The sequence below is a fragment of the Fusarium falciforme genome, chromosome 1 (genome assembly GCF_026873545.1).
Source record: "Fusarium falciforme chromosome 1, complete sequence".
In the NCBI taxonomy this organism is placed as follows: domain Eukaryota; kingdom Fungi; phylum Ascomycota; class Sordariomycetes; order Hypocreales; family Nectriaceae; genus Fusarium; species Fusarium falciforme.
In genome coordinates, this window is record NC_070544.1 from 374,506 (window position 1) to 806,507 (window position 432,002).

The following is a 432,002-nucleotide window of genomic DNA, read 5'->3' on the forward strand; positions in this document are numbered from 1 at the left end:
CTCGCCCGCTCATCGCCGGGTCATGACGACACGCCGCTTCCGACTCTGTTCCATACATTAGGGCCTGAGAGGCTCCGCTTCACTCCCATAAACAGGCGCAGTGCAAGCTTTCAGGAGCTTTAGGTTGCTTTAATTTTTGTCTCCCCCTCATCCCCCCTTTCTCCCCGTGTTCACCAACCACCACCCCAAACCTCCAGTTATCGTTGTCTGTCGAACGCAAACATATGAAGACAGACAGACGGAAGGGACCAGAAAGAAACGGTAACATATACAGACAGATCAGACAGATACCCAGGCCATCGTTCCCATCGCGCCCGGGCCGTCTATAGCCGCGTCGTTGACGCTGTCTACGAGTACCATTCTTGCAAACACCTACCTACTTCAACCCTTCTCTTCAACCAACTACAACCACTTTCACAATGTCTATGTTTATCTCACCACCCGCCTACGCGAAAGTTCCTCCTCGCAGACAGTACTTGGGTGCCAGCAGTGCTCTCAGCGCCTCTGCCAACCCCGATGAGGACTGGACCAAGGTTTCTGACCTTACCGAGCGCCGACGGATATAGAACCGCATTGCTTAGCGCAACTATCGTATGTTACTCCGCTTAGCCTCGGGAGGCTGAACTCTTAGAACTGGACTCCAGGAGGTTCTCCCAAGTCTGATTCTTAATAAAAACTGACAGGGATGCCCCCCTGTAGGCAAAAAGCTTAAGCGGCGTCTCGAGGACCTTGAGCACTGCGCTGGCTCTTCGGATTATGCCGAGTCCGGTAAGCAGCCCCAGAGGATCATCAAGTCGAAGCGATCTTTCTCTTCCTCCAAACCACGAAAGTCGCAACCCGCTACCACCGCCAAGCCTGTCGACTCTCAGGGCCCGTTTACTCCTCCCATGGAGCCGACTGACGATCTATTCTTCCCTGGCACCTATGACGATCGGACCCGCTCTAGGAGCCCTCCTCAGTTCGCTTGCTCGACTTACCCAGTTCCCGACGAGATCGTCCTCGCTCTCGAGGGCTCCGCTCAGCCCTACCCGATAATGACCACCGCTGATGACTATCCTAACTACTTGTTGGCTCCTATCTTCCCTATGATGCTTCCCTCGATGACGCACTTTAGCGATGTAGTCAAATGGGAGTTATACCTCGCCTATAATGGACTGACCCCTTACACTAGTCATGGCTACATGCCTCCCATGGACTTTAATGCTCCTAGCCCCTACGACTAGACCAACGCCAATGTGAGTTGTGCCAGCCAAACGGTCCGCGGGATTGCTTGAGATCCGTGTTGCTAATAAGGTTAATAGACTCCTAACAGTTCCGATTAGTCGGCCAACTGCTCAGAGGCCGATTACAAGTATTCTATCATGCCTCTGTAAATGCCCAACTCGCCTGACCCGATTCAGCCCCAAGGAAGATCAAAGACTACGTCTACAATTCCCACTTCAATCCAGCCAAAACGACGACGATAATCAAATCACCGTTTTCTCAGGGTCATAAGAATAGTTAAAAGCATTTAATGGAGTACGATCAAATTAAAGAACATGAATAGAGACTGCTTTAAGGGGCAAAGAGGAGGCGGTCGCCTTTCTGTTAGGCAGATATAATCCAGCCATCGAAGAGAACTGGATGACGAAAGTGGAATAGAGGATATGCATCGCAAGCAACCCTGGGTTCTCAATATGTTACGATTGGCTGATTGTAAAACTGTGAGGCAGTGAGTCAAGCAGAAAAATGCAAGATTTGAGCATTACTCAAAGTGGCTGATGAGTCCCACCTGCACCAACGCAAAGATACCAAATATAAACAGTGGTGTTAAATAAATTTTTATTTATGTATAGGTGGAGCTAGGAGTCCTCGTGTACGATTTCGTGGAAAACGCACTATAACAGCTACCGAATAGCTCAAGGGGCTGCAGTATCTTATTTCCAGGATAGCAAGCTGCGGCATAGCTAACGTTGAGTACGGAATTGCTTTCACATTGTATGTATCTGTATATCTAGGTTTTATAACTAAGCAAGAAGGGCTAGAGTATAACATACGTAATAAGCAAGTATTATAGTTATGCAAGTATTATAAAAATCCCTTAACTTATATCTTCTATATTTAAATAATTAGATCTGAATTACTTAATATATAATAAGCTTTTATTAAGGCTAGGATATTTCTTACCCTTTAGGCTATATAAAATAACCCTAAGTTAAATATTTAATAAGCTATAATTATTTATAAAGTTTATTATTATACCTTATATTATTAATAAAATAATATTTAATCTTAATATAATATTATTTAAAAATTATATTAACTATCTAATCTAAAGAAATAGATTTTTATTTATATTATTTTTAACTTAGATGTATAAAGATTGCTCTCTTAGGTGTAAAATATAAAAGAAATAACTAATTAATTACGTATTAATTATATTATATTATTTATTAATATATCTTAGGCTTTAAACTTTATTAAGTAATACTTAGAGGTTAAAATATATTTTTTTATAAATATAATTATTAAAGAGCTAAATATAAAGATTTAATTATTATTCCTAATTAATTGAAGTTTATACTAAATATAATTATAAAATATAATAATAAAATAATATTTATAATATTAATAAAATTAGCATTTTTATAAATATAATTATAAATAAAATAATTATTATAAGCTTAAAAAGGTATTTAAAGCTAAAATTAATATAACTTAGAAACTAAGAATAAGTTATAATTATTTAAATAATTAATATAAAAGGCTAAATAATTTATTTATTTATTATTTATATAAGCTAATATTACCTTATTACTTAATATTAAAAAAGTAATTTCTTAGGTAATTAGGTAATTATAATAATTTAAAATAATTATATTAATAATAAAATTCGTCTTAAATAGCTTAAATATTATAATTTATATATAATTAATTAGTTAATTAATTATTATTATATCTGAATTCTGAATAATTATAAAATTTATTTTTTAATTAAATTTAAAAAATATTATTAAAATAATTAAATTATTTAATTATATATATTATTTTATGTATTTATTTGAATTTTTTAATATTAAGTATTTTAATATATTAAAATAAGCTTATAATTAAGAAATAAAATACTTAATTTAATTTTTATAATTTATATTTTAAAAATTAAGTTTTTTTTACTTTTTTATATTATATATAAGGCTATTATAATAAAAAGAAATATTAAAAAGGCTTTTAAAAAAAGTACTTTTATTTTTCTTAACCTAGAAATTATAATCTTAAAGCTTAATATATAACTATAAACTTTAATACTTATTAAAAGGGGAACTAAGCCTTTAATCTCTTAGGTCTTAAAGATCCTGAGAATTATATTTAAGGCTAGATCTTAGTTTAAATACCTTAAAAAATATATTAAAAAGTATTAAAAGAGCTTATTAGAGGTAATCCTTAAATACTAAAGGTCTCTTAAAAAACTTAATTATATATTAAGTTATTTTATTAATTATTAAAATTTAAAACCTTTAAGAAATAAATAAAATACTTAATTTATATTAAAACATAAAAAATATTTAATTATAAAAGAAAATTTATAATAATATAAAAAAAATAATTAAGTAAATAAATATTAATTAATTAAATAAATATTAATATATAAATAATAATTAAATTATTAAAAAGTAATAATTAAAAGAAGTTAATATAATTAACTATTTAATATTATAATATTTATAATAAGCTTAGTTGAAATATAAAAACTACTTAAGTAATAATTAAAATATCTAAGAAAAAATATAATAAATAATTTTAATTAATTAATTAAGTTATACTATTATTATAATAATTTTTATTTAATATATATATATAGCTAGCTAGATCGTAAGCAAACTAGATAAAAAATCCCTTAACCTATACCTTCTCTATTTAATCTATTAATTCTTAACTACTTAGTATATTATAATTAAATAAAGAGGCTAGAATCCTTCTTATACTTTAAGCCTATTAAAATATGTTAAAATTAAGTCTTAGAGGTATTATAAAGCTCTACTAAGTTAAGTATTTAATACTTTTTAATTAATATAATAGTATTTAAGCCTAAGTTAATATTATTCTTAATTTATACTAATTATCTAATCTAAAGGAATAAATCCTTATTTATTTTTAACTTAGATTTATAAGGATTTCTATCTTAGCTTTATAATATACAAGAAATAGCTAAGTAATTACTTATTAACTATAAGATATTATTAATTAATATATAGTAGGCTTTAAACTTTCTTAAGTAATACTTAGACCTTAAGATATATTTCGTTTAGAAATATAATTATTAAAGAGCTAAGTATAAAAACCTAGCTATTATTTAAAAATAGTTTATATTTAGAATATATAAAACTATAAAGTATTATATCTTATTAAATAATATTTATAATATTAATAAGATTAGCTATATAGTAAATATAATATAAACTAAAATAATTATTATAAGTATAAAAAAATATTAAAAGCTAAAATTAATATAGCTTAAAAACTAAGAATAAAGTATAATTATTTAGGTAATTAATATAAATAGCTAGGTAATCTTATTATTTATTATTAATATAGGCTAATATTACCTAACTAATTAATACTAAGATAATAACCTCTTAGGTAATTAAGCTATTATAATAATATAAAATAGCTAAATTAATAATAAGATTAATCTTAAGTAATTAAAATACTTTAATTAATATATAATTAAGTAATTAAAAAATTCTTATTATTTTTTAATTTTTAATATTTATAAAAATTATTCTTTACTTAAATTTAAGAAATATTATAAGAAAAATAAAATTATTAAGCTTTATATATTATTTAGTTTATTTACTTTAATCCCTTAATATTAAATACTTTAATATACTTAAGAATACTTATAATTAAGAAATAAAATATTTAATTAAATATTTTATAATATATATAATAAGCAAGTAAGATTATTAAGTGAGTGGGATAAAAATCCCTTAACCTCTACTATCTCTATTTAATTAATTAATTCCGTACTATCAAAGATATTAAGCTTAAATACTAAGGCTAAAATCCTTCTTACTATTTAGGCCCTTTAAAATAACCTAGAATTAAGCCTCTAATAGGCGGCAGAGATATATAAAGTTATTTATATAAGGCTTTACTGCTAGTAATAAGGTATCTAATCTTAATGCAATATTATATAGAAATCTTATAAGCTATTTAATCTAGAGAAAGAGATTTTTATTTAGTTTATTCTTAACCTAGATTTATAAGGATTTCCCTCATAGCTATATAGTATAAAAGAAATAGCTAATTAATTACTTATTAATAGGGATATATTATTAATTAATATATATTAGGCTTTAAACTTTATTAGGTAATACTTAGAGCTTAAGATATATTTTTTTTTAAAGTATAATTATTAAAGAGCTAAATATAAAAATCAAATTATTATTTATAATTAATTTTAGCTTATAGTAAATATAATCGCGAAGTATAATATATAATTAAATATTATTTATAACTTTAATAAGATTAGCTTTCTTATAGGTATAATTATATATAAAATAATTATTATATATATAAAAAGGCATTTAAAGCTAAAATTAATATAGCCTAGAAATTAAAAATAAATTATAATTATTTAAGTAATTAATATAAAAGGCTAAGTAATTTAGTTATTTATTATTAATATAAGCTAATATTACCTTATTAATTTATACTAAAAAAATAACCTTCTAGGTAATTAAGTTATAATAATAACTTAAAATAATTAGATTAATAATAAGATTAATCTTAAATAACTTAAGTATTTTAATTAATAAATATATAATTAATTAATTTATTCTTATTATTTCTTAATTCTTAATAGCTATAAAAGTTATTAATTTATTAACTTTAAAAGATATTTTAAAAAAAAGAAAATTATCTAGTTTTATATATTATTTGATTTTTCTTATTTACTTTAATTATTAAATATTAAGTACTTTAGGCTATTAAAAAAAGCCTATAATTAAGAAATAAAGTATTTAATTAAATACTTTATAATTTATATTTTAAAAACTAAGTTTTTTTTAGCCTTTTATATTATATATAAGGCTATTATAATAAAAAGAAATATTAAGGGGGCTTTTAAAAGAGCTAAGCTTATTCTTTTTAATATAAAAATTATAATCTTAAAGCTTAATATATAGCTATAGACTTTAATGCCTATTAAAAAGGGGGTTAAATTATTAACCCCTTAGGTCTTAAAAACCCTAAAGAATATACTTAAGGTTAATTCTTAATCTAAATACCTTTAAAGATAAATTAAAAGGTATTAAAATAGCTCCCTAGAGTTAATTTTAAAGGCTTTAAAGTCTCTTATAAAGGAAATAAAAGGAGTTATATATAAGATAGCTTTAATAAGGGCTTAGGTCTAAGACCTTTAAGAGGTAAATATAATATTAAGCTAGCGCTAGAGGGCAAAAAGAACCTAACTTTAGAGAAGAGAGGTAATAATAATAGAGGAAAAAAGATAGGTAATTAATTAAATAGAGGTTAATATATAAGTAATAATAGAATTATCGCAAAGTAATAATTAATAAAGGTTAATATAATTAGGTATTTAATATTATAATATCTATAATAAACCTAGCTATAATATAAAGACTTATTAAGTAATAATTAATATATCTAGGGAAGAATATTATAAATAGTTTTAATTAATTAAATAATTTATAGTATTTTTATTATAATTTTAATCTTAGAGGCTAAGATTTCTATCTTACTTACTTAATTATCTTACTTACTTATTATATATATTAACTTATATTTTAAAAATTAAGTTCTTTTTAGCCTTTTATAGTATATTTTAGGCTATTATAAAAAAAAGAAATATTAAATTAGCCTTTAGAGGAGCTAAGCTTATTCCTCTTAACTTAAAAAGTTTAATCTTAAAGCTGAATATATAATTATAGACTTTAATATTACTTAAAAAAGAGACTAAATTATTAGCCCCTTAGGTCTTAAAAACCCTAAAGACTATATTAAAGGCTTAATCTTAGTTAAATTTCCTTAAGAGGTAAATTATAAAGTATAAAAATAGCTCCCTAGAGTTAATTCTAAAAGCTATATAATTTTCTTTTAAAGAAATAAATATTATTATATATAAGGGTATTTTACTTTAGGCTAAGATTAAAAAACTTAAATAAATAAATAAGATATTAAGCTAATACTAGAGGGTAAAAAAAACTTAATTATTATAAAAAAAGGTAATAATAATAAAAAAAAAAGATAAATAATTAATTAGATAAATATTAATATATAAATAATAGCTAAATTATTACAGAGTAGTAATTAAGGGAGGTTAATATAACTAGGAGTTTAATATTATAATATCTATAATAAATCTAGTTATAATATAAGGACCTATTAAGTAATAATTAAGATATCTAGGGAAAAATATAATAAGTAATTTTAATTAACTAAATAATATATAGTATTTTTATCGTAATTTTTATCTTAGAGGTTAAGAAAAGTATTTAATTAACTTATTATCTAGCTCGCTATATATATATATTATAAGGTTAGGATTTCTATAATATTTATATTATTATAATACTTATTTATTATATATATTATATTAAGTTTTTTAAGTCTAAGATTTAATTTATATAAGGTATTACTTTATATTTAGTTTTATTTCTTATATTAATTAATATTATTTTTATTTTTTTAAATTTATTTCTTATTAGATTTTTTTATGTATTATTTAAATACTTAATTATTAATCTTAATAATTATATTAATATAATCTTTTACGGTATTAAGCTTATTTATTCTATAAAGCTTATTTATAATCTTATTTTTAAGTCTTTTATAAAACATAATCTAAAAGGCATTTAATTCTTAGTTAGGAAATGAAATTCTATATATATATTTAGCTATATAAGTTAAAGTAATCTTAATTTATTATAGGCTTTTAAGCTTTTATATAGCTTATTATTTCATATTAATAATTTTAAAGTTCTCTTTATTAATTTTCTTAAATTATTTCTATATATTCAATAAAAATTAAATTTCTTTAAAGGTATTTATTTTAAGGTAATATTATAACTTAAGTTTAAACTAGATAAGTATACTTTTTATACAATACTAATTAATATATAAGATTTTATTTGTAATAATATTTATTTTACTTAGGAAATATTATTAATATACCTTAAGCGATATTAAGAAAGACTTAACTTAATAGGCTTATTTATTAAATAATTCTAAATCTTTTAGCTTAAAGAGCTTATTAATATCCTATTAAGTAATATTAATATTATAATAAGTTATCATAAGGTTATCAATATCTTAGATTTATAACTTAGCTAAGTTATTATATTATTATTAAAGCTATATAAGCTAAGTAATTTATTTTTATTAGTTATTAATAGTTTACTAATATTATTCATATTTATTAAGATACTTAAGTCTTTTTATATAATTATAAGTTATTTTAATTAAATACTAACAAGTAACCTATTATAAATAATATAAAATACTTAAATATTAAGTATTATAATAATAAGTATTACTTAAAATATATAATATATTACTAAATAATAGCTATTAAGATATAATACGTATATATTTCTTAAGAAATATATTAATTATATTAGGTTTATATTAATAAAAAGTACTAAATATAAACTAAGTACTAAGATATAATTATATCTAATAACATACTTAAAGGTATTATACATAATTAAGTTATATTAATAACTAAAATAGCTTATATATAAAATAGTATTAATAAATAAGTTTTATATATTTAATAATACTTTTAAGATTAATATTCCTTAGGTTTAATCTAAGGTAAGACTAATATTTGTAATATTTAGTCTTAAGACTAATAATAGCCAGGTTTAATTCTTTTAGTCCCTAGCTTAATTATATTATTTTATTAAGGTTCCCCACCTAGTTTATATTATAGCTAGAATAAAGGCTTACCTTTTTATAATAAAGAGTTTATTTAGGAACTTAGAAATAAATTAACAAAAATATAGCGATAATATTAAAAAAATAAATATATAAAAAAAATAAAAAACATTTATATAATTAATAATTTACTATTTTAATATTTATATTAAGTTTAATTATAATATAAAGACTATTTAAGTAATACTTAAAATAGCTAAGTAAGAATACAATAAATAATTTTAATTAATTATATACTTTATCATATTTTTTCATTATAAATTTAATAATAAAAATTAGAATTTACAATATATTTATAGATTTAAGATAATTACTTATTAAATATTTTAAAGATTCTTAATATAATATTAATTATATTAACTATTTTCTTAAAACCTTTTATTTTTATTTTTAAATAATATAATAAATAAAATTAAGAAAATCATATATTAAAAGAAAACTTTATTTTTAAAATCTTTATAACTTAAAGTTATATATATCTCTTTTATATAAGCTTAATCTTAATAAAATTGTATTTTTTAAAATATATTAATTAATTAAAAAAACATATTAGCTCTTTTATTATTTATGTATATAAAAAGTTTTTCCTATATACAAAAATACTAATAGCTTAGCTAATGCTTTTTATAGATAATAGGTTATATTAATCCGATCTTAAAAATTTAAACCGCGAAGTCCGTCATTCTTGCATTTTCCTTCGAGCCCTAAGCACTGCTACTTGGGAGAGGAGGGGTGCTTATTTAAGTGTGAGACACGCAAAATCATAGAGCCGAAGCCCCTGAAGACGTTGACGCCGCTCAAGGCTCAGCGTGGCACACGTTCGGATGCAATCCACGCTCTCACCGCTGATGGACCAATCGATAGCAACTCTGCCGGGAAGGGGTGTTTCTGCTTCGTGGATGCTGGTGCCAATGTGAAGCATTTCAGGTAAAGACATCGTCGTATTGCGCTAATCGTGAGGGGAGAAGGGGATAGATGGTTGGAAGAAGACGTCCCCGGGATTTACCCAAGCGCTGTCCGTGGCTAGTTTCGAGCCTGATCTAGGATAACTGATCTTCGTTTCCCGCGCGATACTACATAATCGATGATCAGTTTCTCTCACTGGCTGATAGAAGAGATTTGCACCTGTGAATGTGGAAATTAGAGCACTCGGCGTACATACAAAGGCCCAACAGTCGCCGAGGAGAAAAATGCCCCAGACTCGGCAGGAGTCGCCGTCTGGCCAAATTCTTCTCGCGTTTTCTTTCCCTGGCACCAAGTAGTCCCAACAATGTCTTGGCAAAGTGGGCTTTTATTCCATCGTGCGTTAAAGCCGTTACGCGTCACGTCTAAGAATTGAAGGATCGAGAACTTTGTCTCCTCTTTTCTCAAGTAAAATCATGCCCAATCATATCTGCTTTGCAATAAGACAAATGTTACAAACTTTCACGCCAGAGATGTTATTAGAGGGAGAATATATAGCCCTTATTTTAGAAATGGCGCTTTTGCCCTAGGTGAGACGAGTTTCATAGCGTTGCCAGAAGGGGCCGCGCTCAAACATCCAAACCTTGTCTCAACTGCGCACAGATAGCCTAAGCCTCAATGCGTACTAGCCAGGCACAGAAACCTAGATTTTACCCACAGGTCGGTTACATTTCAGCTCGTACGTAAACCCGCCCTGATACTTCAACAAAAGATAGGAAAGATCTTCCCCGCCCCATAATTTCCCCTGAGCTAATATCCGCTCAGACTCATCAATACCGTATAACTCCCGTCATCAACTTCCTCTTCTCATCACCTGCATACAGATCAATGCGGTGCCAATAACATAATGACGTTTGCCAGGGACATACATTGCCTTCCAATCTCAATCGCGAGATAGGCTCATACTCAGCCAATCTGATATGCTTGGTTTGTACTAGCGCACGGCTTCAACGCCCGCTTTGACAGGCACCGCCGAAGACAAGCAACTTGGGAGCGCATGGACGTACTGCTTTTTTCGGGGTGGCAAGGCTTGCGTTTGGGTAGCACCGGCCGCTTAGCAATGCATGCCAACAATCAACACTCGAAGTTAACTCGGCAGCCAGAGGCTATCGAAACCTAAACCAGCGGGCTCCTTAACAACAAACGGAAAACACACAACGGTAAAGTTAGAAGCAAACCAGGAGAAAAGATGGATCTACTCAGTATATAAACACGGGGCCTTGCCAACTGTTTTGGAAGGGGCAGCGCGCTTCCTCTCCTTTTCCCAGCTTTTGTTCTCAAGGCTTTGGCCTTTTGTCCAGTCACTCAGTAAACCTCACGGCATTCCACCCGTTTATGCACAATGACCTCCAACACCGTGAGCCTGGTGGCGGTCTTGGCAATCCTCGCCGGGGTTCAGGCCGGCCCCTGCAGACTCACCTCTCGATCGACTACTTGGGCCGCACCCAGCGAGACCGAGGCCGACGCCGCCTCCTCCTCCACATCGGATATTTATCCTGATGTGTTTGAGACATTCGTTACCATCTCGACAACTAGCTCCTACTCCGACCTGAAGGATACTTTCCTTACCGTCTCCACTACCAGTTCCACGACAACTGCTGAGCCTACATCCTCGCCGGGTGTCTTGCCAAGATTCGAGAACGAAGGACCGGCGTTCAACAAGGCAAATCTCAACTACAATCCAAACAACGAGTTCATCTTCCCCAGCGTCTTCGATGCCAGCCTCTACTTCGGAGAAGCCGCTCTCGCAAAATGGTACTTATACTACGCGCCGCACGACAACCCCGGCGGTATCTCATTCGTATACTCCGATAATCTAGACGGGCCATGGATCGAGTACCAGAGCAACCCGGTCATCTCTAGGGACTGGCCTGCGCTGGGTAACACGCGGCCTGGGCATGTCTCCAGCGCCGACGCAGTCTGGAACGAGGAAGAGCAAAAGATGTATATGTACTTTCATGGCGACAACACCGTCACCCGCTGGGCTACATCAGAAGATGGCATCAACTTCGATTACGGCGGTATTGCGGTTAGCAACTCTGACGCGCCTGTTACCACTACTGAGTCGAGTTACGCTCGTGTCTTCCGCCACCCCGACCCCGACTCTGAATATACCTGGGCGATGTTCTACATGGTCAACGAGCCCAACAACATTCGAAAGATCAGGCTCGCCGAGTCCTTCAACGGAGAAGACTGGACGGTCGCTGATGACTATGTTGTGAGCGAGCCCGGCGCTAACGTCTCTGGTGGCAACCTCTGGGACTGGGACGGCCAGCTCTACGTCGTCTATCACAGGGAGCCTGGCAAGATCTACGCCCGAACCATTGATAAAACCCTGCGGGATGTGGGAACCGAGGCTGTCGTGCTCTTTGAGGCCAGCGAGCGTGTTGCTGCTCCTTACTTTGTCACAGAGAATGGCACGACGCACATGTTTTATGAGCTAGGTGCTCGGTCATCGACTAGCATTGCATATGCTACCTTTGGGGGACTTTAGGTTGTTGTGATGACGCCTGCATACTCCTAACTTAGACGTCCTCTAGGCTGCAGTGCAACCTTGCAGTTAGAATCACTTGGCTCTTCCCTTCTTGATTTCATCCTTTGGTCAAGTTCTCAAGTATTATTGATCAAAATACATTGATTATATTTAACCACTTCTATGTGTTCTTCTGCCCTCCTCATCATTTCTTGCCTAAGTGGTTATACGTCAAATCAGGCAAGGATGAAGGTCCCCAACCTCCATCTGTTCCTCGGCTGACTGCGTCAGCAACCCCCTGTAGCCAAGGCCTGTTCTGGGGCTGAATTTGGTTCCGGTTTCATCCATCGCCACGGACGCTCACGACTATACCATAAAATAACCACTATAGGAGCTTCAGCCCTAGGGCCAGTTCTAAGTTACTCCTAGTTTCAGCTTCAGGTTTAACTCTAGCAGGACCTCATGCAGAGGCACTGTAGGTTTTTACTACTATTTGCACGCTTAGTGCCTAAAGAAGGCGCTATCTCTAGCTATTAACTTAATTAGGATAAGTTAATTATCACGACCTAATAAAACGCTTATCACGTGATGAGGAGAGACTCTATTACTACCCACTAATTAAGACGCGATTACTACTAAAATCTAAGTAATTATAGTAATTACTTTAGAATTACCTATAATTACTTATATAATTACTCTAATTAATGCCCTAGAGGCAATAATTAAGGAAAACCCCCTAAGTATATAAAGTATATTTATTATACTTTCTTATATAATAGGTATCTTAGCTATTAATATAACTTAGTTATACTTAATACCTTTAAGTATATTATTAAATATAATAACCCCCTTATTTAAGTATAGCGCAATTAATCTTTTTAATAATATAAACTTAATATAATTAGTTTATCTCTTAAGAATATATATAATGATTATATATTAATAGCTCTTATTTAGTAAATTACTTATATTACCTTAAATACTATTAAATATAATAGCGATTTAGGTAACTCCTATTAATAATTATTAATAGGCCCTACTTATTAATTGCCTACCTATTATACTTATCTTAGCTAACTAAGATAAAGATATAAATAATATAGATAGCTCTAATAATAAGGAAAATAAGTAATTATAAGCCTAAATTATTACTACAAGCGCGGAAATAGATAGACTTTATAACCTTATTCAGAAGATAAATAAAACTTAATATATCTAGAATATATAATATATAAATAATATTTAAAATATTAGTAATATAGCGGCTATTACTATAAATAAAAGAGATATAAGAGAGATCTTAAAGCTAAACCCCCTAGAACCCTTTGATAAGACCGCTTATAAGCTACTTATATTCTTTACTTAGCTAAGGGCATTTATAATATATTACTTAATATAATTTACTTTGCCTATTAGTAAGATTTAATATGCTATAAAAAGGCATAAGAATTATACTACTATATAGTTTAAATCTATTATAAGGGAATACCTTATAGCCTTAGCTAGCTAATATTTGCCTTATATTTATTACCTTTACTTAGATTATAAAGCCTTTAAGGTAATACTTAGATAAGCCTTTAGAATTATAAATAAAAAGGTATTAGCTAAAAGGGAAATTAAGGCATTTTAATAAACTTAATTTACCTTAGAGTATAAAATAAAATACTTTTAACTTACCTTAAAATTTAATTAAAATTAAAAACCTCTAATATCTTTATTCTTTAATAAACTTAAGAAAAAAATATAAATAAAACTTTATAAAAAAAAATAATATAATAACCTTATTAAATATATTAATAAGGTAATTAAGATTAATAATTAATAATTCTCTTAAAAACAACTCTAAAACCTTAGGTTTAGAAATAATTAAATAAATAATTCTTAGATTAATATTAACTAAGGTAAAAAGAGGTAAAATAATACCTTATATAGTATTAATCCTAGACCTATAGAGTTAGGAGTAACCTAATAGGGACCTAAGGATATTAAATATTATTATTATTTTAAAACGGGTTATAAGGTTAATAAATACTAAAAGAAATAATAAGATATTTAAGAAGGATATTATTAGCCTAAGGAATATTAGCTACTTCTAGAAAGTAAGAAATACCTAAATATAACTAATTATAATAGTAAACTATAGATAGCTATTTATACCCCGAAAATACTTAAGATAGCTTAATAAGGATATAATAAGACTAATGTCTAGCTAGATAAATTAGATATACTATATAACTAGGCCTATTTCTTAAGGGAATAGGCGAAATATAATATTACCTATAGAGTATATTATAATTTAAGACTATATATTATAGAATAACCTTATAAGACTAGATATTTATATATTATGAAATATATAGGGTAAAAGCTACTTCTAGAACTTAATAAGAAAGAATAGTAACTAGGTAATCTCCTATTATAATAAACTATAATTAAGCGCATTAAGTCTAAATCTAAAGGATCTATAATATTAACCTTAATATAATAGCCTCTACTAATAGTAAATAAATAAGCTGATTTTTAAAAAGCTACTATAGAAGGATTTAACTATAAGAAATAAATCATAGGATATAATAAGAATAAGTAATTCTAAATACTTACTATAATCTACTATAGGGACTATTAATAAGATAACCCTATATAATATAACTATACCTTATACCCCTAATATTAGATTAAGGTATCCTAAGAGTATAATAAGATTTATAAATAATAAAAAGTAAATTAATATAATAAATTAGTATATAATAATTAGATTACTAAGATATATAATAGCGATATTAACTAAATTAAGTTTAAGTATAATATTAGAAAACTATAGAAAGAACTATTAAAAACGCTTTATATATTAAAGACTATAAAACAGCGACGAGGAATTATAAAAAGAAGAAAACTACCCTTAACTATATAATAAAAAGAATAATTAGTACTAAAATAGCCTAAAAGAAAGATATATCTAGACTATATAAGAGTATATAGAAATAGTAGATAAATAAGAAATCTATATTTAAGCCTATTATAAGGAATTAGCTAAAAATCCCTAATACCTAGAAATATTTTTTAACCCATAAGATAATATAAAGATATACCTAATGCACTAAGAGTATATTAATATCTCCTAGATATTATATTAATACTATTAATATAAAGCCTATTAAGAGGAAAAGTAAGAATAAGACTATTTTCTTATTATATTATTATATGAGCTATATAATAAAGCTTACCTATAGTATAAGATAGAGGGATATAAAGTAATATATTAGTATAAATCTATTAGCATTGCGAATATATAGTATTCCCTAAAGCTTTATTATAATATATAAGAAAAGAAGTAAATTACCTATAAAATTAAGGACTAATAGAAATAAGTTAATTAAGAAGAATAAGAAGAATTAAATACTACTTACTAAGATAAAGGTAATAAGGTTACTAGATTAATAGCTAAGTAAATAACTATAACTATAAAGCCTATATAAATAATAAATATAAGTTTAATGATTTTAGCTATATAATGTAAAAAAACTAAATACCTTATCTAATATAAGGCAATAAATAAATAAATATAAAAAGGTAATATTTAAAAAGGCCCTCTACTCTATACATAGAGTATATAGGCAATTATACCTAAAATTAAAAATATAACTTAAAGGAAAATAATTAAATACTTTAGTAAATAATAGAGCTAAATAAAACTACTTTAACCTAATAATAGTAAAGAGGTTTAAGCTATTATAGAGGTATAAATAGATGCCTTACTTAGTTATTAACTTAGAAAGAACCCCTTTTAATTATAAGAATAATATTATTAATAATAAGATTAATTACCTTAAGGTCTTTATTAAAGAAAAGAACTAAGGGATATTATTTAATATTATACTAAATAAGTAATATAATCTTATACTTAGGTACCTATAGTTATAATACTATAACCTATAATTTAATTAGAGAATTAGCTAGGTACTCTCTTATAATAATAATATACCTTTTATAATAAATAATAACTTAGATATAAGATCTTAAACTTTTACTAAGGATACTAGAGAAATTAGATAAAGGTAAATATAAGATATCTCTTTTCCTAAAGGGATATAATATAAATACTATAATAGATAGAAATAATAAAATTAATAAGTAATTATATATATTATATAATAATTCTATAAGTTAAAAGGAAACCTTAAGTAAGTTAAGAAAATATTAAAAAAAGAATAACTTAAGAATATTTTACTATAATACTATATCTATAAGAAACTCTTTATAGAAGAACTTAAAATAGGTTTACCTAAATATATATATTATAACCTAGAGATTAACTTTATTAATAAGAAATAACCTAGCTTTAATAAACTTTATTTACTTAATAAAGTATAACTATTAATATTAAAGAAATATATTAAAGATATATTATAGAAAAGATATATTAAGGAAAGTAAGTTATTTATTAAATACCTTATTATATTTATGTTAAAAAAGAATAAAAAGCTTTAACTCTATATTAACTTTAAAATACTTAATATTATTATAATTAAGGAATATATATTATTACTTCTTATTAATAAGTTAAAGGATTAACTCTTTAATATAAAGTATTTTATTATACTTAACCTTAAAGGAACCTATAACTTTATTTAAATTAAAGAAAGATATAAATAAAAAATTACTTTTTATACTAAATATAAACTATTTAAATACCTTATTATATCTTTTAGACTTATTAATATACCTATTATATTTTAATAAATAACTACTAATATATTATAAGAATATCTAGATATATTTATTATATATTACTTAAATAATATCTTTATTTTCTTTAAAATAAAAGAAGAATATATAAAATATATCTATAAGGTATTATATATATTATAAAACGCTAAGTTACTAATAGAACTTAAGAAAAGTAAATTCTATACCTTAGAGGTAGAATTCCTTAGATATATTATCTTATATAATAAGATATATATAAATGTTAAGAAGATTATAATAATTAAAGATTAAAAAGAATTAATAAATATTAAAGAAATATAAGCCTTTCTTAATTTCGCTAATTATTATTATAGATTTCTTAAGCGATTTAAGAAAATCGCCTTATTATTTATTAACCTTATAAAAAAAGATAAACTATTTATATTTAGGGATAAGGCTAAGGAAGCCTTTAATATAATTAAGGAACTTATCCTAAGTAAACTAATACTTAAGATATTTAATATATTTTAATAAATTAAACTTAAAATAAATACCTTAGATTTTATATTAAGTACTTAGACTAAAAAATACGATAATAAAAGACTTTTCTATCTTATTATATTTTACTTTTATAAGCTATATAAAATAAAACTTAATTACCTTATCTATAATAAAGAATTTCTTATAATTATTAATATATTTAAGGAGTTTTAATATTACCTCCTTAGAAATAAATACTAAATTAAGGTATATATAAATTATAAAAATATTACTTACTTTATAAAAACCTAAAAACTTAGTAAATAATAGTAATAATATATTAAATATCTCTTAGAATTTAATTATATTATTATTTATATTTAATATATAGAGAATAACTAAGCTAATGCTATTAATTAATAACCTAACTTAGATATTAAAAGGGTTAAAACTAAAGAATAATTACTATATGTTAGCCTAAAAGAATACCTAAAATAGAAACTTACTAAGTAAATATAAAAGCTAATACCCCTACTAGAGTACCTTGCACTTATTAAGAAATATAAATAATAGGTTATAAATTTTATTAATTATACATAGGGATATAAATAAAGAAGGGATAGATTATAGACCTATAGAAGAAAACTCTTTATCTTAGATAAAGTATTTTAAACTATTACGGCCAGAGTAAGGCACGAATCACGTAGCACGCATATACCACGCTGCCCCATAAATCCCCGCCTATCACAGCACGATCAATGCTAAGACATCACGATCAATACTAATCCTAAACGATCAATACTAACTTAACCGCAAGACCACTAGCCCTATAAAGTATCGCAAGTATATAGAATATACTTATTATACTCTCCTATATAGTAGCTACCTTAGCTATTAATATAACTTAGTTATACTTAATACCTTTAGGTATATTACTAGACGTAATAACCCCTTTATTTAAGCATAGCGCGACTAATCTCTTTATTAATATAAACCTAGTACGACCGGTTTATCCCTTAGGAATACATATAAGCGTCATATATTAATAGCTCCTATTTAGTGGATTACTCGCGTTACCTTAAATAATATCAAACGCAATAGCTACCTAGGCAACTCCCGCGAATAACCATCAGCAGGTTCTACCTGCCAATCATCCACCTGCTGCACTCGCCCAGGCTACCCCGACTTTACGACAAAAACAACAACCAGTACTAGAATAATCTACGAGAAAGATACATCTAGACCGCACGGGAATACATAGATATAGCACATAAATAAGAAATATATATCCGAGCCTACTATAAGGAACTAGCTAAAAACCCATCACACCGGGAAGCACTATTTAACCCTTAAGATAATATAAAGATATACCCAACACATAGAGAACACCCCAGTATCTCCTAGATATCCTATTAATACTACTAGTATAAGGAATATAGAAAGGAAAAATAAGACTACTTTCCTATCGCCCTACTAGCTTAACCTAATAACTAACCCTATATATAATATAAAACGAAAGGCTACTAAGTATTCTACTAATATAATGCCATTAGAGTTATATATATATGGTACTATAAAGACCTATACTAAGCTATCTAAAAATATAAATAAACTATCTATAAAATTAAAGACTAATAGAAATAAGTTAACTAGGAAGAAATACTAGAATAATAAAAACCTATAACCTAGTTAGAGGATAAAAAAAACCTAGGTTAAGAATAAAAATAATAATACTAAGACTAACTATATAGCTAAGATAATATATATAGCTATAAAGTATATAATAATAGTAAATATAAGTATAATTATATTAGCTATACTATAGTAATATTAAAAAACTAGGAAGCCTACTTATAAGAGGGCTATAGGCAAAAGAATAACTTATAATACTATAAAAGGCCCTATATATTATAAAAAGAAGTAATAACCTAAGATATTTTAAAATATTAATATAAGTTAAAGGAAAATAGCTATGCGCTTTAGTAAATAATAGAGCTAAGTAGAACCTATTTAACCTAAGGATAGTAAATAGGCTTAAGTTACTATAGAGGTATAAGGTAAAACCCTATATAATAATTAACCTTAAAGGGAAATAATTTAATTATAATAATAGAGTTATTAATAGCGAGATTAATTACCTTAAAATATTTATTAAAGGAAAGAACTAAGGAATCTTATTTAATATTATACCTATAGAAGGCTATAACCTAATACTTAGGTATTTATAATTATGCTAATTTAACTTATATTTTAATTAAGGAATTAGCTAAGTACTTTCTTTTAATAATAAGGTACCCTCTATAATAAATAATAACTTAAAAGATAATATAGGATCTTAAACTTTTATTAAAAACGCTAAAGAAGTTAAGTAGATATAAATATAAAATATTTCTTTACTTAAAGGAATATAATATAAATATTATAATAAATAAAAATAATAAAATTAGCGAATAATTATATATATTATATAATAATTCTATAGGCTAAAAGAAAACCTTAAGTATATTAAGAAAATATTAAAAAAAAATAACTTAAAAATATTTTATTATAATATTATATCTATAAGAAATTCTTTATAGAAAAACTTAAGATAAGTTTATTAAAATATATATATTATAACCTTAAAATTAAGTTTATTAATAAGAAGTAACCTAATTTTAATAAACTTTACTTACTTAATAAAGTATAACTATTAATATTAAAGGAATATATTAAAGATATATTATAAAAAAGATATATTAAGGAAAGTAAATTATTTATTAAATACCTTATTATATTTATCCTAAAAAAAATAAAAAGCTCTAATTCTATATTAATTTTAAAATACTTAATATTATTATAATTAAAGATTATATATTATTACCTTTTATTAATAAATTAAAGGATTAACTTTTTAGTATAAAATATTTTATTATATTTAACCTTAAAGGAGCCTATAACCTTATTTAGATTAAAGAAAGATATAAATAAAAAACTACTTCTTATACTAAGTATAGACTATTTAAATACCTTATTATGCCTTTTAGACTTATATATATACCTATTATATTTAAATAAATAATTAATAATATATTATAAGAATATTTAGATATATTTATTATATATCACTTAAATAATATCCTAATTTTCTCTAAAATTAAAGAATAAAATATAAAATATATCTATAAGGTATTATAAATACTATAAAACACTAAGTTATTAATAAAACCTAAGAAAAGTAAATTTTATACCTTAGAAGTAAAATTCTTTAGATATATTATCTTATATAATAAAATATATATAAACCCTAAGAAGGTCTTAGTAATTAAAGACTAAAAAGAACTAACTAATATTAAGGAAATATAAGCTTTTTTAAGTTTTATTAATTACTACTATAGATTCCTTAAATAATTTAAGAAAATCATAGTATTATTAATTAATCTTATAAAGAAAGATAAGATATTTATATTTAAGAATAAAGCATAAAAAGCCTTTTATATAATTAAAGAATTTATCTTAAGCGAGCTAATACTTAAGATATTTAATATATCTTAATTAATAAAACTTAAAATAAATTCCTTAGATTTTGCGCTAAGAGCTTAAATTAGGTAATAAAATAATACAAGATTTTTATACCTAATTATATTTTATTTTTATAAGCTATATAAAGTAAAACTTAATTATTTTATTTATAATAAAGAATTTCTAATAATTATTAATACTTTTAAGGAATTCTAATATTACTTCCTTAGAAATAAATATTAAATTAAGGTATATATATATTATAAGAATATTACTTATTTTATAAAAATATAAAAACTTAGCGAATAATAATTATAATATATTAAATACCTCTTAGAATTTAATTATATTATTATCTATATTAAAAGAATAAAGAATAATTAAGGTAATACTATTAGCTAATAACCTAACCTAGATATTAAAAGGATTAAAGCTAAGAAACAATTATTATACTTTATATTAGAAAGATATCTTAAATAGAAAGTTATTAGGTAAATATCAAAGTTAATACCCTTATTAGAATACTTTATACTTATTAAGAAATATATATAATAAGTTATAAACTTTATTAATTATATATAAGGATATTAATAAAAGATAGATAAATTATAGACTTATAAAAAGAAACTTTTTATTTTTAATAAAGTATTTTAAATTATCTTTAAATATTATTATTATTAAGTTATATATTATAGAAACCTAAAAGAAATAACCTAAGCTATATAATAGTATTATAATAATAATAAACTTTTATACTAGGTATAAGGAAAGATATTTTAATGCGAAAAATATTACGAGGTAGTTAAATAGGTAGCCTAGAGATAAACTTACTTCTTAGAAAAAGAATATAAAGAATGAATTATTAGATAATTCTATAATATAAACTATAAATACCTAGAAAAACTAATAAGATATATTAATAAATACTTCTAGGGAGACTTCTTAGAAGAATACTATAAGGAAGCCTAAAAGTATATTATTTATATATATATCTAAAGGTAAGAGAAACTATTAACCTATAAATAAAATAGAGTTATAGGAATACCTTATTAAATTAATATAGCTACTTATATAGTAAATAAGGCAATTTACTCTTAGAATAAATCTAGTAGTATAATAAATAACTCCTAGATAATAAAAAACTAATAAATAATAAGTCCTAGATAAACTATGCTATAAACTTATATATAAAGTATATAGCTACTTATTATATAAATATTAAGGAATTAATAAAACCTTAGAATAAATTAAGATAATATTTACTTTCCTTAATATAAAGAAAACTATCTTAATAGTTATTAAATAATATAACCTTTATATAAAAACTAAGGCATAATGCTATAAACCTTATAGGAAATTATAATTACTCTTAATTATATAATAACTATAGGATTTTATTATTATAGATATTATTATTAAATTACCCCTATTAGAAGAATTAATTACTAGAAGCCTCTATAATAATATACTTATTATTATAAATAAACTTATAAAATTCTCTTATTTTATACCCTATAGAGAATTAATAATAATAAAAGAATTTAATTATTTTTTTTACTTTTATATTACTAAGATATATAATATATTACTTAAAATTATTATAGATTAAGGACCTTTATTTACTTTAAAATTCTAATAAGGCCTTATAGGGTATTTAAAAATTAACTATAAACTCTTTATTATATACTATAAGGAGATAAATAAATAAATAAAATATATAAATTAAATACTAAAATAATACCTTTAATGCTATATTAATTATATATAAACTATATTAGGTTAAGAAGCTATTAGCTACATAGCTAGCCTATAATATAGCTATAAATAAAAGTATAAAGATTATATTAATTTATATTAACTTTAGATTTATACTAGTTATATACTAATAAATATAAGATATTATTATTAACCTTAAAGTAATCCTTATTAGTAATTAATTAAAGAACCTATATAAAAAAATATAAATAAAACTTAAATTTATTAGAAATAAAATAATTAAATATACTAATAAGAAAAAAATTAAGGGATTAATTTTCTTAAAGAGAAATATAATTTATTATATAATAAAAAAGATAAAAAATAAAATAATAAAATAAAAAACTTAATTATAAATATATTAGACCTTATAAAATTAAGTAAAAAATTTTAAAATATAACTATAAATTAGACTTATTACTAAAGGTAAAGCTTTATTTAATTATTTATATTTTATTATTTAAATTAATAAAAAATAATATCTAAGTTAAAACTAATAATAAACTAGAAATTAAAGTTAATAGATTAGAAAAATATATTATAAAAGTTATTGTAAATATACATAAAATAATTAATAAAATAATATATTTTATTAAATATAAGAATTACTTAGACTTAAAAAATATATAAAAACCCCTAGAATACCTTATTAATATATAATGCCTTTTAAAGAACTTTTACTAGGGATAATAAACCTAAAATTAGTAATTAGCTTAGGGAAAATAACCTCCTACTATGCCTACTAGGCCTTAATAGTTTAATCCTAAAAACCCCCCTTAGAGTAAGCCTACTCCTTAGTAGCCGCTTTATTATACTTTGCTTCCTCTAATTTATCTATCGATTTTAAACCCTAATAAAGTATATTAAGACCCTTTATCTTAACCTAATAATACTACTAATATAGCTAGGTAATTTGTATAAATATTACATTTATTTTATTATAAATATAAGTAGACTTTGCCTAAAGGGCTATTAATGCCTCCTTAGTATATTCTTTCTCTGCTTCTAGCCAACGCTTCTTAAAAGCTACTTTTCGCGTTAAAAACCTTATTAAATCGCATAACCTAAATACTAAGGGGAATAGCTTATTAGCTGCGACTAATAAAGCTTAATTATTATAAGAATAACCTGCCTTAATATAAGCGTTATACTGGCTGGAAGCTATGGGATTTATTATATAAGGGAGACCTTACTTCTTATAGTTTAAATACGGCATAGTAGTACTACTAAATATCTCGATAAGTAGCTATAATGCTTTTTAGTTCTAGGTAGATTATTTTTACTTTAATATGCAGTTAGATATAATAGCGAAGTATAAAAAGGGGAAGATTAATTAATAACTAGAGAAATTTAAAATAGGTCTACTTATGCGGCCTTAAGGATAAGACTAATAGAGGGGAGATATTATATTATAGCTAAAATAAGGCATAAATCACATAGTATGTATATACTACGCTGCCCTATAAATCCCTGCTTATTATAGTATAATTAATACTAAGATATTATAATTAATATTAATCCTAAATAATTAATATTAACTTAACTATAAGACTATTAACCCTATAAAGTATTATAAGTATACAAAATATACTTATTATATTCTCCTATATAGTAGCTACCTTAGTTATTAATATAACTTAGTTATACTTAATACCTTTAGGTATATTACTAGACGTAATAACCCCTTTATTTAAGTATAGCGTAATTAATCTCTTTGCTAATATAAACCTAGTATAACTAGTTTATCCCTTAGGAATATATATAATTATTATATAAACTATTTTTAATAACTATTATTACTATATTATATACTATAGGAATATAAATAAGATAACCTAGGCTATATAATAGCACTATAATAACTATAAACTCCTATATAGGGTATAAAGAAGTATATTATATTATAAAAAATATTATAAAATAGCTAAGTAAATAGCTAAAATATAAACCTACTTTTTAAAAAAAGAATATAAGAAATAAATTATTACTTAATTTTATAATAACAACTATAAAAACCTAGAGGAATTAGTAATATATATTAATAAGTTCTTTAAGGGTAATTTCTTAAAAAGATATAAAGAGTAAATAAAAAACTATATTATTTATTAATATATTTAGAAATAATAAAAAAACTTAAGAATAATATATAGTAAAATAGGGTAGTTTACTCTTAAGATAAATCTTAAAATATAATAAATAACTCTTAGATAGTAAAAAAATAAATAAATAATAAGTCCTAAAAGAGCTATGCTATAACCTTATATATAAAATATATAGCTATTAGCTATATAGATACTAAGGAATTAATAAAACCCTAAAATAAATTAAAATAATATTTACCTTTCTTAATATAAAGAAAAGTATTTCTATAATTACTTAGTAATATAATCTATATGCGAAAACTAAGGCTTAATACTATAAACCTTATAAAAAACTATAGCTACTCTTAGTTATAGTATAACTATAAGACTTAAGTACTATAGACTTTATTACTAAATTACCCTTATTAAAAGACCTAGCTATTTAAAATATCTATAATAGTATTCTTATTATTATAAATAGATTTATAAAATATTCTTATTTTATACCCTATAAAGAATTAGTAATAACTAAAGAATATATTTACCTTTTCTATTTTTATATTACTAAAATATATAATATATTACTTAAAATTATTATAAATTAAGGACTATTATTTACTTTAAAATTCTAATAAAGCCTTATAGGATATTTAGGAATTAACTATAAAGTCTCTATTATATACTATAAGGAGATAAATAAATAAACTAAATATATAAATTAAATACTAAAATAATACCTTTAATATTATATTAATTATAAATAAACTAATTAGGTTAAGAAGCTACTAGCTATATAGCTAGCCTATAATATAGCTATAAATAAAAGTATAAAAATTATATTAGCTTATATTAATTTTAGATTTACCCTAGATATATATTAATAAATATAAAATATTAGTATTAATCTTAAAGTAACCCTTATTAATAATTAGCTAAAAAACCTATATTAAGAAATAAAAATAAAAGTTAAATTTATTTAAAATAAGATAATATATTATATTAATAAGAAAAGAAATAAGAGATTAATCTTTTTAGAGAGAGATATAATATACTTAATAAGTAAGATAAATAAATAAGATAATTAAAAATCCTAGCCCTTAAGATAAAAATTATAATAAAAATACTACTAATTATTTAATTAATTAAAACTATTTATTATATTCTTCTCTAGATATTTTAATTACTACTTAATAAATCCTTATATTATACTTAGGCTTATTATAGATATTATAGCGCTAAATACCTAGTTATATTAACCTTCCTTAATTACTATTCCTTAATAATTTTACTATTACTTATGCATTTATATCTATTTAATTAATTACTTATCTTTCTTCTTTTATTATTATTACTCCTTTTTTCTATAATTTTATCCTTTTTGCCCTCTAGCGCTAGCTTAATATCTTATTTATTACTTAAAAGTCTTTAACCTTAGCCCTTAATAATATAATCTTATATATATTTCCCTTTATTACTTTTATAAGAGACTTTATAGCCTCTATAATTAACTCTAAGGAATTATTATAATATCTTTTAATTTATTTTTTAAAGTATTTAGACTAAGATCTAGCCTTAAGTATAGTCTTTAAGGTCTTTAAGACCTAAGGGGTAGATAATTTAACCCCCTCCTTAATAGGTATTAGAGTCTATAGCTATATATTAAGCTTTAAGATTATAGCTTCTAGGTTAAAGGGAATAAGGCTAGCTCCTTTAAAAGCCCCCTTAATATTTCTTTTTATTATAATAGCCTTATATATTATATATAAGGTTAGAAAGAACTTAGTTTTTAAAATATAAGTTATAGAGTATCTAATTAGATATTTTATTTCTTAATTATAGGCTTTCTTTAAAAGTATAAAATACTTAATATTAAGGAGCTAGAGTAAATAAAAAGAATAAGGTAATATATAAAGCTAAATAATTTTATTTTCCTTATAATATCTCTTAAAATTAATTAATTAATAACTTTTATAGCTATTAAGGATTAAGAGATAATAAAAACTAATTAATTTATTAATTATATATTAATTAAAGTATTTAAGCTATTAGAGATTAATTTTATTATTAATCTAGCTATTTTAAGTTATTATAATAACTTAATTACCTAAGAGGTTACTTTCTTAGTATTAATTAGCGAGGTAATATTAGCTTATATTAATAATAAATAATTAGATTACCTAGCCTTTTATATTAATTACCTAAATAATTATAATTTATTCTTAGTTTCTAGGTTATATTAATTTTAGCTTTAAATGCCTTTCTAAGCCTATAATAATTATTCTACTTATAATTATACTTATAAGAATGCTAGTCTTATTAAAATTATAGATATTATTTAATTAAATACTATACTTTGTAATTATATTTATTATAAGCTAAAATTCATTATAGATAATAATTAAATCTTTATACTTAGCTCTCTAGTAATTATATTTTTAAAAAAAATATATCTTAAGGTCTAGATATTACCTAATAAAGTTTAAGGCCTAATATATACTAACTAATAATATATTATAATTAATAAGTAATTAATTAGCTATTTCTTTTATATTATAAAGTTAGGGGGGAAATCCTTATAAATCTAAGTTAAGAATAAAATAAAGAAGGATCTTTTCTTTTAGATTAGATAGCTTATATAATTTAGGGATAGTATTAGCTCGGGCTTAAATGCCTTAATTGCGGTTAAAGAGAATATTATAGTTAACTTTATAGATTTTTGCGGCTCGCTAGAGACTTAAGTTTAGGGTATTTTAATAGGCCTAAAGGGCAAGAAGAATTCTAGCTTCTTTATTTCCTTTTAATATATTAGGTAATTAAGAATTCATTAATTAAATAATAATAATATAAGTTAAGGGGTTTTTAATTATCGTACTTATCTAATTATCTTACTTATTAAGTATATTAATCTACTTTATAATAAAAAATATAAATATAAAATAATAAAATAAAAAACTTAACTATAAGTATAATAGACCTTATAAAATTAAATAAGAAATCTTAAAATATAACTATAAATTAATTTTATTACCTAAGGTTAAGCTTTATTTAATCTTTTATATTTTATTACTTAAATTAATAGAAAATATTATCTAAGTTAAAATTAATAATAAATTAAAAATAAAAATTAATAAACTAAAGGAATATATTATAAAAAGTATCCATAATATAAATAAAATTAATAATAAAATAATATACTTTATTAAATAGAAAAACTATCTAGACTTAGAAAACATATAAGAATTACTAAAGCACCTTATTAATATATAATATATTTTAAAGGACTTTTATTAATAATATTAAAAAAAGAAATAAAAATAGTATTTTAATTAATAATATTTATAGCACTTATAAGCTATATAGCTACTATAGCCTCTAATTCTACCCTCTTAGCCTTATCTACTTTATTTAATAAGTTTAGACTCTAATATATTATCTCTATACCTTACTTATAGATCTACTTCTTTTAATAATATAAGCGCATTAAATAAGAAAGCTACTTATTTACCTATTATTATAAGGTAATTAATTCCTCCGTAGCTCTCTCTTTTTTAAGCTTAAAATAATACTTCTTAGCTATAAGATAAGATATTACTAAATAGGTTAATAAAAAGAAAATATTAAACTAAATTATACTTATTAATAGAAATTAATACTCCTGAGCTATTATAAGCGCGACCTTAATAGATATACTCTAAATAACGGTGTGTGGGTTTGGCCGGATTTTCTGTTTGATTATCTCTAAGTTCTTGAAAAGGTAGACCCATTGAACTATTGATTCATTGAGTTTCAACTAGAAGCCTCTGTCTTTTGTCAGTCTGCTATTGTAAAACTATGATGCGTCAGATATTCACTGGAGAGAACCATGTTGACGGCCCCATGTTGCTACGCGATCTGAGAGACTAAGAAGTAGGGCCAGCCCGACTTTATTGACCTGCATCATGCAGGGTAATTTCTGGCCCCTAACGAACCGAATTGTGGCATGTATGATTGATAGGCAGTAAGATCATCCTAGTTGTGGTGAGAAGAGAAGGCAATGAAGCACTATCAATTGTTTCGAACTCCTTCCTTCTCCTTCAACAATAAAGCCTCAGCCCTTCAACCGCTCAAGTATAAGCTTAACCTCTGCCAATAGGCTGTTAACTAGTCTCCGGTTCTTTTTATAACTTAACTTGAGGCTTCACTACTGGATCCACGCCGAGCCAAAGCAGGTCAGGTCTGCTATAGTGGCCAACCACATCTAAGAGGGCCTTTGAATGCAGGATGTCGTCAATGTCCAAATCAGCATAGATAATGCCTTTCTTGTCCGCTGGGATATTGGTTGACAACTTCTGACCGTCAGGACTGAAAACGGCCGAACCTCCTTCGGGCGAGTTCATCATCAAGTCATTGTGTGTGCTCATTTGGTCGATGCCGGACTCGCTGAAGACGGCCGTCGTGTGAAGCACAAACGACTGCCACTCGATGGCACAGGTGCGAGCGATGGCCTCAGTTCCCTCGCGTGACATGGACCACAGCGACTTGCCGTCGTGGTCGAATGCGGGTAGCCAGGCGGCGATATGTATTTGCTCGCGCTGCGAGTAGGTGTGGTATTTAAGAAGCGGCTGGACGTGCTTCCAGCAGGATAGGGCGCCGATCCGACCAAGAGGCGTATCTACGACACTGTCAAGACATTCGGCGGTAGCGTCGCCAAAAATGGTCCTCTCCATGTGGGTAGCCTTGGTCTTGCTCCGAAGCGTCAAGATCTATCCGTCAGCCCCAGTGATCGCCTGCGAAATGTAGAGCGAGCCGTGACGACTCTCCGAGAAGCCCAGAATGACAATAATCTTGTTTGCCGCCGCACACGCCCTGATGCGTTCCATTTCGACCAACTCGACAACGAGAGAGTTGCGGATATATCGAGCAGCCAACTCTGGGTCCACCGGACGGTCCCTGTCACCACAACTGAGCGTTAGACTGCGGTAACTTTCTCTCTTTCGTACAGACTTGATGATGAATTGATCTACCTACCAGATCCAAGCCGGATATCCCGAGAGCCAACACTCAGGGAAGCTGATGATTTCGGCGCCCGTTGATGCAGCCTCGGTGATCAGATCGCATATCTTCTGGACAGTACAAACAAGATCGAGCCAGACCGGCTCTGCCTGTGTGACGGCGACGCGAACATGCTTCTGCGTGAATTGTATCATGATGGGCGGCGGCTCTCAAGTGGGTGATAATCAGGAGTGTGGCGCCAGACGAACGAGGGGGAATGTCGAGCCTTTATGAGAAACTGCAGGCTATATGCTTTTTGCAGCCTAAGCAGGTAAGCGTCCATGATGTGCCTTATTTGTCCCTGTTTGCAATGTGTCAAGTCAAAGATTATAGATCGATAAGTTAACTCTGGGCATCTTATCGGTACCCTGCCCACAAATCCATGCCTATCTTCTCTGTAATCCCAACTTAATCACGGCGGGAACTCCACTCCCGGCGCTATCGAAAGATTGCGGGCTTTTATCGCTCAGTAACGGCTCTGATTGGAGCGTCTGCCCATCACGGCGGCTAGATCAGTGCCGCTATCGCGTATCTCTCTGGTCACCCTCCACAAGCGTCGACATCCCCGTACTTAGTTATCTACTGCCTAGACAGGACCTTTGGTATGGGGTAGTACATATTGAATTGATTGATAAAGTAAGCACTATATAGCGGACGGATCATCATACCGAGATTCTGGACCAAACAATATCCTATCCTGTTCTTTGCACCTCCGTCAGTCCTGGTCTATTGTCCCTTTCTGTTACAGGAATCAAAACGATGACATTCGACATTCGCGAGATTACGGCGGACCAGCCCTCACCCCCTGGTACAGCGCCCCTCAAAAATGTGTCTGCCGACACGCAAGATGCTGAGGTAGTACTCGTGCCGAAGCCGTCTGCTTCGCCAGCTGATCCCCTGAACATGTCACGGATCCGCAAAGAGCTGTACTTTGCCGCTCTCATCTATGGGGCCTGCGTTACTGGTGTCGTCGGTCCTGGTCCCGGGCTTATCCATCGTCGCCGCCGCCTTTCAAATCCACCTGACCCAGGTGATGCTTCTCAATGGATCTCTGATCATGGCTCTGGGGGTTAGCGCCTACGTCTGCGGCCCTCTAACCACTCTCTGGGGTCGACGGCTCGTTTTCCTATTTACGACGCACATTATGGTTTTTGGTTGCGTCTTGGCTGGCAGTGCCAAGTCCTACAACAGCCTCATGGGTGCCCGTATTTTCCAGGCACTCGGTATGGGCACCTTCTTCTCCGTCGCCGGCACAACATCCATCAACGACCTCTTCTTCATTCACCAACGCGGTAGTCGTGCTGGCTTCTGGAACTTCGCCGTTATCATTTCGGTCAACGCAGCCCCAGTCATCAGTGGCTACGTCATCACCGGCCTCTCCTGGCAGTGGAGCTTCCGTCTGCTAGCCATCTCCTTCGCCCTCGTCTTTGTCTTGAGCTTCTTCCATGGCCGAGACACTCTTCGACCGTGACTCGGTCGTTGCTGGTGTTGGGTCTTCCATCTCCGTCTCGGAGCACCTTAGAGAAAAGAGTTCGGATAGTGCGGTGCCTGGGACGCCAGACTCCGTCAAAGATGCCAGTTCCGTTTGCCTCCCTAGCAAGCCCTGGGCCTGCAGAATGTATAGATGCAGCCCATCACCCAGCTCATCCCCATTCTTCTCCGCCCCCTGGGTCTCGCCCGGCACCCGGCTATCATCTGGGCGTGCGTAATGTGGTCTGTCACCTACGGTTGGGTCATCATCCAGGGTGCCGTGGCCGACCAGATCTTTAGGCCCCCCTCAAATAATCTGTCCACAACATCTGTAGGTCTCCTCATCGGCATTGCCCCTCCGGTTGGATCTGCTATCGGGACCATTCTGGGTGGTTGGATGTGCGATTGGGTGGCGCAGCTTATGGCCAAACGAAATGGCGGTGTCTATGAGCCTGAGTTCCGACTGGTAGTGTTCGTACCTACCCTGATCACCATTATTATTGGCTCATTCGGCCTGGGCATGGTCATTGCAGGTTCCTTATCTATCTGGGCCTGTGCCGTCTTCCTGGGGATCCTGAACTTTGGAGTTGGTGTAGGCTGTACTGGCATTGTTGCGTACTCAAACGATGTTTGCCAGCATAGAGCTGCGGATGCCTTTGGCGTTACCATGGTGATTACTTTCTCCTCAAACTGTTTTTGCATACGCGCAACTAACCAAGTATTTTTTAGCTTGTCAAGAGCGCCTTGCTTTTGGTCTCACTTTTATGTTGAACGAGTACTATGCCAACCAGGGTGCCAAGGTTTTATTTTTCACATGGGGTGCACTTACCTCTGGCATTGTTCTGATAACAATTCCGCTGTATATTTTTGGAAAACAAATCCGGGCTTCTGTCAACATATGAGATAGAATCCCTATGATGTATGTAGCGATCGAATTCGACATGGTAGGTAGTCAGCGTCCAGGGTAATAAAATCCAATTATCTTGCTAGACCCTGCAGTTCACATCTGGTCGTGTTACGTGTGATTGCACAGGTTTAAAAACGCATGAGTTTCCTTTGTTTTAAAATTTTCGTTTTATTACTATTACCCAACGCCTGCAAATGGATGAGAACCCTCACCGGTGAAAGAAGTGTGGTCGCTGTAGGCAGATTGCCCGGCTACTTCCCCACTAACTACGCTTTAGTCTCTGATATATTGTAAAGCCCAGAGGTCCATTTGGCTATAGTCGATGAAATCCACATGACCAATCCTCTGCCAAGCCGAGGCGGCCTCCATGGCATCCAACTTCTCGGCCATTAGCGGTTCCGCCGCTGGACCTGCGTCTTTTTCGGGGCTTCTGTATGTGTACGTGGTTTCTGTCGGGTCATCTTCAGCAGTCGTCGCAGGAGGTTCTGGGCCTGGTTGTGGTGCGAGAGGGAAGCTTTGGTGCATGGGCAGCGCGATGGAGACGCGCCAGCGCTGGGCCAGCTGACGCAGAATGAGGATGCCCTGCCTCGCCTTCAATCATCTGCACCCAATGGCCTCGAGGGCGCTGGCACAAACACGGAACCGACTCATTGATCGGTTCCGCAGGCTTGATTGCTTGGCAGTAGCCATCAACAAAAGCGTGACTGCCGCTGACAGCACGTTGTGGACAACAAAGGGCGGCACCTTTTCGTACGAGTCCAACTTCTCGTACCTACGCAGAAGGCGAACCATGGCGCTCGCCGCGATGGACATGGTCCGCAGTGACAACTGATGGGCTGCGCTGTCGACTGGCTCCTTGACGTATGGCCTGTGAATCAAGAGTTGAGACATGTTGTACGACATGTGCAGGAAGATAACCGGGGGGGAACTAGTGTCCTTCTGAAATTGGATGCGAGGGTCCAATTGACGGTAAAATGACAACTGCTCTCGTGCCTCGAGAAGCAGATTGAAGCGTTCAGGCTCGTCAAGTTTGTTGATTCCAAAGGCATAACTGTGGGCGAGATTTAGCTGGTCGCCGTAAACAGGACAAGAAAACAGATTTCCGGCATGACCTACATTCAATCCATGTACTGGTCGTGTATGAACCATAGCCTGCAGTGATGATCAAAGTCTATCTCATCTTGCGAGGGATCTGGAGTCGCAGTGGCGAACGTCGATGCTTGAACTCGTTTCCACGGTATGATGCAGTTTCGGCCCATCATTGATGTAGCAATTATTTACCGTTGTCAGCTCGACTCCAACGGGTGGCGTGACATGAATTGCATATGTCTCACCTGTCTAAACGCAGCGTACTCCAGAGCGTTCGTATCCGCAGAGGCTGCGAACTCGGAGCTCTCACCCCAGCTGTCTCGCGCTTGCCGCTTTTGTCCAGGTTTTTTAGTGAGCTGACCGTAAGCCCAAGATGTAGCGCCAAGCTAGCGGCCATTGCTTCAGGAAGATTGTTAGGGATTGTGGCAGCTCCAGGCGGGATTGAGGACACTTACAGCTATACATCCAGGCCATGTTCTCGTTACCCCGCCCTAATTCTCGCCAACAGAGAATTGACAAGGGCTGCACAGTCTCTACACTTGGTCTCTCACGACAAATCTGTAGGATCGCAGACTCTGCGTAGTGTGCCATTTTGTCACCAAGGGCTTTGCTGTCCGAGTCATCCGAGAAGAGTGCGCCGGCTGCCAGAATCGTGTAAGGGAGAATATCCACGGTGTTGAAGTGTGGATTGGCTTCGAGGCTTCCGAGTCTGCTCAGGTCAACGAATTGGTAAACAGGATTCACAAACGTAATAAAGAGAGAAACAAGGTGCCTAGCGACCCGAGATGTGTTGGGATCCAGCCTCAATGTTACCAGCTCCTGTATGTGATCATCGCCGGCGTCTGTATTTCGCTTCACTTCTCAAATGTGTTCTTTATTATAGTTGAAGCCCGGCCCTCGATGGGTTAACTGAGCCAGAAGATCGCTTCACTTCTCCTTAAGGAGGATTTCATTGTCTACCTGGGATGAGGCATTCTCGGTATCATGTGTTTCCTCCAAAATATCGCAAATATGTTTCGGTATCGTCGAATCAGTGACGAGGTTTCCTAGTCGGCGTACTTCCGCCTTTAGAGCTTCTGCCTGGCCCTCCAGGGTTGCAATGTAGTCTGGGTCAAGGTTTCTCCTGGTTGTGACCCTTAATCAGTTAAAGTTCTGGGGGTCTCTGGGTGTTTAACCGCTGGGAGATGCGGAGACGGAAGGGATGTGGGGGGTCATCATGCAGCATACTTCTTTGGCTTATGCACGACATACTTGCAGTCTGTGTCTTTCACCAAACACCATGAATACTTGGGCATTGCTTCATCGCACTACGTGTGACAGCTCAGTTCACAGGTCTCGCGGGTATGGATGAAAGGATGCGGAGTTATCACCTTCCGCTTATGCTTGCGACAGACCTCGCAGGCCATTGCGACTCTTGCTCGTGTGTTATCGGTGTCCATTGTAGGTTCGCCGAGGGTCCAGATGTAAGAGCCCCTAGGTAACTCTTCAGGGCTATGCTGTGAACCGAGTTGCTCTCGATGCGCGAGTAAGTGCGAATAACTTATTCACAATGGGGAAGATTATGCGTCGCTGCTCGCATAAGCCAGATGTGATGACAAATTTCGCCGTGAGAGTTAAGAATGCTCGTCCTCGCAGTTAGTAGCGACTGGGAGACGTTGACTAGCGGCGGGTAATTGGTAACCGCCGTGATAGCGCGATGTAGGGATGGCTAGATTTGTTCGGTCCCGGGGAACAACGGGCTCACGTGCCCCGGCCCTTGAGGCGGGCCATCACAAAGGAATTCTTTGTCTTCCGCCACGGCCACCCTTGTACCTAATCTTGGCAAGTTTTAGTCAAAGTTAAACCATTTTGCCTACCTAGCTTTCCGTGACCTAAGATATTGTAATTATATTAATTTTAACTAAGCAGACCTGATAAGAAATATAAACTTCTTAGGGCTTACTTTAATTAAAGTATTTTTTATAAGTAATAAGAATTTATTACTTTAGTTAAATCTTATAACCTGTTAATATGTTTAAAGTGATTTGTTGCCGTGGTATGGAATAGTTCTGTCGAATATCCCCATAAAAGGGCATTAATGGCGTATTATTCTTTTGCCCATGATCTATTAGATTCTGCGAGTGGCTTGCGCTGGCACCCATTTCGGAATCGTTCCGAGGGCTCTGGATACCGTCCCGCCAGAGCACGACTGAAGCAAGGCACAGTGCGTGCTCACTTATCAGCCGATAGGATCGGGTCTTGGTCATCGGGTTCGATCCGACGAGGACACCTTGTTACAGAGACACAAAGTCACACGTCTATCTCCACAGAGACCGCAAAAGTCCCTTGGTTACGGGTGTCGGCACAAGATTGCTCTGCCCATCAACCCCTAATGCCCTGCTCGGTTCGATGACACGCTGTCTCGGAATTTTGTAGCCAACTAAGCAAGCTTAGTTGGATCGCCCTGGGGCTTGCCCCATCATGAGCCAACGGGTAGTTCAAAGGTTATAGAGAATATGAATAATAGCGTTTCAGGAGATTCCCTCCTTGGCTGAACTTTTCTTTTTTTTTTTTTCCCGCCCTGTCACCCGTCTCACACTCCATCCTAGACACGGTCGCGGGAGAAATCCGTTAGTTCGTTTGGAGGACTCCAACAAGTCCCAAATGTGGACTATCCCCACCTGTATTGTCGATGAAGAACCAATCAAGATGCAACTATATGCCTGCTATGTACCTCCAATCTGGCATCCGACATAGCCGAGGAAGCGGGGTTGTGATCGGTGGCTGAGATCGAGAAAGCTTGTTACAATGCTGAGAGATACATAAATAGCTTACTTGTCCGTCCCATATACTTGAGTCTCCTTCATTTACTTTTTCTTTGGCATTATTTACCCACCCTTTTTTACTACAAGCTTTAAGCATTAAACCCTCATCTGCTTGCCTCTTCACCAACCTTTTACCCCCAGCAATACAATGCTCAGCTGGACAATGTCTTATTTAGGTCGAAAATTTCAGAGTTCGCGAATTGACACTCAGTATGTGACATATTCCCCGTACCATATCACGAAATTCCTAACCTGATACAGCATTCATGTCATTCCCCCAAGCTACCTCAAAGCACTCAATGAAAACGGTGGCGATCCCTCCGGATGGCCTACCCCATCATGGACTCGTGAAGAGTGTATACGATTCAGTGATACAGTCGGATCTTCATTCTCTGTTCTGTCAATTACTGCTCCAGGCCCAGCATTACTGGGTCCCACGCCAGCAGGCCGCGAATTAACTCGTTCTGTCAACGACGAAGTCTGGGAAATTTGTCAATCGTCGGAAGGCCGCTTTGGCTTTTTTGCCAGTCTTCCTGATTTCAACGACATCGAAGGAACATTGGCAGAGATTGACGACATTTTTATGGCTAAAAAAAGGGCTAACGGTGTTATTGTCATGTCATCCTATGGTGATAAACTTGTTGGTGACGATGCGTTCAAATCGATATGGAAGCGTCTCAATGATCACAAAGCCTTGATATTTGTTCATCCAGGTCACGTTCGAATCATACCTGAGAGCATTGCTGGGTTCCTACCTCAGCCAGTCATCGACTATCCCCAAGCAACAACCAGGGCAGCTCTGTCAATTGTCCTCTCGGGAATTTTTACAGAATGTCAGAACATCAACGTTATCCTTAGTCATGGTGGCGGCACCCTACCTTATCTTGGTGCACGTGCTGTAGGCTCTCTTCTCCATCCAGCCATCAAATCTAAAGCAGCAGTGAGTATGCTGCAGGCGTAAGTAAACCGCATTCGGCCTAGATAGTTGTTTTCAATCAGGACAGATGCTGACTTGAGCGCAATCCAACAGAAACCAAGCTCTATCGCGTTTCCATTATGATCTAGCTCTTGCTACAAGCACACCACAACTGAAAGCCCTGGAGGCCTTTGCTGATCCTCAGCGTGTCTTATGGGGGAGTGACTTTCCATACGCGCCAAAGATGGGTATCTATGCCGGTCTATTGGCATACGCGAAGTATACCAAATGGGAAAGCAACTGCAAAATCAACGCTAGCCAGTTACATGAGAATGCCCGTGGCCTGTTGGAGAAGCATCGACAAGAAAATTCATTCTTGCCGAGTCAAGGAGTTGAAGAAAACCCCACACACGAGTTTGGGATAGATGAGAGTGAGGATGCGAAAAAGGCACTTGAGGAATTATCTAAGTACTCGTGAAAGATAGAGCAAGCATGTCAACTCTTGGAAAACCGCGAGACAACAGTGTAATGCATAGTATATTGTTATTTTAACTACCGGATACCACATTTTACAACAACTGCGACAACTGTTTATCCTGAATCACCAGAGCGGGGATGCTTGGACACAGTAGAGACATTACATCACATCTGCAGGTAGTGGTGATGCTGATGAGGCTCATTGTCATCAGGACCTTCTACAAGCACTTAGTGAACCAGAATCTACGAAGTGAACGCATAGGGTTAAAGGCATGGAGTTTAAATGCCTGCATGACCTCTCATTGATGAGTTTCTATTAATACATAGTAGATATACAAGAAAGAAATCATTCGTGTTTCCGGACACAAATTCCCAAGGACCACTGCCAATCAAGTAAAGGCAACGATACCTCAACCATACTGTCTGAACTGAGAGTGCTTGTTAAGAAGTTTGATCGAGTTCTGTCGCAACACTTGAGGTGCCACTTGAGAACCTCGTGAGTGTGTCTTGACATATTTATTGTATTCAAACAGTACGGCATCAATGCCATACTGAGGGGCATAAGGAAAGTCAGATCCAAACAGGATCTTATCAGAAGCAGCAAAGTCAAGCAAGCCATCTAGCTGGGCAGCACTCGTACTAAGAGCAACATCGTAATAGAAACGGGCAAAGTCCTTTTTGGCTTGTACAAGATTGACGTTGGCGACCTTTGCAATGGAGGGGATGGCCAATGCATTAATGGCGCGACTACCAACGTAGGGTACTGCGCCGCCGGCATGAGAGAGAATGATATCGATGTCAGGACAAGCTTGAAGTCTGCCTGTCATGACTAAATCAGTTGCTGCGCGGGTGGTAGCGAGAGGGTAGTCAATGACAGGCTGGGGAATGGCAGGGCCGATCAAGTGAGGCTCAACATCCAGGACTGAAGGGTGCAGAAAGATGAGAGCCTTGTACTTTTGAAATCTAGCCCAGATGGGAGCAAAGTCGGGATGACCGAGGAGCTTTCCACCATAGCTCGTGAAAACAGTGACTCCGTTGCATAGTCTCTGCTCTTGATAGAGGTAGTCAATCTCGGTCAAGGTGCCATTGAGGTCTTGAAAATCAGGAAGAACACCGAAGAAACCGAGTTTGGCCCTATGCTTGCTCTTGGAAACGTAGTTACCGAGGTCTTTGTTGAGGGTACGAGCGAGGGTTCTAGCCGCACCACCAGTTCCAGCGATCGAGACACCAGGGGAAGACACGGAGAGGATTCCTACAATTTCCAGTTAGTTACCAAGCAAATGGGGAATGTTTTAGTGAGCTCAACTTACCCAGAGCAGTGTCGATTGACTTCATCGACTTAATGGCTGCATCAAGACTCCATTCTGGAGTGGGATATCCCGACGGATCACCGCCGGCTGCCGCAAGAGCGTCCAGGTATGCGGGTGGAAGAGCATGAAAGTGGGTATCAATTCTTTGGGAATAGACGACCCACCCGAAGGTTAGAAGAGAAAATAAAATAGAACGAAAAGAGTACATGTTGAAAGAGTGACTGGTGTTGATTTTAAGGAAAGACTGTGGGTCGGATGACACTAAACAGTTTGTTAGATCAACTCTTACAGGTGTCCGGTAGAGCCATTATTTATACTTTACTACTCAAATAAACGGCATGATATCCCTTGTCATAAACAGGGGAGGTTATTCAACCAAACAACAGCTTTCTGCAAGGAACACAGCTATCCAATCACGCTGCAACAATCCATGCCGGGGCCTCCTTCACCTACCGACGGTACCCCAGACCTAGGCAAGGATCTGAATTGCTAATAGTAGAGAGGAAATTAGAACGATGCAATTCAGTCGGGACCGTCCCGGTTTGCATGGGTCTACAGAGTGGGCTATCGACGGAATCAAACCGACAACATCGGTATGCTTCCGGACCATTCAAGGATAACGTGGCGACCCACCCTTACGTGCAACCCCTTACACGCACGAAAAGGAGGGATCACGTGCGACTTTAAAGTCGCATTTCTCTATTAAGAGAGTATAAATTAACCAGCTAAGCCTAACTCGAGTTTTTAGATTGTGTGGAGTAGACGCGAATTAAAACCCTATATAAATAAAACCACGCTATTAATAATAAAGGGTTAGTATGAATTAGACCTTGTTTAGAAATGATAGCTAATATTAATATTATATGAAAGCAAATAATTATATAAGTAATTAACTAGGTCTTGAAAGTAATTTTAGTTAATTTATAATTAGAGTATTATATTAAAATTTAATAATATATATATTTAAGATAACCCAAACCTTTCTACCTTTATAACTAAAACCTTCTTCCTCTTATAGCTTAAGTTACCCTTATGACTTAATAACTTAAAAACTTTAATCCCTTCCTCTTAGTTTTTCTATTTTATTAATAGTTTTCTAGTTATTACTACTATCTTAGCTACTTAATTACCTCTAATAGGCTATTAACTTAGCCTATATTTGCCTTTATGGCCTTAATAAAGGGATAATTTTAGTTGAGTTTATGGGATGGGAGCTAGACTCGGGGCATAGTGAAGAACTTATTTTTAGACAAGGCTCGGGGTTTGACGTCCATGATTTGTTCAAACCGGACTTTTTGAGCTACATGTTTTACCAGCAGCAGTGAAACACTGGCATCCTAGATTCATCCACAGCATATCCATCCCTGCTCAACTTCTGGATTATGTTGCTTCCAAACCATAGATAACGTGTGATATTCCTCCCGTGTCGTAACAGTCACTTACTAGGCCTGATATTCCGAATATTTAACAAGGGCTCGTGTGTTAGCCCCGTTGTGACCAATATTCCTGGTCAGGATCGCGAACCTGGACTGTCGACTGCTTGGCAATTCGGCAAGGCGGACTTGGATCGCCAAGAGCCGCATCTGCGGGGGCACCTTTCCTCAGACCTAGTAACTATCACAGGCCGATGAACTGGCCAGCTACTTCTGGATACCGGCCATCCGAAGACCAAGATCTGGACTTCCGAGTTCGGAGCTCTGGGCGTGGAATTAGAAGAGACCCGCTCCAGACAAAAACAGGCTCGCGTGCTCGGTGATAATCTATGCTTATTTAGGGTAGAACAGGTGCCGACGAGTCCCCGCAATTTGAAGCGCCGGCTTAAGCTAGAGCATCATCTTCCTTGCGTAGATTTTTACCAACAAGATTCCAATATCAACTAACACAGATCCATTATGGCCACAAGAGATACCAATTCCTATGAAGCATATCTGTGCAGGGCAAAGTAAAGTCAGTGCTGATCACAGGGTAAGTGGCACAACCCGCTCTTCTTCATGGCCATGGAGCGCTAATATCACACGAACGCAGGTGCTCACCAGGGGGAGTCAGCCATGCCCTCTGCTTAGAATTTCACAGAAAAGATACAGGATAGACCACATATTATTGCAAGAATGTGCAAAGTAACACCATTCAGATCTTCACGCCATTGCGACAGCCCGCGATCCAGCAGTACTCGCTGGTCTTGGCGCCCTAGGCATGACTGTTCTTCAACTCGACGTGACAGACTCGAAAAGTATTACAGCCTGCCACAGCAAGGTTGAGAGAGCGACTAGGGGAAACCTTGGTATCCTTGTTAATAATGCGTAAGAGTTAGACCAAGCCTTTCAGGATCCCCTTCATATCGACGGCTTTCCAATTCAGTGGTCGCACATACACACCCATCCAGCCACAGACCTTTCCATCGAGGAGGTGCGCCAGACTTTTAAAACAAACGTTTTCAGTGTCATGGCCATGTGTCAGACATTTGCAGGCCAGCTAATTTCATCTAAGGGCCTCATCATCAACATAGCGTCCCTATCTGCTGCCACCCCATGCGTCTTTGGCAGCGCTTATTGCGCCAGCAAAGGTGCAGTGGTTTCATACTCGCGCTGCCTGCGGCTGGAGTTCAAGGCTTTTGGAGTTCGCGTCATGGTCTGCATGACAGGAATTATGCGCAGCAATATTGCACAAAACAGCCCCAGAGAACTCCCCCAGGGCTCCATCTACTTGCGAATTAAAGACGTATTTGAACGGCGAATATTATACAACCAGAGGAGTGCCACCATGAACACGGACATGTTTGCGAGAGCTTTGGTAGGTAAGGCGCTGGCAGGGGAGACAAGCCTCCTCTTCCGTAGCTGGTTTGGCCAGCCTAACTGGTGGTGGTTTGGTGGGAAGCTAACCTTTGTGTAAATCATTATTTTCATTAGTGAATGGTTTGGAGATTTTGTAGCTTGGAGGATATTTGAGCTAGACAAGCTGACTCGGGCACTGAAGGCAGAGGCCAGGGATAAGAACAAACGCCTGGACTGAGAATGCCTCGCCACAGGAGAGAGACCTTATCACTCTTTTCAGTAGAATTTGCTTATTCCCCACTTGTTCAATGATTTATTTGACCGGGTCTCATTTATTCCAAAGACTAAGCCCTCTTAACTGGATGAGTCTTATGTGTTAAATGCAAAAGGGAAGCATCTTAGAAATGCCCATACCAAGCAAGACAGTAAGTAACCTTATAAGACAGGTAGACAAGTATCTCTCACCTGCTAGCTGCAGTAATATGTCTTGCATAACTAGCGTCGCCTTATCAGGCACTCGGTAGTAGTTAAAATAAAGATCTTAGTGGTAAAAGGCGATGTTTAAGGGTAGGGAGTTTCTAGGGGGTGGGACTTGTTATGGTGCTTAGTCAGGCTGCAAGAATGCCACGCAGAATAGCAATCCTATTCACCCTCTTTATAGCTCCCCTCTAGCAATGGGACATATGAGGGGTCTCGGGACCTTGGCCATTGATAGACCAAATCCGTTATTATGGCGCCAGATGGTTAACGGCTGGGTCACTCCCTTGCATCGCATAGGAACCGGAAGTCGCTCAGTGGCTAACAGCAGCTAAAGTCCGAGACTCTGAGACCGGAGATCGGAGATCGGAGGTCGGACCTCAGCGTTAGCCCATTGGTGCGACCTTAGAGCTTTGTCTCATTTTCAAAGTGTAGTCACAGATCACAAATCATCCCGGAAGGGCGGAAGAGATCTTCAGGCGGAACTCGCTACTAGGCACACATCATTGGAGACGGGACGGGTCGACAGTCGGGGTGGGCTAGTCATTTGGACAGAACCAGGCCAGAGAGAGTCTAGATAAAAGGATCCCGCATTATCAGGACCATTTTTTTTTGATCCAATATTCACGAAATGGACTTTGCCGAAGCTCATCTTATCCGAGACTATCTTGAAGATGAGGTCCGAGTTCAAAGGCTCGACAAGCATATACGTCTATCTCGCCGTGTCGAGAAGGCTGAATGGTCAAGCTCGGAGCAACTTTGGACCGTTTACGCCCGCTCCAAAAACGGCGGAGACGATGCAAAGCCGTACAAGGCGCATTTTGTCATATCTTATGCGGGATACTATGATTACGAAACGCCCCTGCAAGCCGATATCCCTGGCTTAGACACGTTCAAGGGCGACCTGGTGCATCCCAGTTCTAGGACAAGGGCGCCGACTACTCTGGCAAGAGGCTCATTGTCATTGGCTCTGGGGCCACCGCAGTAACGCTGCTGCCCAACCTAGCAAAGAAGGCAGGACATGTCACCATGTTGCAGCGAAGCCCGGGTTACGTCGTGACAGTCCCATCCAGGGACCGGCTGAGTCTCTTCTTGCTGCGTTGGCTTCCAACCTGGCTGGCCGTGTCTTTGCACTGGTATCGCCACAACCTCATGGAAACATTTCACTTGTGGTTGATGAAGACATTTCCCAGTTGGGGCAAGAAGAAAATTATGGAGGCGATGCAGAAGCTGCTTCCAGAAGATATCGACGTCAACGAGCATTTCAATCCAAGCTACGCACCATACGAGCAACGTCTCTGCTTGTGTCCAGACGGCAACTACTTCAAGGCGCTCAGTCAGCCCCACTGAAACATCGTCACGGAGCACATATAGAGGGTGACTGAAAGTGGCATTCTCCTGAAGTCGGGGGAGGTTCCTTGAGGCTGACATGATTATCACGGCAACCGGCCTGAACATACTGTTTCTAGGTGGCATCCCAACGTATGTCGATGGCGAACGGATCGACGACAGCTTTAGCAGCCGATACCTGTGGAACGAAATCTTGCTGGAGGGAGTACCGAACCTGAGTATTACGGTTATATATACTGGCCTTGAAGATTTACAGCCAACTCGGCCTGGACAAGGCAGTCAAATACGTCGACTACAACATTGCTACCAGAGATGAGCAGCATATTCTACTCAGAGCCTACCGGTCTGTTGGAAGCTCGGATGGCAAGCCCTCACCGGCATTGGTGCATTTCCACGGCGGTGGTATGCTCATCGGCTCCCTGGATGAAGAGGTTGCCCTGGTCTCACTCCTGGCAAACGCGCTGGGAACCACCGTTCTCCATGAGTGCTATCGCCATACACCCCAGTACAAGCAACTAACTCAGCACGAGGGTTCCTGGGACGGGCTAGAATGGATCTTGGCGCACGCTGAACAACTACATATTGATCCCGCATAAGTCTCCGTGGGCGGTGTCGCCGCAGGTGCCACTCTGGTGGCTTCGATCACGCTTGCAGAGACACGCATGGCCATGGAAGAGAAATGGACTCGGCGCATCAGGGGACAGGTACTTGTGGTTCCATGGCTGGTGACGAGCAACGAGTATCCGTTTGAGCTGGTCATAAGCCGTGAGGAATCGTCCAGAGTGCAGAACTCCCACAATGCCACACTTCCAGAGCAAAGGCTCGCGCTATTCACCAAGTTATACGATGTACATGACCCAAGAGATTCATTGCACAACTTTCTCTTCGCCGATCCCAACCTGTCTCCAATCTTCCCAAGACTCCTATCATCGTCCATGGTGGAGATATCCTCAGAGACGAAGGACTTTTGTATGCTCAGAAACTAGAGGAACTAGGGTGCGTTTTTCTCTTCAGTCATTCGAAATATCTTGTGGTATCGACCTTGTTGACAATCTTGCAGCGTGCCAACAAATGTGCACATTTTCAAGGGGCTACCCCATGCATTTCGGATATTTGCTGGCCTCCCTCAAAACAAGAGGTGGGATGAACTATTTGCCGAAAGTGTGCTCTGGACACTGGGGAAAAGCGACTCGGGTACTTCTCCTGGTCAATGGGTTGTTGAGTAAGCCCTTCATTCATGATCGGCTATTTATTAAGGTATCAAGTAGAGGTTGGTATTGTCGTCTTCGAACTTGGACGAGGAATCTACATGTCAAGTCACTTGAGGTATGTCTAGATACACTATGCGAGTGAAAGTTGGGTGCCAACACGGTCCTACACGCTCGCACGCTGACTTTTACACCTTGCCATCTCAAGTAACAACCCTGACACTTATCGATCCAATGAGGCCAGGGCCTCCTTGACGGTGGCTCGACTGTAGTGGAGTAGATCAAGGCCATCGAGGAGAAATCTGAATTATTCCTGCTAGGCTCGAAACTTGACTATCAGTGGTTTGACAGCGCAGGAACGCACAAGTATTGGGGGCAGTGGGGGGTGCTGGAACTTAAGTCAAAGTAATTGGGCGGCTGGATTGTTCTTTAATGTTAACCACGACTGAGGCCCTGGCATATAAACAAAACTTGGATAGCAATGATCGCAGTTGTTGTATTCACAAGTCCCTGCTGCAATCTCCCAGAGTGTTCCAGAGACAAGTACATGAACCAGGCGAAAGCGGCACGGTAAATCTTGAGACTGAATGAGCGCCCTATGAAGATATGATTGTAGCTGCAACATTCAACGTCGAAGTATACGTCATCAATTATGCTCTCAATTACCATGCCAAGCGACGCAATTGGGTTTCTGTTGCATAGCCATAGTGCCTAGACACAAACAGATCTCGCCATGCCAAACTCGTATCAGAACAACTTAGAGATTGCTTGAAGCAGTGTGCTGGCCAAAACTATTGTAATCGACTCATTTGAATAGTCCATATTTCTACCGCGTGGAGGCGTCTAGTTATTGGAATCAGGACTGAGGCGAGATGGACATGACGTCTATTCTCTCCGAGGTTGAAAGAAAGAGCAACATACTGTACGTGAAGTCACCATGACCCTTCAAAGGCCATGTATAGTCTTTGAAGCTTTCTCCAGAAACCGTGCCTTCTGCTACAACAAATCCATCGAGGGTCCCATTTCTAATAATGATGTGCGCATCACTGCCTTTGGTACGCGCTCGAATGCCAACGTTAGGTTGGCTCTTGATGCTCCTTTGAAAGACGTTACCGCTATACGTGACGATGGTTTTCGCTCCGAGGCTCCCATAGTAGCCTTTAGCATGGGCAACCTTCTTTGCCGATCCCTCAGCGACATGGAGGTAGGCACCTCCTTCTGTCGGCTTTGGGCCATAAACGATGTCAGCCACAGCATCATCACCCCAGAAAGCATTCTCGTAGGCTATCAAGTATTAGAAAAGACTCCTTCCTGATCACGCCTGACTTACCTGGCCCGGAATATTCCAGGAAACGTTTCACCGAGTTTAGCTGAGCGGGCGAAAGACCCCCATGAATGGAGTAGTAGTAGTAAGGAGGTGCGAGAAAGGTGTCTGGCTTGTCTCGTCCTGTAAGCCTTCCGCGATACAGAGGAGAAATCTCGAGATAATTTCTGCCATTCTCGACATTGTATAGAGGTTGGTAGGGGACATTCTTCCCCACGTTGTAGTTGATCCAATAGAGCATGGCGCGCTTCAACGGCATATTGTTCCCCCACTCGTAGAGGTTCGCGTACCGATCACCGACCTGGCCTTGGATATTGAGTGTTTCGGCCATGAGCGACATGCCGGTCACAAAAAGCGCCGCATGCGCCTGGTCCCGCCCGCTCTCCGTGAGCTGGTCCGTCTTATTGTTTACAAAGCGGTTCAAAGCCCAGTCATCGTTCGGATGTTGAGAGCGGCCGTAAGTGGCACGTTCAATGACGCGATCGTAGACCTCAGCGTCTTCAGAAAAGACAGCCAGGCCGAGGAGGCCTAGATTCGAAAGGATTCCCTGGTTTCCAAACATGGTATCCTGGTCCAAGCCCAGGGAAAAATTGTCGAATTGTCTCCAGTCAGAACTGATGCGTTTATACATGGCAACGTAATCGCGAGTGTCTTTATCAGACCAGCCGGAGCCTGAAGCGGCACGGAGCATCTCTGCGGCTGCTGACATGTGATGCATTCCAGTTCCGCCATAAATGTAGTCGCGAAGAACGTTCAGCTCTTTTGCCCATGCCCGAATGATGGAGATACTTCGGTCAAGCCATATATCCTTGCCGGTGGCAAACCACGCAACCGCCGCATAGTACGCCGAGCGTCCATCATCGTGGATGAAGTGGTGAGTTTGGTTGGCTGGCTCTCTGGCGATCCAGTCAAAGGGACCGCGCATCTGATAGTCTGACTGGAAGACGGCAAGATCATCCACAGACTGCCAAGCTGATACCCAGGGCTCCTTTTCCAGCGACTTCAGTCGCTGGATTCGTTCCAGGTCAGAGCATGAGTGCAGCACGCCAGGGTGTGTGAATCCAGCTTTGCTAATCGTTTCTGAACAGGTGGGCAAAGCCAGGGCACCTGAGAATGCAAGGAGAGCAAGAAAGAGCATCTTGCAGGTTTAAGAACTAAGCAGAGTATAATGAATAGCTTAAGTTGTCAAAGCTACCAAGTTGAAACGGCGGGTTGATAGATGTCCGGGTGTACACAGGTTTCGGTCCGCGGGCCGTCCCTTCTCCCACCCTCCAACTACGGAGGGGGACTCGGGATGACATATTAAATGGTGATGGTAGATTAAACGGCCCGAGACCTGCGTTGATGGCCGATGCGGAGAAGACCCCGGGCCGTCAACGAAAGATCTACACGACCCTTCTGCTTGTGGGGTGTGATGTTACACTCGACCAAGCGGGAATTCTCTCCTCTCGGGCCAAGTCTCGGACGACAGCCAGCCCACGAATAGCGGAACTTGGCGTTTGCGACGGCCTTCACAACTCTTGACTTCTCTTCTAGCAATTTATTAAAGCCCCCTTTCCCAGAACTGATTTCATACACTGCAAATTGGCTTAATCGGGGTCCGTTCAAAGTCACCCTGGCCTCGGAGTGAAGACGATCATGGCCCTATCGGTTCTTTGGCTAGCAGCCTTGATTGGGTTGGCAGTAGGCCTCGATTTGCGAGGGTACACCTTCACTCATCACCCAGATCTCACACAGAGAGCCGCAGTACAGAAGATTGTAAGTCCGCCCTTTTTCTGCGCTCTACGGTCGGTTTGCTATATCGAAAAGGGAAGGGGTATAAAAGTTCGACATTGGCTGATGATACCTACCCACAAGGTCTCATGGGATGAAAGGTCTCTTTTCATCAATGGAGAGCGAGTCGTTCTATTCAGCGGCGAAATCCACCCATTTAGGTGAGGCAGTCCGCTGAGTTCCCCCACTAAGTTCTATCTTGACTCACAGGCTAGGTTGCCTGTTCCATCCCTGTGGCTGGATTTGTTCCAAAAGCTCAAAGCAGCGGGTTTCAATTGCGTTTCCTTTTACACGGATTGGGCCCTTCTTGAGGCAAAACGGGGACATTACATAGCGGACGGTATCTTTGACCTAAACCCTTTCTTCGACGCAGCGAAGCAGACTGGAATCTACCTCATCGCCCGCCCCGGTCCATACATCAATGCTGAGGTGTCTGGAGGAGGTTTTCCTGGCTGGATGCAACGCGTCGAAAGCCCTTTCCGCGCTAATAATCCAAAATATCTTGAAGCGACAGACAAGTACGAGCTTTTATCCTTTCTTGTTCCCTTTATTCCCTTCGCCTCGGCACCTTTTCTGACATGAATTCCAATCCAGTTATATGAGAAACATGGTCAAGACAATGGCTCAAGCACAAATCACCAATGGAGGCCCCATTATCCTCTTTCAACCTGAGAACGAGTACAGTCTGGTGCGGAACAACCAACTCTTTCCAGACGGAACTTACATGCAATACGTCATCAACCAAGCTCACGAAAACGGTATCATAGTGCCAATGATTAGTAATGATGCCCATCCAAGCGGCCATAATGCTCCAGGGACTGGTCCTGGCGAGGTGGACATTTATGGTTACGATGCATACCCGTAAGTCATGCTCCCTCACTCTTGGCCAGTGGCTTACTAGGACCGCAGTCTAGGTTTCAACTGCGTAAGAGAGCCTCAGCTGGTTCTAACGCATGAACGGCATGAACTTTGCTCGCAATAGAAGCTGACATTGCCCATCAGGCGCGACCGGAGGATTGGCCCAGTGGTAAATTACCGACCAACTGGGCAGATCTTCATCTCCAGCAAAGCCCAAATACACCATTTTCTATCCTCGAGGTAAGTCAAGCCCTGTTTTTATGTACTTGAGAAATATGGACTGATTTCTTCTAGTTCCAGGGTGGCTCCTACGATATTTGGGGCGGGAATGGATACGAAAAGTGTGCAGAACTTCTCAACCAGGAGTTCACGAGAGTTTTCAACAAGAACAACATCGCTTTCGGAATCAACATTCTCAATATGTATATGGTGAGTGGCTCCGCCAACCAGGGTAGCTTGTGACACTCATTCTCTATAGGCCTTCGGTGGCACCAACTGGGGCAACTTGGGTTATCCGAGGGGCTACACTTCTTATGATTACGGTGCAACTATCGCTGAAGACCGTACAATCACTCGCAAAAAGTACGGCGAGGCCAAGCTTTTGGGGTACTTCTTCTCCTCTGTTCCGGCCTACAAGGAAGCTGTGCCGCGAAGAGCAACAACAGCACTCACGACCACTGCCGACCTGACCGTGACGCCGCTCTCTGCCAATGAGACTGGATTCTGGGTGCTGCGTCATACCGACTACTCGCAGCGAAAGAAGACAGAGTATGAAATCACTCTTCCCACAAGGGCGGGTAACATAACGATTCCGCAGCTGGTTGGGAAGTTGACCTTGAATGGGCGGGATTCCAAGATTCTCACCACTGACTTGCAGCTGAGCGGTAACACTCATCTTCGATACTCAAGTGCCGAGATCCTTGCTATCACGGAAACGGATGGCCGGCAAGTCCTCGTTTTGTATGGCCGAGCTGACGAGCGTCACGAGTGCGCCATTGACATCCCGCGCAACGCAAAAATCTATGAGCATCGTGAAGGTGCTGAGTCATCCATCAAAACCAAGCGGCAAGGTGATTCTCTTGTCATCGCTTGGGATGCAGCAAAAGACCGTTCAATTGTTGACGTTGGAAGCACACGGCTGGTTCTGCTTGGTAAGTCAAAGAGCTACGATGCAGTCTGTTTATGGCCCATTGACACTGTCGTCTTAGGGAAGGATTCGGCCTACGACTACTGGGTCGTTGACTTGCAAAACTCTGGCCCGAAACAAAAGATCATTATCAAGGGGCCATATTTGGTTCGGAGTGTACGCGTGCAGGGTAACAGACTCGACATCTTGGCAGACTTCAACCAGACGACCACTGTCGAATTATTTACCGTACCCGCTCAGGTCAAGAATCTATTCATCAACAACAACAAGATCAAGCCCTCGGAACCCATGAAGGGCGTTTGGTCAGCGAATGTCTCGTTCAAAACGCCGCGTATTAGTCTTCCCGACTTTTCCACCAGCAGCTGGAAATTCATTGACAGCCTACCAGAGGTGAAACCCGAGTACGACGACGCTAGGTGGCCCAAGGCGGATTTACGAGGCTCACACAATGACTATCGCGCTCTCTCAACGCCAAATTCTCTGTATTCCGGGGATTACGGCTTTCATGCGGGCCTTCTGATTTATCGGGGACATTTTGTTTCCTCGGGCAATGAAACAGGATTGGAAATCTGGAATCAGGGAGGGTGGGCTTTTTCCAGCTCCGTGTGGCTGAATGGCACTTACTTGGGGTCGTCCAAGGTCAATGCTACAAGGCCTGACGCAAACACGACGTACGAACTCCCTGGGTTGGATCAAGGCCGCAGATACACCCTCACTATTCTTCAAGACAACCAAGGATATGAGCTTAACCCCTGGGTCGGGGACGACGAAATGAAGCATCCACGAGGGATTTTGAACTACACCCTTCAGCAACGGGAACAAGAAGCAATAAGCTGGAGAATCACGGGGAATCTTGGCGGAGAAGTCTACCAGGATCGTGTCCGTGGGCCATTGAACGAGGGTGGGAGCTTCGTTGAGAGAAATGGTTTTCACCAGCCCAGACCACCGACTAAGGAGCGTTCATGGAGTGAGCGGAATCCAATTACAAAGGGTCTTTCCGGACCCGGCCTTGGGTATTTCACTACATCCTTCGATCTCAAACTTCCCCGAGGGTGGGATGTGCCACTCTTCTTTTCATTCGCCAACGAGACAGTACCTACGCCAGCCTATCGTGCGCAGTTGTTTGTCAACGGGTACAACTTTGGCCATTACATCAACGAAGTGGGCCCCCAGAAGTCTTTTCATGTACCTGAAGGTGTTTTGAATCATCAGGGCGAGAACTGGTTGGGAATTCTAATCTGGTGCCAGGAGCCAGACGGTGTGAAATTGGATGGTCTCACGTTGGAATACAAAATGCCAGTTCGTTCTGCGATGGAGAGGGTCAAGCCCATTTCTCAGCCACGATGGAGAAAGAGAAAGAATGCCTATTAGTTTTAGAAGTTGTATAACGCAAATTTCTATTTCTTAATATGGCTTACTTTCATACAGGCTGGGTCGAATAGTATTCTTTTACTATTGACGTGAATAGAACGTTATCAATCCATGTTCTATTCTCCTTTCTCAAGTGAAAACAATCCGAACATGTTTCCAAGTTAACGGTAGAAAGTAGCCGGTGAGAGTAATCTTAACCATGATGGGATACCCTCGCTAGCCTTTGACAATGGGCTGCTATTAGCAACCTCCCTAGTACTTTTCTATTTACTCTTTCCTCTTGATCTTATCCTCGACGCACTCAACAGTACTTTCTTCCAGGCGCTTCACATTCTCTTCTGCAGGGTTCTTGTCGAAAATCTCACTAATCTCCTCCAAGGAGCGATTCTGTAAGTTTGATGAGATTGCGGCACGCGAGAATCAGGTATCGGCGGGATGGACTGACTTTGGTCTCGGGGAACACAAAGAAGACAGTTGTCAAGACAATAGAGAGCCAGACGCAGTACACAATATTGTGCTTCCAGCCAAGGTTCTGCAATCCAATAGGGTTTACAAATTGGTTGAAAACCTCTCTCCAAACCAAGCCACAACGCTTAAATCCACCAATAACCGGGTCCCCAACCTCTTGGTCATGCTTCAGAAAAAAACACAAGGCGTCTTCAGGTGGCTCTTGTGCAAACCCACAGATGAGCAACCGAACTCTTGTCTCCCTCACTTTGCGACATCGCGCCTGGATTCGCATCCCTTTTCTCTCTCATCAAGCTGTACCTCCGCGACAGCTTTTTGTGACCCCAATGAGCACCTCGCCTCCTCCCACGCCGCCATCTCGAAGCCCCGACGATGATGAGTGTCGGTTCAAAATCATCACTTCACCTTGCGAGTGGGTGGGGGATTACCGCCCTGGCGGTTATCACCCCGTTCATCTCGGCGATACCTTACACGATGGCCAGTACAAGGTCATTCGCAAGCTTGGAGAGGGCTCCTACTCATCCGTCTGGCTGGCACACGATCTTATGTAAGGGCTCAACTTCCCTATCTCTAGTCATTCATTGCGGTTTTTCAACATGCCTCAAGAAACAAGCGCTACGTTGCCCTCAAAATCCAAGTCTCGCAGGTGTCGACATCTTCCAATGAGCTACCCGTCTTGCGCCACATCGCCCGGCAACTGCCAGAGCAAGGAGAGACGCATGTCACGAAGCTCCTGGACGAATTCCAACACAACGGGCCCAATGGCGCTCATGCATGTCTTGTGTTTGAGCCCATGGGTCCTAGTGCCAATACCATAGTCGAGGAGCTTCCCCAGTTCAAGCCTCGCAAGTTTGGCATGAAGATTCGTTACCCGCCTCCTATGGCCAAGAGCATTCTCAAACAGTCCTTGCTGGCTCTCGAGTTCCTTCAAAAGCATGGTATTTCCCATGGAGACTTTCAGCCCGGCAACATACTCTTCGCTCTGCCTAATATCGATTCCACGCCCGAGGAAGTGGTTCGACAAGAGGAAGATGTGCAAGCGAGATCGATCTCGCCTCTAGTGGAAAGACTGGATGGTAATTATTTCGGTTTTTTGACGAGGGGCTTCGAGTTCCTCAGGGCCCATATCTGAGATCTACTCATGGACTTACAAAATTCTCAAAGAGGGGAACTAATACTAGAGCCTCATATACGTTAAACAGCTTACTCAATGCTGAGTGTTATAAGGCTTGAAATACGAAGAAACTTAAGGTAATACAATGAAACTATCAGTACAACGCGGCTGTTAACAGCCATAGAATTAGACTAAATTGCTACGGCCTATAAAACTCCCGCTTACGATCGACCAAGCTTAAGCTCATCTAATGAGAACTTCATACAACGATCGTAGCTCCCTGTGATACTATTCACAACTGATTTACCGCCTCACCCCTTGATCCAAGTTCTTGAGTCTCAATTTTAGCGGGTAATTAAGACGTGGTGTTGCCTTTGGCAGCGCTGAAGAGTTGGGCGGTCACTGTATAGGCTGGTGCATACTTGGTGTACCACTCCAACATCTTGTCCGCACCAGGAGGGTTGCGCCAGTCTCGGAAAAGGTCAGCTGCAATGCTAAAGAGCCCTGCAAGATGAACGCCTGCTACCTGCATGCGAGAATTGGATACATCATAACCCTAACTTTGTGTCTTCTTGTAGCTGCTGGCTACAAAGCCATCTTCCTCTCTGTTGATACCCCCTGCCTGGGCCGCCACCTGAACGAGTATCGCAACAGCTTTACCCTCCCTGATAGACTCGAATGGCCTGACCTGCTGTCTAATGGTAGGGACGAGCTGGACGGCCGGGAGGATAACCCCGGAGCACCCAGCAAGCACGACTACGATCCCTCCATCGACTGGAACTCTACTACCCCTTGGCTGCGAAAGCACACAAAGATGGAGATCTGGATAAAAGGCGTCGCATCGGCTTATGATGTGGTCTTGGCTATCAGGCATGGCCTAGATGGCATTGTTATTTCTAACCATGGCGGCCGGCAGCTGGACGGCGTTCCCGCCACGCTTGACGTGTTGCGTGAATGCGCCATTGCGGCCAACGGCAAGATTCTAATCATTGTGGATGGCGGCATCTGCCGTGGCACCGATATCTTCAAGGTTCTTGCTCTAGGGGCCTCTCATGTCTTTGTTGCCAGAATTCCCATCTGGGGCCTCGCTGTAAGATCATGCCGAAACCTTATGCCCCCCAGTCGCTGTTGCTGATGCCCATGCTCTAGTACAATGGCCAGGAAGGCATTGAGCTGGCCGCCAAGATCCTCATGCAAGAGTTCAAAATTGCCATGGCGCTTGCCGGGTGAGTCGCCCAAACAACCAAAGTCTCCTCAACCCCAAAGCCGCAGCTGATAGCAATGCCCTAGATGCCGCACAATCAAGGATATCACTGGCGTACATGTGGCATATCTCAATTAGAACGGCGTATTGGCCAAACCGTAGAATGTTTACAGAGCAGGTTATGAGCTTTATATCTATCTCATTGTTCTATTATGTGAAGCGCCGTTGATAAGAGAACTGTTTGTACGCAATTGACCGTCAGAATTCACCCGTAGAGCCAGCGCTGCGGACCAGTGTCAGCTCACCCGCCGTCTGAGAGCCTTTCCCTGGTTCATCTCATGTAAAGGGCGTCAAGTCCTTGGGGTTGTCGTCGATGTTGCCGAAGAAGAGCTCATCGCCCTTGGTGCCCGAGGGGAGCGTCCCAGATGGCCTAGAACTTCTTTAAGAACGGCCCATTGACGTGCCACTTGAGGTCGAGGTACTTTGGTGAGCGAGGATGTCTCCCGCCTTGAAATGGTACTTCTTGCCTGACTTTGTCGCTGGGACCTCGGCTGACCCTTCCAGCAGAACCATGGTCTCGTCACCTGATGGAGCCGAATACACGATATCGCAAGTGCCGTCATCATTGCAGCCTGCGATGCCAGGGCCCGTCCGCCACAGACCCGGCGCCAGCGTACCGCCAGTGGCCCCTCCAGTAGGGATGGTCACGACCTCGCCCTTTGACTGAGGAGCATGAAAAGGATCTTCCCAGTCAAAGGGAGTCCACATAACTTACCTGTTTATCTCTTAGTGTTTGGCAAGCTTCCCACCACACTTTCTAAAACAAATAAGACCTCGAGATCAAAGCATACTGGCTGTAAATAACCGCAGGTACATTATCCTCGGCACATAATCAGCGAAGGTGGCCCATGGCTTGACCGTTGCTGTGTTTCCAAGAGATTGTTTTGTACCAGCCCACATCAGAACACGCAGATGGCTTTAAGGCCATGAGGTCAAATCAGCATGCCATTTCCAGGCAGCAACATTGGGACACTTTCGGGGTTGGCCTCTGTCGCCACCCTCGTACTGTAAATGGGGTTGCCATCATGCCACCAGCGAACGCCACATCGACCCTCAACTCCTACGTCGTCATACGAGACAACGCCATATTTCGCAGCTTGGCAACATGTGATAAAGGACACCTCTGCCACAGAGAGCTTAACTGTAAGTCAGTAGGTAGTCTCTTCTGCACTGAGCCACTGCTGTACTTGCGGCACTCATCAGGCTTCTATATGATCCGTTGCCCTCCTCACCATTCCAGGCGATGCTGTCTCGTCTTCTTTTTATAATCGCAATATTGTGCCTAATAATAATAAACCTTTGATCTTTCGTTATCTAATATCGCACCTAAGCTAAACCCGCCTCCACCGGGCTATCAACATCTCGGCCATGGCCAATCACCCTTCCACCAAAGATCATCTCGATAGCCAGACGTCTAACCCAGTTGTCAAAACATATTCAGGCTACATCAAGGGTAAGACTACCAACGGCATCCACATCTTCAAAGGCGTGCCATTCGCAGCGCCGCCTTTTGCGTCTAATCACCTTCGTCCTCCACAGCCACCACAGCCATGGCAAGGCGTACGTGATGCGCTAGCCTTCGGGCCAAAATCACCTCAGACTGCCTATCCTCCCGGTATCGCTGAAGCTCTAGCAGAGTTGGTCGATTCAGGCGAGGACTGTCTGACGCTCAACGTCTGGACGCCTAATCTGGAGGCGGCTAGGCTACCAGTCATGGTTTGGATCCCAGGTGGCATGTTCGAGTTCCATGCTACAGGCGGTGCAGCGCCTTATGATGGTAGTAGGTTCGCTCGAGATGGTGTTGTGTGCGTCACTATCAGTTACCGAGTTGGCGTCGAAGGTTTCCTCTACCTGCCTAGCGATGGGGTCTCCAACCTCGGTCTGCTCGACCAGATTGCCGCTCTCGACTGGGTACAGAAGAACATAGCCAGTTTTGGCGGTGACCCAGACAAAGTCACCATCTTTGGGCAGTCAGCAGGCGGAATGAGCGTCGCTACTCTGTTGGCAGTCCCGCGGGCAAAAGGCCTTTTCCGCCGTGCCATAATCCAAAGCGGGAACAGTCCAAAGGTCAACTCAGCCGCCGTAGCAGAGCGCATCGGGCGTCGATTTGCGGAGATCCTGGGAATCGAGGCCACAAGGGAGGCTGTCGCTGCAACACCGTCTGATAATATTCTGGAGGCGCAGGCGAAGCTGCGAGAGGAACTTCAGTTACAGCCCAATCCTGCCTTTTGGGGCGAGGTTGCCCTCAGCTATCTTCCGTGGGCGCCTGTGGTGGATGGGGATATTCTTCCGAAGCACCCGCTAGATGCTGTGACTGCGGGAGTTGCGGCTGGCGTTGATCTCATGGTTGGGTCTAATACCGATGAGACTCGGATTTTCTTTGTGTCTGACGGTTCTATCGACCGCATTACTGAAGAAGTATTGCCGATGATGACTGGCATGTATGGTGTGTCACCTGAAGGTCTCAACACATATCGTTCATGGTATCCAGGAGCCAGTGCTGGCGAGTTGTTTTCAGCGGTCCAGACAGACTGGTACTGGAGGATTCCAGCCGTTCGTTTCGCTGATGCTCATTCAAAAGTCTCTCGGACCTCTACTTACATGTACGAGTTCGCATGGCCCTCGCCACAGATGGAAGGTCGGCTCGGCGCTGCGCATGCTGTTGAGATGGCTTTTGTCTTCGACACGCTCGGGCTGGGAACCGAGGTTCTTCTTGGACCGAGTCCGCCTCAAGCACTCGCCAATGAGATGCATAGAGCTTGGGTAGCGTTTGCGTCGACGGGAGACCCCAACTGGCCAAAATATGACGCTACGCGGAGGGCCACGATGCATTTCGACTCCGAGTCGCGAGTGATTGGTGACCCTCTCAAGAGGGAACTTGAGCTTTGGGAGGGTGTGATTTAGCCACTATATGTATATAGAACCGAAACATCTCTTTAGATGTTCTATATGCACTAAGCGGCGTCCTTTAATACGGAGGAAGATCTCGCTTATTATAGATTGCTAGAGCACCCTGCTAGTGAGCGCTATGGTATATGAGAGAGTACCTGTGTCTCAAGGGATAACGGGTCTTGACGACTAGCTAGGGTAGCTATATCTTGCTTCGGCGTTTCTCCCTATCTCTTGATACCCGTCTAAGAATCTTTCCGCCAACAATCCATCATGTCCCAAGCCTCTATCCACCATCATCGTCATCTCTAGGCGCCACCCTTCCCCTGATTCCAACACCCAGCACGAGATCTCGGATACATTTAGCTATCAGGCGGAAAATCGAATAGCCCTGACTCTGTTGTTGTTGAAAGAACCATTGTCATCTTCCTCCTCATCTTCCTCCTCCTCTTCATCATCATCGTTGGCTGAAGTACCGTTGCTAACTGCAGCGTTATTCTGAGCAGCACCATTGTTGGCTGAGGCGTCATTATTAGCGGCAGCATTGTTGTTGGCTGCACCGTTGTTGGCTGCACCGTTGTTGACGGCAGCATTATCATTTGTGGCGGCACTATCGTTACCGGCGTTGTTGTTGGCAGCACCGTTGTTGGCATCAGCACCATTGTTGGCGGCATCATCAGTGGCGTTGTTCGCACCTCCAACGCTACCACCCGCCATCTGAACAGGAACAACACCACCAAAAGGACCAGCGCGAGCAGGGTTCTGGCAGCGGACAAGGCAAACATTGTTCTGGCCGGCAACGGTGCCAGTGCACTCCTGATCAGCGGGGATAGACGCGACGAGGGGGAAATCCGAGGCCTCGCCATCACGGTTGCGGCCACGCTCGTTGCCTTCAACGTTCTGCGTGACGGTGATGTCGGTCCAGCTCTGGCCAGTGCCATCATCGTTGATCATACAAGTATAAGGCCCAGCGCCGTCGCTGTTGACCTGGTGCAGCGTCATGGTGAGCTCGCCGCCCTGCGTGACCTGCGGCAGATCATCATTCGTCTCAGCTAGGATGGCTGAGGTACCAGTTTCGACATCGTTGTCACCCCCGCCAAGAGTCTCGCCGACGGTCTCGGCCGAGTCACCGCGGAAGCGGGTGGCATCCTGCTGGAAGGGTCGGCGGCGCGTGCCGTCACGGGGCGTAGTGTTGTCGACGCCCAGGGCCATACCCGAGCCGCCGGAGTCACCAACTGCGTTGGTGATGACGCTGTGGCCGGTGGTGAGCTGAGCCAGGGCGAGGAGAGTCCAGGTGATGGTGGTCTTGACGGAAGGCATGTTGATTTTGATTGTTGGTAGTGCAGATGTTTGTAAAGTAAGATTAAAGGATTGGTAAATGAAGACCTGTCCGGCAGGGAAGAAGAGTAGCTTGGTAAGAGACTAGAAAGAGAGCTAAGGCTGATGATGATGAGCTGGATAATTCACCGAGAAACAGCCCATGATTTATAGTCCATCGACATCGCAACCACAACCTCTTTAGGCACGAGCTCACCGCACCAAGACACCTGAAGCCATCGCCAAGCTCCCCAGCCTCAGAATCCAACCCCATGAGGCAGCGTCCCTCCACCGTCGAAGCGCCCTCCCCTCATGTGTGAGGGTGCATTTGTGCTTCGCCACAATGGATGAGGTTATCGACATTGGCTACGGAAGCTGTGAGGGCTGAAGTCAAACGAAACGCTACTCTGCGCGGCCAATCGCGACTGAATGCTGACGCGACGCTGACCGTTTCGAACTGGGTTTGAGTAACAGGTTGTTTTCGGAACTTTGACGATCCTGGGTGGACGGACCGCCAATGGGTCTTGGCACGGCCCGAACTAACCGACAGAACGTTCTCTACAGTTGTCTGTAAAAAGTTTTGTTGCTTTTGTTCCCCAGGCCTGAATGGTGTGCTGCTGCGCGGTCAGGAGCTAGCCAGGTGCCCAATGATACTACTTGGCTGGGTTTCAAGCTACGTCTGGATTTGCGGCCTGCGTCTGTGAGAGTTGTTCCCCTCACGGGGGTTTATCACCACCTTTTAGGTCTCTTGTTCTTTTCTATCATTCGTTCATTGGTCTAGTCAATTGGTGCCGGGTGTCCAATCGCCATCTTGTGATGTGATAGCTACCCACAGCATCCTTCTCAAATTTCTAAGAAGCCAGTCGGAAAACGCTGCTACTTGTGGCCGATGCTACTATGCAATCGGGCACTACTCAATCTCGGGATCAAAAATGCCCGATAGATCTTTGCAATAACCTTAATCTCTACGAATTAAGCAACTACTAGACTCTACTTGGCTTTCTTGCTGTCAAAATGCAGTCCATGTCGTCCTGCTTCGCAAACCAAAAGTTGGATACGCTCCATGGCTCCTCGGGGTGAACAATCTCAAAGTCAAAATGCCTCAAAATCTCGGGGAGCAGCTTTGACATCTCCATCAACGAGATATTCTTTCCCAGACAGACACGTGACCCGGTGCCGAATTGGACTATCCAAGAAACTATTGCTGCCCTTGCAAGTTCCTACCACATTTGAGGGCACCCCCCTAAGGGATCACTACACTGGCATAGGATCGGTGGACAGGATTCTGACGGTTCTCGTGTCTGTCTTCGGTGTTCCTCTCGCAGGACACAACAAGGCCAGACTGGTCCAATGGGTGTCTTTCACCCCCCTACTGTTGTCAACCACCCTCGACTGGGCCATGGAAGCTTATCGGCCCGGTGCCAAAGGACTCCTAACCTCCCTGTAAGTCACGAATCAAGTATTCAGGAGGCCTGAGAACTGGCTCCTTGTGCCACCGGGCCTGTATAAATGACGATGAACAACCAACTAACCTCACTATCATCCAGGCCAACTCTATTTGGGACCGTGTATCAGCTACTAGGCATTGGTCGGATCTCGCCACTGTATCATTTAATCTCTGTACTCGAGCACGCTTTCAGGGGGTTCTTGGGCACAGTTATTGGTCATCCAGTTACCAAGGAAGTTGTTGACGCTGTGATTCCTAGCCTAGGCTTTGGCTACATCCGCCCTACTGCCCTCATGTTGTGGCCATTCGAGAACAAGGATACCTGGCAGAAGTTTGTCGCCTTATGGCAGCTGTTCCCCATTTATGTTGGTGTCCTTGTTGCAGGGCTTTCGACTGTCTTCCGTAGGCAGAAAACCACGGCGGCAGTGAGCGGGCTCAAGATGAAACAGAGCCAAGCCAGTGAGAGACCGAGCAAGCAAGGCAAGGCCACACAGTCGACTCTCAAACTGGTTTACGCGGGTGGAGCGGCAGCAACCGCGCTTATCCATCTCTGGGCGGTGTATCGCATTCTTTCCAGCTCCGGGCTGAGTTTCTCTGCAGTATTTGGGAATCCCAGCTCCCTGCTCTCTGGGAGTCATGCTTCCGCTCCGAAGGGCGATGTTCTTCTTTTCTTCCAGAGAGACATGCTCTTGAACGCCGCTTCCGTCCTCGCTCATAATTTCTTTCGCATTCTTCATCTGCGGAGCTTGGGGTATGTCACGACTAAGCAGGCGGTGGCGGCTTCTCTTGTTACAGTGGTTGCGCAACCGGTTGTTGGACCTGCTGCTACCCATATCGGCTTCCTGCGCTGGAGGGAGGACGTCTTTATGAAGGTTCAGAGACGGATCAGAGCTTGCAACTAGAGCAATGCGTGTATGTGTATGTAGTGAGACGAAGTTCGAGTCGCCCAGAACCAAGAAGGGTTCTTTGTACATAGGTAATATATGAATATTTATCTCAACTACCCCCATCTCCACGCATCAACTCAGCATCAACCAACAATCGCATCATAAGTGACCGCGTTAGTCTTGATAGAACTGCCCAGGCGGCGGATGTCGGTTCCATTAGCAAGCCCCTCGAGGACGAAGCTGTCGTTGTGAGTTCGTCGACAGCCAAGCCCAAGGCTCGTACACTCCGGGTGACATGGCACTCCACGTATCAAACTTTTGTTTCAAAATCCAGGCAATGCCCCAAATACATGATCACTATGAAGTTACGTATAGGTAAACTTGTGTATAAAGGCTCTCGGCGGACTAGATTCAGCCTAGTTGGCAAGCCCCAGCCCAACTACCGACAATTCGGCATGCTAACATGAAGTCTAAACTATGAAATCTGGATAGTATTCCCGCTCCCAGTGCCTATATTGAGTTGTACAGTAGGCCGCTTCTCCCACATCTTCTTCATCTCGCCGCGATCCACGTTATGACTTGATACCCCAAACACACCAGTTGCAAATATTATTGATTCTGTCGCTGTTTCCGAGTCATTCAGCGTAGCAGACCTGACGTTGTATCTAACGGAAGGAATGAAAGTCCTCTGTGTGATCAAGTTGGTGTTCGGGTCGGCTTCGATCAACAACGATTCACCTTTTTGCTTAGTTTCAACCGTAGATCCAATGGCTGCTACATCGGGTGTGATGTGCACAGCGCCGCTAGATCCAGCATGGGACATCATCAGAATGCTCGATGGGTCGGAAAAGCAGCCATTCGTCACGTCGCCAGGGGCATCTTTGGGTACATGGTAGCCGGTGGCGGACAGGGCAGATATTGCGAAAGAGGCATCAACCAGTTGGATTCCCTCTGAACAAGGAACAGTCCTCAAGCAATTGAGGCCCGTTACTTTGTGCAACCGAATATGCCACCCCGGGAAGTACGGCGTCAACGGGACGAGAATGGTCTCAATCTCCACGCCGAGCTGTTTGAAAGGCCTCCAGACACTGGATATTGCAGGGACCTTGTGTAAGTCTCCATGGGAGCGAACGAAAGCAGTTTGAAGTCTGACATCAAAGGGCTGCCACCGAACTTTCCACATCTCTCCATCATCCAAGCTGATGGAAAGTGTACTGTCTGGCGCCAGTTGGTGTAGTTCTGGACCTGAGGGTACACTGAATCCGAATGCGGAGGAGTAGGCGAACTTGCCATACTTGGCTTCTCTGGCCTTGAATTTTCTGGTCGTCATTTGTCCTGATGATAGGAGGTAGTGGTGTTCATGAGAATTGCAGAGAATGTGATGAGCAGGCCAGATAGCCTGAATAGGGTTTGGATGCCCAACTTGAAGCTGTTTGCTCAGACTCAACTTCGCCATGGGATGGGGCTCCTCTTCGCAAGTCCAGAAAGGGTGACCTTCAGGCAAGCCAAGAACGATGAAACTCTTCAAACACCAATACACGGACTGTCTTGAGTTGTAGTCCTCGCACAAATACATATTGGGATAAGCATACCCAATGGTCATAGTACCATCAGAATTGAAAATCTCTGGCTTCTTTGACCACCATCGTAGGTGCCGCATAAGCATGCCCTTGATGGAACCTAGGCTTCCCACGGGACTAGGGAGCTGGACGTCGACGAGAGCGAGAGCTGCCCAGAAAGCTCCGAATGCGAATCGGTAGGTCAAACTCCGGCCAAATGGTATAGCGGCGCCTTGTCTCAGGTCAGATATTCAGATCAAGCTTAGGAAGATAGCAGTAGGAGGGTTGAATACCATTGACGTCAAAGTACCTCCAATATTGGGAAGCAAACTCAGCTGCTTGTTGTCGATATCTCTGGACCCTATCTTCATCCCTTTGAGCAAACCGAATGTAGAGCAATTGCGCAAACTGGATGGCGAAACTTCCGGAATAGTAATCTGCTTGTTTTCTCTCGTCCCCCCAGACGCCATCAGAGGACCAGCCTTGGCCGAGGTAGAATTCATCAAGCAATGCAAAGTCCTCATCCACCATATGCGTCACCTCGTGTCTTGGTACTCCAAGGACCTCTACCAGCGCTAGATTGACGAGAACTCGAAACCACCGCCAGTTGTTACGCGGCATGGAATAATTGTTGATCTGCTGCAACCATTTTATGAGGTTCAGTTTCGACTCTCGGCCCAAAAGACGCATCATGGCCCCTGGAACGGTCAACAGCGCAAACGCAATCGACTCCATCTCAACCATGCGTTGGTCAGAAGGCCCGATATCACCCCAATACTCAGAGCTGGAAGGGTCCACGCCAGCTTGAACACCCTGAATCCAGCTGTGAGCCTCACCAATGCTAGGGCCTCCATCGTCGAATTCGTTGTCTACAAGGCCTTGAATAGCCCACAGGGGGCGGGCGAACCCCTCGAGTTGGGCGGCAACATCGTCGAAAGCCGGAGCTGTAGAAGGAAACAACTTGACACGGGCTCTAGCTGGAGATCTGTATGGCCCAAGCGGTTGTATGAGGGCGGTGGCTGCTCGGACAAGGTCGGAGCGCTCCCGGAATGGGTTATCGGTGAAGCCAACAAGCCCGGACATGGCAGTGCAATGCGGGGAAGCCGAGGAGGATACTTAGAAGAGTAGCAAAGAATGAGTTTATCGCTCTAAGGTGGCAAAGGAATCATCAAAAATAATCATGAAGCACGGGTGAAGTCATTCGGGGTTCGGACTATGTCTGTCCGAGTTACTGAGGTGGTGTTCAATGAGACTCTAGGCGATGTCGCACAGTTGGGGGATTACTTGGATTGAATCATAAGGCGATCGGTTGAAGAGTTTTGATTATTTCTTTCATTTATCCAAGGCCTGTGGCAAAATCAACATCGCTATCTGTTTTTTGGATCGCAGTATTGAGAGCGAAGAGGGTTGCGGGGGTTCGGCACCTCGGGGCAATTCAAGCGGACGGCGGATAAATGGACCCGGTGCCCCCTCAAGTCCTTTATCGTTCCTCCGAAACAACATGACAAACGTTCACTGACCTTGAACCACGTGGATATCCGCTTATCTTACGAAAGACCAATGGATAATGACGGGTCAAACGCCTCCACTCGCACCGACGAGCACACCGGAGGAGGCCCCGATACGAGCCTCGCCTGCAACTGCTGCCGGAAACGCAAGCTTCGATGCTCGAGGGAGACTCCAACATGCGAGAACTGTCGCAAAACAGGTGGGTCATCTGCCTCTTGCTAGGTCTCACGGTGTCTGACGCGCCCAGGATATGAATGTGTTTACGAGTCGAAGCGTGCCAAGCCTGGGATGAAGACCGGGGCAATCGAGAACCTACACAGAAGGCTTGGTAAATATTGCGTGATGTCGGGATCACTAACTTAAGCTAACAGATAGAACTAGATGTATTGGAACGGTCTGTCTCGAGGCAACAAGAAACTCTCAATAGCCTGCAATCTGAAGCGGATTCTGGCGGTGACACAAGTTCTCATCAGGGACAGACCGCAACTGGCCACAGCATTCTGCTGTCCCTCGCTCAGGAGATATGCAAGCTTAGCGAGCAATCACCAAAGTGCCCGTCGGTGCCGGAAGGTAGCGATGTCTCTCGCAAACGGCGTCGAATCAGCAGTCATGTTGGACATCAACATGTTGATAGACCCAATGCCCCATCTCTGCCCGATGATAGCGTCCTGGAACAGGTCATCAGTGCCTACTTCACCCACATACATCCGTGGATCCCGATGATTCATGAGGCTCGATTTCGCAGACGAATCCAAGATGATACAGGGAAAGACACTTTGCATCTGGTCCTGCAGGCAATGGTACTCGTCGCATCACGATATGTCTCGAGCAAGGTCGTCGCGGATATGGCAATGACATTCGCCGGGGACCAAGAAGACTTCAGGGACTGGATTGTGGCCAAAGCTACAAAGAGCATGTCAGTTGAGAACCTGCAAGCACTTATTATTATCTGCTTCAACGATGCAAGTGTACATTCCTTAGCTGCTCCACTCGACATGCTGACCTCGCCCCAGATCGGCAATGGTGAAGCATCCCAAGCATGGTCACTCGTCGGCGCCTTGACCCGAATCGTCGAGTACCTTCAATTGACAATCGAGGACGATGAAGTTGATCGATCCTCCTTTTCGCAGCCCTATATCTCCTTGCCTTCCCCACAGGGTTGGACCGAGGCTGAAGAGCGAAGGAGGGTGTTTTGGTGCGTCTTCAACTTGGACCGCTTCTGCTCTGTGACAACGGGTTGGAACACTAGTCTCACCTCTGACGATGTCAATCGTCGTCTGCCATGCGATGGAATAACCTGGAGAAAGGAAGATCCCGTTTCTACCCCTTACTTTGGCATCTGGGATAAATCTGCCGGACGCATCGGAAACCCCATCGCGTTCCTCCCTGCGCATCCAATACCACCGCAGGCTGGTGCAGACGACGAGGGCCGCACCCCATCTGAGGCAGGAACATCACCAGGAGCAGCATCTGCCGTCGACATGTCAACCGTGGGCGCCTTTGCCTACTGCATCGAGGCCACAGAGTCTTTGAGCAGAGTTACGAGCTATTTCCTCCAGCAGACAGTCAACACCAAAGACCAGAAGGACCTGAGCAGCTGGCTGACACGGTTCAAGGAGCTCGATGTCCGCTTGGTGCACTGGAAGATGCTGCTCCCGAGGAAGTGGAAGGTCAACATTACGCAGCAATCGTCGAGGATGGATCCGAATCTGACCCTGGCCCATGTCACACACAACGCATCCATGATTCTCCTTCACCAGCCTATCGCCTTTCCTCCGCTGAACTGGCCTTTCCGGACCAGGTTGCCGAGTCTCTGCAGCGTCGATACGTGCCAGGCGGCTGCGGTCGAGATTGCGACTATCACGGATCATTACCTCAACAACTTGACCGAGATGGGCCCTCTCAATAATCAATTCGCCTTTTGCGTGTATATTGCTGCCAGAGTCCTCCTTCTATACTGGCGTTATAGCTCGATCGATTGCCTGTCGCCCGAGTTCTGGCTGTTGATCCAGAGCCTGGAGGCCATGTCAAAACGATGGGCGGGACTTGTTGGTCCTCGAGAGAATTTGGCTTCCAAGTATTCCGCAACCCTTCTTCAGCTACATGCTCAGTGCACCCAGGATGAATCATTTGCGATCAGCATTCCAGCATATACGACCGAAGTAAAGCATTCAAGGGCACCTCTACAGACCTCATCTCGAGGCCCGGATAGGCGCCAATGGTTACGGAATGAGGCTCCAAATGTTTCAAGTCCACAGTTACGGACTACTTATGACGCTACGGAGCTGGGATCTCAGTACACGCCGGTCAACATTTCCTCCAATGCGATTTCTCTAGGCCATTCCACTGAGCCGTATAGCGGCGGCTCGGGCAGCGGCGGGGAGCTAGGGATGATATCACAGATGCTGTTTGATGCGCAATTTGCCGACATGGACAGAGTGATTAGCTTCGACGACGGCATGTTTGAAGGGGGCGGTGACATGTGACGGGAGAGCAACCCTCTTCAATAGGGTATCCAGATCTATTTAGCCAATGTGGTAATTTGACGGGGGAGTTTTCATACTATCTACGCTCCTTTGCATCTCGACAGCCTAGACTCTTTTTTCTTGTTGATGACAGTGATGCCTCTAAGAGAACTCATTGTTATGATTATCATCAATAGCGGTTCCAAAAGAGGCCATCATTGTAATCTTTACACGCACTCATCGGCAGACCAGGTTAATGATGACGTTTCCCGTAGGAGGAACAGGCGGTAAATAAGCACGGGAAATTTACAGACCATGCGAGGACATGCATTCCAATAGTTATATCAACAACGTAGGCTTTCTGTCTGGGGTAAGCATAATGGTCTGCTTCCAACGACCCATTGATGAGAAATGCTACATTCTTGTCGGCTGAGTGTAGGATGGCACCAAGTTGTCCTTTACTCAGGAATGGAGAAGCGGGTCAATCAAACGTGCTTTGTAAGCGGGGCCAAAGATAGAGCGGCGGGGTTATGAAATTAATCCGACTGCATAAATTCTGGATGATATGATTATGAGCAGGCCGTATTGTTTACTGAACACCGTTGCGCCCTTCCGCCGCAGCGGTCACCTTTGATGAGTAAGGTGCATCTACGACCTTCTAGCGTTTGGAGGAATGCTTTGCTGCATGCTGTCAGCATGATAACTCAGCTGCCATCAGAATTTTCACCCCATCGACTGACTAAATACAGAAGCGAATCCGAACTGAGGTAAATAAATATATAGACCCCAGAGAACTACAAGAAAGACACAAAATCAACATTTACTACTGCCTCACACCTCATTATTCGCACAAGCTACTCGATACCAAGTCGCATATCTTTTTCCCGCACAATGGCTTCCCCTTTTAAGAATATCCTGATCATTGGAGCCACAGGCTCTATAGGTTCTGTTGTTCTCGAAGCACTCGTCAAGGAACCCACTTTCGTTGTTACTGCTCTGCAGCGATCCTCGTCCAAGGGGAAACTCCCTTCCGGTCTCAAGACCATCACCGTTGATGATTCCTACCCCTCTGAGGCCCTGGTTAGCGCTTTCTCTGGGCAGGATGCCATTATCAACTGCATGACGTCGCTCGCCGTCGGCGAACAACTTCGATTCATCGATGCGGCCGTTGCGGCCAAAGTCCGACGTTATGTTTCGTCTGAGTATGGCCTCAACAACAACAAGCCCGAAGCAAGAGCGCTCAACTCGGTCTTTCGTGAGAAGGGCGAGATCCAGGATTACCTTCGCTCCAAGGAATCGACTGGCCTCGAATGGATGGCCATTGCTTGTGGCATGTGGCTCAAGTGGAGTGCACAGCACGACTTTCTGGGAATGCATATCAAGGAGAAGAAATTTGTGGTCTGGGACGATGGCGAGGGTTGGTTCAGTACCACAACTGAGGAGAATACGGCTCTTGCCCTGGTCAATGCCCTAGCAAAGAAATGGGACGAAACAAAGAACCAGGTGGTATGGCTCAGCGACTTTGCCATCACTCAGAACATGTTGCTTGAGGCTATTGAGCGTATCAGCGGTCAGAAATACACCACTGAAAAGATCGATACTCTCCGCTTCATAGAGGAAAAGCAGGCGGCCGTGGCTTCTGGAGACCCATACGCCATATATGCCTTGATCGAGACCGGCTTTGTCACTGGCAAGTTCGGAGGTCATCTAGAGAAAGAGGGACTGATCATGAATGAGCTTCTGGGTCTGCCAAAGAAGTCTCTGGATGAAGTTGTCAAGGCTGCTCTAGAGGCTGTGCAGGGAGCCTAATAGTATAGCGTGCCTACCCAATTGCTCTATCTCCTACTGAAGGTTAGAGCTGTAGATTTAGGTCATAACTAGGATCTGCATGTGAATAATCAATCTTCGCTCCACCAGAAAGGTCCCCAGTAAGTGCGCTCAGCTAGCCAATAGTGGGAGGAAGCGGGCGTTAAGTAATAAACTTTGAGGCGTGATCTACATACCTATAGACGCAATTTTAGCTGACGCCTACGGGTTGACAAAGACAAACATGTGATAGTGTTTTTAAGTGTCTAGTGTATTTATGCTTACCCGTTGGCTCATGTGGGCCAAGGCCCAGGCGAGCCAACCTAGCAAGCTAGGTTGGCCACAAAATCATGATACAGCCACAAAATTGTGATACAGGCCCCACAGGCCAAATTAGGTGCAAAAACGGGAAAAACAGCAAAAACTAAGGCTGTTTAAGCCTTAATAATAAGCTAATTAAAAGGTAAAATTATTATATAAAATCTTTTATATATAAATTTTTAAATAAGGTTTTTAATAATAAAGTTTTTAGTTTAATATTTTGTTTCTAGAATTTTTTATAAATTTTTAAACTTAATGTAAGATTATTTTTCTTTTATATATGTTTATTTAAAAATAATTAAATTAAAACTTTTTTTAAAGATAACTAATAGAGCTATATTAATAAAAAAAACTTTAAAAAATAGCTTATAAAATCTATTATTTTATTAAGAGTCTAGGTTATTTTTATATTATTATTTTAGTTTTATTATTAAATATTTTATATATTTTTATTAGGAATTTCTTTGTATTTATATATAATTAAATAAATAAATTATAAAAAATTATATAAAAAATATTTTATTATTTACTATAAGCTAAAGTATTTAATAGATATTTTTAAAATAAAAACTAAGGTTTTAATGATAAATTAAATATAAAAATAATAAAAATAATAATAAACTATAGCTTTAAATGTTTATAATAGCTTATATAATAAGAATAATATAATATTAAATATTATATATATACTTATAATAATAATATAATTAACGTACTTGATAAGCGAGCGACGTAGTCAAGCGAGCGACGTACTTTTCCCTCTTATATCTAACTTTTCATTTGATCAATTGATTCCTAACCACAAAATATGTCATAGTTGAATATTGAGGCTAGAACCCTTCTTGCCCTTTAAGCTCTTTAAAATAATCCAAATCTAAGCATCTGAAAGGCTGCAAAGACTTACTAGGTCTCTGAGCTAAGGCTACGTCGGCGACGAAATGGCATTTAAGCTCGACTTAATACTATCCCTAAATCACGCAAATTATTAGATCTAGAGGAAGATATCCTTATTTACTTTATTCTTGACCTAGATTTGCGAGGATTTCCCCCATGGCTACGTGGTGTGAAAGAAATGGCTGATCAATTGCTTGCCGACCGCGACGCGCCATTAGTTGGCACGCGTTGGGCTTATAACTTCGTTAAGCGGCACCCTGACCTTAAGACGCGTTTCTTTCGTAAATATGACTACTATAGAGCTAAATGCGAAGACCCAATGATTATCCGCGATTGGTTTTGGCTTGTGGCGAACATAATCGCGAAGTATGGCATCTGATCAGATGATATCTATAACTTTGACGAGACCGGCTTTCTTATGGGTATGATTGTAAGCGGAATGGTTGTCATAGGTGCAGAAAGGCGTTCAAAGCCGAAATCAGTGCAGCCTGGAAACCGGGAATGGATTATGGTCATTCAGGCGATTAATGCGGAAGGCTGGGCGATCCAGCCGTTTATCATCGGTGCGGGCCAATATCACCTCGCTAATTGGTACCGAGAAAGCAACCTCCCGGGCGATTAGGCTATTGCGACGACCCAAAATGGCTGGACCGATAATAAGACTAGTCTCGAGTGGCTCAAGCACTTTAACCGATGTATAACCAATCGATCAATTGGTTCTTATTGTCTCTTAATCCTTGATGGCCACGAAAGTCACCACTCTATCGAATTTGAGAGATATTGTGAGGAAAAGAAGATTATCCGGCTTTGTATGCCACCTCATTCGTCTCACCTTCTCTAGCCCCTTGACGTCGGGTGCTTTAGCGTGCTGAAGAAGGCTTATGGTCGAGAAATAGAGCATCTGATCAGATGCTCTATAACTCATGTTTCAAAGACTGAGTTCTTTCTGGCCTTCCACGCCGCACACGAGGCCACTATGATAGAAAGAAATATCAGGGGGGCTTTTAAAGGAGCTGGTCTTATTCCCCTTGACCTAGAAACTGTGGTCTTAAAGCTTGATGTTTAGCTGTGGACGCCAATGCTGGTTAAGGAGGCAGCTAAACTATCGACCCCTTGGGCTTTAAAAACCCCAAAGACTGTGCTTGAGGCCTAATCTTAGTCTGAATACCTTGAAAGACGGATTAGAAGGCACCAAAGTAGCTCTCTAGAGTCAATTCTTGAAGCATTAAAGTCTCTTGCGAAGGGAACAAAGGCAGTTATGTATGAGATGGCTCTCGTGAGGGCAGAGGTCTAAGACCTTCGATAGGTAAATGAGATACTAAGCCGGCGCCGGAGGGCAAAAAGGACTAGATTGAAGAAAAGAGGGGTAATGATGGTAGAGGAAGGAAGGTAAGTAATTGATTAAATGGATATCGATGCGTAGGTAGTGGCCGAATCGTCGAGGAGTGGTGGTCGAGGAAGGTCGGTCGGACCGGGTATTCGGCGCTGTGGTGTCTGCGGCAAGCCCGGGCATAATGCAAGGACCTGTTAGGTAGTGATTGAGATATCTGGGGAAGAGTATAGTGAGTAGTTTTAATTGATCAGATGGTTTATGGTGTTTTTATTGCGATTACTATAGAGGAGGTTAAAAAAAGTGCGTCGCTCGCTTGACTGCGTCGCTCGCTTATTAAGTACGTTATTTATATTTTTTATATTTATATTTAATTCTCTATAGTTTTTAAAAAATATATTAAATCTTATTTTTTTATAAGAAATTATCTTAAAAATTATTTATAAAATAATTAATAAAGATTTCTTTATAAAAAAAACTTTATTAAATAGCTTATATCTTAAAGTAGCTAAGTATACTTTTACTATATTTTTATTAATTTTATTTTATATAGAGAACCTTTATTATATTTCATTTTAAACAAAATCTCACTTTTTACATATAAATTTATATGTGTGGGGCCTGTATCACAATTTTGTGGCCAACCTAGCTTGCTAGGTTGGCTCGCCTGGGGCGATAGCCCCACATGAGCCAACGGGTAATTGTTGACTAGTTAGTTCGCAAATAATTGATCTCACTCCTGCGAGTTTTCTGGGTAGAAGTTATCAGTAACTACCAGACGACCTAAGCTAGACTGCCTCTGTCACACACACCCTCCCTTGCTAGATCATTCTTCTTACACTACTTGGAAAAGAGCTTCCCTGTCAGCTTTACAACAAATGCACCACGTTCAATGGTGTTGATAAAGATGTAACCTGACTTGAAGAAGGCGTAAGAGGACCACGTTCCGACAAATGCGACCGCGCCACCGCCGGGCAAGTCGTCATCCTCGGGATAGATGTCAAACCAAGCAGCTTCATACACACCAGCTCCGGTTGGATCCTCGGGGATAGAACGACCATCCAGGACACGCAGACCAGCACCGTAGTGCGACTGGTAGATGAAGTTGTCGATGACATACTGGTTGTGATCGATGGACTTGGTGGGATGCTTGAAGAAGCCCGTTTGCTTGGGGTTCTCCAGGTCTCTAATGTCCCAAATGAACGTCACTGGGAAGCCATCACCACCAGGGCCGTTGCCGTCCCGCTCATCGAGCTCATCGTCTAGAACCAGGAACTCTTGGTTCTGGGTGTCCAGGACCCAACCTTGGTGGGTATAGGAGGCACCCTCGTAAGAGATACGAGAGATGATGTTGGTAACGTTGGCCTTGTCAGTAACGTCATAAATGGTGAGGGTGTCCTCGTTGTAGCCGTAGCAAATATCACGTCCCTGGTAACGCTCGTCGGGTCCACGGTAGACGAGGCACTGAGCATCGTGCACGTAGCCATCGCCCTTTGCACACCCGAGCGACTCCGGGTTGGCCGGGTCGGTGAGATCGAAGAAGTTGAGACCCGACAAGCAGTTAGGGTCGGTTCTGGGCTGAGCGCCCACAGCGACACCATACTTGAGCTCCTCGTTGACCACAACATTGTGAGCACGACCAAGAGGTAGGAGCGCGCTGAAGTGGCTAGTGAGATCCTTCTTGGCGTCGAAGATGACCGGCTTGGCCGGGTCAATGTCAAGAAGCTTCTCGAGGTCAAAGATCTGAACGCCATGACCAACGGCCTCGGATCCGATAACGACATAGTTCTTGTATGTGCGGATCTCGCGCCACTGAGACGGCTCGGAGTACTGGGGAAGACGGCCAAGATAGATGAGCTTGCCCTTCTTGTCGATTTCCGCAAAGGCGGTACCATCATACTGGCCAATGGCAACAAACTCGCGGCCATCATCAGAGGTCCAACCCCAAGATGAAGAGCCACGTCCTCCCGTGCTACCAAGAGCAGCATGGCTCAGGAATGAGTGGAGATCAGCCTAGGACATAGTCAGAATGTGTGACCTCGATGCACAAAGAAACGAGTCTCAACTCACGTTGTGGCATGCAAAGGTGTTGTTGCGATCACCCTTGATAGCCTCTGCAAAGCCGTCAACACAGCGTGCGTAGCCTAGCTTTGGGTATTGTTCGCTCTGGAAAGCTCCAGCCTCTTCCTGGCGAGCCCACTCCTCCTAGATACGGTGTTAGATGTCGATCGTCGGTGTCAAAGGCAGGGATATAACATGCATTCTTGAGGGCCATGAGGTTGTTGTGCACAACTCCTGAGTCATAAAGTCTTGCTGCCTTGGCCTCATCTGGCTTGATCTCCTTTGCACTGGAGAGCGAGATCAGTGCAGCCAAGGCCCCCAGACCAACCGCAGCACGAACCATCTTGAGATTTGAAAAGATAGATGAGCGGGAGGAGATGGGAGATGCGGGTGGCTGTTGAGGAGCTGAGATGTCGATGCACCAGAGGCGATTGGCCCTTTTTATCTCCTTCGGCCTCCTCGGAATTGGTACCCTGATGGATATTAACTCGTCCATTGCCTCATCATTGCCCAGCTTGTCCTTCTGGACTGGATACGAATCATTGCCCCGAGACTTGTGATCGGCAAGCGACGGCGGTGTATCTTGGCCCTCTACCATTAATGCAAAGCTCCAATCATGGTTTACAGAGGGTTGCAATTGACTTTGGCAAGAGGAATTTTTGATCTTGGCAAGATTGACGAATCTCCCTTGCCAGCCGGAGACTTCCCAGATATAGAAGGTGTCCTAGTCTCAGTCACTGGGCCATGCACACTAAGCAACGGATACGACGCCACATTAGGCAGGTTTGCAAGAAGATGGTAGGCCACGCATGAAAAACGGCCAAGACTACGACCCAAATATTCCGGACCAAGATGGGCTCCACATTGCGTGATTGGACGGACACTCTATCCTCAAAGCCAAAGAAATGTCGTAATTGCTTGGCTGTTACAGGACACCCCAAGAAAGAAGGGCACGGGGGGTTACAAGGATGGCAGGTAAGCTTATCAACTAGCACCGGTACTTCTGATCAATCTTATCTTCAGTCGAAATGCCAAGATGTAACGCTCAAGTGAAATGAGAGAGGTAGGTGGAGCAGCCAATGGGGGTTGCGTTACATATGTGTCCGTCAATATGGTAATGATCAACGGTTGTTCAATTAATGGAAGGTCATTCGGCCTGCTCGTGATAAACAATCTTTCTGGCCTACCCGAATCTTGATTTGATAATGAAATTCCATCACAGATTCCACGTGTATCCTCGACTGTGTCCTTGATGCTCCCGCTACACCATCCATATTAAACAATATCAATAAGACGTCGCTCAGACGTCCCAAAAATAGCAGGGTGCAGCCCATCAACCATTCCAATGCGCTCCCAGGCCCTGTCTTGCCGTAGTGAGCCACCCAAGAAAAGCACCTGAGCTCTCAATCTCATGTTACCAACCAAGAGGCAGAGGCAATTGGCGGTCCATGACGTCTCCGGAGGCTTCTCACTGTGAGGAAGCCGAACTACAGTCCTGACATTCTGTCCTGTGACGTTTATGTTCCCTGGCCTCAAGTGAACGTCGGGGTGCATGGGAAACGGCTGCCCATTGTTGTAAACCCTCAGGACCTCGTAATGGTGCTTCACCTCTCTCTCACGCGTCGGGTTTCCGTCTCCCGGCTCATAGATCTCAACCCGGCAACTCAGCTCAACCGAGATGGCATGGCCGGCGACTCGAATCAAGCCCGAGGCCGCGTTGACGCTTCGAATCTCGACATCATAAATCATCGGGTCGTTTGCCTCGAGGCCGCCCAAGCCTCTGGCAGAAACGTACGAGATTGGTCCGTCAACGCTAGCCCAGCTCCAGCTAGGTGCGTAGTTGCCCGGGTTCGTGCGGCACATGAGCTTTCCGCTCTTTTCTGATACTTTTGACTGCCACCCCAGACTCTCCACGAGCATGTTGGCCCACATTCCCCAGAGAGGAGACCACCCCTGGCTCTGGGATATGCGCTTCATAACTGAGTCCATCGCTGGGAGCCGATCAGACTGGCGAGTGATGTCTCTGCTCATGTACTCTTCCACCAGCGAGGTCCAAGAAGTGTGTGAGATGTTGTTCAGCTGCGCAGACCAAGAATGACCTGTAACATCCGGGGCAAATCCTTCCCAGATGGAATGCTGGTTACATTCAAACTTGAGCGCTGACGGAGTATAGAAAATCATGCGTCCAGACAGTAGTCGTTCTTGCCAGATCCACGCCCTGGTAGAAATTTTACCATAGTCGCCGCCTTTATCTTCAGTACCCAGAGTGTGCGTTCGACGACGAGCCCCAAGCTTCAAGGATCCGATCCCGTCAATGTTGAGGTTGAGATTGAACGCTTGCCCCTTCATGTCTCTTGGAACCAAGATTCGGTCGTTTTCCGAGGCCGCCGAGGCCGCCGCAATAGTCAAAGTGGCGTTGCCATAGATCTGGTGCATCTTGGCTGCCTGACGCTTGAAGTCCTCATCTTGACCCTGAATGATACATAGCCTGTCGATCCAGACATACTCTATTCCAAGTGATCGGGAGCAGCTAACAACATCTTGAAAAAGCGGCGGCAGGTCCTGGAACCGTATGCCGGCTTTCTTCGCTTCTAAAGTCGATGCATTCGTGAGATAGGTATCGGGGCTGGTAGGGCCCCAACAGTAGCTAACCGCAATATACTTGGCGCGGATGTCCCTGGGTTCCATGAGTTGTATGCGTGTGGAGTTGTTGGCTTCGATCCAGATGATGCGGTCGGGAAGCAGAGGAAGAGGGCCATCTCCTCCGCATTTGTGATTCTTCATACAGTTAGTGACCTGTTTATTGATGAACTCGAAGCATCTTGGGTCCCCTGAATGTTCAGGTATCGGAGACGCGGCACCCATGTACTCCACAAGCGGTGCTACGACAACATCTAGTTACGATCCACGGTTAGCTCTGCCTGGCTCCTATAAGTGGACAACGACATACCGCCAACGGTAGTCTCACTGGAGTTGAGAACAGACCGATATATCTCGACGTCAATGGGTGGTTTGGAAAAGTCGTCAACTGTGATGATGAAGTTCATGGCCTGTCCCTCCGGTAGCTCGACACCGAAGCTGTTCAGCATCTCTTCCCTCCCCATCCTCACTGTAGACGTCCCACCAAACGCCAGATGAACGATTACCGGTAGGCCACTAGCCAAGTAAATATACATATAGGACTTCTCAGTTTCCCATGTAGGGTTCGCTGTTCCGAGTGCCGTTCGAATCATGGTGCAGTATAAGCAACCGCGCTGGGACGATTCGACCAGGTCTTCTGACTTTTCTACTGTGATCTTTGAAACTGGAGTCTCGGCGGGAATATTGTACTCAGCTCTGGCCCATGAGCGATGAGTCTCGCTGGTGTCCACGTCCGGAGGGGCTCGGTATGGGTCCAAGTTGCAGCATATCGGGCAAGGCCCAGGTGACTGAAGTTCGACCATATTTCTTGCCTCCTCCGCAGACATGCTTGATGCTGGCGACGCCATGAGCTTCATGAGCTCCTGGAGATTGGGAGCTACTGAGCTTGTAACCCTTAAACTCCCCAAGCCCCCTGGGGCGGTCGACCGTCGCTCCTCATTCCGATTTTGCGCTTGCGGTGTCGAGGGAGTCTGACTCCGGGGTTGCTGAGTTTCTGAAGTTCCAACATGCCCTTCCTTTTTCCCTTCCTTCTTTCCTTTGAGTTTTCGGAAAAGCTTCATCTTTGTTGCTGATATGGTGACTTGGCGAAAGTTGAATGTTGATCCCCGCTGAGGGGCGTGAGGGGATGCCTGTCGTCTTGGTGTTTATCGACATCTGCTGATCAATCGGTAAGGATCGACAGTTACATTCGAAGGGGGGCTGTGCCCCCCTTCATCTCCAGGCTACCACCCTGCCATTAACTTTGCCACGAATCACGCGAGTTGTAGCTTGGAGTTCCTCCAATAGTAGAATTCTTATGCAAGCGTCCGTGGCGTCCATAGAAGTCGGGCGTCGCAGGGCTGATTCCTTGTCCACAGACAATCAGTCGATGGGCTGAGTCCTGCTGTCCTGGTAGAATCAGCCTTATGCAAAGTGCACAAGGCTCACTTCAACGGTCAATGCAGGGGTCTAGGGGTGTATTGGGCATCAAGAACGTCAAGCTTACCCATTATACAGGCCCATGTTTCCTGCAGACCAGCCAAGTTTAAGAGAAGCTTTTGTAATAGAGGCCTTGCAAGCTCGACATGTTTACACCACCATGTCGGCTCAGCTTGATTGCAGATGGCACCGACCCTGGGACGAAACTTGAGCGATTTTCAGCAAGGCGCATTCCAAGTTTGGAGGCAGAATTGACGAATTTATGTTTGCCACATGCAAACTTGAGCGTTACAGCAGGGCACTCTCCCCCTGAGCACCAAGAGTGGCGAATTCTGGATACCATAGCGGGCCACACCTGCCTCATATCGCAGAAATATAGGAGGCTTGCTCAGATCAAACTGCCATTCACTATTGATCACTATCAAACTCTAACCGAGTTTCATCACTCTACTCTCTAGACGCTTCCTTGATAAAACATCATTTATATCTTTGATCAAAATCAATTTCCCCGACGTCCTCCTTCTTCGCGCTTGTCCCAACCAAAGCTTCTCCCATCGGGTCGAGGCCTTTCGAGCCCCACCACAGTTTGCGTTCGTCAACGCTGATATCGCTGGGCCCCCAATCGTCTACCAAGTCAGCCAAGGTTTGTAAATGTCCGTATGCAGCTGGTTGCGGACCAACTGTTCGCCAACGAGTAAGCCACTCCTCAAATGCAACCAGTAGTAGTGACAACCCCGTCAGTGCGAAGAGCGGTATTGGATTGAATACGACGCTACTCGTACTCTGTCGAATCTGAAACTTGATGCCCTGTGATGTCAATAACCAGCTCGATATAGGCTTGTAAAGCAGCAGTGAAAGCCATAGCCAGCTCTTGACAGCGGACTTCAGTGCTCCAGCAGCTACCACCGCTCCTCGGCCTGGACCACGTCTCGCAGCGGCATCCCGCCATGCAGCCTCGTCTCGTGCCACTGTTACAAGCAACTCGGCACCATGAAGGGCCATGACAAAGAGTGTCTGGGGCACTATTGCAAATAAAAACGTGCAAAAAAGCCACAGTGGATAAAGATTTGGGCCATGAATCCCGCCTTCAAAATACAAGTGAGTGGTGCCGGTCTCGTCGGCGAAAAAGGCATATGTTGGCACGCCGTTGGTATTGAGTTTGCGAATAAGCACGAGAAGGATGACGGCCAAGATGGCACAGAGCACAACAACCCCATACTGAAAATAGACGATGTAGCGAGTAGCGGGATATACGGCACTCATTGCGCACTGGCGTCGTCGGGGGCTGGCGGATTGGCTGAGCAGATAACGGTCGTCGACAGCAAGCATGCCGCGTCCACGGTGGTGGACTATAATGCCATGGTTAAGGCAGGCAAGGGCTGTGTTAAGAGGACTAGGACTCCAGGTGAGGATGGCGTTGGAGGTGTCCCCGAGACACATCGTTGACACGATCGAGAGACTCAACAGGCCAATGCCGAGCATCAAGAGTGCAATTCCATTGACGAGAATGCTGGTTCTGCTCCCGATCAAGATTTGCGACGCAGCTGTGTAGCAAATGATCAGGCATGCTGCCGAGAAGAAGTTGACGGATCGGGTGTTTGCCCGGCTGGATTCGGCACTCGTAAAAAGACGGAGGTTTGAGTTGAACTCGAGACGGCCCTCGCGATAAAGAGCCCAACGCAATGACACGGCGTGGATATAGCTGACAGCTTCGGTGCAGCCTGCTATGAGGAGGTTGAAAACGAGCGAGAGAAACTCTCCGAAAAGACCAACGCCTGCCACGCCTTGAGCGAGACGGTCTGGGGAGGAAGGCTACTATGAGGCCGCCCTCGGCAGCCAGGAGCCAGATCGAGCATGCGATAGCAGAAACCGATATGAAGTACGATGCCCACAAGGCGATTTGGCAGTACCGCTTTGTCGATATGGCTTCATCGAAATGCGGGAGTCCTGGGTCCGCTATCACGCTATCTTCGACAAGCTGGGAGGATCGGGATCCTAGCTGCGGATCAGGAAGAATAGAAATATCCAGGCTACAGTCTCTCATGGGCGATAGGTTAAAGGACTTGGCTTGATGTCAAAATAGTATTTTCTTATCACAAGTCAAGCTGTCGGATATGGGCTACCTACTTGAAGCCAGATAATGCGTGTATTTATTGTGATTCTGGTGGGGCAATGTCTTCTAAATCAGGCCATGATCTGCCCGAGCTTTGAGAAAGTCATGTGGGGCTTGGCAGGACCTGAATGCTAAATTTGGCACCAAGCTGGGGTCGCCTGTCAGTGGAGATTACCCCAGTCCCATAGGGTAGGTAAGAAGCCTGGATTGACCTCACGACGTTAGGATCTATCAGTCTCTGATTTCACATTTGACCAATCCGTAGAGCTCTATATCTCTTTCTCAAGGTAGTTTGGTATAGATATCTTTGTTTTGAGGCCGCTGAACCTCTAGATTATCTGGCGTTCCCCTTACATAGGAATATGTCATAAAGACACAGGCCGTTCTACTTATCTACGATTCGACCTACCTAGTTTTAGCACAATACTTGACAATTTGCCGCCTAAGTCAATTTTGATCCCGGAGGAAGATATTTAGCAGTTCCCAAGGTTCCCCATTCTCGAGTGGTGTTAAGAAGTCGGGCGAGCTCGTTGAAGGACGTATGGCGTCTATTTAGGATTGCAGCTTCGATGTTGAACGCCATCTTTTCAACATTACCCGGTGACTAATCCACACTAACCCCTGCCAAGAAGGGTTCCTGGACGGGAAAATGTTGGTCCTTAGAGGACCCGTCACTGATCTAACTTCGTCTGTAAAGGTTCCGACTTGGCCAAAGCGAAAGAAGACGGTTGAACACAATCAACCAATAAAAGGTAAAATTGCACTCTCACTGCGTGAAGGCATCCAACGGGTACCAGACAGGGATCTAAGCCAATTATGGCCTGGCGCTGACTTCTCCTACTACAAATGCAATAAGATGGGATCAGGATGACACCAAGGCACCGGCAGCAACTGATAGTGCTCTAGCAGTGGGGCGAGTGACCGGTTGGATGCCTTCGCGCAGTCTAAGAGATACTTTTCGCCAGGTACCAAGGCATTGGGGGTCGTATTGCTGCACGACAAGAACGCTCTCTATTAAATTTCCAAGTAGAGGTTAGACAGCAGCCACGGTGAAGGAGGCGATTCGATACAATATTGATCATACCCGAGACAACCCGAGATGTCGGGTTCTCGTTGCGTCGGCTGGGTGTGATTAATAAGCTGAGTCTGAAAAGGGGGGCATTCTCGGAACCTTGTTGCGCAAAGTGAGACTTGAGCAACAACCATCGGTAAAAGCAGCCGAATTTACTCAGCTGTCAAACACGTCCTGCACCCACGATAGGGAGAGCCCACCCGATGAAGCCGATAATATGGAACTCTCAACTCCGTAAACTCCAAGGAGCAACAGGTCCCAACCAGTGACAGTATCTTGGCTAGGCTGGCTTATACAGGTCGAGCACTATGCATATGACCGCAAGCACCGTCCTCGGATTACGAACAAAGTATAAGAAGGCATCTACCCCCAGGAATTCTCCTGAGCTTTGACACATCATTCAACCCTAAAAAAGTATCTCAAAATACATTAACCTCTATTTCATTCTTCCGCACTATTCATCAGCATGTCGGAACTTAAGATCGCACGAATAGATGTTTTTCAAGCCGATCTCCCCTACTCGGGCGGCGTCTATCATCTATCTGGTGGGCGAACCTATAAGAATTTTGACGGCACTATTGTTCGGATCACTACTCAGAGCGGTATTGAAGGTTTCGGCGAAAGTACCCCTTTCGGTGCTACATTCATTGCTTCCCATGCTCTTGGTGTCAGAGCAGGCATCGCAGAAATCGATCCTCATCTAATTGGACTTGACCCCCGCGACGTTGATCGTATTAATGACGCTATGGATGCCGCATTGATCGGCCATTTGCACGCCAAGACCGCCATTGACGTTGCGTGCTGGGATATCTTTGGCAAGTCAGTCGGCCTCCCGGTGTACCAGCTGCTCGGCGGGAGTACAGGCTCAATCTCCCCCTTCTTACTTCGCTCCCTGTTGCCGATGCGGAAAATACCCGCAGGCTTGTTGCTGAAGCTCGGACGGCGGGCTATACCGGATTTTCAGTCAAGATAGGAGAGAATCCTGTATCTGATGCTGCACGCGTTGTCGCGGCACTTTCTGAGAAGAAGGAAAACGAGTTTTATTCCATCGATGCGAATAGCTCGATGACCGTGGAGTCCACCCTGCGAATGCTCCGACTACTTCCCGATGGGCTGGATTTTATCCTAGAAGCCCCCTGTGCGACACATCGAGACACGGTATCTCTTCGACGTCGAACCAATGTGCCAATCCTCACGGATGAGCTTCTCACAGATGAGCACTCGGCTATACGGCTGGTTGCCGACGACGCGGCGGAAGGTCTGAACTTGAAAATTTCCAAAGTTGGTGGTCTTACCCGAGCTCGCCGTATCCGCGATATCGCTGTGGCTGCCGGATATACCATTGTAACTCAGGAGACATGCGGCTCGGATATTGCCTTCGCTGCTATTGTTCACCTGGCTCAAACTATCCCAGAGCGCAACCTACGACCAATTCTAGAGTGCCGCGCAATGCATATTCCCAAGACCGCGGATGGCGACTATGAGGTTCACGGAGGATATGTTAGGGCACCAAACGCGCCTGGGTTGGGTATCACCCCTCGTTTGGATGTTTTAGGCGAGGCAGTAGCTTCTTACTTGTAGATTATGTAGCACAAGTGTCCGGACCGATAATCGCCTTTGGTCCTTAATAATAACGACCAATAACCATTCTATATACCTACGCCTCATTCTACTCGATGACCTTCGCCTTTGTGAAGCCTCGAGGCTCATTCATCTTGTATTTGGCCTTGCTGGAATCGAGACTTAGCTCGCCTGACCGTCTTGTGTTCAAGCCAACTGGATCTGAGAATGTAGCTATGCCGAGCCGACAGATGAGGAAATGCAAAACCGCAGCAGATAGCTCATTGATGCTCGTAATATTGCTTCAACTATCCACCATTGAGTCAACGGGTATTCCCTCCTCTAGACTTTTTACCGGCCATTCAATCCATTCTCTCCATTCTTCTTCTATGACCCTATCGATCATGCCCATTACGCTTGCGCTCCAGCCTTGACTCGGCCACCCTTTATGCTCATACGGCCAACTCAATGCAGCAAAATGGGCCAATACAATAAGGGCCATAGGATCCCCAGACCTGATCATGTCCACGAAGAAAGGGGAGAGGCAAAGTGGCCAGGCCCATGTGTGAGGCAGGTCACTAGTAAAAGAAAGTGCAAGACAATCTTGGTAGATATTTCTAAGGCCTTCGAGGGCTAAAAGGCTGGCCGATTGAGGATTTATGACGTCCAAGGTTCGAGGGAGCTGACGGGCAAGACGACAGAGCTTGTCCAAACGCCTTTGGAAGGCACTCGGCGCTTCGGACGATGGGCTTGGGGGCGATGCAGGGGTAGTGGGAGTCAAACATGTTGCTTTGTGAGAAAACAGTTGACCTAGCGGACCATCCGACGACCATCTTTGAAGAGACTTGAAGTCGAGGATGCATTTCATGCCCTGGAGGAGTTGAAATGACTGTGCCACCTCGGCAGATGTGAGAGACCCGCTGGGGTGGGCAACGTTGCAAAGTGACTGGAGAAAGGTCAACGAACCAAACAGGAAAAACACTTCACAGTTGCTTTCGTTGATATCATTCAGAAGGTTTCGGAAGCTGGAGAGTGCCAGAGCAGAGTAGTGCGATGAGATGACCTGATACTCGACCTTTTGCGCTGGATTGAAATGTGCAAAGTGCAGCCAGCCAGTGAATGGAACTCACATTGGATAGTGCGGCGTTTGGAACAAGCTCCCTCCAGAGCACCTCTGTTCGAGACTCCCTCACGAATGATCTCCAGACTGAGGTGGTGTAGTGGTGAAAGAGTTGAAGACTCTGCATCCAGTCTCGTGCAGAACATTGGCACGCGCACGGGTAGCCTTGCGCATGATGTTGCGATGGGGTTCCTGGAGTTGGGTGGAACGGCGATGTAGTAGAATGGGCAGACGCTGGGAAAGTGAGAAATGCACAAGTATAGTTTGAACAAAGGATATATTACCATGGTCCTGTTGGGTTGCGATTGGCGATTGACATGCCCATGGCTCATCAGCCACACGGTGAGTCGATGTGTAACGCTCGGGTTCGGGTTCGGGTCCGGGTTGTTCCCGAAGACCGAGGGCCAGGACTAACGGGCTGGAACTCGGAGCAGGAGCTGAACCAGGAGCTGCTGTAACGGAGGCTGTTTGAACTGAAGGGGGAGAGCAGGCGCTGGTAGCTGCGGTACTCGAGGTTACAAGGCTACACTCGACGTGGTGTCGAACGCAGTTTGTACATGGTCGAAGCTCATCGCACTATTTTCAACAGGTTAACGCAACACAAAAATGCCAGACCATTGCCAAATGCTCACCTTGACTCGTCTGGCCTTACACCGAAGGCACCCGTTACGAGATTTCTTATGACCTAGGCGTTTCCCTAGCTGCATGTTGATGGCGTATTATGAAGTAGCTTCGCTTTCGCAAGAGAAGGACCCAAGCTTGAATGCGAGGGCGGCGGGTGGGAACCCGAGGCCTTTTGATGGAAATGCGAGCCAACCTTTGGTCTCGTGAGCATAACCTGGTTAGTGGGAGATCAATGCAGCGCGCTTAGACAGATCAGGACAAGCTATACTCAAATTGTCTACATACCTAAAATGTGGTCTGATGATGGAAACCGAAACCGAAAGCGAGATGCAGAACCCACACTTCTAATTAAGTTACTGTCTAGTTGGTATCCTCCATCTGATGATGCTGATGGTCTATGTGAATATGTCTAAAAGGTTTGCGTTCTCTACCAAGTCTTCTTCTAGGTCTGACTTTACAGCCGGTCCTTGTTGAAGCTGGTTCGCAACTTCTCACCATATCGCCCAATGAGCAGCGGAATGGGGAAGAGAGCGATGGCAATAAAAGCGAGGAGGGAGTTGCCCTAACCCAATCCCAGCGCATCATACATCTTGAGGGCGCATAGTGGTAGCGTGGCGCCTGCGATGGAACGCATTACCGTGTTGGCTGCCAGTGCAGACGCTGCATACAGGTTGTAGGCGTCGACGAGGTACATGCTGACAGCCATGAAGCACATTAGGTTGCCTTGACGGAGTGTTAGTGGAAACATGCGAGCAGAGATATTGCATCCTTACCTGTTCCTATCACCGCCAAGCCCACAATAGGCACCATCCAATGCGTTTCATACTCTGTCGTCCAGCCGTAGATGAAGAATCCAACCGGTAGCAGCAAGGTGCCTACGGGCAGAAGCTTGAGGCGAACCTCGGGTTTGACATCCTTGTGATCCTGCTGCAAGGCCTTCACCTTCTGCAACTGCTTATTGGAATCGATTGAGAACCAAAACAAGCCAACAAAAGAGCCCACACCAAGACCAAGGTATACAAGGCCGACAGTGCTGGCGCTAAAACCGTAAGCGCCCTGAAAGATGAAGGGAACCGACGTGAAGAGGAGATAGAGATAACCGTAGACAATCATCAAGTAAAAGGCGAATATGGTGCAGATAGGGGAGAAGATTAGAAGTTTCGTGGGCCGGACAATAGCTCTCTTGAAGAGATCCGCGTCCGAAAGACCCGTATCAAGTTTTGACCGAAGGTTGAGATTGCCCGTCTCCTTGATGAGCCGTTGAGTCTTCCGCTTCAGAATGATCGGCGCATACGTTTCGCGCATCGTCAAGATCATAGTCGCAGCCAGGAAGCCACCGATAATGGTGACAACCCAGAAGACCCATCTCCAGCTCTTGTTGTCTACCAAGACGCCACCTACAACAGGTCCCAGGATGGGTCCGACCAAGGGACCAATGCTAAAAGCCGACATTGCAACAGCGCGCTTCTCCTGGGCTATCATGTCAGAAATGCTGCCGCCGCCATTCGTCATGGGACAGGCGCCAAAAGAACCAGCCAGGAACCGGAAGACAATGAGGGCGGCCATGTTTGGGGCCAAGGCGCATCCAACGGTGAAGCAGACAAAAAGAATGTTGCAAACATGGTAAACGATCGTCCGCCCATACACCTCGGAGAGCGGTGCCATCAGCATGGGACCGAATGCGAAACCAAGGACGTACACAGAAACCACAACGGCCGCAAGCTCCTGGTTCGTCTCTTCGAAGTCCACCATGAGTTTTGGAACTCCGGGTGCAAAGATTGACGATGCGAGCGGAGTGATGAACGTCAGGGCGCTGATGAGCCCGCAATTCAGGTATTTCTGCCACGCCGGCCAGTTGTATGGGTTCTCGGGGTCGTCCTCCCCATCCCACCAGACGATGTTCGAGTCGGGTTCAGCGTCGCCGGCGTTCAAGGTAGCTTCGTCTTCGCTCTTCACTTGCAATGGACTGTCTGAGGCTTTGCTGTTAGAGTGTTGGCGCTGGGAGTTGTTCGTGCCACCGGGCGTCTTCGTTTCGGTCACAGCCTTTTGGCTCTCGAGGTCGCTGTTCCGCTCCTTGGTGTGCTCCGTGGTGTTTTCGGCTGAGATACCGAGCAGCTCGAAGCCACCGGCTGAAGAATCCTTTTTCATGCCGAGCATCACGGCAAGGAAATGTATTAGAGGGTACAAGACAGAAGAAAGGGGTCACAAGTAAGTAGGTGGGAAAGAAACAGATGAAACAAGCTTAGGAAAAAGAACAACGATAGATCTTGTAATATGTAAGGAGTGTCCAGATCAATGATAAGAGATCTATGATTGCCCTTCTATTCACAGACTCCCTGTATTTATACGTATGTCATTATGCGAGCTGCCTCACTCTGAGCTGAATGCGAAACCGAACCCGAGGGTTCCACTCCCCAATCAAGGGAAGGTCCCATTTCGTTCTGCAAGCGATCTATATCCCATCTCCGTCACCCCGTAAACTACCCCGACGACAGGCTTTAGCTTCTCATCCCTAGGCTCAAAAGCATCCTTGATCCTCAATTGAAGTTTGCCCCCTGGGACAGTCCTAATTTCACTCCCACTTGCAGTAGCCTCCTCCGAAATTTCCACCCAGGCAACCGATTTAACCGTCTTGAAAGACTGTACTCCAGCTGAAGTATTAGCGAGAATTGACTCTGGAGGCGGTGTCGACTTTTGCGAGAGGATAATGAGCTCCAAGATGCTATCCCATGCTCCACTTGTTGTACCCGTCTTAACAACATATATCGTGTGTAGTAGGGCGATGGCCGCGTGCAGTAGCAAACCTGCTATGGATATGTAGTCAAACCAGCTTTCGGCGGTCATGACATAGCCGGTATAGATGGCCCTCATCACGAATCGTTTACTATCGCCAGACTTCAGTGATTCCGGCTCCGAAAAGATCTCTTCAGGATCTCCGGGATGGACGAGTGATCTGGCTTGCATTTCGTTCGTAACCGACCAGTCACCAAATGGCCACACCGCCAGGTATCGGGATGGTTGGATGTTCGGTATCATACCGCAACGAGAGAGGCCATCGACGACGGTCGCAGCTATCATGCTCTCAAACCCTGGTTGTCGAGAAAGATTTTCGTGGTAAACGCTGCTCACAATAGTTTCCAAAGTGGTCATCTTGGATCTGGCCTGCGGAAGCCAGTGCATATTGTCTGGTACTGTATCAGGCAACGAGGGTGATAGCAAATCGTACCAGTCGGTATCCATTCTGATGACCCTCAACGAGTCGTTTTTGGGGGGTGCGGCGCGCTTATACCCGATGCTTCCTTGGTATTCCAGCTCTGTTTGAACTAGGTTCAGCATTCTGCCCGCAAAGAACTCATGAGGTTGCTTTGTAGTCCAAATAACTGAGAGAAAAGAATTCGCTTTTGCCCACCGAGCATTGATGGAGCAAGCCAGCACGTTCGAGGGAGGGTTATTGCCTCCATTGGTACGGTTCCACAACTTTTCAAACAGCATGACAACGCCGAGCGAGTTTCCAGTTACGCTCCATAAGTCTACGGGAGCCATGAGAACAGGGCGAGACTGGCCGAATATGGACTTATTCAGCGGTGATTTTGTGTCGTCAAGTAAGCCTCTGTTCGCAAGGTGTTTCTTGATGTCTCCCAACACATTCAACTCTCCAACCACAGGTGCCTCTCCAGGCTCCCCTTTGTCGCTGTGGGTCTTGTAGTATTCGTCCACGCCGTCGAAATCAGGGAACTTGACGGTCAAGGTATCTCCCCAGAGATTCATCTCACCCTGAGCTTGGCAAAACACTCTCGCCGCTGGCACCATGGTCTTGACCTCATACCTTTGCGGGATTGCCCATCTGAGGTGTCTCGGGAATGGTGCCTTCTGAGGATGGTGATTTGCCAGATAATCAATGGCACCCTGGTGAATGGCCCGCATGGCATCTTCCATGGTAGCAGTCCCTTGGTGGGATGTGCATACCCATGTGTTGACCTCGGCAAGCAAGGCAGGTCTTGCGTAGATGTTCTTTCAGATAAAGCCATCGCGGAGTTCGTACTCATGGCCCGTATGAGGAATCCACCAGGATGTGAAATGTTAATATAAATAGAGGAACCCAAATGAGGGGCATTGTCGGTTTAAGAATGGCTCTGCCCCGGTTGTGCAGTCGACTTCTAAGTAATAGTCGGAGTTTAATCGCGTTGGCCATAACTATGCATCGCTTCCTAGATAGCTGCATTAGCCCTAGAGCTTAGCTTTTACTTTTAAGAGTTATAGTATTAAGCTAAAAGATACTACTATTAATATCTTAGCTAAGTATTTTAGCAATTATTGATATTATTAATTTTAAATTAGCTAAAAGTATATATATATTATTAATAAAAACTAAAATAATAAACCTATTTATTAGTATTAATATAATACTATTAAATATTATAATTATAAGGGTATCTTATATAATACATCTTATTTTATAATAATTAGATTAAATAGCTATTAAATATAATTAATAAACTTAGACTTTAGATTAGTTTTATATATATCTCTGTTATATTATAACTTATATTTCTTTTATATAAAGAAGTAGAGGCATGCACTTCAATGCAATGAACCAATTGACTGTTAGACCAAAAGATTCGCGAGTAATCGCAATTGCCCGTTGCGATTACGCTGCCTCACACCACCTATAACGCAAGGGCCTTACCTCTGCAATCCACTTCGTTACATTTTATAAAAATAGTTATTAAAGTTAACTTTTTACTTTATACTATTAGTAATATTTACTATAACTAAGAGCTAATATAAAAATAATTAACTTTAAAGAAATAATAAAAGCTTTATTATATAAGCTTTTTAAATTATAAAATAAAAAAGCTTAAAGAAATAAGTATTAGTAGTCTTATAAGGTTTTGTTAGCCTTAAAGAAGATTAAGCTTAATAACTTATTTTAAGATAAGCTTAAAAATTTTAAAAGAAAATTAATAAAGTTATTAATAAAGGTATTATTAAATTTAATAAAAAAGCATTATAATTTTATACATTTTATTAATAAAAAAAATATTTTATAATTATAAGGCTTATATATAATTAAAATATAAATAAATATAGAAATTAAAAAAAAATTAAAAAAAAAAATTAAAAAAAAATTAAAAATTAATAAAAAATAAAAATAAAAATTAAAACTTATTAATTTAGAAAGTACTTTAATTATAACTAATATAGAGATTAAAATAACTAAGTAATTAAGTTATAATAATAATTAAGGATTCTTAGTATAATATTAATTATATTAATTATTTAAATTAAATTTTTTATTTTAATTTTTAAATAAACCTTAAGAAATAAAAAAAATATAATTAAATTTTTTTTTTAAAAAATTTTTTATTATATAAAATTATATATATCTTTATTATATAACTTTAATCTTATAATAATCTTATTATTAAGAAATTATTAATTAATTAAAGAGATATTAATTACTTTATAATTTATTAATTAATTAAAAAAAATATTAATTACTTTATAATTTATTAATATAAAAAAATTTATTTATATAAAAAAAATAAATAACTTAACTAATAGCTTTTATAGGTAATAAAGCTATATATTTAGTAATAAAAGTAAAATAAAACTAGTAATATAATAATAATATATAATTAAATTTATAAAAATAATTCTAGTAAAATTAAGTATAAATAATACCGAGGTTTATTTTCTATATTATTCCCTCTATAGCGTAGCATAATAAGTTATTAGCTTGTAGTCCTTGCTTCGTAAGCAGGCGGAGCTGCTTCGTAAATAGGTGGAGGAGTTGGTTCCCTCGGCGCCCCATCTTGTTGGTGTATTGGAGGGGAGTTGAAACCCTCGGCGATGTATTTTGCTGCTCTGTAAATGGAGGAGTTAAATCTCCGGCTATCATGTTTTCCATGCCTATAGCAGCTTGCTCCGGCTTGGGCTTCCTCGTCGGCGGGCAACAACAAATGGAACAACACATGACGAGTGCACATATACCAAACGTAGAGCCAAGGAGGATCCACAAGAGCTTGAGGCCATGTCCCTTCGAATATTTTTTGTATGAGACGTCGGGATCTGAATCGTTATTGTATGAATCGTCCTCGTCGGGAATAATTCGGCCGGAGGTCCAAGTCGGCACGTTCATTGCGGTGGTCAGCGGTTGCATTTCGACGTCTCAGACTGGTCCCAGGCTACAGCCAAGGCTTATACCATGACAGCAGTTCTTTCCAAGCCCCGGACCGTACGTACGCAGGGTCTTGTCAGGGTTACAATCTTGCCAAATGTGCTTGAATGGGTGGATCCACTGGATAACCAAAGTAGTTAGTGTCAAGTTCTCGGTAGTTAATCGAGGTGTGGAAGAAAACCTGTTACAACACAAAGCATCCGTTGTCGAAGCCTCGTTATAATTATTCATATTGTAGTAAGTCCAGCCGCTCGTACAAACGCCTGGACTCAAGTGGAGCTCGCCCTTCGGCACATTAGAGTCCCAGCCCGAGGGGTAGCATGATGAGATAGGCATAGGAATGAAGACTGTCTGGATCATACGGAACTTGTATGTTACCGAGTAGGTACTTCTATGCCAGTGAGAGCTACATTCTATAGGCTCCTTAAACGGCAAGGTGAGGGCAACGAACGAGTTGGTCGGCGTCCTGGCCAGCGTTGTCGCCGAAGCAGACGACGTTGTGTTGGGAATCATGATGACTAGTGGTGTGGAAATAAAGCCTGGGACGTAACGGGCGAGACAAGCACACTTTGTGCTACGTCCAACACATGTAATATCCTCGTAAGATAAACACTGGGCGCCAAGGTTGAGCCGGACACATGGACAAGGGGGCTTACTTGAGAAAGTTGGATCACGAATACTCAGCCACGGCTGAGGAAGGCTCTTTCGGTTAATACCAGCTACGTCAGGTTATCCAAGCGCTCAACATCGGCCAATTCTCAATCGAGAAAAGGCAGATTAGGTTGCCCTCGTGTCGCACTGGGCGTGCTTAACGGTTAAAAGTGAATATAATGAGCAGCAGTAAGTGTGTTAATTGATTGTTGTCTTAGGTTGTCTTTCATGCGAGGTACTCCATCCCGCAGAATTACTTAAAGCATACAGCTAGATTACTAACGCAGTTGTTTCCTGGGGCCATGGAGATCATGCCTGACCTGCGACACCTCGCGTTGATTGCTTGCGCTCAGATGTTTCTGCCTGGCCGGGCGGGGGATGCTCTGAGGAGATATGGGATAAGGAAGAACTTGCGCAATGCTGACGAGATGTCACATACAGGCCCAGTCTTTACGACATATTAGCTTTGTGTCTAAGATATCAGCCAATTGTAGCGTAGAAAGTGATTTAGAAATGTGGTTAATGTACTCCGTACTTGAACCTAAATAGGGGACTGTGGCGCGAACATATGCTTTGAACTACTTTAGAGATGAAACTGAAATTGTATTACCACCAACCATGTGAACGAGGAGGCTGACAAAATTGGGCCTGAAGAGACTGGTGATAATATGCTTTGGGCTGCCGTATAAATTAAACTTGATTATTTCACATGTCAGCTGTGCAGTACTAGCCAGTCCAACAAGTGGATAAGAAGGGGGGGATGGAATGTTTGGAAACTGTAACATGGGTTACTGAGTCATCTGTAAGCACCACTATCGCCTCGGCTTAGGTCTGGTTTCTTAGCCCGCGCTAAAAACACTTTCCTTCGCATCTCCCATCATCCATGTTAACACACTATCCCAAAGTGCAGCATCCATTATATCAACATGGAAAACGAAACGGTGGGATCACCAGGTATCAACTCTACTGATTCAACAAAGTCCACTCCTCGTAAGTGCGCAACTTTTAAGCTTGCTCTGTAAATCTCAGACTAACACTATTCGAAGTGGCCACTTCATTATCTCTCATCGAGCAGGACCTGAATTTGCAATGTAGGTCGTGTCTTGAAACTCTCCAGCGTTGTGTGAATGCTGCAGAAGCAGCCGCCAAAGCCGATTATGCATTCACACAGGCTACTTTGAAACTTGCTCAAAACAGAATCCATGAGTGTCGACTCCGTCTCGCCATATGGCTCTCCGATTGCACTGCCGGGGACGGAACCCTTTCCGCGATCACGGCAGAAAAGGAACCAGCTCTCTTCGATGCTCTAGTTATAGCTCTCAAGATAATCAAGGAAGAGTCGGACACGATTTTAAGAAGCGTACAAGAGATGGACAAGGAAGCGGAGCAAGCTATCAGGTGAGCTGGCGAGAAGTATAACAACATCAACACGGCGAAATGGAAGTTACAATGCTAACTTTTGGAAACTGAAGGAAATATATTTCTAAGTATGAACAAAGTATCAAACATGCATGCGATAACCTCACCTTTAACCTCTACGAACTCGCTAAGCTTCAGAGTTCGGTCCAGATGGCCACAGCAATTCACCTTGAGAAAGGACCCGAAGCGGCACTGTACAAGGCTATAAAGGAAGTTCAAGATACGTCACGTAATCGTTGTCTCAAAAACCACATCAACTTAACTCGCAAGTTCAAAGTCGGGGCCCAAATGTGGTCAGTGAATAGCCCAAAGCTTGGACCTATATCCAGTGGCTTCTACAACAACGACAAACTGCGTCTCGAAACATTCGATATTCGTGTCTTACATCTTCACCGCGGATCTGGCCAGGACGACATCATGTGTACGTTGGAGAAAAAGCTACTGCCTCCGACAGTACTAGCTCCGACCGAAAGACAAAACGAGCGATCTCAACAACCTGACCTGGACTGCAAGGCGTTGTCGTATCAGTGGGGCAATTCTAGGAGGAATCTGCGCAAGATCCAGTGCAACGGAGTTGGCTTCATCGTCACAAGCAATCTCTACTCTGCCCTGGTTCATCTTCGTAGCCCGGATTCCGACATTACTCTCTGGATTGACGCCATCTGCATCAATCAGGAAGATAATGAGGAGAAAGGCAACCAGGTTCAGAGGATGGGCGAGATATATCGCCGCTCGAAGTGCACAATTATCTGGCTCGGAGATGGCGGCTTTCTATCCCGGGCAGCCTTCCGAGCGTGCTGCTTAACGGCGAGAACATCGGTAGATCAGGGCGGACCTGATTCACCGCCTCTGCCAACACTCACACGATCTTGGGATCCCCCGCCTATCTTCCGTCCATTCCTGATTCTCCTACTCTTGCGGCGCTCTTACTTCACTCGAACATGGATCATTCAGGAGGTTGCCCTGAGCCAAAGCGTTGAGGTTGTCTGCGGCGACGACAAGATACCCTGGGGCGACTTTGTCATTGGGATCTCTACCGTTCTGGTTCCTGCTTTTGGAAGCAAAGGTACTGCCTGTATGGGCAATATCCTGATAGCTCGGGCCATGTTGCCATGGGCAGCTCGCAGCGGTCGAAACGATCCAGCCTGGGCTTTTCAGACTATGATGCAAGACGCGGTGCCGCAGAACAAGAACATACTGTCCATGGCGGCTTTGTTCAGACGCAGTCACGCTACTCAACCTGTCGATAAACTTTTCGGCCTTCAAGGTCTTTGCGAAGAGATCCAAAAGGGAAGTACCTACGGCATTGTGCCAACATACAATTGGGACGATTCATTCCACACACGCCGTGTCTACATCAGCACGGGCAGAATCATTTTGTCGTCACAAAATGGTCTGCAGTTATTTTCAGCCGTTAATCGGCGGTCGCACGTCAATTGCTTCCATATAGCGAGAGAACAAAGAGTGGAACTACCCACGTGGGTACCAGACTGGAGTGATACGGGCAACGTAGCTACACCTCTGAGCCTGTTACTGGCCCAGAATCGCACCTTTGGTTTAGATCGCGATGAAGAGTACCACTTCGAGTCACATCAGCCGAGGTAAGTCTGCCAACAAAGACGGCGATGGGCATAGTGTTGTGTCGGACCACAGGGGCTGACGGACCTTTCAGTTCAGACGAAGACTCACCAAATATCTGGCTGTCAGGGCGTTGTTTGGATGAAATCTCAGAGTTCGGTGAAGTATGCAATACGGAAGAAGCTCAAAGCAGCGTCTGGTTTAGCCTCAGGTTTACCTTCACTATGTCGGAGTGTCATCGCCTCGAGGTCCTCAGCAACTGGGAGAGACAATTCCGCCCTCGTATGCCGGGAGATACCTTTTGGCAGAACTTCATATCCACCGTGACCTGTGGGTCAAAAAGCATCTATGATGAAGGCAGCATTATGCGGTGTCTCGCCAGCTATCGTTCCAGGAGTGTCCGAAATCTACCTTCACTAGTCCAGGCAATCTTTGCAACCCTCTTCATGCTGCCGCTTGGTATTACTGTTTGGACAAGGGAAGGTTTTTTGGAGCGAATAATACTTTACTGGTGCTTCCCGGTGTTGGTCATGTCCTCAATTTGGTATTGGGTCTTCCAGCTCACACCTAACTTTATATTTCGACAAGGCTGGATAGTCCATGGTATGCATGACGGTTTTCTCAAGACGGATTTCGATCATATGGAGTTAAGGAGGCTAGCCATGCTACGGTCTGGATATTTAGCTCTTGTCCCAGAAGCCTCTTGCTTGAGCGATCAAACTTGGAGTTGCAAAGGTGGTGTCGTACCTTTGGTGTTGCGACCTATTGGCAATGACTTTGAGATGGTGGGCGAGTGTTACTTGGCTCCGACAATGGTTCCCAAAGGCCCCAAGTCTGATAGCACTATTATTCGCTTAGTCTAGACTTGGGTATGATGTATGAGTAGTAGGGCTAGGAGTCTGTTTTATTGCTATGATGGGTTAAAGTACGAGGCTGGCTTAGTAAAGCCCGGAGATCAGTCCCTGGGGTAGGGTAATATTGGATTGGGACCTATATGATAGCTCAGAAGTATGACGATCATGTATTTCCCAAGGGATAAACCGGTCGTGCTGGGTTTATATTAGCAGAGGATCAGGTTACGTACTCTAAGGCAAGGGGTATAAGTCACGTCTAGTAATATACTTAAAGGTATTAAGTATAACTAAGTTATATTAATAGCTAAGGTAATTACTATATAGGAAGGTATAAAATAAATATATCCTTATATCTCTATTTAACTTTTATATTAAATTAAGTTAAACTGTCTTTATTTGACTTATATATTAAATTACCTATTATTAGTTTAGCGAGTAGGGCCGGCCCTGTGTTGGTTGACCCGGGCTAACCTATACCGTCCGACAGCCCCATATCAGCAAGTACCTATGGTTTCTGCCCAGCAAGGCCGATGCTCTGCTCCCTTCGGCTGGAGATGCCGGCGCCAATGCTGGTACAGTTGTCAAGGCTGTGCTAGAGCACCCGGAGAAGGCCAAGGGAAAGATTGTTCCCGTAGGTGCGGAACACATTCCCGTCACGACCGCTTTGGAGGCGTGGGAGAAGGTGACCGGCAAAAGCGCCATCTATGGCGAAGTGTCGGATGCCCATTTTGAGAAGACTTTTGGACCCTGGGGGACGGAAATGGTCAATCCACTTCGGTTCAGCGAGCAGTTCCCGCGATGGAACGCCTTGTTCCCAGAGCGAACTGTCACTATTGACCAGATTATTGGAACTGAGGGCGGCCTGGGCTCTATCAAAAAGAGAGCTGGACTCGAGCAGCTGATTTCTGGATATGAATGGAAACAAGATCCATCTAGGACGTTCAATCCTCTAGAAATAGATATTCATTCTCTACTCGCTCTACGGCAACTATCGCGCGATTCAAGTGTTAGATTTATCATGTGGGGGACCCTTATCACTTGGGGCATATAACACAAGCGACGCGTTTAAATCACGCGTTGACATCAGGCCACCACCGCGACGCGACAGAGAATCCATGGATGCCTGGCTCGCCTTGAAGGGTGGGGCGGGTGAGCCAGTTCCCCCTTCTGCCCCTTTTCCTCTTCTCTTCTACAACACTGAACCCGACAAGATGCAAATTCTACAGACGGTGCGCTACTGTGCCCGCCGTGCCTGGGCACAGTTCAAGAGCCTATGTCTTTCCGTCAGACTTGTCTTTCTTATCTTATTGCCTTTCGCAGGTTTCACCATACTGCTCGGATTTGTGCAGGGCCTCATCTTCGGCCCATGGTACATGCGGGATATGCAACAGAACGCACACCTACTTCTATCGAATGTTGTAACAGTCAAGTCATACGGCTGGTTTGACGGGTCTGGCGGGCCAAGCTGGCTTGACAAGAAACGAGCACCATTTCACATACAACAGCTCCACAATCCTCTCGACTGGCACAAGAAGTTAGGACTTGACCGACCCGAGGGCTGGCAAACTGAAGGTGCCGAGAATCTAGCAAGTCTAAGAGATTTGTATCGTCAGCGATTTGGTGCCTCTCAAAAGCCTTTGGACCGTTGGATCTACGCTTCGCCGCAGCCAAACCCCCTGGACGAGAATGTCGAATTTGTTGACCCATGGGATGAAGCTTTTCTTGAGCTACTTCGTCACAGAGATGAACATGAGCTTTTACGCCGAGCCAACTTTCATTACCTAGCTTGCCCGACGAGCTTCCTATGCAATGCTTGGCGGGTGACTGGTCCAGCACTACTTCATTTCAGCACGCAGCCCCTCCCCGAAAACAGCACCGCAATTCGGGTACCGCGGGCAAGGAACCGAAAGCCAATTTATGAACCTGTATCTGTCCGAGTGTTTGAGTTGCCGCTGCGGGAACCAGTTATCCCAGGAGTCTTCCCAAGCTTCTTCGAACAAATGAGAGTCATTACAGCAAGTGATTCAGGATTCTGGACTTCCAAAGGCACGCACTCGGACTTTGATCAAATGATAAACCAGTGCAAACGAATATCCAAGAGACTGGAAAAGGTGTACCCGTGGACATACGGTGCGCTAGTCAAGGTAGAGGATAAGTGGACGAATGTTTGGGCCATGGAAGATACAGTGTTAATCCTCGGCGCTCGACTGGTTTCTACTGCTCTCTCAGCGGTACCGATTGTACTTGGCACTCGATTGTGGGAAAATATCTCAAGCCGCTACAGGAATTCCACGAAAGAGAACGATGGCACAGATTCTGCCGAAACAGACCCTGTAGCTCAAACACTTCAGTCCTTTCTTGATATCTTGGGCGATGAGCATAAGGAGAAGTTCAGACAGACCACAAATGGACGAAAGCTTTTAGAAAGGATTGAGAGTGGTCTAGCAAACAAAGAGTGGAAGACTGGAGATGAAATCTTGGGTGAGATTGCTGATGCAATGGGAGGAGATAGGAATGGAATGGTGAAGGATCGATGGTGATTATCTGCCTACGTAAAACAAGGCTATTGCCAGGGTCAAACTGTTTCCATATGCTAGTCCAAGTAGTAAAATCCTACTACTTATCCACAATGTCTAAAAAGCCCAGCGATGCTACAGGCACTATTAACCGTTAGCCATCATTCTGTGCAAGAGCTTTTTGGAATCAACCATAGGACAGCCCACAGGCTTCAGCAGTCACCATGTACGAGGCAGTGCCCCAAAGACAGTCTGTATTGTAGCAAGATGCGTCCAGGACTTCGAGTTGAGCAAGAGTCCGATCCCCAATCTTAATAATACTTGAAGAAACATAATGACTGAGACTCGGGTCGCTGACCAGTTCAGTACCAACTCAAGGGCACACTCTCCATGGCGCAGGCCAGAAAAGTCATTTTAAGCAAGTCAAGTACATTCCAGTCTTAATCGAGGGCTCTAGAAGTAGCCGTCCCCCAGCTTCATGTGTACCCAACGCATTCTTGCTATTATTATATTCAAAGTTAATATGCATAAGCCAAAGTGTAATAATTGACCGAGATATTTTATTTTATGATTCCCAAAGAGATCTCGCTCGCTTCGCTCTGGATCTGTTTGCGATCTCACCTATGTCAGATGAGTGCGAACGCATTTTAATAGCGCAAAGCTTACTATAGTTAATCGCCGTGGTAGGCTAAAGGTGGAAAGCCCCTGGCCGAGGATAACAGTGATAGTGAGGATAGTGAGAATGGCAACGAATGGGTTGATAGCCATTAGTAAAGTACATTTCCTTTCTTCCTTCCACTACTTCAGCCTCATCCTTGGCGGTCTTGTATTTGTTTGTATTTTTATTTCGCCTGGGGACACACATCATATGGCCAATGCGCTAAGCTGTTTACGTTTCTTGGCGGTCTTGTTGGTCGGACCGCCCGGGTCGGACCGGTTACAACGTAAGCAACCGGTCTGGTCTGGTCGAGGAGTCCAGACCAGACCAGACCAGACCATTCCGATCACTGGCAGTGCTCGCGGTACCTAACGCCCAATGCCTTGCTTTCCAGATCACCCGAAAGCCTCGTTTCGAGCAAAGACGTTGGCAGTCCTGGAGTGTTGAAATGAGCATGTTATATTAATTGAAGGAGAATAGACTAGTGCTAACCAGGGGAAGCTATTAACAAGAAGACGTCCACATCCCAGCCACCAATGGATCGGAATAGCCATTGATCCGTTTAACCACGGATCTCAACATGGAGCGACCAGTCACCTGTTGAGCAGACACCGTAATTTTCGCGCCACTTTCCCAAGGAAAAATGTCAGGGTCCATATGTCAGGCTAGACCTCATTTGGAGATGCTTTCTCGGGCTCTGATTGGTCAATTGAGCGCCGTTGGAGGGTCCCTGCACCTTGGAGCCAAGTCTGTCCAGCCAGAATCACGCTATGCCCGAAGAGGTGATGCCTACACCACGTCCTCTTGGTTGAGCTTCACGGGTGAGCGTCTCGATCCTGGCCGTCGAGGGTGAGCCTGATGGTATTTAAATATGAGAATATCCCCTCGATGGGAAATGGCACCCAACGTTCGTTCCATTGCGTGAATACAGGGCTCATCTTTCGTTGCAGACATATTCTCATCCTTCTGCTCATGTTCCTTTCTCTACATCCACTGCCCCCCGATTGAGACCACTTCGAGAATGGCATTTCAACCACAAATAACCCCGCAAAGTCCGACCACAAGCCCTGACTTCTCGCCTTACATGCCTGGAGGGGAGAACTCCACCGTGCCCTTGGAACTCATCTACGGATTGGTAAGCTGCTACAACCCAATAACTTAGCACAAGTCTCAAGCTGACTGAATATGGAAGGATGAATACGCGGGCTATCAAGGGCTCAATCTGTGTGCCATGATGACGTCCGGTGGCGGATTGGTGGCCGGTCCAATAACTCCGCCAATGGATGGCACCCCCCGAGATGGCCTGGATCCCCACCTGAGCAAAGCCTTCATTCAGAACAACCGCAGGAATGTACGGAGCCTGTCCGTCTGTCGAGGGGTCCCATGTCTTCACATGCTAATCCCTGATAACAGGTCAGACGCCGCATGCAGAACAGGGAAGCCCAACGGCGATTCCGCGAACGCAGGGAACAGGAACAGAAGACGCTCCAGCAAGTGGCCGACGATCTTCGCACCGAGTACCAGGTGCTCTGTGACCAACACGCCAAGAGCACCGCCGAAGTCTCCCGGCTCCTCGGGGAGAACGACGCGCTGCGATCCGAGGTCAAGAACCTCCGTCAACGATGGCGCCTGATGCTGGCCGTCCTGCAATGGCCAGGGGACTCGCGCACACCGTCCAGTCCTGGAGACGATGCAGCATTTTTTGACGACGTCCGGCGCTGTTTGGGGCACTTAGCCGATGAATTCTCGCCCCACAGCCCGAGTTAGCAGTGTGACGTGGTCTCCTTGGGTTTCTTTGCCGTGGTTCCCCCCTTTTCACGATTCCATCTCATGGTCGTTTCTCATGGTAGAAAATGCCGCTCATGCGTTGGTAATGGGTGCTTCAGGATACTTACTACTTGATGATTGTATTGACTTCATGGGAACTAGATTTTTTTTGGTACATAATTTGGGCTGATCTCTAGGAGCTGGCAACACGTTTATGACTTTCCGAAATTCTCCTGCTCTTACTCACTCTCCTCCCCCTTCTCTCACACGTGCACGCTGTGGATCTCTCAAACATGCAAATTTCGTTTTGACGCTCCAGGCGATGCAATTTCTCTCCAGCGGGCTTTTATCGAAGCCTCCATTACGGACTAACCAATTATCCACTCTAACCCAAGTGGCCAGCAAGTCCCCGTGATTGGTCTTTACTCCTCCGTGGCTTATGTTGGTAATTCCTAACAAGGCAGCTCGCGCTGGGTTTTTGCTGATCTCAAAAGGAAGTCATCGCTTACGCCCTGACCCCTCCTCGTTAGTCATCTTCGATAGGGCTCGTCTAACACCTTATCGCGCGATGGACTCGTTGTTCGACCTCCAACGGTCCTGAAATCTCTCTTCTTCTCTCCTCTGGCCCGGGGACCTGGTGTCCTGAGGTATCAAGTTCATTCACCAGCACACTCCCTGTGCCTTATCGCGATGTCGCGGTCACCAAGTTCATCAGCCAGCCCGTCATCGGGTTGGTCCTCCAACTCCGTGACCTCGTCTTCAGAGTCTCACGACGCCTTACCATACAGAACCGCTCGCCCCAACTTGAAACCTAAGCCAAAACCAACCTTCCTATTCATTGACGCCCAGGCCGACAATGCAAAGAACTCCACGGTTAGCAAGCAAAAGCAAGCCTTTCTTCTGAAGAGGTATCACCGAGAGAAGAAGCAAGCCTCCATTGACCGCTTGAAGGTTCCAAAACCACCTTCAAAGCTATTGCCACTGTTAGGATACATTGGTCCCAACCACCCTGCTCCAGAAAACGACAACGAGCACCAGGAACCAGAGAACCTACATGCGTGTCCAAAACAGCGTGCTCTGAGGTCCGAAATGTGGTCGTTGAAAGCATACCTGAGCCAGGGCTATGTGGACCCTTTCTCTTCCTACGCAGTGCATATGACGGACTCGATGAATATGTACTTCCATCACTGTACGTGGTCAACTCAATCCTCTATGCTTGTCCTTATGTGAAAACGGAGGGCACGAACTAAGCCAAAGAGCAGTTAGGATTCATACCATTGCATCCTGCTATCCCCTAGACTCGACACGAATGAGTATCTGGTGGTGGCAGAAGGCAATCACCCTACCAGCATTACTCCAAGCCCTCCTCTTCCTTACAGCGGGGCACCATGCAACACTTGAATCCAATAACGGGGTTTCTTCTCTAGCAATCAAAAAGACCATGAGAGATTCTCTTCATCTCCGGGGCAATACCCTGAAAACTCTGAATGATCTGCTGCAAGATCCTACCAAGGCTGTAGCGGAGTCGACGACCCTGATCGTTGCCTCCCTGGTGGCTATTGAGGTATGCATGCATTCACTCTCCTTTTACAACTATTAGAACCTTTATGTTGCTAATTGATTTCTTTTAGGCTGTCGATGCTAACTTTGGGGCTCTCGAAGCCCACACGAAAGGACTGAAGAGACTTATTCACTTGATGGGTGGCCTTGACGCCTTAGACCATATGACACTCTCCAAAATCTACCAGTACGACTACCTTTAGTTTTTCATTCGGTACTAACTAACTATTATTAGGAGCGATGTCAAAAGCGCCGCCCTCAAGAACTCACGACCAGTCTTCCCAATGTCGGCCAAGTTTCGAAGCGAAATTCTCCAGGAATCCAAGGTCTTCCAACCTGGTAATCACCTCAAGATACCCCTCGCTTTAGTCCCCCTCGGAAGGCGCTTCACCAACGCTCCTTGGTATAAAGACCTACATCCGACCATGCAAACATTTATCGAGGTGTTCCGACGCCTTATCCTTTACTTCGAAATCGCAACCATGCAACCCGAAGTCGTAATGCCAACAGATAACGACCTCTTCCTCGTTGTCGAGCATCAACTCCTTTCCATCAGTTACACACCGGAAGAAGATGATCTCAATGAGCCACTCCGTCTCTCCCTCTTGATATACCTGAACCTACGGGTCTGGCACTTCCAGACCTTCCCATTTATGCGATACATGGTGGAGGCTCTAAAACGGAGCTTGGCTCCTAAGCTCCTTCACTTCCAGGCTGCCGCTCCGGATCTATCGTTCTGGGTTTTGTTTATAGGAGGCATGGCATCCCAGGGATATACGACCCATCCCTGGTTTACTACCCATCTAACAGAGATGACACAACGTCTGGGGGTGGAGGGCTGGGAAAAGGCACGAGTGGTACTAGGAGAGTTTTTTTATACAGATCAACCTGGGGAAACGGGGGCGGAGGATCTGTGGAATGAGGTGCTTTTAGGGGGGTCTTATCCCTACATCGCGCCTAAGCCCACCCTGCAAATTGTTAGAATATAATTGTATAAATTGCACAGTATATACTCTATTACTATTATATTTTTACATATGGCCACAGGTGAACCCTTTCCCTTGTAAGCCACACGCTTTCTTGCGCTCCCACTTCGCGGTGATGGTCGGCAGCTTTCAGCCCACCCTACGTCTCTCGCCTGTCTCCGTCATTGTCATTGTCACAAGCTATCCTTCTGGAGAAACGGAGCCAAGGCAGAACCAAGTACTGTTTAATTCTTATGTGTCTTCTATATCCATAAGACTGGTCCGTTGGAGCCCAGTTGACTGGCTTCCTACGCATAACGTGCCTTCTTGATCATTCCCCAGCCGCCATCCCTTTCCCGACATGGGATTTTTTATCGCTCCTCTTATCTGTAATATCTATAGCGGTTACGAGCACTGGCGGCGGGAAGCTTTCAGTCTGACGTGCTCTGTTAGTAACAATTTGCCTATGTCGCCAAGGTATATCCTGACTTTTTCCTTATCTGATAGTGGCGATGCCTTTTCGGTAGACTTAAACTGTGGCTATGTAAACACCAAGTAGCCCGAGAGGCAGACCATCCCCGAACACAAGTTGCGACCTCGGGAAATGAAGTATTACTGCTCCAATGCTCGCCACGATAAGGAGCTCCTGGACCTTGGCTGCGATCTGTAACAATCCGAGCTTGAATTCATCCACATGCTGGGAACCGTGTAACTCCTTGCCGATGAAGAAGCCAACCAAGTTTAACGCGTTAAGTCCGATAGATAAGAATGCGGGAACGAGGTGAACTGCACAGCGGGCCAGTGCAACCATCTCGACTTTTCAAGTAGGTCTTTTGGTGGCTCCTCATCGTCGCCTCGAAGGAATGTAAGGATACCAAGACCAAGCGACCGCAGCAGGGTCCTGAAACGTTTCACGATACTCGACTTGGCAATTCTATACCGGAAGCGCGACATGGAACGGTACATTTTGGTACTCATTCTTGCAGCGGGGGACCTCATCAGAGGCTCCTGGTGCATTTCCTCGATGTTGTGTTCGGTGGGATTGTTTTCCGTAGCTGACTCCATGGTGGGGTAGATCGTGTGACTGGGTCTATGCAATACTTGGCTTCTCGAGCAAGTGACGTGATTGGACATCGGCACCGTAGAACTTTCCCCGGCCTCCCCTCGGCGCTCAAGAAACCTCCCGGGCTTCGGGCGCCCTTCCAGCCACCAAAGTTCTTACGAAGCACTCGCCGCCTGCCAGCTTCGTCACTCTCGCAGATATTCACGCTGAGTAACAAAGGTAGAGGAGCGACTCGCGATACCAGAAGATTATCGGTTCTGTTATTCCACTACTATTCTCTTCGTACAAGATGCTGCGACAAAGCATTGCTCTGTTGCCACGTCGACCCTTCCTTTTTGGTACCGGATCATCCGAGATCTCCTCTAGCTGTACCAATGTGTATTCACCATCGATCGCCCAGCATGGTACGTTCAGACCCATGTGTTGCATAGATTCCACGACTGCATTTTACTGAGCGAGTGCCAACAGGCCAGTTTTCGACGTTGACGGCAATCAAAAAGCCCTTGCGCTTGATGCCAGTGGGCGGTTCCGTCACGTATGGTGTTGGATCCTCGGATGGCAATGGATACCGACAATTCCTCGGCAATGTGCTCCGCGCCGACGGCTACCAAGTCCACTTTGTCGGCTCGCGCAGGTCAGGCTCCATGGCTAATGGCGACAACGAGGGTTGGCGGGGGTACAGAATCGACCAGATTGAGAGTAAAGCAAGGAGATGTGTGCTAACCCTGGCACCTCAAGTCCTCGCTGTCAATGCTGGATCCAATGACTGCATTCAAGACTTTGAAATAGAGGCCCTCGGCCTCCGTATGGAGAATATGCTTGAGTTCATTTGGCAGGCAAATCCCGCCTCGGTTGTTATCCTATCAACCCTACTCGTGAACAGAGACAAGGACATCAATTCGCGAGTGATGGACGCAAATGACCAGTTTCGTAAGTTGACTGAGTTGAAAGCGAGGGAGGGAAAGAAGATAGTGCTTGCGGATATGAATAGCTCTCGAGGGCCTCAGCTTGATGATCTCGTCGATGGCACGCATCCTAACGACGACGGGTATAAGAAGATGGCAGCCATCTGGTTTGACGCCATCCGGCGGGCTCGCGAGAAAGGGTTTCTATAGGGTATGGGGAGCATGGTCTGGCCTAACCATGTCATCTTTCGTAGACACTAGTTATCACGGGAAATAGAGAGTATGTGGTCCGCTTCCGGATGTTATGATGGGTCTTCTACTAATTCCCTATCTTAATTATATATAGTTTGTCCCTCTAACTTCTTAACTACGTAGTCAAGATCCAGCAGTACACCCTCCAGGAGTTTTGTTTCATTGGCCTTCTCAAGCATCTGACTGTAAAAGTTCAAGCTATTTAGGGTCTAGTTAGACCAATCGCTAAATACTTTTCTACTCATTATCACAGCCTTGCAAGCCCACTCCATAGCTTGGTCCAGCCGGCCCTCAGCCTCATAGATCCGAGCAATCGTCATGTGCAAGGATGGTATCATTCACTCGTTGTGTAAATCCGCGTGTTGCGTACCCATGATCCCTTCCGTGAGGAGACGAGCTTCACGATAATTCCTCGTTTTCAAGTATGCGCTCGCCAAGTGCATCTTGAGGTTCAGGTGATCTTTGCACCGATCTTGACCTTGCAACTCCGCTGCAAGGACCATGTGGCGATCCAAGTTGACTACTTCATCAGCACTCATCAGATCGTAGCGAAGCAGCCGCCAGATGGTGTCAGACAGCATATCCTGTACGATCTGGTAAGCAGTGCCAAGGGTATCGTGAATGGCACTTATGTATGCCAGTATAATCGATCTTGCGTGAGCGATCATTTCCTTTGGCCATAGTCGAAATGTGACCTGGATTAGAAGACGGAGCGGGTGCGAAGAGCCAGCCCAAGGGAGGGTCTCTGAGACGTGATATATATTTTGGTGAAGCCATTGGGCGATATTGAGATGATCTCGGGCGAAGAAAAGCACTGAAGTATACACGCAGGAGAAGAGCAAGGGATCCTGGCGCGAGAGCTGTATGGGGGGCCTGTTTGATGAAATGCCAGAGGAACTGGATTGCCTCGGCATTTCTCCCGTCCTTTAAAACCACCGCGGCTGGCATGACGGAGCTGCACCAAGCTATCACAGTGTCCTCGTTCTTGAATTTACTTTTTGCGTCTCTTCGCCAGTCATTCGCTTCAAATGACCCTCTCACGTAGGAGTTGAGTAAGTGAATATAGTACTCCGGTACCCGGATGTCGTCTGGTGGCGTAATCAACACTGGGTGTGCAATGGCTCTATTTTGACGTGTAGTGATGAATGGTTGTAGAACTTCAGTCATGAGTTCCATTTGTTTCTCCTTGGGCAATCTGCGAAAGTATTCCTGTCGTTTCTTCGTGGCCGCTTTATTGTCGGCAAGGCTGAGCATCTCGGCCGGGTTCTGCGCAATTGCGTCCAACGTAGCTTTTGCCGTCATATTCTTCCTAAGCTTCCACTGCGTAAACCGTGATTTGTACATTTTCTCACTAGCGGTATTAGATCAAGCGGTTCATCATAGTTTGTAGGCCGTGAAAGACGTACGTGGCGTTGAAGTCGTGTACCCGACGCATATGCTCCATGATTCTGGGCAATCACATGTTCCGTTTGAGATATAGATCAGTGATCGTCTCTCGGTAGTTGCCCCGATCTTGGGGGCATGGAACAGTGCGACGTCCAAGCGGTGGGATGTGCGTCCCCTTCATTGTGTGATGGGCGGAACTTTGAGACTGTAACAAGCCGGCAGCCACTACTAAGCGAGTTGAAAAGTCGAGTGACCTGAACTTCATTATTCGATAGATCTCACAGCGGGGCAGCATAGCTTTAATGTACAAGAGTTCCTCGCATCGTCAGGGGGGTTGAAAGCAGCCGCACTATTAAATGCACAAAAGATCCTGGCATTCAACTCAGTCAATGCCTGGTGAACGGTACTGACCTGAAAAGCATGGGTATCCTTTTGGCCGAGCCTCCTCAGGTTGTCCCTTCTCCTCCATTGGTCGTTTTCAAGATCAGGCTCGGCAATAAGACAATTCTTATCCCACCTGACGCCTCAGAAGATACCTAAAAGCTACTTGTCTTCTCTACTAAACTTAGGTTTAGGCTCAGTACCAGCAATCGTATAACATGAACTCACACGGTCAGAACAGCGCAGCCCCAGAACCGCCCGGTTGCCATGGCAGGTCAAGTAGGCGCAGGAAAGGTGGTCGGACGGCTGCAGACGTAATGGCCATCTGCGCTAGCATACGACCTGAGAACGCCAGCCTCTTTCTCGCTTCGGCAACTGTTCGCTCACTCATCGAGAGAGGAGGCAGTCTTAAGTGTAGCCTGTATTTGACTCAAGGTACGGGCGAACCGCAGTTCTATTGAATCTCTCAGTTACGAAGCAATGACGGCAAAGGTGGCTCCACGTTGTACCGAAACTAGCTACCCTATCTGCTGATATTTGAAACGGATGCTGTTGGTTTATTACCTGGCTCCATGGAAGGTTGTCTTCACCGCCCAGTGTCTTGCCTCCAAGCACTCATCGTTGGTTCAACTCCCAAAACTTACATGCATCTTGCTGTCTGAAGTGCACATTGCCGCGGTGGAGATAATGTAGCTTACGGGTTATCAAGTGGGGGAGGGATAGATCTCGTTGACGATACGACGTCCTGATGGTGAACCATGATTCCTGCACTCTTATGAGTGATTGGTGCGGACAGCCCTGGCACAACGGGGTGCATGAGGCTGAACTGTTCGGCCATCATCTTAACCCAGCCCTTAGTGCTGGGGTTCATTACCTGCTCATGCCTATACTGGACGGAATAAATTCCGACGGCACACAACGGTGTGCGGGCGCTGGCTGCAGTTTACTCCGTGGCTTGTAACAACCCCAGTAGATAATGTGGTCAAATGATTCTCGCCTCTTGACACCCGATGTGACTGCACACTTGCAGCAATGTATACACACTATTGGATGATGAAACCTGCAAAGATCTTTTGTACATCAACACCGAGGACCAATCCTACACTTCCTACCCCTTCTTACCCTTTAGCTACCAAAAGACTGGAGCCGCAATCAGGGAATATGAGATTGCGAGCTACCAGTAATTTCTGAAAGAATATTTAAGTTACTGTTGCACCTTGAATGAATGCTGAATCTCGCTCTTACCATCAATTCAAGCGCTTTTCAGGCCAGCTCAAGAAAGTGTGGTATGTTCAATCTACTCAGACCTTTTAAACTTTTTACTGAAACCCAAATTCCTACAGTACCACCAGCAAGACACTGCTTTTACCAAAATGGCGGGCATCTGTAAACATATAGGATGCAAGTCATCTATCAACAGCGATGAAGAGCAGGCACAGCACGACAGGGTTTTCCCAAACCAGTGCGGAGAGTGTGGATGCTTCCAGGGCACGCCGAGGCAGCACATGATGAAGCGTCGTCATCGTGTGTGCGGCTTTGGGAACTGCATGGGGCTGAACGTTCGGTTCAAATCTGACGCTGACGCACACCGTCACTGGAATGTTCACCATAGGGGTGATGGGGAGCGGATCAAAACGGATAGATTTGGCAAGGCTTTGTATTATGATGATGACGAGGAAGATGAATATGATAGCGAGGCTGCTTAAGCATAGAGGCTGAGAGTGTTGGAAAGTAAGCCTATATCAGTGATTCCTTCAGTGTTATGGTCTCCTGGCTCAGTTTTCCGATCGAGGGCCGGGCTTCAACTATATCGCAAAACACAATGTCAACGTTCAGTGTTATGACCAATTGTCAAACTTCACCTTCGCCTGGCAAAACTAGCCAATACCAACGAGATTCAGGTTATCATGAGCCTGACCGCATGAGCCCCAACCCACAACGGTGAGCCACTTCAGGCACCTATCAAATAAAAGGCTCCTTTTTACTTCTTATAGGTCAATTATCTCATTGATCAATATCCTATAGTTACCATTAACATCTTAACCATATTACCAAACGTAGCTGACCCCTATTGCCTGTACTACACCCAGCAGCATTTCCTGCTACTAACATAAACTGCACATGACCAGCTGGCTCCCTATCGCCAAAGACTCGGTCAATATCCCTTAGAGCTACCTATACATTTGCCAAGCCAGCAATGTGTCAGCCGGAATCCAAGGGAAACTCTCCAAACAGATTTCCGATGGTGCACCGACCAATCCGACCTTATATCACGTTATGTATTCTCCGTGGCGTCGGCCCGTAGGCCAAGGGACCCGGGAGTCTCTTACCAGAGTGCCAAGAAATGTTACCATCATGCGCATGTTTCCTGATCAACCTCCGTGCTTCCTATTTAGGTATCTCAAGGAGCATGGCTTCCGAGATGAGCATGGTCACCCCCCTGTCAGTGTTGTCACATCGACAGGGATCCTGGACGTTTCGGCCATCTGAACACCGAAAAGGTCGTCGACTTACAAGCCGATCATTGAATAAACATGTCGGTACGCGGCGTGTTCATGCGTGTCATTAAGTGATGAGGCTGCCTTGCCCACGTGCAAACGAATGGCGGATCCTTATCTGGCATTCGAGTTGGAACTTGGCAGATCTTAGCATTGCAATTCACCCGTCGGGCCTCCTTCCACGAGACGTGTGGGTTCATCCTGGGATGCTACAGACGCCTAGCCCGATTAAGAGAACGGTCCTCAGGTTCCGTTCACAGTCACCTTTTCGGCGGCTTCAAGTTCCAGAAACTTAATCACTTGACCACAGCAAAGGACGCTACGTCCCGTCTTTCCGAATGTAAGGTCTATGCAAAGAGGCATGTTCTAAGTGTCGATACCAATATATAAAGTCTGCTTCTTTTCGAAATGTAAGGAGTTCTTTTGTTGTTCACCCGTTAACATTTGGGCGACTCTCCACCAGAGAACACACAGCCGGCTACACATTCTCTTTGCGAAAATGACTGTCTATCAACTCTTGCTTACGGCCGTTTGGCTGGTACAGCACTTGCTGCTCCTCTTGTTGAGGAACGCCAGGCTTGCGCCGGCCAGTGGTAAGCGCTTGCAATTGATCCTGATTTCATATCATGGTACAGCAAGGCTCACATCACCTCTAGGGCACAGTGTGGTGGCTTAAACTGGAATGGTGCTACTTGCTGCCAATCTGGTAGTTACTGCAGCAAGATCAATGACTATTACTCTCAGTGCATTCCTGGAGAGGGACCCGCCACTTCCAAGACAAGCACGCTCCCTGCCTCTACCACCACCAGCCAGCCGTCGTCGACCTCTACTGCTGGAACCTCTTCCACAACGAAGCCTCCTCCTGCTGGAAGCGGCACTGCCACTTACAGCGGAAACCCCTACTCCGGTGTTAACCTTTGGGCCAACAGCTACTATCGCTCAGAGGTTACCAACTTGGCTATCCCCAAGTTGAGCGGTGCCATGGCCACGGCTGCTGCCAAGGTCGCTGATGTTCCCTCCTATCAGTGGATGTAAGTAATGGGGTATTTGAGTGAATTAGCATGGCAGAACTTTCTACTAAGCACGTCTACAGGGACTCTTTCGAGCACATCTCCCTGATGGAGGACACACTCGTCGACATTCGCAAGGCCAACCAGGCTGGTGGTAACTACGCTGGCCAGTTCGTCGTCTACGACCTCCCTGATCGCGACTGCGCTGCTGCTGCCTCTAACGGAGAGTATTCCCTTGACAAGGATGGTGCTAACAAGTACAAGAACTACATCAACACTATCAAGAAGATCATCCAGAGCTACTCTGATATCCGAATCCTCCTTGTTATTGGTTAGTCCTATACCCCTTATTCCCTGTGATTATGACTGACAACTCTTCTAGAACCTGACTCCCTGGCCAACCTGGTCACCAACATGAATGTTGCCAAATGTGCCAAGGCTCACGATGCGTATATCAGTCTGACAAACTACGCCGTCACGGAACTGAACCTCCCCAACGTCGCCATGTACCTTGATGCAGGCCACGCTGGCTGGCTCGGCTGGCCCAACAACCAGGGCCCTGCTGCGAAGCTGTTTGCTAGCATCTACAAGGATGCCGGCAAGCCAGCTGCGCTCCGTGGACTCGCCACCAACGTTGCCAACTACAACGCCTGGAGCCTCAGCAGTGCTCCCCCTTATACCCAAGGCGCCTCCATCTACGACGAGAAGAGTTTCATTCACGCAATGGGTCCTCTCCTGGAGCAGAATGGCTGGCCTGGCGCTCACTTCATTACCGACCAGGGCCGTTCTGGCAAGCAGCCCACCGGTCAGATCCAGTGGGGTGACTGGTGCAACTCCAAGGGCACTGGCTTCGGTATTCGCCCCTCTGCCAATACTGGTGACAGCCTCCTCGATGCTTTTGTCTGGGTCAAGCCTGGTGGTGAGTCTGATGGTACCTCGGACACCAGTGCTGCCCGTTACGACTACCACTGCGGTGCTTCTGCCGCTCTTCAGTACGTCATCCCATTCCCCCAAGCGAGAACTATGCTGACATCTCTTCTTTCAAGGCCGGCACCTGAGGCAGGAACCTGGTTCCAGGCCTACTTTGAGCAGCTTCTCACCAATGCCAACCCTTCGTTCCTGTAAAAACTCGGGACAAAAAAGCAAAGCTAGTTTAGCTCTTTCATGTACATACTTACCTCGTATGACGGTACAATGCGCCGCATACTACATACGACGAAAAGGATAGGCCCCTCCGTCTCTTCAGACATCCCCAATTTCGTATCTGCTTCTCTTGACTTGTCTAGTCAATCAATTTGAGCTTTTTTTATGCTAGGTGCATGTAGATACCTGAAGTCTTGATTGAACTATGAACTAGACGATGAAATGGTTCTCGATTGCCATATATCTTGACCCCTCATCTCTTCTCATGCAAAGTATGCGACTCTAGCACCTGTACTGCATCAAAATCCATATAACAGCGTCCACAACCGCCTCAGGGGCGGCAAGATGAATGCTATGCCCAACGCCAGAAACGCGCTGAAATTTTGTCCTTTCGGATAGGTTCAATATCTTCTTTTGCATGGATTCTTCGATCGCATTGACCTGAGATATGAATTGGCTCATCCCAGCCCTTTCAACATCAGTGCCGTTTCCCAATCGTAGACCTTCAGCATAGATCTTTTGGAGATCGATGGCGTAATCTGCTTGCAAAACAACAAGAGGGACACGCCCGAGCTCAGGCTCTTCAATCTCTGAATGCCCCTTGGCAGCTAGGGCTTTACCGCTCGCATGATACTGAGACAATTCTCGGCCAGCTGCGACTTTATGCCCAGGTCGTCCCTCTTCCTCCAGCAATTTTTGCCAGTCTATGTGGCCTAAGCGATGGCAATCTCCGTAGCAGAGCTGTAGCGTGTCTATATCTCCTTGCACAGCGCGAATAAACGGATTCGGATAGGTCAATGACGTCTCCTCGGTGTTGGCATCGACAAAGGCAAAGCCCTTGAACTGAGCCAAAGTCCTCAGCTTCACAAACTCCCGTAGAATTATGCCGCCATAAGAATGAGAGACCACGATATAGGGTGGCGCGACCTTTGCAGCTCTCAGAAGCGCGTGCAATTCTGCTGCTATGTCCTCGGCGGTCCTGGGGTCACCGTCGGGTGCTGGTTCACTTAATCCGTATCCTGCGCGCTCGTAGTTCATGACACTCATAGACTCTGAAAGACTCTTCGTGACTGCGAACCACTCTTTGATGCTGCTTGTGATACCGGGGATGATGACGACGATTGGGTTGTGTGCTCTCCGAGGGGGCCCGTAAATGGTCAGCTCGAGTTTATGGGTACCCAAGTCCACAAGGGTCGTTAGACCGGGTTGGTAGGGTGCCATATCGAAGTTGGTGGTTGCAGGAGGTTGAACAGTCTGGTTGAGCTTGTGTAAAGGGTGATGTTGAAAGGATAGATTCACACATTTGACAAATGGCGTCAGCGTGCTGGAAGATGGTTGGCATTGGTTGCTGACAAATCATAAGTCAGCGAAGTAGTTAAGGGACGCAAACATCGAAGTTCACCTGGACTAAGTACCTAATGACAATAGATATTCAGATTGGAGTGTTTAATATATATCATGTATGCTATTAAACGCTAGCTTAGTTACTACTTCATGCTCTCCAACTAATCCTGTGGGAGCCCGTTAATGCATCTCGACTAATGAAAATTGCCAAACATCTCAATCATACGTGCAGCTCCATCATCTGCGTACATCAAGTTTTCCAAGTCGATACTGCTTTGAATGTGTTCTCGAGCACGAGGTAGCATCTCGGCTTCATATGCTGCAACGGCCCGTCCCAACGCTGCTTGGTCTGCCTCCTCGTCATAAGCCGCCTGAGCTCCTTCATCTCCTAGCTCAGACATTATCTTCTTGAAGAGAACCAGCGAGTCGTACATGGCCTGATTGACGCCTTCGCCGTTTGGAGTTGCAAGATGTGCTGCATCTCCCAAGAGTGCAATGCCGGGGGTGCGCTTCCAGCGCGTCTGGTCTGGGTCGTTGGCGGTGCCATCTGCTCCGCCATTGTCGGTTGTTTCTGATGAGAAAAGACCTATAGGGAGGCGATAGAGAGGCCAAGGGCGCCAAGGACCTTCACAAGCAGCGATTAAAGCTCGTGTGTTCGAGGCCCAGTCGGCGTAGAACCCCCCCGGTCCCAGCATGGTTGCTCGTGCCTTGTCCATATCAGCTGGATCAGCGGCGCCTCCGGGCCGTGTCAAAGTTTCGGGCGCTGTCACGCCCATGTATAGACGATACGATCTATCAGACATTTGCTGAACACAGAGCACGCTTTTGGCACTCAAAGCCATGGCAGTACCTTTGCCTGCTATTTCACGCGCCGTGCCATATTCTGGGTTGTCGTTGGACAGACGGCCCTCAATAAACATTTTGCCCGAGTATACTGGCTTGGTAGATGTGATCTCAAGTAGAGAGTTAGCTTCTTGATAGGTAAAAGATAGGGATGAAGAGTCATGCTATGCCTTACCACTTGTCGGACCTTGCTCCATGCTCCATCCGCACCGACCACGAGCCGAAACCCAGTCTCAGTTGAGCCATCGGCAAAGTTCAGCATCCAGGAGCTAGCTCCAGGCCGTTTTTCGTCTTCGTTACGGCCGACCTTCGAGAGAGTCTTTCCCCATCGAATGCTATCTGCAGGTAGAGAGTTGAGTAGTAGTTGTCGCAGTTGTAAGCGGTCGATCTCGGGTCGATCAGTGTCGTCACTGAAAGAGGCCTTGATTCCTCCTGTGGAATCCATCAGCGTCATGGCCGTGGCATCTTGACGAGACAGCTTCTTGAACTTGTCATGAAGCCCGGCATGCCGCAGCGCTTCTTGGCCGGTTTCGTTGTGAATATCGAGTGTGCCACCTTGATTGAGAGACGTCGATTCCGGGGATGGATCGCGCTCAAACACGTGGTATTTGATCCCCGCAGTCTGCAACAGACGAGCAAAAGTAAGCCCACAGGGTCCGCCCCCAATAATTGCGATAGCGGGTGGTTTAGATGGGGACATGGTTTCTGAACTCGAAGATTGCTGTAGACACCCAGACCGGCGGGAATTTCACGCTCAGCTCGAGTTGTAGACGTGATCTGTTTGGTGCGATTTACTTGTAGGCGAAATAAGTGAGACAAGCAAATTGGGATGAAAATGTTCACTCTGCGCCGACGCAGAGCTTTTATAGGAGCTTTTTTAGCCGTGCTTAGGCTGCGAATTCCTTGTTCTCGGTACCGAGTTTGCTCGACGAGCCTCCTAATGTGTGTTTATTAGAATCAATACTCGGTACTTAGTAAAGACCGAGGCTGGCGCCGGATCATATCGCTTCGGACATTAGTCTGACCCGAACGCTAACTCACCGCTGTGGGGAGAATGAGAATTCCAGTGGCTATGACTGCCTCACACTGAAGTCCTCACTGTTTTGTGTCTGCCTAAATGAGCGCTAGGCGCCCCTGGGCAACGGGATTCCTACACTAACTTGTCTGGAATGGCAAAATATCTACACCTCATATGGCGAATTTAGAAAAGATATATCTAGATTCGAGAGGAAGAGGTAAAGATGTCTAAGCAATTCATCGCGGCATATCCGGTCCGTGTGTATCCAAACGGTGACCCGTTTGTGCAGTGCAACTCGAGTAACATAACGCACTATAAGATATGGATGTATACAATACACTGGGCTATCGCGCAAGTTCAAACTAGTCAGCATCGTGACACACAGGGTGAGACGGATCAACAGTCGATGACGTCTCCTCGAAGAGGGGAAGTAAAACTTGAGCAATAGGGTAGGCGTACAGGAGAGTTTGGAGCAATCAAGTGCTGACAGAACAGTAGAAAATAAGCGCTAGGTAGCTCTGCTGGAATGCAAACGCCCAACACTGACCCCAGCAATTGTGATAAAGGGGAATTAAAACACCCTCGGCCTTGGGCCCATTAAGCTCTCTACATCTTCTACTCTCATCCCCCATACACAAAATGAGCAAGCCAACAACGGAGCTACTGCAAAGCCATCTTTCTGAGGCCGGTATTCCCTTTGCCGTTCCTGGCTCAAGTGAGTTTGTATCCCTGCAAACGAGCTATACCGGCCGGCATGATGAGGTTCGGCCCAGGGTCATCACCAGACCCCAGTCCGCCGAGCAAGTGGCTACTATTATCAAATCATGTCTGAGTCTTAAGCTGGAACCGGTGGTTCGTGGTGGTGGGCATGACATGTTCGGGCGCTTCTCGGCCCTCGATGCCGTGAGCATCGATCTACGCGATCTCAACACGGTCACTATATCGCCAGATAAAAAGACAGCAAGAGTGGGAGGAGGGGCGACAAATTATCAGGTACTCGAGGTCTTGAGCAAGCATGGACTGGTAGCTCCCGCGGGATCCTGTGGAACAGTCGGCTTTGTGGGATGGTGTCTTGGTGGTGGATTTGGTCCTTATGTCCACTCGTACGGGCTGGGAGCCGACCAAATTGCCGGTGCCCGAGTTGTCCAGGCCAATGGGGAGCTAGTTGAAGCTGATGCTCGCCTTCTCAAGGGTCTGCGTGGGGGCGGCGGAAGTCTCGCCATCGTTGTCGAGCTGGAGGTCAAGACGTGGTCGCTCTGTGAGGTATGCAGTGCCTCCTGCATTTTTCAGTGCATATTCTAACTCTCAGCAGGTCCAGGCGGGAATGCTCTTCTTCGAATCATCTGACATTGCCGGCGCTGTAATTACCTTTTTCACCAACTACAACAACCTCGTAAACACGTACAAGGACATTCCCAGCAAGCTCTATCTGATGCCGTCGATCTGGATCTACCCGAAAGTCGGACTGTCTCTCACCTGCGGTTTCATCTGGAACGGGTCTGCGAGCGACGAGTCTCGTCTGTGGCTTGAGCGAGTGAGCAAGCTGGCACCTCTCTCACCTAATATCTCGGATGTGCACTCGACCGTCATGAACACGAATGCGCTGGGCTTTGCGGCTATGGTGAAAGATATGATCCCCGCTCAGGTTCTCGGCCGTTGTCAGTCAGCAGACATCTCCCACTTCTCACCCGAGGTGGTGGATGAGCTGGCCCGAATTGCCCACGCCATCCCCCGCGACAGCTCTGGTGGTGTCAACATGCACACACTCCGTGCCGACAGCCCATCTTGCAGGCCCGACACGCCGGACTCTGTTCTGCCGTACCGAAAACCCCACGTGATGCTCGAGTTCCTGGGCCTAGGAGATGACGAGGCCTCGGCGCGGGGCGCGGCAGCTTGGGCGTTAGATGCACGTAATAGAATCTCAGCACTTCCAGATGCAGAAGGTCCCACGTATCTACCCTTGACCGCCCCCGAGTTCGTCGACCTGGAAACAACCTTTGGAGGGCATCTGGAAGAGCTGCGGCAGCTGAAACGGGAGTATGATCCGGCGGGGGTTTTTAAGCATACACTGCCAAAGCTCGTATGATGGTGAATTGGTCACGGCTCGAGCCCTGCAGATGGACGAGATTGGCATGGAGTAGTTCGAGCTAGCGGGATCATCCTTGTCTGATCACCTTATCAATCAGTCCAACACCGACTTCGGATCCCGTGCCAAGCCGGGTATTGCGGATCGGCTCGTCAGTGATTGGGGCTATTACTTGATCTGCCCGTTAGATTCATCCGGTACCTTGTAGCTGCATCACAAGTGCTGTGATCTTCCTCCAGCCGGCAAAGGGCCCCATTGTTAGATGTGCATCACGGCGCCGCGTTTCGCGCCTGTTTTGTGGTGTGATCTGTTACCATCTTACGGCGATGAGCCTACCCTCGAGAGGCATATTAGGGCTGGCATAACCAAGTTCATTCATGTTATTCTTGATTGGATCAAATCCCTGCCCGTGGTCGCACTCACAGCTTTTCACAGCGTGGGGGATTTGGTTAGATCGGCTCCAGAACAACGAGCTGGCTATGTAAGGTGCAGTGGAAAGCGTTTGCCACGGTGGGTTGGAGGTAAAGCCGTTCATGTATGTTAATGTCTCATATAGAGCAAAATTCTTCTCATGTTGATCTCATCTTGTTTCCTCAAGCTCTCATCAGGGTACCAGCCAGTGAGCATCACGAATCCCAAGTCCTCGTCGAATTAAATTCCTTCCCTTTCCAACGGTGTCGACTGACCCGTCGACTACGACCCTACCATGAAAGGAATGGACAAGAAGCATAATGATGTCGAAGAGGGGAGGGAGTCACCCAGCATCGAACCAACAGCATTACCAACCAACAACCCAACTACCGACAGCAAGGGGTTGGAATACGGAACACGCAATCTCGGCACTCTGAACCGTAGGCTCAAGTCCCGACATGTTCAGTTCCTTGCCTTGTCCGGTGCCATCGGCACGGGCCTTTTCGTCGGCAGTGGACAGGTGCTTTCGCTTGCTGGCCCGCTCTCGGCCTTCCTGTCCTTCACCATTACCGGCTTCAACATCTTTTGCGTCCTCAACAGCGTCGGTGAGATGGCTTCATGGTTGCCTATCCCGGGCCCTGTTCCAATCTTTGCCGCCCGGTTCGTGGACCCGGCTTTTGGGTTTGCCCTCGCTTGGAACTATTGGTATCAGTTTGCCATTGGAGTTCCTATTGAGGTGACAGTTTCAGCCGTCATTGTTGATTACTGGCACAACAATGTCCCCAAAGTCGCACTCATCAGCCTTTTTTATTTCCCCATGGTCTTCCTCAACTGCTTACCCGTTCGCATCTATGGTGAAGCCGAGTTCGTCTTTGGCGCCATCAAGCTGACCACGATTGTGGGCTTGATCATCTTGATGTTTATCATCACTGTTGGCGGTGCTCCCAATGGCGAGGCGATTGGCTTCAAGTACTGGATACACCCAGGACCTATGAATGAGTACCTGAGGCCAGGCGCATTGGGTAGGTTTCTGGCTTTCTGGAAAGTCTTTGTGCAGGCAACATTCTCCTATGGTGGCAGTGAGATGGTTGTCATGGCCGCAGGAGAGACAGAGAACCCTCGACGCAACATCCCCAAGGCTATTCGTCGAGTCTTCTGGAGAATTGTTCTTTTCTACATCCTTTCCGTCTTTCTTGTCGGTCTTTGCGTCTCGTCCAAGGACCCTTCCCTCCTGAACGCCATCAACTCCTCTGCCCCTGGAGCAGCTCAAAGCCCCTTCGTTATCGCCATTCGCAACGGCGGTATTAAAACACTCCCCTCGATCATCAATGCTGTTATCCTCACCTCGGCTTGGTCATCTGGCAACTCGCTGTTTTATGCCGGCACTCGTGTTCTCTATGCCGCTGCCCTGGATGGTAAGGCACCAGCCATCCTGGCGTATGAGAAGTTTGGCGTGCCCTACCTCTGTGTCGCGGTGACCTCTGCTTTTGGACTCTTGGTCTACCTCAATGTCAGCAATAGTGGCGCCGAAGTCTTCTTCTGGCTCAGTAATCTGAGCGGCGTCGGAGCTCTTATCATCTGGGCCAGTGTCTGCTACACATATCTTCGCTTCTACTACTGCCTCAAGTATAACGGAATCGACCGCAACACTCTTCCGTACAAGTCACCAATGCAGCCATTCCTAGCTTATTTCTCCGTTTCATTCTGCACAATTGTTGCTATCTTTAATGGATTCGACGCCTTCTTCCCTGGACGCTTCAGTGCCAAGACCTTCGTCCCTCCTTACATCAACATCCCGATCTTCATAATACTGGTTTTTGGCTTCAAGTATGTCAAGAAGACCAAGTTTGTCAAATATTCAGAGATGGATATCTGGTCCGGAAAGGCAGAGATTGATGCGTTGGAACCAACTTGGCCAGTGGTAAAACCCAGGAATTGGCTGGAACGCATCTGGTTCTGGATTGCCTGAGCGCATCCGAGAGAGTGGAGACTGAAAAGATATGGGCAACTTGCCAAGGAATGGCATAAAATATGCCGTTTCTTGAATGAAAAAGGGTGGAGTAGTACTGGCGCGGTTGCAGTGGTAAAAGGAAAGCAATGTTTTGAACCCTGCGTTGGAAGAGAGATACCAATGATGATCGTACCATGGCAGAGATATAAAGGAAAATAGAAGGACATGGTTGGAAATATATAGACGAATCGAAGAAAAGAAGTTGCGAGTCGAACACGGTGATGGCATGATCGGATGCGGGCTCGTGTGATAGATTTCGTAGGACTGGATTACTGTGCTAACGACACAAGAGTCAAGGATTTCAAAGACCAACATGATCTTCTGGCTTAGTTACCTCATCAAGGGCCGGGCTTCAACTATAACAAAGAATATATTGTTAACACATCATAGCATCATATCTTAATGCTATCACGGTGGCCCTGGACAAGAATCGAAAGGTATGGTGTCTAGGATCTGATCCCCATGGTGGAGACATCACCGCGGTAACTCTTCTCCTCTATTCACAGATTTCCTATGAAAAATCATTTACCTATACAAGCCAAAACTTGGCCTCTTCAGCTAGCAGTAATTCCTTCTCCACTGTGCGACCGAAAACTCTTCCAATACCAATTCGTTGGAAACAGGCTGAACCGTCCGCTACTCGCCCAAGAAAAAGAAGGATGTATGCCTTGTGTGATATTTTGAGATATTCCAGACCAAAAATGTACTCACGGACGTCTGTGGTCAAAATAGGCAGTGCCATGACATCCTTCGGCACCGCGGTTGAGTTTATGGTAGGATCCTCGACAGATGCCCATCCACATAGTTCTTCAGGGGCGACAGTGACTCTCACCCTTCTCCAATTGGCCCTTGCTCTCTCCGAGGGGCCGTTGGGGCTGTCTCCTTCTCCCCTAGTGTGTTCAGGGTCGATATTGTGGCCTGACATGGAGGCGGCAAGTTCAAGATCCGGGCCAGGACCGAAACCCCCTCCAATCCTCAATCTCAGAAGCTTCCCAGATAGTATCAGAGTGTTGACCTTGGTGTCAAGAAAATCGCCTGTTTGCGAAGTTTCGTTTGTGCCCGAGCCATCCAGGTTTTGGATGGCCAGTTTCTGCTCATCAGCAGACGTTTGTTTTGTCCCAAGGAGTCGCACATGGGGCTCTAGTTGTGCACGTAATACCTCTGTCCACGCCACACAATACATAATAGATGCCCAACTCCATGTTGGAATGCAAGGAAGCCTCGGGTGAATGTTTATTCCATTCACTTCTCAGAGCAACCCCATCCAAAGATAGAGTCCCGAGAGGTACTGACCATTCGTGCTGCCCTCGCCCCGGCTAACACGTTTGAGAGCTTTAGAGAATTCTTTGGTGATGCCAGCGAGTGCGGCCAGCCTGTCTTCGCCACGTTTCGTCAAGCCGCAGTTTGGACTTGAAAATCAGATTAGCGGAGCCGTCTTCCAAGTCGGAAAGATATCGAGCCGGCCGTCACATGCCCTCGAGTACGACTGCTGTAAGTCGAATATGGCGGCGAGACTTTTTTCGAAACTGAAATCTTAACAATAACAACAAGGTATCAGCCCAGACACTTCCAGCGCAAACGGACTCAAGTACGAGTCAACCCGGGCCAGGTGGCCAGCCATCACCAGTAAGCCCTGCATGCCCTCAAAGATTAGAAGTTCTAATGGCGGTTAAACAGGCCAGATTGGGAAGCTTACCAATTCCGGCAGCTACACCTTCTTTCAGCCCCCAAATTCGTCACTGGACCCCCTTTCGCTCGTCTTGTATAGCATTGGAGCTCTTATCGCTGACTTGTGGCTCCATTTTCGAGATGTGCTTTCTTATCGCATATGCAATGGATTTTGGGAGAAATTCCTATCCCAGCACAAGGTTCAGCGCCTCTCCTTGCTCTTAGTCAAGCAATGCTAACCGGCCTAAACCCTAGCGCTTTTGGCGTTCAGATAGCCTCGCCATGTGGGAGACTTTTACTGTTGAGAAGTGTGGTATGGGTAATTTGCAGACGGGTTGACATGAAAGCGCCGGTTCTAAATTTACTGACACGTGGGAGCTTGTTGATGTTGGTAAGTTGGTCCTTAATAGCACTTTGGATTGCCGTTGTCGTTTTCCCAGTCAGATTTGGGGGCTTTTTCGACTCTTTCATTACTACTTTTTACGCTCTCTCTTCTTTTTGGTTTCTCTCTCTCACTATTCCGCCCTTGGTGGTGCAAAGTTTCTTTAAAACCGCACGTTGAATATAAGTCTGTTCAAGACTACCCTCTTGGATCAAACTCATTTAAACCTGGCCCGGGATGCAAATCAGTTGTGGGATGAAATGGCGCCTGTGCAGGAAGGGTTAATAATTTGGTTCTCGGAATTTTCAATGGTCTCTTTAAACACAGAGACCTGGCTAAGCAACAAGATCGGAGCTGTCAGCATAACTGCACCTCTCCCCGTTTCTGGGGTTCCATGTTAGTCACCGATGGCGCCTACAGTACCTCATTCAATGTTGATACCTTGGCTCTCTTCGCCGCATCGAAATATTCATTTCTCTCCTGTATTCCAAGAGCTACTCGTAAAATGCCGACCTTGGTAGTGATTAAGGGGCAATACTCCTGAGCTTTTCCCACTCGTCCTCAAGCATGCCAAACTCCAACAAATCATACCACTTGCGGTTTTGCCAGATTGTCCCCCTTCTTCGCCCTTCTGGTCTAAAGCCCATACTCTCATACAAATGTGCAGCCTTTGGGTTATAACAGGCAGTAGATATGCCAATGGAATGAAGCGCGGCGTGCCTGAATCCCCAGTCCAACATCCAGTTGATAGCCTCGCGCCCGTAGCCTTGGTTTTGGTATGGCCTGGCAAGACTAATACCGATCTCGGCAGTGCGGTGGTGTGCCACGGATGGTGAGATGCCTCCCCAGCCGATACACATTATGCCGATAATGGTTGGGCTCTGCTTCTGCTCTGCCTCGCTCTTGTCGCTCTCCGGATTGACCCTCTTCTCCTCCTCAGGCAAAAGACATATTGCCACGCCGAGCAAAGAATTGACGACGGATTCAAGGTAGCTGTCGGCAGCTTTCTTGCCCTTGGGTTGCAGCATCGTTGGGGCAGCCATGGCCTGAATGACGGGGTCTTGTTCAATTGTTGGTAGAAAAGCTTTCAAATCGCTGTCGGATTGATCGGCCCGGACGTATTGGAGCCGGGCTGACCGGAAGGCGTTGACGATCTCTTCCGTATCGTAATCCATGTCGACTGATGAAAGGTGCGTGATTGGTAAAATTGAAAATTATAAGGCGACGTGATGTAGAACAGGTAGGTGAATTCCACTGGCAGCGGCCAGCATTTCTAGTAAACGACCAGACCGTGGAGGGGATCCAAAAGACGGCCAGTGACTCATTCACCGGCTAAGTCGCTGTAGTGACAAGCGTGGAACCACACCAACTTTGCAGTCGGCATACCAATTCAGTTAACTCGCCAACCTAACCCCACTAGATTTCTCGTATACATGGGACGTTCCTAACTTCTAATAATGCTTTATGCCTTTTTATTTTTTGCCATTCCCAAGGCCACCGCCTGAAAAGAGCCGTTCTGATAGCATGAATGAGATAACTACTCACCAAGACTCATGCGGTACGAGACAGATGGTCTGAGACACCAATGGACAAACAAGGTGTGACTTGAAGGTTCATGCAATTTCAGCCCCTGCCCCTTCAGATAACGCCAGGTATAAACCTCTTGGTAGACTGATGCCACTTGATCCATTCAGCCCCAAATGTTTTCCGCAGCATCTCTTCTTCATCCTTGGTTCTCATCAATAGCCTCCGCACAATACCAAAGGTAATAATAACGGCACAGGGAAACCCCCAGCCATCGAGTCTCTGGTGTGCATTCTCGGGAAGCCAGCATCCTGGTACTCCATCCCACCGGAAGTAAAGAGCCAGGTTCGTCAGCAAGACGATGATTTGTCCCGTATAGCCCGGGTGCTGCATGTAGCGATATACTCCCGTTGTGGTCAAAGTGCTTGGTGGTCCAAGGCGGAAGGTAAAATTACCCCCCAGTTGAGCAAACGCCAACAGACGAAGGGGCCCGCCAACACAGGTAACCAGAGCAAGGCACACTAGGGTATATGCGTTCCAGTCGAAAAGTTGCCAGTTGAGATTGTCGGAATGTGGGCAAATAAGAATGGTGCTGGGAGTCTTGAGCACAATAAATGCATGAACGAGGCCGATTCCTCCGGCCATCAGACGTCGCAGAAATGCTGCGGCAGGGGTAGCGTAAAAGCCTAGTCGATCTTGGTTCCAGCCGCCACGTGGAGTAGAATTGGGTGCCTTGGAGCATAACATGGTGATGAAGCTGGACAAGAGGGCCGCAACAGAGAACGACAGATTATGAAGGGAAATCATATTGCTGGTGTGTATGCGGTGATGTGTTTGACGCTTTGCTGTATTAGAAATGCCATCTAAAAATCGAATAGATGGCAATATGATACTGCTTGCTTCTCATCGTTATATACTCTCTCCCACCCATCACTCCTTGAAACTCGGCATCGGCGTTCGGAGGTTTAAACTTCCCAACGCCGACCCTCGATCGGAGATTTGAACCCCGACCCGCCGGAACGTCCGATGCTCCAAGACCAATAAGAGAAGTCACTGTCTCTCAATGCCGCCCAACATTCCTACTTCCCGCTCCCATCTCCGACCTCCATCACGACTTGTTATATTTTGCTATCTAAGGCGGATATCACTGGACGGTGATTACGAATCGCTTTCCTCAATGAACCGACAGGCTGGACACGCCCCCTATGGAACGGCGTGTAGCCAATGTTCCCGATCCAAATCCCGATGTGTGGCTACCAATGGCGGAGAATCATGTGAAAGGTTGTATTTCCGAGGACCGCCCCCGTGTATGTCCAACAAAACTGACGTGGTGACTTAGATGTCAACGTCTTGGAAAAGAATGTGATTCCTTGAGTAGAGAACGCAAGAGGAAAGCGAGAAGACGAGACAACACCACCCACAGCGATCAACTTGAAAGCAAAATTGACGGGCTAGTCTCCCTCCTCATGTCCAATAACCCGCAACAGGCGAACTTCCCTCTAGCTCACGCTGAGAGTGCTTCTTCTCGACCCTCAGAACCGCCACCTCTACCCGGCAGCTACAAAGGGCGCTCATCCGCTGCCACACTTGCATTTGTTCTTGACGGTCAAGAGCTCTTGAGAGACTTTTGTACTCTTAAGCAGGTCCATCTCCCTTTCTTGATGCTTGACCCGGAGTACTCCGCCGCCACACTACGGGACGCAAAGCCCTTTCTGTGGCTTTGCATCGTCGCAGTTTCAGTGAAATCCACGCTCAAGCAGCAACAATTATACGGCGAGATTCGCAGCATCATCGCCAATAGCATGGTGGTCGAACTTGAGAGAAGTCTTGAGCTACTTCAAGGGCTTCTAGTGTGTATCGCATGGTAGGCCTATACGTATTCCTAGAGTTACAAATGCTTACAGCAACGTTAGGGGCAACTTCCAAGTAAAGAGACGACCATTCTTGACTCTTTTTATCCAACTCTCTACCACAATTATATTTGACCTTGGTTTAAACAAGGCGCCACCCACCATCTCTGAAAGCACTTCTGACCTCAGACTTCATCAGCCATGGACACCAAGCACCCGAACATCCGAGGAGCGGCGCGCCGTTCTTGCTTGCTATTTCCTGAGCTCCGTGTCAGTCACTTCCACTTTACAAGAGTGAAGACAGCTAACAATCGTACTGTCAGAATCTCATCGTACCTTCATCAGGCCGACAGGCTCTGCTGGACAAGTGAGATGAGCAAGTATCTCGAGGACCTGGCAGACGAAGGCAATGGTACAAGCAACTTGACTCTTCTGATGCTTGTTAAAATACGACGAGTTCTCGAGAAGGCCTATTACTCGCCTGCCGATGGCCGCAACCGGAATCGATTTCAGCCATCCAACACCCCACCATCTTGGATGGCTGAGGTGATACAAGCGGACCTGGACCGAATAAAGGCTGAAGCAGTTTCCCTGTCGCAGGAACCAGGTCAGAACTTAAAAACTGCGCTTATATCTATGACCCTCGCTAAAGTCAACTAGTTGTCCTTTCTCATCTCCACTATGCCACTTTTGCAATCCACGAATTTGTAGTCCCAGATGCCTATCCAAGCACATCTTCAGCCTCACAAGACACATTGACAGATTTATATGTTTGCCTGAGAGCACTCGAGTCTTACTTTAATATTCTCTTCACCTATCAGCCGGCTCAATACACTGGCTTTTCCCTGGCCTCGATCTATCAACTCATGCATTCGGCCCTGTCTTTTCGCAAGATCGCAAGATACCTTCCACCAGAAAGCCGCGGTCTCACAGCATCCGAGCCCCTGGCATTCAAAGATCAAAGGATTTGCCAAAACTTGAGGCGTGTGGCCTCGGAAGCCGGAGTGCGTGAAGATGGCCCACCGACTGTTTTTACTAAGCTTGCGGCTATGCTGGAAGACCGGACGCGGGAGAGCGAGTCCAATGAGAACGACGCTGCCATGGCGTCATTTTATCCAGAAGATATTTTCACCGGGGAGTTTCTCGACTTGATAGGACCCTACATGGAACAGGAACAACTGCAAGTCTAAGATTTGACCTTGTAAGATGATGGTTAAACGTCTATGGAGCGCAAGGAGGGAGTGACTAGCTGAGAGCCACAAGTCCTACACGGCAGAAATTCGTCAATTTAACTTCCAGTCTCCTCCATCTAATGAACTAATCGTGCAAGAAGGCGTTAATCACAGCCACTGCTTATTTCCAAAGTGAGACACAAATGAGCCGCCATTGCCAGCTTCGATACTGGCCTTGTGCAGCACAGACAAGACTGCAGTGACGGACTCTTCAGGTGTTATCGGCTTAGTGAAGCTAGGTGCGTAGGATTGAAACTGTTTCAGCATTTCACCCGCTTTCTGGGCCTGCTCCTCCGAGGCTATAAAGCTGTCAGTACGTGATCTCTAACAAACTGCTCTGGAGATATCTGACCGTCATCATAGTGGCCTGTGTCGACCATGCCTGGTGAAATGGCCATGAAAAGTACGCCCTCCTTTCTGTACTGGGCATCGAACTTGGAAACAGCCAGGTTGACGGCGGCTTTGCTAATTGAATAGGGTGCTGCAACGGAAATGGAAAACTGGGAGACAAAGTCCGGGTCGGCCATACCCGTGGATATAGTAATGGCCTTCTTGGCCTGGCCCTTGAGGAGGAGTGGCACGTAAAGGTTGAACAGATGGATGTTGCCGACCACGTTGACCTTGAATGAGGTGAGCAAGTCCTCCTCGAGCTTCTCAGGTTGTTCGCCTCTATGGAGCGGTCAGAAGAGTCTCAGTACCCAGAGTGCAGAGGGTGACGTACAGAACACTGAGAGGGTCGTAAGCGGACCAAGAAGAGACTAGACCTGCATTTGCAATGATGTAGTCAAGCTTGCCGCCAGTGATCTTGGAAGTCTCATCAACGGAAGCCTGGCCATACCATGTTAGCTGGCTGGTGAAGTCGTATAAGGAGCGATTACCTTGAGAGCTTCATAGTCGTTGATGTCGGCCTGGATGATATGCACATTTTTCCGTGCAGAGAGTTCGCGCTCGATCTTTTCGACTGTGGCCTTTTTGTTGCGAACGAGACCAATCACGATGTTGTCAGATTTATCAGACAACTGGCGGAGGAACTCAAACTGGGAGATGATAAATTAGTTTCACTCGCAACCGGGAGATAAACTCAACATACCCCAAGACCGCGGGATGCCCCTGTGACTAGGTACGAAGCCATGGTGTGAGAGTGGTGATGGTGGAGTTTGGTGGAGTGCTGATTAAAGAGAAGCTTGCTTTTTTGCCAGAGATGCTGAATGCAAAACAAAAAAAATCGATACAGTTCCTCTATCCTAGGTATATATACTCAACTCACATCATGCTTTGTCACCCGCTCGCTCAACTCTTGGTGACTGACGAGCTCCAGCATCATCACGGGTTGGACCATGACGCTAGATCCCACCGACCAATCATGTGGCTCAGGGAAGGTTAGCTCGCCGAAAGTTGCCCTTGATTGAGATTTCAGCTAACCCCGCATGAAGCCAAAAACATGTCAGCGTGGGTGGCTGCTTACAACTTCTTCACCACGCCGGCTCACAAATGTCGACCTGACAAATCCGTACACAGAAGCGCCGAGATAACTGGTCCTCGGGGGCAACTTTTTGCGAGCGATAAAACCGGCAGGGCTGCTTCTGATTTGCTTTGAAACTCAGTGCCGCATCCTTTGCATCCTTCGTGCAGGCATTGTATCTGAACTCAGGATTGACCCAATCGTCATCGGCATATCTCAGTCCATCAGCCGTTCATGTCACAACGAGGGTGTATGACTTGCAGAGGTTCGGCAGCCAAGCCTGGAAGCGTTGCCGAACTCCACTGACACCCCTAACTAGACCGCAAGGTACTCTGTGATCGGACTCTCCCGACCTGCACGCGTTGCGCTAGAGCAGGCCGAAAGTGTGATGGTTATGGGACTCGGCTGTCTTGGCCGCGTGAGGGTGATGTTCGGCGCGCTATCCTTGGGCCTGCACCCGTAGAAAGGCGCCGCCATGACACACGACACTTTGTTAACACTTCCACTTGGGATATAGAGATGCACGCCTTGATCTCTGGCATCGATTTTGGCTATGGAACTTCCAAGCAACATCCTACTATGAGACAGTTTATCTTAAAGGATTTCGACAACCAACCAACCGAGTTCATGCAGATCGCTCAGCCAGTTCCCAGTCCTCCGATTTCCTTGCTCAGTGGAGTATTGGACCATGTGCAGATGGGTTTGTTCGAATATTGTCAGATCCCTCAATCAGGACTAAGTACTAGCTCAAAACTCACATAAGGCAGTCGTGTATCAAGCATCCTTTTCTCTTATGGCCTTTGGTCACGACGCGCTGAAGATCCGTGAGATTCTCATTCGCATGGCCCTCTCCGACAACTCGCCGTCTGCCACCGCAATACTCCAGTCCACCTTAGCCCTAGCTTCATATCATCGAGATAAGGACCACTCCCAAGCAGATCGACTCAAAATCGCGGCTCTTCGGGCCTTGGCAGCATCTACCCAGGGTGTCATTGGCGCAGATGAATCCTTTCGTCATATTGCTGCAGGGATGCTCCTCTGCACTCTGGAGGTATCCATCCTTTAGCATTGGCTTACTACAGGTACGTACTAATACTTCGTAGATTTACCAAATCTCGGCGGCATCAAGTCATTGGCTGTGGTATGTATGCGGCTCGAAAAAGATCATCAAGAGCGCCAAACTCGACGAGAGAACTCCAACCAACGACACTACCACACTGATAGGCTGGGTCCATTACTCTGACGTGCTGGCTCGTTTCAGCTTGCGTCACTGGCAACCAAATCTCTTAGAGGCTACAGGTTTTGCCATAGGAGCACATTTCAAACCCTTTCAACCTGCAGTATGCGCAGAGGCCCAGGGAGGTTTCATCTACTCCCCTCCCCTGTCGAGTTTTAGTAATCTTACACGCCATACAGCCCGCGCATCTAGTAGGTCCTCCGCATGAGGTCTTATATCTCCTGTCCGAAGTGTGCGATACCGTCGTTGAACCCTCGGATCCACGTTTCCACGAAAGTGACTACCAGCAATATCTCAAACTCCTAGAATGGAAATTACGGAGGATCGATATTTCAACCAACGAGAATAATACTCTAACTGAGGGGTCACGTTTGAATTCCGACAGAGCAGTTGAACTCTACCAGCTGGCGACCCTGATCTACCTCAAACGTGCATCAGCAGAAAATCCCAAGGGGAAATCACGTCTTCCAGAATGGATCGAAAGGTCTTTTGATATCCTTTCACATTTAGAACATTGCCAATGGCCCTTCCCTCTCCTGATACTTGGTTGCGAGGCGCGAACAGACGACCAACGAACCATGATTCTTGACCTCATCTCCAAAACAGAGAGCAATATTCACTTTCGGAAGCTGGACTCTGTCAGGATGATGATTCAACGAATTTGGGTTCAGAACGATCTGATTGAGGAGGAATTCAACTATGTGCACAAGCTCGGTGCTGTGCTCAGTTCGGCAAACAGGGCTGTCCCAGCACTTGTTTAGGGGTGCTTCATCATCGTCATTATACTCCAAGCAAAGAAGTTTATAATTATAGAGTATCGTTACTAGAGATCAGGTGTATAACGGTCACTTTCGTCTCCGCTAGAAATCTAACCCTAAGTTGTCCCCGTCATCGGTAGCTGTATCTCACTTGATCATTTCGGCTGTACCACTCTAGAACTTCCTGTTTAGGGGCATAATGGTCCATTTGCCTGCCTATGACCAGCTTATTTATATGAGCCAAACATATGCCTTACTTATGTCGCTAGAATCCGCAGGTAAAACACCACTAACTCTTGTGACTGCTCGGTAAAATTGCAAACCATGCATTCCCTGCTTGCCAGATTAACCGGGACATCACGAGTCCGTGTCGCAATTAGGTGAGGCCGGACTATCACCTATGAGTAGCCGAATCACTTATCCCATCCAGACCAGACAGAGATTTTGTCTTCCAAAGCGGCGGTGGACTTCTTTCAGTTTCTTACTTCCTCTAATATAGTTTATTTTTATAATCCCCTAGATACCTGTTATGTGGTGCTAGCTGCCATGAGGTACGTTCCGTTCTATCGCGAGCCTTTAGCCGCTCTTAGGGGAGTCGGAGCTCCTGCCTCCGTTTGGCGGAACTCATCGCTCCGTGGCGTGAGAATTCCACCGGTTGAAACCGAACCTTCTCGCTACGGTATGGCAGCCCTGCATAAACTAACCTCAGCCCCGGTATTTCCTTGGGTTGTGGCCGGGCTGGTTTGCCTATTCTAGCGTCAAGCAGCCGAGACTAAAGAGGAATGTTAGAAAAAGGTGCGTTGTTAGGGATTTATCCGGAATACCCGGGGATGCAGCCTACATAATACCAAGAGCTCTAGTAACACCATGCCCTGACAACAAGTGATATAAAGCCAAGCTGCCCCTCTACGGGAAAGCACAGGACAAGCGTCAATCAGCCAGTCACCTCAGAATGAAGTCGCTTGTACTATTTCTAGGCCTTGTTGCCTCCACTATCCCATTCGTGGTCACGACCCCGACGCATGGCACTAGAGCCGAGAATTTCCAAAACCCCATCATCTATTCTGACTTCCCAGACAATGATGTATTCCTGGGACCTGATGGGTTCTACTACTTCTCTGCGTCCAACTTTCATTACAGCCCGGGGGCTCCCATTCTTCGCTCCAAAGATCTCATCAACTGGGATCTTATCGGACATTCTATCCCACGTTTAGAGTTTGGGGACGGTTATGATCTTCCCAACAGCAACACTCGCGCCTATAGAGGGGGAACTTGGGCTTCATCGCTGAGATACCGAGAGAGCAATAAACTGTGGTACTGGATCGGCTGCACAAACTTCTGGAACACCTGGGTCTTCACTTCTCCATCCCCAACCGGACCCTGGAAGAAGGCAGCGCAGCTTGGAACGGGTGGGACTTGCTACTACGACAATGGCATTCTGATCGATGATGACGACACCATGTATGTCGTCTACGGGTCAAACAACGTCCGAGTTTCTCAGCTTTCCAAAGACGGTCTTAGTGAAGTGAAATCTCAGCAAGTCTTGAACAACACTTCTATTGGGGTTGATGGTCTAGAGGGAAACCGCATGTACAAGATCAACGGTCAGTACTACATACTGAACGATGACCCAAATGCCTCGGCAACTTGGATTTGGAAGTCTGATAACCCTTTCGGCCCTTACAAATCCAAGAACCTCGCCAAAGGCGTCACACCCCCGCTCAGCGGTGGCAATTCCCCCCACCAGGGAAGCCTGATCAAGACTCCTGCAGGCGAGTGGTACTTCATGTCCTTCACCTGGGCATACCCTGCTGGTCGTCTTCCCGTCTTGGCCCCAATTCGCTGGGGCGATGATGGTTTCCCAGTCCTCGTGACTGGTGCTAATGGTGGCTGGGGAGCCTCGTACCCGCTTCCCTCCGGCAGCAACGGCCTCACCAAGAATTGGAGGCGGACGGATCGTTTCCAGGGCACGTCGCTCGATCCGTCCTGGGAGTGGAACCATAATCCCGACGTCACCTCCTACGAGATCAACAATGGCTTGACTCTTCGCACGGCCAGCGTAACCAACGATATATACTCAGCGAGGAACACTCTGACTCACCGAACCCATGGAGATCACCCTGTCGGTACCGTCAAGATTGACTTTAGCAAACTGGCCGATGGCGACCGAGCAGGTTTGGCGGCATTCCGCGACCAGAGCGCCTATATCGGCATCCATCGATCCAACGGCAAATCCACCCTTGCCGTTGCACAAGGAATGATTATTGACGAATGGTCAGGAGAGACCAAGAGTTTGGGCGAGGTCAAGGCCACGGCGGAGGTAGCGGAGGGCAAGACACAGGTGTGGTTGCGCGCCGAGTTGGACACGAGCCCTACGGGGTCTCGGAACGCCGTCTTCTCTTACAGCTGGGACGGAAGTAAATTTGAGAAACTTGGTCCGAACTACCAGCTATACAATGGCTGGGCATTCTTCATTGCTTACCGCTTTGGCATTTTCAATTATGCCACTCAGGCACTAGGCGGCTCAATCAAGGTTGAATCATTCACAGCTGCATGAGATAACTGGACAGAATGGGTGTTAGGAGAAAGAATGTCAATCCTTATGTCAGCCCCTGCTAAGTCGTAGCCGCAAACACATTATCTGAGGCACTTGAGCCATATCTTTTTGAGGCTTACTTCAAACCAGCCTACCTCGCGTATCACTAATATGCTTTTTCGCTGAAAATTACAACTTGGATCGCAACTGGGCTCGAATCTCGGACAGCAGGGGCTCAGCAGCGCTGACGGCATCAACTGCCATTCCATAGCCAGCTTGAAATCCAGTACCGCCTGCTCCGTAGTTGTGGATGACAGTACGCTTCTGGCCCGTAATAGACAGGTCCTCCCGTTCCACTCGAGCACCACCCTCACGAGAAGGTCGTAGGCCAGAAAATGCAGCGATGACCTCGATGTCACTTTCTCGGACCTCGGTACTAAGCTCCTTTGTACGATCCAGGATATCCTCAGTCTCGTACGAGTAAGTGGCACCGTCTCTAAAAGCTGGTCAGTCGGTGATCAAGTTCAACATGTTAAGCAACATACCCATTTCCCTTCTGCATATATCCGCCAAGGATCACATGCCCTTTGGAATAAGGCCGAGGGATAACATAGGTCTCGTAGTCCTTGCCGTGTCTCATGATGTTTGTATGCACTTCAGGAGCAAGCGTCAAAAGAACTTGGCCCCGCGTTGGGTAACACTTGGTGTCCTCAACTCCAGGAAGTGACTTGGCCGCGTTTCCGGTGCAATTGAAAACAATCTGAGTCGAGTGACTGGAGAAGGCTGCTTGAAGGTTGGGAAGCTTCTGTCGAATGAATCGGACGCCGTAGTCCCGCTTCAGCCTTTGGTAGAGGTAGAGGAGATGCTTGGGAGCATTGACTGTTAGTGTTGTGAAGGATGCACCGAACTTAACTCCCTCAGGCAGCTGTTCAGCAGACAGAGGTGTGAACTTGACTTGGTCAGTAAAGAGAAGCAGTTGGATCTCACGCACGCTTACATCTTCGAGATACTCAGACATAGTCTTGATCTTGTCATGGGGAACATTGTCGTCCCACAGCTCGGTGGATGCTGTCCGTCGAACATAGGTTTTCTCAGGGCTTTCAGAGGCCAACTTGCTCAAGTGAAAGTACCCGAGTTTGTCCCATCTTAAGGCATTGGCGTCTGTGCCTGAGATGGCCGAAAAGTTGCAACCAGCCCTAGAGTCAAGTCAGTCTGCGCCTTATTCTAGTGCATAGTTGGGACTGCTCACCATGGGGAGGTATAGCTCAGAGCGGTATCGCCAGGCAGGTGCTCAGCAATGACAGTAATAGACTGACCATAACCTCTTTCCGCAAGAACCAGGGCGACATCAAGGCCAATGATGCCCGCGCTACATCGGGTCAGTCAATCATGAATTTGCCATCCGGACTGTGCAACTTACCCAACAATGACAATGCTGTCGTGTGCAGACATGATGAAGAAATTACCGTAATTTGTTGAATGTTTAGACACTGGGAACTAGAACTCTCTTTGCCCACCCAAGTCACTGGCACAAAGCTTTTGTCACGGCGAGTGTCTGCATTTGAAGACCACAATGCTCCCTTCTTTGGGCCCCATTCTCAATGATATCTCCATTCTCCATGTTTCCAGACCCCTTCACTCGCATGATCCGGAGGTTGCCACTGGCCCCTATTTCCCGAAAAGGGAAGTCAGCATCCGGAGAAGCCCGACCCACAACCACCATCCACTTGACACCACTTGACACTCACTCTATTCTCTTAGCTTGGATAGCTTCTCATTCTGTAACAAGGGTTATTTCCCGTTATAGTTAATCTGTTTGAGAAACACTAAGAGAACCTAACCTGTCTATGGCATGTATCCGGATAGATCGCAAAGGGAGTTTCTCGACCAACCGAGATGTCGTCTAGGCAGTTATTGCCGAATTAGATCGCCTCCATTCTTCCGATTTGACAAAATTGGCTCTGTAGAATTAAGAACCGAGAACAACATGGAGTTTGGAGGAAGAGGAAAGCTTGTGGTTGAACTCTTTAAGGAACTCTGCGCGAGAGAGGTTTTCCCGCTCAAGCAACATGCTCGCCTTATGCGCATAGAAGTGATTCAGAACGAGGCAATTATCACACACGTGGGAACTTTGTCGTTAATCAAAGATACTTGAAACATGCATTTATTCTATTTTTGATACAATAAGGTCAACCGCCTAATAGTTGATCTTGAAGCTAAACTCATCCTCCCAGTGCATAGCCCAGTATCGGTCCCAGATAGCCTTGGTGATGGGGCCGACCTTTCCATCCTTGACAGGCTTGTCGTCGAGAGTAGTAATAGGCATGATGCCTCCGGCAGTTGTGCACATCAAGATCTCGTCGGCCTGGTAGGTCGCCTCAATGGGAACGTGCTCAACCCGGATCTCATAGCCACACGATCGAGCAGCGTCAATCACACTCTTTCGGGTGATACCCTGAAGAACTCCACGGTCGGGGGTGTATAGAATACCATCCTTGATGAGAACAATGTTGAAGCCCGAGCCCTCTGTGAGGTTGGCATCACCATCAGTAAGGAAGGGATAGGTAGCTCCTCGGTCGTTTGCCTCGAACAGGCCACGGACCAAGTCACCCCACTGAAGGTTCTTGATGGTAGGATCAATGGAGCCAGGAGGGACACGGCGGACGGTTCGGGCAACAATGGCACGGCCACCAGTGTATTGAACCTCAGGGTCCATAACCCAGACATATGGTTGGATGAACATGTAAAGGTTGTTGTTCAGGAGCTCCTCGGGCTTGGCGCCACGAACGCCAGTCAGGCCTCGCGTGACAATCAACTCAACAAAGGCGTCTCGGATGCCACTCTTGGCAACCATGTCGACCAAGGTCTTGATAACCTCCTCTCGGGGGAGAGGCATCCTGAGGCGCATCTTCTTGCAGCTCGCCTCGAGACGGTTGAGGTGATCCTCAAGACGGAAGAATCGGCCATCCCAGACGGAGGGCACATCGTATGTTAGATCGCTGTGCATAAAACCCTGGTCGAGCAGAGGAATGCGGGCTTCATGCAAGGGCACGAGCTCACCCTGGATCCAAGCGACTCCCTTGGCGAGTGGGTTCTTGCTAGCCTCGAGAACGGCCTGTCGCTCGGCATAGCCGGCGAAAACCTTGTCCATGGTGGCCATTTCTGGTGATTGTGGCTGGTTTGGTGGTGGTGTTTGTAGGGGAGCTGAATGGGCAAAGATGAGGGAGTAGGATGAGGCTGATGAATGTGACTTGAGTTGTCGGGAATGAGTATGTACGATGCATCATGCCTTGCTTAAGTAGATGATCCCTTGTCTAGGTACCTTGGCGACTTAATTGCCGATGATTCTTAGCAAGAACACCAGGTGAGGCATCTGGCTTGAGCTATCTTGCGTATTTCCTATTTGGGTAATTGGGATCTTGACATCACCCCTTGCTACGTCTTGGGGGCTCAGCGCCGTGGCCCACTGATCCACGCTCATTTTGCCGAGACCGACGCGGTCACGTCCATGCGACTTTCCAAGAGCGGACTCATCGGCAAAGCCGCCATGTTTGCCTCGGCCGTTGTCGCCCAAGTTCCTGATGAAGTTGGTGGAATTGGATATCCAGTATCTCTAGCCAAAGAGGCAAAACTTGACTCGAGCTGCCTACTTCGGAGCGTTTGCCAACATTGAAATTGCGCGCTACCTTTCTCTTCGATGGAAGAACCTTTCTGAGATGTGTTTCCAACTCATTCTCCAAAGGCAGCTCGCGAGTGGCGATAACACCTGGCATGGCTTCGTCGAACAACGCGAACTTCCAGGCTTGGTGTTGAGCCACTCTGATCTGATAACTGCCTGCTGGACATTTCGCTTTGTTAGGGAGTAGTCTCCAAATGGCCAGGGGATGGCTTGTTCGCTATCCATTTCCTCGTTCAGCGGTCTCAACCTTGGTTGGAGGAAGATGGATCAATGAGGCACGCCAAATCGTCCGTAGAGCACGACAGACCTGATCGATCGAGGCCCAGACACTCACTTACGGCATGCATGTAGTGTTTACTATGCAAGGGCCGTTCCTTTTTCCCGAAACGTGCCTCGACTCTGGCAAATCAGCGTGTGCGTGACCTAAAAGGCAAATGCGAGCATTGTAGAAGGCATTTCCAAAAAAAGAAATTAGAAATCAATAAAATCTCGCCGTCCCGGAGCAATCTCCGATTCAAAGCCTTTTTCCTTCTTCTCCTCTTTCTGCACTCACGAAATCCCGTTGTCCCATCCCATCAGGGCATGTTGGCATGAAACGATAATGGTACCCTCGGTCTAGAAAACCACAGCGACACATGGCAACGTAAGTAAGCCACGCAATCATCAAGGTCCCTCCTTATGGGCCAACAGAGTAACCCATCCGTCTCGGTATCGCATGCCCTAGTCTCGAGTCTCTCCCCCGTCAAAATGTAGCATGACGACAACAACGACTTGATAACGACTTTACAACAACCTAGGAACGGAGCAACAAGTCGCTGATGAAATAAAGAGCTTGAAAAGGATCGATTTGTACCGAAAAGCCGAACGAAAGATCTCACTCTCCAACCGAACAAACATGTCCTGCGCCAACCCTCCCAACTCCGAACCAACGACGATCAACCGAATAAATATTGGCGAGCATCTCCAGTTCCAACGTTGGAACGACTCTTTTGGTCAATGATAGAGCCCCACCACGAATTGGGGGTCTCGTTAGACCATACCTCCTCGAGCAGAGCGTTGGCCGTCAAAAACATGTCATACCGAGTCCGCTCATTCCACCAGCTACAGTATGTCCTAGCAACCTGACGCAAATGCTCGTCCTTTGTCTCGCAGCCGGCAAGGAACACAGGTAGTAGCAGCTGCTTCTGGAGCATGGAGCTGTATCTACAGGATGTGACATGGTTGAGTGTTTTGCGCGCAAGGAAACCTAGGATCGGCGGTGCCGGTTGGTCACGCGGCCACTTGAAGACGCGGCATATGTAGATGAGGAGACCATATCGCCAAGCTTCCGCGCAGTGGTGAAGGTCTTCCTTGTAGTGAGCAACCTCTCCGATGTCACATCCTTCGGAAGGGGGAGTGTCGGCTACAATCTGGTCAGGGAGATCGCCGTACTCGGGATCTGTCCATTCCCTTATTTCTTTTTCCACTCCCAGGACGGGCCCCATGTCAAATTTCACACACGTCATGTTGGCCACAAGCTCAAATTCCCTTGCGTAAGATCCCAAACGGATCATATGTCGAAACAGAGCCTCTGGACACCCAGACACGCTGTAGAAGGTCTCGTTGCTCGACTTGTCGTGGTTGAAGAGACTGATTATCGTAGACTCGGATAGAACGCATCCTTGCCGGCTGGTGAGGGCAAGAGTTACATCCCACCTAAACAGTTAGCAGAGTTCAAAGCCCATCTCCATGTCACCGAAGTTGATTTACCAAACTAGCATCTCTATGCGTGCTTGCATCCGCGGTGTCTTTTTGACATTCAGAGCCTCTGTGGCCTGTATCATCTTGTGGGCACGCTTCAGGTACCAAGTCCATGGTCCATGGGCTGAAGTTGCGCACTTCGAAATTATCAGCATGAACAACCTATACAACTTCTATGTTGGAGATGAACTTGCATCCAATGTCATGAGAATCAACACAGCGTCAAGAAAGGTCGCTTCGATCGGTGATGCTTGCGAAGTGCCCTCCATGTCCCTAAGCATCTGGAGAGCCTTCTTTTTGTGCATTTTGGCCTCGCTGGCACAAGAGCCGGTATCACGGTTGATATGCTTGTAGGAAAGAGCCAGGATACAGTGAAGGAGGAGTTGCGAGCCTCGGCCAGTCTCGGCGTCGAATCGGAAAGGGTTAGCATCGAAATCGTGTGTCAAGGGCATGACGCAAAACTCTTGATCATCTAACCTCTGTCAGAAAGGACGTCATCATTCAGAACAGAAACAGGATACTTACATCGCGTTAGTAGTTGGGTGATAGTTAGGCTGATATTGCATGGAGCTTCCTGGGAGCTCAACGATGGCAGGACAATCTCGTCGATAGTTGAAGGCTGCCCATCGGCATCGCAGTCGACATTGGCTCCGTTGGTCTCGTTGGGCAGGGTGGGTCCGATGAAGTTATCCTGAGGAGAGTTGTCGGCAGAGGAGCTTTCATCCAGCTGCACAAAAGGAATGTCGGGTCCAAAGTAAAGGGGCAGCTGTTGATGCCCGCTCATCTGGTCAAAGGGAGCAACAAAGGACGGGCCAGGGTCAAAGAATGGATTCATCAGGCTCGAGTAGGACCAGTCTATGTCGTTTCCGTGGCTCATGCCCTCAGTGACGGGCTGCAGCATCATTTCGCTGTCGACTGGGTTGGCGGTTTCTTCGCATATCATGGGAGTGTCTGGCGGTGGAACTTGAACGTCAGGCGGATGCGTCACAACAGGAGGCGAGCCCTGCTGCGACTTGTCTTTGTTTTCTTCCTTTCCATTCGCAACTTTAGGGCTGGAATTTGGCGCGGCGGGTGTAGGTGCACTTCGGGGAGTCGAGGCCACAGCAGCTGTGCTCTTCGGCCCAGTCGGGTCAGTACCGTTTCGACGGCGTCGCTTGCGGCTATAGGCGCCTACAAACTTGAATTCGCGAGGGGCCTTGACTTGGGCTTGAGCTTGAGGCTGCGACATGGCTGGTGAAGTTATCGTGATCGGCGAAAGATGGAGTTGGAGAAGAGAGTAGCAGGGAAAGAGGAGGGAAGGTCGGGAAGCGTGGGGAGAGGAAAACGGGCATGATCCACTAAAGTCCCATCAGCCAACCCTTCTACATTTAGGGCGAGACAGTGCGCATTCGAGTGGCGGATAATGGATCCGGGTTGGAGAGCCAGAGTGCGGGGAGGTCGAGTCATGGGCGAGCTAAGATACAACACCAACTCGAGGATTGGGCAATTGAGATATGCGCATGATGGAGGGTATGGCAGGAATATTCGGCTCTCACGGCGATCATCTGGGGTTGTCTTGAGACGGGGACTTGACGATACAGTCATCTGGCTAGGCCGTATTGGACAGTGTTTACCCCTGTCACAGGCCTCATTTTATTCCTACGTGCCCTGGAAAGTCGGCTCTTCATCTTCTTTTTAAATTGGCCGTGAATATTTCGTGGCTTCATTTACTATTTAACTACTCTAGTTGTACAGACCACCGTTGGCCGATAGGACCGAGCCCGTTGTCCATTTGGCATCATCAGTGCAGAGGAAAGCGACCAGAGGCGCAATGTCGCTAACTTCACCGACTCGCGCCGCAGCGGGAGTAGAGTCAATCAGAGGCTGCATATCCTTGAGGAACTGCTCATCGCTCTGGAACCATTGGTCTGTCATGATGGGTCAGCAAAGTTCAGCCAAACACTGCGTTGCATCTTTCTTACCTGTGGCAATGGGGCCCGGGTTGACGCAGTTAACAGTGATGCCATGAGACTGGCCAAGCTCCTTGGCCCAGACTCGTACAAGCGCCTCGTCGGCTGCTTTGGTGGCTGCGTACACGGTTTGACCAGCAACACCGAGACGAGCTCCCGCGGAAGAAATGAAGACGATACGACCACCCTTGGGCAGATGAGGCTCAGCTGCCTTTGTCAAGAAAATAGGGCCTTTGACGTTGGCATCAAAGTGCCGTGTGTAAAAGTCCTCGGTAGTGTCTACCAGGTTGGCCTCGTTGCCTTGAGCGGCGCTGCAGGGTAACAGTGTAAGCTGCAGGACTCTCCCTTTCTCCAGATGCAAGGACTTACTTGTGAATGAGAATCTCAATCTTGCCGGTTGTGCTAATCTTGAGAGCGGCGTCAATCAGCTTGGGAATCTCCTCAAGCTTGCTGACGTCGGCCTGGCAGAGGATGGCCTTGGTGCCGTTGGCCTCGATATCCTTGACCACCTTCTCAGCTCGCTCCTTGCTACCAGGTGACACATAGTTAACGACGACATTGGCACCCCGCTTTCCCAAAAGAATAGCGATCCCGGCACCAAGTCCACTGCAACGTATTGATTAGTCTCCCAAGCTGAGCTAACAAAAGCAACGTGATCCGAGCGAGAGGATGGCATACCGGGAAGCACCAGTGACGATGGCAGTCTTGCCAGTAAGCTCGAGACCAGTAAAGTCAGGCATGGTTTCTGTAGAGTAGAAAGAAACTAAAAGATGAGTGTGATAAATGTTGTATGAGATGAACAAGGGGTACTTTCGCTTGCACAAGAGTGGTTATGAAGCTTTGAACCCCGGACATCGAGAGGCGTTAAGTAGCTCTTCCATCCGCATCTAAAGCCGATGTCATCTCCGCTCATGATGCATGCGGAGAATTGAAGGTCATACCAAATGTGGAAGTAGAGCCAACTGCCCGAAGTGGGTATACTGAGATGCGGGGATCTCTTACTTCCTAAACAGGTATTAAGGAATCGAACCACCGAGATCGCCGACTCTCCAACAAGTCAGCAGCCATGACGGACCTTCCCGAAGACGAAGGGACTAAAAGGGGCCCACACCGGCCGGCAAAAGTTGGAAGCTTCCGATAAGAGGCTCTACGTACTGAGCTAGCTCAGATATACGTCAGTTTGGGTTCCATCTTGCCAAACAGAAGCTCTCTCAAGCCACTGACAACTACCAAGACTCGTTTTCCAACCAGAACTACCAGAATTTCTTCGAAATGACCCCCAAGACCAGAGACGGACACGTGTGGGAGCCTCAAACCGGCTTCAAGACTGGAATCGAGAGCGATGCTGTCATCTCTCCTGCCCGTGCCCTGAACAATGCCAACAAGGTCTACGACGTCGTCGTTATCGGCGCCGGATATGCGGGTCTTGCTGCAGCGCGCGACTTGAGCCTCCTGAGTAAGCGTCTTGACCTCCTGCGTCTGCATCTCTAGTCTGACCAGCGACACCTTACAATAGACCACTCCGTTCTGCTTCTCGAAGCCAGAGATCGTATTGGCGGTCGAACCTACACGGCAAAGAAGGATGGTGAGTCTCATATATCCAATCTCTTGAATGCCTGCTCAATGCCTCACAAGGCTTCCTTTACGAGATGGGCGGAACTTGGGTCACTCATCACATGGGATATCTGTTCCGGGAAATGACCAGATATAACATGGATCGGGACCTGATCACCACCGGGAGTCCTGACATGCATAAGGGCTACTATACTATCAATGTCCCAGGTAAGACTCTTCTCACTTACTCACCATTTTCTCTTCATTAATCACCTTATCATAACAGGAGCCGAACCACGAAAGCTCAGCCATGAGGAAGCTGGCGCTATGCAAGCCAAGGGCTGGGACATGTTTGTCAACGTCGATGGCCAGTTCGGCCGCACTATCTGCCCGCTTCCCCACGCCCAGCTCGACAACCCAATCGTGGACCGTGCTACAGTCGAGAAATGGGATCAGATCTCATGCCACGACCGATTTGAGGAGATCAAGCACAAGCTTACGGCTGAGGAACAGGGTCTTCTCGTCTCGCTCCTTCTCCACATCTCCGGAGGACACATGAAGGATTCCAGTCTTTGGGACATGGTCCGCTCACATGCCCTCCTTATGCATAGTTCGGACAACTTCACCGACGTCTGGCTGAGATACAAGCTCCGAGATGGGCAAACCGCCCTGGCAAAGAACATGTTCCAAGAAGCGGCCGACGCTAGCTTGGAGTATGCCTTCTCTACTCAGGTCAAGTCTATCGTTCAGGCATCATCTGGAGATGGCCCGACCACTGTCTCAACCACCAACGGCGACAAGTTCCGCGCTCGCAAGATCATCAACACAATTCCTTTGAATGTTCTTAAGGATATCCAATTCTCTCCTCCCCTATCGCAACGTCGCCAAGAAGCCATCAACATTGGACATGTTAACCATATGACCAAGGTCCACGCAGACGTCAGCAACAAGGAGCTTGAGAGATGGAATGGAATGCGTTTCCCTGGGCTTCTGATGTATGGCTACGGCGACGGTGTTTTGCCCAATGGAGACGTCCACGTCGTCGCCTTTGGTGCGGATGAGCGCGAAAACTTTATCCCAGAGAACGATGCAACAAAGACAATCGATGCTCTGAACAAGATTCATCCTATGAATGTCAAGCGACTGGTATGTTTACACTCTTTGCCCCTCGGAAAATACTAACAGGACCGTAGATTCTGCACAACTGGAGTACCGACCCCTTCTCCAAGGGTGGTCCTGCTTGGTGGCGCCCTGGCTACATGTCAAAGTATCAGGATGAACTCCAGAGCCGACACGGAAATGTCTTCTTCGCCTCTGCTGACTGGGCCCATGGATGGCGTGCTGCCATTGACGGCGCGTTGGAACAGGGAAGCCTCAATGCTCAGACCGCCCACCGTGAGATCACTGCTTCCAACAAGAAAGCTTCAAGCAGGCTGTGAAGCAGCGGTGAGTCTCCCACAACTGCGTCAACCAGCGATGTGTATCGGTGTATCATAGGTATTTTTTACAATCTTTCAATACGCAGGCCGAGAATTGTACTATTTTACTGTCACATACCGTATTGGGCTCTAATGCTGCCATGTTTGAGCAACTGTGCTCAGTGTTATCGTGGCTCATGCCTGTTTTGAAAAAGAGAAAGAGTCATTATCGCTACCAATTTGTTGCTTCCTGTAAATTTCTGTGCCAACCTTGAGTTGTTTCAGCCGGTAGTGTGAGACGCGGCATAAGCTATCTTCGCCGTAAGGGGCTGCCTAACCAGCTTTGTGTAAAAGAAGGCGTCACTGAGTACATATGGGTTGCAGTGGGTGCTCCCAGTAAGACCTTTCAAGCCCTATATCCCTAAGATCCCAGCTGGGAAGGCGCTCGGCAACTAAAAGTTTCTTAAGCCTGTGGTGAGATTAAGGGGTCTCCTGAGACAACATGGCGTCGGACTCTCTCACGGAGCAAAACACATCCTATGAGGATGTGCGCACGAGGCAATCATTTTTTGTCAGAAATTTAGTATTAATTTCTCTGCTTTTTGGAGCCTTGGCTCTCAAGCTTCTTGTACATGTTGCTCAAAGAAAGGCAGCCATTCTATCCCATCAGCAACCCTTACCAGGGGGTGCTCTAGTACCCTTGTTCTCTCACGGAGGAGTGTCGTCATCGTACATTTCCGAGCTGAAACCTCGCCCTGCCTATCCTAGAAGGGGCCACCATTCTTGGTAGTTCTAGGACTCTTGCTCGTATTGGGTGCTCAGCATCTCCCAGTCGATGTTGGGGCCCTCAAAGTAGCGTCGAACAGACGCCCACAACCCAACCAGAATCAGACCCATGAAGCCCAAGACAACACAGACGCTACTCAAATGTCAGTAATGATGTAAAAATTCACTCAGGGTAGCAACTTACTAGTTCATGGAACCAGCATCAACTGGAATCTTGTTCGGGAAGCAGATGAAAATGCCAATGGTGGTGACCCAGAGTGGTGTCCACGCGTTGCAGAGGTAGCCCACGATCTTGTTGAGCTTGAAAGGTCGCTCAGGAAGCTTGTTCTCGCGGCCATGGAACAGAGTGATGGCTTGTGGCACAGCATACGAGATGTTGACTCCAAGGACTGCCGTGGTGATGATAGAGTTGAACGCTTGGCTGCTGGCCATGTAAAGCAGGCCATAAAGAATGCAGAATCCGACTGAGAGGATAGTTGTTCGGACGGGAAAGCCAAGAGAAGGTGAAATATGATTCCAGTACTCGGAAAAGGGCAGGCCACGCTACAAAGCCGCGCTCATCAGTTTATGGTGAAGAAATGAAGAGGGAAGATACTCACGTCTCGCGAAAATGCCCAGGTAAGACGACCGCAAGTGATCCATTGGCTAGGCATGCAAGCTAGAAATGTGTCAATGCAAAGACCAAGGCACAGAGCTAAATAAATCTTACAGTAGAAAATGACCACAAGGAGACTCTGTAGGCCAAGAGCCGCTGACTTGCTGCCGGTGGCCTGGTAGAAAGCCTCAAGGCTGGGAAGATGGGCCGATCGGACCGCATCCAGATCCTTGATGACAAACATCATGGCCAGGATGAACGGCACGGAGGTAACCAGACCGATGATGAGAGTGAGATTCCTAGGACCCGTCAGTATACCGAAAATAGTACAATCGCTGAGGGAGGCACAAACATGGCTCTGGGAATGGCCTTTCCAGGGTGGTGCATCTCCTCCGCCACGTGGATGACGGCGTCCATGCTAGCAAACGCGTACATAGCGTTTCCAACGCTCATAACCCAGGCAACTCCTTTAGGCCAGCCGCTGGTACCGTCGAACTTGGTGATGAAGCTAGGGTGGTTGTATTCGTCGCACATGGCCAGGATGGTGACGGTAACGATGAGGAAGCCGAAGACCGAGAGCGCGAGACAAGCCTGGGTCCATTTTCCGAGGTGCTTCTGAGGAATCGTAAAGATGGGAATCACTTCAAGTCGTCAGTCAGGGGAACGTCGGATTCGTCCAATGTCTACTCACGCGTAATCAAGATGAGTCCCACGTATAGAAGGTAGGAGTGCCAGTTCTGCGGCTCATACTCTGGCTTGACAAACAGGATCATGCCGATGATGCATTGTACATTATTCGAGATGCCTGAGCAGGTGATGACCCACCAGCCAAGGACGCTGATGGTGCCGACGGCGAAGGCAGCGAATCGTCGGTGCTTTTCGGGAGCCAGGATGTACGTGAAGTGGTATTGGCCTGCGTGGTAAGGAGGTCGGTCAGCCGGCAGATTCCAAGATAAGGGAGAAGCACTAACCTCCTGATGACGGGAAAGCCGAGGCCTGCTCAGCAAGACCGAGAATGATGATCCATTGAACGGCGCAGGCAACGATCAGGCCAAAGACTGTGGCCTGGGGTCCGCCATAGAGCAAGCTCTGTCCGAAACAGCTGGCATAAGAAACCCACGAATTGGTGATACTAATCAACTGTTAAGTATGAGGCAATCGGTTCACGAGGACGGACGCGGTTACCTGAAGCCCAGTCCCAGAGTTCCGAGAAGATTGAAGGAACGCCTCATAACAGGGACGTGGCCCTGAGCGAGGAGAATGTTGTCGTCGACGGCATCGCCCTTCAAGACCTCGCCACGCATGTCTTCAACCCCACCAATGCCAACGTCCGAGCCATTGGTGGCATGGGACTTGACCTTGGCCATGTCCTCACCGACGGTGTTCTGAGCCATGATGATGTGCCGAGTTGAAGGAAACAAGGAGATGGCCAAAGACTTGGGAGGAATGATGGGATCGAAAGAGGATGGAACAAGGTTGCGACAGGGTCACGCCGTCGACCTTTAAGTAAAAACGAGCCGGGCTATCTTCTCAAGTTTGGTACTTGGCGAGCTACTGGACAATCTCGGCCTTGAACCATCTCTACAATATCCTATCAATGCCGAAAGGCCCTTTCCTCCGCACCCCAGACCCTCCCCCACAGCCAACATGGCCCGGAAACGCGGGGAAGGGTCGGCCATGGCAGCGCCGGTTATCTCTGCCGTGATCCTTGACCCATGGCTTCTTCAAGATTCAGCAGCGATAACGTCTGCACCGTCCAGATGCCGGTCCGACACTGTGCGGGTCATGGTCTCCACTGCGGATCCCATGGGAGGGGAAGCCGCATCTCGTAATTCCTAATGCGGTAATAACGTCTCACCGCGTCCGACTTCTCCGCGCTTTAAAGCCAACCTCAACTCTCCAACCACCTAGCAAGTACCTTCACCAGCTCCGCATCGGATAAGCAGGCAAGCAATCTTGATATCTTTCGATAGATACATGTCGCCTTTGACCCGATAAACCTTCAAATTACTCAACCATCAGTCCTATCTCCTTCGCCCCGTACAGTCACTATCTTTCATCATGGCCAAGCAACAGCTAGATCCCGAGATCATTGAGCTCGCCAAGGGCTTGCAGGGCACTCCTTGGTGTGACGAGTATGAGAAGATGATTTCAGGCATGCTGTACGTCTCGTTCATGGCCCATGCACCTTTGACGGCCATCTAACCTCGGGCATTACACCCCTGCAGTTACAACCCACTGCACCCCAAGCTGTTGGAGGGTCGCCACAAGGCTCGCTGCGTGGCATACAACTTCAACAACCTAGATCCCAATACTGGCAACTACGAAGAGATTGCCGCCAAGAGACTCGAGATGCTTTCTGGAATTCTCGGAAAAGTCGGCCCAGGAACCTTCATTGAGCCACCTTTTGCGCCTGACTATGGCTCCAACATCTCCATTGGTGAGAACTGCTTCTTCAACTTCGGGTAAGCAACCCTCAGATCACCTGTCTGCAATGGCTTGACTAAAAATCTTGACCAGCCTAACCGTCCTGGACACCAGCCTCGTCATCATTGGCGATCGTGTCCAGATGGGCCCCAATGTCCACATCTACACTGCGGGTCATGAGACCAGCGTCCTCTCCCGCATAAAGTTTGTCGAGTTCGGACACCCTATTAGAATCGAGGATGACTGTTGGATCGGAGGCAATGTTGTGATCCTTCCCGGGGTCACCATTGGACGAGGATGCACTGTCGGCGCTGGCGCCGTGGTTACCAAGAGTCTGCCCCCCTACTCCATCGCTCTCGGGGCCCCTGCAAAGGTGGTCAAGACTATTCAGTCGGTTGAGGAGGAGATGGCCGATCCTAACAACCCTTACCGAAACATGCCGGACCGGGCTTAGAGGTAGTTGATTGTTTCACCATGACAGGGACAAAAACATTACTATAGACCAGTGCTAGAATGGAATCAAGCTACCTGCATCGTGTAATTCATTCATCTTGTGCCCCCGTTGGTTGACATGTACAGACTCGACTAGCAGACCTAAATCACCTGCCTTCTACAGTACCGCAGAAAGGGGCCCATGAGTGCCCATCCTTGACCCCGAGCAATCCTTATTGTGATAGCTATCCCATACGAATGACCACGATGCCTCGGACATCCTCGCCACTCTATCCATGCGTCCGAGATTCGCCTCCTAGTCTGCGATTGCCTCCGCCTGAAGCTCCAAGTGCATTCCGGGGTTGACGAGAGCCGCAACCACCACGGATGTCAAGGTCGGGGTATGGCCCGGCCAGCGCTTGCGCAAGAGTGCCAGCATAGTTGCCTCATCTTCAACACGAGTAAAGTAAGCCGTCAACTTGTGGGCTGAACCGAGGCCCTTGCTCACTCCGGCGTTTCGGAGTGCGGCATCGATACAGTCAAAGACGGCGTTGAATTCTTCCTCCACGGAGCTAGTTACGAGTTCTCCCGTCTTCAGGTTCACCCCAACATGTCCAGTTGTTATGATGAGGGTGCCGTTTATCGGGATGGCTGCCGTAGTGGCAAGCGATGCGGAGCGCAGCATCTCACCGACTGGGCCGGGGAGTAACTGATAGCGAACGGGAGAAGACATGTTGATACGGTGAGATGATTTTTGCTAGGTTTTGAACTGTTCGTGGGTCGTAGATACCGAGTGTTGCTCTTCCTCGGTTCAGCTCAAGGCGGCATGCCTATACATGTACATGCATTTCTTATTGTTGCTTTAGTTCATGAGATATGCCTAATGTGGTAATACTTAATAGTCCCGTTCTCGGCTAGCCCCGCATCCACTAGACCATCGTTGGACTGCTTTCGTCACAACGTCGCGATTTTCTGCCAAACCTCATTTCTCCAACTCTGGAAATACTGGGCTTGGTTAGCGACAAGCCTGTCAACAGGAAGGGTTCACGCGCAATCAAGAAGCTTACAGTCCCGGATACAAACATTGGAGTTCCGAGATAACCAACAGCTCGGTTCAACGACCCCTGTGTTCTGGACTTCCGACCTCCCTGTCATCGTCTAGTCGCAACTCTGCCGCCATGTCTTCCATCCTATCTGCAGGTCTCCAGGACAAGCTGCGTGACATTATTGACGAATACACATCCGGAGGTGCCGACCGAAAGATTCCTGGCCTAGTCTATCTTGCATTCAGAAACGATGGCCAGCCAATTTTCCAGCATTGCTCTGGCACGAGAGGCATGTCCTCGCAGGACTTGATGTCCACAGATACCATCTTTTACTTGGCTTCTTTTACCAAGGTGGCAACCTCTGTCTCTTGCATGCAGCTTGTTGAGCGCGGTCTGTTGCACCTTGACGATGCTGATGAAGTTGAGAGGATCTGCCCCGAGTTGAGAGATGTAAAAGTCTTGACCCGCACAGCTGATGGCGGCTTCGCGCTCGTCGAGAAGAAGAAAAGGATAACCCTACGGATGCTCCTGAACCACACTGGCAAGTACCCTTAAAGTCAGTTTTGGGGATGAAACCGTGTTAACAGACTTCAGCCGGTTTTGGATACGCCTTTGAGGACGATAAGCTGGCAGAATACACTCGTCCAGTTGGCGCAGATGATTTCTCAGGAGAAGCAGTGGAGATAGCCAACCGACCTCTTGTCAACCAACCTGGCGAAAAGTTCCAGTACGGAATCTCGATGGACTGGGTGGGTGTCATGATAGAGCGAGTCTCTGGAAAGTCGTTGGACGAATACTTCAAAAACAACGTCTTCCAGCCTCTGGGTATGAACAGTGTAACCTTTCATCCTTCAGAAGAGGCCAAGGCAAATATGGCCTACATGCATCGAAGGTCCGCAGATGAAAAGCTAGCAACCACTGATCACTTCTACCGACGACCGTTGTTAGCTTACGGAGAGGGAAACAAGGCCCCGTGCGCTGGAGGTCATGGTTGCTTTGGAAAGCCGGCTGAGTTTGGAAGTGAGTTTTACCCTTTGTTCCCACTGCCCATATTAACAGTGTCAGGGCTCATCTCACTTCTGCTCAACGATGGCATCGACAAGGTAACAGGCGTGCGTCTTCTCAAGCCCGAGACTGTTCAAGGTGTGTATACTCACTTCTGACATTTGAAGAGGCGCTCATTAACAACAAATCCTAAACTGCAGACATGTTCACGGACCAGATTACCGATAAACCACGTTACAGCAACGTGTGTGTTCCGGTAGCAAAGCCCGAGTTAGCCAACCCAACGCCCTTGACACCAATGCCAGACGATCACACTGAGGGATGGGGAATGTCATTTTCAATCAGTCACTTTCCTTCTGAAACAGGACGAGCTCCTGGTACGGCATCTTGGGAAGGGTTGGCCAATCTCTTCTGGTTTGCTGACCGAAAGAACAACATTGGCGGCATCATTGCTTCTCAAATCATCCCATATGGCGGTAGATTTTCCAATCTCGCAAGGAGGCTCTAATACTAATACACAATAGATCGCTTGGTACTGGAGTGCTCGGATCGTGTAGAAACCGAGATATACAAGGCCTTGCAGCAGGTTGATGGGTCTTGATAGTGAGTTATATGGCGTCGGGATTGTTGAGACTGATACGGCCTTTCTATCAGCATCAAGTAGTCAAATACAAACATTAGACACTAATGTCTCTTTAACTATGATACTCATCCGAACTTGAACGCTCGAGCTTTGCACGAGATTCATCCGCTTCCAAATGCTATGACCCAGTATCTTTCGTCCCACTTGTGCCATGTTGGAAGCAGCAATGTCCATAACTTGACGAGTCCACATCAACAACTTCTCGATAGCTCCATACTGCTCCGACGGTCCCCGTGGCGTAAACTGTTTTGGGGAATATGCTAAGAAGCGGGGTATCGGGAGGTGCGGAACAAGCGCAACTCCCATTGTCCATATCGAGTATAAGATTGTGACGGCCCTGGTTGGTTTCCACTTTTCTCCTCCTTTTATCTCCTCTCTCCAACAGCCAAGAGACCTCACAGGGAACTTCAGTGTGAGCTTGTTTAGGCGCAATGGAGGTTACCAAGCAAGAGCGTGACGCTCAGTTCAAGATCCTGATCGACCTTCTGCAAAGCGTGCCTCACGACATCTTTGATGGCTTTGACATCACTCGAGCTCACTTTGAGTCGGCTGGGGTTAAGATTGGGGTCGACATCTTGATTCCCAAGCGGAAAAGTACGACAGCCAGGCCTGTTATTGTGAGAATACACGGCGGGTTTCTTGTAAGTGCTATCGTCAGGGTATCGACTACTCAAACTTACAGAGTCATTCAGATTACAGGATCAAGTCTTTTCCCAGCCTGGTTCTCCAAATGGATTCTGGACTATGCGGATCAGCACGATGCCATCATCCTTAGCCCTAACTATCGGCTTCTTCCAGAAGTCAAAGGGAAGGACATCATACAGGATATGGCCAACTTCTGGACCTGGGTACAGTCAGGAGGCCCTGGGAGGCACCTTGCCTCGATAGGACGGTCCAGTGTCGCAATGAATTTGGCCCAAACTCTTCTTGTGGGTGAAAGTGCAGGTGGGTTTGTTACCTTCAACTCTTCATGGCATGTTAGCTAACAAGAACGGATCAGGCGGATATCTGGCTTTGCAGTCCGTTTTGTCAGGGTTTACAAGCCCCAAGGCCATCATTACTCTCTATCCCATGACAGACATGCAGTCAGCTCACTACACAAAGCCGTATGAGAAACCAATTGTGGGCGTGTCCAACTACCCTCAAGAAGATGCAGATAGCTTCATATCAGCTACTACTGGGAATGCCGCCATCACCGAGGCAGATCCACCCACAAGACTGGATTCTGCCATAGCCGTGGTCCAGAATGGTCGTTTCCTTGACCTCTTTGGTCGGGATCCAGAGCTGTTTGTACTTGAACGCATCGAATCAGGATTACTACCTCAAAGAGAGCCCGGAAAGCCTCTTTTCCCGCCCTTTTTTCTGCTTCATGGTGAGAACGATACCGCGGTTCCAGTTGATGGCACAAGGAAGCTGGTCAGCATACTACAAAGGTCACACCCAGATACCAAGTTGCACGTAGCCATCCGCCCAGGTGATCATGGTTTTGATTTCCCTGCCACGACACAGGATGGCTGGCTGCGGGAAGGGTTAGACTTTGTCACAGGCCCATGGCTCAGTGACAAGAGCCGTATCTAAAATAGAATGTTCTTCCTCCACGCTGCTAGATTTCTGTTTCCATCTTGTATGAAAATGCCTTGCGCTCAACATCTTTCTAAGCTCAGAGTCGTATCCCAAGCTTAGGGTACCTGACGCGCTGAGCTCTCAGTACTGTTTCATACAGCACAGCCGCTCTTATAAATACTGGTTAAGTTACCTTTGCTGTGATAAAAAACCCGTCATGATAACAAAATAAATCAGATTGCAAGACGGTATTGAGTAAAGAAACACTTAATTACGTATTGTGTTTCTTTCAGTGATGTCTCTCGAAGAGGCTATCAGTAACAACAGAAGGAATCACGGTTATTGACACATGCCAAACGGGATCCAAAGCCGAAAAACACCATAGCCTAGAGCCTTGTAGTGTGCATGGGCCCAAACTTACATACGTTCTCAAACTGTAGTAAGAACCTTTTGATGGTTATTCTGTCACTTTGATGTATCTGTCCCTGATCTTACATCAAAACGTGTATTATACTCAGAGCACTAGTCTTCTGCCCCTTTAACCGACGAGAACCCATTTTACTCTACCAGCCCGCTGACAAGTTCAGCAGTCGCCGTCTAATACCCATTCTACCGATGCCTCTACTCCCCCTTGTGCACAACGTCGATGATCTTTCCAACGACGGAGGGATCCGACAGGGTAGTCACATCTCCGAGTTGATCCTGCTCGCCCATGACCACCTTGCGCAGAACACGACGCATAATCTTTCCAGATCGAGTCTTGGGGAGGTCGGTCACCACAAAGATGTTCTTGGGCGCCGCGAAAGGACCAATGTTCTTTCGAACTTGCTGTCTGAGTTCGAGGTGAACAGCTTGCTCATTAGCCCTGAAGGCCTCCTTGAGGCAGACAAAGGCCACCACGGACTGGCCCGTGAGCTCGTCAGCAATGCCCACGACGGCTGACTCAGCGACCGTAGGATGCTCAACCATGGCAGCTTCGATCTCGGCCGTGGATAATCGATGACCACTGACGTTGATAACATCGTCAACGCGGCCGCGAATCCAGTAAAAGCCATCCTGGTCACGGCTGGCACCGTCACCGGTGAACTGGGTTTGAAGATTAGCAAAAAAGCTAGCAGCTGAGATTCGGCTGACTCACGTAGTATCCCTTGTAAACATCCAGATATGTCTCCTGGAATCTTTGGTGATCACCGTACACTGTTCGAGCCATGCTAGGCCAAGAAGACTTGAAAGCAAGCACGCCCTCGACTCCATTTCCGTGAATTTCCTCACCAGAAACGGGGTCGATCAAGACGGTGTCAATACCAAAGAAGGGCAAGCAGGCAGATCCGGGCTTGGTAGGCGTGACGCCAGCCAGGGGCGTGACAGCATGGGATCCAGTCTCAGTTTGCCAGTATGTCTGGTATGGTCAGCATAATTGTTCAAAATTGTGGCTGATCAAACAGTCATGGAAAGAGGAGTTAACTCACGTCAACAACGTGGCATTCGCCTTTGCCAATCGTATCGAAATACCACTTCCAAATCTCAGGGGCGATAGGCTCTCCGACTGAACCAAGGACACGGAGACTGCTGGTGTCGTGGTTGACGGGATCCGATCCAGCTCTCTTCAGCAGTCGGAGAGCAGTGGGCGCAACGTAGAAGTGTGTAATCTTGTGATTGGCGATAATGTCCCAGTAGCGGTTGATGGAAGGATATGTGGGTGTGCCTTCGAAAACGACGGTAGACACGCCGAGGAGAAGGGGGGCATAAACAACGTAGGTATGGCCAGTAATCCATCCGACATCGCCAGCACAGAAATAGCGATCATCTCCATGAATGTCGAACACATACTTGCCGGTGGCTGCAGCTCCTACGAGATAGCCGCCGGTAGTATGCAAGATACCCTTTGGCTTGCCCGTAGATCCAGACGTATACAGGAGGAAAAGGGGATCCTCTGCGTCCATGGAAACAGGAGGGATATAACTGGGCCACTTCTTGACTTCTTCGTGCCACCAGTGGTCTCGGCCGGAAACCCAGCCAACTTCGGCACCAGTCCGCTTGAAGACCAAAGTCTGGACACCCTCGAGGGGACTCAGAGCCTCGTCGACAATCTTCTTGATACCGATAGTCTTGCCGCCTCGCTGACTTTCATCAGCAGTGATGACCACCTTGCTCTTGGCGTCGGTGATACGATCTCGAAGAGACCCGGCAGAGAAGCCAGCGAAGACGACGGAGTGAACAGCGCCAATGCGGGCACAAGCAAGGATGGCAACCAGCGCCTCAGGGACCATGGGCATGTAGATAGCGACAGTATCGCCCTTTCGCACACCCAGGTCCTTGAGAACCCAAGAGACCTTGCTCACCTGCTTCAGCAACTCTCCATAAGTCACCGAGTGCCCTCCATGTCCATCATCAGTTTCATGAATGATGGCAACCTTCTTGGGGTCTTTGAGGGCATGACGATCCACGCAGTTGAAGGAAGCGTTGAGCTTGCCTCCAAGGAACCAGCCAACGTTGCCCTCGGACAAGGATCCATGCTGGACGGTGTGGAAATCAGTCTCCCAGGACAGCAGCTCCCGAGCCTGTTGTCCCCAAAAGGTATCAGGATCCTGGATGGATAGCTGGTGCATCTGACGATACTCATCAAGGCCTAAGACAAGTCAGCCAGGCTCATAAAATCAAATGCCTGCTCATCACTCACCAGCAATGTGAGGCTTGCCAGGGTGTCCTGCACCCAAAATGGTCAGCGTTGACTCGGCAACAGAGAAATTTTATCACGAACTGGCAAGCATCTTATCAGGAAGATCTATATCCAACATCAGCATAAAAATAGGGGTCAAGGGCAGTCATTGGCAACATACACCATTCCTCGGCCTCGCTGCTACCGACAGGAGCCGTCTGAGTTTCCAATGCCTCACCCATGATGTAGCAGTGCAGTTACTTCAGGAAGCTGAGTGGTGAAAAATGGGGACAGAAACCTCCGAGGTGCAGTTTTGAGCTCGGATGGTTATACCGTCTTTTCAAAAAAGCATGTGTTGACCGCGACGTGGCTGAAAGGGGAAAAGGGGGAGGCGGTCAGATTATGTCATCCTAGGCCCACTGCTCATCCAATCATGATGTGACACAGCCACCACCTCGTTACGGTAAGGCGCCTCTCGGCAGATAATGGCTTGTCACAGCCTGGCCATGGATGGCAGTCGAAGCATGGCTTGACGCATCTTTGCATGTGCTAGGACGCTGAGGCTGGCGTGATGACCAATCAGAGAATTCTTGGATGGCGGTAGTTCCATATTGAGACATTGCTTCTCGTGTTACCCAAAGTGGCAGTATCGTCAACTCGAAACCAACCAACTGCAAGGAGCCAGCCCTGGGTGACTGGCTGCCTCCTCAATCTGACCTGATCTGACCTAATAATAATCCTCCCCTATTCTCGCCCTGGCAACTGAGTTGTCCTGTAAGATTGCAAAGCCAAGCCATGTGGTCATCGTGGCGCGTCTTGTTAATACGAGCCTTGCTTGTGATTGGTCACTGAAGATACTACCAAGTCAGGAAGTTTGCGCAACATTCCCCTCATTCCTCGGCACAAGCCACAGCTCCAGCCACAGCTAACCTAGACAACACCTCCAATCACTCACTTCCACATAAACAGATCGATCACAGGAGTCGTATCTTTAATGGTTGAGGTCTAGATCGGATCCTTCCTTGACGGTCTTCCAGTACTTTTCGGCACTTCGCTCTCTTAGGGCGCGCCCCCATTTCATAACGGGGAAAATGGTCAAGTTGTGTGCAAGCCCTGCGAAAGCCCCAAGAATGAAGGCGTTTTGGTAACCGAGATTGACAACCCATGGGGTAACGCTAGCATTTCGGTCAGTGACATCATATCGCTTTGACTCGATTGATTCTTTCGCTTACGCATATCCAATACCGAACGCCATTGTGTTTCGGATGATGATGGCCGTTGCCAAAGCCTCACTCGCAAGGTCACGATAGCAGTCGATGCAGTATGCGATCGAGATTTGGGACCCAGCTGTGGTGGTGAATGAAATGACTCCCATGGCAAAGACGATGGCGAACCAGTGCGCTTCAAAGTGTGCTCCGACACCGAATAAGATGCAGCCGAATGGAATGAGTATAAGTGAAGGGAGGAAGAGCCAAAGTCGATGCTCGGCCTCCATGAACCCATTGTTGCGACGGGCCATCTTGACGATGAAGCGATCTCCGAAAATTCCGGTATACGCACATCTAACCGGACATTAGATTTCTGTCTGATCACAAAGACGGGCCGATCAGCTTACGCGAGAGTGGTGCCAATCAAGGGGGCGATAAAGGTCAGTCCAACGGTGGAAGTTGACATGTTGTACGGCTCGTTGGACAAGACCATGGATTCTGTTGCATTCAAAACCGACAGCCAGATAATGTTGCTGCCATAAATGAAACCAGAGTAGGAAATGATGGGGAACAACAGGAGCAGGATGGGGCGAATGATGAGCTTGACAAGTTGATTCTTGCCACGCAAGTTCTCGCGCTCGATAGGCTTCAGCCTCGCCAGTCGGGACTTCTTCTTGAACTGCTCATCCAGGCCGTGGCGCAGGCCTTCGACTTGCGAGAGCGTGTGAGTGTTGCGCGCTGCTTCCTGATCACCATCATGCTTGCCATCTGTGTCCTTACCATCCAGCTCAGGTTGGACTTGGTTGGCGCTTGGTAGAGGCTGGCCTTCAATGTGATGGCTGCTCATGTATTTGGCGCGGTCGAATTTCGTCTCTTCCATGAAAAAGAAGATGATGACGAGTAGGATTGCGCAGAAGATGGCGCACCAGTACTACCCCAGTTCAGTAGATATCCAACCTCGCATCCTGTTTGCTCCAAGATCACTTACAAACACCCACTTGTAACCTTGGCCGTCATTGATAAATCCCATGATGAGTGGTGCAATGCCATTGCTGTACCCAAGCGCAAGCGCGTAAAGGGCAATGAACTTTCCCCTTTCATGCGTAAAGAACTGTTACACCTTCATCAGCATAGCCTACAGGGCGTCGGATATCTGAGGTTATTCGTACCACGTCCGAGACTGTGATCTCGGCCAGTGACTCGATCGGTGCTCCGAAGATCCCCTGCAAGATCTTGGTTGCGATCCACTCTCCGTTGGAGCGGACATAGGGCTGCCAGATCATCACGCCCTGCGACTGTTAGAGGAGAAGACCCAAGGAGGGAAGAGATATTACCAATGTTCCCGCTGTGGTCAAAAGGTACACTGGCTTTTTCCCATACTGGATGGCGATGGCCTGCCAGATAATGCATCCCCATCCAAAGAATAAGAACTAGGAGATTGTTAGATAACAGATTACTCGAGTCTCCACTCCATCGAAAAAGTGTGGTAAGATAAGAAACTGGGCTTGGATCGGGTGCCATACCATGTAACCGGTTCCGGAGTTGAGATCATTGTAAGTGAGCCCGGTCGCTTTCGACAAGGGACCCAGCGTGGAGTATAGGGCGGAGGAGCAGATACCAATGATAAGCACATAGCTAATCGCGGAGTTAGTTACTGCAGAAGCAACGGATGGACCCAACGCACGCTGCCATGCAGAAAGCAGAGAGATATTTACGTCGTGGGGACCAGTTCAGAGGATCGTCAGGGTGGGGCGATGGCGCTGGCACAAGGACAATGTCCTTTTCGGCTCCATGCGCGTGCTGAGAATCTAGTTTCCCCTGCGAGTCCACAAGGTGGACCGTTCCGGGAATTGCCTCTATCTCGTCCTGCATGTTTGCGGGAGACTGGCTCTGTGGGGACATTGTAAACACTGAAACAAGGTAACCGAAGGCGAGGAGATGATGGCGTATGGGGCAAGTATGTGTTGCGGCCTCAGTGTCATGCAGACGGATGGGGTCTTCTTTATACCTCTTTCGAGGAGTTGAGAGACGGATCAATTCTTCCTAGCCTCTTCCTTGGATCAAGGAGAAGCCACTTGGCAACGTGTGATTATCAAAGCTTCGGAGCCGTTCTCCGCGCCTGGTAGGCCTTCCTGACGTCAAGTCTCTCACCTCCAGATAACAAACTGGTGAGTGAGCCCGAAGTTGGTGGGCATGGACGGAGGCTAGTGGACACGGCCCTCTCGCGGAACACCGGAACCCCAGGTTATGCTGGACAGTGGACCAGCCTAGCCTCCCCAGACTCTCCCTGTTGTCCGGTATGAGTGCGGGGGCGGAGACGGGTTTAGCATGGATCTTAGGAGCGTAAACAGGCGGCGTCTGATACGTTGGATAAGCCATTGGGCGATCTTGCCCAACAATCTCCTCACACCAACGGTAGTCAGACTCTTGGCAGAAGGAATTGTAATCTCTACAGAAAGGGAAGTTGATGGAAAGTTATTTCCTACTCGAGGCAATGAGACCGGAAACTAATATCCCCTCTACATATGCAATCCATCTCGCCAAGCCCAACTAGTGACTTCTCCTCAATCCTTATCTCATGCTCAACCCCTCAATCCAACGACAGCCGACGTGATTACTCCTTGAGGAAATAAGCCGGCCGTGAGTTTGTAATTTGTTTCCGGTCGCCTGTTTCAAGCAGCCTTATCCTGCCAGTATAAGGAGGCAAGGGGCAGACTCTTGTGGTCATGGTGCACCCCAGAACGAACGACTCAAGCACAACAACACCCTTGTTCTGCCCTCCAGTCCCTGCTGATAACAAGCTTTGACCATAACTTTACCTATCTGAAATAAATTCCGAAAATGGTTGCTGCACAGTACCCTGTTCGTCCAGCCCTCCGCCATGATGAGGAGGAAATTACCGGGTATGTCGACCCTTGGGTTGTATCTCCTGGAGATGTTGCCAACGTCAAAGTAAGTTACTCTTTGCACGTTTCCATTCTGGGAGGCACGTCCTAATCATACGAGTAGATATCTTCAACAAGCTCAAAACTCAAGTATCAGCTGGTCCGTCTCCTGCAAAGCCTTGACGTACCCCATGCTCCTACACCTGCCAAAGAAGTTGTGGAGCATGGCCCCAAGGGAGAGCTCAAAGGTCGTTTTCAGGCATCGCACCCAGGATCCTATGGCCTAGTTGAGGCCTGGACAAGAGAGCCCCTCCTGGATAAGTCCGAGGCTGTTCAGATTGAGTTCTACGCCCAGCCCTGGATGTTGCATGCTCCTCACCCTCAAGCCATCCTCTCCAACCTCGACACAACGAAAAAGGCCGGTCTCTGCGTGCTTCTAGACAAAGAAGACAACCTCGTCGTTTGGATCGGTACGGGAAAGGCGGTTGAGACCAAGAAGATCGCATCTGCTGCTCGTCGTGAGCGTTGGTTTCACGTCCGTCTCACCATCCGGGGTAAGGAGCTCCAGCTGGAGCTGTCTCACATGAAAGCTGGAAATGAGATTGCCCCAGGCCCAACTACTATTCACACGACACTGGCGGATGCTGCTCAACTAGACTCTGGAAGCCCCCTGTACTTTGCCGCAACATTGGCTGCCAACCCCCTATCGGCCTCCGAGTTTCCAGTGCACTTCTTCAACGGAAGGATCGACTCTCCCACGTTCCGAGCCCTAGGAAAGAAGTCATGGGATATCGCCAGGTATGACTTCTCTGTGGGTATCGATACTGATGAATTTTTCGACGTGTCTGGATCTGGACTTAGCGGTATCCTTGTCAACGCTCCCACACGCGCCATCCGTGGCCACGACTACGACCACAAGCTCATCGGCATGGGTTGGAAGGAGGCAAAGTATGGCTTTGGTGCGATTCACTTCCATGAAGACGATCTCGATGACGCTGCTTGGGACACCGATTTTCAGTTCACTGTCCCATCTCATCTTCGTTCTGGCGCCTATGCTATTGAAGTAGAAGACACCGAGTCGGACTTGAAAGACGCTATCGTATTTTTCGTCCGGCCCAAGGAGGTCCGCCCACAAGCAAAGATCGCCTTCGTCTTCTCTACCTTTACCTACCTCGCGTATGCCAATGAACACATGTACGACGAGAGCAAGCCCACCCGCATCTCGTTCCCAGAGGGTATCCAACTCGTAACGTCAGATAACTACCACAAGATGGTCAGACGCCATGACCTTGGTCTCTCCATCTATGACATACACAGTGACGGCTCCGGTGTTGTGTATAGTACGACGAAGCGGCCCATCCTCAATGTGCGCCCTGACTATATCCACTGGGGCTTCCAGCGACCCAGGGAGTTCTCTGCTGATCTTTTGATGGTCGGCTTCTTGGAGAAGCACTTCGGAGATGGATATGATATCCTCACGGACCATGATCTTCATCTCCGAGGTCGTGCTGCACTGGCTCAGTACGACGTGGTCATTTCCGGCTCCCACCCAGAGTACCCTTCCTTTGAAGCCCTTGATGCCTACGAGGGTCACGCTCAGAATGGTGGCTCTCTTATCTATGCTGGCGGTAACGGCTTCTATGTAAGTGTTGATTTACACGGAGACGTTCCAAGCCTGTGGAATTTTAACTGACTTGATATCTTCGCAGTGGAAATCCGTAACCGACCCGAAGCGCCCTCACCGAATGGAAGTCCGACGAGCTGATGTCGGAGCCCGGACCCACCAGAACCCTGCCGGAGAGCGTCATCATGCTCTCAACGGAGAGCTTGGAGGTCTTTGGCGATCTCTTGGCCGTTCTCCGAATGAACTCTGGGGTATTGGAAGCTGTGCTTCCGGCAAGGGTCCCGGGCGACCTTTCATCCCCACCGAAGAGGCTCTGAACAACCCCTCTCTTGCTTGGTTGTGGAAAGGACTCAATGAAGAGTCCAAAAAGCTTCTGGGCACCAAGGGACTGGCTGGAGGTGCCAGTGGCGATGAGCTTGACCGCCTGGACGTCGCCATCGGAAGTCCCGAAAACGCCATCCTTCTTGCACGAAGCGAGCGACACGACGATCACTTCATGCTTTTCAACGAAGAGCTCATCTTCCCCATGATTGGCACTCTGGGATCTACCTCCCCTCTTGTCAGGAGCGACATGGTGTACTACGAGACAAATGGAGGCGGCTCTGTCTTTAGCGTGGGCAGCATCAACTGGAACAACTCGTTGGCCTGGGATGGATACCAGAATGATGTTGCACAGATTACTGAGAATGTGATTCGAGAATTCCTGGCCCGTGGGAAGAAGAACAACTAAAACTACTGAGGTCACCTGTAAGAGCTAGATAGACATACGAAAAACCAAACCCTCTTTGTTACCATACTTGTTACCCCGTGGCCCAGCTTGTTGCCGCTCTTGCAGCACTATCCAAAGCGTTACCGATAGATTCAAATATGCCTCAAGGCCCAGTATCATAGTCTACCAGCGCCCTTTGAAAGAGTCTGCCTGATATGAATCAGCCATAGTGAATCACCTGAAAAGTTTGATGCTGTTCGTATGCCGTCGGCCGGGGGAGGCCCACTATCACCCGGCGAACAACCAGCGCACAAGGTCAGCCTGATTCAGGCCTCGCTCAGACCTGAGTGATCTGCGGTAAATTCCGCACGAAAAGGGGCATGAGGTCTCAAACAGAGTAACGAGCGAGGAGCCAGAGCCTGATTGCCAAGACAAGGCGTTCCGGCGCTTACCTCGGTTATGTGACATTTATACAAAAAATGACAGGTTATTTCAGCCGCCTGCAGCTTGCCTGGACGGTCACACAAAATTGGGTTCTCACAAATCATGTTTGTGCTCAGACACATAGCTACCTTAAGTTTAGGCGTATGATTCGTTCTTGATTCAATAACGATTCCAATCATCCCAATTCTGAAAAGAGGCTGTAGGCGTGGCTTGAGCACTGATGTCCCGTCCATTCAAGTTTGAACGCGGCGTCTCCCTTGTGATGCTTGCCTCACTTGCAGGCTGCGACTCCCAGCCGCGATCGATAAAGTCCCCCGCCTGCCTAGCGGCCCCTCGCCTCTCTCCTCCCCCGGCATGTTCCGCCGTGTTCCCTCGCTGGTAGGTTTGTTCGTTACTCCATTGGGTTTGCGTTGAGTGATATGAGGGGGCTGGAGTAGGCTGACTGGGAACATTCGAGGGGTAGGCAGTGCTCCCTTGATACTGAGTCTGCGGCTCAGAAAATGAGAACGGCGAGGGCGACCTGTACTGTGCCGGTGTCGTCCCTGTAGAAAGTTGTTCCTGCACGAACTGGGGCGGCAATGCACTGAAGGTTGGTGGTTGTGTATAGGAAGTAGGCGGGAAAGGGTCGTAGATCGTACTCGCGCTCCCTCTGCTGGCCTGGATGTCGGCGAGGCTGATATGTTTTGCGAAAGAAGTTGCAACGAAACTAGGGTCTTGGTAAGGAGGAGGCTTGGGTGGTAGCGAAGGTGGAGTTGATTGTGAATTGTGAGGATCGACAGCAGAGTTGGCTGGAGAGGCCTGCGGTGGTGGCATCGAATGTCTCGTCGCTGATGGACATTACACATGTTAGTTCGGACATAGAATGATAGATGATTGAAGGGGAAATACCTGGTTTTCTTCCCATAAGACTGCCCAGGAGATTGACGTTGTCGATACCAACTCGCTTTTTCTGGACCGACTTACTGGTGTCTGTGTCTATCACTTGATTCTGCACCGGAGTCGGAATATGAAGGGCAATCTGCCGGAGAAAGGTGATTTCAGCGAGTACTGCTTGATGATGGCCGTTGATGACTGGAACTTGGCTGTTGAATTGCTTCGAGTCGAACAAAACCCATCGCCCTCGGCGTGCGAACGGTAGCTTGCCCTTGTTTGCCTCTGGCCTGCACTTTTCGACGATCCTTCCCACCTCAAGGAGTCCTTTGTGGGCATCCTCGATGATCAAGTTGATACGTTCAAGTTCGATTGGTTTCCGTTCCAAGATATCCAGATGCTCATCGCGCAAACTGATCAGGTGCTGGAGGTCTCGATCACAGGTGCGGACCAATTCAAGGCTGCGACGAACTTCATCGTTGGCCTGGCCAGTTTCGATGGCGAGAGTGATAATATGGTATGTAATAGTACCGAGAACTCCGGCGGGGACGAGCTCTGCCATCTCGATGGTAGTGTACTGGTCCGTAGGCACGAGAGGTGAGTAACATGGGCGACATCAAGGGCGATGGTAGATCCTATGTCGCTTTTCTGGGACAGACAAAAGGAAAGAGCAACACCGATGAATCTAGAGTTTTCAACCATTGGGCATGGTACGTTTGTCATGCCAAACCCGCAGGAACGGAGTGTGCATTCTGTCCGACCTTTCCCACCACCCGCATTTGCATCTGACATGTAGCAAGCTTGCTAAGCTTAGTCACTTTCGATCGAGCCGCCTGAGGCTGAATCACTTTGGGTCTAGACTGGTGGCTTTTTTCCTGTTCATGTGGCCCCGCTCCATTTAAGGCTGACGAGGTGTATACCCAAGTACCAAGGCCCTGGTGATCTGTATTATTGAAAGACTCTCACAGTATATAACTAATTACCACCTTGTAAGCCACCTTAAGCAAGGGTGAGACCTAAAACGAGAAAAGAAAAGAGAAAAGTCTCAAGAAAGCAGACGAGGCTCGGCAATTCTCTGCGGTGAGCCGAGCCAACGTCCATCCCGACCACTCAGCTTCTCCAAACCAACGCACACAACAGCGCCTCCCTTTCCAGACTCATCCTTGTAAATAAACCTCCAGTCACTAGTGTGTGAAAACAAGACATAGCCAAGCCTAGCTGCGTCAATAATCATCACATGAAGGTGGTCGAGCTGCTTGCGCCGGCTCTCTTGATCAGGCGTAACGAAAAAGTGGAGAACGGAATCCAAGGCTTTCGCCACGGCTTCAGCCTGGTCTTGGACATCAGGCTCTGACAGCTCGAGCGGTGTCCTTTCGTGGGGGGCGGGATGTAGGAACAATGCTGACAGGGTGCGCCATCGAGTCCAGGCAAACGACATGACTAGGCAGCTGCATTAGTGGCTTGATTCAGAGACATTAGGGTTTATGCTCACCGTCAAAGTTATCTCCGTACTGCTCGACTGGGCGAATGGAATTGAGAAAGCCAACTGCCGGTTTCGGAAGCAATGTGAGGGGTCCCGGAGAGTTCCAGTCGATGCTTCTGAACAGGACATGTGAGATGACATGCTGGAGAGCCCCGCGGCGGGTGTTTGGTTGGAGGCACCAGCCAGCCACAGTCTCAGCGTCGAAACCCGAGGAGGATTTGCTGATTCCTAAAGCGGTCAAAGCGTGAGCCAATTTCACCACCTTGACATCTACCGGGCCAGAGTGATAGACGGCCTCGACGTGCTGTCTGATGATGTCTTCCAGGCGCCCCAAGTCGGAAAGAATGGTTGGGTCAGGCGCCGGCTGTAAGATGACATTCTCCAGCTTCATCTTCTTGTCCAAGGGCTCCAAGGCTACCGGGCCGTCATCTTTTTGTTGGCTCAGAATCTTGGCTCTCTCTTCGCTTCCATGGCCTCTTTTGCGATGCTTCGAACGGCGCATGGTGCGGCGAAGGAACCATCCAAGGATGATACCAACAATCAAGCCGGTTGCCAAGCAGCCAATGGCTATTCCGGCAACAGCGCCGGCTCCAAGTCCGTCGTTTTGTTTGTTAGAATCAGTCGTAGAAGTTGGAGAGGCAGTGTCAGTTGTAGTTGTCACGGCAGTTGGGAGAGTCGCGGAAGTTGTGGTAGTAAACGTTCCCGGGCCTCCTCCTGCTTCGGCAGCCGGGTTTGTCTGTTCTGGTTGTCGCGGGCCTCCCTGGATGCTTGTCACTGTTCCGAAAGCAGTGCCGTCTTGTCGGTTGACTAAATAGTGCAAGAAGGTCATTTTCAGAACCTTGTAGTTCATATAGAATATAAGAACGAGATGAACTGCCGAAGAGGCGGGCCGATGAAGAGTATCAGAGTGGGACGTTCAGCGGGAGGAAGGAATAGCATTTTAAAGCCGTGTGCCTAAATCTTTGGGAACTGCCTTCGGGAGCTTCTCACCGCGGTACGACAACCAAGGGAGACATTCAGCCATGCCCCAAAAGCAACAACAGCCGCCGTTCTATCCCTGTTGTCTTAGCTCCGTTGAGGCTGGCTGCACAAACGTGCCACCTGACTCAAAATGTTCTGGCCCCTTGGCAAGGCTGTTTTCACGCAAGCGAGGTAGTAAGAGGAATGGTTCGGATTGATGTAGCTGCAGTCTTAATCAAAGTTTCTCTTTAAGGATTCGGTGTCAGACAGTTATTCGTCTGCTCTCCCAGGGTCCCAGCTGACGGGCCACATTCCACTCTTCTTCATCCAGCCATTCTGTAGGCTGTGCACAAAATCACTTGTTCTCGCAATTTTACCTCCGCATTTTCTTACCACTATCCGTAGTCTGTCAGCGGTTCTTTTTGTTTGTCTGCTGCCCAACCGGCTTGTTGGCCCAGTATGACTGAGAAACCCGACGTCACGGTAGCCATTGATCTCGGCACCACCTTCACGGGTACGAGACCCTACCATTACGATATTTGGACCTGTTGTGGATGGCTGACTAGTTGTTAGGTGTTGGTCTTTTGTTCTCGAATGGAACAATACACATCTTCAATAACTGGCCTGGGAACAACAACACTGGTGAAACGAAAGTTCCCAGTCGCCTTGTCTACAACCATGACCACACTGTGTCTTCTTGGGGATTCTTCTCTGCTGTATATGATGACCCTTTGCCACCTGGCAAGAGAGAGCACCGTCTCTTCAAGATGTTTCTTGATCAAGACACCTGTGATGAGGCAAGAAAAGCAGGCTTGACGACAATCGCAACCACTGCAGAAGCGTCAAAATGCGCTACAGACTACCTCCGGGAGATTTACCGTCACATCAAGAGGACCTATGAGGAGATGACAGGAACAGCGAATTGGGCCAGCTCGTCCGTCTCCTTTCTTTTCAGCGTTCCCACAACCTGGAGAGGCTTGGATGTGAGCAACACGTTTAAAGCCACCATTAGATCTGCTGGGTTCGGTACCGAAGGACCCCGTCACTTGGCGCAGATCGATCTCACCGAGGCCGAGGCGGCCGCAGTAGACACCCTCAAGAGCGGCGTGGTCAACTTTCGCGCTGGGGACGTATTCCTCACCATCGATGCTGGCGGCGGCACAACAGATTTTTCCTTGGTTCAGGTTACCAAGGTTGACAATGGCATCCCTCAGATGTCACAAATCGCCGAGGTCAGTGGTATCGGAATCGGCTCGACTCTCATAGACTCTGCTTTCGGGGACCTCGTCGAGCAGCGTCTGGCTGAGAACCCTGACGTACCATTTAACATCGCGGACGGCCTCGCAGAGAAAATGATGAAGAGTGACCGCTTCAAAGCTATCAAACACCTTTTCGGCGACCCTGCGGCCATTGCGCAAGTTCACAGAATCGAAATGCCGAGAGTCTCGAGTGACTTTAGGCACGGTGGCCTCCGAGCTGAAGGAGGGTGCATGATATTTGACAAGTGAGCCTCCACAAGTATATCCAGGTCTAGGACGGTATAGCTAACTTCGGGTAGCAACGAGATACAAAGACTTTTCGATCCTCATGTCGAGCGCATCATGACCAAGATACGAGAGCAGCTCGACTGGATGGTACAGAACGGACGTAGTGAGCAAGTGGTATGATCGTGATTAAGGCAAATAAGACCTCACACTGATACATGTTACAGACGCACATGGTCCTCTCTGGCGGGCTGGGCAGCTCTAAATATGTACAGCGGCGGATCAGGGAGTACTTTTCCCAATTCACTCACCCAAACGCCCGGCAAGTCACAGTCATTGCGAACCGGAACCCACAAACTACTGTCGTCAGGGGTCTCCTTGAAGACCATAAGCAAAAGATGGAGACTGGAAATATGCCAGTGCTCGCCACATACATCGCAAGAGCAAGCTACGGTGTTGTGGTCCGAGAGCCATATAGCCCTGATCGCCACATCGGCGAACAACTGGAACAGGATCAGTTTGACCCGAATCAAACATGGGCTGTCAACCAGATAGAATGGATTATCCGCAAGGTATGAGTTTCAAACGACAACCCAATCACTCTTTGTGTGCATTTATTAACTCATCTACCAGGGAGACAAGATCGATCCGATTGCGCCTCTAACGAAGCAGTTTATCAGACGTTTGAGTCCTGGCCAAACCGCGGCATCATTCAATACACAGGTTGTTACCTCGAGAAACGAGATCAAATTTCTCCCTCAAAGTCTGCTAAAAGGTAGGTTATCTAAGCCTTGCCAAACACACACCCGCCATCCCCTTCCCCATTGGAAAGAATGGTCTGATTGACGGGTATCAATAGCTGGCTCCAAACGGCTTTGTCGTGTTGAGAGCAACCTCACTGGTCTGAGGCCGGATGAGCTTGTTCTTATGAAGAAGCGTGGAGGCTGCTTTCGCCAGGGCTACAAGTACTACAAGTGCATCTTTGATATTCGTGTCATTGTGGCCCCGGCCGACCTACGGTTTGAGCTGTGGTTCAACGGCGTGAAATTCTCTCGGGGTCATGAACCTATCAAGGTTGAGTGGAATTCAAGTTGAAAGCTGTTCAACACGCACACAAACAAGTAGTTATCAGGACAGAAGATTGGGCGTTCGCAGGGATCACAGCTAGACTCGTCTAATAGACATAATTACCTCCTTCCCCTAGCCAATTTAAATTTCATTAATTCGAAGAATATTAGCGCGATCTCTTTCGATTTGTGACTCATCGAGCAACCAAAGCCGCGATTGCAAGTTTTGACCTGAGCAAACTTGACCATAAGCACGGATAGATATTCACAGGCACGTCATCTTTGACCTCACGGAACAATTTATCCTCCCGTGAGTCATATCTCCTGATGAGCGAGCATTTGATACCCCGCGGCTCTCGTTCTGCACATCTTTGCTGCCTTGGTTGATATTTCGTTTCGGGAAATGATCTCCACAACCTGATGGTTGCACCACCGAGAACAACTGGGCCGCAATGCGTCATATGCAACTGCCGGCGTCAATCACGCCCTTGCGAACTCAACTTTTGCCAATCACACAATCGAATTAATTGGTAATCAGAAATGATTTGAGTTTTGTATTTGTCAACCGCCCGCTATAGAAAAGGCCATTGATTCTATCACAAGTCTATCAAGCTCTATCATCCGTCTCTCACCGTTAGTAACTGGCCCAATTCGCATGATCCCGTACCTCCTCAAGTTATCAAAATGGCCACCGAAATCAAGCCCTTCAAGATTCAAGTCTCGGATTCGGCTATTGAATTCCTCAGAGATAAACTACAAAACGCAACTTTTGCCAAAGAGTCTGACTTTTCCGATGACTGGGAGTCCGGTTCCCCTCTGAGTGAGATAAAGCGACTCGCTGCCTATTGGAGAGACGGGTTCGACTGGCGAGCTCAGGAAGCCCAGCTGAATAAGTTGCCTCACTTCACTTCCAAAGTCTCAGTGGACGGCTTCGACGACCTACAGATCCACTTCTTGCATCAGAAAGGGAACAAACCGGATAGCATTCCACTTTTGTTTTCCCACGGCTGTGAGTTCTAGAAACGCGGATAAATGGCCATGTCATTGACTTACCACCATTCAGGGCCTGGGAACTTCCTCGAAGTGGTCAAGCTTCTTCCCTTGCTCACAGACCCTAAAGATGGGCCTTCATTCCATGTTGTGGCACCGTCCTTGCCCAACTTTGGCTTTTCAGACGGGGTGTCAAAACGCGGGTTTGGCATTCCTCAGTACGCCGAAGCAATGCACAAGCTTATGTTGAATCTGGGTTACGACAAATATGGTGTGTTGTTGTCTTCTTAGCTATTACGACATGAACTAACATTATAATAGTCACCCAAGGCGGAGATTGGGGATACGCCGTCACTCGCTTGATCGGCGTCCAGTACCCAGAAAGCTGTGTGGCCTCTCACGTCAACTTTGTTCGCGCCTTCGGACCGCCCACTTTCTTCACGGCACCCTGGCAATTCATAAAACACGCCCTCCTCCCCTACGCGGACCATGAAAAGGCAGGGCGCGCTCGAACACAGTGGTTCTTCGAAGAAGGGTTCGGATACAACCTGGAACAAAGAACGAAACCATCCACGATCGGTTTTGCTCTGGCAGACTCACCCGTCGCTCTTTTGGCATGGATCTACGAGAAGCTCCATGACTGGACAGATAGCTACCCTTGGACCGATGATGAAATCTTGACTTGGGTTTCTGTGTACCAATTCTCCACGGCAGGACCAGCGGCGAGTGCTCGGATTTACTATGAAAGCAAGCACTCGAGTCCTGAGCAGACGGCAAAGGCAGACGCGTATGTGCCAAATGTTCCCCTTGGACTGTCGTACTTCCCCAAGGATATTGTTGTGCCCCCTCAGACATGGGGACGGACTCTTGGGCCGATTGTGTATGAAAAGATTCACTCAGACGGAGGCCACTTCGCATCGCACGAAAGGCCACAAGAACTCGCCGAGGATCTGAGAGAGATGTTTGGAAAGGGCGGGGGTGCTTTCCACGTGGTGAAGCAGTTCCAGTCAAAACTGTGAAAGTGTTTTGGAACTTGATTAATGCCAATGATTCTCCGGTGGTGCCAATTGCAACTTGAAAATATTGTACAAGGTGATATTACAATGCGTTAAGTGTTCGGGTCATAGAAGACACGCTCCGGGTGGTGGAGATTACAACCACCTGCTCTTTTCTGAGTTTTACATCAACATGCCTAAAGCATCCTCCGGTTGTTCGCCATTCTCAACGCCTTTCCATAGAAACCCCATATCGAGATCTAGAGTGTGCTGTGCGAGTGCTTCGAGGCCTGGATATTCCTCGTCTCCCTGGCTCCCATCGTAAAGTCCAACACCCTGAGGAATGAGACCAGCTTCCTGAGCGAAATAAAGTGACTGGTCATTCTCGGCCCAACCAGTCAAGTTGTCGAGGTTCGGAGGCAGGTATTCTGTCTCATCATCCGCCCTCGCCGAGTCACTCTCCAGACTCTCAGTGGAACATGTCTCCGTGGGACATGGTAGTGGTTCAACAGTTGCCGTGTTCTCTTGCATGGCTTCCGGCGCAAAGGGGGGTTGGCTGATGTCAATACCCATCTCAAGAGCGAAATGAACACACCGATCATCCTCGACCCATTGGGAAAAGCTTCTGACAACGGTGGGTGAAAGAGGTCGAGGAGGTGTCAGGGCTTTGGTGGCGAGGGACTGAGTAACAAATTGTTGTTCGAGCAATACAGGCTTAGACAAACTGGCGTTGTGCAAGAAGGGCCTCAACGGTGTTGGAAAGTCACTGTCTTGGGGTAGACGATCTTGGCTCAGGCAGAGGTCAATCGTCAAGGCCAGCCTGAGGTAGTAGGTAGGACTTCTCGCCAGAACGTCAGTGTTCTCGCCAAAAGAGGGTGTTGGTGTCGAGTCTTGGAGATAGGTGCATTCCATGAAATATCGAATCGTCTTGGATATCGAGTCTACGCCATCATATTTGGGGTGAAGTTCTCTGAATGCTTGGATCAGCACGTTCAACCGCGACTGTTTCGCAGCGATGCCTGGACGCGACCAGATTTCGCCCTGAGACGAGTCCGACGACATCTTAATATCGACCATGTGCATGGCGAGAGGGAGTGCTGTGCACGCGACAGCGCTACTCGGTAGCCAACGCGTTAGACGAAGTGGGTGTAGTTGACTATGGCAGTCGGCGATGCTTCTGGTAGCGCTCCTCAGGCCCTTTCGGTTTTCTTCAAGGAACTGAGTCTGTAAATTTGAAGTCGCCTTTCGTGTGACCAGTCCCAGGATGACGCCGAGATGTAGTTCGTAGTTGAAGAGAGCCACTCGAGCGGCACTGGGGGCTGTTAGTGGGCGATGAGAGATGGATCACGGTGCAAGGTACTCACTGGTAGTATATCCAGGCCAAATTCGTGAACAAAACGGAAGAGTCTTCGAAGGAATCCGTTTCTGGAGACAACTCGGTGTGCTTCAAAGGTGGTCGCGTGATCTCAGCCCAATATTGTAGACAGCGTCTGTACTCCTGAACCTTGTCGAACGCCGTAGAATGCGCCTCAGCATCAAGAATCGGCAAGTGTTCAGTAGGATATACCAAGGCCAAGACGTCGGTCAAACAGACACATAGCTCAGTCAAGCGCTCCAAGGTAACCATGAGGGTGTGCTTGGTGGTAGTGTTGTACACCCTCGACGATTCAAGTTCATCAACAAGGTCTTCATATCCGAGAGGGGGATTGGAGTCAAAGTTGAAGATTTCTCGTGTGATCTGAATGTTTCTGCGGACGCAGAGCGGCATTATCCGATCACGGATGATGCAGCACCACCACACACGCTTCAGAACATTTTGCCTCTTGATATCCTGCGGAGTCGCGTGAGCTTCTTGAGCGATGGTTGCGTAGTTGTGAGCCCCAACGGCTCTGGCATTCTGCACAGCAATCCTGAGCCATCGGCTATTTGGCTTTCGCGGTCCTGGGCGGAAGGTCGGGCACCAGTAGGTCAGCAGTAACGCAGCCTGTGCTATCGAGATGGGATCTGGGTCGGTAGCAAAGTCATAGAGCAGCTGGCATGAAGTCAGAGCTGGTTGATCTACAAGGGAGAGTGTCTTCTACCTTTGCTTTGGTGTAGAAAGATTCCTTGGCCTCGTGGATGCTAGAGAAGCCTAAGACTTTGAGGCTCTCTTTTGGTACAAACTTGGAATATTTAGTCGCGGTTCGTGTTATGCATTAGGCGAAGGTCACTTACTGTGCACGAGGCAAACATGATGGCTTGCAGTAGCAGCAAAGAGACAGGGGAGCCGCCAGAGCTTGAGTAGGTCTCTGTCTGGGCGGGATTGTACGCCCGCCAAAAGTCCGCCTCGTTGAGCAGAGGGAGTAGTGGATGAACGTAGAGGAAATAATGTCGAACAAACTCGTCGAGGATGGGCTTGGCGGGGACGCGTAGGCATCCTTGAGAATTTAGATGGTTGAAGTCGCGGTCGCGTATGCTAAGGGCCTTCAGGAATGGCATCGACGAGTATAGGGCTTTCAGCTCGGATCGCACGGGGTCCAGTGGGATAATATTTGATGTGTTTGTCTTAGCATCCTCGCAAGTAATGCCGAATGTCCGGATATTTTTGCCATTATTGCATGTATCGTTCGTGAACGGTGTTGCGCTGCCGAGATCGGCTTCTGGAGGCGGTGACAGCGTGGTCAAGTCTGGTCTCGTAGTCGGATGGCTCGGATCGACATCGTCGGCATCAGCGTTTGGAGTGAATGGTGATGGTTCATTATATCGTATCTGTCTGCAAGTTATCAGCGCATGTAAAGATTGACAAATCAACAGAGAACCCTTACATCGAAACCCCTCGACGAGCAACAACGCACTCATCCCCATCCAACCGACAATTGGTGCAAGGAGCCGAAGTGCGGGTGACATCGCAGCGGACCTTTCTCCTGCGGCACTTGAGGCAAGCCTTGGTGGCCCTCTTCCTCGAGGCCGACTTTTTGGCGAAGCGGACAAACTGAGGGTTTTCCATCCTTGTCGAACACGTCCGTCGCGTAAACAGCAATCAGGAGGTTTGCTAGACCCGAGGTTGAAAGGTCAGGGTCGATGCCGAAACCCCAGATTTACCCCAACTTCCTGGCGACCGGCCCCCTGCGGGTTTTGCGGAGCCAAGTGGAGATGGTCTGGAGCTAAAATTTCGCGGCATTGGAAGTCGGGAGATGTCTTTGGGCCGAGTGTTTTCTCTGTGCTGTGGTTGGTCAGGTGGTGGACAAGTTGAGTGAGTGTGGCCTGATGGCAGTTCTGAACTTCTGATAGATCTTTCAGATCTTGACTAGATCTTAGATCTTATCTCTTAAGCTGGCAAGGACCTCCAACCAGGTCACGACGAAGGGGTCAAGTCAATCACATCCATTTATTTAAGGGTTACTTTAACTATCACTATGTCTTGCTTGAGAAATAAGCACCTATGGAAGAGCTCCCTAATAGATGAGTTTCACTGGGGCGAAGTATGCACTGGAGGTCCTTGACAGCTTAAGAGATCACTTGGTTGCCATCCCACATAACCCTTGCCAGCGTTATTACCGAGTGGTTAACTTCCCTTCTGGCAGAGGCCCAAACGGCGTAGGAACAGGCATTTGCTATCTAGGTACTCCCTTACAGACGCCTACATCCTCGGTCCTCTCCACAACTGCCTAAATGACATCCTCCCACTCTGTCTCGGTATCGGTGGTGTGGTAGCTTGGACTCAACAATGGAGCAGCAGCGGCTGCCTCGGCCTCGGCTTGTCTCAGCCTCCACATTTCTTCCATCTTCCTATGTTCCTCCGCCTCCATGGCTGCTTTAGCCCGTTCCGCCTCCTCCAATAACCGTCGAATATGGCAAGAGCCGCATATGCCATAACGTTCAGTGGGGGCGAGTAGCTCAAGTCCGGGGCAGTCGATAGTGTAGTTCTCCCGTCCTGGTCGGGGTGGTTGCAAAGGGTCTGACACATGATATACGCATGGTGTAGTCCACGTCCACGTTGCGGTTTCCGTATAACATTTGGAGCACCTGGTAATCTCAGTGTGCTGTTGGCACATTGTTTGATTGGTACCTGGCGTCCGCAATATTAGCATCATTTTAGTTGAAAGAGCAGTCGAAGAGTAAGGCAAATGCTGCTAACCTTGGGGCTGAAGGTTGTGCCAGCTAGAAATTGAAGGGGAATGGCTGTAGTGGCCAAGGTTCCATCAGAGGTCGGTCGCAGACTATTTATGGCAGAACTAGCACAGCCAAGGGGGCAACTGGGTTATCTGCTATACGACGGGCGGCCTGGCCGCCTTGGTGACGGGGCGTTTTCGAAGTGATATGGGCTCATTACAACACGCCTGAGAGCTTAGCTGACTTCGTACTACTATGGTCCATCAAATCAAGGGATAGAACATGGCCTTGGCATGAAGTGTGGGTGTTCACGTGGGCTAAATACCATTATGCGGGTGCCTTGGGCGCATTTTGAGGCCATATCGGTGGTACCTTTCGAGTCCATGTCGGCACGTAAACTACCTAGGTAGTTAGGTATGTTTATGTGCGGCCCTCACCAGCACGTGAAAGTCGTCGGTGAATTGCATCGACCCATGCAATAGACCGTGAATGGGCATTCAAATCACCGCCCATAATTGTGGGAATTTCTGCGGGTTTATTAACGTAACAAGCTGACAAAAACAGAGCAGCTTTCTAAAAGAACAAAAAAAAAAAAAAAAAAAAAAAGGCCCGCATTTACGTCCTGTTTAACGTTGCGACTTCGGGACCAACAGCGCCCTACAACGTTGTGCAGGGCGCGAAAGCTTCAACTTAGATTGCTAAGCAAATCAAGCTTCCGGAGGAACTGTGCCCGAATTATCGAACCAAGATGAAGTCAATTTTTTACTTTATCTATCGATATAAAGCTTGGGGCCAAGACTAGTGACGTCCAGGCACAGATCTTGACATCAGCATCAGCATCGATATCAGGCCACTACCTACGCTCAGACTCAACATGGCGGCATACCTCACCCAGCGAATTTGCCATCCTCATCATGGCATCCCCGTGTCTAGACCAGAGACGCCAGCACCCGAAAAGGAGATCAAGTGCCATCAGCCAATTTACAACAAGGCTTCCAAGGGTGTCCCCTTCTTCACACCAGAGCAGGATCCCCGATCTGGAACGGCCATCGAGCCTCAGCCCTCGGGAAAGCCCATCCCCAAGCTCTTCACGCCCTTGAAGATTCGTGGTATCGAAATGCAAAACCGCATCTGGGTGGCCCCAATGTGCCAGTATAGTGCTCATGAAGGCTTCCATACTCCATGGCACATCACCCACTACGGCGGGATGCTGCAACGCGGCGTGAGTATTTCCATCCTGGCTCCTATCTCCTCTACTAAAATTCGAAACAGCCCGGCCTTGTGATGATTGAGGCGACCGCAGTGCAAGCAAACGGTCGCATCACACCCGAAGACTCTGGCATTTGGCTTGACGCCCATGTCGACACCCTCAAGAAACACGTCGACTTCGCCCACAGCCAAAACGCCCTTATAGGCATCCAACTCGCTCACGCCGGTCGCAAGGCGTCCACCGTAGCTCCCTGGCTGAGCTCGGGAGCCACTGCGAGCAAAGAAGTCGGCGGATGGCCAGATGACGTCGTCGGTCCCAGCGACGAGGCTTTCAACGAGCAATTTCCTACCCCTCGCGCAATGACTATCGCCGAGATTGATCATTTCAAACACGATTTCATCTCGGGCGTCAATCGCGCTGTCGGGGCTGGCTTTGACGTCATTGAATTACACTTTGCCCACGGGTACCTCGTCTCGAGCTTCTTTTCCCCCGCTGTCAACAAGAGGACCGATAAATACGGAGGTAGCTTTGAGAACCGTATCCGTCTGGCCCTTGAGCTCGTGGACGCGACGAGAGAGGTGATTCCCAAGGATATGCCTCTCTTTGTTCGCATTAGTGCTACTGAATGGCTCGATACTAACCCCGACTGGAAGGGAGAGAGCTGGACCGTTGATGAGAGCGTCAAGCTAGCTAAGATCCTGGCTGAGCGGGGCGTTGATGTCCTCGATGTATCAAGCGGCGGCAATCACGCACAGCAAAAGATCATTGGTGGTCCCGCATACCAGGCTCCCTTTGCCAAGAAGATCAAGGCTGCAGTTGGGGACAAGATGCTTGTTAGTTCAGTGGGAAACATCAAGACCGGTCAGGTAGCTCAGGACGTCATTGCTGGCGGCAAGGATGCAGACGACACTCCGTTGGACCTGATTGCAGCTGCGCGCATGTTCCAGAAGAACCCTGGTCTCGTTTGGGCCTGGGCCGATGAACTGGAGACGAACATTCATGTGGCTCATCAGATTGGTTGGGGGTTCGGTGGAAGAGCCCACAAAGATGCCTTTGGCGATGGTAAACACAAGAAGCATTAGGGAATTGAACCAGGGCTACCATCAAATGTTATGAACAATCATTCAGTCATTACTGTACATTCTATTTATGCTTGCGTGACTCATTCCTCTTAACCGGCCTTCTCCGTGATCTCCGGCTGCACCAGCTGCCTCCGCGTAAACGTGACATTGAAGTCAGCTTGCTTCACGAACCAAGCATTGATAATCCTCCACTCCTTGCTAGGATCTTGGAAGTCAATCTGGTACAAGTTAGTTGATACTCTTCAATTCGGTGTCCTCGAACTCACCTCAAATCGTCGCAAAAGACTCGGCACGACCTTGTAAATCTCCAGCAGGCTGATGTTCTTGCCAATGCAAGTTCGGCTACCCATGCCAAACTGGAACATCATACCACTCATCTTCTTGATTCGCTTATCTTCGTCCTCTGGATTCGCGTTGGGGTCTGGCAGCCATCGTTCAGGTCGGTACTCGCTGGTGTCAGGGCCAAAGATCTCAGGGCGATTGTGGATTAGCCACGCTGAAGCTCCGACGATAGTACCACCCTTGATGTGGTGACCTCCAATCTCAGCTCCCTGAGGCGGCACAATTCGTTCAAGCGGGAGACCAGGTGCAGGGTGCATCCGGAAGGCTTCCTGGATACAAGCGTGAAGGTAGGGGAATCGCTGAGCCTCGGCAAAGGTGACGAGGCCAGTCTCATAATCCGAAAAGGCGCCAGCCTTTGAAGCCTCATCCAACTCCTTCTGAAGCTTATAGTAGCAAGACTTGTTGCGGAGAAGGTAGTAGAAGACAGCAGAGAGGGTGATGGCTGTAGTCTCAGAGCCAGCAAAGGCCATCGACACAGCCATAGTCTGTACCAAGGTGTCGGTCATAAACTCAGGTCGAGCCTCTCGAGCAGCGATAAACTTGGAAAGAAGATCCTGTCCCAAAGCCTGCTTCTTGATATCGGTGGTGGGGAGGACGGCGTCAGAGTTGAGCTCAGGGATGAGTCGCTCAGCCATTCGAGCGCGGGCAAATCGAGCGACGGGGAATGTCGAGTCAAACAGGCCCCATTGAGAGAGCTTGAGGTATAGAGGGTTCTTCAAGAAGAGAAGGTCCAGGAATGGGATTTGGCCGACCTGGTATTGTTAGCTTGTGCCATGTCATGTCTACAATGGACTTACCGGAGCGACGTAGAGGAACAGCTTGGAAAGGTATGCAACAATACCCTCCACATCCTCATTCTTCTCAATGAATCCATGGCGCTTGCTATAAGTAATCTCACCAATGACATCAAACGCATAAAATTGAAGCCATTGTGTAAAGTCGCAGCCAGAGGGCTTTCCAGCAAACAGGTTTTCAGTTTGGTTGAGGAACAGCTTGGTGGTGTTGTCGACAAAGGGCTCGTACTGGACGAGTGCGCTCATGGAAAAGGCTGAATTGACACTTCTGCGGAATTGGGAGTGGAAGTCATTGTTGGTGGTGCTGAAGAGGGATGCGAGGCGATGGCCTTTGACGACGGATTGTTGGACGATATAAAAGTCGGACTAGTGTGGATTAATATGCAGTTCATGACAGGTGCAAAAGGGTTATGTACCTTGATGTAGCCCTTGTTCAGACCATAGATGGACTTGAGAACGGCAGGGTCGGCAAAGGACAAGGTGTTGGGTCCTATCCTGACGATATCTCCGTGTTTGGCGTGCAGGGCTTGGAGAGTAACCTCTGGTCGCTGGCCGTAGACATCAACGAATCTCCACCAATCCGTCAAAGAAGCGAGGAAGGGACCGGGGTACTTGTTCAAGCCATGGTGATAGCGATTTTTCACAAGCCATCCCAAACCCAAAGAAACCAATACCAACACCCAGTGACGGGCGAGGTTGCTAAGAAGAGTTTCAATCAAGCCGTTGTTCATGTTGAAAACAAACGGGCAAAGGGGGAAGGAAACCAGTTGGTGTTGAAGGAGATGGTTGGCATGAATCAAAGTCCTTCTTCCTTCTCTGGCCTCCCTCTTTTTATATGATAACGACTTACACCAGCTCTTTGAGGCAAACTCGGTGTTCGGCTGCACTCCAGAACTGGGCCCCACAGCCAACCTGGGGTATTGGGGTGTCAGGCCCCCACAGGTTTCGGCAGTTGAACACGGCAACGGGTGTCTGAGACCCCCGAGATGCGATCTCAAGGGGAACTTAACTGGCCTACAGTGGTAAAAGCATCTTTAATTAGCTAGCTACTGGTTATTTCGCTCAAACGAGGCGAGGAGCTGGCCTCCTCGACGTAATCTTGCGACTTGCCGAAGTTGGGGCTAGAACATTGTCGGCAAATGTCACGGATGATACGGAGGATACAGAGATTTTCCAATCATCACTCAGTGGAGTTGTGCAGATAAGGGTCTAGGATCAATTTGATAGGCAAGCTTGTCAAGAAACGGTCGTGTTGGCGAGATATCAACCCGCATATGCCCTCACGAGTCTCTCTGACCATTCCGTCGATGGTGTTTGGCCAATTTCACTGCTCAGTGATGTCATTCTCGTTTGGTCTTTTCTCTTTCCTCGGGTGAGCTTATCCAATTTAGGTTTAGCGGCATACAAGCATGCTATTCTAGGGTAAGTTGTCTCTGTCCCTCACAAGATCACCACGAGAGTCAATAGACAAATAGATATCTTGCTCCTCGTGATTCAGTCAGTTATTGGTCTGTTTTTTTTACCTGTTTTTGCTTTTTATATAAATAATCATCATAAAGCTAGGTAGAATCTTGTTGTTGGGGAAGACCACAGTTCATCTGTTCTCCTTCAATTCAAGCCCCTGTAAACACCAGCTTTCAGATGTACAGACCACGATAATATTCATCAATTCTTCATTATAGAGAATGACGTCACCAGATATTGAATCCACTTCAATTGTCTTTCCCATTCATTTTTCGTGCCATATTACTTTTATGCACGAATCTATCATCCAGATTAAGACCTCCAAGCCTCTAAGCAAAACCACCCTTTGTGCCAGCTACCATTTTTTACACCCCAAACTCCTCAATAACACTCCTAGCCTCGGTAAAGTCGTTATCAACCCCGGTGAAGGGCATCTTGAGTCCAAATCCTTCTGGCCCTCCCACCTTGATACCCTCCTCCGACTTCCAAAGCGGGTGGGAAGGCAGAGCAATGACATTGACCCGTAGACCATATCGCAAGTCTTGAGAGCCAATACCTTCGCCGTCCTGACCCAGGATTGAAATGAGATCTGGAACTGTGCACACCACCTTTTGAGATTCCTCCGAGCCGTCTGCGTCGCTTAAGGCGGCGTACAGGTACTCGTTCTGGAAAGGAATGAACATGTGGCTGTCAGTCGGGGCAGATTGTTGACTTGAGCCAGCAGACTCCCGTTCATCTTCACTTAGAGGAGCAATGATGACAGCTCCCATGGTGTAACCACCACCGACATGGCGACGGACATCAATAATCTTGCCAGTGAAGAGGAGCTTTCCAGCACAGACGTCAAACTGTATCGTGTTAGCCAGCGCTTCGAAAGACTGGAACAACCCGAGTAACTCACAATAGCATCTATGTAGCTCGACTTCTTCCGTCGAGCGACATGGACAGCGCGGCCGAGATACCACGCGAGAGATAGAGTGTTGGGGACACCGTGGGACTTGATCGCCGCGCCGGACAACGGGTTTGCACACACGGCACAGCCCAGACCAAGCTCGATGGCAGTATTTCGAAGGATGCTCTCCAACCTTACAGGTGAGTCCGCATTCTGATACTGTTAGCACAAGTCTGGCGTGCGTTCAGAGACTTGCTCACCAGAACCACGCCTGCATTTCCTCGGGCGTCAGAGACCACACAAGGAACGAGAGAATGACCATAAACGCTGAACGTGGCTAAGGCAAGTTAATACCAATTCCAAGGCGTGAAAGAGGCCCAAAACTTACCGTGATACATGGTAGGATACGCCCGGCCCATAGCATCGCCGTCAACAACGGGGACATCGAAGTGAACGCCTGTGGGAAAGGCACTCAGACCGTTTCCACCACCGCTGTTAAAGTTAGAAAAGGATTCGAAGCGTGATTGGGGTCACTCACATCTCATCAATAAACATGCCGTCAAAAGACTTATTGCCAACAACCTTGTTGACGGCATTGATGCCAGAAGAAATTTCGGTCCCACCAGCGATCCGTTCGTTGATAACACTGGGACTACCGTACCAAGAGCCGAAGCAGAGGACGGCGTCATCCTTCAAAGATTTTGGAGAAATGATTCTCATCTTCCTGTGACCACCGGTTCGCAGAGCGTGCAAGCCCTTGAGAAATTCGTGATGCGTAGGACCACCGCCTCCAGTGCCCAGAACTCCGCATCCGGTAGCCATCATCTCCAGATCAACTTCTGACACGTACCAAACACCGTCTTTCACTCCGGGTCGGTAGGTTTCCAAATCCACATAGAGAGATGGCTTATAGGTGGGAACCAGGGCATCTGGCACGCTGACCTTGTCCCCTTCATCCTCCTCATAGCTCTGATCAGTCGACAAAGGAGGGGAAGAGGGAGGTGTCAACTCGCTGGGAATTGCAAGATGACCGACAGCTCGGATCTGAATGCGCATCGCACCATTGGGTGTATACTGAAGAGGCATTTTGTTGATCTCAACAATTTGCACGCCTTCCTTAGCTGCTCCCTTCTGAACAGCCAGATCAACAGCCTTGGCGCATGCAGCGTCAATAACCTCCTTCTCAGAGCGTCCTTCAGGGATTTCGACAATGTCAATCTCGCCAGAGACCTTAGCAATTGCGGCACCAACCGCATTGGCGGCGCCTTGGTGAATTGGTACGATGCACTTGTCCACGCCATTGAGATCCTCAGTGACGAGCAGAGCACCACCTCCGACGAGGAGAACGTGGGTTGGGGCTGAAGAGACCTTCATCTGCTCAACAACACCCTCCAACATCTTCTTCAATTCCTTGCGCGCCTTTTCCACAACCGATTCAGGTACATCTTTAACGAGTGCGACGTCTCCAAGTTCTGCCTTACCAAGCGCGACAACAATGTCGCTCGCTGTTAGGGTCTGGCCTCCAAACACCTTGGCTTCTTGCTGGATGCAATGGCCAACAGAAGCAGGTCCAATGGTAAGCTTGTCCGTTTCAGAGTCGACCTGGACCTTGCTGCCGCCACCCAAGCCAACGGAGACAACTTCGGGCATGGAAAAAGCTGTGCGAACACCTCCAACTTCGACAAAGCCAGGGGCCTGACGGGGAAAACCCGAAGGCAATAGGGCGCACACATCAGTGGTAGTGCCACCAATATCGACAACAAGTACTTGAGGCTCGGCTGAGTCGGGTTCAGATGTTGTATCTGCTTGCTTCTTGTAATCAAGTCCAGCCAGGAATGCAGCACCCGTCATACTGTTTGTAGGACCACTGGCAAAGGTCTTGATAGGGTACTCCGCCGCAGTGTCGGCATCGATCAAGGTGCCATCGTTTTGAGAAAGGTAGAGCGGACAAGTGAGCTGAAGTCGTGCCATTGCTCGCTTAAAGCCCTTCTTGACCCGGAGGCCTGTCCGGAGGATAGCGGCGTTGAGGATGGTGGCATTCTCTCGCTCCAAGAAGCCGGTAGGTCCAATGTCGTGAGAACACACAACTAAAAGTTCTGGAGCCTCATCGAGAATAATCTTCTTGCATTCTTCTTCGTGAAGACCCTCATGGTCGAGTGGAGAGAAGACGCCGACCAAGGCAACAGTCTTGATGCCCGATGCAAGGATATCTCGAGCGGCTTGTCTGATTTGCTGAGGGTTCAGAGGTGCAATCTCTCTCCCATCAATCTCAAGACCTCCATCGAGATAGTGGACTCCTCCGTCAAGGATACTCCGGAGACCGACAGGGAAGTCCGAAAAGGGCGGAAGCTGCCGTGTAAAGGGGCCGCATAGTCGAACGACGGCAACCCGGTCTAGCCTCCTCGCATCAGCCTCAACCAGGGCATTGATGAAGTGCGTGGTTCCGATAGTGACACTCAAAACACGACCCTGGTCGATCTTTGAGTCACGAATGACGGCGCGAATCGCCGACTCTATGCCGCTGGTGATGTCCCTGGTGGTAGACGCCTTGTGGGAGGCGAGGACTCCACGACCGGGCGTGTCGACGGCGCGAATGTCGAGAATGGCGGCATCTGTATTGGTCCCACCGACGTCTACTCCAATGCGGTAAAGAGACATGTTGTCGTCGGTTTGTATGCGGCTAATCAGGGTCGTTGTGCTGCCCATGGGCTGAAGCACTCGGCCATGATACTCACCCTTTTGTAGTTGAGCCATTGTCGCCATCGCCAAACTCCTTCACCTCCTCTTAGGAGACAACAAACTCCGTACGTAACTAAGTGACGATCATAGAAACCTAGCCAACAAGAAGGAGGCTGGCGGGGAACTCGGCTTTGCCGATGGAGCCAAGTGTGCTCAGTTGGCCGACGAAGTTCCCCGACGAAGTTCCCCGATCTGAAACCACCGTGCGAGGCCAAAGCGTCGCCTTAGCACCGACGGAATGGGTTCGCCCCATCCGATCTGGGGTACTCTGGAGATAAGCTCTGCAAAACCATGCCTCAGACACGGGCGCAAACAACCGGCGATGGTTCAAGCAGAGGGCCTTTAAAGACGTCGAACGGCAGTCAATCAAGCCTCGTCAACGGCTCAGGGGAATCCCCATTCCATCAAGAACCCCCATCTCCAACAATTCACGCGTCTCGACCGCGAATCACCATGGCAGCAGCGTCAGCATTGCTCAAGCGCATCGAGCTGCCACGTGGATCCCGGTGGATTGTATGCGACCCTCCCCCTGGCCCTGCCGTCCAATGTGATTGATTAACCATGTCCTGCAGAACGAGGATGTCCGACCTGTCGGGTCGGAGAGACGCACATGGACGTTTCTGACGTTCCACAACTTCTGTGCGTTGCGTGTCACGCGTTTTTCTGCCGTGGCGAAGACAAGGCTGACAAGGTTTTTTTTCTCGCAGGGCTGCTAATCAACTGCAACATCGCCACATATCTCACTGGAAGCGCTCTTATTCCTCTGGGCCTTACTTGGTGGCAGGCTATCATCGGTGAGTATCAATTGATGACTTGTATCTGTTTTATCGGCCTGACTCTTGTGCAGCCATCATCATCGGCAACGTCATTGCCACGGTTGCCCTCATTCTCAGCTCCCTTGCTGGAGCCTACTACCATAGTATGTTTCGACCCACCATCACAAGGCTGAGATACTAACTCTAGCAGTTGGTTTTCCCGTCTTTAGTCGGGCTGTTTGGGGCACATGGGGCTCCCAATTCGTCATCTGGAACCGCATCTTTCTTGCATTTGGTGAGCCTTCCTCTTCACCCCCTCATTGATGATAATGCTAACCAAATACCAGTCTGGTCAGTATATCCGTTCTGTTTCTCCTACGTTTGCTCACAATACAAGGTATGGCTTCCAATCATGGGTCGGAGGTGAATGCACCTACTTGATGCTCCTCTCCTGGGACCCCAACCTCGAGAAGCATATCCCAAACAAGATCCCCGCAGACACGGGCATGACATCTGCTCAATTTCTGTCATACTTTGTCTTTTGCATCATCAGTCTTCCGTTCCTCTGGATTCGACCTCACCGGATCGAAAAGTTCTTTTACTTCGCGAGCACGGTGACGCTGATCTTCTTCCTCGTTCTCCTCATCTGGGCTTTGGCAACGATGGGACCAGACGGGTTTGGCGACACTCTCAAGTCGGGTACAGATATTCCGTTGACTGGAAGCCCCAATAGCACCGTTTGGCTTATGATTTCCGGCATCATGTCGACGGTTGGTTCCATTGCAGCTGGAATCCTCAACCAAAACGACTATGCCCGACTTTCTCGCCGTCCAAGCGATGCGATCTGGGGACAAGCCTTTGCATTTCCTTTCTATAGCATCATCGCTTCTGTTATCGGCATTCTCGTCACGGCTGCTACTCAGAAACGCATGGGAGAAGCCATCTGGAACCCGCCTACTCTCTTCGTTGGTCTCCTCGCAAAGGACAATGATGCTGGAACCCGTGCAGCCGTCTTCTTCGCCGGACTCGCGTTGGCCATCTCGCAGCTTGGCAGCAACCTCCCCGGAAACGCATTGTCTGGTGGCATGGACTTGGCTTCCACTTTCCCCAAGTACATCAACATTCGTCGAGGAGCCTATGTTGTTGCTCTCCTCAGCCCGGTCGTCAACCCTTGGCGTCTTGTCAACACGGCCACGACTTTCCTGACAGTTCTATCTGGATATGGAGTGTTCCTTGCCCCAATGACTGGATTGATGGTTGCACACTATATCGTGGTGGCCAAGATGAAGGTGAATGTGGATGACCTGTACACTGGGGACAGCAACAGCATCTACTGGTACTACAAGGGCCTTAACTGGCGTGCCCCGATCGCGGTATGTCTTCTCTGTTCTGTCAAATAACAGGTACTAATTTTTGAACAGTGGATTGTCGGCGTTGCACCTCTTCTCCCTGGCTTCATTGCAGCCGTCAACCTGTCCATCTCAATCTCTGATGGCGCCATTGAGCTGTACTATCTCAACTACATGTATGGCTTCATGGCAAGTGCATTTGTATATGCCTTGCTTCACAGATTGGTCCCAGATCAAAAGCTCGATGCTTTCGTCCAAGAAAGCCCATCTGCAAAGGAAGTGCAGGCGCTGTATGACGGCCGCTGGGACATTACTTACGCCGAGGCTGGGACTCAGATCGAGGACTCTCCACCTCCGGCAGATCCTCACAAGGGAGCGGCATCAGTTACGACGTCTGTTTAGATAAGAATGTACCAAGTTTAGTCTACAAGATTAGTAGCAATGCACAATGGTTTACGGAGAATCTGAATACTCTACGAATAAGACGCACAAGCAATTGAAGTCCTTCAACACCCATGCTCTCATCTCCACCAAAAACCCCCTCGTCAACCCCTTTCGGTCTCGTTCTCCGCCTTGGGTTAATGCCAAACCTTAGTTCCCGTGATCTCCGTTAGTCATCCGTCCTCCTCTCACCTCCTTTCATCTCCCTGTCAACACACATTCCGATGTCGCCAGGGTCACAAAGTAACATCGGCCAACTGAGAAAAAAAGCCTGGGCCACTCCTTCGGCCAACTTATCTGTACCCGTGTCCTCCACGTCGCGTGATTTGGCCGACAGACATCCAATTCCTCCTCCCTCCCTCCCTCGCCAACATCCAGCCGCGTGGGGACTGGACCGGCGGACCAGGATGGAGAATCTCACGGGTACCGACGCGCCGGATCGCGGAGCGGGAACGGGAACCCTCGCACCCCCCCGCAAATTCACCATCCGCAGCAAGTTTGGCCAGGCCCGTAAGCCTCGGAGCCGTAAGAACAGGCCGTGTGACGCGTGTCGCCGGCGGAAAACGGCCTGCGTTATTACCTCAGAGCCGCCATGTGAGCGCCGCCGCACACAGACGACTACTGATAGCTACTAACGATAAGTAGGCCTCTTTTGTAAGAGCCGAGGTCTAGTGTGTCAATCGCTCTCAGACCCGGACGCGCTGGCATTAGCATCCCGAGCAAACACCCAGAGCGTTGCTCCATCGAGCTCGAGCCCACAGTCACCGTCGATCTCTGCCATCTCACCGTCAGCCTCTGAAAGCAACCCCCAACGAGCTGAGTCGGCTGCTGTCGTCCATGACGGCCTCGTCCGCCAATCAGGACCAGGACCTGTCGGCCAAGAATCTGTGGCGTCGGCAGGCGTCGATTCGCCGATGCAGGACCCAGCAGACGAAATTGTCCACACGCTTGAGGATGTCCCCGACAAGACAACGCATGCCATGGGATTGGCCGCCGAGCAGGACCCCTACTTCCTCGACGCCTTCAGATCCCTCCTCCTGAGTGAGCGGGAGGGCATTGACGCCAGCTTCGTCCAGGTCTACCCCGGCGGACAAGACCCGGATGACCACCCCATTCACTTCCTTTTGCTGCAAGATGAGTTCCCCGCACACAAGAACCAGGCTAAGCAAGCCGCATCCGATGCGATTGAGACCTTTATCTGGCCCCACGGCCCAGCTCTCGTCCGGCTGTATTTCCGACACGTCCACTCCGCGTTTCCCGTCATCTCCAAGGGTCGCTTCCTGCGCCAATATCTCACTGCCAAGCTCGATATCCCCTCGTCACTACGGGGCGCCGTTTACGCGTTGGCCTGTGTCTTTTGGCGAAAGGACCCATCCCTTGAAGGCCCTTGCCCCTTCCAGCAACACGACCTCACCAACCATGCACAAGAGTCTCTTAGGCGAGAGCTGGAGTCGCCGAACCTCTGGAGGTTACAGGCTGCCCTGCTGCTAATGCACATGGTTCCTCCCGACATCGATAGCGTTGAAACTCCCTATACCTGGATCATGGCGTCGCAAGCCACAGCGGCCGCCCAGATGATTGGCCTTCATCAAGACCCTGCCAAATGGAACATTGCTCCATGGGAAAAGAAGCTGCGGAGGAAGCTCTGGTGGGCCACCTACTTTACTGACTGCTGGTCAGCCGTTTGCCATGGGAACCCTCCACACATTGCTGCCGACACATTCACCACGCCACCTCCAGATTTGGAGGACCTACGGTCTGATGAAGACCTCTCCCTGGACTTGCATCATATGGTTGATCCTTGTAACACGTCCTTCCGCGTGCCTGACGGGGTTCGCTTCCTCGAGATGATCAATATTGCTAGAGACACGCGCGTCATCCTGGATTGTAGTTGGTTAGTCAAGTCAAACCCGGCATGCAAGCTGTTTCTAATGCACTTCTAGTGGCGTGAAAGCAACTGTGCAGACGCGCACTCAACTCATACCGATACGAGACAAGCTAAGGGAATGGCCAAGCCTCGTCCCGAACTGCTTGGCCGTTGGGCCCAATACCTCCAACGGTGAGTCTTCCAAGTTGGCCGAAGCTAGCATCCTCTTACACGAACAGGCCCGCTTCACCTATCATACTATGCCACCCATGTGCTCTTGTTTCGTGGGCTCATGTACCCAGCTACGAAAGCGGCGAAAGCAAACCCTAGTTCAAATCTCCGCAGATGGTTGTCCACGGCATTAGCGGAATTCGACAACTTTACCACCTTCATGGCGTACATCACGGAGAATGAGCTGACAAGCTTCTGGGGTCGTCGTAAGTTCCCCGATCAAACTCATAGACCTTGACTAACCGAACTAGATGCCCGATCTCAGTTGATCTTGTGTGGCAACTTCCTCATCTACTTGTTTCTATTAGCGACGGAGCCGCGGGATGTTGAGGCGGCATATCGGCTACTCGAAAAATTTCACCTGTCATTACAGCGTCTCGGGGCTACGGAAGACATCGCAGCCAAGGTGCTTCTCCGGCCCGTCATATTGCGCATCGAGTCGTTCTTTATACAAGCCACAGAACTCATCAAGACTGGCCGGACTGTAGAATCACCGGTGTTGTACAAGGAAAAGATGAATGTAGAGGTGGTACAAGCTACCAGTTCAAGGGCGTCTCAGATCAAGGACATAATCAGTCCGTAGTTACAACACAACACAATTACAGCCAACACTTCCAATGTAAACTCCCCATGCTGTTACATACCGGGGGTTCAAGTCATCACCAACAACTGTTGGTCACGGACCGGGGTAGCCCAGCCGTGACGAGCCAACAGGATGTGATACCTGTAGACGAGGTCAGCTTCGGCCAACTTGAGACCCTCATTTAAATCAGACCCATGCTGCATGTATTACTCAGGCGAAGCAACCGTCGGCGAACTGATTTTTGTTAAAAATAGGGCCGCAAAGAGCCGCCGTGGGGCTCCTGATCGGCGAGTTTCTCACAGCCGAGGTGTCTCCACCGCAAGTTCGCCGACGCATGCTCAACCTAGGTAGCGACCACTTAAAGCCATACATGAGGCTCAATGAGATTATAATGCTCAAATTGAATCATCTGATTCGAATTGTTCTAGGCCCTGCAAGTCAGAGATAAGCCTCGGAAAGCCGGCTGTCATGTTCGCCGAAGACTTGGGCCGAATCCTGAGCGGGAAGTATCCTGGCAAGACTCACGCATTGAAGGTCGTGGGGCTCTTACGAGAGAAGGTTCCTAATGCCAGGGGTTGTCTTTATCTCGAAGGGAGAATGTCAAAGTTGTTGGAAGATAGCGACGAGCTTGAGCCATTCCGGTGTGTAATCACTTGACCTCTGGGCGCTTGCTGGACTGACATCCTTGTACCTAGGCAGCGTCGACACTTCTACTATCTCACAGGTTGTGATCTAAGCAACTGCTATTTCGTCTACGATATCGAAACCTCCAAGTCGACCCTGTTCATTCCTCCTGTTGACCCTGAAGAGGTTGTCTGGTCCGGTCTTCCTGTAAATCGCCAACAAGCGCTCGAGAAGTATGACGTTGATGAAGTCAAGTTTTCGACTGAACTAGATAATTTCCTCTCGCATATTGCCGGCTCTCAGAGCTCGACAGTCTATACCATCGCAGACCAAGTCTCCTTGCACATCAAATTCAGGCCTGGCAATGTCGACTCATCCATGCTCAAAGGCCTCATCGATCGGTGTCGAGTCGTCAAAGATGATTATGAGGTAGCCATGATCCGAAAGGCAAACGTCATATCAAGCCTCGGTCATGAAGCCCTCATGAAGCGAGCCTCTGAGGCAAGCAACGAGATGCAACTGGAGGCGACGTTTCTGGGCCACTGTGTCGCACATGGTGCGAAAAAGATGGCCTACCCCCCAATCGTGGCTGCTGGTCGCGCTGGAGCTATCTTGCATTACGAAGCCAACGATCAACCTCTTGGGGGAAAGCAGAACCTATTGGTTGATGCTGGCGCTGAGTGGAATAACTACGCCTCTGATATTGTAAGTTGATGTGCTGCGTGACACCCGACACTACTAACTCGAGACAGACAAGGTCTTTTCCGTTGTCAGGCACCTTTACGAAAGAATCTCGACAGATATACGACATCGTGTACAAGATGCAAATGGAATGCATTGCCATGATTAAGGCAGGTGTAAGATGGGAAGATGGCCATATGCTTGCCCACGAGATCGCCATCGAGGGTCTACTTGAGCTCGGCATCCTACAGGGTGCCAAGGCTGACATCCTGGGCGCCCAGACGAGCTTGGCCTTCTTCCCACATGGGCTTGGTCATTTCCTCGGACTTGATACTCATGACGTCGGAGGGGATCCCAATTTCGACGATGAGAACAAATACTTTCGGTATCTAAGAACCAGGGGTACACTTCCAGCCGGAAGCGTAGTCACGGTTGAACCCGGTGTAAGTGCCTTGTTCCCTTCTTTTTGGCTTTACTAAGCCTCCAGATTTATTTCTGCGAACATATCATCCGTCCTTATCTTGAGGATGAACGACACAAGGCCCTCATCAACTCGGATGTTCTGGATAAATACTGGGATGTCGGTGGCGTTCGGTGAGTGACACGTCCCTTGAAACAACTGCTCAAGGCTAACCTAAGGTAGCATCGAGGATAATGTGCTTGTAACACCCACTGGCGTTGATAATCTGACTACGGCAATCAAGGATCCCATTCAATTGGAGGCAATGATAAACGGGCACCGAGGGCGTCGTAGTGGGATTAATTGGACAGGCATCTTCAAGTCTTGAGGTAAACTTTTGTATTTCTTCTTCTAAGGCACCCCCTTGCTCTATGTAAGGCACAGGATAGTGAGGTTGGGTGTCATCTGCCACGAATCTAGACGGTTATTGCACGTGATCCATCGCCGCTTTTACTCAGGCTGGGTCAGGCCCGGCTCAGCCGTTGCTCAGCCTTCGCTCAGGTGAGCCAGGGTGGGTTCAAGTCCGTCCCGCGGGCATCGGGAAGGATATAGCCCCAATGCCAGGGACTAGAGGGTTCAAATTCGGCCACAGCAGTTAGCAGCGTCATATCTCAACATACGTTCTGCAATATATTCAGGCCGCAAAGGGCCCCAATAACCTATCCTGCCCACACCCAGACTATCCAGTACAGGTTCAATCCTCAGAACAGCTATGGGCCCATCTCGAGGGCATACACAGCATTGCCCAAGAGCCTACAAAGAAGCGCAAGTCAAGCCAAGGTGACCATAAAGACTCAATGCCGACCAAGAAGTTCCGCACTCAGCCCCAAGTCAGCGAAAGTCACACCTACAATAGATTCTAGAAGAGCGGTATCTCTCACCCATCTGCTGGTTAGATATCGTCTGTCGCGAAGGCGGTTCCTAAGGTTCCCACAGAGTGTAACCCGAAGCCTTGATGCAGACGAGAATATCTGGGAGGTGGACCAATTGTTGGCAAAATAGAAGCAAGGAAGGCAAATCCTCTATCTAGTGAAGTGGAAAGGCTTCTCTGATGACCATAATTCGTGGGAGAGGAGCAAAGACATCAGCACTCACCTAGTCAACGACTTTGACGCAAGCTTTCTCGACAACGGCGGAAATCATGAAGGTATAGAGCTCCTTGATTAAAGGCTGCGAAGGGGCCATGTCGAATATCTGGTAAAGTGGAAAGGTCGTCCTAGCTGCGAAAACTCGTGGGAAAAAGTATCAACAATCAGTCGCCTCCGCGTCCAAGAATTTCAGGAATCCCATAGCATCTCAGAATGAAAACTTTGTCCTGATCCTCAAGGAAATTTCGGGGTTTGTTAGACAGAGAATTTCACTATTTATTCTCATTCTCACAGTCATATCCTGTCTCTTTCAGTATGGACGATCTAGTCGAGTCCAACTCCGAACTTTCTAGGAGCAGGAAAGATGACTGTACGTTTCACGGGTTCATCGACCTAATACTTGGCCTCGGTTGAGCTGTCGAGGGTGGTTACACTCTATCAGCCCTACCGTCTTTTTCCCTGTACATTGCAGCATTGCATTCTCTGCAATCCATCTTTTTGCCTGGAATTGAGGCTTTCCATTATACTTCGTACGGGACCTGTGGAGAGGGTCTGCGTTGGGCGCCTTGGTGGCGTCTGTGTTACCTATGTCTTTACATGTCGCGGTAATCCTGATCGAGAAGTTCTATACAATCGATATCAACGGTATCGCGGGCATATTTCTGATGGGTTTGTTTTATATGCCTCTCCTTTGTGATACTATCTCAAGGTTGATGATTTTGGTGCTGACCTTTTATTCTGTCATCAATGTCTGAACGACCTTATGAAAAGGTTAACTGGAGAGCATGGATTCCTTACTTTTCTCAATGAGTTTTTCGCAATTCTTAGTAATTAGATGCAGGAAATAATGGTAAAGACGCATGGTGCTTTTAAAGTCCTTGACGAAGAGTCAGGCCGTCAACGGTATCAAAGGAAGCCTTACACAGCAGGACCTCCAAGGGTATCCAATAACAACTGCCTCTCGTCTACGTCGTTCTCCTCTATACACTCAATCATAGAAATGCACCAAGTTAGTTTGAGCATATGCTGTTGTATATGAAATAGCCCGTATAAACTAGGTAGATACCATAGGATACCCGTCATTAATGTCATTATGTGCGGCGGTAGGACAATTGGTCTTAATCCCACTAGACTCATCGTCCCAGCTCTCTGTAGGTGGCGCGGCTGCTTCCCTAACTAACCCAATTACAAGCTTTCCTCTACACGTTTCAACGGCCTTTTTGTTCTATTATAGCTAATACACCTGCCGCCACGATTGGTACATAACACAGTCACGACCTTTACAACCAGCGGAACCATTTCGCTCAATACGCTTAGCCCGCGGCTCGTCAACAATATAGTGAGACAAACCACTTCATCATCATGCCACACGTTAGGATTCCGATACCGCATGGTGTTTCTTGCATTGTATTACCAGTCAAGAGCAAATCGCTCATCCTCAAAGAAATATGCGAGAAAATCCCGATTGGGAATAGGGAGGTAGATGGTGGTATTGAAGGCGTGCAAAATTATCTCCCATAGTATCTCTAACGGCGGAAACATGAATATTCCCCCCATTGAGAAGTTTGTGTGTGCGACGGACCCTTGGGCCAGGCTGCGTTGATACAGTCAGTGCTTTTGGGATGCGGCGGCAAAGCTTAAAAGAAGGCAACTGTGTTGGCATCGGGTTATGATGCTATTGATGTGTTTTATATGTGTTCTTTATTGACGAGAAGCCGACTAGGTATTAGATAGCTGGCTGGTAAGTGCTGTTGGGTGACCCACAGGCGCATATACACAGTTTTCTGGCCGCCAGTCTTGAGGCGTCCGGGGATCTGAATCCAGCCTACAGACACAGATATGACTAGCTGCCAGCCAGTCGGGAGACAAGTGAGGCTTCATCTTGAGCACAGAGTCCATGTCACCAAACACCACCATGTTGGCATCAAGAAAGCAGACAGCGTCGTCCTCAAACAATTGAACAGGACACACTTTCGTCCATGTGCCTCTGAATATGTCGATAACCAATTGGTGATTTGTTCCATGTGGTGGCAACAAATGGTCACACTGGCTCAATATTATGTTGCACTTGGGAGCTTCAAGCTCAAGCGTTATCAGTGCGTCTTTGGCAAGATTCGGAGTGAAGAGTACCACGAGTGGATATCAGCTGCCGTGTCTCTTGAGGCTGTATGCAAGTATGGCAACACCAGGAAGATATGATGAGCACGTGATGAGAGCTGCATAGGCATTTTGCCTCGTGTTGATGTGCGAGCCTATGCTTCATACCAGGAGGAATGGTTCGAAACAAAGAACAGATACCTCCCCGGACCCGAGCCTCCTTGAAATTATATTCCATCTCATCCCTACAGTCGAACTCGTCATCAACTTCTACATAGGCTATGGAGTTTGGTGGATACTTGTTGTCGAGGACGTCATGGCTAAGAACGAGCGTTGTCTTGCCGCGGCTCCAGATGCAGTCATTGCACAGCGCAAGGAGGTATGGACTACCTTAATCAAATGGTTTTATTTTTGAGAAACTTTTACGTTTATAATAAAATAAACAAGAGAAGTCGGAATCTGGGCAGACTAAGCAGTTATCCAATGCACAGTTAAGCACTGTCCGTATCATTACTATGGAATATTCCTCACATAACTTGGAGGCTAGGCTTGAGCACACTGAAGCAGTTTCTACTCCCAGAACGATGCTGGCGCTACTCTAAGCTGAGTTCAGGCCAAGGAACTCGGAGTTTGAAATGCAATTAACTAGAAGAAGAAATCAATCACTCCGTCCAATTTTCTTGTAGCTCAGCCACAGCGTTTCCTCTGGATATTTTCTCACTTACTTACTTCACTGGGACAAACGGAATTGACAAAGTCGCGTCATATGCAGCTCTAAACAGCGCATCCACACCCTCGTTGTTCATTTAATCTCAAATAGAAGCACTTTTGTTGATGGTGTTTTTGGCCGATCGGCAGTTTATGAAACAAAGCCGATAACACAACTGGAAGTTGGAATTCGTGATTGGCGAGTCCCGCTCGGTCCCACAGCTTGCCCCTGAGTGACTCCCTAAAACGGACAAGCCAGGCTACGGCAAAAGCTCCCAATCAAGCAGCTCGCCAAGAATCCCAGAGGCCCTTTTGTATCCCGAAGACCTTTTGCTGCGAAGAACTCCATTTCAATGCCGACTTATCCAGAGTCATGTATATGTGACTCGTGACGGTGCCGAGTTATCCAGAATCGTGCGTTTGTCACTCCAAACTCGTGATAAGAGCATGTAGATAAAAACGAGGTCTCTACCACTCGCCCTTTTCCTTGGCAATCCTTCTACATCCCAGCATATTATTCTCCCTAGGCTTCAATATTTCTTTCTTTGAAGGTAGAGGACCATAGGTGATCCTCCAAGCTCACCATGCATCTCTCCTCATATCAGTGCCTCTTGCTGGCCTTGTCGGCTCTGCCCACGGCATTTGGCAAGTCGTTCTCGCACCATTCCAAGGCGCCAAAGGGTTGGCATGTCGACGAAAACGCCCGTGTCTCTGCTGCAAAGCAGCAAGTCTTCAGCATTGCACTGACTATGCAAAATGTGGACCAGCTGGAGTCAAAGCTGCTTGATCTTTCCACTCCCGGGGGCGAAAACTATGGCCAGTGGTTGTCACACGACGAAGTCAAGGCAACCTTCTCTCCTTCGAAGGAGGCCGTTTCTAGCGTCACAAAGTGGCTCAAGTCCAATGGCGTCAAGAACTACAAAGTGAACGGCGCTTTCATTGACTTTGCCATTGACGTTCCCGGAGCCAACTCCCTGCTGGGAGGTGACTATCAATATTACGTCAAGGACGGCCAGACCAAGTTGCGAACCCTTTCGTACTCTATCCCCAATTCCCTGGCAGAGCACATTCAATACGTGGATCCAAGCACCAACTTCGGAGCCACCTCGGCTTTCACCCCCATCTTTCGTCCGTCGCGGACTACTGTCACCAAGCGCAACAATGCAGCCTCAAAGAGCTCCGTTGATGCTTCATGCCAGACAAGTATCACTCCTTCTTGCTTGAAGCAGCTGTACAACATCGGAGACTACACCCCCGACGCGGAGTCCGGAAGCACTATTGGCTTCAGCAGTTTCCTCAACCAATCTGCCCTCTTCTCTGATGTCTTCCAGTTTGAGGAGAAGTTTGGTATCCCCAAGCAGAACTTCACCAAGGTCCTGATCAACAACCCGGTCAATGACCAGAGTCCCACCAGCAAGAACTACGGCGAGGCTGATTTGGATGCTGAGAACATTGTTGGAATCGCCCATCCTCTTCCTTTTACTGAGTACCTCACAGGAGGTTCACCGTGAGTTCAGTGTAATAGTATGAAATTTTCTCAGGAGCTAACATCAGCCAGACCCTTCGTCCCCAATATTGACCAGCCTACTGCTGCTGACAACCAGAATGAGCCTTACATGCCGTATTTCCGGTACCTCTTGACCCAGAAGGATCTCCCTGCCGTTATCTCTACCTCGTACGGTGACGAAGAAGACGTATGATTTCCCCCCTCGTTTTCGTCTGGCTTATCTAACATTACCGCAGGGCGTCCCACGAGAATATGCCACTCTTACCTGCAACCTCATTGGTCTTTTGGGTCTCCGAGGTATCACCGTCCTCTTTTCTTCCGGCGATCTTGGAGTGGGTGCTGGATGTTTGGCTCCTGACTACAAGACTGTCGAGTTCAACGCCATCTTCCCTGCCACCTGCCCTTACTTGACTTCCGTCGGTGGTACTGTTGATGTCACTCCTGAGATTGCCTGGGATGGATCGTCTGGAGGATTCAGCAAGTACTTCGCCCGACCTAGTTACCAGAACCAGGCCATCAAGACATACATGAAGACCGTGTCAGACAAGACCAAGAAGTACTACGCTCCTTACACCAACTGGAACGGCCGAGGTTTCCCTGATGTCTCTGGACACAGTGCCTCGCCTGGCTACGAGGTTATCTACGCTGGGAAGCAGGCCAGAAGCGGGGGTACCAGCGCTGCGGCTCCTGTTTGGGCTGGTATTGTTGGTCTGTTGAACGACGCCCGATTCCGGGCTGGTAAGGGAAGCTTGGGCTGGCTGAACCCTCTTATCTACAAGTATGGACCCAAGGTCTTGACAGATATTACTGGGGGCTACAGCATTGGATGCGACGGCAACAACACTCAGACCGGCCAGCCAGAGCCCGCCGGGTCTGGTATTGTTCCCGGCGCTAGGTGGAACGCTACTACTGGATGGGATCCTGTGACTGGATATGGCTCACCTGACTTTGGAAAGTTGAAGGACCTAGTTCTGAGTTTTTAAGTTCATGAGCTCAGGTTAAAGCAGCACCAGCTCAAGATCATTGGCGAGAGAGGAACTCATGGGTGTCTAGATTCGTGGCAGAGTATACCTGTTATGACTGCCTATCTGCAACCACATAGGAACTGAGAGCAGAAAGGGCAAACTTCGCAAGCAGCCCATTGCTTTACCGATTTTGCTTATGAAGCTCCATTGAGGTTACCCAAACAACGCGTAGAATAGTCAATCTCGCAATCACAATAGGAACGATTTGTCCAATCGAGTAAACAGGCGATGTGAGGCGAACTGACTGCATCGTGATGGTGCGCTCAGCAGCCACCAGGCTCAAACAGGCAAACGCGCCATGCTCCAGATACAGCTGACTGACTGTAGTTGGGTGCTCTGAATGCATCCTGAAACCTAGCTTCATGTATGCTGCCTCAAATTCGAAACTCGTGTGGTTACAGCTTTCACACTGTTTGCAGTCCGGGCATGGTTCGCAGCGCATCTTTCTCTTCGAGCAACAAGCTAGCCTTCCGCAGTTTTCGCAGGCCGAAGGAAATTCCGTGCAGGGATCGCATTCGCAAGAAGTCGGATCGTCGTTGTGGTTTCTATCCCTACAGGGCCTGCAGAGCCGTGAGAGATTGTCATCTTCCCACCTCAGAGCCTTGTGGTACGACGCTGCTTTGCTCACCAAGAGAAACCACGAATGCACAGTACTCAGGCATCTCAAGCTATAGTAGGTCCAGAACGGAAAGACTTGGTTTGGGTGTCCTGTGGGCAATTGCTGAACCATGACCACCAGAAGGCGGAAAAACATTTGCAGCTATCCACGGCCAGAGTCTCTTGAGTGAAGCTGTGCATGATGATTCCGATGGTGACAAGTCGGAGGAGTTGCGCTACCATTACTGCTCCTACTTGCCACCGAGCGGCCAGTGTCTCCCTTTCCATCAGCTGCATGGAGAGAGCACTGTTCTGGACGTCTAGCATCATGGACCCAAGAATGGCATCAGCCGGAGAGAGCTCCCGTTGAACTAGGGGACCTAGGAAGGCCAAGGCTAAGGACACGTGCATCCCCAAAAGGCCGCCCCCGAGTTCTTTTATAGCCGTGTGGCTATGGTGGAGGGAGCCCAACAAGGTAGACAGGAAGAGAATGGCAGCTTGTGACCAGGTGCCGGCTCGGACGCCATCGCCGATAATGTCTGCATCAGCAACCCAACATTGGTGCTCCTCATCCAGGCGCACGTCTTTAGCTCCTACAAAGGTGAAACCTCCGAGGACGATGGAGTCCGCGCCCATCATGAGACCGGACATGCGAAAAATCCAGGCAAAACGCCATTGCCTATTTATGATGCGGGTCAAAAGGCGCTGATCGGTCACAAAGATCTCCTCAGGCGAGCCGAGGCATTTCTGAAGAAACCCAATGTCGTCCCTTAGATTCCGAATCTTCTCGTGACCTAGAAGAATAGTATCACTTGAACCCGTGAGATCGCGGTCGATGTAGCTCACAACTTTCGATAGCCTGCTAGCCATTTCATCGAAGTCGCCAGATGCTGCATTGTCATGACCTTCCTCAAGTGACTCTGAAATACGCTCGGCGAGCTCTCTCATACTTAGAGATGTTCTAAAGCGCCTTCGTTTAGATATTTGGCGACCATTTATCTAGAAACACGTGAGTCCATGTGTTCACTGGCTGCAGAATGATCAGGTCATACCCGTTGTTTATCATCACCCCGATCGCTTTTCAAAGTTTCAACATCAAGTTCACTGTCAAGAACTTTGATTTGCAAATCGCCTGTGTAACTTGCAAAGTGCCTCAAGCTTGAGTTGGACTCTCGAGCTGCTTGTAACACCGGCTGTATGGACCAATGGGGAAATTCTGGAGGTCCGAGGTTCTTTGGTGCACCTCTATACTCAAGTGACGGCACAGGAACCCTTCTAGGACAATAAAGATGAGCTTGATCGCTACCAACCATATGGTTGTATAGATTCCCACTTGTGGCGCGGCCATGACTGCGGTCCTCAGGCCGAGATGAGCTCTGGGTTGACCGGGTTCATTACTTTTGAGGCAATTTTTCTCGCAGGATAGTCTAGCCTGAAATGCAATTTCTAATACTCAGCTTTTCAGCCTCATAAATTCAAGCAACGTCTGTTGACCTGACATACAGCTGCCGTCACTTCCAGAATAGGCGTCGTTGCTACCTTGAGGCGCCTGCGCCAGAGACTACTGGCCATTCTGCATGCAATGATAAGGAACAGACCTACGAGGCTGGCTGAAAGCCCTATTGGGGAAAACTGGTACCTGAATCCTGACTTTTGTATGCATAGGTCCCTGAGCCTGCCACATGTCGTCAGATCGTCAAGAAATGGTCAGCCGCCACCGAGTACTGCTGCTGTTGCTAACTCGTCATCTAGGCCCCGACATCTACGTGGCTAACCATCCCAGAAGTTGACAATCAGGCTCTCCGATAGATTCACGAAACGCCAACCTCATGGGCGAATGCGTTCGTCTTGAAGAAGCTCTTCAGGCCGAGGAGTTACGCAAAGCCGAACAGGAGCAATCACCACGACGCCTACCCGCCCGCCGCAGATCCGCATGGCCGTTTTCCCTCAAAGTCTTCGGGAAAACAGACGAGATCCGACTTCCAGCTGTTTCCCCAGAGCTAGTAGCCTTCTCACCTGGCCCGCCTGAAGCATCCCCTCGCAGACGAGGAACCAACCCGTCATCGCCTCGCACTCCCAAGAGGAGCGACAACCGGAACGATCCATCACAAAGGTCGCCTCGAAGCCCCAAGAGACAGACCGAAAGATCTGTCGGGAGACTTTCTATTCGTACCGAAACCAGACCCCGAGAAGAGCGAAAGGTCATCTATTCGAGGCGCCCAACCTCGAAACACCGCGATAGAGACAGGGAGGCAACACCGCAATCGCCAACCCTTCCTGGAACCGCTTCTTTTACCGATATTGGTCGCTTACGACGTAACGAAAGCCCGCGTCGTCTCTATAGCAGTCCGGTCGCGCCGAGAACGAGAACCAATACACAGGAGAACCGGGAGGAGGAGCGCCCTACTCGTGCCGAAAATGTGGAATCTTCTGGTGATAGGACCGCAAGAGTTGTGTCTGAGCCTGAGCCTCTGAAGATAGTAAGTGAGAGCCGTGTATATCTTCCCACTTTGGGTATAACATCTAATCCCAATATTTAATTTGTATACATCTCGTCGAATGCAATGTCTGACAATTCTACACACAGCCAGAGATAGTTGCTATACTCCGAGATCCAAAGACCTCCGGCCCCGTCACAGAAGATTCTCAAACGTTCCTCCACAACGGGATGAAATTCACAGCCGTGTTTAAAGCCTGCGTTCCAGTAAGCTCAATACGGATCCTCCGCAGCATAGGCGGCTGGTGATGATGGAAATCACCATGGTATTTCCAATAATAACCGACCTAAGTCTTTACCGACTCACAACCAAACTCAGCCGCACGGTTGATTTCACGGTACACGGACCCAATATAGCTAAGCGAGCCGCATATTCCTTGAACAAGGAAGATCCGGGGACGAGAAGAGAGATGGTAATCGAGAGCGGCGCTGAAGATGAGTTCACCTTGAGTGTAAAGGTCTTCAGAAACGGCGAGATAATGATTCATGTGGCTCTACTCTTGGAGCAGGATCAGGAGGAGATAACAAAATCGTTCCATGATGGGCCTAGGCTCCAAACATCAGACCGCATGCATGAGCCAAGGGAAGACATCAAGCTCTCATTTGAGCCTGAGGACTTTGGAGAACATTGCGAACGCTTGGTTCAAGAAGATCTCGACTTGCACGCACTTCTGCTGAGTTGGGTAGGGGCTGAATGATCAGTTAGCACTTCATTATAGACTTATAGAACACCCAAATCTGTTATCTTCCGACTTTCATATGCTGCGCAGCTAATCCAGGGATTAAATGTCACCATTCAACACTCATCCTCTTACAATTCGATCTCCTTTGGCTATGGGCGACTCGGGCATTTTCTTTGGTCAGTTACTCGTGACGTGGAAGAAAACCCCCACTCTAGACTAGAGCAAGATCTTCAGTATGTCGGTGCTGAACAAGGGATTCTAGCTGGAAATCTTGTTACCGGAAAGTCTGGTGTGGGCGTTCCGTTGAATTCTGTACGTGCAGCGGTGGAAATAAGGAGTCTGGCATAAAGCTTCGGTGACATGCTTGTCATCCCTTGATCGAGGGATCACTGAGCTCCACAAACCAGATAATGCGCTCTAGAGTCACAACACTAATAGAAGGATGCGTTTGTTCTAGGATATGAATTGGGATTAGAGAGGCCAAACTACATAATTAACGTCGTCTCATACACGTTTCAAAACTCCCATCAACTCCTAGCTCATCAAAACATCTTGATCATTTTCATGTCATCAGGGGCGACCATATTCATTATTTATTTCTCAGTGGCAGTTTCGTTTTCTTCATGCTCGTGACCAAGCTTGGCCTCGACGTCGCCCTGTTCGGCCTTGGTCGTGAGGCTGGTCGCGACACGGGTCTTCCAGGCGGGAGTTCCGAGATAAGCAATGCCGTTGGGGTCTTCGAACATGTGTTCGGTCTCCTCAAGGGTCTTGCCGGCAGTCTCGGGGAACATGAAGAAGACGTGGATGAACATGGCGACGTTGAAGACACCAAAGATGAGATAGGTCTTGTATCTAGGAGTTGTTAGTAATTGAAATAATTTGAGGTTGGTGGGAAAGAAGCCTTACCGAATGTTCTCAAAGGCGACAGGAGTGAATAGGCCGAGAGCAGTGTTGAAAGCCCAGTTGGCTGAGGTGGCCAGGGCGACACCCTTTCCTCGGAGTCGGAGAGGGAATAGCTCAGGAGGATAAGTCCAAGAAGCGGGGCCCCAAGTAGGAGCATAAGAGGCGACAAATAGGTATGTGCAGGCGATAAGACCCTTTGCAGCGGAGCCAGACACAGTCATCGAGACCTCAGGCACTCCGTCCTTGCCGCCGGGCCAGACAGTACCATTGCCTCCCAAGATGCCAGCATTGGCAAACATCCAAACACCCATAAGAGCGCTGCCGGCGAGGAGAGTTGGCCGTCGTCCCCAGTGATCCATCCAGATAAGGGCTGGAACGGTCATGAGGACGTTGATGATATACTGGATGGATGAGGCCAGCAAGTTGGCGTTGCCACTGAACAATGTTAGTAAGTGGCAGGAAAGGACGGTGATAGCACTAACCTGTAACCTGCCATGGAGAACACGTAGGAGATGTAGTACACTGGGATTGGTTAGCATCAAATTGTCTTTCAACAGGATGGTAGTCAAAGCTTGCTCATAACGTTCATGCCAGTAAGCTGGGACCAAATCTGGGTAAACAGTCCAATCATGGTTCGGTTGATCATACGGGGCTTGAAGAGATCAAGGTAGGTAACATCAGAGATAGAGGCCTCAAAAGCACACATATCCTTGATGTCCTGCAACTCGAGAGCCACAAAGGGGTGGTTGGGGTCGCCATGGCCGTGGACAAGAGTGAGCACAGCACGGCAGTCTTCCCATCGATCCTTTCGGGCGAGCCAACGAGGAGATTCGGGGAGAAGCATCATCATGAAGAAGAGGAAGATGGCAGGGACCATCTGCAGACCCCAGGGGATGCGCCAAGAGGCAGTGTTGTAGTTGCGTGAGTTTTGCTCGCCGATAAAGGAGCAGCCATAGGAGATGTAGTACATGATCAGGATGCCCCAGGTGATGGCCCATTGTTGCATACCGATGAACCGACCACGCTTGGAGGGAGGAGAAATCTCGGCGATGTAGACGGGGACCTGAGCAGATTCGATACCGACGGAGACACCGTTGATGACACGACCGACGACCAGCATGCCAATGTTCTGGGCAGCACAAGAGATGGTTGATCCAACGATCCTGGCAAGAGTGTCAGTGCTGGCTTGTCATTGAGGAATGCCCTCACTTACCAGATGAGACAGCCAACCATGATGGAATACTTCCTACCCAGACGATCACTGAGCGGACCCGAGATCAAGGCACCAAGCCAAGAACCAGCAGCCATACTAGCCGTGATACCACCTTGGTGCAGAGACTTGGGACCACTGCAATCATCATCGTCGGTAAAGGGCGGACCCTTGGGTCCCTGGTTGAAGTAGCACTTGTAAGAGTTCTCGCCGAGCTGTGCAGACACGGACGAGATATCGAAGCCAAAGAGGGCTCCACCAACCACCGCGACACCGGCGATGGCGTAAATATTGCCAATGGGCATGTTGAGTTTTACTCGTGTAAGAGTTGCTTAAGTGTTGTGTGCATGTGACTGAAGAGTGAGTTGTGCAGAGGGGAGAGGGATACGACCCAAGGAAAGAGCCTCAATATATGCCATCTTCTTTGAGTCCCAATATCCAGAGCCTCGGGTTATCGGCGCTGTGCGCGTCACGTTACGGTTGCAATGAACGGAGGTTGTACGGCATTACGCTCTGGGGGAAGAAGGGTGGGGCTATGGAGAGGATGCTCAATACGGCAACTCTGAATCCGAGAATCCGAGTCGTTCACTAACATCAGATCAGCCTGAAAATGCAATATTTTCTCGTTACTGTACGCTTTAAAGTCTCGACAACTACCAAGACATGTCTAGCTGTTAAACTGCTTTCACTGTAAATTCCGACAAATCCGCTTATGTCTCAAACACACACGCTCCTCCAAGACATTCCCTATCGTTAACAACATCGTACCTCGATCACCTCAACCCGCAATCATCCCCGTAAGCGCCCTCTACCCCGTGACGCTCAGACATGGACCGTTTGTCTGCCACCGTGAGATCGACGCTGCACGAGATGGCCCTGATGCCGTGACGTTGCATCTTAACGGCCGAGAGTTTCGCCGGGGACGGCGCCATTTCACTTCCAGAACCATTGCAGGCCTCGGCACCGCATTGCCGGGCCCTGACGTCGGTGGTGTTATCGCCCCCTGTCAGCCCCCTCGTGCCATTTATGCCAATCACGATGCCCGTCAAATACTGGAGACGCGGCGCTCCAGAGCCGCTTGATGACAAGACTGGTCTTGTGTTCCCCAGATCTCCACAGGAGAAGGTCCGATAGAATCAATAAGCGCAGCAATGAGATGCAATGGTTCATTCAGTCAAGGGGAGAAGCTTATACGTAACCATAGAGCAATTGGTCCGGGGAACAAAAACAGCTGGCGAGATGTGCACCGCACCCCTGTCTGACAAATGTTGCTTCGACCCATGACCACAAGCAAGCATTGTCGGTGTTATATCCGAGTTGCGTCCAAGGCGACCAAGCAAATCATTTCTCCATGGAGTTTGCGGCAATGGCCACGATGCCAAGTTCTTGGCTGATCATGACAGGGAGAGGGAAAACAGGCTCAAAAGAAAGAGGAAACAAGACTTGGTGAGCAAGGTCGATCAAGGTGCCGTGTCATCTGTGCCAAGGCGGCCCCGGTCTTCCCAAGAAACCCGGTCCCTACACCAATCTGTTCAGGCAGTAGTAGCCTTTCCGTAGGGTAATCCTCAATTCTGCATTCACGATGCTTTTTCCCATCATCTATCCCATAGTGACTCTCGGCACCTGAAGAATGAGATCTGATGTCTTAGATCAATCAGTCCAACTTGGTTGACATGAGGAGAGGAGTCCAGTGACCCCGGAGTTCACCGTATTCGCCCTTGACCATGTAACCATCACGCAGTCACCGACTTTCCAACAAACGTCTCCGCTTCACAACTGTAGAAAAAAACACTTTTGTACGATGGGTACTATGGAGTTCCAAGGAGAATTCAGGCACCCGACCCGAGAGTGGGCAGCCAAGGGTTACCAAGAGATCAGGCCACCATGGACAAGGATCAGAGATTGAAGGTGGTCGGCCCCGAGCACCATGATCGTCCCGGCCGACCTGTGGACCTTGGACCTGAGCGGCCTACAGGGATAAATACGCCAGTTGATTGGCACGGCTGAATGGCTGGCCAGTTGATCGTTTACGACAACATCATTATCCTCAGTTCATACAACGGGCCACGAATCCCGAGGTTCAAAAGTTTCTAGAATCTGAACGGGAGGCAGATGATCACCGACTTCGTATCATCATTCCTAAAATGCTGTTCTGCCCTGTTCCCCAAAACCTCCCATAAACAACTCCATATCAGACCATTCAGGCATCGTCACGTCCCCTCCTGGCATAAACTGTGTCATGGAACCTTCAATCGTCCCAAACCCAGGAAAAGGCAAAAAGTCTATCAAGCCCTCCATGGAGCCAAGTGTCATCGCTTGACCAAACTCGGACTGAGAGGTATTCATTATCCCGGAAGCATGATGAGCTACGCCGTTGATGTTTGATCCTAGAGGGGGCGAGCTGGGTGCTTCGTTGGGATTGTTGGCGCACTCGGAAAAAGTATCGACGACTTGAGCGAGTCGCTTCATGGACCCTGATTTTTCGGTGCGACTTATCACACCGCGAAGTGTTGAAACGAGATGCCCGATTCTGGTCTGCAACGAGGCCTCTTCATTGCCGACATCCTCTGTGCTCTCGCCGGGACGAAGCCGGAGTAGTCGAAGGATTAAGACCATGGCCGAGCAGTAGGCGTAGAATATGTCGAGCCCCGAAAGACCATTGATAACATCAAAATGGTCCAGCAGAATGATCAAGTAACTCAACTGACAAGCGTGCTTGACGCATACAGCAGAGTGTAGAGGCATAGATGGCGCTGGGGAACCCGTGGGCGACTTTCGCGTCAACGCAACATCTCGAAGTAGAAGAGGTCGTGTTGCCACGATGGCAATGTAATGAAACTGGACATGTAAAAGAAGAACAGCGCGAAGCTGAGCACGAGTTTTCCACGCCAAAGACACCTTGAGATCCTCCATGTCCATAGCGTTGGCGTTGTCAGTGAGGCCTGAACCCGAACTCTTGACCCACGGAACGTCAAAGCCAGGGGCCTTGCTAATCTCGCTTTTCCATGTTTCCAGCGCAGTCATAATCTCGTCAAGGGTAGGTGCCGAAGAGACACGGGTCGTTCCAAGATGAAGAAGACGGGTTCTTGCCAGGATGCCTTGAAGCTTGAGTGACCAAGAGACAAGCTTGGCATCCGTGCCGATGCCACCATCGACAAACCCTTCCCTTGGAGGAACAATCTCGACATCCAATTCTTGCAGCCCACTTGGTCGGCCAAGGCTAGAAGCCAAGAACTGTTCAAAAGAGTAAAGGGTGCAAAAAACCCATTTCCGAATCTCCCTCTCTAGAGGCCGAAAAGAGGAGCTCATGTCTGATCGATGGAGACCGAGTGCAAACGAGATGCGGGTTGCAGTTCCAGTTAGATTCCAAGCTGCATTCCTCTCATTGTTGTTGTGCAGAAATAATGCCAGTAACAGTAGCACTCGCACATTTGTGAGTGAGCACTTGGAGATGAATTGTGGCAGCAGAGCTCTAGCAACCGTGACAGACTTTCGTCGAAGCGCTGTGTGGTCAACACCTTGGATAGTTCTGTCTGCAATAGAGCCAAAAGCAATCATCATGTGAAGACAGCCAATCCAGCCCCAGTCTGGCAACGGACGCCGTCGGGATGGTCCAATTTGAGGATGCCGTCGAGCTTGTACAATGTACAATTCGTACTCATCCTCGAATGTTGCCCGGTGAAAGAGAGGAAAGTCGTCGTGGACGTTTTTAAAGTATGATTGAATTAGCTGTTCCAAAGCGTCATTGGATGGGAGTTGTCTCAGTATCTCATTCATGTCGGCAGTTGGAAGGCGGGTAAAGTCGCGGGCAATAGCAGAAGTGATTGAACCAGGGGAAAGTCCATCCTGGGGAGCTGCTTCGACAGCCCCTTGCTGGCCTGTAGTATCGTCGTCTTGACCATCGGCTTCAAGAAGACGAGAAGTGTTGTCCTGGGTGAACTTCGTGGAGCCTTCACGACCGGGAGACTCATGAGGGCTATTGTTGGCATCGACAAGCTTGCGAAGCTGGTTCCAAAAGTTGAGCGTGCCTGAAGGACCGATGTAATGCTCGTGGCCAGAAACATCCTTGACCAGTGAAGCCTGAGGTTCCTCGCTCTGCGACTTGATCCCCGTTGAAGAAGCGTCACTCTCTGTAGACTGAGTAGTGACAGCAGAGGCATCAGGACCGGTTGGAGTGTGCTGAGCAGGCGATTGCACGATATTCTCAATAGCTACTTGTTTTCGGTTGGGGTCAGCCATGTTGGGCATGCTGTATCCCATCCGCCGGCCCAATTTTGCAAGGTCGCTGACTGTATCGAGAGTCTCATTTGGAAAGGCGCCTTTGACGATGGCCTCGAGACAGCGATATCTGACTGGATGTCAACCAACAAATACAGAAACCACCGCCCGGTTACAGCGACTAACCTATCGCTAAGATCATCCAAGCTCCCATAGAAACGTGTCTTTCGCGGTGCCGTGTAAGAGCAAGTCGCATTATGCTCTAGACACGTCACGCACCCCGTCCCAGATGGAGACGGTACACACCTACATCGTCGCTGAACCAGTCAATCAAACCCCTTCCCGCCAAGGAGGATCCATACCTTGCGACAGCGGTCACAGCTCTGAGCATTCCGCTTCCGGAACTCGTCAGGAATCCGCCTTGTCCGCCTCTTGGCGGCAGTTGAAGTCTCGGATGCAGCATCCATGGCTCAAGATTGTCAAAGGAGTCATCGAATCAATGTCACCATCCAGAAAAGCACAAGTTTGACGATGAGGGGGCAGGGGGTTCATCGGAAGCATGCTTCCGACTATATCCGTAGATTACATCAAGATGAGTGCGGGGATGGGCGATGATGTGATCGCACTAGCCAACCTCCAATGAGGAACTGGACTAGCCGACTCTTACTTGGACCTCCACTCTCGTCATGTTTCGTCGTATCGTCAGTTCAACTCCTTCGAAGCTGTACTATCCTAGACGGAATCACTTTATAAGACAGTTCAGGATGGCAAGCACCTTGACTCTCCCTGACTCTAGGACCCTGGCCTACGCGCTGGACGCCGCGCCAAAAAACGGGCCACTCGTGATTCTCTCCAACCCCCTCTGCGCCTCATTCTCACTCTGGGACCACGTCGTCAAGGTTCTTAACGAGAATGGATTCCGCACTCTACGATATGACCAGCCTGGCCATGGTGGTTCATCTGCGCCAAAGAATTTGGACGCCACCTTTGACTCAATGGCCGACGACGTTCACCATCTGCTAGAATCGCTAGAAATCAAGAAGGTTGATGCATGGATTGGCGTCTCCATGGGCGCATCAACTGGCATTTACTTTACCACCAAGTTTCCCAACACAGTCAGCAAGCTCGCCATCTGCGACACAATTGCGTCGTCACCTGTCAACGCTGGCGTCGAAGATCTTTTTGTCCAGAGAGTGGCTGCCGCCAGAGAAGCCGGTAATCTCGAGACAACGATTCAGGGTACTATGGAACGCTGGTTCGGCAAAGACTGGCTGGAGAAGAACCCAGAGGAGGCTCAACGGGTGCAGGCCCTCATGTCTAAGACGACCGTGGACGGCTTCGAGACGTGCTGCAATGCGCTCAGCAGCAAGACTTTTGATCTACGACCTCTTCTTGGAAAGGTCGGCGGATCAGTCGATGATGCCGTTGTCATCGTGGGCCAGAATGACGCAAATCTGCCTGAAGTGATGGCAGACATGAGAACCAAAATTGACGAAGGCTTCAAGGCGGCAGGAAAGGAAAAGCTCATTTCTCTGTTTGTCATCAGAGGTGCCGGGCATGTGTGCTTCATCGATGGGCTGAAGCAGTTCACGGATACCATTCTGGCGTGGTTGACGGCTGACCAGAGGCGTCGTGAGATCGAGGACCTGAAGTCGAAGAAATCCTAGCCAAATTGAGGTGATTACCTAGGTGAGATATCTATTTCGAAAATGAGTAAAAGTTATGATTACAATATTTGTTATCTTGTGACAGACTATCTCCTTCTTACCTAAAATTAGGTAGAGGTAATGGTGCTCGGGACACATGGGCCTGCTAGACGGGGGAGTCTTTCCTCTTCAACCTCATTTCAGCCACCACGGTCATCAATTTCATCAGAACAACACATTAGCCACTACTTCTTACTATTCAGGTTTCAATCATCGATCATAATGGCCAACGACGTGCGACGCTTGATGGCACTACCAGGTCCAATTCCTCTCCCTGCAGAATCCCCCTCTGAGACAAGCATTTGGGCAAAGGAAGCCCCCAACTTGACAATCAACCATTGTGTTCAAAGTTGTTGAGTTGGAGTCTAAGTCTTATCTTATGAACTGAAAGGGCGAAACACAACTCACACAAAACCCCGAATATACCGAAATTAAACTTAATGTACTCTGATATATCTCTATCTATCCAAGGACCATCTGTGTAAGCTGCTTCTCTCTATTCTCCCCCCACCAGCTCGCCAGAGCCTCGCCGGATGCCAGCCGATATGAAATATCTCCTCTTCGTTCAACCCACAAAATAAAGTAGCAATCTCGCGGGTCCATGCCAGGTATTCTCGTTGTACCTAACAAAGTGAGTAGTCTTCTCATATTCTTAGGTAAGGATTTTGCAAACCTGCGCTGCCTTTATCAGCGATTCGCTCGATGTCATGACCAAGCCAAGTAGACCATCCTCTAGCGAAAGCCACGAGCTCCAGAGCGCCTGGTCTCTTTTTTTCGTCCATCATTTCCTCAACACTCGCCATGTCGGGCATTGTAATTGAAAGAATTGTGCTGTTGCCTTCCATAAAGTGAACACGCCGCTCATAGTCCTCGGCTCGAAGAATTGTCGTCTTTGATACCACCAAGTGCGCTCGGCTGGTTTCACACCACAAGTACTGTGTTTGATCACTCAATGATGGCGTATCCGCCCAGTTCAGAACCGGCACTGGATATTTGAAACCATATTGGGGGCCCAACCCATGAGAGAAGACGTTCTTTGGTTCGCCACCGGGAGGGTAAAAGTCGTGTGGATGATGCTGTCGGTTGTAATCTTGCCTCCTCCACCCATGAGGTAGCTGTGGTGAAGCATTTCCTGTAAAGCTGGTTTTATACTTGTGCCATTCGGATCTTACTCTCCTTCTGCTGGTTGAGTCCGGCGTCGCCATAGTAAACCATTCTGTGACGGGCTCCCGAAAGCCAATCTTTTGCTCATGATAATTCCACGGCTGCATGACTTGAAATTCGGCATCTTTAGGAAAGTTGACATCACCCTCCCAGCCTAGCCATGACCAGCTTGGGAGTCCATCCTGAAGTACATTCGCTGCGTTTGATCCTTGTCTTCTCTGAATATTAGAGTAGAGACTTGCCCAAGCCAGAGAAATGTCGAAAAAGAACTCAGATAATCCATACAGCAAGCCGCCGGGGTGTACTCGATGAAGCATAGCCTGTATCCCCGCAAAAGCTCTCGGTGCATCTTCCTGCATAGTCAGTGCTTTGGTGTTGAACGTTGAGGCCATTGACATGAAATCCCAGATACTCGGTGAAGGATCCAGAGCAGACTCCTTGGTTCGAGACATTCGACCCCACTGAGCATCAGCTTCCGGATTAATGTTGAATGTCTCTTGCCACCGGGCGCATTGGCATTGCCACACGAGAGGGCCGTGATTGAATACCAAGCGTCGACGGGAGAAGAGCCACTCTTGAAAGGTCCAGCCTCGCTGATGATACGAGTACTTGGTCCCCGCAGTCGGGTCCTGCGACAGAGGCTTGGCTATCAACTTATTGCCATCTGCTAGATCGTAGATGCGCATTTCGAGGTCTCTCTCTGGAGAGAGGCCCTTAAGACCACGGAGTCCAAACTCAGCGCCATATCCAGTAGCCGCCATGACGCAAAAGGTCGAATTTGCGTAAATAAGCTGCATTTGGTTCAGATTCCGACCAAGACTTGCGGGGTCATCTTGGATGATACACAGGGCATCAACCCAGAGATATCGTTCGCCGAGTAATTTAACAATGTCTATGGTGTTTCGAATAGTCTCTGGTAGTTGGCTTGCAAACTTTGGCTCTCGTAGGGCCCCGGGCTGTCTCAGCTCGTTGAGTGTGACCTTTGTGTTCTTGAGATTCCGACCCAGGCCCCAGGTGTATGACAAGGCAACGTAGTCCACTCCCCTTCCTGGAGGAGATACAATGCAGTTGTCAACCACGTCGATGAACCATTCGGGATCGGCAGGCTCGACTCCTTTCAGCCAAGGTGGCTCACCGCATTGTGACTGGTGTGAATTCTTGCAGGCGGAGAACCAACCACGAATGATATCGAGATCAATCCACTTCGGGTCAGGCAAGATGCCCTGTCCTGGGTGGTCGACCGAACCTCTCGGTGAAACAAGGTCCATATAAGTCGTAGAGATATTATCAAAGATGATTTCATCTTCAGGGGTCAAGTGAGCCAGCCCCAACCGGACACCCGTCTGCTTCCCTTCCTTCTTTATAGCCAAGAGCTCATTCGGGAAGTCGGTTATTGGTCTGTCAAAGTTGGCGGCTCGACGGAGGGACTCTGCATGAGGACAGTTGCTGTTTAGCACCGTCGAGACTTCCCCGAGGATCTCTTCATCCCATTCTTCGAAGCCCGCTGAGTATATGTCGATGATGGTTTCACAGACGTCACACGTCATGTTGAAGATAGGCCTGTTGCCACGCGGTTAGGCAATCATCGACAAATGGTTTAAAGTCATTCTGAAACTTACTAGAGTTGCCCTCAGCTCCTTACCTATGGATGGCGATGATATCACGCATGAGGGCATTTTAATGTCAAGAGTAAGCGGCTCCAATATACCCCCGCTGGTGCGGTTCGCATCACGTGTCCCGGATAACCCATCAAGGACCAGGGTGTTTGTACTTGTCATTTTAAATATTCCGTCGCCTTGCTTTTTGTACTTGAATATTAGAAAATGCTCTTATATATAACAATCCGATCGTAAGATTAAGGGCTTGTTCTATTATCTTGCATAGTGTCGAAGGCAGCAAGGTTAGGGAAGCGTTGAGGCAACATTCTAACAGTCTGTTGCCAAGCCGGGGCTGAGCATCTTAACGCGAGTGGCTGAGCTTAGGCAGCATCATTTCACTCGAGCAAGGAGGACAACCTTCAGTAACCCCTCATCATCACTCAACCAAGGTGGCTTGTCCAAGATAGAGGCTGTCACAACCCGTCACGTCCAGCCCGTCGAAATACCATGGACCGATCCTCACCACAGGAGAGAGAGCTGCTGGACAAGCTCGAGGGACAAAACTTGACCCTGGGCATGGACGGCTACGAACGACCCCGCGCCATCAAATACAAGGATTTGTATGCCTTCTTCCGACCTGTTATCGACGGGGACGCTTCCAGTGCCTTCTCTTCCTCATCCGAAATATCTCTTCAAGGGGAGTGGGACAGGGACACGAACTGCGAAGCAGATTGTTGGCTCAAGGCCAAAGAAGTCAAGGCCTTCCTCGCAAAGGACTCGCCTGCAAGGCCCCGTTCTGAACCCTTGAATGAGGCTGCATCTGGAGCGGAAGCAGCTGCGAAGCTGTACACGCCATTACGTCCTGGGTGGATTCGGGTTGTCGTCCTCGATCCAGGAGAGGGAGAAAGGCCACTACAATGTTCTCTTTTGCCTGAATTACTATTTGATCCATATCGAGGCAAAAGAAGGCCTGGTGATATGAGAATTGCGCGGCTGATCAAATGGACTCACTACGAAGCCGTCTCGTACCACTGGGGATCGCCTGTCCTCTCGCGCATAGTTCTCTGTCGCGAGGCTAGACTTTCGGAAACAGGCGAGGCTTACGAAACTCCCGAAGTGGCCATGCCCGTCACGGCCAGTCTGTTCGAGGCGCTACGATGCCTCAGACTAAAGGACAGACCCCGTCTACTCTGGATCGATGGCCTGTGTATCAACCAGTACGACACCGCAGAGAAGAATCGCCAAGTCAAGCAAATGTTCGAGATTTACAGGTTGTCTCGAAGAGTCGTCGTCCATTTAGGGGCGACCACGAAAGGCACACATTTAGGAATGGTGTTCCTAGATTATGTGAACAGCGAGGAAATCCGCGAGCTGACACTCCATCGGGTTCATGAGCCTGAGTGTATCGAAACGCTACGTGTCGTGTACGCAGGTCTCCATGAGCTTCTTTGTCGGCCTTGGTTTGAGAGATCTTGGATAAGACAAGAAATCATCGGCACTAGAGGCTCCATTGTCTGTTGTGGCACCAAGACCATCAGATGGACCGCCTTCAAGCGAGGATATAGAAGGCTGCGGTCACTCGAGGCAATTCTAGAAAGCCACCTTGGGGCCGAGTTCAAAAAGCCTGTGTCGCTACAGCGCCGACTGCAGATCTTGAAGGGGCTGAAGAGGAGCTGGTCGGCTGGTGAGCCCATGATGCATGCAATGGTGCCATCACACAGCATCTACAGCAGCATAGCTGGTGGGATACTCGAACTGCTTGTAGTAAGCAAGTTTTCGGAGGCTTCTGATCCCAGAGACAAAGTGTACTCGCTTCTCGGGTTGGCACGCCCACTAAGACGAGCAGAAGGGACATCGCATGGCTCAGAAGGAGGCTCGTCGGGATCCAGCACAACGCCGACGCTGGATCTGCTATCCTTCGAGGTTGACTACTCCAAGAGCCTTAGCACAGTCTATCAGTATCTAGCAAAGTTCATCATCAACGGCACAAAGAACCTGGACATTCTCGCCCTGATTAGGAGGTCCTCCGAGCAACCACGTCCACATCAGTTCGCATCCTGGATTCCCGACTGGCAGTCTTGCACGCCAAACAGCATAGTCAGCATTGACGATCCATTGGCTTTCATTCCCCAGCGTCTACCAGCAAACTTTCTCGCGTCTCAGCAGCCCTACGAAGAGGACGACATCCTCCGCGTTTCTGGCTCGCACATTGCGAGCGTCATGTTGCTGACTGGCTACACCGCGTCCTTCGAAGAAATGAACGAAATAGACAGAGACTTACCCCACGACTTTAACCTCGAGGAGATTCACCGGGTTCTAGAAGAAATGGGCTTTCGAGATTGGTCTTCGACAGATACTTGGCGCTGCTGTCTTCTCGATCCTGGACGTATCGCGCTAGTTCCTTCTACGACCAATGTAGGGGATTCTGTGTTCATAGCCAAGGGATCCCGGTTTCCACTTCTCATGAGGCCAGTAGATGGGTTTTATGACCAAAAGCGAGCTACAGCGTCTGATACCAGATGGGAATACGTGGGAGTTTGTCTCATGTGGTGCTTCTCCATGGCGGGTGCCGTTGAAACCTCGGAGTTGTTTTCCACTGTATCCCCGATAGCACTGGTGGTCGTTTAAACGCCGATTTGGAATGAAAGTACCCAATATTGAAGGTGAATGATCTATTTGTGTAAAGGCGTCAACTCAAACCTCAATGTTGAGGCGGCAGAAGATCTCGTCCACCATGGCAAGATTCGAGCCACTGCTCAGCAGCTCAGCCAGCTTGGAGGGGGGGCCATAGTAAGCTCCATTTTTTGCCCGAGATAGCAGCTCTTCGCAATAGGTCGATCACTGCGGCGGCCAGGGCTGCCGGGCCCCTACCGGGTTTCCAGCCTGGCACCTCTGCAGGCTAGCTGCAATCAAGGCCTGCCCAGACGGTTAAGGCATATCATGCATGAGGTTACTATAGGTGCCCTAATTATTGCCTAAATTTGCCCGATGTTGTCTAAATATGCCCGACTTTGCCCAAGTCTGTCTCACCCTGCCTGCTTCTTGCCCGACGTTGCCCAAATATGCCTGGCTTTGCCCAAATATGCCCGACTTTGCCCAAGTCTGCCTTACCCTGCCTGCCTCTTGCCTGACTGTTGTGGTTCTGACCTTGCGTAGGAGGGCAGACTAGATTCCCATACCTTCTATTCCCATCGATATTCGTCAATAGTGTCGTGGCAGGGTGTATTAAGGCCCAATCACAAGGGCCCCCACGCCGTGAAGGTGGCTGTGGGGCATTCGACAAGGCCCGGGTGTGAAACGGCTGGGCTTTGAATTATGCAGAGTGGAGATGTTGCGAAAGTTGTGATATAAAGCTCTGCGTCCCCGTCTTTCTTTTCACTTGAAATACTCCAGAGGGCATGCCATTTTCTAGTCAAGTATAAATCTTTTTAAAACCTAGACTTCGCCGCTGTTGTGAGAGAGGGTAAGGCGCTTTATTTGTTGCCAATCAAAATATGAACCAAGAGACTAACAATGTCCACCTCAGCAGTTTCTCCAGCTACCCTGGAGATGTCTCTAACAACGAAGCGATTGTCTCCCAACCAGGTTCGACGCAATACTAGTGTCACATCTCTAGAAGATGCCTAACGCTTACCAACTTACACAGGGTGGTCTAGCCTTGATGCTGGAAGCTTTCCCTTTGGTATTTCCCCCCTCAACATATCTGGTCTTATATTTTCTAACTCGAAGATTAGATCTACCCATAGATCTAACAGCTTGGAATCACCAATTTCCAGCCCAACCCTCAGAACAGACATTTCAACTTCCGCTGTGAGTTTCTAAACAATCCTCACGGTAGATCAGGTATAAGAATACTAGGGGCTAACAAATTCCGTTAGGCTGCAAGGAAACGACTATTGGACTTCGGCTTTGGTCATGGACGACGAAACACAGGCAAATGGACAGCTTAATGCTACAGGCCTTATGCCCATGGGCTCGCAACTAGAGCCAATTCAACAGACATTGGCAATGGGGTAAGCTCTTGAAAGCTTCTGGTACACTGTGCATTGCTGAAATGGCTTTGAAAGACATCAAGAAAACCAAAACCCGCAACACAAGTGCCCGCACTCCTCCTGTCACAACAAGAGCTTTCAAAGCAAAGGGAATCTCGACCGGCATATACGAGAGGCCCACGGTTCCAAAATTTTCATATGTCCAGTGTTGTCGTGTCCACGTAATAAGAATGGATTCGGCAGAAAGTACAATCTGAAAGATCACCAAAAGCGACGACACAAAAGGGGTTCAGAGCAAGGACTCAACAACATGCGTGCAAGTCGACATGGGAGTGACACTTCTGGGTCACGCGAGAATGAAGAGATGACGAATGAACTGGGCTTGCAGCTAAGACTGGAATTTCTCCGAGCGAAGAGGGCGGAGATTGATGAGGATATCAGGCTGTTGGAGAATGTGTTGCGGTCTATGAACAAGATTTATTAGTGCTAGGCTGCATGGAATTGCTAGGACATCTTTATTGTGGGTTTTAAAACGGGAAGCGAGGTGACTTCGTCATAGGCTTCAATATGCGCGGCTTTTGCCGCTAGTTGGGGCTGTGGTTAGCTCAGGGTGATGATTTATTGGTTTTGTGTTGGTTAAGATTTCTACCCAAGTATTCTACAGTGGTCGGGAATGGGGGCCGTTCTCGGGTTTAGACCGATTAGAGCTTTAAGATCTCTATCTTCTTTATGATCTGGAACGGGCCCCGTTCCTGGATTGGTCATGGTTACATAAACGCATAACGGGGCCGTTCTCGGCACGTCAGCACCCAGTCCAAGAGGTATCTCGAGGAGGTCCTAGGTCACATCCACAGTCAAGATATCTCTGGAGATTTGCCAGATGTCATCTTTCAAATCGGTCTTCCTTGGGTAGCTGATTTGAGGCGGATTTTAACATCTTTAAGCTTCCAGCCGATTCAGAAGGACCTATCTACCGGTTGGCTGCAGGCACTGAAGTAGTGTCATGACAGTTGAAAGGAACGCCACCAACGGCTGTCATAATTCTGACCAACTAATCATCTCCGTGAAGGCCGTTGTCTAGCACTTGTTCCTCCTTCCCTACCTGTTCTCTTTCCGCCCGCAGTACACCGCCCTAATTTGAGATTCTAATTGTTGGGTTGCTGGCAACGAGTAAGAACCAACTGCAGATGGGAGCGGGAAGAGTAACCATTGGATGAACCAGGGCGAATCTGTCTTCTGCCTCAGGCACCAAGGATAGGCGAGTTCCGTGACTCCCCTCGTCTGGGGTTTTACCAACCATTGACGAGGATACGCTTAGACGGCTATACAAGAACATTGCTGTTCTCTTAATGCACCTCTCAAAACGCAGCTTTCCCCGGATTGGATCATTGGTAGAGATCTCAGAGGATCAGTTGTGGAAGACAAGAGTACATCTTCTAGGAGAAGAAGGAAGAAGAAATATGAACATAGTCATACAAAGAAAGATGGACGAGGCGAAAGAACGTGCCTTGGTAGACTGGGATCCAAGCATGGCAAATGAACTTCTACACGAGACACTGAGAGGCAGTGAAGACTTGAAGATCTAAGTAATAGAGAAAGAGTCGGATCCCTTTTTAATCAGAGAAATTGTGCTCCAGGCTTGGTAGGCCCCTTGAGCGGCTTCCGCTACATCGACGTTGCGCATCCGAACTACTCTAGCTATCGTTTCAGGCCAGACTACTTTTTATTTACGCCCACGACTATTCAGACCAGGTACTCGATCACTTTCGGGTCAAAAGCAACTAACACATCAAAGTGCAATAAGAAACAATACGACTGTGATTAACCGCAAATGCCCTTGACGTCCATCGATCAACAACTCCGGTTATCGACCAGTAGCCTAAATATATCCCAATGCCCTTTCTCTTTCGCTCGCGTCATCGCATCTTTTCCTCCTGGCTCTTTCAATTCTACTCGGGCACCATGATCGAGCAGGAGCTTGACAATGGCCCATGCCCAAGCTCAGCAGCTCGTGAGAGAGGTGTCCTGATCCCAGCCGGTTTGTGATACAACCTGCTCCCAAAACTGTTTCCGAGGTCGTAGAATTCTCTGAAAGCGTTTTGATTGACGCCTTTACCGACTAGTCGAAGCGGACGGCTTGGCGAACTCTGCTCGAGCGTCTCCTCGGCAGCTGGAGAACTATCACCGCTCTCGACCGGGTTGCCAAATATCTTCCGGTGATCCAAAACCACGTTAAAGAAATGGATCGGTAGGCAATAAGCATAGTCAATCTCTGCGCCACTATTCAGTAGCATCTCGACGATATCTGGGAACCCTGCTTCTATTGCGTGTGTCAGTAGCGTTCGAAAACTCAAACCTCGTGGAAAAGCATAAGCGTGGGGAATTTCTGGGAGTTTCAGATCTGGTCTTGACTTTTGCCAAATAGGGAGGTCGTGCCTGAAAGGATACATCAGGTTCACATCAACCCTGCCACCTGCCAGAAACAGCTCTACCACTCTGTTTTGTCCTTCCCAAACCGCCCAGAGCAATGGTGTCATTCCCTTGGTGTCGGCCTGAAGCGGATCATAGCCGTGGCGTAAGAGAGTACTGACTTGATCGACCAGCCCAAAAGATGCTGCGAGATGGAGCCCCGTCACCATACGGTCAGGCCGTATTCTTCCGGCTTTGGTGAACTGCAGGAGGAAGGACGATGAAACGACGTTGGTCCCTGAGTTTATGAAGGACATGATTCGCTTGTTTATATCTTTGGTCTTGGTTCCATTCTCTTCGAAACTGTCACGCGCGTGATGGCCCCAATTTTGCGCTGCATAGCCGGAGAAGGGGCTTTCAAGTAGGAGGTAGATTGCATCGACAACCGCCATAAGAGGCTTGTATATACGGATGCCAGATGAAAGATATTGGACACACGCCTTTGTGATGAAGGACGCTGCCTCCGGAAAATAACCCTTGTTTCGTTCAAAATACTCCTGGGCGGTCTGATGAGCCAGTCGGATGATGTTGCTTTCTTTGTCGAAAACGACTAACCCAGCAAAAAGTGCCAGTAGGTCAGGGAGCTTTGGGATATAGTCAGGGTTGAAAGCCTTTGCGCCCTTTCCAACGGCAAGAGCGTGCAAGAGTTCCAAAGTCGCCAGTGGCCTTTTTGAGTACACGATCCACAGCAATGCCTCCATGGCCATGTCCTTTTGTGGTTGATTTGTGATCCTCTTCATTATTTGGTCGTATGCATCATCTAGCGCCAGTTCCCCCTTTCCTAGGTTCTGTAAAGCTTCCAAGAGGTGCCCCTTTGTGGGCTGAGAGAGCAATGAGTCAGTTTGGAACTTTGCAAGAAGGAACCTGACCTATCGTTAGCTTGAGCCTTTCTCAAATTTGGAGAAGTCTATGATAACATACATTCCACTAGCAGCTTCCAAGACTCCTTTCTCAACCATCTGGCGCAAGTCAACATCACACAAATAGTCAGGGCAGTTGTGCTGTATTCTGTCCTGTAAATACTTGAGGATATCTTCATCAGCTGCTTTGATCTCTCTCTCGAGACATTCTAGAAAGAGGGGTGTAGCCTCTGGCTTGAATCGGGAAGTGGCAAAGATGTTAAGTCCACCGTCTTTTTGGAGTGTATGCAGCCCATCCAGGAACTTGGATAAGTTGGGAGGGTGACACTCGTCTAGTGCGTCAAGGACAATGAAAGTTTTTGAGTTCTTCGAGCACGCATCGTGAATGGTCTCAATAGTAGCCTCCAGTGCTGGCCTGGTACGAAATGTCTCGTGTTTCCCAAAGAGATCTGTGACGGACGAGAGAAGAGGGGAGCTTCTTTGTGTAAGCTGCTTCAATAAACTCAAAAGAAGCTCTTCAGGCTTCTGGATATCTTGCTTCCGGAAATTGAAGTAAATGTAAGCAATCCCCACGCTCGGGTCGCTGCCAAACCGTTGGCATAAGTGGTCGATGACGATTGATGTGATGAGCGTTTTGCCCGCACCAGGAATCCCATGGCAGAATAACTTGGGTGTTTTCGATGTTACCCAGGTTTGGAACTCTTGTGAGTCCAGGAACCATTGACCAGTTCCGGGTTGTCGTTGTCTGAACAAGTCGTTATGCTGAGGGGCGTAGTCCACCGTAGTGAGCCATTCAAGAATCTTGGTAGCATCACGATCGTGTTTCACACCGACAAGAGTATCGACATCCTTCCTGATGCCTTTATTACAGTTAACAACTATGCGCAGAGGCTAGACTGGCAGTGACCAACCTTGAACAAGCTCCCGCACTTGCTCCAGCTCCTCAACCTTCTGAAGCGGAACCTCCAACAACAGCATTCTAGCATATGCGGCAGCGGCCATGGCTGAATACTGCTGCCAATCCCCATTTGTGTGCGAGTCGGCATAATCGCTGATGCCCCGGATGACCAGACAAGGCCACTCGTTCATAAGACCCGCCGCTTCCATCTCGAAGCACAAGAGGCTTTCCTTTTCTGCAATGCTGTCACGCCGTCGGGCGTCCTTGATGACCATATTGCCAGATCCAATGTTCCCGTAGTGAATCTTGGGGTTATTGGACTTCCGAGGCTTGCGCTCGACCATGTTCTTGGGGTTCTGGTCCTCGTTGCACGCGTCGCAGTCGTCGCCTCTGAGGTGAGGATAATCGGGTCTGAAGAGTATGTCCTTTTCGGAGCCGGGATAAGCCCAATCTTCCTGGTCATCGCACTTTTCCAGGGCCTTCTTAAGGATCCTTGAGAGATTCTTGCCCTGTTTAGGGTCTGATCTCAGCGTGCGCAACGTGGATAAAAGGAGCTTTGGGGGCTTGTTCATAACGCCCACGCGGACAAAGGTATCGATTTCCATTCTTCCCATATCATACTGGATGACACCGCCTCCTTGACCGTTGGGCTCAGAAACAACACCATCACCAAGCCGAATGTCGTTCTTCTTGCTTAGTACGCCGCCTCCAATTCCCACCATGAGAATGAATATTAATTTAGGAAACGTGTGTACCATTGACTTGACAGCGCTGGTGGCAGAGCTGATACCATACTCAGGCAAAACGGGCATAACAATATTGTGCTGCTTGATGTTACCCAGAATGTAGGTATTCTCATCATTGCGGTGTTGATGTGAGAGACGCTCATGTTCTTGGTCAAGCATAGCACGGGCGGCCCCCAGTTCCTCTGAAAGTGCAGAAATCCAGCCGATGGTGTAATGTTCAAGAGGAAAGCTGGGCTTCTCCTCAGGCTCGGAATCAGACATATTGGCTGTAGCTGACTCTTCGCTCTTGGCAAATAATGCAGAGCGGTCGTGGCAAGAGGTAGAACGAACAAAATCAAGTCAAAGAATGGAGCTCTCGGAGAAGAAGGGGACATGGTTTCGGTGCTTTCCATTGGGGGCTTATCAAGGCATTGATGCTGCGCCCCCGCCCAGCTGATTGCATCTTTAGGTGAGCTATGGTGGTTTTAATGAATGAGATACATTTTCACAGCCGCTGTGCCGTGTTATCACACATTTTGCGCTCAGCTCTATGCAGCCACTAACCAGGGGGGAGCGGATCCTCCCACGCAGTTGTAAAAAAAAACATGACACACTGAATCAAGCCTCCCTAATCTCTAACGCAAAAAGGCCCCTTAATGGAAGAAATAAAATATAAGAAAAATACTAGAGGTAAATAATTAGACTATTCAAATGTTTATGGTATCTTTTCTTCTTTTTATACCTTATTTAGCTCGTAGCTAGGCTATAAAGTGCATACTCTTTATTGGCTTAACTGAGCGCAGTCGTCCTGGTGTCTTGAGTTTTTTACGGCCGCGTGCCTCCGCTGAGTACTGTAATCCAGTTGCAGTGCACCACTATAGGAATAAGAGGGATTACCCTCCGGCCGGCCTAGCACCGCCCATGGCGTCTTTTCCCTCTGATTTCAACCTTACCCCCTTTGATGATATATGCTATGACTGCACTGTGGATAGGTGAACTGCCGAGCGAGCATTGACGCCTAGTTGTTCCACTTTCCTTCTCATAGAGAGAGTGTGTTGGGCACAATGGGTAGGAAGGACATCGCCGAGCTTCCACTGCCACAAAGTCTCAAGGGTGCTGCTACGAGGCAGCCCACAAGGCAACCAACCCATTGTAATTTACCATTTCAACAGCGGTCATCGGATCAGATGATTCACATAACCTCAGCGCGCACTATATCTTAGGTATGCTCAGTGACTGCCCCTCAAGGCCTAAACAGTTTCGTCTACATCCCTACCATGGCAACACTGCATCCTGAAAGCTTGGCCGCGCAGTTTCCCCGCCACAGGGAAATCAGCATGGCAGACAGTAACCTCACCCTCCATGTCTTTCGTCGTTACAAGATAACCCATCTACTCAACCCACGATACCCTGAAACCGAAATTGCTGAGATCGATCACCTTATATATCAACTCGGCCTGAGTCTAGAATTAGAGGGCTGTTCCGGTCACAGGCTAGACCTACAACATTGTCAAAAAGACGACCGTGTTCCCTCTGTCGACGACACGGTGACACGTGATTTGATCCAAAGACCTCGCCGCTCATTGAGAGAATACGGTCTGGCAGACTCCTTGTCACAAACAAGACTCTACTGATATGACCAGACGAAGCATTGATTGCGATTAACTAGATCATGTCCATGGACACAATGCTACTTTTGGACGATGAATGGCATAACTAATTTGATATCTATGGCCTTATCTAATAATATTCTATTATTATTGCCTTTGTCCCTGCTGCTGCTGCTGCAGCAGCAGCAAGTGCAGCTGTAGAACTTGCTGCTCCTGCTGCCGATATTTCTGCTCCTGCTGCCGATATCGCTGCTGCTGCAAAGCAAGCTGTTGATCTTGAAGGAGCTGCTGCTGGCGCATCACAGCGATCTCTTGTGGGGTATTGTCTGTTGGTGACGACGGTTAGTGGGTGCAAAAGCATGATGATGAAGATGTCAAGAGAATAATGATAAAGATGCCGAGAGAATACGTACAGCGCTGTAATTGCTGCTCCTGCTTGAATATTTGTTGTTGCGCGGGCCTGAGGTGATGCAAAACAGGAGCATTTGAGCTGTTGCTAGGTTGAGACGGTGCTTGCGAAGTAGATACAGGAGAAGACTCGAGGAAGGGGTTGTTGGAAGGTACCGACTGCATATCGACAGACTGCCAGTCCTCTGTCTTTGGAGAGAAGAGAGGAGGCCCGACGGCAGGATATTCCGGTTGTTGAGTAGCTCCTTGAACAGCAACAGGCATTCCTCCAACACCTTGCGAGTCTTTGTGAACGAACCTCTTGTGGCTGTCGAGCTCATACATGGTGTTGAATCCCTCCTTTCGATAGCACCCTTGGACGTCACAATGGAAAGGCATATTATGCCCGACTTCGTGTGTGCCAGATCTGGTAAGCCGAGAGTCCATTTCACGTCGTTCTCCCATGTTAGGCAAGGCAGCTTTGACCCTCAGTTTCCTCTTGCGTTTGCCGTGGCAGTCTGACTGGTGCCTTTTTAGGGCCCTGCTAGAACCAAATGGCGGGTATTGACAACCTGGCTCGACACAGGGGAATCTCGGCGTGTGTTCGATTTCGTGAGCGACGCGTTCGTTATTATCTCCAAAGCCTTTTATAGCGTAGGTACAGGAAGGGAAGCGGCATGGATAGGCGTGACCGCCGAAATTGTCACGGAATTGTTCAAGTTCCGATGGTGTCAAGTCTGAGTGCTCCCGGATACTCATCAGCTGTTGAATGGTTATCTCATAGTTTTCGGAAATGTTGTGAATATGGGTAGGATTCATCAACGTGCCTGGCTCACAATGTTAGCTTGGCCCCATCTGTTGCAGTCAGGTTTACTAACCTCCCAGTTCTGAGTCGCCAGGCAACAGCCGTCGCTCGGCGTGAGCTCTCAAGCCAATAGTAGCATCATACCATAGACTCGAAAAACACCTAATCTTCTCGAGTTCCTTGACGGTCGGTCCCGAAGCGTGGTCGTCATGACCAGGTCGCGATGTTGCCAATGCAGCCGATATCTGTGCGGCTATCTCCTCAAATCGAGGATCCCAATCTTCTATTGGGAACGAGACCATCTCTCGCAATCCAACGCACCAGAATCTACTAGCATAAGGAATAAAGCCCCATACTCCACGGAGAAGTTGCAAATTCCGACTGCTCTGAGAGAAATGCCTGTTAAAAACGTTGAATGCGGTGCGGAGACATCGTAACGAGGCAAGACCGTTTTCCCAGAGAATCGCTTGCTCCGAAATTCTAACGGATCTTTGACAAGTCTCGCTTTGAAGATAACTAGTTCAGTGGTTAGGGTTCTAACTATAGAATTCGTGATCATAACACCTACTCTTTGACCGAGCCATGGATGAATGAAAGAGTCGAATTTCTCCTTTCTTCAACAAGTGGTTTACAAACTTCAAGGATATACGAGGGGATAGGCCGTGAGCCGATCGGGTCTTCAGAGTGAAATAACAAGGCGGACTGCAGCTCTGCCTTTCGGAGTGGGCGTTTGGCAAACGCGATCCAGCCAAACATTGTTCTTAGTCGGAGAGCGGAGCGGGAGTCGAGATCGGATAGAATGCGGGACAAGATCTTGTCATAGCTATTTTTCAAGCCATGAGACTCCTGCATCAGTAAACCATTCTCAAGTAGCGAGACCTTGAACAGGTGGGATGGTGCTTACAATTCCGAGAGTTCCCGTGGAAGGCTGTCGACCGCGTTCTTGAACTCGTCCTCGCTGTAAAAGAAGTTCGCAGCAAGGTAGTTCAAGACTAAGCATGCCCATAGAAACATTCCTAATGACTCAGTTGGTTAGATCCATTACCTGAAGAGGGAAGGCAGAATTACCATCAGACTTGACCCCGATCTGGGTTGCTATACCTTGAAGGCCTCCTTCTGAGATCCCAAGCTCCATCAACTTGTTGCGCATGACCTGAAGCCTCATGTCCGCAAATTTCGTAATAGCCACTATCAGATTAGCTTTGTCCTCCGAAAGAGAGACACATGGTCTTCTCTTCAGCTTTTCAAGGAGGGGCACTGTGTCCCTGCTGGATATTAGGACCTTGCAGGTGTTCCCGTTGGCCACCAGGCGATCCATCATTCGAACGAGGCGACGCTGCTTGTCATGGGGGCATTCGTCCAATCCATCCAGCACAATATATACAGGATTTTGATCCTTGTTGCCCCCGGAAAGCACTTCAACAGAAGTTTCGAGAAGCTTCTCAAGGAGGGGGAGGGTAGCCTGTTTGCTCCCGACATATTCTTCATAGATATGGGTCACAAGGTCGCCATCGCCTCGAACGGTCTGGAGAAGCAGAGCCTTGATGATTTGGTCGTAGAGTGTCGAGGAACTCCGGGAGTATGAGCAGAAGTGTCGGACCACCAGTGGGTTGTTCTGACTGTCGAGGAACCTCAGCAGTCCAGCAGTGATAACGCTCTTTGCAGTCCCGGGGCCTCCCTGGAGCCATAGGAAAGGAGTGTCGGGCGTTGGTCGGAGCCATGCAGCCACTTCTGGTTTCTTCAACACCCAGTCGACGGTCCCTGGGGAGTTGACGCTGACACTTGAGAGCGAGTCCTGAAGAATGATCTGGTCCGAGTCATCCAGCCTAAGCCAGGTGATTAAGCCTTGAACCTGCCGCGCTGTTTGTTCTCTCTCCTCCCGGGCGAGCCTTTCTAAGCTTTCAGCTTTCCAGGACTCCAGTTCCTTTCTCATTTCCCGAGCCTCGAGGATGTTGTGGGCGTTGACCTCTTTGTCGATGAGCGCTGCGTGCCTCTTGAGGTCGTCGAGAATGTTATCAAACTTGCGTTCAAATCGGCCCCATGACGTCGCGAAGAGAGTTTTCCAGCCTAGAAATAGGGTAAGCCAGGGATGGTAAAGGATTCACGCAAGGTTTGCTTACAACGACGGGTGACAAATTTGTATGCTGCTTTATGGAATTGTAGAATGTCTGCGTAAAAGATGGCAAAGGTAGGATAGAGCTGTGGTTTATCCTGGAAAGATTGCTCTAAGAGTTGAAATCTCCGAAGCGAGTCGGCAATCTGGGAGTACGCCTTGATGAGCCGCTCAAACGCGTGGACGTAATCACTCGAGATCTTGACATGGTTAGGGACTTTATCTTCAACAGTTCTACTAGGGAGAGAAGACGAGTACTTACTTTGAGAATAAGTTTTATAGGGGCCCATATCCACGGCAGATAATCCGTCCCATTACACAATACTTCAATGACCTTGGAGTAGTGCTCCAAACCTAGGAAAAGCGCCTCCAGCCTCCGCATATTACGCAGGGATTGTCGGGCTGCCAGCTGCCTCTCAATCTCGATAGAGGCCCTCCTGACATCTCCGATTGTTGTCGATGTGAAGTCGCGAGAGTCAGCTGGACAAATTGCGCGTTCCAAGTCTTTGAAGGCTCTTTTGATCGTCTCCCTGCCTGCTGATTGGGCAGCTGATGGGGCCTTCAGCGACATTATGCGTGATGGACGGTAGAAATAGTAGAAGAAGAAATTGAGAACAAGCTGAACATTTGCTGAGAATACTGGTATTAATGGTGGGTCCTAGAGAGCCCGGTTCAGGGGGGTTGAAAACAACACCTCCCTGGCCAGTACTGGCACCAAAATTATATGGGGAGAGCGGTTCACTCCACCTGTCGTTTTGCACCTTTCAAGCCATCTTGTCTCTTTACTCCCTCCGCCGGGGCTGTGTCCTGCAGCCAGATTGTTACTAACCTATGATCATAACCTGAGCGGGATTCTGCCTAGCTACCTGATACACTGGTTCTATCCAATAATAAGGTGACACGCCTACTACAAAGAGCTACGCTTTCAGGTCATAAATCACCTGGCGCCATTCCCATGCAGCCTCATATCCCAACTGCCAAGGACTCTGAAGTTGTTGAATCGAACTCTGCAATCATGGATCCTCGGAGGAGGAAGCGACGCCGGTCAGACGATGAAAGCAGACCGGAGATTGCAGTTCTTGAGACACGGTCATTCCATTCTATTCAACAAAACTCAATTGCGCTCACTGGGGGCTCGGCAGTGCCCCGAAGGTTCTCGCCGTGGATCGAGCTTTCGTCAACGGAGATGTCATCACCAGTCGTCACGGATCCCCAATACTGGGTCGAGGCCGACTTGTCCTTAGTTACCCCGATGGAAACCTCGCATGCTCGACATAGTGCAGTTCTGATCGACCCTACAACTCTACAAACTTCATCTTCGGGTGCTCCAACAAGCATAAGCGAGAGCACGAACCTATTTCGACAACAGAACGAGTTTATTTTACGAGAGACTACTTCTCAATACACTCCGACGATGATGGATTGGCAACAAACCAGGCGGCAAGCTTTCGGGACAATCGAAGGCGTCTCCAGTGAGAGTTACTATGTGGGAGGATCCCTCATCAAGTCCACTGCCGAGATTGACAATACACAGAGGTCGACAGGATCCTCTTCGGTAAGTCAGGTCGAGGTCGGGGCTGAAGGGGATCTCGTGTGCTATGGCATGGTAGGTGTCACGAAAGTAAGTCGTCTAGGTCAAGCGCTCATGACTGGTTGCATAGGTGGTCGGGTTCCATGGAAATTATACCAAGCCTAGTTGGCAGCATGACCGGGGTGAATTTCCTGTGACCATCGAGTCTAGTCACAGATTCGCCGCTGTTTCAAACACCGAGCTTCATGGCACATTCGCTTCAGAATTCGTTGACATCATTCAAGCACTGCTGGACGTACCTAGCCTGCAATTCCAGGTCACCTGCACCGTTGACGATATTCCTTCTCAGCCTGCCATGATAACGTCCAGACTTGGGCCGGTGTCGGTGCCATGCGCACTTTCAGTCATTGTTTATGGGCCTAAGGACATGTGCGAGAATGTAGGGGACTTCTTTCAGGATATCGACATGTACTTGCAAGACCCCAAACGCTGTAACTTGGACGTCAAGTACTGCAATCCTCATCGTCTCTCATCGCTCAAAGTCGATGAGTGCCCGATGACGTCTGCCCTGGATGCAAGTGTTATGCACCTTGATACGGCTCTCTTTGAGAACGTATCTCGTGAGACTGGCCTTTTGGACATCTTCGACTACAGGCAAAACTTGCCTGAAACCCCTCAACCAGAAGCAATTCTCACTTGCCTTAAGAAGTATTTTTCCCGCACCTAATCAAACCTTCGAGCTGCTGACGATATTGCTAGGCATCAAAAACAGGCATTGACCTTTCTGCTGCAACGAGAAGCTGGCTGGAACTTGGACCCTCGCTCAGCCGACTTCTGGGACCTAAGACAAACGAGTCAAGCAATATGGTATGACACCATTCAGAAAGCATGAGCTTTACTCATTAACCTCATCCATATCCCAGCTTCATCAACAGGGTTTCTAAATCATGTCATCCTAATGAACCTCCCGAGTTTCGCGGCGGCATCGTTGCTGATCCCATGGGTCTGGGCAAAACTTTGACCATGATTTCCCTGATAGCAACAGACAAAGGCCAGGTTGTCCGCAACCAAATCTCACCTATGTCCACTTTGAGATCCATGCCTTCACTGATCCTTGTCCCGCCACCTCGTGAGTAGTAGTATTTTCCTCAGCCAAGCAGGAGGACGCTTGAATATTAACCAACACTTTCATAGTTCTCGACACTTGGGAGGAGCAGTTATCCCAGTAAGCTTCATATCGGATATGTTAACATTTGTATTAGCTGCTGACCTTGACTCGAGGCACGTTAGACGAGGTGAATTAACCTGGCGACGGCACTACGGAAAGGAGAGGCTCACCGAAACGGACAACTTGACCCAGTGGGATATTATCTTATCAACGTATCATACTGTAACTGCAGACTGGGTTGGCGGACAAAGAGCCGGGAGCAACACTATCTTCTCCACTATGTGGAAGCGGATTATCCTGGATGAAGGTATGTGGTGACAATTCTTTTCAATCCTTCTTCGTCCCAGCAAGTACCACAGTGCTTGGGAATGATGTGCTACATATACACTGACTAGGCTAGCCCATGTGATCCGGAACACACAATCCCAAATGTCCAAGGCTGTATGCACCCTCGATGCTGCGGCGAGGTGGGCGGTCACCGGCACGCCAATCCAGAATCGCATCGGGGACCTTGCAGCTCTCCTAAAGTTTATCCGAGCACATCCCTACGACGAAGCCAAGCGCTTTGAGTTGGATATTGGACAGATGTGGAAGACCGGAGATATCAAGGAGGCGGCCAGAAGACTCAAGGATCTTTCAAGCGGCTTGATTCTCCGGCGGCAAAAGACAGTCATCGACCTTCCCCCAAGGAAAGATCTGAAATGTCGAGTGGATTTCAGTCCTGCTGAAAGGAAGTTCTACGACAAGTTGAGGCATCAAGCCATTACCAGAATGGAGGAAGCCTTCAGCGACGGGGACGGTGGATCAGCATCAGATTCATACATTACAGTCATCCAGAAGATCAATGCCCTGCGGATGGTATGCAACTTGGGTCTACACTATGACTCTAGACACGACCTGGCAGCCAAGGAAGAGTCCACCGACGACTCCAAGGATTGGTCTACTAACGCACAACAGGCTTTTGACTTTCAGCGAGAGATGTACTCGGTTCATTGCTCAAACTGCCAGGCTGCGTGTGACATGATGGCTGCGACCCTCGACACAGAGTCACTGGTCCAGCCATGCTTCGCAAGCTGCCTGTCATTCCTGTGCAGTGATTGCGTCCAGAGATGGAATAGACTGAACAAACCTATCACATGTCCACATGGCTCATCTCACCCCATTGCACCAGTCAACTTGAATTGGACAGCTTTGGATGTGAGCCCCCGGTCGAGTGGTAAGGGTGGTGCTAACGCAGACACCTCAACCCAACTTTCGAGCAAAGTCACGGCTTTAGTTTCTCAACTTGGGAGCCTGCCTGCAGGTGTGAAAAGGTTATCAAAAGAAAAAGAAGAGTTATGCGCAGAATAATGGCTAACGGTATCTAGCGTGGTCTTCACAAGCTGGAGAATGACTCTAGATCTTGTCGCCATTGGATTAGATCAAGCGCACATACGCTACGTGCGGTTTGACGGGAACGTTCCTCAGAAGCAGAGGTCCTCTGTGATCGAAAAGTTCAAGAAAGACCCGTCGGTCACAGTGTTTCTCTTGACCCTTTCCTGTGGTGCAGTTGGGCGAGTTTTTGCCCCTTGTATCAAGCGTCGTAACTAGTGTCAACTAACGTCTGTCCCCATAGACTGACACTCACCGAAGCATCTCGAGCCTTTCTCATCGAGCCACACTGGTATTTCCATTCCAATCTCTACCCTTTCTAAGCATCCCAAGTCCCTACTCAGATATTTTTTGCTTCTACACTTCTATTCTATAGCCCGTTAATAATCCCTGTTATCATTAGGAACCCAACTCTTGAGGAACAGGCGCTAGCCAGAGTTCACAGACTGGGCCAACAAAGGGAAGTTACCACGGTTCGATTTTTCGTGAAGGACACATTTGAAGAGGTGAGTCCGCAGTCCCTCCCCCGTCAGCTGTCTTTGCAGAATTGCCAGGAGCTCTGACCATCACTTCAACCACTAGCGAGTCTTGGATGTTCAAAAGTCAAAGAAAAAGTTGGAGGAGGTTTTGTTGGTTCCGAAAGGCGAACGGGGACCAAATGACAGCCTTAGTTGCCTCGAGGTTAGTAAATACGTACGTGGTTGTGATTTTCTGTGATTAACAATGCTCCTAGGGCCTTCGGTCTCTTGTCTAGGCTTCCTTCCTGTCCCATCTCAAACCAGTGCCTATGTAGAACACAATATTGATTGTGTGTGATCTAATCCAAGGGGCTTGAGCCCGAAGACATTGACTGGAACTCAAGACTTGCCCAAACGTTTACTTAGGCCTTTAATAGCTCTAACCTCAATACCCAGCTTATTATTCTTTACACCGTATACACGGGGCTTTCCTTCAGACTTAGCATGAGCACTGTTGAGGCTTAGTAGCTAGGCTCACTTGATCGTTGGCAATTGGCATGGGATGGTTGCTCTCTAGAGCACTTAAGCTTTCAGCGATAATATCTATGATATAAAGGTATTTCTAAGTTTGTTATGTTTTCTAGAGAAGGAGTTATTTCGTCATGTTATGGATGGTTGAGATTCGGGCTGGCCAGAGCCGATTCCCATGCACTCTCGAGCCCTTTCGCGACTCCTATTTCAAGCACTACATCACCTTCCTGTATCAAGTCATGCATAAGAAGATGGTATTATGTCGAACTCTCCAGTTGTCGATTTGCTACCATATTCTCAACTCCACTGCTCTCTCAAACCTCCTGAGACACCTAGTTGCACTCGTGGTTCTGGTCATCCGAGTACAGATAGTCCTTCTGGATCGTGATTCCAGCGTTGGTCCAAGTCTTGCCACCGTCAGCAGTCTCAAAGCCGTCACTAGTGGCACCAGTGAGCGAGAGGGTGTTGCTGTAGTTCGGATCAGCCGCAGACAGGTGCACGGTGATGTTCTCCCAAGTGTAGCCTTGAAGGGTGCCGCAAGACTGCAGATAGCATTCGTTGGCTCCGTAAAACACGGCGGGCCTCATGCCAGCCGCATTGGTCTGTGTCGAGATGACCTTGCCACCGGAGGAGATGGTCTGCTTGACCTCGGAGCCGGCCACGAGCTCAAAGTCGAGGGGGATACCATTTTCAATAGGCAGATAGGGCTGTCCAATTTGACCAGAAGGCGTGTAGGTGCTCGCAGCAACGCACCACTGGTTGTTGTCCGTCTCGCAGCCAGTCGCCCGCTGATCCGGCGCCCAGTTCAGCAGCGGCTGAACGAAACTCTCCTGCGCGACGTCCTTGCCGGTAGGGTCGTCCTGAATGCCGATCCAGAAGGCGAGCTCTTCGTTGCCGCCGGTGGTAGCGTAGCCGCAAGGGACAGATGGCGGAACCAACGAGTACGTAGCCTTAGTGATAGTGACGCCATTCTTGGTAGGTCCGGTGTAGAACATGTTTCCAAACTTGTACTGGCCTTGCCAACCAGCGGCATGGGCACCGCCGGCGGCGGCGGAGAGTACAAGAGCAGAAGTGACTGAAGAGCGCATATTGAGTGATTCCTTTTTCCACCTGGGCATCAAGGGAACGATATACAGAGAATGAAACGAATGTATTTAGTGAGAAACGAAAGATAGTGAATAAAGGTCTTGGCTCGGCGATTCACCTTGGGATCCTTCGGTTTTATTTGCCAGATGTTTCAGAAATGGCCCGGCTATGCGGCTCAGGGGCAGGTTGAAGTTACCAGGATCCAAAAGTGATTGGCCATCGTCATTAATCTCTGGTGATTAGGGACGCGTCTGATTAGTGGGTTAATCCACAAAAGCTATGTCCTAGTATTTTCCCGGTTGCAACTGTTCGTATCCAGTTGAAGGGAGCGAGCTAGGGCCATGCTACAAGGATCAAGACCCTCGTTGATGGGACCAGTTGTTTCAATCTCAAACCGGATTAAGATTGTCCCAAACTTTCAAGCAGTTCATGGCATGATTTGGGATTTGTAGGTTGTCTCATCGCCTCTCCCAATAATCCGAGTTTTTCTAAGACTCAAGATTATAAAATTAAGATCACCAATAAAGCCTTTAGAGTAAAATTAATGTATATTATATTTTTATTTACTTATTTTACTCCCAACTCTTTTCTATAGCCCGATCAAGTTCTCATTACGTCCAGTAAAGGCCCCGGAACAATTTGTGGGAAGCAGAATTTTAGTCCAGTGATGCTCCTTTGTCTAGATTATGGTGGTTTATGGCATCGGATTTTAATGCCGTCATAGACTAATAACTGTGTCTGTTGCTGTTGTGGCTGATAGTCTCTTTAGCGTCGTGATTGATGAGAATAATAATAGAATACTTCTTTGACTACTCAGAACAATGTCATGCTCAAAGAATTAAGGAGGCACACCCCTAGCCCAAGATAGAAACATTGAGCCAAAAGGGAAGATGCTGGTGTTTATTCCTCATACTAGTTCTGTTAGTAGGACAAAGAAACGGCCACGGCATTTCCGACAAAGGCGGTCTGCAACGACCCAGCCAGGGCTGCCAGTTCACCGAGTTTAGGGATATCTAATGTAGATAAAAAGCGCACCGCGACTCCCAGTTTCTCTACTAAACCATCGCTATTGAACAAACAACTCGTGACAATCATAATAATTACAGCCAAGACAACAATACAGCGTTTCCTAGCACCAAATTACTATGTCAACTCAACAGCTCTCAGAGCCGACTGGGCTCGCCAACCTCCCTTGCGAGATTCACCTGGAGACATTCTCATACCTCTGCCCGATAGGAGGAGCTTATGGCCTTGTCACTGCATGCAAAAGTCTCTACAATAACTTGATCATCGAGTTCTATAAGGAGTCTGGCCCGCAGCTCAACTGGCTTCCTCTTCTCGTCGCCATCAGCCAAGGCAACATCGATACCCTCGATAAGTGCCTAAAGGCTGGGGCGTCGCCCAACCACCGCTGGCCGTATCTGGGCGAATTTGGAAGAGCAAACGATCTTGATTTTTTCCGATGTTGCCAGCCCCTTGACTTGGCGGCATGGTATGGCCAGGACGATGTCCTGAGATGGCTGGTTGATAGAGGGGCTGTTGCTACGGATGAAGAGAAGCCTCATTTCATCGAGGCCATAAGAACCGACCACCTCGTTTCCGATGCGACGACTGCTGAAGGGAGATGGAAGCCTGTCCTGTATCAACAAGAGGCTTGTCAGCAGGAAACTTATCCGCTCGGACCGTCCCCTCATTTCGTCTGGCATAGTCCTGAGCTGAGGCCCACGGACATCTATTCAGGGCTACTACGCCTCTACGATACCCAGTTCATGGAGTCCTTCAGCGATTACCCGTACTGGAACAGAAATCATACTCTAGGCAGAAGTGCAATCTACTTGGACAACTGGATAGATTGGATTTGGCGTGACATGCTCCTCTCCGCCTCAGACCCGGTTCCCATCCTAGAGTCAGCCTTTTTTATAGATGGGTTATGGACGAACCCAACTTCAATTACGCGACGCCTTCAATTCGAGTTTTCTGCCGACGTGTTTGGGCAGAAGTTATTGCTCAACTCTGTCGCACCACGGAGCGACCATCCTTTCCCCAAACGCGTCTCTCTCAGGGCCCCCGAAGTGTTCAATCGCCTTCTCAACTCCGATAACAATACTGACATCATTTTTCTCGCCTATCGTCCCATCTTGGACTACCTCTTGCGTTTCGAATCGAGTCGTCTGAACGTCTTTCCGACCTTGGAGCTCTATCCACTGATCGCGTACAAAACCGAGTCATTGTTCGATCTCTCGTCGATTGTTGACAGGATCTATGAAATGGTCCCCAATCTGAATGATTGGGAGACCAACGTGGCCAAGATTGTGCTTAAGGCGCGCGACTCTGGGGCTCCCCTGACTCATGTGAGAGACATCTTTCGTGATGGTCATGAGTTTGCATGTGAGGTTCCAGTTTTTCAAGTCATTTTGTCAACATTTGACGCGATTCGGGAGGGAAATTTGACCACTTCCTGGTGGAATGCCTCCGAGCTTTCTAAGTTGAAACCTGTCATGAGCAATTCAAGCGCACAGCCAACTTATGCCCCCAAACGGACCGCAAGCTGCCTGCTTGTCATTGGCAGGGCTATGATTAGCATAAAATGCGAGATATCTATGGCAAAGCCGAGAGAAAGAGGGGTCTTTGGGCGGTGCTAGGTAAACGAGAAACCAGGTGTGGTATATAAAGTGCCTAGCTGCAAAGTGAGGGACTTGGTCTTTTGCTTGCGACACTAGGAGAAGTATAAGAAGTATAGAGAGACTTGGAGAGTAGAAGGGAAAGAACTAGTAGACTCTTGAACGTATCGTTGAGAACGGGTAAGAGAGGCGACTGATAATGTTTGAAGAATAGTAAAGGTAGAAGTTATTTAGTATATTACTAGCTACGTTGCATCTACTAACCGCCAACATGGCTTACAACTTGCACCTGGCTTTGTCCATCGCCCCATGCTCTTTGTACGGAGCTGGCACATGCAGCCTTTTATGCATCCTCGGAACATATCGGCTGGCAGCCAACTCACGTCTCAGTTCAAAGTTCCTCGTTCATTAACATATTAGTTCCCCAGTATTTGTTTTAACAGTTTTCCAGATACACTCACGTGGCTTACCCACTGATACCCGTGGGAAGAGTACAAAGCATGGTTTGCGGCCTTTGCTCGCGCTATCCCATGTTGACCTGTCGCCTCTCATGTACATAGATAGCAGCGCTGTTGTACTCGCTTTTTGCTGAGCTTTCCACAGAAAAGCGGAGGCTTCTCGGGCGCAGGGCTGTTGGGTGTAGGTCATGGCTCTAGTTGTTCGTTTCTTAGATCCTCACTGAGATTACTCCTTCTAGTTCTCTGTTTTGCATTTGGCTGGCTGTACACTAAAGAGATGCATAGCACTAACTAAACACCCTAGAGAGTGTCATGGTTCGCATCAACGTGAGAGGGCCGGACTCTGATCAGGGCTGGCCCTTGTATCTTTGATCTGTCTCGGGGATGCATGGCACCCAACACGATCCTCTAAGGCCCGAAACTGGCCTGAGCCAAATGGCTCTTGACTCGTTCATGTCTCAGCCGGCCCAGGCATTTTTCGCCCGGACTCTGCCTCGAATGGCTGACTGTGTGGCTGAGCGGCTGATTATTGCGGGGGATAAATAGGATCATGTGCTCGCTTCTACGCTGAGCAGAGTCATTCCTTCCTCCATGCCTTTGGAGACTCGTTTAATAAAAATTGCCTCCCTTTTTATCCTTCTAAGTGTCCTCCTCGCGTTTCCAGTCCTCTCATCTTTACTATCTATACTTCAATAGCCCACTATCCTCTTCTTCTATTATTCCGCCTCTTTTTGTTCTGCCCTATACTTTTAGAGACCACCTGTGGTTAAAGCCTGGGCAGTGGCCATGGCCATGCCGTCAACCGACCTTGGCCTCTATGAAATCGCCGTGATCTTGCCCCTGAAAAGGGACTATGAGACAGCTGCCAAATGCCTCGACCAAGTCTTCCTCCGATCCTTCCTTCAGTCCACCGGTGCAGAATATACTCTCGGTAGAGCAGGGCTTCACCATGTCGTCCTAGTCACCGGGCTCGACAACACCAGTGCCGCAGATTTTGTGGCAGCCGTGTATCCGGATTTGCTTGAAGCATTTTCGTCCATCCGGGTCGGCTTCTTGGTTGGAGTTGACGCCATCGCGCCGTATGATGGATGCGCAAAGGCTGGTGATGTTGTGGTCGGATTACCTTCGAGTCATGAATCTGGAATCGCGCACTGCGATCTTGGCAAGTCTCGGGATCAAAAGCGCCTCTGTATCACTGGCGATTGGGGCAAGCCCCCCGGCTTCATTCAATCAGCCGTCGACCACACACTGTCATCCCAGTGCCTCCCTAAATGGTATGAATATCTTGACAAACACTCATCCACAATTTCCTGTCCGGATGAATCTCTCGAGGACGATCCAGCTAGGAATCAGAGGGGGTTAAAGGAAGTCGCTCCTAGTCTGAATTCCCCACCACGGTTCAACTTGGCAAAATGGGCGCCAAATGTGATCAAGGGGAGGATTGGGTCCTCCAACCAACCCCTGAGCGGTTCGGAGCTTTTCCACAATCCAGCAGACGAAGATGGGATTCTGTGTTTCGAGACAGCGGCAGCAAATCTCCAAGGGCCGCTACCTTTACTCGTCGTTTGCGGCGTTGGTGAGGCCGATACCCCGTCTTTGCCAAGGGAACACGCTATAAATGCCAGCAAGGTTGCCTCTCTGTACACAATGTTCCTCGCAGGTCATCTCAACACTCTACAGCTGACCAGGAGGCATTGCCTCGGTAGTATATATCACCATCGACCTTTCTGTTTGGAACGCGCTGCCTTTCGCCTTCTTCGCCTTGAGCGGGGTACCTCTCTCCCAATACAATGCAGCATCTTCGAGGCGTATTTAGATCAACCCGATACTCTCATTGACTACGAGGCCTTTTCGTATGCTTGGGGAAACAACGAGAAATCTGAAGTCGTCATTGTTGATAAACGAGTCCTGCCTGTCACCGAGAACCTACATATGGCGCTTCAGCATCTACGGCAAGAGGATATAGACAGAATACTCTGGGTGGATGCCGTATGCATTGACCAAAGCAACGTCGCAGAGCGCGGTCACCAAGTCACATACATGGGTAGTATCTATGAGAGGGCAAACAATGTCATCGTCTGGCTAGGCTCAGCCAGTGAGGATGCTGGCTTGCTGATATCAGCTCTCAACATGCTCCAGCACCAAACCTCCTCGCAAGCTTTCCGGACAGCAAAACGCACAGATGCTGACTGGAGGTATGTATGGGACAAGCTTCAGGAGAAGCCCTCTCCTAGTGAAAGGGTTCGTCACCTCAACTCTGGACTTCAAGAGTTGACTGGAAAGTCTTGGTTCACCAGGGTGTGGATTTTGCAAGAAGTGGCGAAAGCGAGACGGGCACAAATCCATTGCACCGCAGGAATCGTCGACACAAAACTCTTTGCCCTTGCACCATGGCTTCTAAGAACCCACGTCCCGCCACAGTCCCAAGCCATCCTCGACATCATGCCTGGCCCATCGAGGCAATCATCGTGGTGGAGTAAGGAACTGCCACTCGAGGAATTGTTATGGAAATTCCGGGGATGTCAGGCTACTGACCCCAGGGATCGAGTCTATGCTCTCCTGGGGATTTCTTCCAGTGTGGGTGAATCGATCAAGCCTGACTACAGCAAAAGCGAGCGCCAAGTCCTACAGGATGTGTGTGATCACCTCTTTGGCGGCTTGAAAGCGCCCGTCCATCTATCCCTCACCTACAGTATTGCGCAGTTACAAGGAGAGCTTGGCATCTTGTCAGTAGCAGTCCTAGAACCAAGGACAGCGAAGTGGATATCGCCTGACGAACTTGCACGCTCCTTGAATCGCCAAGGGCATGCCAAATGGGCCAATGGGATTCGGCAACTCGCTGGTTCGGGTCTGGGAAGATCATCTTTGGCTTTTCTCCTCACGAGGTTGGATGCTGCGCCTAATGCTGCTCCCAGACTTCTCCACGAAGGTGTCCCTCTAAGAAAGGGTACCTTAGCTACTCTTTTGGTTCCCGAACTTGAAGCGGGTGGGGGAATGGCGAGGACAAGGCTAATTGCAATCCGAGTTGGAAAAGACACTCTGCATCTCCTATTTGAAGAAGGCAGCCCTGAACATCGGGTTTGTGACGCTATCCTTGATGGGGCAATTCTCGCCCGAGAAGAGACCTTCTCCTTCAGTTTCGACCGTTACAACCCTGCACCTGAGCGATTGAAAAAGTTCCTCTACAACTCAATTCCAGATACTGAAACCCTGGAAGAGCTTCCCGTCTCCAATGTTGAAACACTGCCTGAGAAAGTTCTGGAGTCATGGGCTTGACTTGACCCCAGATGTCCGGGCATCTAGCGAGCCTCTCTTCAGAAAGAAATGAGCAAGCTACAAATCAGGAGGGCTATTTCGAGACAGACAAGATTCTCTTGGACACATATGGCGAGGACAGTTCCTGGATATTGGACCCCTAAATCGGTCGATGATGTAGACTCGATTGTCATATTTTGTTTGGAGTTGTGTCAGTGAAGGAGTAGATATAGGGTGATTGAACTAGTCAAGGAGAACCTAGCTAGACAGGAAGCGCGAACTTGTTGTATAGCGTTCCGTTTAACGCAAAAACTTACCTGCGAAGTCACATTGTCATCTCCTGGGGTGTACTCTCTACTTATGAGGGGAGAAATGATGAGATAAAAAGGAGAACAAAGCCGCCTGAACGAGTGCCAGGCGTCCTCCCCCGCTTCGTCGTGCACTTATTATGCTCATCACCCATATTATAAGTTCTTGCCTCAACGGCAGTTACCGACAAAGGCCTAGCTCAGAGGGTCAGTATTCTTGAAAAGGACGGGGGGCAGGTCATCGATCTGGGCTTCATCCAGGCTGGCGGTGTGAAAGACGAGAATCTCGAATGCATCTTGAGGTCTGATGTCACGTCCTTTGAGATACTCGGCTCCATCAGCTGACTGAACCGTTCCACATGGCGCGCAGGTGTTCAGCTTTCGAGACATCACCCTCAAACATGACGATGCGGTACGGACCATTATTCGGGCACGACTTCTCAAAGTCGACCGCTTTCCTGTATACGTGCCTCTCTGCTATCTGCGAAGGCAGATGTCGACTAACGGTGATACCAGGCTCCGGAGGCGATGAGGAGTCCAGGCTTGTGCTGGTTGGCGACAATAGAAGACCCTCCTACAGAGCCGTTCGAATTCCTCCAATGGAAGAGCTTTCTCGCATGTTCCTCCGCTGTGACAGAGCCTTATAAAAGGGCATGAGCTGCCTAACCATCAATCCATACTCTCCATACTGCATCTTATGACTATCCAAGGGAGAGATCCCCCCGATAGCACGGGCGATTTAGATACCAAAGTCCGGTTAAAAGTCCTCGCATCATATGAAATCACCTTATTTACTGCCATGTATACTAAAGTTCATCCCAATCCTCGCTCGGGGTGTGCACATGCAACGCGTCGCCGGCGAGAAGCACGCGAACGCCTCAAGGCCCAGCCGGAGACGCGACGATGAGTTCCGAACATGCCACCTTAATCAACACGGTGAAGTCTGGTCTGGCAGGTACACATGATCTTCTTCAATAAATGAATACAGGGTCGCCTCTGACCTATCAGCAATAGAGGGGAGCGATGCCCAACAACCCGCCCAGCCTTAACACGAATCCTGCTGCAGACCAACCTTGATGATTACCAACTGAGGGCGAATATCCGCTGTCAATTTATCAGCACTTGGCGCGTACGTTTAATTTGTAAATAGTGGTCTAAGCATGTGTGCACTTTGACAGGCGAAGTCAAAGAGTTATGATACATATTGAATAGGTATATGTAAAAGTCGGTAAACAGATTTTTCGCCTATTAGGTACTGAGGCGTGTTCTCTCTAGAGGGGAATGGTTTATTGAAGGACCTGGGTGCATTTACAGGAAGGGCCCCCTCGCCTTCATGTGTACTTGCCTCGGTATAACCATCATCCCTCTCATTGTAAGACCTAGGTCGAGGCCCGTAGATGTGGTAAACCATCTTCGTCAACATTATTTCAGCCATCACAACCATCATCAGTTTCATCACAGCACCACAGTAGCTACCATTTTGACTATTCACACTTAAAATTATCACTCAAAATGACCAATGACGGGCGTCACTTGACAGCGATGGGATTGCCAAGCCAAATGCCTCTCCCTGAAGAGCCGTCATCCACCATAAGCATCTGGGCAGAGGAAATAGTCAACCTGACGATAAGCATTCTCCCCTAAACCACCCAGCAGCAGTACGCCGCCCGGAGATCTCTAATAGGCCATGGCCCATAGGGCTGGGGTGCCGATAACTTCCCCATGGACATATACCTATTCAATACCTATTCAATATGCAGCCCAACTCTTTGGCTTCGCCTGTCAAAGTACACACATGCTTAGACCACCATGTACAAATTAAACGTACGCACCAAGTCATCTCTCGTCCCTCAACCAGGCGCATAAAACCTGGTCGTTCGTTCAACTCTCCCCTTCACAATCTCCGGGTCCTCCCCTCCGAGCACAGCAGCCTCTCCCCAAGCCTTGCTGCACTTGGCCAAGTAGGTCTTTGTCTCGTCCTGAACAAACCACTCCGGACCGACCTTGACGCCCTTGAGATAATACGCCAATCCAGCAAACGACATCTCCCAACCGACACCTCCTGCTCCAGCGCCATACTCTTCCCAATGCTTGTTGATGGGCGCTGTGTGCGATAGCTTGAGGCGAGACTGGGCTTCGTTGACTTCACTGATCAAGACCTCGACCCAGCTGGTGCTGCCACCAAACTCCCAAGAGACACGAAATTTGGAGGGCGGGTCACACTTCTCGATGGTTCCGCTGGCGTTGTTCTCGACCTGGAAGCGACCGTTGACGGAGAGGTCGCCCGATACGGGAGAGAAGAACTGCTTGATCTTGTCTGGCTTCGTGCAGGTTTCCCACAGAGTCGGCACATCGATGCCGAAGGTTTGGCTGATGGTGATGATGCGACCTTCGTCTCCAGGTTCGGCATTTGTCTTTTCGACGGTTCTCGAGACGGCTGCCAATTGTTTGTTGAGGTCCATGGTGATGTTGATGTTTGCCTCTGAGGCGATTCACGGTGATTCACGTTGGTGATGTTTGTGAAGGAGGCATAATGCGGGGCAGCGTGAAGAATTGTGAACACGCTTCTTATACGACTAGGCAAGGTGGCTGAAACACAAGTAGTCTACCTAAACATCATTACCAAGTATAAGTGATGCATAAAACACCTCGAAAGAAAACACGCTTCAATTCTAACAAAACAAATCTATGCATCTAGGTCTAGTAGTCTATACCCTCAAACGCTCAATGCAACCCGCTCTCCCCAGTCTCAGCCATGTGCTTCTGACACTTGAGCATAATGTTGAGTTGGTCACTCACATCCTGGAGCCGGCCCAGGACCTTTTGGTTGCCATCAGTAAAACTGAGGATCGAGTACGGAACACCCGTGTCGTCGCAGAACTCGCGGATCATGAACTGCACCTTGCGAAGGTTGTGTCGAGGCACGCGGGGGAAAAGATGGTGGACGGCTTGGAACTGGAGACCGCCGTGGATGAAGTCGAGCCAGGCTGGGCAGTCGACGTCCATGGTTGTTCGCAGTTGGCGCTGGGCGAATGATTCGCTCTCGCCGAGGTCAATTGTTGACATTCCCCAGTGCGATAGGGTGATTTGCACATGTAGCGGCATGGTAACAATGTGCGAGACGAGAACAAAGATGACGCGGGTAGTCCAGTCGGGAAGTGCACGCCAGAGAAGACAGTATCCGAACAAGAACCAGTAACAAGCCATGAAAGTGATCTCGGTAGGTCGAATCCACCAGGCCCTGCTCTTACCGAGGGAAGACGACTTTTCCGACAGGACGTGCAGCCACGAGAGGAGGTACAGGTTGAAGCGGGCGATGCCCATGATGGGATAATAAGTGAAACGTTGGTAGGGAACAAGGAAATCGGCGGCGGCATCCCAGACAAAGGTAAAATTGTAGTAAGTCGAACGGAGAGACTTGAAGAAAGATGGACAGGTAGCAAAGAGAGGGACGTTTTGGATATCGGGGTCGTGTTCCTGTCCATGTCAGTATAAGTCGAGGTTTAATGGTGTTGATGACTTACAGGCTGGTTCGTGACAAGATGGTGAACATTGTGGCTGCTCTTCCACCATCCGATCGAAAGACCACAGCAAAAGTCGGCAATAAACATGCCAATCAAGGTGTCCGTCACAAAGTTGGAAGTAATAGCCAGATGGCCAGCGTCGTGGGCAGTAAACATGATTTGATGCTGCAACAGTCAGTAAGCCAGACCATACAAATCGAGACAGCGATCACATACCCAGAACAAACCAAGAAACACGGCCGACGTGATATACCACTGGTGATAAAACGTCACGGCAAACAGCGCGAACAAGGTCGTGTACCGACACATCTCCTTGCCGTACTCGATGTACGGGCAGTTGTAGAGCCCCTCATCGTGGATCCTCTGGTGAAGGCGCTGATACTTGCGAGCGATATCCCTCTGAACCTCGGGGTTAACAGAAGGATATGTAGCAGAATCCCGCTCAATCTCGCGGGAGATGGCAGCATTGGCCACCCTCAGTGTAGCAGAGTGCTTAATAGCCTTGGCCGAAGGCTTCCGGGGCATCCGGTGGTGAAGCCCACAGTCCTTGTGCACAGCATCATCACCACAACTGCAAATCGACGATGCAGAGCTCACGCTATCATCCACGCTCTCGTCCGTATCCGAAGCACCGCTGCATGACGCAACGCTCGAGTCTGACAGCAGCTGGTCTGCCTCTCTGCGAAAGATGCCGCCTCTTATTGGTGGTGTGCGGTTGACCCAAGACCCTTGCTTCCGGCCGATCCGATAGGGCCTCATGGACCTTAGAGTCGCTTCCGAGTGATAACTATTCCGGAAATCGTTAGGAATCTTAGAATAGAATGTCTCCCCGCATAGGGAAATAAAAATAACGTGTTTTGTCCCAGGTTTTCGGAAACGATTACAACAGTCCAATCAGGTGTTGTCCGTTTCAACCTCAACCTTCAGCCTCACAACACCGGGTTTATTACAACGTACGCTTTGATCTCGTCCGTGGCATCTCTCCCCACCATGTGAAGAATAGCCAGTCTTCCTCCAGGGTGCTTGTCCATCCAGCCGTCAAGCTTCAAGACCATATCCTCGTATATGACAATAGTGTGTCCGTCGGCGATCATGCCCTCGACCTTCCGGGCGGTCAAGATCTGGTCACGACCCATTTTCGCTGACTATATCGTAGTTCGACTCGTGTTTCGCAGGTAATATTCGACCGAAGGAATGAATTCGATTGTAATGCAATTCGGAAAAAAGGTCGATGTCGAAAAGAAAGGGGACAAAGGAGTGTCTTGTCTAGGTCGCACAAGCTGAGCACAGATCGGGACAGAGCTCACCAGAACATGGACACCAAAGTAGCTGGCCCTCCCACGATATGTATTCCTCTTTCTCTGAGCCATTTGCCCCCGTCCAGGGGTGGCTTAGTGTGCCATGGCTCAAGAACGGCGCAGCTCGCAACCAAGTCGAACCCCCAAGCCAATCGACCTACGCCTCGAACGATGGCGCGTCACGTCTCGACTTTGCCCACCGCGGGGGGGCAAATCTCTTTCAGGGAGATGAGCATCGTCGTGTCCCTCCCGTCCTGCCCCTTTCCCGAAGGAGAAGGAGCATGAGGGCGTACAGCTAGCAAAAAAGACCGACGGACCCTCGTTTAGAGACAGGCTGGGGCAGACCAGGCTACGCCCAGACCACACTCAATTGGCAGAGGGACAGCAGAGAATTGGCTCCACGTGGAGAAGAAGACAGGACCCTGAAACGAGACGGCGGGTGGATTGCCTCCAGCAGGTCTAGACCGGCAGTGGCTTGTGGATGGGCTGCGAGTCTATCGACAAGACGGCGAGCTAGGGCTAGCCATCCGAGGAGCGTCGTTGGCTGGCAGTAGTAGCCAAGACTGTCCCCAGACGGCGCAGTGGAAGGGGGGTTTCTAGAAGGAGAGCTTAAAGCGACATGACTCTGTGTGTGTGTGTGTGTCCTCCTGCCCTCTATCTGTCCTCGTGTCTTTTCTCAGTGTCATGGACGATTCAGTTGTGGATCAGAGTCTAGTCTCACTAAGCGGCGAAGATCACTCGCCGACCCGAAGCTGGCGACGGCCCTGCATACGCGTACGTGCATTATCCGTGTATAATAAGCTTCCCCGTAGGGGGAGGGAGTGAATGCGAGATGCGAGATTTGCGAGAAGAGTACGAAAATCCGTCGGACAAGAACGAAACTGCGCCCCCTGGGGACGACGCACCAACGGAGCGGAGCCAACCCCCTTGCTCGGAGCTTCAAGTCTAGTCCCCCGGGGTTCTCTTAGCGCGGTGCGCGTACCCCAGTGGTCACCGAGCTTGCTGGATTGGCCTTGTCAAACCTGTGTTGTACGCGTGTTCCAGATTTTCCAGAATAGGGGGTGCGGGTGCGGGTGCGGTCCCAACAGATCTTGACTGAATCTCGGCGGTTACATGACTTACGCAGAGCCGAAATGTCTAACAGGTTACGTACATAGGGGTTCTAAATCTAGATACCTATGAGCCCAGCTAACTGGTCAGGTCTCCAGTCGAACCATGCTGCCGCGCCATTCCATCAAATCTCTTGGTACCTGCGCCGTGCCTCTCTGTGGTCTTGGCCGTCCGTGTCTAGCACAAAAGCTAAGCTTTCTAGGGCGCATGCTCCAATGTGACATGCGCGCATTTTGATCAATCTGAGTGGTGCCATTCCCATCCCATGGCGTTTATTCCCTCGCCATCATTTCTTCTTTGAGAGGAGGAAACAGGAAATGGATGGACGCCACCAGAGATTGCCTTTTTCCCTTGAAGATTTCCTTGTTTTAGAGGGTGTGGTGCCCTGCGTCATAGCGCCCCCCACGCCAATTACCTTATGTCAACCCTTGTCGGCGAGTCAAGATTGCGACGGCTTCTTACTTGTGTAGACCGAGGCTCAATATCGGGTAGCGGCATGGGATATTCCGTGTTTGTCTTGTGTCATTTGGCCCAGTGTGTCTCAATTTATTCCATTTGTACGAATGAAGCTATTCATTGACGACAAAGTCATCATCGAATGCAACATGGCGTCCAATTATTGCGTGCTCTGAATGCCATCAACCCCGCCACTGTCTATCTAATGAAATCCATCAATAAACTCACCTCTACACACATCCCGTGAAATGCCTCATCGCGACTTCACCTCGCTCCCAATCCTCGACCTCTCCCTAAGCGAAAATGCCCTCCTGACAAGCCTCCGCGTCGCCCTGACCGACGTCGGCTTCCTCTACGTGTCCAACCACGGAGTGCCCCAATCCGTCATTGACAATCTCATACACGTCCTCCCCAAACTGTTTGCCCTCCCGGAGCACGCTAAACGAGCAATCGCACTTGAGAAATCGCCTCATTTCCTCGGTTACAGCGCCGCTGGGACCGAGACAACGGCCGGCAGATGCGATCAGCGGGAGCAGGTTGAGCTGGCTACTGAGCTCACCAGAGCTCCAGAGGGTTCGCCTTTGTACGACGGATTGCGTGGTCCGAACCAAGTTGGTCGCGTCAATTGTATCCAATGATTCAAGCACTGATTGAATAGTGGCCGTCCGATTTGCCAGAGCTACGACCAGTGGTAGAGCGCTACATTGAGGAATTGACCAAGCTAGGCGAGAGGTTCTTACGGCTAGTCGCAAAAGCCCTTGATCTCCCAGAGGAGATATTCTTCTCCTATCTGTCAGATCAACATCGCCTCAAACTTGTCCACTACCCAGCTTCCGACGGACAAAACACCCAAGGCGTCGGCCCCCACAAAGACTCATCTGGATGGTGGACATTCCTCCTCCAAGCATCCCCAGAAGTCAAAGGCCTGCAAGTCCTCAACAAAGCCGGCGACTGGATCGAAGCGCCCGCAATCCCAGGAACATTCGTAGTAAACATCGGCCAAGCATTTGAAGTCGTAACAAACGGCGTCTGCAAAGCGACAACGCACCGCGTCCTCTCAAGTTCCAGCAAGCGCTTCAGCGTCCCCTTTTTCCAAGGCGTGCGACGCAGTCTCACGAGAGACGAGGCGTTGAACTCGCTGGCGGAGCATTTCTCGAAGTTTGGAGCTGGTGGTGAGTCGGGAGAGGGTCAGTCCATTGACGCGCCGTTTGTCACGGGCAAGTATGATACTTGGGGTGAGACGCAGCTGAGGACCAAGATACGAAGTCATCGCGAGAATGGGCGCAAGTTCTATGCCGATGTTTACGACAAGTATGTTACTGACTCGTAGTGGTATCTTCAATTGTCTTGAACACGTCTTGCTGTCGCGTTATTCGCATTCGACACGTTGGTTGAACAAGTTCATCTCAGGGTGATCTAACAATCGCCATTGAATGCTCTAGCAGGTGCTCTAGCAGGTGCTCAAATACCTTGAAGATAGTCATCAAATGTCTTGAAGATGATCATTAAATGTCTTGAGGATGATACTGTCGTCATCCATCCAGTGGCAGCGTCCATGTCAGCCTCCACAGACGACAACAAAATGTGGCCGAAAACTGTCCGCCCAAGTATAAATGCTCCGAAACAAGACCACGCGTTCAAGTTCGCTCAAGCATCATCTTGAACCTCAGCATCCAAACATGGCTCTCGAATTACCCCGACGCGAATCATTCGCCGCTCGCAGCGGCAATTCCTACTCTTACGTCCACATCCATCCAACATCTCGAGACACCACGCTCCTCTTACTCCATGGTTTCCCATCCACTCTCAATGACTGGATTCATCAGATTCGCCATTTCTCATCAGAAGGATACGGAATCTTGGCTCCCGACTTGCTTGGATACGGCTCCAGCAGCAAACCCACTGATGTCCATCAATACCGTCTTCAAGTGATGGGAGACGAGCTGATTGAGCTGCTCGACCACCTGAACCTGCAAAAAGCGGTCGGCATCGGCCATGACTTTGGCGCCACGCTCTTATCACGCCTAGCAGCGTATCATCCAGATCGCTGGACGTCCCTCGTCTTTCTCGCCGTCGGACCTCCAAAACTAGGGACGCCGTTTGACGTCGACATGATCAACAAGATGACCAAGGAATTCCTAGGATTTGAAATGCTTGGATATATCCCATGGATAGCCGACTCAGCCACACCTTCAACCTTGGAAAAGCATGCTGAAGCAGCAATGAGCCTCATCTTCTGTCGCGACCGACAGGCATGGGATGAGTGGTTCCATCCTCTCGGTAAGATGAAGCAATTCGTCACCGAAGACCGAAGACTCCCAATCGGACCATGGTACACAGACGATCTCCAAAAAGAGCATCTAAAAGCGTTTGGAGTGCCGGATGGATACAAGGGCGCATCGAGGTGGTATCGCATGTGGATGGACAATCTCTTCGCACCAGACGAGAAAGGCTTTGACGACTTCCAAATCTCCCAGCCTGCGCTTTTTGTAGTTCCTCAAGAGCCTGAGCAATCCATGCTCCAGCAGCAACAGATGCTCGCATCGTGGACCCCCAATCTTCAGACTGTTAAGTTGGATGCTGGACACTGGATACACCTGGAACGACCAGACGAGACCAACGCAGCCATCCAAAAGTTCCTGGAGGCAGAGTAGACTACTCAGCTCGTAGCCAATCGAAAGTGTCGAGCAGATCAAAGTTGAAGTCAAGCTGCATCGGAAACTCCCAATCAAGCGTTTCCAGAGCTCCTCCACCCGCGATGGGAGCATTGAGATTATGATCCAGAACACCCTGGATGACGGCCTTGCAGTCGGCGCAGAGATCAGCGTTGGGAGCCGGAGGTCGGACCCAGTCGAGGAACCCGATGAGAAGGCTGAGTTTCTGTATTATCGCTGACCGGCTCAATTTGGGACAATCTGGATGTGTGCCATGGAATGTCGGGCGGAGGAGCTCGAGGCAGAGGATGCCTCCTCCGGGGGCAGCATAGGCCATCAACTATACAGTCAGTTTAGTCCAATAAAGCAAGGGCATGACCTACCAGCCATTCAAAGTCCCGTCTAACTCCAGCAAACCGATCCTGATGCGTCCAAAACACAAGCGTGAGTGTCACCATCTCGAAGCTGATGACAAGCAACCGGCTATCATCCACACGTCCAAGACGCAGCAGCAATCGTTCCGCAAAGAAGAGATTCTGAAGATGCTCCAGCCGAACAAGAATTCTCGCGTAGATGATCTCTATATCGGCATCAGGATCACTCAAGTCCTCGGTGCGGTAGATGAGGGATTGGGGGAACTGGTCTACAGTTCTCTCAGCTCGGGCTTTCACCTCGCTATTCCAGTCAGCAAGTTCATAGTATCCAAGGTTAAAAACTCACAGAAGACTGTTGATAGACACCTTGGAGGTATTCTCAAGTGCAATCTCCAGCATCTCATCCTTGATAACGGCAATCTGCACACGAGCCCGTGTGAGAGTAGCAGAGAGCAACTCGCCATTCCTATTCCACCCATGCTCATCCAACGCCTGCACCGCACGTGTCAAAGTTTCCTGATCAGCTAGCAACTCGCCATCGCTTAGATCCAAGGGGAGAGGAGTCGAAAAGTAGCGACGGCCGAGGAGGGGTGGACGTCCTGTGAATGAAACCATGACCTTGTCGATTGTAAAGATGCGGGCAGCTACCCGGCGTTTATTCTCTGTGCTCAGCGTCGGGAAGTAATTCGGATTGTCAAATCTTGCATGAAGTCCCAGAAACGTCATCAACGAGATGGTATCTGCGTGATATCGCCAACACAGCAGACCTGTCGCAGTTAGCATCACCCTACTCAGCGTAAAGTAAACATACCCGCATCTCCTGTGATCAAAGATTCGATCGTTGCTCTCCGGTAACAAAGATAAAGCAGCACATCATTACCTGCGGTAAAATGCCTCGTAAGTTCGATGCAATACCCCAAACACGACACAATATTCTGCGGATTCGACCCAGGAGACCCGTCCCAGTATGTCCAGATCAACCCGAGTGATTCCCAACGAATATTCGAACCCGAGAACTGATCCATCCACTCCGCGCCGCCAATGTGCTCATCATGAACAGGCCGGGCCGTGTTGTTGCAGATGGCGAGACCCATCTCTTCGAGCCGCAGGTCATCTCGACTGCTGAGATGTTCGCCCCAGCACTCGTGAAGCGCCTCGATGGTCCTCCTCACACAAGTAATGATCCAGTCATCAGCCCGGCAATGCAGCCGATGAGCCAGGACATCATCATTTGGCTTCGGGAGGTTTCTGAGAACAATGAGACACATCTCCTTCAAAGGAAACGGCATCTCAATCAAGCAAGCCCTCACCCTCGGCGCCCTCCTAACCCCAGCCTCAACCTCAACAGCCGGTCCATGGACAAGACTCAGGCTATTACGCGTCTCCTCAAACACAGCATTGTGACTGGTGAAGCCGAGATACCCAGGCGCAGACGGCGACGGTGTTGTAGAGGAGCTCGAGGGAGGCCGGAGCCGCTGCCTCTTGGCTGTCCTTGGCTCGGTGACGGTGTAGATGCATGTTTCTTTCCTCTTCCTGCACCGCGAGCAGGTGGGCTGGTCGTGATCGCACGCAACTTTGCGTGCGCGACAAGGGTCGCAGGCTTGAGGGCGTCCATTAAGACGACGAAGCAAGGGCGTATCCTCCATTTCAAGCCGAAGTGTTGATGATAAATCTCGGTCTCGGCTTCACACCTCTCGGTATGAACACCTCTCGGCTGACAAACTCGGCTTCGGCTTCGGCTTGGACTCTGCTCGGCTTCGGTCAAGCCCCAGAGCGCAGTCGACAACCCCACTTGGTAGCTCGGCTTACAGGGGTTCGGAGCACCCATTAACCTCTGTGAGCCTGGCCGAAGGCCAGGGTGCGTCACACCGGGCAGCGTTAGTTTCTGTCATCGCTGCCGAGCTGACAAGATGTGATGGGATGGGATCATGAGAAGGGCGCATACGTCGTGGAGTTAGTGAGTCAATGGGGCTCTGTAGGATTACAAATGTGAGGTAGGGCTGAAAGTACAAATAGACGTGGATGCCTCACCAGATGCCAGAGATTTGAGTCCAAGACATCAATACAATACAATTCAGTACACTCTACAGAGTACAAACATCCCATATACACACATTCACCATGTCGCATCAACTCTCCTCCGAGTCTTACACCACAGCCAACGTCTCTGAGACAACACTCGTTGACACATCCAAGCCCACAACAAGTACCAAGCCAAGTCAGTCCCCATCGTATCCTCATCTTATCACGCCTCTAACACCCAAAAGACCTCGAGAAGCCAGCCCCAAAGCGAAGTCTTAAGGAAAAGCTCAAGATGAAGCTCGAAGGATCCGTAGATCCCACAAAGAAGCCCGCCGATCCTTACAAGTCATGGGAGGCTCGGGCAGGTCAGTAATCACTATACAAACCCATGTGGACCAGAAAGCTAATTCTATCCAGTAGCACTCCTATGAAGGATCAAAAGTGTGGTGGAAGCGTGAATTTTTAGGAATGGTTGGACTTTTTTTTTGGCTTACGCATTTATACCGAGTCTCGGAGTAAATACCCCTAATAATTGAACTTGAAGTTTGAACTTGATTGGCAATGCATGGTCCCTGTGAATGGATGCTTACGACGGGGTAAACGTCAGCCTTACGAGCTAGCGATGGATCGTCAAGAGGCTCTTTATTCGTCGATCAAGACGTTGTAAGCGGGCATTCATTCACACCGTGAACTGATCTGTCGCCATCAAGCTTTGCCTAGGCAGATCCTCGGCCCCTCCCGTATTGCAACACCTTGACCTCAAGTTCAATGCTATTTTAGCTCTGACGATAGATAGAGCGATCCTAAATATTCCTTCGCTTTGCTTAGTATCATGCCGATGTCGGGTTGGACGGTACATCACTCACACTGGTAAGCAATCATGAGGTTCGGGGTGCTCGGTATAGATGGGAGGTTGCAATGTCATGACAGTAGGGACGTAGATTGAAGAGCGCATCGAGAATGAGTAATATACTACTTCAGAATATTGCGGCAGCTCGTGGTTGCTATTCACTAATAACCATCTTCGCCGTTGACTCAATGTCAGACTACAGGGTAGCCCCAACTTCCAAAGCAACACAGCAACTTGACCACGCCTCGATGACATGAAGCATCCAATAAGTAGCATCAATTCAGAAGGCATGTATCATTACAATTAGCATATTATGCAATTTGAGTAAAACTCCAACCAAACTTTTGTTATCCCGGCATGATAGCCTCAACTCACTCACAACTTCAACACCACCTTTCCCCTCTTGTCCATCCTCCCACTCGCCCTCTCGTACGCCTCCCTCGCTTCGGCAAGAGAAAAAGCCTCTGCCAAAAAAGGTCGCACGTACCCCATCTCCAACGCCTTTGCAAGCTTTCCCAGCTGCTGTCCAGAAGGCTCAACGATGAAAAACACAGCCTTGACATGCTCCTTTCCAGCCGGTGGCGTCTTGGCAAAATTAAAGCTGCTCGAGTCCACCGAGATGAGACTCCCAGCATCCGTCACAAGATCCCATGCTTGAGCCAGTGGTTTCCCGCCGACGGTGTCGATGACAATGTCAAAGGAGCGCTTGACGATGCTCAATTCGTCATACTCGACAACTTCGTGGGCTCCCAGCGATCGAAGAAACTCGTCGTTTCGCTCCGTAGAACTCGACGCGGCGACGACTTGTAGGCCAGCATAGACGGCAAGCTGCACAATGTACGAGCCAACTGCGCCCGACGATCCCGTCACGAGTAGAGTCCGGCCAGTCGATATCTTTGCAGCCGCGTCAAAGTCTGGCTCCGGCACGCCCGCTTGGACAAACAAAGCCTGCCACGCCGTCAACGCACTAAGAGGAACCGTGACGCTTTCAGCCCAAGACAAGTTTTTCGGCTTCAAAGCCAACTCATCCTCCTCTGCCATCGCATACTCAGCCCAGGTCGACCCTCTCTTGGTGCTAACCATAGCATACACTTCATCCCCAGGCTTAAACCTCCCCTCCTCATAAATCTTCTCAACAACACCGGAGAAATCGTACCCGGGAATCCGAAGCTCATGATGGTATGACTCAGGCCAAGTCAACTCGTCGCGAGTCACGGTCGTAGCATGGACGCGAACGAGGACCTGCCCAGGCTTCAACTCGGGAACGGGAACATCTCGTTCAAGCACCAGCGCAGATGAAGGCGCCGGGTTGCTCGCAGAGTAGGGCTCTTGACCCTTAGAAGACTGGATCCTCACGGCTCGCATGATGACGTTTTGTTTTGCATCTGATAAGATGATCTCTCGTGAGCGATTTTCCCAGCCCCCATCTTTTTACTAACAACCATCCAATCGACTCTCTCGAACAGCGTCTGTGTAACAAAGTTCAAGCCCTTTTTAAGGGTCCCACGAGTTTGAGTCCGGTCCCGGCACTTACCATCCACAAAATCCTCCGTAGACCCCCACACCCGGTGAACTTGGATCTTGGTGCGTGGAGTCGTGGCATCCCACGGCCTCGGTCACGGCTTGCTTTTTTGGTGGGCTTGGCAGTCGGAGATGAGGACAAGACACGGGAATAGAGGTGATTATTGAAGGTGATTATTGAAGTTGGCACTCGAGATATACTCTTGATCAAGGTCAGCCTGGTAAACACTACTCGAGTCATCTCACCACCAACTCCTCTTTATCAGTCCCTACAGCTCAACATCCTCGGCGTCGCACCTCACTGCCCTTTTCGACCTTCTCCCTCGGTAGCTCCCCGCGCGAAGCCTCCACACCACCACGGCCGTCACAGCAATGATAGGCACGTGTGATGGCTCAACACACCCTTGAGGGGCTCTCCTGCATGGCGCAAACCAACCCGGGCCGCTGCCGGAGAGGCCAAACAGCAAACATACGATCCCGAGTACAAGTAGCTGAAGCTCTGCTCTCACTCAAACTGTCGTAATCTCACCTCCTGTAGCAGCACCTTCACCATGGCGTCCCTCTTCATCAATGGCAGCATCCTCACCAGGTCCGAGGCCAGCCTCGCCGACCAGCCGACGTTTGCCGAGAGCATGTTTGTAAAAGACGGCATCATCCAAGCCATCGGCACAAAAGAGGAGCTGTCAGCCAAGTTCAGCGGCCCTGACGTGGCAGTCCAGGACCTCGCGGGGAGGACCATCCTCCCAGGCTTCATCGACGGCCACATGCACCTACTGCTACTAGGCCAGTCTCTGCGCAAGGTCGGACTCGAGCACTGCAAGAACCTCGACGACATCCTCAACACTTTGCGAGACTATGCCAAGTCGAACCCGGATGTGCCCAGGATCATGGCCAAGGGGTGGATGCACTCCATGACTCCCGATGGCGTCACGGCCAAGTTGCTCGATGAGATTGACTCACGGCCTATCTACGTCGACACAAAGGACATGCACTCGACGTGGTGCAACTCGGCGGGCTTGGAGGAGATGAAGGTGGCCGATATGGCGGATCCCCCAGGTGGCATCATCGAGAGAGACGAGCAGGGTAGACCATCAGGAGTCCTGAGTGAAGGCTCAGTGCTATCCATCGTATGGCCTCACCAGGCTTCAGTGGCTACAAATGAGGACCGCATCGAGTGCATGCTCGCAGCCTTTGAAGCCTACAACTCCTCTGGATACACAGGTCTCATCGAGATGGCCATGGACGAGGCAGCCTGGGAATCCCTCACCGAGCTCAAGATCCGCCACCCAGAAGTCTCGATGCGCATCACGGCGTACTGGATCATCAAGCCCGCCGACACAGCAGAGGAGCGAGCCCGTCAAGTCGACCGAGCCATCGAGCTAGCGGCCAAGTACAACAAGGAGAAGTCTCCGGACCTGCGCATCGCAGGTATCAAAGTCATCTGCGACGGCATCATCGACGCCTGCACATCCTTCCTCTCAGAGCCGTACGCCACGGCCCCATCACCGCCTCCCATCTGGACCCGTGAGGACCTTGAGCCCGTGGTGAAGAAGGCCGCAGACGCAGGTCTCCAAATCGCCCTGCACGCCATCGGAGACGCTGCCATCACCATGGCGGTAGACATGCTCGAAAAGTACGGCAAGGCTGGCGGCAGACACAGAATCGAGCATCTCGAGGTGGCATCCCCTGAAGACGCAAAGCGTCTCGGCAAGCTGGGCCTCACAGCGTCCATCCAGCCCGTCCACGCTGATCCAGCCATCCTCCGCGCCTGGCCTCGCCTCATCGGAGATCGCTGCAAGCGGGCCTTTGCGTACCGCGAGTTTGCAGACTCTGGAGCTCTCCTAGCCCTGGGCAGCGACAGCCCAACAGCACCTTGGAACCCTCTTCACAACATCTACGTTGCCACAACCCGTCGATCGGCGAGGGAGCCTGAGTGCGAGGAGGTAGTTAACGAGAACTTCCGTCTAGGAGTCTGCGAGGCGGTGGTAGCTGGTTCAGCGGGAGCGGCAAAGAGTGTATTCCAGGATGATCGTGTAGGAAGTCTCGAGGTTGGTAAGATCGCCGACATTATCGTGGTGGACATGCAGTGGGAGGCAACTCAGCTGCTCAAGGCCGAGGTCAAGGAGACTTGGTTCGGGGGGAAGAAGGTCTGGAGTTCGAGAGTATAGACGAGTTGTCAGTGTTGTTGTGCGTATAGAGTTGCGTTGAAGCGAGGTGTTTGGCTGGGGGTTGGTGAAGATTAGCAATATCCCTAAATTCAAGGGGGAATACAAAACTATCCCAAACGATGCCCGTCTGTATCCCAAGTGATTCCCGTGTCTATCCATCTCAAGCCGTGTTAATCCATTCTCATCACGCATCATCAGCCTCTTCCATCACCATCATCAACTTTCGGAATCTACCTAAACGTCCGATCAGCTGCCAAGAAACGCCAAACTCAGCATCATCTGATACAGAGATAGCCTATTCATCAGCATCATTTGCCAGACGATTCCCTAGTTCGACCTTTATCACCGTTCTAGATACGTCTTATTCCCATCTCCATATCTCATCTTCGCACCTTGATCTGGAGTCCGGGACTTAGCAGTATGCCGGAGCCAAGCCCACACCCCCTGCTCCTCGACGAACTCCCAAGATACGACGGTACTTAGGTTACCCCCCCGCTATCTCTCACCCCCTCGTCTTATCCCCAAGTTAGCGGTATCTCTTCAACTCCACTATCCGGCTGCTATCAGTGGACCTCTCACCCATGCCCTTCCCCGGATTAAGCTTCGTTTCTGGGGTTTGAACTCGTCCCCCCTCATCATGGGTCCCGTCGAGCACAAAAAGGGCGGCTCCTCGCCGTTCTTTGCCATTGACAAGATAGGCAACTCCTCCTCTTCAAACACGTCAACCTCTTGACCAGACAACTTCAGCCATGGCCGATACAAAGATGCAAGACATCGAGGTCGACAAGAAGCCCGCCATCATCGACAACGATGACGTCGAGGCAGATCTCAAAGCCGGCACCATCTCAGATCTCGACGAAGCAGAAATCTTCCTCAGAGACCATGGAATCGCCCACTCACGTCTCCACGAGCTCATGTCGGACGAGAACGCCCTCAAGAAGCTCCGCCGAAAGGTCGACTGGACCCTGATGCCTCTCCTCTGCGGCACCTACCTCCTTCAGTACATCGACAAGCAGGCCCTTGGCTACTCTGCCGTCTTTGACCTGTTCACTTCTACCGGAATGACCAGTGATCAGTACAGCTGGATGGCTTCCATCTTCTACTTTGCCTACCTCCTCGCAGAGTGGCCAGCCTCGTACCTCGCCCAGCGTCTCCCTACCGGCACGGTGGTCAGCTCCTTCGTCATCACCTGGGGCACCATCCTCTGCCTCACAGCAGCCTGCCAAAACTTTGCCGGCCTCGCAGTCTGCCGTTTCCTCCTCGGTACCTTTGAAGCCGTCATCACCCCCGCTTTCATGCTCATCGTCTCCCAATGGTTCCGCGGCGAATCTCAGCCTTCGCGAGCCGGTCTCTTCTACTGCTTCAACGGCGTGGGCAGCATGTTTGGTGGCATCCTCTTCTACGGCGTCGGCCAGGCTAAGGGCTGGGACGTCTGGCGCATCATTTACGTTCTCTGCGGCGGTCTGACCATCTGCTGGGGCATCCTCCTCCTCTTTTTCCTCCCCAACAACATCCTCACGGCCAAGAGGTTCACAGTCGAGGAGCGAGCCATGCTCATCGCCCAGAGCGCACGTAACCGCACCGGTGTCTTCAACCGCAAGATCAAGTGGAACCAGATCAAGGAAGTTTTCTGCGACTCTCAGATCTGGCTTCTCTTCTTCTTTACTCTTCTCAACGAGGTCATTAACGGTGGCATTGCCAACTTTTCCAAGCTCATCGTCAAGGGTTTCACCAAGGACCCTCTTCTGACCACCGCGTACGGTATTCCCTATGGTGCCTGCATGGTTGTCTTTGACTTTACTGGTCCCTACCTTGCCTCGCGCTTCAAGAATGTCCGAACCATTGTCATGATTGTGTGGTTGATGCCCACTCTTGTCGCTGTGACTCTGTTCTGGCAGCTTCCCCGAACCAACAAGGGAGGTCTTCTTGCAGGTTACTACATTGTGAGTGTACCCAATTGATCTTTGAACGATCCCTTCTAACTCGTGATTAGTGCGCTTCCTTTGTCGGTGCTCTTGTTGTCGCCCTTCAAATGCCTGCCTCCAACGTCGGCGGCTACACCAAGCGAACCACCGCCACAGCCTTTGTCTTCCTTGTAAATCCTCATACTCCCAACGTCACCTTCTTCAAAAGCTAACAAGTCAAGGCCTACTGTATCGGCAACATCATCGGCCCTCACGGCTTCCTCGGCTCCGAAGCCCCCATCTACCAGACCGGCTGCAAGCTCATCATCGGCTGCGTCGCCGGCCAAGTCCTCATCGCCCTCATCCTCCGCTACGTGCTCGTCCGAAGGAACAAGCTCCGTGATGCCCAGGGCCCAGTCATTGAGGACGAGAATGCTGCTCTTCAGGATCTCACAGACTTTGAGAACCCCAACTTCCGATACTCTTATTAGAAGCATCATATTAGAAGCATCCTGTTAGAAGCGCCTGCTAGCTGCTAGATGCCAATTGACTACATGTCATATCATTTCGTCTCTCCTCGTGATGCTGCTCCTCTCATTAGTAACCCATGCCGACTTGTTGGTTACTCCGCCGGCCTGGGGAAACCCTCTCCTAGTAAAACATTTACGTAAAAGAAATCATGGTCTGGTTAAACACGGTTAGCTGAGTCCGGGGTAAACAAATCCACATCGCAAGGATGGATGGGACCAACAGACGATGCAAACTACCGGCTCAGCGGAGCGGATGCTGGGGCCAACCTTGCCTTTGACAGCTTGGTTGATCTGGTGAGATGGCATCTTGCGTCGTGGTAAACCCGGGTCTAGGCCTTAGGAGACCATAGCTCCTGGAGTTGAATGTAACTGCAAGTCCAATATAACCGCTATTAAGTTCCTATCATCGTTTGACAGCTCCAGAAGCTGAATGTTGCCGCAATGGCATGTCGATTCTCGTTCTTATCCACGATCTGGTCGGCTCAACGAGACTATCATTACCAGCTATAGGGCTCAACGAGACTATCATTACCAGCTATAGCGTTTCCTCTTCAAATCTGCCCCAAAGATTGCCACAAGACAGGGAAGGCGAGTTTCCAAACGATCCAGATAGCGTAATTAGTTGGCACACAGCAGACAAGTCACAACTCGGTCTCAGTCATGCAGTAAGCCTCAACTCGCTTCATGACTCGCAGATACAGACACAAACTCAACGGCTGAACCCGTTCACCCGTTAAAGTTTCGTATCGGAAACATTCACAAGACATGAGGCTTACCCATCATCAACCAACTTCCTAGTCATAGATCCAAGTTTCCTCTTCATCCAACACAGACTGGACTCGGCCATCCCATCAAGGTCATGACGATCAACCCGCTTCAACTCCACCGTCAACCTTCCGCTCACTAATCCCCAGACCCATCAACCCAAGATAAGAGCCTCCAGGCGCCATCGTGAGCCCCGACAAAGCGGGTTTCCGTCTGTTTGGCATGATGCCGGGAGCTTCCTATCGTTTCCCCGCGGCCATTCGTATGATTCAAGTGGACCATGAGCAGGGGAAGAGTCTCAACTCCCGGGGGTTAATCTGTGCCCGGGCGGTGTTCTCTCCACCGCTCGGAGTCAAGATCAAGAGCCGGCATGTACCTCGTTAACAATTTTCTCAAAAGGTGGCTGGGAAAAAGAACGGTTTTGGCGAATGAGGATCACGGGAGATGGGTCACACAGCAGCTTCAACGGCAAACGTTGAGAATCCGGGGTAAAGCTCGTGCTCAACATGCAAGCCCCTACCGTTCATGCAAAGCTTCAAGACCGAATTTCGGAGGATGTGACTTTGTATATAAAAAAAAACTAAATATGCCCATGATGAGATGCCAATGAAAGCGAATGCTATACGAACAAAACCCCCTACCCAGTTGATGATGCAACGACTCGTATGCTCTTCTATCCAGAAACGCCGTGAGAATGCCTAAATCACAATACCACGCTGTACCCATCCCTGTCTTCCTTTCCACGCCCAGAGAAGAAGTCCAATACCAATCCAGACTGTAATAGTCTCTGCCCAGTACGTTCCAGCATAACATCGCTGTCCGTAGCAGAAGAGATCACCCTCCCCATCACCGGGCTCATCCCCAGGATGGTTGGCACCATCCTGGTACACGGCCGAGTACACGAGGCCCCAGAAAGTCGAGCCAAGGGCAGGCAACATGCCGATTATGCCAAAGTTGGTGGCAAAGTTCTCGACACCCCAGATGATGGTGACAATCAAGGGCGTGAGACTGAAGATGGCGCCGTAGCCAGCACCAACCATTCCCGAGACGAGCCAGAAACGCTCAGAGTGATTCTGAACGAAACCTGACGCCAGAACGAGGAGACCAAACGACAAGACAGCGGCAAAGAATGCCATGAATGCAACGCGGGATATGGCGAAGCGATCGCTGACAGCCGAACGAGCGTGTCTGACCTGAACATGCTGAGTCTGAGGCGAAGGCGCCAACAGATCCGTCAAGGTGCCGATGAAAATCCTCGCAAGAGTGTTTGTAACACCAAAGATGGAAACATGAGTGGCCGCCGACGTGTGATGTCCAAGCCCTTCCGACATTGGTGGCGTCAGAGTGCCGATGATGGTACCTAGATTGTTGATGAAGGCCTCGCCCGGACCTACCATCAACAGGAACGCCAAAGCAAATGGCCACATCGTCCTATCAGCGAGAAACTGTCGCGTCTCGGCATTGAGAACCCAGTTCTTCTTCCACTTCTTGTCGTCCTTGGTCGGATCTAGCAGCGACGAGTTCTCTAGATCATCGCCCTGCGCGCTCACACCGCCGTAGCTGCTGGCCCTGCCTAGCAGCGAGCTCCCGTCAAGAAGACCGCTCTGCTCCAGCTCCTCGATAGCCTCATCGATGAGGTCCTCCTCGTCCACCACCCGCAGCGTGAACGTCCCCATGATGCCCATAACAAACAGCAGAACCGCGAGGAAAAGGAAGAACCGGAACACGTCCAAGTCTCCCTTGGAGCCATCTGGTCGCGTTTCGGTGAACAGACGGCTCCCCGCTTGACTCAGCCACATGGGACTCAACCCAAAGCAAGTAATGGGCGTGGCGAGCGCCAAACCTCTGTATCGACCCTTTCCAAAGTTCTTTGCGCAGGACGACACAGCGGCCATGTACAGCGCACAGGTCGCGATGCCGATGCAGACAAAGGCAAACATCATGAGGGGGAGCGACCAGTCCCCATCCGGCCGAGGCCCACCATGGCCGTGGTACTGAAGATCCAGCTTCCTATACACGGCCGCAGCGATGCCGTATCCCCCGCCAAAGAGGACTCCTCCCGTGAGGGCCAGAGGCGCGAGGCCGACGCGGTCGCATATGTATCCGACGATCGAGATGGGGAGGTAAAGGGCGAGGGAACCGGCGATGGCGACAGCATTGACCTGGAACTGGGTGTAGTGCAGTCGCGACTGCAAGAGCGGCGCATACAGCGAAAATACGACGATGGAACCGCTGCAGAGAGCGCAAATGTTGGCCGAGATGAAGGAAATCAAGCGAATAGCCTGCTTCGCCTTGCGCATCCGTGTCCGATGGCCGCGCCCGTCATCCGATTCCGTGTCAGAGGCATAACTAGAGCTGCGCGTCGATATCTGGTCGCTATCGCGGGGACGCGCGACGTCGTCCGAAGCTGGAGGAGGCATCTTGGAGTGTGGGAGAATTCTTTCAGTTGGCGATGATCATGTCGGAGAAGGAAGAGAGCAGGTGACAGGCTAAAGATCCCGTGAGACGTTTCACTGCCCGTGATTGATGAATCACGTCAGTTGGAGGTGCTCCATCGCGATCCAACGTCATGGGGGTCTTTGATGGAGCCCCCACTTGGGTTGACCTCCGATGCCGGGCGGGCCGTTTAAACTCTATCACCAAGGGTGCAGAAGTTTCTACAGGTATGAATCATTCGTCAAAGTGTCACCAAAAAAAGAATTCTTCCATTAAAATTCCGAACCTTATCGGCTTTGTGTCCGTCCATGTTGACGTGTTATTGATTGTTGGCGAGCCGAAGCAAGGAGGCCCTCGCGGATGGACTCTCAGGCGCAGGATCATCCTTTATCAAGATCAACGTCTCCGATTTCCAACGGTCCAGCGGCTGAGGCGTATCCAGTGAGTCGACAAAGGCATCCGCCGGCCTCCCCTCCGACGGCGAGTCAGACGGTTCAAACATGACGACGCCTCCGATGGTGGGTACTACCACAAAGTCGTCATCCTGAAATATCCTCGTCCTCGCGGCATGCACCGAGTCTCGAAGTCGAATCGGCGCCCAGCGTGGTTCACCCGAAAAGCCGCTTCCCACAGGATGTATCGTTTGCAGGTGGAGGTCGATGCGCATGTTTCCGTCGGCTGTGGATGCTGCCAGCAGCAAGTCTTCATTCCAGAGGTGTGCATCCACAAATAACAGTTCCCTTCCCGCTGTCAAATGAGGCTGAGGGCTTCCAATCCAGAGAAGGTCGGGCCGTGAGGATCTATATTCGTAGTGTTTAAAGGTCTGCGTCAAGACGTTGAAAGAGACAGCACCCCAATCGCCAACCCTTGTCGCCGGCAAGCATCCATAGCAAATACCAGGCAGTGTTTGAACCTCGTTTTGGCTTCGATAGATGCCCAGAGCAAAAGATCCGCAGTTGTCTGACTTTCTGCACGCAAACGACAATCCGAGATAGCTCTCTTGGTTGCAGTCTCTGTTGGCGTGTCGTCTGGGGTTTGGAATGTCTTCGGTCGCCCACCACACTGGCTGGCCGTCTTCGAATTTGATCACAGCAAAGCTGATCTGTTTAAAGTCTGCTTTATTCAGTGTCTGCTTGCAGAGGGAGTTTGTGTATGTACTTACTCGAAATCTTGCGGGAGCATGCCCATACCGCAAACACCACATTATCTTGTGTCGGGTGCGGCAAGACATTGGCTACACCTCCAAATAAGCGCTCCGACCCGGGCGGGCAAGTCTGGACCTTTGTGAGGTCGAGCTGTGTCGTCTTGCCGCCCCAAGTGAAGACTACGATCTGTCCGGTTGATGTCCCAATGCCAACAGTCTTGGCCTCTGTATGCGCTGTAGCAAATGGACCAGGCAAAGAGATGGTCTTCCACTCTTTTGTAGCTAGATTGGCGATAAATCTATCAATGTTAGCAACGCCCAGAGATATTCCAGTTGGCAGTATACTGACATCTTTCGGTTGGGCTGGTTGGCTTCTCTCATCACAAGAAGTTGATCACTGATGCACACAAGCCGGAATTGAGTGCCCGACATGGCACCTCCAGGAGGTAGAAACCTATGTCTTTCTCTTGTCCGCAAATCATCAACGATAACCCTGTCCAACCTAGGCTGCCACGCCAGCTTCTCTTTCGCATAAAGCGAAGGATACCACGAATCGACAGGTACTGGGCCAAGCTGCGACGGCGGAGTTGACTCGCGAAAGATGCTGCTGAGGCCCTGGTTCCACCGCATCCATGTGTACTTTGAGAATGGTCGCTGCCACTTCTTTCGTTTCTTAACTGCCATAGAAAAGAGCTGCCTGCCAGGCGTTGTCGGGTACGTCTCCAAGAGACCGGGGAAGAAGTTCCGACATGCTCGTGCCAAGACCGAATCTTGCGTCCACGCCGTTGCCCATGCTTTACAGACTAATCTGCAAGCCCGAAAGTCCTTGACACTTAGATAAGAAAGAATAAGGCATATGAGCTCTGGGGGTAGATCTTGGAGGCCCGAGAGCACGATGGTTGCGTCACGGATTCGGCCCCGCAGGTACAAGATATCCCAAGGCGACAGATCCGCTAGGAAGTCGTCGATGGCCTGCTTCTTGGTGCGACCATGACTTGGCGAAGCCGGAGCCTTTTGGACATGTTGGTCTGTAGTGATCTGCATCGTGTTGATGGCGTGGCTGGGTAAAGTTGAAAAGCATCGGAAGTGGTTTCACGCTTGGATGCCTACAGCACATGTGCAGGAACGGTCATGTGACCAGAAGCAAGACCAAAGTTGAAGTCTCCAAATATACCAGAAATGACGCGAGAGAATTCATTATTGTGATTTATCGGAGCCCTTATCTATGTAGCTTCAGTTACTCCAGACCACCATGCCTTGATTCCCTCCGCATCGCACCATCCCAGCTCCAATGGGTCCTCAAACCACCACCGCCCATTCTTGCGATCGCTCTCATACTTCTTCAAGCTCCCTCCATCAAACCGGTGGTTCTTAACTCCAACAAGTAGGACCGCGCTTCCGACGCGAGGATTAAACTCTTCAGGGTCGAGGAACACCGTCAGATGTACTTGTTTAGATGTGGAGGGGTCGGCAAGTCGCGCAGTCCTCTGCCTGTGTGGAGGGAGGTTGGATGGCTCCACGTCCGACAGCGAGGCTATTATGGCAAGCACGTTGCAAGACCAATTCTGCTTGTATGGGAGATGCGGGATGGACCGTAGCGTCGTGAGCTTCAACGGTGTCTGGGGGTCATGCCAGTCGCGGGGCATAGCAATGGGCTGCCGAGGCTTCTGCTGAGGCTTGGGCTTTGTCGGGTACGCAAGAGTCTCAAAGGCCTCAAAGGTTTCCTCGGCAGCTTCTTCACCATCGTCAAAGCCAAAATCCCCGGTGTGTGGTGAACTGGGCTTGGCCGTAGCTTTTGGCTTTTCTGGTTGCATGTCCTTTGGCTCTTGAGGTGGCTGTTCAGATGTCGCTGGGTACGGCTGCGTTACGGGCTCCTGATCCTGCCCAAGAGCTCGATACGATTCGTTCCATCCGATAGTGACAAGATCCTCGACAACAAGCGTTACCATAGTGCGATCCTCGATATTCTGCCACTTGACATGGAAAACCTCGCATTGAATGTACGCTCCCAAAGCAACCTCTCCCGTCTGAACAAACCGATGCATATTCGCCCCTAAAAGAGCCTGAATGCAGATGGCTCCATCACCGAGGAGTAGTCGTACAGCCTGCCATCGTCCAGAACGCGAGACCGAGACTCGTTCAAGACCTTCAACGAGGAAAATGGACCCAGGGACGCAATAGCGCGTGCGAAGAATGTCTCGAATCACGGGGACGAACTCGAAAGTACCAGCCGAATAGGTAACGGCGGCGGGATCGAGTGTCACCGATTCGTTAGGCATGTGCGATGATGGTCCATTTGGTGCATGTTTAAGATGACGCCGTGAATCTGAAAGAAGGTGTTGGATGCATCATGAACGGGTACAATATGCATATATCCATAATTCCCTCAAGCGGGGTCCCATGTACCACCCAGACGCCTGACGTGAACACTTTGACCTCAAACAGCTGTTGTGCTACCTCGAAGATGGACAGTCCGTATGCACGTGAGCTTACAGTCGCCATTGGCGCCTTGCAAAAGGCGGCAAAGCTCAGCCAGTCCATCGTCTCCAGCCAAGACAAGGGTGCCATCGAAAAGGAAGATCTCAGCCCAGTGACAGTCGCCGACTTCGCTGTTCAAGCTCTCCTTACAGCGACCATCAAGCATGCCTTTCCCGAAGATCATGTTGTCGGAGAAGAAGATGCCTCTGATCTACGCAAGAACCCCGTTCTGATGGAGCGGGTGTGGGAGCTGCTGAGTCGAATCGCAAGTGACCATGACACTCCCTCGCTCTGCCAGCTGCCCACCACTCGAGAGCAGATGTGCGATCTGATCGATGAATGCGGTGCCAGCAGCCCAGGAGCGTCTGGTCGGACTTGGATTTTTGATCCAATTGACGGGACCAAGACGTACCTTCGTGGAGAGCTCTACGCCATCAATATGGCCCTTTTGTTGGATGGAGAGCAGGTTGCTGGCATCGTTGGAGCGCCCAACCTATCCATCGATGCAAAGGCACCTCTACGAAATGAGAACATCGATCCTACAGGACAAGGTTGCATATTCTTTGCTGTCAAGGGACATGGCGCCTTCGTTCGCCCTCTATCAACAAATTCGCCCCGAAGACTTGCTCCCCACGCCGCAGACCAAGATGTCCGCTTCGTCACATGCGCCAACATCGTCGACTCTGCCCTCAACGGCGTCCACGAGGTTGTTGCAGCTCGCCTCAATGCCCCATTCCCAGGCTGCGACCTCGTGCCCTGGGTCCTCCGCTGGGCAGTACTCGCAATGGGCCTGGGCAACACGACAGTCTGGGTATACAAGCGCCGAGACCGCTACGCTAAAGCATGGGATCACGCAGGAGCTATGCTACTATTCGAGGAGGCCGGTGGAAAGATCACCGATGTCCATGGAAAGAAGATTGATTTGACGGCTGGGAGAAAGATGAGCGCGAATTTCGGGTTCGTCGCGGCGCCGACCGACCTTCATGGGCGAGTTCTGGAGGTTGTGCATGAGGTGCTAAGGGAGCAAGGGAAGGAGGACTTTTTGAAGTAAATTCTCAGGGCGCATACTATAGAGGTTACGGATCGAAAAAGAGACTGGATACGACATGGTCACAAAATGGGAGAAGAATAAGAGAACTGTCTTGACCCTCCCCAATAAATCCAAAGAGATCATCTTCTACGGCGCATGCTACTCGACAATGGTCAACGTCTCGGGCGGAGCAAATTGGCTTATCCCCAAGTCGTCGAGCTTCTTCAGGTCGGACAAGAGGGCCTGCGGCTTCAACGCCGGCCATCCACGTTTCAACAAGAACATAAACGCCTTTAACGAGTGTATCCTCAGAGGAACTTGGAAGGGTCTAGCTGCCTTGTTTGCCAGCTTTGAGCCCTGCCCCAGGAGCAAGCCCAACGGATATCCCAGGCGATACTGGGGATGGCAGAATGCCCAGATCTGCGAAGAATGCTACGTGACCTTTGCAAAGGACACACCTCTCGAGAATAGATACGCCATCCGCGGAGTAGAAAGCAACAAGGAAATCTGCGACCTCTACTCTTCCCGGATGCGCAACCTATACAGCGACGCCTGTCAGTCGGGCGACCTCCAAAGCTTCCTCAACCACGCAGCACAGCGCAGGCAAATATTTATACAAATGACTCGAACATTAGAAATGCTCAAATCAGCATACGACCAGGAAAATACGAGGCAGAAGCAGATGCTCATGCAAAAGGAGCGGATGATGTATCAAGACCACTCAAACAGAATGGCCATGCTAAACAAGTCGCACACCGACGCCCTGATTGCCAACATGATAAAGTTCAGAGGAGACGTCCAAGGCTGCAACGGGTACGTGGTTGGAAATTCTCAGATGGGATGGTACAGAAACGAGACGTCGTTGCAGGGCGTTCTTAATCTTCAAGCGGCGGACCGACTGAGGGAGCAGGCCCTGGCTCCGGGGCTGACTCTGGGTTTGAGTTCTACATCTCAAATGTTGCAGTTTGGCTCAAGGACGCAGATGTTGCAGGCTGAGGCTGAGAGGATTGAAGGGCTATAGATACAAGTTGAGTGACGAGGACGGTGTTGGTGTTGAGGCTGTTGTACATCATCTTGCCCACACACATCCCTCCCAATTGGTGTCTTTATTAGCTCTTTGCTGTTTACCTGCACGTACCTATTTGGTGATTTCTTTTCATATGAGCAGTTTTTGCGACAATCAATCGTTTGTTTGCATTGTGTGGGCAGCAGTGACAAGCAATGCCCGCCAACGCTCGCATCTACCAAACATCGTCAAACAGTTTTTCTCTCTGCATTTATTTCTCAGACTCTTCCTCTTCCTCATTCCATTTTCCACCTCCTACAAAAGCGTACCTTTTTCCCTCTCGACATACGCTACACTCACCGGTACCATGGCGGTACCTCGGACTACACTTATATTAGATCAGCTCCCTCCGGAGATCTACCCAGAGATCGGGTCTAACCTGACCGGCAAGGAACTGGATGGCGTAACGCGAGCATCCAAGCGCCTCCAGGTCTTATTTCTTCGATCTTTGTTCCATACCATCAGATTCGACCACCTCCAGCCAGGCGTCCGAGACAGTCTCCGTCGCTTCATCAATGGGAGGACACCAGAAGAAATGACCGAAATCTGGACCGCGGTCCGGTAAGCACCATTCCCTCTCTTCCCCCCAAGAAAAAGGGACTCCCTTTAATCTGCTCGGACAGCTGCGCATCCTTCCTGTTCCCTTTCCCAGACTCCATCGATGACTTTGACTTGGAGGAGATGCTGCCTGCATCCCAAGATGCCCTACGCCTTCAAGTGCTACAAGCCGTCCGACCCCTTTCCCAGGTCCGACGTCTGTCCATCGACTTGGAACGTTTCGGCGATGGACATATAGATACATTCCGAGCCGCACTGCCCAGCGCTCCGAGATGGGAGCACCTGAAGAGATTGAGACTCACTGGGCTGGGCGAAAACCGATGTTTCGCCGCTGCCCTCATCCACAACTGTTCGCCCGACAAGCTCATGGCTATTGACCTGAGCGGAACTCACTCGTTTCTTTTGTCGGTGGATGCCCAGAGACACTGCAAGAGACTCGAACGCTTACGACTGGAACACCCCTTTCCCCCTTTCAACGCGGACAGTTTCCCAGCGATGCAGCATGTGTACGGCATGTGGGAGAGCTTCCCACATGTCAAGTGGCTGTCTATCGTCGAGAAAAACCACGGCCGAGAAGGCAACATGGACACTTTCGTAAGTACACAGCACCACAAGAAGTCAAAGACTGTTGCTAACAAAAGGTGCAGGACCAATGCTTTGAACAAATGACAGAAGCCCTGCAACAGATGCCGAATCTTCTCCGTTTTGCCTTCACGCTTGACATCGACCGCTTCCAACCAGGTGAGATCCGTGATAGGTTGGGCCTAGATGAGAACGACAACGAGGCATTAACGGACAACCAGATGCTAGAGTGGTACACGGGGCAGATCCAACGTATTGCAGACGCCGCCCCCCAGCTTCAAGAAGTCTGCCTGTTTGGAAACTTTGGCACTTCCATTGGCATAGACACCGCTGGAGTTTACCGTGGTACAAAGGTTGAGGATAGCAAGAGCATGCGCGTACTCCTCGACGCGGTCCAGCCGGGGGTCGAATGCTTGACATTCCCCTGGGGCTTAGATGATGATAGGCATCCTTGAGTGTAACATAGGTGTTGGGGTTTGAGTTCCTTGCCCTTATATTAGACATGAGTATCTGTCGGGAGCTCCAGAGATGACACATTATGGGAGACGTGGGATTGCATCCATGCAGCGATGAACCAGATGCAGGGGGATTTGGTGATAGCATAAGGACGGTAGCTTGTTAATGAAGTCTTTCGTGATATATTCCTCGAGATGACAACTCAGGTCCATGTTGACTTCAAAATAGTCTCAACGCGATTTTCTTCAACATGCCGACACCAGCTTTCATCTATCACCACCCTCCTCAGTCACCCTGTCCAGTTGTAGTCGCAGCACCAACCAACACCAACGATATGTTCCCTATTTGAAGCAGGCAATGTAACAAAGACCTTGCAAATGCAAGTGTGGAGAGATGCTAGTCATAAATTCCCTGCGGGAATCTCTGACTGCCTGCCTCCAACATCTCGCGGGAAACCGTAATGTCATGCCCTTCCAAGGCTCTAGTGCCCACGTACACCACACCATTGTTATCCATTATGGCAAGCTTCTCCAGCTTGGGTAGTGATTTCGCAATATTCTGAACCAGATTAGTGTACCAATCATCTACCTCGGCCATTGTGAGCGGTTTGGGGCCTATCGTCCAGACCTGACGAACGAGGCAGGGTCCCAGCCCCCTCCGATCAACCCAGAATGCGAATCGGCGAAGACGAGGCATAATCGCCAGGATTTCGATCAGGCACTGAGTACCGCCAGCCTATATTATTTGTTAGCTTCTCGACATGATTCGCCAAGGGTTAGGGGAGTATGCATACCAGCCGTTCAGAATCCGAAACGGTGTTGATGGTGCAATGGCTAAGATATGGCTTGTGCCACGCATCAAAATACCCTATGACGAGCCACTCCAACTGCTTGCGCACTTCTTCTCCGACCCACGGCGTCAGGAGGCAGGGCAGGTTAGCCCTTGTCCGAATAACCAGTAGGTTGTGGCCCAAGTACATCCTAGTCAGCTGCCCAGCACCGTTGCTCATCGCTCTGAATGGCATGGTGCTGTGCCGAGTCAACGCGCCGAGGGTATTCCTGTCCCATGGAGCCCGGCAGTTGACGCTGTCTGGGAGCCAGTGGTTGACGATGCTCTCTGCGTATCTGCCGGTAGTAGTGACGCTCAGGTTGGTCACCTCGGGCCACCCCGGCGAGGCTTTCAGAGACATGATAAACCGTTCTTGTAGGCCATGGGCGAGATTGTCGAGGTCCAAAACTACAGTTCGCACCCGGGCCGTTCGTCGTAAGCCCTCAAGAATGCGGTTCGGGAGTTTGTTCATGACTTCGACCCCCCGGGTTTTGCCTCTTGCGGGATTGGGAGAGACGGTAAAGCATCTGCCAGTATTTGTCAAGGGTCTCTTCCTTCTCGTGAATGGGCAGTCACTACTCACCGAACCGACTCCCATAGTGTTTGCATGACTCTTTGTCTTCTGTGGTAGAGGAAAGCCTCAAGCATGCGGGAGATGTCCGCCGCCGTGCCATCGAAGCGGACCGCGTAAAAGACGTACGGCAAGAGGAGAGACCGAAAGGATGTCGACGAACGGGAGATGCCGCTCATCTCAGAAGGTTTGAGGTAAGAGAAAATGAGGTGAAAGACCAGTTCAGGAAGCATGAGTAGGGGAAAGGGCTTCTGCTCCGCCACTACCTCCACCAGCGATTCAACATCGCGCTTCGTGCGCTTTCGACGGGGCATTGACGCGTTCAAGCGCTGTGGCGGCGAAGGAAACAGATGGATTGTCTAGAAATGGCCGAGATTGGTGGAAAGGCTGCTGAGCGAAAGATGATGTCGAGGTGAGGTTTCTCGCAGGCAGCAGCGAGGGGGGGGTGCGTGCGGTGCAGTCCGCTAGGAAGGTGCAGCCAGGAAGGTGCTCCTTCCCCAAACGCCGCTGCGTAGGGTTCCAGGTTGTTTGCAGAGGAGACGAGTTGAAATTCTGGCTTCATTACCTACGGAAGGTACCTGAGTAGCAACTGCCCAAACACAGCATTACCTAATAAATCTATCACATTCTTCAAACACCAAGACTTGCACCATCACCAGTTTTGAGCCATCTCAACATCTCCAAGGGGACGAACCCCCACACTCCACAATCTGACGAGCAAAAGGAAAGGTTGAGTAAAAAGATCATTATCTCAAAGCTAGCAAATTGGTATCAAGACTCCCCATTCTATCATACAAAAGAAACGAAGAACGAAAGCACGCGTGGGCAGAAACCCAGGTATCAGTTTGTCATCAATAAGCAGAAGACCCCCTTTGCCAACCCAGAAATCCACTCGAGAACATGCCCCTTACTGGTTGATCCGTCCCTTGCCGTTCACCTTCTCCTGGTCAACAGCATTGACACCAGCGTTGAGACGGCCAAACTGCCACTCGGGAAGAGTAATACCGGTTTGCTCGTTGATGGTCGACATGAGGGGGGGAAGCATCTGATAAACATTGCGCATCGTCTCGGTGGCATCGGAGCCCTGGCCTCCTTGGCCGTTGCTGCCAGTGTTCCACACGCTGATCTTGGGCTCGAGACCACGAATAGCGGTGGCGTTGGCCTTGGCCAGCTCGACGTACGTGCCCTTCTCGATCATCATGTACTGCAGCAGACCCGCGGGACCACCGAAGGCCTGCGACAGCTTGCCGTAGGCATCAGCCATGGCAGAGATACCCTCTGCCTCGCGGAGCTTCTGCACGAGCTCAGCCTCTGCACGCTGCTGGGCAGCAAAGTTGTAGGCCTCGGCGTCGTTGCGAGTCTTGTAAGCAGCGGCATCAGTGTTCTTGGTAACCTTGGCAAAATCGGCCTCGGCCTCAGCGTCGGCGGCAATCTTGGTCTGGTAGGCAGTGGCATCGGCCTTGCGCTGGCTGGCCTCCTGGTTGGCGCGAGCCTCAGCCTCGACCTCGTATGCAGCGGCATCGGCAGCCTGCTGCTTACTCTCACGGGAGATGGTAGCCTTGACGACATCAGTGGCACGCAGACGCTCCATCTCAGCGGCGGCACGCTTGATCTCGACCTCCTTCTTGAGATCCTCATCCTTGGACTCGAGAGTACGCTGAGCAGTGACACGAGCAATGTCGACATCGCGGGTGAGACCGGTTCGCTTGGTGTCGAGGTGAGCCTCGGCCTGAGCACGCTCAATGTCACGCTCCGTCTTCTGAACAGCCGTCTCGGCGTTGATCTTGGCAATCTCCCGCTCCTGCTCACCCTTGCGCTTGGCCTCACCGACGTTACCGCGCAGCTGGGCCTCAGCAACGTCAATTCGGGCCTGGTTGGTAGCACCCTCATGAGCCTTGCGGGACAGCGAAGCAAAGTAGACAGAGTCGGGAGCATCCTTGAGCTCCTTGACGTTGGCGTTGTAAATCTTGAGACCAAACTGGTCAAGCTCACTCTGGATGTTGCGGAAGATGCGCTTCTTGAAGACCTCGCGCTCGGTAAAGATCTCCTCCATGGTCATGCTGGACACGAGGACACGGGTCTCACCCTCGATGATACCCTTGACGATGTTGGCGACGTGCTGGCTCTCCTGGACGTGCGTGTTGTTGCCGACCTCGGAGTTGGCCAGGAGCATGGCGTACTTCATCAGCGAGTCACCGCGGTCCTCACGCCTGAAATCGTGCTCGTCGTCTTCAACGGGCTCGCGGGTGTTAGCCCCCCTCTGGTTAACATCGGGACCAACGGTAAAGACTACGGGAAGCGAAAACTGAAGCTTCTCCTTTGTCATGGCCTGGAGATCCATGGCATAGTCGTGAGGTTGAACGCTGTCATCCTGTTAGTCACATGCACAGTCGCAAACTCGCACAAACTCACCTAAAGCGTGTGCATCGCTGCAGGGGCCAGACCCAAGCCGCCTTTGTGATCTTGACGGTCTTGACGCCCATGCCAGTGATGGCAAGGTACTCATCGGGGGCAGAAATTCTGTAAGCCATCTTGACGGTGTTGTGTGACTGTGCTTGTCAAGGTAAGGTGTGAGTGTAGATGAGCGAGCGTGGTAAGGAAAGAAGGTGGTTGTTGTTGGTGTTGACCCTTGAGGCAACGGGTATCAAGTCAATTAGAAGAGTTCGTTTGCAGATATCTAGGAACAAATGAATGGCCTAGACACGTTTGATGTGTATAGCAAACGACTGGATGGAATGCGAACAACGGACGCCTTATATGTTTCGATTCTGGAACGAGACGGGAGTCAGCTGATTGCCTAAACGCCTTGCATGCCCCAGACGAGTTCAACCTAGAGCTTTGTCCCCAGGCTAATGAGCACTGCCTGCAAGGGTTGTTTGCTTTACCCTGCTACACGGGCTGGGCAGCGTTTGTGTGCCTTGAATCTTGGCGTCCTCCGCGGTGGCGGAGCTCTGGGTGGTCTGTCAAGCGGAGAGACGGGAGTGGAGGCTGAGTAGGGCTTCTGGAAGGTTTCCTGCCTAGGAAGGCGGTGGAGGTCCCATGACCAAAGATTGTGGAATTAGCACGGAGATTAACCGTCTCTTGTGATGTTGCCACTCAGAGCATGAAGCTATTTGCCCGACGTGTTAGTTGATGGCTGGCGAAGCAAGATGGAAGGATTGTCGGTTGGAATTGGCAGGGCGGATTCCGGGCGTTTAGTGGAGTGACTTTAGCGCTTGTCCCCGCTGTAACTGCTCCGCTGCGGCTGGAAAGGTACAGCGGAGGCGGCAGATCTCCAGGACCCGCCTCAATGAATGGATCCAATTCGTGTAAGTCAAGTCACCAGCTTAACGACGGTGGCCGAATGCGTACAAGCCAAGCATGTCTTCATTCATACTTGTTCATACGCCGATGCAATGTCCCTCGCATGTCCCAATTCCGTATTCACCGAAACATTAATCAATCACATATCGTCTCGAAATGCGGCCCAAACACAGCCTTGCGCTTCCCACCCAATCCCGTCCCCCCATCCCCCCACACCTAACAGCTTGAACGAATCCCGCATCGCGAATCTCATGATGCCTTGCGGATCGTCCATGCCGATATCCGATTTCTCCGTCCATCGAGACATAGACTTCAAGGTTCATATATTACATGCAAGGTTAGGTTACAGAGCGAGGTCATGTGGTGTGGGGGGGCCGTGACGCCCGGCTTGAGTGAGACATATAATTCACAGGCCACCTTTTGAACCTGTCAACCTCGACCGTATACATACTATTGATTCAGCCGAAGGAACAAACGCCATAGAATAATTATAGTTGTTTTCAAATCTCACTCTCCGTACGTTTACGGAAAGAATAAACGCGAAAAAACCACTCTGTCCTCTATCAAAAATGCCAGAGTAAAAAACGCCCAGCCAACAACGCCAACCCGCCAAGCCTCCAAGAAGTGGAAATTGCCTGACATCCACGGCTGCTGCGCCACCCAACTCTGATCCTTTGACCAGAGAAGCACCAGGAACAATCATCAATCAATTGAACCACATGAACCCTTTCCGTTCAATTGGGTCGTCTAGTTCTCGTCGGTCATCCACAGCCTGATTCTAGACCGTCGACAAATGTGCAAGGCTGAGCCCATAGCCTGGTCACGAGTGGTGGGCTGACTCCGAGGTTACAACACGACCCAACTGAATGTTATATCACCGGGCGTCAGGCATCTACGCAGCGCAGCATTCTTCCCTTTACTTCCGCCTTGGCATATTCCCGAATCCATCATGTCCAAGCAATCATCCCGAGACGTCCTCGACGACGACCTCCCCCCTCCGTATACCGAGGCGGGGCCATCAACAGCAGCACCTCAGCCATCTCAACAATCAATCACATCCATCTTTTCCTCGCATCTTAACAGTCTCCCACTACGCATCCTCTCAAACCAAGCAGCCCGCACCTCTGCGCGCGACCAGCGAGACAGCGAGATTCTGACACTCTTGGTCCCCCATGTCGAAGACCTGCTATCATCCATTGCGGCCATGGATCCGCCTCCCCGAATCGTGGAGATGACCATGGTCCCAGAAGAGGCCGTGAACCACGAATGGGTGTTTAGCGATGAGGATCGATCCCGCACCGTAGTTCGCGTGCAGGAAGACCGCAAACTCCAAGGAGATGAAAAGAGGCCACCCAAACCAGAGCAGAAACCTCTTGGGGAGAGGGCTTTTGATGAATGGGGTCGATGGGAGGACGAGACAGAAGATACGACACCCCGCAACATCCTCTGGTGGGACGACCGCGACATGGCCACCCGACTAGCAAAGTACATATCACCAGAACGGGTTGATCGCCAGGTAGTAAAGGCAAATGTGCAACAAATAAAGCAGGACAAAAAGGCGTCAAGATGGGGCCTGTTCAAAAAGGCCGAACCATCACAACCGCCTCCAGCGCCAGTAAGGCCGGTGGAAGATGAAGATCCAGTCACGATGACTTTCAAGGCTGAGGAAGTTACATTTAGACGAGAGAACGAGATGGGAATATGGGAGGGCAAGACGGGATGGGGGTTAGTTGTGCGCGTCAAGATACGAGGTTGAGGCAATTCAGCCTGGAAGCTATTCAGCCTTGAAAGTGGAGATCACCACCTCAACGCCCCAAGTTAGAGACGATTATCTATACCCACCCAGTAAATACAGAATGGGATATCAAAGCCATGGATACAATTATTGAAGAATAAATGGAGAAATAATTGTCCACGAACCCCCTGGTCATGGAGTGTAGGCGCAGCACAAAAGCTGACTAACCCTACCACAATCATCAGATGGAGGTGACAGGGACCAAGGCAGCATCACCAAACAACTACCTAGAATCTCGAAAACATTCAAAGCTATAAAGAACACATATTTCATCTTTCGTCATATTTCATGCATATTCTATTCTCCTTTCCGTCAGGATGCGGCCCACGAGGGCCTCGGTAAAGCGGCAAGCCGCTGCCCGATCAAACACCTCCCAAAAGCCATGTAAGCACACCTCCGCCAACACTTCCAGTCCTTTGTCTCTGATGACATTCAGTCTCAGATCCTTCGAAACCTACGACAAAGAAGGAGTCTGTCAGCCATTCCCAGGGAGCCTCTGCCAAACGCAAGGGCCAATCTGGGGATTCTGTGCAACAGCCCAAGAAAAGCAGAGCCACCGCACGCCCTACAAAAAAGAGCAGGACAGCAGCATCACCATCCACTGCCTTGAACCAGCCTCCCTCTCAGCCTCTTACAGTCTTTGTAGTAGGCAGCGGTGAGTGCGGTGAGCTCGGTCTAGGACCTCAAATCACAGAAACTCATCGTCCCCGGATAAACCCCTTCCTCGACCCCGATGACTCTTCATCGAAATTCGAGGTTGTCCAGCTGTCTTGTGGTGGCATGCACACTGTCGCCTTGACAGCAGATGGAAAAATCGTTACATGGGGCGTAAACGACAACTATGCTCTTGGAAGAGATACTGACTGGGATGGCGTGATGAAAGATGTAGACGCTAGCTCAGGTAGCGAAGATGAGGCAGAGCTGAATCCTTATGAATCAACTCCTACAGCAGTGTCCTTCCCTTCTGAGATACGATTCACACAAGTTGCCGCTGGTGATAGTTGCAGCTTTGCTCTCACCGAAGACGGTCATGTCTGGGGCTGGGGCACATTCCGCGTGAGTATCCTCACTATCACCAGTTTACTCTACTAACACCACGCAAGGACGGCTCAGGACACGAGCAATTCGGTTATGACGCCAACGGAAAATTCATAAAATGCCAGAAAACCCCCATCCAAATCCGCGACATCAGCAACATCGCCCAGATAACCTGCGGCGCAAACCACATCCTAGCCCTAGACTCCTCAGGCAAAGTCTGGGGCTGGGGCTCCCACGAGCAGAACCAGCTCGGTCGCCGTCTCTTTGGCCGACACACAGAACACCTAAAACCACGTCTCGTCGAGGTCTGCCGCGGAAAGGCCAAGTACATCGCCTCGGGAGAGTACCACGCCTTTGCCATCGATCACAAGGAAGACGTCTGGGCTTGGGGACTCAACAGCTTTGGCGAGGCGGGATATGCTGCTGGTGCTGGGAGCGACTCGGCTCTTTTACCGTACCCCATGAAGATCCGTGATCTCTGCGGTAGAGGCGTCACTTTAATCGATGGCGGTGCTCATCACTCAGCAGCAGTAACAGCAACAGGCGAATGTCTAGTATGGGGTCGAATAGACGGCGGCCAACTCGGCATCTCCTTCACACCGACACAACTCCAAAACCCAGGGCTAATCCGTCACGACGAACGAAACAAGCCTCGCATCTGTCTGCGTCCAACACAAGTCCCCAACGTCGGCAAAGTCGTCCACGTAGCGTGTGGTACAGACCACACAATCTTTGTCAACGAGATGGGGAGGGCGTATGCGACGGGTATAAACTCGTCCGGCCAACTCGGCCTTGGTTCGGACGACGATGTCGACGTGGCACGCGAGGTGCGGAGTAAAGGCCTAAAGGAGACGAGGTTGACCTGGGCGGGAGCCGGGGGGCAGTTTTCGGTCGTTGCCGGCAGGTCGTGAGCATCGTATGCTTTTTTTTTCCAGGATAAAGGTAGACTCTTGAACTCTGTCGCTCAGTGAGGACTTGTGAAGCTCGTCACTATAGGTGTGGCAGAGACTTTTGCTCGGGACGTTGCGACGTGGTACGAGAGGTTGGATAGGCGACGGCATCGACATCAGCAAGTTTGCACGGGTGTCAGTAGGCGAGTTGCCTCAATAACCTACCTTGACTTGATCATTCAGAGTATATAACTACGGCAGTGAGCAATAGATCAGTCATCTCTGCACATGAATATGTGAGCTGGCCTCATGGCACTCATCAATCTCTCCTCATCAGTGATCCATCACGTCACACACCAACATTTGTGAATCCCCTCACCCGACTGTGCCCCAACCTTAACGCACCTCGGAACAAGTCCGTTAGTCACAGTCCCACTATCACAACAAAATTCACAACCACAAAATACCACCTCATAACCATTCTCTAGTCACACATTCACGTTCACCCTCAATTGACTCACTCGCCGAAGACCCCACTTACATAACCAATCCCCTTTCCCCTCACTTCACAATCTCAACTTTCACTCATCCACAAACAAACATGGCCTACAACGTCCTCGTAACAGGCTCATCCGGCCACCTAGGCACAGCCCTCATGCTCTCCCTCCCTACTATGGGCTTCACACCTCTCGGCATCGACATCCTCCCGTCAGAAAACACCAACCACGTCGTCTCCATCACCGACAGGTCCGCCGTGTCGTCCATCCTCGCAGAGAATCCGATCCGCCATGTTCTTCATGCCGCGACGCTGCACAAGCCTCACGTGGAGAGCCACTCCAAGCAGGACTTTGTCGACACAAACATCACAGGAACCCTCGTGCTCCTCGAGGAGGCCGCCAAGCTTGGTCCCCAGATTGAGAGTTTCATCTTCTTCAGCACCACGAGCACATTTGGCGCAGCGCTGAGTCCCAAGCCTGGTCTGGCAGCTGCGTGGATAGATGAATCCGTGGTTCCTATCCCTAAGAACATATACGGCGCCACAAAGGTTGCCGCCGAAGACCTCTGCTTCCTCGTGCAGAAGCAAACTGGCATGCCTGTCCTCGTCCTGCGTACAAGCCGTTTCTTTCCCGAACAAGACGACGACGAAGATCGCAGAGCAGCACTTGACGACGACAACCTCAAAGTCCTAGAACTGACCTACCGCAGATGCGACATCGAAGACATCGTCCGAGCTGCAGTCTGCGGCATGTCCAAGGCAAAGGCACTTCAATTCAAAAAGTACATCATCAGTGCACCACCACCCTTCACAAACGACCCCGACACCCTCCAAAAGCTGGACAAAAACCCAGAAGAGGTATTCAAAGCCGTCGCGCCAGGCTGTGAGCAAGTCTTCAAGGAAAAAGGCTGGGGATATCTAAAGCGCATCGACAGAGTGTACGACTCGAGCAAGGCAGTAGAGGAACTGGGATGGGAACCAGAGTACACCTTCAGCAAGGTAGTCGAGCTGATCCGGGAGGGAAAGGAGTGGAAGAGCGAGTTGACGGCAAAGGTTGGAAAGAGGGGATACCACGCCGAGAGCCATGGAGTGTATACTGTACGATGAGAGGCCTGTAGGAGTACGAGGTTAGACAAGAGCGACGTAGAAAAGAGACACTTGCAGCACCTTGCTTCCATCACTATCGCATGATAAAATGGGGAGACGAAACACATGTACTCTTTGTCCTCAACAACACAGTTCCGAATATCCGGTTATATACTACAAGTACAAGACGGCAGCAACCCTACTCTATCTAACAGGGGGGTATCTACTACAACAATTCCCATCTACCTCAGCCAAACTTGATACCAGAGTTGGGGTTCCAAGTCCCAGGGGCCGGAGGCTGTCCAGAGCCGCCAGCAGGTCCACCAAACTTGATACCCATTCCGGGATTCCACATGGCACCCATTGGGGGTTGCTGAGGTTGAACTGGTCGGGGCTGCTGCATCGTCTCTCCGGCCCATGATTGTATGCTTGCCTCGGCGGGGCTCTGCACAGGCTGAGGAGGCGGAGGAGAAGCGTATGAGCGTGCAGGCTCGGGAGGAGCATATGAGTGCGCTGGCTCTTGGTGAGGCGGAGGAGCGTACGAGTGAGCGGGTTCTTGATGTGGCGGCATCAGGCTTTGAACCGGGGTTGGCTTGTGAGAAATGTTCAAGCTCGACAGTGGCGGCATGTTGATTTCCCTGTCAACGTCAGTCAGTACAAATCCTTTACTCTCTCTCTCTTGGTAACATACTCTTCCAAAGCCCTCGCTTCCATCCTCCGCTGCGCAACCCACCCCACGATAACATCGCGGAACCCAGGCCCAACAATCTTGTTAAGATCATTGTAAAACTTGCGCCCGACCTCGAGGTTGTTGACAATCTCCTTGTACTTAAAGTAGGCATTGTCCAGCTTCTGCAGTGCCATCTCTCGCTCTCGATTGCCGCGCTCACCCATCTGTCTCTTCTGCGACTCGAATTCTCGGTTGATGCGCTGGATGTCGGAGAGGATACGCTCCTGGTCCTGTGCTTCCTTGTCGATGGCTTCTATCTCGGGTTCGTACAGCTTGTCGAGTCTCTTGTCAAAGAACTCTTCAAAGTGAGCTGGGACAAGTGCTGTCGTGGGGTATGATCGCTCCAGTCGGGCCGCCTCCTTGAGAATGTCGGGTTTAATGTCGTCGCGACGGGCATTCTCCCGAAGATTCTCGACCTTTTTGCGACGTCGACTCTCAAGACGAAGGACATCGTTGTATGCTCCGCGGAGTCTTCCAATAACTGGCTTCAACGTCTCCGGAATATCCACCCGACGGCTCGAAGGCACAGAGTCCATCAGATCCCGATCAGGTCCTGAGAGCATAGCCAGCAAGTCCTGGATAGCCGCAAACTTATCCCTAACCATTGCGTCACTGCTGCCGCTGGTCTCAAAGTAGCCCTCGATTTCAACAGCGTGCTGCCACAGCTGTGAGCCTTGGGGATCTTGCCTGCTCTCAGGCCGTATCCAACGGTCTGTCCCAAACCTCATTCGAAGACGCTGATCCTCCTCCTCCTCCGAGGCCAACGCTCTTTTGCCTTCCTCAAAGATAGCGAGATCTCCTGAGCGCAACTTATCAATATCGGCAAAGCTCTTGTGTACTCTACCAATCGCATCAGCTTGTCTAATCTCCTCTGCATGTTGAACCAAACTCGGAGGCAAGCCCAATGGCTTCTCAAGAGCTTGCAAAGAGCCAGGAAGACCAAGAGACGCCAACAGCTCATGAAGCTTTTCGGTGAGAGTCTCAAGCTCCTGGATGATATTCTGGCTGACCATACGGTCTCGTCGCTCCTCGTAAATCGAAATGGCAACGTGTACGGAAAACGGCACAAGGCGAGAGAACAGAGCCGGTCCAAACTCGGCGCGGTCGCCAAAGTATTCGTAAGGGTTGGCGACTTGAGGTGGCACGCGAGCCACGGCCATGTTGGCGCGATCGAGGATCTTGAGCTCCGACTTGGGGGGCACGGCGACTGTCCATGTTAGCTGAGAACTCGAGCTAGTAGAGGTCACTTACTGAGGTAGATGACATCGTTGTCCTTCTCGGCTCTCTTCAGATCCTCCTCTACCTTTCGCTTGAGCCCACTAAGGTCATCAACAACAACCTTGCCGAGAAATCCGCTTTTGGCCTCCTTAATGCCCTCTGTCACGCAGGATACGGCATCCCTCAGTCTCGCAACCTCCTCTCCATATTTCCTCTTCTCGAGACAATCGCATGCGGCTCGGTACTGTGCGGCAGCAGCAAAGTGATGGTGCTTGGCGCTCATGTGGTGTATCCATGCACTGCTAATAGCCTCGCTCTGCATTGCGGCCTCGCCAGAGAGGTTGTATAGATCCGAGACGCGAGCGGCCAGCTTAGCAATCGAAGCATCCTTGTAGCCGTCCATAACAGCTTTCTGCCAGAAACACTCCTGACTCTGTGCGAGCAGCAGCTGGATCAGGGACTCGAGGGTATCGTGGTCCATATCCTCGGGAGGGTCGGACATTCGCAGCTCGGGTAGGATCTCGGTCTGCATGTGGGTGAGGACGCCTGCGGCCATGGAGAAGTAGTTGGCCGCAGATTTGAGGCCCTCAGTGTTTCCGCGGGGTGTATTGAGGGCGAGCTGGGAGTAGAGGGAGGCGAGGTTGTAGAGGATGTTCATGAGTTCGTACCTGAGGTTGTTGCGGACCATAGGACGTTCGGTGTTGTATCCAAGAGCAGGATACCACGAGAATTCTGCTCCAATCTACACTCTCATTAGTTGCGACCCATAGCCTCTATCATACCATGCTCACGTCTATCGGAAACTTGCCGCCAACCCAGACGAGCTGGGCAGCATACGTCTGCAGCTTCTTGATGCCGCTAGGGTGCGGTTCTCGGACGTTGACTGCATCACGACGAAGCGTATCAATGACCTCAAGGTCATGCTTGAACATGTCCGGGTGCTGGTCATATTTGGTGTTGATGTACTGTCGTATCGTCGAAGCGAGAGAAAGGTGTGTCGACTTGCGAAAGGGGAGCGCAAGGATGTTGCTAAGCTGGTGTAAGTAGATACAGAAAGTCAATGACATCGAGTTACTCACGACGCCATGGCTATGTTTGAAACGCGGAGCTCGCGAGTTTCAGGAGCTCAGTAGCTTGGTTCAAGCAACTTCACCAAGGTCAGGCTCGACTTGTAAAGGCTGCGATGACTTCATTCAGCCCAAAAACATGGAGGCCGCCACGTTGGAGGGGCAATGACGAGGTGGGGTGTGGCTCATTTATGATGAGTAAGCCTGGAGGTCGCCCAAGTACCCTACAGACTTGATCACAACCAACATGTCAACTTCGAATAAAAGATTGATCCCAAAGAAAGGATTTGGATTGATTTTTGATAATATTGACAGTTAATCATATGTGCCTTGAATGGGTCTTAAAACATGCATGTGTCTACAATCATATCCGGAAGCTTATGTAGCTAGAATTCAGAGTCAATTTATTAAGTACTCAAGGAAAGACTTGTTAAGTCTCCAATTCCTTCAACGTGGTATCTCGTAACTCATACTCATCATAACTTTAGCGGTACTTCACATCACCAACACCAGGGTGGCTGGTTCCATCATCCTTGTAGGCCGGCGGCTGTCCGCTTCCACTCGCCGCCTCGGTACCTAGAGCTCCGGACGCCACCGGAGCCGAGTGATCGGCGCCCGGGGCTCCGAATGTCGGGCTGGTCGGAGATGCTCCATCTTTGCTCTGCTTGACCTTGAGAGATCCAACCTCGGCTCCCTTCAAAGTCTCGAGCAGATTGCGCGCTCCCGCAGGCCACATGCCGTTGGGTCCCTGACGGGGCACCTCGCCCTTGATGATCTTGTCAACAGACACTCGCTCACCAAAGAAGGCAGCGTTTGCATCCTTGCGCTCGACCACGACAGTACCGTCAACCTGGACACCAGCGTAGAATCCGCGCGACTTAACGTAGGAAAAGACAGGCTTGAAGGCGCTGGCGCTGAGGCTGCGGCGATGGCTCTTCTTATCCTTCTCAGGCTTCAAGTTCTGGTTGCTCTCAGCCGGTTCGGGAGGAGGCTGAGTCGATGGCTCTCCTTCCTTGCCCTCCTTCGACTTTCGTCCTTCACGACCTTCCATGGCAGTGCCAAATTCAACAGCGCCTCCAGCTCCGTAAGGACCCGCGACGACGGCCAAGTCACTACCAAGGGCGACACGCGTGTTGGCAAAGGCGGCCAGTGCCTCTCGGCTGTTGATGACACAGACGCAGTCATAGATGTCGAGACCAACCAAGAAACCAGCTCCAACGGAGTGTACCTGAATACCCGAAGGAGGGCCCCAAGACCCATCAGGAAGACGGGCAATCAAGATACCAGAGCCGGTCGCACCAGAAAAGTTGAATCCAGCACGGAGCGTGGTGAAGATGGCAAGACCAACAGCCTTGGCAATAACCTTGGGTGGGATAGTGACAATGACACGGCTCTTGGGCTTCTGCTTGGTAGGATCGATGATGGAGTCGTTGGTCTCAGTGGCCTTGGGGTCGGTCGAGGTGGGCACCGGGCTTGCGCCGGGGTCGGCATAGACACCATTTTCTAAAAGATGTGAGCATGTATCATTGCAAGATCATGTGGACGACTTACTGCAGAAAGACTTCAAAATTGAAGCTGCCTTGTCACACTCCTTGTCAAGTGTCTCCGGGAGGAAGCTCTGACTGCCGAGCTTATGCGCCAAGCTATTGATAGGAGCAGCAGCCTTGATGCCAAGCTGGCTAAAGCGCTCACTCCAACCATGCTTCTTGTGGTGCTCCTCGGGAGGCACAAAGGTCGATGTGTTGCCTGCTCCAACCTCGTGCTCCGGAATTGGCGCCTCTTGGTGTTGATGCGTAGGTTCGTTGGTGGGAGGAGGTGCAAACACGGGCTGGGCGGGGTTGTACTGCGGGATGTTGTAGTTCTGTTGAGCTGTCTGGGGGTTGGTAGGGTTCGCGTCGAGGGGGTTCGGGTGAGGTGCTGATCCCTGTTGCTGCTGCGCAGGAGGAGGTCCAGGAGGAGGAGGAGGGAAATATTGCTGCTGTTCACCTCCAGCAGCCTGTGGCGGAGGAGGGAACTGCTGCTGTTGCTGATCTGCCGCTACAGGAGGAGGTGGAAAGTATGGCTGCTGCGAAGGCTCAGATCGACTTCCCTCCGTCTGCTGTCCCTCCGGAACAATCTTTGGCTTCTCATCCTTTGGAAGCTCAGCACCTCCTTGCTCATAAGCTGGAGGAGCGGCAGACTCGGTATGAGGTGGGGGACCGGGCGGAGGAGGGGGGAACTGCTGCTGTTCGTCCGCGAGAGGCAGCAGGCCAGAACCATACTGCTCGCCCGAAGGCTGATTCTGGGGGGCCTTTTCGGGGTTCGACATTAGATTTGAGGGTATTTTCGATTCCTGTTGTTGGAGATGGAGGAGCGAGGTTATGATCGTGGTCTGATGGCGGGGTAGCTCTGTCTTACAAGCGTACGAGCTGTGTTGGCAGTGCCTAAGTCTGGAAGAAGCAACACCAGAAAGATGCAGATTAGAAGCCTTTAATAGCTGTCAATTCTGAAAGAGGCCTCGTAATCTGGAGAACAAGTGGCGCGAAAGATAAAGTGAAACAGGTTCGTTCATCAGTCGCGACAGCTTGGCTGTTGATGTCATCAGTGTGGCTGACGTGCATGATTGCGACGATGAGCAGCTCAGGGTCCAGCACAGCCACATTCTTGGCGTTTGTGTACGAGGGAGCCAATCTTGGCCTCAACTGATTGAATGTTGTTGAGAACGATTTCTGGGGAAAATAATGAGGTGAATTGACTTGTTTACAGCTGACATCTGCTATACTATTGTGTTTCATCGTTTCTGTGCTGATATAATCATTCCCGATACAATCCCCGATGTCTCGGATCCCGAAGTCAGACGGGACATGGTCAGCCGAAGGGCTTAATACCCGAAGCGGCCTACAATATTAAACTTGGAACCTGCAAACTCGGCTTCACTCATAAACACCAATACTCCTCTGTAACTCAACAGCGAGATTAAACAATGACGCAAACACAGTCCAGGCTCAACGCCGAAGACACCCTCCACCTCCCCCGCGTCCTCTGTCTCCACGGCGGCGGTGTCAACGCCGAAGTCTTTGAGCTGCAGTGTCGAGCCATCATTTCCCGGCTAAGCACCTCCCTCCGCCTCGTCTTCATGCAAGCACCTTTCATCTCAGCACCTCACCCTCAAATCGTCAGCGTTTACGGTGACTACGGTCCTTTTCGGCGCTGGCTCCGCTGGCAACCCGACCACCCGGAGATTGAGCCCGAGGCCGCAGCGGGGGAGATCCGTTACCAGTGCCGACGGGCTATGGAGGATGACCCGGGGACGGGGGAGTGGGTCGGCGTGCTGGGCTTCTCTCAGGGCGCCAAGATTGCTGCCAGCTTATTGTGGACGCAGCAGCAGGTGACGGCAAAGTTCGGAGCGGCAGAGTCACTGACGCACTTCAAGTTTGGGGTGCTAATGGCCGGAAGGGCGCCTCTGATCATGCTTGATCATCGTCTTCAGGAGACGCCTCATATTGTTGACGCAGCACTTCTAAGCTCCGAGTTTACTAACTGGCCCGAGACCAATGAGGGCGACCATGTGTTGAGCATTCCGACTCTGCATGTCCATGGCCTACGAGACCCAGGAACAGAACAGCATCAGGTCTTGATGAACAAGTACTGCCAGACTGGTACGACAAGATTGGTTGAGTGGGATGGTGGTCACCGAATACCCATCAAGACGCATGATGTGGAAGCTGTGGTTGAAAAGATCTTGGAGCTTGTAAAAGAGACACAAGTAACCGATGAGCTGCCCAATTGACGTCTCGACAACTTCGGCAGGGAATTTCTGTTTTCTTACATGGTTATAATGGTCGAGTTGATCCCACAGGTACACAAAGAGGCGTTAGGAAATCCTACAAAGACCAAGAATTACAGAACAGCGAAATACCAGTCACGCCTTTCAATTAGGAGGCCTTTTTATACGTCTTATATAGAGGATATTTGATGAGAAACCCAACACTGGCGACGAGACGTCCCAATGAGCTTAGATGGAGGAAGAGTCACTACCGCCCAGACACCTCAGCAGCATCATACCCAAATCCGTCAGCACAACCCAACTGATAATTCTAGAGAGTCGGAACTCATTTGCACATCCAGTCTGCGTTTCAAAACTTCTAATTAAAGATTACGCTAGTTTTAGCCAGTGTCCTCAGTGCGATTCCATTCCATTCCGTTTCCTCTATCCCCATATCTAATAGCCTTGTCCTACTACCCCCTTCCTAATTTATAATTCCTTTTTCATTTATTTGGTAGGTCGTCGGAAAGGATGAGCCCCTGTGGTCAACACATACTCATCCAGGCTCACCAAATCAGGAGGCGAAAATATGAGGTAAAAGTACTTGAGCGTCTCGCTAAGCCAGAAACTCTGTACATCCGTCAGTATCATATCCATCACTCGAAAAACAGTTTTACTTACCTCCATCGAGTCAGTCTGCTTCGTCTCGACAGAAATGATATCCTCAACGGCAGCATTCCCATGCTCCGTCGTTGTAAACCGCTTGATAGCCTCAAACATCTCCCACGCCATATCCTGCCACTTGGAGTCCCCTGTAAGTCTGTACATGATGAAAATACTCTCCACAGCCTCGGGACGCAGCAGGTACCGAGGATCGCGGACGTGGCGGAAACCAGGGGGGATGGGCTCTCCCTCGGGTGCCCAGGCCTCTTCGTCGTAGTCGCAGGGTTCGAGGGTGGGACACTCTTCGAGGCGGAAGATTTCAGGCATTATTCCTGTTGCAAAGGATTTGAAGGCCCAGTGGCATCCGAGGGCGAGTTTCTCGCCGAGCTTGACGTGCTCTTCGTTGTCGAGGAGCTTACCACCTAGCGCAAACATACCTCCCGCGAAGCAGGTAAGGTGTTGAGTCTCGGGGATAAACTCAGCCTTTCCTTCCACATGAATCTCGCCCACCAACAAGACATCGTCCTGGTTCGGCACCTTGGGTCGATACAGCAACCTGTCGGCCACAACTTTCGTAGCCATGCGGTACATCCTCTCATAGTTCCGATCAAGTCCACCAAGCAGGGCATGCATCTTGATGAGGTACTCATACATGGAGTCGGCCAGCGCTCCGAGCGTAAAAGTGTTATCCTCGGCGACCTGGTGCTCAAAGTCGAGGTAGATGGGCCACATGCCGGGCAGCTTGGTCGAGTTCTGCACCCTGCTGAGGAACTGGGTGACTCGGTCGGTTGCATCGTAAAACTTGGAGTTCCCAGTGAGCTGCGACAGGCGAGTAAATTCCATAGCCAAGGACGCCGGTGCGGCAGAAGGATCGTGGTTTCCAGCGATTTGGGTGCCGTTCTCAGCTTCGTCAAAGTCAAGCCAGAGAGTAGGAATGCGGTTCGGCGTATCAAATGCGACGTAAAGCATCTCCCCAAGCTCAGTAGCCTTCTTCAACAGGGCTTCCTGACCACTCAACTCATACGCTCCGAGCAAACCTCCGAGATGACGGGTGGTCAACTTGAAAACGTCAATGGCTCCGTCACGCCTCTCACCCCAGTTGAGAGTAGCAGCAGCATTGGCAGCCTCTTGAAACTCCTCACGAAGATCCATGATCCAGAGGGTATCCAACGAATCAACCAAGGTGGCAGCCCATCCGCCAAAGCTATCCTTCCACTGCGCCGACACCGGCATGAGCTCGTCTCTCATCCACGCATGTTGTCTATACGCGGACCAGCCTCGCAAAAACTCATCCCGAACAGCATCCCTCCTCTTCTCAGCATCCTTATTGAAACTAAACTTGGAGTTTTCGGCCTGCACCTTTGGTAGCGTCTGGGCGGCACCCTGAGGAAGAGGCTTGACAGCGACGGGAGGATGCTGCAGCTGCAGCGAGGACCAGTCAACAGTGCTGGCGACGAACTCGGTCGGGGTCTGTACGGGAGGCGGAGAGGGACGAGGAGGAAGAGATGGAGGGCTCACGGGGGTGAACTGAGGACCCGAGGCCAAAAGGAGATGTAGGAACAAGAGGGATCCTACGACGGCGGCTATGGAGAGAGCGCGCAACGGTATAGCCCGTAGTGTCGACGGTCGAAACATTATAGTTAGTAAAAAACCCCCCAAACAAAGTAAAATGAGCGAAAGAATGGATAAAGGGAAGAATGAAGAAAGAGAAGCTCGTAAAGATCCCTTCCAGAATTTGATCCCTCTCTCTCTTCCCCTTGTTCCCCATATAACATCCGACAGCCCCGTTTCAGGTCATAGAAAATATACAGTGCACAGCACATGCGATCGAAGCCAAAAATAGTACCTAGTCTTATACGATATCGACAGCCAACAGCGGGCGAATGGCAAGGGCTGTGGTGGAAACGGTGATGGCTGATAATATGGGGATTACCTTTCGACTGCGGGTCCAGGGCCTGAGAGTCGCAATGGGACAACGCGTGTCTGTGCGTGGCCAGGAGGGAAAGGGGCGTTGTATGGTGAGTTTGTACCTATACAAGTACACTGTAACTTGTCACTGCAAGTTATTGATGGTTCAACGTACCTAAGCAAGAAGAGAAGACGCTCATCTTAGCTGTTGGCTTGTTGGCTGTTAGCCGTCCGAGCGCCTTCATCTTGCAACACACTGCGCTCTTCTCGCCCAGACACCCACGGACCTGGATATTCAGGGCCCATCCCTGACAAATCCCGGGACTTCCGATCATGTAATGCTTCTTTTTAAGGGGTAAAAAAGAAAAGCGAAGCGGACAAGAGATGCCGCGGAAGAACTACCGAGCCGCTCCTCGTATACGCGGAAGCCTCGGCGGTCGCTTCATGGATGTTATTGACCCATACCAAGACTTTCGATGTTGGACCCTTTTTGCTGGAAATCTTGGCGGTTTTTATTTATACGACGCATGCTTTATATATGGGCAGATCTCGTTCCAAGACGATCATCTCGTTCTTGGACCAACGACTTTACTCGCTTGTCGCGCGTCGATTCAAGTGGTCCGCGATAACCGCCCGCATCACATCTCCTGAGCCGATGTTGTTCTTTCCAGGATGTTTTAATCAGAGGCCTCCTCCGCCATTCCGGGGTTCTTGACTAGACTTGGGGCTAGATTTAAGCATCTTTGCGCCATATGATCATTAATCCACCAGTAATTTCTGAACCCATCGTGAAGTGCAGCCGCAACTGATTAATAAGGTCCCTCGCTTGTCGCTAATCTTTCAGATGACCCAAAAGAGACGCCAAAAAGGAGAAGGGATAGGAGCATGCTTGTCCTACCAGTAGCATCGAGCCATCACAGTGCTTCAGGGCATGCTTTGGCCCATTCCACTGTCAAAAGCATGTCTGTGGTCAGAGCTGTTTCTCGTGACCATTTATCATGATCCAGAGTCAACCATTTCTCCTTGAACTTCTAGAGATGGCAGATCCACCATGCAAGGGCACTGCCATCACCTCTAAATGCAACCCTAGTCTTTCAACAGCCATGTTCCCTTTTGTAGGCTGTCTCGTGACACATGGCCGGATTTGGAAGGTCAAGTTCATTGGTTACACCCATCCAGCAAGCATGCTTTGACGTCGCCCTGATTCAAGCTGCCCGACTTGGAAAGATGCCACCATAAAACAATTTAACATGCACTACAACCAACCCTTTTTCTACCCATACAAAGAACCTCCAGATTTCATCAAATATACCCCATCTAACCTAGATACCCGGTCGAGAGTGGCAAGCTTCTTTGTCTCTCGACTCCAAAATAGTAACTCAAGGCCAATGCAGACGTTGCATCAAGACGCTTTCTTTGCAGGAGCATACAAACAGCTCGAGTCTGTGTCAAATGCTTCATTTGGGTTGTTCTCAAAGACATGAGATGTTCAGAGTCAAGTTCCCGAGATGTATATCAATGAATATCCAACTCGAATGTTGCGAGTTTTGATCATAGCAAGTTTATTCCCAACTACAATCAATCATTAACCATGTATTTCGCATTCCTTCCACTCCTTCTCACCGCTCTAGGCGCCCTCGCCATTCCCATCACACTCCGTGATACCAACTCTCAGTCCTACTTCAAAGACCTCCCCAACACTCTCTCCCCCGACTTTCCCGTCAACGAAACCACCAAGATCGAAGTCCGCGATGAAACTCTCACTCACTCCCTTCGTATCCGCGGTGCAGGCGGTTACCTCGGCTCCTGCAAGGATATCCGGTTCTACATCAGCGACAAGGACATGAACCGCGTGAACCCATCATATATCCATTCGGGCTACTATGAATCTCCTCGTCTCGTAGCTCGATGTCCTGATCTCACGGGTGAGATGAAGTGCAGCTCTCTCGAGCTCGGAGAGTGCATGGTCAACGTCAACGGCGCCCTAGCCCCAGGACCCGGGTAAGTTCCAACAACCTCCAAAGTGCAATGTGTTTCTGACTTTAGCAGTGGACTTTGGCACGAGACTTGTACTCAGTGCATCATGAGCGAGGACGGAAAGGACCTTTGGTGCCACTGCTGGAGCGCCATGAAGGGTCATCTCCTCATGAGCGGAACCACCATCAACCTCGGCAAGTTTTCCCATCAACACCCTCTCGTTCCTCTTCACTAACAGGTGATAGACTCCTTCATCGAAAACTTTGACGGTGACTTGACATGCAACGGTGCACGCGGACATCGCGGTGTCTGTCCAAACGGTCCCTCCTGGGATCCCAGAGAACACTGAGTCTTTCTCAGACAGGCTGGTCTTTGTTGGTGGATCGCGGGTTTGTCGTCGATGTCTTTCGAGGGGTTCGCCTGGTTGCGCCCTAGTCCAGTCATTATTTTCGCATCTATTTCCTTCACCACACTCTTTCACCATAGTTAGATGACCAAGCCCTCATATTTCAGAGGGTACTTAATGCCAAAGAACCATGACATCCAAGAATCCTAGTAACTTGATGAAGCCATCATCAGACTGGAAACTCAATCTTTGACTCTCCCCGTTGTTGTCGCCATCGATTCGTCGCCTCAATCATCTCTGGACATCCACGGAGTAACCATCCCCACTTCTTAAAGAACCCAACGCTGACTTCCCAGCCGTACACGTCGGTTGGATCTCCCCAAACAATGAGAAACGCCTCGTCTAGTTCGCGACTGCTCACGACGCTAAGAAGATCGCAGCACAACTCGTCCTCATCAAAAACATCGTTCTTGATTCCATGCAGGATATTATCCCTCAGTCGAGGAGCAGGAAGCAAATCAGACCAAGGATGATGTGCAAAAGTCGACTGCAACTGCGTCGGACGAAGGTTCTCAGGAAAAGTCGGCTCAACAGTAACGCCATCCAAAGTCTTTGGGCCAAAAGCATTAAACTGCGAAATCATCTCGTCGCTGCAGAGACCGTCGAGTGGGATCCCGAGTGTCCGCGCATTGTGCGAGAGAGCGTTGGCGGCATTGAGTCGAATAAGCGAAGGGAGATACGTCAAGCGATGGTTCTTGAGTGTATACTGCATCTGAGCCAGCTGCATAAAGGCATACGTAACAGCCCTCCTCTGCGGATCCTCAATCATGAGGTATCCATCCAGAGGCCATGACTGAGTGACGACACTCTTGCCGTCGTTCTGCTCAAGCTTCCGCCTCCCTAGGCCACCGTTAGCGAAAGGAAGAAAAGATACCTCTGGGTATACTAACGGTAAGCTCTCTGGTTGAGTCGATTCTGCCGCTTCCTCCTATCGGCCGACTTGGTAACTCCAGTCCAGTCGTCCTCGGGTCCTCGCAGTTCGGTGAGTTGCGGCATCCGACCGACCCGCTTCGGGGCATTTATATGTTCCGCCATAGTAATCATATAACGTTAATAGTCAAAGTGGAAACACACGTGTAGCACAACCAAAACTAGGAGTGATACTCGTATTTAAAGGTCTGCAGGTAGCTGACCGATAGATCGGAGATTCCCTCTATCACCGTTGACGCCGCCCCTCTTATCTGGGAATAGTGACCTCTTACGAGTCAACGACTGCGCCTCGAGCCTATCATTGACGGTGAAAAAGCACGCTAATGCAACCTGCTGACACCAGGATCCGAAGCTAGAGGCTGGGGGTTGATTGGGGTTCCTGGTCGACACGAGGCAGCTGTCAGACGTTTATTTCAGAACCCCGGCAGTTGAAGGACTTGGCACGTAAGAACACCGACTTTGTTGAGATAGGTAACAGATTCTATTGGATTCTTCACTTCATCTTCTTAACACCGTTTCACTCCCTATCTGAGTTTACGATCTTGCCCCGTCTCGGCTTGTCAAAGCTTTCTAGCGACCCGCTTGACTCAGGAACTCACGAATCATTCATCGCCCGGCGGTTTGCTCGGGCGGTAAACCAAGGTCTCGGCACGGGCTATCTTCCCAATTCGTCTCAGTAGCTCAGCTATGTCCGATAATAAAGTCCGAAACGGCAGTTCAAGATCCAAGCAGCCAGTGATGATGGCATCATCGGTGAGAAATTCCATGACGTTGTGGAGACTGAAGAATCTTGCCTCGACGATATATAAAGGCAATGGGGCCAAGACGTAGAAGAGATCATTATTCCTAAACAAACACAATCAATCAATCAATCAATCAACCACTTCAACTTACCAACTTCTCTCCAAAATGTCGACCGATTACGAGTTCCAGGGCTGGCTCGGCCACTCCCCCGACGCCGTCAACGGCAAGATGGAATGGGGTCCCTTTGAGCCCAAGAAGTGGGAGGAAGACGACGTCGACATCCAAATCACCCACTGCGGTATCTGCGGTTCCGATCTCCATATGCTGCGATCCGGATGGGGAGAGACCCCTTATCGTAAGTGAAGCCATCGCCAAACCCCTGCCAAACAGCCCACTGACATCAGACCAGCCTGCTGCGTCGGCCACGAGATTGTCGGCAAGGCCGTCCGCGTCGGCAGCAATGTTAAAGACATCAAAGTCGGAGATCGTGTCGGTGTGGGTGCTCAGGCACGAAGCTGTCTTCGGGATGACTGCCCCGCGTGTTCCGCGGGACTCACCAACTACTGCAAGAACGGCATCAACACTTACGGTTCCATCTACCCCGGTGACGTGGGAAAGTCGTATGGTGGATACGCCGACTATAACCGCACAGACTCGCGTTTTGTCGTAAAGATTCCTGATGGTCTTGCATCCGAGGACGCCGCTCCCATGCTTTGCGGCGGTGTCACCGTTTACACTCCTCTCCGCAACAACGGCTGCGGCCCCGGCAAGACAGTCGGAATTGTCGGTGTCGGCGGTCTCGGTCACTTCGGTGTCCTCTTCGCCAAGGCCCTCGGCGCAGACAAGGTCATCGGTATCTCTCGTCGGGCATCCAAGAGAGACGAGGTCCTAGCCCTTGGAGCCGATGAGTACATCGCCACTGAAGACGACGAGGACTGGGCAACAAAGCACGCCCAATCCATCGACCTCATCATTAGCACCGTCTCCAGCCCCAAGATGCCCCTCACCCAGTATCTGAGCCTCCTCCGCTACGGCGGCAACTTCATCCAGGTCGGAGCTCCCGACGGCGGCGAGCTTCCCCCCATCAACGCCTTCACCCTGATCGCTGGTGGTTTCAAGGTCGGCGGCAGCGCCATCGGATCCCCTAGCGATATTAAGGAGATGCTGCAGCTGGCCGTTGACAAGAAGATCAAGCCGTGGGTGGAGAAGCGATCGCTGAAGGATGCCAACCAGGCGGTCAAGGATATGGAGGCCGGCAAGGCTCGGTATCGATATGTCCTGGTTAACGAGAAGCACGCTGAGCAATAGACGATAGACGATGATGAAGGATGTAGAATTAGATGTAGACTAGAGATGAGATGAGATGAATGATGAAGAATTACAAACACAATCTTACAAGTGTAGAGTAAGCAACTCGCTAACTCCATACCCCGCAAATCGCATCACACGCCCTGTGAATGATTGCTCGATCCAGTCTCGCACAACGACAGTAGCTCAACACCATAAGTACCTAGTCCACCAAGATTCAATCCATCTTGTATACCAGGGCCTCGCTATACGTTAGCTGTTCAACTACCTTACTTCGTCCAGAATGACCCGCTCAGATGAAGCAGCAGCCTTCTTCCACGCTGTATACTCGGCCGTCCAAGAGATCCCTCACGGCAGAGTAACTACGTATGGCCACATTGCCATGCTAGTCGGCACTCGTAAGCCTTCAACTCGAGCAAATCACCATCATGGCTAACATCTAAGCAGCCCAGCGTCCTCGCCAGGTGGGCATCTGCCTAAAACATCTCCCCTCCAATACAGATGAGCGGTTCAACCACGAAAACGTCCCATGGCAAAGAGTCATTAACGCAAAGGGCATGATTTCTCCGAGGTTAGCCAACCCCATCACACATCGAAAATCCTTCTAACAGTCCAGATCTCAACCCCAAGGTGCTCGCACACAAGCCACAGCTCTCGAGGCTGAAGGGGTACAAGTAACAACAAGCGCACTAGGAGAGCTCTCTGTAGACTTTTCCGAGTACGGATGGTTCCCAGAAACATTACCATCCGAGGAAAACGAAAATGAGCACAGCGAGTGAAATAGCATGGAAGGTCTTGAACAACTAGTATTTACCACTATCGTGCGGGAACGAATTCGTCCCGTATATGTAAATCGACCCAAACGAGGGTCATCATACAATCATCCCATCTTCCGCTCATTCTTCAAACGAAAGAGAATAAAAAAAGATAAAAAAAAGAAGAAAGCCACCCAGTCCCATCTGTCAAAGGGGGAAAATAAAGATACAAATGACAGATGGGAGAAAAACAAAATTTCGAATCACATCATGCCTCGAGCTGCTCGTGTAGGTGGTATTCTCTCGCCAAGAATCAGAAAAAAAAAAGAGAAGAAAAAGTAGAAAAATCCCTTCCAAACTCCTGGCCAGTGCTGGAAATCAAGTCTCGCCATCTTAGGTCAGGATGCCCGACGTGAAAAGCCGTCAGACCGGATAGTAAACGCGAGGGGGGGAATATGGTGAACAACGACAACAGCAGCAACAACAACAAAAGCAGAAAACGTCATGGGACATAAAGCGTTGCAAAACCTCTCCTCCCTCGCTCAATCAACCCCATGCCGACTGCACAGGTCGATCGAGCTCTGAACCAGGCCAAAAGGCCCTCTAGGCGCAGCTTAGCCCCCCCTAGAAGCAGTTCAGGCTTCCCTTCTTCTTCTTGCTCTTGCTGATGGCATTCATCCGCTCTTCGAGCTGGCGACGGGCCGCCTCGGCTGCTTGTCGCTTCTTGCGTTCTTCCTCGACGGCCTGAACGCTCCAGCGGTTGTCTTGAACCGGCTCTGGTGGGGGGCGGTCCTTGAGCTCCTTCACCTCCGCCTCGAGCTCTTGAGCACGCTTCTTCCAAGCATCGCAGTCGGACTTGACCTGCTTGGTCTGCTTCTCCAAATCGGTGAGGGCATCCTCGAGCGTCTGCGTAAGCTGGCGCTCGGCATCGAGGTGCTTCTCGATGGTTCGGATGCGTGCTTCCTGGTCCTCGGTGATCTGGGAAATGTTGATGTTGTCCTTGCTGGCAGGGCGGGCATTGGTTGGAGAGCTGGGAACGCCGTTGACGGGAGAGCCCGCGCCATTCGGCAAAGGTGGAAGTGGGATAGCTGGTGGTGGTGAGGGCAGCGACACGTGCGACGCGCTCTTGCGGATGGTTGAGTTAGAGTTCGATCGCTGGACGCCAGCGCTCAACTCATCAAACTTGGCCTGTCGCTGTTAGTGGTGTATCCAACCAAAACGTCATGCATGAGTCAACTTACCTGGAGAGCTGCGTAATCTTCACGGGCCACCTCCAGCTCGGCTTGGAGGCGTGCAGTAGCCGCATTAGCTTCATCCAGTGCCGCGTTCCGCTCTGTCTGCAACGTGCTCAGACGGTTATTGGTCATCTGCACCTCATCAAAGTTATTCTGCAGTTGCTCCTCCAGCTCCTCCACCAGCCGGCTGTTCTTCTTGCTGCGAGTGTCTAGATCCGCCATCTTGTTCTTGGCAGCTGCAAGTTGTTCCGCAAGAGGTCCAGGCTTGTCGACAGCACCGAGCATCTCAGCCAACGAGGATCTAGCGGCTTCGAGATCTTGGACGATCTTGTCGTTGATTGTCGTAAGATCAGTGACATGTGACTCCATCTCACCACGCTTCTTCTTCTCCTCTGCGAGAGCCTGCTGACTAACAGCGAGATCGTTGATTCGCTCTGTCAGCTTCTCAACACTGACATCCAGTCCCAGAGCAAAGGCGACCTGAGAAGCAATCTTCATGAGATCATCACGAGCTTCGCCAAGTTCGTTCTCCAGGCGCTGAACACTGTCAGCATGCTCTGACAGCAACACTTCAACCTGCTCCTCATAGCCCTTCTGCTCCCGAGTCTTGATATCAGCCAGCTCCTTGGCATGGTTCGCCTTGAGCTCCTCGAGGCTTGCCTGGTGGTTCTTGGTGGCCTCATCATGGGCAGCAAGCTGCTCCTCAAGCTTGGCAACAAGCTCCAGCTGGTGGGCGTTATCCTCCTGAACTGAGGCATGAGCCTTGTTGAGTTCATCCAACTGAGAACGGGCTGCAGAGTGAGACTGCTCCAGCTCGGCAACCTTAGCAGCGTTGCTGTTGATGATGGCCTTGTACTCATCAATCTCGCTACGGAGGAAACTGATGAGGTTCTGTTGCCGTTGCTCGGCCTCCCTGACTGAGTCATCCTTCTCGCCGGTCTGGTGAGATTGGGAATGAGTGAGCTGGGCACTAGTGGATGCCACTTGAGACTCGAGCTCTTGGATCGTGCCGCGCATCGCCGCCTCCGTCTTCGCCATCGTGTCAAGCGCCTCCTTGTGCTTGTTCTCCCAGGTTTCCAGCTCCGATTGCAGCTCAGCAATGCGTTGTTCATGCTTCTGCTCAGACTCCTCAACTTCCTTAGGATCGGGTCTGGACGCCAGAGCTTGGCGGAGAGACTCGAGTTCAGTTGTGAGTGTCTGCTCACGGGCGAGGTGCGCGTTCCTTGTGTCATTAAGCTGCCTCTCACTCTGCTCAAGCTGATCCCGCAGGTTTGCAACCATGGACATCTCAATGGGGCTGGACTTGAGACTCGAACGCTCCCGAGTCAGTCCCGAGATAATCGTCATCTTGGTCTCCATCTCCTTCTTAGCGGCCGCAACGTCCGCCTCGAGTTCTTGGATACGCTCGCTTCTGGTGTGAAGCTCGTGCATGGCGGCGTTGATGTTGAGCTCGAAGCTCTGCATCAACTCCGGCCTGTTCTCGAAGCTCTCAGCAGCGATGTTACGCAGGGATGCAAACGAACGGTGAGCACGGTCGGCGGCAAGGAGGTTCTGGCTTGACTTGCGTCGGATGATAGGAGTGCTTGAGCGAGGTGAGGTAGCCTCATAGGCGCGCGCCCGGGTGAGATCCGTCTTGAGCTCCTCAACAATATCGAGAGTCTCGCTGTGCTTTGACTCCAGCTGGGCATACCGCTCAGCCAGTTCCTTCTCAGCAGCCTCACGCTCTTGCGCCATGGTCTTGAGTCGGTCAAGCTCGGCCGCCAGCTCGACGCTCTGAGCATGCTGAAGATCCTCCGTCGAAACAGCTGCTGGCTTCGCGGTGGCTGTGCCATCCTCAGACAAGGTGTCGGCATTAGAAGACGCCGCGGTAGCAGGCGAATCCATGGCCGAGGATAGCTCCGAGGAGAGCGATCGCGAAAAGGATGACCGTGGGCCATCCTTCAAATCGCTCGTCTTCGCGTCTGACAAAAAGGACTCTGGTCGAGTGTGTATCGGGGTGGCAACAGAGATCACTGAGTCACGAATGCGTTGTGGGTGACGCGCTTCATCGATGGAATCCTGCAGCTCCGCGAGCTTTCGCATGGCGTCCTCATACTTGTGGTGCAGCGAGTCGTAGTCGTGGAGAGTCGACTCGTGCTCAACACGGAGATCGATAAGCTCCTGGGTCACGGACTCGAGCTTGTCCGCCACAAACTTGGACTGAGCCGGGCTCTGAGGTGGGACCTCTTCTTCAGGCCTCTCAAGGTGCTGCTGCTTATCTTCTTCAGCTTCTTCCTTGACGGTGCCAATCTTGTGTTGGGTAGTGTCCTGTTCCTCGTCACCTTCAGGAATGGGTTCTTCCATCTGGCTATGGCGGCTCACATGAGACATGCTTCGAGAGTGGTCAGCCATGCCACGGCGCGAAGCCGTGCCGTTGGTTGGCTCGACGGGCGCAGATTCGGATGCCTTCTCTCCTTCAGCTTCCTTGCCATCTTGGATCTGATCAAGCTCATAAAGAAGCGAGTCAAGCTTGCCGAGGCTTCGTTGGCGCTCAACAACCTGTTCAAGGCGGTCGATTTCTCGCTGCATCAGCTCAGCATCTTGGTCCGCCTCAGCAAGGCGCTCCTCAAGGGTTGAGATGTAGTCTTCACACGAGGCTTCGTTCTCTCGCACACGAGCAATCTCCTTACGAAGCTCCATGATGATGGTTGCGTTCTTCTCCTCGCCGCTGGTGTGGCCGTCCAACTTAGCCTCGAGATCATGAAGGTAGTTTTCAGTACTAGCTTCGCGGTCCATCAGCTTCTGCAGCCGGGACTGGAGCTGATTGTTGATTGTCTCGACATAGGCGCACTTTGTCTCCTTCTCAAGCAAGTTGGTCTCGGTGTTAGAGAGAGTGCTGCGAGTGCTGGAGAGCGACTGTTCAAGTGACTGGATCGTCTTCTCATACTCAAGGACAACCTGTTCAACTGCCTGTGCGAACGAGTTGGATCGGTTCAGGCGGTCAGTAGCACTGTCACCGAGGGCATCGTCGTGGTTTTCGTCCGACTCATTCTCGCGGGCGCGGGCCAGCTCGGCAATGAGACGCGCATGGCGTTGACTGAGAGCAGTATAGTTCTCTTGGGTGTCCAAAAGTTGGTTCTGGAGCTCGACCTCACGCTCGTTCTGTCGATCAGATCGCTCGCTGGGGCCAGGGGCATTGCGTCTCGGGCTACTGCCACCACGCTCTGCGCTGCGGATCTGCTCACGCAAGAAAGCAACTTCGGCCTTGAGGCGGTCAATCACGGCCTGCTTATCACCCTCCTCGACTTGCTGGATTCGTGGCTTAGACTGGATAGCTCGGGCGCGCTGGGCATACTGAACCGTGTTGAGGGTCTCGCTCAGATGAAACTCGGCAGGCGTAACGCAAGCAATCATATAGGTGATGGCATTGCCACCAAGCGAATCCTGGAGGAGTCTGGTCAAGCGAGAATCACGATACGAAACGTGGGCGCCAGGGTTTCGAGACGAAAGCTGGCTGATGACTTTGCCAAGGGCAGCAAGACCGGCGTTGATAGAGATACCCTCCTTGGCACGCTCACCTTGCGCACCAGTGTTCTTGAGCCTTTCGCTACCAGCCAAATCAACGAAATGGAGCTTGCTGTCGACAGTTACCGTAACGTCCTGGCCGGTCATAGCCTCGAGAGGCACGGAGAAGCGCTTCTCGGCACCAGAACCAGAGCCATACTTGCTCTTGCGCTGAACAAGGTTGAGGGAGAAGACGGCGTGAGATCGCGATGATTTGGCGTTGATAGCGGTGGCATCAGTCTGACGAATCGACGATCCAAAGTTGAGAGCATTCATGAGATCCTCCACCGAGTTCACTTCCACCTGTCGAAGGCCCGTCAAAATGATATTGCCCTTGGTGTCTTCGCGAATGGCGACATTTCCGCGCTCATTGAGAGGAGTTGACTCGGGAACGAGAAGATCACGAAGCTGTTCGTTATAAATCTCGACATATGTAGCTCTGAGAGACCAATTGCGGTCGCCAAGCGGATTCTGCTGAGCATATCCTCGAGGGCTTCGAAGGTGAGACATGGAACTGCGGTTCGACTTGGACGATCCCGTTGGTGAATCGAGCTTCTCAAAAAGGGCTGCGGCAGCTCGAGGAATGACACCTAGAAGACTGGTTAGCGGGTCGCGCGCGCTGCAAGTAAGTTGGACCAACCCATGAGCTCAGGGTCATGCTGCTCGCCAGGACCCGAGGTACCCATTGTGTACGATTTACCAGCGCCGGACTGACCGTACGCCAGCAACGACACGTTGTATCCTTGCGTGAAAGCATTCACGCAGTCAGAGAGATAGTCCCAAATGCCATCTTGCATCACATCGGAACTGAAAACGCGGTCAAAGACGAAAAGTTTGCGCCCCTGCGGTGAATCGATTGCGAGGCTGGTATCAGAAGTGGTCTGCACCATGGATCGCTGGAATCGCTGTGGGATAAGATCGTAACCAGGATCGGTCGACTTCAGCGGTGGTCGTACACGGACGGCTATCACCAAAGTTAGCATCTCGGAGGGGCAGCGACACCGAACAACATACCGACTTTGACCGCCGTCCGGCTGTCTTCGTCAGAGGCTCTACTACCACCTCCCGTCTTGCTCGTCATGCTTAACCGGCTAGTGCTCCTGGGCGCAGCTCTGGAAATGGCGGCGCTCAGAGGCCGCTGAATCCCTCCTGGGGAGGTTGGCGGCGAGCTCGCCATGGCGGTTGCTGGTGAGTTGTCGTCGAGATTCGCGATGTCTCAGCCGTTGTACGTCGTCAGCGGCGGTCAAAGAAAGTCGTCGCAAACGAGCTCGAAAGGCCGCGAAGGGCTTTGAGATGTTGAGGTCCGCCGAGGGAGAAGGAATCGTCCTTTACGGCGTCATAGATAGATCTGCTGTGTAACGGGCGGTGTCGTCGGAGAGATGGTCGCCAAGTGTCCCAGACAGTCTCGCGGGCGGCAATACGTCCCTAACAGCGTCCACAGGTGACTGCGAGGCAGAGAACGAGAGTGTTTATCCCGACTAGGGGTGTGGGGGTTTGTAATTAAACAGGCGAGGGACTGGCGATCTGGCGACGAGTTCCGACGACTGCTTCTTCGTTCCAGTGCAGGAGGGGACAATTGTCGCTAGCGGGGGCGTCGTCGGGTACGAGGATGGGTGAAGAAGAGAGGGAAATCCACGGGCGACGCGCAATGGAAGATGCTCGACGCGACAGCAGGATAGGAGAAATACTAGGTAGGTAAAGACGTCGGACGTTGGATTGGACGTTGAACGCTTCAGTTCAGGAGTCGGAGACCAGAGCAAAGAAAAAAGGGACGTGGACGGGACCTGGACAGCCTCGAAGTGGAATCAGGGCCAGGGGGGACGAGACCTCAGTGACTTCCAGGTTCCTTCCATTCACTGGACTGGCAGCCAAGGGGATTGGATGGAGGGGGGCTGTCAAGACCGCCTCCCAGGGACTGGACTGGGCTCCAGGTACCTCCCGTCCACACTCGTCCACACTGGCACTGGGCTCGACCCCTGGATTGCTCTGGGGCGCTAAGTGCGCTTTAGGCTGCGGACGGGGACGACGCCTACTGGCTGGAGAGCTGTGCTACGGGGGAGCCCCGGGCGCTGTACCTGGCCCGCGCGGGCTTTTAGCGGCACAGACCCTGGTTTCTCCTAGCCACCGCGTGCTCGGGTCCCCTAGCATCGGGCCAAAAGGGCCATGTCCGTTGCAAGAGCCCAAGCCTGAGAGTGTCGCAAGAGCTCTGGGAAAGGCGTTGAAACTGTTTCGAGGTGTGGCTGGACAGAAAGGATAGCGGGAGGTGCATGCCTTACAGGTCCAAAGCGTGCTGATTATTCTGTCCACCAAAGTCCGCGCTTACCAAAGCATGGTGCTTTGCAACTCCGACCCTCATTTGAGATCGTCCAGCCAGGTTGCAGAAGCACACCACACCCAACCACCCACCAGTTTCTCCTACCAACCCAAGTGCCTCCTCATCATCCCGAGGCCGACGCTTTTTTTTTTCTTCTCCTTTCTCGATATTCAGGGGCTGGTGAAGTCCCGACGCGCCGTCGCTAGCGGCACATAGTCGCGCTTCGATGCAGGTACGAAGGCTTCCTTTGAGCTGGAGCCGTGGATACCGTTGCAAGAAAACGCTCTCGATATCCAGCGGTTGAACGGCTTCCCACCCCAGCCAGCCATTCGCGTGTGATGGAGGGGCGCTGTTCCAGCCATCTATTCCGTACCTCCCTGTCCTTGCTCATGCGATGGATGTTTTCCATCACAGAACTCAGGGCCCTGTCCGACCGCCGGGCGTTGTCCACTCTCGTTAGTCGACCATCATCCCACGCATGTACAGAGTACAACGGGCCATAAGTCATGTACTGTCCAGGACAGCGTCGACACGCAAAGACAATGCCGTGCAGAGAAGCAATGCGATGCGGTGCAATGCAAGGCGCGCCATTATTACCCGGCCGGTTCTCTGACTTTTCTGCTCAGTCAAACCGGCAATCCACGGTTCCGAGCTGCGATTGTCGGTCGGTCTGTTCAATATATTGGGCGGCTACTGTTTGATCCTAGGGTCTCTGACGAGATGATGCTTCTGCTACGCGGCATCAAGCCTGTCACACCTCCACCCTTCCCTTGTTGGTCCGACACGACACGCACCAAACTCTCGCCAGAGCCACTATCGGAATGGAGCTTGTTGAACGTGCCGAACCCTAGAGCGGCCCGGTATCAAATGGCACCATTTTCCTGCAAAAAGAAGCAAGTAACAGAAAACATTGCTGCAGCCATTTCTGTTTGGAACGCCTCTGCTTGAACAGAAGCAATTCGCGGGGGCAGACACATTGCGTCCACGGCAAGTTTCAGGTCGGGCCCCCACTTCTCTTCCGTCCCGACCCTGGCCTTGCACTTTGTCCTCTTTATTCCCCATGGATGGAGACAACAACGTCAATCAGCCGTGCAAGGGGCGGCAGGCTGTTGGTTGGCGATAAGGTTTGGTTAATTGTCTATTCAGCGTGCATTGTGCCATACACATGATTGTCATCTCCTTCGCATCAAGATCCAAGTGTTCAGCGAGCCTCGAATCGGCAGTGGAGACCTCCACTCAGACATGCAGAAACAAGGTCGACAGTTCGTGCCACAGCAGGGAGCGCAAGCCAGCGTTCCCATGCCACGCGCCTTGGCAGGCTGCCAGATCTCATGCTGGTGTCGGACGGCGGCCAGACAGTTTCACTCGTCAGCCTTAACGATGGACGGAACCTCCGCCGTCATTAACGGTGTTTGTCTCTGGATACCGAGCGTCCGGAGTCGGCGCTCGAAGCGAGCGGCACTGTAATGAGGACCGATGATCTTTTGTCAGGTGTCCATCACTCGATCCCCCTTCATCAAATCTCAGGGGCAATTAGCCGTGGCCCGTAACTATCGATGGCTGGGTTATCCACCTGTAAAGTGCAATGAGGTTGGCATCCAGCACTGTCGTTTCGCCTTTTGTTTGCGTGGCTGGCTCGTTCCTATGGCAGACTTTCGTGTTTTACTGCCTGGGCAACCTTGCCAGTGAGGATTCCGAGAGCAAGGCTGGTCGCTGAGACACGATACTGCTCTGTAACGGCAGTTGATCGTCCCGCAGAGGCAAGGGGTGTCGTAGTAAGCTAGCTCGAGACATTCTTGCAAGTGGTATCCCGCCTCGTGGCCCGGTCGTGACATCTCAATGGAATGGTGAGTTCGATACTGATTGTTAATCAACGATCGGACCCCATCCCTCCAGGAAGATCAACCGTACCGTAAAGTTACTATCGTACCGTTAGCAATGTCTGATGATAAGACGACGAAGAGGGCAACATAGGCGAACGCCACCGTCTTTGAAACTCTCATGGTGTGCTGTCAATCGCTGACATCCTTACCCTGAACCTTCTCTCAGCTAACACGAGGCCATTTCCACTTCCGTTAAATTAGTATCGGCCAAAGAACTCTAAGTGCCGGGGTATTTCCCCATTGAGATTTTGCGTGGACGAAGCGATGTGACATTATTCAGCTTCGCGCCGGCTCATCACGGACCAATATTCGATGGTGGCTTCAGTCGAGACTCCAGGGCGAAACTACACCAACTGGACAAGACCATCGAGATTTGTATGAGCTGCATGCGATCAAAAGCCGAGGCACTTAAAGTCGAAGTAGTCAACACAGACCATTCAAGCATCCATGACAATAAAACTCTACGATCCCGTGAGCCCTCCACTATGCCACGCCAACCTTAAACGTGGACAGCCTCAGTGGCACTTTCAGCCCACAACCACTGCAGCGTTTCGTTTCACGATCTTGTGGCTCAGTTAATCCAACAAGGGCCGGGCTTCAACTATAATAAAGAACACATTATCAACACATCATAGCATCATATCCCAATGCTAACACAGTGGCCTTTTTTTATTTTTCATTTTTTTTTTTTAACCTTCTGCTACCCGCAGTAGAAGAGTCATACATAGCCGCATTGTCATGAAAGGTTAAACCTCTCATGGGGTATTTAACTGCTCTAACCTCCGTACGAGAAACAAGAGAATGTTGTGGAGGAGGATTACGGCGAGGATCAGGTCGATTAGAGCTTGAATGCAACATCTCGGCGAATTGCCAAACTTTGGCTGGTACACATCAACTTTGAACACAATGGTTTCGTTTCACGGCAAGCAGGGAAGCTGAGCCCACCTGGAAGTCTTCATGGGAATGTTTCAAATTCCCTCTGGCGAAATACAGGCTTCTCCATCACGAGCGACCCCATACAGAGCCTACGATCCATCCACTGAGAGCATCCTAGTTCGAGGTTACACTCGTGATCCATCACTCATTAAACATACCTATGAAGAAGATATTGCCATCGCTTTTTGCATTCGCTATCTAGACTCCCAAGAGTTCCAGCCTAGCATTTCGAGATTCTCCTGGGCATACTACCTACCCGGGTGAAGGGGGGCAGTTGGGTTCAGGACAGTGTGGCGCATGGCTTGCATCATACTGCTAGGTCAACATTATGGCTTTATGATAAACACTTAGCATAATACCCTCTAATCACAGATATCAGTTATAATAGAGCCATAATATAATAATAAGCCCCCAATAGAGCTATAACAGGCTTACATATTTAATAGATGTTATTCCTTAACACTATGCTATCATTAACTAGCTGGCTTAATGATACAGTGCAAACAGTCTGTCCTGAACCCCCCGCCACACGGGTAGGTATCTATTAAAGAAGTATCCCATCACCAAAGAAATGATCAGTCCAACTCCCAACTCCCAATGAAACCATCTGTCCACGACCAGCCATGACCAAGTATGTGGTGCTGCTCAGGCATCATCATCAAAATCGTCGTCATTCTCGGCCTTGGTATTATTTGACTTGCGTGTAGAGTGACAGGGCGAGCAGGGGGGAGAGCGTAATTTAATGCGTGTAGTTGACCACGTGACTTTGGCGTTTTTCGTGTTAGCCCAGATCAGAGTCGTCGCGTCACATCGCGCAGGCTACCACCCCTCCATCGAAAAAGCAGACGGCGATGCCTCGAGGTTGATCAAGCCGACATCAATGGTTCCTATACAGAAATATCGATAAGATGGCGCCCGAGGTGATTGACCTCATCTCATCCAGCCCGTCAAACCCTCCACCTTCTTTACCTCGACCTGCTGCTGCCACTGTTCGCCATGACGAGCTGCGGACTGCGCAGCAAGTAAAAGATGTCCCAAATGGGAGAAATACCCATGCTTCGATCCCCCAAGAAGAACCTCTCTTCTTTTCCGATGATTTTGATACCACTATCGACCTAGACGAGCCCATACTCACGGAGACGACCGGGAGTAAAAAGCGACATCTTTCTCCAGCGCAACCTTGCCGTCCTTTAAAGCGTACTTCTCCAGGACAAGAGCCGCAAGCCATTCTCCCCCCTGTACGAAAGATAGGAGGAGGTCGAACCTATACGATCCCCGACCCTATCGAAGTCACGAGTTCACCAGAACATCACCAATCACCCGTGCGGAGACCCCAAGTCCCTGGCCCGATTAAACCAGCGAGAAACACTGTCGAGCCCGATGACGATGACGACCCTTTCGCCAGTTCTCCCCGACCTATACATCTCGCGCCGCCCAAGCCAGCTACAAGACCTTTCGAATCCTCAGATCCGTTTGCAAGCTCTTCACAACCGTTACCGAATACCTCGAAAGCCGTCGATCCCATAGCACCATCACCTATTCGTACCACTGCGCCGGTCTCCAAGTCATTACATAGGCGAACAGCTACATGGGATCCGATTTCTAGCTCAGCACCAGAAGTTTGCTCTTTTGACTCTTCTCCGCCTGGCAACCAAGGTCATGTCGTTATTGACATCGACGACTCGGATGCCAACGACAACTCAGAAGATGATTTGCCAGACATTTCCAACTTCGACATAGCGAAGATTCGGCGTCGATCGCAGCTTCAGCGCTCCCAAAGCGACGTTATACCATCAAAATCTAGATCTCGGTCAAAACCCACAACCACAACCACGAGCAAAAAGTCAGCAGCAGATAGGGCCCGTGAGAAGGAAGCGAGAGCCGCAGCAAAAGAGGTCGACAAGGAAACGAAGCGTCGCGAGAAGCAGGAAGCCAAGGAGGCAAAGGCCCGCGAGAAGGAGCGAAATGCTGCTTTGGCCGAGGTCAACAAGCTCCGGACGGACAAGAAGGTCTCGACTCCAGAGATGATGGTCGATATCCCTTCAAGCCTGAACCCGACGATTACAACCCAACTCACTGCTATGCTGGAGCCGCTTGATGTGCAGTTCACAACTTGGGAAAGTCCTGTTGACAATGTGATCAAGTGGCGCAGAAAAGTCAAGAGTCGTTTCAATGACGATCTTGGTCTTTGGGAGCCTATCCCGCTACGTCTGCAAGACGAAAAGCATGCCCTTGTTGTCATGACGGCTGATGAGTTCGTCAAACTTGCCTTGGATGATGAGCTATCCTCCCACGTTGAAAAGATGGAAAGACATTTCTCTGCCCACCATATTCTCTATCTCCTCGAGGGTCTAATCCCGTGGATGCGCAAGAATCGCAACCTTCGCAACCGGCAGTTTACTTCTCGCGTACGGGCTCAAGAAGCCTCAGCATGCAACTCCAGCCGCCGTAACAAGCCTGCCGAGAGTTACATACCTGAGGAGACCATCGAGGACGCTCTCCTGCAGTTGCAGGTGATGCACGACGTCCTGATTCACCACACCACGATCCCCCTCGAGACGGCAGAGTGGATCGTCAATTTTACCCAGCACGTATCGACAATTCCGTACAGAAAGCAACGGGATCAGGCAACTCTTGTCGCTGGCTTCTGCATGGAGAGTGGACAGGTCAAGACGGGCGAGGATACAAAAGACACCTACGTCAAGATGCTCCAAGAGATCGTCAGAGTCACGGCACCGATTGCCTATGGAGTCGCGCAGGAATTTACCAGCGTCAGCGAGCTGGTTCGAGGACTGGAGGCTGGCGGTCCGACACGTCTAGAGGGCGTGAGGAAGAGCGCAAACAAAGATGGCACTTTTTCGGATCGCACAATCGGACAGGCAGTCAGTCGACGCATGTACAAAGTATTCACGGGACAAGACGAGACAAGCACAGATGTATAATATTTATTGAGACGCGATGGCATGATTAGATTATGATATTGAGCTACGCTAGCTGAAGAGTACGGAGTAATGAATCTGCAAATTCGTCGTTAGCCAGGTTATCGACAAAGACAATCATAACAAAAGACGAATTGAACCAAGCTGTCAGACAGCGGTTGGACAAAGTTGTTTCCACATGTGTACTTTCGGTACAGGTCTGTGAGTTTGCTTTTTCATCATGTGCTTGGGGGTTGGTTAGAAGAAAGAAAAAATTGTAAACGTACCATTTATTTGGAGACGATGTCCTCTTCTTCACACTTGGGCTTTTTCGGCGCAGGCGTGAAGAACGAGTCCATCGTCTTTTGTTTGGCGTCGAACTTGGCACTGCCAATGCCACCTCGAGTCCTTTTCAGGGTCTTGGTGTGTTCGACGCTGTTGACCTTGTCGACGCGCATCTGGAAGCGACCCTTGGTGTCTGGAAGAGCCGTGATGACAGCTTCCAAATACCCAGTGTTGCTCCAGGAAGGGTGAAAGGGAGTAGAGGCAGGACGTGGCCTTGCCTGGGCGCCAGGAGCTATCGTGACAGGCGAGAGTCTTGCGCAGAGTGCTTTGTAGAGAACACCGAGGAGGATGCCATGTGCGACGATGCAGACGGTAGAGTCTTCGTACAGCAGGGGACCAAGATGCTCACCCAAGAAGCGATCACATCGCTTCCTCATAGCCTCCGGTGTCTCTTCGCCCTCAAACTCGAAAGCCAACCCGAACTTGACACCCTCGCCAGACCCAAAGTCCTTCTCCCTCAGCTCCGGAGCCACGACAAGCTTCACCCCCGTGGCGCGTTTCTGCGCATCGAGGATCGCCTGAGCAGTAATTGCCGCGCGTTGGAGGTCGGAAGAGAACATGCGATCAACCTCGACGTGCTCGGCTAGGTGAGCAGCCAACCGTCCAGCCTGGAGGACGCCGTGGGCGGTCAGGGCAGAGTCTCGGGAGCCGGCGTAGACACCTGCGACGTTGTCGACTGTCTCTCCATGGCGAATGAGTAAGAGACGCATGGTCGCGTCGCTCAGGGAGGCCACGCTAGAAGCAAGCTGAGCATGGTGTTGGTTGATGAAGATTGAAGTGAGCTGGAGGAAAAGTCGAAATTTTATGCTGCTGAGATTAGATGCTGACTCATCATCGTTAGCTGCATATGTGGTATACACCACTTTGGCTTCTCCACTGGTACCCTACACTCAAGCAAGATGGAATTATCTTTCAAAGACCAAACAACCCAATCGTAGTATTAGTGGACTAACAATTAACTCCTATCGTGCAGATACCATTCAATTAACCAATTCAAAAACCCTTGCATTCAATCATGTCATTCATTTCTTCTTGCCGGTCAGAGAACCAACAACGTCTCCGAGACCAAGACCCGAGAGCACCTTGTTAAGGCCAAGACCTCCCAGGAGACCGTCAAGAAGACCGCCCAGACCAAGACCACCAAGCTGTGAGCTGTCAGCAAAACGTCGGGCATGGATAGGCGCAGGAAAAGAGGCGCCAAAGGGGGAGACGACATAGCAAAAGGGGACATACGAGTGGACCTAGTAGGGGACCTACAATCTTGCCGACCAGGCCAAGAACACCGCTGAGAAGGAGACCGACTGCTGCGATGATCTGGAAGAGGGGCTCGGCGAGGAGAGCCCACAGGGGGTTGAGTTCCTTCTTGGCATGGGGCATACCCTCGAGCTTGCGCTTGGCGTTGTCGATGGTCGAAGTGATGCTGCCAGTAAGCTGTTGTCGTTAGTGATGTGGTCATGGACTAGGGATATGCGATACTCACCTCCTTGAGCAACTCGGCGAGCTGAGCCTCCTCGGGGGTGGCTTCACCACCAGCAACCTTCTGCTTCGCGTTCCTTTGGATACGTCCATCAGGATCAAGACCTCGGATAATACCGTTGGTCTCGGTCAAAATCTTGCCTCCCTCCTCAATCAGAGGTCGAACTTGTCGAACAAGCTCCTCTTCATCACGCTCCTCCTTGGGCTGAGCCTCAGCAGCACTGATTTTGTCGTCGATCAGCTTGCAGATGGGCCGGATTTTGTCCAGAGTCTGACCGATGGCGTAGGCGAGCTGGCCTGCAAGCTTCTTGTCCTTCTCAGCCTGCTCCTGCTTCTTGGCCTCCTCGGCCTCGGCCTGCTCGCGCTTGAGCCTCTCCTCTTCAGTCTCGCCGGGCTCCTCCTCAACCTCAGGCTCAGGCTCGGGGGGGATATCCTCGAGCAGGGAGACGTGACCGACAGTCTCTCCCTTGCTGTTAATGACATCACCGTCCTGGTCAATCTCCTTGCCAGCGCAGGCGAGGAGGTCGCCGCTGGTGAGCTTGCCAATGATGTTGCCCTCTTGGTCGTTGACGTTACCCTCACGGTTCACCTTTCGGCCAGCCAGAGGGTTCTGCTTCTTCTCGACTTCAGGCTCCTCCCAGCGCTCGGCCTTGCCAATGACATTGCCGTTCTTGTCAAGGATCTCACCGTCATCGTCAACACCGCGACCGAAGAGGACCTTGGGGTCACCAGAGGTCAGTCGACCGACGACATCGCCAGCAGGAGTCACGATCTTGCCGTCCTTGGCAACAGTGCAGCCCTGGAGCTCGGCGAAAGGTCCCTCTTTGAGACCCTCGCGCTCGCCCTCAGTCACAAGCTCAGCCTTGCCGATGATGTCGCCAGACTCGCTTCGGATGTTTCCATCCTTGTCGCACATGCGTCCAACGAGAGAACTAACGTTGCCCTCAACTACACGGCCGTAGATCTCGCCGTCACGGCTGACCACGTTGCCGGCCTTGTTGACACGCTTGCCAGCGAGAGCGGACTTGTCAACTGCGACTTCGGCCTCAGGCTCGGGCTCCTCCCAGACCTTGGCCTTGCCGACGACGTTGCCGCGGCGGTCGAGGATGTCACCATCCTCATCGACGGTGCTGCCCTTGAGAGTCTTGAGATCACCTTCGACGACTTCACCAACCTGGCGGCCTTCAAACATGACTCGGCCGTCAGCCTCGACAGTGGCACCAGGGAAGTTCTCGAAAGGAGCGAACGCCTTGTCTTCGCGTTCGGCGGTAGAAACCGGCTCTCCCTTGCCGATAACCTCACCGGCGTCGTTCCAGATGTCGCCGTTCTCGTCGCATCGCTTTCCAATGAGCTCCTTCAGCTCACCTTCAACGACCTTGCCGAGAACGTTGCCGCTGGAGTCGACGAGCTTACCGGCCTTGTTGACCTTGGTTCCCTTGAGAACAGAAAGGTCCTTCTTCTGGGTACGCTCCCATTCGGGAAGAGGCTCAGCTCGGCCAACAACCTTGCCGTCACTCCAGATCTTGCCGTTCTCGTCAGACTTGAGACCCTTGAGCTGTCTGATCTCGCCCTCGACGACGCGACCAACGGTGTCTCCCTTGTCGTTGAGAAGGTTTCCAGCCTCGTCGACCTTGCAGTTCTTGAGCACAGAAAAGTCCTTTTGCTCACCGCGCTCCCACTCGGGGAGAGGCTCTGCCTTGCCGACGACCTTGCCATCACTCCAGATCTTGCCGTTCTCATCAGCCTTGAGACCGATGAGCTGCTTGATCTCGCCTTCGATGACACGGCCGAACAGGTGACCCTTTTCGTTGACGAGGTTGCCGTCCTTGTCGACAGTGGTGCCCTTGAGGATAGAGAAGTCCTTCTGCTCGCCACGCTCCCATTCACCCACAGGCTCAGCCTTTCCAGCTTTCTTGCCGAAATCGCCCCAGATGATACCCTGGTCGTCGCACTTCATGCCGATGAGCTCCCTGACCTCACCTTCAACGACACGACCCATGATGTCACCCTTCTGGTTAACGAGGTTGCCATCCTTGTCGACGGTCGTGCCCTTGAGGATGGAAAAGTCCTTTTGCTCACCACGCTCCCACTCGGGGAGGGGTTCAGCCTTGCCGAGTTGCTTGCCGTAGTCGCCCCAGATGACACCTTGGTCGTCGCACTTCATACCGATGAGCTGCTTGATCTCACCCTCGGTGACACGTCCAATGAGATGGCCCTTGTCGTTGACGAGGTTTCCTTGCTTGTCGACGGTGGTTCCCTTGAGGATGGTGAAGTCAAGGGGCTCCTCGACCTCCTCTCCGACTTCGCCGGCCTTTTCCTCGCCTTCAGCAAGCTTCTCTTCTCCCTCGGCGAGCTTCTCCTCACCCTCCTCGCCAGCCTTTTCTTCTCCGGGGAGCTTCTCAGCTTCTTCGCCGAGCTTCTCTTCCCCTTCGACAGACTTCTCCTCACCCTCGGCAAGCTTCTCTTCACCCTCTTCACCGAGCTTCTCTTGTTCGGCGAGCTTGTCTTCTGGGACCTCGCCTTCAGGGAGCTTCTCTTCTCCCTCAGCAAGCTTCTCCTCGCCTTCAGGGAGCTTCTCTTCTCCTTCAGCAAGCTTCTCCTCGCCTTCGGCTGGCTTCTCTTCTCCCTCAGCAAGCTTCTCCTCGCCTTCGGCTGGCTTCTCTTCGCCCTCGGCAACCTTGCCTTCCACCTCCTCGCCTAGCTTGCCAGCGGCCTCCTCACCGGGAGCAACCGACTTGAGATCTTCGGTGCCGGGAGCCTTTGACTCACCCTCCTCGTCGCCGGGGATTTCAGGAGCCTCAGACTTGGGTGGTTCGGATGGGGGTGGTGGTGCCTCGGACGGTGGGCCTTGGCCTTCAGGGAGCTCGCCTTCGGGAAGCTCACCTTCAGCCTCCTTACCCTCGGGGAGTTCACCCTCCCCGGGTGCCTTGCCCTCAGGAATCTCGGATGTGGGAGCCTCATCCTGAGGAGCACCTTCGGGGATGCTTGGTGTCTCCTTCTCCTCGGGCTGGGCCTCCTTGCCAACGTCCTCGGCCTTTTCTGTCACCTCCTCGGGCTTCTTTGCCAAGTCGCCAGTCTCCTCTTCGGGCTGAGCTTCCTTGGCGACATCTTCGCTCTCGGTGGTCTTCTCCTTGGCCTCCTCGGGAGCAAGCTCCTTGAGCTTCTCCTGGGTTTCGGAAGCCTCCTTCTCGCCGGTGGGCAGTTCGCGGTCCTCGAGACCAATGGTGGAGTCCTTCTGGCTCTCGCTCTTGACATCGGGTGTCTCCTCCTGCTTGGCCTCGATGTCCTTGGAAACTTCAGATTCGCCTTCTGACTTGCCTCCAAGGCCGAGACCACCGGTTACACCGCCAACGGCAGACTTGCCCGTCTCGCCAACGGCACCGACGGTCTGGGAGGCCGTGTCAGTGACACCGCCGACGGTCTTGCCAGCGGTATCAGTGGCGCCGCCAACAGTGTCACCGACTGTCCCAGTAACTCCTCCGACAGTCTTTCCGACAGCGCCGGTGAGACCACCAACGGTATCACCCAGGCCCTCCGACTTCTTCTCAGCGGGCTGAGTTGTGTACTCGCTGTGCTCCTCATCGTGCGAATCGTGCCCCTCCTCCTCCTTGCCCTGTCCTATCGGCAAGGTCTTGCCGAGGACGTCGCCGGTAGAGCTGACAACGTCGCCGGCGTCGTTGACGGTGTTGCCGACGAGGTTCTTGAGGTTGTCGGGGTCTGCGATGTGGCCGACGGTGTTGCCGGCGTCGTCTAGGACATCCCCGGCATCGTTCACGACGCCGGCGGCGCTCCGGGGCACTGATTCAAGATTGACTGCAATAGGGACGATAAGCGCCAAGCTCGGCTGCAGGATTGTGAACGCACCAGGAGTCTGCTGCTCTTTGGAAGCAGTGTCTTGTGTCGAATCTTTGACCTGGCCTTCGGGAATGGAGGTAGGGTCCTTTGTGTTTGACATGTTTTGGGAGGGGGGTATCTTTTCGTGTCAACAAGAGGGAAAGGAAATCAACAGAGGGTTTTTGAGGGTATCGCAATGTTAGTTTCTAAGATGGCTACTTTGTTGTTGTTGTTGTTGTTGATGTTGTTGTAGTAGTAGGCCGAATGGTATTGAAATGATACTGTTTTGACTGAAAGCTCAACCCATCCACCACATCCCCTCACATCTTTATACCACCTAGACAGCAATGGAAAAAACAAGTTTCTTTGCAACCTTGTTGTATAACGTCAATTACACTCACATCATCAGTGTGAGCACCAAGACTATCAGCCATGATACTGCGCCGCACCTGTTATCGGACGACATGAGCAACAGCCACACGTCATGATGAAGATCTCAACGGGCGGGATGGTGTGGCGAGGGCATGGGGATGACGTATCAGCGCAGCTCTCGGCATGGGAGCCTCCTTGGAGCTTCCAGGATGAAGGATTGGTCTAGACTGCAGGTTGAGCTTCCAACGATTGCTTGGTTGCAAAACCGGCTTTGCGGGGTGGGAAGACGACACCCTCACGAGTTGAACGTGGAGAAGATCTCACGGGTTGGAGGGCTGGATCGAGATGATGACTGGTCTGAGCTTGTCTCGCCTTTCACGTGTATGCAATGCGAGAACCGGCTTTTCCAAGTGAACGGCGTCTTGTAAGAGGAGGAGAAAAGTAAACTCTAGCGTACGGGGAGGGGTTTCTCCATGAGGATTATTATTCCGAGAGGACCACTCTAATGCATGACATGACACGATCGAGGCGTGATTTTTTTTGAAACGCGCCAAAAGGAGAAAGAAGGAAAAAAAGATATCATCGATTCTGATTCTGACCCTGATTCTCGCCTTGGTTGTTGATCTGGTTCTGGTTCTGGTTCTGGTTTTGACTACTGTCCCTGTTAAAGACAGTGGGGATCTTGATGATGAGTTGGATCCCGTCAAACGTCGACTTGACATCCAGATACAGTTCATCTGGCCTTGGAGCTACAGCGGGTGGTTTTGGAATATTGACCTTTCCGCCTTCTTGTTGTTGCTCTTTTGTCTGGTTGCTGTTGTCGTCCTTGTCCTTGTCCTTGGGCTTGTTGTTGAGCTTGCCAACCACGTTCCCCTCTTCATCATAGATGTTCCCCTCAGAGTCGACGCGCAGCCCGCTAGACAAGGGCTCCAGCTTGGGTTTGATGTAGTTCTCGCACACCCGTCCCGCCACCTCTCCGTCAGCGTCCAGGATCTCTCCAGAAGCCGAAACTGGTCGGCCGACCATGGACGGCAGGTCCCCTTCAACACGACCAAGTACGGTGCCGTCCCAGTCGAGAATGTTGCCAAACTCATCGACGTACTTTCCCTCCAAACCGACTGCAAGCTCTTCTGGTGATTTCTGTGATTGCTCTTCTGTGACGGGCTTTATCCTGGGGATGCGGATTTCGGGATTCGACACCTCTGGCTCGGCGCCGCGACCGTTGCGCACGGGGACGTTGACCTCGTAAGTGCTGTGCGAGGGATCGTCGCCAGGGGTGGACGACGACGACGCCATGGTGAATTCCGCGGTTTCACGGAACAATATTCGTTGGCTGAGAAGGATCGCTTATGGAGAAGGCGAAAGTATTTGTTAGAGAGAAGTGCTGAGTCGACCTGTTTTGCGCAAGCCTCTTGCGTTGCGGGGAATATGACGAAAGACAAGAAGATGCAGAGAGCCTCAAGAGGTTGGATTGGGCCAGTCAGAGTGGCAGGCAACCCCTGTTGGGCGGAATGCCTCTTCCACACGGGCGGTAAGAACCGCGGCCTGTAGTTTCAGAGAGGGCTCTAGAACAAGGAAGCCCTGTCCGATGGTCGCGAAAAAAGAGCGATCGTCCTATATCACGGCGATCGTTAGATGGACGCTAGCAGGGGAGAGACGCGGGCCATGGAGATGAGACAGGATCGAGGACCCTGTCAACAATGAACAAACGTTCCTGAAGAGCAACGGTTTTCTTGGTTAGACAAGAGGCTAATGTAATGTAATGCGGATGGCCTCGTTCTCTCGTGGCTTTGCGTGGCTCACGGCATAAACGTGGCGTCCAACGGGGAATTGACTTGAAAGTTTGGAGTTGAGTACTGTGAGTAGTGAGCACTGTGACGGTTCCGGAGCTCGGCATCGTCATCTTGGCTTCACGGCTTGATTTATCCGGGGCTTCAAAAGCTTGTACTGTACAGTAATCTCTCATCCGGCCTCTCTCACTCTATCATCCAGGTTGTGTCTCTGTGCTCACTCAAAAGAATGCCAATGTATTTGACTTGTGTAGAATTTCCCATGTTTCCCAAAAACGCCCAATACTGTCCACATTTGCTATCATTACATGGGTACCCATAACAACAATAAAAAAAGCACCGTTTAGTTTCTGCAGTTCAAGACAACAAAAGCGAATTAGCCTCTGCAAAGACAAGACAGCGCGATTAGCCCGAGTCCCTTCGGCTCTCACCCGGTGCTGGAGATTTGAAAATGCCAAGTAAGATACAACGGCCAAACAAAAGACGGGGGAGAGGGGAATTGGGCATGAGGGGAAGAGAAAGGGGGGGTGAAACATACAGTAGCGCTAGTTCCAAATCTCCGTGAATCCTCGCCTTGAGCTGAATCTCAATGTCGAGGTTTAGATCCAGCCTCAGCCGCAGAGTATCACTCTTGCCGCCGTCGTCGCCGCCTTGCTGCTGGTTCAAGGCGCCGCCAGTGACGCCGCCGAGAGTGTTTGTCACTCCGCCGACCGTGTTGCCCAGGTCTCCGCCGACGGGGAGCTGGTCTAGGGGTCCCGACTGCTGCTGCTGCTTGTTGCGGCGGGCAGACTTGGTGCCCTTCTTCTTGGTGCGGCGCTGCTTCTTGGGCTGCTCTTCGCTGGAGTAGGTCTGGTCGTCAGACTCGGCCGAGACGCGATCCTTTTCCATGGTAGCCGACATGATGGGTTGTGCTTAGGGCGGTTCTTGTTCAAGTCGCTCGAGTAATGAGAAAATTGAAATTGGTCCGAGTTTATTGTTGTGCGTTTGTCTATGTCTACCCTTCTCCCAAGAGGAGCGAGGCCATATAAGTTCAACCCACCAGGTCGAATAACAGGATTTGGAACAGCCATGAGGTCATGATCGAGATTCGAATCCAGATACAGTATGTACCATTACAATGCCTTGTCTTGCCTCCTGCAAGGGTGCATAAGTTCTCGGCCATCGTCACATTGTGGCCACACACAGCACACCTCCACCACCGCCACAACTCCACCCAGCCATCTCATCTCACTGTACCCATCCCAAAACGCCTCTAGCCTGCTTTTTCACTGTCTCTGACATAACGGCTCTCCATGCCAAACTGCAGCCGCCGCCGGAGCCTCACTGGTCGGCACCTATCCTCGTCGTCCACTTCATCCTCAATGTCACCCTCGGGGTCCCAATACACCGCCCATCTCTGCTCTCCATCAGGACCCTCCTCGCGCACTGCCACAAACGAATCATGATCCCCCTCGAGCGTCAGGAATCGATCATCTTCGCTCCAGCCCCAGGGTCCTATGACGTGACCCACCGTGTCCTTTCTCCCCCCGTACGTGACGGCGTGCGTGTCCTTGTCCACATAGATCCAGTTGAGAGCCGGGGGGTCGTCCGAGACCATGCTCACCAGCCCCAGATGGCCTTCTTCGCTTGGGTACTTGAAGTACCACCCCAGAAACTTGTATCCATCGACTGGATTATCGGGAAAGTTGATGTAAAACTGCCAGGTCAGTCTGGAGTTCTGTCAAAAACTGATCAACTCACCTTTTGATCCTTCACCACCCCCGTGCCAAGCTCTTGCACCTTTCCCTCATGTTCCATGATGAAAGTCATGTGGAACTTTTCCTGCTCCTTGCTGAGGTTCGCATTCTGCTTCTTCTGAGCGCTTATCGCGTTGCCCACCCCCGTGACAGTCGGTATAGCAGTGATGGCGAGCAACCCAATAACCATTTTGGCGGTATTTCGATCGGTTGAACAGGAAAATCCTGCCTGCTCCCCAGTGCAGAGCATGACGTCCATCTTGTAGTATCCCCGAGCCAGTCATGATCACCAGCCACACATCACCACCCCTGCAAAGGACCCCTGCTGCCCATCACGCCAGCCCGGGGGACGTCATCCGCCCGCTCATCGAACATATTCCATACGTCATATTGACTCGATCCTCATCGATGTAGATGGAGTGCCACAGAATACCGCTCTTGTACCTGACTATGGAGAAACCGGTTCTCAAACGGTCAGAGATGGCATCTTGATGACGCCCATTGCGTCAGTCGCATTCCCATGAACCTGTTTTCCTGACCGGGGTTTACAGTCTCAAAAGCCATGCGCGGGAAACATTAGTATAGAATTTCTCTCTTGACAATTGCGCCTCTTTTGTTCTCGAAACTATTTTGTTCGTCAGCGAAAAAAAAGTACTTTGTAAATATCCACCAACATGTCTGCACCAGGCCCTCAGGTAAGTGAGACATTCGATGATTGGAATGTTCTTTTGTAGATAGTAGTTGACATTTTATATAGGACTCGCAGCAGCGAGGTTCTTCTCAGTCCCCTCCCCCTAGATCTCCTCGTCCTCAAGGAGAGCAGTCGGGACAGAACGACGACGAGCCCAACACCGACAACAACCCATTCAACCAGGATTCCAACAAGCCCACCGGTCAGCCTGAGACCGACAACAAGGCTGAGGATTCCAAGCCCGAAAACAACCCAGAGACTCCCAAGACGGAGGACTCTAAGCCTGGGGAGTCCAAGCCAGAAGAGTCCAAGCCCGAGGCTTCAACCGAAGAGACAGCAAAGCCACAGACTCCCGAGACTAAGCCCGAGCAGTCACAGCCCGAGCAATCGAAGCCTGAGGAGCCCAAGGCTGAAGAGTCCAAGGTCGAAAAGCCCAAGCCAGAGAAGCGCAAGAAGAAGCCAGCACCACCGCCCGAGGAAGAGAGCGAGTCCGAATCCGAAGAAGAGGAAGACGACGACGAAGGCTTGTCCTCCGGCGACGATGAAGAAGAAGATGATGAAGAGTCCGAGTCCGAATCCGAGTCTGAATCTGAGGATGATGAACCAGCTACTCCCCCTCAGCAGCCAGAGCCCAAGAGAAGAGGCAACAGAAAGGCCAACGCCAAGAGCGAAGAAGTAAAACGCCGCCGCCCAGCCTGGCTCGACGAAGAATCCGACTCTGAAGACGAAAAGCAAATGTCACGAAGCAACCAACGAGCCATGCAGCAGCGTCAACAGCAACAACAAATGCAACAGCAGCAGCAGCAGCAGCAGCAACAGCAACAGCAACAGATGCAGCAGCAGGAACAAGGAGGTGGCGGCGGCAAGGATCCTCTCAAGCTTCGTTTGGATCTTAACCTAGAGATTGAGATTGAGCTCAAGGCTCGTATTCACGGTGACTTGACGCTCGCATTGCTGTAAGTTTTACCTTTTACTCCCTGAGTGTTGTTTGACTAACAAAATAGTGACATGGATTAGGGAGGGACTGTAACACCATCGCTTTTCCTTATGTATTGGAGGTATATTACCTTGATGGAGTTTGGTCATGAGAAACGGCTTTTTTTTATTTTTCCTTTTTGTCTGTAGGAGTAATAAGAGATGAATTTGTTCACTTCCCATGTGTAGAATGTGATGCGTTCCTCTACCTCACAGACCCTGAATTCCGCCGAGCCAGTCCCTGCCCGTTGACTTGTAAGTAGTTGGCATGTCGACGATATAAGATTTCGGTAATCTGAGACCTGCTTCTTGGTGTGGTGGTACGTTGGCGATGCGGCTCTGTGCTACATGGGATGATCCTGCGGTGAATATGTGGTGGTGCTGGAAAACAGGGTTGAAGGCCCGATCTGCCGGGAAGGTTGTGCATCGTGAGAACCAACATGTGAACCAACGGATTTTAAAGACCTATTAATGGGCTGTCTGCCGTGTTTTAGATTGAGGGGATCATGAGCGTTGGCCATCGCACTTACACTGGACGAAGTCCCTTGCCCTGGCATCTATAAGAGCACTATACTTCTGACGAGGAGAGTAACTACATATTAACAGTGTTTGGATTATGTCCCGTCAAATAAAGACGCCGAGATGTAGATGCGGGAACTGACCTGAAGGGATGGACTCGACTACTTGGGATCCATACAGTCGGTCCGAGCAGAGGGACGGCATTCCAACTATCACAACATCCCGAGTCCCTTCCAGTTGTCTAATTGCTATGGATTAAAGACAACTAGTATGTTTTATAGAATTAAAGAATTTGTATAATAACAACAATCTCCCACTGGTCTAAACAACCACCAACCATACGCTCCTTCACCACAGTCAATCTCTCAACACCCACCTTCAACCCCAACGATCCTTCAAGATGCGCTTCTCTCTCAACTTCGTCCTCCTCGGCGCCGCCTCCGTGGCCAACGCCTTCATCTCTCCCGGCCAGCTCATCCGCAGCATCGATGACATCACCAAGAGCACCGAGGCCCTGATCAAGCCCGCCGGTCAGCTGTCCATCGCCGATGCCCCCAAGCTCATCCTTGGCTCTGGCTCCTTCTTTGCAAGTCTCGACTCCAACATGCATGGCACGTCTTTTTAACAGAAGCAGGACATTATTACTGGTCTGAGGGATGTTACCCGTCTCACAACTGACGTTGGCGGATCACTCACTGGTGCCGCCAAGGGTACGTTTGACGGCAAGGACGGCGATGACATCGTTGCTTCTGTGAAGAAGGTTAGCATATACCACACAATGAATGGAAAAATTGAAGCTCACATAGCCAAAGCTGTCCAACACTTTCAGCGACTTGCTCGACGCCTTCCTCGACAAAGCCAACATCTTTGGCGAAATCCCCTTTGTCGGCACTCCCTTCCGCATCGCCATTGCCCTCACCAAGCGTGCCTTCAATGTAAGTATCCAATACAGCCGAACCAGGCATCGACTAACATTGGTAGGATTTCACCGGTACCATCATCAACACTCTCAGTGGATCGCAGGCCAACGAGGCGCGTAGCTCCGTTCAAGGCGTCGACTCCAAGTTCACCAGAACCATCACCATTACCGAGAATTAGAGCAAGTACTTTGCCGGGTGTTGAGATGATGTCGAAGGGCAGCAAGGGGATGTTTCGTCAACGGGATGACATCACTTGTATCGTAATACAGTGTAATAAATATCAATCTCTGCCACGATAAGGAGTGCACACCATCTGTTAGTGACAAGTCAAGTAGCCGCATACCGCAACATGCCACGACGGAGTCGGTGCTCCGGATGGCCTCGGCCCTCTTGTGGGGCCGATGTTGCCGACTTGGGGTGTGCCGAAATAGGCAATCTCGGGCAAGTTACGGACACAAAAGCTTTAACGCTAAGAAGCCGCTTGGATGAGAAACGGCAAGTTGTGATTCGCTACATGAACATATGCTCATCGCCTGAAGAGACAGGCTTCTCTCATATACGTAACACATCCACCTCTACCACACATAGACCACATGTTTATATATACATAAAGACGTCTAGAACAGCCAAGAGACAAAAGTCTTGTAGAACCAGTTGCCGCGCTTAACTCCCTCAGCCTCGCGGAGAGCCGCCTTACGGGCCAGGAACTCCTCCTCCTCACGGTCGATAATGTCCTTGCCAGTGTAAAAGTCGACCTCGTGGGGCTTGATGCCGCGCGACTTGGTGACAATCTTGTGGCCAAAGATGAGGATCAGGTACACGGGAATGCCCAGGTAGCCAGTGATGAAGGTCTTGTACTTTTCCTTGCCAAAGTTGCCGCCGACAAAGACGTCGTAGTTCTTGGTCAGGGCCACGAGGATGCACATGAACAGCGCGGCGTACGAGCCCTTGGCGCCGAAGGGAGCCACGTAGGGGAGGGCCTCGTTGGCGAGACCCTGGGCCTTGCGGGCTCGGCACCAGAAGATGTGGGTGGTGAGGATGGAGATCCAGGACATGAGACCAAAGATGGTGGTGAGGTTGACAAAGTAGCCAAAGACCTTGGTGGAGTCGTCCGAGACGTTCATGAAGGCGAGCAGGGCAAAGCAAGCCGACATGGCGAGGGCGTAGATGGGCACGCCGTGCTTGTCAGTCTTCTTGAAGATGGCAGGGGCAGAACCGTCAGAGGCGAGACCGTAGAGGGTACGGCTGGCAATGTACAGATCCGAGTTGGAGGCGGAGAACACAAAGACGCAGATACAGGCGTTGATGACGTGGGACAGGCTGCTGACACCGGCGATCTTGGCGGCGACGACAAAGGGCGAGGCCGAGGCGTTGTTCTTCTTGGACTCGTTGGCGAACTTGAGCTCGGGGGAGTTGTAGGGGACGATCATGCCGACGAGGAGGACCGAGAGGCAGTAGAAGAAGAGGATTCGGTAAAAGGTGAGCTTGATGGCGCGGGGGATGGTCTTGCGGGGGTTCTGGGCCTCGGCGACAGTGACACCGACGAGCTCGGTACCCAGGTAGGCAAAGGTGGCGTTGACCATGCAGGACCAGAAACCGAGGAACTTGCCAGCGTCGCCCTCCATGATATAAGGCTTGAAGGCACTGAGACGGGTTAGTTGTGTCTAGCGAAGTGAGCAGTGTCAACTTACCCAGGGTTGTTCCAGTATCGGAAACCTCTTCGGTCACCATCAGGGGCGCCGCCGAGGGCGACGATCAGGGAGAAGAGGATGATGCCGCAGATGGTGATGACCTTGAACGACGAGAGCCAGAACTCGAGCTCACCAAAGAATCGAATACCAAAGTAGTTGATGACGCAGATGATGACCAGGAAGATGGCGATGAATACACCTGGATTGACCGTCTCTCGAGGGACCCAGTATTGGATGACGAGAGCAGCAGCCGTCAATTGGTTGGGCGTGACGATGATGTACTTGAACCAGTATCTAGAACCTGTCAGCAAATATTGAGAATTGGTGTTTCAAAATACTCACGTCCAGCCGAGCGCAAAACCAAGCGAAGGATCACAGAACCGAGAAGCATAACCAGTGAAACCGGCAGACATGGGCAACCAAGCAGCCATCTCGCCCAGAGCAGCCATGACGAGGAAGACGACGAAACCAATGATGGTGTAGCAGATGAAGACAGAACCAGGACCAGCTTGAGCGAGAGCCTTGCCGGTACCGATAATCAGACCTGTACCAATGGCACCGCCAATGGCAATCATGGTAATGTGTCTCGCCTTGAGACCACGCTGCAGCGACGTCTCGGCGCTCGTCTCGAGACCGCGGATGTGCAGGTCCTGGTCGCCGCGCTCGACCTTTTCGGTGGGCATGCTGACATCATAGCCCATGTCCGTCTTTTCGACGTCGTTGGAAGCCATGGTTTTTATTCTGTTTTACTCCAGGTTGGAGAACGAAGTAGCCAAGCTTGCCAAGGTTGGGGAGGCCAAGAGGCCAAGAGTCTTTATTGACAGGAACAAGAATAAGCCAAGGGCTTGGCCAGATGAGAAAAACAACGACGAGAGGGTGAATGGCGATCCAAGATGAGAGGACCCTTGACGTGACACAACGAAGGGAGGAGAAGAAACGAGAACAAGAGGAGGGGACCTGTCGTCTAAATAGAGAACGAAGATCCCTTCCCTACCTTGACTCGTAGGATCTCTCTCTCGTTTGTTTTGTCGCAGAGAATTACCTAATACCCCAGACTGCCTTCCCTTTCACTGTCGGCTTCTTCAGAAAAAGCTGTCAGTAACCGAGGGGCGTGTGAAAGAGAGGATTCACCCATGCCTGCCTGGTCCTGCTCACGACCAACCAACATGCACATATCCTCGAGTCGTCCTCTCCGCCAAGACTCCTCGCTCGTCATCGAGGGGAGTGTGCACTCTCTCTTGATGGAACCCTAGGCGGACAACGATCCATAACGTAAACTGGGACGGGGTCAAGGGTGAGAAACCTTTCCTGGATTGTCACTGATCAGCAGAGCAGAATGGGCAGATCCCCTGGTCAATGTGCAACTCTGTGGCGATGTGTGTGTGCCTCGCGAGAGAGGCAGCAGCGTTGTTACATGCATGTCTCTACTCAGCCCGTGCCGTGTGTGCATGTGCAACGTCCACAATGCATAATAAGCCATTCTACCCGTCTCAGCACACGAGCATATTCCTTCCACAGCAAACTCGGGCGCAGGGCAGATTAGAGTAAAAAAAAAAAAAAAACTCTGTAGCCTACTTGTGTCTCAAGTGCTCGCCCGAAGCCAAGGCAGCTTTCGGCAAGTGATCGCCAAGGCTTCTTGGGAAAAGAAGACGATCCCTTCTTGGTGCTTAGCGTAGTTCTAGAACGGCTTCTTTGGTTCGTTGCTCTGTCCAAGTGCAACCTTGGAGATAAGCTTTTCCTTGACTGTGAGTGATTCTCCCCCCTGCCCCGGCCTCCTCCTCCACTACGAGCGAGATATTACCACGGCAGCACAGTAACTGCAGTACCCCACCGCTATCGCACCGCCTTCTCCGTTTCGGGCAGGTCCATATGGGATCTCTGCCTCTCTGTTGGTCCCATGGTGCGCTGTATCCATCCTCCTGTTCCCATTCACTTCTTGACAAAGCTCGGTCGTTGATAACCCCCGGTCTTACTGCGGTCTTGGCGGGTTGTTTATCTGCCAGTCAGCCTATGCCTATCTGCCGTCTTGTCCTGCGGGGTAAGAAGATGAGTGGACCGTTGCAAGGCAATGATGCCAGCCTCTTTACCAACCTGCCTGTTGGGGGAGACGAGGCCAGGGTTTGTACGAGCTCTGATTTGATCAAGGAGCCCTTCTCATTCCTCCTCGGGCTCCGTCCAGTGAGGCACACCCCTGGGCTTTCCTCCTTCATCCCCTGTCAACAATTTGCATGTTGTTCTCGTGATCTTTATCTCTAGCACGGGCCACGGTCCATTCATCTTTCTCTTCTCCGCACCATGGATCTCTTGGTCTTGCCTCCAAGGGCAAGGGATCCAACCAGGACCATCCATTCATGTCTTATCCAGAGAGAGAGACTCCACATAACGTGTCGTAGTCGTCTCCCTTGTTCACTCCGACCAACAAATCCCCCCTCCCCTCCCCTCCCCTAACCTCCAAACGACGAAACCGGCTTCTGCGCGCTAGCATCAAGCCTCCGTTTAAACATAACTGTTACCTTATTATTAGCTAAAACCCCAATTGGAACCCCATGGAGATGCATTCAAAGTGCGGAGAGAACAGCAAGAACTCCTCCTCCCGGAGACCCCGAACCTCCCCCCGGTGCGAGATTTCCTTCTTTCGGGATCCGGGGTTGGATCTGGCCTCCGGAGCAAAGCTTGGCTTGGCTTGTGATTAAGATTGCGATTGCTTCCAGACCCGGGACCCACGTTTCGCCCGTTACGCCCAACGCGCGGCGGACGGACGATTACATTACATAGTGAGGTTCCGGTCCGACAGCGAATCATTGAAATTGCCGCACCGCATGAGTTAGGCTGATTCAGAGTTTTTCATACTATATCTTCTATTCAAACTTTGTTTCTGCTATCATCAACTCTCACGCAATTTTTTCTCCCTATCGTCAAAACACCCTATCGTCGAAAACACCCTTGAACCGCCATGATAGACGTTTCTTAACGTGGATTAGTGACCGTGCAAGGCCCACCCAACACCCGGTTGGCCTCTCCTCCACACCCCCCGTCTACTCTACACCTCTCGCCTTCATGAAATCAACCAGGTCAAAGAAACTCTTCTTATATCTCCTCTCCTGCGTCGTCCGATTCACCGTCTGAATGCCAAAATGCGCGTCATAGTCCCCGAACTCCCAGTTGTCCGCAAAGCTCCAGCTGTACGCCCCGACCACCTCGACCCCGTCCTCCCAGATGGCCTTGAGTACCTCGGACATGAAGCTCAGGTAGTAGATGCTCCGAGGCGTGTCGAATAGCTGATCCACGAGCTGTTTGTCAGCTTCCCCAAACACGGGGAAGCCAAACTCGGTGATGGCGACAGGGGTTCTCCAGGTATTATGTAAATAGTTCAGGTAGCTGCGGAGGTAAGTAGGGGTAATGTAAACGTAAGTCTGAGAGCGGTAACCAATGTCCCAGCCAAACACGTTGGTCGTCGTCTGATTCACGCAGTAGGGCCTGTAGATCGACGAGGAATTCCCGGCGCACTCGAGGATACTCTCCTTGTCCTCTTCCACCGGGGGCGCAATCACCGTGGCAGTGTACGGGTCGATGCCAAGAAAGTCGGCCGTGCCGCCCATGTAGTCGAGATCCTCCTTGCTGAGGGGCACGTAGTCTTCAAACGTCTGCTTGAACGAGCCAGGGTAGTCTTGCCCCAGGAAAATCGGATTGCAGAAGGGTCCGAGCTGGATCGAGTTGAAGTGGTCCGCAGCGTACACGTCGACTTCGCTCTTTGGATCCCGTGGAACACCAAAGTTATTGTTGAACTTAATAGAGATCTTGCCCTGCCCCTTCAACTCCTCCTTGTACCAGTGGTACACCCTCGCGTGGGCCTTGACCACGTTGTAGACCGACTTGGCATTGTACGAATACAGCAGCGGCTCGTTAAAGGTGAACCACACGGGGACGCGGTCAGCAAAGTGTGTCATGGCCACCTTGGCATAGTGCACAAAGGCGTCCTGAAATGTCTCATTCTGGTAGCCACCGTTGACGTACCCAATGAGCGGGGGGTCGGCGACCACGCTGAGGTTGCTGCCAAAGAACTGAAGGGGAGTGTCAAAGTGGAGGAGGGTCACCTCGGGCACCATGCCCTTCTCGAGGATAAAGTTGATCACGTCGTTGTAATGGTCAATGCCCTCCTGGTTCACGGGGGTTCCCGGCAGCGCGAATGGGAGAATTCGAGTCCACGCGATGCTAAATGAGAAGTGCTTGGCACCCATGGCCGCCACCCTCTCAATGTCTTGCTTGTAGTAATAGTAATGCTCGTTCGTCACGTACGACTTGGGCCGGGCGTCTCGGACGAGAATATCCATGAGAGAAGGCGACTTGCCCTCTTCAGCTGTGGCCCCTTCAATCTGGCTAGCCGAGCTGGCGACCCCAAAGGAGAAGTTCTTGGGGAAGTTGTAGCAGTCGCTCGGGCCAAAGTAGTCTCGCGGAGGCAGCACGAGCTCGTCACTCGGGATAGGGGTAGGGGATACGGTCGTGCTGTACACGGCCGTTTCGGTAAAGTTGGGAGGGTTTGCGTGCTCCCAGAGGGCAGTCCATGCTGCCTGTCCATAGGGATCATCAGTGTCCGAGGCTTTGGTCGTTGCATTGGGATCCCATTTGCCCCAGGTTGTGAAGGAGAGAGAGGACAACAGAGTTGTCAATGACTCTGGGGGCGCAGCATATGTTGTTGTCGTAGTCGGAGAAGGCACTGAGGTAGCATATCTGACAGTGTCTGTCTGGGTGTAACTGAAAGGAGTATATGTGTATCTGGGCTCACTCGTCTTGGTGCTGGCTTTGCATTGAGTACGAGTCGTTGGGCCTTCAGCAGGCAAGAAGACTTGCTGGCCAACAGCCAAAGACGCCAAAAAGAGCTGCATAAAAGTAACCGAGGCTGTCATGATGGGCACATTGGAAGCTCACTGCTGCGCTTGCACCACAACTTCAATGGCTTCATGGACGATATATAGTCCATCTCGCACACTTGCAACGTCAATGCCGTTAACTACAACGGCAATATTCCGCATCAGTCCATCCCAATGATTTCGGACCGACTCGACATTATTGAAAAAAGCCTGAACTCGCGGGGAAACGAAAAGTCACGCTCCCAAACTACCCCAGAAACTCACCCAACTTGCGGGGACAAACAAGTGGGGATAGAAACATCCGCTTGGCCTCGTGGAAGGACCCATCACCTGCAAATGACGTAGTGACGCCGGCGTTGGGCCGTTGACGATGTCCATTGATGGTGTTGAAAGATGACGATCTTTGTCACAAGTGGATGCGGGGAGAGGGGCCCCCCGACCCAGTTTACCCCAGAATCGGCGACCCTCCAATGGCGGAGAAGCTCCGGCGCGGAATTGATCCCATGGGGTGCTTCGGATTGGGTCTTGAAGTGGTTGCTTTGACCGATGGTTCATGGGATTCGAGTCTGGTGCCGATGATGTGAGCCGGTTTTTACCCCTCAACTGACGATGTAATTCTCCGTGGGTTGAGGCCATCATCGGAGTTTCGGAGAATCATGGAAGGACTTGTACAAGCTGTATATACGGATTGAAGTTGTAGGCTTGTTTAATTAGCATTTGAAATATGTTTCAGAATGTTTCAAAATAGAGCTGTTGTGGCCGAGGTGTCTCATCAGCCATCATCCACACTATAAACACATTCCCGCTCAACGACATCACGCAGACATACTCTGTATACATAGAATGACCATATGAGTACTCTTCCAAAGAACTTAATACGACTGATAATTCTCCGACAAAACTATTTCTCCGATAAAATGGTAACTTGCGTTGACAAATGCCCAGTTACGACCTTGGTGGGCATAGATCGACAAGCGAGCCAGTGACTAGTTAGTTACCAATCCGCGTATTCGGCCAGACTATGTGAATAAGGCCGTGAACAGCTGATCCTCGCAGAATTTCTCAAAAAGAATGAATTGCGGCATGATGAAGCGGCAGTTGGCTTGGCCAATGTTTCCCTTGGGGTAGAGTTGTTTCTGGTGAAGTTGTGTCAGTGACATACAACTACGAAACACTTGCCGAGTTATCCACCAACAACCCTGTCGCTGTGGGCATCACCGTCCCCGAAGATCAAGTATAACCATCTGAGAAGTGACAATGATTAAAACTCACTCATGGTTCGTCATAAAAGTGCGAGACATCCGGTGGCCCACACTACGATTGACTTTGATCGCCAAGGGACTTTATATGCCATGACACTAGCATTCACTGACGGGCAAGCAGCTTAATCTTAGACCTCTATACTTTTCAACTCCCATATATGTATTGAACAATCCCTTTTTGCTTGGCGAGTATGAAAATATGCCGTTAACAACACTTCCGACCAAGTGCTTCAGAGTCATCACCAACTCAAACGTGATCTGGTCCTTTCACCCTAGGTTTTTATTCAACATATCACTTGGGAATACATTACCAAGCGATTCTTTCCATCGGACTCGGTTCTCGCTAATGATTGGTCTAACAGTGCCAGCCGACATTGCTTAGCGATAGTGAGCATCACGCACATGGGTCAAGGATCGAAAGCGGGAAGAACCTGATATCGAAAGATAGCATAAACAATGATGTACATAAGATCCACATTCATCACAGCCCTACGGCGCCAATATTTACATCACTTGCTCGCGAGTTATGCTTGACTAGACTCTTTATACATGATGACCAGACTCCTTATACACAATGTGCAATAGACAAATGTCGATTCAAAAGCAGTTTTCGCTACCTACTACATGTACCGTTAAACCATGAAACCACTATTCTTACAAGCCCACCCCCCATCTACCAATCCAAAAAGTCCCAATGCCCCGGATTCCTATGATCCAGGGGAAACCGCAGATCCCTGCCCCCGAGAGGCTCCGGGTGGCCCGGCCTCACGCCCAGCATACCCCTCCCAAAGGGCACCTGCGTCGTCTGTCCTATCCGGAACACGATGCCCTTTGACGCGAATGCGTCCTCGAGCTCTCGGACTTGTTCAGGAGGAGGTGCTTCGTAGGGGTCTACGGCCACGACGCTCAGGTTTTGGAACCGGTATAGCTTCTCTGTCATGCCTAGGAGATCGCGGTGGAGCTCTGGCCAGGCGAGTACCATACCGATGTGCAGGATGCGTAATGACGAGGGCAGACTAGCCATAAAGATCTCGGGACCAATCTCCTTCATGCCATCAAACCGCTGCCACCGCTCCTCATCATCAAACACAGGTCCATAGAGGAGGAGCTGCTCAACCTCGAGAATCTCAAGGCGCGGAAAATCGACAAAGCTAAAGTCGGCGCGGAGAGACGTGTCCCAACGCAGAAACATTGATATTTGCTCTATCATGTCATCGGCGCCGCCGCTTGTGTGCTCCCATGTTGTGCTGGTGTAACACAACCGTCGTAATGACTGACGAACGGGGCTGAGGTGGTCGTGCTGAAGCACGGTGTACTTGTCCATGTCGCAAAAGTACTCTAGGTCTTCTAGGACAGGACTACGGCGGAGGATCTTGGCCAGGTTGTCGGGATCTAGGCCGTGGAGTGATAGGCGACGGAGACTTGAGAGGGCTGTATCCCACGGCTCTGTGCGGAAGCGCTCACGGAGGGGGATATCAGTTCCACAGTCAGCATCGCTGGCTGCCAGTACCTCGAGGTTCTGCGCCTTGGCCAGGACATCTTGCATTTGTTGGATGTGACAGCACTCGTCGGGGTATTTACCCTGACCAGGCAGTACCAAATACTTGAGGTTGGGCAGGTAAAAGGGTGAGTCTCTCAAGTACTGCAAGCCCTCTGATGACGACCGGTAGATGAGTAGTTGCTCAAGGAAGGGCGCAGCCATGATGGCGGCCTCTTGTAACCACTTGGGCTCGACATGGTCGTACGAAGGCAGAGCCCGAAAGCCAGCACGTTCGCCTGCTTGTCGGAAGAGAGCTTGTGTCTCGGGTGATACCTCGCGAGCCTGTACTTCTCTAAGCGCAAAGAAGGCGAGGGCTCGGACTTCCTTGGCCAAGTCCGGCCTCTCTAGGAGTGTGCGCAAAAAGGCCTCGAGAGTCTCAATCTCACGCCTCCTAGCCTCAGTATCACCCCACCAATCGGGACTTGTCGACAGATCAGGCTGTCTCCCCGAGTGGTAACAGTGAAAGAGAATGGGCTGGGCAACGTTGCGGAAGCGGCGACACGTGCGGCTCAGCCGCGAAAGTGCCTGCTGAGCCTCGAGGACGCACTCGATCTCGTCAGGGGGGAGATCGACAACGTGCTGGCGCTGGCAGTGGGCGCATAGGTTGCGGCAGATGGTGGCAAAGATCTCAACGGGCAGATCTCCCAGAGACAGGCGCGGGCGTCTGCGCCAGAAGAAGGGGATCTCGATGGAAAAGACTGGGTTCTTGTGTGACCAGAAATTCCCTCCGTGGAGGAAATCCCGGTCGATCCTGGCGACGAGATGCATGGCCTGTGGTACGATTGGATGTGATTGAGGCTTTGATCAAGGATCGGGGGTTATAAGAGAGAAGCGCGGGGTGAAAGATGCGACTTGTGAAGCCGGGGTAACTTGGATATGAACGGGGAGAGAAGAAGATGTTTTGGAGCAATAAGCTGCAGGAACTGGCTATATAAAGTCAGATGAGATAAAAGATAATCAAGCTGGAACTGATGCAGCGGAAGTGGACGAGAGAAATAGTAGTCGATGCGCAAAGGCGCAAGTGGATCGCGGGAGTATCGAGTATCGTAAGATGGCGGCTCGCGAACGGACCTTGGGCTGAGGGAGTGAAGAAGAGGGGGACCGCAAGCCAAGCCGCAAGAGAACAAAAGCAGGTTAGCGAGAGAGAGGGGGGGGGTCAGATGAGGGGATCTGAGCAATCTGGTCAAACCAATGGGTTTTGTTTATGCAGTGTTAAATCAAATCCAAGACGTGGTTTCGAACCAACAAGGAGCCAGGGACAAGAGGGCAAAAGGTCCGGGAGCTGCAGGATAAGGATGGATATGGATGACGGGAGGGGGGCACAGACGGTCCCGAGCGCGAGTCTAGTAGTTGGGACGCTGGGATCATGGCCAGATGGTGACCCTCTTCAGTCTGGCGCCACGAGAGCACGTTTCTGTCCAGGTTCCGGCCTGGTCTTGAGTGAAGTACACGATGATGTCTTGTTCCCGAGACGCCGGGTCGTGATATGCAAAACAGCATCTGGGGGGAGCCACACACGACGCGACGGGCCCTCCCGAGAGTTTATATAAGTTCGGTTGCATTGTCAAAAAGCAAAGCAAGACACACATTGCAAAAAACAAAAATATGCCGCGCCGTTGGGAACGAGGGGGATCGGGATGGTCAGGAACGAGAAGCAGGGGGGGGGGAGAAGCGATGGTCAAAGGGGTCGTGCTGAAAAGGGTCCACTTGCCGCCATGTGGTGGTCTTATTCTTGATGGCTAGCGAGGGACGTGGCTTGGAGTTGGCTGACCTGTCAAATGTCAAGACGGCTGCCATCTTGGGTCCAGGGCTCGGTTCTAGAGAGGGGTTGACGTGCTGACTTGTACATCCATTGCGTCTTTGGAAGCGCCTGTACCGCCGTGATATCGTCAAGTCCCAAGTCCAACTAAACACGAAGATCAGCAATGCCAGATAATAAGTTACATTGATAAGCTCATCCTCAACCAGCTTTCTCCATACCCTTCAACGTGGCAAAGGTGACATCGCGCATCCCCCTGCGTCACAATCCATCAGAGACAATGACGGGACGACAAAAAAAAGACATGTCACCCTTGCGGAACGGGTCCGAAAGAACAGTGTCAACAAGAGCTGACCTGATGCCATTCCCCAATATTTCCCTACCTTAGCGAGCTTGCCTCGAGGGGCCCAGCATGTCTCCTCCCGCTGCAAGATCCCGCGCGCCCGCCCCAATCGAAAAATTAAATGGGCTGCCCTCTTTTTTTAGTCCCAACTTCTGGAATCATCCTTGTCCAATCCAGAAGCTGTGTGGGCGCTCGAAAAGGTGAGCCGTCACATCATCCAGCTGGAGCTAAGCTGGAGGAGTGGATGGGCGGGTCATCACGTGACTTCGCAATTGGTCGCGTCACCCTTAGCTCACCTCCTCGCGTCTCCTACCCAAGGCACCCGCGTAAAGTACATCCACTCCGTCTTTGCGTTCTATCGGCCTTGGTAAACAACCAAGAGCCTCCAACGGAACCTCCAGGATGCCCGAATTCACCGGTATGAGCCCATCTACTCTCCATACGCTATCTCTAGCTCACAGCCGCAGAGGCGGACACGATCCGCATCCTCGTTGCAACCGATAACCATGTCGGATACGAAGAACGAGACCCCATTCGTAAGGATGACAGTTGGCGTACCTTTGACGAGATCTTGAATCTCGCCCGTACTGAAGATGTATGACGAGCAGTCAATTACCTATCATCCTCTTCTAACATGCCTAGGTCGACATGGTTCTCCTTGCCGGCGATCTCTTCCACGACAACAAGCCCTCCCGAAAGTCACTCTACCAAGTCATGCGAACCCTTCGACAGAATTGCCTCGGCATGAAGCCCTGCCCCCTCGAGTTTCAATCCGATGCTGCGTCCGTCTTCGAAGGCGCTTTCCCCCACGTCAACTACGAAGACCCCGATATCAACATTTCCATCCCCGTCTTCTCCATTCATGGAAATCACGACGATCCCTCGGGCGAGGGCAACTTTTGTTCACTTGACCTCTTGCAGGCGAGTGGACTGCTCAACTACTTTGGACGGGTTCCCGAGGCGGATAATATCCAAGCGAAGCCCATCCTCCTCCAAAAGGGTCTTACAAGACTGGCCCTCTTTGGGTTGAGTAACGTCCGAGACGAGCGAATGTTTCGAACATTTCGAGACCACAAGGTCAAGTGGTTTCACCCTAGTCCCCAGAGCCCAGACTGGTTCAACCTCCTGGCTGTTCACCAGAACCACCACGCCCATACGGCTACCTCATATCTCCCCGAGAATGTCCTTCCCGACTGGTTGGATCTTGTCGTCTGGGGCCACGAGCATGAATGCTTGATTGATCCTACCCAGAACCCAGAGACAGGCTTTCATGTCATGCAGCCTGGCTCCTCAGTTGCCACTTCATTGGTACCCGGCGAAGCCGTCCAGAAGCATGTCGCTATTCTCAGCGTCACGGGCAAAGACTTCAAGGTTGAGAAGCTTCCGCTTAAGACCGTGCGACCCTTTGTCACTCGAGAACTCGTCCTTTCGCAGGATAAGAACTTCAAAGGACTTGACAAGAAGAAGGAGAACCGCCAAGAGGTGACGCGCAAGCTGATGGAAGTGGTCGAGGAGATGATTGAAGAGGCCAACGCCGATTGGGAGGCGATCCAGACAGATGAGGAGGCTCTGGAAGAGCGACCGCTCCCCTTGATTCGACTCAAGGTGGAGTACACAGCAACAGATGGCGGACAGTTTGAGATTGAGAACCCCCAGCGATTCTCGAATCGTTTTGTCGGAAAGGTGGCCAACACTAATGACGTTGTCTACTTTTACCGCAAGAAGACGTCACAACGTGAGTTTCTCTCAGCTTTGATGACGAATGGCTACTAACACTTTGCAGGCAAGACAACTGCGGTGAATCCGGACGCTCTCGAGGCCCTGGCTGACGGTAGCGACGCAGTCAAGGTCGAGAGTCTAGTCCAGGACTTTCTCTCAGCACAATCCCTCAAGGTTCTCCCACAAGGTCCCTTTGGTGACGCTGTAACGCAGTTTGTGACCAAGGACGACAAGCATGCAATGGAGCTGTTTGTATCAGAACATCTTACTGGTCAAGTCCGACAGATGCTGGGTCTAGAATCCGATGACGAGGATCTCAACAGCGCCATGGAGATATACCGAACAAGGATCGAGCAGGAGCAAGCGAGCGGGGCCCCCACGACCCAAGCGGAACGCAAGCGGGTTCTCAAACCAAAGCCCGCTACATGGGACAGCGACTTTGACGGCAGCTGGGAGAACGAACCAGACGCCTGGACCTACGAGGACGCTGCTGCCGACCAGGGTACGAGCTCCGCACGTGCATCTGCTGCACCCGCACCTGCACGCAAGACTGCAAGAGGACGAGGCAAGGCAGCAGTCCAGCAGGATGTCGATTTGATGGATGAGGATGAGGAGCCACCAAAGAAGCCTGCTAAGCGAGCAACACGTACCACCAAAGCAGCACCAGCACGAAAAGCCCCAGCAAGAGGTCGCGGTCGCAAACCTTTCGAAGACAGTGAAGAAGAGGAAGAAGAAGACGTAGTCATGGAGTCAGAAGAAGAACCCGCTCCTCCTCCACCACCACCAAAAACCCGCCGCGCCGCAGCAACGAGAAGCACCAAGGCCACAACGACGACGACGGCAAAGAGAGGAGCTGCTAAAAGCACGCGGCAGACAAAGCTAAACTTTTCACAGTCACAGGCTAGTGGCACGCAGAGCAAGGCTGTAGAGATTAGCGACGATGAGATCTCGGATGATGATGCGTTTGCGCCGGCGCCCAAGCCAGCGATGCGGACTCGGAGGAGGTAGATTCTCGTCGTTGTGTGGTTTTTTCGAAAAGGATACCCGGGTCAAGATGTATAAAGATTACAATCCATTATGACAAAATGGTGTTGGGGAGCATGAAGAAAATCCCGAGATACGCAGTCTCACTTTAACTTGAAGATGTAGCTGTACAACCTCTCCCACACCCAGTCTCCAAAAAACGCCCATCATATTTCAAACAAATCACTTAAGCATTCCATAATCGACGTGGCTCTTTCGTAATCATTAGTTGCCGTACGGTAGAGGGTGCGTGGTGGAGTCGTCTCAGACAAGGGTCCAGAAGCAAAAAGGTGATGGTTTCAAGGATGATTTAAACTCGTCTGTCAATCCATGACTTGAATAGCACCGTGCTATACGTGTTTCCCACGCCAAAACTCCAAATACCCTTCCGTAACTCATCACATGACGACGCAGTCCCTGTCCTTGGGCTGCGATTGACTGTTCCCAATCACCGCCGCGGGGTTAACGGGCGGCCGTCTGCCCGCAGACTGGCCCGCCTGTCGCTGTCCCATAGATACCGAACCCGTCCTTGTCGACTGCCTCGAGATGTCGGCGCTGCTGTCAGCATGGCTCGGATGGCCCACCGGCGGCCGATACACCTGGTCCTGAGCTGCCTGCTCATAAGAAGGAGGTGCATCCTCACCCGCTTCCTCGGCGGGTCGTGTGACGCCCTGTCGCTGAGGAGGAATGAGAGAGCGGACTACTTGCTGAGCAGGTCGAGGCTGTGCGGTGGCCATGGTTGTCGTTGGTGCACTGGAAGAACTGGTTCGGCCCGGTACGAGACCACTGGCTTGTCTGGTGACGCCTCCACCCCTTGGAGCCCCTCGACCAGCTTGGTCGCCATGGCCTCCTCGGCCACCACGGTTCGCAGGTCCCGATTGTCGAGCCTGTTGCTCAATGTACTGCTCCGAAAGTATACTCTCCCTCCGCCGGCGCGCCTCCTCTGCTCTATGTCTCTCCTCTTCTTCCTCTTGTAGCTGCAATGCAAGAGCCAGGTCTCGATCCTCCTGTTCAGTACTAGGACTCATCGGAGGTTCATCCTCATGTCGGGCCTTGCCGCGCTTGTTATGCACCGTTGTCCATTCTCCTCCATCGTTGCTGTTGTAGTTTCCTGCACTTGTTCCGGGAACAGCACCACTAAGGCTGACAACGCGGAAATCTCCTGACACAAACTCGGTGCTCTCTCCGTTGACATCAGATAGCGTCTCCCATACGATTTCCTCGTGAGTCTTGAAGCCTGCGTCTGTAACCAGTGTGAGAAGCTGCATCGACTGTGGATGACAGTAGAGCGTGCTGAAGTGATCGTTTCGAAACAAGATGGCAAAGGTGCCGGGCCGGATAGCTTTGCCGATAACTTCAATGCCCCAATGTGTGAGCTGAGTAGCCGAGGTCTCCAGAAATTCCTTGATAATCATCACATCTTGGTAAAGCTGCTGTTCTGACTCGGTGAGGCCAACCTCAGGATCTGATAGCTTCTCCTCCAGCTCCTCTTCTCGAAATAGCAGGTTCTGCGCATCCTCGTATGAAGCGGCCTGTCGCTCCAGTGATTCATACGCAGGCTCTGACTTGGGTGGCAACCATCCATGGATGAGAGGGATCGAAAATGTAGCGTAAAGGGCCATTTCGGCCGTGTTCTCAAAGGTTCCTGGTATCAAATCACCACGTTCCGTAGGGTGCAAATGTGTCAGCGACGTCCGCTTGTAGGCGTTCACCATACTCTCCGTTGGTATGAAACGTGGGTTGACATTCATCCCCGTATGCAAGCTTTGCAAGAAAGCATACAGGTCTGAAACATCAGGGAGGGCATCTTCAGAGCTGGTCCTCCGCGGTGACATTAGCTCGTCAAAGACGGCATCCAGGAGCAGATTCAAGCTGACTTGCTCCCTAGAGCGGAGGATCTGGACTAGGGCTGTGTCCTCGATATCGGCAGGTGTTGTCATGGTGAGGGCGTTCACCAGCGCCACAAGCGGACAAGGTCCATTTGCGTTCTGGATCAGGATTGGTGATGTTCGAGGGTTTTGTGATGAGGTCGCGTCGTGCCATCGGATGTTCTTGATTTGGTATGTCTCGGTCTTACCGTCTACCGGTTCTCGTGAAGGTTTCCAGGCGGATGGCTCTGTCGGTCGTCTAGGTGGTAGCGGTGGTTTATCCTCTGCGGATTCTTTGGAAAAGCTTGTCGAGGGCTCTGCGTCTATCAAGTTCCAGTCATCGGGTGATGCTGATCCAGCTCCTGCAGCCTTGGCTTTACCCTTGCTCGGGTCTCCTATCTCGTCCCAGACATGGGTATCTCCGGTGAGTTCCTCTGTCAGCTTCATAGGCGGGGTAGGAGGTTTGGTGCTCTTTCCTAGAGGATCCTCGTCCCAGGCTGGCGATTCTCGGCCCGAGGGCAGTGATACCAAGGCCGGTGATCCAGAGATGGGTGGCTGTGGTGTTGGCGCCCAAGGATCTTTGGTATTCTCGTCCAACAAGCTCGGAGCCAGTTGTGGCGGCGGCGGCGTCGGCGCATTCTGGCCGACTATTGCTGGTTGCCACGGGTTTGTGCTGGGCTCGTCGAGTGTGAGTTTTGAGAAGGATTCCGAGGGAGCTGTATCCTGACTCTGTGGCACCTTTTTCCGTAGAAATGGGTTCGTCTCGGATCTGTCCCCTCCTGGCCTCAGGAAGGCGGGTGCACCTTCAAGACGTTGCCCGTCACTTGGTCGTCTCCTAGGTTCTCCCCAAGCATGTTCCTCCTCCGCCTCCAAGTTAGCAAAGGCACCGCCAGGCCTCAGCGCTGCGGGGGCGCTTTGAGGATCTCGTCCATCAGCAGAGGGCGCTTGTCCATCGCGGCGTGGCCTAACATCTTCCCATCCTCCTTCGGACCCTCCATCAGCCCAGGGATTATTCGACATGGCTTCGAGTGTAGGTTTTTCTTGTTCGGAATTGATTCGAGGTTGGTATAAGATGAATAAATCGAAGGATTAAAGCAATGTCATGGGCAGGAGTCCGCCGATAAAGCTCAGCGCCTCGCCAGCTGTGACCTGCTGCTGCGCTACCACAGCAATCGGACTGCGGGGAAGTGATTCGAGGTGGTTTTGGAAGCGCCGGACGCTCGATGCATGAAGTCGGCGGCGCCAAAATCGGGGAAAGAGGTAGAATTCAGCGCGGAATGAATCTCGTCGTTCGAATGTGTCGTTGTCTCCTTTTCTTGAGGTTTACGTCTTGTTTGTCTCGGGGAACCTCAGGTGGGCTGCCCTGAAGTGCGGTGTCGTCACTGGGTTGCAGGCGGGTCCCGCTCTGATCTTCCGTGGCGGTGCAACGTACGTTGAAAGTGAACAATTCGCTCAATGTGGCTTCTGTGATTGGGGGGAAGCAAATGTGTCTTGCAGAGAGAAAACTCCAGGCTGATTATAAAAGAGAAGGTCGGGTAAGCTTTTGCGTTCGTTGACCGGTTGCCTGGAGCTTGCCCCGCCACCCGGTGACCCAGCTGGCCAGCCACATCATGGCCGCCACAGCGATGACGTGGGCGTGTCGTTCAACCTTGCGTGTCGTGATAAGTCGTGATCCGATATCCGAGTTGAGATGCCAGATGTTCAATAATCTTGGAATAATCCTACGGGCGTGGGCTGTATATTGGGTTGTTTAGAGTATTCATTCATTGGTCTAGAAATTGGTGGTAGTGCATCCACCCATCTCAAGCTTGACACTTCTATCCTCCAGTGGGATGATCATCCTTTGACCCATGAACAAACTACACCCCAACCACTTTTACCCTCGCTTGTTTATTACATGATGGATATTGAACAGCGAATATAGGTGGCCGAAAGAGACCAGTCACCAATTATATTGGAATGGTCAACGGTCTGTTGAGATGCCACCGACGTTGAGACTAGCCAAACTCTCCAATCTCAACGACAACCGTTGGATGTGGAATTCCAACCGCAACTCTTTCACAAGCCATGGTATAAAGCATCAGAGCTGTAACCCCCCAAAACTCCTTGATAATGGCAAGCCGATATATCAAATGACTGATGGGCAGCCCCAAATAGTGACGAGCAATCCATTGAATCACCCCATGCGATATACTCTACTTCGCTGTCTTTCCAGTCTTCTGGCCCAACAGCCCCGTGCCAGATAATATCTTGATTACATGGGTGCGATTGCCCCTCGTTACGTGCCAATTCCAACTCGTCAACTTCGTCGTCGCCATGCAGACCCAGAAATGCCAACAACGCCAACTCCAAGCAAAGGCAAGGCCCGATACAAGAAACATACAACTATATCCACTGGCGCGCCCAAGCGCTGCTTGACTTGTACAAGTTCTTCATCGACCGATCCCCAGCGTGTGAAGTCGCTCGCAAGACGGCATCGTATACGCCTCGGCCAGCTCCATCTTCTCGGGATCCTGGTAGAACCATCCCTGGGCGGCATCTCTCAACCTCTGCCGGTATATCATCTCATTTTCACACTCTGCCTTCAAGTGTCGTACGAGGTTGAGCTCAGCTGTTCGGTCGAGCTTATTGAGCTTTCCATCATTGTACTGGGCAATCTCGTCGGGATTCACGTAGTACTGGACGTTCAGGTTCGGCGTCTTGCGCTCCTCGGTGTAGGGGTGCGCGGGGTTGTCGTAGACCATACGAGGTCCAGCAGAGGTTGACGAGGATGAGCCGCCGGAGAAGAGCGAGGTGATGACCGGGAGGATGAAGAACAGGATGATGGGTAGTAGACCCAGGAGGGTCTGGATGCCGTTGTTTTCGTTCTGTCGGCCTTGGTTGGCCTCGCGCGGTCTCGTCCTCGGCCTAGCTCCACCGAACTGATGAACTCGAATACCGGGGCCTCCGCCAAAGTTGAAGACAAACTGCGGGCCTGTGTCGAAAGCTGCAATGTTAGTGCATGGTTCATGCACTCAAACTGATCTACTCACCTCCGAATGGACCGCCACCGAACCCCCCTCCACCACCAAAGAAGCGAGCAAACATCTCTTCAGGGGTCAAATCATCATCGAACATGGGGCCGCCTCTGTTCATACCACCGCCGGCTCGTTGCGAGAAGAAGGGGTTATTAGCCTGAGCGCTGGCGAATCGACTATCAGGATCTGTGCCGAATCGATCGAACTTTTCCTTCTTTTCCTTGTCGCCCAGAATTCCAAACGCTCTGCTGACCATCTTGAAGGCCTCGTCCGCATGAGGGTGTCCATTCTTGTCAGGATGGGTCAGAAGCGACTGCCTCCGGTATGCCTTTTTGATCTCCGCTTCTGTACATGTCGCCTTGACGCTCTCGAGGTTCAAAATATCGTAAAAGGCTGTGGCTTCGCATCTCCGAATGCGGATAACTGCTGCCTCCTGGTCTGGCGTATAGGTTCGTCCCTGATTCCCTTGCTTGTGATCGCGAGAGCGGGCCGAACCGCCTGTATCGGCTCCTGAAGCGGTTGCGCTGGGCATCTGATCGCTGGGGGTGGGGAAGATTCTTCGAAGTTGTTAAGTTGATCGTAGGTCGAGTATAAGGAGCAATAATGATGCTACAGCTGCGCTGTTTGAAGTCGGTCGCGGCGCCAAGTGTGAAGGTGGCTTCTTCAAAGACAAAGGGTCGGAAGATGTGATTCCGCCGGAGGTCGAGTAGAGTCAAAGACTCGACTTCTTTGTGAAGTATCAACGTCGCATGAGCCACATGCAGAGTCAGCCAAAAAGAGGTTGCAACGGCGATGGAAATGGATGCCAGAAATTTGATGTTTTCCAGTCGGACAATCCCCGGTCTCTGGGGAGCCGGCTCTCACCACCAATGTTGCCATCTCGACATCTCGGCATTCACGTGATATCCCCACTTGGTGTCATGTCAGTTAGTTACCTACCCTGTGTCACTTACACGAAAGGTGAAGTAAGATACATCTTTCATGTAATTGGTTCAAGACGAGAGGAGTGCCGTTAGGCATTAACAGTGTGACATTGATTGCATAGAAATTACATTCTTTAAAGTCGACGCGTTGAAAATAGAAACCTATCTTGAGGTAATGAGGAATCTAAATACCCACTAAATCCAACCCTATTCCAGAGGGGAGAATTGGACAAAGCGCAAGTGATACTAACCAGTTTAAACGCACATTCGCATTTCTTAATCAGGCAGATATCGCATTATCTTAGTACTTATCGCGCATTACTTCACATATAAGAGTCGCAGTTCAACATGGGGAAGGCCCTCTCAGACCGAGAGGCGCATCAGGGAGTATACAAGGGCTTGTATAGGACAAATGCGATCAAACTGTTTCTTTTTGAACACTTGAACAATCACGAATATCACAGACGCTAGAAAGACATTTAGACAACAACTTAACACAAAGAAACTATGTACGTTGATACAAAGTATATACATCGAATCCGCCCCCAGCCGACCAGCAGCAACCACCTCAAGCAGCAATAAACTTCTTAATCTTGGGCAAGAACTTGGTGTAGCCCGTTCCGCTGGGCGCCTCCATGCTGAACATGTAGTCGTGCCACCAGGGTCCGGCAGCCCACCAGAGCCAGCCGGTCCAGACATCCGAGTTGTCCAGGAGGTGCTGGAGTTCGCCCTGCACGGCCGTGTAGCACTGCTCGTTGGCGCCTCCCGCTGTCTCGCCGAGGATGCCCTTCTTGCCGTTGTCCTTGAGCCACTGAGTAGCCTCCTTGATACGCTCCACACCGATGGTGGTGCTGACGCACGTCTCGGATGTGCCAGACGAGTCTGCATCGAGGTACTGGTGCATCTCGTAGATAATCTTGTCCTGGGGATCCTTAAGGTCCTTCATGGCATCACCGTTGCCGCTAGAGACCCAGGACCAGGCGCCGGTCCAGGAGTTACCCTCGACAAAGATATACTGGGAAGTTGCGCCGGCGCCGCGGATGGCGTCGATGGCAGCCTGGTTGAGTTTGGCCACGAGGGAGTTGTCCATGTCGTGGTACTCGTTGTTGGTGTCAAAGATGACGTGCTTGTTGTTAGCGAAGCGCTTGGCTACCTTGGACCACCAGGTGCCAAAGTCGTCTGTGCTCGTGATGATGTTGCCGGCGAAGCGGCCGTAGTTGTGAGGGTCCAGAACGGCATATGCGCCCCTGCTTTCTTAGTCTTCAATCCGAACGGGAGTCACGACAGAACTTACTGGCCAGTGATGTGGCTGACAACACTCTCAAGGCCCTTGATATAGTCCTCATCAATGGAGCCCGTGATGCCATCAGGAGTAACTCTCTCCATGCGGAAGCCCACACGGAAGGTGTTCATGCCGGTGCCAATGAGCGTCTATAACTGTCAACACGCATCCAGATTCACAACTGGTGGAAACATACATCGATAGAGCTTGTCTCTGGCCAGATGTAGTCGGTGCCGAGCTTTCCAGGGAGGTTTCCCTCCCCAAACTCACCACCGGACTCATTGGAGCCGGTGAATATGAATTTTCCAGCTCGCTTGGTGCAGGGAGCGGCGAAAGCAAGGGAAGCGCCAGCGCTTGCGAGAAGGATATCAGTGAACAGCATTGTTTGGTCTAGTTTCTCTGTTGTAAAGGAGTGTCGGATGATCGTTCAACGAGCCATGCAGAACCAAAAACTACTCGGGAGCCAAGGCGAGTATATATACTCGTACTAACAAGGCCATTTTCTCTGCTACTGACGCTGGCGGCAGCAGATTCATTGCAGTGGGATATGACAAGGGGATCGTCAACCCACAAGCCATGATGGCTCCTCAGTGCGCCCACTGCCTTGGTAGACTCGGCCGATGTGCGCAAGGTTTCATCTAGAATCCTGGAAAGGAAAAAGGAAGCCCGTCCACTGCGGGAAGAGGTGGCTCCGTGCTTGTTTGTCTGAAACAGGAGCCGGGGCCCCTGATATTTCAATAAACTTCCATCACGGGTAGATCGGAGAAGGATCGAATGCGTTTTGACATTGTAGAGTTGCGTACTGTGCAGATACAAGATAGGTATGAATTGGATCTCTTGAGAAGCATTATGATATACCCTTTGACTCATGGCGAGTGTTAAGTTAAGGGGTTGAAAACCACTTGGTATTCATCATGTGAGCGTCTTAGAAAAGAGCGCTGAATACAAGCACAAGAATCGCAAGACAAGTCGCATGACCATTTAAAGATGTGGTCTCTCGCCGAAACATCAATATTCGTCCCGTTGGTGGGCGTCGTTTCTCCGTTCGACATCATCTCGACCCTCAGGTTAATGAACCGATGCCGAGATCCCGTTCACGAAAGGGGAGGTCACGTGGCCATCGGATCAACCCGCCCACCATCCCGGAAAAACAACACCCCTGCCGCGGAGCCGATCGCATTTCGAGGCTTTGGAGATGGAGGCTTGAAATTTCCCAAGACGAAGGTGTGTTAGCGACAATGTACGCGACACGGGTTCTCCTTAAGCGCTCTGTGTGGAAGGGTGAGTCAATTGATTTCTCCTCGTGTTTCTAATAACTGACAATTTCTCCCAGGCCCACACCTTGTGCCGTAAGCCGTCCACGATCGACTCGAATACCGTCACCTTCTAACGTTCGATAGCCTCCCCATTGTCTGGCCCAAGTCCCCCGGCGACAAGGTCCCTCCCGTACGAACGCAGGCCCGATCTGCCACGATTCTGCCCAACTTTGTTGGTCTCAAGTTCGAGGTTCACAACGGCAAGGACTACCATGAGGTGACCATTACTGAAGACATGGTCGGACACAAGCTCGGCGAGTTTTCACCGTAAGTGCTATAGCCTCGAGTGATGATCTTGGCTCATAGAATTTCTAGGACGCGGAAGCCCAACATTTGGGACAAGAGGTAGACTTTATAAGCAAGAGCCGGAATCTGGGTATACCCATGTACAAACATTACATGTAACATCACTGAGCACGATGATTCAACGAACATGTCCATTCGCGCATGAAAGCAATCTATTGCGGCCAGTCAAAATGTTATACTGGCCTGATATCTTTGACAGACCCTAAACCTCCGTAAACGCCTGAACCCAAAAACACCTTGACCGTATGCACTCGTTCCAGTTGTAATTAAAACCAACAACACTCAGCGGTAGAACTCGCTCCGCTTCACGTTGACGCCGTACTCTCCAACCGCCATGCCCAGATCCTCCATTGTGAGGACCGTTCTGTTCTGGCTACCACCCTGACCACCACCGCCGTAGCCCGGTCGCTGGATTCCGAGCGGCGCGCCCTTGTTCTGGTCTTTGTTTCCAGGCTGACCGGTCGGCTGGCCGGGGATGGGGAATCCGGCAGCGGCGCCGAGTGAGCCCATGGGGTTGTTCGTATTGGACGATGCGCGGATTCGGCTGTATTGGTATGCGTCGGCAGCGATGTCGGCGATGAACTTCTGGGTGGCGAGGGCAAGCAGTCGCGCCAGGCGGGGATCGGTTTGCGGAGGGGGAGGAAGACCAGCCTTGGTCATGTAGTAGTGAGTGACTGCATCGGGGATCTAAAGACGGTTAGATGAGTCGAGATGCGAAGCGCGGGGAGCATACAATGGGAGCATAGTCATCCATCTTATTTAGGAACTCTCGCAGCGACGTATCCTTGCGCGACGGGAGTCGTGACTCTGGGACCGTAGGAGCGGGCGGCGCCGCATCAGCAGGGCCATTCTGCGCAGCGGGGGACTGCTCTGTCTTTTCGGGCGCGTCGCTAGCCATCGTGAAGGATTTGATGATTGCGGTGTGTTTCGATGTTGATGTTGAATGTTCAAGGTGTAGCATGTCGCGTTAAGGGAGTTCGATATCACGTGATTGATGTCATGGGTTGTCTGAACGTGAACATTCCCAAATGAAGTCAAACGAAACAATAGATTACAATAGGCAAAGCAAACGAAAGAAATAGCATCATTTCATTGTTAAAACTCAATTACTATGGCCGACTGGCCATTCACAATCTTACACATCGCCTACTTTTCCTCCATGGACACACATCTCGAATCTAAGCAGCATGTGGAACATGAATAGACTCCACTCTATTTTGACTACCGTTTCGTTAAATCGAAGGTCCGTTCCCCAAATCTCCAAGCCAAACGGCGACGCCATTGATTACCGCCTTGTCGACCTCCCAAACCAACGCCTTTCATGCATCTCCTGAAGCCGGAGTTCGTCGTGGCCAGAATAGCGGCCGTTACCTTGCCTTGCGGCTTCTTGATCGTAATGTCAATGTTAACGCGACCGAGACGCGTCTTGAGCCTGATGCTCTGCTCGTACAGGTTCTGTGGGTACTCTGGCCGCTTAGACGGGGAGCTTGAACTTCTTGCCCTTGAGAACCTTGGTGTAGTAGATGTAGAAAAAGTCGCTGTACAGGATCGTCTGGATGATGCCGGCAATGATGGCAATGTAGTCGACCTTGTGGTTGGGCTCGCTGAAGTATCGGTAGATCCAGTTGGGGATGTAGAGAGCGCGGTAGCTGCCGAGCGCAAAGAGGTAGTGGGTGGTGATGGTCTCAGCCTCTCCGGTTCGCTGCAGCATGAAGAGCTGGGGGAGAATGGCCACGGCCTCGAGCCAGATGGAGAAGGCCCAGAGGATCTCGGAGAAGGTGTAGTAATAGGGGAATGCGATGGCGAGGACGGCGGCACCGGCGAGGAGGTACTGGACGCGGAAGGTATCGACGTTGGGGTCGTTGGTTGGCTTGTAGGCGTTGGTCATGAGGTAGATGATGTATCCTTGCGAACCGAGGAAGAGGAGCTTAAACACAAAGTTGTAGATGCTATCGGTCGAGAAGATGTCTGCGAGGTGTTAGAGACGTGGCGATCGAGGTATCGGGAGTCGTACCGAGATAGCGAGTGACGTAGACAAACATGTAAAGAGCCTGGGACTTGAACGAGATGCCAGAGCAGCTCTGGTGATTGTCAGCATTGTTAATCCATCAAAGACAAGGGAGAACCAACGTTCAACTGCACCATCTTGTGCAGCAAGATGAAGATGCTGCCGAGATGCGAAAAGTCCGCTGCGCTAGCCGTTAGAGCCAGTCATTCAAGCTCTTCCACGTCGAAACCTACCAAGGATGCGAAAGATGTTCAACATGATTGCGGTGTTGTGCTTATCGCGAAGCTAGACCAAGACAGGGGCAAGAGCGCAGAGAGCTGCTAGAAGCGCAGCGGGCGGGCGTCGGGCGACAATATGAAGGAGCTGAACCGTACGCAAGCGAGGGACCGAATGCAATTGAATCTTGTCGTGATGGTGGATGATGTTGAGAGTTGCAAGCTTGAGCCTGGAGAGATTGACAGGGGAGCAGGATGATCATGAATCTCGAGACTCGACTCGGCCGGAAAAAGGACACGACGCGATAGCAAGCTTATTGGACCTTGCAGCTACGTAATGCGCTGGTATGTGGTTGGTGAGCCACATACACTAGCCACAGTGTGTCATGTATGTGGCTGGTGCATCCGTCTTTCTCCGTTCCGCTTTGGGATGCCCAGATACCCTCTCCTCAACAAGATCACCATCATGAGGATCACGTAGGGGTTTTGCAGCCTCGTTTGGCTGAGAGAATCTTGCTCCATCGAGATTTGAACGTTGGGCCTCATCAAAGGGCCACTCATGAATGACGCAATGACCTTTCTCACTGCCTACGTCGGCAACATGCTGGAGATGGCCAGTTGAGTGACGAGACAGGATGTGCCAAACCCTCAAGCTGGCTTCCTACGAGGCTTCCTCTCATCTTTGTTTCTATTTCTCAGCCCAATACCTCGGTCTCGGCTTCGAATCACCCGTCTTGATTTCTCATCACACCACAGCTTTCAGCCTCAACCTGGTGCAACACAACCTCGTTGTCAGTCTCCTGTTCCTGGCTGAAATATTGAAAGCCACAACTGCAAACCTGGCATCTCAGGATACGAGTCAACTCTGCAGACAAAGCCTCGTTCGCCAAGAAGGGAGCAGCTCATGGCCCATGGCCCAGTCATGTGAGGACGCGTTGAGAGTCATTCATCCAGTTTTCAAAGTGCAAAGCCTCTTTTCGCAAAGGGCACCGAGAAATCAGTTGCCGGCATATCCGCAGAGCCTCTCCCCCGGTTGTTGGAGAGCCGTGTTAACAGAACACCCCCCCCATGCCACGCTACGATTTCCTGCCAAGAGGCTTCCCCAGCTTGACGCTATTCGCTGGGTGCCCTGCCTCCACCTTAAGCGCTGTGCCAAGCTTTGATCTACTAGTCCCGAATACCTTGCAGAGTGCCTTGTACTTGAGTGACCTGACGGTACTTGCATCCATCCCGTCTTTCACCTCATGCAGCAATTTGCGCACCATGCGGCCTATTCACAGCCTGGGCAGAATTGGGGTTGATAGCGGTCACCGGCGCTTTCTAGTCGCCACCAGGGCTGTGCTGAGGGCAGCCGAATGCTCGCTGTCTATCCGTAGTGCTGTTCGTCCTAGAGTTCACAAGTGATGGAGGCTTGTCGGCTGCCTTCAGCCCTCTCAACCAACTAACACCTGCCCTGGGCTTTCAACCACAGCTGGGACCGACGCTCGTTTGCATGACGATGGGTTAAGGCCAGAACCCAGCACGACTGACACAAAGTCTGTCCTTGGGCACATCACTCGCTACTCTTGTCGTCTCTTGCTATGCATCCACATGTCGTCTTCACCAACTTCCCCGCGGTTCGCGTTCAGAACCTCCTGGCATGACCAAATCCGTGAGACAGGGGCTGTCGATCGTCTCAAAGAGGGACGCTACGATCAGTTCCCGCTCCAACAGGCCCAGGCCTTGACAAACAACATCCTGGCCAACAGCGTCCTAGGCAACGGCTTCAACGTTCTTGGAAACTCGTTCTTCAATCGTGGAGTAACACCTGGAACTCTGGACGCCGATATCTTGCTGGTCAGCAAGTTGGATCCCTTCAGAAACGAAAGCTTTGCACTCGAGGCTGGAGTCCTTGCTTGTTTCCATGCCTTTTCACACGAGGGCGCCCGTGGCCAGGTGCGGGAGGCACTTAGAAGATGCGAGATTCCTGGTCCTTTTTTCCTACACCAGGCCCGAGCCTACCTCCAGTTTCTGATCCTGGCAAGCGATATACGACACGAATTTGTCCCTAACGAAGTACCCGTTCTTGCCAAGGCTCTCTTCAATCTAGTCAAAGAACGCGAACCAGAAGAACCCTTCCCAGCGATCTTAGGGCATCTCCACCATATTGGAAAAGAGTCCCTCGACGACTACCTCCCACTGCACTTGGTCGAAATGATGCTGTGCTACGCCGACTACAAGGAGAAACTCCGAATCAAGCTAAACGAATTAAAAGACTCTTGCCAATGGCATTCTGCATACAGGCTGGTGGCCGGGGCAAGTCAACTGGCATTCCTCCCTGCCAAAGCCCTACTCCGCTACGCATTGCCTGATAGAAACTGGTGGATGCCGTGGCAACCCAACCTCGATAGGATCCGTGAATGGGAGACACGGCTCTCTGAGAAAGATCGATATCGACTTGTTGTGGTTTTGGATCTGGAGGGACCAGATACTACAGGGGGGCAACAGCGTCATCTTCTACGACACTCATGCTGTGGCATTTTTAGCCCGGCTGCCGACACTTTACCCCTAAAAAACGGTCGACATATAATGGACAGTCTCATGACTGTTGTCGATCGTGCCATCGCCCGAGGCTCCGAGGCTATTGGACTTATCGTCACTATGTGCATCAAGCCTCGAAGGGTTGATTGGCAAACTATTGAGCGGATCGAGGCAGCCTTGGAGCTACGATCTCCAGATGACATCCGTGCATTGAACACCTACGTACGAGCCTTTGAAAAGGGAGACCTGTCTGGCAAGGTTCAGGCTTGCACTGATTTTCTCAACACAGTCACGGCTGCACCTCAACTACGAAACCTCTATGGTAGCCCGAGAGATCTTGCCGGTCCGGGATGCCACGTCTTCATGGAAGCGGTGGAATACCTATACAGACAGCTCTGTGAACGGCAAGCCAGCGAGAGATTCGCCCTTGCCACGGGTGGTCTTGGCCGTGCCCTTGCTTCTGCTACATGGCTTCATGAGCTTTGGGATGACGTCTTCGTCGAGGGTTTGAAAGGGGTGCCCAGCGATCACTACATCTCGAATGCGTTTCACCTCCTTCGCACTGCGTCAGAGGTTGAATATCCTATTCACCGTGACGACCTTGCGTATTGCTTGTGTCTCTCAAAACGCGAAGATGCCGCTGCGGCAGATGTTACACGCTCCTCTCGCCTTGGTGATGACCTTATCCGGTCGATCCCTCTTGATACCGACCGCGGTCTGCTTCGAGACAAGTTGTGTCGAGAGGTTCGCGAGGGATTTAGCCCAGATGAGGCGATGGCATGTGTGAATCAGAGCAAAAAGGAGCATCCCAGCTTCGTCAAGAAAATACGCGAGCTCATCACCCAAGAAAACAACGACATGTTGTGCGTCAACATGGCATGGTATCTGAGCCGGAATCACAACATCCCCAACGCAAAGCGTCCAGCCGAGTGTTGGCGACAGCTTCTCATGCACAAAATGCGGCAGAGATCCCCCGGGCTTCTCGAACGAGTCGGTGACGCTCTTCCCACGTCCAAGTTGTGGGTAGACTGGCAGACTCACCTACGGTGGCTGTACCAAGACAGACACTACGATCCAGAGGGGGGACTTGGGTTCACGCCTGAAAAGTTCAATGCGGTTACGGTTCGCAAGATGGGGGGGCTTGGGAGGTCAGTGAGCATGAGCACAAGCTCGACGGGGAGCAGTGGAGGATATCCGTATTTCGGGAGAGATTTTGGTAGGGACTAACAGATTGATGATTTGGCATGGATGTTTACGTGATTTTACGTGGTTACGAAGGCGTTTATGATGTCTGTAAAGTAGTTGAGAAAGGAGTTGATTATGATAGACAATCAAATCTATAATTCCGCTCAAATTTTATGGCTAAATTACACCAATAGATACATAAAACCGTACATTTTACTAGTAAACAATCTAAAATACAACTGCGCAATTTGTAATCAGGCCATATCCCGTTCATGCCCAGGGACGGGGTTGTAAGCATTATAGGGGTTCGTCAAGGGGTACGGCGGTCCACCCATCGGCCGAACAGCTGGTCGCGTACCAGTCGGTTGAGGAGACAGTGATCCAGACTCTGGACCATAGTTTCTAGCCGGAGGCGGGAAGAGGGGCATCGTGTTGATAGATTGAGTATCGGATTGAGGGACTTGAGTGTAGGTCGACCTCGAGCTTGGCCTTGTTCTCCGTACGTTCTCCAGAGGAAAATCGTCATGAATGGGCGATAGTCTCGGGTTGGACGGCTGTCTAGCGTATCGCTGAGTGCGAGATCCGTTGAGGGTCGAGGCTGGCGACGTACCGCCGCCGCCCGCAGATCTCCGACCAAGGTTCCCAAAGGCACTCTCAGTAAAGTTGGTGATGGCCGAGATGTTGCGGTTCTCAATGCTACTGAAGAACCTCCCCTCCCTCGGGTTGAGCGTGCCAAACTTGTTGCGCAAGAAGCGAATATACTGTCTCGCAAGTTTCCGCTGTTCTTCCCTCGGCGTGTTAAGAGTCTCAAACGACATTTCAAGAACTTTATCAAGATTTAGTTCCGTCTTGTCAAGCACCTCACGGAAGGGAGGAGCCAAAGTTCGTCCGTGTGATGTACCGTTGTTGAGTTCTTTGAGGATGTATTTGCGGACTTCACCCTTTACAGGCCTCGTGACAGCATGCTCTTGAACCTTGCCGGACGTGATATCCCAGGCGAGCCAGGCCATTACTGAAAAGTAGAGCACACTAAGCAGACCTTCGGAGACGTCTTTGAAGAGGAGCGTGTCTTGACGGGTGTTACCAGGCATGTAGGTTCGGATAACGACGGCGAATTGAAGTATAGAGCGGATAAGGAGAAGAATCGTGGCGCCGTAGAACACATTGTGATACTATATCCATGTTAACGTCTTGTATATCAGATCAAGGGATAAAATCCACAAACCTTTTGCCGTTCTCCATCAATTTTAACAGCCCTCAAGATGATAGCATCCGTCGCAGCAGCAAAAATCATGAGACAAAACCCAAAAACCAAGCCCGTAGTAGCAAGTTCGAAATGCGTCCACTTGTCCGAAACATCAGCAATGATGTTCAAGCTATAAAACCTCATCCAAACAACAGCTAGAGAAAAACCCAGCAGCCATTGAAAGAATGACACCATGAATACCAAAAAGAGCCCGAATTTGGCGGATACCCACCACCAGTTGCGGCGCTCAGAGTTGGCTTTTATCTCTCGCCAGAGGATGGCGTATGTTCCCCAGATCAGGAGGATGGTCGAGGCGAGGTGGAAGGCTTCCCAGAACGGGGCGAGGAGGATGTAGCCGAAGACGACGGAGCGTTGGTCGAAATGTAGCCATCTGTCAATGACGACGATAAAGTACCAGCTAACACCAGTTAGACAATTGTAACCCTCAAGAGAAAGAGCAGACTTACAAGCAGAGAAAAGCTGTGCCGTAGAGGATAGTATTGAATTCCTTCCAAAGCTCCTTCGGCCTATGCAACAGCCAAAAGAAGGCCCAGATAAAGAAACCAGTAGCAAAGAGCCATATCGTAACAAACACAGCTCCCACGACGTCTCCCTCGGGGAGAGGCTCGGGAGATAAATTCCAAAGAGTCTTGTTCTGCATGTTTGAGAAGGCTTTGGGGGTCTTGGAGGGAGAGTTTCAGCAGAAAAGCTTAGGACTTGACCTTTTTGTCGATATTTCTTCCCCAAGGCCATTCAATCCCTTGAGCCGCTCTCTCTCGAGTGCCTACCATCGCACCTTGCTGCATCCGCCTCCTCACTCAGCCTGCTTTCTACAATTTCCACCCCCCATGTCCAAAACTCCCAAGTCACTCCAAGTACCTCTCGACCAGTACATCAAGATACAAGAAAAAGCAGGCTGTGTGACAAAGACCTGCCTGCAGACATGCTACAATATTTCGTCTGAAAATCTGCCTATCACAGTTGTGAGTTCCACAGCCTGATTCTTTCCGGCACGCAGCGGCCCGCCGATGTGATGGTAACTAATGCACCTCGCGACGCGCCCATGAGCCGAGAGGCGTTCTTAAGAGCCAATGCACGTCTCGTGATACCAAGCCGCATATTAGTTTCCCTTTGACAAGGGTTGAAAATGCACCCCATGCAAGGGTGTGTGCAGCCTGGGGTCGAAGGATTGCGGGAGGGCTGAGTTGACGTGGGGGAGAAGCTAAGCTAGGGGAATGCCCTCCGTTAAGCCCTTTCAGCCGCAGCAAGCCACTAGACGCGGGACGGGCAAACAGAGACTGGGGTTTTGTCAGCGGGTGGTGTAAGGGAGTTTCGGTATGTCTTGGGTATGGTCTTGGTCATTGAAGCCGAGACCGGAGAGTTGCGGCAATGAATATGATGCCCTTCAAGTATTGGACGAGTTGGATACCATCAAGAGTGTAGAGTCAAGTATAATAAATCCATTAATCTACAGTTAGAAATAAACAACCTATGCAGAAATTACTCAGTATCCCGCCTTGACCGACACAAAATCCCCCTTGACAATAACCCTCTCAGCCCTAAAGTCATTCCGCCCATCACCCACCCTACGAATACACGGTTGAATCATGAGATCAACCGTAGTACCCATGCCCGCCTCATCCTTGAACCTGTCTACGTTTGCACTCTCACCATGCTCGCACGAGTCTAGGTAGATCTGGGCCCGTTGTGAGGCCATCTCGAGCGCCAGAGTGCCCAGGCCCTCGACAAACTCGGCGATCTCGCCGCTAGCTTGGGGGTCTAGCCGGTTGCCGCTCGCCCGCTGTAGAGAGGCTAGCAGGTCGTTTGTCACCAGCTGAACATTGGCCTGGAAGAACCTCAGGTAGTAGTCGTCCGAGGCTGAGCCCTGCCGCCATTTCTTGAGGAGTTTCCCAAAGAAGTCAGCGCGCCAGGAATTCATTTCCTTGGTGTTGGGCAGGATGAGTCCCCGTGAACCTATAATCGCATGAGTATCAGACCAAAAAACATGCACTTTGCAGAACGTACCTTTAGGGTCGGGAATAGCCCAGACCTGGAATAAGTGATCCATGGCATCGAAGCCATCGCTTCCCTGACATCCAAGGGCACCAAATCCGAAAGGCCGGTCAAAGAAGCCTCGCATGATGATTCTCCAGCAAACGTGGCGTACAAACTTGGGCCAATTTCGACCTCCCTGCTCAGCGTTCCTGGTCAAGAAGTTGTCAGGATCAAGCTCAGGGTCGAATAAGTAGTTGTTTGGACGTGGAACCCAGTAGTTGAGGTTGTTGATGCGTTGAGCAATGTGCAAGAAGTTGCTCCTGAACTCATCATCTGGCGTAGCCACGTAGTCGTCCATGTTACTGTAGCTCGCCATGCGCTTGTGCGCCGCCGTCAACTCGTTTTGAAGCTTAGTCGTATCAGCCCTCAACTTGGCTCTGAATCTCTCCTCAAGGTTCTTGGCTTCAGCGTCTCGTCGAGCAATTTCGGCTTCATGCTCGGCCGTCATCTCCTCAACGACTCTTTGATGGCTCAATGCCATGTCGGTAATGGTGCCCTCGAGCTCCTCCTGCTTCTTCTTGGAATTCTCATTGAGAGTGCTAATTTGGCGAGAATAGATTGCCTGCATTTTGGCAATCTCGTCCTTCTTTTCCTTCTCGAGCTCCAAGCAGCGAGCAAGTGCTGTATCACTGCTCTGCTTGTAGGCATCCCTCTCGTTGGTGGTCGTTGTGAGGCTGTGATCAAGTTGCTTGTTGATCTTAAGGGCATTCTCCAGCTCCAAATCCTTCTGCTGAGCAGTCTCCCAGTACTGATTGCATTCTGTTCGAGCTTTGTTCCTCTCTCCAACCACGCGATTCAAGTTAGAATTCGCTTTTTGTAGTTCAGTTGTCGTCTGCTCGTAGTGGTTTTGGTACATTGCCGACTCCTGTTGGGCAGTGTTTCGCTCACCCACGGCGGTCTGGTAGTCCTGCTCGGATGCCTCAAGTTTCTTCTGTGTAGATTTGAGAGTATCCTTGAGGCCGCGGACTTGAGTCTGCATACTGTCGCGTTCTGCCACAGCTGTTCGTCTGGCATTTTCAGCCTTGGTCCAGTCATCCTGCATTTGATGGATTTGGCGATTTCGAGCATCAACCATTGAATTGAGTCTCGCAATCTCATCCTTCAACTTCTCGACAGAGCCAGTATAACTCTTGATCTGTTGATCTTTGGTCTCGACTGCTTGTTTGCGCCTTTCGAGCTCCTTGTTTGCCCACTGCAACACTGTACCGAGTTGGTCGACATAGGGGTCCTTTGGAACCTTGTGTTGCTTTTGGAACGCCTTGAGCTTCCTGGACCAGTCGTCTAGGTTCGAATTTTGAGTAGCAGCCTTGTGGAGTGTTTGATGCTGTTTTTGGATTCCTCCATTTCTGCGGAATCTGTCACGAAGGCCAGAACCTCGGCGCTCTTCAGACTCCACGTGCTGTTCCGTAGACTGATGTGACCATTGATCGTCGTCGTTATCGTCGTCGTCATCGAGTATATAGTTGAAAGGATCCGTTTCCCTTACAGGGTCCGATCTCCGATCACGTTCGTCAGGAATGTGGTCTTCGTTGATGGGAGGATCTGGTCGAGCAGCCTCTGCCCGAGCAGCCTCTGATCGAGCAGCTCCAGACCGGGCAGCTTCAGACCTGGCAGCCTCGGACCGAGCAACCTCTGACCGAACAGTATCTGAACGAACAGCTTCTGACCGGGCAGCTTCTGATCGAGCAACCTCCGATCGGGCAGCCTCAGACCGAAGAGCATTTGAACGAACAGTATCTGAACGAACAGCCTCAGACCGGACAGACCGAATGGCTTCAGGCCGAACACCATCAGACTGAGCCACCTCTGACCGAACAGCATCTGAACGAACGACTTCTGGTCTCACGCTTGTTCCTCTTAGTGGAACAAGTTGGAGAGGAACCGTATCGTTCTGGACAGTCGGATAGGGAGGGTTACCAGTAGTTGAACCAACAGGTCTTCTCTGCGTGGCACTAGAAGTTTGAGATTGAAAGGCGAGGGCGGCAGCTGCTCGAGCCGTATCCATTGGAGGTTGCGAAGGACCTGCCTTGTGCTGGTCAGGCGATGATGGGAGCCCGCCTGTTCGTTCGGAGTAAGACTCATTGCGGTGTCGAGTCGCACGAGGCGAATCTCGCCCATTGGTGTTTCCTGTCTGGCTTCGCATCACTTCTTCTGGCTCTTGACTTGTTTCTGTTGAAGTCGGTTCTTCCACTGGCATCTCAATCGGCTCGGTGTCTATCATGCGCTCCGAGGGAAGCTCAACCATAAGCCTCGGGGCATCACTATGAGTTGATGTGACCTGAGGAGGACTCTGAGTCAACGTCCCTCGAGAAATTTCGGAGGATGGTTGTGTGACTGGTTGGCCGTCTATCTCGTGCTCGTTCTTCCAGATAGATCCGCTCTCAATGCGAGACCTGTAGGGCGATGCGGATTGTGTGCCCGGAGCCGAGCCGTCTGGATTTCGTTGCGGGGACTCGACTGAAGGAGTCGCAGTTGCGCTGCTCCAATATGTAGTGCTCGGTGTTGCTCGACCCGATAGATTATCAGTCGAGGTGAAGCCAAGCTCTGCTTGCCGACGAGCAGCGTCACGCTTCTGAGTCGCGTATTGGTTGTGAATTGGAGTATCAGGCAGCTCGGGGGCGGCGACTTCTTCGACCTGAGGTTCCCCTCTATTGGTGAACTTGTCCTTGAGCTTGCTCCAGCGCCGGCTGGGCTTGGACTCGTCTCGGTGCTTGGAGGGCATGGTGAAAGAGGAGAGAAGAGCAATGACTTGACATCAAACTGGGTTTGCCAAAAGAGAGAGCCGCGATGATGAACAAAAGAACTCTAGCTTCCCCTCTACTAGCTGCAAGTCAAGTCGAGACAAGACGAGACAGCCTTGAACCGAGACGGGCAGCGGGCTGAGCCTGTCACAGCCCTGGTAGGCTCTCCATGGAGGCTGCGTCTAGCTGCCGCCGCACAAGCAGGCAGAAGCACCCCTTGTCCGATAAGAAATGCACCCCGAGAAATGTGTCGACGACATTGCCACTCTCAGCCCCCGGCGCCTGTTTTCAACCTCATCCCGCGTGTCGGGTTGTGGTGGAGGTGGAGGTGTGAGAAGGCGCACCAGCTCGAGAGCCTAAAAGATACATGTCTAGGTAGACGCCCACTAATTACCAAGCCTCACACCCAACGCAAGCTACCTAGCATGGCAGCCCGTTTATATCCTCCTGCCATTAATCATCTCGGATCCTTGATTGAAAAGAAATACAACCTTTCGTGCCATCTTTTTCGTAAGAACTTGTCTTTCAGGAAAGAGTCAACCCTCAACCTGACGCCCCAATGGATGAGTTTGATCTTGGCCCCGACATCCCCATCGAGGGCACCACAGGCGAGGCGCCTCGCTTCATCTTTTGCTTCGACTTTGGGACAACATTTACTGGTGAGTATCCCCGATTCCCACTGTAATTCTCCAGGCGTTAACTCTCTAGGCGTCGCCTGGGCTCTTGTAAACGGAACAAGTCCACCAAGACTCAGAGACATCCAAGTCGTCAGCGCCTGGGCTTCCGATTACATCCAGGACAAAGTCCCCTCTCTCTACACATACTCGCCTGAACACGGCCAGAGGTGGGGATGGGACATTGAGAACAACATGTACGTCATCCGGCAGCCCAAGCTGGAGCTGCCGGAACCAAAGACGCTCGACGCCCTGAAGAAGCTCAAGTGCGCCGTCAAGTATGATCGCATCTTGCGTGAGGCTATTGAGAATGGTACTCGGCTTCCAATCCATGTTACAAAGGGTCCGTATGATGTTACTAGAGACTATCTCTTCGAGGTAGCCAAGGCGGCGCACGATTCCGTCGAGAAGAACCTTCCGCCAGGTCAACTCAAGGACTTTCCCATTGATATCGTCGTAACGCACCCAGCGGTAAGTTATCAGCGAAACTGCCATTCAATTGCAATGACTAATTAGAATACAGGAATGGGATGAGAGGGCAAGGAGCATGACCTTCAAGGCAGTACATGCCGCGTTCAAATATGGATTCAGAGACAGCAAGCTCGGTACTTCCCGCCTGACGACAGAACCTGAAGCGTGTGCGCAGTACACGCTGGAAGCTGCCCAGAGCGAAGGCATCATGGATATTCGAGAGGTTTGTGCTTACTTCCTAGGCACTGGGTCAACTGCTAACGTTGTGTAGGGAGAATGTTTCGTGGTTGTCGACGCAGGTGGCGGCACAGTCGTAAGTATAACACCCAAACGTTGAGAGATGCGTATTCTTACCGTACTGTTTAGGATCTGGTCTCCTACTACGTGCAAAGTCTGAGTCCCTTCCAGCCCAAGAAGGTGACCCGTCCAAGTGGTAAGTCTTTGTCCCAGCCAGTATCACCAAGTGTTAACAATATGTCCCAGGCGGCAAATGCGGTGCTACCTGCATCGACAGGTATTTCCTCTTCGAATACCTCCCCGCCAAACTAGGTGCCGAGTACGACGCTCTAGCCCCAGGCGTCCTTGAAGCCCGAGATCAAGATCAGAGCGGCGGCCAAGTCGTCTTGAGCACAGGTCTTCAGTCCATCCTCAAAGAGTTCCAGCTTATCAAGCACGAGTTTGAGGGACGCAAGGCCCGCGGCCAGGCTGGAGACATTAAAGTTCTCAACCTACCTCACGGCTTCGGCAACAGGAACGATGCTGCACGAGGAATTCGTGATGGGCAGTTGCTCATCTCGAGTGCTGATCTTGAGATCATGTTCCGGGAGTCTGTTCCTGAGATTCTACGTCTCATTGAGGGCCAACTCTCAGCAGTCGAGAACAAACACATGAAGGCCAAGGTAAGACAACCAACTCTATCTGCGAGAAACAGCTTCTAATCCATTTTCAGGCCATCTTCCTCTCAGGCGGCTTCTCCGGAAGCAAATACCTTCGGGACTGCGTCGAACACTTTGCAAGGAGCCGTGATGTCGGCTTCTACTGGCCCGAAAAGGAGAGGTATGCTTGATCCTGAATCTTGAGCAAAAGTTCACTTACTGACCTATTTCAGTTGGTCTGCCGTAGCCCGAGGAGGTGTTGTAATGGGCCTCAGCAGCGGCGGCGAATACCGTCAAGCCCCCATCTGCCATCAAAGCCCCTGCCACATCGGTGTCGTCCTCGCAGAGCCCTTTGCAAACTTTTCCCACGAGCCCGAGCAGCGGTATCTGGACACTCATGACGGAAAGGCGCGGGCCAAGAACAACATCAAGTGGCTCGTACTAAAGGGCGACCTCATCGAGAACGAACTCTACGTCAAGCAGCGCATCGTCAGGAAACTGCCCAAGCGCATGAACCCTGCGAGCCGGCTTACAGTCGTCTTTGACACTTGGGATTACATTGGCGAGCATGCCAACGAGCCGCCGACAAACCTGCACGAAACGCCAGGTAAGTTTCAATAGCCCCATCACACCTGTGATAGCACTAACACCACAATCAGGCAGGACAATCCAGCGCATCGGAGCAGGCAAGAGGGAAGCCAAGGAGTGGGACTTTCAGCTCCCGCAACCAAGGCCCAACCAGTGGAAGGCGGTCGGCAGCTCGTCAGGATGGTACCAGCTAGACATGGATCTCGAAATCACAGTCACAAAGGACCGCGCGAGCATCCAGCTCACGCCGACTCAGAGGGCAGAGTACGGGGAGCCTGAGGAGCCGCTCCTCAACGAATCACACGTCCTCAACCCGAGAGCTGCGGAGGATGGCTTCATGTAGCTGTAGGGCTAGCTAGATGCATGCAGGGAAAGGGACCGGGGGTTCTATTGGATAGTTCAGCGTCAATGTATCAACTTGTATCAAGCCATTGTATCTCTACGTACCTCTCCTAGTCCATGCTTGCACTTTCAAGCCTCGTTGCCTCGCGGCAAGGGAGATATTGCAATAGTCTTGTTACCCCTCAAGGGTGTCGGACTTGCACACAAACGAGGCAGTGTCTGCAATGTCTGCAGGTCTGGACTATTGGTTCAGTTCCAGGGCTGAAAAGAAACGCCTGCAGGATGCGGGCGGCTGTGGAAATTGCTATCGCCAAGGTTCTAGGCTTCCCGGGGGCGTGGGTGTGTCGACGGGATATGCCTTCATGACAGCCTTGTTGGTGTGAGAGGGGGGCTTCTCGTAGCACAGCCGAGGGCGGCTCTCCAGTTTGCCTAGCCCACCAACACATTCTGTGAGTAGTTCTTTTATCATGAGAGAGGGTATTTTGCATTTTGTCTTCACTTGAGACTTCAATACCACCTTTGACAATCCATCTCAACTCACCTCTTTCCAACCGGCATCATGAAGTCCTGGGATGGCCTCAACTACTACACAACCAACACAACCCTCTGGGTTGAGCTCATGAACCGGAGCACCGAGGAATGGGGCATCGGCTATCTCCCAGCCAAGCTGGTAGCCATCCCGGGCAAGTTCAACAGCAGCTACAACATCTCGGACGATGCCATCCTCATCCAACACGCGGCCCAGAGCAAGGCTGGCAGCCGCGACACGGAAAAGATCATCTTTGGCGTCGCGTCCGGCATCGTCATCCTCTTTATGGCGGCGTGGATCGTGTACAATTTTGACGATCTTAAGCCGCCAAAGGACGATGATGAAGGCGCAGGCACAAAGGCTGGTGAAGATGCTACCAGCACGCGCACTAGGACGACAGAGGTCACTGCCAACGAGCAGGACGCCCAAGAATTTGGAGCGTTTTGCCAGCAGCTCAAAGACTTCTACTACAGCGACAACAGGTCCGAACTTGAAGCCGCAGAGCGCGACATTGTTGAAGAGAGCGGCCCAACTGTCGAGAAGCCCTGGGTGGGCGACATAGAAGAAGCGTCCGCACTCCTCCGCAAGCTATACAGCCTCAAGATCACGATGCGCAACGACGGCGACTCGGAGCATGTCACGCTCGCAGAGCGCAACAGACACCTCGCCGAGAGTGATGCCATTCTTGCAGAGATCAACAGGCTCATCGAGGTGAGGGCGGCCGCGATGCGTGACCCCAGCCAGCTGAGGGCGGAAGACGAAGATATGGCCGAAATGGAAGAGATTGAGACGGCATTGAGCGAGATAGAGGCCGAGAACCATGCGCCGATGCGCTGGGATGATTCGCAGCGAAGCAGGGTGAGCAGGGTATCGCGATAATTGTCTTTGTTAATCTTTGGTGTTCCATGATATCCCTTTTTCTTGTATCATCATCTCCAAGTCGGAAAAAAAGGCTTTCATAGCATGACCAAGCCAGTAATTGATCATATTTGTCGGGTTTATCGGCCAATTCTCATCGCGAATAGTCGGATCGCTATCTCCGTTGGTGGTTGTCATCGTGAGCGTGGTGAGGCTGGTGTCTCGGGGTTTCCAGGCAGTGGCAGTGACGTATTACAAAGCAACGCCGAACTTGGCCGAACACCATAGTAGGAATAACTTCTACCTTTAACCTGGCTGGATGTGAATACATATTTATTCAATCTCTCTGCCTCCTTATCATCTTATCTGCTAGAACTCAATCTCAACAACATACAGACCGAATCTATTATCTCAACGTCCCAATCTAATCTCACCATCACAACACCAACCCCTCCATCGCCACCCATCACCACAATGGCCGACTCCCCCATGGCAGACGACGCCTCCACCTCCGAGTCTGCATGGCTCACCCTCTCCGTAAAGCACCGCCAAGTCACCTACGACCTCTCCTTCCCCGAAGACGCTACCGTCACCGACCTCTTTCACGAAATCGAAGCCAGCCTCGACATCCCTGTCGCAAACCAAAAGATCCTCGCCCCGAAATGTCCGCTTCTCAAATTCCCACTCAAGAACCCCGACATGCCGCTCCTAGACCTCAAGGGCAAGCCCCTGACTCTCATGGGTGCTCCCGCGGCCGAAGTACAGCAGATTCAGGACATGGCTGAGCGTGTTGCAAAGCGCAACGCCGCGCGCATGGCCCAGCGCAGCAGAGCAAGACATGCGCCTGCGCGCAAGACTGCTGAGGATTCGCAATACACTTTCCTCCAAGTCCGACCTCTACAAGGACTCCCGAATCCCGACCGCAGCCAAAAGCTGCTCCTGCGACTCAAGGAGGACCCAGGCATCCGCGCTGCGATGAAGAAGCACAAGTTTACCGTTGGACTCTTGACAGAGATGGAACCTCTGTCGCATACACAAACAACACACGAAGGCACAAGCCGAATTCTTGGATTGAATCGCAACCAGGGCGAGGTGATTGAACTACGACTTCGGACGGATGCCCACGATGGATATCGCGACTACAAGACCATCCGCAAGACTCTTTGTCACGAGCTAGCGCATAACGTTCACGGACCTCACGATCGTAACTTCTGGGATCTGTGTCACCAAATCGAGCGAGAGGTTCAGGCGGCAGATTGGAAGTCGGGAGGGCACACTATCGGAGAGACATCGAGATACACCATCTCAGGCGTGGATGAGGAGGAGTTTGAGGAAGATCACGGAGGCTGGACAGGAGGAGAATTCGTCCTAGGCGGAGTTAGCAATGCTACAACCGCGGGTCTAAGCCGGAGGGAGGTTCTTGCGCAGGCGGCGCTGGAGAGACAACGAAAGGAGGTTGAAGCTGAAAGAAAGGTGTTGGAGGCGGCTGAAAAGACACGACGGCATACACCACCTGGTGATGATTCAAAGTGAAGGTCCTTTCATGACTGAACTGGCGTTGATGGAAACGGTACCGGACATACTATAGAAGCATGGGATATTCCTGAGTGCATAGCATTGGATAGCAAGCGTAACATGACATTAGATAATTAATATTTGAGATTACCAGACCGTCTGGGGTATGAGACACCACGACAAACAATGTGATATAGATCAGTCGTAATATGGCATTATACAATCTGGTATACAAAAACTATCCTATAACGTCTCTCAATATGGCAGAGGATCCAGATTCAAGCCTTCAACACTGAACTTGAAAGCGTCGTTCCTCGAGTAGCTTCCAGCAGCATCAAGATCCAGACGGCCCCTGATACAGTCACGGAAATCGACATCAGCATAGATCAAACCGTCAGGGTCCTCCCACTGCGGCCCAGCAATGACGTCGCCAAACGGAGAAACGATCGAGGAACCGCCACGCGAGAGGAACTCGGTCTTGCGGGTCTGGGAACGACTCGATGTCGAGAGAGGAGCGGGAGTCTCGCCATCCTCATCGCAGCAGAGGACAATCTCGTTACCATCTTCGTCAAAGACAGACTTGCGGCGGCGGCGTGTGGGCGACTTTGGCAGTGCAATCTCGAAGCCATCTTCAGTGAGGGTCGAATTCCTTCTTCCCCTTGTAGTAGGCGGCGCAGAGCCATTGGTCTCGCCTCCGGTCTTGGGAATGCACATGTTGCTGCTGACAACGAAGCAGCGTCCCTCAACACCAACAGTGCGCATCAAACCAAGCCAGGCATCGCGGTTATCAGCGGTGGGGGCGAGATACAGGTTGATGTTCTGGGCGTAGAGACTCTGGCGCAGAAGAGGCATGTAGTTCTCCCAGCAGATGGCAGCAGCGAGGTTGATGCGAACGCCGCGGATGATGGTGGTGACGGCTTGGAGGGTGCTCGGGGAAGCCTGGGCCCAGATAAGGCGCTCCGATCCGGTCTACCGAGTGTAAGTAAGGATCTACGATACCATCGTGGGACAACTTACAGGGAGCACCTTGCGGCGCTTGCCTAGCATGCCCTCCTTGGGGCAGATGTAGACGACAGAGCAATACAGACTTCCACCAGCCTTCTCGACACATCCAACAACGATAAAGACACCAGTATCTCTCGCAATCCGCTCAAGCTCCTCACGCGAGCCATCTCCACGGACCTGATCGTCATCCCCTCCGAGCTGCCTCTTCGCCCACTTGACACCCGCGCCTCCACCACCCGGTCCCACAGTGTCGCCGAGGTCAATGGCCTGCTCAAAGTAGCGGACAAACTCGTCGCGGCCGGCCTGGCTACGGTTTCCGATCTCGCAGCCAAAGCTGCTCCCGCGGGGATACCCGCCGATGAAGGCCTCGGGGAGGAGGAGGATGTCGATGTTGGAAGCTGCCGCACGCTGGGCGATGGAGTCGATGAGGGCGATGGTGGCAGGCGTAGACTCCTGCGTGCCCGGAGAGGCAGTGCCCAGACGGATAGTAGAAGCTGTAGCCATTATACAATCGCTGACCTGACGTTGGAAGAGAGAGAGATGCGAGGTTGAAGAGTGGTCAAGCAGACATCAGGTGAGTCAAGTAACCATACCCACAATGGCCACCTGCCCTTCTACGTAAGGTGGCAGATTGAGATCCGTACGTAGGGCGTAGGAGACAACTCCGACTCAGCAACGAGCGGGGCAAGCCAAATGTGCCATCTTCATCAGCGGATGCTTCGGCGCCATGCTCGTTCGAGCTCTCTTGTTGGAGACTCTGTCCTGGAGACTTGTTGCAACAGAGGGTCCAAGCTGGAAGGTACAGAAAGCTACCCCGCAATGGACCTTGGAGCTCTGAGCAACTGGCAGAGAGCCATGTCTTGCTTTGGGGTATATGGCTTGCATGAAGGATTAATAATGTGCTTCTATAACAGTTGAATCTATAGGCTAGAATTCATCCCAATTGTAGTTCTTTTCGTCAAGAATTCGTGCTCGAGGATGATATGTCGGCCGTTCACATGCCGAAGTTCGGTGTAAGTGACCGAGATCCACAAAGTTCAAGGTTCAAGCTATGGACGCCGGATGGTTGTACCGAGAGATGCAGATGTAGAATGATAAAAGTTTGATATGGAAGCAAATATCTAATTTATATTAAATAGAGTATAAGAAAGAATTTCGACCTCCAACATCCTCGATAGGACATCCAAGAAGTCAGTTGGTGATAGCAAGGCACTAACCACCCTGACAACCAGTGGGCTATATAATCTTTTGAATCACCTTCCCAGTCACAACCCCCCTACTACAACAGGCGCTCAACGTCTGTCATCTTCCGTAGTATAGTGGTCAGTATGCAAGCTTGTCACGCTTGAGACCCGGGTTCAATTCCCGGCGGGAGAGATCCAGCCACCTGTGATACACAGGCATTTCTTTTTGCATTTTTGTGCATTTTCTGTAGTCGTCCTCTTTTGCTCTATTCCAGTTGTTTTGTCAGGCCAGCAGCGTTTGGATGTGGTGTGCAGCATGAAATCTGAGTGGGCTTAAAGTGATGGCTTGCTCGTGCCTCTGTATCCTTCCATGCAGTGAATTGCCAGAACATGGCAAAAGGTACGCATCCAAGAACTCGCTCACTTTCCAGAAAACCTCAAAGCGACGGGGAAATGTCACCATGGTCTTGTACGTCTCCGTTGTCTAGATATTTGCCCTCTTCCTTCAAAGTTGGCTACTCAGGGTAGGGAGAAGCTGCATTGTACACATCATTTGGCAAACTCGCTTCCACCACCCGTCAAACATCAATCACATCCTTCGCCCTCGCCAACGAGTCTTCTTATGCCATCAGGCAATGCGGTGGGGGGTTTAGTAAATGCTGATGTCAGCCAACATCACATCAACTGAACAGTGGCAGCTGTCCTTCCATGAAGCAACTGATGGCATCATGTTGGAATCCTTTCAAGAACCATGCTTGTCAATGAAGCAAAACCCAAATCCTGTATACTCTGTCGATACCTTTGCTTGTCTCTAGGCAAACGGCCATATTCCTTCTCCTGACGACTGTAGCTTGCTCACCTTGTTGGACGAGTGAATGATGAAGCACACAGGACGCAAGTGGCGACCCAAAAGCCATATTATTACTCACAATCCATGCTTAAATCACTCTACCCATAAGTATAAATTCACCGTGTCGCCTCCAATATTCTTCTTCCCTTCCTCAGTTCTCCTCTCCCTCGTCACTCCGGCCGCATCCACAGGAGTAATATCTGCTTTTATACCCTGTTTCATTCCTATGTATATATACCTGACGCACTCCCCCTTATTCCCTGGAGCTTTCTAGACTGTTCTCAACTTGTGGTATGCTGATTCGGGGATCATGAATCCCACCGCATCTATAGAAAGATGACGATCCTTTCATCGACCCCACAGCACGCTGCTGGACTACGAAGTCTTCCTCAAGCATGTCATTCTAAGAAGTGCGTGCCTTGGAGGAATGCTCCCCTGCCTCATGGCGAAACACCAAGAAAGCTCCCACCTTTTCATTCACGGGTTAGATGAGGCACCGCTTCTTGCACGATGTTGAGACTTGGTCCTCGTGCATGAAAGCTACCCAGCTGCCAAGAAGCAATTGCCAACATGTATATATACCAGCCTGATATGATATACCAGTCTGATGACATCCTTCGGTAGTGGAACTCTCCTCTTCTGCGTTCTGCTCTGCGATCTGACCCTACACCCAAAGGCCTTTGCAGGCGAAGATCGCCAAAGTTGGACCGACTTGGATCATCGGATCACATGCGTCTCTTTCCACTTTTCATCATGCCATCCCAAGGCACTCATCCCTTGACACGAAGAGCGGCACTTTTTCTCTCGCAAGTCATCTCTTACTCCTTTTTCCGCTTCTTCATTCACTGTGACCTCATCAGGCTTTGAGAATCATGTCGCTTGGGCTTCTTTTCACCCTTCGCCCTTTGCAGCCAAGGCACTTGTCCTCAAAGGCGAAGAGGGGCCGCCGCGGTCCTTCTTGTTCAGAAGAATCTCTAACTCGAGACCGGGAAGCATGGGCTTGTAATATCGGGTTTATGACTGCAAAGTGCACCTAAGCGAGATATGCTTAGATTCCCTTCCGGCCTCGTCCTCATAGGCCCCCCTTTAGTTCTTCTCCGGGATATTTAGACTAACACGATCGGATATATGCTAGCAGTGCTTCCGTGCTGCTTTCGAAGTTGGGGGTCTTATGAGAGAAGAAAACACTGTTGGTCGGTGTCCAAGGTGTCCTTATATATAGTTGCACGGCACACATGTTAACACCCGGGGATTCTGGCCTTGACTGGAAGAATAGCGGACTGGGCCTGGATCATTGATCTCATCACTATTTCGCCGGCAATGCTGAAGTGGTAAACTGCCACAACGATGAGCTACCAAGAGAACCTTGGGGAAACAAGAAGGTACCATAGACTTCGCTTCGACCCAGCACAGATCGTTTGAGGATGGCCGAGTGTGATCCGCTGCCGATGAACTACACCGGCTACTGGTCCTTGTTTGCGGCAACAAGCAGCTTGAAAGGATGGACCAAGATCTCGCCACTATTCGACCTGCCTGCGAGAATATAAGAACTAAGGAAGATGGGCTGTAACAAAACCATATGGCCAAAGAGGAAGACCACTTCGCTTGAAACGATGCAGATACGTTCACGTTTAACGCCAAGGACCGAGTCTGGGAAGTGACCCCTGTGGGTGGACGCGTACGATAATATTAGCACATAAGAATAATCATGGATCTCTTCACTAAACCTCAAATGTAGTTCTCGAAAAGGAGAATAAGTCAAACGAAGAAGTGTTTCCACATTGGGTGCAGACTCGTGCTGAGCGAAGCTTCTATCTTGAGATACGCATATGATACCGAAAATCGAGCTCATATCACAGGCCGAAAAAGATATGATAGGAAACATTGATATAAAAAGCCTACAATACGAGAAAAGGATTAATTCGATCAGTTACACATGGTGAAAAAAGGTTGTGAAGTTCTGACAGCAGGGTGAGGTCGTGTGATTGAAGGAAGGGATCTGCGTCCATATGCAAGGTGATCACCACCACATTTCACTTCATATCGACCAACAATTCGGATAATTATCAAGATCAAACTGATAGATTTCATCTAATCAATGAAAAACTCTTGCAACGAGCGAGCAGCTTGACGATCATACAGCACCCGACTCTTCTGCTAAATCAGGCAGGCGGTGACAGTCGTCAAAATAGACGTCGCCCAGCAGCCAGTCGGTTGACATCATGGATGCTTTGACGAAAGATTACAGTGTCATTGACCACAAAACACATTTCTCATCAGCTGGAATTTCTTGACCTAGCAACTTCAAGGCGTCTGCATTCTGTACCAATACTTTTGTTTCTTGTACAGCTGCAGTGTGTCGCTTTCCATTGATTGCCAACATGGCCATCGTTGAAGGGTGGTTACCACCCACCCGGGAGCACTACGACCTCATCCTCAAAATCTGGCAAATCTCTTATCCGATTGTGAGTGGCACAGCACGTGCTACTGCGCCGTACATGTTCTGACAGTACCCATAGGTTGGCTCGATCCAATGGCTCACCAAATGGTATGGCATGGGCAAGACATCGGTGGCCAGCCGCCTGAACCTCCCAGGCCGCATAGGCTGGTTGACCATGGAGGCCCCAGGTTTCCTGACGTTGGCGTACCTCATGAAGACCCTTCCTGAGCAGCACGGCATCGATGATTTGCCTTGGCAGAACAAGGTGCTTGCGGGTTTGTTCGTAAGTTTCCCGTGCTCGTTGCCGTTGCCGTTAGGGGGAGCCGAAACTAGCTTGGGACCTCGGGATCGTGCAGTGGCGCGCCTTGTGAGGGGATAGCTAACACAACACGCAGGTAATCCACTACTCTTACCGCGCCGTCATGTTCCCCTATCTCCAACCATCCATGTCACCACTTCACATCGCGGTGTGGCTGCTTGGGGTCAGCTTCCAGATCTTCAACGCCACCTGTCTAGGCTCCTGGCTTGCTGCCTATGGCCCTACCACTGAGGAAGCATGGGCATCGCAGTCATCCATCCTTCAGTTCTCGGCTGGTATCCTCATCTTCTATCTTGGACTGTCGGGCAACTTCTTTCACGACGAGGAACTCCGAGAGATCCGCCGACGGGAGGCCCAACAGGCTCGGCGCGACCAGGGAAAGGTGAGCGTGGAGAAGCACTATCAGATCCCGCAGGCGGGTTTGTTTAGGTATATGCTGTACCCGCATTACCTGTGCGAATGGGTGGAGTGGGCTGGGTTCTGGATGGCAGCCGGATGGGGGTGCGCTCCAGCGAGGGCGTTCCTCATCAACGAGATATTTGCCATGTTGCCGCGGGCGGTGAGGGGGAAGCATTGGTACTTGGAGAGGTTTGGGGAGGACAAGGTGGGAAAGAAGTGGGCAGTGATTCCAGGGGTGTGGTGAAGACGAGGACAAGGGGACGACGGATGAGAGATAGACGAAGTGTACTGTAACTGTATGACAGGATTAGATTCAAGGTAGACTGGCCAAAAGGAGGTAAATGGCATCAAGTGTATAGACGAGTTAGAACTGTACTCGACGATATGAATAGCAGCCGACTGCAACAGCCGAAGAGTTAATGTGGCGATGATGGTGTGTCAACTATGAATCTGGGACGATACTCTGGGCATCACGACGATGCTGAGTTATGAGTGTCATCAACTGGGGTATAATGGAGCTGTTTAGGCCAAGGCATTGCCACTAGCAAGCCACGTCTTGCCATATCAGAGCAACGTCCGGGGCCCCAGAGGAATATTGCATGAAGTTCACGGTGAAATGTCCGAGAAAAGAGAGAAGTGCTCCCGTTGCCGACTCCAACTGCCGAACGGTTTCTTGGCACGGACCACGGCCCCTCAAGCGCCCACCCCCGACTCCTTCAGGGCGCTCCAGAATCTGGCCGAATTACCCCAGAAATCTGGGGTACAGGGGAATCAATCTCATTAGCGAAGGAGATTTCTAATCGTTCTTGTTTTTGTGGACAGATTAGAATGCGGGATGAGGGAAAAAAAAAACCTGGGGAAAGCCTGTTGTTGTTGGCTGTGCGTGCCCGGCTCCGGATGTTGGAGCGGACACGGAGCCGAATGTGGGCACCTCTCTTCGGAGCTGTGAAAGAGGAGAGGAGAGAGGGAAGGCAAGAGAAGTTGGAGTCGATGTACCTTCCTGGAGAAGCAGAGGTACATTTTTCGCGCCCTTAATTTGCTGGAGACCGCCAGTACTTTCCGCGCGGGGGAAAGGTTGGCTGGGTAGTTCCTGCGCTTAAGCTTAACCCACGTGGCTACCGCAGTTTGTGGCTAAACAATTTTCAGAAGGATGCCATCATCATCTGTCATCCATCCATCTCATCTCCAACACTTTCCCCGCATCCAGTCAAACGCTACCAGAGGCCAGACTGTGGCTAGGTCTTTGTGTCATGGAACCTTGCCGGGCATCACTTGATTTGGGCTGACTCCGGTTGTGAGGGAGCTGCTGTCAAGAAGCAAGGCACGAGCTCTTTCCGTCTGGCTGCAGTGCACAAACAGCAAATATCAACTGCGACATGGCAACACATGCGTCGTCTCATTCTTGAGAACCCACACCACACGCGCGTCCATATCCCCGAGTCAACCAATCCCTCCCCCCGTCACACGGTGGAGAGCCAGCGTCCCAGTCGACGCCCAGCTCAGATCGACGGCCCCGAGGGAGATGCCGTGAACCAAGAAAACGCCCGGGGGCGAACCTTCAAGGAGGACAGATGCGACGCCAGCCCAGCCCCAATGAAATCCTCAGACGGTCCCTCAACTCTCGCGGATGAAGCCACTTGTGGCCCGGATAGATCGAATTTGCGGGGGAGCCAGACAACCCTGGTGGAGGGTGAGGGTCCCCACGACAAGGGGAGGGGAGCCAAGCGAAGCTAACGGCGAGATTGGGAAAACTCAGACGCACCAGGGCTGGACGGGGGGTGAATCAAGTCGCAACCACATTGTTTTCGTTAGTTCTGCCGTGAGGGGAACGACATCTCGACTCGAGAACTGACTGGGGTTTAATCCCAAGACGGTAGACCGAGGGCCGAAAGCTGCTATCGGGGCGCCGGCCTGTTTTTTATTTGAACGACCCTGTCTGCTCCTCCCACTTGGATAGATCTGCAACTCGACAAACACTTGGACACTCAACCTCCACTACTACCCCCGAGTTTTGCTCCCAAGACTCACCGATTCAGGGTCATCCCTCTGTCGCCAGCGTCCAATTCTTTTCTCCCAGCTCGCTGCAGACCATCATGACCATCTCCGACAGGGACCAGGAGAAGGGTCTCGACGACCAGTCTGAGAGACTCGAGGACACCGCTCGTGGCACCGTTCACGATGCTGCCGGACACGGTCGCGCAGCTACTGATGCGTGAGTTGAATTCACGAGTCTCCTGGTGTCATCGCTAACGAATATCTCAGTTACGGCAACTCACTTGTCCAGTTCGACCCCGTCGCCGAGCGCAAACTACGATGGAAGCTGGACTTGATGACCGTGCCGACTGTCTCGGTTCTCTACCTCTTCTGCTTCATCGACCGAGCGAATATTGGTGAGTCACTCAACACATTCCGTGACTGCAGAGTCTGACCTCTCAGGCAACGCGCGTATCGCCGGACTCACTGAGGATCTCAAGCTCGAGGGCTACGACTACAACAAGATTCTCTCTGTCTTTTACATCTCGTATATCCTCTTTGAAATCCCCGCCACCGTTACTTGCAAGTGGATGGGTCCTGGTTGGTTCCTCCCTCTCACATCGCTCCTCTTTGGCATCGTCAGTATCGCCACAGCCTTCGTAAAGACTCAGGCCGCCATCTGCGGTGTGCGATTTCTCCTGGGTATCTTTGAGGCCGGTATGCTTCCGGGGATCGCCTATTATCTGTCCCGCTGGTATAAGCGAGCCGAGTTGACGTTCCGTCTGTCGCTTTACATGGTCATGGCTCCTCTCGCTGGTGCCTTTGGAGGTCTCCTCGCTAGTGGAATCCTGAAGCTTGATCACTTTGGCAGCCTCCACCACTGGCGCATGATCTTTGCGATCGAAGGCATCATTACCGTTGGCCTCAGTCTCATCGCCTTTTTCTCCCTGACTGACCGACCCGAGACGGCTTGGTGGCTGACCCAGGAGGAGAAGGAGCTGTGCATTGCTCGAGTCAAGTCGGAGCGTCTGGCTCAGACCGAAGTCGTTGATGGCATCGACCGAGTCAAGCTCTGGCGCGGTATTTCCAACCCAATCACGGTCCAGATTGCTTTCATCTTCCTCTTCAACAACATCACTGTCCAGGGTCTCGCCTTCTTCCTCCCGACCATTGTTGGCACTATCTACCCCGACTACAGCACCGTCCAGAAGCAGCTCTACAGTGTGCCGCCCTATGCAGTCGGTGCTTTCTTTGCTGTTGCTTTCCCGGCTCTCAGTTGGTACCTCGACAAGCGCCAGATCTTCATCATTCTCTCGGCGCCGACGGTCATTGCTGGTTACGCCATGTTCCTTGGATCCAAGGTCGCAGAGGTTCGGTATGGCGCTTGCTTCATGATTGCGAGCACTTGCATGGTGTTGGGCACTATGACGAACGCACATATCAGCGCCAACGTGGTGAGCGACACTGCGCGAAGCAGTGCTATTGGTCTCAACGTGAGTTTTCAGGATCCCCATTACAGATTTTTTGAATACTGACATCATATAGGTGATGTTTGGCAACATTGGAGGTCTTATCGCTACTTGGTCCTACCTCGTCAAGGATGCCCCTCACTTCCCTACTGGCAACGGCCTTAACTTGGCCTGCGGATGCATGATCTTCATACTGAGCATCAGTGGCTACCTGTGGATGAAGTGGGATAACAACCGACGAGACAAGCGAAATGTTGAGCAGGAGCTGGCTGGCATGAGCCCCGAGATGATTGCGAATCTGGACTGGAAGCACCCTGGCCACCGATGGCGACCGTGAGGGCAAAGCATGAGATTGATATAAGTTTTATTGGCGGCTCTTTGAAGCCCTGTCTTTGTTATCTTGTTGGATAATGCCAGCGACTTATGAAGAATGGACTGATCTCCACCCCTGATCATTTGTCTACCCCTGTGCCTGATGATGACATGAACCAGCTTCCGTCCCCTGCCAGGCTCACAAAGACTAATCAGATACAGCAATCACTCTCGCGACTCTTTGTAGAACTCCTCGCAAAGCTTGTCAACCTCGTCGACAGTCAACATACGGTCACCCGCCTGAGACGCCAGCTCGCGCCAGAGCTCGACCTCCTCGGGGGTCATGGTCTCAAATAGCCAGGTGGGCATGATGCCAGGAAAAAGCAGGCGTTCCCGTCGGTTGAGGGGTTTGATGGGAGGAAGGTCTTCATCCTCCGGCTTCTTGGTGTCATCCTTTGCCGTCTTGGTGTCGGTGTTGTCAGTGTCGTTGTTGGTGCCGGTGGTGATAGCGACAAGCTCGGTTTTGTCCTTGCTCTTGTTCTTTCGAGGTCGGAGCTTCATGGTAAATTCGGCGGTCTTCTGAGGAGACGCTTTCTTGGGAGAAGATCGGGTTCGACGAGTGGCGGGTCGAGGGGGAGGTGGCATGAGAAGGCGATCCTCGTCAGCCTGCGTCTTGGTGTTTTCGTCGTCCGTCATTGTCCCTCCAGTCTAACACACAGGTCATAATTAGCCAATGCAGCTATTTGTGAAATCTTGATACTTACAATCCCCTTTCGCAAGGTTGCAGTTCCCTTTGACAAGGCCGAGGTGGTGTATCGACACTTGGAAATTCCCTGAGGCTTGGACGAGCTTGGTCGGGATGACATGTTGCGACGGGAACAAGATGAAGATGAGAAATGAACTTGAGGATGAATCTATTACAGAGGCTGGAAGCTTTTCGGAGGCGTTTGAATGCCATTGTCGTGAAGATAATGAAGCGTTGTTAAACGGACATGAACAGTTGATGTTGAATAGGGACAATGAGCTGTATCGACGAAAACCTCAATTAAGACTCGATCAAAAGTATTTTTGTGACGATAGAATATTTTGTGCTGCTGCGTTTGCGTTGATGGCTCCCGTTTACTCACTGAATGCTCTCGAGGCAAACATGGCCTTCTATCCCAATTTGGCGATGGCTTCACCTCAGGGAGGGGAGTCTCTGGCCTGACCATGGAGGGCCTACGCTTACAGAGCCTCAGTACCTAGTCGTTTGTTATCCCCTGGGGAAAAAAAGGGGGTCTCGCTAGTGTTGAGTTGAGAGGTTCGGAAGAATATCTTGGGATGAATCGAGAGGTACCCTATACATGAAATGAGGAGAGGATATGCATTTAGGGATTCATGAGTATCGAGCCGCAATCATGTTGGGAGACCGAACGGTATCATAGTGACTATGAGATGACAACACAAGGTTAATAGAACTCGGTGGAGATGGTTGTGGAAACGATGTTCCCAAAATTGTGTTTGAAAGCTCCAAGATGGTCCCAACCAAAGTAAATAATAGTATATATCTAGCGCAACATGATTGAACTTAGGGAATAACCACTTGCTTTTTGTGCGCGCTCACTCAAAAACCCCAAGGTAAAGGCATTCCTGTTTGGGCAAGGAAAGTTCTTTCAAAACACGCCAATATTTACGGAAACTCGTGGTTGAGGCTCGAGGTTGAGGCATCTGCACAGGAACACACCACTTGAAAAGGAAGTCAAGACCGTGAACTTGAAAGCCACCCAATAGAAGGGTTGTATTAACTGGTCAAACCGAGAATTTACAGGCACGAATGAAAGGTGCGTGTTGCTAAAACTTGCCTTTGATGGTCAGTAAAATGCCATCCATAATAAGGGCTTGGTTTAGAAACTCGCTCGCCGTTGTTAGGCAGCGAGCCACCTAATGATTTCTCGGCCAGGCCCACCAAGTCGTCTAAAAAGAACCTCGAGATGAAAGAATCAACGTGTCAAGCAAACGATTCAAAGATTACGTGTTTAAGTCTTCAAATCATGGAACTCCACTTGAGGCACGAGGTGCGCTGCACATTCATCCTTGTCGATTTCGCACATTCCTGTGTGGGTGTTGTTGGCTTACAGGGACAGGATGAAGTACAATTCATGATGATCTCAAATGTACAATTGTGAATCTACTGATCTTGTTACACACAGCCCGAGTTTCCTCGACCGCCCTATTCTTACTGATACAACTGCTGAAGCAAACCACTACCCAAAGTCTCCAGACTCAGAGAATGAACAAAGACAAGATTCTGTATCTTTTTTGCTTGAGTCGATGTGCTCCTTCGATAAGATATCATCACGCGAAAACAGGCCGTTGAGCAGTGACGACCCAGTGCCAACCTCACCTCGACCAGCACCAGACCAAAACACACTTCCCGACTCAAACATATCTCCTATTCGGAACAACACAGTTTTTCATCCTTGTTCTACTCGCTCCCTTTCCAATTAAGGAAGTGCGCTCATTGCCGACAAACAAAGGCCCGTTAACAAAGTAAAGTCCCGAAATCGACAATGTTCATGGGAATCCTTTCACTCGTTTATTCGGGCACCTCCTCCGCCATCAACGCTCCAAACGATAATAGATAAATTACTTCTTCACTCAGGTCTGAACATCTTTTGCATCCGTTCCTTTTAACACAGCTCCAAGAAACGCACTTCATACATTGCTTTCGTCTACAGCACCAAAAGCATCATCATGAACAGCACAGCGTCGACTCCACCCTCTACTCCCCCCTCCAAGTCCACCGCCCTGTGGTACTGGCACTGCAAGCGCTGCGACACCGACTACAACATCTCCGTCACCCGCCGCTGCCTCGATTGCACCGCGACGGGCTACATTGGGAAATCCCCCTCGTCCCCCTCGGCCCGCCGCTGTCGTATCATGAGGACGAACATGGTCCCGCTTAGCGCTTTTGACTATGAGTACTGGACCACGTACAACGACTGGCGTCGATTCCGGAGCGCGTACGAGAAAGACCCGAGCGGCTGGAAGCGCCGAACAGGAAGAGAACCCAAGGGCTCTGTGGGCAGGGAGCGCAGAGCCTTGATGACTCAACTCGAGAGGAAGCGGAGGATCGAAATCACCGAGGAGCGAAGAACGAAATTCATAAAGGCGACGTACTCGTGCGAGAAGGACTGCGACTATCCCAGCCAGTGCCATCGGGAGCGGTGGGCTGCGTATACGCGAATGACCTCGGGTCTCAAGTGCCCCGGGGACCAAGTTGTGGGAGGGGGGTTGAGGGCGCCGTGTGAAGACGACGAACCAAAGTCCCCCCTGTGCCGCCTCCTACCAGAGCTAGAGATGGACATCGAAGGAGATATCACCATGACAAGCCCGGAGAGCATTGACGACGATGACGAGATTATCAACGCCTATGGGGTGGGTGAAACAACGGTTCCTCTCATAGTTGTAACCGACGAGAAACAGAAAGCTCACCGAGCAAAGAGAGTGAGATTCGTTTAGCAAGGAAGGACATGAAGCATGACAGCAGCTACAAGGTCATCTGAGAGGGGATACAGCGGGATTTCATTAATAGTTGACAAACCTCAATCATACAGCGAATTGACAATTGCACTCCAACCTCATAACTCTTCTCTTCACCGTCTCCGTGACTCGACTCGACTCAACCAGGAACTCGTATTCTCCGTGTCTACCTAATCCAGTCCATCAGCACAACGGTCCATGCCTCATCTCATACACCACGCCGAGGCGTACGCACAGCTGCTGTACACGGCTCTCGCAGCCAAAATGGCACACAGCGACCCGTCATGGCGTGGGCCTTTTCATCATCGGCGCCGGCTTCTCGCCTCGCGTAAGTTGAGTTGACGCCAAGACTCCTCGTGTGCCTTTTCAGAGGGCAAGCACCTTCCTTCGGCTATCCAAGCCGTCGTCGTTGTCGTTGTCGTGCCGGCATTCGTCCATCTTGCGGCGCCTCTTCGAATTCGAATCAAAGCATTTCTGCATTACCGTCCCATAAACCAGCATTCCACAAGACCCAAGCAAGCAAGCAAAACAAAAACCAATCCCGGATCGATCAAGTCGTCGTCTTAACCCTCGAGCGCCTTGGCCTTCTTCTTCTGCTCCACCTTGAGCAGGAGGGCGCGGTTGATGTGTGGCAACACACCGCCGTATGCAATCGTCGCGCGGATCAAGGTATCGAGCTCTTCGTCACCACGGATGGCAAGCTGGAGGTGGCGGGGCGTGATACGCTTGACCTTGAGGTCCTTGGCAGCATTCTGTCATGGAAATGTTAGTTTGGGCATCAGGCACCAGCTGTGACCCGGAAAACTTACGCCTGCCAGCTCTAGGACTTCAGCTGTCAGATACTCGAGAACAGCAGTGACGTACACGGCAGCCTTTGCTCCCACGCGCATCTTGTTCTGAGTGTTTTGCTTGAGGAAACGCTTGACACGGCCACAGGGGAACTGGGAGACGCGCTGTCAGTAAACGCTGGGATGAATTCCAGAGTGCGCGATGCAGCCTCGCACACCGACTCGTCTTTGCTTGCGCATCCCGGTGTCCCGCATCAGCTCCGCACGCGAGCGATGTCGCTATCCGTCCCAGAACATCGGCAACCCCTCGTTGGCCCGTCGCATAGGTGCAGGCACGGCGGCAGAGTCGACAAATGAATGCGCCGTCGTCGTGAAAAGGTTTTTCTTGCCGTGCGGAGATGGTCGACGCGTCGAAAGGCGGATCGTGAAACTTGATATGCGTGGTATGCGGGACTTGGGATGCGCGCAAATCGATGGTCGAAACAAGGCCGTCCTCCTCTGGTTGAAATCGTATTCAAAACTCACCTGAAGACCGGCGCGCGCAGAGTGGCTCTGCTGCTTCTTGGAGCCCTCGGCAGCACTCGTCTTGCCGCCGGAGCTCTTTCCACCAGAAGACTTTCCCTTTCCGCCCGCCATTGTTGGAGTGGTCGCGTAAAAAAAATCGAGAATAAAATGTGGGAAAAAACTGTTGATGGAAGAATGCGGATTCGAACGCGGTTTCCGATCGGTCGAGTCGTCGTGGGATGTTGTTGATGGTGGGAAACGCGGGATCGAGGGATCGTGGTGGCAGAAATTTAGTGGGTGCTGCTGATGTTGTTGCTCAGGCTCTGCTTTGCTTTGCCAGTCTGGGCGAGGGCGATCTGTCTGTGAGGAGGTACCTGCCTGAGGTACCTTGTCTGTAGCTTTCGAGCACCACTGTCCCGCACCTGCCTACTAGGCTGGCAGGCAGGCGGCACTTGCCAAACAAGGACAAACGCTTGGCATTGGCTGCTGGGCCCGAAGTAAACCCGAGGTGGAAGCTGGGCCACCACCGAGGCTGAGAGAAAGAGGACGTGTGATATCGCGACTGTCAAACGTCGTCTTCCAGTGCGTGAGAGTCGCCAAAAAGGATAAAAGTAGAAAAAGGAAAGGGTACAGGCTTGCAAGAGACTTCTTCCAAGTTTCCAGGATGCCTGGCGGAGGAGCTGTGTTGGTGCTTACTCGGGCTCACCTTTGGACAAGCGGCAGTCTGATTGCTGTACGCCCGCGACGGGCCGCCGCATATCGATGGCTGCGACTTGCCCAAGCAATCCTGCTTGCGGTCATGCTTGCCGAAGCATGTACTGGGATGCTTCCCGAGACAGACGTGGCAGCTGGTGGTTTTCTGTCAGGCGAGACGGCACACGGCTACTCGCTGGTTGATATTGGATGTCGTTGTCGGCGACAGTTGAAACCAAGGCGGCTCGACTTTGGAGACGATCGTGTCCCGCTGTGGCTGATGCGTGGCTGCAGTGGCTGCCGTTAGCCGAGCATTTTCCATGCAGGGGACCTGGACGAAACACCAATGAAGACACAATCAAGGTAAAGTCAAACTCGACTCAACGAGTTTATGCTTTAAGCTGAAAATGAGAAATAATTCTATAAATAAGTACACTTCTATTCATCCAAGGTACTATGAAACCACCAATGGAGAAATTGCTGCTCTTCATGATCCTCTCCTTTACATTCCAATCTAGCCCATACCTCTGTTACCCAGATAATTTGCTGAGCCTTTGATGCACCAATCATGCGCTTCCGGAATTGTCACCCCAAAGAATGTAATGCCTGATAACCTTAATGTTTCTCTAATTATCTATAAACTTTCGGATGCTTTTATCCTACCATTTTTGCTGCGTGTGACCCTCTAGCGGCGGAACCCATTCAATTTTCCCAGCCATGAAGGCTACCGCTATGATAAGAAAACGGCTTTTACAATCTCCAAATAACCACTTTATGTTTACGCTACATTGGCATTATGCGGGCAACACAAGTAATGCCGAATTTGAACTGCCATGCGGACAGGGAGGAATATCAAGCTCGTCCGAAGCGGACGACAGTCCGGGCGAATCCTTCGGGCGAATCTCCCGGACTTGGAGATACGGACTTATATACGGACTTGAATACGGACTAAAAGTTTGTGATTATGAGATAGATATAATGAATTTTCTTGATAATAGAGACCTTTGGAAGTATAAGAAGGTCGTCTCCCATCGGCTTGTTGGTGTTCAATGCCACTCACTCACTTACACCAGCAACCAATATCACAACCAACAACACAACCATCACCATAATAAACAACCAAATCACTTTCAAACATCACCAGAATGTCTCTTCAACCTCGCAAGGTTGCCATTGTCGGCGGAACTGGCACGGTTGGCTCTCGCACCTTGAGCTCCCTCCTCGATAAGAATATCCACACCATCACGGCCATCTCCCGCAGCGACTCGTCTGCCACTTTTCCCGAGAACGTCACCGTCCTCAAGGGTGACTACTCTAACGAGGACTTCCTCGTCTCTGCTCTTAAAGGCCAGAATGTTCTCATCCTACAGCTCAGCCCCACAGCCATGGGCGTCCAGGAATCGTTCATCCGCGCCGCAGCCAAAGCAGGCGTGCCATACATTCTTCCCACCGAATTCGGCACCGACATTGAAGCTCTGGACTTGACCCGCGAACAACCCATCATATCGGGGAAGAAGGGCTTGCGAGACCTCGTGGAGCAGCTCGGAGTCAGCAGCTGGATCGCCGTGGTCAACAACCTCTGGTTCGACTGGTCCCTCAAGATGGGCTGCTGGGGTATCAACGTTAAGGAACGCAAAGCCGATATCTGGAACGGCGGCAACATCAAGGCTAATACGTCGACTCTCAAGCGTGTCGGTGCTGCTGTGGCTGAGCTTCTCAGCCGGCCCGAGGAGGAGCTCTCTGCGTATAAGAATAGGCCGTTCTACGTTAGCTCCTTCTTTATCTCACAGAGGGAGATTCTCGAGAGCGTGCAGCGCGTTACTGGGACTACTGATGCGGATTGGGAGATCAAGGAGAGGGATATTGACGAGTTTGGGAGAGAGTGTGATGAGAGGCTGAAGAAGGGGGACATGATGGCTGCCCTTGAGAAGCTGTCCTCTTTGCTACTTCGGGAGGGGCTCGGAGGGAACTACAACCATAAGGTCGTTGATATGGAACGGTTTGGGCTCCAGCAGGAGGATCTGGATGAGGTTGTGAAGGGGGCTGTCGAATCTGCTGGGCCTGCGCTGGTGTAAGCCGGCTTCCACTGCTTTACCTTGCTAGATTTGCAGCCGGAGCTTGAGAACGACAACCTCAACGTCCTCTAAGTAATGGTATAAACAGGCATATACTGTCCAATCACTATACCATCTGGCATGTCAAATATTTACACTAGCACAATAGAACATGGACGTTGCTTTACTTTTGAACTTGTAAATAACTTGCTAAAATTCATAACACATAATCCCAGATATGTATGCTCTTACTTCCTCAAATCGCCAATTTCAACCTCCTCGCTAATGTTGAACAGCGTCATGACGGCTGAGTGATCCGAAGTCCACTCATCCAGGGGGTGTCCCGAATTGGGAGGCTTCATAACCCAAGAGTCCACCACCTCGAGGCCAGCACCCTTGTAGTAGATAAAATCGAGACGCTCATTCGGCTCCTCCTTGCCCCAGTCCTTGTTCCACGGCGTTATGGGTCCGTACGTGATGCCCTCATCCTGGTCCGGGTCCGGGTGCGCCACGCGGTACGAGTCGATCATGCCGGCTTCGGTGGGCTTCATCGACGTGGGCCAGTTGAACTTGCCCTGGCCGCAGTTCTTCTTCTTGCGCTTGTCGGTCCAGTCTAGGTGCGACGGCGCGTTAAAGTCGCCGACGAGGAAGAGGGGCTCGATGTCGGCGGTCCGGAGGTCGTACTTCATAGCCTTGAGGGTATCCTCAATCTGTGTCGGTCGACCGCTGTCGTATTCGCGCTGCATCACCTTGTCGGCCTTCATCCCGCTGTAGCAAAAGTCGTAGGGTCCGTAGGGCTTGTAGTTAAGGTGGGCGACCCAGAAGTTGACCGTCTGCCAGTCGCCGTCCAGCTCGATGCGGGCACCGCCTGATCTGTTGATGTTGCCCGAGGTGACCTGGATGGGGTACTTGCTGAGGATGCTGTGGCTCACCTTGCTGGCCCAGTAGTGCCAGCCCAGAGCCTCAGCCAGAGCCTTGGCCCGTTCGCCCGAGCCGTCCTCCTGAATACCGATGATGTCGGCCTTGGAGTTGACGATGAACCGCAGCTGCTTGTCGTGGTAGTCCTTGAACTTGCCACCGCCGAACCATAGGTTGTAAGTCATGACCCTCAGCTGAGGCACCTTGACCTCGGTGCGGCTGCGCACCCCAATCTTGACCTTGAGAGATGCTACCGAATTGCCGCGCTTGGCCCAGACGACGAATTCAGCCGCCTTGGAGGTCCTGAACGGCTGGCCACTGATGGTGCCGTCTGTGCTGAGCCAAAGCCAGTTTGGCACTGGTGTTCCATTGTAGAACTTGACTCCCTTGTTACCACCTCGAATCAGACCCGCGACCGTGACGCTGTACGAGTCACCTCCACGCGCATCGGGGAGGGTAATCTCATCGACGACAAACTCGAGGTTGTGCTCCTCCTTCTTGGTGATGAAGACGTCAAACGGCGGTGCCAACCACACGTACTTGTCCCTGGCGTGGAAGAAGGCACTGTATCGACCGGGCTTGAGCCCTTTGGTCTCGAGGGTGACTCTACCCTTGCTCTTGGGTGCGTATTTCCATGAGACCGAGTTCTTGGTGTACTGCTCGCCCCAGTTGGGGATCAGGCCTTGGCCTGCCTCGTAGTAAAGGCCAATCCAGTTCTTTTCGTGGGGATCCCTTGTCTCGTAGTCAAAGGTGAAGCGTGGTGCGTCCTCGACGAGTTGTAGGACGCCTCCTTCGGGTTCCAACTTGTTGGCATTGGCGGAGAGGGTGAGGAAGAGGATGGCGGATATCACCGCAAGTAAGCGTTTTGGGAAATACATGGTTCAACAGTAATCTGCCTCTTGGGCAGAGCTTCTGTCTAACAAGTTACAGAAGAGAAGGAGTTTTAAAAGCCCCAAGATCAAGATCAAGTGCTGGGCCTCGTTGGTTTAAAAGAAACCAGGGTCAGCTGAGGGGAATAAGCAGCAGCCTACCTAGACGACGAGTCCCCATGTTCTCGATTGGATTGGATCTCTTGAGATCACAGAAAAAGTGGTTTCCAAAAGGCCTGCCAAGACGCTCCGCCGCGTATTGGCGCGCCGCGTCAGCTCCGTTGCAGCGACATGAGGCCACTCACGACTGTGCCGTCCCCTGGCGACTTGCCTGAAGCGGCCAGCGTCAAGGTCCGGGCAGGGCTAAGCGAGAGGCTGTAAGAGCTTACCTCCACACTTTGTTGTCAGAGACGGCGTCTCATTCGTCGATATAAGAGCGAGACCTAGATCCAGGCAGGAATTGTCGCGTGCTACTGCTTCTCCCTCGGACTTTTCGTATAATATAGCTCGGACTCTCTAACTGCGACCAACAGCCCGTCAGCCTACATAATGCGCAGCAAATGGGAACACCAGCTCTCAAAAGATCAACAACACCTGCACGTCTCGTCTACGCAGTTCTAGACTCGAGGCTCTGTCCTCGTCGTCCGAAACTCGCATTTCCCCGTTGCAGGGAATCGGTTCCTTCTCATCGTCTAACGGTTGCCCGACGCAAATTTGCGCAGGGTGGCTGAATTAACCATAGTAATATCCATAAAATCCCAATGCCGTGTCCGTCGGGGTTGAAATTTCCCTTCTCCAGGTTGAAAATTGGATCACGTTTCCTGCTTCATCATTGTGAAGCCATCACTGTTTATGGGTTAAAATACGAATACTACGGACCTGACGCAGCAGATGGCGTAGCAGTACCTGAAACTTTGTCTGGTCGGTTCGGGGAATAACAGTCTTGCAGTATGGGCTTAGAGCCTAAGGCCGGGCCAACGAGGGGCATTCCATTGTCACGGGTTTACCTCATACCAGTTCTGTTTAACCATTTACCCATTGGACCTCTAACGATGAGTAATTTTACTCGTCACCACGACGAAACTTGATGACACATTTACTGCAGGACCCCTCAGGTGAAGAAGGCTGTGCACGGTGAAGCCCAATCCGAGCTCTGCCATAAGATGGCTTGTGACAAGAGTCGTCAGCTCACTTGCTCAACTCGGTAACCGCCGACTGTGTATCCATAGGGCTGTACCGCTTGTCAGGCCCGAAAATTCCAGAGCACCTACTACCTACGTAACATATGGATCTACCATAGTTTTGAAGAAAGAATCACTCAGTTGCAGAAAAGGACAACACAGCAACTAGGCGACTACGTCCGTTGCAGAGCCAAGAGGTTGCACTGATCGCAACGAGCGGTGAACGCCTCCACTGCCTCAGTCGGTCAGTCAACCACCAAGAATCCAGCATCATCAGTGCAGGTAGTGTTCCATGACATCCAATTCCTCAAAACATCGGCTGCACTTATCTCCGTGCCGACCACTCACCGTGATGTGGTATTTGAGAAGCACGCTTCCCAGATCGAAAGGAATCTGACTCGCCACGTGCGGCCCAAGACCTCGCAAGGCCAGCCATGACGAGAATGGAATGCAGCTGGCACAGTGTTCGCCGCAAATCCACTCCAAGACGTCATTGAGGCGTCTTCGCCCCTGAGCTGCTGACGCTTCTCTGGGCACAGAATCCGGACAGAGGTGGCCTTCCGGGCATCGTGGTTGGATCGGGGTCAGCTGGCTCCGAACGGCGGCGTCGCTTGACGAGCACCGGGCATCCCCTCGCCGTACACCTCAAAAGGAGCGGAGGCGAGGGTCACGGACGGCCGAACCTGCAGGATATGCAAGAGCGGGAGGGCGGCAACACGGGAGGCCTGCAGAGAGCAGCGTGGTCGATGACCGGCGGCCTGGCACTCTGGGAACGATTTTCGCTTGGGCGTCACGCAGATCTTGGGCGTCGGTGCCTGGCGTTCGCCCAGGACCTGCTTGAAGCGGAGCTCGGGTGGCAAATGTGTCCTGGAAGCAAGCCGTGAGGCTCAAAAGCATGGATGGGGCAATGGGTGCGGCTGACGTCGATCCCCCGCCAAGCAGGAGAGAGGCCCAGCAGGTGCTCCTTTGCTGCTACATGTGCAGGGCGGACGCAGACCTACCGGTGTGATGTGATGCCATGATATCCAAGAAAGAAGCGTAACTGGGTCAACTTGATAGAGGTGGGTGTTGTGAAGGACGTCGCATGACCGCGTTGCGGTGCGGTTGACCAGGTTTACCAAGACACGTGCTCCCGTGATGCTCAGAGTGGTGGGCAATGAGACTCAGCACTCTAATTTGAGTGGCAGCACAGCAACCCGCGGATAGCATCCGATTGCCGGCCCTTTCTGGAGGAATTCGAACAAAGAGTTCATCTTACAAAGTCAGGGGCGCCAAGGCCGCGTGACTCTGGAGCCGCCATCTCCGGGAGGGGACAGCAGCCGAGAGCGACCGGCGGCGCCATCGCAAAAAGAGATTGAGGCTATGGCGCCGGGGGATGCTTGATGATTTCCCAAGGATTCCAGCAAAGAGGACCCTCCGGTTCTAGGGGAACGACGCCCGGGCGAGGCGAAATAGGGCGTACCGCGCTAGTGAGCTTCTCGAATTTGAACCGACGAGGGGGGGAAAAGGAGATGATGTTGATGGATGAGGGGGGCCCGGCCGAGTGGTGATTGACGACCATGACGGTGGTTCTGTCAATCACTTGTCACAGTTATTACTCCGTGACGATTTCACGATACGATGGATCTCTAGCTGTCTCATCACAGTGCGATCCACCGCCATCTGAGAAAGGTCGTTGGATAGCCAGACAGGATCAAGGGACAAGGACCACAGAGGCAACAATGCCAACGCCTCTCATCCAATGCCTTTGCCATCTTCAACGACCCCTCTCCCAGCTATCGTCAACCCAGGTGGCCAATCTCCAGGGACCCGGGTCTCTCTAAGGGCCACCGCCGGCCGGGCCTTGGCCTTCGCGGTTGGGACATGGGACACGAACGGCGACCCAAAGGACCGGGGAGAGGACCCCCTGAAAGATCAGGCCCCCTGAAAGGACGGCCCAGGCGGGCGGGTTGGGATCACCCCGGCTTGGAGACTTGGTGTAGAAAGAGGGGCAATTCTGGACAAGCAAAAGGGGGCACCGAAGAGTAATCCATCATCTGAGTTGTGTGTGTGTTGTGACGATAGTCTTTTTGTGCTTTGCTGTGGACAATGGAGTGAATGTTCACATACGAACTAGAGAAATGCAAAAACGAAAAAGATGGGCGTCGTCTCCTAGGTTACGGGCAATAGGGATCTCCTAATGTTTTCTTTTGTTTCTAGCCCACCACTCAATGCCAAGCTAGAGGCACAGCCAAGAGAGTTCACACTGTACAACCAAGTCTGAGCGCATGAATGATTGGCTTCCCGTCCGACGGGCCGCTTTGCTGGCATTCGGGAAGGCTTGTTGTTGAGCAACAACAAGAGACACACAAATTCGAAAATCTGCAGAGGAAGAGAGTCACGTCAGTCGCCCTGCATCCGGTCGGATACAACGTCGACGGGCTCAAGTAACGTCCGTGCAAAAGGAAGGGGGAAAAATGAAGCGGGTTTGGAGAGATCCAGAAGAAGTCAAGTCCGAGCCGCACCTGGATCTGTGTGTGTGTGCCTCGTCTACATACACGTGGCCGTGACATGGACGGGATGTGAGCTGGAACGATTTGCATTAATATGCATTTTAATTGAGGCATCTCAAATCTCCTCTGCAACTGAAAGACCCCTCTCCCCTGATAATACAGCATCCCCTCTCCTTGTCATATTCCCCCTCTGTGGGAAATGGAAGTTTCGGCAAAAGTGCGTTCGCCTGTGTTTGTCACATCCGGCACCGACGCAGAGGTTCACTGTTCTCGAGAAACAAAGCAAGCAGAGACATTGATTTATCTCGATATGGAGTAGAGAAGCCCGAGCGCGCGCGCGCCGCGAACACAGCAGAAGAAAATGTGTTCATCCCACACCTGCAAGTTCCATCTTTTTTGTGCTAGGTAGTGCCAGCGCAAGTGTAAATTACACGAAAAAACCAGCAGCGTTTGTACTAGCCAGCACCGGGGAGAAGAAGCCGGGTCGCGTGGGAAAGGGGGCCAGAAGCTGCAAGATGGAGCGGACGCAAGATGATCGTTTAGATTTCGTGAGCGAGGCCAAGAATTCCTTCTTTTTTTTCCCGGTCGGGGAATAATTGTAATAATAGCATGCATAGCGGGACTGTAAATCTCGACTCTTTTCCCATCGATCCATTCATCACCCCCTTTCTTCGCCCCCAGCTTCAGCGGTGCTACCCAGTCATTTCAATATGAGACGATGTGCAGGCTGCCTCTCGGCCGACCGTTGCGATCAGTCTGAAGCCCTGTTTCAGACCGGACGGTCTTGAGTGCATGTCAATATTATAAGATCTCTACTATGGTGTGGTATTCGTCGGTGGTGGTGGTGGTGAGGATACAAAGATACAAAAAGAGGTCATTTGCGGACATGGGTTTAAAGCTGATATGCACCTCGGCAATGGGACATGTACCATTTGTCGAACCTTGTGCAACAAGCCGCATCCATTACGGGACTTGAAGTCGACGGTTACTGAGTCAATCGGGCTGCCTCTGGTCCTCCCGAGTCAGGCCAGACGGTAGAGTCATTCTCAAAAAAGCCATGGGCTTAAAGCCTGGGCCCCTCCAGAATGAGTCGTCCATCCAGGTTTACGCAAGTCATGGAAGCGAGAGAGAGGAACATGGGTGACGCGGGATCTGGGAGGCAAGATGCACAGCGGCAACATATGCACAACATAATATTCATTGCGAGATGTTCCTAGACACGCATATTCCTAGGTAGGGTAGGTATCTAGTCTAGTTGAAGCCGACACAAGAGACTCACACAACAATGGTCTGTGTCCACGCCAGCATCCCATATCCGACCCACCAGGAGAGAAGCTCGCACTGGGCTGTCAGGGAGTGGACATGTCTACTCTGTACCTCGAGAGCTCACCTCAGCTGCTGTCGTCGTTGCATACCCGTCACGCGGGAAGTACCTCGCAGCCTCTACAACACAGCCAAGCATCCAATCCCATCAGCTACGAGAGGATTTACTGGTCAGCGGATGACGGAAAATGTAAATTGTAGCTTCTTTCTTTAGCTTGCTAGCGCAGGTCATCACCACCCAAGAAAAGGAGCCTCCAAGGCCAGCCTCCGCCCACCCCTTGTAAAAAAAGAGTGAGGTGTCGAGGTGGAGGGGGGTCCCTCCCCACAAAGGAGAAATGCGCCTAGCAACTCGATGACGGGACACAGCAGCAAGACAAGGCGAGTTGCCTACCCATGGATGGATGATTGCTGACTCGCTTGTCGAAATGGGGCTTCTGTGCATCCATCAGCCAACCGATCTCCGTGACATGCCAGAACCCAAGGTTGTCAACCGTGATACATGCCTCCAGTCTCTCGTCCCTTGCCAGGAACCAGCCTTTCTCTGAGTTCTACCGTACTTTCAGGCTCAGGGGACGGCAGACTCCACAGTGGGCTTTCTGGCAGACATCAGCGCTGAGGGCCCACAGTAAATTGCGCTCTCCGGGGCCGTCTGCGCTGCCAGTCGTGGAATACTGAGGTTCCCAGCTGGAAAGCTCCAGGGACCACAGTGCCTGGTCCCTGCCGCGTCACACGGTGCACCCCATCCCACCCCCCGTCCGCGTACAGTCCAATCCATCCCATCCCAGAAGAAAAAAACCGCCTCCACTCGTGCCAGACCAGGCCAGGCCAGGCTCTGCAGAGGGCAATCCGATTTTATTTCCCACGCAACGGGAACCGCTGTCACCTCCCCAACCACGTCCTGACCCCCCCGTCTCCCGTCTCCCGTCCGCCGTTTCCCGTTCCAGAGATCATCACGGACATACATTTGGTTAGAAACTCACTGGTCCCCATCCTCATCTCATCTCTTCCTCCTTTCTTTCCTCCCCCCTCCCTCCTCTTTTCTTCCTCCTTCGTGCTCTCGATTTTTCTTGTCGACGACCTCCCCTCCTCCCTCTTCTTCACTCGTCGAAAAAGCTTCACCAAGCTTCCCCCCCCTCTGTCGCCGACGAATTACGAGTTTGGGTTCCGAAGAAGAAAAAAAAAAAAAAGAGGACGAGGCGGCCGCGCGAACCTTGACCCCCTTTTCGCGAGTCACATTTATTCGTTGGTGGCGCTTCTTTTCGGCCTGCTTCCCTCAGTCCCAGCCAGAAAAGTCCTACTACCTACCTGCGTACGGAGTATCTTGGCTCCCGGCGACCGACCGACAGGCGATCAAACCGTGACGCTCTGACGCTGCTCCGCCACTCTTCTCGAATCCCAAATCCAGGGACTCGTTTCGTCTCGGCCTCCTTCATTGCGTTGGCTGTACAGTATTTCTTTGACCACCCCCGTTGTCGCCACTTGAGGATACCATACCCAATAGTGCCCTCTTCGACCGTCGCGCTGTTCTTGTTGGCTGAGGCTTCAACTGGACCCGGTCTCTATTTCACACCGACCACCCAACCAAACCGCTTACAAGCTCTCCCTCGGTCGCTTGTCGCCTGCCGTCGCAGCTGCGTCTCGTGCAATCCAGCTTGCTCGCCAGCTCGAGATATATCAGGCAGCACATCATACCCCGTCATCCGCCCCGTGTCCAGTTCGCTCCATCCCTCTCTTGACCTCACCGCTTCACGACCGTGACGACTTTCGGACCCACGAGCCCTAACGATTTGATGCCGCATTTTTACCCATCTATCGTTTCCGAAACCTAGTCGATACCCCGCGACCTTGATTTTCGCCCTGCACAGTGAGCAAGGCGCCCTGCATATATCCTCGCATTCAAGATACTTGGTAGAGTCACCTGCTGGTACGACAGCAGTCATTAGTCACGCTGGAGTCAGTAAGGACCATGACACAACAACCACACGATATGGGCTACCTCGACTACGGGACGTCGACCAGTCGATCCCCTAGCTCGTCGAGGCCGACATATGCCGCCGCCGGCAGTTTCGCCGCAGGTCTTTCGCTTCCTCGCCAGTCACAGCGCCCCTTCGATGCTCCCCTAGGCTCATCCGCCCTTTATCCCGCCGAGAGACTTGGTGGAGGCTACAACCCCCGTGGTATGGATGGCATGGCTGGTGGGATGCAGGGATACATGTTGGATAATGGCCAGGCCTGGAGCTACAACACAAGCGGAGTCGCGACTGTCAACGGCGCTGTCAACGGCCCCGGCCGACAGAGGAGCGTAAACCGACGAGCAGCTCTTCCTCAGGTATGTGACTTCACCATGATGTGTGACGTGGCCAAGCTTACGCGGAGATAGAACTGGACTGACCACGGTGGTCTTGGCATCCATGGAGGTCTTCAGCCTTTTTCAGGCGGGATCAACAACAACCCCATGTCAAACGGTGGTCTCCGAGTTGACCACCCCGGCTCTCACGGCTCTCCGACCGATCTTCGATCGACAACCTCGGACAACGACCAGCTCATCCCTACGGCTATTGTGATCAAGAACATTCCATTTGCGGTTCGCAAGGAGACCCTTGCCTCCATAATGCTGGAGATGCATCTCCCGCAACCCTATGCGTTCAACTATCATTTCGACAACGGTGTTTTCCGAGGTCTGGCTTTTGCCAACTTTCAGTCCGCTGAGGACACTCGCATGGTGATTGAGGCGATGAATGGTATGGACGTCCATGGTCGCAAGCTTCGTGTCGAATACAAGAAGATGCTCCCTGAGGCTGAGCGGGAACGAATTGAGCGTGAGAAGCGAGAGCGCCGTGGCCAGCTTGAGGAGCAGCACCGCGCCCCTATGCTGCACCAGCAGAGCTCCATTCAGTCTCTAGGTGGTCTCTCGCAAACTCAGCAGCAAAGGGGCGGTACCTCTCATCTGGGTAAGTCAAATGTCTCTCAAACTCAATGCATGGTGCTAACTCCGGCAGGAGATATCGACTTGAATGACCCTCAGACTCTCGAGTTTTACACCGAGCTGGTTATGTTCCGCCGCGATGATTCCCGCGAGATCCTGGTCTTCCCTCCTGGCATTGCTCCTGAGCACCGACGATCTATTCACATTCTTGCGCATCACATGGGTCTTGAGCACCAGTCTATTGGCGAGGCCGACTCGCGACAGCTTACCGTCCTCAAGCGACAGCAACCTTCGCCCACAGCCAACATCCACAACCAGCCCGCCACCAGCCTGGACATGCACAAGCGTGGCCTCAGCCGTGCTGCTACTTTTGACTTTGCTGCTGATCGCGAGACCCGGGCCGCCAGCAGCACCTACTCGCACGTGCTTGGACGCCAGGGCCCAACGCTTGAGCTCCCCGGCAGCCCCGACGGCAACGGTATCCCCAACAACCTGCGCGCCGCCAAGAGCTTTGCCGACCTTCGGTCCTTTACGCCTAGCCCTTCGCAGGCTTCTTCGAGCTACCTCGCCCCTGCTGGCATGAACAACATGACCAACTCGACAGCTCGCTTTGGTGACTACATGGGCGGCACCATGTCCCCCTCTGGCCACCCCGGCAGCTCTGGTACTCCTGGTCCCAAGAATGAGTCGGCGCTGCTCGGCAGCCTCAGCAGCTTGAACCTGGGATATGATTCCGGGGCCATTCCTAACCAGGCACGAAGCACCCCTGGTGCGATTGGCAGCCAGCGACCCAGCAGCAACTCCAAGGGTGCACCTGAGCGACAGCCCCGCGGTCCCGAGTGGGAGACGACTGCTGGATTTTCCGGACGTCGTGCTAACGGCCACGTTGCGCGCGGCAGCGGTATGTGCACCTGAGACACGAAACGTCTTGAGCATGAACTTACTCTCTACAGATTCGTCAGACAATGGTGCGCGAGTGGGCTCCAGCTCCACCAACGCCTCGCGATATCACTGATTGTGTGTCGCCCTAGGCCTGTCACTGGGCCACAACCTGACGGACCTGGACTCTCGAAGGTCCCAGGTAGCTCTGCGCGTACAGTTACGGGTTGACGACAATGAATACGACGCATTCCGATATTTGCACTGCACAGCACAGTACAGCACAGCATTTTGTTTTTACGACTTGTAATACCGACACCTCAGGGTTTGCCCCATTGCATATAGTTTTACGTGGGAATGTTTTTTTACGACCTTGGAGACGTGGATGGGGACGGCACAACAGCAGCTGCAGCCCCTGAAGTGTGGCCGATTTGATGATGATGCCAACCCGATGAGAGAGTATGGAAATGGGATATCATATCAGGATACAGGACTCTGTTCAACACTGGGCAACCAAACAACGGAAGGTCACGCACGATACGTATGCCAGCGGGCATAACATAACCTGGAATACCCTCACATGTACCCCGACAAGACCTACGACCATTACTTGACGATTATGACGCTTTTACGACGTTACGTCTAGACAGCTACACCGGCTTCTCCTCATCAGGCTGTGCGAAGCGTCAGCCAGCGATGGGAGGAGTTGCCTCGGCGACTACAATTACTACTATACCCACCAAACAAATAATTCCTGTCTGGGCGCCGCCCGTGACATGACGGCGACGACGAAGACGAACACATGACGGCGCGAGAGTCCCGACTCGAGCGCCGAGAGGGTTGATGGGAGGAGAGATGGATAGGAGGAACACAAGTTGGACTGGAAAAGAAAAAAGTTACAATCCCTGGAATTTCTGCATTGTTGTTGATTTACGCTGGTTTTTCTTGTTTTTGTTATGGATTTGTACGGGAGTGAAATCTCTTGGCCTCTCGACTAATTCTGGATCTGCCTGGACGCGAGATGCCACGAGAGTGCGAAGAGGGTTTCTGGTGTTTGTGAGGCTGCATTTGTTGAACTGGAGGATATCTGCAGATGGTGGAGGCTGGGAATGCATTTGAGATGTCGAGTATGCATGGCAAATGGAGACGAGTTAAGAGAGAGAGGTGCAGATGCATGCTTGAGTTGCATGATGTATGCCTGTTTGGCATTTGTTGAAATACATACGTTGTGTGATTTTGTTCAAGCGAGTTGTTTTGGATGTGTACGTTTAGGTGAATGCTGAGGTTGTTGATGATGGCAAGCATTTTGGCTTTGGCCTGTCATTCAAGCAGTATAAGGAATCAGATCACTACTCATTTGAAGGAGATCCATTGTGAAGTGCCTTGTTGTTTGTTGCCTGGAGAACTTTCCTTCCTTTCCGCTGTGAATTGTTAGGTAGAGCAGAGATCTCAACCCAATTCAGTAGCGGCATCAAAGTTAATGCCATGTACCACCGCAACCTTAGGCATACGTAGAGCATCCATCTTTCCATTAATTCCAGCTCTGCAGCCGATTAACCTCTGGTGATGTAATCCTTGACAACCGAGCTGATATTCCCGCTTATTAATAGCAAGCATCCATCCTGTAACAGCTGATGCCTGAAGCGGTCTAGTCAGGGCATCAACACTCCTGATAGGGTAACCTCTCTCTTCCTTATCCATCAAACAGTGACGACATCATTCTTGTAAGAGAAGTTAGACTTGTCATCTTTCATCATGGCGAGCTTAATCTCTTCTTTCATGCCGTTTGGCAAATCTACCGCTCAGGCTGTGGCCCTGCCAAAGACGAATAGGCAGTGGACCACGGCGCAGGATGGGGTTGATAAGATGACTTTTGGGGAGGGTGCTGTTGCTGAGCCCAAGGATGGGGAGGTTTTGGTCAAGATTCATGCTGTGGCTCTCAACTATCGCGATACTGAAGGTGAGTTGATAATTTGGTTGGTATGCTGAGTTGTTGGTCGAGTGCTAACAGAGTATAGTCATCGCTGGTGACTACAACCACCACATGTCCATCAAGGACAGCAACCCCCTCGTGCCCTGCTCCGACATGTGTGGCACTGTCATCGTATCTCGGTCATCCAGACTCAAGGTCGGCACGCGCGTCATGTCTATTTTCAACCAGACGCATCTCACAGGTCAAGTCACCGAGGCCGATCTCGCCTCCGGACTCGGCCTCCCTCTGCCCGGCGTGCTGACAGAGTACCGCTGCTTCCCAGCCGATGGACTCGTCCCAGCACCTGCATACATGTCGGATGAAGAGGCTGCTTGTTTGCCTATTGCTTCCGTCACAGCTTGGATGTGCATCAACGGCATGCGACCGATGGGCCAACCAGCCGACGGCACCAAAAAGAAGGAAACAGTGCTCCTTCAGGGCACAGGCGGCGTATCAGTCGCAGGTCTACAGATCGCAAAGGCAGCAGGCCTCGACGCAATCATAACATCCTCATCAGACGACAAGCTTGAGCGCGCAAAGAAGGACCTCGGCGCTGACACGGGCATCAACTACCGCACGCACTGGGAGTGGCAAGATCCCGTCATGAAGGCCACCAACGGTCGAGGCGCCGACATTATCTTTGAGACGGGTGGATCTCGCACGCTGCGCAAGTCTTTCGAGAGTGTTGCTTTTGGGGGGCTGATCAATTGCATCGGATACCTATCCGGAAAAGAAGAAGAGCAAGACACTGGAGGAAAGGTCAGTGTCAGTGTCCTAGCACTGAGGCGAAACGTGACGCTCAAGGGAATCCTCAACGGTCCTCGAGATCGGTTCGAGGAGATGGTGGCATTCTACGAAAAGCACAAGATCAAGCCCGTGGTGAGCAAGGTGTTTGAGATGGAAAAGGCGAACGAGGCGGTCAAGTTTTTGGCAGAGGGGGGACACTTTGGAAAGGTTGTCGTGAGGGTTGCTGGTAAGGAGTAGATGAAGGTCAAGGAGAGTGATGAATGGTAGAGTGATAGATTGAGATTCTTGGGTTAGATTATGATATACGAGTAGAATGTAGAGCCAGATTGTTTTGTTTGTTATTGACTTATAAGTGTTGTCTCAGATTGATCACGTTGGTGTTGTTAAGGGGGTATAGCATTCCAGCTTCTATCTGCCCTTGACCTTTTCCTTTATCTAGCATTTTAGTTTACATGAAATGGTAGCTCCTTGCCTATGCCTTCATTGCATCTGATGACAGCATTCGCACATCACAATGTGCCACAACACACAGACAAAAACGGTACCTCGGCCTACGCCGCAAAACCTTCTATTACCCAATCCAAACCCAAACGTTTTAAACGAAACGGCCCGAAGCGAAACCCAAAGCACGCACAGTTCGGCCGTTAGAGATGTATGTATATGCATGTACAAGAACATATTGACATTATACTTTGTTCACAGCGCCTTGGGCACTACCCTCGCGTTGGGATCAACAAGGTCCAGCCTGCTGATCAACGGCGCAAAGATGAAATCCTGAACAGGCTTTAGGATGAGAACCATGCGGTTATACCTCCATCCCAAAAGAGGTACCAAAGCTCCGATGAAAGCGTCGGTTAGAAAGTGGTTTGCCGTAGCGACGATGGTGATGATCATGGCGGCGGGCCATAGAGGTGCAAGCACACGCATGAACCGGTGGGGAGAGAATCGACACATGCAGACGGCAAAGAAGAGTGCAGTTCCAAAGTGCAAGCTCGGCATGGCTGCTATCGTGAGTTGAAACCTGTTGTTGTTCCATGCGTTTGCGCCTCCCGCCTTGCTGTGCAGAATATCGACGAAGCCGTACTCCTGCGGCAGCAACCTCGGCGGCGAACACCTCCAAACAGTAACGATGACAAACGCAATAGCATTATCGGCGGCAATAGTCCTCCTAATGCGGCGGAACGTGCTCGGCGGGAGGAAGGTGTAGATGTAGACGAGGAAGCACACGCCGAGGCTGATGTGCGAGTAGTAGATCCTGGCGAGGTAGGGCATGAGCCACGCCTGCTGCGTCATGACGTACGACTGGAAGCGCTGTTCAATGTCGATGCCAAAGAGATGTTCTAGATCTAGAATCTCGAGGGCGTGTTCTTGGGCGCGGGTAAAGATTGCTTCGTTGCCAGCAATCATTCTCGCAGAAAAGGCTCTAAGACCTTGATATATCCTACACTTGTCAGCAACCCACACTCTCAAGATGGACAATTTTACACACCAATAAGTCATGTTCCAGTACCAAATCTCGATCAGAAACGGAAACGCATTAAAAAACCTCGACAGCAGCACAAACACCAGATTAGGAGCCCTCCTCCTCACGGAAGGCTCGGGTTGTGCGAGGAGCGACGGTTTCAACGGCGGAGAGTCGACATAGGCCTCTCCTGCCTCGACATCATCCTCTAGACAGTCGGCATAGTCTTTCCGGTCATTCCGGCGTCTGTTGATGAGGCATCCTGCTGTGAAGGCGAGGACGATGACTAGAGGGAAATTGTTATTACTTTTTGGTTGGGGATTGAGGTTGAGGGAGAGGAGGAGGGACTTGCAGGCTGGCTCGACGACGTTTTTTAGGTTGTCAGGCATGATTTGGAGTTTCTGTCAAGGAATGGAGATGTCTCGAGTCGATGATGTATTCTTAATACCAGACCTAATCCCCCGTTTATCTAGAAACGAGTGCAGAGGGAAAAAGGAAGTAATGAAAAGCCAAGAGAATGGATGAAAGAAGATACAGTCAGAGTAAATAAAAGGGAAGAGGAAGGGGGAAAAAAGGCACGAGACACTTGGCGATGCAAACCTACTTTTTTACTTGGACCTGACCACCAACCACACACGCAATGCGATCGCATCGCATCGCATTTGTATGCACGCCCTCGCCTAGGGAGAGAGGGCGTCTACCTTCCGACGGAGAATAGCAGGGGGTGGTGGACTTTGATTGACCGGGGTTCCGGTACTTTACTTGTCTGCTCGCGTGGTCGATTACGCAGTTATACGCGCGTGTTTCATGGCTTGGGTATGGGTATGCTGTTGGCTGTATAGATACAACTTGTTGGCTGTCGAGTCTGACACTCTCACTTGCATCATGTAGGCTTCTTAAGCCTGTTGTTCTCGAGGTTGAATCGATAAGCTTATTCCCTCCAAGTACATACATCACACGAGAGAGCCTCCCTCGCTTCCTCACGGATGGGCCCGAGCGGGCTGGCCCCCATGAAAGGTACAGTATCCAACTGCCGCTCGACGCTAACGATGAGTCGTTGACGTAGAAAGCGTGTCACCAACCCCAAGCACAAAGATTCCCTTTTGGCCCGCTAGATCAAGTCTGGTAGGGTTGCACGTGTGGCGGGTAGATTCAAGAGTATACACTCTTGGCTACAATTCAAGCTTTCATTAGGATCTTTTCCAAGAAATCAAGACATTGAGCTTCTTCATCTTGGCAGGCACAGAATGTTAAAGCCGTAGTGGATATGTTGCCCCATCGGCGGCTCGGCCTTGAATACAACCCCGTCCCTCCGAGATTAAACGTATCGGCGGCCCGGTAGTAGAAACGCCGTCTTGCGCTCTCCGCGGGAACGGCGTTTTTCCTACTGTCATGCATCCATGATGTCGATCGCGATGCAAAAAAGAGAACACCAGGGGAGTTTTGTTATCAGTTGTGTGTGCCTCGGCATGTTGCTCATGGCATGACATGACCACCATCAACTCATACACAGCCCCTGCCCAGCCTGCGGACTTGTCTCCAACTCCGCATTTCGACTGTCTGTGTGTAAGCGGAAGGGTGTTGCAATAGCCCCCTTATCCTAGGGCTGACACAGACTGCATGAGGAAAAGCTTGTCTGACAGAAGCTTCAAAACAAGCAACACGAATGTCACTGGCGAGCGTTTCAACAACGGATCAGAAGAAGCTCAATTGGCAAAGTAAAGGGCCAAGACAAGGACTGGGGTCCGTGCAGGACGTTGTCATATCCGTAGGTTCCGAAGAAGCAAGGAAGAGTCGTACATGCAATCACCTGATTGGTTCGTTCAGTAAGCTCGCTCGTTCTCCTCGGGTTGCGAGTGCGAAAGCTGAACGTCGGATTGTTTATATTTGCCGAGAGCGAAGTTGAATGAGTTGTGAGGTGGACTGATGATGGCACATGCTTGTTCCCGCGGATCAATTACTACAAATGTATATGTAGTCATCCTAGGATGATCCTCTGGCTTACGGTATACTTGTGTCTGGTATATATCTGACTTGTCGTGGCTCAGTTGCGGTGAATGAAGCTGTATCATGATGTTGATTGGCTGCAGTCACCACCATCAAGACTCGATTGTCAGACTACCTACATCAGACACCATCATGTTCCACAGCTGCTAGTCCACAAATTCACGAATAAGAAGTAAAGATCCGGGCTTTGCTGGCCAAGCCTTGCCCCCTCAAGTCCCGAGAAATAAAAGGGACGCAGTTAGACATACCAGAGACTCTTTCAGCCCAATAGTTAGGGATCTTGATCCAAGTCTCACCAATACTCATCATTTTGATGGTTGAAAGCTATTGACAGGATGAATATGCTGATCATGGAATGCCAATCATCAATAGATAGAAAGTAGGCTACAAACAAGTCCAAACCAATCTTGACCCTTTGGGCAGGCCTCCTACCAAGACTCGATTATTAAAGTGCAATGAAGACCATGTTTCATAGATACTGGTGAATAAATCGACAAGAAATAAAGAAATGTTAGTTATTTACAAACCACCAACCAAGCTCCCTCTCCTCTTCGGCACCGTGGATAAAGAGAGCCGCTGATTGACTTGGTGTTATTACCCACCGACTCAACAATCGGGAAGCTTGAGAAGCGGATGGTTCTCGAAACAAGTCGAATCACGCTGAAACCCAGAAAAGTCCCCTTGAGAAGATCAGACTTTGCTGCGATGGTCGCTGCCTGAGAGGGGGAGGCCTGCCTCGTAGTCCTACTGGACCTGCTCTTCTAGCTCGGTCTCGGGCAAGATATGGCTATCGCTTTCAACGAACCTAGGGCAAAAGACTAATGTTAGCCTCGATATGGGTACCAACCTTGTCAATAATTTCGGCCTAGAATACCTTGATGCTGGAAAATCTGTCTAATAGTCAGTATATGGGAGTGTAAGAGAAACTTGCCTAGTCTTAACCCACGGTGACAAGAGCGATGAACTGGCTAGACTGCTCGATTTCCGTCTCAGCCTTCTCGATTAGAATGATCAGCTGCCCAACAGAAAGCCTTCAGAGGCAGACCTCAATATCTTGGCCATGGAACTGCTCAAGGATAGTGTATATAATTCCTAAACTTCTGTCCTCCATCTCGAGTCAACCCCCTGGAAGCCTCGAAGAGAATCGACTCATCTCCCCAATTAAACTCAATGGACATTAGACTCATACGTTGACCTCTTTAAACTCGTAGACTCGGGCATATTCACAAAAAGACTATCCTTGTCACCCAGCAACAATGACTCAAATTCTCCTCAACAACCTTGAAGCATAATCAACAAAGTAGAGCATCAAACTTTGCGCCCTGGCCGGGCTGTGTCTTGATGGGCATAAATAACCTGCTCCCCTCCGGCTTTGTTTCCAAAACAACTGCTCTTCCCCATCATCTTCACGTTTTGACAGACAACCATCAATCACAGCTTCATCTCACAGACTACTCATTTTACTATACACCAAGCTCTACTCTCGACACAACACTTTCCAAATCACGGCATACCTTCTTGCCATCACTTTTTATACCACCATCCGTCAATCACAATCACTACAATGAATCACGTTCAGCAACTCTTTGGCAAGACGGCATTGGTCGCCTGCGACTCCATCTCCAAGATGCACAAGAGATACTGCGGCAGCCGCCTCGACAAGGCCTGCCAGCAAGGCTCTGACTACAAGAGACGAGCCGCCAAGCGTGAGCTCCAGCAGCAGCAGGAGGACTTCTACCAACCTTTTCAACGTCCAGACTGCCATATCCTTCAGAAGCTCGACCCTTCTGCCCTGCTCTGCGTCGTTGACTTTCTCCCTCTCGACACGCAGGCCGTTCTCTCCCAGACGTGCCGGGCCATGAGAAACATCCTCAAGGTCCCCGAGCCTGCCAACCTCCCATACGTTGAGCGGGTCGACTATCTCGCCAACTTGGCCAAGGACCGCGTCGACTACTGGGTCTGTGACGAGTGCGTCAAGATCCACAAGATGCACCTCGCGGACCGTCCTCTCTCGACAGTAAGCGGTAACTGCAAGAGAGTCAACATCGACAACAACACATCTTGCAACCTCTTCCGCTGGCGAAAGCACTTTTTCCTCACCAGCCAACACGTGGAACTCGCCCTCAAGTACACTCGCCTGGGCAAGGACAAGCTCGGCTGGAAGCACAGGCTGTACCTCGAAGAGGTGCTCAAGCCTCGCATCTGCCGCGACAAGATGCGTGATGTCGGTGGGCTCAAGAAGAACGTCACATGTCGAATTGAGCCCAAGGTTGTGGATGGGAGATTCCTACTTCGGACTGAGTGGACATACAGCTTCAAAGACAAGGAGAAGCTCACCGCACAGGACGTCTGGAGACTGCTTGGACGCCAGGGTGAAGAATGCTCATGGTACGAGATGCGGTATAGCGAAGTTGGCGTTTCACAGGAAGGTGATGACGACTGCTCAACTTGCCATCGCTGTCTCTCTCGAGCAGCCACCAAGCGAGCCGTTGAGAACCACAACGTCGATGTCGAGGGACACGACCTCAGCAGTCCAACCGACTACACCTTCCGTGTCGAAGCCGGCAAGGCCAAGCTGATAGCCTGGCAAGACATTGGCAAAGGTGTCTCGCCCATTGATCTGGCGTGGACGAGGACGATGCTCACGCAGCCCGAGGACGATTGGTCGGGAGAAGAGGATGAGATGGAGGATGTGGACTTGAGAATTGGGCATGGACCCAGGGATGTGCGGAGTTTGTTTGAGAGCAACTAGAGTTGCCCTGAGAGGGAAGGTGTTTGTTTGCTATTGCATTGCTTGGAGCTTGGTGTTTAGAGGCATACCCGCAAGGGTCAGAAGTTGGAGATGGAAAAGTCATGGGTTTACATTAGACTTCTGCTTTCTATCAATCAATGATTGGCATTTGATGATCAACATGTCGACTTTCAACAACTATCACAGTGAACAATGATGACCAGGTTGACAAGTTTTGAGAGACATCATGGCCGTTGATTTCATAACCCTAGTTCCATCAAGACTCTATAAGAAACCATCACACCAAGCATCACAAAACATATGCATCAATCATTCCAACACCCCTCATTATCATTCACCCCCCTATCAACTCATACATAAGCTTCAAGAATCCTTCACTCCCCTTGTCCGTCCCTCCCCCCTTTCCCTGGGGTATCATGGCATCGCAACGTTCAGAAATGTGAAGAAGGAAAGAGAAAGAAAAAACCAAACATTTCCTCCAATGCATGTGCTCGCGTGATGCAATCCCAAATGACAATGACATGCATGATCCGCTGGAAAGACAGTCCAGATACTTCCTAGTAAATGCAGCACATGTATGTCCATCAACCCAAGCAAGTCCCATCACATATGGTTCACCCAAATGCCCCGTGACGGTAGCTCTCTGAGATGTACACTGTTTTGTTTTAATCATGACCTGTCTGTGCCTGTCATGAAGGGCCACGTCTCCTTGGCCCGCTTCTTCGACAGCTCCAACAATCCCGGGATAAACACACGAACTCTATCGAGCCCGTCACGTAGATCGCCATGGTGTGAGCCATCAGGATTCTTCACAGAATCTATGTCAAGTCGTGTTCACTCTTAGCATCCCAATTACTCATAGCGTCTCGGGGCGCCGAAAGTGTCCAGAACCTGCTCAGAAGTTCGCACAATCCAGTCCAGCTTGGTTCTCTCGAGGTTCGCCAGGAAGGGATCCGTGGGGAAGCCATCCTGGATTCCACCGAGGAGAGGCTGGATGCGGCCGATAAGGAGTTGCATGGTCTGGGTTGTGCTCTTGATCACATCCCTAGCTCCTTGCTGCTCCCACTCCTATTCTGTGTTAGTTCAATCAACCAACCAACCAGGGACACCATAACTTACATAGACCGGAAGATTGCTGGCAAAGGCTCTAAGGGCCATCTCAATCCACTCAACCTCCTCCTTCAAACGAGCATTGGGCTTCAAATCCTTAGAGATCGTGGCAATAACAACGAGCAACATCAGAGGCGGCAGGTTTTCGAATTTGGTTGCAGGGAACCGGCAGAGGCATCGGCGGAAGATCTCCTCTTCGCGTCCGCTCTGGATCCACTGAATCATGGCATCCTGGTAACGTCCTTCTTGAATAGCCTGCTCAATGATTCTGATGCGTTGCATCAAGTCGTGATCCGCCTCGGGCTCCGTCTGGTTTCGCTGACTGGCATATGCACCAGCAAGAGCGCTGACGCTGGCTGTTGGGGCAACATACTCAGAAGCCTGCGCCGAGGCCTGAGGGCTGGTCATTTGCTGTGATCCGCGCATGTACTGAGGGCTTCCCATGTACTGCTGAGGCTGGCTGGGGGCCTGGCTCGGGTGGTAGCTGCCAGCGTGGCTGGCCTGGGCGTGACTCTGAGGACCAGAGTTGGCGTAGCCGTGATGAGGAACATTGTGTTGTCCGTGACCGGTGTTCTGGGGAACACCTGGAAGCTCGTGGACGGGCTGCTGCTTGAACTTGAGGAACTCGGCCTGAAGAGACGACTGAGAAGCCGCCATGGTCGAGACCATGTCTGTTAGGCGAGTGACGTAAGACAGCAGCTGGTCGATCTTGGCCGCGTCCGCAACATGCTGGGCCTTCATCTGTTCAAACTGCTCGTGGTATTGCTGGTGTAGCTCGCTGGCAACACGCTGCGACGCCTGAGTCGTGATGTTAGTGAAAGTAGGCGTCAGTCGCTGTGCCAACGTCGCCAACACTTCCTGTTGGATGCTGGTAGCAACAGTAGCACCAACTCGGTCAGAAATGGCGTTGACAAAGTCGCCAGAGCGCAGAGACCTGTTCAGCGCGTGAGGCAGGGAGCTCTGGATCTCCTTCTGGACAGAAGAAGAAACGTGGGGCTGAAGCTTGTTGTTGAGCAGGTCGGTGACTGCCGCGCCAGCCTTCTCGCCGATGGCCGGGATGACCAGTTCAGTAAACTGGTGATGGATCAGGGCCTCCAACACTTTCTGGGTGTTCTCATTAAGCACCTCAGAGACCATGTCGAGCAGCTTAAGCTGATGTTGGTTGAAATTCTCATCTCGAACACGAACATCTTCTTCGATCTTGCCGTGGAGGTTCTTGAACGAGTTCTTGAGAGTCTCGGCCATGTTGGCGTTGAGGCGAGCCTCAAGACCAGAGATGGCAGACTCGAGCGCCTCGGGGGTGACTCCGGGGGCAACTGCGTTGTTTGCACCCTTGCCGTCCTTGCCAGAGCGAGGAGTAGCTCCGTTGGTTGAAGCATCGCCCTGGTTGGCGGCGTTCTTCTTCTTCCGAGACTTGCGCTCGGGCTTCTCCGACTGTGATTCCTTAGCCGATTGAACAGGCGTCTCAGCCTCCTTCGGCTCGTTCTTGAGCTTGACGGCCTGGGCAGACTCGGGTCCACGCTGGGTCGCGTCGCTCTGCGGGGTGGCGAGGAGCGTATCCTTATTAGCTCCACGGTTCACAACCCGGACCGTAGCCTCGCCGTTGCTGGTAGGGACAACGGGCTCGGCCGGCTGGGGCGCCTTAAGCTTGGAAACCGTGACAACGTTCTGGCTGACGGCGTCGACAGCGTCGAGGACCTTGTTGTCCTTGGACCATCCGAGCTCAGTCTGCTTCACGAGAAGACAAGCCACTCCCTTGGAGTGCATGGCGTACAGCTCAAAGAGAGTTGGTTCGTCGACGTCCTGGACCATGGCGGGCGTGCCGAGGATGTCGAGACTGCGCAGGATTCCGCGGTTGGCGAAAGAATACTCGCGGACGCCACTGATGACAGCGGTACTATCAGGCTGGGGAATCGAGGCATCTTGAGCAACAAGGCGCTGGATGTATTCAGCCTGAGACACACTCTTCAGGTTATACTTGGGCGCTGAGAGGTGTGCAAAGTAGATCGAGTTGCGCGTAGGATGACCAATGACAATCATGCCAGTGGCCTGGTGATACATGACACTGCAGACAGCGTCCGACTCCTTGCTGTGAGGGAGGTTGAATTCCTGCACGGGCTTACCGAGAGCAAGATCCCAGAGCTGGAGAGTGTGGTTTTGCTTCATACCAACGATCATGTACCGGAGGGCACAGCGCTTCTGATAGGGTCGCTGCTTGTCCAGTAGCAAGACCGAGGTGGGCCAGGCCTTCTCGCCCTCGGGTGTGGTAGCGAGCGTCATGAGGGGCTCCTTGACCTCGAGAGAGGTCTGGGCGGGCATAGGGGCACGCGGGTCGGAGTCCTCCTTGACGGCGGTCAGGTCTCGAACATCCCAGAACTTGACCCGACCAGACTTGTCAAGAGATACAATGACAGTGTCATCCTGGCTGAAGGTGAAATCCTTACCCGCCTTGCCAGTGTTGATCTTCAGAGAGCACTGCTTGGCAAGAGTCTCGGTGTCGACAACTCGATCATGGCCAGGCTTGAACAGATTGTTCTGGAGGATGTAGGATGGCCAAATGAGGTTGATGGACTTGCCACGGCCGACGGCAAAGTACTCGGGGTGGTTGGTCGAAGTGCGAGCACGCGTCTTGAGCACACCACCAGGGGCATCACCCTCCTGGGAGCTCATGGGAGGAAGCGCAAAACCGTACTGCTCCATGTGGGCATCTTCAATGTGGTCCTTCTCACCCTCGCGAATCTGGACCCAGTAGACGGTGCCACTGATACCAGTACCAATGATGGCCTCCCGGTGGGCGCCGTTGTGGTCAGGAGGAGTGACAGACATGGCGACGTTGAAGATACGATCCTTGGTGTCGGTAAAGATCTTGGCGTCCTTGCCATCTTCCTGGCGGATGACACGCAGACCTCCCTGCTTTGACATGCCGTAGGCCATGTAGTTCTCGGTGGCGGTGTACAGGTTGCGGTCAATCTGGTCAAACTCCTTCTTGAGACGAGCGATATCCATAATAGTCTCGTCACGGAACAGAGGGCGAGGCTCAGTGCCCTCCTCCTGAAGAGTGATAGAGATCCAAGGCTTCATCGGGAAGTTGAAGACCCTGACGGGAGGAGTCTCCTTCTCCTCAATGACAACAATCTCATCCTGATCAGCGCTCTCCCAACTATCAGCAACGCCATGGGCGGCCTCATCCACAATCTCTCGAACAGTCTCGGCGACGTCAGATGGAAGATTATCCTCGAGGATATCCTCATTGTCGTCGCGGTCGAGCTCAGCCTGGATAGCCTGAGCGGCGGCTTGAGCACTGTCTTCGAATTCCTTCTCGGACTTGGCGTTGAGCATGTCGTCAAGGTCCTCGGCAATTTCAGCCTGGGCCTGCTCATGCTCCGCACGCTCCACCGCCTCGCGGGCATCCTGGTCAACCTGCTCGGCGATATCCTCAACGGCTTCTGCAACAGTCTCGGTGGTCTGCTCGACGGGAACGTGGTTCTCGAACTCGGAAGTGGGAGGGGTGCCGTGCTTCATCGACGGGTGAGAGTGCAGAGACGAAGTGCGAGTGGCCTTGCGACGAATCTGATGGGGAGAGACATAGCTACCACGGTCACTGCCATGCATCGAGTGCTGCGAAGCAGCAGGCGAATCCTTCTTCAGAATTTGGAAGGGCATGGAGCCGCTGGGTGAATGAGTAGCGTGGCTATGAGGAGACGACTGAGCTTGCAAGCTGCCCATCAACTGTTGGTAGAGAGCAGCGGAAACATCAGCCGGCGCCTCCTGCGAAGGCGTGTAGTAGGACTCGGTAGCATTGGAAGGCGGGTGTGCGGCATCGGCATACGACTCGGCCGGGTAGTGCTGAGGGTTCGAGTAGGGGTTAACAAGAGGCGGATGAAAGCTTTGCTGCTGAGAATAGTGGTGCTGCTGGTAGGGACCCTGGAAGCGGGCAGGCTCAGAAGCAGTATTCTCGGGAGACTGCGGAGTGAGGTTGTTGGAGCGCGTCGACTCGGTCAGCATAGGCTGCTGCTCGCCCTGGCTCGGCTTGGGGCGATTGAGCAGGTTGAGGAGATAGGATCGCGTATCAGCAGGAGGCGAGCCATTGCCGAAGGAGTTCTGCGGCGGCTGGGGTTGCTGCTGCTTGGCTTCCTCGGCCTCGTGCGCGCCGCGCATCAAAGCAGCCAAGAGACCGGTAGGGTCAGCTGCAGCGGGAGCAGGCTGATGGATCTGAGCAGGAAAGGGACCCTGAATGATACTAGGCTGGTGCTGAAACTGCTGCTGGAATTGCTGTAGTTGGAGCTGCTGCTGCTCCGGAGACATCTGCTGCTCCTGGGGCTCGGGCGACTGGCGGTCATCGTCCTGGGATTGCGGCTGCGGCTGCGGCTGCTGAGGCTGCTGCTGCTGCTGCTGGCTCTGAGCGTGGGCTTGGGCGTGCTCGCGCGCAGCCTGGTTCTGCAGCTGCGAGGGACCCGGGCCACCGCTGAACTTGAGCAAGTTGAGCAGGTTGGCAGTGCGTTCCGTGCTGGAGGGCATGCTCATGTTGTTGACGGGCGGCGTGGGAGCCGGTGGCATGTCCAGATTGTCCATGGCAAGTAGGCCAAGGAAGCTGGTGGCGGTGGCGGACTCAATGAGAGCTGCCGCGCGTGGTTGAGTTGCGGGTGGAGGAAACGGGTAGGTGAATTAAAGATAAGAGTCAGAGGGCGGGAAAAGGTGAGGCGAAAGGGCAGCCCAAAAGAAGCGGAGACTGGATCGAAGCAGCAAGCAAAGACGGGCCGATCCGATTCCGAGGGAGCTCCAAGCCACGAGGGAGAAGAAGGGGAGGAAGGCGCAAAGGAGAAGAGCGGCAGAAAGAGACAAGAGGTGAATCTATGTGCCGTCAACTTCAATGGGGAGGAGGTTCGTGAGGATAGAGGGGAAAAGATTGCAGAAGCGCGGTGATGATGATGAAAGAGTTTGGGGTGTTTGGTGTCAAAAAGGCAGAAGGCGACGGTGTATCCGTGCACCGACCGCTACGCTACAGCTTGTTTGATGGCGGCGGGTGGGCGGCCTGAGGAAGCAGCCTCACTTTTGGTTTTTTAGCTGGTCGAAGAAAAAAAAGGCTGGCGATGGGAAAAGATGGGGAGGAAACCAGCCCACGCACATTGACGCACCGACTGATGGCAGCCCAAAGCGCCCACGTTGCGTTGCCGCCCGAGCCCAGGCCCAGGCAATTCCGATGGGATGTTCCCACCTCACTATTCCCCGACTGTGTACCGGCACAGCAGCGCAGCAGCAACTTTGGGGCTAGAGCGAGAGTGACGTGGTAGATCTGGGATGGTTGGTTGTCCGCTGGCCAGCGTGGTCAGTCAGGCAGTTTGAATCTTTTTTTTTTTCTCATGTCTCTCTGTCTTGAGGTGAATTGCTTTTTGCGGGCGGAAGCGAGCGCCAGCGGCTGAACGGATTATCCGCATGGGCGTTTTTCACGAAAACCCAACCCAACAGCTTCGCATGAAGCTCCAGTTTCCCAATCGCGATGCTCAAGACCCTGTGGCTGGACAGTCAGCCGTTGGGGGAAAAGTGAAAGCCCCCTTGTAATGGAGGGCGTTTCAGTGAACCGGTTCGGCCAAGAAAGTTGGGTGCTGCCAACTGTCAACCCAGCTCTTCCCCGCCATTTCATTGGACGACCTAACAATTCCTAAGACAAAAAAGAACACAGCACGCGGCGATTGGTGACACGAATGCATGGAAGAAAGATGATCTCTGGCCTTGGGCTGGAAAAGTTGTCCCCTGATTTAGAAAGCAGCAATTAAGACGTGCATGCTGTGGCGGATGTGAAGCTGCCGGGCCAGCCACCACCACCACCTCTCTCCACTTCTCTTTTGAGTCATACTGATGGAAAGTTGTTTCAAGTCGGCTGAAGTTTGCGTGCAACGGCGCACTTGATAATTATCTGCGTTTTGTGTACAGACATGTCATTTGGTATGGAGTGTAGCTCGTCATGATCTCGTAGTGCAATCTGCTAAGACTCAGCGTCTCGTCACTGGATGTCCCCGGCCCCCGCTACCCCAACAGCCACGACACATTCCCAACTGTTATACATACAGAACACCAAGAGCCACAGGCTCAAGTGACTGCTCCTAATGATATTCCCCAAAAGAAAGTCCTTAACAGATAACAAACAAAACCACTGTTGTCGATAACTTCATGTAAATCTTCCCCAGACCGCCCCAACTTTAATCGACCTTGATCGGCACTTTGAAGGTCCCCCAAGAGCCGCAGCCGCACTAAACCCAATCAGTCCAAATGTGGCACGCCCTCTAAAACGACGTAACCAACAAAGTCCAGCATTTCCTCAGTCGCAGCTACTCCAAAGCCTCGGGTCCCTCCTCTGACATCGCCACAACATATTTCAGTATCGCTTTTGGCATGCGCCCACGCGCGACGACGCGCTTCAGATCCTACAGCCGTATAGACTCTTTGACGACATAGACCTTTCTCGCTGGGTCTTCATCTTGCCCTCCTACGCCCGCCTCCCGAATATCCTCCTTTCACATGCCGCGCCGCCTCCCATAGCGTGACCCGGCCGTCCTCTCGCTATCTCAGCCATTCTCCAGACTCCTAGCGCAAATCTCAACCCGCTACCGCCAAAATGTTCTGCCTCCGAAGGTAACCTCGCCGTCTCCTCTCACCTCGTACCAAGCTAACGCTCCTCCAGCTGGCTCCCTCTCCTCTTCATCCCCACCAACGCATCCCCCGCCTTCATATTCCTCTTCTTCATCTGCACCTACTTCCTAAACCGCCCCTGCGTCTACTGCTCGATCCTCCTCCTCATCCTCTTCCTGACCTCTTGCAACTGGTCCGACCGCTGCTTCTTCGACTTTGGCAGCAACTGGTTCCTCCCCCGTCCGGGAACCCCGACCCATATTCCCGAGGCCGATGACGCCGCCGTCGACTTCAACTCGACCGTCTTTGAGATGGTGAACACCACGGCTTCTGCTATCGCAAAGGCCGCCAGCGAGGATCTTGCTGCGAGGAGGGCCGAGTGGACCGGTCTGGGGATTGAGTGGCTGCGGAACCTCTTGGGTAAGAGGGAGTGGAGGATTGATTGTATGGATATATACGTCCGGCTGTGATGGACCAGACAGCTTGGTTGGATTATAGATCTACAGTAGCTATAGGCTTCACACGGAAGCACGGTAATCATGGCAAGGCGTTCACCATGGGCTCGATACATTGCATGAATGGACCAAGAAAAGGAATAACTTGGATGGACCACTAATAGGATCATATAGCATTCATATGCACACACATCATTCACAAATGGATCAAGAGCAGGAGTCGTGTAATGAATGTACCAATAGTACAAAAAGTACTAGTCTATTCTCATCATATGAACTAACATCCATAAACAGGTTCCCAATTATCTTATCTACCCTCATGCATTGCATCATTCAATTCAGACTTCCTAAACCCATCGCAGTCTTTCGCTACCTAACAGCAAACCAGACAAAAAGAGAGACATTGCCCATTTTGTTTCATCAATCAGAAAAACACAAGAGCGTCCTTAGGTATATCCTTCGTAATCACTTACATCACGGCATGGAAAACGTTGGCCCTCACTGGGCTCCCCCATCCCAATCCTCCATCATGCTTCAGTTCCATGGCAGCTCCAGGCGCTCCGCCTCGGCGTCCAGCTCCTGGCGGCCTTCTCTCGTAGGGGGCGCAGCCTCCTTTCGCGGGGCCTCGAGGTCAAAGGCCTGATCGACAGGGGCCTCGATCTCGAGATATTCGAGGGCAGCCTCCGAGCTGCCCAAGGGGACTTGCTGTTCCTTCCTGCCAGGAACCTCCAGGCCCATCTCCCTTTGGTGTGCCTTCTCCTCGGGACCAGCCTTGACATACTGCGTCTCCCGCGAGACGACAACCTCGGTCGCGGTCTCGGTGACCTTGACAGTGGCAGTCTCCATGGCGGTCACCGTCTCGACGACGCGGACGACTCGTTCTGAGATGAGTGTCTCGGTCTCAGTCTCACGGCGGCGGGGTGGGGGGGCATAGATGAGGTCCCGGAAGGGACCCTTTCCACGACCATCTCGGGGAGGCAGGCTGCAAGAGGCACAAGGGTCAACGGACTCTGCAGAAGCAGAAGCCGTAGTAGAGCGAGAGCTGGCGGCGCGGGACTTGCTGCTGGTTTCAGCCTTTTCCTCGACAACCTCGGGCTCTTCCTCGACGGCGCTCTCCTCGGGGGCGACGGTCTCCTCCTTGACGATGAGACTCTCTTCAGGGACTTCGACCTTCTCTGAGGCGACACTCTCCTTGGGCAACTCAACACTGATGCTGCTCTCCTCAACGATAGTCTCTGTGGAAGCAGTCGCCTGCTTGATAGCCTCCGCTGTGGGAACCACAGCTTCTTGCGTCACCGTAACAGTAGGTACCTCAGCGTTCCTCACAATCGTCTGGAACGTTCTAGGATCCTGTGTAGGACCAGGGCCTCCTCTGATGGCAAGCAAGAGAATCAGCACGCTCAGAAGGCCGATGAGGACGTTTTTCTTGTCCTGCATTAGCACGCGCGCAGACTCGGCCAGTAGCTCTGGCAGAGAGGCGCTCTTCATTGCTTTTTGACGATCCTCGTTCTGGGCGTATGTCTCTCCAGAGGGTGGCATTCCCTGGTAGTCGGAAGCACCGGACTGACCTCGCTCAGTATATTGTTGATCATGATGTTGAGCGTGCTCAGGGAAAGATCGTGCGTGCTCATCCTGAGCGGGAGCATCGCCATAGATTTCCCTGTATCTCTCTTCATCTCTTCTCTTACGTTCCTCCTCGTCCTTGGTCTCTTCAGGAGAGATAGAAGCGCGAGAAGACGGAGCAGCACGGGCCTGGGCGTCCATATGTGAGAAGTCGTCGGGTCCAAGGCTCATTCGTGATTCGTCAGCCTGGCTTCTTCGTTCATGCTCTTCTTGGAGATGCTCGTCAAGGTCCTTCTCAAGTTCGTCAAAGGACTGGTCGTCGGTATAGTCCTTGGTGATATCCTCGGCGGGCTCCCGTGTGGTATCGGCAGCCTTCTCGTCCACTGGTTCCGTGGTGTCCGCGATGTGGCTTTCCTCATGGTCGCGAGTGATATCATGAAGAGACTCTTCGTGATGGGAATCCTCGTGGCGTGACTCGGCATGAAGGCTGCGTTCCTGAAGATGAGACTCATCCTCACCAACATGACTCCGGCTTTCTCCCCGTCGCTTGGCAAGTCGTCCCCTCTCCCTCGACTCAAACTCCCTATGCTCCTCCTCCAACCTCACATATCGCTCCTCCTCCTCGGCCTCTCTCATGGCCAACTCCCTCTCCTGGTCAGCCTCCATCTGGACGAGCTCATGCTGGGCGACAGCATCGACCAGCGGCTCAATCTCAACGTCGACACGCTCCATCTCCTTCCAGCAAGCCTCCCAGGCACCGCCACGAATCAGGCCGTTGCTCGCGTATACCTTGACGCGGAAGATCTTGCCCTCTCCAAGAGACTCGTAGCGGATGTCTGAGCGGCATGTCTTGCACCAGTGTGTCTTTTCTGGCTGGCTGCGACGACTAGATCGGCGTGTATCAGGCTCATCATCATAATCAGAATCCTCCTCAGATTCGCTTGACGACTCGTCATCCAGAGTCATGTTGGAGGGACCGAGATAGTGGCCGCACTCGAGAATGCGAGCCCGTCGCCTCACGGGAAGTTCAAGAGCCTCCAGCAGCCGCTCCTCAAGAACCTCATAGTCGTTCTGAGGATGGGGCAGAAGAATACCTCGCTCGACTGTCGTATCACCCATGCGGTCCTGTAGCGTTCGCCAGGCATCACGGATAGTCTTGGCTTCCTGGCTCATGTCCTCTGGGTCAGCATTCTCCAACACGTCTCCCCAGGGCCATCGTAGAGGCAGCAGGGTGACATGGAGAAGAACCAGAGGCGGCGTGGATCTCTTAAAGCGCGGTGGCGTCTTCTTGGGCGAGTATTGCTCTGAGAAGCGGGGAGATCCGATTCTAGAAACAGTTGGCAAAGGTGCTCGTCGGCTAGAACGGGGTGATCCCAAGACTGACGCAGGAGGGGAAGACATCTGCATGGCCTTGACAGAGGAAGGTGACCTAAAGGCAGGTCGTGGTGTTCCTCTGATGGTAGGGATAAACTCGTCCTCCTCCCTCTCATACTCGGAGATGCCAGAGATGCCGGAAATACCAGAGATGCGCGGCGACCTGGTCATCCTGTCCATGGCTTCCCGAGCTTTTCGATTATCAGTCTCCGAGATGGAACCTATCGAGCTTCGAGGGCTGCGGTCGCTAAACACATCATCCTCGTGCTCGTGGTGGGAGCTGTTGTCCCCAGCCTCGTCCACACCGCCTCTTGTGCCGTCCTCGACCGACATGTGGGCGTCTGACTGACGGGCACTTGAAGACTCGGAGCGAGAAAGATAGCCGGTCTCGTCTGAGCCGGAGTAGCTGCTCAGAGAATCTCTCTTGTCGTCGCTGCCAATCTGCGAGACGATGTCGCGGGCGGCCTTTTGGATGAGAGCCTCTGTGCGGTCAGAGTGCCTGCGGTCTGAGAGGTAGGATCCGGAAGAAGCAGAAGAGCGTCGAGACTCGGAGCGGTCTGATTCGCTCTCTGAGTGTGTCTCTTCTTCTTGGTTCTCAGTGGTGGCTGCTTCCTTGGTCTCAGACACTGCAGCCTTAGCCTGGTGTTCCTCGGACTCGTCCTCAGAAGAGATGTATGAATCGTCCTCTTGTTGTTGGTCGTCTAATGAGGACTCGGGCTCTGCCTCAGCCGACTTGGGGGTATCTTGGTCAAGCTCCTCAGTATCTTGCTGGAGCTTGTCCTGTGTGTCGTCCTCAGCCTCTGGCTCTGGGATGGGTGATTGTTTGTCGTCCTCGGGCTCTGCCGGTGTGACAATGGGCTTGCCGTCCTCCTCTGGAGCTTCAACCGCAGGCTCAGCCTTGGGTTCAGCAGGCAATTGAGACTCTTGTTCAGTATCGGTGTTGCTAGTGGTGTTGGTGTTCTGTTCTTGCTGTTGCTCTTCCGCCTTTGGCTCCTCGTGGCCTTTATGTTCGTTATCGTCCATAGGATCGCTCAAGCAAGAACGGTCGACGTGTATCTCGAAGTCGAGGTCCTCGGCCCTGTTGCGTCGGGGCATCTGAGGGCGGGCGGAGGAGAGTAGCTGTCTTTCGTATGTGCGCCGCAAGGTTTGCAGTGACACACACACAGGGGAAAGTAAAATAGGATGATGCAGAAGCGAGAGTAGAATGGGTTCTCTCCTGGGATGGTGCAGGTATTATTTTCGGTCGGTCGTCAAGCTTAGCCGCCCGGGTGCGTGTGGCATCGGATGGTTGGTCGAGGCAGTTGGGAGAGGCCCTGGTCTTTGTTTACATTGGTTGCTGGGTCGACGGGCCGCATGGCTTGCTCCCATGGGTCGCCCCCTGGTTGGTTGCTGTCTGGATACCGCGACAACGGCGAGGGTTTGCAAACGGAAATTGCCTTTAATTGATGAATTGATCGTCCGAGATTTGAGGGGGTCTCTTTCATCTACGTAATCTAGTTTCGTTGTCTCGGGGCAGTGGATTGTAGACTTGGTGCTAATATTCACTACCTACATTTGCTCGACTGGCGGCTATTTGCGTGATGTCATGCACTCGCTATCTTTCCCAAGCTCGCTTGCTTGATAATGCCGGGCAACAACCCATGCTTGCCCTACTCCGTACAGTTTTTATCACATCAGACCATGTTTCTCTTGGATTTCTGCTTTCCTTTGGGCTTTTTGTTTGCCCAAAGATCTGGCTTGTGAAACCTGCATCGAATAGTCTAGGGTAACGCAGCTCCCAGGGAACAGATCGTTGGGACGGGCGAGGTTTCACCTACAAGGCTCCCGCATTCCTCGACGGCAAGAATAAATATGGCGTAATTGTGTTTCTAAAGTGCTCTTTAGTCATCATAGATCTGATATGTCGTCCTTCACCGCTGGTCTGTTGGCGGTGTATCCCAATAGGAACAACTAGTCGTTGCGTTAACGCCGCTAGTATTTCTGCGCTGCATTGAAAGGATCCATGGATACCTTGGTTGGGTATGAGAAAAACACATTTATTCTATCTAAAATGGAGTTGGGTATAATACAAACAAGTACACAGCAAACCCGCAATCTTCAAAGTCGCTCAATCACACACACCTAGCCCTCCCACGTCCAACCATACTTCTCATGAGTCTCACGTAGAACCTCTATCGCTCTACTATAAGCGCGGTCCTTCACCTCCCTCTTGATAACTGCATCAGGAACTATATCAAGTTAATATCACAAAGTGAATACAGCTGTGGAAACTCACCTTCTAGGTACCCATGGAATAGCTCTTTCTCGTGCATGAGCTCGACCCGGGGAACTTCCCTGTCACCGACCGCCTCATCCTCAGCATTGACTCGCTCCGCAAACTCGGTCTGCTCGGCCACCAAAATGTCAATACCAGGGACAACCAAGAGTATTCGGTCCGGCAGGGTCTCCTTCTTTGCAAGCACCGGACTAAGCCTGGGGTCCTGAAAATGCTTTGCCCGAGCAGGTCCCGCGTAAGCGTCAAACAGAGGAACAAAGATTCTTGCAGGATCATTCTTGGGCATGTTTGGCGGATGAGGCTTTTCCCAAGGACTGAGACGAAGATCAATTGCACCGTAAAAGTTTGTAACGGCCTTGATGGCTGTTGGCGATGGAGCATGGCATGTCTTCTGCTGCGTCGCTGCAAGGGCTAAATTGCCTCCCGCAGAGAACCCGCTCGTGGTCATGAGAGTTGGATCTGCGCCCCATCGTTCCTCAGCATTCTCCTGCAGCCACTTGATAGTTGCATCGGCGTCGTCAATAGCTGCTGGGAAGACGTGCTCAGGCGCTACACGGTATTCGACATCCACGACCACAGCACCCGTCTCTTTCGCTACACGGTCATCGAACCGAACATGACCCTCTGGCAAGCCTCCAATAAAGGCTCCGGAGTGAAAGTTGACGTGGAGCGGCCGTTTAGCTCTGCCCTTGCCTACACCTGCCGCCTTGAAGATTAAGGCCCGCACATAGCGTCCCGGGGCGATAGGCAGATATTCAACGGTAAAAGGACGGTAAAGGAGGCAAGGGATAGTCGCGATAGAGTAGGTGAGAAGAATGGCAGGCTGAAAGACGAGCAGTCGCCAGCGATAACTCCAAGGGAGATTACGCTGAAAGAGAGCTGCGAGAGTGGGTCGAAACCACGCGTGTAAGTGATGCAAGATGCTCGAGATCATTCTCTCAGCGTGCAAAATGTGTAACTAGTTGGAATATCGGTTCCATGAAAAGTTTATGTTCAAGATGAATGATATGGGATGAGCTGAGGTTGTTGCGAGGTATTTGAAGGACAAGTCTGTAAGCGGCTTAACATCACGCCGAATGAAGGACAACGCCAAGCATTCCAAGCTGCTTCGTTCATATGTAAATGTCGATAGCATCACTTTCTGGACTCATCATATCCAAGTTAATAACTGATTCGACACCACTTGTACCTGTTGTTGGAGTTACCTGATTGTCAACGCCTGGGTGGTCCTTTTATGAGTGAAGCTTTTCCCTTGCAGCAACCCAAAACTTCCACTCAGCCATGTGCAACTTTTTCGTGCATTTCCGCACTTATATAACCTCTCCAGTGATCTGGCAGCAAACTCTGATATAGTGACATGTTCTGTACGACTGTTTATAAAAGACTGCGGTACTGTCCCTTGGTTGGTACATACCTCGCCCTTCCTAGACAACCCGTATTATCACCAACGCAACAATGGATCTCAACGCAGGAGAAAATTGGCTCTCTATGCTAAGAAAGGGGAGGCCTGTGGTACTGGGGTCCTACCCCAGAGAGCCCCAACCTGCGAACGCCTTCCTTGCTCAAATGCCCCTCGATATCCTACTCATCATCGCCAGCTTCCTCCCACTACACGCGGAGCTCATCTTCACTCATACCTGCGTGGCAGTAAAGAAAGCTCTTACGCGCCCCAGCAATGCGGAACGACGACTGGACTGGGACGAGCACTTGGAATATCTGACCGCTGTCATCAGCAATCGGACGGATAGATGGGTTTGCGATGATTGCGACCGAACACATCCCACCTATATGGAAGATTCACCTCGAACACCAATGGCCCCGGATTGCTACCGTTTGAAATTCTTTCAGGTCGAGAACCCATGGACCGAGCCCTTCAAACTCCCTTGTCACCGACACGTTCAACTTGCGCTCAAATATCTTCGTCTCGGGCCTCAAAGTACCCAGGAGCAGGCACATCTCGATGAGCTACTAAGCCTAACTCATCTCACGGAAACCATTCACGACTCTCCAAGCCCAACGCGTGGTAGAGGAAGTATCAGGCTTGAGCAATACTACTACCCCAAGGCTGCCCATGGCCGATACCTCATTCTCTACACTTGCACGTACACCCCACTGGAGGATCACTGGGGCCTAACGCCGATTCTCAAAGCCTGCAAGCATCGGAGCGTCCGCTTTTACCGCAGCGAGAAGGAGTTGTCGGTGTTGAATCACCTAGAACTCAACCTGGTCCTTCACAGGAATTCGCCTCTCGCACCGAGTGTGTCCAGGGCAGACAAAGTCGACTGGTCCTGCCCCGACTGCGAGACAGACTTGGAGGCGTATTGGAACGGCTCGTCGGTGATAATGAAGGTCTGGCGGGATCTGGGAACCGAAGGATCTCCGTTCGCAACGGACTGGAAGCGACAAATAGGCGACTTTAGATTGAGCACGTCCAGGATTCCAACGGATAGACAGTGGGGGAGCGTCCGCGAATCCTATGAAAGGGACGAGCAGCAGCAAGAAACAAGCCAAAGTCTCCTTTGAGCCAGGCTGATAGTCGAGAGTACGCCTGGGATTGGATAGTCTGGAGGTTGTAGTGTTTTGCCTTGGCCCGTCATATACACCAGAAGAACTAGATTTGCTCACTAAAGTTACATTATATTTGGACGCAATTATTTCTGATCATTCACTAATCCCTTAAGATGTAATACCAAACCCAAGCTCCAAGAGCTCATCCTTTGATGCTTTGCCTCGTCCTAGACATTGGTAGAATAGAGTATGGCGATTCCGATGTACGGCTTCCAAGCTCATCATTATAAAGGACTGCCTAGGTGAAAAGGGGGATCAAATTCCCCATTGCTCCCGAGATAATGGATCTGTGTGCTCGGGTCCATGCTTAGTGACCTATAAATAGACCTCACCCATTCGTCTGCCGTGCCTGTTTTATAGACAGCAACTATGAACCGTCGGGGAAGCATAAAAGAGCCACAGCGCTTGGGGAGTGAGAACTGTCAGGAATTAGCCATAATCCTGCTAGTTGAGGCTGCTACTCACCTCGTGGAACATGGCAAGGATCCCCTTAACCCCCTCGACGGTCTCTGGGCACCACAACCGCTGCCACGTCTGCCCGTCCCTTCCCGTTATCTTGATGGGGATTTCCGCTAAAAGGCCTTGGTCGATAAGACAACCGACACCAGAACGTTCACGTACACTGGTCCAAAAGCGATATAGCCTCCATGGAACTGTGATGCAGAATACTGTAGACTCCCACCTGGAAGAGTCCTCGCCCACTCTGATCAAAGATTCCGCACAAAGAAGATCCAAATTCCGCTTACATTCGTCATATGGGCAACCTTCGGCCATGTTCCAGGCAAAGAAAGCTCCCGCACCTCGCACAAGCCCCTGACGAAGGTCATGAAAGTCGTCCAGCTTTCGAGTGATAAAGGAGACTCTTCTCACCAGGTGGTGGAACTTACATGCATTCGACAAGGTCGCCAGACCTAGGTCGCTTTGGAAGGGTCCCCAGTCTCTTTCGAATGCGATGCCGATCGTGTAGCCCTTCGAGAACCAGAATCGCTCCCATACACCTTTGTGCCATTCCTCCGGGTCCATGGTCAGGACTTCGGGACCTCCGCGTGTGGCCTGGCCGAAGGAACCCGCTACAACTCGCTTGCACTCCTTGATAGTAGACGACTCGATCTTCTTTAGAACGATATTTGACGCAGTGTACTGATCAAAATCATCTTCGGGCCGTGCTTGATCCATGACATCTACCCCCCCATCGAGGTGGCCAGTAGTGAATGAAGAGCTGGATCCTATTTCACTGAAACACTCGTTCCTTGAGTCAGTATCCCAAGCCGATGCGTCATTAGAATATTCTTCAAGTTGAAACCTCGAACTCGTTGGCGTTGGGTTTGAATCAACAAAGTCGGTGATGATATCGTGATTTGGGTAGCTGAGCATGGTTTGCGTCCCCTGGCTTCTAGTTGTAAGTGAACCCTGGCGTCGCGTTTCAGACGATCCTGCTCAGCAATGTTAGGGACGGCGTGTTGAGTACCCTATGTCACATCTGGACATATACCTTCGAGTGAGTCCTTACTTCCAACTTCGCTCACGTCCTCTTCACAGCTGCTGTCGCACATTTCGTCCCTTGTCCTCATGCTTACAACACTCTCTACTATCTGTTGTGAGCAGATGGTGCGTAGATCATCCGCGATGGCAGCCAACTCCGCGACGGGGCTGGTTCTTTCTGTCTGCTGCATCGTGTTGTGGTCCCGGGACAAGTTCTTGAGCAGTGCTTCTACCCCCTGGAGCCGTTCATGTATGCTCTCGAGATTGTGTGCTTGCGCATCGGAGGCTTCAGAATAACGTTTTTCATGACGGGTGAGCTTCTCGTGGGTCAGATTGACCATGATCCTACGAGAACATTAGGAGTTAGAGCGAGGTCTCTATAGTGACGCTCTCAAACAGAACCACTCACGTGTTAATACTGAGAATCCATCTTTCCACATCCTTTCGGTGACGTCTATGCGACTTTCTCAGATCATTAAGTTTTAGGAGGATCTTAGTGATTTCCCCCCAGTCCTCCACCTCCGTTTGTCGGAACCGTTCTAGACACTTGTCCGTCTTGAGCAACGCCTTTTCATACTCTTTACAGTGTGACGTTGCCTTGACTATAAGCTGACCATCAGACCCTTTGATCTTGTTAATGCTCTGGAGCACTTGGCCCCACGTCGCCAGCTCCTCTTGCAGCTGTTTGAACACCTTGGGGTTTTGGGCGGCGCGCTTTGTTTCGCTTATTTCGCCAACAACCTTGCAGATTCTGGAGTTGAGGTTCGTTACGACTGGTAGTATGAGGGAGAAGACCCCGACAGCAGCTGAAATGCCGTCCATTTGCTTCCGTTGTCGTGGTCGTCAATGTATGAAGTGAGTAGAGAAAGAGGAAATGTCTTTGTGTCATCAAACGCCTGGACTTTTTAAGATGAATAAGATGAATCGGAATTTCAAGTATTCCTCGAGCGGAGTTTATATGTCTTTACACACCTAGTGTATCAAAACGAGGCTGGCATACCCTCCAAGTTGCTTGCTGCAGGGTGAGTTGTCTGTCTGCCCTGCGATATACCTGCAGCAATCTAGTCAATGTTTCACTCTAGCCATTGGGAAGGCATCCGAGTGTCGAGGCAGTGTCTAGTTGCTGCAGTTCATAGCCACATGCTGACATGATGATGTATCGGTGAACTTGTAGATGGACCAAAATGACCTTGTGCAGGACAACGCATGCAACTGCACGAGCTGAACGAGACATGAAAGCCCAACGTCGCATCAAATGACATACAAATACATACAATATTATGAATTTACATTATTTGGCCAATACCCAAGCCATGACGTACCAACAACCCCAATCCTCACATCCCTATGACTTGTGTTGCAACTCTGCCATGCCATCTAAGCTTCACTCCCACTTCCCACATTCACAACACATCCACCGAACAAACATTTCAACAACAGACTATCCTAACCAGCCACTCATATCCTTATCATTATCAATCTCTGATCCTCATTAATCCCAAACCGCCACGGAGGCCATGGTGCGGCCCGGTCCCTGCAGCTGCATCCCTAGCGGCCCGCCAAACCGATCCCTCGGGTCGTGTTAGTCGAACGTCGACCTTTTATTGTAAGTGGAAAGACATGACTCGAGGGGCCGGGGTTCGGTAAGCTCGATATTAAGGATGCGGACTTCATGTGCTTGATTATCAAATATCAATCATGTTTTCTGTAGCCTTGACGAGCCGCTGATGGGTTCCCTCAGATAGTTTCACAACTCAATGATCCCCAGAAACAGCAGAGACAAGAAAAAAACGACGGTTGGTACATGTCCAAATGCCATATATGCTTATTCGTTTCCAAACCAGACCTTTATAAAACCGTCCAGTTGTTTAACACACAATAGTAACCTCTCCTCCAAATAACGCCATGCCACGCTATGTCAGGTTCCCCAACCCCATGACTAAAACTCCAACCGCTTACCAAATCGTGACAATTTCAGAAAGAAAGAAAAATGCAAATAGGTGTTATGGTTGTTGCGTATTCGATTGTTGCGTATTCGATTGTTGTGTACTAGATTGTTGTGTATCCGGTTGCTGAGTATTTGATTGTGATCGCGATCGGCCACCAGACTCGCCTGTCCCTGGCCGGTGCGTGTCTGTCTGGCCCACAAAGTGATCGTTCGGACCGTGGAATCCATGCATCTCTTCGTTTACGATACTCAGATTGCTCTGACCAAGTGATTCGCTTCGTACTCGCTGTCCGCCAGATAGACGTTGAGTTACTGGTGGCCGGGCTGGGGCGCTGATAGTGCTGCTAGAGGATCGTCTTCGCTCGTCCAGAGGAGGAAACACGACAGATGAAGGTGAGCTTGGTAATTCCGGTATCCAGGGTATTGCCTCGAGTTCCATCGGAGGAGAATTGGGTATCACTCCAGGAGTCCCGTCAGAATTCTCAGAAGCGTTGCTCCACTGTCGAACGTGGGTGTAAGCGTGCGTATCAGTACTTGAGCGGTTCCTCGTTGACGCCGAGACTTGGCTGAATCTTTGTTGACCAACAGCTGCCGCATTAAAGTAATCTTCCCGGTTGCCCATAGCATCGAAGCTGGTGTGTCTGCTATTCCCCGCGCTGCCTGATACTGCGTGGTAGCCTTCTGCTCCAGGGGTGGGATTGTTGGAGCTCAGATCGGGGCTCGCAAGGTTGTACGGTGAAGGGGTCCCGGACTCCGGACCGGGGTTTGCTGGTCTCGGAGGGGGGGCTATCAACGGGTTGGCGCTCCACTCGTCAACATGCGAGTCCGTCGACTTGAACTCCTTCACAGGTGGTCGTGCGGTGGAGCGATTGGAGGGTTCAGACACCTTGGAGGTGCTGACAGCTCGGACGACCTTGTTTAGATGGCGGATGATGATGTATGCCGCCACCAGCACGACAATGAGAAATCCAATAGAACCGGCCACGATGCCCACGAGCGTTGTTGTTGGGAGTCCGCCACCGCCTTTATCATCGTCGTCCGCAGTCAATGTTGGGCTGCTCTTGGGAATAGCAGAGGGGAAGAATTTGAGTACCGCCTGGTTTTCATCGCTACCGTCGCGGACTGTAGGAAGCTCCGTGGGCATAGTTGGGGTCGAGACGGTAATGTCGGTTGTCTTGTAAGTCGTTTCGGAGCCGTCTTCGGTGGTGGTAATAACGATGGTATTCGTGATCGTCACGGGTTTTGTAGAATAGCACTGATTAACGCCACAGGCCATACCGCTGTTGCAGCATCCATAACTCAGTGAAGATGGGCAGAGATACTGGCTCGCCGGGCAGCCGTACGTATATGCTACGCCCGCCGGTGGGAAGCAATTACCGCCCGTACTGCACACATAACCGTCCGGACAACATCCCGCTATTATATGTAAGCCTTGGTCCGTAAAGAGTCTCGATAAAACCCACCTCCGAAGACGGCTTCACATTGGTACCATCCAACCCTCGTTCCCTGGCATGTCACAGGGCCTTTCGTAACCGCAAAGCAGCTTTCCTTCGCGCAGTCGTAACCTTCCGGGCAGCATCCACCATCGAGGCTTGACGCGCACAGCTTCTCGCCCGCGCCGCACTGCTCCTTATCTCGCCGTTCCAACACAGCGGGGGCTGTGATTTGGGCCTTCTTCTCGATCCGGTGAACCCCATCGTGTCTCCTGTAGTCGGCCGCCTCAATACTGGTGGCCCAGAGGGCAGCTAGTAGAAAGGCGACACACGAGCGACACCCCCAGTTCCTCATCTCGTACGCTCATGGAACTGAGGGGGATGCGACGTCGATGAGAGAAATTTCGCGAAACCGTGTGGGACGCAGATCATGGACGAATTTGCCAGCCGGGTAATTTCAGCTCCTCAAATCGGGCTATTGTCGCAAGTGCTCAATAAAGAGGGCGCTGGAGAGACGTGGGCTGGATCGATGAGTTTCGGCTCGCGACAACCACCGCAAATCAAATGCGACACTTTCAATATTCACACAGAACAAATTAAAAATGATGAAAGAAGAGGAAAAGGAGGTAAGAGTCAGATGTAGCGAGAGATTCCAAACCGTCAGCAATGGAGGCCTTAGAGGCTTATCCGTGGCCGGGGGGGAGTCAAGGGATGCTACGCCACGGGGGAGCAGCAGAGGCTTCTGTCATCCCAGAACTCCGGCGTCTATAGGGCTGAGCGAAAAGTCCACCGAACCGTAGGCGCGGGTCGTTTTGGTTGGATGAACAGGTTACCCGAGCACCCAGCGCGGTCCTGAGACGTGAGAAATAATTCCTCTTCAGGTTACCGTCATGGGTCCAGCGTGGAGATTGATGAGGGCCCAGAGTGAGAATGGAACGGTGAGGGAACTGAAGATGACGGGACAGCGAAGAGTAAGCGATGAGAAAGACACGCGGCGGCTCAGGTTCCTGCGGGGATAAGTCAAGCTGAAACAGAACCGACACCATCAATCGTGAGCCGCAAGAGCATCAGAGACAAGAGGCGCAGGCCATGCGGCACTACGTCGCTGGATATTCGCTCGCAAATCGCATTCGCCCGGGCGGTTGGTGTCGCAGCAGCAGAAGCACGTCTTGGATTCGTCAACGAAGCACCGCCCCAACCCTCCTCTCGCTGTTTCTCTATTCTCATCTCCATCCTCCGCTGCAGGTCTACTTCCGCCATTGGCCGGCGGCATGAAGCTCGCAAGCTCTAGCGGTAGGCTGTGAGAAAAGAGGTGTCCTCGCTCGGAAAGATGGTGCGCCTGGTGCATTGGCACTGCTACCGTGGCAGCCATTGAGAGGCCTTGTTGGTCTGCTTGTCAGACAAGGCCACGAATCAGAAGACCTATACGGGGCATACCCAGGTCAATAATCGACAACGAGGGCCTCATTCGACACCGAGTGCTGGGATTTGGGGGCCGAGAACATCATGCGCAGAGACTAAGAGAGGAAGTGTGTTGCGAGGCGTTGCGTTGGTTCAAGGTTGCGATGAGGTGCGCATTTCTGCCGTGGTTTCTGCCGTGTCAGGTGACCACCTTCAAAGGCAGGAGAGTGCAATTCCATTGTGAGAGATAAATGAGCTTCTCCCCATAATAACGCATCATGAGGATGAGATGCATACCTGCCACTCGATTAACCAGGCTCTTACAAGAGGGCAAAATGACTACATGATGCTTCTCGCGAGTTTTATTACATGCTCCACTCTCGCTCGCTTCTTGCTGACGATGCCCTCGTTTGTTTCAGAGGCTCTCCATCATCCTTACCTCTCTCTCCCCAACGAAACTTGGGGTCAAAGAAATGCTCATGCACAGCCGATCTGCTCGGTGACACAGCTTCTCACAAGCCTCTCTCTGTGCACGATTTGGCACCTCGGGATGGCTTGGTAAGCTCCGAACCAGCGCCGAGGACGTTCAACCACGGCGATTTATCCCAAAATAGCACAGCTAGCGTGTGGGTCCCGTCATCTGAGGGTTTGGGCAAAATAGCTTCCACTGCAGAATTTACAGAACCGAAAAAGACCTACTAAAGAGAGGTTAGGTAGGTGGTTTCTTTTTAAGTTTCTTCTAATGCGCCTGGTCAGTCTTTAGGTGTTCGGACAGAAGAGAGTTTGATTTCAGGGGCATTGTATAAAGTGATCACTTGATCAGGCACTCGCTGAGCACTTTGTGTGCCTTTAGGGTGAAAGGGAAAGGGGAAGCCTTCCCTATATCACCACGTCCCAGGTCGGACTCTGCCGGCTGGTGGAGGCTGGAACGTTGACGATCCGGGGGATGGCTTACCGGCCAAGGAAGGCAAAGGGACTTTGGGTTGACGCTTGGAGCCGATGAAACCACACTCCGAGAAACTGCGGATCTCGTGAATTAATGAGGGGCATCTCATCGCGTCGTTTTCCACATGTCTCGAATTGCTTCCTCCAACGTTTCTTCAAGTTCAAGTTTGGAAGAATATTTCTCAGGTCTACCCAAGAGAACTCTCACCACGGTGAAACCCGATCGCCGATGTGTCGGTCAAGGTGAGGGCCCTAAAAAGGTTCCAGAAGCAAGTCGTCAAGGTTTTTCCTTGCGACAGGGGCCAAAGAAAATAGATGAGGTTGGCTTCTGATTAGATCATGAGATGAAGCCGTGGCTCATCAGACCAGATCGCGTCACATCACATCAACGCCCGCTGCCGATTCTGCTTGCGGGCGGTCGAATGCCCATGCTGAATCGCAAACCTCGTTCGAAATACCGCGTGAACGTGCAAGAGCCGACTGGAGGCGCATCGTGAGCCTACCCGTCCACACACACTCACCATGCTCCATTTCCTCGTGGCTGCATCGGGCATGGGGTCGGGGGTCAAGCATCGTGCCGCGGCCCTCGAGCTGTGGTTCGTGAATGCCTGGTCGGTCAATGTGACAACGGACAGGGTCCTCCAACCATTGTTGCATGGTGGTTAGTCAAAGTCAGTGACTCCTCACTCCCACCCGGACCAAGAAAAGATGGCACACGGTCGGCAATGAGAACTTCGTCGGGCCATAGAGACGTGATTTAGAGTAAAATAAATAAATGCAAGTATAAAATAAATAAAATATACTCTAAGGTCTTAATATGTGAGCTTAGTTTTACAATCATACGCCTTATATCTTATGATTTTTGTGGATTAAATGCCTACCTACTTGGGGGAGAGGTGTGCCATTTTTTTTTTTTTTTTGTCTTGGACCACTACCTACTACGTAGGTACTGTAGACTCCCACGCGGACCCTGAGCCAGTCTACCAGTGGCATTCTGGAGCTGTCCCGTCTCCAGATCGTCGCTTCGAGCCCGTGTTTCGTGTGATCGGCCGTCGCCATCGCAATCACCCTCTTGGCATCGCCATCACTCCGCATTCTGGAGTCCGGTTAACACTGCAGAGAGCTGCTCGAGGCACTGAGACAATGTCTCACGGCTGTTGGGTCTAGAAGCGTCTTGACCCCCATTTTCTCTTTCCATCCTTCTGCTGCAATGGCTTCTCGTCTGCATTCCACTTGTCGGTCAGCAGAGGGGGTCCACCCAGCATTGTCGTGAGGGCCGGCTGTAGTATTCCTTTTTGTTCCTGCGCAAGCGAAGGCATCAAACTTTGCCCCATCGCCACTCATCAAACCACCAGGGCGACGATCGCCCCTTTCCATCATTTCCCTAACCAGACGGGACGGTTCCCTTCATCTCAGCTGTCGATGATCTGGTCTCTTGTAGCATCAGAATCGGGATGGGTGCAGCCGAAAGGCAACCGGAACGCGGGGGAGGCAGCGGACGGCAGCGCCCATATTCTGGATGGCTTGCGAATCGACCAGGTTTCCCTTTTGCCGCGCCTGTTAGGATGGGTAGCCCATCACCATTTCAAACCCAAATAGGCTGGGCGCCGGCCGTGCGATGCTCGTTGACTCGAGGCACCATGCAACGTGCCGAGATGGCAGCTTCTTTACCCCGGATTTTCCAAGACGCTGGGGAAGGCAATGCCAGGGCCAGGTGTTTGTGATCCTTTTCGATACTGCAGGGACTTGGAAGATGCCTGAAGGACAGGTTCTACTTGGCTATTGATGTCCTTCTCTGCTAGTTCTTAGGAATTTAACGTTTGAGCTCGGGAAGTCGGATTTCGGGTGGCGTTCTATGAGGGCCCAAAAGAGGATCCCATTGATGCAGCTGTCAATTCAGTGTTGGAGGAAAAGTCACCTGCTCGCGGGAGCGGGGGCGTGGGCGTACTGTGAGAGATGGGACAGGCACTATGCTGACACGGTATTGTTCACACAATCTCGGTTGTCTACACAGTCCCAATATCACAACCCCCCTGCTGCCACGAGGTTCCTCCAACTCTCCCCGGTCCACCCGTCGTCAACCAACCCCTGCAACGTCGTGGTGCTCATCCCCCCAAACCTTCCCCCAATGTTGCCCCAGAGCTCCCCGTAACGTAAAATCTTTCAGGGGCTCCAGCTTGCTCCAGCTCCCAGGCCCTCTCCAGTTCTTCAGCGGTCACTCGAGTCAACTGCAGCGCCCGTAACCCCGCAAGCTAACGGAGCTTCACTTGGCCCGACAGGGCAAAGGCGTCCAGGGATCAGGCAGGGATGGCCCATGATTGCCCACGGTCACGATGGTGTGCAGAGATGGATGGGAACCGGACGGGACCCAAGCAAGCCAAGGTCCTTCTGTTGGTGTGCTTCTTGGGACCGAACCATGACGCCCCCGAGACGCGCGAGGCATCCATTTTTGGTTCCTTCCATCTTCTTTTCCTCCTTCTTTTTCTCCCGCTGCTTCCTTTTTCTCGAGGGCATCCGTCTCTCCGTGGCTCGACTCTCAAGACTCAACTCAAACACCAAGACGGGGTTGGACTCGACATCGCCAAGATCTTCGCTCCGTCTCCCGTCTCCCGCTTCCCGCCTCCGCGCTCGCCCTCCACGATCCTCGGCTTCGTCTGGTTACTCCCGGACATTATTTTCCCCCTCCTCCCTCCCCACACCCACGTAAATCAGTTATTCGATAACACCGCCATCGTCCGACCCTCGGCTTCCTTTCCTGTTCCAAGACAAATAAATCCCCCAACTGTCTTGTGCATGGGCGCCTGCAGCTTCTTGATCAGATCGCCTCTGGTCTTCTTGGACAAGACCATGCTTGATTGCCTCTGCTAGACGGCCGGATGGAAAACGCCTGATTGATTATCTGATCCTTTGATCGCCTCGCCACCAACAAATCTCCATCATGTTGCTGTACACCCGACTCGCACCGCCCAAGGTCCCTAAAAAGCGCTCGCGCGCAGGTACGTCGAAGCCCCTACAGCGCATTCTGTTACAGCGCATTCTCCATGTTATAAGCATAAAACGAACGTTGCTGACTTGTCATGGATGGTTCGTCGGCGCACAGGATGTAGTTATTGGTAAGTTCCATGATCCACCCTGCAATTCAAAATCGTCTCACTAACATTGCCCTTTTGCAGCAAAGAAAAGGTGATTTCACCATACAAGATGGCCTTTTTGTGGTTGGTCTAACCTCTCTGCTATAGAAGAAGAAATGCGACGAAATTCGACCTGCCTGCGCGCGCTGCCAGGAACGCGGCCAGGAGTGCGTTTACGAACCCGTTCGCCCTCGACAGCGGCGCAAGCGTGAGACCACCGCCGCTTTCTCTCCTTTCGACACCAACTCCTCCTCGGGTTCAGACCGAGCTCAGCCTTTGGATGGCGACGTTCCAATCCGGCAATGGAAGGAGGATGCTCAGGACAAATCGGCCGACGAGGACTCGCTGGACGAGGAGGTTCCCATTGTCACGCAGCCATCCGTCAGCGATCTCCCTCTCAAGGCTTCCCTCGTCAATCCCATGGATAACCTCCTAGGTTGGAGCCCTGGAGACCTGCCAGTCGTATCCCCGATTGATTCGATCGATTTCCAATTGCCTGTGTTTGACGATGGCATTGCCGTTCAACACATTGAGAACAGCGAGGAGGAGGATGTCGAGGAGGTAATCCGTCGCGAATCTATCATCAGCATTCCTACTACGACCTACGCTGCGACCTACTCCAATGCGTACGCGCCTCGAAGCCCCTCTCTAGCCCTCATTGCGCCTGTCCCAGCGCCGTCTCCACGATTCGAGTTTTGTTCTCCGGTATTCTCCGAGTTCTCCGACCGAACCAACAGGCGCGCCCTGGTAGACCACTTCTGCAATGTTCTGTCACATCTCATTGTTTTCCGGGAGGAACGCGGGAATCCTTTCCAGCAGCTCGTTCTCCCGCTCTGCCAGGACAGCCAGGCCGTTACAAACGCCGTATTTGCTCTAGCAAGCGCTCACTTGGAATATCGGGGTGTCACCAATGACGAAAAGAGCGTTTATTTCCACAACAAAGCCATTCAAGGCCTTGCGCGCTTGATCCAGAAGGGAGAAGGAGTTAATCGAAATGAACTCTTGGCGGCCATCATGCTTCTGGTTTACTACGAAGTGGTGAGTAAAGTCTTGGCATCTCTGATTCGCTTACTAACAACGTCATAGTTGGTTCAGAAAGGCCGATCGAACATTGTAGATGGCCATCTCAAAGGTGCCATGACTATTATGAGCCACAATGAAACAGCCACTGATCCCACGGGCATCTTTTTGGAGCGAGTATGTGACTCTTTTGTGATCATGACGAATTTGAATGAATTACTAATATTTGGCAGGCATTCCGCTTTTATGATGTGATTGCGGCACTCTCGTTTGGCACTGCTCCCTTGGGCAGTGCTCCAGGAGCCAACTACCTTACACCATTCCCTCCTCTGGATTCAGGTGGCGATATGTCTCCTCTCAACAGTGTCGACACTCTCCTTGGGATGGCCACTTCTCTCTGGCCTATTATTCATCGCCTTTCGAACCTACTTGCTCTTAAGGATCAGCTCGACGCTGCTGTTACCAACGGAGAAGTGAACAAGGTTGCGGTTCTCAGGACGGAATTCGAAATCTCGGCGTCAGCTATCGAATCCGCCCTGGAAGAATGGCATCCCGCTCTGCCTGAAGGCTCAGTCCTCAGCCAAAACCCCGAGGAATTGACCCCAGAGCAGACGACAGAAAGGAGTCGACTACAGAGTATCCTCAGCAACGCTCTCTCTTACCGTCACTCTGCCTTTGTCTACCTTTACCGCACCATCTACAGCTACCCGCGCAACCACCCACTCGTCCAACGCCACACCCACATTAGTCTCACTCACTGTGTGGGAACTGTCAGCAATACCGGCCCGATGAGTGCTCTTCTCTGGCCACTCTTTGTAGCAGCTTGTGAGGCTACCACACTTGCCGACCGTGACTTGGCACGTCAAACCTTCATCGCTATCAACCGTCGACAGGGTATGACAAATATTGAGCGTGCGTGGACAATTGCGCAGGAGGTATGGCGGCGTGCGGACAAGGCCGAGATGATGCATCAGCAAGAGGAGGCGACAGCCATGGGCGTCAGGAGCGGCGGAGATCTATGGAGGAGAGTGAGCGCTGACATGGGGGTGACGATTGTTTTTGGATAGGCAAGCAGCGAGTCAGGGATACTTTTAAGGGTGGCGGACTGGTGATACCCATCCAGCGAATTCACAAGCTGGACACTTTGGAGTTGAAGGAAATGGACCGATACAGGTTTAAAAGGCACGAAATGATGGATATGGCGTTAGATATGTAGGGTCAAGGCTCTACCAATGAAGCGAACAGGAAGGCTATCTGTTTTAGCTTGTATGTATGTACGAACGGGCGGCGACAAGTCCAGCTATGGAATATATTGTCTTGCTTTGCACCATCATGAGTCTCGATGCTTGTCTGTGGATCTCGATCTCGGTCGCCACTGCAAGTCGAGGATAACTCTCCAACAGGCGAGTGAGAGTCAGCCAACAGCACTCCATAACATGACTGTGCATGATGATCTGCATGGGTAATGCATCTTGTCATTTATCCAGTCCCAGGCAGTTGGATACAAGTAAGCTTGATACTTGATTGAAACATGACCAGATCTTGACTTTGACTCGTAAGATGCCCATTGTCATTTGCTAAAACCTGCTCTGATAGCCAGCCTCTATTCGTATGTGATTCATCCAGGTTGGCATATGTGAAGCCACAGGAACTCGACATGCACAATGTGACTAACAAGATGACATGAAGGTGTGACAATTGGCTGTGCCCCCCTCCCCGCAAACAACTTAATCTGAACTCAATGGGTCAGGGCTCCGCTGTCTTTCGTCCGGACTCTGGAACCCCATTGCCTGAGCCATTCGGCTTACTCGGGGTGGCTGCCGGATGGCGGGATGGGACAGGTGTCTAGCGCCGTGGGAAGAGCGCTGCCAATCGATGGCATCCGAGTTCCTGAACTAGGGAACCGAACCGAACTCTCCCCAACAACTTCATGTCACACTCGAAAGGGGAAAAGAAGAGAGGTGCGCTTACGGAGGCTGATCTCTAGGGGAGGGGAGGGGGTGTTTACCGTTTGTTTCTTTTTTTTTTTCTTAGCGGCCTCGCGTGACCATGTGTTGAGGATCTGGGGCTAGCAAAGACTGCATGTTCTGCGCTCGGGCATCGAGAACGCCCCGAGAGAACGAGGTGCAGCAAACGTCTCTCGACAGCCTCGTCCGGGTAATGGAATCCATGCAGACGTGAATTGGGCAGACATTATTGGATGAGACCAAGACCCCCCTCGCGAGAGAAGGAGCTTCGGGCTTGCATCTTCGTGGTACAAACAACATGCAGCGAAGCCATCGTGGGTGTGTGTCTGGGGGTGAGGTGGTAGTGCAGGTCGGATGGTCACTTGATGTCGGGGGTGAAGGAGTGCGCAGGCCGTTATAGGAGGGAGGGCCCAGACGGGAAAAGCAAAGGCAGCAAGCCCAGTGTGGAGGAGGGGAAATCGGCGCCGGTGAAAGGAGGAGAGAGGAGGAATCAAGGCTAAATGTTGCCACTGAGGTGCCCTCTACCGACATAATTACCCAGGGAGGCAAGTTGCTCGAGTTGTGATTTGTGCTGCCTTGTTTTGTCAGCTTTGTTACTGTTGGTTGCAACAATACACGATCATGTCCTTCTTTCTGCCCTGACTGACGATACTCTTTCAAACTCTCCCTTCTATCTGTCTGTCTTGTTGTTGGGGCATAGAACGAGGCAGTCTCTGTGTAATCGAAGGAAGGTGCGTTGCGTATGTACTTGATCACTTGAGCTTCAGTTCCTTCCTCCTCTCCACCCTAACACTCTACCCCCACCCGCCTAAGGCAACGCCGTCTCCGGCCTCCCTCTCCACCATACATTCTTCCATCAAAGTCATCTCCAACTACTCTGCCAGATTTTTTTTTCTATAATCTACCGACTTCATCCTCTTTCTCTCTCGTACAAGCAAGTGTGCCTTGTCTAAACCCATATCCATCCATCTCCGCATCACATCTCCAACGACTCATATTTCCCGTGTCTCGGATGTCGTGTCTCTGAGATTCTTGGCCACAAACTTCTTGTCCTGGTTCTCATTCGCGTCACCTGTCTATATCATTGGCTTCCTTCATGTCCTTGGTTGATTCAACGCGCCCAATCCCGGATATGCTGCTGGGCTACTGTCGCGCCCTCGTCTACCTCTAACACTCTTGTTCAACAATCTGCTACAGGAAAGACACCACATTGACCATAGCTTCAGAAAGCAAACTCAACAGCCAGCAACACAGCGTCTTCTCGCATCCCTTGCATCTCATACCTTGGGTTGCATTGACAGACGTTGCTGAGCCACAGCCTGCAGCAGGCCTGGAAACTTGCCGACCCCGCTGGTCAGCTTCCTTTCCTGCGTGTCACTCGTCACACGTTGTCCGCCTGTGCTCCGTTGCTCCATCTTGCGCCGGGCCCGTCGACATCCACTCCAGCATCCGCATCCGCGCCCGTCTCCGCACCCTTAGAGAAGAACCACCATGTCCTAGCCATGAGCAACTTGAATACATCGGACTCGGTTCCGCCGCCGCCGCGTCCGATCCGCTTTGTCCATAACCAAGGACAACCGCCTTCCAAGCGTCGCCGGATCAATGCAGCGTACGTTGTTCCCTGGTCCCCTATACTTGCCTCGTCTCCCGATCTTCCCGCTGCCTATCTGTCGCGTCACTATTGGTGCTTGTTTGGTCGCCTTGTTATCGTCTTGCTATCTCACCCCTGGACTAGACGACTGAAGCCTTGTCAACTTGTTGCTGACTCCGACGCGAATCAGGTGTTTGACCTGCCGAAAACGAAAGACGAGATGCGCCGGCGAAAGACCCTTCTGCTCTACTTGCACCAAGAATCACCACCGATGTCTGGGATATCCTGAGGAAATAAAAAAGGAAGATGGCGAAAAACAGACACCTGCATCGAAACCCGACCATGAACGCGACAACCATGGACCTCACAATCACCACGAGGACGAAGATGAGGTCGAAAAGCCCAACCTCCACGTCCAGCGCACTCCCGACGCTCCTGCTCCGCAAACAATCCCGCAAACAACCTCCGAGGCTACTCTGCCGCCCGCGAAACCCATAGTCGAAACTCCTCATGACGACGATGTGCCGAGTTTACGTCCACACCATGGCCACCCTCCTCTATCCCTGGCCGCCGACCTTCCGCCCTCTCCCACCACGGTCCGTCGCTCCGAGAGTCACCGTGTCCCGTACTTCCGCTACTTTGGCCCAACTGCTATTGTTCCTGGCTTCAAACAAATGGTTGTCTCGGTCCGTGATCGCCGCCGATCTACGGCTGGCTCGATGGCTGGAACGTCGCCTGTGTCAACGCATAGTGGCGCATTAGGGAGCAGCTCTGCTGCCGATAGTGAAGTCATTGGCGATGATTTACCAACCTACGACCCCAACGACCCGGCTCCCGTTCATCCGTTGATCATCAATCTCGTCAAGACCTTCTTTCTCCAGATGGGTTCCAGTTATCCGTTCCTCAAACAGGCGAGGTTCTTGCGCATGGTCAAGGAAAAGAGAGTTGAGGCTATACTGGTTGATTCCATATGTGGTCTGGCTGCAAGGTTCTCGGATGCCCCAGCCCTCACAAATGGAAACGACAAGATGCCGCGGACGGAACGTGGCGCGGTATTTGCGCAGAGAGCCAGGCAGGCCACTGTTGACACTTTCCCATGTCCGACTGTGGGAGCTGTACAGGCCTGTCTTCTCATGGCATATGAAGGTTTTGGGGCAAGCCAAGACAGCGCTCTCTGGATGTATCTTGGCCTTGCCATCCGCATGGCTGTCGATTTGGGTCTGCAAAAAGAGGTTGGAGTTCAGTATCAGGGTGAAAAAGACCCTCTGTATGCCCTTCACTGGAGCCGTCAGTCAGGCGAAGAGGAAAGTCCTCAGGCAAAGGCGGAGGGATCAAGCCCACCTAATCCTGAGGAGCAAAAGGAGGTTGTCCAGGAACGGATGGATACATTCTGGGCCGTCTTCATTCTTGATCGCGTCATTTCTTCAGGGACAGGCCGGCCTGTAACGTTTCGTGACGATGATCTTGAACTCTCATTTCCTGAGCCCTCAATTGATCCGGTCACTCACTGGCCAGCGCCTTACCCCATCTTCCTCCAGATTATCCACCTCTATGGACGCGTCTGTGACGTGCTCAACAAGATCCGCAATGCGCAGGATCTTAACAAGGAGACATGGGATAGGCTTGGCGAAATGGAGCATGAGTTGACCAAACTCTACAAGGGTTGGGACTGGAGGCTGCAGTTCAACGTGAGCAACTTCAAGGCGTACCTTGGCATGGGTCAGGGCACCACATTCATCCTGCTGCACTTTTGGTTTCATGCGCTGTTCATCATTCTTCATCAACCTACTCTCCTCACGCCCTTTGCTGAGCTGCGCAGTGAGCTGCAGCTATTACCGGACAGTCGCGAGCTCAGCATGAGCAGTGCCAAGACGATCTGTGATATCTTGTCTTTTGCGGACTTGATTGATCCCAAGAGCTTTATTGGAAACCCATTCACCAGCCAGCCGATCTACATTGCTGCATGCGCGTTCCTAATGGAGTCGAGCGCCAACGCCTCCGAGTCTCCATCCCGAGCTAACTCGCCTCCGGGTTCAAAGCGGCTGGATGTGCCACAGTTGCCTGGCAGCAAGAGCCGAGATGCCAAGCCGTCGAGGCATTCTCTCCTGGCTTCAGCGGCCAACCAGAATTATCAAAAGTGCTACAACTCACTGCAGCAGGTACAGATGTACTGGGGTGGTGTCACATACATTCTCACAGCTTTGGATCAAAAGGCCAAGGGGATCTGGGACTGTGAGACATATACGACTGAAGAATACGAGAGCACCAAGTTGCCTCGCAGGGGAAGCAGTGCTGCTCTGAGCAACCCGTTCCCCAGGTTCGAGAATCAGGCTTCACCAAAGATGTCTGGGCCGCCCATAGCGTGGAGCCTGGCAGGAACAGCCAACTCTCCCAACTCGAGCCTCACACTGATGTATCAGAACATTGATTCAGCTACCATGTCGAGCGTGCAACCAATGCAAGCGATGAAGGCGCCCAGCACTCCTCCAGGAAACATGGTCTATGACCCTATCCGCCAGAGCCTGCCAGACTCGACAAGTTTGCTGGCACCGGCTTATCCTCAGCCCAACATCTCGGCGGTGAGACAGACTTCTCGGCCGTCAGTGCCCCGACGACATTCAAACATGTCCGCAACAAGCGGGCAAAGTCGACCGACTGTCAAGTTTGACGGGTTGCCCGAGGGCGACGGGACCGAGCTTTACGCAGGCCCAAAGTTCACCCCTTCGAGCCAACAATCGAATGGTTTCGATACATACAGTGTCTCTCCACCAGCCGCAATGAGGGAAAATGGGGGAGTGAATGTGGCCACCACGCTCTCAGGAGCAAACAACATGGCAAATGGCACGACCAACATGTACTTTGGCCAAGGCAACTTTCCCTACCAAATGCCTTGGGCTGCTCCAATGGGCAACATGGATGCCATTACGTTTGACAGTCAGGACATTGATATTGGTGCTTTAGGGTTGCAGCAACCAGAGCTGATGGCTCCTTGGATGGGCTATGTTCCTGAGGGTGTACTGGGATTTTTTGAGCCCCCTGATATGAACCAGGGCAATGCATGACACGATGTTGTTTGCGAGGCGCACATGGGGCCCAGATAACGGCGTTTGTGATGGTTATGACAAAAACGACTGCTACGACGTTTAGAGATATCCCGCGTTTGAGCTTGGTACAGGGTGTACACGGGGCATGCATGCAAGGGGACTTTGCTCGCGGCGTCTGTATCTATATATGAGGTTTTCCTTGGGGTTTTCTCAAGGGCCATGTCTGTACTAGGGTACCGGATTGGACATGGAGTAGCTTGGAACTTGGGTATGATAGGTTGTAGAAAAGGACGAGCCATCACAAATCATGAAGTCACGACCTGCATTATTGAGACGGCGTTATTACGGATGAAATTGGGGTACTTAAGCTTGTTGATCGACAGATCTGGTTTATTCGCGTTCCTTCTCAAAGGTTGGGTTGCTGGCGGTATCTTCAAGCCGTAACCATGCTCTGAAGTCTCGGGAGAACAGTCCCATGGTTATATGGCGATCAAGGAGTTAAGACACCGTTATCATGACTTGGCCTTTGAGTTGATAATCCTTAACGTTTCCTCTTCCGTGAGGAACATTGGGATTAACCCCTTCCCTCGTGTCCACCACCATGATCTTCGCCCCCGAAGAACCAGCCATATACCTAGTGAAAGTCTCGTCCCGATCCGCATGTTGGGTCAGGTACCCAGTGCGATGACATCGATTCACCTTCCGTTCTTCCACTTCGCAAATATCAATTAAAATCCAACTAAATTAATCAGTGCGGGGGAGGTCTTCTAGTTTAATCTGATAGTAGATCCTATCACCTTGGGAGCAGGCGTCGGAACAACTCTGTGGTCATCATGAAGTGGTCAGGAACAACCTCAAAAACATAGGGATGCACATCTCGCCAGATCCAACACAATGGCGCCCATGAGCGACCAGACCCGGAAGCCCACACGGACGAGTCGTCGGGTCAGGACATCTTCCAGGGCTTTCAACTCCCTGGCCGGTCGTGGATCTGATCGGGGGTGAATCGGGGGCGGTAGCCGGAAGGTCTATCCGGTGAGGACGGCGAGGATATCAGAATCTCGTTTCTCAGCTGGTGGCTACACCTGGGATTGCCCATGTACCACTTATACAAGAAACATGGCACGGCCAAGGGAATGTTCAACCTAAGTAGTCCAATTGTCCGGATGTCGTTCAGCCCAACAGAACCAAACCAACATGCAGTCCCAAAGTTGACATCCTCTACGGAAACAACTCTTCTCCTTTTAACTAAACGACGTGCCACAAACGTCCTCGCCAACCCTCTACCTAGAAGGAACCACCACCTACGCGAATTCCGTGACCGTTCGGGTACACCTTTGCCGTGCTTGTTCCTCGGCTCGTTAGGGACGTCACAAAGTTGCTCGTAGCACATCTCGCCGCGCTCTTAACCCACAGAGAAAGACCAACAGCAACAACCTCTGTTCTGGGTGATGTCTCTATTACTCTATTGAGGTGATTCCATCTTCTGATCCTGCGTCGTGCCTTGAAGATCCAGACCCTCAGAAGAAGACCTCGCGACTATTCCCCCTGCCTCTGCGAGGTTCTTTATTTCTTCAAACTCTCCGCAGTCGACCCTGCTTCTTCGTCTTATTCTTCGAATCTCCCTTTCTTCCAGGGCATGATGTACATCTCAAGTCATGGGCGCTGATGGCGTCCTGATTGCTTCACCACTTCAGCCCGTATCATCAAGGAGGGCTTTCTTTTGTCCTTTGCGACTTTGGAGTGTTTCTTGGACACTAGGAGGTCAAATTCCATTCACAAAAGCCATGGTAATCTCTGCGACTTGCGAGGAATTCAATAAGTTGGCAGAACGCAACTCGGGCATGTCCAGGGTAAATCTATTAAACTACCCAGAGACCACCCATCTCTTTTATACTATCGTCAGAAGAAACAGCATGTGCCCTTTGTAATTGAAATACCCAGTTAGTCGCAAGGTCGAAAGAAGATAGGAATCTTAGCGGTATACTTTAATGATCCTCTTGGACCAGGGTCGGCGCTCATGGCGTCCGTGTCGCCAAAGAGCTTGATGTTGCTGACCGACGTGACAAAGGCGACAATCTCAATACCGTACACCTCGCGGAGCCACTTCTCAGCGACAGCTCCAGCAACGACGTCCACCGCCAGAAGAAGCCTTGACGCCATACTTCTCCAGGTAGGTCCAGTCGGCGTGGCTGGGTCGGGGTAGAGGTCGATGGTCTTGTCGCCGAAGTCCTTGGGCCGCTGGTCCTCGTTGGGGACGGTCAGCAGGATCGGGAGGAATTGTTACTCTCGACAACAGGAAGCAAGCGCGGGGGAGGGGGAGGGGCAGGAGCAGCTCAATTGGCCCCGTCAATGAGAGATTCTCAAATGTAATCAATTGAGACTGGATTAATTGATCAAATCAATCAAAACTGTCTCAATTAATTTACATTCTTCTTTATATACCTTCATCTCTCTAGAAACCGACATCGGTTCACCCTGTGTGACTCGACTGAACCAACCTGGATAATTCCTCTTCCCTTACAGTTTGCAAGGGGACCCTCAATAGACGTTATGGAATACGAGACAAAGAGCACAGAAAACAAGCAATACAAGAAAAAAAGAGCTGACGAGTCTGGCTTTAATGATGATTTTAGCATTTCTCAAGGACACTTACGCTCCTCGATACTAGGTTCCGGTGGAGGTTCCCAACTGTTATCTTTACAATCGGCTTGGTCCAGGTTAACCCTGTGGGGTTCTAGCCCCCTGGAGGAGTTTCCCGCTGCAAGGCTGACGACGTTGCACTTCAATTTTTCCCATTCTCGCTCATTGGATAGCCTCAACAACAACTCATCATCCCGCCAACCAAACGCCTCTTGCCGTTAACCTTGTCATCGGTAAATGATTTTTTTAAAAAAAAAATATAGACTTTAACACTAAGCAACTGGGATCTAGCTGATTGAAAATGTTGTCTCTTACCCGTTCATCAGCTCCTCGCCAGCTATCACGGAATATTCTCTCATCTATATCAAGACGCCAATTCACAGATGCAGCCTCTCACCCCTCAAACAAGATCCAAGTCTATACCTCAAAGTCGAGAGATCCCTTCCTCAACCTCTCGGTAGAGCATCATCTCCTGCAAAACACTCCCCCGGACTCCACCATCCTCATACTCTACACCAACGACCCCTGCATTGTCTTTGGCCGTAACCAGAACCCGTGGACAGAGGTCAACCTCCCCCGACTCGCTCAGCTCCGTAACCGTCCCGAGAGCGTAGGATGGACTGCTGGCCCTGTGCAGCTGGTGCGTCGTCGCTCAGGAGGCGGCACCGTCTTCCACGATGAGGGAAATGTCAACTTCAGCGTCATTTGTCCACCAGCCGTCTTTGACCGCAACAAGCATGCCGAGATGGTTGTACGCGCACTTTCCTCTCTAGGAAGACCAAACACGCGTGTCAATGAGAGACACGACATTGTCATGGACGTCGCCGATGATCCCATCGGCACCTACAAGATCTCTGGGTCAGCATACAAACTCACCCGTCTTCGCTCTCTTCACCACGGCACTTGTCTCCTCCGCAGCCCGAACCTCGCCAACATCTCAGGGATGCTTCGCTCACCAGGAGAGCCATTCATCAAGGGCCGCGGCGTAGACAGTGTCCGCAGTCCCGTCAAGAATGTCGACGTTGAAAACGCCCCCTTCGAGGCTGCCGTCGTCGAGCAGTTTTCCCGCATGTACGGCGACTTCCACGTCGAAGATGTCATCGACGACAAGTTCCTCGAGATCGAAAACATCCGCAAGGGCTACGAGGAGCTTCAGTCCCGGAGCTGGATATACGGTCAGACACCGAGATTCACATTCTCCACCTTCTCATACCCCGAGGATCCTCGCCCGAGACCACAACTTCCCTTTGATGTGAGCACACCACCAGAAGAACATGTATTGGAGATAAGCTAACACAGTCAACCCAGCTGAAACTTCGCTTCGAAGCCAGACATGGCCTTGTCGAGAAATTCGCTGTAGAGGGTGCATCATTCCCCCCAACAGATGTCGACATGTCAGCGCTCGTGGCGAGCTCCATATACTATGTCCCAACCTGGACCGACCAACTTGCTCAGGCTGGCATGGCTGAGGGTGACGCCGTAAAGATCGGATCATGGATGGACGACGTTCTCGGCACTGAGTTTACGAAGCCTGCGCAATAATGTCGCCGCCTCCATCAGGCTGCGACGTGATACGAGGTCAGAGAGGCATCCATCTACTACGCGCAATCACACTCGCCTCTCACTCACACCCCTTCGTACCAGGCATTCCGGCGTCGTCCTTGGTCGCCGTGTTTCACTCAGCCCAGCCAAGTCCAGCCCAGCCCGAAGAGACCCGGTGACTGCCTGGACTGTCCACCAACAAGAACATGTGAACTGGCACACACTCTTACCATGGGAATCCCCACACACATTCATCCATTTGCCTCACGGCAGGGCAAGGCTGGCTGAGCCTCGCGCGCGTCGTCGCGTTCCAGCACGACCCGACGCGTCGACACCTCTTGATGGCGAGATAGATCTCGTTCTGGGTGGCTCAAGGAATGGGCATGGCACCCTTTCGCGCGAGTGCCGGGTGAGATAGGGGGCATCACATGGCTTGTCAGCCGACCTGCTGCTGGCGTCCCTCACACATCCCCAAAATGTCCAGCCCCTTTGATTGCCTTTGATACCACACCTCTCATCGCCCCGCTCCGTGATGACCTCTCCCTTTCCTTGCTTCAAATCTAGCGCATTGTCTGGATGGTGCAACATGACTGGTCGTCCGGCAGTCGGGAATATCAAGGTGTGGCTGTTGAGCCAAGAGGTGTGCCCACGGTGAGGAGAGTATTGTAAGACATTAGGGGCGGAGATATTCAGCATCCATCAGGTGCTGAGCCCAGGACAGGGGCTGCAAGGTCAAGGAAAAAACGAGACACCAGAACAGAGATCAACATTAGCTTATCCTTCCCTAAAGGTAGCTGGTAAGACATGAAAAGAATAATAAGATAACAAATGAGGAATTAGATCTTCTTTGCCGTTCTGGTGTCTCGTTATTTCTTGACCTACGCGAGGGGCTGCAGGGTCCAGGAGGTTGCAGCATTACCATCCTCCAATATCTGGATTGTGAAAAGACCAACCGAGTGATTTTTCTCAAGATGGAGTGTCGGGGGATGCAAGCCCCGAGACATGCGTCGTCGATCCCTTTGCAACCTCTGCAATTCGGTGTCGGCAACCATGGTCGGTCATCAAGTTCCCATGTTGATCAGGGCCCGGGAGCCAAAAAGGAGGGAGGGCGGTACAGGAAGGTCTCCGGCTTGAAGTTCAAAAACAGGTAGACGGAACCAAAATCCCCGACGCGGGCGCTAGGTGGCGGCCAGAGCCGAATGAATAAAGACTCCGTCGGACTGGAACAGGACCTGGGCTGGTGTAAGTCAATGTAAGCAATGATGGCTTGAATACTACCCTGAGACAGAAAGGGGTGGCTGCTGATAACAGAACTCACTCATCACTCTCGTCCTGCTCACCCCGTCTCGTCTTACCGTGGCATCCATCCATCCATTCAAGGCCGCTCTGAGCATCCGCAACTCATCCGCCATTCCCGAAACTCTTGGCCGATCCGATAGTTGATCCAGGGTAGGCAATAGTCCTTGGTGAAAAGACATCATCCTGACGTGGGACCAAGACAAACCCTTCCCCTCTCCACACCACCAACACAAACGGGTCAAAATTGTCCATGCCCATGCCCATCCTTGGAACTCTCGGTCCCCATCTGTGATCCGCAAGGCGGGCATGACGTGCATGAGTCTACCCCAGGGCACAACAACAAATGGAATTCCCTCGTCAATCAATGTCCGTTGCAGCAACAGTCTGCCCCTTCACCGCTGTGGCGCTCCCTCTTTGTCACCTTGACACTCTAGTGCAGCCTGTTCGGGACGGGTCATTCGAAGAAAAGGGCAGGACCCTTTGTTGCAAGTCAAGTCAAGTCAAGTCAAGTCAAGTCGTGATTCTGAGTGCTGACCCAGGCTCGGCTTCAACGGGAGGCTGGCCGACTTTGCCAAACACGGACCCAAGAACTCAACCTCCAGCTGGGTCCGTTTGACTGTTGCAGTAAGTGATTAACTGGTGGGTGATGCAGTCACAAGCGCTTGACATGTCGGTCCTCATTCTCCGCATTGCAAGTTGGGTCCATCTTCCGCGAGAAGCCGTGAAACATTTCTTTGCTTTTTCCACAGGAACGCTGTTCCCCATCTGGTAACCTGTCACACCTCCTGAGCCTGGTGGTTCCCGGGATTATCGAGGATATGATGAATCATGACAGTAGAGAGTGGCATTCTCCATGCCATGATGAACGATATTAAAGTTGCCAACGGCTGAATGACTTAGTTCGAGTGGCCGTTGCAGGAGTGCCATGGCTCTCCAGGGCGTCCATATTCGTCAAACGAGGACAGCTGTGGCGTACCCATCCTGTTGGTTCAGCCGTACGCAAAACTTGCGCTCAAGCAGTGTAGCTTGCCATGATTGGACAAGGCATCGATATTCTGCAAGCCGCCAAGGGACGTCCCCAATCTCAAACCGCCAACACACGACCTCGCCTCGCGAGTACAGGATTGCACTCAACTCAATATCGCGAGACATCGAAACCTTTTCTTTTCCTTCCCGCCAGTGGCGGCAGCTCCTGGTGTCAATCCAAAGTGGCATGATGGTTCCCGTCTCTGCATCCACGTTGGAAAGAACCGGCGCCGAGTCTAATATTTGGCG

At 49.7% G+C, this 432,002-nt stretch overlaps 133 protein-coding genes and 10 pseudogenes across 143 annotated transcripts, besides 10 other annotated features; 72 read left to right on the forward strand and 71 right to left on the reverse strand.

Annotated features, from left to right (window-relative positions):
• Positions 1-419: 419 nt before the first annotated feature.
• Positions 420-1,223, forward strand: NCS54_00003600 (BZIP domain-containing protein; the record flags this gene model as incomplete). Its single annotated transcript, XM_053145701.1, has 2 exons — positions 420-533; positions 684-1,223. 2 exons carry the CDS (start codon positions 420-422, stop codon positions 1,221-1,223), a joined length of 654 nt encoding a protein of 217 aa, XP_053001676.1.
• Positions 1,224-11,245: 10,022 nt separating this feature from the next.
• NCS54_00003700 (Hypothetical protein) lies at positions 11,246-12,397 on the forward strand (the record flags this gene model as incomplete). The annotated part of the gene is made up of 1 exon (XM_053145702.1): positions 11,246-12,397. One exon carries the CDS (start codon positions 11,246-11,248, stop codon positions 12,395-12,397), a length of 1,152 nt encoding a protein of 383 aa, XP_053001677.1.
• A 16,639-nt stretch (positions 12,398-29,036) lies between these two features.
• NCS54_00003800 (Hypothetical protein) lies at positions 29,037-30,065 on the reverse strand (the record flags this gene model as incomplete). The annotated part of the gene is made up of 3 exons (XM_053145703.1): positions 29,037-29,621; positions 29,697-29,808; positions 29,887-30,065. 3 exons carry the CDS (start codon positions 30,063-30,065, stop codon positions 29,037-29,039), a joined length of 876 nt encoding a protein of 291 aa, XP_053001678.1.
• A 604-nt stretch (positions 30,066-30,669) lies between these two features.
• Positions 30,670-31,381, forward strand: NCS54_00003900 (MFS domain-containing protein; the record flags this gene model as incomplete). Its single annotated transcript, XM_053145704.1, has 2 exons — positions 30,670-30,879; positions 30,941-31,381. The coding sequence occupies 2 exons, from the start codon at positions 30,670-30,672 to the stop codon at positions 31,379-31,381; spliced, it is 651 nt and encodes a 216-aa protein (XP_053001679.1).
• A 153-nt stretch (positions 31,382-31,534) lies between these two features.
• NCS54_00004000 (MFS domain-containing protein) lies at positions 31,535-32,151 on the forward strand (the record flags this gene model as incomplete). Its single annotated transcript, XM_053145705.1, has 2 exons — positions 31,535-32,050; positions 32,110-32,151. 2 exons carry the CDS (start codon positions 31,535-31,537, stop codon positions 32,149-32,151), a joined length of 558 nt encoding a protein of 185 aa, XP_053001680.1.
• Positions 32,152-32,560: 409 nt separating this feature from the next.
• NCS54_00004100 (Zn(2)-C6 fungal-type domain-containing protein) lies at positions 32,561-33,178 on the reverse strand (the record flags this gene model as incomplete). Its single annotated transcript, XM_053145706.1, has 2 exons — positions 32,561-32,869; positions 32,924-33,178. The coding sequence occupies 2 exons, from the start codon at positions 33,176-33,178 to the stop codon at positions 32,561-32,563; spliced, it is 564 nt and encodes a 187-aa protein (XP_053001681.1).
• A 3,165-nt stretch (positions 33,179-36,343) lies between these two features.
• Positions 36,344-37,574, forward strand: NCS54_00004200 (Amidohydro-rel domain-containing protein; the record flags this gene model as incomplete). Its single annotated transcript, XM_053145707.1, has 3 exons — positions 36,344-36,390; positions 36,442-37,137; positions 37,211-37,574. The coding sequence occupies 3 exons, from the start codon at positions 36,344-36,346 to the stop codon at positions 37,572-37,574; spliced, it is 1,107 nt and encodes a 368-aa protein (XP_053001682.1).
• A 409-nt stretch (positions 37,575-37,983) lies between these two features.
• NCS54_00004300 (Amidohydro-rel domain-containing protein) lies at positions 37,984-39,091 on the reverse strand (the record flags this gene model as incomplete). Its single annotated transcript, XM_053145708.1, has 2 exons — positions 37,984-38,825; positions 38,884-39,091. 2 exons carry the CDS (start codon positions 39,089-39,091, stop codon positions 37,984-37,986), a joined length of 1,050 nt encoding a protein of 349 aa, XP_053001683.1.
• Positions 39,092-42,762: 3,671 nt separating this feature from the next.
• On the forward strand, positions 42,763-44,467 carry NCS54_00004400 (Hypothetical protein; the record flags this gene model as incomplete). The annotated part of the gene is made up of 5 exons (XM_053145709.1): positions 42,763-43,038; positions 43,062-43,467; positions 43,601-43,707; positions 43,757-44,012; positions 44,079-44,467. The coding sequence occupies 5 exons, from the start codon at positions 42,763-42,765 to the stop codon at positions 44,465-44,467; spliced, it is 1,434 nt and encodes a 477-aa protein (XP_053001684.1).
• A 3,926-nt stretch (positions 44,468-48,393) lies between these two features.
• Positions 48,394-51,162, forward strand: NCS54_00004500 (Beta-galactosidase; the record flags this gene model as incomplete). The annotated part of the gene is made up of 6 exons (XM_053145710.1): positions 48,394-48,647; positions 48,701-48,711; positions 48,769-48,884; positions 48,939-49,073; positions 49,123-49,795; positions 49,853-51,162. The coding sequence occupies 6 exons, from the start codon at positions 48,394-48,396 to the stop codon at positions 51,160-51,162; spliced, it is 2,499 nt and encodes an 832-aa protein (XP_053001685.1).
• A 779-nt stretch (positions 51,163-51,941) lies between these two features.
• NCS54_00004600 lies at positions 51,942-52,762 on the forward strand (annotated as a pseudogene). Its single transcript has 2 exons — positions 51,942-52,177; positions 52,237-52,762.
• Positions 51,942-52,762: a sequence feature.
• Positions 52,763-54,284: 1,522 nt separating this feature from the next.
• Positions 54,285-54,716, reverse strand: NCS54_00004700 (Hypothetical protein; the record flags this gene model as incomplete). Its single annotated transcript, XM_053145711.1, has 2 exons — positions 54,285-54,378; positions 54,469-54,716. 2 exons carry the CDS (start codon positions 54,714-54,716, stop codon positions 54,285-54,287), a joined length of 342 nt encoding a protein of 113 aa, XP_053001686.1.
• Positions 54,717-55,376: 660 nt separating this feature from the next.
• Positions 55,377-56,912, forward strand: NCS54_00004800 (Carboxylic ester hydrolase; the record flags this gene model as incomplete). Its single annotated transcript, XM_053145712.1, has 1 exon — positions 55,377-56,912. The coding sequence occupies one exon, from the start codon at positions 55,377-55,379 to the stop codon at positions 56,910-56,912; it is 1,536 nt and encodes a 511-aa protein (XP_053001687.1).
• Positions 56,913-57,266: 354 nt separating this feature from the next.
• Positions 57,267-58,217, reverse strand: NCS54_00004900 (Hypothetical protein; the record flags this gene model as incomplete). Its single annotated transcript, XM_053145713.1, has 1 exon — positions 57,267-58,217. The coding sequence occupies one exon, from the start codon at positions 58,215-58,217 to the stop codon at positions 57,267-57,269; it is 951 nt and encodes a 316-aa protein (XP_053001688.1).
• A 2,806-nt stretch (positions 58,218-61,023) lies between these two features.
• NCS54_00005000 (Hypothetical protein) lies at positions 61,024-63,190 on the reverse strand (the record flags this gene model as incomplete). The annotated part of the gene is made up of 2 exons (XM_053145714.1): positions 61,024-62,339; positions 62,401-63,190. The coding sequence occupies 2 exons, from the start codon at positions 63,188-63,190 to the stop codon at positions 61,024-61,026; spliced, it is 2,106 nt and encodes a 701-aa protein (XP_053001689.1).
• Positions 63,191-63,667: 477 nt separating this feature from the next.
• NCS54_00005100 (Zn(2)-C6 fungal-type domain-containing protein) lies at positions 63,668-66,102 on the forward strand (the record flags this gene model as incomplete). Its single annotated transcript, XM_053145715.1, has 4 exons — positions 63,668-63,815; positions 63,864-63,944; positions 63,998-64,584; positions 64,630-66,102. The coding sequence occupies 4 exons, from the start codon at positions 63,668-63,670 to the stop codon at positions 66,100-66,102; spliced, it is 2,289 nt and encodes a 762-aa protein (XP_053001690.1).
• A 780-nt stretch (positions 66,103-66,882) lies between these two features.
• Positions 66,883-67,890, forward strand: NCS54_00005200 (NmrA domain-containing protein; the record flags this gene model as incomplete). Its single annotated transcript, XM_053145716.1, has 1 exon — positions 66,883-67,890. The coding sequence occupies exon 1, from the start codon at positions 66,973-66,975 to the stop codon at positions 67,888-67,890; it is 918 nt and encodes a 305-aa protein (XP_053001691.1). The 5' UTR covers positions 66,883-66,972.
• A 3,382-nt stretch (positions 67,891-71,272) lies between these two features.
• On the reverse strand, positions 71,273-72,836 carry NCS54_00005300 (Hypothetical protein; the record flags this gene model as incomplete). Its single annotated transcript, XM_053145717.1, has 3 exons — positions 71,273-72,445; positions 72,503-72,637; positions 72,693-72,836. 3 exons carry the CDS (start codon positions 72,834-72,836, stop codon positions 71,273-71,275), a joined length of 1,452 nt encoding a protein of 483 aa, XP_053001692.1.
• A 932-nt stretch (positions 72,837-73,768) lies between these two features.
• Positions 73,769-76,194, reverse strand: NCS54_00005400 (HET domain-containing protein; the record flags this gene model as incomplete). Its single annotated transcript, XM_053145718.1, has 2 exons — positions 73,769-75,387; positions 75,444-76,194. The coding sequence occupies 2 exons, from the start codon at positions 76,192-76,194 to the stop codon at positions 73,769-73,771; spliced, it is 2,370 nt and encodes a 789-aa protein (XP_053001693.1).
• Positions 76,195-80,203: 4,009 nt separating this feature from the next.
• On the forward strand, positions 80,204-81,318 carry NCS54_00005500 (Hypothetical protein; the record flags this gene model as incomplete). The annotated part of the gene is made up of 2 exons (XM_053145719.1): positions 80,204-80,556; positions 80,601-81,318. 2 exons carry the CDS (start codon positions 80,204-80,206, stop codon positions 81,316-81,318), a joined length of 1,071 nt encoding a protein of 356 aa, XP_053001694.1.
• Positions 81,319-82,486: 1,168 nt separating this feature from the next.
• On the reverse strand, positions 82,487-83,124 carry NCS54_00005600 (C6 zinc finger domain-containing protein; the record flags this gene model as incomplete). The annotated part of the gene is made up of 2 exons (XM_053145720.1): positions 82,487-82,993; positions 83,050-83,124. 2 exons carry the CDS (start codon positions 83,122-83,124, stop codon positions 82,487-82,489), a joined length of 582 nt encoding a protein of 193 aa, XP_053001695.1.
• A 371-nt stretch (positions 83,125-83,495) lies between these two features.
• Positions 83,496-86,977, reverse strand: NCS54_00005700 (MFS domain-containing protein; the record flags this gene model as incomplete). Its single annotated transcript, XM_053145721.1, has 4 exons — positions 83,496-83,603; positions 83,679-83,764; positions 83,815-85,180; positions 85,526-86,977. 4 exons carry the CDS (start codon positions 86,975-86,977, stop codon positions 83,496-83,498), a joined length of 3,012 nt encoding a protein of 1,003 aa, XP_053001696.1.
• A 3,822-nt stretch (positions 86,978-90,799) lies between these two features.
• On the forward strand, positions 90,800-96,264 carry NCS54_00005800 (Hypothetical protein; the record flags this gene model as incomplete). Its single annotated transcript, XM_053145722.1, has 7 exons — positions 90,800-90,863; positions 90,920-90,964; positions 91,016-91,271; positions 91,346-92,893; positions 92,965-93,337; positions 94,212-94,663; positions 94,812-96,264. 7 exons carry the CDS (start codon positions 90,800-90,802, stop codon positions 96,262-96,264), a joined length of 4,191 nt encoding a protein of 1,396 aa, XP_053001697.1.
• A 1,655-nt stretch (positions 96,265-97,919) lies between these two features.
• Positions 97,920-98,665, forward strand: NCS54_00005900 (BZIP domain-containing protein; the record flags this gene model as incomplete). Its single annotated transcript, XM_053145723.1, has 3 exons — positions 97,920-98,033; positions 98,091-98,249; positions 98,312-98,665. The coding sequence occupies 3 exons, from the start codon at positions 97,920-97,922 to the stop codon at positions 98,663-98,665; spliced, it is 627 nt and encodes a 208-aa protein (XP_053001698.1).
• A 543-nt stretch (positions 98,666-99,208) lies between these two features.
• NCS54_00006000 lies at positions 99,209-101,082 on the forward strand (annotated as a pseudogene). Its single transcript has 4 exons — positions 99,209-99,854; positions 99,928-100,229; positions 100,297-100,412; positions 100,461-101,082.
• Positions 99,209-101,082: a sequence feature.
• Positions 101,083-102,476: 1,394 nt separating this feature from the next.
• Positions 102,477-103,368, forward strand: NCS54_00006100 (annotated as a pseudogene). The gene is made up of 2 exons: positions 102,477-102,657; positions 102,722-103,368.
• Positions 102,477-103,368: a sequence feature.
• A 4,943-nt stretch (positions 103,369-108,311) lies between these two features.
• On the forward strand, positions 108,312-109,810 carry NCS54_00006200 (annotated as a pseudogene). Its single transcript has 4 exons — positions 108,312-108,706; positions 108,769-109,016; positions 109,068-109,677; positions 109,732-109,810.
• Positions 108,312-109,810: a sequence feature.
• A 300-nt stretch (positions 109,811-110,110) lies between these two features.
• NCS54_00006300 (FAD-binding-3 domain-containing protein) lies at positions 110,111-112,715 on the reverse strand (the record flags this gene model as incomplete). The annotated part of the gene is made up of 3 exons (XM_053145724.1): positions 110,111-111,176; positions 111,422-112,125; positions 112,191-112,715. 3 exons carry the CDS (start codon positions 112,713-112,715, stop codon positions 110,111-110,113), a joined length of 2,295 nt encoding a protein of 764 aa, XP_053001699.1.
• A 951-nt stretch (positions 112,716-113,666) lies between these two features.
• On the forward strand, positions 113,667-115,119 carry NCS54_00006400 (FAD-binding PCMH-type domain-containing protein; the record flags this gene model as incomplete). Its single annotated transcript, XM_053145725.1, has 2 exons — positions 113,667-114,296; positions 114,346-115,119. Exons 1-2 carry the CDS (start codon positions 113,673-113,675, stop codon positions 115,117-115,119), a joined length of 1,398 nt encoding a protein of 465 aa, XP_053001700.1. The 5' UTR covers positions 113,667-113,672.
• Positions 115,120-115,825: 706 nt separating this feature from the next.
• NCS54_00006500 (AA-permease domain-containing protein) lies at positions 115,826-117,499 on the forward strand (the record flags this gene model as incomplete). Its single annotated transcript, XM_053145726.1, has 1 exon — positions 115,826-117,499. One exon carries the CDS (start codon positions 115,826-115,828, stop codon positions 117,497-117,499), a length of 1,674 nt encoding a protein of 557 aa, XP_053001701.1.
• Positions 117,500-120,115: 2,616 nt separating this feature from the next.
• NCS54_00006600 (N-acetyltransferase domain-containing protein) lies at positions 120,116-120,766 on the reverse strand (the record flags this gene model as incomplete). Its single annotated transcript, XM_053145727.1, has 1 exon — positions 120,116-120,766. One exon carries the CDS (start codon positions 120,764-120,766, stop codon positions 120,116-120,118), a length of 651 nt encoding a protein of 216 aa, XP_053001702.1.
• A 463-nt stretch (positions 120,767-121,229) lies between these two features.
• On the reverse strand, positions 121,230-121,862 carry NCS54_00006700 (Protein-S-isoprenylcysteine O-methyltransferase; the record flags this gene model as incomplete). Its single annotated transcript, XM_053145728.1, has 1 exon — positions 121,230-121,862. The coding sequence occupies one exon, from the start codon at positions 121,860-121,862 to the stop codon at positions 121,230-121,232; it is 633 nt and encodes a 210-aa protein (XP_053001703.1).
• Positions 121,863-122,305: 443 nt separating this feature from the next.
• Positions 122,306-124,155, forward strand: NCS54_00006800 (Hypothetical protein; the record flags this gene model as incomplete). Its single annotated transcript, XM_053145729.1, has 5 exons — positions 122,306-122,422; positions 122,603-122,979; positions 123,029-123,235; positions 123,289-123,572; positions 123,626-124,155. The coding sequence occupies 5 exons, from the start codon at positions 122,306-122,308 to the stop codon at positions 124,153-124,155; spliced, it is 1,515 nt and encodes a 504-aa protein (XP_053001704.1).
• Positions 124,156-124,305: 150 nt separating this feature from the next.
• NCS54_00006900 (Hypothetical protein) lies at positions 124,306-125,329 on the reverse strand (the record flags this gene model as incomplete). Its single annotated transcript, XM_053145730.1, has 5 exons — positions 124,306-124,496; positions 124,550-124,866; positions 124,919-125,025; positions 125,076-125,234; positions 125,288-125,329. The coding sequence occupies 5 exons, from the start codon at positions 125,327-125,329 to the stop codon at positions 124,306-124,308; spliced, it is 816 nt and encodes a 271-aa protein (XP_053001705.1).
• Positions 125,330-126,178: 849 nt separating this feature from the next.
• NCS54_00007000 (Hypothetical protein) lies at positions 126,179-127,657 on the forward strand (the record flags this gene model as incomplete). The annotated part of the gene is made up of 4 exons (XM_053145731.1): positions 126,179-126,359; positions 126,427-126,710; positions 126,763-126,999; positions 127,076-127,657. The coding sequence occupies 4 exons, from the start codon at positions 126,179-126,181 to the stop codon at positions 127,655-127,657; spliced, it is 1,284 nt and encodes a 427-aa protein (XP_053001706.1).
• A 949-nt stretch (positions 127,658-128,606) lies between these two features.
• NCS54_00007100 (GH43-C2 domain-containing protein) lies at positions 128,607-130,211 on the forward strand (the record flags this gene model as incomplete). Its single annotated transcript, XM_053145732.1, has 1 exon — positions 128,607-130,211. The coding sequence occupies one exon, from the start codon at positions 128,607-128,609 to the stop codon at positions 130,209-130,211; it is 1,605 nt and encodes a 534-aa protein (XP_053001707.1).
• Positions 130,212-130,379: 168 nt separating this feature from the next.
• NCS54_00007200 (DAO domain-containing protein) lies at positions 130,380-131,642 on the reverse strand (the record flags this gene model as incomplete). Its single annotated transcript, XM_053145733.1, has 5 exons — positions 130,380-130,686; positions 130,736-131,139; positions 131,188-131,386; positions 131,440-131,559; positions 131,611-131,642. The coding sequence occupies 5 exons, from the start codon at positions 131,640-131,642 to the stop codon at positions 130,380-130,382; spliced, it is 1,062 nt and encodes a 353-aa protein (XP_053001708.1).
• Positions 131,643-132,387: 745 nt separating this feature from the next.
• Positions 132,388-133,350, reverse strand: NCS54_00007300 (Hypothetical protein; the record flags this gene model as incomplete). The annotated part of the gene is made up of 1 exon (XM_053145734.1): positions 132,388-133,350. One exon carries the CDS (start codon positions 133,348-133,350, stop codon positions 132,388-132,390), a length of 963 nt encoding a protein of 320 aa, XP_053001709.1.
• Positions 133,351-134,804: 1,454 nt separating this feature from the next.
• NCS54_00007400 lies at positions 134,805-136,945 on the reverse strand (annotated as a pseudogene). The gene is made up of 4 exons: positions 136,135-136,945; positions 135,800-136,081; positions 135,619-135,733; positions 134,805-135,564 (listed from the first exon to the last, which is right to left on the reverse strand).
• Positions 134,805-136,945: a sequence feature.
• A 386-nt stretch (positions 136,946-137,331) lies between these two features.
• NCS54_00007500 (Hypothetical protein) lies at positions 137,332-138,298 on the reverse strand (the record flags this gene model as incomplete). The annotated part of the gene is made up of 4 exons (XM_053145735.1): positions 137,332-137,516; positions 137,571-137,869; positions 137,928-138,164; positions 138,237-138,298. 4 exons carry the CDS (start codon positions 138,296-138,298, stop codon positions 137,332-137,334), a joined length of 783 nt encoding a protein of 260 aa, XP_053001710.1.
• Positions 138,299-138,830: 532 nt separating this feature from the next.
• On the forward strand, positions 138,831-140,551 carry NCS54_00007600 (Amine oxidase; the record flags this gene model as incomplete). The annotated part of the gene is made up of 5 exons (XM_053145736.1): positions 138,831-139,014; positions 139,075-139,143; positions 139,194-139,340; positions 139,399-140,258; positions 140,306-140,551. 5 exons carry the CDS (start codon positions 138,831-138,833, stop codon positions 140,549-140,551), a joined length of 1,506 nt encoding a protein of 501 aa, XP_053001711.1.
• Positions 140,552-141,322: 771 nt separating this feature from the next.
• On the reverse strand, positions 141,323-143,305 carry NCS54_00007700 (Hypothetical protein; the record flags this gene model as incomplete). Its single annotated transcript, XM_053145737.1, has 8 exons — positions 141,323-141,449; positions 141,501-141,859; positions 141,916-141,974; positions 142,026-142,210; positions 142,264-142,552; positions 142,603-142,824; positions 142,883-143,043; positions 143,097-143,305. The coding sequence occupies 8 exons, from the start codon at positions 143,303-143,305 to the stop codon at positions 141,323-141,325; spliced, it is 1,611 nt and encodes a 536-aa protein (XP_053001712.1).
• Positions 143,306-143,972: 667 nt separating this feature from the next.
• On the forward strand, positions 143,973-144,792 carry NCS54_00007800 (Mac domain-containing protein; the record flags this gene model as incomplete). The annotated part of the gene is made up of 3 exons (XM_053145738.1): positions 143,973-144,073; positions 144,140-144,376; positions 144,432-144,792. The coding sequence occupies 3 exons, from the start codon at positions 143,973-143,975 to the stop codon at positions 144,790-144,792; spliced, it is 699 nt and encodes a 232-aa protein (XP_053001713.1).
• Positions 144,793-145,086: 294 nt separating this feature from the next.
• Positions 145,087-145,503, reverse strand: NCS54_00007900 (Hypothetical protein; the record flags this gene model as incomplete). The annotated part of the gene is made up of 1 exon (XM_053145739.1): positions 145,087-145,503. One exon carries the CDS (start codon positions 145,501-145,503, stop codon positions 145,087-145,089), a length of 417 nt encoding a protein of 138 aa, XP_053001714.1.
• Positions 145,504-145,948: 445 nt separating this feature from the next.
• NCS54_00008000 (Beta-lactamase domain-containing protein) lies at positions 145,949-147,422 on the forward strand (the record flags this gene model as incomplete). The annotated part of the gene is made up of 5 exons (XM_053145740.1): positions 145,949-146,357; positions 146,411-146,836; positions 146,882-146,959; positions 147,022-147,297; positions 147,346-147,422. The coding sequence occupies 5 exons, from the start codon at positions 145,949-145,951 to the stop codon at positions 147,420-147,422; spliced, it is 1,266 nt and encodes a 421-aa protein (XP_053001715.1).
• Positions 147,423-147,895: 473 nt separating this feature from the next.
• On the forward strand, positions 147,896-149,042 carry NCS54_00008100 (Abhydrolase-3 domain-containing protein; the record flags this gene model as incomplete). Its single annotated transcript, XM_053145741.1, has 3 exons — positions 147,896-148,105; positions 148,157-148,409; positions 148,465-149,042. 3 exons carry the CDS (start codon positions 147,896-147,898, stop codon positions 149,040-149,042), a joined length of 1,041 nt encoding a protein of 346 aa, XP_053001716.1.
• Positions 149,043-149,648: 606 nt separating this feature from the next.
• NCS54_00008200 (Acetyl-coenzyme A synthetase) lies at positions 149,649-151,928 on the reverse strand (the record flags this gene model as incomplete). Its single annotated transcript, XM_053145742.1, has 6 exons — positions 149,649-150,113; positions 150,166-150,426; positions 150,497-151,656; positions 151,708-151,734; positions 151,789-151,812; positions 151,868-151,928. 6 exons carry the CDS (start codon positions 151,926-151,928, stop codon positions 149,649-149,651), a joined length of 1,998 nt encoding a protein of 665 aa, XP_053001717.1.
• A 749-nt stretch (positions 151,929-152,677) lies between these two features.
• Positions 152,678-154,802, reverse strand: NCS54_00008300 (annotated as a pseudogene). The gene is made up of 8 exons: positions 154,579-154,802; positions 154,418-154,529; positions 154,229-154,324; positions 154,064-154,183; positions 153,883-154,005; positions 153,302-153,825; positions 152,919-153,248; positions 152,678-152,861 (listed from the first exon to the last, which is right to left on the reverse strand).
• Positions 152,678-154,802: a sequence feature.
• A 933-nt stretch (positions 154,803-155,735) lies between these two features.
• On the forward strand, positions 155,736-158,133 carry NCS54_00008400 (Hypothetical protein; the record flags this gene model as incomplete). Its single annotated transcript, XM_053145743.1, has 3 exons — positions 155,736-155,846; positions 155,904-157,421; positions 157,489-158,133. 3 exons carry the CDS (start codon positions 155,736-155,738, stop codon positions 158,131-158,133), a joined length of 2,274 nt encoding a protein of 757 aa, XP_053001718.1.
• Positions 158,134-158,715: 582 nt separating this feature from the next.
• Positions 158,716-159,988, reverse strand: NCS54_00008500 (Hypothetical protein; the record flags this gene model as incomplete). The annotated part of the gene is made up of 2 exons (XM_053145744.1): positions 158,716-159,383; positions 159,445-159,988. 2 exons carry the CDS (start codon positions 159,986-159,988, stop codon positions 158,716-158,718), a joined length of 1,212 nt encoding a protein of 403 aa, XP_053001719.1.
• Positions 159,989-160,471: 483 nt separating this feature from the next.
• Positions 160,472-161,786, reverse strand: NCS54_00008600 (Hypothetical protein; the record flags this gene model as incomplete). The annotated part of the gene is made up of 2 exons (XM_053145745.1): positions 160,919-161,786; positions 160,472-160,866 (listed from the first exon to the last, which is right to left on the reverse strand). The coding sequence occupies exons 1-2, from the start codon at positions 161,757-161,759 to the stop codon at positions 160,472-160,474; spliced, it is 1,236 nt and encodes a 411-aa protein (XP_053001720.1). The 5' UTR covers positions 161,760-161,786.
• Positions 161,787-162,328: 542 nt separating this feature from the next.
• On the forward strand, positions 162,329-164,448 carry NCS54_00008700 (Hypothetical protein; the record flags this gene model as incomplete). Its single annotated transcript, XM_053145746.1, has 6 exons — positions 162,329-162,383; positions 162,443-163,373; positions 163,428-163,530; positions 163,581-163,925; positions 163,987-164,128; positions 164,213-164,448. The coding sequence occupies 6 exons, from the start codon at positions 162,329-162,331 to the stop codon at positions 164,446-164,448; spliced, it is 1,812 nt and encodes a 603-aa protein (XP_053001721.1).
• Positions 164,449-165,104: 656 nt separating this feature from the next.
• On the forward strand, positions 165,105-166,429 carry NCS54_00008800 (EHN domain-containing protein; the record flags this gene model as incomplete). Its single annotated transcript, XM_053145747.1, has 3 exons — positions 165,105-165,429; positions 165,484-165,681; positions 165,732-166,429. The coding sequence occupies 3 exons, from the start codon at positions 165,105-165,107 to the stop codon at positions 166,427-166,429; spliced, it is 1,221 nt and encodes a 406-aa protein (XP_053001722.1).
• Positions 166,430-166,588: 159 nt separating this feature from the next.
• Positions 166,589-169,421, reverse strand: NCS54_00008900 (Zn(2)-C6 fungal-type domain-containing protein; the record flags this gene model as incomplete). The annotated part of the gene is made up of 5 exons (XM_053145748.1): positions 169,210-169,421; positions 168,620-169,157; positions 168,487-168,567; positions 167,770-168,437; positions 166,589-167,717 (listed from the first exon to the last, which is right to left on the reverse strand). Exons 1-5 carry the CDS (start codon positions 169,389-169,391, stop codon positions 166,589-166,591), a joined length of 2,598 nt encoding a protein of 865 aa, XP_053001723.1. The 5' UTR covers positions 169,392-169,421.
• Positions 169,422-171,371: 1,950 nt separating this feature from the next.
• On the forward strand, positions 171,372-172,789 carry NCS54_00009000 (Oxidored-FMN domain-containing protein; the record flags this gene model as incomplete). Its single annotated transcript, XM_053145749.1, has 2 exons — positions 171,372-171,719; positions 171,770-172,789. The coding sequence occupies 2 exons, from the start codon at positions 171,372-171,374 to the stop codon at positions 172,787-172,789; spliced, it is 1,368 nt and encodes a 455-aa protein (XP_053001724.1).
• An 89-nt stretch (positions 172,790-172,878) lies between these two features.
• NCS54_00009100 (Hypothetical protein) lies at positions 172,879-174,656 on the reverse strand (the record flags this gene model as incomplete). Its single annotated transcript, XM_053145750.1, has 4 exons — positions 172,879-173,007; positions 173,056-173,883; positions 173,929-174,291; positions 174,342-174,656. 4 exons carry the CDS (start codon positions 174,654-174,656, stop codon positions 172,879-172,881), a joined length of 1,635 nt encoding a protein of 544 aa, XP_053001725.1.
• Positions 174,657-175,754: 1,098 nt separating this feature from the next.
• On the reverse strand, positions 175,755-179,035 carry NCS54_00009200 (Hypothetical protein; the record flags this gene model as incomplete). The annotated part of the gene is made up of 5 exons (XM_053145751.1): positions 175,755-176,237; positions 176,291-176,494; positions 176,542-176,618; positions 176,670-176,773; positions 176,820-179,035. 5 exons carry the CDS (start codon positions 179,033-179,035, stop codon positions 175,755-175,757), a joined length of 3,084 nt encoding a protein of 1,027 aa, XP_053001726.1.
• A 438-nt stretch (positions 179,036-179,473) lies between these two features.
• On the forward strand, positions 179,474-181,526 carry NCS54_00009300 (Fungal-trans domain-containing protein; the record flags this gene model as incomplete). The annotated part of the gene is made up of 8 exons (XM_053145752.1): positions 179,474-179,533; positions 179,593-179,659; positions 179,728-179,814; positions 179,868-179,939; positions 179,987-180,070; positions 180,123-180,138; positions 180,173-181,148; positions 181,197-181,526. The coding sequence occupies 8 exons, from the start codon at positions 179,474-179,476 to the stop codon at positions 181,524-181,526; spliced, it is 1,692 nt and encodes a 563-aa protein (XP_053001727.1).
• A 446-nt stretch (positions 181,527-181,972) lies between these two features.
• Positions 181,973-184,246, forward strand: NCS54_00009400 (Zn(2)-C6 fungal-type domain-containing protein; the record flags this gene model as incomplete). The annotated part of the gene is made up of 5 exons (XM_053145753.1): positions 181,973-182,090; positions 182,211-183,459; positions 183,509-183,624; positions 183,672-183,869; positions 183,915-184,246. 5 exons carry the CDS (start codon positions 181,973-181,975, stop codon positions 184,244-184,246), a joined length of 2,013 nt encoding a protein of 670 aa, XP_053001728.1.
• A 468-nt stretch (positions 184,247-184,714) lies between these two features.
• NCS54_00009500 (Putative Xaa-Pro aminopeptidase PEPP) lies at positions 184,715-186,339 on the forward strand (the record flags this gene model as incomplete). The annotated part of the gene is made up of 5 exons (XM_053145754.1): positions 184,715-184,887; positions 184,942-185,575; positions 185,623-185,994; positions 186,039-186,145; positions 186,195-186,339. 5 exons carry the CDS (start codon positions 184,715-184,717, stop codon positions 186,337-186,339), a joined length of 1,431 nt encoding a protein of 476 aa, XP_053001729.1.
• A 4,149-nt stretch (positions 186,340-190,488) lies between these two features.
• NCS54_00009600 (Peptidase S53 domain-containing protein) lies at positions 190,489-192,394 on the forward strand (the record flags this gene model as incomplete). Its single annotated transcript, XM_053145755.1, has 3 exons — positions 190,489-191,411; positions 191,463-191,598; positions 191,648-192,394. The coding sequence occupies 3 exons, from the start codon at positions 190,489-190,491 to the stop codon at positions 192,392-192,394; spliced, it is 1,806 nt and encodes a 601-aa protein (XP_053001730.1).
• Positions 192,395-196,806: 4,412 nt separating this feature from the next.
• Positions 196,807-198,631, reverse strand: NCS54_00009700 (Hypothetical protein; the record flags this gene model as incomplete). The annotated part of the gene is made up of 5 exons (XM_053145756.1): positions 196,807-197,065; positions 197,120-197,551; positions 197,599-197,638; positions 197,693-198,279; positions 198,330-198,631. The coding sequence occupies 5 exons, from the start codon at positions 198,629-198,631 to the stop codon at positions 196,807-196,809; spliced, it is 1,620 nt and encodes a 539-aa protein (XP_053001731.1).
• Positions 198,632-200,465: 1,834 nt separating this feature from the next.
• Positions 200,466-203,011, reverse strand: NCS54_00009800 (Fungal-trans domain-containing protein; the record flags this gene model as incomplete). The annotated part of the gene is made up of 4 exons (XM_053145757.1): positions 200,466-202,674; positions 202,731-202,768; positions 202,824-202,850; positions 202,907-203,011. 4 exons carry the CDS (start codon positions 203,009-203,011, stop codon positions 200,466-200,468), a joined length of 2,379 nt encoding a protein of 792 aa, XP_053001732.1.
• A 234-nt stretch (positions 203,012-203,245) lies between these two features.
• NCS54_00009900 (AB hydrolase-1 domain-containing protein) lies at positions 203,246-204,211 on the forward strand (the record flags this gene model as incomplete). The annotated part of the gene is made up of 1 exon (XM_053145758.1): positions 203,246-204,211. Exon 1 carries the CDS (start codon positions 203,309-203,311, stop codon positions 204,209-204,211), a length of 903 nt encoding a protein of 300 aa, XP_053001733.1. The 5' UTR covers positions 203,246-203,308.
• A 1,357-nt stretch (positions 204,212-205,568) lies between these two features.
• Positions 205,569-206,961, reverse strand: NCS54_00010000 (HET domain-containing protein; the record flags this gene model as incomplete). The annotated part of the gene is made up of 2 exons (XM_053145759.1): positions 205,569-205,632; positions 205,700-206,961. 2 exons carry the CDS (start codon positions 206,959-206,961, stop codon positions 205,569-205,571), a joined length of 1,326 nt encoding a protein of 441 aa, XP_053001734.1.
• Positions 206,962-207,519: 558 nt separating this feature from the next.
• Positions 207,520-209,640, forward strand: NCS54_00010100 (HET domain-containing protein; the record flags this gene model as incomplete). The annotated part of the gene is made up of 1 exon (XM_053145760.1): positions 207,520-209,640. One exon carries the CDS (start codon positions 207,520-207,522, stop codon positions 209,638-209,640), a length of 2,121 nt encoding a protein of 706 aa, XP_053001735.1.
• A 3,313-nt stretch (positions 209,641-212,953) lies between these two features.
• On the reverse strand, positions 212,954-216,238 carry NCS54_00010200 (PNP-UDP-1 domain-containing protein; the record flags this gene model as incomplete). Its single annotated transcript, XM_053145761.1, has 4 exons — positions 212,954-213,324; positions 213,361-214,337; positions 214,395-215,193; positions 215,245-216,238. The coding sequence occupies 4 exons, from the start codon at positions 216,236-216,238 to the stop codon at positions 212,954-212,956; spliced, it is 3,141 nt and encodes a 1,046-aa protein (XP_053001736.1).
• Positions 216,239-217,713: 1,475 nt separating this feature from the next.
• NCS54_00010300 (NACHT domain-containing protein) lies at positions 217,714-221,442 on the reverse strand (the record flags this gene model as incomplete). The annotated part of the gene is made up of 8 exons (XM_053145762.1): positions 217,714-217,892; positions 217,980-218,780; positions 218,832-219,274; positions 219,327-219,581; positions 219,663-219,774; positions 219,827-220,825; positions 220,879-221,071; positions 221,134-221,442. The coding sequence occupies 8 exons, from the start codon at positions 221,440-221,442 to the stop codon at positions 217,714-217,716; spliced, it is 3,291 nt and encodes a 1,096-aa protein (XP_053001737.1).
• Positions 221,443-221,886: 444 nt separating this feature from the next.
• On the forward strand, positions 221,887-225,695 carry NCS54_00010400 (Hypothetical protein; the record flags this gene model as incomplete). The annotated part of the gene is made up of 12 exons (XM_053145763.1): positions 221,887-222,477; positions 222,533-223,110; positions 223,162-223,269; positions 223,326-223,531; positions 223,597-223,627; positions 223,684-223,877; positions 223,971-224,550; positions 224,938-225,078; positions 225,186-225,233; positions 225,345-225,447; positions 225,524-225,622; positions 225,675-225,695. The coding sequence occupies 12 exons, from the start codon at positions 221,887-221,889 to the stop codon at positions 225,693-225,695; spliced, it is 2,700 nt and encodes an 899-aa protein (XP_053001738.1).
• A 567-nt stretch (positions 225,696-226,262) lies between these two features.
• Positions 226,263-227,018, reverse strand: NCS54_00010500 (Hypothetical protein; the record flags this gene model as incomplete). Its single annotated transcript, XM_053145764.1, has 1 exon — positions 226,263-227,018. The coding sequence occupies one exon, from the start codon at positions 227,016-227,018 to the stop codon at positions 226,263-226,265; it is 756 nt and encodes a 251-aa protein (XP_053001739.1).
• A 1,143-nt stretch (positions 227,019-228,161) lies between these two features.
• NCS54_00010600 (HET domain-containing protein) lies at positions 228,162-233,371 on the forward strand (the record flags this gene model as incomplete). The annotated part of the gene is made up of 3 exons (XM_053145765.1): positions 228,162-229,367; positions 230,849-231,369; positions 231,892-233,371. The coding sequence occupies 3 exons, from the start codon at positions 228,162-228,164 to the stop codon at positions 233,369-233,371; spliced, it is 3,207 nt and encodes a 1,068-aa protein (XP_053001740.1).
• Positions 233,372-235,508: 2,137 nt separating this feature from the next.
• On the reverse strand, positions 235,509-236,120 carry NCS54_00010700 (Hypothetical protein; the record flags this gene model as incomplete). Its single annotated transcript, XM_053145766.1, has 1 exon — positions 235,509-236,120. The coding sequence occupies one exon, from the start codon at positions 236,118-236,120 to the stop codon at positions 235,509-235,511; it is 612 nt and encodes a 203-aa protein (XP_053001741.1).
• Positions 236,121-236,382: 262 nt separating this feature from the next.
• Positions 236,383-238,327, reverse strand: NCS54_00010800 (annotated as a pseudogene). The gene is made up of 4 exons: positions 238,140-238,327; positions 237,399-237,969; positions 237,183-237,347; positions 236,383-237,135 (listed from the first exon to the last, which is right to left on the reverse strand).
• Positions 236,383-238,327: a sequence feature.
• A 1,967-nt stretch (positions 238,328-240,294) lies between these two features.
• On the forward strand, positions 240,295-241,376 carry NCS54_00010900 (Fe2OG dioxygenase domain-containing protein; the record flags this gene model as incomplete). The annotated part of the gene is made up of 2 exons (XM_053145767.1): positions 240,295-240,657; positions 240,705-241,376. The coding sequence occupies 2 exons, from the start codon at positions 240,295-240,297 to the stop codon at positions 241,374-241,376; spliced, it is 1,035 nt and encodes a 344-aa protein (XP_053001742.1).
• Positions 241,377-241,725: 349 nt separating this feature from the next.
• Positions 241,726-242,700, forward strand: NCS54_00011000 (AB hydrolase-1 domain-containing protein; the record flags this gene model as incomplete). The annotated part of the gene is made up of 1 exon (XM_053145768.1): positions 241,726-242,700. One exon carries the CDS (start codon positions 241,726-241,728, stop codon positions 242,698-242,700), a length of 975 nt encoding a protein of 324 aa, XP_053001743.1.
• Position 242,701: 1 nt separating this feature from the next.
• On the reverse strand, positions 242,702-244,720 carry NCS54_00011100 (Fungal-trans domain-containing protein; the record flags this gene model as incomplete). The annotated part of the gene is made up of 4 exons (XM_053145769.1): positions 242,702-243,040; positions 243,084-243,375; positions 243,421-243,841; positions 243,886-244,720. 4 exons carry the CDS (start codon positions 244,718-244,720, stop codon positions 242,702-242,704), a joined length of 1,887 nt encoding a protein of 628 aa, XP_053001744.1.
• Positions 244,721-245,195: 475 nt separating this feature from the next.
• Positions 245,196-245,527, forward strand: NCS54_00011200 (Hypothetical protein; the record flags this gene model as incomplete). The annotated part of the gene is made up of 3 exons (XM_053145770.1): positions 245,196-245,292; positions 245,342-245,461; positions 245,514-245,527. 3 exons carry the CDS (start codon positions 245,196-245,198, stop codon positions 245,525-245,527), a joined length of 231 nt encoding a protein of 76 aa, XP_053001745.1.
• A 794-nt stretch (positions 245,528-246,321) lies between these two features.
• On the reverse strand, positions 246,322-247,323 carry NCS54_00011300 (PKS-ER domain-containing protein; the record flags this gene model as incomplete). Its single annotated transcript, XM_053145771.1, has 1 exon — positions 246,322-247,323. The coding sequence occupies exon 1, from the start codon at positions 247,309-247,311 to the stop codon at positions 246,322-246,324; it is 990 nt and encodes a 329-aa protein (XP_053001746.1). The 5' UTR covers positions 247,312-247,323.
• Positions 247,324-248,018: 695 nt separating this feature from the next.
• Positions 248,019-249,635, forward strand: NCS54_00011400 (Hypothetical protein; the record flags this gene model as incomplete). The annotated part of the gene is made up of 1 exon (XM_053145772.1): positions 248,019-249,635. The coding sequence occupies one exon, from the start codon at positions 248,019-248,021 to the stop codon at positions 249,633-249,635; it is 1,617 nt and encodes a 538-aa protein (XP_053001747.1).
• Positions 249,636-250,333: 698 nt separating this feature from the next.
• NCS54_00011500 lies at positions 250,334-252,030 on the forward strand (annotated as a pseudogene). Its single transcript has 3 exons — positions 250,334-251,578; positions 251,629-251,730; positions 251,782-252,030.
• Positions 250,334-252,030: a sequence feature.
• A 1,502-nt stretch (positions 252,031-253,532) lies between these two features.
• On the reverse strand, positions 253,533-255,254 carry NCS54_00011600 (Putative transporter MCH1; the record flags this gene model as incomplete). The annotated part of the gene is made up of 1 exon (XM_053145773.1): positions 253,533-255,254. One exon carries the CDS (start codon positions 255,252-255,254, stop codon positions 253,533-253,535), a length of 1,722 nt encoding a protein of 573 aa, XP_053001748.1.
• A 335-nt stretch (positions 255,255-255,589) lies between these two features.
• NCS54_00011700 (F-box domain-containing protein) lies at positions 255,590-258,693 on the reverse strand (the record flags this gene model as incomplete). The annotated part of the gene is made up of 5 exons (XM_053145774.1): positions 255,590-256,383; positions 256,433-256,713; positions 256,764-257,474; positions 257,525-257,632; positions 257,693-258,693. 5 exons carry the CDS (start codon positions 258,691-258,693, stop codon positions 255,590-255,592), a joined length of 2,895 nt encoding a protein of 964 aa, XP_053001749.1.
• A 170-nt stretch (positions 258,694-258,863) lies between these two features.
• Positions 258,864-259,943, forward strand: NCS54_00011800 (Hypothetical protein; the record flags this gene model as incomplete). The annotated part of the gene is made up of 1 exon (XM_053145775.1): positions 258,864-259,943. The coding sequence occupies exon 1, from the start codon at positions 258,879-258,881 to the stop codon at positions 259,941-259,943; it is 1,065 nt and encodes a 354-aa protein (XP_053001750.1). The 5' UTR covers positions 258,864-258,878.
• Positions 259,944-261,295: 1,352 nt separating this feature from the next.
• On the forward strand, positions 261,296-262,583 carry NCS54_00011900 (F-box domain-containing protein; the record flags this gene model as incomplete). The annotated part of the gene is made up of 3 exons (XM_053145776.1): positions 261,296-261,549; positions 261,612-262,140; positions 262,194-262,583. 3 exons carry the CDS (start codon positions 261,296-261,298, stop codon positions 262,581-262,583), a joined length of 1,173 nt encoding a protein of 390 aa, XP_053001751.1.
• A 397-nt stretch (positions 262,584-262,980) lies between these two features.
• On the reverse strand, positions 262,981-264,297 carry NCS54_00012000 (Hypothetical protein; the record flags this gene model as incomplete). Its single annotated transcript, XM_053145777.1, has 3 exons — positions 262,981-263,319; positions 263,378-263,939; positions 263,996-264,297. The coding sequence occupies 3 exons, from the start codon at positions 264,295-264,297 to the stop codon at positions 262,981-262,983; spliced, it is 1,203 nt and encodes a 400-aa protein (XP_053001752.1).
• Positions 264,298-264,890: 593 nt separating this feature from the next.
• NCS54_00012100 (Hypothetical protein) lies at positions 264,891-266,514 on the reverse strand (the record flags this gene model as incomplete). The annotated part of the gene is made up of 2 exons (XM_053145778.1): positions 264,891-266,346; positions 266,396-266,514. 2 exons carry the CDS (start codon positions 266,512-266,514, stop codon positions 264,891-264,893), a joined length of 1,575 nt encoding a protein of 524 aa, XP_053001753.1.
• A 1,721-nt stretch (positions 266,515-268,235) lies between these two features.
• On the forward strand, positions 268,236-269,042 carry NCS54_00012200 (Epimerase domain-containing protein; the record flags this gene model as incomplete). The annotated part of the gene is made up of 1 exon (XM_053145779.1): positions 268,236-269,042. One exon carries the CDS (start codon positions 268,236-268,238, stop codon positions 269,040-269,042), a length of 807 nt encoding a protein of 268 aa, XP_053001754.1.
• Positions 269,043-269,398: 356 nt separating this feature from the next.
• NCS54_00012300 (Hypothetical protein) lies at positions 269,399-271,030 on the forward strand (the record flags this gene model as incomplete). Its single annotated transcript, XM_053145780.1, has 3 exons — positions 269,399-269,465; positions 269,518-270,137; positions 270,185-271,030. The coding sequence occupies 3 exons, from the start codon at positions 269,399-269,401 to the stop codon at positions 271,028-271,030; spliced, it is 1,533 nt and encodes a 510-aa protein (XP_053001755.1).
• A 580-nt stretch (positions 271,031-271,610) lies between these two features.
• NCS54_00012400 (Epimerase domain-containing protein) lies at positions 271,611-272,612 on the forward strand (the record flags this gene model as incomplete). The annotated part of the gene is made up of 1 exon (XM_053145781.1): positions 271,611-272,612. The coding sequence occupies one exon, from the start codon at positions 271,611-271,613 to the stop codon at positions 272,610-272,612; it is 1,002 nt and encodes a 333-aa protein (XP_053001756.1).
• Positions 272,613-272,838: 226 nt separating this feature from the next.
• On the reverse strand, positions 272,839-275,626 carry NCS54_00012500 (PH-response regulator protein palA/prr-1; the record flags this gene model as incomplete). Its single annotated transcript, XM_053145782.1, has 5 exons — positions 272,839-273,229; positions 273,283-274,528; positions 274,573-275,281; positions 275,331-275,568; positions 275,619-275,626. 5 exons carry the CDS (start codon positions 275,624-275,626, stop codon positions 272,839-272,841), a joined length of 2,592 nt encoding a protein of 863 aa, XP_053001757.1.
• A 464-nt stretch (positions 275,627-276,090) lies between these two features.
• NCS54_00012600 (Ysc84 domain-containing protein) lies at positions 276,091-277,914 on the reverse strand (the record flags this gene model as incomplete). The annotated part of the gene is made up of 2 exons (XM_053145783.1): positions 276,091-277,109; positions 277,158-277,914. The coding sequence occupies 2 exons, from the start codon at positions 277,912-277,914 to the stop codon at positions 276,091-276,093; spliced, it is 1,776 nt and encodes a 591-aa protein (XP_053001758.1).
• Positions 277,915-278,568: 654 nt separating this feature from the next.
• NCS54_00012700 (FSH1 domain-containing protein) lies at positions 278,569-279,375 on the forward strand (the record flags this gene model as incomplete). The annotated part of the gene is made up of 1 exon (XM_053145784.1): positions 278,569-279,375. One exon carries the CDS (start codon positions 278,569-278,571, stop codon positions 279,373-279,375), a length of 807 nt encoding a protein of 268 aa, XP_053001759.1.
• A 483-nt stretch (positions 279,376-279,858) lies between these two features.
• On the reverse strand, positions 279,859-281,751 carry NCS54_00012800 (Alpha-1,2-Mannosidase; the record flags this gene model as incomplete). Its single annotated transcript, XM_053145785.1, has 2 exons — positions 280,033-281,751; positions 279,859-279,981 (listed from the first exon to the last, which is right to left on the reverse strand). The coding sequence occupies exons 1-2, from the start codon at positions 281,647-281,649 to the stop codon at positions 279,859-279,861; spliced, it is 1,740 nt and encodes a 579-aa protein (XP_053001760.1). The 5' UTR covers positions 281,650-281,751.
• Positions 281,752-283,513: 1,762 nt separating this feature from the next.
• On the forward strand, positions 283,514-284,248 carry NCS54_00012900 (CVNH domain-containing protein; the record flags this gene model as incomplete). The annotated part of the gene is made up of 3 exons (XM_053145786.1): positions 283,514-283,923; positions 283,972-284,093; positions 284,145-284,248. The coding sequence occupies 3 exons, from the start codon at positions 283,514-283,516 to the stop codon at positions 284,246-284,248; spliced, it is 636 nt and encodes a 211-aa protein (XP_053001761.1).
• A 226-nt stretch (positions 284,249-284,474) lies between these two features.
• Positions 284,475-285,340, reverse strand: NCS54_00013000 (Hypothetical protein; the record flags this gene model as incomplete). The annotated part of the gene is made up of 2 exons (XM_053145787.1): positions 284,475-285,145; positions 285,196-285,340. The coding sequence occupies 2 exons, from the start codon at positions 285,338-285,340 to the stop codon at positions 284,475-284,477; spliced, it is 816 nt and encodes a 271-aa protein (XP_053001762.1).
• Positions 285,341-286,144: 804 nt separating this feature from the next.
• NCS54_00013100 (PKS-ER domain-containing protein) lies at positions 286,145-287,287 on the forward strand (the record flags this gene model as incomplete). The annotated part of the gene is made up of 2 exons (XM_053145788.1): positions 286,145-286,334; positions 286,389-287,287. 2 exons carry the CDS (start codon positions 286,145-286,147, stop codon positions 287,285-287,287), a joined length of 1,089 nt encoding a protein of 362 aa, XP_053001763.1.
• A 283-nt stretch (positions 287,288-287,570) lies between these two features.
• On the forward strand, positions 287,571-288,066 carry NCS54_00013200 (DNA-binding-1 domain-containing protein; the record flags this gene model as incomplete). Its single annotated transcript, XM_053145789.1, has 3 exons — positions 287,571-287,685; positions 287,735-287,858; positions 287,904-288,066. The coding sequence occupies 3 exons, from the start codon at positions 287,571-287,573 to the stop codon at positions 288,064-288,066; spliced, it is 402 nt and encodes a 133-aa protein (XP_053001764.1).
• A 600-nt stretch (positions 288,067-288,666) lies between these two features.
• NCS54_00013300 (Kinesin motor domain-containing protein) lies at positions 288,667-293,997 on the reverse strand (the record flags this gene model as incomplete). The annotated part of the gene is made up of 4 exons (XM_053145790.1): positions 288,667-289,230; positions 289,284-293,410; positions 293,461-293,784; positions 293,835-293,997. The coding sequence occupies 4 exons, from the start codon at positions 293,995-293,997 to the stop codon at positions 288,667-288,669; spliced, it is 5,178 nt and encodes a 1,725-aa protein (XP_053001765.1).
• A 4,864-nt stretch (positions 293,998-298,861) lies between these two features.
• NCS54_00013400 (ERCC4 domain-containing protein) lies at positions 298,862-300,895 on the forward strand (the record flags this gene model as incomplete). The annotated part of the gene is made up of 1 exon (XM_053145791.1): positions 298,862-300,895. One exon carries the CDS (start codon positions 298,862-298,864, stop codon positions 300,893-300,895), a length of 2,034 nt encoding a protein of 677 aa, XP_053001766.1.
• A 266-nt stretch (positions 300,896-301,161) lies between these two features.
• NCS54_00013500 (Hypothetical protein) lies at positions 301,162-301,989 on the reverse strand (the record flags this gene model as incomplete). Its single annotated transcript, XM_053145792.1, has 1 exon — positions 301,162-301,989. Exon 1 carries the CDS (start codon positions 301,924-301,926, stop codon positions 301,162-301,164), a length of 765 nt encoding a protein of 254 aa, XP_053001767.1. The 5' UTR covers positions 301,927-301,989.
• A 249-nt stretch (positions 301,990-302,238) lies between these two features.
• NCS54_00013600 (Hypothetical protein) lies at positions 302,239-306,647 on the reverse strand (the record flags this gene model as incomplete). Its single annotated transcript, XM_053145793.1, has 3 exons — positions 302,239-302,361; positions 302,450-302,647; positions 302,697-306,647. The coding sequence occupies 3 exons, from the start codon at positions 306,645-306,647 to the stop codon at positions 302,239-302,241; spliced, it is 4,272 nt and encodes a 1,423-aa protein (XP_053001768.1).
• Positions 306,648-307,477: 830 nt separating this feature from the next.
• NCS54_00013700 (Hypothetical protein) lies at positions 307,478-308,194 on the reverse strand (the record flags this gene model as incomplete). The annotated part of the gene is made up of 1 exon (XM_053145794.1): positions 307,478-308,194. The coding sequence occupies one exon, from the start codon at positions 308,192-308,194 to the stop codon at positions 307,478-307,480; it is 717 nt and encodes a 238-aa protein (XP_053001769.1).
• An 837-nt stretch (positions 308,195-309,031) lies between these two features.
• NCS54_00013800 (Hypothetical protein) lies at positions 309,032-309,588 on the reverse strand (the record flags this gene model as incomplete). Its single annotated transcript, XM_053145795.1, has 2 exons — positions 309,065-309,071; positions 309,227-309,588. 2 exons carry the CDS (start codon positions 309,586-309,588, stop codon positions 309,065-309,067), a joined length of 369 nt encoding a protein of 122 aa, XP_053001770.1.
• A 352-nt stretch (positions 309,589-309,940) lies between these two features.
• On the reverse strand, positions 309,941-310,614 carry NCS54_00013900 (Hypothetical protein; the record flags this gene model as incomplete). Its single annotated transcript, XM_053145796.1, has 2 exons — positions 309,941-310,384; positions 310,429-310,614. 2 exons carry the CDS (start codon positions 310,612-310,614, stop codon positions 309,941-309,943), a joined length of 630 nt encoding a protein of 209 aa, XP_053001771.1.
• Positions 310,615-311,098: 484 nt separating this feature from the next.
• Positions 311,099-312,145, forward strand: NCS54_00014000 (Hypothetical protein; the record flags this gene model as incomplete). The annotated part of the gene is made up of 3 exons (XM_053145797.1): positions 311,099-311,119; positions 311,182-312,071; positions 312,133-312,145. 3 exons carry the CDS (start codon positions 311,099-311,101, stop codon positions 312,143-312,145), a joined length of 924 nt encoding a protein of 307 aa, XP_053001772.1.
• An 864-nt stretch (positions 312,146-313,009) lies between these two features.
• On the forward strand, positions 313,010-313,707 carry NCS54_00014100 (Hypothetical protein; the record flags this gene model as incomplete). The annotated part of the gene is made up of 4 exons (XM_053145798.1): positions 313,010-313,224; positions 313,264-313,369; positions 313,422-313,544; positions 313,591-313,707. 4 exons carry the CDS (start codon positions 313,010-313,012, stop codon positions 313,705-313,707), a joined length of 561 nt encoding a protein of 186 aa, XP_053001773.1.
• A 439-nt stretch (positions 313,708-314,146) lies between these two features.
• Positions 314,147-315,951, reverse strand: NCS54_00014200 (AA-permease domain-containing protein; the record flags this gene model as incomplete). Its single annotated transcript, XM_053145799.1, has 3 exons — positions 314,147-315,173; positions 315,221-315,514; positions 315,563-315,951. The coding sequence occupies 3 exons, from the start codon at positions 315,949-315,951 to the stop codon at positions 314,147-314,149; spliced, it is 1,710 nt and encodes a 569-aa protein (XP_053001774.1).
• Positions 315,952-318,255: 2,304 nt separating this feature from the next.
• NCS54_00014300 (Hypothetical protein) lies at positions 318,256-320,124 on the reverse strand (the record flags this gene model as incomplete). The annotated part of the gene is made up of 1 exon (XM_053145800.1): positions 318,256-320,124. The coding sequence occupies one exon, from the start codon at positions 320,122-320,124 to the stop codon at positions 318,256-318,258; it is 1,869 nt and encodes a 622-aa protein (XP_053001775.1).
• Positions 320,125-322,023: 1,899 nt separating this feature from the next.
• Positions 322,024-323,658, reverse strand: NCS54_00014400 (Hypothetical protein; the record flags this gene model as incomplete). The annotated part of the gene is made up of 1 exon (XM_053145801.1): positions 322,024-323,658. One exon carries the CDS (start codon positions 323,656-323,658, stop codon positions 322,024-322,026), a length of 1,635 nt encoding a protein of 544 aa, XP_053001776.1.
• Positions 323,659-325,446: 1,788 nt separating this feature from the next.
• NCS54_00014500 lies at positions 325,447-327,719 on the forward strand (annotated as a pseudogene). Its single transcript has 3 exons — positions 325,447-325,587; positions 325,635-326,727; positions 326,776-327,719.
• Positions 325,447-327,719: a sequence feature.
• Positions 327,720-328,132: 413 nt separating this feature from the next.
• Positions 328,133-330,622, reverse strand: NCS54_00014600 (MINDY-DUB domain-containing protein; the record flags this gene model as incomplete). The annotated part of the gene is made up of 1 exon (XM_053145802.1): positions 328,133-330,622. One exon carries the CDS (start codon positions 330,620-330,622, stop codon positions 328,133-328,135), a length of 2,490 nt encoding a protein of 829 aa, XP_053001777.1.
• A 1,412-nt stretch (positions 330,623-332,034) lies between these two features.
• NCS54_00014700 (J domain-containing protein) lies at positions 332,035-333,151 on the reverse strand (the record flags this gene model as incomplete). The annotated part of the gene is made up of 2 exons (XM_053145803.1): positions 332,035-332,588; positions 332,635-333,151. The coding sequence occupies 2 exons, from the start codon at positions 333,149-333,151 to the stop codon at positions 332,035-332,037; spliced, it is 1,071 nt and encodes a 356-aa protein (XP_053001778.1).
• A 959-nt stretch (positions 333,152-334,110) lies between these two features.
• NCS54_00014800 (Cellulase domain-containing protein) lies at positions 334,111-335,206 on the reverse strand (the record flags this gene model as incomplete). The annotated part of the gene is made up of 3 exons (XM_053145804.1): positions 334,111-334,789; positions 334,837-334,973; positions 335,021-335,206. 3 exons carry the CDS (start codon positions 335,204-335,206, stop codon positions 334,111-334,113), a joined length of 1,002 nt encoding a protein of 333 aa, XP_053001779.1.
• An 832-nt stretch (positions 335,207-336,038) lies between these two features.
• Positions 336,039-336,489, forward strand: NCS54_00014900 (37S ribosomal protein S19, mitochondrial; the record flags this gene model as incomplete). Its single annotated transcript, XM_053145805.1, has 4 exons — positions 336,039-336,105; positions 336,158-336,173; positions 336,225-336,407; positions 336,456-336,489. Exons 1-4 carry the CDS (start codon positions 336,063-336,065, stop codon positions 336,487-336,489), a joined length of 276 nt encoding a protein of 91 aa, XP_053001780.1. The 5' UTR covers positions 336,039-336,062.
• A 239-nt stretch (positions 336,490-336,728) lies between these two features.
• Positions 336,729-337,344, reverse strand: NCS54_00015000 (Transcription initiation factor TFIID subunit 10; the record flags this gene model as incomplete). The annotated part of the gene is made up of 2 exons (XM_053145806.1): positions 336,729-337,133; positions 337,180-337,344. The coding sequence occupies 2 exons, from the start codon at positions 337,342-337,344 to the stop codon at positions 336,729-336,731; spliced, it is 570 nt and encodes a 189-aa protein (XP_053001781.1).
• Positions 337,345-337,920: 576 nt separating this feature from the next.
• On the reverse strand, positions 337,921-338,712 carry NCS54_00015100 (ER lumen protein-retaining receptor; the record flags this gene model as incomplete). Its single annotated transcript, XM_053145807.1, has 4 exons — positions 337,921-338,414; positions 338,461-338,527; positions 338,577-338,635; positions 338,688-338,712. 4 exons carry the CDS (start codon positions 338,710-338,712, stop codon positions 337,921-337,923), a joined length of 645 nt encoding a protein of 214 aa, XP_053001782.1.
• A 1,547-nt stretch (positions 338,713-340,259) lies between these two features.
• Positions 340,260-342,416, forward strand: NCS54_00015200 (Hypothetical protein; the record flags this gene model as incomplete). Its single annotated transcript, XM_053145808.1, has 1 exon — positions 340,260-342,416. The coding sequence occupies one exon, from the start codon at positions 340,260-340,262 to the stop codon at positions 342,414-342,416; it is 2,157 nt and encodes a 718-aa protein (XP_053001783.1).
• A 212-nt stretch (positions 342,417-342,628) lies between these two features.
• Positions 342,629-344,287, reverse strand: NCS54_00015300 (Hypothetical protein; the record flags this gene model as incomplete). Its single annotated transcript, XM_053145809.1, has 3 exons — positions 344,088-344,287; positions 343,600-344,038; positions 342,629-343,546 (listed from the first exon to the last, which is right to left on the reverse strand). The coding sequence occupies exons 1-3, from the start codon at positions 344,279-344,281 to the stop codon at positions 342,629-342,631; spliced, it is 1,551 nt and encodes a 516-aa protein (XP_053001784.1). The 5' UTR covers positions 344,282-344,287.
• An 837-nt stretch (positions 344,288-345,124) lies between these two features.
• Positions 345,125-348,397, reverse strand: NCS54_00015400 (Hypothetical protein; the record flags this gene model as incomplete). The annotated part of the gene is made up of 2 exons (XM_053145810.1): positions 345,125-345,594; positions 345,646-348,397. 2 exons carry the CDS (start codon positions 348,395-348,397, stop codon positions 345,125-345,127), a joined length of 3,222 nt encoding a protein of 1,073 aa, XP_053001785.1.
• A 578-nt stretch (positions 348,398-348,975) lies between these two features.
• NCS54_00015500 (Hypothetical protein) lies at positions 348,976-351,367 on the forward strand (the record flags this gene model as incomplete). Its single annotated transcript, XM_053145811.1, has 9 exons — positions 348,976-349,075; positions 349,125-349,561; positions 349,614-349,784; positions 349,833-349,874; positions 349,928-349,994; positions 350,045-350,460; positions 350,511-350,617; positions 350,670-351,043; positions 351,096-351,367. The coding sequence occupies 9 exons, from the start codon at positions 348,976-348,978 to the stop codon at positions 351,365-351,367; spliced, it is 1,986 nt and encodes a 661-aa protein (XP_053001786.1).
• Positions 351,368-351,925: 558 nt separating this feature from the next.
• NCS54_00015600 (Hypothetical protein) lies at positions 351,926-352,774 on the forward strand (the record flags this gene model as incomplete). Its single annotated transcript, XM_053145812.1, has 1 exon — positions 351,926-352,774. The coding sequence occupies one exon, from the start codon at positions 351,926-351,928 to the stop codon at positions 352,772-352,774; it is 849 nt and encodes a 282-aa protein (XP_053001787.1).
• A 453-nt stretch (positions 352,775-353,227) lies between these two features.
• On the forward strand, positions 353,228-354,286 carry NCS54_00015700 (WLM domain-containing protein; the record flags this gene model as incomplete). Its single annotated transcript, XM_053145813.1, has 1 exon — positions 353,228-354,286. The coding sequence occupies one exon, from the start codon at positions 353,228-353,230 to the stop codon at positions 354,284-354,286; it is 1,059 nt and encodes a 352-aa protein (XP_053001788.1).
• Positions 354,287-354,523: 237 nt separating this feature from the next.
• NCS54_00015800 (Hypothetical protein) lies at positions 354,524-355,777 on the reverse strand (the record flags this gene model as incomplete). Its single annotated transcript, XM_053145814.1, has 2 exons — positions 354,524-355,237; positions 355,286-355,777. 2 exons carry the CDS (start codon positions 355,775-355,777, stop codon positions 354,524-354,526), a joined length of 1,206 nt encoding a protein of 401 aa, XP_053001789.1.
• Positions 355,778-359,688: 3,911 nt separating this feature from the next.
• NCS54_00015900 (S5A-REDUCTASE domain-containing protein) lies at positions 359,689-360,709 on the forward strand (the record flags this gene model as incomplete). Its single annotated transcript, XM_053145815.1, has 3 exons — positions 359,689-359,772; positions 359,827-360,030; positions 360,143-360,709. 3 exons carry the CDS (start codon positions 359,689-359,691, stop codon positions 360,707-360,709), a joined length of 855 nt encoding a protein of 284 aa, XP_053001790.1.
• Positions 360,710-362,558: 1,849 nt separating this feature from the next.
• On the forward strand, positions 362,559-364,245 carry NCS54_00016000 (MFS domain-containing protein; the record flags this gene model as incomplete). The annotated part of the gene is made up of 4 exons (XM_053145816.1): positions 362,559-362,677; positions 362,728-362,855; positions 362,902-363,932; positions 363,985-364,245. 4 exons carry the CDS (start codon positions 362,559-362,561, stop codon positions 364,243-364,245), a joined length of 1,539 nt encoding a protein of 512 aa, XP_053001791.1.
• Positions 364,246-364,445: 200 nt separating this feature from the next.
• On the reverse strand, positions 364,446-365,086 carry NCS54_00016100 (Hypothetical protein; the record flags this gene model as incomplete). Its single annotated transcript, XM_053145817.1, has 2 exons — positions 364,446-364,928; positions 364,985-365,086. 2 exons carry the CDS (start codon positions 365,084-365,086, stop codon positions 364,446-364,448), a joined length of 585 nt encoding a protein of 194 aa, XP_053001792.1.
• A 1,867-nt stretch (positions 365,087-366,953) lies between these two features.
• Positions 366,954-367,721, forward strand: NCS54_00016200 (Hypothetical protein; the record flags this gene model as incomplete). The annotated part of the gene is made up of 1 exon (XM_053145818.1): positions 366,954-367,721. The coding sequence occupies one exon, from the start codon at positions 366,954-366,956 to the stop codon at positions 367,719-367,721; it is 768 nt and encodes a 255-aa protein (XP_053001793.1).
• A 584-nt stretch (positions 367,722-368,305) lies between these two features.
• Positions 368,306-369,166, reverse strand: NCS54_00016300 (Histone H2A; the record flags this gene model as incomplete). The annotated part of the gene is made up of 3 exons (XM_053145819.1): positions 368,306-368,494; positions 368,552-368,683; positions 369,056-369,166. 3 exons carry the CDS (start codon positions 369,164-369,166, stop codon positions 368,306-368,308), a joined length of 432 nt encoding a protein of 143 aa, XP_053001794.1.
• Positions 369,167-370,872: 1,706 nt separating this feature from the next.
• On the forward strand, positions 370,873-371,802 carry NCS54_00016400 (NmrA domain-containing protein; the record flags this gene model as incomplete). Its single annotated transcript, XM_053145820.1, has 1 exon — positions 370,873-371,802. One exon carries the CDS (start codon positions 370,873-370,875, stop codon positions 371,800-371,802), a length of 930 nt encoding a protein of 309 aa, XP_053001795.1.
• Positions 371,803-372,029: 227 nt separating this feature from the next.
• Positions 372,030-373,577, reverse strand: NCS54_00016500 (Endo/exonuclease/phosphatase domain-containing protein; the record flags this gene model as incomplete). The annotated part of the gene is made up of 1 exon (XM_053145821.1): positions 372,030-373,577. The coding sequence occupies one exon, from the start codon at positions 373,575-373,577 to the stop codon at positions 372,030-372,032; it is 1,548 nt and encodes a 515-aa protein (XP_053001796.1).
• Positions 373,578-380,530: 6,953 nt separating this feature from the next.
• On the forward strand, positions 380,531-382,505 carry NCS54_00016600 (Hypothetical protein; the record flags this gene model as incomplete). Its single annotated transcript, XM_053145822.1, has 4 exons — positions 380,531-380,893; positions 380,945-381,515; positions 381,564-382,391; positions 382,444-382,505. 4 exons carry the CDS (start codon positions 380,531-380,533, stop codon positions 382,503-382,505), a joined length of 1,824 nt encoding a protein of 607 aa, XP_053001797.1.
• A 1,619-nt stretch (positions 382,506-384,124) lies between these two features.
• On the forward strand, positions 384,125-385,325 carry NCS54_00016700 (Hypothetical protein; the record flags this gene model as incomplete). The annotated part of the gene is made up of 2 exons (XM_053145823.1): positions 384,125-384,329; positions 384,388-385,325. The coding sequence occupies 2 exons, from the start codon at positions 384,125-384,127 to the stop codon at positions 385,323-385,325; spliced, it is 1,143 nt and encodes a 380-aa protein (XP_053001798.1).
• Positions 385,326-385,784: 459 nt separating this feature from the next.
• Positions 385,785-386,939, reverse strand: NCS54_00016800 (PAP2-3 domain-containing protein; the record flags this gene model as incomplete). The annotated part of the gene is made up of 2 exons (XM_053145824.1): positions 385,785-386,529; positions 386,578-386,939. The coding sequence occupies 2 exons, from the start codon at positions 386,937-386,939 to the stop codon at positions 385,785-385,787; spliced, it is 1,107 nt and encodes a 368-aa protein (XP_053001799.1).
• A 3,182-nt stretch (positions 386,940-390,121) lies between these two features.
• Positions 390,122-391,309, forward strand: NCS54_00016900 (Hypothetical protein; the record flags this gene model as incomplete). Its single annotated transcript, XM_053145825.1, has 1 exon — positions 390,122-391,309. One exon carries the CDS (start codon positions 390,122-390,124, stop codon positions 391,307-391,309), a length of 1,188 nt encoding a protein of 395 aa, XP_053001800.1.
• Positions 391,310-392,161: 852 nt separating this feature from the next.
• Positions 392,162-396,991, reverse strand: NCS54_00017000 (Hypothetical protein; the record flags this gene model as incomplete). Its single annotated transcript, XM_053145826.1, has 2 exons — positions 392,162-392,377; positions 392,429-396,991. 2 exons carry the CDS (start codon positions 396,989-396,991, stop codon positions 392,162-392,164), a joined length of 4,779 nt encoding a protein of 1,592 aa, XP_053001801.1.
• A 2,041-nt stretch (positions 396,992-399,032) lies between these two features.
• Positions 399,033-399,516, forward strand: NCS54_00017100 (Hypothetical protein; the record flags this gene model as incomplete). The annotated part of the gene is made up of 2 exons (XM_053145827.1): positions 399,033-399,049; positions 399,099-399,516. The coding sequence occupies 2 exons, from the start codon at positions 399,033-399,035 to the stop codon at positions 399,514-399,516; spliced, it is 435 nt and encodes a 144-aa protein (XP_053001802.1).
• Positions 399,517-400,035: 519 nt separating this feature from the next.
• Positions 400,036-403,533, reverse strand: NCS54_00017200 (Hypothetical protein; the record flags this gene model as incomplete). The annotated part of the gene is made up of 1 exon (XM_053145828.1): positions 400,036-403,533. The coding sequence occupies one exon, from the start codon at positions 403,531-403,533 to the stop codon at positions 400,036-400,038; it is 3,498 nt and encodes a 1,165-aa protein (XP_053001803.1).
• Positions 403,534-404,559: 1,026 nt separating this feature from the next.
• On the reverse strand, positions 404,560-405,671 carry NCS54_00017300 (annotated as a pseudogene). Its single transcript has 2 exons — positions 404,714-405,671; positions 404,560-404,666 (listed from the first exon to the last, which is right to left on the reverse strand).
• Positions 404,560-405,671: a sequence feature.
• A 1,964-nt stretch (positions 405,672-407,635) lies between these two features.
• On the reverse strand, positions 407,636-409,585 carry NCS54_00017400 (Hypothetical protein; the record flags this gene model as incomplete). Its single annotated transcript, XM_053145829.1, has 4 exons — positions 407,636-407,700; positions 408,028-408,714; positions 408,774-409,108; positions 409,173-409,585. 4 exons carry the CDS (start codon positions 409,583-409,585, stop codon positions 407,636-407,638), a joined length of 1,500 nt encoding a protein of 499 aa, XP_053001804.1.
• Positions 409,586-410,766: 1,181 nt separating this feature from the next.
• NCS54_00017500 (Hypothetical protein) lies at positions 410,767-412,499 on the reverse strand (the record flags this gene model as incomplete). The annotated part of the gene is made up of 2 exons (XM_053145830.1): positions 410,767-412,127; positions 412,175-412,499. The coding sequence occupies 2 exons, from the start codon at positions 412,497-412,499 to the stop codon at positions 410,767-410,769; spliced, it is 1,686 nt and encodes a 561-aa protein (XP_053001805.1).
• A 4,929-nt stretch (positions 412,500-417,428) lies between these two features.
• NCS54_00017600 (Zn(2)-C6 fungal-type domain-containing protein) lies at positions 417,429-419,708 on the forward strand (the record flags this gene model as incomplete). Its single annotated transcript, XM_053145831.1, has 6 exons — positions 417,429-417,486; positions 417,591-417,603; positions 417,664-417,673; positions 417,730-418,659; positions 418,708-418,818; positions 418,875-419,708. 6 exons carry the CDS (start codon positions 417,429-417,431, stop codon positions 419,706-419,708), a joined length of 1,956 nt encoding a protein of 651 aa, XP_053001806.1.
• A 2,402-nt stretch (positions 419,709-422,110) lies between these two features.
• NCS54_00017700 (Zn(2)-C6 fungal-type domain-containing protein) lies at positions 422,111-425,261 on the forward strand (the record flags this gene model as incomplete). The annotated part of the gene is made up of 2 exons (XM_053145832.1): positions 422,111-422,217; positions 422,390-425,261. 2 exons carry the CDS (start codon positions 422,111-422,113, stop codon positions 425,259-425,261), a joined length of 2,979 nt encoding a protein of 992 aa, XP_053001807.1.
• Positions 425,262-428,187: 2,926 nt separating this feature from the next.
• Positions 428,188-429,428, forward strand: NCS54_00017800 (Putative lipoate-protein ligase A; the record flags this gene model as incomplete). The annotated part of the gene is made up of 2 exons (XM_053145833.1): positions 428,188-429,138; positions 429,195-429,428. The coding sequence occupies 2 exons, from the start codon at positions 428,188-428,190 to the stop codon at positions 429,426-429,428; spliced, it is 1,185 nt and encodes a 394-aa protein (XP_053001808.1).
• Between the last annotated feature and the right edge of the window lie 2,574 nt (positions 429,429-432,002).